The sequence below is a fragment of the Delphinapterus leucas genome, chromosome 6 (genome assembly GCF_059928025.1).
Source record: "Delphinapterus leucas isolate spDelLeu-1000000601 "Yukka" chromosome 6, BTC_Dleu_Yukka2, whole genome shotgun sequence".
Lineage (NCBI taxonomy): Eukaryota > Metazoa > Chordata > Mammalia > Artiodactyla > Monodontidae > Delphinapterus > Delphinapterus leucas.
The window spans coordinates 103,639,460-104,124,492 of NC_143134.1; the positions used below are offsets into that span (position 1 = coordinate 103,639,460).

A 485,033-nucleotide genomic window follows, 5' to 3' on the forward strand; every position below is an offset into this window, starting at 1 on the left:
GAGACCAGCTCTCCACCTCACCCAGAAGTAATGAGCCTGAAGGCATCTCAGGCTGGCTCCCAGGACCTGTTTAGAGTGGCCTAAAAGGGGAGGTTGCAGGCAAGGAGGCTCCATGTCTTCCTTAAACCACATACTACATTTGTAGCCTCCGCCAAGATGTAGAAAGGACTATGGCTTCTAGATCAACCTAGTTTCTAAGAAGCATTTGTCTGGCTTAAACAAAGGCCTATGAGACCTCAGATAAGGGGACTTCCAGCTGCCCAGATCAAGAAAGATATAATTAAGGAGGAAGCCTTCAAACTAGACCCTAAAAGATGGGTAGATTTTCAACAGATGAAAACAGGGACCCAAAGGAGAACACAAGACAGACAGAAGAGGGCTTTTCTCTGAAAAATACCCCCCCCAAAAAAAATAACGGCAAAGAAATTTCCTAAGGCTTGGAGATATCTGGTTTGCCACAGATACCCGGAGAAGAGAGTCAGAAATTGAAAGGAAAATCCTGCTAATGTCCAGCCCTAAGCCTCCAGTGCTCTCAAAGGCCTTCCCCAGGAAGTGTCTCCAAACGAGGATGCTCTTAAATTGTAACAAGAAGAACACCACCCTGAACCCCACTTTTCAGAGGGCCCTGCCAATTACAGGCGTATCCTTAAGAATTACATTTATTAATGTACAAATAGCGCTTTCTGGTTCGTCATCTGATTATGCAAATCATACGGGTGAATTACGGAACTTTTTCTTTTTTTTCCTTTGAGGAATAAACAGTCTTCATTAGGCTCAGACCAGGAATCTGAAAGTCTTGAGGACGTCTGCGTATTCACCAGTTTTCTTCTCCACGTTCTTTTCAGCCTATTTCCGTAGCCTCGTGAGCTGCCCTTCCTTCCTGTAACCGACCTCGGTCTTCTCCTTCCTCTTCTCCTCCAGAGGCTGCTGTCACTGCCAACGCCGCGAGCCAAGCACCCCAGGGAGGCACACTTTCACACAAGCTTCACAAGCATGGCCTTGAGGGCGGCAGGAACCACGCTTTGATTTTTCTGGCCATAGGGCGGTGGGGTCCCATCAAACACCTTGAGGGCTCAGGGCGGCTTGGCATCACTTGGTTTTGGGGAAAGCCGTCCATGCACCGTCCAAAAGATGCGGCAAGGGACTCGGGAGCTAAGGCAGCTGTACATTCGTTAGTTAGCGTTCATCCGCTTGCAGAGGAAGGTCAGGAATCTTACCTTGCTTCTGTAGAAATTGCCAGAAATGTCGGTGCCCTCACAGGGCATGTCCACCACCTCCCAGCCCCGCAGTACTTGCTTGACCAAGCTGCTCAGGGAGACGGCTGGGGCCATTAGCACCAGGACCTGACCCTCTGCCACCTTGGGCAGCCGCCTGGGAAAGTGAAACATCTTAATACAGAAAAATTAGAAAAAAGAAAAGAAAGACAGGAAAAACCTGAAAATTAATGTATTAAAAATCGTTCAGCCTTTTCCTCTTAGCATTGTCATAAGCAACCTGTAACCCTAAACATCCACCCCCATGGCCAACCCCACCCAGACTCAGGAAATGTTTCTCCACATCTCTTGCCCCACATTCTTTTTTTTTTTTTTGGCTGCGCTGGGTCTTCGTTGCTGCGCACGGGCTTTCTCTAGTTGCGGCGAGCGGGGGCTACTCTTCGTTGCGGTGCGCGGGCTTCTCATTGCGGTGGCTTCTCTTGTTGCAGAGCAGGGGCTCTAGGCACGTGGGCTTCAGTAGTTGTAGCTCACAGGCTCTAGAGCCAGGCTCAGTAGTTGTGGCGCATGGGCTTAGTTGCTCCGCGGCATGTGGGATCTTCCCCGACCAGGGATGGAACCCGTGTTCCCTGCATTGGCAGGCAGATTCTTAACCACTGCATCACTTGGGAAATCCCTGCCCCACATTCTTGAAACAAGAGGTGGCAGCTTCCAAATACCCAGAAATACCCAGAAAGTTTCTCGTTATATCACTCCTGACCTCAGAGGTAGATACTTCAAAGGGTAGGGAGGATTGAGAACTGAAAGTACATAAAGGAGAGAGAAGACAGATAATTAACTTATTAAATCCTTTCTCTGTGATAGTACGGATGTAACAGATTCTTTCATGATGAAATACCATTTTCCAGCAGTGCTGAGTGTCCGCTATCTGTTTTTCTTTCTTTCTTTTGTCAATCAACTCATTTATTTGACTTCGTCTGTTGGGGGATGGGGTGGGATGGGATCAAGGCTGTAGCTTCGGCCACACCCACTGGAGTGGGGAGGGGCCTGTCAGGCTGCTGTTGGAGCCTTGCCCTCAGGAAAGCCTCACAAGTGCACTGTCACGCTCATCTCCCCTGGCCTGGGAGCAAGACCCCAGGGAGAGATCTTTCCCCCTACTACCCACTTTAGAGGCCTGTGCCACACACTGGTGCTGCCCCTCACCCAGACGCGACACCAGCAGGCCTGAGCAGGGCAGAAGAATAAGGCCACGGTGGTGACAAGAATGGCCTGGCGGTGGTTGTGACCCTCCAACAGCCCTCTCTGCGCAGCCCCTGCCCAAGGCCAGACTTGGATCCAAGAAGTGACTGCTGCTTCCCCAGCTGTGCTGGCAGGTGTCTGGGGAGGGAGGCCAGCTCTGTGGTCCCAGCTCCCCCTCAACATGGGTGACAGTGGGCACAGCCTGTTTCAGCCACCAGGCCCCTTGGCCCTATTGAAAAATAAAGTGACTTGGACTTCCCTGGTGGTGCAGTGGTTAAGAATCCACCTGCCAATGCAGGGGACATGGGTTCGATCCCTGGTCCAGGAAGATCCCACACGCCATGGAGCAACTAAGCCCATGCACCACAACTACTGAGCCTATGCTCTAGAGCCCACGAGCCACAACTACTGAGCCCGCATGCTGCAACTACTGAAGCCGCACACCTGGAGCCCGTGCTCCACAACAAGAGGAGCCACCACAATGAGAAGCCCACGCACCCCAACGAAGAGTAGCCCCTGCTCGCTGCAACTAGAGAAAGCCCGCACACAGCAACGAAGACAAAAGCAGCCACAAATAAAAACAAATAAATAAATTTAAAAAAGAAAAAGAAAAAGAAAGTGACTTACAAAAATAGATACATTTTAATCCCACATAAATTACTGGCAATAGACACACAGCAGCAGCTGGAGGTGAGTGCACTCAGCAGGGGGACAGAGGAGATAATAATTTAGGGGGGAGGATATCTTCACGTTATACCTAATCCACGGCTCTAGAGGTACTCACAAATTTGCACAGTTTTTGCAACCATGACAGTTGAGTATTTTGCAAGCTTAACAATTCATATGGAGCTTCCCTGGTGGCACAGTGGTTAAGACTCGGCCTGCCAATGCAGGGAACACGGACTCGAGCCCTGGTCTGGGAAGATCCCACATGCCGCGGAGCAACTAAGCCCATGCACCACAACTACTGAGCCTGTGATCTAGAGCCCAAGAGCCATAACTACTGAGCCCATGTGCCACAACTACTGAAGCCTGCGCACCTAGAGCCCGTGCTCCGCAACAAGAGGAGCCACTGCAATGAGAAGCCTGCGCACCCTAACGAAGAATAGCCCCCGCTCGCCGCAACTAGAGAAAGCCTGTGCACAGCAACAAAGACCCAGCGCAGCCAAAAATACATAAAATAAAATAAAAAAACAATTCATATGACTTTTTTTTTTTTTTTTCCAGTACGCGGGCCTCTCACTGTTGTGGCCTCTCCCGTTGTAGAGCACAGGCTCCGGACGCGCAGGCTCAGCGGCCATGGCTCATGAGCCCAGCCGCTCTGCGGCATGTGGGATCTTCCCGGAGCGGGGCACGAACCCGTGTCCTCTGCTTTGGCAGGCGGACTCTCACCCACTGCACCACCAGGGAAGCCCCATATGACTTTTAGATTTGTAAATATATTGGTCTACATCTAATGCATATGATGCATGATCCCAGTTCTTTACTGTCGGCAGCTAAATGAGTATTAAAGCCTAGAACTGTGAATTGTTTTAAGTTTATAGATTTATTTTTTAGATTTTATAGACTTAATCAAATCTTTACAAAATTAAATTAAAAGTCAGCTTTTAAAAATGATTTTGACTTCAAATGTTGATATTAACCCATCATAATGTGTATTTTACTCTTCATTTTAACAGAGGATTTTGACTATTTTAGAAGACAACTTTTTTTCTTTTGGCTGTGCCTCGCAGCATGTGGGATCTTAGTTCCCTGACTAAGGATCCAAACCAAGCTGCCTGCAGTGGAAGTGCGGAGTCCTAACCACTGGACCCCCAGGGAAGTCCCTAGAAAACAACTTCTTAAATTGTAAAAATTAAAATAATTTGAATTTTTTTTTGATTTACTGTTTTTGATAAAATATATTCAAAATTTGTACCCTGTGAACACAATTACATTGTATTTTTAAAAAATAAATTTATTTGGCTGCATTGGGTCTTCATTGCTGTGCACGGGCTTTCTCTAGTTGTGGCGAGCAGGGGCTACTCTTTGTTGCGGTGCGCAGGCTTCTCATTGTGGTGGCTTCTCTTGTTGCGGAGCATGGGTTCTAGGCGCACGGGCTTCAGTAGTTGTGGCACGCGGGCTCATAGTTGTGGCTCATGGGCTCTAGAGCGTAGGCTCAGTAGTTGTGGCCCACAGGCCTAGTTCCTCTGTGACATGTGGCATCTTCCTGGACCAGGGTTCGAACCCATGTCCCCTGCATTGGCAGATGGATTCTTAACCACTGTGCCACCAGGGAACTCCTACATTGTATTTTGAATGCTGCAGAATTAAATAGGTCCCACTATCTGGTTTTGTTTTGTAAATAAAGTTTTATTGGAACACAGCTACACTCGTCATCTACAGGTTGTCTATGGCTGCTTTCATGATATAGTGGCAGAGCTGAGTAATTTTCACAGAAACTGTATGGCCCACAAAAACCTAAAATTTTTACTATCTGGTCCTCCATAGAAAAAGTTTGCCAACTTCTGCTTTGGATGTTTACTGTCTTAACAGTACAAATTATGTGAAAATCTTTAGTATGTCAACATAATTTTGCTGAAATGAATAGAAAAATATTTTTATGGGGTACATATACAAATCTTATAAATTGTGTATGTCTTTATTTGATTACTCATCCAAACATCACTCACTGGCTACTCAACAGAGCACCCAGACATGTACAGTAATAATTAAATTCCGTCACCTTAACCGTCTGCCAACTTTCAGCCATATAAAAGTCAGAGCGGTTCCCATATTTTTCAATTTTGTAGGAAGATGTATTATTCAATATGGGGTATGTTTCCTCTTGCCCCAGGTTCTGCAAATACAGCGTCGGGGCTGCCGGCGGCTGCTCTGAAACCTGCCCGTGTTCTGGGGCACTGGGGTCTGGGCCTGGATGCTGGAGCCTGGGAGATGGACCCTGTGCCTTTGATGGTAGTTCGTATGGAGGGTGCAGGGTTGGGTGGCTGCCAGGACATTTGGACAGACACAGCACCTTCTGTGTCTCCTCTCCCCTTCTGCAACAGACCAGGTGGGACCAGCTTTGACCCTAGAAGCCCATGTAAGCTTCTAGGCCAGGTGTGTGGGAGGCTTGGCCCTGGGAAGAACTCCTGAGGGACTGTCAGGGCAGAGACGGTTCTCCCGCCCACACCTGCAGCCCTGCGTTTCTTCCAACAGCTGTGGCCTTCTGGCCACTGTCCAGGCTCTGAACTTACGTGCCAGCAAGAGCCGTTGCGGCCTGTGGCGACTGTGCAAGCTAAAAATGTCAGGCTGGTGCTCAGGGCCCATACATCCTGGTGGTGGCAACCGTTTAGAGAATGTCAGCAAATCTTTCCTTCACTGATGCCCAGATTTAGCAAATAAAAATACAGGATACCCAGTTAAATTTGAATTTCAGATCAACAACAAATACTGTTTCAGTACAAGTATGACCCATGCAATAATAATGCATAAAATGATATAAATATCTCATGCAATAATATTGCATAATATGATATGAGTATGTCCCATGTGTCACTTCTCAGACAAGCAGTGGGGCATTTAAGAACCAGGGCCTTGGGACTTCCCTGGCAGTCCAGTGGTTAAGACTCTGTGCTTCCAATGCAGGGGGCGTGGATTCGATCCCTCATCGGGGAACTAAGATCCTACATGCTGTGCGTGCTGGCCAAAAAAAAGGAGAAGAACCAGGGCTTTTAAGGATCATTGCTTTTTCCCTGCTGAGGAGACTTTGGAGGCCATGTTTTAGATGGTAGAACTACAAGATGGAGGATGGTTGCCTGGTTCATAGAAATGAACTTTTATTTATTGTTGGAAGCTGTGAATTTTTAGGGTTTATCTGTTATCACAGCATCACCTACACTCTCTTGACTATTACATCATTCAAGACCCTGCCCAGACTTCACTCTGGCTCCTTTCCCTTCCATTGTGCTCCACTGGTGTTTTATAAATACTCTCTGACAGTGCTTGATAAATGCCTGCTTAGTTATTTCTCTCCCTCTAACCAGGGCAAGGAGCCTTGTCTTATTCGCCCTTGTGACCCCAGGACCTCACATAGTAAGTACTTTACCGTGTACTGAAAGAATGGCCAATAATTTCCCGAGTTTGGAGCCAGGAGGTATGTTCATATTCGCCTTGGAAAAATTTCACCAAGGACGATACCTCTCCAGGTTTTTTATCTCTGTTATTCCTTAAATAAAGGATCACCTCCCTTTAAAGGTCTGCAATCTTGGGAAATCAAATTACTTGTAGCTGCATTATTTACATAGTGGCTGGTAATCTCTTCTGAGCAAGAGATGGTGGGTGATGACATTCACTCTCAGTCACAAATTAAAAGAGAAACGTGACAATGACCTTTCCACCGTGAGAGTAAAGGTCACCTGGCATTCAGAAGCCCTAACTGCAAGGCTGTGTTTGCATTCTAATCGGCTATACTTCCTGGGGATGTCATTGCTACTGGTGCAGAAAGTCTGGGTCCATAGTCTACTTAGAAGAAAGAAGGAATTATTATTTCCCTAAATGTTTACTCTCTTTAGATCAGTGATTATCAACCAGGGGGTTGGAAGGGAGCATGTCAGACTCTCAGAATGGGGGGAAACATAGAAAATATTTTTATTTTTAAAAAACTCACTCCCTAATACAAAATACAGAGATTCAAGTGTGACACTTTAGGGTGACAGGCCCGTGGAGAATATGGAATGAGAAAGCATTCAGAACAAGCTGCGGGACCAAGATGGTGCTCAGCAAACATCTATACTGCATGTTTGGTACCATCTGTGCAAACACAAAGTCAGTATTCTCTGTTTGAAGGGGAGTATAGGTTTTTATTTTAAAGCAAGTTCTGATTTTGAGTCCTTCCCATGCACAAGAGAGGGGGCTTTGATGAGTATAGGAAGATGAAGAAGCAGAGACCATTCTGTTTGGAAGTCTGGCTGTGAAGGGGAAGATGAGATGTAGAATGGTAGGCAAAGGAGCATCGGGGTTTTTATTTCCTTGTTTTAAGATTGGAGAGAGTTGAGAATGTTTAAAAGGCTGACAGGAAAATCCAGTGAAGCTGATGGGATGGAAGCAGGAGAGACGAGCCAATGGATATAGATAATGGATGGTGGATAGAGTGAGATCTCTGGGGAGGTAGGAGGGGATGAGAACCTGGTCACAGGAGGGAAAGAGGAAAAAAGGGACAATGGGTGTGGCTGCAGTAAGTTTTAGAGTCGCTGGCAGGTCGCCATCGAGGCAATCAGGAGGTGGGTAGAAAACAACTGGCTTATTGGACTTTTTTTGTGACTATCTGAATGACGGTGCCAAATTTGTACAAATTTCTTCAGCTCCATACTGCAGTTTGTGGGTGGCCAAAGAAATATTCACTTGGCTAAATTTAGAAATTATTATCCTACTTTAGGGCGAGGCTAACTTTTGCAAAATTTTTGAAAAAGCCTAACTTTGCAGTTGAGCTTTGTTTTGCTTGGAATATAGAATTGAAGCCCTGAAGACATTGAATCTGAATTATAAAGGGTCAAACACAAAACTTGCTTGTTCCTGTAAGCATTTATAACAAAAATCCGTTTCTAGATTCAAGTTGATATTGAAATGCCTTTTCATTTTCTCATCTTGATGTTCTAAAGGACAAGGATTTTGAGATTGGCTTCCAAGAAAAACAAATTCCAACCCCTTCCAGTCCAGCTGCAGGATAAATTCAGGATAACTTTTCCTCGTGTCAGGGGTAGACCCAAATTTCCTTTGGGAAACTCCGGGGGAAAACTCTTCCTTCCTGATATTTAGTCTTTGCCAGGAAAAATCTCAAGAAGGGTTGAAATGAACACAAGTTTGAGTCAGTTACATAAGAGAACATTTAGAAAAGCATATTGGAGAATTTAGGGATAAAGTAGTTCCCAGTTTATCACAGAGAAGAGAAGTGATTTGTGTGCCGTTATATCATTTCCAACACTGTACACTTGCTAAGCTGATTTGTCTGTACCTCTGGCTATGCAAACCAAGCAGGCGCAGACTTGACTTAGAAAATGCTTTGTCTTCCACACTGCATAAGATGCAAAGCTTTTATGGTGAGCTGTACTATACACTCAGTACTCACATTGATAACCACCTTAATAAGGTTAAAAAACATGGATTTTTAAAAAAGACCAATATGCATTTGTTCTCAAAAATTGCTATTGCTTTATTTGTTTTTAGCTATGATGGTTACATTATTATAAACTTTCTAATAACCCTAAAGGGGAGCATGAGATTTGCATGTTTATCAAAGGAGAATAAAGAAGAGTTGAGAAAAACTGCTGTAAATGGAAAAAATAGTGCTGAAAAAAGACACTGGTAGAGGGATAAGGAATAGCTGTCTGCAGAGGCTCCACCTTGTTGACAGCACCCTGTTTAATTCAACTTTCTGGCTTAGCTGGAGGGTGTGGATCACTTCCTTACAGGAAGATGAACGTCAGTCATGTGATCAAGGACCTGGATGAACAAATGACTGTTCAATAATAGCTTTTGAAAAAAAAAAAAAAGATAGCTTTTGGATAACATTTAATATGTTCAGGCACTGTTCTAAGTACTTTATGTATAGTAACTCATTTATTCCTTGCAACAATTTTATAAGAAAGGTATTATTATCATCCCCATTTTATAGAGAGGCAACCAAAACGCCAAGTGTAATGGACTGAATTGTGTCCCCCCAAATTCATAGGTTGAAGCCCTAACTTCCAATGTGAGTATATCTGGAGATAAACCAAATATACCTTTAGGAGGTAATTAAGGTTAAATGAGGTCATAAGAATGGGGCCCTAATCCAATATGTCTGGTATCCTTAGAAGAGGAAGAGGCACCAGGGATGCATGAGCACGGAGGAAAGGCCATGTGAAGACACTGCAAGAAAATGGCCATCTGCAAGAAAGGGGAGAGGCCTCCGAAGAAACAAAATTTGCTGACAACTTGATATTGGACTTCCAGCCTCCAGAACTATAAGGAAATAAATTTCTGTCGTTTAAACCACCCAGTCTGTTATGGCAGCCTTAGCAAATTAATATACCAAGAAACTAAGAAATTTGCCCAGGATCTTTGCACAGCTCTTCTGAACCCAGACAGCCTGGATTCAGAAATCATGCTCTTGACCTTCTTCTGTCTTCATCCAGTGAGTTAAAGCAGCACTATCCAATAGAAATATAATTATAAGCTACAAATTTGAACCTCATATGTAATTTACAACATTCTAGCAGTCACATTTTAAAAGACAGATGAAATTAATTTCAATATATTTTATTTAACACAATATACCAAAGTATTATTTCAGCATGTAATAAATATGAAACATTATTAATAAAATATTTAACATTCTTTCTTTTGTACCAAGTCTTCAAATCCAGGGTCTATTTTGTACTTACAGCACTTCTCAGTTTGGACTAGCCATGTTTCAAGTGCTCAATAAGCCACATGTGACTAGTGGCTGCCATACTGACAACACAAGTTAAAGCACTTTCATGGTTCTCCACTGTGTGCAAGATAAAGTCAAGTCTCCTTAAATGGACATGTAAAGTCTGTCCTGATGTAGCCAGGGCAAAAGTGACAGGCCCCAGTATTCTCAACATGCCCCATCTGAGAACAAGCCTCCACTCCATGATTAGGGGCTGGGTGGAAGAACAAAGCCCCCACCTCTTGACCACACTCAGGACTTAGTCTCAGCAACAGATGGCTGCGGGTAAGATGAGAAAAGCTGTTGTTCTGCAGCTCCCAGGAAGAAAATCCTCTGAGTGCTGGGAGATGTTCTTGGCTGCAGCTGTCTGCCTGGGAGCTGGGACCAGGGAGAGAGGAAGCCATCTTGGTTCAAATACCATAGACTCTGACCTTTCTTACTAAGTTTTTGTAGATGTTCTTGAATACATGTTTCTTTGTGTGTTTATCTTTAGGACCATTTCCAGAGTCCTTAAACCTTTTTTTTTTTTTTTAAATTTTCACCAGTCTTACTGGGGAGCAGGTCAGCAGAGCCCCTCATGCTGTCGTGCTAGAAGCCAATCTTTAGAACTGCGTCTTTTAAGGTCCATGGCTGGCAAAGTTGTTCAAGGAGGCTCAGGATAAATGACAATATGTGTTAGATTCTGAGTGATGACTTTATTTGTGCAAGAAAAATAAAACTTTGAAATAATACCAAATGATGATTAGGTGACTAACAATCCTATAATGTTAGAGGTTAACCTGTAGAATACTGTTAAGGATGTTTTGTTTTGTTTTTTTTCAAGTATCTGGAAGAGAAGAGAACCTCAAATGTTATATGGTTTAATTGCCTGCAGAAGATTAACTGGTTTTATATTTAAATTAGAAATCTCATTTCAGAATTCCTTTCCCCACTAATTATATGAAACCTAGTTCTTCTTTTTTATTTATTTTATTTATTTATTTTTGGCTGCATTGGGTCTTTGTTGCTGTGTGCAGGCTTTCTCTAGTTGCTGAGATCGGGGGCTACTCTTCACTGTGGTGCTCTGGCTTCTCGTTGTTGTGGCTTCTCTTGTTGCGGAGCTCAGGCTCTAAGCACGCGGGCTTCAGTAGTTGTGGCTCGCGGGCTCTAGAGCGCAGGCTCGGTAGCTGTGGTGCACGGGCTTAGCTGCTCCGCAGCATGTGGGATCTTCCTGGACCAGGGCTTGAACCCGCGACTCCTGCATTGGCAGGCGGATTCTTAACCACTGTGCCACCAGGGAAGCCCAAAACCTAGTTCTTCTAATTCTTTTCTATCCAGCTCTGTCATTCTGCCATCTCCTTCATTAATGAGTTAAATAAAACTTAAACTCATGCTATCTTTGGTATAAGACTTATGTTTTTAACAATTTAAGAATTTTGCTTTTCAAACATCTGCAATCTCAATTCTCTTTTTCCTGCACAAAGAGCACAGGCCCCAGTCAATGAGATTAAAGAATAAACAGCATTTCTCAGTCTTGCTCCTAAGGTCCTGAAGATTCTTAGCAGGGTCATGAGCTCCTAAGGGAAAAATGTGTGCTATCGGCTGAACTGTGTCCCCTCAAAATTCTTCTGTTGAAGTCCTAGCACCCAGTTCCTCAGAATGTGACTGTATTTGGAGACAGAGCATTTAAAGAGGCAACCGAGGTAAAATGAGGTCACATGGGTGGGCCCTAATCCAGTATGACTGGTGTCCTTATATGAGATTAGGACACACACAGAGAAGAAAGCAAACCTGCTGACAACTTTGATCTCAGACATCTAACTTCCAGAACTTTGAGGAAATAAATTTCTGCTGTTTAAGCCACCCAGTTTGTGGTACTTTGTAATGGCAGCTCTAGCAAACTAATACATTATGCAAGGGAATATTTTGGCTTCCTTCGGATTGACAATATCTGGGAAATCTATGCTTTTAGGGGTCATGATGGAACAAGTTATGGCTACCCTGAAAATGGATAGTTCAGAGGCAATAGTTCCAGTTAAGGGTAGAAATCTGTGAATACATACACTTTGTTGGAGTTCGTCACCAAATTCCCAAAGCCCTAAAGTGGAGGTGGAGAGTAGGTGTTTTTGTAGGTTGAGGCAGGGCCCCCATCTCCTTCTGTGAGTATTCACTCAAGCTCCCCATGTATTTCAATGACCAGCCGGCAGCTTGGTTTAGACAAGTATTGGTCTGTGATAACCAGTTTTCTGTCTACAAAGTCACCAGAAGCACCAAGGTTCTATCTATAATGGTCTCAGTAGTTTTACTTCACGGGTGAAGGATGGGGACTGCCAAGGGAAAAAAATTGGGGGCTGCTTCCACCAGAAGCTCCTACCAGCTGTAAGGAAATGCAAACCTTTATTTATTCAACAGATAATCTACTGTATACTGGTCTCTGCAGGAGTGCTTTATTTAAGGAGACTATGCTTGCTTAGTGAATAGGGGTTATCATTAGAACCCTGTAATCTCTTTTATCTTTCTGCCTTTATTTGTGAGAATTTATAGATTAGTCTAGAAGTGAGCTGCCTTGTCACATGCCAAGCACGCTATTTAATAGTTGTTTCTGTAGCTCTAAGAACTATATTTTTGAAAAAAACCAAAAAACTGGAAGCATGATCTGAAAATACAGAGATTCTATGCCTGTTCTGGAAAATCTGGGACTGAGAGCCACCACACCATATTCAGAGATGTTTAGAAACACTAGTTGTCAATGAATCAGGTAAACTCTTTAGAATTAGCTCGTAAGCTAGTATCATGCTGCAGGAAATGACATACCAGTGCTTTACACACTTGATGGCATGGTTAGAATAACTTTAACTACTTTGGACCCTCCAGTGAACGTATTTGTCTATCAAATGAGCCTACACAAAGGCAGTACAGGAATAAAAGGTATGGGAGAGAGAGAATCATTGGGACAATCCTAAACTTTTTTTTTTCAAGTAAGTTTTTATTCCTACCTAGTTTTATTTCACTCTCAAGCCCATATTTACGGTTTTGTCATAAGGGATACATATGCAGTGGAAATCAGGATAAACAAGGCAATCGAAGCAGACAGCTATGATTAACACACCAAAAGTCTTTTGCAGAAGAACCACAACATATCAATAAATCCAAAGACAGCATTTAAAAAGAAATTAATGAACTAAAAAATAAACTTATTTGGGGGATCAAAACAAGTGAAAAGCAGGTTCTTAAAAATTCTTCTGGCAAGATGACTGAAGGAAAAAAAAAGGCACAGTAGAAACAACCAGCAATTAAAAAATGGCTATAATTACCAATTAAGCATAAATTTTTTTCTAAAGAAGGATATTTATTTATTTATGGCTGCGTTGGGTCTTCATTTCTGCAAGCAGGCTTTCTCTAGTTGCGTTGGTTGGGGCCACACTTCATTGCAGTACGTGGGCTTCTCACTGCAGTGGCTTCTCTTGTTTTGGAGCACGGGCTCTAGGCACGTGGGCTTCAGTAGTTGTGGCGCATGGGCTTAGTTGCTCTGCGGCATATGGGATCTTCCTGGACCAGTGCTCAAACCCGTGTCCCCTGCACTGGCAGGCGGATTGTTAACCACTGCGCCACCAGGCAAGTCCCAAGGCAGAAAACTTTAAATATTATATACAACTTTTTAACCAGTTTCAAAACTACTGTGTAAAATGAATTAAGTCAATAATTTTCCAAGTAGAAGGACAGAACGAGTATGGTTATAGAAGGTAAAACACTGAATATGAATACATTATTTAGGTGACAGGAACATGAGTTTCATTGTGCTAGTCTTTCTACTTTTAAAAATGTTTGAAATTTTTCATAAAAACACAAGTTTAAAAAAAACCAAGGTAAACAAATTTTTGAAGCATGATAGGAAGCAAAGTAATTATTTCAAAAACAGGCAAGTGGAAGAATCAAACATTTATCTTGTCTTTCCTATTGATATTGTACCTCAGAGTAACCAAATAGTTGATATTGGGAAGTTTCTCTTATTACATAGAAGTAATCCAAATATATCACACAAAAAGATAGAACTTTGCCATTCTGCAATCCCTAAATATTAATTGACCTATGCAATGATCAGCAATGGCTACTACCATCACAAGAAAAGACACATTATATAAGTGCCCAGTGCCATCTATGAAATATTCTTGCCAAAAAAAAAAGAGGGAGGCAGGCAGGAGGTAAGGAAAGAAGCAGCTCCCAATTTACAGAAAATTTGAGGTGGGGAGACCTATTAAAGAAATAATATCATGGGGACATTATCAGCGAAATCCAGATTGTTAGAATTTTCACAAAACAAATAGCTCAATTTCTTCAACAAATAAGTTGCAAGGGAAAAAAAAAGGATGAAAAGAAAAGCTATATATTAAAAGACTATCAACAATTGCAATGTATGGATTTATAAATACTGAAATATTTAGAGATGAAATTATATGAAGACTAGGATTCGTTTCAAAATAATCCAGGGAGTGGATGAAGAGCAGATGAAACAAGATTTGCCACTAGTTGTAGTTGTGTATTGGGAACACGGGGCTCCATCCTACTATACTAACTAGTATATATTTAAGATAAGATTCTTAATGCCAAGCAGTTCTGCTAAGCCTTTTGTATAAAGTCTCCTCGTAGGATGCCAGAGAGCTAGGTAGGTTTTTCTAGCTTTTCTTGATGGAAATGCATAAGGGGTTAGATATCAAACAACCTACCAGATCAGGCTTATATTTGCAAAAACAAAACTAAAATGTATTAATGAAATCTTTTATGAAGCTAGTGGAGTGTAAAACCACTCAAAATGATAAAATTTACTTGAAAACACGGTGTGTGATTTTTGTTTTGTCAGAGAAACATTTTTCCCATAGGTATGCCATGGTCAGAGAAATGCAATATACAGATATGCGGGAGAGTGCCATGATGAAACTCAGTGCATGGTATCTTGAGTACTTTATAACATGGCCTTATTTACTGTGTAGAATAAGCAGCTGATTTAAGAAGCTAGGAGAATGGTTTACAGTTCCTTGCTCAATTACAATCATTTTTCAAAATCCTTTTAATTGAAGTATAATACACAGATAAATGCACAAATCCTAAGTGTACAAGCTCAATGAATTTTCAGAAAGTAAACACTCCTGGGTAACTGGTACAAAGGTTAAGAAATAAAACATTAACCACAAACCAGAGACCTCTCCTCAAGCCCTCAATTACCTCCTTCCCAAAGGTAACCACTACCCTATTTCTGAACTTGATGTAAATAGAATTATACATTGCACTTTCTTCTGTGTATGGCTTCCTTTGTTCAACATCCCATCTGTGAGATTCTTCCCTGTAGGTTTTATGTAGCTTTATTGTGTTCACTTGTATAAAGTATTCCACTATAAAAATACATCGTTATGAAATTTCTTTCTCTCTCATAGTGCCTGTTGCCCTAACGTGTACTTTGTCTAACATATAATACTGGCTTTCATTTGGCTAAAGACAATCTCTTAACAGGTTAGAATTTGACATTTGTTTTCTGTAGGATCAAGGACTTAGATAATTCCATAATTTTAGGCACAGAACAAGGATATAGGTGCTTACTTAACTGAACTGTGGGCAATTTATTCCAACAAAATCAATGAGTTTTTCCTGTTACCCTATGTCCTTAGAACAAACATAGAAATGAAAGAAAATAGATAAAGGGATCTTCATGGAACATTACACTCATTAACTTTTCCTACTCAATTATACTTTTTTATAATAGCAGAGGTAGGAGTTCTACATCTGAACCCAATGATTACAAATGCACTAATTCTAAGAAAACTGCTATAGAATTTTATAAGTTCAACATAAATTGTTTTGATAGAAACATATAGTGAAGAATTTCCATTGGAAGTAGACAATAGAAAAAAAATCACTGATGTAGGATCACACAAACAGTAAACAAAGTGGGTTTAATACTTTTAACTAACTATTCCTAACATAGCATCCCAGTTTAATTACCTACAAATGTTGGGCATTAAAAATTGGGTACAGCTTGTTTGACAGTATCCTCTTGATTATTTCTGCAACTGTTCTTCAAGTAATGGCATATGTCTTAGAAATGATCATTGCTCTGAAATGACATTTCTTAGAGATAATTATTGCAGGGTATGTGTTCCTACATATTCATAATTAGCTGTAGGATAGCTTTAGCCATGTGTATTCTGATTAGAATGGCCTAGAGGGAGGCCTTATGATCCATTTGGGGGGCTTTCCATTGAAGGAAAGAGTTGAAGACTACTTGATTTATGGATTTAGGCTGACATTTCCACTAGATTACACAGTTCTGAAAGGTAAATCATCATATCCCTAACCTTTCATTATCTTTCCCAGCACAAAGCTCAGTTCTGGTACAATCAGTACTTGGTGAGCTGAAGGAGTAATTTTCACTAAACAGTGTTAAGTGCTGAATTACATCCCGTCAAAATTCTTCTGTTGAAGTCCTAAACCCCAGTATCTCAGAATGTAACTGTATTTGGAGATATAGCCTTTAAAGAGGTAATTGAGGTAAAATGAGATCAGATGGGTGGGCCCTAATCCAATATGAATGGTGTCCTTATAAAAAGAGATTAGGATACAGACACACACACAGGAAAGATCATGTGAAGGTACTGGGAGAAGATGGCCACCTACAAGTCAAGGAAAGAGGTCTCGGAAGAAATCAACCCTGGTGACACCTTGATCTTGGACTTCTAACCTCTAGAACTGTAAGAAAACACATTTCTGTTGTTGAAGCTGCCCAGTCTGTGGTACTTTATTATGTCAGCACTAGCAAACTAATACATACACTGTAGTAACTACTTTTTTAAGAGTTAGCTTTTTCAAATTTGCAACTTGAAATTACATTTTTAAAGTTTTCAGAAGTAGGTAGGCATTTTTACTCTTCAGCAGAAAAAATACCCCCAGCACTTATGCAATGCCTTTAAATTGGTTTTGGCAGTTCTCAGAAGAGTATATAAATGCTCCAACCCCATGTACAGACCTTCAAGAACACGACCCTCACAGCACTTGGCAGGGCAGAACTGCAACATCAGGGTGCAATGGAAAGTACTGGATAATGTTAAGGAGACCTGGGTTCTAGTCCAGACTATGCCATTAACTGGCATGTGGCCTTGGGCAAGTCACTTCCTTCTCTGAGCCGCTCATCTTTAAAAGGTGGAAATTGAACTAGGTAGCCTCTTAGATCCATTTATACTCAAGACTTTGTGACTGTTAATGATGGTTACAAGCCTCTGCTGTAAATAAGCATTTCATGGTCAAGCAAGTTTATAAAAACCTATTTGGCCATAGGGCTATTTTGTCTTTTCCTGATAAAAATGCCTCTAGATCTTAAAAAAAAATTGATCTAGTTACATTCACGGAGACAATAGATTTTAGATGAGCCAGCAAAGATCAGCAGTAGTTACCTAGTTTTCTATTCCATTAAAAATAAATCCCAACCCCCCCCCCCCAAGAAAAAATTCCCACTTGCAAAAATATCCTAGAATAGGGACTTCCCTGGTGGTCCAGTGGTTAAGAAACCGCCTTCCAATGCAGGGGACAAGGGTTCGATCCCTGGTCAGGGAACTAAGATCCCACATGCTGTGGGGCAACTAAGCCCACGTGCCACAACTACTGAGCCCGTGTGCTCTAGAGCCTGTGCACCACAACTAGAGAGAAGCCCATGTGCTGCAACTAGAGAAGACTGCACGCAGCAACAAAGAGCCCACGAACCACAAGGAAAGATCCCACATGCGGCAACTAAGACCCTACGCAGTCAAATAAATAAACATTAAAAAAAAAAAGATCCTAGAATAAAAGATTAAAATAAATGACTGCTTAGACTCCTACAATCCAATAATGCTTTAAAGAACCTAGAAAAAAAACATTTGCCTATGGAAAAGCAATATATAGGCAGCTGGTAACTGTGTTACCCTTCAATCAAAAAAAACACAAACTTGGTTTGAGATCACACCTCGAAATGTCTCAAAATTTATGTATGCTCATCCCCTAGGGAAGTCAAAAACTGAACTGGAAAAATGTTCCAACTCTTCTTTGGCATTGCACATATAGTGTGTGTGTGTGTGTGTGTGTGTGTGTGTGTGAGGGGGGGGAGAGATGCACAGAAAGAGAGCGAAAGACATCACTCATGCAAATGTGCCAACATGTACTTGTACAAAGGGGGCGTGCCACTGAAGCAGCTATTTGTAGGACGGTTAGAAAAGCATTCTGTTTCTCAAAATGAGAACTGTTCCTTAAGTAAAAGAGAGGTGATTAGTAGACTTAAGGTTTTTCAGTTTTTAAAGTGGTATGAATATGTGCTTGCTATGCTCTCACTATAACAAGTTTAGATGGATGGCTATGACAAAGAAAATATGACATCATTAGAATTACAGGTAAGACAAGGGGAAACCCAAAGTACAGACAAGAACACAGAAATATTTTTAAGAGAGTACAGATGTCATGACATTTATTAAAAGGCATGCTACAATGCTATACTTGTTAGGAAAGAGATTAGAGATATCAAGTAATAGTCAGCAAATATACAAACTGAACAAAAATGGAATATATTGTAGTGTACAGAAGCTTGAATTAACCATGCACTACGCACTTAGAAAATATGTTTTTTAATATTTTATCTTCTCTTCGCATTTATAACATAATTCACTTCAGTAATCACAGAATCCTTTTCTTCCAATGCCACAAACTGTGTTACAAATGAAAGCTGGTACTGCTGCTTATCAAAATATACAAGACAACTGATGTTTTATATAAAACCACTTTATATGTTAACTTGTTCCCAAAAACCGTTTTTTTTTCTTTTTCGGCCTGGTTTTAAAAAATGTTGTTACAAATATTTACAGCATTTTCTTCTGTTAGATGAACATTCTTATAAACTGAAAAAGGGAATTTTATGAACAGACCACATAAAACACGAGACAATGTCAGAGGCTCCTAGCTGTGCTATTTTTTTTTTTCTTAAATACAGTACTGAAAATGCCCATAAAACCCATGTTGTCCTAATCCATTCTGTTCACATTTAAACTCCCATTTTCTCTAAGTAGTCTATTCGCCGATAGGAAATAGAAAGTAAAGGCCGCTTTGCACTGGATCTTCTTTCAGAAAGGAGCTTGGGAAAAGAAATGCTTAACAGAAAGGAGTCAAAACCAGAACAGTCAGTCTTTGGTCAGAGCAATGAGGTGACATTTTGATGCAAAACTTTGCTTGGTCAGCAGTCTTTATAATTAGTACTTTTTGGATGTGGGATGAATTTTTTAAAGATCTGGGTAACAATGGTAAGGGGGAAAAAAGGCTAGAGTATGATTTTTTTTAATGACATCAAAAATAGCTATTTAAATATTTGTTATTACAACTACTACATAGATTCAAGAACTAAAAATAATGTAACAACAACAAAAATCTGTTTACAGTGCTGATTTAAGCTTGCCATGAGCAGCTTTCAATCATGACTATTATCACCAAGGTCACTGGACCAGAAAAATATCCCTGTTCTCTGGAACATATGCCTCAGGTTACAGAAACTAAGATGACTACCACAAAGATTACGAGCAGCTCTGTTCTTGGACCTGCACAATGCTATATAATGAATATTATGTGATGAAGGCAAAAAGTGTAACTGAGACTTCATTTTACAGTTACAACTGTTTGCTTGAACGGAGGGTGTGTGGGACAACATTCTTTTAAAACTATAGTATGTATTTCCTGAAAACCAGAATACTGATACTACCTTAGTCTCAAATAGGAAGAAAAGATCAATTAAGACTATTGAAGAAGGCACATAACCTTTGGTCCTGTTTTGTTTTTCTCCCTCTATAAAACCCCCAAAACTAATATTTTAGTAATTTTCTATTTTTTAAATCATTCACAACTAGCTGTTAAAATTTGCTCTGAAAAAAGACTGCAAATAGTCTTGTAGACAATAACACAGCTCTTAAAAGACAGCTGAGTTATATTTTCTTTAAAGAAAAAGTTCTGTGCAATCTAAATGGTATTTCTTTTAGCACAACAGTAGAATATTTTAAATCTGGCAGTTTTATTCTTGTTAACAACAGATCAAGACAAAGGAAAAGTTAAGAAAAATGCTTTTACGCATAGTCATGCTGTCTTTTTGGTTTTAAAAATAGCAGTACACACTAGGTTTTCTAAGAGATAGGCTGATAGTTTGGCAAACAGGGCTTTTAAGTGACTCACTGGGTGGCAGGGGGAACACATACTTTTGAGCTTGTCATCTTTTGTCCAAAAATACTTAGTGGAAACCGAAGAGGAATTACATGTTAATATAAATGTATAACCTTTGCTGCCTAATGACATGGAAGCTTTCAAAAGTTTATATAAAACTGATCAGAGACATTCATGAGAGTTACTTTTAATCAACTGAAGCAGAACCTATAATCACCATCCTAGGTGGAGCCAAAAAAAGGCATTGCTTCCATAAGGAATAGGCAGGCAAAAATTGTGTCTCTAAAAACTGTGAGATTTGCAACTTTCAACAAAATCAGAAACATTACTACAAATTAACATAACAATATTTAGCCTTAAATAATGAATTTATGGCATTCTGCAGGAGCTACTGGGTAATTCTGATACTCTCCTGTAAGTTATCAAATTATTAGGGTTATTTTTCTATTTGTATCTCACAGGAAAAACAATTTACTGCTATGCAAGTTATTTAAATCTCAAAGTAGAACTTTTTGGCATAAATTGCTACTGTTAAACGTGTACTGCTATTTTTTAATAAAGTCCTGAATATACATACTTTGTGTTAAAGTCAGACACCTCCAAAAATAAGACAATACTCCTTAAAATTAAGTAAATAAACTTAAAAATAGGATACTATAACAGCTCAACAGCAAAAATAAACATTGCTCAGAAGATATCAACTACATGCATGCCAAAGCAAAAAATACAAAGATCTAGTTTTTCCACTGCCCTGATATTTTAAAATCTTTTTACAGAAACTATACCAACACAAATACTGTAGACCTCTATAATTCAAAGAGCAAATAGCCCAATATGGACAACATCCATGTGCTACAGCTAATTTTAGACACAAATTGATGGTTGCAAACACACTATTTTAAACAAGAATATCTCACCTTTTCCAAATCTTAATTTGATTAATGTTCTTTGTCAATAAATTAAGATGTATGTAATGTGCATATGTATGTACAACACTAGAAAAGTGTATGTATGTATATACACTTATCTATACACACACACACACGCGTGCGCAAATCCCTGAAAAGGATTCAAATGTTCTCTCTCAAATATGAAGGCCATTCCCTACTTCAAAATTACATTCAATACCATTGTGATCTCCCTTCTGCTACACTTCTGCTACACTTACACTGACTGTTATAGGAATCATGAATTAAAACTACACAGTAATTCCTAACTAAAAAAAAACCAATTTAACATGCCACTGAAAATTATAATAGTGCCTGTATGGAAGGAAAAAAATGAAGCAATTTGGGGAGATTTCTTAAAGAAATCGTTTTTTCCCCTTCCCTCTTACTCAGTGTTTTGGTAAAAATATATTCCATAAGTGAAAAAAATAAAAATTAGATAAATGATTATACCTATCAGCCAATAGTAAAATTGATCCTTTTGAAAGATCTCAATATAGTGTCCTCCTTTGTATTCTAACAACTAATTGTTGCTCAGCGTTGAGTGAATTCTGCTTTTTAACAATTATCTTTTGTAGTCTCCAATTTTTTATAAAATTTCTTCCTGTGTTCAAATTAATGGCTGGAATATAGCAAAGAAATTGAGATATTCTTTTAAAAGGCGAGATGAACCACTCTGAGAATCTGAAAAGTGTAAAAGGGGTGGACAAAAATGACCCTTTTAACAAATTCTGCTTTAAAAAAATCCGATCAAGCACTGAAGGAATTAACAAAAGCAAAGTATCTAACTAAAAAGAAACAATTTTACATTATACAATCACTGAAGCAACATTAAAATGTACTCTCACATTCAACTAAAAAGAGGGACAAAGTATGAGAAAGAATCCACCTTCTCATACTCCATATATGTGGGCACTCAGTAATGAAGTTACATTAACAAAGAAAAGCAAGTTCTCACGAGTATATGACAAAAACCAAGTAATCCTGAGACAAATTCTAATGGGTGATAAAGATCAGACAAGATCCAGAACTGAGACTGCATGTTATAGCCCCAAATTGGTATGCTATAACTGGCAATGACCACTATTGGTCACAATATGAAGAGGCCTACAGGTGTGCACTGAGTTATTCCCCAAACCGTTTAACCCTTCCTCACCCCATCTCTACACCAAAGCACCAAAAAATTTGAATAGAAACTAGTAGTTATTGAAAATCACTTAAAATTGCAATGAAAAAAACTTTAAAATCCTTACCAAAACAGGGAAAGAAAAAACAAATGCTCACCAAGCCCACGATATAGCTTTCAAGATACTTAAAGTCTAACCTATTATATCATAAGCACATAATAAGGCACATAATAGGAAATTAAGTAAATACACAGTAATTCTGAATAAGTATTAGAGATTATAGTGGTACAAAAAACCCTTGAGATTGATTTTTTTCTAAAAGAAGACTTTACCAAAAATAACTTTTAAAAAATCTGTCAAACCATATGATAGACCTGAATATTTTCCTTAAGACTGTAAACTTTTTTCTGAAAACAACTATAAAAAAGTAGTTTATAAGTAGGATTATTTTTCTTTTTAAATTTTCCAAGATCATATTATATTATTCGGCAAGTGTCATTTTGAAATTTAAAACATGTTTTTTCCTAATAAAATTATTAATTATTCTGACATCTTAATAGATCCTGGTTGGATTCCACTTAATTTCCCTGGAGACAGTTGAGACACTTCATTCTCCAAATAGTCTTAAAAAGTTAAAGATATGCAAAGGAGTGTCTTACAGTGGAAAAAAAAAAGTGAAAGAAAACACGCAGATTTATAAATTTGCTTCCAATACAACCCAATTTGTTTATGTATAGTAAGTATCAGTATATGCCAAATAACTGATGTAACTTATAAGGGAACACAGTTTTCTAGAGGAGTCAAACTTCTGAATCATACAGTTAAAATCTTGGTTGTAGGTAATTTAAATTACTTATGTCAAGTAATTTTAAAAGTCTGTATGTTTAAATTTTTCAAAGTACAAAGGAGTTTAGAAATGTTGTATAAGGCTGATCTGGACCCAAACGAAAAGAAAGACCATCCTCTTGAAATCCAATTTAATATAGGGAATTAAATTATTGAAAAAAATTTTTTTCCTGATTCTTTTTTCCTGAAGATTATTTTCATTTTAGAAACTATGGGACAAAGGAAAAACACGCCTCTGGTGACGTATTGGCAGAGGGTTTAAGGGAAAAGAGAACATCCCATGATTTTTTGAATATACTTGAATATCAAACTCAGGAAGAGTTATTTTTGTGAAAGAGGCAGAATTGGTCTTGAGCTGCTTCAGTCTATGTCTGAAGGGTTTTACTAAAATTATGGTCCAGTCTTAGGAGAAAAATTCACAGAAAAGTTAGATTGTAGATTTTGAGAAGGAAACTCTGAGGTGGTGATTTTCTCCAAGGTCATGGTTATGAAGTTCAATGAGAGCCTGGATTGCTTCTTCCACAGATCCCAACTGAATGAGTGCCATTTTGCGATCTTTCCTGAAAATGGTAGGAGAAATAGAAAAAGCATATAGAATTAATTTTGCCTACAAACCTCTTCCCCAGACCTAGAAGACTTCATTAAACTACCTTAAACATTTGCAGATCATATTAAATAATGTTAATGTATTTCTTAAAAGCATGGACTTACTGAAAGAATTTAAAAGCCTTCACTGAACATCCGGCTTCTGTGAAAAGGTTCTTCAGATCGTCTACTGTAACAGACGGGCTGTGAAAACATTACAGAGAGAGTCAACTATCTTATCCCTAATTTTTAAATGATGCAAAGATTAACTCCTGAAATCGTCAAGTCTCCAGAATTTTCACATTTCAAAGAGCATAAAGCCACGCAATGAAGACATGATTTGCAAGTGCCCTGAAAGATGTTCAAGGTTGATGCAAACATGTTCTCAAACGATGGAATTTTGTCTCATATCTTTTGCACAGGACATGGGCAGTATATAAAGAACAAGAAAATCTTTCTATATTTATTCTTTCAATGGGATTATTACCCACAATTAACTCTAGTACTTCCAAAGATACTTCCCTAGCTCTGACTTGTCTTCTATGGTCCAGCGTTTTCCACTACTAGGCCAGTAGATTTTCAATTACTTTCAGGGTAATTATGAACATGTGTATGTGGTAACCAGGTTCTAAGATAGCCCCCAACTACTCTTGCCTCCTAGTATTCACACTTTTGGTACTCCCCTCCCATATCTAATAAGAATGTCCCCTGTAACCCTCAGGGTATCGTAGATATGACACACGTGACTTCTGAGGCTGAGAGGCACTGCAATTTCCACCTTGCCCTCTCTTGAATCACTAGCTTTGGAAGAAACCAGCTGCTATTTCACGTGGACGATCAGCAGCCCTATGGAGAGCTCCTTGTGGCAAGGAGCCACAAGTTGACAGCTCCTCCTGTCAACAACTAAGTATATGGTGAGCCACTTTGGAAGTGGATTTTCTATCCCCAGTTAAGCCTTCAGATGCAACCTTATGAGAGATTCAGCCAAAACCACCCAGCTAAGCCACTTCTGGATTCCTGACTTACAGTAACAGTTTGAGATAATGAACATCTACTATTGTGTTAAGCTGTTAAGTTTTGGGGTGATCTATTACGCAGCAGTAGATAACTAATACAGTGGTCTATCACATGAGAATCAACTGACTAAAAGCAGACTCTTCCTCATCTCACAACTCCCAGCAAGGAGGCTGTTATAGAACAATAATTGGCTCTGCAAGGAGACAGAGACAGATATAGGTTCACATTCTATTTTTCATTCACCTGGTATGTCACTCTTAAGTTACTTAATCTGAGCCTCTCACTTTCATTGTTAAAATGAAACTAATGACCTTTACTCCAAATGTTATTATGGATAAATTGCTAGAGACAGAATGTAGAATAGTGGTTACCAGGGACTGGGGGTAGAGAGAAACGAGGAGATACTGTTTAATGGGTCCAGAGCTTCAGTCTGAGATGATGACAAGGATCCGCAGATGGATATAAGTGATGGTTGCACACTATGAATGTACTTAATGTGAACGTACACTCAAAAACGGTTAAAATGGTAAAACTTAGGTTATGTATTTAACCACAATTTTAAAAGAAGGTTATTATGGAGATTAAATGAGGTAACACACGTAAAACACCAGCACAGTGCCCAGACTTGGCAGATGGTTAAAAAAAGTATTAACGTCTTTTCTCTCTTCTACCTACATGTCCAATGCAGGTTGCAACTTGAGACCAGCTCCTGGATAAATGTACTTAAGAGGGAGCCTGCTTTAGTATTTAAATATGTTGCCTCTCTCCCTGACTCTGTAGTGATGAGGTGCTAAATTTCTAGATTTTTTTCTCAAGTGACTCTTCCAGTTGCCTGGTTGGCATGAGGTTTGAGCCATTGCCCAATTCGGATTCAAGGTTTCTCCATATAGCCTAATTGGAGACTAGCTAGGAGCCTGGGTATTCAACAGCATTTTGAATAATTATTTTCTCTTCCTATTCAAATCCCATTCTCATTCTCAGAAATATTCCAGTAATGTACCCTTCTCCATTCCCTCAGTCTTTAACTTTTCACACAGGTGCTCGCACACAACTATACCCCACAGCTTTTACCCTTCCTTCCCAAAGCTTATCCCTCTTCATGTATTAGATTAAGTTATATAAAACTGCCAACTTGGGACTTCCCTGGTGGCGCAGTGGTTAAGAATCCGCCTGCCAATGCAGGGGACACAGGTTCAAGCCCTGGTCTGGGAAGACCCCACATGCCGCTGAGCAACTAAGCCCATGTACCACAACTACTGGGCCCACACTCTGCCACAAACAGAAGCCACTGCAATGAGAAGCCCGCACACTGCAACAAACAGCAGCCCCTGCTCGCCACAACTAGAGAAAGCTCGTGCACAGCAACGAAGACCCAACACAGCCCCCTTTGTACGTCAAGGATTTCAAGAATTAAAACTGGGGTTGCCAGGTGCTTTCTATAAAGGGCCCTACAGTAAATTTCTTAGGCTCTGATGGCCATACAGCCTCTGCTGTAACTATTCAGCTTTGTGGTTATAACTCAAAAGCAGCTATAGCTAATACATAAATGAATAAATGTGGTTGTGTTCCATGAAACTTCATTTATGGAAGGTGAAATTTTAATTTTATGTAATTTTCTCAAATCACAAAAAATTTTTCTTTTGTTTTTCCGTAACCACTTGAAAATGTAAAAACCAATCTTAGATCATGGGCCTTACAAAAACAGACGGATTTGGACCATAGGCTATAGTTTGTCTATCTCTAAGTTAGATGATGACTAAAGAACAAGTCTGCTACAACACTGGTTAAATACAGAGTGGTTACAAGAAAATTTTTAGCTTTTAGATATATATATGGCTTTGCAGCTTGTAGGTAAAAAATAGAGAATTCAGTTTTACCAAATTCTTAGATACATAAATTATTTGATTTTGCTATGCTGGTCACTAAAGGGTCTTTACTTATACAAAAGGATGAACAAGTATAACCAGTGGAATATTTCTGCACAGATTTTTGCCATTCTATAACTGAAAGTTAACAGGTGCTAATTCTCTGTTTGGAAAGAAAAATTTAAAACATTGCTATCTTTCACTTTCATAGTGTACGGTTAGAGATAAACTTCTTAAGGCATGATGGCAAATAAATCATCTTACGAGAAATTAGTGAATAGGACAACTGCTACGTTAGAATAATTTCAGTTTTTACCTCCCCAAACCATATACTGTAGATTATTAATCATCTAAATGAATAGTAACTAATTAGATACATACGGGATGTTGGAAAGATGCAGAGTAGCTGATGGTGGAAAAATATTCTGGAAGTTTTTAGAGCCAGGCTTTTTAAAGCGATGCAAAGGACTATTGCTAAAATCCTTAGTCAGACCTTGGTCTTCTTGTCCCTCTCGAGGAAGCTGAACTGCTTGATGTTTGGACAGTGTAGCACGAAGCACTTTCCCATAAAGTCTCTGACCACTCAGATGGTTCATTGCTGGTGCATAAGAAGAAAATAAGGAAAGTCTGGGTACTAAGATAGTCTCTGTAAAACTGTCTATCATAATTCTTTTTATTTAGTCATTTAAAAAATTATACTGTCAGTTTGAGGGCTTAAAAATGGTTTTAAATTTAAAAACTCTTATATACGAAAATGTATTAAATGACTCTGTTTTTCTGTAATGAAAGAAAAGCAATACAACAAAAAGTAACTATTTTCCTAGCAGAGTGCTAGGAAGTTCCAGAATGCCTGAAACATACCACATGTTCAGGAAATGATTATTGAATAAATTAGTTTAATCTCAAGTAAATTTTTTTTAAACATCTTTATTGGAGTATAACTGCTTTACAACGGTGTGTTAGTTTCTGCTGTATAACAAAAGTGAATCAGCTATACTATACATATATCGCCATGTCTCCTCCCTCTTGTGTCTCTTTCCCACCCTCCCTATCCCACCCCTCTAGGTGGTCACAAAACACCAAGCTGATCTCCCTGTGCTATGTGGCTGCTTCCCACTAGCTATCTATTTTTAATCCCAAGTAAAGCTTTTTTAATAAAAAATGTGAGTAATAATATTTCAACAGCCACTATAATAATAAACGGTGAGATTGTAGAATGACACTTTCTTGAACCATCATTATGAAGTATTCCCAAACTGTTATGCCATGCAACAGTTCTAGAAAACTTAATTTGAAAGGAAAATAAATAAGCAAACAAACAAATAAAATGAAAGAAAACAAGTCATGTTTATTAGTTTAAAGCTAATGGAAAAACCCTAGAGTCAAAGCTCTAAACATCAACAATATATTCAAATAGATAAATGAACTTCAAAGAATAATAAATATTTTAAAATCTTAAAATATAAGCAGATCCAAATAATAATGGAGATATTAACATAAGGAGGTACTCTTCCTACTAGCCATAAGTTTATTTTATAGGAAAATTCACATACAAAAGGGGCAGGTTATCATTATTATTATTAATCGTTAGTACCTAGCTGAGCTTGATTTGCATCTGCCATCTGAACCAATGCATTTTCTTTCTTATTAAACATTATCTTCACTCGATGTACATCACCATATACTCCTAATTAAAAAGACAAAACAAAACAATTTTTTAATGCTGACTGTGTAATGTTCAATTAACTTTACTAATATATTTAAAGAAAGCTTCTTTTCTCATACTATATGCTTTCCCTGGGCAATTTCATACAAATGCTCCCAAATTTGTAATCTCTTCTATGTTCCAGATTTATTAATCTAGTACCCCCGTTCACCTGGATGTCCCATAAACACTTCAACTGATTCACCTGCTCTTTCCTGCACCCTCCTGTGTTCACTAACTCTGTTGATAAACAGTACCATCATGCACATATTTGCTCCAGTCAGACATCTGGGAGTCATCTTTTGACTTACCCCTTTCCTTAGACACTTACACATCCAGTCAACTACCAGCACTCATTGATTCTATGGCCTAAATATCTCTCACATTTGTCCACTTCTTCCCATCCTCACTACCATCAAACCTATTATCACCAATTCACATCTGGACTATCATCATAGCCTCCTAACTGATCTCATTACATCCATTTTTTCTATGCTAGTGTTCCTCAAAGTGGGTCCCGCATCCCCAAAAGCAGGCAAAATGATTCACTGGGGTGTGGGAGGAAAATAAACTTTTACTTGTACTGATTTGTTTATATAAACCAGTATGAAAAACTACATTTTACTAATTTTCAACATATAGAAGAAATTATATACAGAAGTTTCTACAATATGAAGGGCATTCTCTCATTTTTAAAATTTAGTGTATTAAAATATATTGCAATTTATGTGGAACAGGGTATCACCAATATCATAAAAATAAGATCTTTAAACAGTAGCATCATTACCATACTTTGTAATAGGATGAGAGAATGACTATGACAATCTTCAAGGCACACAAAGGAGTATTGGTTATCTTGTGGGCAAGCCCCTAAGAGCAACTAAACTTAAGAGATGAATGGTAGTTTTAAAATTAAAAAAAAAAAAAAGACAAGTATTCCAAATTTGCTGCCCTTTTCAGAAATGACAAGTGGCTGAAATAGATACTCTGTAAAAAATAACACACAATTTGTTCTTTAAGCTGAGGGTGATATTTTTCTAAATGAGTGAGAAATTAACTACTTTTGGAAAGAAATGTGCTCTGGCTATTAAAGAGACATGAACATTTAGCATTAATAAATGATTTTGTTAATGAAAATTACATAAATGTGTCCTGAATAAAAACTTTTACAGCAACTGCAAATGAGTATAATGTTTCTCTGTGGGCTGATAGAGATATTCTAAAATTGGACTGTGGTAATGGCTGCACAACTCTATAAATTTACTAAAAATCACTGAGTTGTACATCTGAAGTCAGAGAATTGTAATGGCTGTAAATTATATCTCAAAAACGCTGTTAAAAAAACCTATTGCCGGGCTTCCCTGGTGGCACAGTGGTTGAGAGTCCGCCTGCCGATGCAGGCGACGCGGGTTCGTGCCCCGGTCCGGGAAGATCCCACATGCCGCGGAGCGGCTGGGCCTGTGAGCCATGGCTGCTGAGCCTGCGCGTCCGGAGCCTGTGCTCCACAACGGGAGAGGCCACAACACTGAGAGGCCTGCGTACCGCAAACAAAACAAAACAAAACAAAAAAACCTATTACCCACTCAAAAAATTTGAAACAATTTTCCATCCTCTTAAAAATTCTTCCACATGAAGAGTGAGTTTTAACCCCATTATGCTAATGTTAACAGTTTTCAAGATCAACTAATTTAACAAGAGGAAAAATGGAACTTTTCTAGGTAAAGTACAGCAAAATTTAGTGGATTAGACTGAAAAATTAGTATCATAATTATTTAGTACAGCAACAATGAAACACTTCCATTCAAATCACCTATTTTTTTTTTTTTTTTTTGGCCGTGCCCATGCAGCTTGCGGGATTCTCAGTTCCCAGACCAGGGACTGAACTTGGGACCTGGCAGTGAAAGCACTGAGTCCTAACCACTGGACCGCCAGAGGATTCCCTTGCATATCTTTATGAGGTATCTTTTTCATTTATGACAACCATTAAGATCAAGTACGAAAATAAAGTGAATTTAGAATCAGTTCGTGGGATACTGAACCAAAATGAAAAAGGTTTTTGAAAATAATGAAGCATATTAAATCATACTTCTCACTAAATGTTAATAGATTTTTATTTTTAAAAGTGTCATAAGAAAAATCTTTAAAATATTAAATATCACTTCATTGCTCTTATATTTGTTTGTACATATTATACTAAAGAGTATAGTAAAAGATGGATGAAATTTATGAATAATTAATCATATATAGATTAGGAGTACCTGGCTAAATATTTTTTTTAACTGAGAGGCACACTATTGGAAAGTTAGGGGATTATTTTTATAATCAACATCTCATTATGCCTCTCTCCTGTTTAAAACTAGTCAATGGATTCCCACTGTTCTTAAGTTAAAAACGAAGTTCTTTAATATAGCTTATAAGCTCTTAATGGCCTTGCCCCTATCCATCTGCCCAGCTTCAACATGTCTCTCCCTTACACTCTTCATTGAGCTTCCTTCATTTCTATGTTACACGAGTTCTGTCTCTCACTGCTACTATCTGTGAAAGGACATTTGCCCTCCCTTTCTGCCTGGCTAATGTGTCTTCATTTTTCACAAGTCAGCTTAACTATCATTTCTAATGGTACATCATCTTTGATTCCCTCAGCTAGGTTAGGTCTCCTAGCTGTATGTTCCTATTACAGTCTCTATTTCCCTTTTTATAAAATTTTGTTGTAACTGTAATCACTTACTGTCTTCCCTGCTATTCTATCCTCAGTGTCAAACACACTAGTAGGCACATAGCAGTAATAAGTATTACTGAATGATGCAATATGCTCAATTCACATCATAGATAATATAAAAAACAACAACAACAAAAATTACTTACCAAATAGGATAAAAAGTCCATGTGGTGTAATAAGCTGTTTGAAAAGGATAACACAAAATATCAGTGTCTAAGTAAAAGTTTTAAGTAAGTTTACTTGTTCAAAGCACTGACTTTTTTACATGCTGCTTCTGTATATACTAGTGATGAATTTTAATAAAAATTCTTAAAATAAACATTTTCATTGAATTTAACTCTAGGTCAGAAGCTACAATACCTCCTCCTGAAAGACTTTTTACATATAATACTTTTCAACTCACATCAGGATTAAGATTGGTGACAAGTAGAACAGAATTTCCCGGTATACCACCAGCCCCAGGAATGGCCATCCTTCCAGTGACGGCAGAGGAGGTGATTGCGAGAGGACCAAGAGCTCCGGGACCTAGTCCAGCTGGGACTGACAGACCTTTTGAAAACATCAAAAGCATTTCATATTCTAGTTATCTGGAGAATTACAACACTTAATACAACTTAAGTAAATAAATGAAGACAAAAGCAAAAGTAGAGAAGAAAATGTTTCAAAGCTACCGTAAGGATAACAAAGGTCAGTTTTCTGCCCTCCAGAGTCTGTCTGGAAGTAGAGCGCTTTATTCGTTGATGTTATCATACTTAGTACTTTATTATTTATACAGTGCTTTGCATAGCAACCAAATTCACTGGCCTTAAAGCCATTAGGTTTTTCAAAGGGTCTATAACTACAAGTACTCCTTCTATTTCTTAAAACAAATATATTCCAGCACATTTCTCTAAAGTAGATGTTATTTTCATATTGACTTCTACCATAAAACCAGATACATATTTTTGTAAAAAGTCCTTCAGCAGAAGTCACATATGTGCATGCTAGGTAGTAATGCATGTTCTAAAATTGGACTGTGGTAATGGCTGCACAACTCTGTAAATTTATTAAAAATCACTGAGTTGTATACCTAAAACAGGTAAATTGTATACATACATTCTGCATGGGGAAAAAACATTTTGTAACCTTGCAAAACATTATTACCATCAAGAACAAATTTATAGGATTCAATATTCTTTTGCAGCAAGAATTTTCAGAGCTCTCTACTCCCCCAGATATTTCAGAACTACTGAAAGTTCTACAATACTGGAATATTGACACTATATACTATACCTAAAACACTACACTTCCTCAGAATGTCCCACTATTTGTATTCTCAGCTTAAAAATTATCTAAGATAAAATCTCTAGTTGATATAAAATAAACCAGTTATTTAATTTATTGATCCTTTAAGCTCAAAATTCCTTATAATAGACAGAGCCTGGCCAGTTTATCACAAATCATGTAATTAAATTGCAATATAGTTTACAATCATACTATTCCGCTTGACAATCTAAGGAAAGTTATTATTACCATCATCTTGCTGAATTTTAAAACCGTGCACATCACCTTCTTAGGGTGGATGCTTTTCCATGAAATCTATACTCAATAGTCTTTTGCATGACCTCTTCCCATGCCCCTGCAACTTCTGAATAACTTCCTTAAGTCTATTATATACCGCCAACACTACACCTTAGCTACACTGTAGGGTACATACATGTGTGTATGTGTATATGTACATCCCCCTGCTACACCTTAAAAGTCTTATCAACTCAGGAGCCCTCTTTACACATTTTTTCTCTTTCTTAACATCTAATACAGTGTTTTATACATACAGTGTGTAGAAAGAAATAACTAAAATGAGGGAAACCATATATCACTACCTCCAAATGTATAAAAATTAAACTTTTGGGAGCTTCAAACACATAAAAACAATGTATAATGCCTTCATTTTAATGGGATAGGTAGAATTATTCACTTAATTAAACATACGTTAAGATGTCTTAAAACCACCAAAAACCTAAAACTTAAATGAACCTCAACCTTTTAAATCACTCTTTTCTTTTTAGTTAACTTCATCCTCTCCAGTGAAGAGAGCAGTTAAAATTCCCAGAATTAGAAAGGCAGGATACAAAGATTATTGCCAGAAAGCAACTATGTTGCAATTTAAAATAGTTATATTCATAAATCACCTGGAAGCTGTAAAAAGGTACTGTGTAGACTAGGCTTAACACTAAGCCACTCTTCTTTCTAATCACCAACCTCAAGTGTATTCTTTAAGCACCAGCAATAAAATCATAAAGTATTTTTTTCTCCTCCTTAAGTTATGATCAAATTCATTTTGTTTACTATTTGGAAAAGAGTCAGAGAGCCATTATCAAAGTATTAACCGATTGCTATCTCTTAATTATTTCTATTACTTAAAGAAAAAAATATATTTTTTTCCTGAAATAAAACAGCATGCATACCCTCTACGGTAATCTTCTAAACCCATTAATCAAAAAAACAAAAAAAGAGGATTTACAAATAAGTTTAACAGTAAATGTTTATTAATTCAAATGTTTGCTGACTGCATACTATGTATTAAATGCCATCAAAGGCATTTAAGGACACAAAGATAAATAACACACAAGTCTGTTTAACATGTAATTGATAAGCTTATAAGCAAGCAGTTCATATATTTTGTATAATAACCAAAAAGGCAAATCAGAGATTATTAATATAGTCAACCTATAGTTATCTGTGCCAATGGCAAGTATAAATGATGCAGAATATATAAGGGAATTTTGGAGTTGAGAATGGAACCAGAGAGAATTATTTATAAACGCAAGGAAGCTGTGCATCATATATTGTACATGAGCCACTTCTATGACTGAAACACCTAATGCTTTTATTATAAATCCTTCAAATATGGTAATACTTTTCATTTTGATAAGTTCCTGGAAAATATAGACCATCATTAAGAAATCATTTCAAATTCAACTTTAGAGTTAGTCACCTGTAGCTTGAGGAAATCCAATGGCTGGGGCAAATCCAGCAGCCCCTGCATATGGTGAGGAAATTATTCCTGGTGCACCTAACGGGGAAGAGAAGCTAAAATAAATATACTACCTTCTATAAATATGGTTATAGCAATATAAAATGGCTATATGAAGGTGTATTACTGATAAAGAGATTCTGTTACAGAGTAAAGATTTGTTCAACAGGTGATCCTTAATGGTAAGTAAAGAGCCTCTGCCACTTTCAGAGGCTAACCCCTTTCAACTGGGTTCAAGGTTCAAGAGTACAGCTAAAATATTATTTAATTTTGAGTTATTAGTTTGCTACTTAGTTTTAGTTTATTTAGTTTTGTTATTTAAGTTGATATTCTTGTCCTTATTTAGAGCATTGTTTCTATGCAAAAATCATCAAATACTTATTAAATTGTACTGTACCTGGGGGGTACTGTGCTGACAAAAAGAAGTATGAAATAAAAATCCTTGCCTTTGAGAGGCTTTACAAACTAAAAGTATGAATTACAGGAGATTCACAGGCTGAGGATATATGGGTTTAAATACAAATATACTGTAAGTGGTCTAAGAAGAAGGGATTGCAAAGGATTACTGTGACTGTTTGAAGGTCTCTCAGGAGGTAAAACTTGAGCTGGACATTCAGTAAGTGAAAAGCAGTGCTTAGTAGTGTGCACTGGATGCTAAACAAAAGCTGGTATTCCCTCTCCTTTTCGAAGCCTGGCGACTGTGAACCATCAATAAAAACAAGAGTTAGTTCCAATGGAGGAGTCAGTACTAGTAGGAAAACAATTTGGTTTGGGACAAGTTAAGGTTGAGGTGATAGTGAGAAACTCAAATGGGAATGCCACAAGTGGAAATGAGGGGGCAAACTCAGAATTTCTAACTATTACAAGACACAGATTTGTAAATCATCTATATAGAAATAAGTGTGAAAGCCATATGAATGAGAGCTCCGCTAAAAAGGGCACAAGGCAAGAAATGAAGAAAGCTAAAAATAGAACCTGGGAGTATTAGTACACTTAAGTGGTGGAGGAAGGAAGAGGAACATTCTAAGGAAAAGAGAAAAACCTTAGAAAGCAAAACAAAACAGTGAATTATAATGAATTATAGTCCCTCAGGATCTAGAGACATAGAGTTTTAGGGGAGGGGGCCTTCCATAAAAGTCAAAGAGAGTGAGAAATGTAAAAGGTAAACAATAGTCTTAGAGCAACAGTGAGAAGCTAGACTGTAAGAGTCAAAGGGAAGGTTTTGGGGTTTTTTACCCTAATGATAGGCTGATATGCATATTTATAGGAGGAAGTATGTAGGCTACATTTTCCAGAGGGGTTAAAAGATCATATAAGTTTATTCTCTTCATTTAAGATAATTATTTAACAGAATTTATTAAATATGTAGCTGTGATTAAAATAATTCAAGAAAATACAGTCATTGAGAGACTTCAGGGACAGAGCTAGCAGAGAGAACCAACAATAAATGAAGACACAGATAATGAGAATAACTGACAGTGATGAAATAAGAAGGGAAACATATATTTATTGAAAGCACATTAGGAGGCAAGCATTCTTCTAGTGCTGAGGAAGCAATGAATAAAGCAGACAAGAATCTCTGCCCTTGCTAAACTTACATTCAAGTAGGCTCAAGATCATAGGTAAAATGAAAACAGAAACAGACTCACAGACTTAGAGAATGAACTTACGGCTACCAGTGGGGAAGGGTGGGGGGGAGGGATAATTAGTGAATTTGGGATTGACATGTACACACTGCTATATTTAAAATGCATAACCAACATGGACCTATTGTATAGCACAGGGAACTCTGTTCAGTATTATGTAACAACCTAAATGGGAAAAGAATTTGAGAAGAATAGATACATGTACATGTATAACTGAATCACTTTGCTGTACACCGGAAACTAACAAAACACTGTTAATTAACTATACTCCAATATAAAGTAAAAAGTTAAAAAAAAAGATAGGTAAAATGATTCACTTTCATAACAGAAATAACTATATTTAAGGCATAAAGGAAGACTTATCAGAGAGGGTTCAGTACAGGTATAAGTTATCGCGAAAATTTACACTAGAAAATTAAACATAGGAAGAGATATGGTAGGGATTCCCTGGTGGTGCAGTAGTTAAGAATCTACCTGCCAATGCAGGGGACACGGGTTCGAGCCCTGGTCCAGGAAGATCTCACATGCCGCGGAGCAACTAAGCCCATGCGCCACAACTACCGAGCCTGCGCTCTAGAGCCTCCAAGCCACAACTACTGAAGCCCAAGCGCCTAGAGCTCGTGCTCCGCAAAAAGAGAAGGCACCGCAATGAGAAGCCCATGGACTGCAACGAAGAGTAGCCTCTGCTCACCGCAACTAGAGAAAGCCCGCGCGCAGCAACGAAGACCCAGCGCAGCCATAAATAAATAAATTTTAAGATATATTTTTTAAAAATAAGAAGAGATACTGTAGATTGTATTACTGTTGCCAAGTATTCACTTGACCCTTCCATGTAACTCTGGTCAGTCATGTGACTTGCAGTGTCTCCTGTGGGAGAAGCATACATTTCTATGCAACACCCACCGCACTCAGTCATGTGATAGGAACACACGGACAAACAGGACATAAACTGCCTCTATGCAGAAGCTTTAAGAGGCATTATGGGTTTACACCAGCTCTCTTATTTTTTTACTCTCTGCCACAAGAATGCCATGTCTCAAATGCAGTGACACCTTCAGCCTGGGCCCTCCATCAAAAAGACATGTGAAGGAAGTTTGCAAAAGCTGATTTGCAGCTGATTAAGTGTCAGTCATGTGAGAGGAATAAATGTTAATTGCTGTAAACCACTGAGATTTGTGGCAAGGGCAAGGGACCTACTTTTAAAACAAAACAAAGAGACTAATACAAATGGCTATGGGGTGGGGGGTATGAGGCAGAAGACTTGTAGTAGGTTTTAGAGAAATGAGGAAAATTCTTGAGATAACACTCACTGAACATTAAATAGCAATAAATGAAAGAATTGGCAAACAATTACCAGGGTCAAATATTAAATAATTGTTTCCAAGTAAAATATGATTAACAAGAACATTTGTTAATACTTGACAAAAGAATCATTTGCAAAGTTTCTGTAAATCTACATTCCTCAAATAAGCAGAAACAGAAACATTTTAGCAAAGTAACCAGTTAGGCAATGGTTTACACAAACTTTTAAGAAAAAGGTTTAAGATTCGCATAACTAAGAATACATATTTTACATTTGGAAAAGGTACTACCACAACAGCAATTAAGGTAATACAAATGAAGAGATAACATTTTTACCTATGAAATCAGTTTATCAGCCTTATTTATAATAGCAAAGCCCTAAAGAAACAAGCTTAATGTCTAAATTGAAGAATTATTATATAAATTATGAGTCACTAGACAAAATACAGAGCCATTTAAAATATTACAAAGAGTATGTACTATGTAAAAAAAGCACAACTATTTTGTTTTTCAAAAATGCTGGTACAGTAGCAGACTAAACTTTTTGAGTAACTCAAAAAGAAAAAAAGTAGAAAAAGAAATATCTAATTGCAAAAAAATAACTGCAAAGATTTCAGACATTGCAATTATCAGATTTGATTTGATTTGATTTTTAAATAGTATGTTTTAAGAAATAAAAGCCATACTGAAAAATATCTGTAGGGAAGATACTTAAAAAAAAAAAAAAGAACCAAGTATCAATAAAATTTCTAGAAATAAAAAGCACAACTATTGAAATCTAAAATTATCAGACAAATTTAACAACAGATTAGACAAAGGTGAAGAGACCATTAGTAAAATGGAAGTCCCTAAGGAATTACTTAGGATGCAGCTCAGAGAGATAAAGAAATAGAAAATGTGAAAGAAAGTTTGAGATACTCAGAGTAAGAGAGTATAACAGGTCTAATCAAAATTCCAGAAAGTAAGAAAAGAAACAGTGTGAAGGAGAAATATATGAGAAGATCATTTCTAGTACCAGTAAAAGACAACAATCCACCAAATCAAGAAGCTTTTTGAGCTCCAGGTAGAAAAAATAAATCCTTAAACAGACACATCATACTGAAACTGTAGACATCAAAGATGAAAAAAAAAATCTAAAGAATAGCCAGAGAGAAAACAGCAGTAATTAGGTTGACAGCTGACCTTCCAAGAGCAACAATGAAAACCAGACTATTGTGTACTGATTTCTCTAATACATTGGAAAAACAAAACAAAACAAAAAAAACCTGTCAACCTAGAACTCTATATATCTTTTAAAACTGACAACAAAATAAAGACATTTCTGGGGAAATGAACACTTCAAACATGTTAACATAGACCTTCCCCTTAAGAGAATAATAAAAGATATCCTTCCGGCAGAAGGTAAGCAATCCCAGATGGCATATCTGAGTTGCAAGAAGAAATGCAAGGCCTTAAGAGAGTTATATATGGCTTAATCTAAATGAATATTGATTGTATAAAATAATTAACAAATTGAAATGTTAAAATCTAAAAAGTTTTAAACATAATAATATCTTGAGTTAGGAGGAGGTAAGAGAGGGTAAAAGGAGTTAAAGTGTCCTAAAGTTCTTATATTATATAAGAAAAGATTACAGGTATCAATTAACTCTATATTTTGGTAAAATAAGTATGAAAGTTAAAAATCCTAGATGAAAATACAAAACAGTGTTAAACTTCGAAAACAGTAGTGGAAAAAACCAAATAATAAATAAACATTAATTCAACAAATATTTTTTGTGTCTATTTTGTGTCAGGCACAAACTAGAGAAGAAAAAAAACTACCTTGGTGAAGCTTATTTCGACTGATGAAAACAGAAATAAACAATAAACACAGTAAATAAGTTAACTGCATACATAAGAAGGTGATAAATACTACTAAAAACATAGAACAGAAAGAATCAGGAGTACTGAGAGAAGGTTGGTCAGGGTAGGTCAAAGAAGGCAGCAGGAGCAAAATCTGAGGATATCTGGGAGAAAAGCCCTCCAGGAAGAAGGAATAACTAGTGGGAACAATCTGGAGGTAGGAACATACCTAACATGCTTTAGAGGGATGTCAGTTTGGTGGGCAAAAGGAGCAAGGGAAGAACATCAAAGGAGATATATCAAAAGAGTAAAATTGAAGTGGATGGTATAGGGCTTGCAATCCAATGTAAGGATGTGGGCATTTAATACTCTGAAAAAAATGGGAGCCTTTGGAGGGTTGTCAGCATTAGACTGAAATGATATGACTTATTTCTCTTTTCTAATTTACATGCAATAAACTGTACAAGTACAAAAGGCAACTCATCTGCTTTCTGTCACTAAAGATTAGTTTGCATTTTATAGAATTATATATAAACAGAATCATATACCAGGTGTTCTTTTTTATATGGTTTCTTTCATTCATAATAATGTTTTGCCTGGCTTCTTTCATTCAACATAATCCTGTTGTCCTTAACGATTTATTCCTTTTTATTGCTGAATAGTACTTCATAACATCGATAAACTACATTTTGTTTATCCATTCACCTGTAATAGAATATTTCCAGATTTTGGCCATTACAAATAGAATTGCTATGAATGTTTGCATACAGGTATTTGTGTGGACACTAACTTTTTCACTTCTCTTGGGTAAATGACTAGGTTATATTGTAGGTGCACATTTAACTTAAGTAACTGGCAAACTCTTTACCAAAGAGTTTCCTAAATTTTACATTGCCATCAACACAGTATGCTAGTAAAAGATGCTCCACATCCTTGGTACAGGAAACTTTTTAAACTCTAGCTATTCTAGTGGGTATGTAATAATATCTTACAGTAATTTAATTTCCATTTCCCTGATGACTAGAGATGCTGAGCACCTTCTCATGTGTTTACTGCCATTCATATACCATCTTCTGTAAAATATCTTGTCAAATCTTTTGGCCATTTTTTAATAGTTTGTTTTCTTATTACTGAGCTATAAGAGTTCTTTATATAACTTGATATAACGAATTTGTCTTATATATATGTGTTGCAAATATTTTCTTCAATGTCTATAGCTTACCTTGTGGTTTTCTTGATGGTACCTTTCAATCAGTGAAACTTTTAAATGTTGATGTACATACAATATATAAATTATTTCCTTTCATGGTTTGTGCTTTTTGCGTTTTACCTAAGAAACTTTTGCATATCCCAAGGTTACAAAGATTTTCTAAGTTTTTTTTTTAAATATAAGATTTATTTATTTGTTTGTTTTGTTTTGGCCGTGCCACACAGCATGGCATATGGGATCTTAGTTCCCTGAACAGGAATCGAACCCACGCCCCCTGCAGTGGAAGCTCGGAGTCTTAACCAGTGGACCACCAGAGAAGTCCCCTCTCCTATGTTTTATTCCAGGAGTTTTATAGGTTTAAGTTTTACATAGAGGTCTAAGATCCATTTCAAGTCAATGTGTCAGTATGGTGTGAGATACGGATCAATGTTTATTTTCTTTCCAATATGGATAACCACCTGTCCAAAACTACTTGTTGAAAGATTTTCCTTTCCCTATTGAATTTTTACACTGGTAATTTTGCTCAAAATCAACTGAGTACATACATGTGGGTCGATTTCTAGACTCTATATGCTGCTCCATTAATTTATCTAACCTTTCAACACTATCAAACTGGTTTGACTACTGCAGGTTTATATTAAGCCTTGCATTTATTTCCTTTCACTATTTTAGATACTTTTCCATTTCTATGCAAATTTTAGAAGTTCAGTGCATCTTACTAAAGTAAGAGAAAAATTAATTAGAGTAGAGAAAGAAATAGAGTTTATCAAGGTAGCTGAATATGAAATCAAGAAACAACAACACTGCATTTGTGTATTAGTAACAATTTAAAAACCAAGTAACAGTGATGGCTAAAACTTACAGGGCACCATTCTAAACTCTTTACGTATATTAGCACATTTAATATTCCTCACAACTCTTACCTGTTAAATACTATTATTATGTTCATTTCACATATAAAGAGACAAAAGTACAGAGCAGTTAAGCAATTTGCCCAAAGTTACACGGATGATAAAGACTGGTCTAGAATTAGAATCTAAAAAGTATGGATCTTAGGAATAATTCTAACAAAACATATGCAAACCTTTATGGGGAAAAGTCACCAAACTTTACTCAAAGACGCTAAATAATATACAAATGAATGGAGATATATACAATATTCAAAGACTGGAAGACTCTATTGTAAAGGTGTCAATTATCTTCTAAGTGATTTATAAAGTCAATATAATCCAATCAAAACCCTAATAGTGCTTTTTTTCCCCTTTGAGGACTTGAAAAGCTGATCCTAAAATTCCTAAGTGTAAATGGTCAAGAATTGCCAAGATACTCTTGAAGAATAAGTAAAGAGACTTAACTCTATCAGATATTGAGACTTGTGGTAATGACAAAAAGAAAGACAAATAAATAGACCAATGGAACAATGCTCAGAAAACTACTCATGCATATATTAACCTCAAGTTAATGGTATGTGTTAATTCTGAAACTACTTTTTGTGTATTATAGGATTGAGCAAATAATATGTTGAGGCTAATGGAAACTAGATTTCTCATTCTTGAAGAAGGGAATCACCAATATGAAAAAAAGGGTGCTGAATTGGAATTGGAGTTATCAGTTAAAACTTGCGGTTTTTAAAACCGCAAACATGCACACACACGCACACACACAGAGAAATATATTTATGAAGTACACATACACATATATCCTAGTCATGCCCATTTAAAGTTCCTAGAAGCAGTGACACCCTATTAGCAATAAGCACATATAATGTCTTGATACTGATTTCCAAATACTATTTCCTACTAAAAGGAACCAGGGCTCATTGGAGTAACAGCTGACTGCAGTGTTAAGGCAGGGAAAGTAAAGAAGATCTGAAACATCTTCTGCCAGAAAGTAAGGAAGTGTTCAAACAATGATGAAGGTATGTCAAAAGGCCACAGAAGCTAGTGGCCACTGGCCAAATCTGGGAGAGTTTGAACATAAAATGAAAAATGATACTATGAAATTATTACCCATAGAATAAAATAAGAACCTACAAGTTCATATTAACACAAAAAAATAAATACAATGAATAGTAAATATGCCACAGAGAGCTAATGCACTGTATAATACAGACAATATTATACTAAAACTGTGTAATGTGATAAATATCACTACAACTGAATCATACTACAATATATAAATACATAAAAGTAGCACATTATAAACCTTAAATTCACACGAATTTATGTAATAAAAATGAATGAATGGAGTGTTGGTAAGAAAAAAGTTCTTTATAATAAAATCCCAGCTAATAAATGAGAAGGAATGACAGAATTAGCAAACCACCAATATAGCAACAACTACCACAGTAACAACTAATTTAAGCAATGGATGTTAAAACTAAAGGGTGAAAAGTCATAAGAAACAGGCTATTTTTATAGTCTCAATGTATCCTCCTTATAAGGATATGTTGTTAATTACAAAGAGAAAAACAGTAACTTTACAGGGAAGAAATTTGGCAGAAACCACCTTAAGTGATCAAGGTTAATATCACCAGGAATAGGATAAAGTGGCATTATGTGTCTCCTGATGTAATGAAATGAGAAAGACACAACATTATTTCAGCCAAAAAACCAGACATGTATGTTGGGAGAAATTCTATTATATACCCAACCCTGAACTCTTCTAAAATTTTAAAGGTCATAAAAGACAAAGAATGAGGAAATGTTCCAAATTAAAGGACTCTCAAGAAACATGACAAATAAATTAACCTGATACTGAGAAAAATTTTCATATGAAGAACATTATTTTCACAACTGGCAAAAATTTTAAAAGGTCTATGGATTAGATATAATAGTATTGTGTGAATGTTAATTTCCTGATTTTGATAACGGTATTTAGGTAAGAATGTCCTTGCTCCTAGAAAATATACAGTGAGTATTTAAAAGGGACACCATGCTTGCAACTTATTCTCCAATGACTCAGAGGAAAAAACAACAACAACACACACACACACTCACACTCACACACGCATATAAACAGAGAGATGATAAAGTAAATGTGGCATGATGTTAATAACTGGGGAATCTGAAGGATATAAGGGAATTCTTTGAACTATTCTTGCAACTTAAAGTATTTCAATAAAAAGTTACTAAAATACTATCAACTTTAAAATATAAGTATTTATCTTTATAATATCAAAGTAATACAGGATTTCTTAAACATGACACAAAAACACAAATATAAAGGAAATGGCAAATAAATTTGACTACATAAAAATACCATGGAGAGAATGAACCAATAAGCCAAAACGGAGAGAAATTATTTGCAACACATAATACCAACAAAGGACTAGTGTCTAGGATATATAAAGAATTCCCACAAATAAACAAGAAAAGACAAGAAACCAAACACAAAAACAGGCAAAAGAATTAACAGAAAATTCATAAAGGAGAATGGCCAATAAATAAATTAAAGTAAGTTCAACCTCATTGGTAATCAAGGAAATTTCACAGCAGCACTGTTCATAATAGCCTCAAACTAAAACAACCCAAATGTCTATCAACAGTAGAATAGATAAACGAACTGTGGTATATTCATACAATGGGAATCTATACACTTGACAGTATTGACAATGAATAAGTAATAGCCACATATATGAGCATGGATGAATCAAAAGAAAACAAACAGTATGATTCCATTTAGATAAAGTTCTAAATATAGGAGAAAAGAATTTTTTAAATTAGCACTTAGGGCTGCATAATGAGTAGTAAAAGAACCAAACCAAACCACAGGGGAAGAAAAGCAGAAAAGCAAAAGCATGACTATCATCAAAAATTTGAGACTACAGTTATCTTGGAGCAGGGAGAGTGGGAACACAATAAATGAGAGGGGTACAAATAGTGCTTCTTCAGTATGTGTAAACATTTTATTTCTTAATCTGGATAGTAATTACATGGGTATTTAAAACTGTATTCACAGGTTTTACAAGCTTTTCTATAGGTATAATATATTTCTCTAAAAAGAGGGACAGAATGCTCACAACTTAGCCCTAAGACCTTTAAACGGTAATCTTTAAAAGAAAGAAAAGAAAGAACAGCCAGTGAGGTAAGGAAAAAAGTCATGGAAGTGTGGTGTTTCTGAAGCCAAGAGAAAAAGAAGAGGGAATAGTGAACTGTTCAAATATTTGTGAGAGGCAGAGTAAACTTTCACACAACACATAAAAAAGTACTGTTCTCTGTTTGATGAATTATTTATCTTATAATGTAGACACTACTCTGCAACGACAAAGGATTTATTAATACAATAAAAAAAGGATGGTAACATTCTGGTTATTTTATATTCAGAAACCAAAATTTTAAATTGTGTTTTTAAAATGTCCTCCTCCCACAATGCAGAACATAATTATACCAACAGTATGTATTCAATTACTGAAATACGTGCAGTTCTGCATTTGATAGCCAAGTTTTGGCAAACTTGAGTGATAGCCCCAATTTCTATCATTTGTTATTAAAATGGTAATTACAAAGACCTTTGGCTCTCCCAAATTGTACATATGAGTAGGGGCTGATAACAAATACAGTCATCCCTCAGTATCCACAGGGGATTGGTTCCAGCACACTCCCCAACCCCCCACCCTATAGACACCAAAATCCAAGGATGCTCAAGTCCCTTATATAAAATTGTATGGTATTTGCATATAATCTCTGCACATACTCCTGAATACTGTGAATCATCTCTAGATTGCTTATAATACCTAGGATGTTGTAAATGCTATGTAAATAGGTATAAATACACTGTAATGCTATGTAAAATAGTTGCTGGTACAAGGTAAATTCAAGTTTTGCTTTTTGGAACATTATGGAATTTTTTCCCCTCAAATATTTTTGATCTGCAGTTGGTTGAATCCACAGATTCCAAACCTGTAGATATGGAAGCCCAACTGTATAAAACACAAAAATTTGGTCAGACTAAAACAGAAACTTTAACAATTTAGGAACATGAACTGAACAATGTACTTGACATTTTCAGTTATAAATAACAAAAAGCTTTAACACTAAATTTACCATCTGTTTTCTAGAAAATTTTGGACAACAATTTGGCTAAGGATTCTTTTTTCTCACCTATAAAATGAAGATAAACTAAATATCACTTGAAGTCTCAACTAATATTTTATGGTGTCATCTGGGAAAGAAAAATCAATCACAAAGGGTAATAAAATTAAAATACTTTAACTAAATAATAAACCACACTTCAAGAGTTGCAAAACCAAAACGTATATTAACCTAATGATATATCCAAGTAGGCTCTCCACTACTTTTCCCTTTACATAAAGGTTTATTTTAAAAGTTTAAATTATTGAGAACTAATTTTAAATAAAAGAAGGAAGCTCTCCAAAGCAACATTTGCATGAGTAATACAGAAGACTACTTTTATTAGTGCAAAAATGCAACTTCGCACAAACTTAGGGTTAAGATGAAAAGTTCTGATGTTTAAAAAACAAAAACAAAAAATTGTAAATCCTCTTCTTTGAATAAAGGAAAAACATACTACTAATTTAGGTCCTTGTTTTAAAGTATCACTACTTAAAAAAGGAAAAGTATTTCTCTCAAGAACACTTACACCAGTATTTTGCTGGTTATATTGGGCTGGCCAAAAGGTTCACTCGGTTTTTTCTGTAAGACGTCTTTAGTAGCACTTAGTTGTCTTTAACTTCATTTGAAACAGTTTTGTTAGATTGTATTGTGACAGCTATCAGATCAGTGTGCATTTAAAAAAAAACTTATCAAAATTGGTGAATTTCTGTGTAGCCATTTTAATATTGAAGATGGAAGAAAAAAAGCAACATTTTCAGCATATTATACTTTATTATTTCAAGAAAGGTAAAAACACAACTGAAACACACAAAAAGATTTGTGCAGTGTATGGAGAAGGTGTTGTGACTGATCAAACATGTCAAAAGTGGTTTGCAAAGTTTCGTGCTGGAGATTTCTTGCTAGACGATGCTCCACAGTTGGGCAGACCAGTTGAGTTGATAGCGATCCAATTGAGACATTAATTGAGAACAATCAACGTTATACCATGTTGGAGATAGCCGACATACTCAAAATATCTGAATCAAGCACCGAAAATCATTTGCACCAGCTTGGTTACGTTCATTGCTTTGATGTTAGGGTTCCACATAAGCGAAAAAAAAACCTTCTTGACTGTATTTCCGCATGTGATTCTCCACTTAAACGTAATGAAAACGTTTTGTTTTCAAAACAAATTAAGACAGACGATGAAAAGTGGATATTGTACGATAATGTGAAACGGAAGAGATTGTGGGGCAAGCAAAATGAACCACCACCAACCACACCAAAGGCTAGTCTTCATCCAAAAAAGGGATGTTGTGTATATGGTGGGATTGGGAGGGGGAGTCCTCTATTTTAATTAGCTCCTTCTGGAAAACCAAACGATTAATTCCAACAAGTACTGCTCCCAATGAGACCAACTGAAAGCAGCACTCGACAAAAAAGTGTCCAGAATTAGTCAACAAAAAATGCGTAATCTTCTATCAGGATAACATAAGATCACATGTTTCTTTGATGACCAGACAAAAACTGTTACAGCTTGGTTGGGAAGTTCTGATTCACCTGCTGTATTCACCAGACATTGCACCTTCGGATTTTCATTTATTTCAGTCTTTACAAAATTCTCTTAATGGAAAAAATTTCCATTTCCCGGAAGACTGTAAAAGGCACCTGGAACAGTTCTTTGCTCAAAAAGATAAAAAGTTTTGAGAAGATGGAATTATGAAGTTGCCTGAACAATGGCAGAAGGTAGTGGAACAAAAGGGTGAATATGTTGTTCAATAAAGTTCTTGGTGGGGCTTCCCTGGTGGCGCAGTGGTTGAGAGTCCACCTGCATCAGGGGACACGGGTTCGTGCCCTGGTCTGGGAAGATCCCACATGCCGCGGAGCGGCTGGGCCCGTGAGCCACAGCCGCTGAGCCTGCGCGTCTGGAACCTGTGCTCCGCAACAGGAGAGGACACAACAGTGAGAGGCCCGCGTACCGCAAAAAAAGTTCTTGGTGAAAATGAAAAATGTGTCTTTTATTTGTACTTAGAAACCAAAGGAACTTTTTGGCCAACCCTATAAATCAACTTATTTAAACCAGTGGTAATATATAAGACTATTAATTTCAAGCAAATGGTTGCATGGTTTATAAAGAACGAGTAATATTAATGTTAGAAAATAAATTCAATTTCAGGTACCCACTTGTTTTTGCCAACTAATAGAATCTACTAATATTAAGATTCAATTAATGAACACATTTTTGTTCCATGATTCTCACTTTTCTTTAGAAATCCTGAGAGAATCCAAGAAGAAACCACCTGACATATATGGATTAATAAATGAAACTTTTACCTTCAGAAAGCTTGTTCTGTGACCCAAAAGAGAACTACTCACCGAAAGCCATAGGGGGTTCAAGGGATGGCTGGCCATCACCAGTAGGAAGGTCTAAGCGAGTGAAGTCTCTGCTTTTGTCGTTATTATATTTCACATTAAGGCTGGTAAGCTTGGAGAAGTCAATACGCAGAGTGCAGCATGCATTATAGATATTCTGGCCATCCAGAGCCTAAATAAAGCATGTAAGAAAGCATGATGTTTTACAAGATAATAACAATAATAAATCAAGTAGCCTCTACTTTGACAGACTGGCAATCAGGCATAAAGCAAAGAGGACTAAACTAAAAGCCAAAGACCTGGGTTTACTTTTAACTCTGTCACTGTGTGAGCCTAAGAGAGAAAATGAATATCTCTATTTCTCAGTTTTTTCATCTGTAAAGTAAGGATAATAATCCCTATCCTGTCTATGATAAGAGCAAACGGAAGAGGAGATCTCCTATGTATAAGCTTAGAAAACTATTATACATTATTGTACATTGTACTAATTATTATGATGATTATTTTTTAAATGTTTAAAGATATTTAAATTTTACATTTCATCTTAATTCATTTTAGTGTACTTTATATAGGTTAAGATGAAATAAAGCCTTTGTAAATGGTACCTGTCAGAACCACAATATGTGAAATATTATCTACCACTTACTGTTTTTCTTGTTAAGTTTATTTTCTTTGAGTAATAAACTTGAGGGAAGTTTTGAGTCAGATCAGATACAAGACCAAAAATCAGCAATCCCTCCTTTGAAAATAATAAAGACTTACCAAAGGGATACTTATAGCTACTTATGACTTCCATAAACACTTCAATTTATAAAAATGGATACCAGAAACCAAAACATAAAAATATCAATTAAAAAAACCATACAAATATACAAAAACCCCTGACTTATCATGATAGTTATTGACCAGTATGCCATCATAAAGGTACAAAATAATATATGCGGGTAGAGGGTACAGCAAATATAAATGTTATTCCTAATCAAGAACTAGACACTTTGTGATACACAAAAGTACTATAAACCTTAGTCCCTATCTTTGGAAAAAAATTAGAAATAATTCAGATACCAATACAAGACAGAATTAGAGTTAGGGATAGATCTCAATAGGAGATGGGTCAAACGTAACCAAACTGAATGTGAAGTTTTACATCCTGTCAAAAGTCAAGCACTCATGTACTAACAAGAAGACAACATGAATTGAAGGCAGCATATTTCCTAAGATTTAATGTCTTTAGCAATTTAGAGCTCAATGAAATTCAACAGTGAATACGGTTGCAAAAATATTGAAATCAATCAATCTTTGGCTCACTTAATATAAGTAAATGAGGCACTAGGGTAAAGATAATCCTACTTTATTAGTCAGATTATATCAGAAGTACTGTGCTCAACTCTAGACTTTAAATAGGACAAACAGAAATGAGTCCCAGAAATCTGAGAAATGATAGGTGATTTGAAACCATTTCATATGAAGAAAGAAGTAATTTTTAGACTATAAGAAGAGCATATGGAACAGTACTTTTAAAAATGGTAAATTTCAGTATGTATATTTTATTACAATTTTCAAAAAAAAAACACATGGTAAACTACAGCAAAGGAGAAGACATGATGGCTTTCTCTGGTATCACTGAAGTGACTGATTAACAACTGAAAAATGAAAAAAAGATCATAATTACCATTTTGGCATAATGTGCATTCAGTGGGTCAGCATACTGAAGCAAGGCTTGAAACTGATTATTCTTTGTAAAGGTGATAATCTTTAAGACTGTGCCAAATTTAGAAAATATCTGGAAAAAAGTTCACATTAGGTTAAATTTAAGGAAAAAACTTGCTAACATATCTTTATAAATACAACTTGATTCATTAATCCCAGGTTTTTTGTTTTGTTTTGTTTTGTTTTCTTGCGGTACGTGGGCCTCTCACTGTTGTGGCCTCTCCCGTTGCGGAGCACAGGCTCTGGATGCGCAGGCTCAGCGGCCATGGCTCACGGGCCCAGCCGCTCTGCGGCATGTGGGATCTTCCTGAACCGGGGCACAAACCTGTGTTCCCTGCATCGGCGGGCGGACTCTCAACCACTGCACCACCAGGGAAGCCCCTGAATCCCAGTTTTAAATGAAAATAATTTCCTCTATTAAAACTATTGGTACCAAAATCACTTCAATCAAGCCTAAGATGTTCATGTTTCAACACTCGTGCATGGCTTAAAACGGTGCCTGACACATAACAGGCACTAAATATTTAACCTATTTTATAGCATGTCATAAATGGCACAATACTGAATCAGGAGGTTACAACAGGAATTAATTAATGCTATGAGATGTTGGTGTTACAAAGCATATACCTGGAAGTGGAAGAGTCATACAGATCAACTATTTCAGCCTGAGAATCAGCATCTACTTGAAATTTTTATAGACAGGAAAACTACAAAATATTCAACAAAATGAACAAGAGAATGTTCAATGCTCTATTAATTCATCAAATACTCATAGAGCACTGTTCTAAGCTCTAGAAAGTCAGCAGTGAACAAAACAGTAACAAGAGTCTCAATATGGGCTCATCAATTTTAAACAATAGTACCATACTAATGTTAATAATAGGGGAAACTGTGTATGTCTGTGGCGGTAAGGAGGTATATATATTCTGCTCAAGATTTTTGTGAACTAAAAATGCTCTAAAGAATTCTAGTAAAAAACAAAATGTGAAACAGGAAAAAAAAACCTGAAAAAGGCAGAAAGAGAAGGGGGAAGAAACAACAAACAAGTAGGAAACAGTTACCAACCTAGTAGATATAAGTCCAACTATATAAAAAATCACTTTAAATGTGAATGTTCTAAATATGCCAATTAAAATACATACTTGTCAGAGTGGGCTTTTTAAAAAGCACAAACAAAACCCATCTCCAGGTTATTCATCAGAAACCCACTTTAAATATAAAGACTCAAGCTAAAGGGAGAGAAAGATACACCATGCTAACACTAATTTTTAAGAAAAGCTGGTACAGCTATATTAATTTTAGACAAAGCTGACTTTTAAAGAAAAATTATCAGGGATAAAGAGGGAGGGTATATAATAATAATAGGGGTCATTTATCCAAGAAGACATAACAACCCTTAATATGTACATGCTTAATGAAAAAGAATCAAAATACTTGAGAAAAAAAGCTGCTGGACTATAAAAACACTATTGTAGCTGGAGACAAAACACTGCTCTGTCACTAATTGACAGATCCAGAAGTCAGAAAATCAGGAAGGATATAGCTGAACTGAATAGCATCATCAATCAACTGGATCTAATTGACATTTATAGAACAGTGCACCCAATAATAGAATACACATTCTGAATTTTGCATGAAACATTGACCAAGATAGACACATTCTGAGCCATAAAACACACTTTAACAAATTTAAAATAATAGAAATCATACAGTGTATATTCTCAAACAATTATAGATTTAAACTAAAAATCAATAACAGAAAAAAATAACCTGGAAAATCCTCAAAGAAAGAAAAGAAAGAAAGAAACAAGTCTCTGCTCTCATAAGAAAAGACAGACGATAAACAAATAAGCCAATAAATCACAATGTCTGGTCATAAAAAAGTGTTTTGTTTTAAAAATAAAAGGGAAAGGGATGAGAGTGAACTGGAATGCAAGTTGGGAAGGTGCAAGGGTGCTCAAGGAAGGCGTCTCTAAAGAGTCTTTAGAGAAGCGGAATAAACAGAGTTGGGGGAAAGTTCCCTGACAGACCCCTGGTTACCAATGCTCTTACAACACTTGTTATACTTCCCCACCACAAGTTCAGGGCCAGGGTTACTACAATGCATTTTGCTTTCCTCTGACATCCCATTTTAAATCTACAACACTTGTTATACTTCCCCACCACAAGTTCAGGGCCAGGGTTACTACAATGCATTTTGCTTTCCTCTGACATCCCATTTTAAATCTACAACACTTGTTATACTTCCCCACCACAAGTTCAGGGCCAGGGTTACTACAATGCATTTTGCTTTCCTCTGACATCCCATTTTAAATCTGGATTTTAATAAGCCAGAAACTTGCCCTTCTGCTTCTAAGGATAAAAACCTAAGTATTCCCTATGCTGCTAAGAATTTGCTGTTATCAAATACTATGTATGTGTCTCCTTAATAGGCAAATGGTCCTGCTTTTTAATTATCAGAAAGAATGATCAAGAATAACTATCCTAGGGATTTCCCTGGTGGTCCAGTGGTAAAGAATCCGCCTGCCAATGCAGGGGACATGGGTTCGAGCCCTGGTCTGGGAAGATCCCACATGCTGAGGAGCAACTAAGCCCGTGCGCCACAACTACTGAGCTTACACTCTAGAGCCCACGAGCCACAACTACTGAGCCCGTGAGCCACAACTACTGAAGCCTGTGCACCTAGAGCCCATGCTTTGCAACAAGAGAAGCCGGTGCACCGCAACAAAGAGTAGTCCCTGCTCGCCGCAAATAGAGAACGCCCATGCGCAGCAACAAAGACCCAACACAGCCAAAAAATAAATAAATGTATTAAAAAAAAAAGAATCTGCCTTCCAATGCAGGGGACGTGGGTTTGATCCCTGGTCGGGGAACTAAGATCCCACATGCTGTGGGGCAACTAAGCCTGTGCGCCACAACTACTGAGCTCACGTGCCGCAACTGCTGAGCTTGCGTGTCTCAACTAGAGAGCCCACATGCCACGAACTACAGAGCCCATGTGCTCTGGAACCCCTGCACCACAACCACAGAGCCCACACGCACTGGAGCCTGTGCACCACAACTAGAGAAGAGAAAACCCACATGCCACAACTAGAGAGAAGGCTTCATGCCGCAACGAAGATCCCACATGCCTCAATAAAGATCCCACACGCCACAACGAAATATCCCGCATGCCTCAATAAACATCCCACATGCCGCAGCTAAGACCCAATGCAGCCAAAAATAAATAATAAATAAATCTTAAAAAAAAGAATAACTATCCTAGAGCACAGGCAACAAAAGAAAAAATAGATAAATTCAACTACATCAAAATGGACACTTATGTTCATCAAAAGACTATCAACTGACTTGAAAAGACAACCCACAAAATGGGAGCCAATATTTGCAAATCATGTATCTGATAAGGGGTTAATATACAGAAATATAAAAAAAACTCCTACAACTCAACAACAAAAACCCAATTTTAAAAACAGGCAAAGGATTTGAATAGACCTTTCTCCAAAGAAGATAATCAATAGCAACAAGCACTTGAAAAGATGCTCAATGGGAACTCCCTGGTGGTCCAGTGGTTAGGACTGCCAAGGGCCCAGGTTCGACCTCTGGTCAGGTCAGGGAACTAAGATCCTGCAAGCCGCGTGGTGTGGCCAAAAAAAAAAAAAAGATGCTCAACATCACTAATCATCAAAATGCAAATAAAAACTAAAACAAAATACCACTTCACGCCCCCATTAGGACAGGTACTATTAAAAAATCCAAAACAAACAGAAAAGATTAAGTGTTGGGGAAGATGTAGAGGAAGTGGAACCCTTGTGCACTGTTGATGGAAATGTAAAATGGTGCAGTGGCTATGGAAAACTGTATGGGGATTCTTCAAAAAAAATTAAGAATAAAATTACCATATGATCCAACAACTCCATTTCTTGGCATATACCCAAAAGAATTGAAAGCAGAGACTCAAAGAGATAATCTGAACACCTATGTTCATAGCAGCATTATTTGCAATAGCCAAAAGATGGAAGCAACTCAAGTATCCATCCACAGATGAATGAATAAACAAAATGTGGTATATCCGTACAATGGAATATTATTCAGCTTTAAAAATGAAATTCTGACACATGCTACAACATGGATGAACCCTGAAGACAATGAGTTAAGGGAAATAGGCCAGTCTCAAAACAACAAATGATGCATGATTCCGCTTATATGAGGAACCTAGCGTAGGCAAATTCACAGACAGGAGGAAGAATGGTGGTTGCCACGGGCTGAGAGAAGGGAGGAATGGGGTGGGGAGTTACTGTTTAATAAGGTACAGGAGTTTCAACGGGAAGATGAAAACATTTCTAGAGATACATGCTATTTGGTGATGGTTGCAAAAAAATATAAATGTACCTAATGCCACCGAGCTGTACAATTTACAAAAGTTAAAATGATAAAATTTATGTGTATTTTACCACCCTCCAAGATAAAATAACTATCCTAAAGTCCAAATACTCATTTTTGGCAAGATATGCTTTAATATATTATTAGCTTAGAGTTAAACATTTCTTATAAGAGATAAGAAGATCAACAAGATTTGTGGAACCAATTTGTCTTGGAAGGGATCACCAGAAAATGCCATTCCTTAAAAGTTAGATAGTCTGAAGGCTCTTTATTGAAATTTAAAACTTTTAATAAAATGTAGTTAATTTCATTATGGTCATATTTCAGGGTTTAGAACTTTGAGACCTTAACCCCTCATTATAACTGTATTTTGAAAAACACTAGGAAATTTTTTGTTTTGTTCTTTTAATGAAAACTTTGGCCTTGTAACAGGTTATTTCCTCAGTACACCCTCACGTCCTAGATAATATTCTTAACGTTTACAGAAGAATACCAAATTTACTTTCTTCTCAGCTGTCAAAGATTTTATGTTGTATCTTTCTTTAAGATATAGGTATAAGCATTCTTGGGAAAAGGTATTATGTTTTCTTAATTTCCATCCTTGGTGATACTATGGTGTTACATGCATGCACACACATCAATCTATATATTGTAAGTGCATCAATTGAGGTTTGTTTGCTTTTTTTTTTCACCTGATAAAGTAGTAACAATGTTAAAAATGTGTATGTATATATATAAAATGAGATATAATAACTGCCTAACCTCCCTCCTTCATACTGCAGACACAGGTAGTGCTCTAAAGTACAAGTCAGATTATACTTTTCCCTGCTTAAAATTCCTCACTATCTCCCCATTATCTACATGGTAAAATCCAAGCTCTTTGGTATAACATACACAACTTCTCCCTGGTGTACCTCTCCAACCTCATTTCCTCACACTTTTTATACCACACTATTTACATCAACAGTAGGGAACTGTCTACAGTAGTTCTCCAGATACACTAAGTGGTTTCGGACTTCCATGCCTATACATGTGGCTTTTCCCTTTTCCTGTAACTCTTTACCTAATACCTAGTAAATTTTCATTTATCTTTTTCAAAACTCAGCTCAGGGAATAATGCCACCAGAAAATCCTTAGCCTCACCCAAATCTCAATAGAGTTCATTCTCTAGTACCAAATATTAATATCCCCTCTAGGCCTCATACAAATATTTATCTAGCTGTTTTATTTACATTGGTCTATACATTTGTTTATATATGTCTCCTTTAGACTGAAAGGTCCTTGAAGGTATATACCTTGCCTGAATCATTTCTCTATCATTGAGTACAATTCCTGGCATATAAGAGGCACAGCGTAAATGCTTATTATTAACTGATAACAAATTATACTCTGAGATCTGACTGAAGAATTATGGCAATATGCAATTTTTAAAATGATAAACATTTTTGATGTAAAATATCTTGTCAATGAAGTAACAAGAACATATAATTTGCTCTAAAATTTGGGATTTTATACTGTATTATGCTACAGAACCTAGTTAATTTCCATTTAACCTTCAGATTTTGTTAATGGTTCGATTCCTTTCCCTCATTTAACTTGAACAACCTGAAGCATATCCTCCCTGACAGATGTGTTTGGCTGTGTAATTTTCATCTGAATGTGCCAAGAGAATATGAATGAACTCAACTGGCTAACCATGGATAGCTCTCTAGAGTCCCCTGGATTGTATTTACTGAAAGAGTAGCTGCAAAGATCAATCTGATACTTTTTTTTAAAATTTATTTTTGGCTGCATTGGGTCTTCGCTGCTGTGCACGGGCTTTCTCTAGTTGCAGTGAGCCGGGGCCACTCTTTGTTGCAGTGCACAGGCTTTTCATTGTGGTGGCTTCTCTTGTTGCAGAGCATGGGCTCTAGGCACGTGGGCTTCAGTAGTTGTGGCACGCGGGCTCTAGAGCACAGGCTCAGTAGTTGTGGCGCACGGGCTTAGTTGCTCTGCAGCCTGTGGGATCTTCCTGGCCCAGGGCCCAAACCCACGTCCCTTGCACTGGCAGGCGGATTCTTAACGACTGCGCCATCAAGGAAGCCCCCAATCTGATACTTTTGAATAAAGTAAGTGAGCACCAACATTGGGGAATTCAGGAATGCCTGAAATGTAGTTTTTAACAACTTTTTATAATTAGCAAAATACTCAGTTTTAAATAGATTTGGTCTCAAAAGATCAATGTTTAGTAAAGTTTAATATATATTTTTATAGATTACAAGGTCTTTGACTATTTCCTAATATATTTACTTTGCTGTCATAAACATAAGAAACACATAGACTCAACTCTTGACATTTCTTGTGCATTTTAATGTTTTCAGACTTTAAAATGGGACTAATAAAATACTAAAGATCAAATTCTGATAAAATTAACCTTCAGGGTGATGTTTATAAAGAGGGCTTGCCAGAAACTGTTCACCAGCATTCACTTGTAAAAAGCATTATTTATACTAGAACTTTTTAAAATAGCAAGCACATTGGCCACAATTTGTTTATAATAGTTTTTGTAGCCAACAAAACAGCAAGATTTAAGAATTAGAATTTTGTATTACTAGTGTTGATTCTTTTATTTGATACCATAATAATTGGTTTTTGCAAGCTATTTATCTTTATTTTGCAATTCAAAAAGATAAGTCCTTCATCCTGAAGAGATTCACCTTTTGGACATTCATAAAGTAACCCCATATATAACAGTACTTGGAAGTAATGGATTCCACAAAAATACTGTTTTCACCTACTCCTTCAGTACACAAGGAAATTTTTTAGAATGCAGGGTTGAGTTTATGTAATGGAACAGTTGATGAATGCCTTCTTTATCTACAAATACTCTCTAAGTGATGCCATCCAATCCAATGGCCTTAATTATCACTCATATGCAAATGATTACCAATTCTCCAGCGTGAATTCTTATGCCCAATCCAGACTTATTTCCCAACTGTCTCTTCAACATCTCCCACTTGGCTGTCTAACAGGTATCTCAAATTTAACATGTCCAAAACACTCTCCTGATTCCTCCCCTTCCTCCCACCCCTGCCCTAAATCTTTTTTGCCCTCAGTCTTTACTATCTTAGTATAAGATAGCTCTATTTTACCAGAGGCTCACATCCACAATCTGGAAGGCATTCTTGATTACTCTCTCTCTCTCCATAACCCACATCTACTAAACCCATCAGCAAATCACTCCAAATATATACGTAATCACCATGTGCAGTGCTCACATCCCCACCTGGGTCACCACCATCTCTCAACTGGACTATGATAAGAGCCTCCACTTATGCCTACAGTTTATTCTTAACATAGCAACAAGAACATTAAACCTATCATCTCCCTCCTCTACTCAAAATCCTCCATGGCTTCCTATTTTACTCAGTGTAAAGATTATAAAGACTTTGCATCATCTAGTCTTAACACCTTCTCTGAGCCTATCATTTATGGCTTCCTTATTTTTTACACGCCAATGATATAGTCTTTTTTCCGATATTTGAACACATTAAGTACACTTCCATTTTAGGGACTTTGCACTTGCTGTTCTTTCTGACTGGATCATTGTTCTACCATATATACACATAACTTACACCCTCACATCCTTCAAGCTTCTGTTCAAATGTCATCATACTGTAAACACTTCCCCTAACCTACTTCATTTGAAATAGCACCACTCCCATCTCAGTCATTATTAATCCCCTCACCATGAGCTAAAGGAAAAACACTAGCTTCCACAGATGTTAGAGAGCAGTTTAGCTAATGTCAACTCTACTTACTAATTATAACATGTGCAACCAACTCCACACTTCCATGTATTTTCCAATCACAATATTTATCACATTTTATGCTATTACTTATGAAATTACATCTTACCCACAAGACCACAAGAGCAAGGATCAGTTTCTTACAATGCAATTTACTAGCATCTGATAAGTACAGCTAACATTTCTTGAGCACTTACTATGTAACAGGCACTGTTCTAAGTGCTTTAAATGCATTAACCCATGTGATCCACACAATGAAGGTATAAAATAGATACCATCTTCATCCCCATTATATAAACAAGAAAAAGACATAGAGGGAGTAAGTTACTTGTCCAAGGTTACAGAGGTAGTAAGTGGTAGAGCTAGGATTCAAACCAGCTCCAGATACTGTATCCTTAATCATTATGCTATACTACATTTTAGTTGGCTAATGGAATAGAGTGTCAGGGGGAGAGGGCTAAATTAACGTAATTAGAGAAAGACTCTCTGAGGAGGTGAATTTGAGCTGCAAATGGAATGATGTAGATTCAGCTAAGTGGCTATCTCCCTAAAGAGTGTTCCAGGCCTAAGAAATAGAAGACAGAAATGGACAAGGACAGAAATAAGAGGGGGGGAGGGGGAGAGGGTCAAAGGGCCAGAAAAGCTAGGGTGCTAAATAAGCAGAAGAGTTAGGAAGTGAGCTTAAAGAGATGGGGAGAAGTCTGCACATGGGGACTTAAGTGCCTTGCTAAGAAGTTTTGGTGTTTTCCAACAGCAATGTGAAGAAGGATTAAACAGGAGAGTGCCATAACTAAAGGGCTGAGAGTCCTATCCCAATGGTTACTATTGAAGACTCTCAATTACCTCTCTTCACCTGAAGGACCCATGATCTTTTGGGAAAGAAACAAGGTTTGTTACTGGTCTGAGGGAAATGACAAATGGAATGACAAGAAAGGACCACACAACCTTGACTAAATTCACTGCTGACTGATGGCAATGTTGAGCCACAGGTGCAATAACATCTTCTGTAAAGCAGTAGAAGTTAGCAGTAGCTACAGTGCCACAGTAGCAAAAGCAAACAAAAAATGCTGATGGTTCAAGAGGGTTCAATGCCACTTTGCGGGATAAACAGTAGAAAAGAAAATCCACCAGAACAAAGAAACCAATCACTTAAGTAACTGCTGAACACTTTTAGGAAACAACGGTGGCTACGGATACCACTGCTAAAACCCTCCATAGGACATGCTTCACAAATGCACATATTTAGAAAATGGTACTCAGGAAACTATTACAGGGAATAAAGTAGGCATAATAAATGGTATATTTTGATATTTACATGCATAGCACATGAACCATATTAGGAAATATATCTGAGTTCTATCACCAATTGGTACAATGACTGTGGGGAAAGTAACAACTTCTAAGGTCCCCAGTACCCTTATTTGTAAAATGTGAGAATAGGATAGGATACATTTCAATTCTTAAATACACATGCACACACACCCCCCATGACTCTTCATTCAGTAGTACAAATCCAAAAGTTTGGAAAACAGTTAAATGAGTCTAGACTGGCCTGAGATCATGCTGTTTAATATATGAGGGGGCTTCCCTGGTAGTGAAGTGGTTGAGAGTCCGCCTGCCGATGCAGGGGACACGGGTTCGTGCCCCAGTCTGGGAAGATCCCATATGCCACGAAGCGGCTGGGCCTGTAAGCCATGGCCGCTGAGCCTGCGCGTCCGGAGCCTGTGCTCTGCAACGGGAGAGGCCACAACAGTGAGAGGCCCACGTACCGCAAAAATAAATTAATAATAATAATAATAATGAGATATAAATATGAAAATAGGGACTTCCCTGCTGGCACCGTGGTTAAGAATCCCCCTGCCAATGCAGGGGACACAGGTTCGATCCCTGATCCAGGAATATCCCACAAGCCGCAACGAGCAACTAAGCCCGTGTGCCACAACTACTGAGCCTGCGCTCTAAAGCCCACAAGCCACAACTACTGAAGCCCGCGTGCCACAACTACTGAAGCCCGTGTGCCACAACTACTGAAGCCCGTGTGCCTAGAGCCCGTGCTCCGCAACAAGAGAAGCCACCACAATGAGAAGCCCACGCACCACAACGAAGAGTAGCCCCCCACTCGCCGCAACTAGAGAAAGCTCGCATGCAGCAACGAAGGCCCAACGCAGCCATAAATAAATAAATAAATATGAAAATAAGCATATAATATATTTTAGTGTTTTAAAATAATTTTTATGCTTAGGTTGTCAAGTATAATGAAATGGAATACTGGAGTTGACATTAGGGGACTTGAATTCTAACTGGTTCTTAAATTACTCTTTACAATATTCAACTCATCAAGTATCTGAGCCGCAGTTTTATTCAATACAAAATTATGTAACTAGGTAGGTGATCGATCTTCCAGTTCTTAAACTCTATATCTTCACAGTAGGCCATGATGTGGTACACTGCCTCTTATCAAGACAGTTTAGACATAGTAATGGGTAGTCTATGAAAGCTATGTTGAGAATGAGTCAGTATTTAACATGATACTTCCTTATTTAAGTTACTCATATTTTCCTTTCAGAGTTTTTAAAATAAAAATACTCAAGTGTAGGGAGGAGTCAGTAGAAATAGATTAGTTGTTTTCTATATTGATGTTACTTTCTGAGGAACAACTACTACTGGTGCTTTTTATAGGAGTCTGTGCTTTGTTCATTTTCATGCTTAGGTATAAAAAAATAGAATTCTTACATACCTTTTAAAATCAAGTATTTAAGTTAGAAAATGGAGGCTTTCAAAAACTATCTCTGGGCTTCCCTGGTGGCGCAGTGGTTGAGAGTTCACCTGCCGATGCAGGGGACACGGGTTCGTGCCCCGGTCCGGGAAGATCCCACGTGCCATGGATCAGCTGGGCCCGTGAGCCATGGCCGCTGGACCTGCGCGTCCAGAGCCTGTGCTCCGCAACGGGAGAGGCCACAACAGTGAGAGGCCCGCGTACCGCAAAACAAACAAACAAACAAACAAGAAAACCAAACTATCTCTAATTGATACTATTTCTTGCATGAAACAGGATGCTGAAGATTTTTTTTTACTATTATTTAAACAAATACGTTAACCAAAATCAACAACCTGAAAAACTAAAGACATAAAACATCCAAAGTTACAGAGGTCATATTTGACTCTGCTTTCATAAGAGTGTTCCTCCTTACCTGATGAAGAACTTCCAGGGTAACAGGATAAAAGAGGTTTTCAATAATTATTCGGAGCACAGGGCTCTGCCCAGGTAGGACTGTGCCTTCATTAGCAGGAGCTCCAGGAAGGGCCAGACTTCCTGACTGGACAGCACTGACAGCCTGCAGTGCAGCTTGGGCTCTCTATTTAACAACGCAAAATGAGAACTTGTGGTTACACAGAAGCATTATATAATCCTTAAAATTAGTTGATGTAAAGTAATATGAAGTAATATAGTTAAATAAAAATATACATATCTACTTTCTCTGGATGCATACATCCTAAAATTGTAATCAGTCAAGAATCAAAAGTCTTGCCTTCTTATCATAATGACACAATATTTAAGAAAGTTCTTAAATTTACTTGAAGAAATGAAAACAAAACCATGGCCAAAAAAGAAGAAAATTTGGATATAACTTTTATTTCCTAATTTTTAAATGACAATAGGAAAAAAGACAGCGTGAAGGGTAACATTAAAGGCCACTTTAAAAAAATCACTGAAGTCCCCCTCTTCTTTTTTCCTCCCTGAACAACTGAGTTCTAAAGCCTTTGGGTGGCATATGATAGGTGTAAATATGGAGGAAGAGAGGAGCTGTGGTGGTTCAGAGTGGGGCAGGACGGCATCCCTATACAAAGGCATCCTGGCATAGAGCATCAGAGCCTGAGCAACGCAAGGAGCGCATCCATGTGGTAGGTCTGCCTGGTAAGGGAAACCGGAGCCCAAACAAGGTAAGGAAGGTATCTGTGAGTGGGTGGCTCACTGTTGGCTGTCAGAACCTAGGGAGCACAAGATGGGTAAGAAAGGCATCCAGAGGAGAGTAGCCTAGCCAGGAGTGTCAGAACCCAGGGAGAGTTAAGAAGGGGTCCACATGTAGTAAAAATAATCTAAGCAGGGTGAAGAGGAGGTCAGTCCATGGGGACCTGAATGGACTAAGGAAGTAATTCAATGGAGGGGCAGCCTGGCATGAGATGTTAGAATCCAAGCAGGGGCAGGCAGAAAAGTTTCTTAATATCATGCTCCACTAAAAGGAAGCAGGTGCTCTAAAAAATGTCCAGCTCTAAAGCTGGAGCAAGGAAAGCACAAGATGAGTGTGTAACTTTTCTGGTTTTGTGGGGGTTTTGCTGTTGCTGTTTTGTATCAGAATGCGAAGAAGTTTTCAAAGAATGATGGGAACGAGCCAAAAGGACACAGAAGACAGCTGGAAGGGGCTCCCACTGGCCAAATATAGGACAATTTGAGAACCAAAATAATGACTGTAACAAATAAAAACCCATCAAATGAAATGGGAAACATTCAGTCCATAGGCTGATATAAATAGACAGTTGACAAGGAACAGTATATTTACACTGCCTTAAAGTACCTTCCCCCAAACACTCTTCTTTCCCCCTTTGTAAGTCACAACTTTACAGTGGAGAAGCCAGGCAAACACCAGCCAAATCAAGTGATTAAAGAGCACACTATCAATAATGCAACAAATTGAAGTTATGTGCTCCCTGATATGATGCAACGAGAAAAAAAGAGCATTACTTCTGTGACATTCCTGTCAAAGCTACATACACTGAATCTAATCACAAGGAAACATCAGACAAACTCAAATTGAGGGATGGTCTAAAAGATAAGTAGCCCATAATTTTCAAAAGCGTCAAGGTTACGAAGTCAAAAAAACCCTGTAACTGTTTCAGATAAAAGGATACTAGAAGATGTGATTTCTAAATGGAACACGTGGTTATGAATAATGCTTATTTTGCTGGAACAAACATTATTGGGACAACTGGAAAAACTTGAACGGGGACTGAGGATTGGAGGGAAGTAATGCATCAAATGTTAATTTCCTGATTTTGACCACTGTATTCTGGTTGTGTAGAAGAATATTCTTCTTTGAAGGAAATGCACACTAAAAGTTTGGCCAATGAACACAGACCAGATTAACAATTTATTCCCAAATGCCTCAAGGAATCAACAGTTCTTTGTATTATATCTGTAACTCTTTTTAAATTTTGTGACTGTCTCAAAATTTAAAACAATTATTTAAAAAATAAAGTAGGTGAAAGAGAAAATTGAAGAGAAAAAAAGCACGGTTAATGATTATTGAAATTAAATGCAAGTTTTCATCAGTCTTTTGTTCCGTACTTATAATTTCCTAAGAATGGTGATAATTAGTAAACTGTTTGTGTCACAAAATGAAAAAATCCTACCACTTTAATGCAGATTCTTTCATTTCTACATATTGTACTCACTTGCAATTTTAAAGAACATAGTACTTTGTCACAGTACTTTGTTTTCTATATGAACATTTGTTTTCATGACTTTAATTTTTAATTTACTATTTATTATACCACCTTTCTAATGTGAGATGAGTAGCTTTCCAACATTTTGCTATGAAAAATAACATTAAAATAAGTATCTTTCTGGAAAAGTGGCAGTCTTTTACTTTCTGCATGCTTAAGAGTTGAACAACTTCCACTTTTATATTCATTTTTTTTTACCTTTTAACAGCATTTTAATGTCATATACAGACTCTTATATATCAAGTAAAACACAAACTACCAAATGTTGTTTTCAAATCATCTTTGAGGACAATATATGAATTATCTGAATATTTTATATCATTAGCTTTCAAAACTATGTTCTCGTAAAGCCAAGTGTGTGGAATACTGAGCATCCTAATTCTGCTTCAAACATGGCAGTTTATCTATTTTATAGTGGGCTCCCCAGTAAGATTTTATTTGGAAAAAAGGGTTGTACTGCTTTCAAATTTGAAAAATAGCTCACATTTCCACTTTGAGCCTTTAAATAGGCAATGATGATGTTGGGAGGTCATTCAAAAAAGACTCAGAATTAACACAGGGATTAGAGTTAGCAGAAAAGAACATTAAAGTAGTTATTATAACTGTATTGCGTGCACACACACACAGAAAAAAGAAAGGTTAAGTAGAGACATGGAAGACCAACAGTGCTGTCCAACAGAATTTCCTGTGATAATGGAAATGTTCAACATCTACAGTATGCAATATGACAGTACTAACCACAAGTGGCCAGTGAGCACTCCAAATGTACCTAGTGCAACTGAGGAACTGAAATTTTTATTTTTGTATTTATTTAAATTTAGCCACATTTAGCTAGCAGCTACCACACTGGACATCACAACTTCATAATGTCTAGGAAAAATCATCATAGTGAGGCTCTCAGTGGAATAATGGTGCCTTTTCTTCTTCTATCAGGATGATTAAATCTTATCAAAACGAAGCCTGCATAACTGAAAGTAAACTTAACCTCACTAACTTTTTTTTGGCCGCGCTGCGCGGCTTGTGGGATCTTAGTTCGCCGACCAGGGATTAAACCTAGGCCCTCGGCAGTGAAAGTGCAGAGTCCTAACCACTGGACTGTCAGGGAATTCCCAATCTCACTGACTTTACTTCATTACCCATCAATCATTCTATCAATCCTTTTTATTAAACAATTCTATATACATGCTTACTGCTGCTATATTACTGTTATTGTTGCTACTGTTGTTGTTTCCCTTCCTTCACTCTTTCCTCTTTGGCATAGAAGATACCACAGTGGAGAAACATGAGAAGCCATGGTATGTATTGTCCATATCATTCTAGAGTTGTCAATATACTCTGCATTAGTACTTCATAGAGCATTGAGTACAAAAGTCTCTGCATAGCAGGCATGCAAACAAATTATTTTGACAATAAAAGTCTGAGAAAAAGATTTATTTAATAATTAACTCTACAGTTTCAATTTTTAATTAGGCAAAAATATTTAAGTAAAAAAAAATGAAAGTGGAGGCATACTTTCCACTGAGGACAACAGAAAAGTGAGGGGGGGAAAAAAAGAAATGTCTTCTTAACATGAAGAGACATTTCAGATACACAGAAGACATATTTTCTGTGTATCTGATACTAAACATTATGAGGCAGCAGAATTCTTATTATGGGATAGTTTTAAATGTTTCAGCAACAAACCCTCCGGAATGGTTACATTAACTAGTAGTAAAGGAAACAGCAGTAGTATGATGGAAAAATCAACAAATATTTTATTGAGGTAGGGGAGGTATATATACTTCATGTAAAATTTAAACATGCTTGGATAATGTGAAGAAGCCATTTTTAAAATTGAGATGGAAATGAATATACAACAAAATTCACAGATCTTAAGTGTTCCGTTGGATGATTTTTTGGGAAATTTTTTAAGGGAAAATCCTTCCATGGTCATCTCTTTGCAAATTTATAAACTTCCACCCACAAGGTCAAGAAAAACTGTCTATACAAAAATGAATCATATTAATACAACCACTCCTCAAATGCTGTACCTCAAAATAGGATCTAAATTTTTTAGCTATAATTTTAGCTTAAACCAAGGGACAAAGATACTTGATATTCACCTGACCCTCTGCCAAGTATGTCCATAAGCTGGAAAAGAAGTTATGTGCATGTTTTGGGATATCTTGCTATTCAAAGAGAAGAGAATGAAACAGTAATTTATCAGTTTCTGAGGGCTGCCTGAATAAAAAAACATCTGGTACATTTTATATATGCAAACAGGACCTTCAATTTTGACTTCAGCTTTGGTGTAGGACTCTGAATAAAAGAAAAATATTATTTTATCAAACACCAATGCAAAAAATGGACAAAAGTAACAAAATGGAAAGGGTACTGGGAAGAAATCAAGGCTATCTAAGAATAAACTAGGTCATTTGGGCTGGCTTTGGTTGCCAAGCAACTGGGATTTCTCACTGTTTCCCTTTGGAATAATCCAGTCTTTAAGAGTTTTATTGTTTATGTCATCTTTAAGAATTTAACATATTTAGGAATAACACTAATGTGAAAACTGCATGACTTACATGAAGGAGAATTAAAAATTCTTCTGAAAGATAGGAAATAAAATATAACTTCTTCCTCAAAAGGATCAGTTAGCAATATAGACATGTTAATTATCTACAAATAAATCTATAAAATCAACCCAATTCTGCGTTTTTTGGGGTTAGGAGTTATCAAAATAATTCTAATACATCCTGAGAAATAAACAAAACATATTATCCATTTAATTTCTAAAAAGAGAGGGTAAAGAATAGGGCCTTGCCCTACAACATATTAAGCCTTAGGGACCCTGAATTAGGAATGGAACAGAACAGAATCCAAAAGGTAGTCCATATTAGACATGGACTGCATACCATGTGAGCCACACACACATGAGGGTAGATGGGGGCCACGCAAGCAGAATGTGTAGTCCTGTCTAACAAGTGTATATATGCGGGTTGTAAATACGCATAGTCTGTGTATGGAAAACTAGACCATGACAAAAGACAAGTTTCACAAGAGTGGATATATATATATTTTTAAAGATTTTTTTTGATGTGAATCATTTTTTAAAAAGTCTTCATTGAATTTGTTACAATAGTGCTCCTGTTTTATGTTTTTTGGCACGAGGCATGTGGGATCTTACCTCCCCAACCAGGGATCGAACCCACACCCCTTGCATTAGAAAGCAAAGTCTTAACCACTGGCCTGCCAGGGAAGTCCCATGAATGGATAATATTGATAAATGGGTTATTCAACTACAACAAAAGAGAAACTGGTCACTGGGAGTAAGAGAAAGACCAAAGCCTCACTCTCCACCCACAAAATACTCTTAACAAAACAAAGATTTAAACACTACAAATAAAAACAACCAAAACATGAAAGTATAAGAAAACATAGGTAAAAAAGATGTTTTTAATCTTGCTATACTGGGTTTTTATGAGTATGGTACCCATGTCAGAGACCATAATACAACTTCAGAGATTTGACTATTATATAAAAATATTTTTAAAATTGCATTAGCAGACAAAATTCTAGACAGAAAGTATATAGAATGGTGGCTGCCAGGGTGGGGGTAGGGGAAATGAGGAATAAGTGTATAACAGGTATGGAGTTTCAGTTTGGGAAGATGAAAAAGTTCTGGGGATGGATGGTGGTGATGGGTTGCACAATGAAAATGTACTTAATGCCACTGAACCATACACCTAAAAATGGTTAAAGTGGTAAATTTTACGTTATATATATTTTACCACAATTGAAAAAATCGGGGAAAAACTGCATTAACAGAAATCACTATAAATACTTTACAAGTTATTAAATAAAAGAGAGTAAACAATAAGATACAATTTGTTAACTAGCATATTAACACAGATGGACAGGAAAACTGCTTGCTCATATATTATCAGTGGCACCCTAAATCAGCAAATAAGCTTTAGAGAAAGCAATCATGCAACATATACTGAAACATAAAACATGCATAGGCTTAGTCCCAGCAATTTTGTTGCCAGAAACATAAATAAGATAATGCTGCATGTGTGCCAAGATATGTAAGAATGCTGCTGTAGTACTATTTGTAAGAGCATAACATGGCAAACAATCTCAATCTAACAAGAAACTGGATAGCACAGGACAGGGAGATCAGCTCGGTGCTTTGTGACCACCTAGAGGGGTGGGATAGGGAGGGTGGGAGGGAGATGCAAGAGGGAGGGGATATGGGGATATGTGTACACATATATCTGATTCACTGTGTTATACAGCAGAAACTAACACAACATTGTAAAGCAATTATACTTCAATAAAGATGTTAAGTTAAAAAAAGAAAAGAAACGGGATAAATTATGGCTGCCCTTTTGAAGAGAGTATTATACAGTCATTTAAAAATTATGAAGTAAAAAAAATAAAATAAAAAGTATGAAGTAATTCTATATTTGTTGTCATGAAACAACATCCCTGACATATTGTAGAGAAAAAATAGTTTTCAGTAGTTTTCAAACTATTAGGATTCCATTGGTATAAAATTATATACATAGACAATAACCTGAATAGAGAAGGGGTACACAGTAAAATGTTAGCAAAATGTTAGTTAATTAGTTATATCTGGGTAACTGGATTGTTTCATTTTTTATTTTTCTGGATTGTTTGAATGTTTTACCATGAGCATGTATCCTATTTACAAGGCAATTTCTCATTAAAAAAAATTATACTATTTAAAAATATCTAACATTTCATTTACTCTTAAGTTTAGATAGTTTATTATAGGCCATTAATATCTCTTAGATAAGTTAAGGATTGTGTGCAGGAAATGTCACTGTTTCTAAAAATGTGGAAAACTATAAATTCAGCAGCTTGCATTATAATGACTTTCAACACAGAGTCAAAGAGCTGAAGGAGTTCTTTTGCCTAGAGCAAGAGTATCATGGCCAAATTGCTCTCAACATAATTAAAAAAACCTTTCTTAAAATGTACTTGCTTTGTGGATAAATTTTTCCTACCCTGAAGGTACTTCAAATTACTATTTTAGCTACTTAAAAATCAACCTGGAGAGACATAGAAGTTTGAACATGAATTATATCAAAATAAAAACTGGAAAATTAGGTAAGAAATGTTCATATTCTATATTCCACATTCACCTTGGAGAGTCAAAATTCATTTAATGAACATATCTATACAAATTCTTATTAACATCTTAAGTTCAGTTACTTAACATCACAATAAAAGCATCACTCAACTTCTCAATGCCTTTGTTACATATTCTGTTAAAAGAAGGGATTGACTTTTAAACACACAAATGTTACATGTTCTGTAAAAAGAAAAGGATTGACTTCTACAGTTCCTTTCAGATCTGAGATTTTTAAGAGAGACATAACGACGTATGTTTTTTTCCACTCATGAAAACAGTTTCAGGGGAAAACTAAATATCTGCCATTTCTAACACCATATCTTCAAACTTACTTCCAAATGGCAGTGCTTTCTTATTCTTAAGTCTTTGGGTAAGAATTTACATAAACAATCTTTACCAGTAGAGCATGCTAAGATGAAGAAAAACACATGATTTTTTTCCTCTGAAAAACAGAAAATTAAATTTAAGTTATTATATCATGTGTTCTTATAACTATTTTTAGAAATACCTTTAATACTTACAGCTTGATTAGGTAGATTATCAGTCTTAAGTTCTCTGTGATTGGAATACTGAATAAAAACAGGCTGGCTTCGAAGGTGAGGAGTAACAGGAGTGTAATAATTCACCATAGTAACAGCAGCTTCCTCAGAAGCCATTTCTAAGAAAGCCTGCAATAAACACAAGGAAGTAAAGTGAAAGCTCATGTTTTTGAAAGGCAGCTAAGAACTACTTTGTCATTCCAGCTTGCTCTAAACTCAGTATTCTCAAGAGAAATCACATTGTCCCCAAGGGGATGAAAAGACTTGTTTCAAAGTGTATCCTTGACAGTAACTGAAAACATAATTGAAAAAAGTTGGGTTCAATAAACGATTTGGGATTGGGAAATGGCCAGTTGATTAAATGATTTTATGTGGTTTTTGGTTTTCTTCTTATTTCTGTTTCTTCTAAAATCTAGAAATAATTAAAAAGGCAAAAATAAACGTGTGCATCACTACTATAAATAGTAGTAGCTTTCAGTTTCTTCCTAAAAAATTCTCAAACAGAGATGAGGCATAATGATTTGCTCTTCTCTACCTTTTTATAAAACAGCCATTTATGAATACAATTAGAGCATTCAGGTGCAAAGGCTCAATTGTACAAATTAGGGAAATGGGAGAACTTCTTACATTAAGTCAATATTGCTTTGGGTCATTCAAGTGACCTTTTTTGGATATTGGCAATCACTGTACTAATACAAGACTAACACAAGAAGAACTGAGATGGAAGAAGCTCCTTGGTATTTATGTCTTATTCTGTATAAAGCTTCTCCTAGCTGTCAGGACTCCCATTAACTTATGACAGGAATAGGATACTTACAGACCTTTAAGGCGGCAGGTTTTATCACCCTATCTTAATGGTTAAGAAGATAAAATATAGACATCTACTAAGCGTTCTGAGCCCTCAGAACTACCTATAAGAACATCTCAAATTTAAAATGCAGGAAGAACCCCTGATCCAAATCACTGTCTTTGAGGAATAAAACAGACTTCGAGTCATTTATACTATCTAAAAGGTATAGATGTCCACAACACACTTTAAAGTTGCTATCCAATTGTATCAATAATACACTTTTTCTAATATTTCTAAGAGGAGTGGATAAAAATGATCAAGGTAACAAAAATAGCTATGGCAATATTTCCTAACTATCTGGTTTTTAATCATCTTTTCAACAAAGAATTTGTAAACTGTATTCTAATAATATTCATTATATGGGGAGAGTCTCTTCCTGCAAACTCCTTTCTAAATGTTTCTAAACTCCTGCAATGTCTAACATCAGTCACACAAAGGAAAAGCTGAACAATGTCTTTGGAATATGATTCTTATCACAGGAATTTTTTCCTAAATGTATATACAACCTAAAAGTTCATATGTAAAAATAAATTTTTCTACATGGAGTCCAGTAAAAGAATTATTTATGTTTTCCTAAAGCATCCAAAGGGATCAATTTTCATAATGTAGGGTGGAGAGAAAACCGAAAGTCACTACCCACAGAAAGGCTGGTGAAAATAACACTTACTCTGTCCTCAACACTCCACCTACAAGAACCATAGGAAAGATTATGCTTACAAGTACTACTAGTGACTCACAACAGAATCTCCTGAATTAATTACGAACAAGATATTTTCTAAACAGGATTTATGATCAAAAGACAAGCAATTAACATAACAGTCAATTAGCACTACAGATAAATATAAACCTAGAACCAACTGCAGAAACAAAGGAAAGTGTGACATTGCCTGCTGCCTCTCAGAGCTATTTGACATAAAACATAGGATACACTATATGAAACACGATAATGTACATAACACATGGCAGTTAGACATTTCACAGCCATTAGACACGGTCATGTTGGCTCTTTCAAACCGTGCAAACCATACTATTCTCAATAGTGGCATCTGTGATAAAAAGATCCAAGTGCATGCACTATCTCCAAAAGATGCAAGAAAAATGTGTAAACACAACAAGGGCTGAATACTAAGACATTATTTAACTTCTCCAGTTCTTAATAACCTCATCTGCATTAAGCAGGGATGTTAAATAGTTTACTAAAGATAGAGGAGTCTGAATCAGACATCATTATCCAATCTCTGATGGTAATCAATCCAATCTCTTCTGATAATCACAGGATATTTTCATAAGCCATTTTGTAATTAAGAATATAAAATATGTTTGTTAACAAGTCAATGAATAAGAGATAATCCTGTTTCCTATATTAACATTTTTGTTTGCTGCTTCCTGTCATTAAAAAGTTCTATTTTAAAAACTATTTAAATAGAATGAAATTTAGGGGGAAAAAAAAAATTCAAGAAAATAAAATCTTTTTTTTTTTTTGGCCACACCTTGCAGCTTGTGGGATCTTAGTTCCCCCACCAGGGGTTGAACCTGCACCCCTGGCAGTGAAACTACGGAGTCCTAACCACTGGACTGCCAGGTAATTCCCCTAAAAATCATTTTATCACTAACACTCAGAGATAATAACTGTGGGTCAATCTTTAAAACTTACATACCTGGCTTTTTCCTTTCAACATCAAAAGATTAGTTACTTTGCCAAATGGTAGACCTAATGATATGACCTCTGCTTCGGTGACATCACTTGGAATTTTGCGAAGATGGAGAACACGGGAAGGCGAACAGGGAGGTCTATCTCCTTTAAATTTCTTGTTGTCATTCCCATTAGCTAAAAAATATAAGATTTTTTTAAAAATTACTGAAACTGATTTGGGCTGACATATTACATTAACCATATCATCACATTTGACATTTGATATTCCAAGAGTTTCAGGTTTTGAAATTCAGGAACTACGGGGCTGATGGGAGAAGAGTAGAAGACAGTGGAAAAACAAAACCATCCACCTTTCAATGAATGCATTGATTTTTCACTACAGGTATTATATTTTTTAAAAATTGAACTCTGATTTTTAACGTCAAGGAAAAGTGCTGGGTAAATGAATTACATATTTAGAGGTATCAAAACCTCTAAATAGTTAACTATTTGTTGTGAATAGAGAACAGTATTTATAATATCTTTAATGTATTTTTAAAGGTATTTTTCTAATTTGTCCTATTACTAATTAAACAAATAAGAATAAAAAATTTTAGGAAAGACAGTAATAAAAATTTTATACTTATCACACCCTACGAGGATTTGGATTTGAGATGCATGTTTATGAAAATAAGTTTATTTCTTGGGCATCATATAATTTTTACCAATCTATTTTTTAAAGTACTTTTAGAACATAAATTGTGGTTTCTTAGGATAATCTTATTCCTTATGATATAACAGGCAATTCTTAACATAAGCATCATCACCTTTCTGGAAATGCAAATTTTTAGCCCCACCTCAGACCTACTGAATCAGAAACATCCCAGTAACTGTGTTTTAACAAGCTCTCCAGATGATTCTGAAGCAACCTAAAGTTTGAGAACCACTGCTGTAAAATTAAGAAATCCATTATGCCAGTTTACAGCCAAATTTTATTTAAAGTCTATGTTTTAACAGTGACAATAACTAGAACTGACAAGCCTGTAACGAGTACTCAAATTTATGTACATAAGATTCAGAAATGTTTTTCTCCCAGAAATAGCACCAAGTAAGACTGAATGCAAATTATCTGAAAGCCAAAAGTTTCATTACAGTGTTTTTTTTTAATACTAAAATACTTAGCGGTATTAGGAGGAAAATATAATCTTTCCAAACACCTAAGATTATCATTTTTCTAAACACTAATGAAACTTCACAATCAGGTGTCTGTGATCCTAAATAAACAAATTTCATGAGGACCACGTAAAAATTATATGGCAGTATTTTGTACCCATAGCTGTGGCACAGAACTCAACTTGCTTACAGGTAAATAGGTTGACTTAATACCAAAACCAGCACTTGCTCCCAAATTCTCTATGTTCATGAATGCAGGCAACATCCTACCTGGACCCAAATACCATCAATTCCTAGAGGTCCTTACAGGTCTGTGCCTGTATATAACAAATGCCTAGGACAGAGTGTGGAAAATAATCGGCAAATATTTGTTGGAAATTAATCTGGGAGGCAAGAGGTTCCTTCTCCTTTCTCATCATGAAATATTTATTTTTTCCCTCCAAAATGACTGATTCCATTTTCATCTCCATGCTTAATGTCACCTCACCTATGATCTTGGCCCCTTCTACTCTCCCTTCCTCTAGTTTCACCCCTCCCCCACTTCCACTCAGATCCAACATCATATCAACCTAAACAGATGTATCATGTCATTATCCTGCTCTAAAAACCCTTACAGGATTCCAGCTACCTAAAATGTCCATTAGTTTCTAGTTTTCACGCTGTTTTCATTTACACTGTTTCACTGGAGTTGACAAAAATATACTAAGTTAAATATTATTAATTTTAACAGATGAAGAGACAGAGGTTCAGAGATTAAATAATTTTTGTACACAGCTAGCAAGTGATAAAAGCATTATTCAAACTTAAGTTTAAAGGTAATTTTCTTAACCACAAAAATCTCAAAGTGTCTTACCATTTGTAGAAAAAAGTAAGCAACTTGACAGTGACAAAAAATTTTCAGAGTATGTGCAGGTTTATGAGGATTATAATGATAATACTGTCACTAGATTAAATGCCAAATATCACCTCGTGGACAGGAGTGAAAGCCAAGCATGAAGTGCCTTTCTGCACCCTCCCTCCCTGTAAGCCTAGATGGCTAGACAACAATACCACCACCTTGTGCGTTCTAACCAGCACAAAGTGTTAAAGACTAGAAAAACACACTAAAGGCCAAAGGCTTTTGTAAGTTTACCCAGAATATTCCAAAATGAATGAATGAACATTAAGAAGGTTGTTTCTTTAACTGAGGTGTTCAGAATCTCCGTAAAACTATGTGTGAGAAAAGATGAATACCTACACAAGCTATTTGAGCTTGCACTGAACTATCAAATAAAGACCTATGGTGACAAATTTTTATCAAGAATTATGCAAATATATCACCATTTTAGGTTGTTAATTGTTCTGCATTATAAAAGTGCCTGCGCTATGTTCAGAGCATGGGCTATGAAATCACACATCTTGTTCTGACATAACTGAGCCTGAGATTCTTCTCTGATAAAATGAGTATAATAACAGTATTTGGAAAATGTAGTATGAGTATTTGGAAAATTAAATATGATAACATTTAAATGTTAGGTGTAATGCCTAGTACAAAGTGATCAATAATCTATGTCTTGATTTTCTTAGGAGGGCTTACTTTACCTGGAAAGTATGTTCTTTCTACTTTTTTGGTGCTAAAATAATGATTGTGGACAACAGTGGATTTTTTTCTCTTGATGTTCTTACTTTGCAAAATTGACATTGCTTAAAATTAATTGAAAATTTTATTATTCTGTGTAATCTAAAAGCCTAAGAACTACTCATCTAGATGACCCAAAAAGGTTATATCTAAAGACTTGATAAATATAACAATCTAAAAATGAAAACTGCATATAAGCAATTATATGGCATTATAATTTAATAAAAGAGGAAACAAGAAAATTGCAATGCACTGAATACATAACTTTGACAAATTATTCCCTGTACAAAAGGATACACCACAGACTTTTCCAAAATTGTATTATGAAAATAAGCATTCAAAATACTTAGCTTGCATAAATCTTGTATTTTTTGAATATAATGAAAAGTCCTGAATGCCTACTATATATTAATTATGTTCCAAAGAGATAAGTGGAAGAGACTTTTTAAAAATTCATATATTCCCATCTCAAAACTGAAGGGATCTACCAAGAAAACTATCCTAGAAATATGGATCTTTTTAAAAATTCAACTTTATTAGGGTATTCTTTAGGTATAGTAAAATCCACCTGCATTTTAAATGCAGAGTATGACAACCTTTGACAAATAACCTATATGGCCACAAGAAACCATTGAACCTGGACTTTTTTTCTTTTTTTTTGAAGGACTTTTAAATTATCAATTTGATTTTTAAAACAAGTACAGGGCTATTTAGGTTTTCTATTTCTTTTGCACCTGTGTTTTTCAAGGAATTGGTCCACTTCATCTAAACTGTCAAACTTATTGGCTTAAAATTGTTCACAATATTCACTTGATATCTATCTTAGCCTGCTCAGGACACCATAACAAAATACGACAGAGTGACTTAAACAATACAAATTTACTTTTTCACAGTTCTGGAGACTAGAAGTCCAAAACCAAGGGTCAGCATGGTCACTTTCTAGTGAGGATTCTTCCTGGCTTATAGACAGCCACCTTTTCACATGGTCCTCACATGGCAGGGGTGGAGGGAAAAAGCAAGCTCTTTGGCATCTCTTCTTCTAAAGACATTAATCCCAGTGAGGGCCCCACTCCAAAGACCCCATCTCCAAATAGCATCACATTGGGGGTTAGGGTTTAAACATATGAATTTTGGGGGTACACAAACATTCAGTCCATAACAATATCTTTTTAATGTCTACAGGATAGTTCTTGATATTGGTAATTTCTGTCTTTTTTTAATAAACCTACCTAGAGGTTTATTAATTTTATTGATCTATTAAAAAAACAGCTATTGGTTTCATTAATCCTCATTTTCTATGTCATTAACTTTTGTTTTTATATTTAATATTTTCTATTTACTTGGGGTTTAATTTGCTCTTCTTATGCTACACTTAGAAGCTTAGATCATTCATTTCAGACTTTTTTCTAATAAAATATTTAAAGCTGTAAATTTCCTTCTAAGAACAGCTCTAGCTGAACCCTACAAACTTTAGTAAGTTGTGTTTTCATATTAATTCACTTCAAAATATCTTCTAATTTCCCTTGTGACTTCTTATGTGATCCATGGATTAAGTGTTACTTTCTTTTTCCAAGCAACTGGAGATTTTTTCTCACATATTTGAGGATCATTTCTTAAAACTGCTAATACAATTCTAATGCATAATTTTAATGCATTCATATTTACTGAGACTTAAGGACCCAGCATATAGTTTACCTTGTTGACCATTTCATGTGAACTTGAAAAGAATATGTATGCTGATGGTGTGCGGGAGACTGTTCCATATGTCAATGAGGTCAAGCTGGTTGATAGTGTTGAAAACTTCTATATTAGGTGATCTACAAACTTCCTCTAAAGGGTCACATAAATATTTTAGACTTTTGTGGGCCATACAGGCTCTGAACCAACTATTCATCTCTGCAGTTGTAACATGAAAACAGCCATAGCTGACATCTTGCAGAAAAACCCAAACGAACTTTTCGGCCAAGCCAATAAATAAGTATGACTGTGTTCAAATAAAGTTTTATATATAGACAGCAAAATTTAATTTCATATAAGTTTCATGTATCAGAAATTTTTCATGTATCAGAAAATATTCTTTGTGTTTTTCACCATTTAAAATGTAAAAATCAGGAATTCCCTGGTGGTCCAGAGGCTAAGACTCCGCGCTCCCAATGTAAGGGGCCTGGGTTTGATCCCTGGTCAGGGAACTGGATCCCACATGCTGCAACTAAGAGTTCGCATACTGCAACTGAAGATCCCGCGTGCTGCAACGAAGATCCTGCATGCCGCGACAAAGACCAGGCAGAGCGAAATACATACATACATACATAAAATTTTTTTTAAATGTAAAAATCAATCTTAGCTCATGGGCAATACAAAAATGGGCAATGGAATGGATGTGGCCCACAGGGCAGAGTTTGCTAATGCCTGCTCTGGATCCTTATTGATTTTTATCTACTACACTATCAATTACTGAGAGAGGAGTGTTGAAATCTGCAGCTGTAATTGTGGATTTGTCTATTTCTCTGTTTAGTTCTATTAGTTTTACTTTATGTATTCTGAAGCTCTGTAATTAGGTGAATATATATATTTAGGATACATATATTTATCAAGAAATATAAATAAATGGAATACAAAGTAATAAATGACAAATAAAATGGAATATAAAAAATAATCTAAAGAAAGCCAGGAAACAAAGGAAAAACAGAACAAAATATATGGGACAAATAGGAAATAAATAGGAAGATGAAAGACTTAGGGGGGTGCAGATTCAATCCCTGGATGGGGAACTAAGACCCTGCATATCGCATGGCCAAAAAAAAAAAAAAAAAAAGACTTAAACCCAACTACATCAATAACTATATTAAGTGAAACTGGCATAAAGATTCCAATTGAGGGGCTTCCCTGTTGGCGCAGTGGTTGAGAGTCCGCCTGCCAATGCAGGGTACACGGGTTAATGCCCCGGTCCGGGAAGATCCCACATGCGGCGGAGCGGCTGGGCCCATGAGCCATGGCCGCTGAGCCTGTGCTCCGCAACGGGAGAGGCCACAACAGCGAGAGGCCCGTGTACCACAAAAAAAAAAAAAAAAAAAAAAGATTCTAATTGAAAGGCAGAGATTATGGTCTGGATAAAAGGAAAACAATTATAAGGTGTGAATAAGAAACCCATTTAAAATATAAAATCCAGGTTACAAGTAAAAGGATGAAAACATAAATATGTAAACACTAATCACAAGAAAGCTGGAGCGGCTGTACTAATACCAGACAAAGTAGACTTCAGGAAAAGGAGTATCACCAGAGATAAAGTGAGACATTTCATAATGATAAAGGGATCAATTTATCAAGGAAACATAATATGTCACACATAAAACATGCACATAAATGGCAGATAATCTCTGTTTTTTAATTATAATCTTTACTTTTTTGTTTACTTTAAGCGACTGCTCTGGGGTTAAATTGACAATTCATATCTTTAACTTACCCCAGTCTACCTTAAAATAATATTATAACACCTAGGTATTATGTAAGAACTTTTCAAAGTATATGTCTATTTCCCTTATCATATCCTTTGTGTTACTATCATATATTATACTTTTCACATATGCTATAACTCCCCAAATATATTAATATTATCTTGCTTTAAATAGTCAATTACCTATTTTTCTTTCTGCATCTTATTTTATTCACTTATTGTGTCTTATGGAGCTTTCCATAGAGAGCATTCTATACTTTTTTTCCAAATAATTTTTTACTGTGGTATAATACACATAACATAAAATTCGCTATCTTAACTATTTTTAAACGTAGAATTCAGTGGTGTTAAACATATTCATAATGTGTAACTATCACCACCATCTATCTCCACAGCACTTTTCACCTTGTAAAACAGAAACTCTATACCCATTAAAAAGTAGTTCCCTAGTCCTCCCTTCTTCCAGCCCCTAGCAACCACCATTCTATTCTCTAAGATTCTGACTACTCTAAGTATTCTTTCTTATTTCCTTTTGTGCATATCATATAGCTATTTTCTTTGTGGTTACCATGGGGATTACATTTAACATCCTAAAGTTATAACACTTTAATTTGAATTTAGACCAGCTTAACTTCAATAACATACAAAAACTCTGCTCCTTTACAGCTCTGTCCCCACCCCTTTCCATTATTATCACAAAATTACATCTTTATACAGTGTGTGCCCAGAAACACAAACTAACAATTCTTTTAATGCATTAGTCTCCTAAATTATTTAGAAAACAAACTGTGGAGTTACAAACCAAGTCACTTGGTAGCTTTTAGATTAATAATTTTTAAAAAACGTATTAGCCCCTTAAATCTACAGAAAACAAAAAGTAGATAACAAACCACTGTTAGAATAATATTGGCTTTTATAAGGGCCTTCACTGAGATCTTTATTTCTTCATATGGCTTTGAGCTACTGTCTGGTGTCCTTTCATTTCACCCTAAAGGACTCCTTTGAATATTTCTTGCAGGGCAGATCTAGTGGTAATAAAATCCTTCAGTTTTTGCTCATGTGGGAATTTCTCTTTCACTTTTGAAAGAAAAATTTACCAAACATACGATACTTGGTTGACAGTTTTATTCTTTTAGCACTTTGAATATATTGGCCCACTGACATCTGTCCAAAGTTCCTGAAGAGAAATCTGGTCATATTCTTATTGAGGATCCTTGTATGTGATAAGTTGATTCTCTCTTGATACTTTCAGGATTCTCTCTTTGTCTCTGACTTTTGAAAGTTTCATTAAAAAGGTGTCTCAGTGTGGGTCTCATTGAATTCATCTTACTTGGAGTTCATTAAGCTTCTTGGATGTTTATATTCATGTTTTTCATCAAATTTGGGAATATGGTAACTCTGGAAATCAGACTCTTCCCCTTTCTAGGGGTTTTCTCATTTGTGTTATTGTTTTTGATTGTTTTAGACTGTGTTTACGCCAAGGATCAGCTTGAGGTGTAAATTTAAGTTCTACTCAGGTGTCTTCTGAGTCTTTTCCTGGGCATGCACTATCACTTTCTACTTTTCCCTGTAGATGCAGCTGTTTTTTAATGTCCTAGTCTTCAATCTTTGGCTCCCAAAAGGGGAAAAAAAGAGAAAATGAAGGGGAGGAGGGTGTGGAAAGCACCAGCCTTTTATATGCTCTGGAAGTCACATATATTGGGAGTGGGGCGTGCTGGCTTGCAACAATAGCGGGAGATGCAAGAACAATGGCTGCCTACCTCTTTGTCTGTACCTGCATGATCAGAAGAAGCAACCAGCAATCAGAGTACAGAAACCTTGAAGTTGAAGGACAAGGTCTTTTTTGCCTACCCTGGCTCCTATTTGTAAGCTGCTCTGGAACCACACAGTTGCCTGCCATGTGACTGAGGGTGAGGGATGGGTAGCTGCTGCTGCACTAAGAGCTAAAATTGACCAAAATTAACCACAATTTACCTTCCAAGTCTTCCCCTGGAACTTGCAAGCCTTCAAGACTCCAGAGTTCCAAATTAGCTATAGACAGATTCTGCCAGTGCAATTGTTGTCTAGGTAGAAAGACAGACTCCTGGTGCTTCTTACTCTACCATCTTCCCAGAAACCCTCAATCATCTTTTAAATTATCCAAAAAAATGAGAAAGAAAAGTCACATATCCACATATTTACCACTTTGTGTAGATCCAAGTTTCCACCTGGTATCATTTTCAAGTCTGAGGAATTTCCTTTTCCATTTCATAAAATGTAAGTCTGTTACTAACAAATGCTCTCAGTCTGTGTGCCTCAAATAAGGCTTTACTGTAACTTTATTTTTGAAAAATATTTTAACTGGATATAGAATTTGTTTCATTGTATTTATCTACAGTACTTTAAAGATGTTGCTCAACTGTCTTCTGGTTTGCAGTTTCAGGCAAGCACTCTCATTACTCTTATCTTTGTTTCTCTGAATAAATGTGACTTTTTTCCTCTGGCTACTTTTAAGATTTGTTCTGCATTCCTGGTTTTCAGCAATTTGATTACGAGGAGATTTGGTGTGGTTTTCACTGTGTTTATCCTGCCTGTGGTTCACCGAACTTCTTGGATATGTGGCTTTACAATTTCCACCATATCTGGAGTATTTTCAGTCATTATTTCTTCAGATATATTTGTTTCCCCACCCCCAACTTTTTTTCTGGAACTTCAATTATACATATGTTTAGACCACTTAATTTTGTTCTACAGATTATTAAGGCTCTGTTCATTTCTTTTTCAGTCTTTTGGTCTGTGTGCTTTAGTTTCTATTGCTGTCTTTAAATTCACTGATCATTTCTTTTACAGAATATTAGTGCTGTTACAGCCATGCCATGTTTTTTTTTTAGATATTATAATTTTATCTCTAGAAGTTCTATTTGATTTTTAGCTTTCATTTTCTCCCTGTTATGTTGATATTTTCCTTTAAATCCTTTCACATACTTTAATAACTGTTCCAAAGTACAAATCTGCTAACTTCATCATCTGTTATTTTCTAGGTATGTTTCTATGGACTGATTTTTCTCCTAGCTATGGGTTGCAATTTTTGATTGAATGCTCAACATTGTGAGCACTGGAATTGTTTTATTCCTTTAAAGTGCCAGACTCCTTTCTGGAAAAAATGAAGTGCCAGACTCCTTTCTGGAAAAAAGTTAAGTTACTTTAAGATCAGGTAATTGTTTTGGAGCTTGTTTTTAAGTCTTGTTAGGGTGGGTTTAGAATAGCTTTTATGCTACAGCTGATATACCACCCCTACTGGTAAGGCACGTGTGGCTTAACATTCACCAACAGATTCAAGGGCAGGTTTCTGGAGCACTTTTCTCACAGATGGAAGCTAGAACTCCTACAGGCAGCAAGACGAAAGAGGAAAAAACCATGCAGAGATGCCCCAGAAGTAACACTTCCACTTATATCTCATTAGACAGCACTTAATCACATGACCTCACCTAGCTATAAGGAAGACTAGAAAAGCAGTCATTTAATCTGAGTGGCAATGTGCCCAGATAAAAATTAGAGCTCTGTTGCTAAAGAAAATAGAAAGTATTGGGGTACCCAACAAACAGTCTCTGCCATAATTCCTAAGATTAAATTTAGGAGGAAAAGCATATGATTTATGTAGAAAAGTATAAAACATTTTCATAATTACCAAAGGACTAAAATAAGACCTAAAACCATGGACTCACATGCCATATTCCCAGATGGAAAAATAATTACACAAAAAGATCAACATTTCAGAATCCCTAAGATTTTGTGGGGAAGGAATGGGGAATGAGGGGCTGTTCTAGAACTACACAAAATAATTTAAAGCTCATATGTCCATTATAGGCTAAGAGACATTCTTAAGGAATATTAATATCTAAGCAGAACGACCAGTTTGCCTGGGACAGTCACAATTTGGCATCATTGTTCTAGCAACCTGTACAGTTTAACATCTTCTCTTTTGAAAAACAATTAACAGTTGCATTGAAATAAGCTAGAATAGGCTTAGTAGATCCAATTGATTTTTTTAACTTCCAGTTTTTGCCATGGTCTCATCTAGGAGTTTATGAACCACATGTACAGTGATTAAATCTGAATGTTAACCAATGTTAACCAGTGAGACGGAATCTCTTCATGACTTTTTCACAGACAACACACAGAGTCTTTGATTTAAAGAGGAAAGAAGGGAGGGAGGGAGGAAAGGAGGAAGGGAGGAAGGGAGGAAAGGAGGAAGGGAGGAAGGGAGGAAGGAAGAAAAAAGAAAAGAAATGCAGTGGCAGTGGGGACTTCCCTGGTGGCGCAGTGGTTAAGAATCCAGCTGCCAATGCAGGGGACATGGGTTTGAGACCTGGTCTGGGAAGATCCCACATGCCGCAGAGCAGCTAAGCCCATGAGCCACAACTACTGAGCCTGCACTCTAGAGCCTGTGGGCCACAACTACTGAGACCACGTGCCACAACTACTGAAGCCCACATGCCCTAAACCCTGTGCACAGCAACTACTGAGCCCACATGCTGCAATTACTGAAGCCTGTGTGCCTAGAGCCCGTGCTCTGCAACAAGAGAAGCCACTGCAATGAGAAGCCCGCGCACCACAATGAAGAGTAGCCTCTGCTTGCCACAGCTAGAGAAAACCCGCATGCAGCAACGAAGACCCAACACAACCAAAGAAAAAAAAAAGAAAACAATTTGAAAAGAAAATTAAAAAAAATTTTTAAAATTAAAAAAAAATTTAAAGCAAAAGAGAAGAAATGCAGTGGGACACAAGTAGCTAAGGATAGCTCCTAACTCCTTCCATCAGTATTCAACCTTCTACCTATGCTATTCATTTGGCTGCCAGGCTGCCAGTCTGTGGAAAATGTGGGAATTACAGGCCAGTTACACATGAAATACAATTATGTTTATAATCATTCCATTTTATATCTTATAGTAAATCCATAAATCTGTAATTCTGAATTAATTTAACTTGCAAAGTTTCTTCTCCATGTGTAAACAATAAAGTGTCAGGTGTTAATATACTGACACCACTAACAGAACTTTGCAAACAGTTAAATTGTATTAGTTTTATCATCATCTGCAAACATTAGAAAATCAGTTATTACTCAATAATGGATAATATTAAATACTTTCAGTGGAATCAAAGGAAAGTTTCTGGGAAGTCATTGTATCAAAAGTGAAATGTGTGACACTAATGAAAATTCAGTTTAAAAAACTCAGCTAAAAATAAAAACTTCTTTGGGGTAATAATACAAATATAAATTTTGGTGCAGCAAGATGTCATGGCAAAAACAGTGTTCTGACAGTCCCATAAAGTAGACATGTATCTGCAATCTATTTGGTGCACACATAGCTTGTTACCAAACAAGCAATATTCTACAGATAGAAAGAAAAATTATAGTCGTCAAATTTTACAAATATTTTAAAATCCACATTTAGATTAACTGAACTACAAAAATTTTGTGATGAAGACTGTACTGAATACAAAAAAGATCTTTCAACACAATACATGGCTTTCTTTTAGCTATGCATTATCCATGTGATTTTTTAAATTATTTGTGTCTTTGAAGAACTACTTAAGTAACTTACAAAGGGATTTAACTTGTTTATAAATGAGCCCTAAAAACTTTTTGACACAATTTGTTCAAAATCAATTAGAAATATTTATTCAAAGAAGTCAAGGAATGGAGTACCAAAATCTTTAGTTTTGGAAGCTTTTAGAGAATTGCAAATACTGAATCAAATATTACAGAAGTATTTTTAATGTATAGGTGACCTAAAAAAAGAAGTTTTTACGTATCAACAGGCAAACCCTTCAGCAGGCCAACAACCCCTCATAAAAGGCAAACTAAAATTAGAAATTTACCATGTATCACAGATATTTAACAAGGAAGTCTGTCTCTGTTCATGGATTTGAATGTAAATGTCTGGATTTTTAATTTTCTCTTCCCTTCTGGTAGGAATCCCCAAAGCAATAAATTAACATATACATTAGGTCATGTTAGGGGCTGGTGATACCCTAGCAAGTCCAGCAGAGCAAACACAAAACTTCCCTGAAGATTCTCACAGAAGAAGAAAATAATTCAGCCAAAGATTACCTCACAACCAAAAATTATGAATCAAGGAAAAATACTATACCATAAGCAAATACTAGCAGATACAAAACCAAGTAATATCAGCACCCTAAAGAACTCCATAATTGTAAAATCTGCGACTATAAAAATTTTGTTTTAAATAATTAAAAAATTAGGGGGGAAAAGCAATGGAAACCATAAAAAAAGAACACGATACTGTTTTTCTAAATAACAACAAAACTAGATCATCTTTAAAAATGAATCAAATAAAACAGAGAAAAATGAAAAATATATGCCTTGAAATCAATTACTCAATAGAAGGATTAAACAGCATATTAGACAAAGCTGAACAAATAATGAATGAATCAGAAAACCATTTCAAGGAAATTATCCAAAATACAGGACCTTAATGAGAAAAAGGTGACAATAAATGTAAGAGGTTAAAACAACTGCAGGACTAAATGAGGTGGTCCTATACATGTCTAACTGGAGTTCCAAAAAGAAACAATTCTTTGGAAAGTAGGGCCACTCCTAGACAGAATAAATGAAAGTAAGTCTGCAGCAATGGTCTTCAACACTGGCTGCACCTTACATGTATCACCTAAGAAACTTTAGAAACAAATTAAAAACAGTGCCTAGGTCCCCCTTCCCCCTCCTGTAATTTTGGAATTGGTGTGGAGTAGGTCAAGGTATCTGTATTTTCTTCAAAGCTTCCCAAGCTATTTTAGTGAACATCCAGGGTTGAGAACTAGTGATCTACACCTAGACACAGCTAGAGAAACCACAGAACAAAATTAAAGAGAAAAATGTTAAAACAACTACAGAGAACTAATACTATCTACAAAATAATAATAGATTGACAAAAGACTTCTCAACAACAGATGCCAAAAGAATAATAAAACAATACCTTCAAAGTACTGAGAGAAAATAACTGTCAACCTGGAATTCTAAATAGCTAACTACCATTCAATAGTAATATCAAAATAGACATTTTTAGTCAGTCTAAGAGGTTACCATTTATAGAGTTTTGCTGAAATAGCTACTAAAGACGATGTGCTTTAAGAAGAAACACTGAACCTAGAATGGAATGGGATACAAGAAGAAATTGAAAACATAAAAGCAAAACACAGCAGACTACTGATGCCAGCTAAACTCACAGCTCATACTTCTTTTCCTAAGTAATCAATCAACCAGGATGTCAGTCCTTCTGGTCATCCATCCCAGTAGTTTGTAAACATGACCGAACAAACTGACCTCAGTTTTAAAAATAAGAACAAGGGCTTCCCAGGTGGCACAGTGGTTAAGAATCCTCCTGCCAATGCAGGGGACACGGGTTTGAGCCCTGATCTAGGAAGATCCCACACACTGCGGAGCAACTAAGCCCGTGCGCCACAACTACTGAGCCTGTGCTCTGGAGCCCGTGAACCACAACTACTGAGCCTGAGTGCCACAACTGCTGAAGCCCACGTGCCTAGAGCCCGTACTCTGCAGCAGGAGAGGCCACCGCAATGAGAAGCCCATGCACTGCAACTAAGAGCAGCCCCCGCTCGCTGCAACAAGAGAAACCCACGCGCAGCAATGAAGACCCAACGCGCCCAAAAATAAATAAAAAAATAAATAAATTTATAAAAAAAAGAATACATGGGTCCCACCCTAGATGTACTGTTAACTCTAGGAGTAAGGGCCGAAATTTTCTTAAAAGCCTACCAGATCAAGAGGATAATCAGGTTTAGGAACTTCAGATTTCTAGCATTTCCTTCATTCAGCAGTTCTCTTAAAGTGTGGTTCCCTGGCACTACCTCTTAAAGTGTGGTTCCTCATATGGCAGCATCATCATTACCTGTGAACTTGTGGAAATGCAAATTCTCAGGACCCACTCCAGATCTACTGACTTAGAAATTCTGAGGATGGACTCTGCAACTGTGCTTTAGCAAGCCCTCCAGGTGATTCTGATGCCAGGTCATTTTTGAGAAAGCTGCTTTAATCTCCTGCTCTAAGTACCCTGTTCACACTTCCACATGAACAAACCCCCTGCTGCTGTCCTGCCTACAAAATCCTTCCATTTAGTCTTCTAGAGCAATGTACCATGGCTGACCAATTCCCAAACATTCTTAATCTCTTCACTGGATTTTTACATCTTTTGTCTTAACTGAACCTGGTTCACTTCTCTTATAGGGTCTTCACATAAAGGCTGTTCACTCTCCCAAACATCATGTAACTCAGGGTCTGGAAAGTGAGGTCTACTCATTCCCTAACTCCCTATAACACCAAAACATCTGGATAAAGATCTCACCTTTTCTGAGACTCTCCACTCTCATGGCTTCAGTTGTTAAGTGTATTATGATATTGACTTCCAAATTTCTCTTATGATGTTGAGACCAGAACCCACTACCTATCTCACACTTCCATCTGGATGTCCCCAGAGGAACCTCAAATCAATATATAAAAATCTGGGGACTGGGCTTCCCTGGTGGCGCAGTGGTTGAGAGTCCGCCTGCTGATGCAGGGGACACGGGTTCGTGCCCCGGTCTGGGAGGATCCTGCGTGCCGCAGAGCAGCTGGGCCCGTGAGCCATGGCCGCTGAGCTCGCGCGTCCGGAGCCTGTGCTCCGCAATGGCCCGCGTACTGCAAAAAAAAAAAAAAATCTGGGGACTTCCCTGGCGGTCCAGTGGTTAAGACTCTGTGCTTCCAATGCAGGGGGTGGTGCGGGTTCGATCCCTGGTCGGGGAGCTAAGATCCCACATGCCATGCGGCCAAAAAAAAAACAAAAGACAAAAAAAAACGGAACCTGCCATATTGTCCAACCCTGCTCTTCCCGTACTTTCTAATATAAATGAAGGCACCACAATTCAGCTATCCAATTATCTAAGTCTAAACCTATAAATCATCAATGGAATTCCTTATTCAAACATTCAATTAATCACCAATTACCATCAATTATTTCACCTTCTGTTAAGTTCTCTAATTCTCACCATCACAACTACTACTGCTATAGCACAAATTCTCCACCCTTACTAGGATTTCTTGTACAGCAATAGCTTCCTAACTGCTCACTCTCTCTCAAGTATTGCACTCCTCCAATTCATTTTACAGTCCCTAAATTTCAAGAACATTTATTTTTAAAATCATGTGAACTTATAGTTTTAATACTTCTACTCTAAATCCATCATCATTCAACACAAGTTTTTAAATCTAGCTCTTTTACTCAATAGTTCTAGATCACCAACTTACTGATAATTTTATCACACTATGTGATAATTTTACTTACTGTGATAATTTTATCACAACTATGTTACAAAGAATGTCAGTCAAAAAAGTAATTATCTAATTAAATCCAAATTAATGCTTAAAATTTAAGTGCTGTAACTAATAATTTCATCTATATGAACTTCACTGCCACAAATTTTAGATTTTGTTGTAAATAACAGCACTGCATGTTTATAAGATGAGCAAAATAAGAACATTGTGAAAAGAAAATTTTTGAAACCCAGAGAAAGAAAACATCTCAGATTTTGAAAAAATGAAAACTCACCATACACACCTGCAGAACGAGTGGAACTGTTCATGGTAAAAGGTCCGTTAATGATGTCGGAAGAAAGAAGCTCATCAGATCCCCGCTGAAAAGTAAGAGCAATATTCTGTTAATAAAACAAGTCTTGGATAATGGTCCATATTTACTACTAAAAATATTAAAAGCTAATATTACTTAATCTGAATATCAAGGCACTTAAGGGGAAGTCTTCAAGAATCATAAAATCTAAAGGTTGGAAGTGAACTTAATAGTAAACAAAAATTATTGAACATCCACATGATTGTTAGTTATAAAAAAGAGAATTGCCATTACATAATTGGGGGCATAATCCCACAACCCTTTTGAATGAAACTCAATTCTCTGAAATACTACATCTGAAGTGTCAAAAACCATATTTAGGGGTTGAATCCTGACATTGTTTTTGTAGTATATTTTTAAGTATATTTAGTATATTTTAAATACATTTTGGTATATTAAGTATGTTAAGTTTTGTAGTATATATATATTTTTATAAAGGACTGATGACTTTTTTTTTTTGGCTGCGTTGGGCCTTCGCTGCTGCGCGTAGGCTTCCTCTAGTTGCGGTGTGGGGACTACTCTTCACTGCAGTGCGCAGGCTTCTCACTGTGGTGGCTTCTCTTGTTGCGGTGCACGGGCTCTAGGCATGGGCTTCAGTAGTTGTGGCTCATGGGCTCTAGAGCACAGGCTCAGTGGTTGTGATGCACAGGCTTAGCTGCTCCTCGGCATGTGGGATCTTCCGAGACTAGGGCTCGAACCCATGTCCCCTGCATTGGCAGGTGGATTCTTAACCACTGAATTACCAGGGAAGTCCTGTAGTACATTTTTAAGTATTTGCGTGCAAATAATTGTGTAGCACTTTGACTTTTTCATAGATGTGTATTTTTAAAAGTTGAACACAAAGATGCAATTTATTTCTATATTGGTCAAATCCTTTAAATAAGTGATTTTTTTCATTCATTAATCCTTAAAATGATCTTTAATGTGTACTATTTCTTTCTTTCTTTTTTTTTTTTGTGGTACGCGGGCCTCTCACTGCTGTGGCCTCTCCAGTTGTGGAGCACAGGCTCCGGACGCGCAGGCTCAGTGGCCATGGCTCACGGGCCCAGCCGCTCTGCGGCATGTGGGATCTTCCCGGACCAGGGCACGAACCCGTGTCCCCTGCATCGGCAGGCAGACTCTCAACCACTGCGCCACCAGGGAAGCCCTGTGTACTATTTCTTAAACAACTACTGTTTAAGTAATTTAGACTTTTTTTCAGGTAAGAGTTTTGACCAATTCCAGAGTTGAACTGTCAAAGCTGAAAGACAAGTCAGTCTAGCCTTTTCATTGTAAAACCATAAGGTCTTTTACCAAGATTAAAATGTTTATATCTAGGAAGTACAATAAACACCATGTATAAATTTAAAAACAACCTATTTCAACTGGTAGTTTGTTCAGCTCTCGGTCAATTTTTTTTTGGCGGTGCCACACGGCTTGTAACATCTTAGTTCCCCAAACAGGGATCAAACCCCGGGCCCCCGCAGTGGAAGCATGGAGTCCTAACCACTGGACCACCAGAGAATTCCCAAGCTCGGTCAACTTTTAAGAACAAAGATTTCAGTCTACTAGATGATAAAACCTAATCCCCAAACTATCCTACAAAAGTTATAACATCAACAGTGCTCCGACAGATATAATGTTTAGGGGTAAGGACCACTTCTGCAGGGAACAACCTCAGCCTTTGCTGAAGAAAAGCAAACCACCAATGCATTTGCATAATATAAATACAATTATTTAAACAATTCCTGTATTAAACATCTAGAAATTATTCCCTTTGGTCTTTCACACGTAAGTTTATAGAGACAGTTTGGAATAAGAGAAAGGAACTAAGTGAGCACGTGAGATGAAATAAAATTGAAAATCTGAAATTCCAGAAAGACTTGGATTATGACCTCACTAAAAGCAAAGGTCTTCCTGAGAATATGTGAAATACAGATATTGGCAGACAAAGACAGACTTCGTATAGCCAGTGGATACGGAAAGGTGAATTTTTGCAGTTTTAAATGTAGTAAAAAGTTAAACATGCCCAACATGTTTTTATATATGAGGAATTTGATAAACTATGTTACTAATAGATATATTTTCGACACATATGAGTGTAGTGTCAATATCAAATATCAATTTTCTACATGTAAATTGAATTAATTTGGTCTTAGAAACCACTTAGAGGGACTTCCCTGGTAGCACAGTGGTTAAGAATCCGCCTGCCAATGCAGGGGACATGCGTTCGATCCCTGGTCCGGGAAGATCCCACATGCCGCGGTGCAACTAAGCCTGTGCACCACAACTACTGAAGCCCGTGTGCCTAGAGCCCGTGCTCCGAAACAAGAAAAGCCACTGCACCACAACGAAGAGTAGCCCCCACCCACCACAACTAGAGAAAGCCTGCACGCAGCAACAAAGACCCAACGCGGCAAGGAAGGAAGGAAGGAAGGAAGGAAGGAAGGAAGGAAGGAAGGAAGGAAGGAAGGACGGACGAACTTAGAGATCACTTGAGCTCTTTTTTAGGCTTGCAGGAGTATGTTAAAATGTCAACTAAATATTAATTCTAGGTGGACTGCAGATTGAAACATAAAAGACAAAACAATAAAGACTCTAGGAGATAACAGAAAAAAGTATCTTCATAATCTTGTGGTAGGGAAAGATTTCTTAAACAAGAAACACAATTATTTAAAATAACTGATAAACTATACAAAAATGAAGTTATAATTTTTATTTACAATATATACAAATATTGAATCATTATGTTGATCTGAAACATAATGTTATTTATCAATTATATCTCAATTTTTTAAAAAAGAATTTTATTAACAGAAGACATCATTAGGAGATTAAAAAGGCAAGTCATAGAGTGGGAGAAAATACTGCAGTACATATAACCAACAAAGATTATATACCCAGAACTTACTAAGGAAAAGAAGAAAGTCTGGCGGGGGGGTACCCCACTAGGAATTGATATGAAAAAAATCAAGGTAACAGAAAATGACAAGAGTTGAACAGGTACCTCACAAGTAAAGTGGTATACTTTATTACTGTTCCAGAGTATTTGTGTCCTTCTTTTCCTGTGAAAGAATCATTCATCCCCACCTATGGCCATGTGACTTTCAATGCCTCTAAGTGGAGGATACCTCCCTGACCCATTGACCTTGAGCACAGTTTTGTGCTATGCTTTGGCCTATGGAGTATGTATGGACATGACCTACATGACCTAAATCCAAGCAGAACTTTTGAAAGAATTAGTTTCTGCCGTTTTTCTTCCTTTTCCCCCCTGAAACAAGAGGAACATATCCCAAATAGAAGCTGCTCTTTCAGCCTGATTCCCAGAATAAAAACATAACTGTATAGTTCCATAATAGCCACCAACTTTGTAAGTACACAAGAAATGTTTTTCTAAACCATATCTAAATGACTAATACCACACCCAATAAACGTATGAAAAGATGCTTAACCTCAATGGTCATCGGGGAATGCAAGTTAAAACCTCAATGAAATACAAACATATTAAAAGGGCTGACAATATCAAGTTTTGATAAGAATGTGAAGTGAGAGAACTGTTATATGTTGCTAGTGGGAGTGTAAATTGGTACAACTGATTCAATATACTAAAGTTGAATATATAAGTATCCTAGGATCTCTTTTATTCTATTCCTATGCATACACTCAAGAGATTGCCTGCTATGTGCACCTATACATATTAGAATGTTCTCAGCAGCATTATTTCTAGTAACCAAACTGGAAACAATTAAATGTCATCAACTACAGAATGAACAAATCCTTGTAAATTCATTCAATGATTTACAGTAAGGAGAATGAACTACTGCTCTACACAATAACATACAAAAATCTCATGTTAAGAAACCCATCACAAAATAATACATACTACATTGTTGCATTTACATAGAGTTCAAAAAGTAGTCACAACTAAATTATATATCTAAACTATGTATCTACTTGCAAAAGATGAAAATTGGACCCCTTTCTCACACCATATGCAAAAATTAACTCAAGAAGGGTGTATACGTAAATGTAAAACTATAACTATAAAACTCTTAAAAGGAAACATAAAAGTAAATCTTTGTGGCTTTGGGTTAGGAAATGGTTCCTTGGTAACAAAAGCACAAGTGACAAAAGAAAAAAAAATACATTCATAAAAATAAATTAGACTTCATAAAAAGTAAAAGCTTTTGTACTTCAAAGGACACCATCAAGAAAATGAAAAGACAAGCCAGAAAATGGGAGGAAATATTTGCAAATCTATTATCTGACGAGGGACTGGTACCCAGAACGTAATCTCTTATAACTCAATAATAAAAAGAGAAAATAATGCAATTTAAAAATAGGCAAAGGATCTGAACAGACATTTCTCCAAGAAAATATACAGACAATAAGCACATGAAAAGATGCACAACATCATGAGTCACTAAGGAAATGCAAATCAAAACCACAGAGATCACTTCAAATAAAAATTAAGACCATGACATCACTACATACTTATCAGAACAGTTAAAATAAAAAATAGTGACAATGCCAAATGCAGGTGAGGGATGTGGAAGAAACTGGATGTCTCATACACTGTTGAAAGGAATGTAAAATGGTACAGCCACTCTGAAAAGTTTGGTGGTTTCTTAAAAAACTAAACATAAAGAGCAATCTCAAAAGATCACATGCTCAACACAAAAACTCACATGTTCTATGATTTCATTTATATAACTCTCTCAAAATGACAAAATTATAAAGATGGAAAACTGACTAGTAGTTGCCAGGGGGCAGAGAAGCTTGGGAGAGATAGTCAGTATGATTATAAAAGGGTACCATGAGGGAGATCTTTGCGGTGATGGATTAGCTCTGTGGTGAGAATTACATGAACCTACACATGCAATAAAATGAAACAAAACTATACACAGGCATTGTATCAATGTCAATGCCCTTGTTTTTGTTGTTGTTTTCTTTAAATAATTTATTTTATTATTTTTTAACATCTTTATTGGAGTATAATTGCTTTACAATGGTGTGTTAGTTTCTGCTGTACAACAAAGTGAACCAGCTATACATATACATATATCCCCATATCTCTTCCCTCTTGTGTCTCCCTCCCACCCTCCCTATCCCACCCTATTGTTGTTGTTTTGGGTTTTTTTCCCCAGAAAGAGCATCTTCACTAAACAACAGGAAACAAAACGTGCCAGGAATCTGACCAAACACACAAAGCAGCGGGTGAGACTCCTCATAGGAAAGAATGACTCCCAATGGAACATAAATAGATCCCCTCGAAGTACATATATTTTGCATGAGTGTGTACATCCATATGTAATATATTGAAAGAAATTTGGTTTCTACCACGAGAAGTTACTCAGCAATAATCAATCAACATCTCACCTGAGGCCAGGAAGTGAGGGTGCTGCAGCCACGTTATAAACCGAGGCGCACCTCACGCCCGCACACGCCTCCCCTCTGTGCATAGGAAAGTGAGCCAGGGAAGGCAGGTGGCCGTGTGGCCGCGGAGCCCATCCTGCAGAACCCAGGAGCCGGCTGCAGCAGGGAGGCAAATGCCAGGCCGTGCCTGCCTGGAATCCAGGCTGCGTCGGCTCTGGGGTGAACGGCAGCGCTCAGGACCCCAGCAACAGCACGACAGCGCGCCTGGTTTCCAACTGCGAGCCTGCCTCTGGAGTCCACCCAAGGCCCTCCAGATCTGTGTAGTTTGGCCAGTGGGGGCTTCTCCTAGGATCGAATGGCTCTTGGGAGGCGAGTAGAGTTTCTAGACCCACCAGGGCTCAGCCCACATACACACGTGCACAGCTCTCCCCCCCCCCCACACACACGTGCTTCAACGGAAGTCAGCAAGTTGCAAACAAGTATTCTACAGGGGCGTGCTCAAATAGTGCCTGCTTCGGAGTCAGTTCTGTCAACTGCATTCTGAGTTGTCCCCATGCCAAAGTGGATTTGTTCAAAAGATACGAGTTGCTAGAGGCTACAGAGACACAAGATGTGCTACACACTGGGGGGTGCAACCCTCTAAGGGCTTGGCACAGTGTTTTAGTAACAAAACAAACAAGAACTGCACGGGAACCCAATGCCCTTATTTTGATAGTGTAAGTATGTAAGAGGTAACGATTGGGGGAAACTGAAAGGTACACAAGACCTCTATGTAGTACCTTTACAGCTTGCTGTGAATCTCTAATTTTTTCAAAATAAAAAGTTAAGAACAAAACAAAACACAACTATGGAGAGATAACATCATTCTGAGCCAGAGGCTTCCTACTGACTTAAAAGACTTGTTGCCAGCCTAGAATAGCCATCATCATCATCACTGTGTTCAACCCTCAAGAGTGGATAAGAAAAGACTGGTCAAGCTGTCAATTACCACAGCTCATTCTCAGAGCTCATCCCTCACACTCTCATTCTATACAATGGTGGTCCAGAAGGTGTCCCTTCAAAAACAAGCAACATTCAAAGAACAACCACAGGAGTCCCTTATGGGAATCTATACATAAGGAAAAGGAAGGAATCAAAAGATAACATACAACAGAAAAATGACACAACTTTATGTTATGAGCAAATGGTTCTTTGTAAAATGAAAAGTTTTTAGGAAAATATTATAGCCTCTCCTAAACAAAATACAAAGGGATACAACAGCTCAAGGGAGAGACAAATCAGAATTTTACCAAAGGAGTTAAAAGACAGATCTGTGAAAAACAAGAATAAAGCAGTGTCACAAAAGTCAGATGTTTCAAAGAGAGGATAAGAGAACCAAAAGTGCAAAACATCTTTCCACCCTCCAAAGAAGTTACCTGCTGAGAGGAACCAATTCTTACTCTGTAATTTCATTATCAAAAAGCTAGAAAGAACAAATTTTCAGGAAAGCACTTTCTTGGAGTTACACGAGATTGCTTAAAAGGCATCTAGAGGGGCTTCCCTGGTGGCGCAGTGGTTGAGAGTCTGCCTGCCGATGCAGGGGACACGGGTTCGTGCCCCGGTCCGGGAAGATCCCACATGCCGCGGAGCGGCTGCGCCCATGAGCCATGGCCGCTGAGCCTGCGCGTCTGGAGCCTGTGCTCCGCAACGGGAGAGGCCACAACAGTGAGAGGCCCGCTTACCGCAAAAAAAAAAAAGGCATCTAGAGAAGGTGTTAAACTGTTAACACAGGTCTGCCCCAGACAAGGCTTGCCAGCTAAGAATCCAAAAAAGTTGGGGTCTACTTAATGCACACATGCCATTTCAGTTTCAATATGAGGAGAGAAATGAGTTACTCATCGTTCTTTCTGTTTCTATCTCATTCAATAAACTCTGTTACCTAATTTCCTAACAAATCTCCAATCAACTATTAAAGTGAAATTATTCCTTGTTGCTTATTGAATCAAGTCTAAATGTATTGTGATGGTGATTAAAAGCTCCTTCTAAGCTGGACCTCCTACTCACAATAACACTCCTGTCTTGTAATTTTTCCCAAATACATCACCTTTATTTCTGCTACTTTTTATGCTATTCTCCTGCCTCAAACACTGTCTCTTCACAACATATACAGTCCTACCTACTGGTCAGAGATAATTAATACCACATCTGGAAAATTTTTCAACCCCAAAGTGAAGAGGTTGACCTGAATTTTGATTGTCTTTCAACATTAAAATGTGCAAGATTCTAGGTTTTAGTACACTTCACGTAATATATTCTTCCTATGTATATAACCATCAATACCACACACTTTGTCAAATATGTACACAGTTTTTTCCCAGCTACTTTGAGGTCTATTATTGTGCCTTATAACTTCATTATATTCCCCCATGCCCTATAACATAGTGTCAGGTACAATATAATGGCTCTCTGCCTTGGCTATAGACTAAAATCACATATCCAAGTTTAAAATAAATACTATATACCAGGTCCTACCCCAGAGATTCTTAATCAGTAGCTCTAGGCTGAGGTTTGAGCACCTGTATTTCCAAAGCTCTTAACGTGTAGCCAACTGAGAACTACTATAAACAGATGCTGTAATGAACACAGAAGCATAATAGTACAGCAGTTTAAGATGTAGTCTTCTGGAGCAGACCAGATCTAGGTTTGAAAATGCTACACAAACTTACCTTTATATGATACTACATATTATTTAACCTAAGGCTCAGTTTGTTCACCTGCAAAATGAGGGTCATAATGGTACCCATACTCATAGGTTGCTCCGAGGATTAATATTTCTAATATACACACCTCTCATTAAACAGTGGCAAATAAATACTAATGATTCATTACTCAATCCTCTTCAAAAGCTATATATGCCAATAGTTATATGTATGCAGTGTAATTAGTATTGAACAGCAATGTCCTAAATGTGAAAGATATTCTTTCAATAAAGGAAACTTTCTAAAGTTTTAGAAAGAAACAAACTTTTTGATACTAACAAAAAGGAAATTTCCTTCTGTCAGATGAATTGATAAAAGACTGGATTTTAATAAAATCAAAATGTACAGAATTGCAAAAGAGATTTAATAAAGTCCCATTTATGATTAACCTTTGAGAATGAGAAAGAATAAAACATGTGGGCATTAGAACTTTTCCTGCAGAACACTGATGATATTTGTTTATAGAGAAAAAGGAGGTCAAAATTTTCTCTATAACAATCCTCATTTAAGCATCTTTGCATACTTATCCAATTATCTCAGGAAAAGATCTGTAGATATTAATTAGCTAGATCATTTTTCATTTTGATAGTTCTATCTGTTTTTTTTGCAGTACGCGGGCCTCTCACTGTTGTGGCCTCTCCTGTTGCAGAGCACAGGCGCCAGATGCGCAGGCTCAGCGGCCATGGCTCACGGGCCTAGCCGCTCCGCAGCATGTGGGATCCTCCTGAACCAAGGCACGAACCCGTGTCCCCTGCATCGGCAGGCGGACTCTCAACCACTGCGCCACCAGGGAAGCCCCCTGTTTTATCGTAACATGCACTGTACAAAGTTATAATATGAATCTATGTTCCTCTCTGTAATCCTTTTAACTGATAAGCTTTTGTCACCTTGTTACAGTCTCCATAATTATTTTTAATGGATTCTTAAAATTCTATAATTGCATACTAACTATTCCCCTATTACTAAATATTAGCATCACTTGTAATTTATTGATACCATAAGTTATGCTGTATTTAGAATATAGCATTTTCCATATTTTATGTTCTATCCATAGAATAAATATTAAGAAGTAAAAGAAACAATTTTTTTCTTTTTGAGTGAAGGTAAAAGATGGTAAAACTGCAAGAAATCTCAAATTTCTGCTTAACAGTATATAGTAACTTCAAGTTCCTACTACACTACAAGTGACTACTAAGAAGCATTTTTACTTCTATAGAGGTCTTCCAAATATTGTTAGAGTTGGCACATGACTCTAATTCTGGACATTTTAATACTACTCAGAGTTTGGCTCACAGTCTGTAAAGAATTTAACCCTGTTCAAAGAGAGGTCAGGCTTTTGCCCCCTCCTTCTGGGAGGTAATCTCTAAACCCCCTGTAAGGTCATGCCTGAGAAAGTGTCTTTTTTTTTTTTTAACTCGAGGGGCTTTGGGTCACCAGACAGTCTTAGAGTCAGGACACGCCTGGAGGGGCTAGAGGAGACTTAACTAAGATCAGCCTCAAGAGCAATCAAGTATGCTTACATAAAGAAGCCCCTCAATAAAAATGTAATCACCAAAGCACGGTAAGCATCCCGGTTTGACTCCATGAGTACTGTCACACACTGATGCTGGGAAAGTAATGTGTCCTGACACCATAGGGAGAAGACAAAGGAAGCTCTGTGTTTGATACTTCCCCAGACTTCTGCCCTATGTGTTCCTTCCCTTGGTTGATTCAAATCTATATCCTTTCCCTGTAATAACCAGTAATGAAGAGTACAAAAGCTTTCAGTGAGTTCTGTAAGTTCTTCTAGCAAATCATGGGACCAGAGGGTAGTTTTGGAAACCCCCAGGACTTACAATTTCTGTCAGAAGTGAGGGGAGTCTTTTGTGGACTGTGTTCCCTAACTTCACAGTTGGCCTAATTCCTCTCATGGAAAAATGATGAATCAGTAGAGCACATATAATAAAACTATTCATTTAACAGATTTTTCTAAACCTTTATTCTTCACCTCTAAACCACCATTTGGATTTCTAACTGTAAAAGAAAAATTTAGTCTAAAAATGTGATCAAATAGTCAAACACAGAAAAACTGGAAAAACTAACTTAAATTTATATGGCATACTAAGTAAATTAATGCAACATCTTAACTGTCACATTCAATGTTTCTACACAAAATATAAACTATTATAATAAGAAAATGGTTAACATTACAGAGCCTTCAAAATAAAATCATTTAAGTTTGATAATTCTACTAGATCTTTCAATAGTAACAGGAAGAGCTTTCAAAAAGAATATGTGTAGAATAATGCATGAATAAAGCAAACCCTATAGTATCCAGGGAAGTGATGGAATGCCTATTTTTATTTTTATTGTCTTATTACACAATAAGAAAAATTAAAATATTTGATCCAAAAGTTTCATATCTGGAAATTGTTTCATATCAGAGATGGGGTTTACCATTTAACATACAGAATAAACAACACATATCTCAAATAATTATGATACTTTAAAAAAACTGATAATTTTTGGACCCTAATAATTTCAGGATATGATAAACAAAAGAAAGAAAAAAGAGCTTACATTTGAAAATGCAGTCATAAAAAAAATATCCTGATAATCAAAATTTACTGGCTAAGCTTTTTTCCCCCAAGGGTTCATTTTCAGATTACAGAAAACAAAGGTTTTTAAATATCATAAAGCTCAAATCCCAGGAGTCATATTACTTTGTAAGCTTTGTAAAAAGTGAGAAAAACACAATCAGTTCTGTTACTTTAAAGATTCCCTTCTTTAAAAAAAACAAAACAAAACTTTTCTTTCCTAGACGTAAATTCTTTCTCCTGAAAACACATCACTGCCTATAATTACAGACTACTTGCTTAATAGTTATATCCTAAGTGTCTGAAAAGTAATTTTCTATTATAGTCAAGGAAAAGCAATGCAGACCTAGGTAAAACTGAGTATCTGTCTAGTAGGGGAGGAAAACTTTTGCCTTCTTCCCTTTTAGGTTCTTTGGCTGGTCTAATAATTAAGCTGACATGAGACAGAATAACAGGAGAAAAACAAAATTTAATTTCATACATACAGGAGCCCATAAAGATATGAGACTCTAAGAAGTGACAAAAGCATGCAGTTTTTACACCTTTTAGACAAAGAAACAATTATTTGTGAAGATTTGACAAAACAAAGGGTCTGCGGGGCTTGGGGTAGCAAATTAATAAAGAAGTAACAAAGTTTGTTTAGTCACCCTTCTCTGCCTTGAATTTCCTATCTCTGGTGATAAGGATGCCTTCTACTCTCCTAGTATAAGGAGGATACTTTCACATGAGAGATTTATTTCCTGTTTTCAGGGGGACCAAGGAGGGTCAGTGTCCTTCTTGCACCAGCTGTTTCTTTCCTCTTTTTTTAAAAAAATATTTATTTATTTATATATTTATTTGGCTGCACCGGGTCTTAGTTGCGGCACGTTGGGATCTTTAGTTGCGGCATGCAGGATCTTTTACTTGCAGGCATGCAGGATCTTTTAGTTGCGGCATGGGGGATGTTTAGTTGCGGCATGTGGGATCTAGTTCCCTGACCAGGGATCGAAGTTGGGCCCCCTGCATTGGGAGCGCTGAGTCTTAGCCACTGGACCACCAAGGAAGTCCCTGGCTGTTTATTAAGTATCTTTAATTCAAAATAATCAACATGCCAAAGGGGCACATTTTATTCCACCTCACTCTCAAAAGGTCTGATGGCTATGATAAGAGATTATAGTTTAAGAGATAGATGGAAGATAAGCAGAATGAAGACTCTAAAAAAAAAAAATGATGGAAAGCTTATTTGGATGAGTGACTACAGATGATCAACATAAGGAAATTGTTAAAAAGTGAAAGAAAAGACTCTGTACCACAGGTAAACAAATTAACATTAAACAAAAAGGCTTTAACAAACCAAATCATGAAGACATCATGGGGTGGGGGTGGGGCATGAACAATACTGGATCAACAGTCTCCTTAGAAACACACAGTAAATTTACATAAGTGCAACAGTTGTTCTGTGGACTTGTTAGCTCTCTGGCTAAGTCAATACACCAGTCAGCTTCACTGCCTCAAGTATCAATTACTGAAGCTCTCTCCTGCTAAAGAATAATTAAATACACTGGGCCAACAAAGCAAAAGAATACTGTCATTAAGCAGCACAAATAAAGTGTTTTATTATCAAATTTGATGGGAAGTGGTTTTATTTAGCATTAAAGTGAGATTATTAATATAATAAAAGGCAATCCACACAACTGAGAAACAGCCAGTAAAATAACATGTAAGGAAGATTCTGAAAATAAACCATTAACTCATGGTTAAACTTCAGACCATACCTAAAATGCACATGAAATTCAAGAATAAGACATCATTTGTTTTAGTCTACCAAGATACTATGACCATAAAAAAGGAGCTATCAAAAAAAACTTCACAATTTTCCAGATCTTTTTTAAATAAAAGAATCTTAAATACTGAAATTAATATTCAAGTCCTACCTTAAAGCTAAGGTAGCCCTCTCTGTAAAATTTCTAGCAAAAGTCTACTGACCCTTTGTAAACACTTCACAGAGCAGAAAACTCATGTTGATCCTGCTCTGTTACTATGTTTTTCCATAAACAGAAAAACATATTATTATGTAGAGTCTCACCATACTATATACACTTGCTGATAACTCACCTTTATATCCCCCTCTACAGGACCTAATAATGAAATGGAATCTGTGTTCAAAATATTTTTGCTTAAAAAGGAATAATAATTATAAAGACAAGGGAATAAACTGAATATTCAGTAAAGGTTTCAGAGTAATTGTGAGGCAGTACGTGATAACTCCAAGTTTTTTTTTTTTAACATTTAGGTTTTTGTTAACATTCACCTATTCACAGCTCCTATTGCTCTAAACACACCCAAACCCCAAAGTCTCACATGTGACTTGGAGGTCATATCCCCACAAACTCTGTGGCCCCATCCACACTCTCATCTACTAAATAATGTGATTATCTCTAAACATATTTCTTAAAGAACAGTTACCCTAAAAAAAGAATAGTTACCAAATTGTTTGTTTGTGACATTTTCCTTTCCAAAGCTGCCACTGTTGATATTTTAAGACAATGAGAATAAACAAGGTGGTAAAGATGGGGTAAATTCTTCAAATATACAGCTGTGACAATGTTTACAATCCCATTTATGACAGTTTCAATAAAATGGTTTTTATTGTCTTCATTTTATATGGACATCTTAGCAATAAATAGTAACACTTTTTTTAATGACTAGCAAAATCATTCCTCCAAAAACCTTCTAATTCATGACGTCCAATCAAATGCCATTCATTTGAATATTTATTTAGTTCCTACTATATAGGCATAGATCATACATATTGACTTCAATATGTAAAAGTGTTTTAGCAATATATTCATTCACTCAACAGATCCAACAAATATTTGCTGAGCACCAAACTATATGCCAGGGTCTTTAAGCACTGGGGAAAATCCCAGCGAACAGACAAAAATTCCTGCCCTTATCATGTGGAGTTTACAATCTTGCAGAAGGAAACACGTAACAATCAAATTAAGAAAATTGTGTAGTATGTTTTAAAGTCATAATGCTTTTTAAAAAGCAGGATAAGGAGCAACGAGGGGTAAAGAGGAGAACTGTGATTTTTAAATAGAGTGGTCAAGGAAAGATTTAAGAGCAAGTAACATTTAAGTGTAGTCTTAAGAAGGTAAGGAGTAAGCTATATAGGCATCTGAGGGAAGAATGTTGTAGGTCGAGGAAACTGAGATAGAATGCCTTGCATGTTCTAGAAAACAGTGAGGAGGCCAACTGTGACTGAAAGAGTGTGAGCAAGGAGAGAAGAAAACTAAAGAGACAAGGAGGGTATGTCATAGCATGTGGTGCCTTGAAAGTCATTCTAAAATATGTTACTGAGTGAAACGAGGGACAAAGAGTTATGAACAGGGAAGTGACATGATCTGATTTACTTTTTTAAAATTTATTTTATTTATTTATTTTTGGCTGGGTTGGGTCTTCATTGCTGCGTTGTGGAGAGCAGGGGCTACTCTTCATTGCAGTGCGCAGGCTTCTCATTGCTGTGGCTTCTCTTGTTGCGGAGCACAGGCCTTAGGCGCGCAGGCTTCAGTAGTTGCAGCACACAGGCTCAGTAGTTGTGGCTCAAGGGCTCTACAGCACAGGCTCAGTAGTTGTGGCGCAGGGGCTTAGTTGCTCCGCGGCATATGGGATCTTCCCGGACCAGGGCTCGAACCCAGGCCCCCTGCATTGGCAGGCAGATTCTTAACCACTGCGCCACCAGGGAAGCCCTGATTTACTTTTTAAACAATCACTCTGGCTGCAGTGTTGAGAATAGTTTGTAATGAAGCAGAGGAAGATGCAGAGACTCCAGTAGGAAGCTATGGTGATAATCCAGATGAGGGGCAAAGGGAGTGTTACTGGGGAGAGTGGTTGAATTATGAATACACTTAGAAAGATTTGCTAATAATTAGACATGGAGTGAGAGAAAAAGAAGAAGTCAAAGATGTCCTGGATATCCCAAATAGGCCTAAATGTAAAATATTCTGTCCTATAGTCAGTGAACAGATATTTTAAAGATTTTACTATACGTATTCTCCAATTCTCACAACTCTGCAAAGTAGGTATCATTATCCCTCAAAGAATCAGAGGTTATATTATTCGACATAGGTCAGAGAGGGTAGGTGGTACAATTAAAATCTAGGCCTGGTTTATTTTTCACCTGACATACCTGTTGCTCTCCAGTCTAATAAACAAATTTCCTCTCAATATCTTAGGCCAATCCTTTGATTCATTTATTCCACATCTAGACATTATTTTATGTTAGAACTGTACGTGAAGATATGTACATGTAATCATCCTTTACAAGAACAAAATAAACAAATACAAAGATAGCTAATACTGACTGCTTAATATGTGCCAGTACTGTTCTATGTGCTTTATCAAACATATTTCATGTAATCTAAGAAGGCTTCAAGTGTAAGACCCCATAATTTTATCTAATATCCAGAAAGAAAAAGTGCTGTCAACCAAATTGTAGTACATTATCAACACTAAGATGCACCCTGGGGCTTCCCTGGTGGCGCAATGGTTGAGAGTCTGCCTGCCGATGCAGGGGACACGGGTTCGTGCCCCGGTCCGGGAGGATCCCACATGCCGCGGAGTGGCTGGGCCCGTGGGCCATGGCCGCTGGGCCTGCGCGTCCGGAGCCTGTGCTCCGCGGCGGGAGAGGCCGCGGCGGTGAGAGGCCCGCATACCACAAAAAAAAAAAAAAAAAAGATGCACCCTGATGTCAGAAATGTTAATATGGTAAAAAAGGGGGGGGCTTAGAATCAATGAACTATCAAATCGTCATAAAATGCTAAGCATTAAGCAATATTACGGTGATCAGTGTTGGTTCAAAATATTATATCTCATTGCTCATTCATTAAAAATACTAGTTCTATCCTTTTCCTTTCCACATTTTAAGTTCTAAACCTCTTTCAACTCTCTTTTTTCCCCTCAAGGTTGTAACTAATGGAATATTAGTGCTTAACTTGGAAACCACAGGCACTATTAAACTGCTTGTGAAAAAAATCTCTGTAAGGCAAGAATAAAACTTCCTCTTCCAATACAGCTGCAGAAAAAGACACAATTCTGGTCATAAAACTGCTTATAAATAAATGTTATTTCTAACAAAGGTGTCCTGTGATCACCTGAATTCTGGAAAGTATAGCTATGTCCCATAAAAATTACAAGGTCTGGGTTTTGGTTAGTTGTCATACTTAATAACTTACTGCCCTAGAGTAATATTATATTGACACCTATTTTCTGAAATACATATAAACTTACAAATTTTAAAATTAAGCCTATCATTGAAACTTCCCTCTTCTCACACATTCATAAACAAATCCTAACAATTTTTTAGATTCTCATAACAAAGAGTTGGAAAGCCTATTAACATTTTGTGAATGAGAAAAATAAGGCATAAATGAGTTAAGTAGCTTATATAAATTACACTACAAATAAAGAGTTGGGGTCAGGATTCAAACCCAGGCAGGCCAATTTCAGAGTCTATGCTTTTAACTGCTATACTAAACTACTAAAATATTAAACCACCACTATGTTCATAAATAAGAGATTAGTTACATGAGTTACAACAGATCCATGCAATGAAATACTAGATGGTTACTAAAATGATAAAGGACCAGACTTATCAACCTGATATAAACTCACAAGATATTGTTCATTTTTTAAACCATATAAATTAGTTATAACATGTATTATGTTTCCATTTTTGTAAAGCAAATTAATAATAAATATGCACATATACTGTGAACATATGAAAAGGTCTAAAAGAAAACTCACCTAAATTTTAGCAGTAATTATTATTTCTAGCTTTTACCTTCTCCTTTACACTTGTGTTTAAACATTACTTAATCAAAGGGAAATGGGCTATTTTCATTTTGAAAAAAAAAAGAACTTTAAAAATTTTGCCAACATTTGTTTTAAGCTCCATACCTGGGTCTTTCAATCAAATATATTTCATGGGAATTTTTGGTCAATTCTACGGAACATATTTATCATTGCAAAAATGTTTTAAAATTTTTTTAATTTAAAATTCCTTCTTGCATCATTTAATGATCTGAAGGCACCTCTGAATTTTATAATAGCCACACTGTATGAACATAGGCTAGTTTTCATGTTACTTTAGTTGAGAAAGAGCAGAGTGAATGGCTATGAGTCTCAACGGATGGAATTCCAACGCATCACAAAAACAGGGTTGTGGGGCTTCCCTGGTGGCGCAGTGGTTAAGAATCCACCTGCCAATACAGGGGACCCGGGTTCGAACCCTGGTCCGGGAAGATCCCACATGCCGCGGTGCAACTAAGCCTGTGTGCCACAACTACTGAGCCTGAGCTCTAGAGTCCACGAGCCACACCTACTGAGCCTGCGTGCCACAGCTACTGAAGCCCTCACGCCTAGAGCCCGTGCTCCACAATGAGAAGCCACTGCAATGAGAAGCCTGTGCACTGCAATGAAGAGCAGTCCCCGCTCACCGCAACTAGAGAAAGCCCGTGCGCAGCAACAAAGACCCAACCCAGCCTAAAATTAATTAATTAAAAAACAAAACAAAACAGGGTTGTACTCCAATCTTCCCTTCACCTTAGTGAAACTACAAGTATATTTCACTGCTTCAGCAGACTGTAAGCTATGCTTCCATCTCTAACACAATGGTATACTATTTTTATCCCAGAACAAACCAACGTGCAAAAATAATGGAGCTTATTAACCAAATACTATCTGGAATATTAGTTTTCCTAAAACCAACAGACACAAAGGGGTAAAAAACAGAGCATGGGTTTTGGAAACAAACCTTTGTTTGAATCCAGCCCCTGTCACTAGGGTATTAAGTTTGACCTAGGGTATCATGTTACAGTAACACCACAGGTTTTTTTCTTCTGTAAAATTAGTCTAATATTATAATAGATATGCAAAGTTTCCTTTTAAAATGACTTCTTATATACTGATACCCAGCAGGATAGGGATAAAATGCATTTTTTTAATCTGAGAGAGGGAGGCAAATGCAGTACTGGTGAACAGAATGTTGATGTTCTGCCTACTTATCCTATCAATAATTAAGAGAGATCTCGAAATCTATGACTAGTTATGGATGTGGCTATTTCTTCTTTCACCTAAAACTGCTATACAACTCCTCAGGACTCACAGGAGTCCTCTCTGGAATGAAGATTTCCTGTTTTGGAGAAAAAAAGTGCAGAACAGTGCACAGAAATATGCTGTCTTTTATATTACAAGAGGAAGAAAACATATGTACAGTTGCCTATATTTGCATTAAAAAGGTACTAGAAGGGTAAAGAAAAAACCAATAAAATTGTTATCTTTGGGGAAAAGACAAGAAGGGGGACAACAATGTGAATGAGAGATCTCCCTATACACACAGTTGAATTTATTTTTTGGTGAATTACTTCTGTCCTTGTGACTTTTATTCATGAATTTAATTTTTACTTTTATTAAATACGTGTACTATAACAAATTTTACAAAATAGTCTATATGATAAAAGCAAATCTCTCCACCCAAACAGAATCGTTAAACAGTTCTTATTCTAATGGTTGCCACCACAACATTAGATAATATGCTTATAGTTATCAACTTTAAAAATAAACTGGCTGACCTCTAATACGAAAACTTAGTTTATCTCTTATAATTCCTTTTTCTGTTCTCTCAATGTTTGAAATATATGCTCTTAATTTTAATTCTTGTGTAAGTATCTTTGAACTTTAAATACTACATTTGTATCTTTACTGCTTGTTTTGTCAATCTGACATTACCTCTTGATTCTCCATTTTGAAAGAAAGCTTTTGGGGCTAGCAATCTGTTCCCTCCCTCCCTCCCGCCCTCTGCCAACTTCATTTTTACTTTTATTGGTATGCTTGTTACATTCTGCCCTCCAACAATAGCATTCTGGGCTTTGTCCATTCCTGTCCTGTCCAAAGGTTGACTCAAAGTTGAAAATCAATAAACAGCATTTACACTTTTATTACTATATAAATATTGTTCAAGGAAACATAATCCTGGAACACTTCACTTTTTACTCTATGCGTCTAATGTCACAACCTTAGAACCACTTGAAATAGGCTATTCTTAGAATCAAGATCAAATGGATTCTTTATTATACTCTACCAATTTCTTAACATTATGCTACATTCTAATTTGGTTCACAATTAGACATTTTTATTTATTTATTCATTCATTAGTTTTTGCTTTCCGTGACATTTTAAAACTGTATTTTCCTCACACTATTATCATCATATTTTCCCCAAACTCTTCATGGCACCACTCATTCTATGCAGTCCTCATTTTTCTTCCTAAGATCTCCCTCCTAAAACCCCCTTTTCTCCTGCTTCAATCTAGAATGACTGCTTTCTAGGACTTCTGAACAGCTATTAACTAAGGTCTTCTTTTCACTTTTCATCTGGGTTGGCTCAACTTTCTCCTGAACTTCTGTCTTCCTTGTCCTTAGTTCACATTATTACTTTGCTGGAGTACAACCTTAACAACTACCTAAATGATGGTAAACACCAAGGTAAACTTTCTGGGTCCACGCATGTCTGAAAGTTCTATCCTCATAACTAATCATTTGACAGCCAAGAATTCTGGGTTAAAAATTATTTTTTCCTAAGAAAATTAGGAAAAGATTCACCATTTTCATCTAGCATATAGTAGGGTTGGTAAGATGCCAGTCTGACATTCATTTCTTTGAAGTTGACTTGTTTTCTGCCCCCACCTCCCCAGAAGCTTTCTGAATCATCTCTTCATCGGTGGAACTCTAAAATTTCACAATAACATATCTAGGTGATAGTCCTTTGTACTCACTGTACTAGGTAATAAATAGGTGGGTCTGAAGCCTGAAACTAGAATGAGTTGGTCTGAAGCCTGAAGCTACCACTGTCCTTTGTACTTCATACTAAGTAATAAATAGGTTGGTCTGAAGCCTGAAGCTAACATGAATTGTTAACTCCCATCTCCAAAATCAACCATGGAGAAGCTGTAGAAGCTGAAAGGATATGTGGATTTCAGGAACCAAAATAATGTGAGAAAAACCTTGATGAAATGTAAGGAAAAAAGATAGATCAACAGTTGAATTGAAATTTTAATACATTTCTCTTAGAAAGTAATAGACCAAACATAAAAAATATGACCAGAAAAAAAATACAATCAATAACTTGAACTAATAGATACACTGAATGCAGAACCAGACATCCAGTTAAGAATAAACATTTATAAAAACAGACATTGTATCAGGTTGGCAAACTTTATATGTAAAGGGCCAAATAGTAAGGGATTTTAAACTTTGTGGGCCATACAGTCTCTGTCATAACTCACAAAAGCAGTCACAGACAATATGAAAATGAATGAGCATGGCTGTGTTCCAATAAAACTTTAATTATAGACACTGAGATTTGAATCTCATCTATTTTTCACCTGTTACAAAGTATTAATCGTTGGATTTCTTTCAAGCATTTAGAAGTATAAAGACCATTTTAGATTGCAGGATGCATCATAAAAACAGATGGCAGTGAGCCCTATTTAGCCCTTGGGCCATAGTTTGCCAACTCCCATATTAGTTCATAAAAGAAGTCTCAATATGCTCCAAAGGAATATACTGAACATACTATGTTCTCTGCAATAAAATTAGAAACAAAATTAAAAAGAGTGGCTAATGTTTGGGAACTAAACTTTTAAAGCCACTAAATAATCCTGGAGTTAAAAAGGAAACTTTTTCAAAAGATACATGCACCCCAATGTTCCTAGCAGCACTATTTACAAGAGCCAAGACATGGAAGCAACCTAAATGTCCATCAACAGATGAATGGATAAAAAAGTTGTGATATATATACATAGGAATATTACTCAACCATAAAAAAGAATGAAATAATGCCATTTGCAGTAACATGGATGGACCTAGGGATTATCATACTAAAATGAAGTCAGAAAAAGACATATCATATGATATCACTTACATGTGGAATCTAAAAAATGATATAAATGAACTTATTTAAGAAACAGAAACAGACTCACAGACATAGAAAACAAACTTATGGTTACCAAAGGGGAAAGAGGAGGGAGGGATAAATTAGGAGTTTGGGATTGGCAGATACAAATTACTATATATAAAACAGATAAAAGGCCCTACTGTAGAGCACAGGGAGCTATATTCAGTATCTGTAATAAACTATAATGGAAAAGAATCTGAAAAAGAGAATATATATACATATATATAAATAAACATATATATGTAACTGAATCACTTTGCTGTATACCAGAAACTAACACAACATTGTAACTCAACGATACTTCAAAAATAAATAAATAAAGGAAATTTTTTAAGAATCATAAGTAAAATATAAAAATACTTAGATATAATAAAAATGAAAACACAAATCCAAAACTTGTGGGATCCAGCTTTAGTACTTTAAGATAAATTTATAGTTGTAAATACATTTATGAGAAAACAGAAGATTTTAAAATACGTGAGTTAATTATTAACTCAAAAAAAAATTAACTCAAAAAAGAAAAAATTGAGAGCAAAAGAGCAAATCCAAATCCTAAAATTACTGTGAGAGGAATAAAAAACCTGAATTCACCATAAGAATTAAAGATAGTGAAATAATAGACAAAGACATCCCTATCCCCCACTACCAATCCAGGTCCAGATGACTTTGCAGGTGAGAGCAACTAAACTTTGAAGAAAAAAGTTGTTCCACAAAACAGCAGAAGAATTAAAGTTAATCAGTTCATTTTAAGCAGCTAGTGAATGAAATCTTGATTCCAAAAATAAAATTAGAAAATCACCTCTTTGCAACTATCATTATAATAACGAATTAAGGCAAGAACCATCACATAGATGCTAAAACTAGTAGATTAAAATTTGAGAATTAAAATAATATTAGCATGGCCTTAAAGTACCACTCCACAAAATCCTTACTAGCTGCAAAGAGAAAAACAGTAAATTTACAGCAGAAAAACCTGGCAAATACAACTTTAACCAAGTGATCAAAGCTAACATTACAAGTTATAGGACAAATCAACATCCTCTGCTTTCTGATAAAATACACTGAGAATAGAACGTGACTTCTGTGGTATTCCTGCAAAAATACATAACCTAAATCTATTTATAAGAAACAGATAAACTCAAAGTAAGGGATATCCTACACAATAACATGCCTATATTCTTTTAAAATGTCAATATCATGAATCAAAAAGACTGAGGAAACATTTTAGATTAACTTCCAGATTTTGATAATTATGCTACAGTAATGTAAAATGTCTTTATTTTTAGGCAATTACACTCTAAAGTATTTAGGGGTGAAAGAATAAAGTAAAATAATATATCAATGAAGTTTCAAGGAATCTCCTTGACAAACTATTAATTACAAAGGGAAAATTAGTAACTTAATATAGTGGAGAAGCTGGGCTGACAATCATGCTAACCAAATAATGATTCAGAAAGTGAAAAAAAGAATATATAGAGATATATGTGTATCTACAGAAAGTAACATACACATCTGTATAAAGAAAAAGAGAGAAACACTATAAATGAATAATAAAACAAATGGGGCAAATGTGAATTACCTGGGTAATGGTTATATAAGTTTTTATACTATTCTACAACCTTTCTGTAAGTTTGTATTAAAGTTTCAAAAAACTAAGATATCAATGAAATTCACCACATTAGTATACTATGAAAAAAGAAAACCTTTAAAAGGGAAAAATCAAAGTATGTATAAATTATGGTAAGCTATTAGAGAGAGAGGGAATGTGGTAATATAAAAAAGTCATATGCACAGTGATTTACAACCAAAAAAGTATTTGTACTTACATGATCTTACTGGGGCATTAATAAGCTATTTTACTATTCATTTTTCAGTATTTATTCACTACTTTGAGTTAGGCAGTTGTATTAGTTATGAATGGATGCATAACAAATTACCCCTAAATCTAGCAACTTATAAAAACAAGAATTTTTAAACTCAATTTCTGAGAGTCAGGAACCTGGGCATGGCTTAGTTAGGTCCTCTGGCTCAGAGTCTCTCACAGGCTGCAATCATCTCAAGGCTCAATAGAGGAAATGGAGGTCCCACTTCCAAGCTCACTCAAGTGGTTGCTGGCAGGATTCATTCTGTAAATGGACCTCTCCATAACATAGCTCACTTTTATCAGAGTAAACAAAAAGAAAGCCAGTCCTTAGAAACCTAATCCTTCAAGTAGATTTAAGCCTACCATCTTGCTATTTGTTATCTCTTTGGCTCATCCATCCTTTAACCTATTTTAAACACAGACAGATTAAAAGAAAAGGAAAAGGAACAGGAAAATGATATACCCCACAAATACTAATCATAAGAAAATTGGAATGACTAGAATGACTACATTACTATCACACAAAGTAGATTTCTGGACAGGAACTACTACTAGATAAAGATATATATTACAAATGATTTTTTTAAAGGTTAATTCATCAAGAAAATATAACATTCCTAAATGTGAATGCATCTAATAACTGCGCTTTAAAATATATAAAGCAAAAACTGACAGAACTACAAAAAGAAATAAAAGAACCACAACTACAGATGGAAATTCCAATATTCTTCTCCCCTTTCAGTAATTAACAGAATAGAAAGAAAATCAGGAAAGTTAGAGAAGACTTGAAACTTCAACCAGTTTATTCTATTGACATTTATAAGGCACTACACCCAACAAAAGTAAACTATACATTTTTTTTAAGTGTACATAGAACATTCATAAAGACAGACTATAGCTTGACATTAAAACAAACCTCAGAAAATGTAAAGGTGTGAAATGGTATACAGCATGTTCTCTAATCAAAGTAGCATTTAAAAAAATAGAAAGGGACTTCCCTGGTGGCACAGTGGTTAAGAATCTGCCTGCCAATGCAGGGAACATGGGTTCAAGCCCCGATCCGGGAAGATCCCACATGCTGTGGAGCAACTAAGCCTGTGTGCCACAACTACTGAGCCCACGTGCCACAACTGAAGCCCGCACACCTACAGCCCGTGCTCCGCAATGAGAAGCCACTGCAATGAGAAGCCTGTGCACCAGGACGAAGAGTAGCCTCCACTAACCGCAACTAGCATGGCAATGAAGACCCAACGCAGCCATTAATTAATTAAATTTCAAAAAGATAAATAAAAATAATTAAAAATAGAAATCCCAAGATTTGGCTTTGAAAACCCCTAAATATTTAGAAATTAAATCACGCTTATAAATAATCATAGGTAGGGCTTCCCTGGTGGCGCAGCGGTTGAGAATCTGCCTGCCGATGGCGGGGACACGGGTTCGAGCCCTGGTCTGGGAAGATCCCACATGCCGTGGAGCAACCAGGCCCGTGAGCCACAACTACTGAGCCCGTACATCTGGGGCCTGTGCTCCGCAACAAGAGAGGCCACGACAGTGAGAGGCCCGTGCACTGCGATGAAGAGTGGCCCCCGCTTGCCACAACTGGAGAAAGCCCTCGCACAGAAACAAAGACCCAACACAGCCAAAAATAAATAAATAAACAAACCAATGAACCAACCAAAAAAAATAATAAAATAAAATAAAATCTTAAAAAAAAAATCATAGGTAAAAAAAGAAATCACACTAAGAGTAGAAAATACTTTGAACTGAGTGAAAATTAAAACCCAGCACACCAAATTTTGTGTGATGCAATGAAAGAAAAAAATCTGAACAGCACAATATCTATTTTTTAAAACTGAATTCATAATTAAAAACCTTCCTGCAAAGAAAATGCACCCACAAATGGCTACACTGATGAATTCTATCAAACATTTAAGGAAAAAATACTACCAATCTTATACAAACTCTCGTCAACAGACTGGACATGGCTGAAGAAAGAATTATGAGCTTGAAGACATTTCAACAGGAACTTCCCAAACAGAAAAGCAAAGAGAAAAAAGAACTGGAAAAAAAAAAAAAAAGAAAGAAAGAGAAAAAGAGAGAGTGAGGCAGAAAAAAACATTTCAAAGTAATGAATGACCAAGAGCTTTCCATAATCAATGATAGAGACCAAAACCACAAACCCAGGATCTCAGAGAACACCAAGTAGGATAATACCAAAAAATATGCACTTCAGCAGATCATTCAAACTGCAGAAAACCAAAAACAAAGAGAAAATCTTGAGGAAAAAAACCTCCTTACCTACAGAGGACTAAGGATAAGAATTACAGAGGTTTCTTTTTCATCAGAAACCATGGAAGCAGGAAAAAAAGTAGAGTGGAATATCTAAAGAGTTAATGGAGAAAAAAAAAAACCCACCAACCTAGAATTCTATATGAAAAGCATCCTTCAAAAGCAAAGGAGAGGGGCTTCCCTGGTGACGCAGTGGTTGAGAGTCCGCCTGCTGATGCAGGGGACACAGGTTCGTGCCCTGGTCCGGGAAGATCCCACATGCCGCGGAGCGGCTAGGCCCGTGAGCCATGGCCGCTGGGCCTGTGCGTCCGGAGCCTGTGCTCCGCAATGGGAGAGGCCACAGAAGTGAGAGGCCCGCGTACCGCCAAAAAAAAAAAAAAAAAAAAAAACACTAAGCCCCCCCCCAACAAAAAAGTAAAGGACAAATAAAGACTTCTTCAGACAAAAACCAAAAAAATGTATTATCAGTAGACCTGCCCTACGAAAAATGTTAAAGGAAGGTCTTTGGGGAGAAGAAAAATTATGTAGATCAGAACTCAAATCTACATACAGAAAGGAAGACTGTTGGAGAAGGAATAAATGAAGGTATTTTATACTTCTTATTCTTAATTGATCTAAAAAGCCTGTTTATTTAAAGTAATAATAGTAACAATGTATTGGGTGATTACTGCATATGGTTAAGTAAAATGAAGGATAACAGTGTCCTAAGGGACAGGAAGAAGAAATTGGAAATGCTCTGTTGAAGGTACCTGCAGTATACATGAAGCAGCGTAGCATTATTTGAAGGTGGACTTAAAATGAGCTGTAAATGTATACTGCAACCACTAAAAAATTTTTTTTAAAGAGGTATAAGATGCTAACAGAGGAAATAAATGGAATCATATAAAATGCTCAATTAAAACCAGAGAAGGCAAAAAAAGAAAAAAGAGGAGAAAATAAAAACAAAGAACAAGCTAATGAATACAAACAGTTATGAACAAGGTACTTATTAATTTAACTAAATTAATCATCCCTTGAAACGTGAATGGTAATGGCCTACATATACCAATTAAAAGACTGATTGCTCAGAGTGGATTTAAAAAAAAAAAAAAAAAAAAACCTAACGATATGTTGTGTACAAGAAACCCACTTTAAAAGAATAGGCAAAAAAGTTAACATTCATAAAAGAAGGTAAGTGAATGGCTAATAAGCACATGAAATGGTACACACCACCACCAGTCATCAGGTCAATGGAAATTAAAACTATAATAAGATGCTACTAGGCATTATAGTTATACTCACTAGAATTCCTAACAGTAAAGTGTTGGCAAGGATGTGGGGCAACCTGAACTGTAATACAAAGCGGCTCCAAGTGTAAAGTGGTACATTTAAAAAAATAACCAAGTTAAACATACACATATCCAATTTTACTACTAAGCATAGTGTACAACGAAACACACATTTACCCAGAGACATACACAAATGTTTACAGTCGCTTTATTCATAATAGCTCAAATCTGAAAAGAACCCAAATGCCCACCAACATGAGAATGGATTTTTAAATATTGTGATATATTCACACAATGGAATACTCTCGTTAATAAATAAGAAAGAACTACTGGTACATAGAACATAGATAAGTCTAAAAATCCATTTTGCTGAGTAAAAGCCAGGCATCAAAGAGCTTATGCTGTATATATGGAGTATTAATATTTATTTCATTTATATGAAAATCAAACACACACAAAATCTGTGGCGACAGAAATCAAGAGTTGCCTAGACTGGGTCTAGAAAAGGGCAACAGGAAACAAGGGGATACGTTTGTCAAAATTTATTGCACTGTACCCTTAAGACCTGTGCATTTCACTCTATGTAAGTTACTGCTCAGTTTAAAAAAAAAAAAAAGATTTCTGGCAAAGGCCTTTTCTGTAGTTCAAACACAGCAAGCAGTAGGTGCATTTTTTCTGCAAAGGGTCAGAAAGTAAATATTTTAGAATTTGCGGTCATATGGTCCCTGTTATAACCCTTCTGTCATTGTATCGTTAAAGTATCCAGACAATATGGAAACAAATGAGCATGGCTGTGTTTCACTAAAACTATTTACAAAAACAGGTGGCAAGCTGGATTTGGTCCACAGGCTGTAGTCTGCTAACTCCTGGTGGAGCAACAGAAAATCAATCTTCAAAATTAATTTAAATACAATGTAGTGTTTTTTCCTATATAGTGACAGGCATGATAATTATTAGAAGCCAATTATAGTCCTTCCTAAATTTTTAGGTTTTTCTATACTCATCTAATCATTTAAAATAGAAAGATAAACTAGAAAATCCCTAAAATATATTTAATATGGAAGATCATCATTTTAAAAAATCATTTAATGGCCACTATAGTATTCTGAAAAATTATCCAGGAATGTGAGAAATATTTGAGTTTAAGATACACTAGCTAGTAATAATTAAAGTATGAACTAGAAATTTAAAATACACTTAGTTACACACACAAAAAGCTATGTTACCCACAATGCTGATGCCTTGATTTATCTGGTATAATAAAGTTCTTGAAACATGCCCAGCATCAATCATCATCACCTGGTTTGTTCTTTATTTAAAAGAATTGAAAATTAAGAACAGCAATTACTTCTCGCTGTTTTTAAAAGCATTTCGGAATACAAAATAACATATGGAAATAAAAGAAATATTTTATGAGAAGTACCAAAAGCTAATTTTTTGCCTAATTTAGGCAAGGCTCAAAAACCCTGCAAAGAACCTGCAGGTTCAAACTCTGCAAAGAACACCCAGGGTATACAACTAGGTATAAATAAATCTCAAGTACAGCACAGCCCTAAGCTGCCTGAAAATGTTTATCCATCTTCAAGAAAATTCTAATCTAAAAAAAGAATTTAATTCTCTCTCACCATGGTATATACCTATTAGAAGAAACACTAGCAAAATCAGAAAGCTTGGGCTCCAGTATAAGTTTGCCACCTAATTGACTGTGTGAGAATTTGGCATCCATTAATTAATCAAGCATTTCTGAGAGCTTACTATGTGCCAGACACTGGAAACACAGTAGTGAAGGAAATATCAAAAATTCCTGCCCTCATGACACATTCTAGTGAGTCACTTAATCTCTAAAAACAATTCAGTTTTCTTTCACTAAGGTAATGGACTTCATATTTAAGGGTATTTTCAATTCTCTAAAATAAAATCCATATTACTTTCTGCATCCGGGAAAGCAACTGATGGAGCATAACCTGAAATCCACTCTTTCACTGGCTAAAACTATTTCTTGTGTCATTATATTCAGACAGCAAATAAAAGAAAATAAGTGACATTCTTGAAGAACTTACTTAAATTCGCTAATTTTGGTTTATACAATCTAGAGAAAATATGAGCCTTATTGGCCTATTAACTTGGTAACTAAACTTCCTTGGATGGGATCCAAGAAAGAAGCAGAACAATCTTATGAGAATTTTCTTCATATAATGAATAATTTTACAGACATTTCCAGTATTGCCAAGTGAATCAACTAATCAGCTTATCCTTTCTTCAGAGTAGGATCTGATCTCTGTTTCCAAACTGCTTGCTGGAACACAGGTAGTCAGAGATCCTAAATGCATATTCAAATCTAGCTCCTGAGCCTTACATTTAAATTTTTCTCTTATCTATCATCAAGATATATTTTTCCCCAAAATAAAACAGGCATGACAGTCCTTCAAGCATAACTCCTCAACTCCCAAGTGTAAGTTTTTTAAATGTTTCATGTATTCGTTTTTCCCAGCTAAACTCTAGAATCACAAATTATGTTTCTGGTAAGACCAAAACAACTCTCACTTTGAATATCCCTTCCCTCACAGGCCCCTACGGAGACACCAAAAGGGATCCAAGACATAAGCCTAAGCCTGCGGTTTCTATCTATGAGTATCATTCCCAAATGAGAAACTGACATAAGTATCTACCAAAAAAAAAAAAAAGTATATCCCACCAAGAGGTTTCTCCATTTATTTTCAACTCATAAAATATGTTCGAAGTTTGCCAAAGCAAGCTAACTCCATCCAACTTCAAAAGACAGTATAAGCAGTAGCCCCCAATTATGCTAATCTTGAACATCCTATTGTTAGTCTAAAACTCTGCTATCTTTACGCTTATATTTTAAGATGTTTTAGGAATATCAGTACCACCATCAGATCCAATAACACCAAATGCAGAAGTGTTGAAATTGTTAGCTAGAGATGATGGACAGAAAGCAGCAAAACAACTTTACATAAAATACATATAATATACACATGAATTATTTCCATTTTCTACAGTAATATGAACTGTAAGTGGTCTCTAGAACTAGATTCTCAACTCAGCTGCATCAAATACCAAATTGCTAAAAGAAATCTTAAAACTTCCATTTATATTTTAAAAGCCTCATATTGATGAACTCGATTTGTATTTTAGAATCCAATAAATGAGAAGATTTTGATAAAACTGAAATGACTTATAACTTAGAAGAATCATTACTGTAAAATATTAATTATCCAGCTCTCCCATTGTTCACCTTTTAGACAGTACCCTCATTGCTGGCAGCGAGGTACAATGAAAAAAAAGGTCAGGTTTGTAATCAGAAAGACATGGGTTTGAACTCTGGTGCACCACACCTTGAACACAAACTTTCTGAACCTATTTTTTCATCTCTAAAATGGGAATATTAACACCTACCTTGAAGAACTGTTTCAATTATTAGTGAAATATATGTAAAGCATCTTGTATATAACAGGAATTGAAGAAACTTTAGCTGCTATTATTATTTTATTACTCATAAATGCATCCAAGACAAGATAAAAGAAAGGACATGGCAGGAAAATAAACCAGAGCCTAGGTTACATGTAACTGCTAAAACAACAAAAGCAAATAAATACCCTGATAGTTCAAGCGAAATTTTGGGCTAAACTTTTTGTTCACATTTTATATAAACAAGATAATATTGTAACCACTCTTTATAAACACATAAAATCCAAAATTAGCTACAGGTCTACTTATGTTGGAGCTAAATAAAAATGAAAGATTATCATCATACAATAAAACAGATAATTTTATGAACAGGTGAGATGATTTCACCATTGGAAAAAAATGCCAAAACTAAGATTTAAAAATGCTTATGAAAGGATATTAAAAGATTCCTACCTTTAAACCGACTGCTATAAGATCTGTAACAACACTGTATGGAAAAAGTAAAAAGAGAAAATGGAAAACAAAGTTAGAGAACAAGTTTTAAAAAGACAGAGATAATAAGATAAAGAAAAAAAGAAAAAGCATTATAATAAATAATAAAAATAAGAATGTGATGAGTTGTGAAATGTTAATACAAAGAAAAGTGATGGGACAGTCTAGCAACAGCAGAGTGTAAAAGCAAAGCTTTAATAGCAATGTAAGAAACAAATAATAAATCAAATTCTCTTTTGGTACTTAGAAAAATGTAGTTGTGCTTCAATAAAATGAGTACGTGTTTATCCATTTACCTCTATTTAACAAACCCAAACCAAAACTTTAAATCACCAAAGTTCACTCTTTTAAATCACTGGTATGAATTATCGTATTTAAAGTTTTAAATGAAACAAAACCAGTGAGTGGATTTTACAGAAATAGACAGTAACTTGCAAATTTGCATCTACCACCCAAAGGGCTCACCAAAATATAGCTAAGACAGTCTCTCAGAATTAAAAACACAAACATCAGACTTCAGACATCAAAGTTTTCAAAGATTTGCTTTAAAAAAAATTCTACCACATCAAAACTGTGTTTAAGTATCAGTAGGAAATGAACACACACACACACACACACACACACACAAGACAGCTGGGATTTGAGGTGGTTCTAAGATATGTTGACTGGTGGTTTGTTTTTTTAACTATCTAAAATAATGAAAAAGGACCCTTTTCAGGCTATGGAAGAATGTAGAAATTTAAGTAGCCTCCTAAAAGCATAAACTGTGTTCAAAACCATATCCCGTAACACCAAGATGTAAAAAACCCACATACTTCTGCCAAGCAAAAATCCATCTCTTCCAACCCCCCAAAAAACTGTCTTCAATTAAGTTTGTCTCCATATCTCCTAAAAGAAAGCTATAATAAAATTCTATATATTGTTAATAACCTATGTCATCATTACTTAATAAAAGTAAACAAGTTTATGTTTGTTTAATGATGCAAACTTAATTGTTTTAAACAATAACCATGTAGAGTTAAAATTTTTTCTTTTGAAACTTAAATTTTGTTTGAAATCTAAATGTGATAATTGACATTTGTGCATAAAAAATTAGATTGTCTAATATGTACTAGGTATTGGTCCCGATGCAAAGAGTAAATCATGCTGCTACTTGAACTCCCAAATGAACTTACCTTCCAGTATGTCTTACTGCCCCACATATTTAAACCAATAAACTCATTCTTAGCTTTCAAACCACATTTAGGGTGAAGAGAAAGTTAACTTCTTAAACACTATCTGAAAGAGTAAGTCTGCACTTCACAGTTGCCCAAGAGTTTAACAGCCAAGATGCATAAACCAAGAGTCCTCTTTCTTATCACTATAAATTTTCCAATACAAAAAGCTAGTCTGCTTCCGTATCTCAAGTCAAACCACTAGTCAAGACAATTCACTACACATAGTGAAATACTACTTCCACAGCCTTTCTCAACTGAAATATTGGCATAATTATACAAACAATTAAGATAGTAAAATTCTGCGCACATATAAAGTGTAATTGAAAAAGGTGGTGTGAAATGAGTTTTCAACAATGCTCTCAGAGAAGCTTCAATTAAACAATAAAAATAGATTCAATTAAATTTTAAAAATGCTTTGGAGAACATCACCACCACAAATGAAATCTAAAATTGCACTTTGTCTAACGTCTGTAACAGTGTGCAATGTACATTCAAATGAGTTAATCCCATATATTATCATATAGACTTATTATAAAACTAGGATAAACGAAATCTAATGAAGGCAAAAACTGTTCGAAGATTCCATCGTCTTTACACGGTACAATTACAATCAACTATATGGCAACATGTACGCGGCTATACTGTTCAAGCAAGTTCTGTATACTCCACAACCAAGAGGTCTCCAGAAATCTTGTCATCAAAATGAAGTAAAAGGCCAAACAAAATCTCAAGTGCATAATGAAAATAAATAAGTGGATTTGCAGGCTCTAATCGAGGTTTTTTTTTTGGATCTTGATGCACATAGGCTACGACCTTCAACTAATTCACCAAGATCCTAATCTAGTTGTTTTCTTAATCATTTAAATATCTGTCTGGTCCCACCCCATAATCCTGGGTCCCCAGAGAAATATTTATATCGGTGATCCTAAATCTTTATTTTGGCCACAGACCTCATTCACTTTTAAAGCGTTTCAAAGCTCCCCGAAAATCGCACTTATGCAATATTTTGCATACATCGCAGGGAATTCACAAGTTTCTTGGGGGGCGGGGGGTTGGTAGGGGCACGCGTCCCTGGTCACCGAGTCCAGACGCCCGGTGTACGGTAATCGTTAACAGAGCTCCCAGCACAAGCCCTGAGGCCGCGTGGGACCCCTGCTCCGGGACCGGGTCGCAGTCCAGACGTGTACCTGCGCGTGCCCTAGCCGTCCGCCACTCCGCGGCCACTCGCCTCCCCGCCAGAGGAAGCTCCAGCGCCCGCCCCACCTCCCCGGTAAACAGCAACTCTCCGAGCGGGAGGACGCCCGCCCCGAGCGCCGCCTCCGCCTCCCCCAGCGCCGCGCACCATTTTCTGAGAGGAAGTGTCTGGAGGCCGGGCCGGGCTCAGCGGACCTCGGCACCCGCGGGCTGCACCGGGCTTTCCTCCGCTTCCTTGGGCGAGGATGTGAAAAGGCGGACATTACGGGGACGCCGCGAGGGGGAAGGAGAGGCTGCGGCGGACCGCCCCTCCGGGTCTCGGGACTCCCTGAGGAGGCGCCCGGAAGCCCCGCCGTCGGGCTCGGCCCGGGCCGCTCCTTGGGCCGCCGGCGCCGCACCCGGCTCCCCCGCTCCGGCGCGTCCGGCCGAGAACCGAGAAGAAGCGGGCAAGCGCAGCCTGGTGGCCGCCGAGCACTTACCCATCCATGGCCCACACGGAGGAGCGCACAGTGCGGAGACTGACGGGCCCACCGCGAACGGAGGGAGGAGGCAGCGGCAGCAGGGCGGCTCCGGGTACCGGCAAGCTGCGCTTCTCTCGAGCTCCGGCCGGTCGAAGGTGGAAAGAGAGTGGAAAGCAGGGGCGGAGACCAGGGACGCTCCCGCCACCGCCGTGCCCCCGCCTTCCCCACCCCCCCGAGCGCGTCCCCGCCTCGCCTCACCCCGCCCCTCAGCGTCGACGCCCTCCCTGGGCCCCGCCCACAGCCGCCCTCCGGCTCGGCTCCAGGGCGCCCTCTTCCTGCGGCTGCCCTGAGACTCCTCCTCCGGGTGCCCCGCCCCGGCGCGCGCGCCCCGCCCCCGCCTCCCTCCTGCGCTCACGGGAGCGCGCGCCTTGTGCTTCCCGCTTCGCCGCCCCACCCGCGCTCCCGCGGGCTCCGCCGGCCTTCCGGCTTCTGCGCCCGGGGCAGTCTAGCTTGGACACCTCCCTCTACCGGCGGGAAAAGCGTTGGGGACCCGACTCCGGAGAGTAGGTAGGAGTGTCCCGCGAGGGCCCCAGAACCGCGGCGGAATTGCCCCAGGTGGGCAAGGCTGTTGGTGGCTCGGCCCGGAGCAGGGAGGCCCGGCGCGGGCTGTGGTCTTCGGAGCCCCAGGCCTTGCAGACCCAGAAAGCGCCAGTCACCCGCCCGGTGACCCTCACCGGCTCGATAGGTGTGGTTGGGATGAAGATGAAAGAGGGGAAAGAGACTGCCCCGAACTTGAGAATATTTGCGTTTTTATACAGTTTTAGTCTCTGAGTGCTTTTCGACCTCGACTGTATGGGATCGAATTTATGGGAAACATTCATCGCACAATATGGAATGGCCACTGTATTGCTAGCATTTTATAAAAGTTTCCACATTCTCCCTGTAAAACAACAACAAAAACCTATGAGGGAGTGCTTATTCTCGTTTTTCAGATGAAAATTTAGACATGAATAGAATGATTTGCCTACAGTTTCACACCCGCTAAAGCCCTTTCCTCTTAGTCTGAGCAAAATTAGAAGCATATAACTAGCGGCAACTCGCTTTTTTTTCCTTTTATATTCTGTTTGGTTCCGAAATTGAATGATTTTTCAATTCGGAGATTGCCAAAACGTGAGCCACTAAACGCTGTCCTCCACCAAATTCTTAACCTCCTGAGTAGAAAGAGGGGGCCGCTGCCTCTCATCCTCATATGAAAAGCCAGTAACAAGAAGCTCAATCATCTGTCCTTGCTACTATCCCGCTTTTTAAAAGTGGGTGCTACCTAAAAGATTTAAACTGTCGATTCATCCATCATTCACTTAATATTTATTACTTACTCTGTGCCAAGCACTGCAGGGCTATCCAAGAAAATCAAGTCCCAGCCTTTGCGGTTGCATGGATTCCTCCCTTAGTTTATTTATTTATTGGCAAAACAGTTTTCAAACAGCTCAGGTATCTTATTCAGAGAGATCATTTTAAAAATACTGTATGTAACCTAAATCCCACTTTGCAAAAGGTCAAATATATTCTGTTTTGTATGTTAAATCTAATTGCAGTTGTAAACATTGCCAACTTACATTGCTAGATGGATATTAAAAATATCAGCAAGATAAATAGCTGATGTGGTCTTGCTATTGTTGTTTTGGGGATATATTCTGTTGATGAAATTTCCTTAATTTTTTTTTTTAGCTACACAAGTAATAATATGCATACATGCTCATTTGGAAAATTCAAACAATATTAAATATTAAAAAGTTATAATTATTTTTCTTCGCAAGCCACCCACTGCCCACGATAACCAGTGTAACAATTGTGTGTGCATCCTTCCAAGACCCTCACTGGTTTTTGCTTTTCTCACGTAAAAATCCTGGAGATTTTTTTTTCATGTCAGTACTTTTCATTTACTTAATTCTTTTTAATACTGCATAGTATTTCATAATTTCATGTGCCATAATTTTATTTAACCTTTTCCAAAATAGTGGAAATTTACAGTTTCTAATTAGTCAAAATAATTAACAGTATTGCAGAGAACATCATGTATGTTTGAACATCTTTGCACACATATAATTATATCTGAGGAATAGATTGCTAGAAGCAGAATTGCAGAACAAAGGGCATAAGCATTTTCAGATTTCATAAATATTGCCAAAATAATTCCCTAAAAGCTGAACCAATTTACTCTTTATTTTTTAAAAAAAGTTCTATTTCTCTTAGCCAATGCCTTAAGGTAACTAATAAATTTCAATATTAAAAAATAAACATGAAGTCTATCTCAAACTCACTGTCCATGTTACTAACAATAACTCTGAAAAGTCTCCAGTGTAAAGTATACCTGACTAAAATGAATAGAACTGTATGGCATTTCCTAAATACTTAACATCCAGCTTTACAACAGAAGCCTAGATAATCAAAAAACTACTCGGGACAGAACAAGGTGAAACCTTGTCCTTTCCCCTGCCTCTTGGTCATAAGTTTAAAAGACTTCTCATGGATTCAGCTCCACAGGTTTGTGAGTTTCTCTGATTCAAAAACAGTAGATAGTATGGAATTTAGTTATGCTACAACACTTTTAGAACCCTAGCTATCCCCATAATCCATATGGCATTGGAAAACCGTGGCCTTCTATAATGTCAGCAGAAGTTTCTGAGTTTCGGGAATGATCAGATATCACCCACATGACCTGGCTTTGCATGAGAGCTTTATGTTCTGTATACTGGCTTCTTGATGGCAAAGAGGATAACACATTCTTTATTTGCTAATTGCTCTATACTTTTGAAAAGTAAGACAGTCACAATAATTTAGTTTATAAATTTTCTAGCATTTAACCTTCCTGTGTTTTTATTCTAATATTTTTTCTTTTTTTTTTTTAAATTCTAAGAAATTCCCCTGAAACACCTTCATCTGATAAGAGACACCCCTGCCCCCTCCATTATTATGTTTGGACAAAATGTAACCTTTGAACATTTCCCTTAAGGCATTGCAATATGCAGTGGTAGTTAACATTTAACCAGCATTATTACCCTATTCATGTTTATAGGTAAGACTTCTTAAGACAGAAAAATAATACAGAGATGCCAATATAAGTCAGAAATAAGACCAGCCATTTGATGAATCTGGGAGGTGGACATTTTAATATCATTTTATCCCCTGATAAATATAAAATCATAATTGTTAACATATATATGCTAAGACACAAACATATGAAATTATACTGAGTGAAAAAAGCTAAATTCAAAAGGCTACAAACCATATGATTGCATTTATATGACAGTCTGAAAATGACAAAATGACAGAGATGGAAAATAGATTAGTGGTTGCCAGGTGTTAGGAAATGGGGGGCGGGGGGTTGGATATGGAGCGAGAAGGAGATGAGTGTGACTATAAGGGAGTAGCAAGGGGGATGTTTGTGGTGATGGAGCAGGTCTATAGCTTGATTGTGGGGTGGGTTATACAAATCTACACATGATAAAATTGCACAGACCTTTAGACACAAGTGCATATAAAACTAGCAAAATCTGAGTAAGATTTGTTGATTGTACCAGTGTCAACTTCCTGGTTTTGTTACAGTTATTAATACATTACCATTGGGGGAAACTGGGTGAAGAGTACATGGGACCTCTTTGTACTTCTTTTAAAACTTATTGTGAATCTATAATTATTTCAAAATAAAACAATAAAAAAAAGAAATATTGCAAAGTGTTCCCTTAATACATGTTATTTGTTCAGTAGTCAAGCAATAGCTTCAAAGGCTTAAGAAAAATGTGTAGGTGTATAATTCATATTTTTCAGGCTCTATCAACTTAGTAGGCAGACTAGGTTATAATAGCTGACACACACTGAGTCTTCCCAGTCTGTTGTATGATGAGCCTTCCTTCAGAGTCCTTCCCAACTGTTTGAGGAGTAGAGTTGAAAGTGTTTCCTGCATACTCACTGACCTCTCTGCCACCATGAGTTATGTCCGTTTTCCTCAGCCTGTTCCTGGCCCTGATGTAATCATTTCCATGTAAAGCTGCTAGCATGATCAGTGCTTGGTTCAGGGCACTCCAACGTTTGCACTGAAGATGCTGTCTCTCGTCACTGTCCTGTAGTAGCACTTGCCAGCCCAGTTGCTCAGCTGAGGCATGGACATTGAGCAGTGGATTTTCAAGAGTAATTTTTCTTTTTACCATACTGTATCACCGAGGTCCCAACGTCTCTCAAAGTTTTCCCATTGCGGAGCACAGGCTCCGGCCGCGCAGGCTCAGCGGCCATGGCTCACGGGCCCAGCCGCTCCGCGGCATGTGGGATCTTCCCGGACCGGGGCACGAACCCACATCCCCTGCATCAGCAGGCGGACTCTCAACCGCTGCGCCACCAGGGAAGCCCTCTCAAAGTTTTTAATAAAACAGCCCTTTCCATTTTCATTCTCAGAAAATCCTTTAAGATTTAGGCATGAGTCTGGGACAAGGCTGGAGAACAATCCGAGTGATAATCACTACCCTCTTTTAAGAATCATCATTCCCCTTAAGCACTGACCTTTTGTACTTAAGACTGGTACACTCTACTCTCTACCCTGAGGGTGTGTTCTCACTTAGGAGTTTCCTTGGCCCCGCTTGGAAGTAGATCTCTTAGAAATAGAGGACAACATATCTCTTCAGAGATGCTTAAGTATATTTGATCCTGCATGATTTCAAACTGAGGACCCTCCCGCCCATGCTCACAAAAAGAGAGGAAATTCTATTCACTACAACAAAGAACTAGAAAGGGGCACTGTTTGAGTTAGGTTAAGGAACACCTCTGAAATGAATAGTACTGTATGGTAAAGAGTGGTCTAGAGCCAGACTAGCTAGTTTAGAATCTTAAAACTTTGTGAAGTCTGTGCAGCATTGCATTGCCCTGGCCAAGCTCATAGTGGAGCAGAATGTCCCATCCCAGCCACTGCCACCCCTGGGAGGAGAGGCTTTCCCGGGATCAACAGTTTAAAGATTCTCAATGATGAATTCTTGTGGCTACCAACCTATTCGGCTGATGCATGGACACTGAGCAGGTGAACATTGCCTTTAGTGCCAACATTCTTGATTATTCTGATACCTACCTACATTATGTGGCCAGATCAGGCCATTTTGGCACCAAGGGCTTGGCATCACACTTGTGTCAGGTGAGAAGGATGCCAAGATCTTCAAAGATGGGCAGGATCACTTTGAGGTCAATATTAATGAACTCTGATGAGATAGACATCTCCTCCTACATTGGATAGACCCTTTAGAGGACACACAGGTTGGGGGTGAAGTAGACACTGCTGCCACCTACCCCTGAGAATCCCCTGTCCCCACCCCAAGGCTTCCCTCTTTTGCATCACCACCACTCCTAAACCCCCATTTCCTGATTTGTCAGAATTTTTTTAAACAAAACTTTAAAAACAAAAAAAGTTTATAAACCAGCACTTACTAAAAGTGTGAACTGGGACAAATTACCCAACTTCTCTGTGCTTCAGCTTCCTGAAGAGGGGATAATAATAGTACTTTTCTAATATCTTTTTTTTTTCTTTTTTTTTCTTTTCTAATATCTTTTAGGGAAGGTTTAAACAGATCAATTCATGAAAAACACTTAAAACAGTGTTTAGCACATGGTAAGTGCTCAGTAAGTTTATACTTATTAATAATTATTATTTCATATTACTATTATGAGCTTACAAAGCATCAGAATTCCTTGAGAACATAATTCAAGAATCATTTGTTTGGTGAGGACTGTGAAAAGGTGCTGGTTTATAAATTGTTAACTAGTCCCTAACAAGGTAGGAATGGAATATGAGAATAAGAGTCTAGAAACTTTCATAGCAATTTGACAGAGAAATATTTTTCTTGAATCTAATAATAAAAGTGGATTAATATTGTGTATTTGTTTTTTATTTCAATTTTTAGTTATTTTTATTGTATTTTTACAAAAGGATTAACCCACAGAGGATTGGAAAATTTTTTTCAATGGTTCTTTACCACAATTTTAGATTTTAAGTTCAATTTTTTTTTGGCCGTGCCACGTGGCTTGCGGGATCTTAGTTCCCCAACCAGGGATCAAACCCAGTGCCATGGCAGTGAAAACACTGAGTCCTAACCATTGGACCCCCAGGGAATTCCCTTATGTTCAATTTTTTTTTTTAGTCTAGTTTTTTGTTTGTTTAATTTTTATCTCTTGGCCATGTGGCATGTGGGACCTTAGTTCCCCGACCACCAATTGAGCCCGCATCCCCTGCATTGGAAGCACACAGTCTTAACCACTGGACCACCAGGGAAGTGGCTTTTATGTTCAATTTTTAACTTTTTTATTTTATAAGTAATACATGAATATATTCTCTTTTTGAATTTTTAATCTTTTATTGTGGAAAATTTTAAACATAAAAATAAATGGAATTGTTTAATGATCCCCAACTACCAATCACTGATAATTTTAAAATTATCAGTGTAGAGCAAGCAGTAGTTCTCAAACTTTAACATGCATCAGAATCTGCTGGAGGGCTTGTTAAACAAATTGATTGTTTCTGCTTCAGGAGTGGGGCCCAGTAATTTGCATTTCTAGCTGGTGCTGTTTCCACTGATAGTATGGGAACCAAACTTTAAGTGTCCTTGATGTAAAGGGCTAAGATTCTTCTGTAGCCACTACTTGACCAAAAGCTGTTTATTTTGCAACCCCCTAACCCTACTACCCCTCAGCTTCAAGCATGTGTTTCTTGCTAAACCCAAGGCAGACTATATTCCTAATAACTTTTTTTTTCTCCTAACCTGAACCCACAGAATGTACTTTTCCACAGTTACTCTCAGGCATCTACTTCTGAGAACTGATAACAGAATTTTTGCCTTGTCCCCTCTTCACTTTGTTGCTTCATCGACCATTTTTCTCATGAGCAAATTAAGTGTCTATGAAGTTTTCTTTCTTCTCACTTGTTTTCTAAGAGTCTTACTCTAGGACTTTCTACATCAATATTCTGACATTCTTTTCTCATCTACAACATCATCCACTCTTCACCATTCCACTCAATTATTTTCTTTTAGGTAAAATTTACATACATTGAAATCTACAGTTTTTTTTTAAAAAAAGGATGCATCCATGTAACCTTGTAATTTACACCTCTGGACTGCTTTTAAAGAAAAGATACTTAAGTAGTTGACCTAAAATAATTTTCTAACTATTGATTGAAATAGTTGCATTGACTAAAATAGCATTGACTTAGTTTCATTATAATGGCAGTTAAATATTTAGAAACATTAGACTAGATTCTTACCCAACAGTAAACAAAATAGATTTAAAAATTAAATGTAAAAATTCCAAAGGCTATAGAAATCCAAGTTAACAGTTATTAATTTCAGAAGACAAAATCGTTTGACTATTAAAAAAAAAATCCTTGTTCACAATGTGAATATAGTGCTGACTCCTGCAGCAAAGGTTCTTTGGCCAATGATATGGGAGATGCTCAAAATATTTAGTAACTGGCACTAATTGGGTATCAACCATTCGCAATTAATGTCCTTAAACTACTAGTAGGGCCAAACCTTTGTATATTAGCTGGATACCAGCATGGATATAACTTCACGACAGTGGGCAATGTGGCAAAGACTCAGTTGTATCAATAACTTTCTATGTACCTTCATTTCTTAGCATGCCATGGTATTTGCCCTCTATCTGAATCAAATGCATCATCTACATATCAAGCCTCTCTGCTCTTTTCTCATTAGCCCAAGACAATTAAAGTGGCACTAATGGGTAGGAAAGCAAATAGAAATACATTGTCTCTAAATTCACATGGTAGTACTTTGTTGTGAAAGTTATCCACCTGATCTGGAGTATCATTATAAGATATTTTAGATGTTATAAACACAAATGTGACAAATTGAAACATTGTTGCAGAAAACCCTCAGACCTCCATGAATGTAGTCACAGGCCTATTTAAGAAACATTTGCCTGAAACAGTTCTCAAACTTGAGTCATTCCAATACCAGTTCCATAATTCTTACTCTATCCATGTACCATCTTCACTTTTGTTTACTTAACATTTTTCTTTAAATCACCTCACTTTTTTACCTCAATATTTTTATTTTAAAATTATTTTCTTTTATATCACTATCATAAATGGAAAAACCACGATCACTTGCCATAAGAGCTGTCATAAATAAAAACAAATACAGTGAAAACAGAAAATGTTATTAAATTCTACCTAGATACTATTATCTACTGAAGGTTCTGGACCAGAGGCCTATCTCTCCTTTTAATAAAAAGGGAGAGGGACTTCCCTGGCACTCCAGTGGTTAAGACTGCACTTTCACTGCAGGGGGTGTGGATCCCTGGCTGGGGAACTAAGATCCTGCATGCAGCAAGGCATGGCCAAAAAAAGATTCAACATTAAAAAATAAAAAGGGAGATTACCAACAAAGTATTGATGTAAGAAGTATACTGGCACCAAAGCAACTATACTCTGATAAAAATTGATTAAAAAAAAAAAGTATACTAGCACCAAGAGGAAACTTTTCTTCTGTCTCTGTAACCGAGCAGGACACTATGGGGCCTTCCAGGACAGACCCCACCCGCATATCCTCTGCTTTAGCTCCTCTCTGAAGTACCCAGATAATAGTGTTTGGGGAGTTCCCTGGTGACCTAAGTGGTTAGGATTCGGGGCTTTCACTGCAGTGGCTGGGGTTCAATCCCTTGTTGGGGAACTGAGATCCCGCAAGCCGAGCGGCCAAAAAAAAAATAGTATCTGATGCACATTTCCTGAGTTGTTTTACAGATGCTAAAACCACCATCAAATGGAAGAAAACTACTTGATGATCATGAGCATAGCCCCCAGACCTGCTGGCACGTAAGGATTAATAATGTTGGCCCCTGTGACACTGCCCTGTTACCTCACCATCAACCATTCAGAGAATGTGCACGAGCTGATCAGAGACCCTGCGACCACCCCCAACCCTCACCTTGCCTTTAAAAATGCCTTGCTGAGGGCTTCCCTGGTGGCGCAGTGGTTGAGGGTCCGCCTGCCAGTGCAGCGGAGTCGGATTCGTGCCCCGGTCCGGGAGGATCCCGCATGCCGCGGAGCGCCTGGGCCGCTGGGCCTGCGCGTCCGGAGCCTGTGCTCCGCGGCGGGAGAGGCCACAACGGTGAGAGGCCCACGTACCATAAAAAAAAAAAGCCTTGCTGAAACCCATCGGGGAGCTCCGGTGTTTTGAGCACTAGCTGTCCTAAATTCCTTGCTGGGCGCCCTGCAATAAACGCTTCACTTTCCTTCACACAACCTAGTGTTGGTAGATTGGCTTTATTGCATGTGGGCCAGCAGACCCAAGTTTGGCTCAGTGACATTTCCAGCTTTCTAAGAATTTCATCAGGTAGATATTCAATTTAACAGATCAAGTAGATGTTGAATTTGGGCATCTGAAATTATCTTGGTAATGGGGTATATGATTGTGAGATAATGGTGTAGCTTTTCTCATTTCATTTAATGCAGCAAATTATTGTCATAAATTTCTTCATGTCAGGCCATTTTGCATTCACAGAATAAACCCTACTCTGTCAAGGTACATTTTAAAAAATACATTGGTACATTTGTTTTGCTAATATTTTTTGTTACGGTTTTAATATCTCTATTAATAAATGGGATCACTTTAGAGCTTTTTGTGGTCTCTCTGTACAGTTTTGGTATCAGAATTCTGAGAACTTCCTCAGGTAAATTAGAAGACCTAGTTTTCGTTCTAGTAATGATTATCATTAAATTTTAAATAATATACTTAAATCATCAACTTCAGAAGCAAAAATGTATTCAATTCAATGTACTCCACTCTGAGAAATGAAAGAAAATAGCCCTCCACTAACTCTCTCCCTTCTTTATAGTCAGTTTTGCCAGGGGATTATTATTTTCACATTATGTAAATTTTCTATGGAGTCATAATCATCACATTACATTTTATAAATAATCACACTTATTTAGACATAACTGACAGTGTTGTGCTTTTAAAATTCATCTTCCAGTTAGTAGAATAAATTTTCAAGATTATTTTTAGACGGGATCTTGGGTTATCTGTTTCCTGAGTCCTTACAAATTTTATTACTTATCTAAGGTAAAACTTAAGTGGATGAAGAACTATTGAGTCACTCCCCAGAAAACTCTCTAGCTATAGCCCTTCTCTCCTTCAGCATCATTAAACTATGGTGGAAAAGACTGAAGCCAGTCTTTTTCCTTCTGTATAAACTATTTCTTTGGGCAGATACTTGGAAAAGTTTTTCTTCATCTTTGAAATTTAGATAATTATTTAGGATATGTCTTATTTTGAATCATTATTAATTTTTCTAGAAACAATCTTATGGGCAATTCTCAGACCTCATCTAAATCAAACCATCTTCAGAAGTTGACAGTTCCCTACTCCTTGATACACTTTCTTCACTTGGTTCTCAGGACACTGCATTTTTGTTATGTTTTTGTACTTCTATGGCCACTCCCATCTTCCTTCCTGGTTCTGAACTCATGGCATTCAGATACTTTCAAGACTCAGTCTTTGACCTTCTCTTACTATACTTACTCTCTTGATACAGTTTCAAGGTTTTAAATATCATCTATAGCCTGATGATTACCAATTTTTTTTCTCTAGCCTCGAACCCTTCCTTGAACATCAGATTGGTGGTTCCTAGTTGGGACCAGTCAGGTTCCCATCTCAGAGCCCTTTGTACCTTATGTTCCCTCTTCCTGGAATGCTTTTCCCCACATGGTTTGCTCCTTCCTATCCTTCCTCACATGTCACTTTCCCGCTAAGACCTTTCCTGACCACTCTATTTGGAATGGGAAATCATGCATACTCACCCTACTATCTCTCCTCCTCCCTGCTTTATTTTTCTCCTTACTCTAACATATATAACTTACTCATTTTATTTATTGTTCATCTCCCTTTGCTAAAATGTAAAATCAGTTAAAGCAGTGATATTTGTTTGCAGATGTATTCTTAGCAACTAGAACAATGCCTAGCACATAGTAGCCAGTATCTTATTAAATGAATACATGATACAGGTTGTACCTGGCAGAGACAATCTTTCTTTTGATTTGGAAATTATTTACTGTATTCAATTTGTGTTAAACTTGTTCTATTTTCTTCCTTAGCATTACTAACTAGTTATTTATTGGTCTCTGATTGATCGTTTCCTTATTTTTATTTAATGTCATATGTTTTTATCCCTTAATATTTTGTATGATTTTCTCAAGCCTATTCTTTCCAACTATAACTCAGATTTCTATAGTATTAATTTGATTCCTTACTATTTTAATGTGTTTTAAAATTATATAATTTAATTTTTCCCTTTATTCTTTCACTAGCTCTGCCAGCTTTTTTCTTTTTTCATCTCATTATTGTCTTACATACATACATTTTTTTTTTTTGGTCATGCCATGTGGCATGTGGGGATCTTTAGTTCCTCGAACAGGATTGAACCACCCCCCTACAGTGGAAGCATGGAGTCTTAACCAATGGACTGCCAGGGAAGTCCCATATTTACATTTGTTTAATTGAAGTATAGTTGATTTACAATGTTGTGTTAGTTTCTAGTGTACAGCAAAGTGATTCATATATGCACACATATGTATTCTATACATATATATATAAAATATATATATATATATTCTTTTTCAGATTCTTTTCCATTATAGTTTATTACAAGGTAATGAATATAGTTCCCTGTGCTATACAGTAGGCCTTTGTGTTCATCTGTTTTATATATAGTAGTATGTATCTGTTAATCCCAAACTCCTAATTTATCCCTTCTCCTTTCCTCTTTGGTAACCATAGGTTTGTTTTCTATGTCTGTGAGTTTGTTTCTGATTCATAAAAAAGTTCATTTGTATCATTTTTTTTTAGATTCCACATATAAGGGTTATCATATGATATTTGTCTTTCTCTTTCTGATTTACTTCACTTAGTATGATAATCTCTAGGTCCATGCATGTTGCTGCAAATGGCATTATTTCATTTTTTTATGGCTGAGTAATATTCCATTGTGTATATATACTGCATCTTCTTTATCCATTTATCTGTTGATGGACATTTAGGTTGCTTCCATGTCTTGGCATTGGGGTGTGTATATCTTTTTGAATTAGAGTTTTCTCTGGATATATGCCCAGGAGTGGGATTGCTGGATCATATGGTAGTTCTATTCTTAATTTTTTGAGGAAACTCCATACTGTTTTCCATACTGACTGCACCAGTTTACATTCCCATCAACAGGGTAGGAGGGTTCGCTTTTCTCCACACCCTCTCCAGCATTTATTATTTGTAGACTTTTTAATGATGGCCATTCTGACCGGTGTGAGGTGATACCACACTGTAGTTTTGATTTGCATTTCTCTAGTAAATAGCGAAGTTGAGCATCTTTTCATGTGCCTGTTGACCATCTGTATGTCTTCTTTTTTTTTTTAAACAATTCACTTTTTAAAAAAAATTATTTATTTTATTTATTTATTTTAGGCTGCATTGGGTCTTGGTTGCTGCGCACAGGCTTTCTCTAATTGTGGTGAGCAGGGGCCGCTCCTTGCCGCGGTGAGCGGACCTCTCATTGCGGTGGCCTCCCCCGCTGTGGAGCACAGGCCCCAGGCGCGCAGGCCTCAGCAACTGTGGCTCACGGGCTCCAGAGCGCAGGCTCAGCAGTTGTGGCACACGGGCCCAGCTGCTCCGCGGCATCTGGGATCCTCCCAGACCAGGGCCCGAACCCGCGTCCCCTGCATTGGCAGGCGGATTCTTAACCACTGCGCCACCAGGGAAGCCCCATCTGTGTGTCTTCTTTAGAGAAATGTTACTTTAGGTCTTCTGGTCATTTTTTAATTGGGTTGTTGTTTTTTTGATATTGAGCTGTATGAGCTGTTTGTATATTTTGGAAATTAATCCCTTGCCAGTTGCATGGTTTTCAAATACTTTATTCCATTCTGGGTGTTGTCTTTTTGTTTTGTTTATGGTTTCCTTTGCTGTGCAAAAGCTTATAAGTTTGATTTGTTTATTTTTGCTTTTATTTCTTTTGTCTTGAGAGACAGCCCCCAAAAAACATTGCTACAATTTATGTCAGAGAATGTTTTGCCTACATCTTACCTATATTTTAAAATCTCATGTTTCATGGAGTCCTTGTTTAATTACCTAAATAGGGCAAAGAAGTATTTTGCCCAAAGGTTTCCTCTGTTCCATGTTTGTTCTTCTTTAAAAGTACAATTCATATGTTTTCACATATTATATTCTTCTACTTCATTTGTGATTGTTGTTTTTGGCATGGGTTTCTGCTAGAATTGTTTTTCCTTGTCTGTGTAGGGCAGGGAAGGGTGCCTTATTTTTGAGTGATGGTAGTTCTATTCTGATCTTAAATTTACTAAAGAATAGTGTGAGTCATTGAGAGATCATAAATCTCTCCACTTACCTGTGAATTATTGAATTTTTTTTTTTTTTTTGCTTTTGATTCAGAGGGCTAGATATCAGTGGTTTATATTCTCGTTTCACCTTTCAACTGCTTGGTGGGTATAGTGGAGGGGGAGTGACTATGTCAGGGTTCAGATCAGTAGACTACCGGCAAGTAAGGTATGCCTTCTCTCAACACATTTTCACAAAATACTTTGAATATTCTGCTAAGTACCCACATCTGGTTGGGCACCTTTCCCTCCACTCTTTTTTTTTTTTTCCTTCACTCTTATTAAGTTAAGAAGGTCCTCCTCACAGAGGACTGGTTCTATTCTATAACATACAATATAGCACAATTAAATATACATGTGTGTAGGCATGGGTAGGTATATATACTTATATTTCCAAGCTTTACCTGCTGAGAAGGCCGGACAATGACACGTCATTAACTTACGCCCACATTTTAGTTTCTAAATACTGTTCCCCAGTAAAAAGAACCAGGACTCCTCAGAGAAGTCATTGTTTCCAGGGCTGCAGAAGCAAAAATACTAAATGAGCCTAGAGTATCTTGAGGTGCTAAAAAGTAAAGAAGTACTTATAAAATGATAGGGACATGCCAAAAGGCCACAGGAGTCTACTGAAAGATCTCCTGGTGACCAAAAGGGAAATAGTTTGAGCAACAAAATAAGTAACAATAGTATTGTATAACCCATAAAGTAAAATAACATGAGCCAATACTGATACAAATAAATAGTTGAAGAAACAAATAAGTGAAGGAAAAGGGATAGCTCTTCCTTACAGATGAATTCTAATTAACACGCATAGACAGAATATGGGAAATAGAAAACCATTGTTAGAATAATTGCTGCAGACAAGATCCACCAATGGATGCTAAAATTAGCAAAATTTTAAGAATAGGATGGCATAGTCTCAAAGTATCTCCCCTGAGATATTTATTAATTATAAAGAGAAAAATAGTAATTTTGCAGTAAAGAAACTCAGCAGATACCATCTTAGCTAAGCAATCAAGGTTAAAATTAACAGTAATATGACATGTTGACATGAACTCCTGATAGACTGCACTGACAAGGTTACATTGCTCCTATGGTATTTTGGCCAAAAATACATAACTCAATCTAATCCCAAGAAAACACTAGACAAACTTGAAATCAAAATATTTTTTGTTTGTTGCACTCTTCAAGACTGTCAGTATCATGAAAGACAAAGACTGATGAAGTGTTACAGGTTGGAGGTTACTAATGAGACACAACTAAATGCAACTGCAACAGGAAAGGGACATTAGTGGATAAATGGATAAAATACAAATGATATTTGTTTTCTGTTGTTGTGTAACAAATTACCATGTGCAAATTTAGAAGCTTAAAGGAATACACATTTGTTATCTCAAAGTTCTGTAGATCAGAAGCCCACGTGGGCTTGACTGGGTCTCTCCTTAGTCTCACAATGCCCAAGTTAAGGAATTGGCCAGCTGAGGCTTTTATCTGGACTGTCTGGGAAGAGTCAGCTTCCAAGCTCTTTCATGTTGTTGTAAGAATCCAGTTCCTCATGAATGTAGACCCAAGATCCCTGTTTCCTTGCTGGCTGTCAGCCAGGGATTCTTGAGGCTACCTGTGTTCCTTCTTAGGTGGCCCCCTCCATTTTCAAAGCAGCACTGGTAAGGCTAGTCCTTCTCGTATTTTGAATTTCTCTGACTTCTTCTGCCTTCCTTTTCTGCCATCAGCCAGAGAAAGCTTCAGCTTTTAAGGGCTGTTATCTGAGTCAGGTAATCTCCATTTTCTAAAGTCAGCTAATGTGGAACTTTAATTACATCTGCAAAATCCCTTCCAAGCATACCCACAATTAGTGTTTACAAAACCAGGGAATGGGAATATTGTTGGAGGAAAAAACCTCTAGAATTCTGCCTACCACGCAAATAAAGTCTGTAGTTTATTTAATAGTATTGAGTGATTTAATTTCTTAGTTCTGATAATTGTATTCTGGTTATACAAGAGATTAACATTAGGGGAAGCTAGACAGAGGGTATTCAGGAATGCTCTGTAGAAATTTTACAATTTTTCTGAATGTCTAAATTTTTTTCAAAATAATTTAATACATAAATTATTAAGCATAATAATAAAATGACCACCAAGGAGAACTTGATTTCAAAGGCAAAACTGAAGGTCCTTTTATGTCCTTTTCTAATCCCATTTCTGATCTCTCCCGCCCCAGTGTAAAGAGTGGTAATCCTATACCCTTGCTTTCGTTATAGTTTTAAGATATTTGTGCAAATTCCTAAACCATAAGAACTTTATATAAATGGTTGAATATTTTAATATTCTTCTGCCATTTGTTTTTTCACTCAATATTATGATTCTGTGATCAATTCCATGTAGTTCATTAATTTTCAATGCTGTACAGTATTTCTCTATGAGAATATGCCACAATTTATGCATTCTCTTGATTGATATTTGAGTGGTTTCTAGTTTCTCCTTGTTGTTGTGTTATTATAAATATTTTTTTCTCTGAATATTCTTGTACCTATCTCCTGAGGCACTTACAGAGATTTCTCTAGGTCCTACAGGCTAGGTTATATGTTCAGGAGTGGAATTGCAGAGTCATGGAATTTGCTAATCTTCATCTTTACTTTGTTTCCAATGTGATTTTATTAATTTTCACTACCACTATTATCAAGTGTTTGAGAAATCCAATTGCTCATACTCTCAATTGGTATTGTACAATTTTAAAATTTTGCCAGTGAGTTTAAAAATGCCTTGTGTGCCCTAAATTTTCATTTTCTAATTATTAATACAATGGAATATCATGTCATATTTTACTGGCCAATCATGAATCTTCTTCAGTATAATATCTGTAATGTATTTTACCTATTTTTTTCTATTTGACTATTGTTGTTTACTTATTGGTTTTTAGGTGTCCCTGGCAATAACTATAGTAGATATCTTCTTCCAGAATGTGGCTTCTCTTTTCATTTTCTTTATAGTGTCTTCTGCTGAACAAAATCTCTTAATTTTAGCAAAATAAAATGTATCAATCTTTTTTTATTTATGTTTTGGGCCTTTGCTTAAGTTTCTATTTAGTATTATACCATAGTTCCTGTACAGTAAGACGAGAAACAGAAGTAAAAGATGTGAATATTGGAAAGGAGAAAGCAAATTCCCATTATTTGCAATTAATATAATTATATAGAAAAATCCAAAAGTATGTCAAAATTGTTAAAATTAATGAGTTTAGTAAGAAGTCTAGGTATGAGTATATGAAAATCAGTTGCATTTTACATACCAGCAACAACAATTAGAAAATATCACTTAGAGGGAATTCCCTGGAGATCCAGTGGTTAGGATTCCACGCTTCCACTGCAGGGGGCACGGGTTCTATCCCTGGTTGGGGAACTAAGATCCTGCAAGCCGAGTGGCATGGCAAAAAAAAAAGAAAAAAAGAAAATATCACTTAGAAATGGTAATCCCACTGCCACAGAACTATACACTTAAAAATAGTTAAAATGATAAAATTTGTGTTCTGTACATTTTATCATTCACACACACAAAGGATGCCATTAAATTTTGTATAAAAACAAAGATACTGAGGAATAGATCTAACCAATATCTGTAATACCTTATGGAAAGAAAAATGAAACTGTATTAGTAAAGTCCCAGCCTAAAGAAGTGACGTACCACGTATGGAGTAGAAGACACTAAATTGTAAAGACATAGTTTCCCAAAGTGATCTATGGATTCAAAGCAATCCCAAGCAATATTCCCAGGAATTTGATGAAATGATTTCTAGAATAAGACAATCTTGAAGAATAACAATGTGAGAGGATTTGCCTCACCAAATCTTAAAATTTATAAAGTCAAATAATCAAGAAAAATGTAGTATTGCCATAGGGATAGACTAATTATTTAATGGAACAGATATGGGTATATATGAAAACTTGATGTAGGACACAGAAGGCATTTAGATCAATGGGGAAAAGAGTGGAAGTTTATCTCTACCTCATTACAAATATATTAATAGATATCAACCTCATACCCACATACAATGAGCAGCTCCAGGTGACTCAAAAAGGAAAGGCAAAATTTTTAAGCTTTTAGAATAACATTTAGGAGACTATCTTTATGACTTCAGGATAGAAAATGAGTTCTTAAACATAATTTCAACTTAAAGACATCCACACTTTAGTAATTCCACTCTTATATGTACATAACCTAGAGAAACTTGAAATGTGCACTAGGAGACATATGAAAGCATATTCATAGCACCACTGTTCTATATAATAAACATGATATGCAAATAACCCAAATGTCCATCAACAAGAGAGATGGGCAAATAAATTGTGGCATAGTCACACAATGGAATAGTATACAGCAGTGAAAAATGAATAAACTACAATAGGCAATGCTATGGATAAATCAAAATACTGAATGAAAAAGCAAATCAGGGACTTCCCTGGCAGTCCAGTGATTAAGACTCTGCATTCTGGGGGCACAGGTTCAATACCTGGTTGGGGAACTAAGATCCCACATGTTGTGCAACGTGGCCAAAAAAACCCAAAAAACAACAAAAAAAGTAAATCTGAGAAAACTATACATACTAAGATACCATTTCTATAAAGTTAAAAAGGAAGCACAACCAAGCAAAGCTAACCAATATATTGTGTACACACACACACACACATACACACACACAATTTTATAAAGGATGACAAGGGAAAGATAAACACAAAACTCAATGGTTACTACTCGGGAGGAGGCAGGGAGATGGAATGCAGAGAAGCACATGACTCATCATTTTCAGTCCTTTAGCTGGGTGATGGTTTCACAGATGTTTATTGTTATCTCATAATTTACATATATATCATACATATTTTGAATGTATCTTATACACACACACACACACATACACACACACACACAATCTAGCCTGTTTCTGTCAGCATTGATATAGGTCCCCAAACCTCATCAATTAAGGCAGCAGTTTTCAACCTCAGCACATTTTGGATGGGATATTCTCGGGAGGATGGGATGTACTGTTCTGTGTATTATAGCATGTTTAGTGGCATCCCTGGACTCTATTCACTAGATGCCAATAACATCCCCCACACAAATGTGACAACTAAGAATGTTTCCAGATATTCACAAATATTCCCTGGGATGCAAGTTCCATTAAGAACCATTGCCTTAGGGATATCCGTATTTTCTTCCAATTAATCCAATCATTTAAAATGGTGGGTTTTTAAAAATTTATGTAGCATTATTATAAGGTTTAAAAATTTTTAAATAAGCTTTATTTTTTGAATTTTATTTTATTTATTTTTTTTACAGCAGGTTCTTATTTAAGCTTTATTGTTTAGAGCAGTTTTAGATTTACAGAAAAATTGTGAAGCTAGTACAGAGACTTCTTATATGCCCTACACCCAGTTTCTACGGTTAACATCTTACATTAGTAGGATACATTTGTTACAATTTATGAACCAATATTAATACATTGTTATTAACTATCATCCATACTTTATTAAGATATCATTATTTTTTACCTAATGTTGTTTTTCTGTTCCAGGATCCCATCCAAGATACCATATTACTTTTAGTCATCATATCCCCTTAGGATCCTCTTAGCTGTGACAGTTTCTCAGACTTTCCTTCTTTTTGATGACCTTGACAGTTTTGAGGAGTACTGGTTAGGTATTTTGTAGAATGTCCTTCAGTTGCAATTTATCTTATATTTTTCTCACAATTAGACTAGAGTTATAGGTTTTGGGGAGGTTTACAGAGAAAAAGTACCATTTCATCACATCATATCAAGGATACATATTATCAACATGGCTTATCACAGTTGATGTTGACTTTGATCACCTGACTGAGCTGGTGTTTATCAGCTTTCTTCACTGTAATTTTTTTCCCCTTTTCATACTGTACTCTTTGGAAAGAAGTCACTATGTACAGCCCACACTCAAGGAATGGAGAGTTATTCTGCACCTCCTTGAGGAGGCTGTATTTACAGAAATTATTTCGCATTCTTCTGTACAGGAATTCTGTCATTTCTCCTCATTTTTAATTCAATCATATGATTATATCACTATCAACTCATGGATATTTATTTTATACTTTGATTATAATCCAGTACCACTTTATTTTGTTGCTCAAAGTGTTTCAGTTTTAGCCATTGAGAGATCTTTCAGTTGACTTCTGTACTCCTTTGACATACCTCCATCAATGTGGGGTGTTTTGTTTTGGGTTTGTTTGTTGGTCTGTTTTGAGTACTTCCTTACTTTCTGGCACTACAAGATGCTCCAGGATCACCTTGTATATTTTCTGCCCCAGTCCTAAAATGAGTCATTACTCCAAGGAACCCTGGTTCCTTTTATTGGAGTATAGGGTTAGAAACCAAGATCTGAGTATGAGACGTGCTCATTTCTACTGGAAATAAGATTTAAAAGAAAAAAAATCTTTTTTTAGTTTGAGTGTTTTGGAGAGACCCATCCTGTTGTAGGATTTTTATCTTATAATCAGTGTTTATTTACTCTGCTCAGTTTACTTTGGTCAACAATTGCACACCTGTCTTGCAGGTCATTATTAACTCTTCAGCAGCCCCTAACTTCCAAGTTTCAGTTATGGGTCAGGAAACTGAGTCCTGGAAAACCAAAATGTGTATCATATTGTCTCTTCTTCAGTTCTACCTTTTTTTTTTTGCTGTACGCGGGCCTCTCACTGTTGTGGCCTCTCCCGTTGCAGAGCACAGGCTCCGGACGCGCAGGCTCAGCGGCCATGGCTCACGGGCACAGCCGCTCCGCGGCATGTGGGATCTTCCCGGACCGGGGCACGAACCCGTGTCCCCTGCATCAGCAGGCGGACTCTCAACCACTGCGCCACGAGGGAAGCCCCAGTTCTACCTTCTTTACCATCTTGGAATAGACCTCCCAAGGGTGGCGTTCTTAATTTTTCCCTGGTCCACCCAAGTCACTAGTCCTTATTTCTTCAAATTTCAGATTACTGCTGGACTTTTAGGACAATCTCATTTACTTTCTAAAAAATGGCACTGAGTTATTACTTAGAAGAAATGCTTGTCAAATCTCACTGCTTTCCTTAATTTGGATACAAATTGGAAGTATTCTTCATAGTTTTTGGTAGGGTTGTGTCAGTTTCCTAGTTTCATTATACTTGAAATTTCTTCTCTGATTTAGGTTCATTTTTGTTCACTTCCCTGGAAGTTTTGTAACAATTAATGACTTTGATTAAATATTTCCATTCTTCTCAAGCAGCCTTGAATACTGTCTTTCACCAGCCCTTATCATGATTCTCCCTTAACTTACCTATTCCTAACCAGTTAACTAATGTGTGATTCACCCCAATGTTTTCAAAGAAGCAGAGGTGGAGGAATAGCTGTGAGTAGGATAGCAGAAGAAAAAGGACAAGTCCTTTTTTTCTCCCTTTCCAAGAACCTGTTACCTATAACTCTTGTGCCCTGAAGTTAGCTTCCTATAATAAGAGTTGATGTGCCTTTCCTTGGTATTCCATTTGTCTACAGATATATGAAGTTGATACATATTATAGATGCCTATAATATTGTAAATGTTCTTCTATGGGACAAAATAGTCCCTTCTTAGGAATCTGAGACCATATCTTTAATAGGATATATAAATTTTATTTGCGACTAGAACAAGGCCTTTGCTTTGGCCATTAACTGAAACCTTCCCCTAAAATTTTTTTTTCTTTTTCCCCTAAAATTTTTGATATAACTATTTAACAAGGAGTCAGATGGATTGGTTAGAGTATATCTATTTTATTTTTACTTATTTGCCCTTTGTGGAAATAGTCTTGTGCAAAAATCTGATCATAGTTTACAAGGTCAGTGGAAAGGTTCCTGCGATGCCAGACGACTGGATAGAACTACTGCCCTCCCTCCCCATTATGGTTCTAAAAGATGTTTACTTCATATGATCCTGCAGGGCACCAGGCAAATATTCAACCTTGAACAGGCAAACAAGCAAAAGGTCAGTAGCAGAAAAGCAAAACAAAAGAACAATCTGGAGGACTTCTCTATGAGAATATGTTGCTCATGTAACTGGAAAAGCAAATCTCCTGAAAGCCATATACTCACATAATAGAACAAAAAGAAGACGGGATCTTTGATGAACATGGTGGAGGATTACTTGTATCAGAGGATAATGTCTTCATATAGCCTGTCTTCTACTGGAGCAGTAGGAGTATGAGACCTTAACCAAGAATTTAATTTAGTAGAGGGTAGTAGGAGGATGACACCTACAAGAATTTAATTTGGCATAGAGGAAAGATATGCGGTAATTCCAAAGTTTGGTATTTGTGTAGCAAAGTAGTGGCCATTAAGAGATAGATGGCTCAATTATGGGACTGATTCTTAAGCTAACTTCAAATGTCTTTTTTTTTTTAAATGCCTGGTAGGCACAGTTTGAAAGCTAGAAGATTAAAAAATAACTGGTATTGTTCTGCAATATAAAATCATCAAATGCTATCTTTATAGTGAGCAGGGTTGAAGCTATGTTGATAACAGAAGAATCAAATATTTCTCTTTCTCAGCTTGGAAAGAGTACATGTATTCACAGTAGAGTACTGTGTCTCCGAATTAATGCCTGAGTTTGGGAGGTGTGGGTGTGTTTGACATAATAGTCACTTACTGGACCCCAGGAAGAATTAGGGGGAAATATCTCCAAGGGAATTGGACTTGGAACACCTACACCCACCGTGGACTCTCTTGCTAAAGTCATATTCTAAATAGAATGGGTAATTTATGCTTGGGAAAATGTTTGGCTTAGGAAAAGAGGATGGATCTTAATATATGAGACCAACTCCTGTGAGCAGGGCATTTCCTGAAAGGGGGTAGAGATATTAAAGACAATTTTAAAGAAGGAAATTTGAACAAAACTGATACTCTCAGGGAGAAAAGCAGATATGAAGATGAGGAGCAACGCTAGCGATTTGGCTGTGTTCAAGAGGGAACCCCTTGCAGTGGTTTATAGTCTTTTGATACTTTTGCATTTAAGAGTTAGGTCCAGATGCATGTAACAGAAAACCAAAAATAACAGTGCCTTAAACTAGATAAAAATTTATTTATCACACAAAAGAAGCCTAGAAATAATGGTTTCAGGGCTGTTATGGCACTCCATGTTCATCAAAGATCCAGTCTCCTTTTTGTTCTATTATGTGAGTATATGGCTTTCAGTCTTAAGGTCACAAAATGTCTGGAAGCCCTTTAAAGAAGTTTTCCCAAAGTCCTCCCCAACATCTTCCGCTTACTTCATTAGCCATAATTTGGTCACATGGACACCCCTAGTTGCAGGGGAGGCTTGAGAGATTCACTGCTTTTGCTGGGCATACTGCCACCTCTAATAATAGAGATATACTGTTAATAAGAAGTGGAGAATGTGTAATGGGTAGGTAGTTGACATAGCAGTTGTTATATAAAGTTATTATTTATATATATATAGATATATATATAGATAGTAATTCCCTCATATAAACCTCAACTCTTTGACAAAGAGTTGTGTGGGGATGGTGTAGTAGACAAACCAGTGGGCTTCCCTGGTGGCACAGTGGTTAAGAATCCACCTGCCAATGCAGGGGACACGGGTTTGAGCCCTGGTCCGGGAAGATCCCACATGCTGCGGAGCAACTAAGCCCATGCGCCACAACTACTGAGCCTGCGCTCTAGAGCCCGCAAGCCACAACTACTGAGACCATGTGCCACAACTACAGAAGCCCATGCGCCTAGAGCCTGTGCTCCACAACAGAAGCCACCACAATGAGAAGCCCATGCACCACAACGAAGAGTAGCCCCTGCTCACCGCAACTAGAGAAAGCCCACACGCAGCAACAAAGACCCAACACAGCCAAAAATAAATAAATATTTTTAAAAAGGAAAAAAACCCAAAAAACAAGCCAACAGAGCAAAAAAGTGGAATATGGCGTGGTCCACACACCCACTCCACTACTTGCACTCATGAGAGGGAGCAGTTGTCTGCTGAGGGAACTGTTTCCTGGAATTCTACAAGATGGCCAAGCTGCAAAGTGAGGAAAACCCACAGTGTGCCTTTGAGCAGGGGGAGAATTAGAAAGCTAGGTGGGAGACTCAGGAGGGTTCTGAGACAACTGCTCCCCAACCCCAAACTTTCTTTCATATGTTATAGGAGAAAGTTCACCCTTGAAGGAGCTATGGAAAGGGGAAGGCTAGTTCCACTCGTGGTTGCAAGATAGATGCAGCTGTTCCAAGCATCACATCCAGAAATAACAATAGAAGAAAAGAGGCAATCTATTCTGTGGTCTCTTTAAGAAAGAAAAAACTTTAAGAAAACCTTTCCCAGCAGACCTCACATTTGCCAGAACTAGAAAACACCAGCTGCTAAACAAGGCATTGACTGGTGAACAATGATGTACACACAAAGGCTTTTATTGCAATATTGTTTATAATATAGACAATATTGAAACACCTTAAAATGTCCATCACAAATGGTAAAATTAATATGGAGTATATTCATGTAAAAGAAAACTATGCACCTAAGATAGGCTGGGAACTGGGATGTGGGACCCTTTACTGGACAAATGTCTCCTCCAGCAACAGAATACAGAGAAACTATAAGGGACTAAAAATAACTTCATGCATGGCAGTGGAGTGATTAAGAACAATGTTCCAAAAAGGCCACAAACCGACTGCCACTTGTGAAGTGCCTGGAGCAGAAGCAGGGTACTGCGCATGATCCCTGCACACAGCACCACCACGGGGGTGGGCAGACCATCTAAGCCGCCCCTCCTGCCCGATTCACCATCTGCCCCTACCCTCGCTCTATTTAAGGAACCAGCCCACCCTCCTTGGAGAGTGAGCAAGGGCACCTGTTTCTTATTTTCACTCCCAATAAAGCCTTGCCTGAATTTCTCCTCTGGCCTCTTATCAATTTCTATTGATTAAAGAGTCCAAGGACCCAGGTTGGTAACACACCTATTAAAAAAAAAAGTTAAGGTGAACTTTTGGGTATAGACTTGGAAAGATGTTTATGATACATTAAGTAAAACAAAAAAAGTTTCCAAAACAATAGAATATATATAATTTCCCCTATGCTTTTTTAAAATCAATCAAAATCTATATAAAAATTTCGAAGTCTTAAAGGATACATGCCGAACTGTTAACAATGATTATCCCCGAAGGGTGATATTAGAAACTTTCACTTTCTTTAGATGTTGGAATAATGTATTATCAGAAAAATATAGACATTAAAATACAGCAATGAAGTTAATATCCAACATTTACTAATTAAATGACTGGCAACAATTCACTGAGCAATAAAAGGTGCAGTTAGGGGTCCTATTGGGAAGATTTGGTACCTTGTCAGAAGCAACTGCTATACCCTCAAAACACCAAGGATTTCCCTTGGGGTGAAAGGAATGGAAAGTTTCAACAGATCTCTGACTCTTCCAATGTGCCTGAAAGCATCTGCTGTTAGTCACATTGGATTGCTGGCCTTTGACCAGCAGTTAGTAATTTTATATTTGACTGAAGAAGCCTAGAATATCTTAAAAAGCAAGTTGAAAAATCACAACGGCAAATTACAACACACTAAAGCAGTGTTTTCCAAATGGTAGGTTATGATCCAAGAATGAGGCATTGAAATAACTTTGTAGGTCATGATCAACTTAAAAAAAAAAACCAAAAAACGGGGTACTACATAATAGATTCAAATAAAATAGAAAACCGTGTACAGGGTCTGGATGAGAAATTTATGGATGTGGGTTGTGGTCAACAAATTTGAATTCTACACTGCATTCTACACTTTAAGAAAATATACCCTTATGCAAGGTCAGGGTTAGAAGAGTCCTAATTTGACAGTAAGATTAAACTTGTTTTCAGTGTCATATCCTTTGATATTTCAGTTCAAGTTGGCATTTTCAGCCTCCTATGTATTTGAAAAGCACTTTTTAAAATTGGAGAATTAAACTTGATAGGCTTTTTTTTTGGCTGTGCCACGCGGCTTTTGGGATCTTAGTTCCCCGATCAGGGATCAAATCCCCACCCTCAGCAGTGAGAGCACAGAGTCCTAACCACTGGACCGCCAGGGAAGTCCCAAACTTGATAGACTGTATTTATTTATTTATTATTTATTTATTTGGCTAAGCCAGGTCTTAGTTGTGGCACGCCGGATCTTTGTTGCGGCATGCGGGATCTTTTGTTGCGGTGCTTGGGCTCAGTAGTTGTGGCGCAAGGGCTTAGTTGCCCCACAGCATGTGGGATCTCAGTTCCCTGACCAGGGATCGAAACTGGAAGGCGGATTCTTAACCACTGGACCACCAGGGGAGTCCCTTGATAGACTTTAGAAGTCACAAAAAGTGAAGATAAGTTTGACTATTTTGACAATTTGTTCTAATGATAAAAAGTATTTCTTTAAGGAATTTAAAATTTATGCCTCCTCTTATTTCCCCTTTATGAGGGTCCTATAAGGAACCTCATACTATTTTTGGCTTAATCCAAGTCAGATTATAACGTCACAATATTGTTAATAAATTAACATTTTGCAGTATTGTATAACTGTGAATTTTAAAATACCAGTGCCATCTAGTGGTTACTCTCAAGAAGTTTCCTCTCTCTTGGTTATACACTCAAGAGTGGAATTGCTCTTTTGTAGGTAGATACCCAGTAGCTGGTAACCATACTTTAACCTTTGGGGGAACTGCAAAACAGTTTTCCAAAGTGACTGTGCCATTTTACATTCCCACCAGCAATGTATGAGGGTTCCAATTTCTCTACATCTTGGCCAACACTTAGTATTTTCCATCTTTTCTATTATAGCTATCCTAGTGGATGTAAAGTGGAATCTCACTGGTTTTGATTTGTATTTCCCTAATAACTATTGCTGTTGGGCATCTTTTCATGTGCTTGCTTGTTCGTTTATCTTCTTTGGAGAAATGTCTATTGAGGTCCTTTGCTCACGTTTAAATTGGAGGTTCATCTTTTTGTTGCTGAGTTGTAAAAGTTCTTTATAGATTCTGGATACTAGACATTGTCAGATATATGATTTGCAAATATTTTCTTTCATTCTGTAGGTTGCCTTCACTTTCTTGAATGAGTGGAGAGTAAGATTTTTCATCTAACAGTCCCTATCAACACACTCTCTAAAACACCTAACATTTACATAGTCTAAAGAACTCATTAGTGGGGACTTCCCTGGCGGTCCAGTGGTTAAGAATCTGGGCTTCCACTGAAGGGGGCACACGTCTGATCCCTGGTCGGGGAACTAAAAGCCCCTATGCCGGCCAGTGCGGCCAAATAATAAATAAATATGAAGATAACCTTTAAGGAAAAAAAAACACATTGGTTACTCCTTGTTCCTTCTACATAAGCAGAGAACGTGCCTTTTTTTGCCCCACTGTATCTCCAGTGACCAGCACCCACTCGGTGCTAATATTTCTTGAATAAGTAAATTCCTCCGGAGTCTCTAAGGACCGTATCACAGATCTCAAATTCAAATGCCTATGAGACTGGCAAGTGATATAAATGAATAAATAGAGACATTTAGGGCTTGTAATAAAAGAGAGAGTACATATCCTATTTCCAGGTTACTTTTTTTTTTTTTACAGGTTACTTTATCTACTCACATAACCTCATCATCCTGCTCTACCTCTTCAAAATAGAATTTCTTCACGTCTACCTAAAAATATTATGCCGGTCTCTAGTTCATTAGAGTAGCTGAGTTATGTCCAAGGTATAGTACCAAAAGCAATACCGGCTCCCAGAATTCACCTTATTCCACCACTGAGTCTGGGAATTTCCTCGCCGAGATATTGGCTAAGAGTCGAAAAATCAGAGTTAACTTAGTTCTTCGGTGCGACTATTGCAGATCTCTGATCCAGAAGCTGCCCCTCACCCCAGAGCTGTTTATCTATAGTCTGGCCGGCTTTGGTCCAGATTCCGCGGGAGAGTCGAAATGCGCCGCTGGCCGGAAGAGTGCTTATCTGCCCAGGAAAAGCGTTCCTAAGAGGGGCCTCCGAGGGCGCGCGTGCAGCTGGGCAGGCGTCCAGGTGCCGGCGTGGACGGCGAGGGAACCGAGAGCCAAAGTCCGCTGAGAAGCCGCACCTCAGCCCTCAAGGTCCCTGGTGCACGACTCAAACGCCCCCCACGCCCCCAACCCGGCAAAGGAACTCAGCGCTGCGGCGAGGAACCCTTCACAGGCCAGGGAAAGGTGTACTCAGCGGCTGACGCGTCCAGCATTCTAGCGACGGGCTGGAGACCAATTGTCACCGTAGAGCCCCCGCAAGAGGGGCGGGGCGGAGTTGTCTCTCACAGCGCTTGCGCTTAGGGTCGGTTTCCAGGGGCCAGGCAGGCGGGAGGCGGAAACCAGCGCCGAGCGCCACGGAGGCCCACTGCGTGCGCAGGCGCACTCAGCCACCTTCCGTTTCTTGGAGCGCCCAATTCCCCCGCAGACCTCGGGGCGGGGCCAAGTGCGGGGAGAAGTCACCCTCTCAGTATCCGCTCGTTGAGGCCGTTGTCGCCACCGCCTCCAATCTGCAACAGTCATGTTGCCCAACACGGGGTAAGGGGAATCGGGAGCCGCGGGGAAGAAACCCCGCCGGGCGAAGTGGATGGCATGGGTGGCCCGGCCCCCGCGGTGGGAGGGTTAATGAAGCTGCCCGGCGAGGTCTGGAACGCTGGTCCGCGCTGGACACAGTGTTCCTCGAATCTGCGGTAACTTGTGAAAAGTAACGCAGAGTTGTGTACTTCAGGGTGGCAGTCACGTTACAGCCTCTTCCACAGGTAAAGGATCCAGAGTGAGGTGTCCCGCCGACCCCAAGGCGGGTCCCACTTTGGGTTTAGCAGTAGCTGCGTGCCTTGCCGAAGGCCGCGAGTTCTAGGTGAAAGGTCACTGGAACACTGGTGCGCCTAATGAGTCTCCACTCACTCGGAACGCTCGATTCTGGAAGAAGAAAATAATGGGGTGTTTAAAAAGGGATTTCAAATTAGTAACAAACTAAACTAATCTTAAAATATGGTTATCTTTGGGGGGGACTTTTTTCCCTTTTAAAAGATATGAAGTTGTAAAATACACATAAGGAATAATTTGCCACCTTAACCATTTTTAAGTGTACGGTTGGTTAAGTAGTGTTAAGTATGTTTGCATTGTTGTGCAACTAATTTGCAGAACTTTTGCGACTTGAGAAACAAACTCTATACCAGTTAAACTACTCCTCCACCCCCGTCTCATTCTGTTTTGTTTCTATACTGTATGGGTGTTTTGAGCTGAGTGCCAAGTCCGTTCTGTAATTTGCTTGAAACATATAGGTACGTTGCCAAAACACTTAAACAGCTCAGAAGGTTGAGTTTCCTTATCCTTAACTCAGCCTCCTACTTACTCTCTGGTAGGTTTCCAAAAATATTCTGTGCATTTATAAATATATTTGGGTACAGAGTCCTAAACACACACACACACCCACCCCACTTTAAAAAATAGTAGCAAAGTCCCTTCTGGGCCTTGGTATTTTTAGCTAATATGTCTTGGAACGTATTTTCAGTACATGTTGATCTTCCTCCCTTTTAATAGTTACATGGTGTTCTGTTTGTTTAAGCAACCCCCTGTCATTGGATACCAGATCATTTCTAGTTTTTTGTTACTCCTTCTTTGCTGCAATGATTATCCTTGTATTCACCTGTTTGCACATATTTGAGTGTATCCATATGATAAATTCTTGGAAATGAAGCTGTTGGATCAAACAGTATAGGTAATTAAAATTTTGATAGCTAATACCAATAGCCTTCCAAAGAGATTGCACATCCAAAAGGATGAATGAGATTTCCTAGTCCAACACGTTGGCAAACAGCAAAATGTTTGATAATAAAAATATTTGTTTTGATAATAAAAATCTAACTAGAGAAAAAAATGGCACCTCATTATAGTTAAAATTTGTATCAAAGAGCGAGGATGAGGATCTTTTTATATGTTTAAAGCAGCAGTTCTCATCAAGGAGCAATTTTGACCCCCATAGGACATTTGGCAATATCTGGGAACATTTTTGATTGTCACAATTGAGGGGGGTTGCTACTGGTGTCTAATAGGTGGAGTCCAGAGATGCTGGTAAACATAATGGACAGGATAGCCCCCTTCAACAAAGAATTGTCCAAAATGTCTTTAGTAGTGTAGAGATTGAGAAATCCTGGTTTAAAGCCAGCTGTGTATCTTTTTCTTTGCCTGGCTTACACAATTAGGTTTTTGGTTGACCTCTAAGCTCTCTAGTGTAAAAATATTTGTTCTATATCATATGTGTTAGAAATGTTTTTCTCTGTTTTTTTCATTGCGTCGAGTTTGATTATCCAATTTGTTTACCATGCAGAAACATGTCCTTTTATCAAGTCAGAGTTATCAGTCTATTCTTTTTTTTTTTTTGGCTGCACCCTGTGGCATGCGGATCTTAGTTCCCCGACCAGAGATGAACCTGCGCCCTTGGCAGTGAAAGCACAGAGTCCTAACCACTGGACGGCCAGGGAATTCCCCTCAATCTATTCTTTTAAAGTTTTTGTGTTTTTGTGACAAAGCTATAATGCCATCTTAAACTAAGTTTTTTGTTTTATAATTTTTAAGTATTCTTTTAGTATTTCTGTGGGTTTTTTTCCCCACTCAGATTTTTATCTACCTAAAATGAAATACTGTTTTGCGTACTATTTTGGCATAGGAAGTGAGTTAGGAAACCCACTTATTTTGGTTCAGATGGCTGGCTGTGCAGTTGTTCCAGCACCATTGGCTGACTAGTTATTTTTTTCTTTCTATTAGAAATTCCACCTCTGAATTCTTGTATATCTAGGGGTCTTTTTAAAAATTCTGTTACGTTGGTCTGTCTATTCATGTACCGGTACTAAACTATTTTAATTGCTCTAGTTTTATAAAATGCTTTAGTATCTTGGAAAGCTAGTTCCTGCCTCATTTGGATTTCTTCTCAGAATTTTAAGTGATTGTTTTTCTTTCCTAAAGTTAAAAGTTTCATTAAACAAAGTTAACTTTGTTAACTTTGTTAACTAAACAAAGTTAAAAGTTTCATCACATTTACCATGATTTTGAGGTCCCAGAGAATTTTGGTAAATTGTAGTGTAGGTTAACTCTACTTCAGCAAGTTTTAGGCATCTACCAATAGTACTGAGGAATTTGGAACCTTTTTTCTTTCTTGCCTTCTATACTCTGGTTCTAATGCTTTACAGGTGGAGGAGTTCCTTAGTAGTACTAAGGCCCGGTCTTCAGGTTAAGAGGAAAGCTGCCTTTGCCCTTCTTTCTCCCAATTCCTGAGACCTTGAGCATGAAAATGTCCTTTATCCTACTGGGAATGAATCCAACTAAACCAAAGGCAAAGGGGTAGAGCTTTTTTTTTTTCTCTCTCTGCTTCCTCATTTTTTAAAAAAATTTATTTAAAAATTTGTTTTTATTTATGTATTTTATTGAAGTATAGCTTATTTATAATGTGTTAATTTCTGCTGTATAGCAAAGTAATTCAGTGATACATATATCACACACATGCATTCTTTTTCATATTCTTTTCCATTTTGGTTTATCACAGATATTGAATATAGTTCCCTGTGCTATATAGAACCTTGTTGTTTATCCATCCTGTATATAATAGTTTGCATCTGCTAGGGATAGGGCTTTTTAAAGCAACAATTGGGACATTTTCATCTAAATACTTACGTTTAAAAAAATCATTTTAACACTCTATGCATACTCCCTTTTGTATAAAAAGAAGGGAAAATTATACACACATACACACATGATGTGTCTTATGTATGTGTGTGTGTGTTTGCATATTTTTCAAAACAAAAATATGAGAAGGGTAAGCTAGAAATTAAGGAATCTAGTTACCTATAGGCAAGGGATTGAACTTCTTTGAATATACACATTTATAAGTTTTGACTTTTAAATCATGTACATGTTTTACAACATCCCTCATCAAAGATGAGGGGAAAGAGGTAAGCTAAAATGGAATGCTACCATAAACAGAGGAACTTAACTATATGTCAAGTTTTTCACATAAACATACATAGAAAAATAATTCAATTAATTCTTCTTTATACTTTTAGCTCTCCAGTTAAAGATTGTTTATTTGCTTATCTATTTATTTATTATTTATTTTGGCTGCGCCAGGTCTTAGTTGCAGCACACAGGATCTTTGTTACAGCATGCAGGCTTCTTAGTTGCGGCATGAATAATTTTAACATAGTAATTTGTACACTCTTAGAGGGATTTGCTCTAAAGACAAAAAGAGTGCAAAGAGGGACTGCCCTGGTGGTGCAGTGGATAAGACTCCACGCTCCCAATGCAGGGGACCCTGGTTTGATCCCTGGTCAGGGAACTAGATCCCACATGCATGCCGCAACTAAGGAGCCGGCCTGCTGCAACTAAGACCGAGCGCAACCAAATAAATGAAAAAATAAATAAATAATGAGAGGAGAATGGGGAGCATCTATGCAAAAAAAAGTATAACTTTAAAAGAAAAAAGAGTGCAAAGAAATCTTGAACTTTACTTGGTAGATTTATTATTGGTAGTGGTATTAGTGTAGTGATTTGAATACTATTGTGTTTTACAGTATACAGTGTACCTGCCTCTTGTTGGTCTGCTTCTTTAACAGAAGAACAGATGAGGATCCTTACTCCTCTCAGCCACGGGCGAGAGTGCTACTGGAGTCTTTTTCTATCCCCTAAACTGGCTCTGGGGGCTCTTGTCCTTTTTTCTTCCAGAAAGCCATGTCTCTGTCAGAATCCCATTCTTGTCAAAAAAACTGTTAAAGTCTTGGATTTCTGTTTATCGTATTTAACCTAGAAAGTTTAACATGTATATAACTTACCAATGTCTAAAGTAAAAAAGTTTTACCATTTTCCCAAACAATACAAGTACCTAGAAAAGTTGAACTCCAGTCACTCAGTTTTTAACTTGTGTTATTGTAACAATATATTTTAATTCTATCTTTTTAATCTCCAAAATACTATTATTTATTATATTATTTATATTATTATAATTATCATTATAAATACTTTTTTAGATTTCCATACTTAATTTACTAATATCTTTGGCTTTTATTCCTTCTAGCACCTCAGACCTTCAATCTGGGAACACTTTTCTTCTTTCTGTAGTAAATAAGGCATGAGAAAGAAAGAAAAAATATTTGGATTGGACTGAAAGAAACAATGCTGTCATTATTTGCAGATAATATGATTACATAGAAAACCAAAATAATGTATAACTAAATTATTAGATTTAATAAGAGTTTGACAAATTTTCAGGATACAAAAGTCAATGAGGAGAATTAGATTTCTGCACACAAGCAAAAATCAACAAGAAATACAGTACAATGGCAGTAAAAATGAGAAGTTCAAAATCCAGAATATGGGCTATACTACAGGACAAATGATCTATATTTTTCAGCCAATAAATGGCATAAAGAAAATGGAAAGGGGAGCTGTTGTAGATTAAAAGAGAATTATAAGATATACAGGCATACCTAGTTTTATTGTTTTTAACCTTTATTGTGCTTTGCAGATATTGTGTGTTTTACAAACTGAAAGTTTGTGGCAACCGTGCTTTGATGGTTAGCATTTTTTAGCAATGAAGTATTTTTTATTTAAGATATGTACATTTTTTTTAGACATAGTACTATTGCACACTTAACAGAGTACAGTGTAGACATAACATTTATATGCACTGGGAAACCAAAAAATTTGTGTGACTCGCTTTATTTCAATATTCACTTTATTGTAGTGGTTTGGAACTGAACTTAACAATATCTTGAGGTATGTCTGTAACAAATTAATGCAATGTGAAGTCCTGACAGGATCCTGATTTGATCAAACCAACTGTAAAAAGACATTTTTGAGATAGTTGTTAAACTTTGCATATGGATAGGTACTAGTTGATATTGAGGAATTATTGTCAATTTTTTTAGTTGTGATAATGATATTGTTATATAAAAGTTAGAAATGCATACTGAAGCATTTATAGGTGAGATTATATGACTTCTGAGATTGGCTTTCTGATTATCACTTTCAAATTTTGATAATTGTTGAATTGTTAAATAAAAATGGGAGCTTATTTTAGTATTTTCTCTATTTTTGAATATATTTGAAAACATCATAATAAAAATTTAAAAATGGTCTTTAAGCATCTTTGCGTTGTTAGTTGCAAGGGAAAGAATAGTAATTACACAGTGGAAAAATCTGATAACACCATGGTTGGATGGCCAAAATTAACATTACATTTGATTACAGAGAGACACTGTGTAGTTTCAGGTGTGAAATAGAGAGCAATACCATGTTAATGGATTGGAGCACTCAGTGTCATAAAGATGTCAGTTCTTCCCACATTGAATTCTAGATTCAGTACAGTTTCTATCAAAATCCCAACTGATTTTGTTTGTGCAATTAAATAAGCTGATTCTAAAATATATGTGGAAAGGCAAAGGTCCAAGTATATCCAAGAAAGCTGTTATATTTAAGACAGTGCAATCCATGTAGCCAAATGGAGCAGAATAGAGAGCCTAGAAACAGATATGTATATTTAGGGAGACTCAGTCTATGAGAAAGCTGACATTAAAGATCTGTGGGAATGATGGACTTTTCAGACTGGGACAGTTGGTTAGCCATATGGGGGAAAATGTAGTTGGATCCCTACCTCAATTCATATACAAAAATTCATTCCATGTAGATTAAAGACAAAAATTTAAAAGATAAACCATAAAACTTTTGGAAGAAAATTAATACAATTGTGGTTACAGATGGATTTCTTAAACCCCAAAAGCATTGGCTGTAAAAGAAAAGATTCATAAATTCTGCTATATGAAAATAATTTCTTCTCATCAAAATATACTATAATTGTGAAAAGGAAGCCACAAATGAAAAGATTTTAAATCTTTAAAAGCTTATAGACTTTTATGAGTCATTAGGAAAAAAGTCAACCATGTAGAAAGATGAGCAAAATAAATTAATAGGAATTACTTAGAAGAAGGAACATAGTGAGTATTAACATGAAAATATATTCACCCTTATTAGTAATAAGGGAAATGTAAATTAAAACCATACTGAGATACTATTTCATATGTACCAGATTGTCAAAAATTTTAAATGTCTGACATCAAGTGTTGGGGAGGTGTGGAGCTGCAGGAACTCGTACTCATATATTGCTGCTGGTAGGAATATTAACCACTTTGAAGGAGGTTTGGCATTATTTGGGAAAGTTGAACTTCAGCATGTGTTTCAGTTACCTATTGCTTTAACAAACCACCCTAAAACTTAATGGTTTGAAATGACAATGCTTTATTATTATTCACACTTCTCTGGGTTGACTGGGTTCTTCTGCTCTATATAGTATAAGTTGAAGTCATTCATATGGCTCCTTTTAGCCGGGTTCTTGACTGGGGCTGAAACATCCTAAATGACCTCTTACCCTCTCTCCCATTGCCTCTCATCAGTTGATAATCTGTCTCTCTTCTTTACAGCATAGCATTTGGCTTCCAGGAGAAAATGGAAACTACCAGCCATTTTATAGCATGGTCTTGGAAATTCCAGAATATCATTTCATCATATTCTATTGCTCAAAAAAGTCATAAGGTGAACCCAGACTCAAGGGGAAGGGGAAAATATACTCCTTCTCTTGATGGAAGGGATGCCAAAGGATTTGTGGTCATGTTTAATCTACAACTGTGTCCTGTAATCCGGCAGGTTCACCCGTAGGTGTATGCCCTAGAGAAACTCATGCACATGTGACTGGAAAAAGTGTACAAGATTATTTTTAGCACCATTGTTCATAATAGAAAAAAAAAAAACCTGGAAACGATCCCCAAAGTCCATAAGCAGTAGAATGAATAAGTACTTTATAGTATGTTCATATGTGAAATATTGTATATTAATTAAAATAAGTGTAACTATTTGCACCAAGATATGGGTAAGTCTCCAAACCATGTTTCGTGAAGGAAGCAAGTCATAGAGTAACATATACTGTATGAATCTATTATATAAAGTTCAACATTAGGCAAAAATTAAACAGTTTATTGTTCAGATCATAGTTAGGCAAACTTTATCTGTAAAGGTCCAGATAGTAAATATTTTAGATTTCCTGGGCAAGAGGCAAAATTGGAGATACTATGTAGGTGTAAGAGATGTATCTATAACATCACATATAAGAGATGTATGTATAATGAGAGGAAACCAATTTCCACGGTATTTTTTAATTGGTGAAATTCAAAATAAGTACTTTTTTTGTAATACATATCTACTAATGACAAGAATGAAATTCTTTTCTGGGGAGAAGGAAGAGTGTGTTGGTTTCCTAGGGCTGCCGTAACAAAGTACCACCAATTGAGTGGCTTTAAACAAATTTATTTTCTTAAAGTTCTGGAGGCTGGAAGTATGAAGTCCAGGTGTTAGCAGGGCCATGCTCTGAAATTCTGGGTAGAATTCTTCCTTACCTCTTCCTAGCTTCTGGTGATAGCTGGCAGTCCTTGTGTTCTTAGCTTGTAGCTGTTTTGTTCCTGTCTCTGCCTCTGTCATCATGTGGTATCCTCCTTGTGTGTCTGTCTTTACATAGTCTTTCCTCCTCTTAAAGAGACACCAGTCATATTGGATTAAGGATCCACCCTACTCCAGTATGACCTCATTATAACTAATCACATCTGCACCAACCCTGTTTCCAAATAAGGTCTCATTCGGAGGTACTGGAGGTTAGGACTTCAACATATCCTGACATTTTGGTAGATATAATTCAATCTGTGACAGGGAGGTACAATTGTATTTTGGTGAATACAGTTCAATCCATAACAGGGAGATAATGTTTTGCTTAATTGGGGTTCAAAATTGGTGTTCCCTATCATCAAATTGATCATACATGTTCATCTGTGAAAACGATTCTTCACTCTAGGGCTATGCACAAAGCAGATGGAGGGTTGGGTTTAGTCCTGGGCTTAGACATAGAGATGTAAGTGTTAGGAATAGTAAAAAAACAAGGGAATGAGTAATAATATTTAAAGTGCTGTGAGAGGAGATTGGTTCAAGATGGTGGAGTAGAAGGACATGTGCTCACTCCCTCTTGGGAGAGCACTGGAATCACAACTACCTGCTGAATAATCATCGACAAGAAGACACTGGAAATCAACAAAAAAGATACCCCACATCCAAAGACAAAGGAGGAACCGCAATGAGACGGTAGGAAGGGTGCAATCACAATAAAATCAAATCCCATAACTGCTGGGTGGGTGACTCACAAACTGGAGAATGATTATACCCCAGAAGTCCACCCACTGGAGTGAAGGTTCTGAGCCCCACGTCAGGCTTCCCAACCTGGGGGTCTGGCAACGAGAGGAGGAATTCCCAGAGCATCAGATTTTGAAGGCTAGTGGGATTTGATTGCAGGACTTCGACAGGACTGGGGGGAACAGAGACTCCACTCTTGGAGGGCACACACAAAGTAGTGTGCGCACCAGGACCCTGCAGTAGGAGCAATGACCCCATAGGAGACTGAACCAGACCTACCTGCTAGTGTTGGAGGGTCTCCTGCAGAGGCAGGGGGCAGCTGTGACTCACTGCAGGGACAAGGACACTAGCAGTAGAAGTTCTGGGAAGTACACCCTGGCGTGAGCCCTCCAGGAGTGCGCCATTAGCCCCACCAAGGAGCTTGTGGGCTCCAGTGCTAGGTCACCTCAGGCCAAACAACCAGTAGGGAGGGAACTCAACTGCACCCATCAGCAGACAAGTTTTACTGAGCTCTGCCTGCCAGGGCAATACCCAGCTCTACCCACCACCAGTTCCTCGCATCAGGAAGCTTGCACAACCCTCTTAGCCTCATCTGCCAGAGGGCAGACAGCATAAGCAAGAAGAACTACAATCCTGCAGCCTGTGGGAAAAAAACCACATTCACAGAAAGACAAGATGAAAAGGCAGAGGACTAGGTACCAGATGAAGGAACAAGATAACCCCACCCCCCCCACCAAAAAAACTAAATGAAGTGGAGATAGGCAGCCATTCAGAATAATGATACTGAAGATGATCCAGGACCTTGGAAAAAGAATGGAGGCAAAGATTGAGAAGATGCAAGAAATGTTTAACAAAGACCTAGAAGAGTTAAAGAACAAACACCTAGAAGAATTAAAGGACAAACAGATGAACAATACAATAACTGAAATTAAAAATACACTAGAAGGAATCAATCGCAGAGTAACTGAGGCAGAAGAACAGATAAGTGACCTGAAAGACAGAATGGTAGAATTCACTGCCACAGAACAGAATAAAGAAAAAAGAATGAAAATAAATGAAGACCGCCTAAGAGACCTCTAGGACAACATTAAATGCACCAACATTCGCATTATAGGGGTCCCAGAAGGAGAAGAGAGAGAGAAAGGACCTGAGAAAATATTTGAAGAGATTATAGTCAGAAACTTCCCTAACATGGGAAAGAAAATAGCCACCCAAGTCCAGGAAGCGTGGAGAGTCCCAGGCAGGATAAACCCAAGGAGAAACACACTGAGACACATAGTAATCAAATTGATAAAAAAGACAAACATTGTTAAAAGCAACAAGGGAAAAACGACAAATGACATACAAGGGAATTCCCATAAGGTTAACAGCTGATTTCTCAGCAGAAACTCTACAAGCCAGAAGGGAGTGGCACGATATTTAAAGTGATGAAAGGGAAGAACTGACAACCATGATTACTCTGTCTGGCAAGGATCTCATTCAGATTCGACGGAGAAATCAAAGCTTTGCAGACAAGCAAAAGCTAAGAGAATTCAGCACAGCACCACCAAACCAGCTCACAACAGATGCTAAAGGAACTTCTCTAAGTGGAAAAAACAGAAGAAAAGGACCTACAAAAACTAACCCCAAACAATTAAGAAAATGGTAATACAAGCATACATATTGATAGTTACCTTAAATGTGAATGGATTAAATGCTCCAACCAAAAGACACAGGCTTGCTGAATGGATACAAAAACAAGATCCATATATATGCTGTCTAAAAGAGACCCACTTCAGACATAGGGATACATACAGACTGAAAGTGAGGGGATGGAAAAAGATATTACATGCAAATGGAAATCAAAAGAAAGCCAGAGTAGCAATACTCATATCAGATCAAATAGACTTTAAAATAAAGAATGTTACAAGGGACAAGGAAGGACACTACATAATGATCAAGGTATCAATCCAAGAAGAAGATATAACAATTAGAAATATATATGCACCCAACATAGGAGCACCTCAATACATAAGGCAACTGCTAACAGCTATACAAGAGGAAATTGACAGTAACAATAATACTGGGGGACTTTAACACCTCACACCAATGGACAGATCATCCAAACAGAAAATTAATAAGGAAACACAAGCTTTAAATGACACAAGAGACCAGATAGATTTAATTGATATTTATAGGACATTCCATCTGAAAACAGCAAGTTACAGTTTCTTCTCAAGTGCTCATGGAACACTCTCCAGCATAGATCACATCTTGGGTCACAAATCAAGCCTTAGTAAATTTAATAAAATTGAAATCATAACCAGCATCTTTTCCGACCACAACGCTATGAGATTAGAAATCAATTGCAGGGAAAAAAACGTAAAAAACACACACATGGAGGCTAAACAATACCTTACTCAATAATCAAGAGATCACTGAAGAAATCAAAGAGGAAATCAAAATTACCTAGAGACAAATGACAATGAAAACACAACGATGGAAAACCTATGGAATGCAGCAAAAGCAGTTCTCAGAGGGAAGTTTATAGCAATACAAACCTACCTCAAGAAACAAGAAAAATCTCAAACAATCTAACCTTACACCTAAAGGAACTAGAGAAAGAAGAACAAACAAAACCCAAAGTTAGTAGAAGGAAAGAAATCATAAATATCAGAGCAGAAATAAGTGAAATAGAAAACAATAGCAAAGACCAATAAAAGTAAAAGATGGTTCTTTGAGAAGATAAACGAAATTGATAAACCTTTAGCCAGACTCTTCAAGAAAAAGAGGACTGAAATCAATAAAATTAGAATTGAAAAAGGAGAAGTTACAACAGACACCTCAGAAATACAAAGCATCCTAAGAGACTAGTACAAGCAACTCTATGTCAATAAAATGGATGACCTGGAAGAAATGGACAAATTCTTAGAAAGGTATAACCTTCCAAGACTGAACCAAGAAGAAATAGAAAATATGAACAGACCAATCACAAGTAATAAAATTGAAGCTGATTAAAAATCTTCCAACAAAAATCCAGGACCAGATGGATTCACAGGTGAATTATATCAAACATTTAGAGAAGAGCTAACACCCATCCTTCTCAAACTCTTCCAAAAAATTGTAGAACACTCCTAAACTCATTCTACGAGGCCACCATCACCCTGATACCAAAACCAGACAAAGATACTACAAAAAAAGAAACTTGCGAACCAATATCACTCATGAATATAGATGCAAAAATCCTCAACAAAATACTAGGAAACAGAATCCAACAGCACGTTAAACGGATCATATGCCATGATCAAGTGGATTTACCCCAGGGATGCAAGGATTCTTCAATATATGCAAATCAATCAATGTGATACACCATATTAACAAATTGAAGAATAAAAACCACATGATCATCTCAATAGATGCAGAAAAAGCTTTTGACAAAATTCAACACCCATTTATTATAAAAACTCTCCAGAAAGTGGGCATAGAGGGAACCTACTTCAACATAATAAAGGCCATATATGACAAACCCAGAGCAAACATCATTCTCAATGGTGAAAAACTGAAAGCATTTCCTCTATGATCAGGAACAAGACAAGGATGTCCACTCTCACCACTATTATTCAACATAGTTTTGGACGTCCTAGCCACAGCAATCAAAGACAAAAAAGAAAAGGAATCCAAGTTGGAAAAGAAGTAAAACTGTCACTGTTTGCAGATGACATGATCCTATACATAGAGAACCCTAAAGGTGCCACCAGAAAACTACTAGAGCTAATCAATGAATTTGGTAAGGTTGCAGGATACAAAATTAATGTACAGAAATCTCTGGCATTCCTATACACTAACAACTAAAGATCAGAAGAGAAATTAAGGAAACAATCCCATTCACCACTGCAACAAAAAGAATAAAATATCTAGGAATAAATCTACCTAAGGAGGCCAAAGACCTGTACTCAGAAAATTATAAGACACTGATGAAAGAAAGCAAAGATGACACAAACAGATGTAGAGATATGCCATGTTCTTGGATTGGAAGAATCAATATTGTGAAAATGACTATACTACCCAAAGCAATCTACAGATACAGTGTGACCCCTATCAAGCTACCAATGACATTTTTCACAGAACTAGAACAAAAAATTTTACAATTTGTATGGAAACACAAAAGACCCCGAATAGCCAAAGTAATCTTGAGAAAGAAAAACGGAGCTGGAGGCATCAGGCTCCCTGACTTCAGACTATACTACAAAGCTACAGTAATCAAGACAGTATGGTACTGGCTCAAAAACAAATATAGATCAATGGAACAGGATAGAAAGCCCAGAGATAAACCCACGCACATATAGTCACCTTACCTTTGGCAAATGAGGCAAGAATATACAATGGAGAGAAGACAGCCTCTTCAATAAGTGGTGCTGGGAAAACTGGACAGGTACATGTAAAAGAATGAAATTAGAACACTCCCTAACACCAGACACTTGTAGGACTTCCCTGGTGGCGCAGTGGTTAAGAATCTGCCTGCCAATGCAGGGGACATGGGTTCAATCCCTGGTCTGGGAAGATCCCACATGCCACGGAGCAACCAAGCCTGTGAGCGACAAGTACTGAGCCCGTGTGCCTAGAGCCCGTGCTCTGCAACAAGAGAAACCACCGCAGTGAGAAGCCCACGCACCACAGTGAAGATTGGCCCCACTCGCCGCAACTAGAGAAAGCCCATGCACAGCAACAAAGACCCAACACAGCCAGAAAGAAGTAGATAAGTAAATTTATTTTTAAAAGCTCATTAAAAAAAAAAAGACACATGTGCCCCAATGTTCTTTGCAGCGCTACAATTTGCCAGGTCATGGGGGCAACCTAAATGCCCATCAACAGATGAATGGATAAAGAAGATGTGGTACATATATACGATGGAATATTACTCAGCCATAAAAAGGAATAAAATTGGGTCATTTGTAGAGACGTGGCTGGACCTAGGGACTGTCATACAGAGTGAAGTAAGTCCGAAAGAGAAAAACAACTACCGTATATTAACGCGTATACGTGGAATCTAGAAAAATGTTACAGATGAACCGGTTTGCAAGGCATAAATAGAGACACAGATGTAGAGAACAAACATATAGACAAAGGGGGAAAGCGGAGTGGGGGTGATGGTGGTGGGATGAATTGGGAGATTGGGATTGACATAGATACACTAATATGTATAAAATAGATAACTAATATGAACCTGCTGTATAATAAATAAAAATAAAGTAGTTGTCACTTTGTGGGTCGGGAGGAAGAAGAAGGATAGTTAGAGAGGAATAGACAGCTGGCTTCTGGGGCGTTGGTAATATTGTATTTCTATTTCTTGGTATTTATCTTAATTTGTTCTTTAAACTATACACATTAGTTTATATGCTTTTTGTGTGTTTGCTATTTCACTAAAAATAGTTAACACCTCTGTCTCTTCCTCACTTCTCCACTCCCCTTCTTTCTTGCTAAACCATTTATTCCTTATTTTGAAATCCTCCCACTTTTACCTCTTAATTTGCTTCTAGAGTGTAATTCTCCAGATCTTGGCAAGAGCTTTATGTTCTTTTGTTAACAAGCCTACTTCTCTGTTACCCCTGTCTTTGGTTACTGTCCCTTTTTCTCTTTGTCATTGTCACTTTTGCTGTCCTCTCCATCCTTCTCCTTAAACGAGCTTTTTATTTGCCTTTAGAAAGTAAACAAGAAAGTAGGTTTCCCTCACTATTATCTGACTTTATACAGGTTTTCTTCTCATCTAACAACTGAATAATTAGAAGGTTAAAAGTTAAGGTGGGTAGATATAAAAAACTTAATGGACACAGAGAACTTTCCTCAGTACATTTGGATCACAGAATCTTTTGAACAATACCCTGAGTTCTTTGCCATCTTTCTACGTTTGTTTGTTTAACAGCATTACTGAGATGTAATTCACACACCACACAATTTACCCATTTAAAGTATACAATTAAGTGGTATATTATATATTTTTAGTATATTCACAGAGTTGTGCAACTATCACCACAATCAATTTTAGAATATTTTCATCATCCCCAAAAGAAACCCCATACCCCTCAGCTGTCAACCCCCAAATCCCCCACCCCCAGTCCTAGGCAAACATTAATCCTTGTGTCTCTGTAGGTTTGCCTGTTCTGGACATTTCATATAAATGGAATCATACAATATGAGGTCCTTTGTGACTCTTTCAACTAGCATAATGTTTTCAAGGTTCAACCATGTAGCATAGATCAGTACTTCATTCCTTTTTATTGCTGAATATATCCCATTGTATTATGTATATATCACATTTTATTTTTCCATTCATCAGTTTATGGACATTTATGTTGTTTCCACTCTGGCTATTATAAGCAATGATGAGCATCTGTTAAAAAATTATTAGCTCTTACATAATTCCTTTTAAGTGGTATGTATTCATTGAAGAAAATTTGAAAAATTCTGAACAATATAAAGAATATGATACAATTTATTCATAATCCCACCACTCAAAAATAAGCTCTTTTAAAAAATCTTTCAAGAATAAGCTTTGTTAACACTTTTTCTGTCAGAAAAATACGTTTATGTAGTTTATTATTTCCTCATTTCTCTTTAAGATTTACTTCTCATTTGAGCAGATTTTGTTTGCCAAGTCATGGCAAATCTGGCCGCTGCAGTTGTAATAATTTGTAAATCATTGTACAATGGGAGTAAAGTAGAGTTATTAGCTATCAGATGGGGAGGGAGGAGGGTTTATAGAAAGTTTGATAGAGGAGGAAACATGTTTTGTGACTATGTGCATGAATTCCTGAAACTGGTAAGTAAATAAAAACATTGAGCTTTTTAATAAGGTCACATTTGTTCTGTTGTAGGAAGCTAGCAGGATGTACTGTCTTCATCACAGGCGCGAGCCGTGGCATTGGCAAAGCTATTGCTTTGAAAGCAGCAAAGGATGGAGCAAATATAGTCATTGCTGCAAAGACTGCCCAGGCACACCCCAAACTTGCAGGCACAATCTATAGTGCTGCTGAAGAAAGTGAGTTTCAATACATAGAGAATTTGCTGGAAAGTTTAATTATATCTATCTGAAGTCTACCCTAAAAATAATTTTATCAGGTTAAAGAAATATTTTGTCACCTTACAGCAGTGTTTGGGAACCATTTTTCTCCCCAGCAGTTTTAAGTGATGGGAGAGACTCCCGTTAAATATCATGTCTCATGAGGGCAGTGGTTCTTGGATGGGAGCAGAGAGTAGAGGAGTGGAAGTAGAGGAAAGAATTTGAGAGGTGGATGGTGTGAACACTTTGAAAAAGTACTCCATATTACTTGTTCTCTGCATAATTCACAAGTCATTATTTCAATATTTGCAGTTCACAAATAGCTATTGAGTGCTTATATTCAAGGCACTGTGCCAGGAGTAATGACTTAAATTTCAGCTTCAGTTGATATTGCTAGTTTTGTTAGTTATGTTAATAGTATTGTGGTTATGCTAGGGGAATACATATGAAGAAATTATGAGTGAAATGATGCCTGAGGTTTGTTTTGAAATACACCAGCAAAAAACAAAATGGAATTGGGGGGTAGATAAACAAATAACTGGCAAAACATTATCAATCATTGAACATAGGAGATGGATTGATGATAGTTCATTATACTATTCTTTATATTTTTGTAGATTTTTTGAAATTTTCCATAATAAAGGTCTTTTAAATTACCTTCCCCATTTTAATAGCATTTTAAAAAATTACCTTCCTTTTTGGTTTTTTAATAGAGTTGGCCTAGCTAGTCTGCAGCTGGATTCATCTGTCCTACTATAGGGCAGAGTTGCTGGTAGTTATAAGACATAGTTATTTATATTGATTTTCTGAAAATGGGGTACTTTTTTCTTTTGACTCTTGTGTCAGAGGTTTGATATTGATGAAAGGTTTAATATTTGAATGCTTTAATGTTTCTTTGTTTATCCTTTGTAGTCAAAGCAGCTGGAGGAAAGGCCTTGCCATGTGTTGTTGATGTGAGAGATGAACAACAAATCAGCAGTGCAGTGGAGAAAGCAGTTGAGAAATTTGGAGGTAGAGCCTTCATTCTGAAATAATTATTGAATATTGGTAAAGTATAGGTGTAACTATAATTTTATATTTAATTTTCTTTTGATTATTTTTTCCTGAGTCTTTTTGAGTATAACCAGAAATGGGTATTTATTCATATAGAAGCACAGCTTAAAATCATCTGATGACTAATTGAATAATTATAAAAATCATTTTTTTCTCATTTTTTTTTAACATCTTTATTGGAGTATAATTGCTTTACAATGGTGTATTAGTTTCTGCTTTATAACAAAGTGAATCAGTTATACATATACATATGTTCCCATATCTCTTCCCTCTTGCGTCTCCCTCCCTCCCACCCTCCCTATCCCACCCCTCTAGGCGGTCATGAAGCATTGAGCTGATCTCCCTGTGCTATGCGGCTGCTTCCCACTAGCTATCTACCTTACGTTTGGTAGTGTATATATGTCCATGCCTCTCTCTCGCTTTGTCACAGCTTACCCTTCCCCCTCCCCATATCCGCAAGTCCGTTCTCTAGTAGGTCTGTGTCTTTATTCCTGTCTTACCCCTAGGTTCTTCATGACATTTTTTTTTCTTCAATTCCATATATATGTGTTAGCATACGGTATTTGTCTCTCTCTTTCTGACTTACTTCACTCTGTATGACAGACTCTAGGTCTATCCACCTCATTACAAATAGCTCAATTTTGTTTCTTTTTATGGCTGACTAATATTCCATTGTATATACGTGCCACATCTTCTTTTTCCATTCATCCGATGATGGACACTTAGGTTGTTTCCATCTCCAGGCTATTGTAAATACAGCTGCAATGAACATTGTGGTATATGACTCTTTTTTTTTTTGCGGTACACGGGCCTCTCACTGCCGTGGCCCCTCCTGTTGCGGAGCACAGGCTCTGCATGCACAGGCCCAGCGGCCATGGCTCACGGGCCCAGCTGATCCGCGGCATGTGGGACCCCCCCCCCCCGACTGTGGCATGAACCCATGTCCCCTGCATTGGCAGGTGGACTCTCAACCACTGCGCCACCAGGGAAGCCCCCTGACTCTTTTTTAATTATGGTTTTCTCAGGGTATATGCCCAGTAGTGGGATTGCTGGGTCATATGGTAGTTCTATTTGTAGTTTTTTAAGGAACCTCCATACTGTTCTCCATAGTGGCTGCACCAATGCACATTCCCACCAACAGTGCAAGAGTGTTCCCTTTTACCCACACCCTCTCTAGCATTTATTGTTTCTAGATTTTTTTTTTAACATCTTTTTTTGGGTATAATTGCTTTACAATGGTGTGTTAGTTTCTGCTTTATAGCAAAGTGAATCAGTTATACATATACATATGTTCCCATATCTCTTCCCTCTTGCGTCTCCCTCCCTCCCACCCTCCCTATCCCACCCCTCCAGGCGGTCACAGAGCACGGAGCTGATATCCCTGCGCTATGCGGCAGCTTCCCACTAGCTATCTACCTTACGTTTGTTAGTGTATATATGTCCATGCCTCTCTCTCGCTTTGTCACAGCTCACCCTTACCCCTCCCCATATCCTCAAGTCCATTCTGCAGTAGGTCTGTGTCTTTATTCCTGTCTTACCCCTTGGTTCTTCATGACATTTTTTTTTCTAAAATTACATATATATGTGTTAGCATACGGTATTTGTCTTTCTCTTTCTGACTTACTTCACTCTGTATGACAGACTCTAGGTCTATCCACCTCATTACAAACAGCTAAATTTCGTTTCTTTTTATGGCTGAGTAATATTCCATTGTATATATGTGCCACATCTTCTTTTTTTTTTTTTTTTTTTAACATCTTTATTGGGGTATAATTGCTTTACAATGGTGTGTTAGTTTCTGCTTTATAACAAAGTGAATCAGTTATACATATACATATGTTCCCATATGTCTTCCCTCTTGCGTCTCCCTCCCTCCCACTCTCCCTATCCCACCCCTCCAGGCTGTCACAAAGCACCGAGCTAATATCCCTGTGCCTTGCGGCTGCTTCCCCCTAGCTATCTACCTTACTACGTTTGTTAGTGTGTATATGTCCATGACTCTCCCTCGCCCTGTCAAAGCTCAACCTTCCCCCTCCCCATATCCTCAAGTCCGTTCTCCAGTAGGTCTGCGTCTTTATTCCTGTCTTACCCCTAGGTTCTTCATGACATTTTTCTTTCCCCTTAAATTCCATATATATGTGTTAGCATACGGTATTTGTCTTTTTCTTTCTGACTTACTTCACTCTGTATGACAGACTCTAGGTCTATCCATCTCATTACAAATAGCTCAATTTCATTTCTTTTTAAGGCTGAGTAATATTCCATTGTATATATGTGCCACATCTTCTTTATCCATTCATCCGATGATGGAAACCTAGGTTGTCTCCATCTCTGGGCTATTGTAAATAGTGCTGCAATGAACATTTTGGTACATGACTCTTTTTGAATTATGGTTTTCTCAGGGTATATGCCCAGTAGTGGGATTGCTGGGTCATATGGTAGTTCTATTTGTAGTTTTTTAAGGAACCTCCATACTGTTCTCCATAGTGGCTGTACCAATTCACATTCCCACCAGCAGTGCAAGAGTGTTCCATTTTCTCCAAACCCTGTCCAGCATTTATTGTTTCTAGATTTTTTGATGATGGCCATTCTGACTGGTGTGAGATGATATCTCATTGTAGTTTTGATTTGCATTTCTCTAATGATTAATGATGTTGAGCATTCTTTCATATGTTTGTTGGCAGTCTGTATATCTTCTTTGGAGAAATGTCTAGGTCTTCTGCCCATTTTTGGATTGGGTTGTTTGTTTTTTTGTTATTGAGCTGCATGAGCTGCTTGTAAATTTTGGAAATTAATCCTTTGTCAGTTGCTTCATTTGCAAATATTTTCTCCCATTCTGAGGGTTGTCTTTTGGTCTTCTTTATGGTGTCCGTTGCTGTGCAAAAGCTTTGAAGTTTCATTAGGTCCCATTTGTTTATTTTTGCTTTTATTTCCATTTCTCTAGGAGGTGGGTCAAAAAGGATCTTGCTGTGATTTATGTCATAGAGTGTTCTGCCTATGTTTTCCTCTAAGAGTTTGATAGTTTCTGGCCTTGCATTTAGGTCTTTAATCCATTTTGAGCTTATTTTTGTGTATGGTGTTAGGGAGTGGTCTGATCTCATACTTTTACATGTACTTGTCCAGTTTTCCCAGCACCACTTATTGAAGAGGCTGTCCTTTCTCCACTGTACATTCCTGCCTCCTTTATCAAACTTAAGGTGACCATAAGTGCGTGGGTTTATCTCTGGGCTTTCTATCCTGTTCCATTGATCTATCTTTCTGTTTTTTGTGCCAGTACCATACTGTTTTGATTACTGTAGCTTTGTAGTATAGTCTGAAGTCAGGGAGCCTGATTCCTCCAGCTCCATTTTTCGTTTCCAAGATTGCTTTGGCTATTCGGGGTCGTTTGTGTTTCCATACAAATTGTGAAATTTTTTGTTCTAGTTCTGTGAAAAATGCCAGTGGTAGTTTGATAGGGATTGCATTGAATCTGTACATTGCTTTGGGTAGTAGAGTCATTTTCACAATGTTGATTCTTCCAATCCAAGAACATGGCATATCTCTCCATCTATTTGTATCATCTTTAATTTCTTTCATCAGTGTCTTATAATTTTCTGCATACAGGTCTTTTGTCTCCTTAGGTAGGTTTATTCCTAGATATTTTATTCTTTTTGTTGCAGTGGTAAATGGGAGTGTTTTCTTGATTTCACTTTCAGATTTTTCATCATTAGTGTATAGGAATGCCAGAGATTTCTGTGCATTAATTTTGTACCCTGCTACTTTACCAAATTCATTGATTAGCTCTAGTAGTTTTCTGGTAGCATCTTTGGGATTTTCTATGTATAGGATCATGTCATCTGCAAACAGTGACAGCTTTACTTCTTCTTTTCTGATTTGGATTCCTTTTATTTCCTTTTCTTCTCTGATTGCTGTGGCTAAAACTTCCAAAACTATGTTGAATAAGAGTGGTGAGAGTGGGCAACCTTGTCTTGTTCCTGATCTTAGTGGAAATGCTTTCAGTTTTTCACCATTGAGGACAATGTTGGCTGTGGGTTTGTCATATATGGCCTTTATTCTGTTGAGAGAAGTTCCCTCTATGCCTACCTTCTGCAGGGTTTTTATAATAAAAGGGTGCTGAATTTTGTCGAAAGCTTTCTCTGCATCTGTTGAGATGATCATATGGTTTTTCTCCTTCAATTTGTTAATATGGTGTATCACGTTGATTGATTTGCGTATATTCAAGAATCCTTGCATTCCTGGAATAAACCCCACTTGATCATGGTGTATGATCCTTTTAATGTGCTGTTGGATTCTGCTTGCTAGTATTTTGTTGAGGAGTTTTGCATCTATGTTCATCAGTGATATTGTCTTGTAGTTTGCTTTCTTTGTGACATGCTTGTCTGGTTTTGGTATCACGGTGATGGTGGCCTCGTAGAATGAGTTTGGGAGTGTTCCTCCCTCTGCTATATTTTGGAAGAGTTTGAAGAGGATAGGTGTTAGCTCTTCTCTAAATGTTTGATAGAATTTGCCTGTGAAGCCATCTGGTCCTGGGCTTTTGTTTGTTGGAGAATTTTTAATCCCAGTCTCAATTTCAGTGCTTGTGATTGGTCTGTTCATATTTTCTATTTCTTCCTGATTCAGTCTTGGCGGGTTTTGCATTTCTAACAATTTGTCCATTTCTTCCAGGTTGTCCATTTTATTGGCATAGAGTTGCTTGTAGTAATCTCTCATGATCTTTTGTATTTCTGCAGTGTCAGTTCTTACTTCTCCTTTTTCATTTCTAATTCTATTGATTAGAGTCTTCTCCCTTTTTGTCTTGATGAGTGTGGCTAATGGTTTATCAATTTTGTTTATCCTCTCAAAGAACCAGCTTTTAGTTTTATTGATCTTTGCTATCGTTTCCTTCATTTCTTTTTCATTTATTTCTGATCTGATCTTTATGATTTCTTTCCTTCTGCTAACTTTGGGGTTTTTTTGTTCTTCTTTCTCTAATTGCTTTAGGTGCAAGGTTAGGTTGTTTATTCGAGATGTTTCCTGTTTCTTAAGGTAGGATTGTATTGCTATAAACTTCCCTCTTAGAACTGCTTTTGCTGCATCCCATAGGTTTTGGGTCGTTGTGTCTCCATTGTCATTTGTTTCTAGGTATTTTTTGATTTCCTCTTTGATTTCTTCTGTGATCACTTCGTTATTAAGTAGTGTATTGTTTAGCCTCCATGTGTTTGTATTTTTTACAGATCTTTTCCTGTAATTGATATCTTGTCTCATAGCGTTGTGATCGGAAAAGATATTGATACAGTTTCAATTTTCTTAAATTTACCAAGGCTTGACTTGTGACCCAAGATATGATCTTTCCTGGAGAATGTTCCATGAGCACTTGAGAAAAATGTGTATTCTGTTGTTTTTGAATGGAATGTCCTATAAATATCAATTAAGTCCATCTTGTTTTTGTATCATTTAAAGCTTGTGTTTCCTTATTTATTTTCATTTTGGATGATCTGTCCATTGGTGAAAGTGGGGTTTTAAAGTCCCCTACTATAAATACGTTACTGTCGATTTCCCCTTTTATGGCTGTTAGTATTTGCCTTATGTATTGAGGTGCTCCTATGTTGGGTGCATAAATATTTACAATTGTTATATCTTCTTCTTGGATCAATCCCTTGATCATTATGTAGTGTCCTTCTTTGTCTCTTCTAATAGTCTTTATTTTAAAGTCTATTTTGTCTGATACGAGATTTGCTACTCCAGCTTTCTTTTGGTTTCCATTTGCATGGAATATCTTTTCCCATCCCCTTACTTTCAGTCTGTATGTGTCTCTAGGTCTGAAGTGGGTCTCTTGTAGACAGCATATATATGGCTCTTGTTTTTGTATCCATTCAGCCAATCTGTGTCTTTTGATGGGAGCATTTAATCCATTAACATTTAAGGTAATTATCGATATGTCTGTTCCTATTCCCATTTTCTTAATTGTTTTGGATTTGTTATTGTAGGTCTTTGCCTTCTCTTGTGTTTCTTGCCTAGAGAAGTTCCTTTAGCATTTGTTGTAAAGCTGGTTTGGTGGTGCTGAACTCTCTCAGCTTTTGCTTGTCTGTAAAGGTTTTAATTTCTCCATCAAATCTGAAGGAGATCCTTGCTGGGTAGAGTAATCTTGGTTGCAGGTTTTTCTCCTTCATCACTTTAAATATGTCCTGCCAGTCCCTTCTGGCTTGCAGAGTTTCTGCTGAAAGATCAGCTGTTAACCTTATGGGGATTCCCTTGTGTGTTATTTGTCATTTTTCCCTTGCTGCTTTTAATATGTTTTCTTTGTATTTACTTTTTGACAGTTTGATTAATATGTGTCCTGGTGTATTTCTCCTTGGATTTAACCTGTATGGGACTCTCTGTGCTTCCAGGACTTGATTAACTATTTCCTTTCCCATATTAGGGAAGTTTTCAACTATAATCTCTTCAAATATTTTCTCAGTCCCTTTCTTTTTCTTTTCTTCTTCTGGAACCCCTATAATTCAAATGTTGGTGCATTTATTGTTGTTCCAGAGGTCTCTGAGACTGTCCTCAGTTCTTTTCATTCTTTTTCTTTATTCTGCTCTGCAGTAGTTATTTCCACTATTTTATCTTCCAGGTCACTTATCCGTTCTTCTGCCTCAGTTATTCTGCTATTGATCCCATCTAGAGTATTTTTAATTTCATTTATTGTGTTGTTCATTGTTGCTTGTTTCATCTTTAGTTCTTCTAGGTCCTTGTTAAATGTTTCTTGCATTTTGTCTATTCTATTTCCAAGATTTTGGATCATCTTTACTATCATTATTCTGAATTCTTTTTCAGGTAGACTGCGTATTTCCTCTTCATTTCTTAGGTCTGGTGGGTTTTTATCTTGCTCCTTCATCTGCTGTGTGTTTTTCTGTCTTCTCATTTTGCTTATCTTACTGTGTTTGGGGTCTCCTTTTTGCAGGCTGCAGGTTCGTAGTTCCCGTTGTTTTTGGTGTCTGTCCCCAGTGGCTATAGTTGGTTCAGTGGGTTGTGTAGGCTTCCTGTTGAAGGGGACTAGTGCCTGTGTTCTGGTGGATGAGGCTGGATCTTGTCTTTCTGGTGGGCAGGTCCACGTCTGGTGGTGTGTTTTGGGGTGTCTGTGGACTTACTATGATTTTAGGCAGCCTCTCTGCTAATGGGTGGGGTTTTGTTCCTCTCTTGCTAGTTGTTTGGCATAGGGTATCCAGCACTGTAGGCTGCTGTTTGTTGAGTGAAGCTGGGTGCTGGTGTTGAGATGGAGATCTCTGGGAGATTTTTGCCATTTGATATTATGTGGAGATGGGAGGTCTCTTGTGGACCAGTGTCCTGAAGTTGGCTCTCCCACCTCAGAGGCACAGCACTGACTCCTGGCTGCAGCACCAAGAGCCTTTGATCCACACGGCTCAGAATAAAAGGGAGAAAAAGAAGAAAGAAAGAAAGAGAGAGAGAGAAAGAGAGAGAGGGAGGGAGGGAGGAAGGAAGAAGAAAGAAAGAGAATGGGAACAAGGGAGGAAGGAAGAGAATAAAATAAAGTAAGATAAAATAAAGTTATTAAAATAAAAAATAATTATTAAGAAAAAAAAATTTTTTTTAAGAAAAAAGAAAAAAAACCAAAACGGATGGATAGAACCCTAGGACAAATGGTGAAAGCAAAGCTATACAGACAAAATCTCACACAGAAGCATACACACACACACTCACAAAGAGAGGAAAAGGGGAAAAATAAATCTTGCTCTCAACGTCCACCTCATCAATTTGGGATGATTCATTGTCTATTCATGTATTCCACAGATGTAGGGTACATCAAGTTGATTGTGGAGCTTTAATCCGCTGCTTCTGAGGCTCTGGGAGAGATTTCCCTCTTTCTTCTTTGTTTGCACAGCTCCCGGGGCTCAGCTTTGGATTTGGCCCCGCCTCTGCGTGTAGGTCGCCGGAGGGCATCTGTTCTTTGCTCAGACAGGACGGGGTTAAAGGAGCAGCTGCTTTGGGGGCTCTGGCTAACTCAGTTTGGGGGGGGAGGGGTGCGAATGCGGGGCGAGCCTGCGGCGGCAGAGGCCAACGCGATGTTGCACCAGCCTGAGGGGCACTGTGCATTCTCCCGGGGAAGTTGTCCCTGGATTCCGGGACCCTGGCAGTGGCGGGCTGCACAGGCTCCCCGGAAGGGAGGTGTGGATAGTGACCTGTGCTCGCACAGAGGCTTCTTGGTGGTGGCAGCAAAAGCCTTAGCGTCTTATGCGTGTCTCTGGGGTCTGTGCTGTTAGCCGCGGCTCGCCCCCGTCTCTAGAACTCCTTTAAGCAGCGCTCTTAATCTCCTCTCCTCGCGCACCAGGAAACAAAGAGGGAAGAAAAAGTCTCTTGCCTCTTCGGCAGGTCCACACTTTTCCCGGACTCCCTCCCGGCTAGCCATGGCAAACTAACCCCTTGCAGGCTGTGTTCACGCCGCCAACCCCAGTCCTCTCCTTGCGCTCCTACCGAAGCCCGAGCCTCAGCTCCCAGCCCCGCCCGCCCCGCCCGGAGAGCAGACAAGCCTCTCGGGCTGTTGAGTGCCGGTCGGCCCTGATCCTCTGTGCGGGAATCTCTCCACTTTGCCCTCCGCACCCCTGTTGCTGTGCTCTCGTCCGCGGCTCCGAAGCTTTCCCTCTCCGCCACCCGCAGTCTCCGCCCGCGAAGGGGCTTCCTAGTGTGTGGAAACCTTTCCTCCTTCACAGCTCCCTACCACTGGTGCGGGTCCCGTCCCTATTCTTTTGTCTCTGTTTATTCTTTTTCCTTTTGCCCTACCCAGGTACGTGGGGAGTTTCTTGCCTTTTGGGAGGTCTGAGGTCTTCTGCCAGCATTCAGTAGGTGTTCTGTAGGAGTTGTTCCACGTGTGGATGTATTTCTGGTGTATCTGTGGGGAGGAAGGTGATCTCCACGTCTTACTCTTCCACCATCTTCCCGATTCCCCTAAAAATCATTTTGGATAGTATAACAAATTTACCATCCAAAATAAAGTTAAGACCTTGACAATAACATACATCTAGCCAAGTGGTTCCCCAGATCCCATCCACTTGTCTCTCCCCAGTTCATGTAACCATCATTTGATGACTTTTTAATATTTATTGAATAAAGTGCAGATAACCTATTGGCATTCAAGATCTTTCACATTCTGGTGTTAACAGACTTGTTTTGGTTTCATCTTTCTTCTACACCCCTATGTAAACTCCATACTTCAGCCAAAATTGTTTACATCCATTTCCTTACCTTGAATTTTTTTTTGCCTCTCAGCTTTTGCTGTTCCTATTCCTGAGGCTCCTCCAGTGCCCACTCCTCCACCTCTGATCCTTCCTGAAATGTTCCCTTCTTTGTCTTTTGAAATCCTACCTTTTTGTGCTTTAATCTCATCTCCTTCACAAAGCCAGTTTCCTGACTATGCCAACTAATCAGAAGTGTACATTTTTCTTTCTCTGAATTCCAAAAACATTCCTTTGATCCTCATCTTGTACGACTTTAGATCTTAGTATTTCTTTTTTGTCCCCAATTGGTTCATAAGCTGCTAGAAGGCAAGTGTTGGGAGTTGAACTGAGACTTTGATGGCATTATAGCAAGGCACGTAGCCATGTCCTGATCCTGCCCTATTACCACTCTCTCCCTATAATATTCCAGAGACTGTATGTACCTACAAAGGATATTGCCCAATGGGAAACAAGGTTAATGCTTTATTGTTAGCAAGGCTCGTGCTTATAACTCCCAGTGTGGAGTGCTGTGTTATTCAGGACTGGAGCACAAAGCTTTGGCTCAAATGGGGCCTCTTCTTTTAAATCCAAAATCTTACTCCTGGTTGGCAGCCTTTCCCAAAGTAATGTGAATGCCCATGAGAGAAGAGGAGAGAGAAAGCAAAATTACTGGGGGTTTTTTTCTTACTGATCGGGCTGCAAATATGAAAGAGGAAGGAGAGGAAGCCACATTCATATGCAGAACCTTTTATCTAAAATGACTTCACCTACTAGTGAAAGTGAGCAATTAGTGCCAATTAGGACTTAACCTAATTAGTTTAGCCATTCATTTTTAGGGAGGAATTAAGGGATAAGGCGGGTGAAGGTGGAAGACTGGAGCTTTTCCTTTCTCTGTATTCATCCAGTTTTAGTTCTTTCTGTTGATCCATTGGGTTTATCAACTGAGGGCAAGTTTATCCTTCTTGGAGAATGGAATCATCAGAATATTGGGGAGAGCTGCTACCAGCTTTGTCTGAGCCCTTTCTCGATCTTTATTTCTGTCCTGTAGTTCAGTTAGAGAACATCAGCAGTTCAGCTGTTGTCTGGTATTGTCCCAAGAAACCTCTGAAATGAGTCAAGATGGACATTAGTTAAAGATACTCAAGACCATACTATATAGGCCCCAAATTCACCCCCCATTTATTGTTTTTTTTAATTTAATTATTTTAAACTTTTAAAAAAAATTTTATTTTTTGGCTGTGTTGGGTGTTCGTTGCTGCACGTGGGCTTTCTCTAGTAGGCGGTGAGCGGGGGGCCTACTCTTCGTTGTGGTGCGCGGGCTTCTCATTGCAGTGGCTTCTCTTGTTGCGGAGCACAGGCTCTAGGCACGCGGGCTTCAGTAGTTGCAGCACATGGACTCAGTAGTTGTGCCCTAGAGCATGTGGGATTCAGTAGTTATGGCTCACGGGCTCTAGAGCACAGGCTCGGTAGTTGTGGCGCACAAGCTTAGCTGCTTCACGGCACGTGGGGTCTTCCTGGACCAGGGTTCGAAGCCGTGTCCCCTGCATTGGCAGGCAGATTCTTAACCACTGTGCCACCAGGGAAGTCTCCCCTTTTATTTTCATTTTTATTTTTTTAATTTTATTTTTCTTAATTGAAGTACAGTTGATTTACAAAGTTGTGCCAATCTCTGCTGTCCAGCAGGGTGACTCAGTTATACACATGTATACATTCTTTTTTTAATATTCTTTTCCATTATGGTTTATCACAGGATATTAACTATAGTTCCCTGTGCTATACAGTAGGACCTTGTTGTTTATCCATCTTATATATAATAGTTTTCACCCGCCTTTTAACTTCCCGTCTTGAATTCTAGCTGCATTGTCTAATCTGGTTCACCAGAAAGAGTTACACATTACGTACTAATGACAGCATAGTCTAAAAATTTGTTCCTGAGTGTCAAAATGTGAAGCAGCTCCACTTTCCAGAGTTGGGATCCTCCAGAATAAACTGAAGTCTCACAAATTGATTTCTTCTCCTATTGTTGCCACAGAATTTAAAGAGCCACACTGAAATCTTTTTCTTGGAAGAATTAAGACCAAGAAATCTCTCCTCTCCAATTTTCTAACTCTATTTTGTCCCAGCCAAGGAGGGTCACTCAGGTGCATGGATGGTCTGCATTTTTTTAGCCACTGTAGCTTAGATTGTCTTCCATTGAACCTGGTATCATTCCTTCAGCATCTTCAGTGTTGGATTAATTCAACTTTGTCTATCATGTGGTCTACTTTTCCAGGAGTAGACAGAGAAAACGGTAAGGACAAAAGCAAATCTTGGTTTTTGTTTCTTTAGAAGCCAGTGGATCCATATTATTGATATGGGCTTCATGTCCTAGAACTTAGTTCAGTTGCTAGAAATCTTCAATTAAGAAGGTATGCTTTTCATATCTTTGGGGAAAAAAAATCTCCCAATGTATTTTGCTACCTGTTGTTGAGATGGGCATCTGAAACACTTCTTTTTTTTTAAATTAATTAATTAATTAATTTTATTTTTGGCTGCGTTGGGTCTTAGCTGTGTGTGGGCTTTCTTTATTGCAGCAAGCAGGGGCTACTCTTTGTTGTAGTGCCTGGGCTTCTCATTGCCGTGGTTTCTCTTGTTGTGGAGCACCGGCTCTAGGCACGCGGGCTTTAGTAGTTGTGGCATGCGGTCTCAGTAGCTGTGGCTCGCGGGCTCTAGAGTGCAGGCTCAGTAGTTGTGGCTCATGGGCTTAGTTGCTCCACGGCATGTGGGATCTTCCTGGACCAGGGCTCAAACCCGTGTCCCCTGCCTTGGCAGGCGGATTCTTAACCACTGCGCCACCAGGGAAGCCCTGAAACCTTTCTATCTTCTTGCTAAATTTACAAATTGGTGGTGGAGTTACCTTTATTTTGGAATCTCTCCTAACATTTCCTTCCCTCCTCCTTAGGATCCACTTTGATGTATTTAAAGTGTTTTGCTTTCCATTTGCCCATTAACTTCTGCTTTTCTGGCATAACAATGCAGAATCTTAATTCTTAATTCTTCAGTGAGCTCTGTTCAGCATCTCAGCTTCTGCTGTCTCCTAATCAGGATGGATGCCACATTTATGAGATGATTCATAGCCTGCTCTTTTTTTCCTCTGTGTTTTTTTCCCACAGATCTCCCAAGTCTTTATATTTTGCTCGTTTTATTTTAGTTCCACACTGTGGTTGCTACTGATATGCTCTGGCTTGGAGTTTTGTAGGCCTTTGAAGTCTGCCTTTTAGGGAGCACTCTACCTTTGTTTTGCCCTCATATTTCTCTCTGCTGGGGAATTATCCCTAACAAAGTCCTGCACAGTGGATGGTGCTTTCTGACCTGTGCCCTGGGGGGCCTCTGCCACATGGTACTCCCTATCACCTTGCCTTCCCTCATCTTCAGAGTGTTTCAGGCCTTGAGTAAATTATGCTATTTCATAAACCACAGATGTGATCTTTCCTGCCACCTTTTTCTTCTGCAGCAGGCATACATATATGCCTTTTCTTTATCATTTCCCACCATCGTTCCCTGATCCATTTTAATTTGGCCCATCTGAGTTCAGAAATTTTAAGATATCTCTTAATTGGACCCAGTTTTTTTTCTCTTTATCACTGGCAAGTCAAATACAGTTTTCCCAGTCAGTATATCTTCATTACTCATCTACTTTCTTTTGCTTTTGGGCCCAGATGTTTGCTCTGATAACATAGCTGTCACTTATTATCACATAGTGAGAGATGAAGTCAATAAAGGTTGGATTTGCCCAAGGAATCCATTGATTGGATCAACCCTCATTAGCTTCATCGCCTTAATTAGGGTAATTCTACACAGGTGGTTTGCACACCCATCAGTCCAGCATCTCACCCAGACCCACACTCAATTTGCTTTGCTCCCACCTGGCTTTTTCTTTAGTGAATATTATCTTCCTTGTCTCTTAGGCCCTAGCAGCATGGCTTATACAGAGTAGCCCCTCAGTGATTATCTCTTAGTGATGAGATTGAGCAATATCTAGTTTTGTGAATTGAGAAGCATGTCGTGGATTTAAAAATTCCTCTCACTGGTCTTTACCACTTGTGAAGGCAAACCATCATCATTTTGTTTATTCTGGAAAGCTGGTAGTCACAGGACATGAAACTTGTCCAATATATACAGGTGATTTACTTGAGTCTGAGTTTTGTTATAACGAAGATATAAAATGTAATATAGTTGAATCCAAAGTTATTCTAAGGACACGTTTTAAGAAAACATTAGTAGCGCAAACTCTGTGCTAAAGAATATGGAAATTGAGGAATGAGGACGTGATCAAAATTTTATAATGTTACTATAAATGAAGAAAGGGAGCTTATGACTAATATGTTGTAAGTATAATAACCTTATTTAAACCATTTTCCACATATTGTGAGAGAGGGACAAAGCGAAGTTAAGATAATAAAAGACGTTTAAGGCAACAGTCTAACCCCAGCAGTAGAAATTGTCATATATCTATTTGATAGAATATTAAATGCTCTTTAGAAAGAATGGATGCAGCTAGAGATAATCATACTAAGTGAAATAAATCAGAAAGAGACAAATACCATATGATATTACTTATATGTGGAGTCTAAAATATGACACAAATGAACTTATCTACGAAACAGAAACAGACTCACAGACATAGAGAACAGACCTGTGGTTGCCAAGGGGGAGGGGGATGGGGGAGGGATGGATGGGGAGTTTGGGGTTAGTAGATGCAAGCTATTACATATATTGAATAGAACGCATAAACAACAAGGTCCAACTGTATCGCACAGGGAACTATATTCAGTATCCTGAAATAAACTATAATGGAAAAGAATATAAAAAAGAATGTATATATATCTATAACTGAGTCACTTTGCTGTACAGCAGAAATTAACACAACATTGTAAATCTGCTGTACTTCAATTTAAAGGAAAAGAATTATGAAGGCCATGTAGAAATGCAGAAATGTGTTTGAGATGCTTTTGTATTTTACCATTTTCATTTAACATTATTTAAGCTTGTAACCATAAATGTTACATATGGATAAGGACTGGATAGAATATGCAGAAATAATCATTATTCTAAATTTATTTTGTGTATAAGTTACCAAAACAAACCTGATCTATTTTCATGATTTGCCTGGAATTTAAACTCTAGGTCATTTTTCTTTTCCCAGTTCCCAAGACCAGAAAGGAGCTCTTCCATTTAAGTAAGGGCCTTTGAGAGGAGGGAGACCGGTGTGCTTGGAAGGGAGACAGGCCTTGGAAAGATGATGGGGGGGGTGGGAAACTTTAAGGAAACTGACCTAAGGTTCTTGGAGACAAGGAGGGAAGACCAGGAAGTAAGAGAACAGATAAGGACGGGAGCTACAAACCACTAAGGACTAAGCTTCTTTGCAGTTTCCTGTGGAGCCCTGGTTATGGTCTCCATGTGCCAGTGAAAATCATTTGGGTGCTGTTTTGACGTACCTACTGAGTCTTGCATTGGTGTATTCGTCAGTCATATTATCTAAAGGAAGTATTTGTGAACCCGGGCTTCAACTATATAGAGTGAATGTTTTTTATTTCTTTTTGTTATAAAGTCTAAATTACATTACTAAGAAGTTGATTATTTGAATACAGGAATTGATATTCTGGTGAATAATGCCAGTGCTATTAGCTTGACCAACACATTGGAAACACCAACAAAGAAAGTGGATTTGATGATGAACATCAACACCAGAGGCACCTATCTTACGTAAGTTAAAGACATGTGGGAGAGAGTGTTGCAGTATTTTGTCAGAGAACTAGTTGTAAACAGATTTGAATAGGTTAGGAATACAGTTTAAAATCTAGTCAACCCTTATAAAGGCCTAAAAGTGCTCCAAGTCAGTAGGTAGCATTTTAAATAGTTTTATTCAGAGTGCCTTTTCTCTGTGATTCTAATAAAGACTAAAGTATAGCTCAAACATTTTCAAACATTTGCATGAGTAAATATATATATATGCATACCAAGTCTTCTGGCAAACCTGCAGTAGTCTCTTCCTCTGAAAAACACTGGAGTTTTAGTTATGTAAATAACAAGAAGCTCATTATGAATCCCATTTTAATGTAATTGAAAAAGGCTAATGCTATCTTAGGCAGTGTCAGGGAAAATATCAAATATAGAATGAGAGCAAATGTAGTCCTGTTGTGTTCTGGATTGGTCAGACCTAGTCCACTCTTGTTTGTTTGTCCATTTGTTTATCTGTTTATTTACCTTCGGGTTCTACCATTTTTCATGTGGATATAAGGGCAGATCAGCACAGCACTTTCTTATCTGCCTTATATGTACTTGTGTGTATCTGCCTTATACGTTTGCACAGAACAGGTGGTTAGGAACTTGGGCTTTGGAGGCAGACTCCTTTGAGGATTCAAATTTCACCCCCCACCCTTCATGACTCACTATCTTCATGAGCTTGTACAAGTAACTTAAGCTCTTGCAGAGTCTGTTTTCTCATTTGTAAAATGGGGATAATAGAGAAGTATGTCATAAGATTGGTAATAAGGGTTAAATGTAAAATTTGTCTTTAATTTTGAACTTTGCCCTTGGATGTGTGTTTTTGGATCTGCAAAACTTGGCTCTGACAGTGTTAAACATTTTGTTTTTATTAGTTACCTATATTCATAATTTCATTAGCTGCCTACATGAAAAAAATCAGGAGATTTACACAAAAATCCCGATTTCTGGCTTTCTTGAAACATTGGCCACATAGAGACAGCGTTCCCACATGGCAACAGTTAGCTACCATAGCCCAGTGGCAGAGTATCAACTGCGTTATCAGATGGGGACTGGGCACCATTGTCTCTGGATGCTGAGGGCAGGCTAAAAAGTTGCCACTTATCATTGTGCTTGCACTTTTCCTTCTTCTATTAAAGGAGAAAGTAAAATATTTCTCATACCCAGGTCTCTATCTGAAGTGGGAAAATGAGACATATGCCAAGAGGGCCATATGTGCAAGTAAAATGGTTGAGAGCTTGCTTCTTTGTAGATGTGGGGCATATTTCTATAAATTCAGTGTGTAACCTATATTCCTCCTGAATGGAAACCATAGAGAATCAAACCATAGTAAGATCTGTGGCAAGCATATTGAAAAGATTATGGTGAAAAACTTAATGAACTAGAAAGAGGACTAACATTTCAATAGGTTTGTGTTTACTTTCAAATAAAATAAGCAATGCTGCTGTGTGATGCAGTTATGTGTTACAAGAAGAAATTATCTGGGCATCAAAATATTTTACAGCTGGTAACTTTGTGAAAGAATTTTGATTGAATGTAAACACTCATTTAAATAAGTGTTTAAAAATATAAACCTAACCAGGAATACTATTCCTGCTGAATTAAGGGTTAGAAGGGCATGATGCATGAAAAACTTAAATCATTTATGGCAGTTTCTATTATAGATGACGAAGCCACAGGAATAAATATTCCACCCACCCAGTTATATTTATTTATGGTGTCAGGATAATTTTGATGTAATTAAAGTTTTTTAGACTGGATACTCATGACATGAACATCAGGAAATGACTTGAGGATTGAGAAATGTTTTAGAAAATGTAATGTGGGTTTATCAAAAGTGGTAATCAAGACTTCCCTGGGGGCGCAGTGGTTAAGAATCCGCCTGCCAATGCGGGGGACACAGGTTCGAGCCCTGGTCCAGGAAGATCCCACATGCCGTGGAGCAACTAAGCCTGTGTGCCACAACTACTGAGCCTGTGCTCTAGAGCCCGTGAGCCACAACTACTGAGACCGCGTGCCACAACTACTGCAGCCCGTGTGCCTAGAACCTGTACTCCACAACAAAAAGAAGCCACTGCAATGAGAAGCCCGCACACCGCAACAAAGAGTAGCCTGTGCTCGCCGCAACTAGAGAATGCCTGCGCACAGCAATGAAGGCCCAATGCAGCCAAAAAATTAATTAATTAATTAAAAAAAATCCACCTGCTAGTGCAGGGGACACAGGTTCGATCCCTGGTCCTGGAAGATCTCACGTGCTGTGGAGCAACTAAGCCTGTACACCACAACTACTGAGCCTGCGCTCTAGAGCCCGCGAGCCACAGCTTCTGAGCCCACGCACTACAACTCTGAAGCCTGTGTGCCTAGAGCCCATGCTCCGCAACAAGAGAAGCCACCGCAATGCAAAGCCTGCACACCTCAACGAAGAGTGGCCCCGCTGGCTGCAACTAGAGAAAGCCCGCACGTAGCAACAAAGACCCAATGCAGCCCAAAGTAAATAAAAAACAAAAAGTGGTATAGACAGTGTGGCTGTGATGGTCAGGGTTAACTTTAAACTTAAACAAGTCTAAACTAATGTAGAAGTGTTTCACAGAGGTGTAGAAATTAAGTTTGTTCATTGTATTGTTCACTAGGAATAGCTCTTGCTAAAAAGTTAAAAACAGGCCGTTATGAATTCTAAGAATTAAATAGACTTCTGTGGTTTGAAATACAGACTATTCAGTGCTTTACTCATGTTGAATACAAAGTGACTGTCAGTTCTGTGACAAGGTTGTGTGGTTGTGGTGTATTGTTGTAGAGATTTTGTTTTTGATTAGAAAGAAATCAATTCTTTTTTGCCACCCAAGAGAAAATTCCCAACTCAGTTCCCAAGCAAAGATTGGGTCAAAGACTTGGCTTTTTTAGCTGACATTATGACTTACGGAAACACAAGTATATGATTCTCATTGCTCATTCCTTATGAAATTATGTCTTTGGAAAACCCATTTGTCAAGAATAATTTGTCCCCTTTCCTATAACAAGGTTATTTTCCAAAAATGAAAGTGATGGCCTAAACTACACTCCTGTTTATAGATTTGTTCAGTTCAAAACAAAACCAAAAAATCCGATATAGGAAAATGAACTAACTTTAAAATTACCTTTATGAATGAAAACTATTTGGGCAGTTGAAGAACTACAAATGGAATACATAAGCTGTAGGGCACTAAGGTACTAAAAACTAAATATGAGTACGTTGGAGTAATAGATCTACAAATATCTCAGGAATAGATACCCTAAAATAAACCCCTTTTTTTTTTTTTAATTTTTATTTTTTCGGTACGCGGGCCTCCCACTGTTGTGGCTTCTCCCGTTGCAGAGCACAGGCTCCGGACGCGCAGGCTCAGTGGCCATGGCTCACGGGCCCAGCCGCTCCGCGGCATGTGGGATCCTCCTGGACCAGGGCACAAACCCGTGTCCCCTGCATCGGCAGGCGGACTGTCAACCACTGCACCACCATGGAAGCCCTAAAACCCTTTTTTAAAGCAAAGATTCTATTCACTGTTGAAAGTTCCTATATTTATTAACAGCTATTTTTTAAAATAAAATTTATTTATTTATTTATTTTGGCTGCATTGGGTCTTCGTTGCTACGCATGCGCTTACTCTAGTTGTGGTGGGCGGGGGCTACTCTTTGTTGCCGTGCACGGGCTTTTCATTGCAGTGGCTTCTCTTGTTGCGGAGCACGGGCTCTAGGTGCACGGGCTTCAGTAGTTGCGACATGTGGGCTCTGTAGTTCTGGCACAGGGGTTTAGTTGCTCTGTGGTGTGTGGGATCTTCCTGGACCAGGGCTTGAACCCGTGTCCCCTGCATTGGCAGGTGGATTCTTAACCACTGTGCCACCAGGGAAGTCCCTATTAACAGCTAGTTTTAAATAAAATTGTTCCCAGTTAAAAGCATTTTACAATGCCAGTTGAAAGACCTGACATTGACCTTTGAACCAAACAAAGGGTGTCAGGTTTTTGGTCCTCTATGAAAGGCATACATTATAAAAGAGAAATTCATAATGAGATATTTCCATTTAAATTTTTGTTTTGTTTTTTATTTAGTGACACTCATTTCATTCACAGAAGATAAGTACAGATTGTTTTCTCAGGGAAGCCTGAGAAGCATCCTCAGGGAGAGAGTAGGGGAAGGCCCAAAGAACTGACCTATTTGGAGATTTCAGCAAGGATCTGGAGCTGCTTCCTGATCCCTGGTGCCCAGGGCCCTGTGGCCTATGTCTTGTGTTCTAGTGGTTTAAAGAAACAGGGTTGGAAGACAGGAGGTAGAATGCAGATCCTTATTTGTATTTCTAAGTTTTAATTAAATATATAATCTCCAGTATTATATGTGTTTGTATCATGTTAAATGCTTATAGAAATTCAGTAATAAGGCTCAATTGTATTTCTGAACCGTTGCTCTTTCTTATACCCAGCTCACTTTATTCATTTACTCAAATGCCCTATAGGCCTTGGAGCTTACAACCCTGATTAAGTAAAATAATTCATGTGAAGGTAATAACTAATAAGTGCAGTGCCTAGCATACAGTAAGTTTCTAGTAAACTTAGCTATTTCATTAAGCTCAAGGTATTAGTATCTAAGCGTGGTGCTAAGAATTTTCAATATAATGTGTAAGATAGGGCATGTTGCCGTGGAAAACGTACCTGATTAGGGTTAGTAACGCTGAGGGTTAGGCAAGCAAAGTACAGGTGGAAAGGTTTTGTCTAATATATCAGAGAAGCTCATGTTTGTAATGTAAATGAAATGAACTCCTTCCCTTGAGTGTGAAATACGGTCTTATTGCTTGGAATAGGTTGTTTCCTGTTGATGCTTTGACATGCAGCTTCACTGTTCTAATGACAAACAGCTGTAATATTGTTTGCCCTTCTCTACCTCACCCCGATAAAAGTGAAGCACCTTTGTAATAGAAAAACAATATGTACAAAAACCCTTTAGTGATATTGATTGTATTTGGTTTATAAACTTAAAAAGACATTGCAAAAAAAAAACACATTGTAGATGGTAACAAGAATGTTGCAGATTGGTAATAAAGAAACAGACTTAAGAAGAATGGACTAGTTTCAAGTCCTAGAAGTTATTGAATGTGAAATAAAACTAAAAACTAAAATTATTAAGCTACAATATGTTATTAAGCTATATACTATAGCTTAATAATTAAACATTTCCAAATATTGGACCTGTGTCTTTTGTAAAATAAATTATCTACCTTTCTGAAAGGGTTTAAAAAACAAACAACTAAATATTGCCTGCAAAGGAACATTGCATTGCATATTGGTACAAATTAAATTTGGTTATGTATTGGGAGTTCATGTTATTAAATTACAGTTCCAGTGTGGTAGGAATACTATACCTACTAAGATGAAAAAAAATCAGAATCTGTAATACTAATAATAACAGTTGTTTATTTCATGTTTAATATGTGCACTGTTCTAAGTATCTCATATGTATCATTTCATTTTAATCCCTTGGTCAATCCTAGATAGTGGCAGGTATTACCAACATTTACAAGTGAGAAAACTAAGAATTAGAATACTATATATTTTGCCCCAGATTACACAATGAAGGGCAGAAGGAGGATTTGAACCTAGGTCTGTCCGACTTGGAAGGATGTAGTTGAAGATAATCTAAGTTGGATTTAAGGCTAGTGTGCCACGGAATTGATTATTTTCATCAAGCAGATCATATTGTCAGGCCATTATGCATAGCTTCAAAGGATGAATATTAGTTGCTTTTCCTATCTGCATTCCAGGTAAGTGGGGGAACAACAACAAAGAAAACCAACAGAAGTACCCTGCTGGTTATTGAACAAGTTCAGTTGCTCTGTAGAAGTAGTTTAAAATATAACTTAAGAAAGTAATGAAGCTGTTAGAAAGCTAGTAACTTGACTTGTGTTTTCTTTTGCTTTCAGATCTAAAGCATGCATTCCTTATTTGAAGAAGAGTAAAATTGCTCATATCCTCAATCTCAGCCCACCACTGAACCTAAATCCACTGTGGTTCAAACAGCACTGTGGTAGGTGGTAGGATGAGGGGATGGCTTGTTTAGTCAATTTGTTTTGTATTAAACCAGTATATCTATGATGTAATCACAATTTGTACATAGCGTTCAACATTAAATTTTCTATGCAGAAATTGATAGCATTTTGTAAGTAGATTCTTAATCTTTTATCTTTAATTTTAAAAATTGAGGTATAATTTACATTAAATAAAATGCACAGATGTTAATGGTTCAGTCTGATGAGGTTTGACAAACGTATACACCTGTATAACCAATAATCAAATGGAGATATGGATATCCCTGTCCTAGAAAGCTCTCTCAAGTCCCAGTGGGTGTGTTTTATTGTATGTAACTTATTCTTCAGTAAAGTTGGTGAAAACGATCCATGGAATACTTTACCTTTCACAGAAAACTAGTGATTTAAGGTGAGTATGCTAAATAACAAGATTTATGTATAGGTGCCTCCTTTGAAATAGTTGTGTCAGATACTTATCCTTATTTCAACATAATTCAGTAAAATTTGGAAAGGAAGGCAGTTGAAGTAGGAACCCATAGAACAAAACCAAAAGGAGTTCTGTTTTAATAGACTAGGTTAAATGAATTTGCAACCTTTTGTTTATGTTTTACTAGTAGTAGTTTTCCTTTAAATGGTCACTTTCATTTTTTTAAAAAAGAAAAGGAAAGAAACCAGATTAAGAAACAATAATGTAACTTACTCCCATAATATTAAGAGAAGTGAAAGTTTATTACCGTCTTTTTTCTTTGAATCTAATATTAGGATGGAAGTATGTAAAAGTGGTTCATCCCTGATATATATAAAAACCATTTCCATAAAACTACAGTTACTTCTATAAAAATTGTTCTTTTAAAAATAGTAAATTAAAATTATGTTTTGTATTATTATTAAATCTGAAAAAATATATCAAGGAAGGAATAGTAATAGAAAGAAATTGGTTATTTAAATTCACAGATTAATTTCTTTCTTAATTAAATTCTTGGTGGTTTCTTTCAGCTTACACCATTGCTAAGTATGGTATGTCTATGTGTGTGCTTGGAATGGCAGAAGAATTTAAAGGTGAAATTGCAGTCAATGCATTGTGGCCTAAAACAGGTATGTTCTTACAAAAAATCCATTTATTGGATTCTCATTTATTGTCTTTGACCCTCTTTGCTGGATGGGGTGGGGTGCGAGTGAGTAGACTGTCAAAGGTAACCTCAGTCTGTCTGTTGGGAAAAAAGTTCAACTTTTTATTGTGCATAAAGGCCCTTTTCAGTCACCTTCTAGTTTTGACTTGATCTGCATGACTACATGATTGCTGTACTAGAAACACTGAACCCAGGAACACTTGAAGAGTCTCATTAAAGCCAACAGGAAGCCATCTGCATTTCCTTAACCATTTTTCCATCACTATCTTTGGTACCTCAGAAAATTCTATAGATTCTCATACTTTTGTTTTCTCCTCACACATCCCAGCAAATGCTTCTTTACTTTCTGGTATTCTTACTACTTTGTCTTTTTCCTTTATGAAAAACCAACTTTTCTGTACTTTCACATGAGTTCTGAGTTCACAGAGTGCCTAGATCCCCTTTAGGTGACAGAATAACCTGCATATGGCTGGGTATGCAGCTTTAGAGTTAAATGTATGATGGAAGCTGATGGGTGCAGGCTAGGGAATATGTTGTATAAACATGAGGGAAAGTCAGTAAAAATGACAGAAAGGGAAAGCTTGTCCTTGTGGGTTCTTATTCTCCACTTATATATCAAAACAGCTTAAAGGAGGTAAAAGAAAAGACGAACTATATCTATTATATGTTTTTTCATATATTTAATAGATAATGCCTGTGAAAAACCTTAACTACTTTCCTCTTAAATCTAAATGACAATCCTACCCCACAAAAGTATGATAAAGGGAAAATGTAGTGGGAATCACGTTTTCATTTTATGTATTTAACAGAACCTTTGTTGCACTAACATCAGTACTCCAACATGTAAATTAGTGTGACCCCTTTCCAAGGAAACTCCTTAGGGGTCAAACTGGTGTGTCTCCTCCTAGGACAGTGCCCTCCATTCAGTGGTCACTTAGGTGTTTTTTGAATAAATGATAATTTTGGATTCCCTTTGAAAGTATCTTCATGTTCTTCATTATATTCCTTGAAACATACAGATTGCAGACTGGAATCTTTTCACTTATTTGAGGGTACAGGGGGTTTCTGAGAAGGTGACTGTTGAAACTTATGGCCTTGCTGTCCACCCTTTCCAATGACCAGGCAACTCCCCGGAGTGGAGCAGGTTGTTGGGGTGGCAGGCAGGCAGGACATGGAAGGAATGAGCAAGACATTGATTCTGTAAGAGGAGTAGCTGAGAAGCTTGAAGGAGGTTATTCCCCTCTGGGCCAGAGGACAGAATGGGGCCAGTAGAGAGCATTGGAGGGAGAATTAATACTCAGAAGTTCCTGGAGAGAGCTCAGCCCATGGAGGATCTGAGGCCCTCACCTGGGTGATTCAACAGGTGAGAGAAGTATTTCCTACCCTTAAGGCTGAACAGTGAGGAGACCAGGGAGAATTCTCCTTTAGGCCTCCAAATGGATTCAGTAACTGGTACATCTGCTGTATTACCCACCCGTGGGGCAGAGACCGCTCCACTTGCCCCTGCTGCCAAGGTTGCCGTTGTTTAAATTATCTAAGGGTGAATAGAGCAGTGAAGAGACAAAAAGTGCAGTGCAGCTAAGGCGATCCAATATCCAGACACAGGAAGAATCAACAAACACTGCTGTCTGTTAGAAGAACACTTAATTCAGTAATTTTGCAAATTATGATAGCTCTAGAGGTACTCTTGAACGGAACTGCCACATATAGCAGTGTGAACTGTACCCAGAGTTGTAGCTTAGATGTAGCTTCCCATCTGCTGTATACTAGGTGAGGAGATTTCCTCAGCTCCAGGCAGTAGTGAAAGACCTAATGGTCTATGGTATTGAAGCTGGGAGAACAAGGGGCTGTGGGTGAGAATTTATGGAGCCCTGGGATATGTTGCTAATGCAACTCTTAGGAAAATTTAGCCGTTGCAGCCAGCTCTCTAGCCACTATCTTTCTTTTCTCATAAGAACTCCAGGAATTAAAAAAAAATTTTAAATGAAATATAGTTGATGTACAATATTATGTTAGTTGCAGGTGTACTGCATAGTGATTTGACATTTGCATACATTGTGAAATGATCACCACGATAAGTCTAGTAACCATCTGTCTCCATACAAAGTTATTACAGTATTAGTGACCATATTCCTTATGCTGCATATTACATTCCTGTGGCTTATTTATTTTATAACTGGAGGTTGTACCTCTTAATCCCTTTCACGTATTTTTCCCCACCCTTCAACCCACTCTCCTCTGGCAACCACCTGTTTGTTCTCTGTATCTATCAGCCTGTTTTCATTTTGTTTTGTTTGTTTATTTTGTTTTTCAGATTCCACATATAAGTGAGATCATATGATATTTGTCTTTGTCTGACATTTCACTTAGCATAATACTCTCTAGATCCATCCATGTCACAAATGGCAAGATTTAATTTATTTAATGGCTGAGTAATGTTCCATTGTGTGTGTGTGTGTGTGTGTGTGTGTGTATATCACCACATCTTCTTTATCCATTTATCCATCAATGGACATTTAGGTTGCTTCCATATCTGGGTTATTGTCAATAATGCTGCAGTGAACATTGGTGTGCATATATATTTTTGAATTAGTGTTTTTGTTTTCTTTGGGTAAATACCCAGAAGTGAAATTGCTGGATCATATGGTAGTTCTATTTTTAATTTTTTAAGGAGGAATCAATTTTTAAAAATTCCATCTGAAGTTTGACTAAGATTCTTTATGCCCTGACCTACTGTGGGATCAGAACCATGATTTATTGCTTCTTCGTTTCCCTTATGTTACTGTAGCAGACACAATTCTTTTAAGATTTTCTGGAGAGTGATATTCATTGCAGTGAGGCAAAGATGAGAGTGAAAAAACTGCTTCTACAGTACTTTTCAAACTACATGTCAAGACTCATTGGTGAGTCATGAAATCAATTTAGTGAGGCATGAAATCAATTTAGTGGATTGTGAAATCTACTAGGTAGCAGCCAGAATTCTGTTGTTGTTTCATTTTATTTCTAATTGAATAAAATAGAAAATATTAGAGAGCATTGCATATAGTAAGAGTCAATGTTGTTTCATAAACTTTTTTCATATATAAATGTCATATATAAGTGAAATAGGTGTATGTTTGTGAGTATATGTGTAGGTATTATGTGTTTTTAGTCATACTGATAAAAAGTGTTACTTGTGAATCACAGTAAAAAAGTTTAAAAGCTCACACGTTATTGTGCCTCTTTTTTTTCAACTTCTTTTCCTTCTCTCATCCTTTCTCAACCTCCTCCCCCTGCCTTAATCATTGCTGTTACCAGAGTTGATAGATAGTGAGAGTCAGGCAGTTAGAAAGGGAGGTCTCTGAGATAAAGTCTGAGCATAGTGTTTCCCTCTTGGTACCTCTATTATGTTACTTGACGCTTTATATTCATTCATCTTCCAAACATTTTTATATGCCAGGCACAGTTCTCTGTGCTATTTATTCATTATGTACTCAACAGATAATTTATTAAGTATCTACTTAATAAGTATCTACTATGCACAAGGTACCTGGGGGTACGAAGGTGAATGTGATGCAGTCCTTGCCTTCAGAGAGTTTACCTCTCAATGCGAGAGATGAAAGAGTTTGTTGCCATCATTTACACTTTGTCCTTCTTTCCTTGCCTCCACTCCTCTAATCTTTAGGTCTTTGGGATTCTGGGGTAACAAAGTGAGAAGAAGCCTAGTCTAACGCTAAAAATTTGAGATTTTATTCATCGGCAAATATTTGCTGGACACCTATTATGTGCTAAGCTCTGTTCTAGTTGCTTAAGGTACATCAGAGAACAAAGTGGACAAGAATATGTGCCATTATGGAACTTATAGTATAATTGGGAAAGACACAATAGACATTTAACATAATGAATAACAAACTGTGTAATATGCTAGAAGGTGATAATGCTATGGAAAAAGTAGAAGAAGGTAAGGGAGATTAGAAGGCTCAGGTGTTAGGGAGGATAAGTTGCCATTTTAAATAGGGTAGAAAGGTTTAGCCTTTTTGAGGTGACATTTGAGTGTAGAAGTCTTCAAGTAAGGAGGTGATGGAGTTCACCTTGGGGGTGTGTTAGTCAATGGGGTATTTGAGGGAAAAGCATTGAAGACAGAAGACATAGGCCCTTGAAAGGTCCTCTGAGGTGAGCCTGCTTGGCAATGATGAAAGAGCAGGCAGAAGGCCAGTGTGGCTGGAGTGAGGAGAGAGTGGTAGGAAGTGAGGAGATGATGCTTATGAGGAAATGGTCAGATGTTGTACGGTTCTTGCCAAGACTTGGGTTTTTACTCTATGAGTGAAATGAGGAGCTTTTGCAAGGTTTTGAGCAGAGGAGGGGCCTGATTCTTTTAAATGTGTAAAAGAATCTCTCTGGCTGCTCTGCTGAGAATAGATTCTCATAGGGCAAAAGGAGAAATAGGGAGACCAGTTTGGAGGCTATTGGAGTAACCTAGGCACAGATATTAGTAGCTGTGACCAGGGTGATAGCAGAGGCAGAGAGGTCAGATTCTGATATTTTTTGCAGTTAGTACCAACAAGATGTGCTGATGGATTAGATATAGGATATAAGACAAAAAGAAGAGCCAAGGATGACTCCAAAATTACTTTGGCTTTAGTAACTGGAATAATGGAGTTGCCATCAACTGAGATGAGGGAATGCTACAGACAGGGGAGGTTGGGGAACAAATTCAGTTTGGGGCATTGTGATTGAGCATCCAAGTGGAGATGGTCAGTAAGCACTTGGGTTTGGAAGTCTGGGGGTCATGAAGGAGGTCCAGGCTGGAGATGGAATTTGTGGATTTTCAGCATATAGATAGCATATAGAGTCACAAGGCTAGATGATGTCAGCTAGAAAGTGAATAGAAGAAGAGAAAGTATCATTGGCAATTGCAATGTTAAGAGGTTGGGAAGAAGAGGAAAAAATCCACATAGGAGAGTAAGGTAGGAAGAAAATCAAAGAGTATGATGTCCTGAAAGCCAATTGGAGAAAGTGTTTCAAGGAAGAACAGGAGTGATCAGTTGTGTCAAATGCTGCTCATAGCTCTTACAAGATGGGGACTGACCACTAGATTTAGTAATCTGGACATCTCCTTCATATCACTTATAACATTTGAAATTAAATTGCTGATTTTATAACTATAATTGTTTAATGTCTTCTTTTGGGGGGCTGTGTCGGGTCTTCATTGTGGCATGCAGGATCTTCATTGCGGCATGCAGGATCTTCACTGCGGCATACTGGATCTTCGTTGAGGCATGCGGGATCTTCGTTGAGGCATGAGGGATCTTTCGTTGCGGTGCGTGGGCTTCTCTCTAGCTGCGGCGTGCGGGCTTCTCTCTAGCTGTGGCGTGTGGGTTTTCTCTCTCTGGTTGTGGTGCGGGCTTCGTAGCGTGTGGGCCCTGTAGTTTGTGGCACGCAGGCTCTTTTGTTGAGGTGCACGAGCTCAGTAGTTGTGGTGTGTGGGCCTAGTTGCCCCGCAGCATGTGGGATCTTATTTCCCTGACCAGGGATCGAACCCGCGTCCCCTGCATTGGAAGGCAGATTCTTCAGCACTGGACCACCAGGGAAGTCCCTGTTTAATGTCTTTCTTGCTAGAAAAGCTTCTTGAAGGTAGAGACAGTATCTGTTTTGTTCATTTTATTATAGTCATTGTAGACATTAAATAAGTATTTTATGAATGAATGAAAGTGCAGTATGATTTCCTTCTACCTAGGTCCAAGATAGGCATTCTGAACAAAGCTTATATAAGGAAGGGGGAGAACATTGTATGACAGGGAACGTGGAGGACAGTATCAGGATTGGAAGAAGAAATCAGCTCACTGCTGAGACTTTGCTTTAGCTTAGAGATGTTCATTTTAGATTGACTAGACATCTTGGAACCATTGGTATCATTTGGGTCCTAGATTTGTATAGCATAGTGAATTCAGTTGACGGTCATGTTCCATATGATACACGGCATAATGAATTATGTACGGGATACCTTTAAAACGTAACAAGAGGGCCATGTATTTCAGATTAAAGGTTAGGAAAGGTTGTTTTCTACTGGAACAATTGAAATGAGACCACAAGAGAATATTGGAGTTAGCAAGAAGGAGACTGGGCAAGGCATTCCTGGCAGAGCGAACAAAAAAGGCTGCAGTATGGGACAATACCATGTGTTTGGTGGAGCTACAAGGGGTTTAATATACTGTACCCATGATGGGGTGTGGGCTATTTATTTCCCTCTGAACTTGAGCATCTGCAAATGGGTTCATATTGGCCTGAATGTTGGGGGGGGGTATGAGGTTGTGGGGAAGATGGACAAACTAAGCCCAAGGGGCTTGATTGCCGAGTTTAGGAGCTTGAATTTATTCAGCAGAGAGCCACTTTAGAGTTTTAGAAGCAGGAGAAGAATAAGAAGAAGAAGGAAAAGAGGAGCGGTGGTTTGTTGATGAGGTTTAGGAAGTTTAATTTGGCATCTGAATATAGGATGACTTGTAAGTTTGTGGAAAGAGGAGGTAGGAAACCTAGCTAGAATATTGCATTATTCATGATGGAGGCAATGAGAATGGATTTGAGAGGGTGTTCATGCTCCTGGCTGTCTGGGAGGCCTCTATTTAAAAAACACATGTCTTCTTCCTGGACTGAGTAGAGTGGTTCTTTCTTTATGCTTGCTGGAACCAGAAGCAATCTCCCAACGTTACTGCCCTTCCAGGAAGAGGAGATTTATTGCACTTAATGAAATGAGTACAGTGTGACATATATTATCTACAATCAAAACAGTGTCCTGGTCCACACTTTTCGTCCTCCCTGGCTCGGTGTTCCTTCTCTACACTGGCTACGTTACCCCTTCTGGGTCTAGAACTTTCTAGCCAGTGAATTCAACACATCCAGAAAACGGACTAGAAAGCATGCCTTTAGTAGTTCCACAACATGAGTATCTCAGGCACCCGACCATGTCACCTTCAAAACTATAATTTTCTCATTTTACAAAACCCATTTCATAGTTTCTGCTGACGTGGAGGGTGGGGAGGGGAGGAGGGATGAGGGCTGCTATTGAAAATGCCTGCTGCGTCTTGCGTCTGGATTGGTCAGAACAAGTGTGGTAGAAGAGGAAATTCCACTTTTTAAAAAAATATTTATTTATTTGACTGTGTTGGGTCTTAGTAGCTGCACACGGGATCTTCATTACCACGTGCGGGATCCTCATTGCAACATGTGGGATCTTTTTTTAGTTGCGGCATGCGGGACCTTTAGTTGCAGCATGGGGGATCTAGTTCCCTGACCAGGGATTGAACCCAGGCCCCCTGCACTGGGGTTGTGGAGTCTTAGCCACTGGACCACCAGGGAAGTCCCAAAGGTCCACTTTTGGATAGGTTTCATGTGAGCTGGGGTGGGGAGTCTGGAACTGGTGGCTCCTGAACTTGGCAATGGCAGTGGAGAGGAAGATAACTAAAGCATCACAGAATAGCTGCAGTCCTCTGTCACCTGGACCACATTACATGTAGACGTGGGAACTCAGCTAACCAGGGAGGTCAAGGTGACAGGGTGGCAGCTGGCCTCTCTTGGTACTAGAAACCAAAACTGGTTTCCGTTTTTCAAGGGACCTACTTACCAAAAAGGTTAAGCAGTTTATACCGTATTTCACTGATTCTGAGATGCCCATGTTTTCACATCTTTACATCTTTGATATCAGGTTGCTCTTACGGTTGATGATATATTGTAGTTTAATTGGCAGGGTTTTTATCCTCATTGGTACACTGTTTTCTTTTTTAATTAATTAATTTATTTATTTAGGCTGCGTTGGATCTTTGTTGCTGCACACAGGCTTTCTCTAGTTGTGGCGAGCGGGGGCTCCTCTTCATTGCGGTGCACAGGCTTCTCATCGCAGTGGCTTCTCTCGTTGCGGAGCACGGGCTCTATGCGCATGGGTTTCAGTAGTTGCAGCACATGGCCTCAGTAGTTGTGGCTCATGGGCTCTAGAGCGCAGGCTCAGTAGTTATGGGTGCATGGGCTTAGTTGCTCTGCGGCATGTGGGATCTTCCCGGACCAGGGGTCGAAACCATGTCCCCTGCATTGGCAGGCGGATTCTTAACCAGTGTGCCACCAGGGAAGTCCCTGTCAGTGGTACACTTTATAATCAGTGGTATCTTCGGTTCAGTGTGTACATAAAAGAGTGTACGTGTGGGGGCTTCCCTGCTTGCGCAGTGGTTAGGAATCTGCCTGCCAATGCAGGGGACACGGGTTCGAGCCCTGGTCCAGGAAGATCTCATGTGCCACGGAGCAACTAAACCTGTGTGCCACAACTACTGAGCCTGCACTCTCTAGAGATTGTGAGCCACAACTACTGAGCCCGCGTGCTACAAGTACTGAAGCCTGCGCGCCTAGAGCCTGTGCTCCACAGCAAGAGAAGCCACCGCAATGAGAAGCCCGCACACCACAACGAAGAGTAGCCCCAGCTTGCCGCAACTAGAGAAAGCCCGCATGCAGCAACAAAGACCCAGCACAGACAAAAATAAATAAAATAAATTTATTTAAAAAAAAAAAGAGTGTACGTTTGTGTGTGGGTACAGAGAACAGAGTAGTGGGTACCGGAGGGGAAAGGGAGGAGGAGGGTGAAGTAAGTAAAGAGGATCAACTATATGGTGATGAATGGAAAGTAAACTTAATGGTGAGCATACTATAGTGTATACAGAGGTCCAAATAAAATGTTAAACACATGGAACGTCTATAATTTTTTAAAATTTATTTATTTTTTGGCTGCGTCTGGTCTTAGATGCAGCATGTGGGATCTTCGTTGAGGCATACGGGATCTTTTTCATTACAGTGGAACACCAGGAAGTCCCGAAACATCTATAATATAATAAACAAATTTATTTAAGATGTTATGGAAAAACCCGAACGAACCTTTTGCCCAACCCAGTAAATTTTTTACAAGATATTTTGAAAAGTCTGGGAATGAATGGCGGTAATAGTGGCACAACATTGTGAATGTACTTAATGCCAAAGAACTGTACACTTAAAAATCGTTAATCTGGGACTTCCCTGGTGGCCTAGTGGTAAAGAATCTGCCTTCCAGTGCAGGGGATGCGGGTTCGGTCCCTGCTCAGGAAACTAAGATCCCACATGCCACGGGGCAGCTAAGCCCGTGCGCCACAACTACTGAGCCTGCACGCCTCACCTACAGAGCCCATGCGCTCTGGAGCCTGCGTGCCACAATGAGAGAGAGAAAACCCGCATGCCACAACTAGACAGAAGCCTGCACACCACAAGTAGAGAGAACCCTGCACACAGTAAGTGGAGAGAAGCCCGCACACCGCAATGGAAGATCCCGCGTGCCACAACGGAGATCCAACACAAGCAAAAATTAAAAAAAAAAAAAAAATCAATTAAAAACAAAACGTTTGGCTAGTTAAGCCAAATGTTTTAACAAAAAGGTTAACCTGAAAGAAAACCAATAAAATGCACCCAAGTCATCAAAAAGAATGGTTAAAATGTGTATACATGTGGTAAAAAATGGTTAAAATATATATTTATCTCCACAATAAAATACTTAAAAAAAGAAAAGCGAAAATAATTTCTTGTGCTTAGAAAACATAAAGAAATTTATTTACATACTTTTCCAAATTTCCAATAAAACAAGCTGTAATCAGGGACTTCCGTGGTAGTCCAGTGGTTAAGACTTTGCCTTCCAATGCAGGGGGTGCAGGTTCAATCCCTGGTGGGGGAGCCAAGATCCCACATGCCTCATGGCCAAAAAAACAAAACATAAAACAGAAGCAATATTGTAACAAATTCAATAAAGACTTTAAAAAAATGGTCCTCATCAAAAACATCTTTAAAAAAAAAAAGCTGTAATCAGGAGAATCACTCAAAAGGTAACAGATACTTTTCCAATTATTCCTTAATAAGACTTAAGTTTTAGGGCTACTTTTAGGATTCTTGTGATCCGGGGTGTATTACAAATCTTGAATATATTTTTTTTTTGCCAGAAATCATCAGGGAATTTGACTTGATTGATCATGTTGTAAGTCTTATAACCTGTTGGGTTGTAAGTCTTATAAGTTATAACATTGTAAGTCTTATAACCTGTTGGGTTGGCCTGTTCACATCGTAGAAACTTTGTTGAGAATAACTGTTTGGCTCATTTCCTGATTTGGGGGGTTTATTTGTGCCTTCTTTGTATCTTCCGTAGAAAGGTCATTAAAGTAACAGTGGGTTGTCTGGGAATACCATTCCTTGTTCTTACATTGTGTGTGTATGGATGCACACACACATACATGACATGTATATACTTACATGGCATATTCTTAATTAATAATTTTTAAGAATTTGCATGCCATTCATGTAGTCTACAGTGAGACTGGAGTGTGTATGTATACATATAGTCTCATTGTAGACTATACTGAAATATTTACAGAAAAATTCTGCAGTTTATGCGAGTAAGATGATAACTGAACTCAAAACTGTTGGTTAACAAAGTATGCCCATTAGTCACACGGTGGCTAAGAGCCTGGCTCTGGAGTCAAGCAGCCATGTGTCCTGTAACCTTGGACAAGTTACTTAACCCCTCTGTGCCTGAGTACTGTCATCTGTAAAATGAGGATAACAGTACGTACCTCATGGAATTAATTCAGATAATGTACGTAAAGTATGTAGCAGCATGCCCAGCACAGGACACACATAATAAATGTTAGCTATGTTTTTTGTGTTTTTTTGGCTGGGTTGGGTCTTCATTGCTGCGTGCGGGCTTTCTCTAGTTGTGGCGAGCAGGGGCTACTCTTTGTCGCGGCGCGTGGGCTTCTCACTGTGGTGGCTTCTCTTGTTGCGGAGCACAAGCTCCAGGTGCACGGGCTTCAGTAGTTGTGGCGTGCAGGCTCAGTAGTTGTGGCTTGTGGGCTCTAGAGCGCAGGCTCAGTAGTTGTGGCTCACAGGTTTACTTGCTCAGCAACATGTGGGTTCTTCCCAGACCAGGTCTCAAACCCATGTCCCCTGCATTGGCAGGCGGATTCTTTTTTTTTTTTTAAACATCTTTATTGGAGTATAATTGCTTTAAAATGGTGTGTTAGTTTCTGCTTTATAACAAAGTGAATCAGTTATACATATGTTCCCATATCTCTTCCCTCTTGTGTCTCCCCCTCCCTCCCACCCTCCCTATCCCACCCCTCTAGGTGGTCACAAACCACCTAGCTGATCTCCCTGTGCTATGCGGCTGCTTCCCACTAGCTATCTATTTTACATTTGGTAGTGTATATATGTCCATGCCACTCTCTCACTTTGTTACAGCTTACCCTTGCCCCTCCCCATATCCTCAAGTCCATTCTCTAGTAGTTCTGCGTCTTTATTCCCGTCTTGCCCCTAGGTTCTTCATGACCATTTTTTTGTGTGTTTTTAGACTCTATATATATGTGTTAGCATATGTTATTTGTTTTTCTCTTTCTGACTTACTTCACTCTGTATGACAGACTCTAGGTCCATCCACCTCACTACAAATATCTCAATTTCGTTTCTTTTTATGGCTGAGTAATATTCCATTGTACATATGTGCCACATCTTCTTTATCCATTCATCTGATGATGGACACTTAGGTTGCTTCCATGTCCTGGCTATTGTAAATAGAGCTGCAGTGAACATTTTGGTACATGACTCTTTTTGAATTGTGGTTTTCTCGGTACATGTCCAGTAGTGGGATTGCTGGGTCATATGGTAGTTCTATTTTTAGTTTTTTAAGGAACCTCCATACTGTTCTTCATAGTGGCTTTGTCAATTAACATTCCCATCAACAGTGCAAGAGGGTTCCCTTTTCTCCACACCCTCTCCAGCATTTATTGTTTCTAGATATTTTGATGATGGCCATTCTGACCGGTGTGAGATGATATCTCATTGTAGTTTTGATTTGCATTTCTCTAATGATTAATGATGTTGAGCATTCTTTCATGTGTTTGTTGGCAATCTGTATATCTTCTTTGGAGAAATGTCTATTTAGGTCTTCTGCCCATTTTTGGATTGGGTTGTTTGTTTTTTTGTTATTGAGCTGCATGAGCTGCGTGTAAATCTTGGAGATTAATCCTTTTGTCAGTTGCTTCAGAAAGTAGGAATAGAGGGAACTTTCCTCAACATAATAAAGGCCATATATGACAAACCCACAGCCAATATTGTCCTCAATGGTGAGAAACTGAAACCATTTCCACTAAGATCAGGAACAAGACAAGGTTGCCCATTCTCACCACTATAATTCAACATAGTTTTGGAAGTTTTAGCCACAGCAATCAGAGAAGAAAAAGAAATAAAAGGAATCCAAATTGGAAAAGAAGAAGTGAAACTGTCACTGTTTGCAGATGACATGATACTCTACAAAGAGAATCCTAAAGATGCTACCAGAAAACTACTAGAACTAATCAATGAATTTGGTAAAGTAGCAGGATACAAAATTAATGCACAGAAATCTCTGGCATTCCTATACACTAATGATGAAAAATCTGAAAATGAAATTAAGAAAACACTCCCATTTACCATTGCAGCAAAAAGAATAAAATATCTAGGAATAAACCTACCTAAGGAGACAAAAGACCTGTATGCAGAAAATTATAAGACACTGATGAAAGAAATTAAAGATGACACAAATAGATGGAGAGATATACCATGTTCTTGGATTGGAAGAATCAACATTGTGAAAATGACTATACTACACAAAGCAATCTACAGATTCAGTGCAATTCCTATCAAACTACCAATGGCATTTTTCACAGAACTAGAACAAAAAATTTCACAATTTGTATGGAAACACAAAAGACCCCGAATAGCCAAAGCAATCTTGTGAACGAAAAATGGAGCTGGAAGAATCAGGCTTCCTGACTTCAGTCTATATGACAAAGCTACAGTAATCAAGACAGTATGGTACTGGCACAAAAACAGATATATAGATCAATGGAACAGGATAGAAAGTCCAGAGATAAACCCATGCACATATGGTCACCTTATCTTTGATAAAGGAGGCAAGAATATACAGTGGAGAAAAGACAGCCTCTTCAATAAGTGGTGCTGGGAAAACTGGACAGGTACATGTAAAAGTATGAAATTAGAACACTCCCTAACACCATACACAAAAATAAACTCAAAATGTATTAAAGATCTAAATGTAAAGCCAGACACTATCAAACTCTTAGAGGAAAACATAGGCAGAACACTCAATGACATAAATCACAGCAAGATCCTTTTTGACCCACCTCCTAGAGAAATGGAAATAAAAACAAAAATAAACAAATGGGACCTAATGAAACTGCAAAGCTTTTGCACAGCAAAGGAAACAATAAACAAGACCAAAAGACAGCCCTCAGAATGGCAGGTGGATTCTTAACCACTGTGCCACAAGGGAAGTCCCTGCTATTTTTTATTAATAAGCTACCACGTTAAGAGTGAGGCCAGAGCTCTTGCGCTATTGGTAAAGTAAAAAAAATTATTCCTAGTAAAGCAATTTTAGTTACAATATGGAGAAGTATCTTCTATTTCAATGCTATTAGGAAATTCCCCAAGTTAATGTGCACTCTTTGAAAGAGTGATGTGTGCTAGGATGTAATTGCCATGAATGTAGGGACTTTTTGTCTGTTTTGTCCACTCATCTGTCTCCAGTACCTCCAATAGTGCCTGCCTTTTTTTGTAAGGCTCAATAACTATTTGTTGAATGAGTGAAAAGGGTCAGTGGCTCTTAAAAGCTATATACTTTTCATCTTGTGGACTGAAATGTGTAAGTTATTCCAGTATGTAATGATTTCAGGATGGTTTAATAGTGGAATGGAGAGTTTATCTAAATTACTAGAAACTCTGACACCTAAAGTACATTTAAACAAATTGACTTTCATTGCTTTAAATGTAAGCTAAAATACATATGTAAATTGAGTTATTATTTACAACTTTGACAATGTGTAATTAATAATGTAGTATTAATGGTAGAGTTTCAAGTTACTTCATAAAAAACAAATAATTTAAAAATTAGGGGCTTCCCTGGTGGTGCAGTGGTTAAGAATCTGCCTGCCAGTGCAGGGGACACGGGTTCGATCCCAGGTCCAGGAAGATCCCACATGCCACAGAGCAACTAAGTCCGTGCACCACAACTACTGAGCCTGTGCTCTAGAGCCCGTGAGCCACAACTACTGAGCCTGTGTGCCACAACTACTGAAGCTGGCTCGCCTGGAGCCTGTGCTCCTCAACAAGAGAAGCCACCACAGTGAGAAGCCCACGCACCACAACGAAGAGTAGCCCCCGCTCGCTGCAACCAGAGAAAGCCCGTGTGCAGCAACAAAGACCCAATGCAGCCAAAAATAAATAAATAAATAAATAAATAAAATTAAAATTTATATGCACTGAAAACAGTGGGAATTATATGCAAATATTGATAGCAATTATCTGGGCTTCCCTGGTGGTGCAGTGGTTAAGAATTCATCTGCCAATGCAGGGGACATGGGTTCGGTCCCTGGCCCTGGAAGATCCCACATGCCACGGAGCAGCTAAGCCCGTGAGCCACAACTACTGAGCCTGTGCTCTAGAGCCCGCATGCCACAACTACTGAAGCCCGGCGCTTAGAGCCGGTGTTCTGCAACAAGAGAAGCCATGACAATGAGAAGCCCATGCACCGCAACGAAGAGTAGCCCCCGCTCACCGCAACTAGAGAAAGCTCACAGACAGCAACGAAGACCCAACACAGCCAAAACTAAAACCAAATAAATAAATTTATTTAAAAAATAGTAATTATCTCTGGGCAGGGGGATTATAGATAATTTAAAAATTCTTCCTTGGGACTTCCCTGGTGTTCCAGTGGTTAAGACTCCACGCTTCCACTGGAGGGGGTACAGGTTCGATCCCTGGTCGGGGAACTGAGATCTGGCATGCCATAGTGTGTGGCCAAAAAAAAAATTTCTTCCTTTTAATTCTCTTTATTTTCTAGTATTTCATAAATGAAAGTAGTATCTGAACTTAAAAGGGACCCCCAAGTCCAGCCAGTATCTATTGAATGTTTATGGTATATTTGTCATTGTTTTAGGAACTAGGGATACAGTGATGAACAAGAAAAGCAGAGTCTCTATATTCTAGTAGAGGAAAAAGAGAAAATAAGCTTAGGAAAGGAGCTCCATATTTTAGAAACAAGAAACTGAGGCCGAAAGATGTTAAAGTAGCTTGCCAAAAGTCACGGCATAGTTGGCTTAAAAATGTCAGTCACCTGGTTTACAGCTCAGTGCTCTTGCTTATTCCTCACTGGCTTTCTTGTCTCTCAAGAATGGTATGCAAATTCTTTGAGCATTCTTAGTCAGAAATCTAATTGGATTTTGCCATAGTCTCATGAAGGAGTACAGTATAAGGCAGTGTTGTGTAGAGCAAGGAATATGTGTTGTCTACCCAGTTATGTCAGTAAAACATTTGGCAAATCCTTTAAGCTCTCTGGACCTTTTTCTCATCACCTGAGTTATAAAGAGATTATTTGTCTTGCTTGTTACTCCCATAGTTACTGTTACTTGATTTAGAGTTACATATGTGTATGTTTGTTTTCTCTACAGCCATATACACTGCTGCTATGGATATGCTGGGAGGATCTGGTATTGAAAGCCAATGTAGAAAAGTTGATATCATTGCAGATGCTGCATATTGCATTTTCAAAAAGCCAAAAAGTTTTACTGGCAACTTTATTATTGATGAAAATATCTTAAAAGAAGAAGGAATAAAAAATTTTGATGTCTATGCCATTACACCAGGTAATGCATATAGTTTTCAAAAGTAGTGATGTGTTTTCCCACATTTTCTGCAGTGGACATACATCTGTTTTGTGTGCATGTTTATGTGATTATAAAATTAATATGCTCTTTTAAAAGCTGTCCTCCTAGTGAAAGGAAAAACCCAGACCAACACAACTGGAAAAACAGAGAAAGGGAAAATAGAAGTGAGTTGAAGGCTTTTTAAGTGATGCACAGATAGAGAAGGTCACATCAGCTTCTAACCATTTCCAAATCTTGAAACCAAAAATGAAAATTAGTTTTTAAAGTTGGCCTTAAAATCACACAGTAAAGATTTTCTTCAAGGATATGGTAACAGATGATACAGTGGTGAGTTTTTTACAAAAACTTTTTAAGATTATGGGCTTTCCAAATGTTGTCTCTTAAGTGCAGTCTGAGAGTAACTTCATGATGAATGTTGAAGGTGAATGAACAGGGTCTACCCCATGTACAAGGGGGTATTTGAGAAGATCTCAGAAGGCCCCTTGTTCAAAAATAATTCTTACCGTTGTAACTGTAGGTGAGGATGGTGATGATAATGCATTTTTAATTTATGTATAAAGTATACTATATAATAGACAATATAGCCCCAAATGGGAGTTGTATTTATTTGTGCAAAAGTGTATTTTAAATATTATTCATTAGGTTGAGGTTCTAGGTGACAGAAACCACGTTTCTATTTGTATCATCCCTGTCTCTTCAGTTTGAACTGAATTGAATTCAATAGCTCTTTGCAGTTTTAAAAAACACCTTTATATACAGTATCTGTTTAGCCTTCATAGCAATCCTGTGAGGGAAGCAATATTGTATAGTGATTAGGAACCAGTGGAGTTTGGGAGGAGATAACCCAGTTCCCATTTCTGCTCAGCTGCTCACTAGCTGGGCGGCCTTAGGCATGTCACCTGTTTTCTCTGAGCCTCACTTTCCTTTTTGGTTAAAATAAGGGAAAGATAATTTCTACACAGGATTTGTGTAAGAACTAAATGCAGTAAAGTATATAATGTGCTGGGCACGGTACCTGGCTTATGGTACAATCATAGTACTCAGTAATTATCACTTTAGGTTTTAAAGCACAATGGCACTATGCACAAAATTTTAAATTTGATTTAAATTAAAAATCCTATCGAGTGTTGAGAACTTAATATGATTATGGAATTATGATTAAGTGTTAGGATATAACAAAGACTGGTGCATTCCTGCCCTCCAGTTTTTTTAATCTTCTGAGAGGGAAAGACAGACACACATTGACAGAGATGGGAAACAAGTTCTTCTTACTGAGGAACCACCTTCTCTCTGGGGCGCCAGGTAGGAAATGAGTCCAGAGCATTTTGGAGGGATGTAGCACAGAAGGGTTGCATGGGTAGGTAAGAAGGGGCAAAAGCTCTTGGGAGAGCAGCTAAGGGCTTAACATAATAGGCAACTCTTTGGTTGGATCTTAAAGATGAAATTTGTTGAAGGAGAGGAGGATAACTGGATTACAGGAAAAGTGTTTTAGCTTAATGAAGGTCAGATAGTTTGACACTTCTCATGGGAGTCTTTTCCACAGCACCAGAATGATCAATAAAATAAAAACATGTAACGTTTATTAAACAGGTGTTAAAATCTTAATATACTGAAGTTGTTACATTAACCTAATTATTTTTGGGATCAATTTTTCAGGCCATCCTTTGTTACCAGATTTCTTCCTGGATGAACAGCCAGTTATAGTTACCAAGGAACCAGCAACACATGGTAAGACGTAGACCATATTTTCTGTAGGAAAATAAAGTTACTAACTTATGTATTTCTTCCAGATGTAGAATTGAACATTTCCGCCTTCTGCTTTTAAGCTTTTTCTTTTTTTCTTTTTTGGATGTGCCATGAGGCTTGTGGGATCTTAGTTCCCTGACCAGGGATAGAACCTGGGCCCCTGGCAGTGGAAGTGCTGAGTCCTAACCACTGGACCGCCAGGGAATTCCCTATTTTGTAATTTAAACTAGACAAGTAATGTCTTAGTTAATTCTAGCAAAGAAGGTTGTCTTTTCCTTCTACCAGTAAGAAGTTTTTGATATATTTTTTTCATTTGATTTAAAAAAAAAGTTGTCTTTAAAATACACCTTTTTAAAGGTTTTATTTCTTTTCCTTGGCATTGTTTTTAGGTGTTTTGTGTTGATACTTTATTTTGAGGAAAAATGTGTCACATCAAAATACATCTTACACCATTCTCAGAGTTTGTGCAGTGTGACTACTTTATGGGAGAAATTATCTGCAAAGGAGGTTTGGGTTTTGCTTTGTTTTGTTTTTGCGGTACGTGGGCCTCTCACCGCTGTGGCCTCTCCTGTTGCGGAGCACAGGCTTCGGACGCGCAGGCTCAGCGGCCATGGCTCACGGGCCCAGCCTCTCCGCGGCATGTGGGATCCTCCCGGACCGGGGCATGAACCCGTGTCCCCTGCATTGGCAGGCAGACTCCCCCAACCACTGCGCCACCAGGGAAGCCCTGTTTTGTTTTTGTAGTTTAGAAACAATAGCTTTCTTGAATTTGTCCAGAGTTTACATTTTAATCTTTGTGTTCTGGCATGATGCCACTAACTTACTGAAAGATGTCAGAAGAAACACTCTTCAGTGAAACCCCATGAGAAGAATTTCTCTCGTGGTTTTGGCTGCACTGATCCTAGTTCCCCTGCCAGGGATCGAACCCACGCCCCCCACAGTGAGAGTGCAGTGTCTTAACTGCTGGACCGCCAGGGAAGACCTCTCTCATGGTTTATTAACAAGAATAGCAGTGCTTCTTCTGGAACCTTATGTTATTTTTACATTATAGACTCTGTGAATCTCCTTAGTGACCATAGTTTCTTTAGGTGGAGGCTAGAAAGTTTAGGAAAACATTTCTTCTGTACCTTTAGGAAACCTATAGAACCTTACCATAATGCATTTTGGTGACAAACTTTACTTCTAGCTTAATTTCATCTTTTCTATCTTTATCTTTTCTTTGTCCGAATTTTTGGAGGCAATTTCAAAAAATTAAGTAATAAAAAAGGCAACTTTTCTTTTGTATTATAGATAATTTGAAAAATATAGAAGGGAAAACGGTCACTCATAATCCCATCACCTAGAGATAACTCCTTATAAAATTTAAATTTTTAAAAAATTTAAAAATTAGATCTTTGACTTGGTTGCCACATGGATAAATCAGAGTATTCAAACAAGGCTGTCAATCTTTTCCTCAAAAGGCCTCATACAGAATGGCAGAAGTTAGTTAGAGAGCTTATCAAAGTCTAGAAGAGTCTATCTTCAAGATAGGCAAGTCCGAAATCCAGATTTTTGCCCAGTACCCTAAGATTGGATCTGTGTTTTAGAGGAAGATGCATATAAACTAAGCTTATTTAAATACCAAGTTTAAATAATGAGAACCACTTATCAATCACATACATTCATGTTGTTTTTCAACAAATATTTATTGGGCACCTACCATATGGCAAACTCTGTGCTAAGTACTTTGGATGCATTGTCTCATTTAATACTTACAATCCTACAAGGCAGGTATCATTGTCCTCATTTTACATTGGAGATCACAGAGCTGGCAGGTGGCAGAGCCAGAATTTAAATTCGTATTTTTCTGATTCTAAAGTCCATATCCTTAACCAGTAAACTTAATTTCCTAACTCCTGAATACTTGAAGTATTAGCATATTTTCCCCCCAGTAATCGAATTTATTTTATAATGAGGAGTTGCCATCTCACGGACTAAACACGGAGTTGCTGTGAGCAGCTCGTTCTCTCCCTCTGGGCATAATGACATAGAGAACAGAATCATAGTCAGAAGATTGTTTCATGACCGTGGACTCAGAATAAGATGGGTTAGATAAGCAGAATGTAAGATAAATGTTTACTGACATTGGACTTTGATAGGAGTGATTTTTGTCTTTGGGATCAGAATATGTCAGGTGCATTGACTGCAATCCCTATATCCATCTCTGAAGGCGGGATGCCTTCATCTTTGAGGTCAGAATTCTCAGATTCCTTTGGCTAAAGCCTCTCTTCCCTGTACAAAAAATTAAGTGGAGAAGTGATGTTTCAGTCAACTGCAATTCTACTTGACATTTTCTGTAGATACATTAATATATTCATATACGTAGTAGCTCAGTATTTCTGGCCTGAGATCTAACTTAACTCTTTCAGGTGATTTTTTACATCCATATCCAGATCTATTGTATGTTGATTTCACAGTGTCTCTCCCAGAGGTCAATGTGTATCCCTCATTTCCAAAGGGGGAGGAAAATATTGACAACCTTGTACTTTTTCTGGTATTTGTGCTTTGTGTATTTGTTTTGTATAACATATATGTAATTAGTATTTTTTTCAATGAATTTATTTATTTATTTACTTATGGCTGTGTTGGGTCTTCATTGCTGTGCACTGGCTTTCTCTAGTTGCGGTGAGCGGGGGTTATTCTTCGTTGCAGTGTGCGGGCTTCTCATTGTGGTGGCTTCTCTTGTTGCAGAGTATGGACTTTAGGCCCGCGGGCTCAGTAGTTGTGGTTTGCAGGCTCTAGAGCTCAGGCTCAGAAGTTGTGGCACACGGGCTTAGTTGCTCTTTGGCATGTGGGATCTTCCCGGACCAGGGCTCAAACCCATGTCTCCTGCATTGGCAGGCAGATTCTTCACCGCTGGGCCACCAGGGAAGCCCTCTTCATTGATTTTTCCTGCCCATTGCAACACAGGGAGTTCACTCAGTCTTTTTTTCAACCTCCAGTTTATTTTTTCTTTTTTTCTTTAGTTATAGTTTTAATTGCTTCTATTCCAGTTTTTCTGGATTCCCCTCAGAAACACTTAGTCTGGCTACCCTGTCCCTTTCCCCTGTAGTTTTCACTATCTTTTGTTACTATTTCCATACTTTTGTTCTTTTCTTCTGCATTCTGAGAGACCTTTTCAAGTTTGTACTCTGTATTACTGATAAGATTTTAGACACATTCATCTCTCTTCCATATTGCTCCTAATGTTTATTTTAATTCTGCTATTATACTTTTTGTTTGTCATGTTTCCCATTTCCTTTTTCATTTTATTTTATTGTTTTTTCATCTCAGCCAGTTATATATGACTTTCTGCCCTTGTTTTATATTAGTTTTCATGTGAAGGAGTTCTTGTGACATTTCTTAATCATACTTTTGGGGGTCAGGATGTCTCTGGTTTATGATTCTCTGGCCAGGGTGTCCATGGCTCAGGGGCCTCTTAATTCATCTTGCTCTGAGTTTGTACAGTAATGATGCAATCTATAGCAGCAGTTTTAGTACATCAATGATGTTATCGACAGCAGTTTTAGTCATCTGACTCTGGTTGATTAGTGTTCAATTAGCATAGGATTGAGGTCAGACTGGACAACAAAGGCACTAAGGTCAGAGGAGACAAGCAAGGGAATAAAGTTTTGGGGCTTCCCTGGTGGCACACTGGTTAAGAATCTGCCTGCCACCTCAACACATAAGGCAAATACTAATAGCCATAAGGGGGAAATCGACAGTAACACATTCATAGGAGGGGACTTTAACACCCCACTTTGACCAATGGACAGATCATCCAAAATGAAAATAAATAAGGAAACACAAGCTTTAATGATACATTAAATAAGATGGACTTAATTGATATTTATAGGACATTCGATCCCAAAACAACAGAATACCCATTATTGTCAAGTGATCATGGAACATTCTCCAGGATAGATCATATCTTGGGTCACAAGTCAAGCCTTGGTAAATTTAAGAAAATTGAAATTGTATCAAGTATCTTTTGTAACCACAACGCTATGAGACTAGATATCAATTACAGGAAAAGATCTGTAAAAAATACAAATGGAGGCTAAACAATACACTACTTAATAATGAAGTGATCACTGAAGAAATCAAAGAGGAAATCAAAAAATACCTAGAAACAAATGACAATGGAGACACAACGACCCAAAACCTATGGGATGCAGCAAAAGCAGTTCTAAGAGGGAAGTTTATAGCAATACAACCCTACCTTAAGAAACAGGAAACATCTCAAATAAACAACCTAACCTTGCACCTAAAGCAATTAGAGAAAGAAGAACAAAAAAACCCCAAAGTTAGCAGAAGGAAAGAAATCATAAAGATCAGATCAGAAATAAATGAAAAAGAAATGAAGGAAACGATAGCAAAGATCAATAAAACTAAAAGCTGGTTCTTTGAGAGGATAAACAAAATTGATAAACCATTAGCCACACTCATCAAGACAAAAAGGGAGAAGACTCTAATCAATAGAATTAGAAATGAAAAAGGAGAAGTAAGAACTGACACTGCAGAAATACAAAAGATCATGAGAGATTACTACAAGCAACTCTATGCCAATAAAATGGACAACCTGGAAGAAATGGACAAATTGTTAGAAATGCACAACCTGCCAAGACTGAATCAGGAAGAAATAGAAAATATGAACAGACCAATCACAAGCACTGAAATTCAGACTGGGATTAAAAATCTTCCAACAAACAAAAGCCCAGGACCAGATGGCTTCACAGGCGAATTCTATCAAACATTTAGAGAAGAGCTAACACCTATCCTTCTCAAACTCTTCCAAAATATAGCAGAGGGAGGAACACTCCCAAACTCATTCTACGAGGCCACCATCACCCTGATACCAAAACCAGACAAAGATGTCACAAAGAAAAAAAACTACAGGCCAATATCACTGATGAACATAGATGCAAAAATCCTCAACAAAATACTAGCAAACAGAATCCAACAGCACATTAAAAGGATCATACACCATGATCAAGTGGGGTTTATTCCAGGAATGCAAGGATTCTTGAATATACGCAAATCAATCAACGTGATACACCATATTAACAAATTGAAGGAGAAAAACCATATGATCATCTCAATAGATGCAGAGAAAGCTTTTGACACAATTCAACACCCATTTATGATAAAAACCCTGCAGAAAGTAGGCATAGAGAGAACTTTTCTCAACATAATAAAGGCCATATATGACAAACCCACAGCCAACATCGTCCTCAATGGTGAAAAACTGAAACCATTTCCACTAAGATCAGGAACGAGACAAGGTTGCCCACTCTCACCCCTCTTATTCAACATAGTTTTGGAAGTTTTAGCCACAGCAGAGAAGAAAAAGTAATAAAAGGAATCCAAATCAGAAAAGAAGAAGTAAAGCTGTCACTGTTTGCAGATGACATGATCCTATACATAGAGAATCCCAAAGATGCTGCCAGAAAACTACTAGAGCTAATCAATGAATTTGGTAAAGTAGCAGAATACAAAATTAATGCACAGAAATCTCTGGCATTCCTATACACTAATGATGAAAAATCTGAAAGTGAAATTAAGAAAACACTCCCATTTACCATTGCAACAAAAAGAATAAAATATCTAGGAATAAACCTACCTAAGGAGACAAAAGACCTGTATGCAGAAAATTATAAGACACTGATGAAAGATATTAAAGATGACACAAATAGATGGAGAGATATGCCATGTTCTTGGATTGGAAGAATCAACATTGTGAAAATGACTCTACTACCCAAAGCAATGTACAGATTCAATGCAATCCCTATCAAACTACCACTGGCATTTTTCACAGAAGTAGAACAAAAAATTTCACAATTTGTATGGAAACACAAAAGACCCCGAATAGCCAAAGCAATCTTGGAAACGAAAAATGGAGCTGGAAGAATCAGGCTCCCTGACTTCAGACTATACTACAAAGCTACAGTAATCAAGACAGTATGGTACTGGCACAAAAACAGAAATATAGACCAATGGAACAGGATAGAAAGCCCAGAGATAAATCCACACACTTATGGTCACCTTATGTTTTATAAAGGAGGCAGGAATGTACAGGGGAGAAAGGACAGCCTCTTCAATACGTGGTGCTGGGAAAACTGGACAAGTACATGTAAAAGTATGAATTTAGAAAACTCCCTAACACCATACACAAAAATAAGCTCAATATGGTTTCAAGATCTAAATGTAAGGCCAGACACTATCAAACTCTTAGAGGAAAACATAGGCAGAACACTCTATGACATAAATCACAGCAAGATCCTTTTTGACCCACCTCCTAGAGAAATGGAAATAAAAACAAAAATAAACAAACGGGACCTAATGAAACTTAAAAGCTTCTGCACAGCAAAGGAAACCATAAACAAGACCAAAAGACAACCCTCAGAATGGGAGAAAATATTTGCAAATGAAGCAACTGACAAAGGATTAATCTCCAAAATTTACAAGCAGCTCATGCAGCTCAATAACAAAAAAACAAACAATGCAATCCAAAAATGGGCAGAAGACCTAAATAGACATTTCTCCAAAGAAGATATACAGATTGCCAACAAACACATGAAAGAATGCTCAACATCATTAATCATTAGAGAAATGCAAATCAAAATTGCAGTGACATATCATCTCACACCGGTCAGAATGGCCATCATCAAAAAATCTAGAAACAGTGAATGCTGGAGAGGGTGTGGAGAAAAGGGAACACTCTTGCACTGTTGGTGGGAATGTAAATTGATACAGCCACTATGGAGAACAGTATGGAGGTTCCTTAAAAAACTAAAAATGGAACTACCATACGACCCAGGAATCCCACTACTGGGCATATACCCTGAGAAAACCATAATTCAAAAAGAGTCATGTCCCAAAATGTTCATTGCAGCTCTATTTACAATAGCCAGGAGATGGAAGCAACCTAAGTGTCCATCATCGGATGAATGGATAACGAAGATGTGGCACATATATACAATGGAATATTACTCAGCCATAAAAAGAAACGAAATTGAGTTATTTGTAGTGAGGTGGATGGACCTAGAGTCTGTCATACAGAGTGAAGTAAGTCAGAAAGAGAAACAAATACTGTATGCTAACACATATATATGGAATCTAAGAAAGAAAAATAAAAAGGTCATGAAGAACCTAGAGGTAAGATGGGAATGGAGACACAGACCTACTAGAGAATGGACTTGAGGATGTGGGGAGGGGGAAGGGTAGGCTGTGACAAAGTGAGAGAGTGGCATGGACGTATATACACTACCAAACGTAGAATAGATAGCTAGTGGGAAGCAGCCACATAGCACAGGGAGGTAAGCTCGGTGCTTTGTGACCACCTAGAGGGGTTGGATAGAGAGGGTGGGAGGGAGGGAGATGCAAGAGGCAAGAGATATGGGAACATGTGTATATGTATAACTGATTCACTTTGTTATAAAGCAGAAACTAACACACCATTGTAAAGCAATTATACTCCAATAAAGATGTTAAAGAAAAAAAAATAGAATCCGCCTGCCAGTGCAGGGGACACAGGTTCGTGCCCTGGTGTCGGAAGATCCCACATGCCGAGGAGCAGCTAAGCCCATGGCCCACAAATACTGAGCAGCCTGCGCTCTAGAGTCCACGAGCCACAACTACTGAGGCTGTGTGCTGCAACTAATGAAGCCCGCGTGCCTAGAGCCCGTGCTCTGCAACAAGGGAAGCCAGTGCAATGAGCAGCCCCTGCACCACAACTAGAGAAAAGCCAGCGCACAGCAACAAAGACCCAACGATGCAGCCAAAAATAAAATAAATAAAATAAATAAATTTTTAAAAAAATTACTGCTTGACTGAGAAAGACAAATATTATTTTAAAAAAAGGGAATAAAGTTTTGGATAGAGAGACTAATCATAAACCTGGTAAACTTGTTTTAGGGGAACTTGGTTTCATTTGTTTCCCAAAAGTTTCCATATTTGTTGTGTACTGAATGTACCTTTCAAATATATTACTGGTTTGTTTTTTGTCTCCTAAAGTTTTATTGTCTTGTGCAGAGTCATCATGCTATGTCTAAATATTTCAGGTGATAAATGATGCAGTTTATCTCTTGGCAAGTGTCTTTCAAGGCTACACTGTAGTTTTTGCTGCCATCTCCTTGGCATCTCAGATGATAAAGATGATATATTGATTAATAGACAAATCACCTGAAGTAGGAGTTCCAGCAGTTATTATATGACAAACTTAGTTCTGTCTGGTATTATACCTACTAAAACCAAATACATTCCTATATATTTTCTGCCTCCAGAAACTTGAAGGAAGCCTGTGTCTTTGCTTTCCTCACTTTTAGCAGCCTCTGCTTGGTCCAGTTCTGCTGAGTTTAGGTCTTGGTTCTCTGCTTAGCCTTTATGTTGGCTATATAAAATTACGTAGTTAGACATAGAAGAAAATGAAGAGGAAGCATTACCCAGTCAGACTGCCTGGGTTGGAATTCCTGCTGTGCCACATACTGCCATGTAACCTTAGGTGTGTCACTGAGTATTCCAGTTGCCATTTTAAAACCTCACTCCTTTTTACTTTACTCTCGAATTGTGTTTATTTTATTAGACATATTGAAATGCTTTCTTAAACAAGACACGTTATAAATAAGAAGGGGGAAAATAACTTTTTATATTTATTTTATATCTGGTCACCTTCATGAGTTTTCATCTTGTTTTAGACTTCTAATAGTTTCTAATAGAGAGACAGTTACTGAACGCCTAGACTTTGGGATAAGACAGATCTGGGTACAAGTCCTGTCCCTGTCACTTATATCTGTGACCTTGGACAAGTCACTTCAGCTCTCTGAAACAGTTTTCTCAGCTCTCACTTTCCTTATGTGAGTATCATGAGGATTAAGTATAATAGATAGTGCATCATATTGTGAAATTTATATAGTAAGTCCCCTATAAATGTTAGTTGATGTAATTATCATTGAGTAATTATCTTGAATTTCCTAAATGCCCAAACTTACTGTCTACATATAATAATAGTATCTTACAGGATTATTTCTGGCATATTTCTTAATATACTGACTCGAACTTCCAGGAGAATTTGGAAATATTTATTGAAACTGTTTTAGGTATTCTTATTTTATTTTTAATTTTAATGGGAAAATCTTTAGATTTTACCCATAAGTAAGGTATTAGATGTTGGTTAAGATTTTTTATCAGTTATTTAGATTAATGTCTACATTTTTATTATATATTTTCTATATTTTATTTTTTGTTATATTTTGAGTATGGCAGTCAATTGGGTAACTTCTTTTTCTATGTTCTTTTCTTTGAAGGTTTGACATATCTCACCTACTAAGTTATTTGAGTCTTTTCTGAAGTTGTTTCTTTGAAAATGTTTTTATTTTGTCATTCAATTATTGGCTTTTTCTAAAATAAAAAAACCAGAACTGTCCATTTGAAGTTCTAAAATTTATTTAAGGGTTGACATGTAGTATTCATTTATAATTTAAAAATTTTCATATTTATTTTATCCCTTTTCTCTTTTTAAAGTTTTTTTTCTTTGATTAAATTTTCCAGAAAGTTGCCATATTTTACTGTATCTTATTGGTTTTTCTCAAAAGAACCAGATTTTAAATTTTATTTCATTTTTCATTCTACTGCTTTTCTCTTTACTGATTATTTCTTTTTATAACAGCTTTGAGGTATAATTTACATATACCAAAAATTCACCATTTTAAAGTATGTAGTTAAGTGATTTTTAGTATATTCACAAAATTCTGCCACCATTTGATTCATTACTTTAAACATTTTTGCTTTATTATTTTTTCTGCTTTCTTTGAGGTTGCACGTTTTTGTTCCTTTTCTTGCTTGTTAGGCTAATATTCATTTTTATTCCTTTAAAAATAATAAAATAATTTTGACTGTGCATTTACCCCCTTAATGTAACTTTGGCCACATCCAATAGATTTTGTAATGTAATTTAATCAATTTTGATAACATTTTAAATTAATTTGTATAGAAAAGCTTAGTACAGAAAAGCATAAAGAAAAATTTTTAAATCACATGTAACCCACCATCGAAGTATAAATACTGTCTGTATTTTGGCTTATTTGTTTCCAGTCTCTTTTATTTTTTGAAAATATAACTTAAAATTCATATCCACAAATATATACTTTACCTGATTGGATCATATTATATTTAATTGTATATTCTTTGTTTTAGTTAACATTATATTGTGAATATTATCCAGGTCTTCAAAAACAAAGTTTTGAAATTGGCAACTTAGTATTGTATCACATGAATGTAATATTTATTTTAGTGTCTTGTAATTGTTTCATTTTATAAATGTTACAGGATTTTCTTATAGTGGATCACTGAAAGTTGATAATCAGTGGGAGGGTTCCTGATACATACTATGAAACTTCCTTCCAGAATTATAAATATTGGCATTATATGAGTACCTCCCTCACTGCACTGTCAGCATTAAATATTGAAATACATATCTGAATTTTTAAACTGTCTTCAAAATACCATAATAATAATATTCTTTGCTCCATTGGATCTTAAGTATTTCATCTTTAATATCTGCTGAACTTTGTGAGAAGGATTTTACTGTTTATTTGTGTCTGGAAACATCATAATGGAAGGTAGTTTATATTCAATAAATTTAGGATACTTTTGAATTGGTTATGTTATACTCTGGAGTATCTTTATGCTGTCAGTTAGATTTTATTTAATAGCCTTTGGTGAGTTATATTGGACAAGATGGCTGGGTATAATTTGAGCTGGGAGATAGGTGGAGAGTTAATCTTCAGCCTAGAGTACAGATTGTCCTTTGAGTTAGTTTAAATAACAAATTATTCTCAACTGTTTCTGGGGGCAGCCAAACTGCCCACAAATAATTCCAGGAGGATAAATAAAGACACAGAGGTTGGTATTGGGGGACAGCTTCATGCTATGGGATTCGAACAGTCCTATGCACTGCAGATCTCCCCTGGCTCATCATATGCTGAATGGTTATGGCCAATGGTTTAAGCGAATACAAATTTTAAAATGTTGCAACCTCTATTCCCCTGACCTTGCGTTTCTAGGTAGTGGGGCCTTCATGAGACTAATACGTGGTTTGACCTACCTCTTCATCTAGTGGGAGGGACCAGTCTGATTGAGACTGGGAGAAGAAACGAGTTTGTGTGCTTTAGACCCTTTTGAGCCTTCTTTCTTTCAGAGTAGACTATCCTCAGTTTTCACATGATCTTTACTTACAAAGGCATTTCCATTCCTTAATGGGAGGAGGCAGGTTCAATCCAGGGATGAAAAGACTAGGTGAATATGTTTAATTTAGAGGTAAAGTTCTTGAGAAGTTCACTTGGCTGTTGATTTAAGCTACAGTCGCCAATTCATCTCCACTCATTTACACAGTTGATATTCTGATCTCCATCTTTCTGACTCCACAGTCGTCTTTTCTCATTTGGTTTTGGAACTCAGGGACAATGATAAAGGAGTGATTAATTGTGACCACTAAAACTCTGATATGTTGTTTAAATCTGTTTATTATAAACACTGTATAAATTAGTGGGTTTTTTTAAAAGCTAATCTGAGAGGTAGTCTTTTACTTGAAGAGTATAAACCATTTACATTTATAATCGTAACTGACATATTTGGCTGTTATTCCATCAGTTTGATTTATGCTTTTATGCTTCAGGATGCCACTGAATGTATTTAAGGTCATTTTGGTTAAATGGGTCTAATTGGTAGCAAGTCTGTTTGCTAATTAATTAATTTTATGTGTGACCTTACATTGCCTAGGCTTTAAAGGTACTTATATCAATAACATTTATATAGGTGCTCTTCCAGAATTGAAAGAAGAGCAGGCGCAGCCACCACCAAAACCACGTTCTGGAGCTGTGGAAGGGACATTTAGAATTGTTAAGGACTCTCTCAGTGATGATATTGTTAAAGCCACTCAAGCAATCTATCAGTTTGAACTCTCAGGTAAGGGTTACTTCTGGTAATCTGGAGCTTTTATGAAACAAAGTAGGATATTTCCCTTGGAAGTATATCAGCCTCCAGTAGTAATAATCTGGAATAGTTGGCTATATCCAGACCCTTACCCGAGAATGTAGACATTTAAGAATAGCAAATAACTACTGATTTGTATTTTTGTGTTCTTTTCTTTTTGGTTTTTGTCCATCTATTAAGTTTCTGATTTGTGGTTCATATATGTTGATCCATAATTATATCTATGTGTTTTAAACTGGTATTTCCACATATAGGTGATAGACCTGTTTTCTGCTTGGTTTTTTTTGTTTGTTTTTGTTTTTCTTTTTGTTTGCGGTACACGGGCCTCTCACCGCTGTGCCCCTCCCGCCGCGGAGCACAGGCTCCGGACGCGCAGGCCCAGCGGCCGCGGCCCACGGGCCCAGCCGCTCCGCGGCACGTGGGATCCTCCCGGACCGGGGCACGAACCAGTGTCCCCCGCATCGGCAGGCAGACTCAACCACTGCGCCACCGGGGAAGCCCTCTACTTGTTTTTGTAGTTCTTCTCTGTTCTACCAATTTGTATTTTTAAGTTAATATCAGTGCATATGGCCATATGTAAAATAAAATTCCCTTACAGATACTTCCAGTGGTAAATAACTCTTTAGTGTATGTAATTGAGAGAAAATCCTATTTAGAAGGATATATGGATCATGACAGATAGTATAATACAGTCATTTATCAACCATGCGCACCTTGCCTGTTTTTTTATTTTTTTTGGCTGCACCACGGGCTTATGGTATCTTACTTCCCTGACAAGGGATTGAACCGGGGCCCACAGCAGTGAAAGTGCCGAGTCCTAAGCACTGGACTGCCAGGGAACTCCCTTGCCATTTTTTACCTTTGAGATTATTCAGGTCAGTCTGAATGCAGTCAGCTTTTAAAATCTCTCAGTATTTTTCTTCTCAACATAGTATTAATGCATGTTGACAAGAGTTTTAAGAATTAGCTACCACAGTCCCATTGTATGCAAACTTTGACATTATCGGTTCTTTTATCCTTTGTCACCTCTATTTCATCTTAATCCATCTGTATCTTCCTGTTTACTTTTCTTAGAACCCATGGTCCATTGCTTCAATCACTCTTTTACCTGTATCCTAAACTTCCTGACCTTGTGCTTATGTCACCAACTGTCATAATCCTAGTCCTGGATAATCAAACTCTCTGGCTGCTCCACACTTGCATCCAGGCTGCTAAGTCTTGCTGGAGAAATGGCAGGGGGTGGGGGGTGGAATCACACCACCCAGTGAATCTGTACCAGTAAAAATTCATCACTGCCCCTCTCCAATGTCAGAATTCTGTGTTTCTGTGGTCAGCTTATTGCCTCATTTTCCACAGTGACTCTTTTAAACCTTTCAGTGTTCCTCAAGTCTCCCATCTCTCCCTTCACCACTTCCCTGCCAGTTTCAGCAGATAAGGTGACCTCCTCTTTCACAGAGATAAGAGAAGCCTACAGACAGGAATTGCTTCACCTTCCTGCCATCTGATAGCATACTGTTGTGGGCATTGACCTCTCTTCCTCCTCTCCCAACAGGCAGAGCTCAACTCCACATCCGTGCATCCTAAGCTTTAATGTCCATACTGATCACCGCTGGGCATGCTAAAAATGCAGAATCTGATTCAGTAGGTTTGAGGTAGGGTCTGAAGTTTGCTTTTCTGATGTGATGACGGTACTGCAGTTCATGGATCACACTTTGAGTAGCAAAGTTCTAGATCCCATTTCCTCTGGCCTCCTCAGGAAATGTGTGCTGTCTCTTCCACCTGTTCATCCTGAAACCTCCTTCCCAGTGGTTTTTTAACATTCCCAAAGTCTATTCTATCTTTAAAAAAAAACCAACAATAACAACCTTCCCAATCACACCCCCCACCCCCCATCTTTCTTCTCCCTTTCAGAGCCAAACTTATTTTCATCTACAATTCACTCTGTTCTGGTGTCATTTTTCTCCATTCCACTGAATTTGCTCTCACCAAGGTCCTTGGTGGCTTCTGTGTCGCCAGTGGGCATTTGTCATTCTTACCTTGTCGCCACTCTGCAACATTTGATGCTGTTGACCTCTCTTTCCTTCTGGAAACGCTCCATTGCTTTTTTCTGCGTCTGTAATCATGTCTTGTCAGTCTCCTGTGCTAGATGCTTCTCCATCCTTTCCTTAAATGTTGATATTCTTCAGGTCACTGTCTTAGCACTCTTTATACTCTACAGACTTTGTCTAGGAAAACCCCAAACCCTCACATAGCTTTAGTGACCATAGGGGCTGATTCCTTATGTATCTATCTTCCTAGCCCAGTCAGACTTCATTTGACATTTTCATTTGGCTGTCACAAAGGTACCTCAATCTGAAAATGTCCGTAACAACTCACCATTCCCAATACCTGCCTTTGGCACTACTTGTTAAATCTGCTCTTCTTCAGTAGTCCTCTCAATAAAAAACACAGCAATATTTACCCAGCTTCCCAAGCCAGAAACTAGCAAAGCAGATCATTCTGCACCCTCCCTACCTTTTCCTCTTCATTCAGTCAGTTACCTAGTTTTGTGATATTGCTTTGAAGTTCTCTCTCAAATATGCGGACTTTTTTCCACTTCCACTGCTGCGATCCTGACCCAGGCATACATCCTCAAGCTCCTGAACAACCCCAGTACCTTCCTAAATTGTCCTCTGTATCCTCTTTATCCCTCTGCAATATCTTCTCTACACTGCTGTTAGGGTGATCTATTTAAAATACAAACCTAATGTCATTCTCCTTCCATGGCATATGGATGAAATCAGCAAACCCTTTACATGGCTTACTGTGCTCTGCATCTGGACTGCCTAACAAGCTTATCTGAGGCCACCATCCACTCTCTTTGTACATTCCAGTCCTTCTGTTCCTTTTTTCAGTTCCTCATCGAGCAAATATTATTTATTTATTTATTTATTTGGCTGCACTGGGTCTTAGTTGAGGCATATGGTATCTTCGTTGCCGCGTGCAGAATCTTTAGTTGCAGCGTGTGGGATCCTTAGTTGTGAACTCTTAGTTGTGGCACGCGAACTCTTAGCTGTGGCACGTAAACTCTAGTTGCAGCATGTGGAATCTATTTCCCTGACCAGGGATCAAACCTGGGCCCCCTGCGTTGGGAGCACGGAGTCTTAGCCACTGGACCACCAGGCAAGTCCCCCATCTAGCAAATTCTTACTTAACTTTTAAATCTCAGCTGGGCTTTCCTGACTCCACATCACCCTCCACTTCCTGTTTTGTAAGAACCATGTTATTCAAGAGTCTTCAGAGCCTAGCCAAGTGCCTGGCCCATAATAAGTACTTAATAAATATTGGCTGAATTTCTTAGAGGCCTGGGGATTTCAACCTGGGTAACAGCATTATATATGATTATTCTAATTGTACAGTTATTAAGTTTAAGAAAAACAGGGCTTCTTTAACATTTATTTCTATATCTTTCTTTTCTGTGTAGGTGAAGATGGTGGAACATGGTTTCTTGATCTTAAAAGCAAGGGTGGCAATGTCGGATATGGAGAGCCCTCTGATCGGGCAGATGTGGTGATGAGTATGTCTACTGATGATTTTGTAAAAATGTTTTCAGGTGAGTTTTAACTTCACTTGTTTACTGATTGTTCAAGGAAAATTCTATTAGGTAGGCTTCATTTCTACTAGTTGGACTAAGATATCATTTCCAATAACACCTTGGTTACCAGAGGTGCTGAACTTAGCTGCAGCTTGTTTGTCAAGAGTAAGATCATGCTTCAATCTTGCCAACTATTGTAATAGGAAACTGCAGCCATCTCCCATGGCCCAGTGACCCTGCTTTCTGTGGAATCCATCACTAAGAAGAGGGTCTGCATAATTTTCTGCTCTGCCCATGTATCTCTAAATGTGCCAGAAAAATTTTAAGGGTAATTTTTTTCTACTTTCTACTCTTAAAACACTACTCCAGATAGTAAGTTAATTAACACATGTACTTATTAGAAGCAGCACTTTAAAATTTTTTTTTAATTAATTTATTTTTGGCTGCATTGGTTCTTCATTGCTGCGTGCAGGCTTTCTCTAGTTGCGGAGGGCAGGGGGCTACTCTTCGTTGCGGTGGGTGGGCTTCTTGTTGCAGTGGCTTCCCTTGTTGCAGAACTTGGGCTCTAGGTGCGTGGGCTTCAGTATTTGTGGCACGCGGGCTCAGTAGTTGTGGCTCGTGGGCTGTAGAGCACAGCCTCAGTAGTTGTGGCGCACAGGCTTAGTTGCTCCTCAGCATGTGGGATCTTCCCAGACCAGGGATCGAACCCATGTCCCCTGCATTGGCAAGCGGATTCTTAACCACTGCACCACCAGGGAAGTCCCAGAAGCAGCACTTTAAACAAAAGTATTGTAACATTTTAATCTGAAGATCCTAAAGATTTATTTAATGAGTTATAAATGTTATTTATTCTTTATTCTGTTTTAATCTTCATAAATTGAAGATCATAATGTATTCTGTGCCCTGTAAGTCTCGCTTTCCATTTCTAACCCAGGATGCTAATGGCCTACATACTATCTGAGCCAGTTTGTATGTGATGTTACTAATGATTGAGGTTTCTTCATCTTCCCCCCACCTTTTTTTAAACAGTAGTGCTAAATATTCATGGTACAAAAATTAGAAAATATGCCTAGGAACAAAGAAAATAAATAAAATTATTTTTTATTGTACTACTGAAAGATAACCATCAGTTGATTTTTGGTTTAAAGTCATATATATATATTTTTATGAATGTATATAAATATATAAGTGTACTTATAAAAACAAGATTATAGCATTACTGCTGTTTGGTAACTTTTTTCACTTTGTACTTAGTACATTATAAGTACTTGGTACTTAAAAGTACTAGTGTACTTAAAAGTACATTAAAAGTACTTAGTACGTTATAACGTCTTTTAATGATAATGAATAGTTATCGCTTTAATCATTTTTTTTAAATAAATATATTGATTGATAGACTTTTGGCTGACTTGGGTCTTTGTTGCTGGGTGCAGGCTTTCTCTAGTTGTGGCGAGCGGGGCCTACTCTTTGTGGCGGTGCACGGTCTTCTCATTGCAGTGGCTTCTCTTGTTGCGGAGCACGAGCTCTAGGCATGCGGGCTTCAGTAGTTGTGGCTCGTGGGCTCTACAGCACAGGCTCAGTAGTTGCAGCACATGGGCTGTAGTGCACAGGCTCAGCAGTTGGGGCACACGGGCTTATTTTCTCTGTGGCACATGGGATCTTCCTGGACTAGGGCACGAACCTGTGTCGCCTGCATTGGCAGGCGGATTCCTAACCACTGCGCCACCAGGGAAGTCCCTCTTTAATCATTCTAATAGTTTCTTTAGTGTTTGTTTAGTGTTTCAAAATCTCTTTCTCTGTAGGGCTTAAACATAGTGCTTTGGATGCTAAATAAACGTTTTGTAAATTTGAACCTTATAAATATGCAATATTTTGAACTTAAAGACCTTTAAAAATACAAAAAAATTATTGTCAATTTCCAAACAGAAATAACAGTAATTATAGCTAATACGTATATGATTACTGTTGAGTTAAGCAATATTCCCAATAATGGTTTGAGATAAAAGATTTTCTCTATTTTATAAAAAGGGAGACTGAAGTATTGCTTAATTAAATAATAAACCCAGAGTCACTTGGTGGGTGAGTCAACGTTGGAGTTAGAATTCGAATCCAAGCTAACTCGCCAGCTCATGCACTTCTAAATTATGCTATTTTGCCCTCCAAAGGTGAAAGAATCAAGTTACCTCCTTAATTTATGTTTTATTTGTGTAGCATAAACTTGTAATGGGCTTTCCATTTATATCTTTCTGTGAATGTGCTCCTGGATTGGCTAGGGGAGGTCAGTCACCTAATGAGTGATTTAAAAATATATATATATTCTTATAAGGTTTATTTTATTTTATTTATTTATTTTGGCAATGCCAAGTGGCACGTGGGATCTTAGTTCCTCAACCAGGGATCGAACCCACACTTCTTGCAGTGGAAGCGCAGAGCCTTAACCACTGGACTGCCAGGACAGTCCCTTATAAGGTTTATTTTATAGCAGCAGTTCAGATTGGGAGCAAATAACTTTGCTTCTTACGTCTTTTCATTCTTATTCTTTATCCCATCTACTGTCCTTTGAATGGGCGCAATTTAGACCTTATATCCTAAACATACTCTTTTAAGAAGCCATAGCCATTTCTGTGACCTAATCTATAGAGTGGATATGTTATAAATATAAAAAATTAAAGCAACTAGTGATCAACTAATCAAAATCTCTCTTTTTGGCCAGTAGAGGCCACTGTATAGTAAAGCATTATAATAGAAAGAAAATATATTGTACAAGATAACCTGATTAATATATTGGGAAGAGAAATATATACACACACACATACATATAAAATTGTTCTTACTAGTAGTTTGTTTTAAAGTTATTTTTTAGAACAGTTTTCTTAACGTATAATTTATATACCATAAAATCTACCCATTATTAAGTATATATGATTTTTAGTAAATGTATCAGGTTGTACAACCATCACTTATAATCCAGGTTGAACCAGACAAAGATGTCACAAAGAAAAAAAACTACAGGCCAATATCACTGATGAACATAGATGCAAAACTCCTCAACAAAATACTAGCAAACAAAATCCAACAGCACATTAAAAGGATCATACACCATGATCAAGTGGGGTTTATTCCAGGAATGCAAGGATTCTTCAATATACACAAATCAATCAGCGCGATACACCATATTAACAAATTTAAGGAGAAGAACCATATGATCATCTCAATAGATGCAGAGAAAGCTTTCGACAAAATTCAACACCCATTTATGATAAAAACCCTCCAGAAAGTAGGCATAGAGGGAACTTTCCTCAACATAATAAAGGCCATATACGACAAACCCACAGCCAACATCGTCCTCAATGGTGAAAAACTGAAACAATTTCCACTAAGATCAGGAACAAGACAAGGTTGCCCACTCTCACCACTCTTATTCAACATAGTTTTGGAAGTTTTAGCCACAGCAATCAGAGAAGAAAAAGAAATAAAAGGAATCCAAATCAGAAAAGAAGAAGTAAAGCTGTCACTGTTTGCAGATGACATGATACTCTATATAGAGAATCCTAAAGATGCTACCAGAAAACTACTAGAGCTAATCAATGAATTTGGTAAAGTAGCAGGATACAAAATTAATGCACAGAAATCTCTGGCATTCCTATACACTAATGATGAAAAATCTGAAAGTGAAATTAAGAAAACACTCCCATTTACCACTGCAACAAAAAGAATAAAATATCTAGGAATAAACCTACCTAAGGAGACAAAAGACCTGTATGCAGAAAATTATAAGACACTGATAAAAGAAATTAAAGATGATACAAATAGATGGAGAGATATGCCATGTTCTTGGATTGGAAGAATCAACATTGTGAAAATGACTCTACTACCCAAAGCAATGTACAGATTCAATGCAATCCCTATCAAACTACCACTGGCATTTTTCACAGAACTAGAACAAAAAATTTCACAATTTGTATGGAAACACAAAAGACCCCAAATAGCCAAAGCAATCTTGAGAACGAAAAATGGAGGAATCAGGCTCCCTGACTTCAGACTATACTACAAAGCTATAGTAATCAAGACAGTATGGCACTGGCACAGAAACAGAAATATAGATAAACGGAACAGGATAGAAAGCCTAGAGATACACCCACACACATATGGTCACCTTATCTTTGATAAAGGAGGCAAGAATATACAGTGGAAAAAAGACAGCCTCTTCAATAAGTGCTGGGAAAACTGGACAGGTACATGTAAAAGTATGAAATTAGAAAACTCCCTAACACCATACACAAAAATAAACTCAAAATGGATTAAAGACCTAAATGTAAGGCCAGACACTATCAAACTCTTAGAGGAAAACATAGGCAGAACACTCTATGACATAAATCACAGCAAGATCCTTTTTGACCCACCTCCTAGAGAAATGGAAATAAAAACAAAAATAAACAAATGGGACCTAATGAAACTTCAAAGCTTCTGCACAGCAAAGGAAACCATAAACAAGACCAAAAGACAACCCTCAGAATGGGAGAAAATATTTGCAAATGAAGCAACTGACAAAGGATTAATCTCCAAAATTTACAAGCAGCTCATACAACTCAATAACAAAAAAACAAACAACCCAATCCAAAAATGGGCAGAAGACCTAAATAGACATTTCTCCAAAGAAGATATACAGATTGCCAACAAACACATGAAAGAATGCTCAACATCCTTAATCATTAGAGAAATGCAAATCAAAACTACAATGAGATATCATCTCACACTGGTCAGAATGGCCATCATCAAAAAATCTAGAAACATTAAATGCTGGAGAGGGTATGGAGAAAAGGGAACACTCTTGCACTGTTGGTGGGAGTGTAAATTGATACAGCCACTATGGAAAACAGTATGGAGGTTCTTTAAAAAACTCCAAATAGAACTACCATACGACCCAGCAATCCCAGTACTGGGCATATACCCTGAGAAAACCATAATTCAAAAAGAGTCATGTACCAAAATATTCATTGCAGCTCTATTTACAATAGCCAGGACATGGAAGCAACCTAAGTGTCCATCAACAGATGAATGGATAACGAAGATGTGGCACATATATACAATGGAATATTACTCAGCCATAAAAAGAAACGAAATTGAGTTATTTATAGTGAGGCGGATGGACCTAGAGTCTGTCATACAGAGTGAAGTAAGTCAGAAAGAGAAAAACAAATACCGTATGCTAACACATTTATATGGAATCTAAGAAAAAAAAAAAAGGTCATGAAGAACCTAATGGTAAGATGGGAATAAAGACACAGACCTACTAGAGAATGGACTTGAGGATATGGGGAGGGGGAAGGGTAAGCTGTGACAAAGTGAGAGAGTTGCATGGACACATATACACTACCAAATGTAAAATAGATAGCTAGTGGGAAGCAGCCACATAGCACAGGGAGATCAGCTAGGTGGTTTGTGACCACCTAGAGGGGTGGGATAGGGAGGGTGGGAGGGAGGGAGATGCAAGAGGGAAGACATATGGGAACATGTGTATATGTATAACTGATTCACTTTGTTATAAAGCAGAAACTAACACACCATTGTAAAGCAATTATACTCCAATAAAGATTTTAAAATAAATAAATAAATATAATCCAGTTTGAGAACATTTCTATCACTCCCTCCAAAATTCTCTGTCCGTTTGCAGTCAATCCCCCTTTTTACTGCCCAGCCAGCCAGACACTCACTTGCCTTCTGTCTCTATAGATTTGCTGTTTCTGGACATTTCATATAAATGGGATTATAAAGTATATAGTCCTTCGTATTTGGCTTCTTTTACTTAGCATAAGGCTTTTGAGATTCATCCATCATGTTGTAGCATGTATCAGTAGTTCAGTTCCTTTTTATTGCTGAGTAGTATTCTGTTGTATTTATCCACTCACCAGCTGGTGGATATTTGGGTTGTTTCAAGTTTTGGGGTATTGTGAATAATGTTGCTGTGAATATTTTCATACACATATTTGTGTGGATATATATTTTCATTTCTGTTGGGTAGATTTCTAAGAGCGGAATTGCTGGGTTATGTGGTAAGTTGATATGTAACTTTTTAATAAACCACCAAGCTTTGCTAAAGTGGCTGCACTAATTTTATATTCTTGTCAGCATTGTATAAAGGTTCAGGTTTCTCCAAATCCTCACCAGCACTTACTAGTGCCTTTTATTTTTTTACAGTGTTATTGAGGTATAATTGATAAATAAAAACTGTATATATTTAAGGTATATAACATGATGACTTGGTATTTGTATACATTAGGAAATTACTATACTCGAGCTAACACATCCATCACCTTGCATGGTTACCTTTTTTTTGTTGTCATGAGAACACTTAAGATTTACTCTCAGCAAATTTCAAGTATACAGTACAGTATTATTAACTATAGTCACCGTGCTGAACATTAGATCCCTAGAACTTATTCACCTTATAACTGAAGGTTTGTACCCTGAGACCAACATCACACCATTCTACTCTCTGCCTCTGTGGGTTTGACTTCTTTAGGTTCCACATATAAGTGAGATCATACAGTTTTTGTCTTCTTGTGTCTTGCTTATTTCATGCAGCATAACGTCCTCGAGGTTTATGCATTATGTCACAAATGGCAGTGTCTTTGTTATCATAGCCATTCTAGCGGGTGTGTGGTGGTATCTCATGCTTTGAATTTTCATTTCTTAATGATTAATAATGTTGGGCATCTTTCCATGTGCTTAATAGCTGTTTATATTTGATGAACTGTCTATTCAAATGTTTTGCTCGTTTTTATTTATTTTATTTATTTTATCTTTTTGGCTGCGTTGGGTCTTTGTTGCTGTGTGCGGGCTTTCTCTAGTTGTGGTGAGCAGGGGCTACTCCTTGTTGTGGTGTGCGGGCTTCTCATTGCGGTGGCTTCTCTTGTTGCAGAGCACGCGCTCTTGGCACACGGGCTTCAGTAGTTGTGGCACGCATGCTCAGTAGTTGTGGCGCATGGGCTTAGTTGCTCCTCGGCCTGTGGGATCTTCCCAGACCAGGGCTCAAACCCATGTCCCCTGCATTGTCAGGTGGATTCTTAACCACTGCGCCACCAGGGAAGCCCTCTGCTTGTTTTTTGTTGTTGTTGTTTGTTTTTTTGCGGTACACGGGCCTCTCACCGCTGCGGCCTCTCCCGTCGCGGAGCACAGGCTCCGGACGCGCAGGCCCAGCGGCCATGGCTCACGGGCCCAGCTGCTCCGCAGCATGTGGGATCCTTCCAGACTGGGGCACGAACCCGCGTCCCCTGCATCGGCAGGGACTCTCAACCACTGTGCCACCAGGGAAGCCCGCTTTGCTCATTTTTGAATTGACTTGTCTCTTTATTATTAAGTTGTAGGAGTTCTTTATAAACTTCAGATGCATGTGACTTGAAAATATTTTCTCTCAATCTGTGACTTATCTTTTCATTTTCTTAGTGGTATCTTTTGAGTTACAAAAGTTTTGGTTTTGATAGTCTAATGTGTCATTTTTTTCTTTTATAGTTCATGCTTTTTTCCCCTAAGTATTTCATTCTTTTTTAATGCTACTCTAAATGAAATTATTGTGTTAATTTTTTTTTAATTAGTTGTTGCTAGTATACATAAATACATTTGACTTTTGTGTAAATTTTATAACCTATGAATTAACCAGTGAAGCTATTTGGGCCTGGGATTTTTTTGTGGGAAAATTTTTAATTACTAATTTGACTTATTGTTCTATGTCAATAGCTTTTTTTAAAATTTATTGATATATAATTCACATACCATATAATTCATCCATTTAAAGTAAACAATTGACTGTTTTTTTTAGCATATTCACAGATGTTCGCAACCATCACCACAGTTGATTTTAGAACATTTGCATCTCCTCAAAAAGAGAAACCCAGTACCCATTAACTGTTAATCCCATATCCCCCGTCTCCTGCCCCTAGCCCTAAGCAACCACTAATCTACTTCCTGTGTCTGTAGATTTCCCTATTCTGGACTTTCATATGAACAGAATCATATATACAGAATTTTTTTGTGTGACTGGCTTCTTTGCAGTGTGTTTCTTCTTTTAGCTTGTTTTCAGGTTTCATTCTGGATGTAGCGTGTATCAGTATTTAATTCTCTTCTTTAAAAATGGAGATGAAATTCACATAACATACAATTAACCATGTAAAGTGTACAGTTCAATGGTGTTTAACTTAGTGCATTTACAGTGCTATGCAACCACCACTTCTCTTTAGTTTCCAAACTTTTTCATCACCCCAGAAGAACACCTTATACTATTTAAGTAACATCCCATTCCAGCCTCCCCCCTCCCATGGGACCTGCTAATATGCTTTCTCTCTCTGGGGATTTGTCTATTCTGGATAGTTTATGTAAATGGAATCATTCAGTATGTGACCTTTTGTGTGTGGCTCTTGTCACTCAGCATAATGTTTTCAAGGTTCATCTAAGTTGTAGCATGTGTCAGTACTTCATTTCTTTCTATGACTATCTGTTGAAAGATATTTTGTTTGGCTGTTATAAACAATGCTGCTATAAACATTTGTGTCCAAGTTTCTGTGTAGATTTATGTTTTCATTTCTCTTTATTGCTGGGTCATATGGTAATTCTATGTTTAACTCTTTGAAGAACTGCGAAAATGTTTTCCATAGCACCTGAACATTTACATTCCTACCAGCAGCGTATGAGAGTTTCTATTTATCTGTATCCTTGCCCTCACCAACACTTGTTTTTCTTTTTTGTTTTTTAACAATAGCAATCCTAGTGAGTATGAAGTAATATCTCATTGTGGTTTTGATTTGCATTTCCCTAATGACAAATGCTGTTCAACATTTTTTTCATGTGCTTATTGGTCATACGTGTATATTCCTTGAAGAAATGTCTATTCAGGTCCTTTTCCCATTGTAACTGGATTTTTTTATCTGTTTAATTTAATTTTTTTTTTGAGTTTTAAGAATTCATTCTCCCTGTGTCAGATTACCTGTCAGTGTACTTTTTTTCTGGAGCTGTTTGTCTTCTTATTACAATCCAAACAGATAACTCATGGGGAATTCCCTGATGGTCCAGTGGTTAGGACTCCGCACTTCCAGTGCTGGGGCCCTGGGTTCAATCCCTGGTCAGGGATCCTGCAAGGTGTGTGGTATGGCCAAAAAAAAGAAAAGAAAAAGAAATGGGTTCTAAACAGATAGCTCATTAAGTCTGCTACACAGCTGTGATCCTAGAAATTTCTGTAACTCTCTCCTGCATTGAATCTCCTGTTTCCTGTATCCCTTTCTTTTTCTTGGTTTACATCCTCATTTTGGTGGCACCCATCCTCCAGTAGCTTCATTAGAAAGGATACATAAGAGGCAATTTTCGTGAGTATCTAAAACTACCTGTATTATCCCAACACATTGATTATTTGTCTGGGTAGAGATTTCTGTGTTGCAATTCATTTTCCCTCAGAAAATGAAGTCATTGCTCCATCTTCTAAGATTACCATGGAGGATTTGATACTATTCTTAATCTTTTGTATCCAGCACTCCCCTTTCTGAAAGTTTTGGAATCAAAGTGATCTCTTTCTCTGTAGTGTTCTGAAATTTCACAATGATACAAGGCTTTTTTTTCATTCATCTTCCTGGATACTTGATGGGCTCTTTGGGAATGTATCTTATATTATTTCTTTGATAGCTATCTCAGTTTTCTCAGTTCCCACTTTCTGAAGAAAACATTATATCTCTGATTTAATCACGTTATATTTAGGGCCTTATTCTTTCCTTTAAAAAAATATATATGTATATATAGTAAGGAAAACTTTATTTCAAAAGATTATTGTGGTGGGGGGGTGCTGGTTCATAGAGAGAGGCTTTTGTAATAGCGGGAGGGGGAATTTTGCAATAGAGAGACTGCTGTGACCAGAAGATTGCAAGTGTCTCCTTTCTATTACATTCTAATATTGTGGATATGTCAAAATCTTAATTTCCAAGAGTTCACTCGTGTTTTCTCAGCTTCTTTTTTCCTCTCCTACTGCCCCCTTCTTCCTCCTCACTCTACGCCATTCCATTCCCCTTCACCTGCTTCTCCCACTTCCTCTCTTCTGAATACCCATTTCCTGTGCTTCTCCTCCTCACCCCTTTTCTTCCAGCATCCTGTTGTTGACACATTGTCACAGCTTGTCTTATCAATGAGGACATGAATTACAGAATTTTTAATTTGTTCATTTATTTAGTTTCTGTTTCTTCTATGCCTGCAGTCTCTGTTTCCCCCAAATTGCTTTGATTTGTTTTTGGTTTTGGGGTGATTTTTTTTTTCCTGGTCTCCATTTGCTGCCCATTCATCTTTAACAAGCAAGGCTATGTAAAGCTGATTGGAAGCTGTGTATGCATGAGTGGGGCTGTGGACTGGTGGGTTTCACTGTAGAGAGAGCAAGGAGCCAGTGTTTTAGGTGAAGTCTAACAGTGAAAAGATTGGGAAATGAGAGTAACAAATAAAAACAAAGTTCCCTCCCTTCATGGAGCTCCTATTTATTATATGTTGTTATTAGCTACAATTCTGTTTTAATGCCCACCATTTTACATTCTGGCATTTCTGTGGTTAAAATACTGCTAAGATGTACTTCTGTGTCCATACACTATACTTTTAATGTCATTTCTTAAGAAAATTATATGCATTTATACCATTTGATTTTTTGACTCTAAACTTGAAATGTTAAGAGTTTAATGAACTATAATAGATTGGAAAATAACTAAAATAGGTAGTATTTGTTTACTACAATTCATTTGAGGGCCATCTGTTCTTTAGTGTACTGTACATGTTGCCTCTTCCGCTTTTTGGTATAATCTTTTGTTGATTGTTGCTTTTATATTATCTCTCATATTACAAGATATTGTTAAAATCTAAATCTAGGAATTGGGATTCCCAAGATACTGATAAAAAGATGCTATAAAAGAAATTTCTGTGTTTCAGAGGTTTATAGAACTCAGAGATTCTTTTTATAAGCATGTTCTTGAAGTGGTACATCCCTAAGGGCACTAATGGCTGATTTTTACTCTCTCATTTTCTCTTTTTAGGGAAACTAAAACCAACAATAGCATTCATGTCAGGAAGATTGAAGATTAAAGGAAACATGGCCCTAGCAATCAAATTGGAGAAGCTAATGAATCAGATGAATGCCAGGCTGTGAAGAGAAAAAAAATGTTGACCGCTAAGCTCAAAAAGTAAAAGGGTTTAATAGTTAAAATTGAATGTTTGTTTTCATCCCTATTATATTATAAGGATATACATGTTTGTTCTGGAAAAAATAGAATTTCTATATCTATAAGACTTGAAATTGTAATTAAAACAGCTAGCCAACCAAACATAAGCATCATTAAGTAGAATTCTAAGATATTCTGTTTTTCTTATTTTGTGAGTTTTGCCCTCTGAGTCCTGTATCTCATACACCATCATCTTCTGGGAAAAGTATTATTAGTAATCATTCGGGGTCAAGCAGCAACATTATTCTTTTCATATCTTTTTCCCACGTAAAATGAGACTAGTCTGTTTTAAACTTTTCAGTTTAGGATTGTATACTAATGATATTTTAGAGTTTTATAAATTTGTTTTAAAGAAAATCTTCTATATTACATTTTCACAGAAATCACATAATAAACTACTTAATAAATACTATTTGTGAAGACAAATTAAACAAAAAGTATATTTTGTTAACTACCTTTCTAAGTGTAAGGTATTTTACCTATAGGAAATTATTATGTAATTCAACTAACTGCAGTATATATATCCTATTTTAAAGTATGTAAAAATATCCTAAGATAATTCCTCCCCAGAAGTGTGCACTTGGTCACAGTGTTTTGAAATGAGAACATTAGAATAGATGGTTGTTACGGGCTGAATGGTATGCCCCCTTCATATGTTGAAGTCCTAACCCCAAGAATCTCAGAATTGATTGTATTTGGAGATAAGATCTTTAAAGAGGTGAGTAAGTTAAAACCCAGGCTTTTAGGGTAGGGTGGGCCATAATCCAGTCTGACTGGTGTCCTTTAAGAGGAAATTTGGACACAAAAGAGAGACCAAGGAGGCACACACAGAGGAATGACCATGTGAGGACCAGCAAGAAGGCAGTCATTTGCAAGCCAAGGAAAGAGGCCTCAGAAGAAACCAAACCTACTGACACCTTGATCTCAGACTAGTCTCCAGAATTGTAAGAAATTTCTGTTGCTTTAGCCACTCAGTCTGTGTTATTTTGTTATTGTAGTCCTAGTAAACTAATGCAATAGTTTGTTTGTATTTCTGTTACGAACACAAGTTCCTGTGCACTACACACAGTGAGGCCAAACAAACTGAAACATTGGAGTTTGTAGCAGAGAAAGGTTTATTACAGGGCCAATCAAGGAGAATGGGTGGATTGTGCTCAAAAAACCCAAACTCCCCAATAGTTTTCAGGGAGAAGTTTTTATAGGCAGAATTTGGGGTGAGCACTGTGTGACTCTCTCCTGATTGGTTGGTGGTGAGGTAACGGAGGTGTTTCAGAAATCTTGTGCTCAGCCTGAAGTTACCATCCTCCACCTGGGTGGGGGCCTTAGTTCTTACAGAAGAATGCAAAGATATTGTTATATATATTCCTTGAGGAGGAACCAGGACCCTGCCTCAAGGCTGCACTATTGTTTCTTGACTGCTCCTCCCGTTTCTGCATTCCCTCCCTTCCCTGATTAGCAACTGTTTGAATCTGCCCTTTGTAACTCAGTGAAGGTCGAGGAGGCTGAATGAAGCCTATTTCCTACAAACAAGAAATAGGGGACACAGAAAGGCTTTGTAGCTAGGATGGCCCCACAGGGTCCTTCTCTGTTTCATTTCTTTTTTTAAAAAAGTTAAACTTATTTTTTTTAAGCTCCTATCTTTCCTTTTAATCAGTTAAAAATACTTGTTCAGTGTAATTCTTTCACTTCTCACCTTCCACTCACTAATATTATTGTGCTGTTAAGCAACTTAGCTAATTCTGACATTTTGTAGAATCATAACATTAGGAGCACTTAATCTGTATTTTACAAATCAGGAAACAGAGGATCAGGGATAGGAAAGGACTAGCCCAAGGTCAAAATTAACAAGCCCTTTCCAACAACCTCCCAGTACATCGGCCTTGGATAGAACTTGAAGACCCCACTTCCCCCTCCTTGAAGCCCAGATAGATTGACTTTGATGTGGCAGGCTCACAACTCCCTTGGCATCTCCCGTTCATTTCCAGCCACATTAGGATCCCTGTCAGATGTTGCCAGCAGACTCCTTTGCTATTGAAATTTTCTAAAGACTTTTCTCGTTTCTCTGCATTTTCCACATGGCTTCAAAGCTTTGGGAAAATAAAAACTAGAAAATATTGTGAGCCAGGAATTCTGGAGTTTGGTTACTAAAACATGAACTTGCTAATTAAAAGGCCTTAGGATATCAGAAGAAAATCTTTCCACAGGGCCCTGGTTTTCATATCAGTAATTGAGGGAGTTGGATGAGGTCCTCTGCAGCCTGTTTTCGCTTATTATCACTAAGAAGTAGTGAGCAGTCTGTACTATTTTATCAGAAATAAAGGTACCACAGCTACATTGCTAAAGCTTTCTCTCTTGCCACATCCCCCAGCTGCCTTAATGAATTCATGTGTTCCCTTCTCTTGGATCTTGCCCATTAACTGCACTGAGGTTGTAGAGTCTCCCAGAAGTTTTGAATGGCCATTTTGTGTGTGGTTCAGTATCCATTTGACCCCTGTTTCTGAAATGGAATGGTATGGAGGGAAACCATGCCATTTGGCTTTTTAGTGTTTGATGAAGTTATTTAGACATTTTAAAGATGGTTCGTTGCTAGTAATCCTATATTTTAACAAATCCTCTTAAGTAGTGCCTTTTTTTTTCTTTTTTCTTTTTTTGGCTGTGCCACACGGCTTGTGGGATCTTAGTTCCCCGAGCAGGGATCGAACCTGGCCCCAACAGTGAATGTGCCAAGTCCTAACCACTGGACCACCAGGGAATTCCCTTAAATAGTGCCTCTTAAATAATCCTCTTAAGTAGAAGAAAAGAAGTCTTTTTCCTCTACCTATCTTAAGTTTTCAGTTGGGGTCCTGTAAATTAGACTAACAAAAGATAGATTAGCAAGAGAAAAACAAATAGAAGTATTAACATATGCATTGCACATAAACATGGAAGCATTCAGACATGAGTAACTCAAAGATGTCGTTAGAACTTGAGCTTATACAACAATGAACAATAAATTTTTTTGTGAAGGAACAAGACAAAGAGGACTTTCAGTTTCTAGGATAGGAAACTGTAGGAAGGAAAATATACGTACAGTAAGAGTGAGTTTTGTAAGAAACTGCCAAATAGAAAAAAAACTGTCAAAAAAAAAAAAAAAAAGAAACTGCCAAATAGTCTTCCAAAGTGGCTGTACCATTTTGCATTCCCACCAGCAGCGTGTTCCTGTTGCTCCACATCCTTGTCAGCACTTGGTATTGCCAGTTTTTTGGGTTTTAGTCATTCTAACAGGTGTGTGGTAGTATCTCATTGTTCCTTTAATTTGCCATTCCCTTGTGACATATGATGTTGAACATCTTTTCATATGCTTACTTTCCTCTATATCTTCTTTGGTGAGATGTTTGTTGAGGTCTTTGGCCCATTTTTAAATCAGGTTGTTTTCTTATTGTTGCATTTTAAGAGTTCTTTGTATATTTTGGATAACAATCCTTTATCAGATGTGTCTTTCGTAAATATTTTTTCCCAATCTGTGACTTGCTTTCTCATTCTCTTGACATTGTCTTTTGCGGAGCAGAAGTTTTTCATTTTAATGAAGCCCTGCTTATCAGTCATTTCTTTCATGGATCATGCCTTTGGAGTTGTATCTAAAAAGTCATTGCCATACCTAAGGTCATTTAGGTTTTCTCCTATGATATTTTCTATGGAGTTTTAGTTTTGCATTTGACATTTAGATCTGTAATCCATTTTGAGTAATTTTTGTGAAAGGTGTAAAGCATTTGTTTATTTTTATTTATTATTTTGCATGTGTATATCCAGTTGTTCCAGCACCATTTGTTGAAAAGACTATCTTTGCTCCTTTGTCAAAGGTCAGTTGACTATATTCATGTGGGTATATTTCTAGGCTCTCTATTCTCCTACATTGATCTATTTATCCTTTCACTAATAACCACGCTATGTGGTTACTTTAGCTTTATAGTAAGTCTTGAAGTCAGGTAATGTCAATCTTAACTTTGATCTTCAATATTGAGTTGGCTATTCTGGTTCTTTCGCCTCTCCATATAACTTTAGAATAAGTTTGTTCATATTCACAAAATAACTTGCTGGGATTTTGATTGGCTTTGAGTTGAATCTATATATCAACTTGGGATAAACTGATGTTTTGACAGTATTGAGTCTTCCTATCCATGAACATGAAATATCTCTTCATTTATTGTTATTCTTTGATATCTTTCATCACAGTTTGGTAGGTTTTCTTATATAGATCTTGCACATAGTTTGTTAGATTTGTATCTGAATATTTAAATTTTTTGAGTGCTAATATAAATGATAATGTGTTTTACATTTCAAATTTCACTTCATTACTGGTATATAGGAATGTGATTGACTTTTGTATATTAACCTTGTATTTTACAACCTTGCTATAATAATTTATTAGTTCCCAGAAGTTTCTTTGGTAATTTTTATAGCTTTTCTATATAGACAATTATGTCATCTGTGAACAGAGAGTTTTATTTCTTCCTTCCCAACTTGTATACCTTTTATTTCCTTTTAAGTTATTGCATTAGCTAGCACTTCCAGTATGATGTTGAAAAGCAGTAGTGAGAGGGGACATCCTTGCCTTATTCATGATCTTAATGGGAAAGCTTCTAGTTTCTCACCATTAAGTGTGATGTTAGTTGTAGGTTTTTTGTAGATATTCTTTATCAAATTGAGGAAGTTCCCCTCTATTCCTAGCTTACTATTTTATTATGAGTGGGTGTTGGACTTTGTCAAATGCTTTTTCTGCATCTATTTGTATAATCATGTGATTTTTCTCTTTCAGCCTGTTGATGTGGTAGATTACGTTAATGGATTTTTGAAAGTTGAACCATCCTTGCAAACCTAGGATAAATCCCACTTGGTTGTTTTTATGGCCTATATGTTCTTATGCCCACAAATTTCATATATTGAAATCCTAATCCCCCAAGGAGCCTTTGGGAGGTGATTAGATCATGAGGGTGGGGCCCTCATGACTGGGATTAATGCCCTTATAAAAGAGACCTCAGAGAGAGTTAGCTGGTCCCTTTCACCAAGTGAGGACATGGCAAAAAGGTGCCACCAGTGAATCAGAACTCAGGCCCTCACCATACACCAGATCTGCCTGTGCCTTGGTCTTGGACTTCCCAGCCTCCAGAACTGTGCAAAATAACTTTCTGTTGTTTTTAAACCACCTAGTCTCTGGTATTTTGTTATAGCAGGCTGAACAGGCTAAGACAACTGTGCTATGTAAGTCTTTTTATATGTTGTTGGATTCAATTTGCTAATATTGTGTTGAGGATTTTTGCATCTAAGTTCATGAGAGATGTTGGTCTGTAGTTCTCTTTTCTTAAAATGTCTTTGTCTGGTTTTAGTACTAGGGTAATGCTGGTTTCACAGGATGAATTAGGAATATTTTCTGTTTCTGTTTTCTGAAGGGGACTGTAGAGAACTGGTATAATTTTCTTCCTTAAATGTTTGTTAGAATTCATCAGTGAACCCATCTTGACCTGGTGCTTTCTGTTTTGGGAAGTTATTAATTACCATTTGCTTTATTCCATCTGTTCTGTATATCTTTGTTTTTCTTTTCTGGTCTTCTATTTCTTTCTGTCTTCCTTGAAAGAATCTCACAAAATATTTCCATTTCCCATTCCCATCCTTTGTACCACTTTGTCATACATTTTATTTCCACATATGTTTTTAACTCTACAGTATATTGTTTAATATTTTTGATAACAGTGAATTATCTTTTTAAAGATTAAAAAAATGAGAAAAAAAGTCTTTAAATTTACCTATATGTTTACTCTTTGCACTGTCAACCTATCCATCACCAACTATCCAAACACATGAACATATCCAAGTTTCCTTCTGCCCCTTTGTAGCCATTTATGCCCATCCTTGATCCCATTTCCAGCAAGTACTGATCTGCTTTCTATAACTATAGATTAGTTTACATTTTCCTGGAATTTACATTAATGGAGCCATACAGTATGTATTTTCTGTTTGGCTTCTTTCAATCTGCGTAATTACTTTGAAATTTGTTCTTGTCATTACATATATCAATAGTTCATTCCTTTTTATTACTGCTGAGCAGTTTGCCATTATATGAATACACCACAGTTTGTTTATCCATTCACCTGTTGATAGACATTGGGGTAGTTTCCAGCTTTTGGCTATTACAAATAAAGCTTCTGTGAACATTCATGTACCAAGTCCCTGTATTCTCTTGGGTATGAAATGACTGGATCATATGGTGTGCATATATTTAACTTTTTAAGAAATTGCCAAACTTTTTTCCAAAGTGGTTATACTATTTTACATTTCACTAACAATGTACAGGATTTCATTTCTTCACATTTTCATCAACACCTGATATGTACAGCCTTTTAAATTTTAGCCATTCTAATAAGTATGTAGTAGTATCTAATTGTATTTTAACTTCCATATCCCTGATGAGGATGAGCATCTTTACATGTGCTTATTTGACATGCGTATATCGCCTTGATGAAGTGTCTGCTCAAATCTTTGCCCACATTTATTCCATTGTTTGTTTTATTATTGAATTTTGGGAGCTCTTTATATATTCAGGATACAAGTAATTTTTCAGATATTTGCAAATATTTTCTCCCTTTCAATAGATTGTCTTTTTATTCTCTTACCAGTGATACAGGAATAACAAAATGTTTTTAAATAGATGAGGTTTGGGCTTCCCTGGTGGTACAGTGTCTAAGAATCTGCCTGCCATTGCAGGGGACACAGGTTCGAGCCCTGGTCTGAGAAAATCCCACATGCTGTGGAGCAACTAAGCCCATGCGCCACAACTACTGAGCCAGCGCTCTAGAGCCTGTGAGCCACAACTACTGAGCCCACATGCCACAGCTACTGAAGCCTGCACACTTAGAGCCCATGCTCTACAACAAGAGAAGCCACCACAGTGAGAAGCCTGCACACTGCAACGAAGAGTAGCCCCCACTCGCCGCAACTAGAGAAAGCCTGCGCACAGCAACAAAGATACAACACAGCCAAAACTAAAATAAATAAATAAAAATTTAAAAAAATAGATGAGGTTCAACTTATCAATCTTTTTCTTTCCTGGATCATGCTTTTGGTATAATTCAGAAATCTTTGCCTAACTGAAAACTTATGGAAGTTTTACAGTTTTAAGTTTTGCATTTAGGTATATTTAGCATTTCAAGTTAATTTTTGTACATGTGCAATGTGTGGATCAAATTTCATATTTCTGACTAGGGAAATCCAATTGTTCCAGCATCATTTGTTGAAAAACAGCAGAATAAAATAAAAATAGAACTTTAGAAATTAAAAAACATAATACATTAAAAAACTTTTCCATAATACAAGTTGAGGTTTCCATTACTGTAAAGGTTAATGAAAAATATTTAGTCACGAAAAGCACAAAAGCAATGTTAGTGCAACTTAAAAGTGTACACAATTGACCATATATTTATCTGAGAAAGTACCAAGTGATTATAAGGCAGTCACATCCTAGCCAGTCTCTACTACTATAAGTCTAAGAACTTTAATTCTATTTAATTCTTTCCAGCACAGTAAGACAGCCAAAAACTTCTGCTTAGATTTTTTTTTTTTTTTCTGTTAACAACTGCTTTCTGCTTGATTTCCTGGCTTCTTGCCCCTTGCATGAACAGGCTAGGAATCAGCAAATGCTTTGAGGGAAAATATGTAGAATGACTGACTCCTTTTACTGTGATTGCCTTTCTTCTGGGATCTTAGCATCTCAAGCCCTAGCTACGCTGATAGACTTGAGCTCCAAAATTTGTATCTCCAGCCCAATCAGACTATTGAAAGCTCTAGGATGGCTCTCTCAGATTTCTATACTCCTAGACACAAATCAACAATGCCATGAGGAGGAAACATGGCTTAGGATGGAGGATTCACTTCATCATGTTTCCCTTCTTGCTGGGCTCTTGGGAATCTCAAGCCTTGGCTACCTGGATTGCTGTATAACAGGTTTAAACAGGCTTTTATTTTTTTTTAATGCAGCTTTTTATAGCTTTTAGTGGGAGAGTTAGTTTGTTCAACAAGGTACCTCATCATAGCTGGAAGCCTGCATCATTTAAAAAACTCATCAAGGTGGAAATATCCTTTAAACAAATGGGACTGCATTTAAATAGTTAATTGTGGTAAAAAACAAATAATACAAAATTTATCCTTTTGACCATTTTCAAGTGTACAGGTCAGTGGTTTATCCTCACATTGTTGTGTATCAGATCTCTAGAACTTTTTCATCTTGCAAAACTAAAACTCTATACTCATGGAACAACAACTCTCCATAATCCCCTCATTCCCTGGCAACCACCATAATACCCTGTTTCCATGATTTTGGCAACTCTAGGTACCTTATATAAGTGATTTTGACAACTCTAGGTACCTTATATACAGTATTTGTTGTTTTGTGGCTGGTTTATTTCACTTAGTGTAATGTCCTCAAGGTTCATCTATGTTGTAGCATGTGACAGGGTTGCTTTTTTAAGGCTGAATAATACTCTACTGTATGTATATGCCACATTTTGTTTATCCATTCATCCATCCTTGGACATTTTGGTTGCTTCCATCTCTGGGCTATTGTGAATAATGGTGCAGTGAACATGGGTTGCAAATGCCTCTTTAAGTTCTTGCTTCAAATTCTTTTGGATATATATACCTAGAGGTGGGATTTCTGGATCACATAGTAATTCCATTTTTAGTTTTTTGAGGACCCTCCATAGTGTTTTCCATAGTGGCAGCACCATTTTATATTTCTCTCAGCAATGCACAGGATTTCAATTTTCCCACAGGATTATGTACTTGAAACATGTGGCGATTAACTGTTTTTTCTTTTTTCTAATAAATTTATTTTATTTATTTTTGGCTGCATTGTGTCTTTGTTGCTGCGCGTGGGCTTTCTCTAGTTGTGGCAAGCAGGGGCTACTCTTCATAGCGGTGTGCGGGCTTCTCATTGCAGTGGCTTCTCTTGTTGCGGAGCACAGGCTGTAGGCGTGCAGGCTTTAGTAGTTGTGGCATGTGGGCTCAGTAGTTGTGGCACATAGGCTCTAGAGCGCAGGCTCAGTAGTTGTGGCGGATGCGCTTAGTTGCTCTGTGGCATGTGGGATCTTCCCGGCCCAGGGATCGAACTGGTGTCCCCTGCATTGGCAGGCAGATTCTTAACCACTGCACCACCAGGAAAGTCCCTGTTTTTTTTTCTTTTTTTTGGACACATTATTTATCAAAAATGTTTACAGATTTTTAAATTCAGCCAGGAGGAGTGTTGATAGACAAAGGTGTTAGGAATCCTTTCTCCTTTGTTCAGAAGTTAGTGGGAATGAGGTTTCCCTGTCACAGCTGGGGTGAGGCCAAGATGTGAGCACTACATATGGCTAATCAGATATGCTTTAAATGATAGTTATTGCCATTATTATTATTTTGGAGATGCTTAGGGCTGTAAGTAGAAAGGAGCACAGAGACAGACTGCCTGGGACGAATCTGGGTTCCTCCTGCTACTATGTGATCTTGGGCAGCTTTCTTACTGTCTCTGTGCCTCAGTTTCCTCATGTGCAAAACAGCAATGCTAACAAGACCCATTTCATAGAGTTCTTAGGATTAAGCAAATTAATATTCGCTAAGCACTTAGTGTAAGTACTATGAAAGTGTTTGGTGGATAAGATAAAGGTGGAGGGCGCCTGGTCCAGCCTTACCTCCCTTGTGCCGAGCTGTGCAGGTGGTGTTATTATATGCTTCCCGGTCTTAGTGTGTTTTAGGTGTTATTCAGCAGACCGGCTCCCTCCACGGGATGGGTGCGTGTGGTTGTAGCTGTATTGGAAACTTCCACCGGGCAGCGGTGACTGTGGGTGGTACGTCTGTCGATCGGAGGTGTTCTTGCACATGCCTGGATGTAGAGGTGACTCCACTCAGCGCGTTAAAACAGGTATCACACGCCTGACAAACCCAGGGTCTTGCAAGGAGGTCTGATCCTGGCGTTTAGGTGGAGCTGTACGGAGCTGCGAAGGGCAGCGGGGGCCGCGGGCCTGGGGCGTGTGGCAGGAGAGGGGGTGCTGCCCACTTGAGAACGCTGAGGGGATCGTGGCTCCCACGCCTGTCGGGCTGCGGAGACCGAGCTCGTGGTCGCGTGTCTGTAGCAGGAGGGTCGGTCCACACCTCCTCCGGACAGCCTCCGCCGCTAGCTCGGTGCGCGTCGTGGGAGGGCCGTTACACACTTCCTGTGGGTCTCCCGGACCACAGCGCGTTTCCGGTGCCGGCTGGAGGCCGGGGTCCGAGCCCCCGCCCCGCTCGCCGGCCCCGCCCCCGCCCGCGCCCCGCGCCCCGCCCCCCGCCTGCCCGCCGCGTTCGGAGTCGGGCGCGCGGAGCCCGGGGCGCACGGAGTGGCGCGCGCCGGTCGGCGGAGCCAGGCTGGCGCCCCCGCCCCCAGCCCCTCGGTCCGTCGCCCGTCCGGCGCCTTCCCGTTCTACTTGTCTTCGCTCACCGGCCCTGTGGCCGCGCTCCCTCTCTTCCCTCCGTCCCGCCCCCTCCAGCCCCTGCTGCCCGGCTCCTACAGGCCCCCTCGCTGCCCGCGTTCCTATGGACAGACGCACAGACACCTGCAGGTGGGTGAGAGCCCGCGCGCGGGGCGGGGACGAGCGCGCCGACGCTGCGCCCGGGGCCGGGAGCCCCTTTGTGTGGGGGGCGGTCGCACTGGCGTCCGCGCCGCCTCCCCCCCCTCGGCGGCCTAGCAGTGACCCGGCTGAACCCTCCTTTTGTTCCTCTGGGCTTGGGGGGGGTGGCGCGAGAAGGCCGAGAGTCGGGGCTGAGAGCCGGGCGGCCGGACGTCGCCGGCGACGGCCTCGGGGGCGTGAGGGGGTAGAAACCCCCGGCGGCCGAGCGAGCGGCGGCCGCGGCTCTGGGTTGTCTCTCTGGGGCCGGCCCGCCGCCCAGCATCCCCTGTCGCCGCCGCGGCCGCGGGCGCGCTGCGTGGGTCTGGCTCGCCCGCTCCCTCTCTGGGGTTTGTTGGAGGTGGGAAGGAGGGCGGGAAAGGGGAAAGAAAAGATCTGCTCTCTTAGTTTTCAAGTCTTGAGGAGGTTATGGAGAGAGAGGGAGAGAGGTGTTTCGGGGCTTTGCCAGACTTGTTTCCCTCCCGCGAGGCACGCCAAGGTGCGTTTGGGGCGTGTGTGAAGGAACGTGCCTCGCTTGGGTCCCTTATTTATTGTTTCTGACGGAGAAGGGCTTTCTCCGAAGGGCTCTTCCGCCCCTCAGCCCGTCTGAGGCTGCGCACAGTGATTTGTGTTTGTTATCAAATACATCGAGAAATAGATTTCCCTCGGTAGGAGAAGGTTGGGCTGACCAAAATCAGTGTTTTTTAGTATTCTGATGGCTTTCTTTCTTGCTTTCTTGCTTTCTTTTTTCTTTCTTTCTTTCTGATAGGGACTTAAAGGCAAGAAATAAAAGATGAATATGGTTGTGATGGTTACATATATGTATAACTTTTGGAGGTAAAGTTTTGTTATTTCCCAGACTCCTTAGGTTTAACATGACAGAATCTTCTACCTATTAAATAAACAGTTAACAAGCAAGTCACTTCCACAGTGGAGGTTAGACTGGAGTGCGATGAACAATTATCTAACTTTCTGTCCAGGCTAAAACCTTTATTTTTGCTGGTTTAAGATATGAGATCTTTCACGACATATGGGGAGAACATGAACGTTAGAACTGATCATTTCTCCCTGTGATTGTGCTTTCCCTATTTTATTATATGTATTTATGTATTCTCTGTTTATAACCCAACGACTGTGTTGTATATGGTGGATATAACTTTTGAAAGGCACTGTAAGTGATATTTCTGATTTGTATTATTTATATGTTTTTTATGAACAGTTGCTATGTATTTGTAGATACTCAGATAATAAATGAAGTTGCATAAGCACCCAGAAAATTAATTTTCCAGATTCAGTTTTTTTTAATGAGTTTTTTTTTTTTTTTGGCTGCATTGGGTCTTCGTTGCACGGGCTTTCCCTACTTGCGGGGGGGGGCTACTGTTCGTTGTGGTGGGCGAGCTTCTCGTTGTGGAGCTTGGGCTCTAGGCGCGTGGGCTTCAGTAGTTGTGGCACGCGGGCTCTAGAGCACAGGCTCAGTAGTTGTGGGGCACGGGCTTAGTTGCTCTGTGGCATGTGGGATCTTCCCGGACCAGGGCTTGAACCCGTGTCCCCTGCATTGGCAGGCAGATTCTTAACCACTGCACCACCAGGGAAGCCCTTCCAGATTCAGAGTTTTAACGCAGGTGTGGATTTATATCTTTGCATTCACCTCTATCTACTGCTCATTTCTGGAGACTTTTTTTTTTTTTTGCTTATTGTTTGAGAATCCATGTTGACAAACTTAAATCTGATGGTTACCAAGGAGATCAAAAAAGAAAACACAGTTTTGGGGACACACAGTTATATGTACAGCTATATGTAGGAAATGTAGTCTTTCTTAAAAAATAAAAGTATTATCATCCAAACATGAAGGAAAATTATTATGGTGGAAAAAATATTTGCTATTTAAGTTTTTGTCAAGTAACATGTAGAAATTTGTCAGAAAACAATATACAATTTAATATAGTGTTAACTAGGCAAACTGATTTTTGTCATTATTAAGAGGAGGCAGTTTAGTATGCCTAAAATAGTGGTCTTTTTCTAGGAGAAAAATGTATCCTAGATTCTTGTCCTAGTTTTACATTAACAGATTAATATTATTTCATGCCTTATTTTGTAAATGCCTGGAGTGTACATTTTTGTACACTTTACTTAAAACTTAGAAGAGGGTACATCTAACAAAGGTCATGCCAGCCTCTTTGATTAGTTCCTGTTTTGACTTCTGTTCTAGATTAGATAAATGAATTTAAACTCTGCACAGAGCTCAGTGTCAGGCGCTGGTAGGCCCTTGAGCAAGATACCTCTTCCTTTTCTAATAAGGATGGCCCAAAGAGGCTAAGTGTTGAAATTTGTTCAGACTTTACCATGAATGGTGGAATAGAGTTCTAAAACACTTCCAGAGTTTCAGCTCTTTAGATACAGACTCTTCATCAGCTCTTCCCAGTATTAAAAAAGATAAGCTAACAAATTGCATGTTTATGTATTTGTTTACATGGCTGTCAGTTGTAGCATTAAGGTTTAATGGAGTCACTGTGTAAACTAAACATTAAGAGTGTGGCCTGCATTTGAGGATTGCTTGACAGAGTTGTAGCTGTGTCTAACAGTTTTCTGGGATTGGCATGGTGTGTTTACTTAGGCTGGCTAAAAGATAACACCTGTTTTTTTTGTTTTGTTTTTGTTTTTTGACTGATATGTAGATATTAATTTTTTTGTTTTGTGCTTTGTTTTTCTATAATTAACGGTACTATTTTAGTTAATCAGAAGCATTCCAGAGACTCTTTAATATTTTCATCTGATTTTTCGTCTGGTATGTTGGTGTTTAGGAAGGCATGTAAATTATTTTTCACATCTCATCGTTGAAATTTTTTTCTGCTGCTTTTGATACTATGACAAATGCTTCCAGAAATTTTGAATTTGCGTAAAGTTGGGTTTTAAATGTATCAGTAGCTGAGCAGTAGAATCTGATATTTACCAGTTTGTTTCTTTTTTTAACAACACTAAGCTCTCCACGGTTAAATTTGATAGGCTTTAAAATCCATAGACTTTTCTAGTCTTTTCCTGTTTGTTAGTTATTAGTGTGGTACCATTAAAAGACACTTAAAATGGGGCTTCCCTGGTGGCGCAGTGGTTGGGGGTCCGCCTGCCGATGCAGGGGACACGGGTTCGTGCCCCGGTCCGGGAAGATCCCACATGCCGCGTAGCGGCTGGGCCCGTGAGCCATGGCTGCTGAGCCTGCGCGTCCGGAGCCTGTGCTCCGCGGCGGGAGAGGCCACAGCAGTGAGAGGTCTGCGTACCGCAAAAAAAAAAAAAAAAAAAAGACACTTAAAATGTTCACTTTATGTTACCTGGAACCCTCAAACGACTAGTATTATCATTAGTAATAACCAGGGGGAAAGCTGAAAAGTTAACAATTTTATTCTTTATAAAAGATCTGGGACTTTCAAGTTCTTTTTCCTGAAGTTTTTTGTAGCTTGGGAAAGTAGGCCTGACTGTGAGAGGTGCAGACAGTGACCTCTCGTTCCAGCCTTTATCGTCCTGCGTTGTTTAAGAGCAGTACATACCCTTGCTGCTTGCCGAAAATGCAGAATTCATTCTTGGACTAATATTCTGCTACCAGATGTATGAGGCTGGCTCTAAAGAAGCTTTTTCTCTTAAATACTGTCAAAAATAGAGAAGCTGAAGATTGGAGAGAAGCCATTTATTTTGAACAGTTTATTTTTTGACAGTTTGTGTTTGTAAAGAAACCTGCTCATAATATTTAGTGAAGAGACCTACATAGTCGCCTGAAGAAACCCCACAGGTTTCTTTTTTGCCTTGAAGAAAGTTTCCATAGAGCTTAACTCTTCCATGGTACTTCTTGACTTTGCTTCTGATTAGTTGATTTATGGACTTTATTTACCAGCATGATTGGAGAATTCTTTTGCTATACTGAAATTGCACTCTGCCTGTGCTCTCCTCTGTTTCCTAGGTAACAAATGCACTGCACAGATTCCATAATGAGGACTGTGGTTGGCTAGTTACAGTGTAAATTCTGTTGTTTGGTAAAGCTTAGTCTCAAATTCAAATAAAGGTCAAGAAACCAAAAGTACTGAAAATGCAAATTTTTGCATTTTATTTTGTATGCAGGGTCAACAAAGTGTAATACCCTTTTCTGGAGAAAGGCAAATTATGCAGCAGTATTCATGTTTGTTTTGCAGAGTCTCACACTTAAACCATTGGAGAGCTTTTTGAGTATTGCATATTGGTAAAACCAGTGTCTCTAGTGACAAAGAAGATGTATTTCAGAAACACTTTATCAGGGCCCGTGAGCCATGGCTGCTGAGCCTGCGTGTCTGGAGCCTGTGCTCTGCAACGGGAGAGGCCACAGCAGTGAGAGGCCCGCGTACCGCAAAAAAAAAAAAAAAAAAAAAAAGAAACACTTTATCACACTTAAAGTAATATAGAAAGCAAAGGGATGTGGTCTATGACATCAGTAATTGGTCCTTTTGTACTGAAAGAAAAGTAGCATCAAAAGATAAATTGTGCAATTTTATGTTAAATATAGGTTTAAAAAACTTTAAGAAGACATTAAATCATTTAAGAAACTTTTTAAAACATTGAAAGTCTTACCACAAATGGTGCAGTTTTCTTCCAGCTTTTTTCCCCCTCTGATCTGCCTGAATGTTGACCAGCCTGGCACAAGGGAGCAGGGCTTCAAGTTGGAGAATTGCTTTCTCCTCCACCTTACTTCCTCTTGGGCCTCTGTAGCTCTGGATGCAGGGCAAGAAGTAGTGCAGCTGCTAGTAATGATTACCTGTTTGTTCAAAAACAAAAAACACAAAAATAACTTTCAAAGAATTCCATTAATACCCATTGCAAACATCTTTTCGTTTGATACCTGAAAACTTTTTTTTATTTGTTAATCATCAAGGATTCCATTAGCTGAAATTTTTTTTAAAAATTCTTTTGAGTTCTAGAGAATTATCCAGAGTTGCCTCCATTACTCTCCCTTCCTTGGCTGAATTGTTTTTGGGTTATTTTATTTACCTTTTTAGTTCATTAAAATGTCAGGAATAGGACATATCTCGGTTGGATTTCTCTCTTCTTGATTTTTCTCAAAACTGACACTACTTTAACCTCTTCCGTCCTTTTCTACTTGCCAATATTGTGTCCCTTCACTTTTCCCTTGTCAGTATCTTCCCTGTTTTCCCTTGTAAATACTTAACTGTTTAAAAACTTTTATTGTTGCATATAAGCCATAATCACCACATAGCAAAAGCTCTACTTTTTCTGTTACAAGGCTTCATACTTAGTGGAATATTATCAATATCTGAACTCTTACCCAACTAGGACTACTTTCTCTTTCTAGCCTGTATTTGTTTTTAAGGGCTGCTGAAACAAAGTACGACAGACTAGGTGGCTTCAACAACAAAAATTTATTTATTTTTTACAGTTCTGGAAGCTGTAAGATGTTGGCAGGGTTGGATTCTTCTAAGGCCTCTCTCCTTGGCTTGTAGATCGTTGTTTTCCTTAGGTATCTTCACATGGTCCTTCCTATGTGCCCCTCTGTGACCTAATCTCCTCTCTTCCTGTAAGGACATCAGTCCATATTCTTAGGATTCACCCAAATGACCTCATTTACCTTAATTACCTCTTTAAAGGCCCAATTTCCAAATACAGTCTCATTCTGAAGTACTGGGGGTTAGGACTTCAGTGTATGAATTTGGAGGGAACACAATTCAGCTGATAATACAGCCTCTTCCTCCACCATTGTCTTTCATACATACATACATACTTCATTCCATATGTGTAATTTTATAGTGGTTTTCATCTTTTATACCTTTTTTACTCTCTTGGCATTTTTTCACTTGAGTGCAAGGTCCAGTAGACAGCAATATGATCAACTTCGTATGCCATTAAAAATAATTAAAGTGGGGAGTTAAAGGCTTTATTTTGTTTTTATTCACTCTTCATATTCATTATTTTTAAATACTTTATTTTGGATAGTTTAAAGTAGAAAATTCTTAATCATTGGTTTCAAATGCAGGAGAATCTCAGTGTAGCCAAATTTAGTGAAACTGCTGATGCTGTTTTCTTGTGAATTCTAAGGACATGTTTCTTTTGGTGCTCTTTTTCAGATATTGGCCTTGCTACTTGCATGGTAAATTACATGCCATTCTGATCAGTTCACACCCTCCTTGGCTGATGACTCTTGAATCTGATATCCACTCAGGGCCTCTCTGCTGAAATCCAGATGTATACAACAACCAACTGGACACAGTCATTTGATCTGCCACAAACACTTCACATTCAGCATGCCCAAAACTTGATTTATCTTTCTCTTCATATCTGTCTTTTCTTGTGTCCCCTAGCTTAGTGAGTGGTACTATTTCTATACATTTTCCCAGTCCAGAAATTTAGGAGTTATCTGTGATGCCTCCGTTATTCTCAGTCCTGTCTTCCATACATAATCAAGTGCCTAGACCAGTCAATTCCTGCTCCCTAAGATTTCTTAGTTCTGTCTGTTCACCCCATACAAGTCACAAACTACTCTGTCACCTTTGCCCATCATTGGTTTTAGTTCTACAGTTGAATATATTCAGTGTACAACATAAGTCCTTGTGCTAAGGCTTCTATAATCATCATTTGATAGTCTGAAGCTCAATGAATCCACATAAATAGCTTGTGTGAGTAATATCTTCTGTCTTTCATATTTAAAACTGTTCATCTGTGGCTTTTAAACTTGAAGGGCATTTTGGCTGAATATAATTACTTAGCCTGCATTTTCTTCCCTCAAATAACTTTTTTTTCTTTTAATGTTTGCATCTCTCTTTTTTTAAACAGTAATTTTATTTATTTATTTATTTATTTATGTCTGCGCTGTATTCGGGATCTTAGTTCCCAGACCAGGGATCGAACCTGCACACCCTGCAGTGGAAGCGCAGAGTCTTAACCACTGGACCACTGGAGAATTCCCCTTTCCTCAAGTATCTTAAATATGTTATTCTGTTTTAAGATTTGACAAAACTTTTCTTTAAAAGGCCAAATAGTAATTATTTTAGGCTTTGTGGGCCATAGGTCACTGTCACAATTATTTAACTGTGCCATGTCAGTGCAAAAGCAGCCATAGAGAATATATAAATGAACAAGCATGACTGTGTTCCAGTAAAACTTTATTTACAGAACTGGACAGTGGGCTAGATTTGGTACATAAGCCATAGTTTGCTGAGTCCTACTGTATTGTATTCTATCTGATAAAAAGTGTTGTCAGAGTCTAATACCAATATGATTTTCTTTCTTCTTTAAGTGTCTTTATCTTTTTTCCTAGATGCCCAAAGGACATTCCCCCCCACACACACCTTTTTTTTTTAAATTTTTTTTTTAATTTTGGCTGTGCTGGGTCTTTGTTGTAGCACATGGGCTCTTTGTTGCGGCTTGCGGGGCTTCTCTAGTTGTGGTGCATGGGCTTACTTGCAGTATGTGGGATGTTATTTCCCTGATCAGGGATCGAACCCAGGCCCCCTGCATTGGGAGCACAGAGTCTTAACCACTGGACCACCCACCAGGGAAGTCTCCCTTCATCTTTAAAGGCAAATAATTTTACTAGAATACGTCTTAAGTGTTGGCTGTTCTCTGTTAATTTTTCCAGATACACAATGGATGTTTTATTATGTTGGCTCAAATTTTTTAAAAAAATATTTTCATCAGTTATATATTTGTTCTTTTCCATTATTTTTATCTTCTTCCTTGAGGTCTTCTGTTACATAATGTTGAATCTTCTTTGCTTATCATTTATGTCTATACTTTATTCAAATTCTTTTTATTTTATTTTTTATATTTGCTGTACTTTTTTCTTTTTCTCTTTTAGTCTCCTTAATGTACTTTCCATGGTGTCTATCTATTAAGCCTAGTGTTCCTTCTAGTTTTGTCTTCCTTTTGAATTTTTTTTTCCTTTTCTATTCCATACTGAACTCTGTCATTTCTCTTTTTAAATGCTCTTGTTATTTAGCCATTGTCATTTTTTTTACCTTTTCTATTTCTGATGTATGCTTTCTTTCATAGCATCCTATCATTTCCTTAATTTCTTTCAATTCTTATTGAAATATTATATTACAGTTTTCATCTGCTTTGTGGCCATATTTTTGTGATGTTCCTTCATTGACTACTGGTACTTAATTTGGTTCTTTTTAATCTTTTTTCTCACAGTACTTTTCATAGGGTTATGTTGTATTCTTTTCTCTTGTTCATGTATAAGTTAGAGGGATTTACCTGTACTTCAGGAGGTTTCTGTGATGGGGGTGGAAGTGGACCAAGGTAGTTTTCTTAGTTTTAAGGTTTGAAATTTTCTCCTTGGTTTCTTATGTGAAGTATTTAAAAATATGGCCACTCAAAATCAAAGTGAGATACCAATACATACCCATTAGAATGGCTAAATGAAGTAAATGAAAAATACCAAGTGTTGGTGAGAATGTAGAGTAATTGGAATTCTCATGCACTGCTATTGGAAGTGTAAATTGGTATAGAAATATAAATGGATACAAGCAATTTGGAAAGTTGTTTGGCAGTGTCTACTAAAGCTGCATATGCATATCCTATAACTCAGTAATTCCACTTGAAGATAAATGCTTACCAAATAAATGTACAAGAATGTTCATAGTACTGTTTGTAATAGCCCCAAACTGAAGTGTGCCCAAATGACCATCAGTATAATATGTGGTAGGGTGTTATATTGATGACCCCAAATAAATCACATCTCCTGGTGTCTATACCCTTGTGTTGTCTCTTTCTGCAGTGAGTCTAATTTTGGCTACATAACTTACTTTGGCCAGTGGACATTAGCAAGCATGATCTGTTGAGGGATTAGTGACTAGAAAGGAGAAAAGTGGAGGCTTCTGGAGTGCGGGTAATATTCTGTTTCTTGATCTGGTTGCTGGTTACATAAATGTCTTCTGTTTGTGAAATGGTGAAATATGAGCAGCTTGTTCACTTATTATTTCTGCCCTTTTCTAATTGTATATTATATTTCAACATACAGGAATAAATATGTCCTCTTTATCTAGTCTCTGCTGTGATATTCTCTGAGATTGGCCTCCTTTGGGAATCTTTATCCTTTATCCTTAGTGATGCCTCTTTGTTTGATTTAGATTTTAATCCCAACAGTTTTCTTTTTATAAATTTTTTTTGGCTGCGTTGGGTCTTCATTGCTACGCCAAGACTTTCTCTAGTTGTGGTGCTCAGGCTTCTCCTTGCGGTGGCTTCTCCTTGTGGAGCATGGGCTCTAGGTGCATGGGCTCAGTAGTTGTGGCACACGGGCTTAATTGCTCTGTGGCATGTGGGATCTTCCTGGACCAGGGATGGAACCCATGTCCCCTGCAGTGGCAGGCAGATTCTTAACCACTGCGCCACCAGGGAAGTCCCCTTTTTAAAAATTTTTGTTATTTTAATTTAAAAAATTTTTCTGGCCACGCTGCACAGCTTGTGGGATCTTAGTTCCCCGACCAGGGATCCAGCCCAGGCCCACGGCAGTGAAAGTGCCGAGTCTTAACCACTGGGCCACCAGGGAAGGCAGTTTTCTTTCTTTAGGCCTCTTAGTAGGTCCCCGTGGTCTTGTAGTCTTCTCTAGAAGCCTGAGAGACTTTACTCTTCTCTCATCCAGTTTCACTTAAATGGGATCCTTTCTTTTTGAGGGTAATTTTTGGTAATTTCTTGTTCCAGGTTATATAATTATCAGAACTCCTCTTTTTTTCTGTCCTCACCTGCCCAGTTTTTGATCCTGTGTGAGTCCTGTTTATGTGAGTGTTTTAGCTTCTGCCTACTCATCTCAGGTTCATGGGGCTACTTCATCACCTAATTCTGTTGATCTTACCTTTTGTTATCCTAGTTATTTTATCTGCCCCCACCCCTGCCACCCCATATACTTGTAGATTCACTTGCAATTGTAAGAAATAATAGATTCTTTGCATACTTTGCTGTTTCCCCTGATGGTTAACATTTTGTAAAATTATAATATCACAGCTAGGCTGTTGACTGTTATGGGCCGAATTGCATTCCCCCTGATTCATATGTTGAATCCTTGATCCCCCAATGCTTCAGAATGTGGCTGTATTTGGAGCTAGGGCCTTTAACAAGGTGCTTAAGTTAAAACGAGGCTGTTGGGGTGGCCATGATCCATTCTGACAGGTGTCCTTGTAAGAGGAAATTTGGACACAAAAAGAGACACCAGAGATGTGTGTACAGAGGAGAGACCATGTGAGGACACAGTGTGAAGGTGGCTATCTGGAAGCCAAGGAGAGAGGCATCAGAAGAAAGCGGATTTGTCAACACCTTCATCTTGGATTTCTAGCCTTCAGAACTGAGAAAATTAATTTCTGTTGTTTAAGTCACCCACTCTGTGGTATTTATTTTGTAATGGTAGCCCTAGCAAATGAATACATTGGCATCTGTACAATTGTCCACTTTTATTCAGATTTCCAATTTTACTTTTACTCGTGTGTGTATTAGGTTCAGTACAGTTTTATCACCTGTGTATGTACTTGTTTCTACCAGCCCCTCTATTCTCCCACCCTGCCACCCCTTCCCTAACCCCTGACAACCATTACGAGGTCTTCCATTTCTGGAACTTTGTCATTTAAAAATATAAATGGAATCATACAGTATGTAACCTTTTGGGATTGGCTTTTTTCACTAAGCATAATTCCCTGGAGATACATCCAGGTTGTTGCATGTATCAGTAGTTTGTTCCTTTTTATTCCTGTGTAGTAGTCCATGGATTTATCATAGTTTATTTAAGCATTCATCTGCTGAAGGACATCTAGGTTGATTCCATTTCTTGGCCTTTACAAATAAAGATGTTATGAACATAACTTTTAATTTTTTCTGGGAAACATACCCAGGAATGTAATTGCTATATCATATGGTAATTACACATTTAATTTTTTAAGTAACTGCCAAACTTTTCCAGAGTGACTGTGCCATTTTATATACCCACCAGCAACATATAAGTGATCTAGTTTCTCTACATCCTTGTTAGCATTTGATGTTGTCACTGTTTCTTATTTTAGCCATTCTGGTGTGTGTTTAGTAATATTGTGGTTTTGGCTAATGACTAGTGTTATACATCTTTTCATGTGTTTATTTGCCATCTGTATATCCTCTTCTATGAAATGTCTGTTTATGTCTTTTGTCCATTTTCTAATTGAATTTTTTTGTTGGCTTGTTTTACTGTTTTCACAGTTCTTTATATATTCTAGATGCTAGTCGTTTGTCAGATATTTGGTTTGCAGATGCTTTCTTCTAGTTTATAGATGTCTTTTAATCCTCTTCACATGCGCTTTCAAAGAGCAAAAATTTTTAATTTTACCAATTTTTCCTATTATGGATCTTGCTTTTGGTTTCAAATCTAGGAACTCTTTGCCTAGACCCAGATCCCAGAGATTTTCTTGTATGTTGTTTTATACCAGTTTTTGTTCTGTTTTGTTTAGTTTATTGTTTTACAATTAAGTCTCTGATCCAATTTGTGTTTTTATTTAAGGTGTGAGGTTTAGGTTGAGGTTCATTTTTGCCTGTGGATGTCCAGTTACTCCAGCGCCATTTGTTGAAAAGGCTATCCTTCCTCCATTGAATTTCTTTTGCACCTTTGTAAAAAGTTAGTTGAGCATATGTGTGAGTCTATTTCTTGGTCGGCTCCATCTGTTTTTATGAATAGATATGAGGAGAGTTCAGAACTAAGCTTCTGATTCTATCCTGCTTGCTTAGAAGTCCTTATTTATTCCTAGAATGATTTTTTGTTATTATGTTGGAAACTATTTTTTTCCTATTGATCAGGGGGGACAGATATCTGTGTAGGTTAAAAAAAAAATTAAGGTATGCAGTAATTTGATTAATAGCTTTTGTAGTTTATCTGCTTTATAATATAGTGATAAGCCCATATATGTTTGTTGCAGAGAGTTTAATTCTTTTCTGAATTACTCAGGTTGTTAACATTTATGACAATTATGATTCATTAATATTCTTCATTTATCTGGCATCTTGAGAAAACAAGAAACTCTACATTAATGAATTTCTCTATAACTAAAGTTTAACTCCTGGACGAAACTTAAGATTTTAATCATTTTTAGTGAAAATATATCCCAAATGTAGTTTAAGTAAAGGTAGCATTTCAGTTGCTTTTGGAAACTTGCCAAAGGAATCCTTTTCTGGCATCTGGGTGAATCCAAGCAGATATAGAAACATTTTCAAGATTTTTTTCACTCCCCCCAAAATTCTCTTAACTTTTCTTTAAAGAAGTTTAAAAAACTTTTTTTTAGTTTTGCAATTTTAGACTGGTTTTGTACAACTAATGCAAGGAAGGATTCATCTACCTGACTAACATATTCATCAAATTCACTGATTTACCCAAATCCTGTTTAAAACAGCCTTTGACCAAACCACTAGACTAACAGAGAACCTCAGACCCCAGGGAATATCAATTGGAGTGAGGCCTCCTGAAGGTCCTCATCTCAGCACCAAGACCCAGCTCTATCCAACTGCTTGCAAACTCCAGTGCTGGACGTCTCAGGCCAAACAAGCAGTAAGACAGGAATACAGCACCACCCATCAAAAAAAGAAACAACAAAAAAATATGTTACAGACGCAGGAGCAATGTAAAAACGCACCAGACCAAACAAAAGAAGAGGAAATTGGCAGTCTACCTGAAAAAGAATTCAGAATAATGGGAGTAAAGATGATCCCAAATCTTGGAAATACAATGGAGAAAATATAAGAAACATTTAACAAGGACCGAGAAGAACTAAAGAGCAAACAAACAATGAGGAACAACACAATAAATGAAGTTAAAAGTTCTCTAGAAGGAATCAATAGAATAACTGAGTCAGAACAACAGGTAAGTGAACTGGAAGATAAAATAGTGGAAATACTGCCTCAGAACAGAATAAAAAAGAATGAAAAGAATTGAGGATAGTCTCAGAGACCTCTGGGACAACATTAAATGCACCAACGTTCGAATTATAGGGATCCCAGAAGAAGAAGAGAAAAAGAAAGGGTATGGGAAAATATTTGAAGAGATTATAATTGAAAACTTCCCTAACACGGGAAAGGAAATAGTCAAGTCCAGGAAGCGCAGAGAGTCCCATACAGGATAAACCCAAGGATAAAAACGCCAAGACGCATATTAATCAAACTATCAAAAATTAAATACAAAGAAAAAATATTAAAAGCAGCAAAGTAAAAGCAACAAATAACATACAAAGGAATCCCCATAAGGTTAACAGCTGATCTTTCAGCAGAAACTCTGCAAGCCAGAAGGGAGTGGCAGGATATTTAAAGTGGTAAAGGGAAAATCACATTTAAAGTGATGAAGGGAAAATCCTACAACCAAGATTACTCTACCCAGCAAGGATCTCATTCAGATTCAATAGAGAAATTAAAACCTTTACAGACAAGCAAAAGTTAAGAGAATTCAGCACCACCAAACCATTTACAACAAATGCTAAAGGAACTTCTCTAGGCAGGAAACACAAGAGAAGGAAAAGACCTACAATAACAAACCCAAAACAATTAAGAAAATGTTGGTAGGAACATACATATCAATAATTACCTTAAATGTAAATGGATTAAATGCTGCAACCAAAAGACACAGACTGGGTAAATGGATACAAAACAAGGCCTGTATATATGCTGTCTACAAGAGACCCACTTCACACCTCAGGACACATAGAGACTGAAAGTGAGGGGATGGAAAAAGGTATTCCATGAAAATGGAAATCAAAAGAAAGCTGGAGTAGCAATTCTCATATGAGACAAAACAGACTTTAAAATAAAGACTATTACAAGAGACAGAGAAGGACACTACATAATGATCAAGGGATCAATCCAAGAAGAAGATATAACAATGGTAAATATTTATGCACCCAACATAGGAGCACCTCAGTACGTAAAGCAAATGCTAACAGCCATAAAGGGGGAAATCGACAGTAACACAATAATAGTCGGGGATTTTAACACCCCACTTTCACCAATGGACAGGTCAGCCAAAATGAAAGTAAATAAGGAAGCACAAGCTTTAAATAACACATTGAACAAGGTGGACTTAATATTTATAGGACATTCCATCCAAAAACAAGAGAATACACTTTCTTCTCAAGTGCTCATGGAACATTCTCCAGGATACATCATATCTTGGGTCACAAATCAAGCCTCAGTAAATTTAAGAAAATTGAAATCGTATCAGGTATCTTTTCCGACCACACCACTATGAGACTAGATAACAATTACAGGAAAAAGACTGTAAAAAATACAAACACATGGAGGCTAAACACTACATTACTCACTAACAAAGAGATCACTGAAGAAATCAAAGAGGAAATCAAACAATACCTAGAAACAAATGACAAACACGACGACCCAAAACCAATGGGAGGCAGCCAAAGCAGTTCTAAGAGAGAAGTTTACAGCAATACAATCCTGCCTCAGGAAACAAGAAACATCTCAAATAAACAACCTAACCTTATACCTAAAGCAATTAGAGAAAGAAGAACAAAAAACCCCCACAGTTAGCAGACGGAGGGAAATCATAAAGATCAGATCAGAAATAAATGAAAAAGGAATGAAGGAAACAATAGCAAAGATCAGTAAAACTAAAAGCTGGTTCTTTGAGAAGATAAACAAAATTGATAAACCATTAGCCAGACTCATCAAGAAAAAACGGGAGAAGACTCAAATCAACAGAATTAGAAATGAAAATAGAAGTAACAACAGACACTGCAAAAATGCAAAGGATCATGAGAGATTACTACAAGCAACTATATGCCAATTAAATGGACAACCTGGAAGAAATTTTAAAATTCTTAGAAAATATAGCACAACCTTCCGAGACTGAACCTGGAAGAAATAGAAAATATGGACAGACCAGTCACAAGCAGTGAAATTGAAACTGTGATTAAAAATTTTCCAGCAAACAAAAGCCCTGGACCAGATGGCTTCACAGGTGAATTCTATCAAACATTTAGAGAAGAGCTAACACCTATCCTTCTCAAACTCTTCCAAAATATAGCAGAGGGAGGAACACTCCCAAACTCATTCTATGAGGCCACCATCACCCTGATCCCAAAACCAGACAAAGATGTCACAAAAAAAGAAAACTACAGGCCAGCATCACTGATGAACATAGATGCAAAAATTCTCAGTAAAATACTAGCAAACAGAATCCAACAGCACATTAAAAGGACCATACAGCATGATCAAGTGGGGTTTATCCCAGGAATGCAAATATATGCAAATCAATCAATGTGATACATATTAACAAACTGTGATGTGACACATATTAACAAATACCATATTAACAAATTGAAGGGTAAAAACCATGTGATAATCTCAATAGATGCAGAAAAAGCTTTTGACAAAAAACACCTATTTATGATAAAAACTCTCCAGAAAGTAGGCATAGAGGGAACCTACCTCAACATAATAAAGGCCATATATGACAAACCCACAGTCAGCATTGTTCTCAGTGGTGAAAAACTGAAACCATTTCCTCTAAAATCAGGAACAAGACAAGGTTGCCCACTCGCACCACTGTAATTCAACATAGTTTTGGAAGGTTTAGCTATGGCAATCAGAGAAGAAAAAGAAATAAAAGGAATTCAAATTGGAAAAGAAGAAGTAAAGCTGTCACTCTTTGCAGATGACATGATACTATACACAGAGAATCCTAAAGATGCTACCAGAAAACTACTAGAGCTAATCAATGAATTTGGTAGAGTAGCAGGATACAAAATTAATGCATAGAAATCTCCTGCATTCCTATACACTAATGATGAAAAATCTGAAAAAGAAATTAAGGAAACACTCCCATTTACCGCTGCAGCAAAAAGAATAAAATACCTAGGGATTAAACCTACCTAAAGAGACAAAAGTCCTGTATGCAGGAAACTAAGACACTGATGAAAGAAATTAAAGATGATACAAACAGATGGAGAGATATACCATGTTCTCAGATTGGAAGAATCAACACTGTGAAAATGACTATACTACCCAAAGCAATCTACAGAGTCAGTGCAATCCCTATCAAACTACCAATGGCATTTTTCACAGAACTAGAACAAAAAAGTTTACAATTTGTATGGAAACAAAAAGGACCCTGAATAGCCAAAGCAATCTTGAGAAAGAAAAATGGAGCTGGAGGAATCAGGCTCCTGGACTTCAGACTATACTACAAAGCTACAGTAATCAAGACAGTATGGTACTGGCACAAAAACAGAAATATAGATCAATGGAACAGGATAGAAAGCCCAGAGATAAACCCACGCACATATGGTTACCTTATTTTTGATAAAGGAGGCAAGAATATACAATGGAGAAAAGACAGCCTCTTCAATAAGTGGTTATGGGAAAACTGTACAGCTACATGTGAAAGAATGAAATTAGAACACTTCCTAACACCATACACAAAAATAAACTCAAAATGGACTAAAGACCTAAATGTATGGCCAGACACTGTAAAACTCTTAGAGAAAAACATAGGCAGAACACTCTATGACATAAATCACAGCAAGATCCTTTTTGACCCACCTCCTAGAGAAATGGAGATAAAAATAAACAAATGGAACCTATTGAAACTTAAAAGCTTTTGCACAGCAAAGGAAACCATAAACAAGAGGAAAAGACAACCCTCAGAATGGGAGAAAATATTTGCAAACGAAGCAACTGACAAAGGATTAATCTCCAAAATAAGCAGCTCATGCAGCTCAATATCAAAAAAACTAACAACCCAATCCAAAAATGGGCAGAAGATCTAAGTAGACATTTCTCCAAAGAAGATATATAGATTGCAACAAACACATGAAAGGATGCTCAGCATCACTAATCATTAGAGATATGCAAATCAAAACTACAATGAGGTATCACCTCACAGCAGTCAGAATGCCATCATCAAAAAATCTACAAACAATAAATGCTGGAGAAGGTGTGGAGAAAAGGGAACCCTCTTGCACTGTTGGTGGGAATGTAAATTGATACAGCCACTATGGAGAGCAGTTTGGAGGTTCCTTAAAAAACTAAAAATAGAACTACCATATGACCCAGCAATCCTACTACTGGGCATATACCCTGAGAAAACCATAATTCAAAAAGAGTCATGTACCATCGTGTTCATTGCAGTACTCTTTACAATAGCCAGGACATGGAAGCAACCTGTGTCCATTGACAGGTGAATGGATAAAGAAGATGTGGCACATATATACAATGGAATATTACTCAGCCATAAAAAGAAACAAAATTGAGTTATTTTGTAGTGAGGTGAATGGACCTAGAATCTGTCATGCAGAGTGAAATCAAGAAGAGAAAAACAAATATAGTAACACAAATATATGGAATCTAAAAAAAAAAAAGGTTCTGATGAGCCTAGGGGCAGGACAGGAATAATGACACAGACATAGAGAATGGACTTGAGGACACAGGGAGGGGGGAGGGTAATTTAGACGAAATGAGTAGCATTGACATATATACACTACCAACTGTAAAATAGATAGCTAGTAGGAAGCAGCTGTAAAGCACAGGGAGGTCAGCTCGGTACTTTGTGACTGCCTAGAGGGGTCAGATAGGGAGAGTGGGAGGGAGACACATTTCCATCATCACAGAAAGTTCTGGACAACACCACATCTTTATGATGGAAAGCTTCTCACTTTTCCATAGCATCATAAAAGAGCTCTCTGTGGATGGATGGTAATGATGGTAGCACAATAGTGTGAATGTACTTAATGCCAGTGAACTGCACACTTAAAGAGAGTTAAGATGGTAAGTTTTATGTTATTTATTTTACCCCCTCTCCCCCACTGCAAAAGAGCAGTTCTCTCAGTTACACTCTCTCCTTATATTCCAAGGTGTGGCACAAATTGCAGCTGGTTACTAAATTGGACCTCCTTCAAGTGTGGGCTCACCAGAACTAAGAATTTATTTACTTATTTATTTTAATTAAATATTTATTTATTTAGTTTTGGCTGCATCAGGTCTTCGTTGTGGCACACAGGGTCTTTCGTTGTGGCACAAGTGCTCTTCGTTTCGGCATGCAGGTTTCTCTCTAGTTGTGGCGCACAGGCTTCAGAGCGCATGGGCTCAGTAGTTGCTGTGCATGGGCTCTCTAATTGTGGCGCGCAGGCTCCAGCGTGCATGGGCTCTGTAGTTGCAGCATGCAGGCTCTTTAGTTGTAGTGTGCAGGCTTAGTTGCCCCGTGGCATGTGGGATCTTAGTTCCCCAACCAGGGATCGAACCTGCGTCCCCTGAATTGCAAGGGAGATTCTCAACCACTGGACCACCAGTGAAGCCCCAAAGCCAAAAATTTATAAGTGGTTGTAAGCATATGAAAAAAACCCAATGCCTGCTGTCCGTTTCTACTGCCCATGCTTTGGCTTTGAGTTTTTACATATTCTTGGTTGGATCCATCCACCTTTTATTTCTACAGCATTGTTATTAGACCCTTCTCAAATCTCCCCACACCACACAGTCCTCTCCTTCAGAGATATGTTAATCCCTCAGCACTAATATCAGTGCCACCATTACATCTTGTTGACTCTGTATACATGGGAATAGGGATGGGCAACGATCGATCAATACTGAAAAAGCTGAAATCAACCGAGGAAATAAGATGGGGTAGAGGGACACACCAAAAAAAAATCCCATTCTTAGAAATTAAAATTAAAAGTGGTAAATCAGTTTGCTAGAAAGAACAAGAGCAGCAAAAACCTTGTGTGTGTCTGTGTGTTTGGGTGTGTGTGCATGTGTGTGTTGGCAGGGGATGAGGGGTCGACAAAGGCCCCAAAGTAACAATAACTCAAAATCTCTGTAATGCAGTCTGCAGTTGTGCTTAATCAATTACAAACCTCACTGCTCCCTCAGTTATGAAATCTTACTCCAAAGTCCTGCTTTAAACCTATCAGGGGGGTTGCATATAGTGTATAGTCCCCACTTGGGGCAATTTGATATATACAGTGACTTCTAGGAACACAACTCCCCACATAAACAATGCCTACCCACCCATAGGTCCAAGAATAAAACCAGAACCATCTGAATCAGAGCTAACTTTATCACTATAATTTCATCTTGGGTTTCAATTTAGAATTTTCTTTTATATACAGTGAAATGCTAACAACTTTGTCAACAATGTTTAGGTCATATACACTGAGTTTTCTGTGGTTCTGCTAAAATACCCACACTTTTTCCCAGTGCTGTGGGTCAGCAGTCTATAAACATGGAACAACCTGCCTTTGAAAGAAGCCACCTCTGCTGAAACGGCATCACGTGTGCGATGTGGACCTGAGTGTAACCATCTGGCAACCCACCCAGATTCACTGTTGGATGGATGCTGAACCTACCAGCTCTCATTCCGTCCTCAAATCTTAAACCTAAGAGCTACTTGCAGATTTCCAGTCAGGGCAAAGTTCCTGTTACATGTCTGTTAAGACAAAGTGGGATGAACTTAGAGGCTTTTTTTTTTTTTTTTCTAAAGGAGAATTCAAGAAAAGAATTCAAGATACACATCACCCTATAGGTCTTCTCTTACGTGCTGTACACAGTGAGTCAATACACCACACACAAGCTCTGGCATCAGACAGACAAATTTCATATCTTGGCTCCAGCAACTACTAGCTGCATAACTTTTAAGAATTCACTTAACCTCTGAGACTCAATTTTCACATTTTATAAGATGGAAATAACAGTAACAGTACCTTAGTTCTATGGTTGTAGTAAGATGACATATGTAAAAGACTGACAACATATCCAACTAAAAAGGCTTTTAGAAACTTCTCTGCACAACTGCCACTGTCCAGTCCAACCAACCGCCTCTCCAGTTTTGCTGTATATTCAGCACTCAACTCAGCTCACATAGTCTGTCCTCAGTTAATTGGTAGTTATTATTAACTACAGTCCTCATCCAAACCAGCTCTATCCCCTGACCTCACCTCTGCTAGTTTGCAGATTCACTGACCCCATCTACTCACTAATTATGGCATCTCAGAGGACACTCTACAGCCAGCCAATGCCCCTTTCTTCTCTCCAAGTGGCACCCTGACCCCTCCCTCACCCCACATAGCTGATTCATCAGTGCCTGCTAATACTGGGCCAGTTCTATGTAAGTCTAGACTAATGACCTGTGCTAAAATGACATTAGAGCATGTGTTCATACACATACGTTCCAGAAAGATTTGTTCAAGGGCTCACTTTTAATCATTTTTAGAAAAATATCTAAGAAATTCTAAACTACCTTCCTTAGGACTTTCAAAAGTATAAAACAAGGTGAGGAAATTCCAGGCCAGAGACCAGAACTGACATATGGCTTAAATTTCATATAATCCAGGCCACAGCTTCTAAAACCACATGGTTGGTGCTTTAAAATCAACATATCCAATTATGAATGTATCTGAAAGGTCTCTTGGCATCCTTCCAGAACCATCCTCCACCCTTAGCATCTGATTCTGACATCAATTCTCAAATTAGGTGTCATGAGTAATAAAAAGAAATCAGTTTCTTTTTTTTTTTAAATAGATCTTTATTCGAGTATAATTGCTTCACAATACTGTGTAGTTTCTGTTGCACAACAAAGTGAACCAGCCAAATGCATACACATGTACCCATATTTCCTCCCTCTTGAGCCTCCCTCCCACCCTCCCTATCCCACCTCTCTAGGTCATCACAAAGCACCGAGCTGATCTCCCTGTGCTATGCTGCTGCTTCCCACCAGCCAACTATTTTACATTCGGTAGTGTATACATGTCGATGCTACTCTCACTTCGCCTCAGCTTCGCCCTCCCACCCCATGTCCTCAAGTCCATTCTCTACATCTGCGTCTTTATTCCTGTCCTGCCCCTAGGTTCATCAGAACCATTTTTTTTTTTCAGATTCCATATATATGCGTTAGCATGCAGTATTTGTTTTTCTCTTTCTGACTTACTTCACTCTGTATGACAGACTCTAGGTCCATCCACCTCACTACAAATAACTCAGTTTTGAAGAAATCAGTTTCTAATTGGTGGTTTTGATGATGGTGGCTATGATGGTAGGTGGCTTTGCTGTAGGTAGGAAAGATATTGCCCAGTTGTCTTTACACAGCCCTGTATCTTGCTAATTCAGGCCACCCACACTTGTCAGCTTGAAGGCACTCCCACCATCCACTTGACTCTAAAAGAAGTCTGGGGCGTTTGCAATCCTGCTCCTGTGGCGTTTGCGATCCTGCTCCTGTGGCGATGCCGGTTCACCCAGAACATTGGCGCCGGGAGGCCAGTCCTGAGGTCAGGTGGTATTACCTCCATTTTACAGATGCAGAAACGTGGCCAGAGTTACACATGCCACCAGACTAGATCCGTCAATCAAAACAAAGACCTAGCTCAGTGAATCCTGCAAGAGAAAGTGGATGTTTTCTACAATGGTGAAAACAGTCCTGTTTACAAAGAAAAATGAGAGGCAGAGAAGAGAAAGCAAGCAAGGAAAAAAAGAGCAAAGGAAACCCTAGAGAAAAAGAAAGTCCTGAAAGAACAATGGGAATCAAGTAAAAATGTGCCCGGAGAAAGAACTGCAGATTCTGACCGAAAGAACCTGCTGGATGCCTCCAGGGATGGCAGCTGTGAGCTCCACCACCAGCGCAGCTGTGACGGGCTCCAAAGACAGCAAAGTTTCTAAACAGCAGACAAACTGTAGTGAATAGCGATGCACACTTTGAGAGTAAAACTATAAAGAAAAAAAAAGTCTAGGCCATGTTGATTCACATTTCCATCCTGCCCACTGTGACCAAGAGACAGATGCTGAATATTAGGTCCAAATAATGAGACGGAGTCCTTGCACCAGTGCCATGGGCAGCTGTACCAAAGACCCACTAGAGGCTGAGCCAAGTCCTTCTGAATTAGTATATTCATCTTGCCCAGCTGTAGACTCAGGGCTGGGTAAGGGGGGTAAGCTTTATGCCATACCCAAGGATCAAGCCACAGAAAAGCAGATATAGCAAGTGGAAATAAGGAAGCTGATCCCAGTGGGTTCAACAAGGGTCAGGGTCTATGTCAAAGCAAGCAATGAGAATGACTGCACATTTCAAATCAATCATATCTGTGGTATGGAACCAAGGAGGAGGTTGTTTCCAGAATAGAACTTGTTGGACCAAGAATCATTCGTGGTCCTTTCAAAGGCACCAGGAGCTGAGATAGGTGTATGAAGAACAGGGACTGGATAGATAATCAAATGTGATTCAGGTGAAAGGAAAGCAGGCTTTAAAAACTACTACTTTAAATAGTAATGTGTAAACTCTTTAGAAATACAAGACCCTAAGAGTACCACACATTAAAGCCCAAGAAGAACAGGCAAAGCAATGGACCCAGGAAGATGTTTGCCTTATATGCTTTTATTAGAAAAAATGTTTAAAGATTGAAGAATAAAGTAATTAAATATTCAACTAACAAGCTTAAATATGATTTAAAAAACAACAGCAACAGAAGAAAGGGACTGTAAGGTAAAGGAGAAATTAATACAATCAAAAACAAAACAAATGGACTTCCCTGGTGGTACAGTTGTTAAGAATCCGCCTGCCAATGCAGGGGACACGAGTTTGAGCCCTGGTCTGGGAAGATCCCACATGCCGAGGAGCACCTAAGCCCATGCACCACAGCTACTGAGCCTGCACCCTAGAGCCCGCGAGCCACAACTACTGAGCCCATGTGCCACAACTACTGAAGCCTGTGCGCCTGGAGCCCATGCTCTGCAACAAGAGAAGCCACCGCAATGAGAAGCCCGCGCACCGCAATGAACAGCCCCCGCTTACTGCAACTAGAGAAAGCCCATGCGCAGCAACAAAGACCCAATGCAGCCAAAAAATAAATAAATACATGTATAAAAACAAAAAAAACAAAGGAGGAGATGGCAATCTCATCACAAGCAAGTCACATCATAAGGGGCAAGAAAGATCAAATATAAACATCATTTATTAAGCACCTCCTAGCTCCAAGTACTGTATGCCGGGTGCTAGGGACAGTATTAAAAAGGACAGACATATGCTGGCTAGATCCAAACCACAGATGGTCTAGAAAGGTTTATTAGAAGGAAAACTCAGGATATTAGTATTTCTAGCTTCCATTTTTAATCTTTATAGTTTGACTTTGTTCTTACTGGAAAGTAAAAATTAACATTTATTTGTATCACTAATATAAATTTTGATGATCTGGATTTTTCCCTCTTTTAGAATACTTATAGTGAATAGTTACAGTGAAAAAAATCCATGTATTTCTCACAGTTTCAAACCTTGTTTATTTCTCTGTTCCTTTAGTTTTCTTTTTTATCAGTGCTTCTGCTTCCTCTGCCACTCTCTTATCTGTAGTTTAAGCTTATGGGTATTAATTTACAAGGGATGCCCACACCTCTTAACTGTAAAAAAGTTAACGTAGGACCAATATACCCACTTACTTGGAGTATAGAGTATCATGTAAAATGGTGGTGAAGGCATCAGGTATATGCTGTTGCTTTATCAGACATACTAAATAATGCACAACTACTGCAAAATATCAATTTCATTCTGTCTTTAGTTACTTGAGATTATGCCACATGCATCATCTTATCTACAACTGAAGGTAGTACTTATACTCAAAGCCATTGCTAAAGACTGAATTAAATTTCCTTGGAAGTAATATACATGTAGCTTATCTACCTCTGTCTTTTATATTTTCCATCTTAAGTGTCTTCAAAATGTAAAAGCAATTTAATTTGCTGCTTCCTTTCTATTAGCCAGTTTAATCGATCAAGCCAAGTGTAAAATGGCAAAAAACTGTTTTCACTTTGCCATTTTCCCAAACACATGAAACTTAAGAACTCCTTGATCTTAATTAAGATGACATATCACCAACGGGACTGAATCACCTCTCTTCTATTACACTGGTCCACTTCCCACAATATTGTGTAATTGGGAACAAGAGACAAGGTGATGCATTTATATCAGCACTTCCTGAAATACTAATTAAACGCTTTAATAATCCAACAATTACATGAACGTAGTCCAGTGCAACCAAATTATTCCCATGTGGTTACTGTTTTATCAGAAACAAGTTAGTATAAAAATGCTTTTGAACTCCAAAAGGTATACTCCATTTCTCATTACCATGACTTATAGCAGTAATATGTATCTGCTGGAAATGCCTGAAAGAACTGTAGGATTTGGAATTTATTTTCATGATCACCACACCTATTTTGCTTCTCTTACACAATATTTATTCTTTCAATAATAATCACTGAGCACCTATGTACCAGGCATGAAAGAAGGCAAAATAATGTATAGAAATGTTCAGAAGAGACACAAGGATAATTCAAAAACACAACAAATTCCTAAAGGCCGTCTATATTTGTCTTTGATTAGGCTTTTGTTATTGTCAAATTATATTTAAATACCAGAACATGTTATGTCTTGCTGTGTCCAACGCGTAAAAACTAGACCATTACTTGCCATTTGTGACAACAGGGATGGTTCTAGAGGGTATCATGCTTAGTGAAATAAGTCAGACAGAAAGACAAATACCATATAATCTTACTTATATGTGGAGTCTAAAAAACAACAGAAATAAACAAAACAAAGTGAAAACAGACTCACAGATACAGAGAACAAACTGGTGGTTGCCAGAGCGGAAGAGGCTAAAGGGTTGGGCAAAATAGGTGAATGAGGATTAAGAGGTACAAACTTCCAGTTATAAAATAAATAAGCCAAGGGGATGTAATATACACCGTAAGGAATATGGTCAGTAATAGTGTAATAACTTTGTATGGGAACAGATGATTACTAAACTTATTGTGGTGACCATTCATAATGTATGTAGATATCTAATCAGTATGTAGTACACCTGCAACTAACATAATATTATACATCAACTTACGTTTCAAAAAAAAAAAAAACTAGATCATGGTACTTTCAAATGGATCCTGAACAGTTTGCGATGCTATGAGCATAAGTTCAGACATCATAAACACCTAATTTGTGTTAAATCTTACGTTAGTATAATAGTATAGATTAGTAAAAACCACCTGACGTTTTATAGATCAATCAATAGAGAAATAATGAATTTAAAACAGCAAAGAATTATATTTCTTCTGCTTTCTTTGGCTGTCATTTATTCTAATTCTGTTTATTCTATTTGTATTTATTTTATAGTTTTAGCTCTTACATATTGTTGTTGATCCGTCTTGAGTTAATTTTCATATTTTTTGGCAGCTACTATGTAAAATAGTATGGAGGTTCCTCAAAAAACTGAAAATAAAGTTGCCATATGATCCAGCAGTCCCACTCCTGGGCATATATTCAGACCAAAAAAAATGTACATGCACCCCTATGTTCACAGCAGTACTATTTACAATAGCCAAGAAATGGAAACAACCTAAATGTCCATAGACAGATGAATGGATAAAGATGTGGTATATATATACAATAGAATATTAGCCATAAAAAAAAATAAAATAATGCCATTTGCAGCAAATGGATGGACCTAGAGATAATCATACTAAGTGACGTAAGCCAGACAGAGAAAGATAAATACCATATGATATCACTTATATGTGGAACCTAAAATATGACACAAATGAACATATCTACAAAACAGAAACAGACTCACAGACATAGAGAACAGACTTGTGATTGCCAGGGGGGGAGAGGGGGTGAGGAGGGAAGGATTGGGAATTTGGGATTATCAGACGAAAACTATTATATATAGGATGGATAAACAACAGGTCCTACTATATAGCACAGGAAACTATATTCAATATCCTGTGATAAACCGTAATGGAAAATAATGTGAAAAAGAATATATATATATATGTGTGTATAACTGAATCACTTTGCTGTACAGCAGAAATTAACACAACATTGTAAATCAACTATACTTCATTAAGATTAAAAACAATTTTTTTTAATTTCATATATATGGTATGAGTCCAATTTCATTCTTTTTATATAGAAATCCAGTTGTCCCCAGCACCATATGTTAAAGAGGTATATAGTAAGCTGAGGCAGTCATCGAGTTCCGTTTGTTTATTTCTCATCTCTCAGAAATCACTGTACTTCATTGCCTGATATCCAATGTCTTAAAAATCACTGTTTACTATATTTTGTCTGGTTTCTTAATTGTTTCAGTTGATATGATGGTTAATTTTAGTGTCAACTTGACTGGGCCACAGGGTGCCCAGACATTTGATCAAAATTTTTCTGGCTGTGTCTGTGAGGGTGTTTCTGAATGAGATTACATTTGAATCAGTAGACTTAGTAAAGCAGATTGCCCTCCCTAATGTGGGTGGGCCTTATCCAATTAAACTAAGACCTAAAAAAGCTGAGTAAGAAGGAAACCTCCTGCCAGACAGCTGAGCTGAGTCATCAGTCTTTTCCTGCCTTCCGACATTGGTTCTTCGTGGGTCCCAGGCCTTCAGATTCAAACTGGAACTACATCATAGGCTCTCCTTGGTCTCCAAATTGCTATTTGGAGAACTTGGGAGTACTCAGCCTCCATAACTATGTGACCCAATTCCTTATAATAAGTACACACATGTGCACACACACACCCCATTGGTTCTGTTTCTCTGGAGAACCTGTATAATACAAGGGAGTTGATAAATCTGCTCCTAGTTACTTCATCTTGGCCAGAAGCATAAGTCTAATGTATTTTTAAGACATACTTTATGGCAGGACAAGCAATTACAAGAATAGTCATGAATAATTTTTTCTTACTTTTCTGCAAGATTCATACTTTTGCCATAGCCATGAGTCATGGTTCTTTGTGAAACTGAGCAGGATCCTGAGGTGCCCTCTGGGATACAAAAGTCTTTCTGTGTTCCCAGTTTCTTATTTGCAGGATGAAGGCCTCATTCCCCTAGACCTTCCTGAATACCAAAGGGCAGATTCAAACAGTTGCTAATCAGGAAAGTAAGGGAATGTAGAAACAAAGGAGGAGCGATCAAAAAAAAGGTAATGCAGCTACTAAAGCAGGATGCTGGTTCCTCCTCAAGGGGAGTTCTTCCGCAGGAACTAAGGCCCCCATCCAGGTGGAGAATGGTAACTTCAGGCTGAGCACAAGATTCCTGGAACACTGCCCTGTTACCTCACCACTAACCAATCAGAAGAAAGTCACACACCCTGCAGCCCTCACCCCAAATCTTGCCTATAACAACTTTTCCCGAAAATCATCAGGGAGTTTGCGTTTTCTGAGCATGAGCCACCTGTTCTCCTTGCTTGGCCCTGCAATAAATGTTTCTGTGCTCCAAACTCCAATGGTTCCTTTTGTTTGGCCTCATTGTGCGTTGGGCACATGAACTCATGTTTGGTAACAAGATGATAGTTATGGAGACCCTTGACTGAAGGAAAAATACCCAGAATTTGGCATCAGTCAAATCTGTGTGAGAATTCCTTTCACTGACCTATTCTTTGATTCACTGGGACCTAAACTCAGTTGATCCTACCATGTTTTCACTGTCCCAGTACCCCATCCTCACTTCTTTCTTTATGCAGCTTAGATTTGATGGTACTGGGCTGGCCAAAAAGATCATTTGGGTTTTTTTAAGATGTTCTGGAAAAACCTGAACAAAACTTTTTGGCCAGCCCAGTATCATTGAAAACAATCCCTTGTACACTCTGAATTCCCTCATCCCTTTCTTTCTTCAACATAACCTAGTGACTGTTTTCACTTTAAACTTATGACCACTAAACTCAAGTAAGTCCTTAGGGCTACCTAGTGATTGTACTTATCTCCCTATTCCAGTGGTCTCAAATGTTTTTGTGCATTAGAATAACCAGAGGGCTTGATAAAACAGAGCATTTGTGCCAACTTTCAGAGTTTCTGATTCAGTGGGTCTGGGATTGATCTCAGGTGGCTGTGGGGTGGCTGCAGCCTGCAGTGGCTTGAAGCAGGATCTCGGTTCCCCAACCAGGGACTGAACCCAGGCCACAGTGGTGAAAGCACCAAATCCTAGCTGCTAGACCACCAGGGACTAGTAGCTGGGGCAGGGCCCTGGCTCTTTGTCTGCTTTGAAGAAGGAATTCAGCAAAGAGACAGAAAGTAGTGAAACAAGTAAAGTGTTTATTAGGAGAAAAAAATTATGTGCAGATAGACACACCGCAGGCTCAGAGAGAGAGTTACATGCTTTTGGGGTAGTTTAAATCGCTTATATGGGGGCAGTTCTTCCAAGTGTCCCCTGGCCAGTCATCTTGCTTTGTCTGGCTCTGGGTCCATATTTGGTCTGACTCAGGACCCTGCCCTGTGTGCGCGTGCATCTTTTAACTAAGCTGGATTCCAGCCCAAGGGTCTCTGGGAAGTTAACAGAACATATTATGGTCTGGCACCCCCTCCCTTCTCTGACCCCTGAGGAACTTTTCTGTGCATGTGTAGTTTGGGAGGTCTCCTTGACCTCAAGAATGAGAAATATGTGGTCTCTGTATCTTTTATCCAAGCAGGACTCAGCTCCTCCTTGCTCCTGCCATAATCTTTATCTTGGAGTATCTGTCCACAGGAAACAGATTCCAGCTGCTCAGCCTGGGGCCCATCTATCGCCTGCCTCAGGATGAGGCCCAAGAATTTGCATTTCTAACACATTCCCAGATGATATTGGTGCTGCTGGTCAAGGGGTCACACTTGGCTCGAATCCATTCACTCTCCCACTGTCCTAATTGAACATCTCTTCAAATCTCCAATTCCTTCTGCTCCATAGTCACTCTCACTGAGGAAACAGAAGCAATCAGAAGATAATTTCCACATGCTCCCAATGTCACATCTACCTCTCTGACATGGTTCCCTGCTTGGTCACTTTGTCCCATCTGCAAAATCCTCCTTGCTTTTCCTCAGATGCACCAACATTGCTCCCACTTCAGGGATTTTGCCATGGTTGCCTGGATCACTCTTTTCCCCAGAGAGTTGCATGATCTACTCCTTACCTTAGGTCTGCTTAAGTGTGTTCTTATTAGAGAGGCCTTCTCAGACCACCCTAAAAACCTCCCTGTGTGTGCCTGTCATTTCCTATCTCCCCTAACCTGGATTACTTTTCTCTAGGGCACTTATTGCCACCTGATAGTTTACTTATTTATTTCTCTATCATCTACATTTAGCTTCAAGGAGGCTTTGAAGAGGAGGGAGGTAGTGGCAGCTGAATTCTCTGGAATGACACTAAATTAGTGATAACAGAACAGATAGCACTGTAATCTGTTTATCTAAGAAATCTGACTGTGAAAGAAAGGAGAAACAGGAACATGAAGCAGCAGGCTCAAACAGAGGTTTCTTAGGATGCAGGTTGAAGGAGCAGGGGCCAGATCAGTGCAAAGAGAAAGTTTAATATTGAAGGTATGTATGGGAGACAGGCTTGCTTAAATATGTGGAAAGAATGGTCTCACAGAGCACAGATTTCTGCTTTTGTTTTTAAAGCAGCTATCTACTAAGAGCAGGGCACTGTGGGAAATAGTTCACACCCCTTGCCACATCTGATTAATCTCCATAACAAACCTGAGAAGGAGGAATTATCACCTAGGTCTTTTCTATATAATCAGACATTCTACTGAGAGATGTTAACACACAGGCTTCCCTGTCCAGTTTCATCCTTCCTTTCTCCCTTACCTTACTTATAATTGATCCTGTTGGATCTCCAACTTCAGGTATTCATACAGTCAAATATCAGATCTCAGGAGCAAACTTTTGTGGAAGGGGCTGAACCACTTCTTTACTACCTCAGGCGGTTATCAAGCTGCCCACAGGTAATCAATTATTTATGCGCAGAGAATCCGGAAGTCACCCTGACTCACAAGAACCAACCTCTGCTGACTGACTCCACAGTGTCTTCATACCAATTCACCTTCTGTTTAACTCTTAGAGCTATTCCAAATAGTTTTTCATCACAGCATCTACTCCAAATCCTTTCTTTCCAATTTCACCCTCAGCCCCTCCACTTTCAGCAGAAAGCCTTCACTCACCAAAAACATAGATGGCACCCAACAGAAAATGTTTCAAGCTCCCTTCCCTCTACTTCAAGCGTTCATCTTTCTCAGGAATGTCCTTTCCTCTGTCCCATCATTATTCCTGCAAACGGTGATAACTGTATGGCTTCCTTTCCAACATCTGTATCCCTGTTTCTTGCATTATCTTACTACCCTGACTGGGACCTCCAAAACAGTGGTGATAACAGACATTCTTATCTTGTTCCTGATTTAACCTGCAGACCTTCAGTGTTTTTCCTCATTTGGACAAAACTTCAGTGTTTCCCATAACTCTGGGCTTGGGTGTTGGCTTATCACAACAATGTTTATTTTAAATGCTTCAAGGGTGAAACATCCATACAGAGCTGGTTCCAGGGTCACCTAAAGCTTCTTCACTATGATGAAGCTTAACCATACACAATTCTGCTAACACAGAGAAGATATTAGACATATCTACGTTACCTTTTTTTTTTGCGGTACGCGGGCCTCTCACTGTTGTGGCCTCTCCCGTTGCGGAGCACAGGCTCCAGACGCGCAGGCTCAGCGGCCATGGCTCACGGGCCCAGCCGCTACGTGGCATGTGGGATCTTCCCAGACCGGGCACGAACCTGTGTCCCCTGCATTGGCAGGCGGACTCTCAGCCACTGCGCCACCAGGGAAGTCCCTCTACATTACCTTTTTTAAAAACCGTATATAATCTTTCCAGGCATTTTAATCGCAAGTCAGCTATTTGTTGAAATCTTTATTTTAGTGTCCTCTTTATCACCAAATAATTTTCTTTCTATAATGACTATAAATTTCTATAATTTTCTTTCTGTAATGACTATAAATGCAGTCTATGTTTGCTCATTTCACAAAAGTACAATATAGGTGAGTGGTCTATAAAAATGAAAAAAATTCAAATTGAACCATATAGTGGCCAGCAGGACCAAATAATCTTATAAAAACCTTATTAGAAAAAAAATTAGACAATCAGTTTTATAGTACAAACTAGCCAAGAGAAAACCAATTTCAAAAACAATTCTTGTGAAATAAGCCAGAGAAAGACAAATACCATATGACCTCACTTATATGTGAAATTTAAAAAACAAAACAAGACAAAACAAAATGAAAATAGACTCAGATATAGAGGACAAATGGGTGGATGCCAGGGGGGAGTGGGTTGGGGATGGGGGTGAAATGGGTGAAAGGATTGAGAGGCACAACCTCCAGTTATAAAATAAATAAGCCACAGGAATGTAATACGCAGCATAAGGACTGTTGTCACTGATATTGTCATAACTTGTATGAGAACAGATGGTCATTAGACTTACCATGATCATTTCATGGTATATGCAAATGTCAAATCACTATGTAGTACACCTGAAACTAAGATAATATTGTACATTAACTGTATAATTTTTAAAAGCAATAGCAAAAATAAGAATATATTAAAAAACAGAACGAAAATAAAACAATTCTCAAATGTTTAATAATATATATTTTTATGACATGACTTTCAGCTGTTGTTTTACCTTCCAGCTAGACTGCATCAGACTTTAACCACTCTTCCAGCATTGTACATATGCAGGGAGCAAACACAATCTATTGAAGCGAAGCAGTATGTCTAAAAGGGCTCAATTAAATAGTGGAATGTTTCTTGTAAATTAAAGCCCTACTGAATAATCATCTTCCACGCAAATTATCTTTCATGGGGTGTTCCAACAATGTGCCATCATCATATGTAGCCGCTTTAATACATGCTTATTTGTAATGCTTGACATAATGAATTCTCCCTCTTTATTCCTGTAGAAATGAGAATGAGAATTTAAGCTTTTTAATTTTTCCTTGCTAGACTGCCTTTGTGAGTGCACAAGTAGACACTATTTTTTCAAAACCTTCAGTGCAGAAGAATGATTTAACCAGATGCACACTACCAGTACATTTATCAGAAATAACATTTTAAATGGATTTCTGATGAAAAAAAATACCGTGTTATCCTCTCCTTCTCCAAAAAAGTAAAACTTCCCTGGATGCCCATAAGCTTACTCTGCTAATCCTTATCTCAAATGTTTAAAGTTTCTATCCTTAGACAAAAAGTCATATGCTAAAATGTAAATACACAAAATAGAGATTGTTAGCATAATGCATTGGGGGGCCACATATTTCCTAAAAGTTATACAAAATCATATGTTTGTGTACCAATGTGCATTTTCTGAGAAGAGAGTGCAAAGTTTTTTCTCTTTTTTCTTTTTTTAAAATTTTTATTTGAAGTATAGTTGATTTACAATGTTGTGTTAATTTCTGCTTTACAACAGAGATTCAGTTATACATATATATACATTCTTTTTTCATATTCTTTTCCATTATGGTTTATCACAGGATACTTAATAAAGTTCCCTGTGCTATACAGTAGGACCTTGCTGCTTGAGAGTGCAAAGTTTTTAATCTGACTAGCAAAGGGGTCAAAAAAAGGCAAAAAGATTAAGAATTACCAAGTAAAGCTAAAAGATACACTATCTCAGAGGCATACTTTGATCTTACAAGTACGGAAGGTTTGACTGATATCCCAGTGGATTCAAATTTAGTTCCCTTGGTGCTAATATGCTGCACATTTATCACACAGAACAAAAATTCCTACTCAAAAGAATCAAACTAAAATATTCAATCATAGTCATTTCTTAAAACCTAAAGAGAGATTCCACACATACTTCCTAAGCACTCCAGATTTATTATGTGCATTTGATGTATCAACCTAAACCCTGAAAAGAGTAACTGACAAGGGAGTTAAGGGGGAATCTGAGTCATATGCTACTCCTTGGACCAGAGCCTGGTGTACCAGCAGAGGGCTGGTAAAGAAAGGCTAATTCAGTAGCACAATTTCATGTTTCACAAACGTCTCTGTAAATGTATGGTTTCCTTCCCCCACCTCGCAGATGTTCCTAAAAGTCCTTAGCTTAACTATTAACTAAATCATAAATACTGAATTGCATTAAAAAATTTTTTTTGTCAGAAGTCTTTCCACTCACTTTAATATAATGGACTAGAAAGATTCCCAGGGACCTTCAGATTCAATTAAATACCACAACTGCTACAACAGCAATGTACTACTGAACATGTAAGTACCTGAGTCCTGTTAGGAACTCACTACCAAAACTGCTACACTTCTAATTGTTAATAAACACAATCCCCAGGTTCTATTAAAAATTATTGTGCCCACAGAAACCCTAAGTAACAACGCATGATTTTGCAAGGAAGGCAGAAACTTTCTTATAAAGCTAGTGTGGCAGAAACACTGCTGTCTATATCTGCATTGATCTAAATATGTTTAAACATATTAAAGCTTGAGCAAGGAACACTTCTGAAGACTTAGCACTGAAGAAAACAATATCAATATTGCAAAAAAATTTCAGATTTTTCCAAGTATAAAGCAATAGAATCTTATGCAATCCCCAAATGAGCAAAAGCACAAAATACATTAGGGACGCTCTATGTATATAAAATTATCCTTAAATAAATAACACAAAGAAAAATACATTTAACTTTTTTCACAAAAAAAATTGTTTTTACAAAATGTCACAGTACTCTATAAGTTAAATTTCATTTCCTTCATATTTCAAATTTTACCAAAAGCTTTACCATATGGTATTTCAGAAATCATCATTTTCTAGAAAAAAAATTTTAATTGTTAATTCTTAACTATATCCATTATGTGAGTTCAATGGTCTTCAGCCTCTTTGAGTTTAGGGGACACTCAAATACTAGAATTTTGTTTGTACCCCTCAAAGGACTGAGTCACATCCTCATATATCACTCTCTACTTGATCCCCTTTCTTTAAATAGGACTCTTTACTGTCCTGACCTATATACTCACAAAGCAAAGTTCTTGCATGCTCCTGTAAACAAGTAATCTTTCCTAGAGCTGGCTGGACACTCTCCTTTGCCTTTTACCACACATCCTGCCCCATGTTTCATCACATGACCCACTTAGACCTAACTCATGTTTCTCTTATTAAAATAAAAGTAAACATTGTTTTCTCCAAAATCTGATAACCATCTATAAGAGTTTATAGTATAAGTGCTACAACAGTACACTGTTTGAAGCCACTGGGCTAATTAGAATGATTAGCTTTAAAATGTTCTTAATAAACTGCTACGTGTTAGCTATGAAATCAAAATAGAGAGACATATATAGACTTTCAATAATATAAGTATTTGCTGAACTCAATTTTCTCTGGTGTCTAGTGTTTAAATACCTTCCCTTGTAGATATTTTAACCTCAATAATAATATGTCCTATGTGCCTCACACTATACTCACATGAATTCATTTAATGCTCACAACAACCCTGTGACATATATACTTAGTATTATATACTGTTTATAAATGTGAAACTAAAGCACAGAGAGGTTAAGCACTAATAAGGGCCAGAAACAAGATTTAAACCCAGGTAGTCTGAGTCTAAAGTCCATGTTCTTAACCAGGGTGCTAGCCAAAAGAATTCATTATTAGCACATATTTGCTACAGTAGTTTTGGCACTGGGAGAATTTGGACAAAACAGATTTTGGTATTATTATTTGCAAGGATTTCCTTTAAGTTAAAAATTAGGTAAATTATTAATCACAAAAATCACTAAAGTGCTGGAAAACCTCAGATCAAATGATGATGAAGCATACAAACACCTGCGAAAAAGAACTAGATCCTTCTTTCTCTAGATCATTCCTTCTTTCCTCTAGATCCTTCTTTCCTCTTTCCTCTAGATCATTTCCTTACGCATAAAATAAAGGGGCTAAACTATAAAATAGATCATTCCTACAATTCCTTCTGGTTCAAACACTGAAAAATTAATAATTAAAAAAAGCAGCTACTGGGAATTCCCTGCTGGTCCAGTGGTTAGGACTCCCCGCTTTCACTGGCAAGGGCCCAAGTTCAGTAGATCCCAGAAGCTGCACATGGCATGGCCAAAAAAAGGAAAACAGCTACTCCTCAGATGATTTAAGACACTGCTGCCTGCTAGCAGATTACAGTCAACCTGGGGAGGATCTAAAGTACTTGATTTCTAAAGTATTCAAAGACAAAGATATGTAAAATCCTTTAAGTTTTTAAATATGTTTTTTATTATAGAATATAACCAAATTATAGGTATTGGTAGTATAGTGGTGAGCATAGCTGCCTTCCAAATTATAGAAAGTTTAACAAAAAGAAAAATATAATTCATAACCCCAGCACATTAAAAATGTTAACATTTTAGGGTATTTTCTTCCAATCTTTTCCTTATGCATTGCTTTACATAACTGTCATTGAGCAGAGAAAGAGGGAGGGAAATGGAAGGGAGAAAGAGCTTTATTTTTGAACAATTTATAGTAGGGATTTTTCATGTTGCCACAAGGCTCTGCATGATCTATCATCACCCCTACCCTCCAGTTACCTGTCCAACCTCATCCCTTGCAACTCCTCCCTCCTTCTGTCAACAGCAGCCCTTCACCTTATTGCTGTTCCTAGAACACATCAGGCACATTTCCAAGTCTGGCCCTTTGTACTTTCTGTTCCCTCTGCCTCAGATGCTATTCCTCCAGCTACCTGAGTGTCAAGATCTTTCACTTATTTTAGGTCCTTACTAAAAGCCATTTTCTCAGTGGGGCCTTCTAAATCTACAATGTCAAGCCCTCACCCTGAAATATTTCATATCTCCCTTCCCTGCTTTGTTTTTTTCCATCTTAGCACTTATCCCTTATGTGTTATTTTCTGTATTTATCTTGTTTATTCTGTCTCCTCTACTAAAAGTTCTATAAGGGCAGGAATTTTTCTCTCTACTGATTTCTAGGCACCTAGAAAAGTACCTAAAGTAGCAACTGCCTAATAAATATTTGTTGGATGAATAATCTCTCTAATCGTCATTTTAAGTGGCTATGTCCTATTCCATTAAATGCTTACACCAAGGATTCATTTAATAATTCCCCATCTGATGGATATATTGGTTATTGCCAATCTTTCGCTATTCCATATAATGCTCTATTGCAAGGGTCATCAAGCTTTTTCTGGAGCGGGTCAGATAGTAGACATTTTCTGCTTTGCAAGGTCTCTAACAACTAAACTCTGGCACTGTAGCAAAAAAAGCAGCCACAGACAAGGAATGGTTGTGGCTGGATTAAGGCTGCATCAGGCCAGATTTAGCCTGTGGTCCCTGGTCTCTGCTTCCCTGCATGCTTTTGTGCATGTATCTTTTTATATCTTTGCAGTTATTAGAATCACTAGATAAACGGGTAGGAATATATTTATGGTCCTTGACACATTTTATCAAACTGCTTTTCAAAATGATAAACATGAGGAAGGGGGACAAAAAGAACAGGGACACACTGATGGTGGTGGTGTGAATGGATACAACTACTTTGGAAAACTAGCAATATCTACTAAAGCTGAACATATATACCCTATTACTCAGCAGTCAGTCAGGATATTTTTCTTCAGAAAGGCTATGTAGATACTAGAAGGAACACAAGAGGTTCCTCCGGGATGCTGATAATGTCCTGCTTATTGATTAGAATGCTGGTCACATGTGTTCAATTTGTAAAAATCTATCAACTGTACACACGATACATTCATTTTTGTATGTATATTATACTTCAAAGAGGTTCGGAACATGCCATCCCCCAAAATGTGCCACTTTGGCATACTGATTATTTTGAGCTATTAGCATTTGAGAATCACAAATGCAGAAAGGGCTCTCTGACCTCCCTCTTTCTACCTAAAAGCAGGTCATATAGTTTCCCATGAGAAAGATGCCCTCTTTATACAGGAAAGGAAGAACATTCTTATCACTGGTAACTGGAAGTCAACGCCAAAATGGATCTAAACAAACAAACCTATTAAAATAACCTTTTTGTCCATTAATTTCCTCCGTTTATTTCCTAGTCACTCTCTGACAATTTACAGCCCCAAGCTAAAACTCCTTTGTCTTGTGTCTTCTCTACAAATTTATCATTTCTTTGTTTAAAATATATATAAGCTCTCAATCCTGACTGCTTCTCTGAGTCTTCATTTTCCTTATGAAGACTCCTGTGTGCACATAAAAAATATTAACCAAATTTGTATGCTTTTCTCCTGTTAATCTGTCTTATGTCAGTTTAACTCTTAGACCCAGCCACAGAATCTAGGAGGGTAGAAGGAAGTTTTTCCTCTGCTACAACTTCTAAGTTTAAAACAAACAAACAAATAAAACCCCCCACTAGGTACCCATGAGCAATAAATATGAGAATAAGTTCTTCCCCTCCTTTCCTCTCATCAGCAATGGGGAATTATCTCATTTTATGTTTTTGCTAATTTGATAGACTTTTTTTTAAAGTATTGAGATTCACATATAACTTTATGTTTAATTATCACTGAGACTGAACATTTCTCTTGTTCTTCATTTTATCTATTGTTCACTGGAGTTTTATTATTTTTTTGTAAATCATGAAAGTGAAACAACAATATAATGCCATAAAGACCTCAGTTCTTTGTCTGTCATATTGCAAATATTTTCTCCAGACTGTTGCCTTCCTTCTTAATTTACTTTTTAAAAACAAAGTTTTCATATAGCCAAATTGCCTGACCTTTTCACCTATGTACCTCTTTCTCAAAAACATTATATTGAACTATATTCTTTCATTTTTAACAAAAATATTGTTTCTTATTACATAATGTTTAGGGATATCCTTATTTCTCAGGCCAGTATGCTCTTAAAAAGACAAATAAAATATTTATTTGGATGATGAATGGGAAGGCATCAACAAAAAAGGTATTAAGGCAAATCTATAGAATAAGTTTTGACTCCCAAAATAATCTTTAATAAGAAAAGCCCTAAACTTCTAAGGCAATTACTTTATTAACAGAAAGTTCAGATTTTATGCCTTATCAGTGTATAAACACATCATTAGACAAAAGCTAAGTATACAGGAAACATACTTTGTGTAAGATTTTAGTTTGTCAGAGAGAAGCCAGCCAGTTTGTCAAGAAACAATGTAACTATATTACTACATATCAAGAATATATTCATACACCAAATATATTCATAACAAACTACATTCATTGTCATACTGTTATTTATAAGAGTATACAGTTTTCATTGAATGCATTCATATATATTAAATATACTCAAAAAGAAAATATTTGTAAGATGACTAGACTATCATATGATCCTTACCTTTAAAAAAGAGAACATTCCCTAAAACACTTCAGCTGAAACTTCACAGAAATCTTCAAAGGCTGATCTTTTTTTCTTTTTTAATTATTAATTTTGAACTAATTTTCGACTCAGAAAATTTGCAAAAATAGGGCAGAGTTCCCACACCCCCCTCACCCAACTTCCTCTAATATTAACTTAATCATAATAAAATTATCAAAACTGGGAAATTAATATTGGGGCAATACTATTAACTAAACTATAGACCTTCTTAGAATTTCAGCAGTTTTCCACTCATGTCCCTTTTCTGATCCACCAGCTTACCTAGGATCCCACATTGCATTTAGTTGTTATTCCTCTTTCATTCCCTGTATAATCTGTAACAGTTTTTTAGTCTTTCCTTGTCTTTCACGATTTTGACACTTTTGAAGAGTGTTGATCAGTTGTTTTGAAAAATGAACCTCAGTTTGGACTTGTCTAATGATTTCTCATTATAGAAGTGAGGTTATGCCTTTTTGACAAAATTGCCACAGAAATGAGGTTCTGTCCTTAGTGCATCTTACTGGTGATAACCTCGATCACTTGGGTAGGTGGTGTCTGCCGAATTGCTCCATTGTAAAGTTACTATCCCTACCTTTATAAATAATTATAATATGTCTTGGAAGACATATTTTGAAACTATGTAAATCATTTTTCTCTTCTGAATTTTGACCACTAGTTCTAGCATCTACGGTGGATTCTGTTTGCAACAATTGTTTGTGGTGTTTGCCCGTTGATGTCTGTTTCTTCTGTGCCTTCTACATTTACTAATTGTAGAATATTATATTGTGTCTACTGTAAGGTAGAGCTAGAGACATAATCTTGATGAAATATATTATTCCTTAATCAAGTCTTTATTTGAGAGCAGTAGCTCGTTCCAAAATATGATATATTTATCTCCTTAGACCTCTGTTGGTTTTCTATTTGTGCTCACAGAAAACTTGCAAAAATAGTACAGGTTTCCATACACCCCCCCGCAGCCGACTTCCCCTAATATTAACATGTCACATGTTACATGTTATTAACATTAACGTGTTATCAAAAGTAGGAAATTACCTAGCTTATTTGAAGGCTATTAAAACAATTAGGCAAGAGATAATGGTGGCATGGGTCTCCTGGATAATTGGGGAGATGATGAGAAGTGGTTGGGTTCTGGATATATTTGAAGGTAGCATGAACAGGATTTGTGAAAGGATTGGATGTGGAGTGAGAGAGGAAAGGAGGAGTACAGGATGGCTCCAAGATTTTTATTTTTTAACATCTTTATTGGAGTATAATGCTTTACAGTGTTGTGTGTCTGCTGTATAACAAAGTCAATCAGCTATATGCATACGTATATCCCCATATTCCCTCCCTCTGTGTCTCCCTCCTACCTACTTATCCCACCCCTCTAGGTGGTCGCAGAGCACCAGGCCGATCTCCCTATGCTATGCAGCTGCTTCCCACTAGCTATCTATTTTACATTCAGTACTATATATATGTCAATGCTACTCTCTCACTTCATCCCACCTTACCCTTACCCTGCCCGGTGTCCGTAGGTCCATTCTATATGTCTGTCTCTTTATTCCTTTCCTGCCCCTAGGTTCATGAGAACTATTTTTTTTTTTTTTTTAGATTCAATATATGTGTGTTAGCCTACGGTATTTGTTTTTCTCTTTCTGACTTACTTCACTCTGTTCGACAGGTCCATCCACCTCACTACAAATAACTCAATTTCGTTTGTTTTTATGGATGAGTAATATTCCATTGTGTATATGTGTCACATCTTCTTTATCCATTCATCTGTCAGTGGACACTTAGGGTGCTTCCATATCCGGGCTATTGTAAAGAATACTGCAATGAACATTATGATACATGACTCTTTTTGAATTATGGTTTTCTCAGGGTGTATGCCCAGTAGTGGGATTGCTGGGTCATATGGTAGTTCTATTTTTAGTTTTTTAAGGAACCTCCATACTGTTCTCCATAGTGGCTGTATCAATTTACATTCCCATGAACAGTGAAAGAGGGTTCCCTTTTCTCCACACCCTCTCCAGCATTTATTGTTTGGAGATTTTTTGATGATGGCCATCTGACCCATGTGAGGTGATAACCTCATTGTAGTTTTGATTTGCATTTCTCTAATGATTACTGATGTTGAGCATCCTTTCATATGTTTGTTGGCATTCTGTATATCTTCTTTGGAGAAATGTCTACTTAGGTCTTCTGCCCATTTTTGGATTGGGTTGTTTGTTGGATTTTGGATATTGAGCTTTGTGAGCTGCTTGTTTATTTTGGAGATTAATCCTTTGTCAGTTGCTTCGTTTGCAAATATTTTCTCCCATTCTGAGGGTTGTCTTTTCGTCTTGTTTATGGTTTCCTTTGCTGTGCAAAAGCTTTGAAGTTTCATTAGGCCCCATTTGTTTATTTTTATCTCCATTTCTCTAGGAGGTGGGTCAAAAAGGATCTTGCTGTGATTTATGTCATAGAGTGTTCTGCTTATGTTTTTCTCTAAGAGTTTTACAGTGTCTGGCCTTACATTTAGGTCTTTAGTTAATTTTGAGTTTATTTTTCTGTATGGTGTTAGGAAGTGTACTAACTTCATTCTTTTACATGTAGCTGTCCAGTTTTCCCATAACCACTTATTGAAGAGGCTGTCTTTTCTCCATTGTATATTCTTGCCTCCTTTATCAAAAATAAGGTAACCATATGTGCGTGGGTTTATCTCTGGGCTTTCTATCCTGTTCCATTGATCTGTATTTCTGTTTTTGTGCCAGTACCATACTGTCTTGATTACTGTAGCTTTGTAGTATAGTCTGAAATCCAGGAGCCTGATTCCTCCAGCTCCGTTTTTCTTTCTCAAGATTGCTTTGGCTATTCAGGGTCCTTTTTGTTTCCATACAAATTGTAAAATTTTTTGTTCTAGTTCTGTGAAGAATGCCATTGGTAGTTTGATAGGGATTGCACTGACTCTGTAGATTGCTTTGGGTAGTATAGTAATTTTCACAGTGTTGATTCTTCCAATCTGAGAACATGGTATATCTCTCCATCTGTTTGTATCATCTTTAATTTCTTGCATCAATGTCTTAGTTTTCTGCATACAGGTCTTTTGTCTCCTTAGGTAGGTTTATTCCTAGATATTTTATTCTTTTTGCTGCAGTGATAAATGGGAGTGTTTCCTTAATTTCTCTTTCGGATTTTTCCTCATTAGTGTATAGGAATGCAAGAGATTTCTATGCATTAATTTTGTATCCTGCTACTCTACCAAATTCATTGATTAGTAGTTTTCTGGTAGCATCTTTAGGATTCTCTATGTCATCTGCAAAGAGTGACAGCTTTACTTCTTCTTTTCTGATTTGGAATCCTTTTATTTCTTTTTCTTCTCTGATTGCCATGGCTAAAACTTCCAAAGCTATGTTGAATTACAGTGGTGCGAGTGGGCAACCTTGTCTTGTTCCTGATTTTAGAGGAAATGGTTTCAGTTTTTCACCACTGAGAACAATGCTGACTGTGGGTTTGTCATATATGGCCTTTATTATGTTGAGGTAGGTTCCCTCTATGCCTACTTTCTGGAGAGTTTTTATCATAAATGGGTGTTGAATTTTGTCGAAAGCTTTTTCTGCATCTATTGAGATTATCATATGGTTTTTATCCTTCAATTTGTTAATATGGTATATGTTAATATGTATCACATATCACAGTTTGTTAATATGTATCACATTGATTGATTTGTGTATATTGAAGAATCCTTGCATTCCTGGGATAAACCCCACTTGATCATGCTGTATGATCCTTTTAATGTGCTGTTGGATTCTGTTTGCTAGTATTTTACTGAGGATTTTTACATCTATGTTCATCAGTGATATTTGCCTGTAGTTTTCTTTTTTTGTGACATCTTTGTCTGGTTTTGGTTTCAGGGTGATGGTGGTCTCATAGAATGAGTTTGGGAGTGTTCCTCCCTCTGCTATATTACGGAAGAGTTTGAGAAGGATAGGTGTTAGCTCTTCTCTAAATGTTTGGTAGAATTCACCTGTGAAGCCATCTGGTCCTGGGCTTTTGTTTGCTGGAAAATTTTTAATCACAGTTTCAATTTCAGTGCTTGTGATTGGTCTGTTCATATTTTCTACTCCTTCCAGGTTCAGTTTCGGAAGGTTGTGCTATATTTTCTAAGAATTTGTCCATTTCTTCCAGGTTGTCCATTTAATTGACATATAGCTGCTTGTAGTAATCTCTCATGATCCTTTGCATTTCTGCAGTGTCTGTTGTTACTTCTCCTTTTTCATTTCTAATTCTGTTTATTTGAGTCTTCTCCCGTTTTTTTCTTGATGAGTCTGGCTAATGGTTTATCAATTTTGTTTATCTTCTCAAAGAACCAGCTTTTAGTTTTATTGATCTTTGCTATTGTCTCCTTCATTTCTTTTTCATTTATTTCTGATCTGATGTTTACGATTTCTTTCTGTCTACTAACTTTGGGGTTTTTTTGTTCTTCTTTCTCTGTTTGGTTTAGGTGTAAGGTTAGGTTGTTTATTTGAGATGTTTCTTTTTTTTCTTTCTTTTTTTTTTTTTTTGCGGTATGCGGGCCTCTCACTGTTGTGGCCTCTCCCATTGCGGAGCACAGGCTCCAGACGCACAGGCTCAGCGGCCATGGCTCACTGGCCTAGCCACTCTGCGGCCTGTGGGATCCTCCCGGACTGGGGCATGAACCCGTGTCCCCTGCATCGGTAGGTGGACTCTCAACCACTGCACCACCAGGGAAGCCCTCCCTTGCTGCTTTTAATATTTTTTCTTTGTATTTAATTTTTAATAGTTTGATTAATATGTGTCTTGGCGTGTTTATCCTTGGATTTATCCTGTATGGGACTCTCTGCGCTTCCTAGACTTGACTACTTTCTTTCCCATGTTAGAGAAGTTTTCAACTATAATCTCTTCAAATATTTTCCCAGGCCGTTTCTTTTTCTCTTCTTCTGGGACCCCTATAATTCGAATATTGGTGCATTTAATGTGGTCCCAGACGTCTCCGAGACTGTCCTCATTTCTTCCATCTTTTTTCTTTATTCTGCTCTGAGGCAGTTATTTCCACGGTTTTATCTTCCAGGTCACTTATCCGTTCTTCTGCCTCAATTATTCTGCTATTGATTCCTTGTAGAGAATTTTTTTTTCTTTTTTTTTTGCGGGTACGTGGGCCTCTCACCACTGTGGCCTCTCCTGCTGCAGAGCACAGGCTCCGGACACGCAGGCTTAGCGGCCATGGCTCACGGGCCCAGCGGCTCCGCGGCATGCGGGATCTTCCCGGACCGGGGCACGAACCCGTGTCCCCTGCATCGGCAGGCGGACTCTCAACCACTGTGCCGCCAGGGAAGCCCGTTGTAGAGAATATTTTATTTATTGTGTTGTTCATCATCGTTTGTTTTCTCTTTAGTTCTTTTAGGTCCTTGTTAAACGTTTCTTGTATTTTCTCCATCGTATTTCCAAGATTTTTGGATCATCTTTACTATCATTTTTCTGAATTCGTTTTCAGGTAAATTTCCTATTTCCTCTTCATTTTTTTGGTCTGGTGGGTTTTTACCTTGCTCCTTCATCTGTTGCATATTTCTCTGTCTTCTCATTTTGTTTAACTTACTGTGTTTGGGGTCTCTCCTTTTCGCAGGCTATAGGTTCGTAGTTTCTGTTGTTTTTTGTGTCTGCCCTCAGTGGGTGAGTTTGTTTCAGTGGTTTGTGTAGGCTTCCTTGGTGGAGGAGACTGGTTCCTGTTTTCTGGTGGGTGGGGCTGGATCTTGTCTTTCTGGTGTGCAGGGCCACTTCCAGTGGTGTGTTTTGGGGTGTCTGTGAACTCAGTATCATTTTAGGTGGCCTCTGTGTTAATGGATGGGGTTGTGTTCCTGTCTTGCTAGTTGTTTGGCATGGGGCATCCAGCACTGGAGCTTGCTGGTCATTGGGTGGAGCTGGGTCTTAGTGTTGAGACCGAGATCTCTGGGAAACCTCTCGCCAATTGATATTATGTGGGGCCGGGAGGTCTCTGGTGGTCCAGTGACCAGGATTCGGCTCTCCCAACTCAGAGGCTCAGGCCTGACACCCGGCTGGCACACCAAGACCCTGTCAGTCCCACAGCTCAGAAGAAAAGGAAGAAAAAAAATTTTTTTTTAAATAAGAAAAAAGTAAATAAATTTACAAAAGAGAGCAACCAAACCAATAAATTCACCAATGATAACAAGCACCAAAAACTAAACTAAGGTAAACATAAAAATCAGAAACAAATCAGTCACAGATATCAAACCCCAAGTCTACAGTTGCTTCCAAAATCCACCACCTCAATTTTGGGAATATTCCTTGTCTGTTCACGTATTCCACAGATGCAGGGTGCATCAAGTTGATTGTGGGGATTTAATCCGCTCCTTCTGAGGCTGCTGGGAGAGATTTCCCTTCCTCTTCTTTGTTCTCACAGCTCCTGGTGTTCAGCTTTGGTTTTGATCCCGCCTCTGCATGTAGGTTGCCCTCAGGTGTCTGTTCCCAGCCCAGACAGGAGGGGGTTAAAGTAGTGGCTGATTAGGGCTTTCTTGCTCTCTTAGGCCCGGGAGAGGGAAGGGTATGGTAGTTGTAATTGGAATGCTGAGTGAGCCTGCAGTGGCAGAGACCAGCATGACATTGCAACAGCCTGAGGCACGCCGTGTGCTCTCCTGGGGAAGTTGTCCCTGGATCTCCAGACACTGGCAGTGGCGGGCTGCACAGGCTCCCAGGGGGGAGGGGGGCAGGTGGGTGGGTAGTGACCTGTGCTTGTACACAGGATTCTTGGGGGCAGCGGCAGCAGTGTCAGTGTTTCATGCCTGTCTCTGAAGTCCGAGCTGATAGCCGTGGCTTGCGCCCATCTCTGGAGCTCGCTTAGGCGGTGCTCTGCCTTCTGTGGGCACATGGGGAAGGAATTCCCTCTCCTCGTGCACCCCAAAACAATGGTCTCTTGCCTCTTAGGCAGGTGCATACTTTGTCCCGGACTGCCTCCCGGCTAGCCGTGGCGCACTAGTCCCCTTCAGGCTGTGTTCACACTGCCAACCTGTCCTCTCCCCGGGGTCTGAACTCCGAAGCCCGAGCCTCAGCTCCCAGCCCCGCCCGCCCTGGCGGGTGAGCAGACAGGCCTCTCAGGCTGGTGAGTGCTGGTTGGCACCGATCTTCTGTGCAGGAATCTCTCCACTTTGCTCTCTGCACCCCTGTTGCTGCGCTCTCCTCTGTGGCTCCGAAGCTTCCCCCACCCCCACCCCCACCCCCGTCTCCGCCAGTGAAGGGCCTTCCTAGTGTGTGGAAACCTTTCCTCCTTCACAGCTCCCTCCCACTGGTGCAGGTCTCTTCCCTATTCTTTTGTCTCTGTTGTTTCTTTTTTCTTTTGCCCAACCCAGGTATGTGGGGATTTTCCTGCCTTTTGGGAGGTCTGAGGTCTTCTGCCAGCATTCAGTAGGTGTTCTGTAGGAGTTGTTCCACATGCAGATGTATTTTTGATGTATTTGTGGGGAGGAAGGTGATCTTCACATCTTACTCCTCTGCCATCTTGAAGGTCCCCCCACTTAATTGTATTCTTTACCAATTGATTTACCATGTTTGGACCTCAGTCTTCTTGAAGAGACTTTCATGTGTTTTATTTCCCCAGATTCCCTCCACAAAGGGTTATAACACAAATAAGTATGTAAGACTTATTTAATACATGTTGACTCTTTAACTGGTGTGTCAGAGATGATTTCATCAATGAAGGTATTTGGTCAGGTGTTCTACATACTGAATAAACAGAGAACATTTTACTGTGCTGGCTCTGAATTGACATTTGACACATTTCCTTTTCTCCTTTACTCTGATTTCCCATCATTCACCCATTGCCCATTCTCTCAGGACCATAAACTCTAGAAGTACATTTTCTCCTGGAATTCACAGCAGTTGACCTCCCTGTAAGCAAAGAAATCTTGAGAAAATGAGCATTTCTTGTGGTTTTCATTTATTCATAGTGGTGTGTTCCCTGTAATGGTGAAGTAGACTGATTCTGGGGACCACTGGTGGTCTGTTCATGGCCTGAATTATTTGGCTGTTCCTAATGATGACATTACTCTTCCTTTATTGGTGTTTATTGGTATAGTTATTCATATATAAAAGTAATTTTGCCAAGTACCTATAATATGAAGGGGAATTGATTATGTACTTCTTTTTTATGTAGTTTTCTAGTCCTCATAGGTTTCCACAATTTTGCTTCCTCTGAGTGAGAGAAGCCACACTGTGTCCTTGATTACTGTTGCTGTTTTGCAGACTTATTTCATTGCATAGTCAAAATAGGAACAAACAGACCCTCAACTTACTCAACCTGGGTGACTACAGAAGAGAAGGAATTCAGGGGCTGTAATTAAGGGCCTTGGAAGTAGGAGAAGTTGGAAAGCTCCCTTTATGTTTTTTTGTTTGTTTTTTTGTTTTTAATAAATTTATTTTATTTATTTATCTATTTATTTTGGCTGTGTTGGGTCTTTGTTGCTGTGCACGGGCTTTCTCTAGTTGCGGCGAGTGGGGGCTACTCTTTGCTGCAGTGCGTGGGCTTCTCATTGCGGTGGCTTCTCTTGTTGCGGAGCACGGTCTGTAGGCACACGGGCTTCAGTAGCTGTGGCACGCGGGCTCAGTAGTTGTGGCACACGGGCCCTAGAGCACAGGCTCAGTAGTTGTGGCGCATGGGTTTAGTTACTCCACAGCATGTGGGATCTTCCCAGACCAGGGCTTGAACCCATGTCCCCTGCATTGGCAGGCAGATTCTTAACCACCTCACCACCAGGGAAGCCCTCCCTTTATGTTTTTTATTTGGCATATCCCCATGGATGAATTCTCCCAGTGCCATCCTAATCTTTGACTGTCAGGGGTCTTGGTGTCCATATTTATCTAAGTTTCTCTACAGAGTTTAACAAAAGGAATCCCCTTTGTACATCTTTGGGAGGTGCTAAACAGGTTGAAGTTACTGCTTCTAAAAGCTTGGGAAGTGTTTGTGATAAAGTCATTCAGGCACTAACACATTTACATACCCTACATTTTCATCTTAACTTTTAAAGAGACCGTATTTTCTAGGCATTAAGACACTCTCCTGCTTCAGTATCTTTACACTTAGTGTTCTCTTTGCCTGGAATTTTCCCCTCACTCAGCTTCACAACTTGCTCCTTCCTATTTCTCAATTCTCAGCTTAAGAGTCAGTTTTTCAGAAAGACCTTCCCGGACCGTCCTAATTTAGTCTCCCATATAATTCCCTATCATATAACACCTTGTTAAGTTCTTTTCCAGCATTTACCACATCTGTGATTATTTAGCATGCTGTTATTTTATCTTAAGCTTCTTCTCTGATTGACCTTCAGGTTTCTGTATCCACATACCTGTTGGACATTCATGCATTTATTTATTCCTGAATATTTATTGAATGTCTGCTGAGTGCCAGATGCTAAATGACAGACAGTCCTGGCCTCTGCCATATTTGTGAAGCCACCTACTTGCTAACATTAATTTGTAACTCTGAAATTAGTACTTGCAGCACTTTTGTAGTCATTCACAGACATGCACAGAGTAGTGAAAAATTAGAATTGATGCACACATTCCCAGCTGAGGTTGAACAAGGCAACGTTTGGCCTTCTTATTTCAGCTCTCATACTATAAACAAGTCTCCTTTTCATGGTCTATTTGGTGCCACGTTTTTTGCCTGTTTGTGCTTTTTTTGGTCCTTTCACTGTTTACGGCCCCAAAGCATAGTGCCAGAGTGCTCTCTAGTGTTCTTGAGCACAAGAGGCTGTGATGTGTCTTACAGAGAAAATACTTGTTAGATAAGCTTTGTTCAGGCATGAGTTATAGCACGGTTGGCCATGAGTTCAGTGTTCATGAATCAACACTATACAGTGTAGTGAATAGGTATCTTTAAACAGAAGCACAGATAAAACAAGATTATGTGTTGATTAGTTGGTGAAAATTTTTTGACCAGAGGCTCACAGGAACCTAACCCTATATTTCCTCTAGGAGTTCAGTATTCACTAATTCAGTGTTCAGAGTGACTTTACAGAACATAACTACTGCAGATAATAAGAATCAGCTGTACTTGCAAATTATCTTAAGTGCAAAGAAGGAAACAGGTCTCTGTGATGAAGAGTAATTGGTAGTGATAAGACAGAGACCTTCTTTTTAGTTTGGGCCTCTTCGGAGGTAACATTTAAGTGGAGATCCATGGAACACATAGGACAAAGAACATATCAGCCATAAATAATGGCTCTAAAATAGGAAGGAGCCTGATATATTTAAGGAATTAAAAGAAAAGCATTATAGCTGGAAGAGGATAGCACAAGATGAAGTTGGAGAAAAAAGCAGGGACTCGATTATATTGTCTTTTGGAGACCACACTAAGGAGTTTAGTTTTGGAATGTGTACTATGAAGGCATTGGAAGGTTTTAATTGGGGGAGCGAGATGATATGCTTTATGTTTTAAAAAGATAATTATGTCTGCTGTGGGGGGAATGGATTAAAGAGGGCAAGGGGTGAAATGGAGAAATGAGTTAAGAGGCATCACCATCCATATTCAGTAATTGCCAAATCTGCCTTTATTACCTCCTAAATAGTTCTCAGCTCTATCCCCTCCCCACTGTTGCACTTCACCGTCTTTGCCTGATCTGCTCCCACAGCTTTGTAACTGATCACACTCTGCCTAAACCCTGTCTACTGTGTATCCAGAGAGATGCCATGTATTGAAGCCACCCATCTTACCATGCCACTGCCCTCCTTAAAACCCTCCAGTGACTCCCTAGACCTCTTGACAGTCTGGTGCCTCTTTGCCTTTCAAGCACCATCCAACAGTATGCTTTGTACCTATAGACAGAATTTTTCTCTGTCTCCCCACACATCAGTTGTTTTGGGCCTGCTTGACTTCCTTTGCTTGTGAATCCTTCACCACCTACCATCTCATGCAGGGTTAGAAGCCCTTGGTATGCGCTCCTGTGGTACCCAAAGCAAGAACCTTATACTTAATCATTTTCTGTCATTATCATCTATGTATCATCCAGGTCCTTAACTTTCTTCCTCAGAGTTAGACTGTGAATTTCATATATTTTATTTATTTTTGAATCCCCAACATCCACCACAGTTCTTAGATTATAGTAAAGATATAATAAATGTTTGTTGAATGGACCCATTAATGTTAATGTTTTCTAATTTCTTGGCCAGTATTAGGTGATACTTTACCTTTATACCGTATTCTTTTTATAGAAATAAAACCAGTGTCACACAATATAAATGTTCATTTATTCATTCCAAAAATGTTTATCGAGTCCCTGGAGGTGTTCTAACAATGGAGTATAGAGTAGTGACCAAAACAAAGTCCCTGCTGTCTTGGAACTTAGATGTGTGTATGACCTATCTATACCTGTATGTCCATTTTGACACCTCTCTCTCTCTCTCTCTCTCCCTCTCTCCACACACACACACACCATTGACCCTTGAACAACACGTGTTTGAACTGCACGGGTCCACTTATACTCATATATTTTCCAATAGTAAACACTATAGTACTACATGGCCTTTTGGCCTACAGTTGGTTGGATCTGTGGACATGGAGGAAGCATGGATTTGGAGGGCTAACTATATATGTGGATTAGCTACCATATTGTTCAAGGGTCAGTGGTGTGTGTGTGTGTGTGTGTATATATGTATATATGCACGTGTATCTATATATGCACTTTTAATTCTGAATAGTTTTCAATTTACAGAAAAGCAGTGAAGATAGTACAAGGAGTTCTCATATGCCCCATATCCAGTTTCCCTTATTATTAACATCTTACATTAGTAGAGTACATTTGTTACAATTAATAAACCAATACTGATAGATTACTATTAACTAAAGTCCATTCTTTATTCAGAATACTTAGTTTTTTCCTAATGTCCTTTTTGTGTCCAGGATCGCATTCATGACCTCATTACATTTAGGAATCATGCCCTTCTAGGCTCCTCTGAGCTGTGGCCGTTTTTCAGACTCTTTGTTTTTGATGACCTTGACAGTTTTCAGGAGTAATGTAGAGTGGAGAATGCCCCTCAATTTGGGTTTGTCCAATATTTTTCTCATGATTCGATGGGGATTATGGGTTGTTGGGGAGAAGACTACAGTGGTAAAGTGCCATTTTTATCACTTCATATTAATGGTACATGCTATCAACATGCATTATCACTGTTGAGGCCTTGATCACTTGGCTGAGGTAATGTTTGTCAGGTTTTTACAGGCTAAAGTACTCCCCCCTACCCCTACCACCGTACTTTATTTTTTGGAAGGAAGTCTTTGTGTGGATCCCACATTTAAGGGGTGGGGAGTAATGCTCCACCTTCTTGAGGAGGCTGTATTTACATAAATCATTCTGAATTCTTCTATACAGTAGATGTGTCTCTACTCTCCCATTTATTTTTTTAGGCAATCATTTACTTATATCAATATGGACTCATGGATATTTATTTTATATTTTGGTTTATAATCCAATACTACTTTATTTATTTTGTTGCTCAAATTTTTCTACTTTTGGCCATTTGGAGCTCTTCTGTGTTCCTTTGGCATACTCCCATACGTTTGTTTTTTGAGCACTTATTTTCTGTACTATAAGGATACTCAAGTATCTTTTTTTTTGAAATTTTAAATAATTTCCCCTCAATGATTTCGTATAGAGTTTGAAAATAATTTGATGTGCTTATGAATTTGAGACTATTATTAAGTAGATAAAACATTTTTCAATATTGGTTTTATTTTTTGTGATGATTTATATAGCTACTTCTCAAAGATGAAAATATATATGAGTATGAGTTTTCTCAGAATATATTATGTTTATGATCAGTTTTATGCTTTCAGTTTGTTCAGATATAATTTTTTGCTTTGCACATCATATTAGAGAATTTTTACATTTCTCTGGGCTTCAGGGATATTTATGGTTGCCAGTAGCTAAGCAGATATCATTATGCTGGAAGTGTTTCAGTGATTATATATGCTGAGTGGTAAGCTTGCTTAGTCTAAAAAAAGGACTCCATAATATTTGGCTTTTGGTTATAATTACCAGTCATCGTTGCCAGAAATTAAGTTTAGCTTTTAGAAGCCTGGAATTCTTCATATGTTTATCTCTAACTAAATATTTCAGAGACTGTTATGAAACTGTCAGTAATTCCATTATGTATTATATGTTCAGCGTATTCTTGAGTTACAGCTGATGGAATAACGAATGACGTGATTGTACAACAACATGAGAAATGCTTAAGATAACAGGATGTAAATAGTAATATTTAGTTTCATTACAACTTTGTTTAAAAGGAATCTGACTGACCCCAAATACAAATGAAAGACTAGAAGGAAAATACCTAAATGTTAATATTAATGAATGCCTATTAGGTAGTGTGACACAGCTTTTCTGTTATTTTCCAATTTTAAAAAATTGGCATGTGTTACTTGTTTAATGAGGAAATGAAGGCACTTTTAAAATTTAGGAAAAAACACATTTTACAAGGATTTCTATTGGGTGATAATTTATTTGCTCCATTCTAGATATTGAAAGTTAAAAGGCCTTTAAAAAAAAATTCCATAACTCAGGTCGGTTTCCTCCACTGATGGTCTGGTGAACCAGTTCTTATTTTTATAATAATAATACTTTACAGTTTACAAATTTAGAATATATTCTATTTCATTTTTTAAAATCTTTGATGGATTTTTACTTCATTTATACACACAAATTGATCAGAGTATAAAAGTGAACAATCGGTGTTTATGTATTGAAACCATGACTTCAGTAATGTCTGCTCAGGTGGAGCAAAGCTGGTGACCCAAGGACCCAAAGGCTGCAGAGCCTGGGCTTTTTGCTGCTGCTGCTGCTGCTGCTGCCACCGCCACAGCTGCTAGCAGACAGACCACATTTTGAGGGACAGCCTCACATTCCTCTCATAGGAGACTGATAGCCTCAGTAGATACCTTGGGGAGCCTCTTTGGATTAAAAATACCTACGTTATCTATTTGCTTTTGATTTTTTTTAGCTTCTGGTGGTGAAGGGGAGGTGAACTGAGGCTTGGAAGTTGCAGAGTAGCTTTTGCAGGCTGGTGTCTCTGGGTGTCCTCAGGATGGGTCATAGATAGGAGATTGTGGTTTACAAATGATACATTCCAGTCTTCAAAAAATTTGCAAGAGTGCCACAATAAAAGGCAGATGCATTTAAAATCTTTTCTTTTTGTAAAGCCTTAAAAAAATACTTTTCTTTCTAACTTAATGTATAGAGATACATTCAAAGGAGCATTATTTTGGCCTTAAGTCAGAGGAAAATTTCTTTTTTTTCTAATGTGACCCTTGTCTGTCACTGGGAAATATCTTGACATGCAAGAGAATGGGGACTGGAGTGATCATTTCCATGGTTGCCTCCTGGGGGGTAGTCTGTTTCAGTAGAAGATTCTGATGTGTATATAAAATAGTAGTGGCATTCCCAATAGTATCTGGTAGCCTAGCTCTGGAGTTAGGATTGCAACGTCAAAAACAGGGTCTGCATTCTAGTAGTAGTCCCATTTCATGCTGTTAGTGGGATTAGTTCCTCCAGTTGGCTAGTGTACCACTGTGTGGTATCAGCTTGCCTTGTGTATTGATAGGAGAGTGTACAGTACACTAAAATGATACAATTAAGAACTGCAAAACCGTAATGCCTCTTTTCTTAATAATGACCCTCAAAGTAGCCCTTCAAAATCATTGCAACAAAACTTAGCTGTTCACAAAATTATTTCAAAATTAAGAAATAACTATATATCATATAATTTAAAAAACTATGGTTAATATTTGGTTATATTTGCTTTATCTGTCTTTATGTGTATATACATATATGTATGTGTGAAACTGTGTGTATGCATATACATTCTTACTGAACCATTTGAAAGTAAGTTGCAGACATGACACATGATGGGTTTCTTTTTTTTTAAAATACATTTATTTATTTATTTTTATTTGTTTATTTTTGGCTGCACTGGGTCTCCGTTGCCGTGCACGAGCTTTGTCTAGTTGCAGTGAGCAGGGGCTATTCTTCGTTGCGGTGCGCGGGCTTCTCATTGCGGTGTCTTCTCTTGTTGCGGAGCACGGGCTCTAGGCATGTGGGCTTCAGTAGTTGGGGCACTCAGGCTCAGTAGTTGTGGTTCATGGGCTCTAGAGTGCAGGCTCAGTAGTTGTAGCACACGGGCTTAGCTGCTCCGTGGCATGTGGGATTTTCCCAGACCAGGGATCGAACCCGTGTCCCCTGCATTGGCAGGCGGATTCTTAACCACTGTGCCACCAGGGAAGCCCTATGGGTTTCTTTTTAAGTGCAGCTTGTCTAAACAGTCCTTATATTGTATGGCTACTACTCCCTTCCGCTCTTGTCACCCTCTCCCTACATTGACACCCCCTATCTGGGTAACCCATATTGACACCCCAGTATATATCCTCCCATATTTATTCCATGCTTATGTAATTACATGTACACATATTCATATATGCAGTTTTGTCATTGTTTTACAGAAATGAAATCATACGCACATTTTTCTGCAGCTTGCTTTCCTTACTCAAGTGTACTTTGGGGAATGCCTTTAAAAAAAGTAGTCAACTGATATCACTGTAATTAATTTCTTGTTTTTAATAACTTTCAGATATATTTCACATACTATAAATATACCTATTTACACTGTATAATTCAGTGGTTTTTAATATATTTATAGAATTTTGCAACCTGATCACCCACAATCAATTTGAGAGAATTTTTGTCACCCTAAAAAGAAACATGGTATCCAGTAACATTTACTCCCACTTTCCCCCCAAACTCACTCCTGCTTGTAAGCAAACAGTAATCTACATTCTGTCTCTATAGATTTGCCTATTCTATCCGTTACATAAATGGGATATGTAGTCCTTTTTTTTTTTTTTTACATCTTTATTGGAGTATAATTGCTTTACAATGGTGTGTTAGTTTCTGCTTTATAACAAAGTGTATCAGTTACACATACACATATGTTCCCATCTCTCTTCCCTCTTGCGTCTCCCTCCCTCCCACCCTCCCTGCCCCACCCCTCCAGGCGGTCACAAAGCCCTGAGCTGTTCTCCCTGTGCTATGCGGCTGCTTCCCACTAGCTATCTACCTTACGTTTGGTAGTGTATATATGTCCATGCCTCTCTCTCGCTTTGTCACAGCTTACCCTTCCCCCTCCCCATATCCTCAAGTCCATTCTCTAGTAGGTCTGTGTCTTTATTCCTGTCTTACCCTTAGGTTCTTTTTTTTTATTTTTTATTTTTTTGCGGTACGTGGGCCTCTCACTGTTGTGGCCTCTCCCGTTACGGAGCACAGGCTCCGGACGCGCAGGCTCAGCGGCCATGGCTCACGGGCCCAGCCACTCCGCGGCATGTGGGACCTTCCCGAACCGGGGCACGAACCCACGTACCCTGCATCGGCAGGCGGACTCTCAACCACTGCGCCACCAGGGAAGCCCACCCCTAGGTTCTTCATGACATTTTCTTCTTCTTAAATTCCATATATATGTGTTAGCATGCGGTATTTGTCTTTCTCTTTCTGACTTACTCCACTCTGTATGACAGACTCTAGGTCCATCCATCTCATTACAAATAGCTCAATTTCATTTCTTTTTGTGGCTGCGTAATATTCCATTGTATATATATGCCACATCTTCTTTATCCATTCATCTGATGATGGGCACTTAGGTTGTTTCCACCTCCTGGCTATTGTAAATAGAGCTGCAATGAACATTTTGGAACATGACTCTTTTTTAATTATGGTTTTCTCAGGGTATATGCCCAGTAGTGGGATTGCTGGGTCATATGGTAGTTCTATTTTTAGTTTCTTAAGGAACCTCCGTACTGTTCTCCACAGAGGCTGTATCAATTTACATTCCCACCAACAGTGCAAGAGGGTTCCCCTTTCTCCACACCCTCTCCAGCATTTATTGTTTCTAAATTTTTTGATGATGGCCATTCTGACTGGTGTGAGATGATATCTCATTGTAGTTTTGATTAATGATTAATCTAATGATTAATGATGTTGATTAATCTAATGATTAATGATGTTGAGTATTCTTTCATGTGTTTGTTGGCAATCTGTATATCTTTGGAGAAATGTCTATTTAGGTCTTCTGCCCATTTTTGGATTGGGTTGTTTGTTTTTTGTTATTGAGCTGCATGAGCTGCTTATAAATTTTGGAGGTTAATCCTTTGGCAGTTGCTTCATTTGCAAATATTTTCTCCCATTCTGAGGGTTGTCTTTTGGTCTTGTTTATGGTTTCCTTTGCTATGCAAAAGCTTTGCAGTTTCATTAGGTCCCATTTGTTTATTTTTGTTTATATTTCCATTTCTCTAGGAGGTGGGTCAAAAAAGATCTTGCTGTGCTTTATGTCATAGAGTGTTCTGCCTATGTTTTCCTCTAAGAGTTTGATAGTTTCTGGCCTTACATTTAGGTCTTTAATCCATCTTGAGCTTATTTTTGTGTATGGTGTTAGGGAGTGATCTAATCTCATACTTTTACATGTACCTGTCCAGTTTTCCCAGCACCACTTATTGAAGAGGCTGTCCTTTCTCCACTGTATATTCCTACCTCCTTTATCAAAGATAAGGTGACCATATGTGCATGGGTTTATCTCTGGGCTTTCTATCCTGTTCCATTGATCTATCTGTTTTTGTGCCAGTACCATACTGTCTTGATTACTGTAGCTTTGTAGTATAGTCTGAAATCCAGGAGCCTGATTCCTCCAGCTCCGTTTTTCTTTCTCAAGACTGCTTTGGCTATTCGGGGTCTTTTGTGTTTCCATACAAATTGTGAAATCTTTTGTTCTAGTTCTGTGAAAAATGCCAGTGGTAGTTTGATAGGGATTGCATTGAATCTGTACATTGCTTTGGGTAGTAGAGTCATTTTCACAATGTTGATTCTTCCAATCCAAGAACATGGCATATCTCTCCATCTATTTTTGTCATCTTTAATTTCGTTCATCAGTGTCTTATAATTATCTGCATACAGGTCTTTTGTCTCCTTAGGTAGGTTTATTCCTAGATATTTTATTCTTTTTGTTGCAATGGTAAATGGGAGTGTTTTCTTAATTTCACTTTCAGATTTTTCATCATTAGTGTATAGGAATGCCAGAGATTTCTGTGCATTAATTTTGTATTCTGCTAGTTTACCAAATTCATTGATTAGCTCTAGTAGTTTTCTGGTAGCATCTTTGGGATTCTCTATGTATAGGATCATGTCATCTGCAAACAGTGACAGCTTTACTTCTTGTTTTCCGATTTGGATTCCTTTTGTTTCTTTTTCTTCTCTGCTGTGGCTAAAACTTCCAAAACTATGTTGAGTAAGAGTGGTGAGAGTGGGCAACCTTGTCTTTTTCCTGATCTTAGTGGAAATGCTTTCAGTTTTTCACCATTGAGGACGATGTTGGCTGTGGGTTTGTCATATATGACCTTTATTATGTTGAGGAAAGTTTTCTCTATGCCTACTTTCTGCAGGGTTTTTATCATAAATGGGTGTTGAATTGTGTCGAAAGCTTTCTCTGCGTCTATTGAGATGATCGTATGGTTTTTCTCCTTCAATTTGTTTATATGGTGTATCACGTTGATTGATTTGCATATATTCAAGAATCCTTGCATTCCTGGAATAAACCCCACTTGATCATGATGTATGATCCTTTTAACGTGCTGTTGGATTCTGTTTGCTAGTATTTTGTTGAGGATTTTTGCATCTATGTTCATCAGTGATATTGGCGTGTAGGTTTCTTTCTTTGTGACATCCTTGTCTGGTTTTGGTATCAGGGTGATGGTGGCCTCGTAGAATGAGTTTGGGAGTGTTCCTCCCTCTGCTATATTTTGGAAGAGTTTGAGAAGGATAGGTTAGCTCTTCTCTAAATGTTTATAGAATTCACCTGTGAAGCCATCTGGTCCTGGGTTTTTGTTTGTTGGAAGATTTTTAATCCCAGTCTCAATTGCAGTGCTTGTGATTGGTCTGTTCATATTTTCTGTTTCTTCCTGATTCAGTCTTGGCAGGTTGTGCATCTAAGAATTTGTCCATTTCTTCCAGGTTGTCCATTTTATTGGCATATAGTTGCTTGTAGTAATCTCTCATGATCTTTTGTATTTCTGCAGTGTCAGTTGTTACTTCTCCTTTTTCATTTCTAATTCTATTGATTTGAGTCTTCTCCCATTTTTTCTTGATGAGTGTGGCTAATGGTTTATCAATTTTGTTTATCATCTCAAAGAACCAGCTTTTAGTTTTATTGATCTTTGCTATCGTTTCTTTCATTTCTTTTTCATTTATTTCTGATCTGATCTTTATGATTTCTTTCCTTCTGCTAACTTTGGGGTTTTTTTGTTCTTCTTTCTCTAATTGCTTTAGGTGCAAGGTTAGGTTGTTTATTCAAGATGTTTCCTGTTTCTTGAGGTAGGATTGTATTGCTATAAACTTCCCTCTTAGAACTGCTTTTGCTGCATCCCATAGGTTTTGGGTTGTCGTGTCTCCATTGTCATTTGTTTCTAGGTATTTTTTGATTTCCTCTTTGATTTCTTCAGTGATCACTTCATTATTAAGTAGTGTATCGTTTAGCCTCCATGTGTTTGTATTTTTTACAGATCTTTTCCTGTAATTGATATCTAGTCTCATAGCGTTGTGGTAGGAAAAGATACTTGATACAATTTCAATTTTCTTAAATTTACCAAGGCTTGATTTGTGACCCAAGATATGATCTATCCTGGAGAATGTGCCATGAGCACTTGAGAAAGATGTGTATTCTGTTGTTTTTGGATGGAATGTCCTATAAGTATCAATTAAGTCCCTCTTGTTTAATGATTTAAAGCTTGTGTTTCCTTATTTATTTTCATTTTGGATGAACTGTCCATTGGTGAAAGTGGGGTGTTAAAGTCCCCTACTATGAATATATTACTGTCCATTTCCACTTTTATGGCTGTTAGTATTTGCCTTCTGCATTGAGGTGCTACTATGTTGGGTACGTAAATATTTACAGTTGTTATATCTTCTTCTTGGATCGATCCCTTTGATCATTATATAATGTCCTCCTTTGTCTCTTCTAATAGTCTTCATTTTAATGTCTATTTTGTCTGATATGAGAATTGCTACTCCAGCTTTCTTTACGTTTCCATTTGCATGAAATATCTTTTTCCATCTCCTCACTTTAGTCTGTATGTGTCTCTAGGTCTGAAGTGGGTCTCTTGTAGACAGCAAATATATGGGTCTTGTTTTTGAATCCATTCAGCCAATCTGTGTCTCTTGGTGGGAGTATTTAGTCCATTTACATTTAAGGTAATTATCGTTATGTATGTTCCTATTCCCATTTTCTTAATTGTTTTGGGTTCGTTATTGTAGGTCTTTACCTTCTCTTGTGTTTCTTGCCTAGAGAAGTTCCTTTAGCAGTTGTTGCAAAGCTGGTTTGGTGGTGCTGAACTCTCTCAGCTTTTGCTTGTCTGTAACGGTTTTAATTTCTCCATCAAATCTGAATGAGATCCTTGCTGGGTAGAGTAATCTTGGTTGCAGGTTTTTCTCCTTCATCACTTTAAATATGTCCTGCCAGTCCCTTCTGGCTTGCAGAGTTTCTGCTGGAAGATCAGCTGTTAACCTTATGGGGATTCCCTTGTGTGTTATTTGTCGTTTTTCCCTTGCTGCTTTTAATATGCTTTCTTTGTATTTACTTTTTGACAGTTTGATTAATATGTGTCTTGGCGTATTTCTCCTTGGATTTATCCTGTATGGGATTCTCTGTGCTTCCTGGACTTGATTAACTATTTCCTTTCCCATATTAGGGAAGTTTTCAACTATAATCTCTTCAAATATTTTCTCAGTCCCTTTCTTTTTCTCTTCTTCTTCTGGAACCCGTATAATTCGAATGTTGGTGCATTTAATGTTGTCCCAGAGGTCTCTGAGACTGTCCTCAGTTCCTTTCATTCTTTTTCTTTATTCTGCTCTGCAGTAGTTATTTCCACTATTTTATCTTCCAGGTCACTTATCTGTTCTTCTGCCTCAGTTATTCTGCTATTGATCCCATCTAGAGTATTTTTAATTTCATTTATTGTGTTGTTCGTTTGTTTCCTCTTTAGTTCTTCTAGATCCTTGTTAAATGTTTCTTGCATTTTGTCTATTCTATTTCCAAGATTTTGGATCATCTTTACTATCATTATTCTGAATTCCTTTTCAGGTAGACTGCCTATTTCCTCTTCATTTGTTAGGTCTGGTGGGTTTTTATCTTGCTCCTTCATCTGCTGTGTGTTTTTCTGTCTTCTCATTTTGCTTATCTTACTGTGTTTGGGGTCTCCTTTTTGCAGACTGCAGGTTCGTAGTTCCTGTTGTTTTAGGTGTCTGTCCCCAGTGGCTATGGTTGGTTCAGTGGGTTGTGTAGGCTTCCTGTTGGAGGGGACTAGTGCCTGTGTTCTGGTGGATGAGGCTGGGTCTTGTCTTTCTGGTGGGCAGGTCCACGTCTGGTGGTGTGTTTTGGGGTGTCTGTGGACTTACTATGATTTTAGGCAGCCTCTCTGCTAATGGGTGGGGTTGTGTTCCTGTCTTGCTAGTTGTTTGACATAGGGTATCCAGCACTGTAGCTTGCTGGTCGTTGAGTGAAGCTGGGTGCTGGTGTTGTGATGGAGATCTCTGGGAGATTTTCGCTGTTTGATATTATGTGGAGCTGGGAGGTGTCCTGTGGACCAGTGTCCTGAAGTTGGCTCTCCCACCTCAGAGGCACAGCACTGACTCCTGGCTGGAGCACCAAGAGCCTTTCATCTGCACGGCTCAGAATAAAAGGGAGAAAAAGTAGAAAGAAAGAATTAGAAGGAAGAAAGAAAGGAAGGAAGGGAGGAAGGAAGAAAGAGAAGGAAGGAAGGAAAGAAAGAAAAGCAAGAAAGAAAGGAAAGAAAGAAAAGAAAAGAAAGAAAGAAAGAAGGGAGGGAGGGGGAGGGAGGGAGGTAGGAAGGAAGGGAAGGAAGGAAAAAAGAAAGGAAGAAGATTAAAATAAAGTAAGATAAAATATAAAGTTATTAAAATAAAAAAATATTAAGAGGAAAAAAAGAAAAAAAATTAAAGAAAAACGGATGGATAGAACCCTAGGACAAATGGTGGAAGCAAAGCTATGCAGACAAAATCTCACACAGCAGCATACACATACACACTCACAAAAAGAGGAAAAGGGGGAAAAAATCATAAATCTTGCTCTCAAAGTCCACCTCCTTAATTTGGGATGATTCGTTGTCTATTCATGTAATCCACAGATGTAGGGTACATCAAGTTGATTGTGGAGCTTTAATCCGCTGCCTCTGAGGCTGCTGGGAGAGATTTCCCTTTCTCTTCTTTGTTCGCACAGCTCCTGGGGGCTCAGCTTTGGATTTGGCCTTGCCTCTGCGTGTAGGTCGCTGGAGGGCGTCTGTTCTTCGCTCAGACAGGACGGGGTTAAAGGAGCTGCTGATTCGGGGGCTCTGGCTCACTCAGGCCGGGGGGGAGGGAGGGGCACAGAGTGTGGGGTGAGCCTGCGGCGGCAGAGGCCAGCATGACGGTTGCACCAGCCTGAGGCGCACCGTGCGTTCTCCCGGGGGAGTTGTCCCTGGATCCCGGGACCCTGGCAGTGGCGGGCTTTACAGGCTCCCTGGAACGGGGTGTGGATAGTGACCTGTGCTCGCACACAGGCTTCTTGGTGGCAGCAGCAGCAGCCTTAGCGTCTCATGCCGGTTTCTGGGGTCCGCGCTTTTAGCCACGGCTCACGCCCGTCTCTGGAGCTCCTTTAAGCAGCGCTCTTAATCCCCTCTCCTTGCGCACCAGGAAACAAAGAGGGAAGAAAAAGTCTCTTGCCTCTTCAGCAGGTCCAGACTTTTCCCCGGACTCCCTCCCGGCTAGCCGTGGCACACTAACCCCCTGCAGGCTGTGTTTACGCCGCCATCCCCAGTCTTCTCCCGGTGCCCTGACCGAAGCCGGAGCCTCAACTCCCAGCCCCGTCTGCCCTGGCGAGTGAGCAGACAAGCCTCTCAGGCTGGTGAGTGCTGGTCGGCCCTGATCCTCTGTGCGGGAATCTTTCCGCTTTGCCTTCCGCAACCCTGTTGCTGCGCTCTCCTCCACGGCGCTGAAGCTTTCCCCCCCACCACCCGCAGTCTCTGCCCGTGAAGGGGCTTCCTAGTGTGTGGAAACCTTTCCTTCTTCACAGCTCCCTCCCACTGGTGCAGGTCCCGTCCCTATTCTTTTGTCTCTGTTTTTTCTTTTGCCCTACCCAGGTACTTGGGGGGTTTCTTGCTTTTTGGGAGGTCTGAGGCCTTCTGCCAGCGTTCAGTAGGTGTTCTGTAGTTGTTCCACGTGTGGATGTATTTCTGGTGTATCTGTGGTGAGGAAGGTGATCTCCACGTCTTACTCTTCCGCCATCTTCCCGGACTGTAGTCCTTTTTATATGACTTATTTCACTTAAGATACTGTTTTCAAGGTCTGTCCATGTTTTAGCTTTTGCTATATACTATCTGAATATTTTACTATGATCAGGTATTAGGAAAAAACCAAAATACTTAAAATTTACATTATAATGTTTTATTATATTAACAATAGTTGATTCTATGTGAGGGTTATATGAATGATCATTTTACTAGTCTACCAACTTTTATCTATTTTTTAAAAATTATTTTTGAGTGTCTAAATTTTTTTTTTTTTTTTTTTTTTTGCGATACGCGGGCATCTCACTGCTGTGGCCTCTCCCGTTGTGGAGCACAGGCTCCGGACGCGCAGGCTCAGCGGCCATGGCTCATGGGCCCAGCCGCTTCGCTGCATGTGGGATCTTCCCAGACCGGGGCACAAACCTGTGTCCCCTGCATCGGCAGGCGGACTCCCAACCACTGTGCCACCAGGGAAGCCCCTGAATTTTTTAATTAAGGTATAATTTACACAGAATGAAACACGGTTCTTAAGTGTTGGGGTTTTTTAGTTTTAGTTTTATTTGTTTTTGTTTTGCCATGCCACGCAGCATGTGGCATCCTAGTTCCCCAACCAGGGGTTGAACCTGCGTCCCCCCCACAGTGGAAGCACGGAGTCTTAACCAGTGGACCGCCAGGGGAAGTCCCAACTTTTATCTATATTTGATAATAATAAAAATTTAAGAAAAGTGCTATTAGAATGTTTTCTATGATAACATTATTGAAATATTTACATATTAAAATTTAAAACCACACTTAAATAAATTAAATTTAATTAAAGTGTAAATGCCTTAAGCATTCCAAAATTATAAAATTATTTTTTCTAGTCCTTTTGGTTTTGTTTAAATTAAAATTTTAAGCTATTTGGAATTTCAAATTCTCTGTTTACTAATCCATTAAAAAAATTCATTTTCTAGGTAGACAGACATTTTGTCTGGAAATAATGATGGTTTTTTTATTCTTCATATTTTTGTCTATTAGCTTGCCTCATTGCATAGGCTAGCACATTTTTTAGAAACTTCTAATTTCTTGCTCTGTGTATCCATTCTTCTCTTTTTAATATTTACTTATTTATTTGGCTGCACTGGGTCTTAGTTGCAGCATGTGGAACCTTCATTGCCACATGCGAGATCTTCCTTGCGGCATGTGGGATCTTTAGGGCATGTGGGATCTTTAGTTGCGGCATGAAGCATCTTTAGTTGAGGCATGCGAGCTCTTAGTTTTGGCATGTGGGATCTAGTTCCCTGACCAGGGAACGAATCCAGGTCCCCTGCATTGGGAGGGCAGAGTCTTAGCCACTGGACCACCAGGGAAGCCCCTCTTCTCCCAAGTTTTTTGATCATCTTTACGATCATTACTCTGAACTCTTTCTTGGGTAGATTGTCTATCTCCATGTCACTTAATTCTTCTTCTGGGGTTTTATCTTGTTCCTTTGTCTGAAACATACTCCTCTGTCACCTCATTTTGTCTGAATAGCTATTTATATTTTATGTATGTGGTAGGTTGGTTATGTTTCTCAAGCTTGGAGAAGTGGCCCTCTGTAGGAGACGTACTGTGCATCCCAGCAATGCACGCTCCCTTCTCGTCACCCGAGGACCAGGGGCCAGCTGGTCCTAGGGTAGTGTCTGGCCTGCATTTGCAGGCTTGGTCTGCATGCTGTGGGAATGTAGTTTTTGCTTCTGGTATCTGGCCCCTGGTGGGTGGAGCTGGGTCTTGGTCCTCTGGTGAGTAAGGCCATGTCTAGCGGCATGTCTAGAGGCAGCTGTGGGCTCAGGAAGTCTTTAGGCAGCCTGTCTACTGATGGATGGGGCTGTGTCCCCACCCAGTTTGTTGTTTGGCCTGAGGCGTTCCAACACTGGAGCCTACAGGCTGTTGGGTGGGGCCGGTCTTGGTGCCAAAATGTCAGCCTCCAAGGGAGCTCACACAGATGAATCTTCCCCAGTATATCTGCTGCCAGTGTCTAAGTCCCCAGGGTGGGCCACAGATGACCCCCTAGGAGACCCTCTAAGACCAGCAGGTAGGTCTGGCCTAGGCTCCTATCAGATTACTGCTTTTGCCCTTGGTCCCTGTGCATGTGAGATTTTGTGTGTGCCTCTAGTTCCCCCAATCCTGTGGAGCTCCTGCAGTCAAGCCCCACTGGCCTTCAGAGCCAAATGTTCTGAGGGCTCCTCTTCCTGGGTGCTGGACCCCCTGGGGTTGGGAGGCCTGACCGTGGGACTCAGAACTCTCACTCCTGCGGGAAAACCTCTGTAATATAAAGGTTATTCTCCAGTTTCTGGGTCGCCCACCAAGGGGGTATGAGATTTGATTTTATCATGAGTCCGCCCCTCCTACCAGTGGTTTCGTCTTTATGTCTTTAGTTGTAGAGGATCTTTTCTGGTAGGTTTCAGTCTTTTTTTTTTTTGGCTGTGCCACGCGACTTGTGGGATCTTAGTTCCCTGACCAGGGATTGAACCCGTGCCCCCTGCAGTGGGAGCCCAGAGTCTTAACCACTGGACCACCAGGGAAGTCCTGTTTTCAGTCTTTTTTAATGATGGTTCTACAGATTGTGCTCATGAGAGGAGGTGAGCTTAGGGTCCTTCAGCTCCGCCATCTTGGCTGCTCTCCAGAATATTTTTAATCATAAAAAAGCATTAACTTTTGGGCGCTAGTTCTGGAGGCTCGGAAGTCCATGGTCAAGGTACTGGCAGATTCGAAGTCTGATGAGATCGCTCTTCCTCATTCATAGGCATCTTCTCATTGTGTCCTTGTATGACAGAGCTAGGTAGCACATTTAGAACAGTTTGAATAATAATCATGAATAGACTGTTTATTTGTAATTTTTGATGGCAGTCTCATCTCTTGTTCCAGTTTTAAGGTTTTATGTTTTTTGATAAATACTATTTATTAGGTTAAGGAAGTTTTCTTCTAACATTAAAATAGGTAAAACAGAGCAATCAAATCAGAGAATTAAATGAAAAATAAATCTGATGAAAAACAATTCTAAAAAGTAGAACAGAAATGATTACTGAAGACAGAGAGTAATAATCAGCTGATGGGACTGCTAGAAGTTCTTATATTCAGGCAAAAAAACACCCTGTTAGTCCTGAATATGTTCCAAATCAATGTGTTAGAATAAAAGAAAAGCAGAGAGATCTGAGAAATACTGGGACAACACTGGTACATGACCAAATAGGTTTCACTGGGTAAATCCTAGGGCCAATGTATGCTTAGAGATAAAAGCCCTTCTAGAAGAAAGCATGCCAATTCACCAATAAAAAGAAATACATTCTTAGCACTGTTTTAAGGGATGTTCATTTTGTCAAAGGTTAAAATTATTGGATAGATTAGTTGCCTCTTGAATATATACTCTTGAATATATGCCTCTTGAATATACTCTTCTTGAATATATACAATGAATATAATTATATTCTTATGAATATATTCTTAACAAATCTATTGATATTCATTAAATTTTAAACTGAGCTCAAAATTTCACATTATGGTAAAGAGTACAGGCCATTAATATGAATATATACTGATGAAAATATGAATATAGTCTTGGGGCTTCCCTGGTGGCACAGTGGTTGAGAATCCACCTGCCAATGCAAGGGGCACGGGTTCGAGCCCTGGTCTGGGAAGATCGCACATGCTGCAGAGCAACTAAGCCCATGCACCACACTACTGAGCCTGCACTCTAGAGCCTGCAAGCCACAACTACTGAGCCCACATGCCCCAACTACTGAAGCCCGCACGCCTAGAGCCTGTGCTCTGCAACAAGAAAAGCCGCCGCAATGAGAAGCCTGAGCAGCACAGCAAAGAGCAGTCCCCGCTCGCCGCAGCTAGAGAAAGCCTGCATGCAACAACGAAGACCCAGCACAGCCAAAAAATAAATAAATAAAATAAATAAATTTATTTTTAAAAATATGAATATAGTCTTAATGAGCATATTGATATTCATTAAATTTTAAGCCAGGTTCAAAAATGCCCCAATATGGTCAAGAACATAGCTCATGAATATGAATATAAACTTATGAAAATGTTCATGAATATATTGGTATTCATTAATTTTAACCTGCTTTAAAACATTTTCCCAATAGGGCAAAGAAGAATATATTCATGAGGAGGATATATTCATGAATATAATCATTATAAAGAATATATTCACATTTACTGAATATATTTGTGAAGAATATATTTATAGGAAAATTAAACCACTCTATAGCTCTTTGCTTTTTACAAATTAAATAGTTCTTAAAATACTGCTATGAAGCAAATACTAAAATTTCACTGGAATCTTCAAAGAATGAAAGTACATTTAGTGAATTGGTCTGTTTATGAATAGGCTTCTATTGAATAGTTTTTGACAAATTAATTTAGAGCCCTCTCTCTCAACATGAGATGAATCATTATTTATTACAAAATGTACTCTGGGGAAACCAAGACAAGAAAGAGAGGATATTGAAAACAGCTTAGGCTATCTGAGTACTCAGAGTAGACTGATTAATGATACTAAAGAAATGATGGCACCTGTTAGAAGTAAATATGACTGCTATGCCAGGCAGTGGGTGTAGCCAGACACTGTTGTTTCAAGTTCTCTTCATTCTCCTTGGGCTCACATTCATGAGACTGTGTAGTTTAGTAATAAAGAGTGGTATAGGGTTAGACTTCCTACGTTTGAAACCAAACTCCGTTCACTGCCCCTGCACTTTGAGTCCTTTTTAAAAATTAAGGTAGGGCTTCCCTGGTGGCGCAGTGGTTGAGAGTCCACCTGCCGATGCAGGGGACACGGGTTTGCACCCCGGCCTGGGAAGATCCCACATGCCGCGGAGCGGCTAGGCCCATGAGCCATGGCCGCTGAGCCTGCGCGTCCGGAGCCTGTGCTCCGCAATGGAAGAGGCCACACCAGTGAGAGGCCCGCGTACCGCAAAAAAAAAAAAAAATTAAGGTATAATTTATATATAGTAAGATGCACAAATACTACTATTAATATTCTTGTGCTTTTTGTGGACACATAACTCATGCTCAAAGTCTTTTTGATGAAAGGAGTATTAGTTATTGTATATTACATACTAATAGATATCAAGCAACACATCTGTGTTTTGAGACAAATATACTGGTTAAAAGGAAGCTTTAGCAACAAAATACAAAATAATTAAATATGAATACAACTAAAAGGACTGTCACCTAATATTTATTACTGGATTTTAGTTTAGATATGGAATGGAAAAGTTGGAATGGGGTCAGTTTAGAATGGGCTTTCCAGACCCCTAAGGGATCTGGATCTTTTCTTCTTAGTCAAGTGCCAGATAACTAAATAATAGGTGCTTACCATACCTTCTCATTTGACATTCACAGCAACATCAACAAGTGGGTGCCACTTATATTAGATTGCAAATACATCTAGGGTGTATCTGGGAGACACATCTCTTTCTTTTGCTATAGGATAATTTAACATCTTTTCAAACTTGGAGCTGATGATGCTCTAAAGTTTACTATTTTCTTTTGATGATTTGGTCATATTTTGGGGCTGGGGAGTTTGATCCAGTTACCATCTGTAAAGCGATAGAGCTTAACTCAAATTGGAGGGAAACTGGGAAATTGCATGGCTTGCTTTGTGAGTTTCTTACTTCATCTTTGTAATTTGGTAGTTCAGAAAGGAATTCTGAGGCTTCACACAGTTTGCCTGAGATTTTATAAATCAAGCATTCTTCATGGCTTTTGTCGATTGAAGCTCTGGACAGCTTGAACATTGCTCATCCAGACGCGTCCTGTTAGTAACAACCCAAAATTTTCAACCCATTTATAAAAAATACACATTATAGGCACATCTTTTGGGGGAAAAAAGCCCAGATATTATTTAAATCCCTTTACATTCAATGGGTACTCAGAAATAACCATCTACTTCACGTACATATCTGAGCAAAAAATTAACCATTAAATGTAAATAGATGCTGAATGGGCCAGATCTTGTGATCACCTTGTTTATATTGATGTTCTGAATGTGATATTAAGTTTCAGAGGTTTGTGTAAAGAATTCTGTAAAATGCTTAACTCCTTCATTAACTTTACTGCTAAACAGCAAGCTTCTTAAGGGCCATATTCATGTCTGATTTATGCTTACTATGGTATAATAGCATCTAACACAATTTATTGTACATAGAAGATGCTTAATCTTTATATTTTTAAGGAATAAATATATGAAGTATCTGTCATGGAAATACTTATAATATTTATAAGAGATTTTAGCTGAACTATCAAGTCATTGGAACATAGATTTTCCTACAGTATTTACATTTCTCTGTGATGTTTGTTTTGCTGTCTTGCCATTAATTAGGTAAAGGAGGTAGATGTGCACCCTTGTCTCTGTCTCTGTTGTCTTAATGAAGATGTCCTCTTTTCTTCTGTGTACCCAATCTTTGTGCACTAAAATTCTGCTTCTCACAGTTTCACAGTATATTAGATTTGTTTCTTAGCCCTTTTCATGTCTGGGGTCTTCTTTACTATAAAATGGAGGAAAATGTCTAGCCACTTGAAAAGTTTTTAAATTTTTACATATTGTTAGGCTTGAAGTAAATGTCAGATCCGAGAGAGGATCCTGAGAGACCACTATTCAGCCCCCTTATTTTACTGATGTAGAACCCTAAGTTCTACTTCCTCACTATAATGGACATACTGTTCTGTAATTGCTTGTTTAATTGTAGGCATTTCTTGCTAGACTTTAAACTCAGTGGGAATAGGGATAACAGCTGTCTTATTTAATGCTGCATCTCTGGCACAGAGCACAGTGTTTGGAAGAGAATAGACATTGAGTTATTGGTGTTGAATAAATAAATAAATGAATCAAGATTGGTGAAGGGACATGCAGCCCCCAGGTGTTGAATCCCAGTTCAGCACACTAAAAGTTGGATGTTTGTAATCTATCACTCCAGGGAGTCGAGGTTTGTGGAAATGATAGATTTCCTTAAGTCTGTGCCAAAATCTACAACTTATACATTTCCGCACATTGGCTTTCAACATGCAGAGGACTGCTGTATGGAACAGTAGTTGATCAAAGAAACACTAGAGGATGTGCTGCCTCATTTTTGCTAGGGTGATATATAAACACATGCTTCATAATATATAAACTCATGAATGGTTTATGTGGAAGGAAGTGTAGTAAATATCATCTGTTTCAGTCCTCTGATTTCTCCTTCCCAGTAAGGTTCAGGCTCTTTTTTGGCCTTTGTAACTCGTCACGTCATTTCAATTTATTTTTCTTAACTTGTCCTGCTACTTTCCTTAATCTACTACATTCTCAAGCAAATGAAGATGTTTGCTGTTCTTTGTACACCCTGAACTTCCCACCTTCTTGCATTTACTCAACATTGTTTCCTCCCTGTAATTCCCACGTTCTGCATATCCTAATCCTATCCATTTAGTTAGTCCACAAGTATTTGTTGAGGCCTCATTATGTGCCTGGCATGGGGCTCAGAGCTGAGTGTAATGATTAATAAAACCATGCTCAAGGTGGATTAATGAAACCTCCTCTATTAACAGTCTAATAGAGGTGGACATTTAAGCATAGTAACATCAAGTCCCAGGGGGACAAATGAAGTGGCAACTACAGAGCCTTTGATGGGGAGGGGTTGAAGAAATGACTCTAAATCAGTGGTTCTCAAATGGAAGTGGTGTAGAAGAAAGCATTTGACAATATCTGGAGACATTTTTGGTTGTCACAACTTGAGTCGAGGGGGCAGTTACTGGCTTCTAGTGGGTAGAGGCCAAGGATGCTGTAAAATATCCTATGCACAAAACAGTCCCCACACAAAGAATTATCCTGCCCAAATGTCAGTATTGCTGAGGGGTGAAAAACCTTGTTCTAAATCAAGTTGCAGAGGTTGAGTAAGATGATGTTTAGCTACCACCCCCCCTCCAAAAAAAGACAGTATTTGTAAAGATCTGGAGTTAAGATACCATAGATTGGAGAACTAGAATGAATTAATATGGTTGGAGCTCAGGTTTTGAATGGGAAGGAATTAATCTTGAGCAGTCAGCCTCACTGGTAGAGTCCAGATCCAGAGGCCACAAAACGCCATGTTGAGAAAATTGCAGTGTCTTCTCTTTGGCTCTTTGGAGCCTCTAACAGAGAGTGATTTTACTGTAGGCAAACCCTAAATACACACTAATGTCAATCCACTAACAGGTAAACAGTTTATATACTCTGGTGTTTTATAACTAGTAACAAGTCTCAGTTTATCAGTCGATACCCATGGTAAAGCACTGTGGCTGAGAACATCCATTCTAGCAAGTCAGAACTCTTGGTTACCCATCTACTAAGGATCGTTGATGAAGCTATGTTATGGAGGTCCTTGTTAGCTGAGGATAACTGGCACTGAAAGGACATTTAAAGTGAACCCACTTAAAGTAGGGATGAAAATTTTATAGTAGCTAGTGAGGGGACTTGACTGGGGCTTTGTATTGGGGGTCCTCAATACCACTCCCAGGGTTGATGACTTCCTAGAAGGACTCACAGTACTTAGAAAGCTGTTATACTCACAGTTACAGTTTATTACAGTGGAAGAATATAGATTAAAACCAGCTAAGGGAAAAAGCAGATGAGTGAAGTCCAGGAGAAACCACGCATAAGATTCTAGGTGTGCCTTCCCAGTGGAGTCACATGAAGACACACTTAGTTCTCCCAGCAAAACATGGCACATATTTGTCAACCAGGGAAGCTCCCTGAACCTTGGTGTCCAGGGTTTTTGTTGAGAGTCAGTCACATAAGCATGCAATGCTCATGTGACTGACCTTAGCTACTTAGTTTCCAGCCCCCATAGATCAGGCTGGTACAGTGTGGCCCTAAGTCTCAGGCATACAAAACAGTCTCATCAGGCAAAATATTCCATGAATTTAGGGGTCATCTCCCAGGAGCTTGTCAAGGATTAATTCTCCTTTCATTGAATATTCAGAGTTTGAGCAACCCTAGCCTGCTGAATTAACCTTTTACTGCATCAGTTTGTTTTTTTTTTAAGGTTAGGGAAATTATATTTATTCCTGCTTTATTACAAGGTTTTTTTAATTGTGGTAAAATATATATAACATAAAATTTACCATTTTAACCATTTTTAAGTGTATGGTTCAGTGTTACTGAGTATATTCACATTGCACATTGTTGTGCAATGCATCTCTAGAACTTTCATCATCTGAAATTAAAAATTTAATGTACCTGTTAAACAGTTACTCTCCATTCCAGTCTCTCCCAGCCCCAGGTTATCACTATTCAACTTTCTGTCTCTTTGAATTTGACTCTTGCAGGTAACTCTTTTTTTAAAATATTTTATTTATTTATTTATTTTAGTTGTGCCAGGTGTTAGTTGCAGCACGTGGGATCTTTAGTTGCGGCGTGCAGGATCTTTAGTTACAGTGTGCGGACTTCTTAGTTGCGGCATGCATGTGGGATCTAGTTCACTGACCAGGATCAAACCTGGGCCCCTTGCATTGGGAGCACAGAGTCTTACCCACTGGACCACCAGGGAAGTCCCCGAGGTAACTCTTATAAGTGGAATTATACAGTATTTGTCCTTCTGTGGTTGGCTTATTTCACTTAGCATAAAATCTTCAAGGTTCATCCATGTTGTAGCATGTATTAGAATTTCATTCCTTTTTAAACACTGATACTGTATAGGCTTCAACTAAAAAAAAATTATTAATAGTTTTTTAAAAATCTTGTATTTAACAAGATCTATATAATCGAAGCTCTGTGCTAATCTTTAGAATGAACAAGAAGTGGCTTCAATGTTCATTTGGGGGGTATAGCTTTTCTGACAAAATTATATAGGCAGAATACAGTGTCCTTCACCAATTTCATCTCACTAAGCCAGGTCAGGAAAAGCAGTGCTGTTGTGGAAATATCCCTTGGTTTCTTCAGTTTTCCAAAGAGAAAATTTTAATTCATTCTTTTTTGAAATATCTGTTGTATCATCTTTGAGAATTCCCCACATTTGCTATTTGTAAAAGTGGCTTTGCATATGATTAAATCAGATCTCCAGCATTTTTTCAGCAACTTGTTCAAATCCTGCATTTTTGGAAAAGTTTGTAGTTTCAGTTTACATTCATCCTGCTTATATATGGTCAGGTATTTGCAGCATCCAAAAATGGGAGAGTGACATAAACAGGTTCCCAGAAGTAGACTCTAGTATTTAGAGGGGGAGTTTGAATGGGGACTGGGCAGCTCATTAGTGAATATTTTTGTGTATGACAGCTTTTGCTTCTCTTCACAGTCTCGTGAATAGGGTCATAGTTAATGTGTCTGGATAAAGAGGACTCCTGTACTTTGTGGGAGTAGTGACTGTTTGCTCAATAATTTGCTTGACAGTTTAGCTCACTAACCCATTCAGGGCCCAAAGTGAGTGAGTGCTCCTCACAGAAATCCCTGGAGTGTGTTTCTTTAAGTTGCCATACTTTGAACTTTCAGAAGTTTAACAGACTGACAGAGGCTTTTGGGTTTTGAGTTTTAAGCCTTTACAGTTCCCGTGTTTCTAATGCCTTGTCTGCTTACATTGTGTTCAAAGTAATCCATCCTTAGTGTTTACAGGCCCAACGTACATGAAAGTATAAAAATAGATTGCCAATAAAAAAAAAAAGAAAAAAAAGAATAAATTGCCAGCCTGTGGGCACCAGGTCTGTGTCAGGCCGGGTCATCTCAAGAAGCAATCATTCTTAGCTTGAGAAGCCTATACATCAGAAATCAATGGATCTTTTTCCCCCACGTCCTCATGAAACAGTGGTGCTTAATGTTCAAATATGTTATAATGTGGAGATGATTACCAGGAAAACATCAACATGGGTTAATTGGGGATTACTAATTTTAAAACAAGGAAAGTCCTCCCCCTTCCTTCTCCAGCACCTAGGGGTTATGGAGAAATGGATGCAGCTGTGAAGTGAAAGGGAGGCGCTATCATCCTTAATATTCCTAAATAACTCAGGAGCTCGAGTCAGCATAGAGCTTGAGTCCCATTCTTTTGGAGCACTGCAGCACATCATCCCTTTCTGACGGGGCAAGGGGCTGGGGAACACACTGAGTGTGGACACTGGGTTCAGGAACATCACCTGAGAGATAGTATAATGTAGTGGTTAGTAGCACTGACTTGGGCAGGCTACCTTGGTTTGAGTCCTGACTCCTTTATTTACTAGGTTTGAGACATTGGACAAGTTTCTTAAACTATCTGACTCAGTTTTCTCATTTGTACAATGGAGATAATATTAGTACCTCTTCATAAAGGTCAATGCATTAGTATATCTGATGTACTTAGAATGAAACCTGGCACATAATGAGTGCTATGTCAGTGTGTGTTGTTATCGTTATCTTTATTGTTAACTTCAATTCTCAGGGGAGCTTTCTCTGACATTTCTAAATAGGTTAAATTTCTGCTTTATAAGATTTAATGGCATCATTTATCACAGTGATAATAATAAGTACCATTTACTAGGTTTATTTGTTTGATTATTGTATTAATGATACTTTCTACATAAGCTAGAGTAAGAACCACGTTTGTTTTTGCTCACAAGGCCTGATAAATGTTCAAGAAATACTTACTGAATGAATAAGTATTTTTACAATTATAGAATAACTCAAAAAGATGTCATTACGTAAGATCAAAAAGATGTCATTGGGCTTCCCTGGTGGCACAGTGGTTAAGAATCCGCCTGCCAATGCAGGGGACACGGGTTCACTTCCTGGCCCGGGAAGATCCCACATGCCGTGGAGCAACTAAGCCTGTGAACCACAACTACTGAGTCTGTGCTCTAGAGCCAGAGAGCCACAGTACTGAGCCCGCATGCCCCAACTACTGAGGCCCGTGCATCTACAGCCTGTGCTCCGCAACAAGAGAAGCCACGACAAAGAGAAGCCCGCGCACCACAACGAGGAATAGCCCCCACTCGCCACAACTAGAGAAAGCCCACACGTGGCAACGAAGACCCAACACAGCCAAAAATAAAAACAAATAAATTTATTTTTTTTAAATATGTCATTTTACCTCTAAAGTTAGCAGTTATTTAAAAAAACAATACTATCATACATAGGCAGAGAGGTAAGGAAATAGATGCTATCATGTACTACAGTTGGGAGCCATCTGTGGTAGACCCTATCTTGAAGGCAATTTGACCAAAAGAATTAAGTCTCTGCTTTTGGCTCTATGTCTAGGCATTTATCAGAATGACATAGAGGCATAAAAAGGTTGATATAGAAAGATGTTTATTGTAGCACTTACATTGCATGGAATCAGAGTAAGCAAAATGTCTAAAAGTAAAGGCTTGGTTAATTATACTTTATCCATCATTAAAAAGTCATGTGTAGAACTGTGGTTCTCAAATGAAGATTCCTACATGATAGTCACTCAACACTGGATGCCTAAGCCCAAGCTCTTGGTCAGTGAATCAGAATCAGAATCTTTAGAGTTAAGCTAAGAAACAAGCCCTGTTTTTTCAAACAAGAACCTTAGGTGATTTCGGTGTACGGCTTGATTTGGGAATCACTGTTGCAGTGTTTCTCCAGTTGTGCATTGATTCGCAGTCAACTGAGCTAAAGGTTCTACTCATCTCTTAAAGCCAAGTGAAATGCCATGTATTAAAATCTGTGGGAACCCTGGAAAACAAGAAAAGAGGACTTTGGTAGAACAACCAAAAACACAAAAATCTGGAAGAAGGGAAGAAGATGGGATCAGACTGACTATTCAAAAAGCTAATTACTGCTGACCACCGTGCACAAGCCAAGGAAAAATCTTCTCCCTGCCCCTACCCCCTGCAAAAATTAGTAGATGAATTTCCCCCAAAAGAACAGAAGATTCTTCCAAATATTGGAGCAGCAAGGCCTGGTTTGGAGGTGGGAGTCGGGGTTGCTGGTACTGTCTCCTGGGCACAGAGCATCTACCTTAGAGCTTACCTCCAGGCAGCATTTTGAAGGGATATTGAGAGTGAGTGAGCTCATAGTTTTAGTCACCATAGATGTTCCTGAGATCCCAGGAGCAGAGGCCAGGCAAGTGAGAGAGTTAAGGAACAAACAGGCCTCAGGCATGGCAGCACACAGAATTGGTGGTCATGATGTTCACTCTCCAACTTCACTAGGTACCTCTTGGGAGCCTAGTGAAGTACAGAGTACGCCATGACCTCTCATATCTCCCTTGGTAAGCTAAACTGCCTGTCGGTTCCTGCCCCTATACTTCCAAGAGAGACCTAGCTGTTAGTTTTTCCCTACCATTTTTTTGTACCCAGAGCAACGTCTACTGCCTTCAAAGCCAGTAGCCCCCAGCTGAGTTTCTTGGAGTGGAGCAGGGCACGGTTTTACAAAGTTTACCACCTAATACTCACACTCACATATGCACATACTCTTAACTTCATTCACAGGCCTGTAGTTTTACTCTTTGATTTTATTGTAAATTGGATATTTTTCAGCCTTCTTCACTTAAGTCTTCTTTAGTGAGCTAGGCAAAAGATTGTAGCAGGCTTTCTGGGTCAGTTTTCAGTAGTGTATGATTACAATTAAAGATGATGCGTACTTGTTGAAGGAGGTGTAGCCAGTGAATATTCCACATGGGTTGTTGACAGCCCACCCTCCTTCTCTGAACTGCTTCTATGCTTCATGAAATCCTGTTCGCAAATGGGTAGGAGTAGCAACTGCTCTTGTCAGGTTGGGCAGGAGGTAGTGGGGCAGAGGAGATACAGTGCTAAAGTTTAGGTGACAGGTAGAACAGGTGAGTAGCATATTTCAAATTAAAGAATTCATGAGAACTCAGTTGAGTTTGTTCATTCAGTAGGTAATCATTCGTTATTTGTGCAATATTTATCAAATGCCTTCTGTGTGTCATGCTTGTTAAAGGTGTTGAAGACACAGTGCTGGTCAAGGTTTCTACTCTCCAATAGTCTGCATTCAGTGCTTAGGAAAGGATTACAGAGCAAGAAGATGCCTGGCTCACAGCTGTCGAGCCCCCGGGCAGTGTATTTGTGTAAAGATCCTCAAATCCTAAAAAATATTTAGAAATCTAAATCTGGAATTTGGGCTTCAGCAGCTGGGAAAATGGTGATGCCATTTATTGAGGTATTAATTAGGAAAATATTGGGGAATATATATCTGCTAACCAGATTGACAGAGGTAGACGAAAACATAATCTAGTAAAACAGCACCATGAGAAGAGTGCCAGAACCACTGATGAACTTAGTTTTAAAGGTGAAAGAGAAGGTGAGGGGCTAGTGACAGAAATTGAGAAGTAGCAGTAGAAATGTAAGGTGGGTCAACAGTGAGAAATCTGTAAATGTAACTTATGATGTAAAAAAGAAAAAAGAAGATCAAATGTATAGTTGAGTAAATACTTGATAAAATCCAACATTCTTTAATTAAGAAACATAGAAAACATTTTTTTAAAAATAAATTTATTTTTGGCTGCGTTGGGTCTTCGTTGCTGTGCACAGGCTTCTCATTGTGGTGGCTTCTCTTGTTGCGGAGCACAGGCTGTAGGCACGCGGGCTCAGTAGTTGTGGCTCGCGGGCTCTAGAGCACAGGCTCAGTCGTTGTGGCGCACGGGCTTAGTTGCTCCGCGGCATGTGGCATCCTCCTGGACTAGGGATCGAACCCATGTCCCCTGCACTGGCAGGCGGACTCCTAACCACTGCACCACCAGGGAAGCCCAGAAAACATTTTTAACATAGTTAAGAAAATTTATTAGGAACAAATAGCTAATATCATACTTAATTCGTTAAACATTGGAAGCTTTGCCATAAAAATTAGGAATCAGAAAACAGTTTTGAAAAATAAGGATAACGAGGAGGGATTTACCTTCCCAAATATAAAAACATATTCAGCTACTGGAATTTAAATGATGCAGTATTAATTGTAAAATAGATAAATATGCAGTGAATCAGAATATGAACTATACAAATATATGAAAAAGTAAGGAAATTTTTGTGCTTTTGCAAAGGGACCATAATACTCAACCAAAACCATATCAATTTTTAAATTCCTTTGCATTTCTCAGGGAAATTGTCTCTTTCCTTCTTTGAGTATTTTCTCAAATGAATGCTATGACCTCAAATTGAAGGGTTTAGTCCTATTACCAATGCCCTGAAATTCAAGCCATCTTGATATCTGTTAAGCCCTTTTCAGAGTTTCTAAAATATTTAGCTTTATGAACAAAAATAGATTACTCACATTCTCAATTCCTGTCACTGATTCACCATCTTATCTGGAACAATTATTACCACTTTCAGTACTCACCACCTTCATTCCTAAAAATGGAAGTCAGAATGGAGGGGCTATTAATATGATATATACAGTAGCTTCGAAATCTCATTCCCAGGAGCAAATATTTCACAATAATAAAAAAGACCTGTCCTCCCTTCCTGAGAACCAGCAAAGATATAAGAATTAATTTATGTATTATGTAGCTGTATCCATGTATATCATGTAATTATATCCACACTTATTAACTAACTTATTACTATATTAAAAATGTTTATTTAAAGCTTATCCACTATGTATAAAGAATATGCATCTTTGTCTGAATGTTTCATCTTTTATTACAAGCTTTAGAAGTGTAGCAGTAGTATAAACCAGAAGCTTTATAAAACCTAGTATTTGGGAAACCAGTGGCCAGAGGTGAGGTCTTAGAATTGAACTAGGCCTGCAGGTTCCTCTACATAGAGATGTGAAGAAAATACTGGAGTCAAAAGTGACTTGTAGGATATGGACTTCAGCAGGTGAGGAGATGGTAATGCCATTTGTTGAAATATTAATTTGGATATTAATTGTCAGGATAGGTACCTGATAACCAATCTGTAGGGGCGGATGAGAGCATCACCTGGTAAGACAGTAATATGAGAAGAATTCTAGGACCACTGATAAATTATAGTTTTAAAAGTCAAAAAAAAGATGATGAACCCCAGCAAAGTAAACTGAGAAAATATCAGGGCAGTGTCATGGAATCCAAGGAAGATATAGAGTTTCGAGTAAGGCAGAGAACAGCTCTGCCAAGCCACTGAGAAGCCAAAAGAAGAGAACCTAGGAGTGTCAGATGAGGTTGTTGACATGGAGGTTATTGGTGACCTTGGTCAGAGCAGTTCCAGTGGACAGTGGAGTAGCATGTGTTTTCGCATGGTTCTCTGAAATGTGGTATCAGCCTGCCTTTAGCTCACTTAGCAAGGTGGGGCTGTATTTTCAGCATCTGGGACAGATTCTTCATTATTAGGCCCTGCTACTCCTTAAGTCCTGGAAAATTCCATCAGGAGAATGAGGCTGTGGGAATTTAAAGACAGCTAAAAATGTTAACATCACTCACTTTGAGATAGAATTTCAGTTTTTCTATTTACTGTATACTTCTTCTCTGAATGGGCTGTAAAGCGTGAATCATCATGTCAAATCATGTTCATTGACAGGAAAACCACTTTTAAAATGTGATTGAATAATACTGCTAGTCAACACATAGGGAATATTTTGAATGAATGGAATGCCATTGTAATTAATTTTTTCCCCACGTTTATGCCTTTTTATTTTTATTTTTTGATGGAATAAAATATTCTCAGCTTATCCTTTTCTATCTAATGCGTTTTTTAAACATCTTTATTGGCGTATAATGCTTTACAATGGTGTGTTAGTTTCTGCTTTATAACAAAGTGAATCAGTTATACATATACATATGTTCCCATATCTCCTCCCTTTTGCGTCTCCCTCCCTCCCACCCTCCCTGTCCCACCCCTCTAGGTGGTCACAAAGCACGGAGCTGATCTCCCTGTGCTATGCGGCTGCTTACCACTAGCTGTCTATTTTATATTTGGTAGTGTATATATGTCCATGCCACTCTCTCACTTTGTCCCAGCTTACCCTTCCCACTCCCCGTGTCCTCAAGTCCATTCTCTATGTCTGCGTCTTTATTCCTGTCCTATTCCTAGGTTCTTCATAACAACTTTTCTTTTTTTTTTAGATCAGGCTATCATTAATGTCATTTTGTGTGTCCAGTTTTTATCCTATATATTATGATTGTGCAAAAATGTTCATAGATGTTTTGCATCATTCCTTTTATCAATCTTTTGATACTGATCTATGTGTCTATCCAACTGTTTATTTGATACCTCCTTTTGGATGTTTGTGGGTTTTTTAAAATAAATTTATTTATTTATTTATATTTGGCTGTATTGGGTGTTCGTTGCTGCGCGTGGGCTTTCTCTAGTTGTGGCGAGCGGGAGCTACCCTTCGTTGTGCACGGGCTTCTCATTGCGGCGGCTTCTCTTGTTGCAGAGCACAGGCTCTAGGCACGTGGGCTTCAGTAGTTGTGGCACGTGGGCTCAGTACTTGTGGCTCGTGGGCTCTAGAGCGCAGGCTCAGTAGTGTGGTGCACGGCCTTAGTTGCTTTGTGACATGTGGGATCTTCCCAGACCAGGGCTCGAACCCGTGTCCCCTGCATTGGCAGGCGGATTCTTAACCACTGTGCCACCAGGGAAGTCCTTCTGGATGTTTTAAAGGTACCTCAAAGTAACATGGCTTAAACCAAACCCTTTCTCAGTGGCCAAGTCAGAATCTCTAAACTATTCCTTCCTCCCACTTCCCATATCTAATCTTTCATCTTCTGCCTCTTAACTTGGTTTTCAAATCTATTGTCCTTTTAACATCCCTGCACTATCCAAGGCAGGTTACCAATAATATATCTTAGCTCAATTATTACATTCTGTCTCCTAACTGGATTCTTACTTCTGACTTAGATCTCTTCAAACTATTATCAGAATGATGTATTTTTACTTAAGTTACTTTATTTTTTACTTTTACTTTACTTTGCTTTCTTACTTATAACCATAGAATACTTTTTTATTATCTCTATAATAAAGCCCAAAGTTTTTTACACGATCTACAAGATCTTCATGATCTGGCCCTTGCCTGCCTTTTCCGACACATCTTGTGCATTCTTCACTCCTTATGGGCCCCTCCGTATGTTCTTCCATTCAGCCATACTGAACAACTTCCATTTTCTCAAACATAGCATGTTCTCTATTTTCTGGGCCTTCAAACGGGACACTTTTCCTGCCTCTCACTAACTTCTATGTGTCCCTTGGTTCTCAGCTTACATAGAAGCTAGTGGGGCGAGAGGCAGCCAACTTTCCCTGACTCATCTCAGTCTAGGTGAGATGCCCCTGCCTCGTGTTCCTGTAACACCATGTTCTTTCTCTGTGGTAGCACTTACTATGTTTGATTGAAATTATTTGTTTTATTGTTTCTCTGTCCTCCTAGACTGTAAGCTCTGTGATGACACAATCTGCCTTTGTCACCCTTCTCTTTCCAGGATTCAGCCAGCGCTTCACAATGTTTAATACATGTTGGTTGAAAGTATGGATGACAGGTGACACTTTACTTTTGACTCAGGGAACTAAGTTACATGAACCAGTGAATCTCTCTGAAGGCACATATTTTATACTCTCATCCAGGAAACCTGATTAAAATGACTTTGAAAGTCTACTGAAATGGTTTCCACTTTTCAAATTACCTTAAAGTTTTGCAAAGTCATATAAGGCTTTATAGAAAGGCATACTTGTCTATAGGTTGGGAGGTTTTTATGTGTAAGTTGCATAGGCTGTTCATGTTATGCCGTTAAAATCAGTGATTCCTGAGTCCATTGCTTTTTAAAGGAAATTGAACAAATCATCACTCCTAATCTATATGTTTGCTCTTTCTCTTATGATATTTATCTTGATTGAGAACAAATCTATCCTGGCTTTCAAGATAGAAAGCTGGGAATTATTCTAGCCTCTCTTTTCACCCTGCTTCTTCAAAAGCAATTCATCACCAGTTGCTGCCTGTTATCTTCTAACAGATCTGCCCTCTCTTCCTCTCTTTTTTAATTCCTTAGGCCTCTGGTCTAGACTCTGGTCTAGACTCCTTTGCCCCTTGCCACCTTTTAATCTATCTGAAAAATGATCTTTATAAAATACGCGTTTGGCCCATGTCTGTTTTCTGATTTAGGCCCTTCACAAAGTAAACTCCCAAGCTCTTTGTACGGTACACAAAGACCATCGTGCTTTTGCCCCTGCATTATTCTTCAGTTTAATCTTTCATCCATAGTTCCCATCTTAAAGGTCACAAGCCAGTAATAACTGAATCCTTATAGTTGGCTAAAATCACCATACTGTTTCAAGTCACTGTGGCTTTGTGCAGAATGCCTTCACCTCTTTCGGGAAGCAGATCCTACTTCCTTTGCATTCCTCACCCCAAAAGTAGAATTAATCATTATCCCCATATCTGGAACATTTACTTATATTGTATTATAGTTTATTAATTAATTGACTTACATAGTGTACTATTAAACTTTAAACTTCTTGAAGTCAAGAATGCCAGTTTTGGGGCTTCCCTGGTGGCGCAGTGGTTGAGAGTCCGCCTGCCGATGCAGGGGACGCGGGTTCGTGCCCTGGTCCGGGAGGACCCCACATGCCGCGGAGCGGCTGGGCCCGTGAGCCATGGCCGCTGAGCCTGCGCGTCCGGAGCCTGTGCTCCGCAACGGGAGAGACCACGGCAGTGAGAGGCCCGCGTACCGCAAAAAAATAAAAAATAAAAAAAATAAAAAGAATGCCAGTTTTATTTCTCTTTTTTTTCCAGAATGCTTCACACAGTGTGTATTAGTTTCCTAGGGCTGCCTAGCAAAGTACCACAAACTGGGTGGCTTAAAACAACAGAAATTTATTGTCCCACAATTCTGGAGGCTAGAAGTCCTAAATGAAGATGTTGGCAGGACTATGTTCCTTTTGAAACCTGCAGGGAATCCTTCCTTCCTCTTACTAGCTTCTTTCTGGTGGTTTGCTGGCAATCTTTGGTGTTCCTTGGCTTGCAGCTGCATAATTCCAGTCTCTGCCTTCATTGTCACATGGCTTTCTCCCTGTGTATCTGTCATCTTTTAAGGACACCAGTCGTGTTGGGTTAGGGGCCTACCCTACCTCTGTATGACCTCATCCAAACTTAACTGACTACATCTGCAATGACCCTATTTCTAAATAAGGTAATTCTGAGGTGGTGGGACTTAGGACTAAAATATATCTTTTTGGAGGGATACAGTTTACTCCATAACACAGTGTTTAGCATATAGCAGGTATTCAGTAGATTTTACTGAATTGAAATATAAATGAAATACATGTTATATATTCATGGTATGGAATTTAAATATTTTTTAGTGTGATTTTTAAAATTATCAATACTATGGACAAAGTATCTTTGGAATTTGTCTGTTTCCAAAAAAATTACATAATAGTTACGTGGTAGTTGTGACATTTGAAAATTAATAAATACACTATCTTAAAGTAAAAGCAAATATTCTCTGAATTCTTTATTTGTAAGCCCATTTTTAATGTCTACTAATTTATATAATTTACATATAAATTTTGTTTGAAACAATAGATGTATTTTAAATTTTAGAAAGCACATTCTAGGCCTCAATAGCAATAAATACCCTTTCCATATCCTTTACTGTGTTTTTTTTAAGTAGTATCTCCTTTCTACACATTAATGTTGGAACTTTTTTCTTCAGACTTTTTTGTTTTTGATAAAATCTCCGTTGTTTAAGTAGTTTTCCATATTTAACATACATAATAAATTGTATCCTTTAATGGGAATATGGAGAAATTAAGTTTATATGATATACTTCTTAGATTCTGAGAGTTCTAATTGGTGGGAAAATAAAATAGGAAGTTTACATCATTCTCAATAAGAAAAAACAGAGTAACCTTATTTCTGTTTTTTTAAAAGAACTGTTACTTCCCATGTTCTGTTTTATTTTTTTTGTTGTTTCTAGGTTTTTAAATCACTGGTCTGTTAGTTGAGACATCATCAGTGCTTTTTAGACCATACCCAAGTTTCCTTTACATTGAAAGTTACTCAGGGAACTCCTGAAAGAAGGTAGCAATGTTGAATCTGTTTAAGTTTAATGGATCCCTTCTCCATCCCTGCTAAAGCTAGTTATATTCCATTAGCAATTGATATGGTAAAATTTATCAGAATTTTTTATGGCTCATGCTTTTTGCATCCTAAGGAACATTTGCCTACCCCAGGGTTACAAAGATATTCTCCTATGATTTCTTCTCAGAGTTTTCTAGTTTCAGATTTAGGTCTGTGATCCATTTTGAGTTAATTTTTACGTGTAGTGTAACTAAAGGTTGATTTTTTTCTTTAATGGATATCCTATTGATCCAACACCGTTTGTCCGAAAGATTTTCCTTTCCTATTGAATTACCTTTACACTTTTGTCAAAAATCAATTGACCAAATATGTGTGGGTCTATTTTTGGCTACTTCCTCTGTTCCATTGATATACGTGTCTATTCTTTTGTCAGTACCCCACGATTACTGTAGCTGGAAATTATTGTAAGTCTTGAAATCAGGTAGAGTGAGTCCTCCTACTTTATTCTTACTTTAGAATTTTGCTTAGTTATTCTGTAAGTTCTTTATATTTCCATATAAACTTTAGAATTGACTTGTCAATTTCTACTAAAAGAGCCTGCTAGAATTTTGATTGGAATTGCATTGAATATGTAGATCAATTTGGGAATAATACCAACCTAACAATATTGAATCTTCCCAGTCTACAAATATGGTATATATCTCTATTTATTTAGGTCATGTTTAATTTCTCTCAGCAGTGTTTTATAGTTTTCAGTATAGAAGTCTTGGATTTGTTCCAAAGTATTTAATACATTTGGCACTACTATGAATATAATTTTTTAAACTTTAATTTTCTAATATTTTGAGGCTGGTATATGATTTTTAAAATATTAATCTTGTATCCTATTACTTTGCTAAATTTATTTATGAGTTCTAGCTGTTGTTTTGTGAATTCTCTGGAATTTTCTACATAAACAACCCTATCATCTACAAATAGACAAATTTTACTTCTTCTGTTCTAATTTTTCTTCCTTTTCATTTATTGTATTATTTCAGTAGCTGTGTCTAGTACAATGTTGAATAAAAATGATGCAAGTGAGCACGTTCTTGCCTTATTCCTGGTCTTGGGAGGAAACAATTCAGTCTTTTATATTAAGTATGATGTTGGCTGTAGACTTTTTGTAGATGTATTTTATCAGTTTGAGGAAGTTCCTACTATTATTAGTTTGCTAAGAGTTTTTATCATAAATAGATTTAAAATTTTGTCAGATACTTTGTCTACATCTATTGAAATTGATCATATGCCCCCCAGTGGATGGTTAGTATGTTGAATTATATTGATTAGTTTTTGGTTTTTGTTTTTATTAATTTTTATTGGAGTATGATTAGTTTTTGAATAAACAGCCAACCTTGCATTCCTGGGATAAGTCTGCATTCCTGGGATTGGTCATGATGTATTACCCATTTTATATATTGTTGGATTCAGCTTGCTAAAGTTTTTAAAGGATTTTGCATCAAATTAGGAATATTGATCTATAATATTCTTTATTGTAATATCTTTGTCTGGTTTTGGTATTAAGGGTTATGCTAGCCTCAGACAAGTTGGGTAGTTCTTCCTCCTAGTTTTTGAAAATATTTACATAATTTTGGTATTATTTCTTTCTTGATGAGTGATAGAATTCACCAGTGAAATTTTTTTTTGGAAAAGATTTTTATTATTATTATTATTTATTTATTTATTTTTGGCTGTGTTGGGTCTTCGTTTCTGTGCGAGGGCTTACTCTAGTTGTGGTGAGCAGGGGCCACTCTTCATTGCGGTGTGCGGGCCTCTCACTATCGCGGCCTCTCTTGTTGCGGAGCACAGGCTCCAGATGCACAAGCTCAGTAGTTGTGGCTCACGGGCCTAGTTGCTCCACGGCATGTGGGATCTTTCCGGACCAGGGCTCAAGCCCGTGTCTCCTGCATTGGCAGGCGGATTCTCAACCACTGCGCCACCAGGAAAGCCCGGAAAAGATTTTTTTTTTTTTTTTTTTTTGCGGTACACGGGCCTCTCACTGTTGTGGCCTCTCCCGTTGCGGAGCACAGGTTCCGGACGCGCAGGCTCAGCGGCCATGGCTCACGGGCCCAACCCCTCCACGGCATGTGGGATCTTCCCGGACCGGGGCACGAACCCGTGTCCCCTGCATCGGCAGGCGGACTCTCAACCACTGCGCCACCAGGGAAGCCCAAGATTTTTTTTAATTCAATTTATTTTATAGATAAATGGCTACTCAGATTTTCTGTTTCTTCTTGTGTCATTTTGTTATGCCTCAGTAATTGAGATTTAGTGGTATTAAAACAACAGCAACACCAAATCCTTTAAAAGTTTCAGAACCTCATAAAGAGAGAGACTATAAGAACTGTGGGGCAAATTGTTGTAACTGAAGTCAGGTGAAAGCCAACAAGATATTCATGGTGTTTGACTGGTGGCTCATTGTCAGGCTTTGGAAAAGCAATGTAATTTTTTTATACCTTTTTTTTTCCTAAAAAAAAAGGTTTTCTCAAACTTTTGAAAGAAAAATATTTTCATGAACCTTCTTTATACCTAGTGCTGGCTTAAGTCATTTTCATCATAATGTTATTTAAATATGTTTATATGTAAAATATATGCTTATAGTTCTAATAAACCTGTAAATCAAAACTGGGCTTCCCTGGTGGCACAGTGGTTGAGCGTCCGCCTGCCGATGCAGGGGACACGGGTTCGTGCCCCGGTCTGGGAAGATCCCACGTGCCGCGGAGCGGCTGGGCCCGTGAGCTATGGCTGCTGAGCCTGCGTGTCCGGAGCCTGTGCTCCGCAACGGGAGAGGCCACAACAGTGAGAGGCTCGCATACCGCAAAAAAAAAAAAAAAAAAAAAAACAGACATACAAATTCAACTAAAGTAAAACTACAAAACCATAAGTTCAAATTAACAACATTAATATGATAAGAGAACCAGACTTGAGACAATATCTTTCTACTCTTATAATGCTGGAGGCAGTATAGTATGTTAATTAACAGTGTGGGCTCTGGAGTTAAGACTGAAGTTCAAATTTTGGCTCTACCATTACTTTGTCCAAGTAAAATGAGGATAATAAGTTACCTAATTTATTAGGATTGTTGATATAATTAGGATTATTGATATGTCAAGTCCTAGAGTAGTACCTGGCAATCAGTAATTGTTCAGTGAATGTTAGATATAATAATAGTTTTATGTTGTTCTGAAACCTAATAATTAATGTTAGGTTTAATGGTAGAAAGTCTGATTCTATAACGTTTCTGATTTTGACTTTAACAATATAAATACTAATGATAGAATATCTGCTTGCCTAAGTTAACAGTGTGGTGATGATAACTTTATAGCTTTTTTTGCTGATTTAGGATAATCAAATCTCATACTTAACCTACACACTGCTAGGCAGGCCTCCTTGGGGTTCAATTTTTAATGACATATCCCATGATAATTCTGTAAAGCTTAGTGTCTAATCCAATCATTGCCCATATAAAATATGGGAAAATCCTATCTGAAGTTATTTTTCTATTCTTGAAAACGTAGAAGAAACATTGTTTTTCAGCATAGAGCTTATCATCAGACTGCTGAAGGAAATTAGTAGATCCTAGAAACTACAGTTGATCCTTGAACAACTCCAAGTTAATCTGTGTATAATTTATAGTAGGCCCTCTGTATCCAGGGTTCAACCAACCACTGACTGTGTAGTAGTGTACTATTTACTATTGAAAAATATCAGTGTTTAAGTACATCTGCGCAGTTCAAACCCATATTGTTCAAGGGTTAGCTGTACTTATTCTCAGCAGTTTGAAAGTACCTTGATTGTCCTATGGTTGATTCTGTTTTGTATTAAACTTTGAATATATTGCAGTATATTGATAGCTATTCCTTGTCAGCTTAGACTCAATCCATTTAAGTACCTTAAATATTAGCTAATTATGCTCTCAAAGCTACCAGTTAACATTGGTTGCCTGGTTGAATTATATTAATAGTAATACTGGAAAAATATTTTCATTTTATGGTACTCAAGAAAAGTTTAAGAGCCTCTTCATGAGATTGCTAGTAAGTTTCATAATGTAATAAAAGTGACTTATGATTACTACCTGTTTATTCTTAGAGGTTGGTGATTATTATAGAATTAAGTGGATAAGCTTTAACAAAATTTAAAGTTTTATCCACTTTGTCTTTTATTTTAATTATAATTTTTTCTGGCTGCGGATCTTCAGCAAAGTTACTATTTTACTACTGTATAGTAGCTTTTACCTGGACAGTAAGTACTTTTGACTTCCTCAGGCTTATACAATTTTGTGTTTTGATTCTGCCACATTTTTTACAGTTAGAACTGTTACAATGACTTCATTCAAATATTGTGCCATAATGTATATGATTTTTTCTGTGAGCATATATCATTTATTTCTTTTCTCGTTAGCCTACGACATTTAAAGAGGTATTTTGCTTCACATTACATATGCCATTTTCATGATGTCAAATCATAATACTTTTCATTTGAAAATTATTAATGCAGAAGAGTAGTTTTGTATTTATATCTGCTAGAAAGAGTACAGCATGAAAAAGTTTCCCAACAAATTGGAAGTTGAGTGATGTTACTTTAGTTGATTGTGGACACTAATATGAGTATAGATACAAAGGCAAAGGGGAACTAAAATTACAAGGTGATACTTAGATATAAGATTTAGATAATTCATAATATGCTTATATTAACTGTATTTTTATTATGATAAAAATGAAAACAATTATAAACATTATGCCATAAAATTATAGACCTCCCAAGATTTATTTGTAGAATCCAGTCTGAGAAACCTAGAGTATAGTGCAAAGAAAATGAAGGATTCTGCTCTAAGGTTTCAAAAACCAGAGGTGAATGTATTATTTTTTGTGTATCAGTTAGTAGTTGAGTTCAGCTGTGAGTAATCAAATACTTCAACAACAGTGGCTTAAGCAAGATCATGGGATTATCTTTCCCTTAAGTAACAAGGAATCTTAGGCAGTTCAGAGCTGATGCAGTGGCTCCATGATGTTACCAAGCTCCTCTGGCTATTCTCTCCCATCCTTAAGTCCTTATTTCATGCTCCTAAGATGGCCTCTGCAGGCCCAGCCATCATGTCCTTATTCCAGGCAGGAAGAAAGGGAAGGACAAAGGGAAAAAGGCGAAAACTGGGACAAGTCTGTGCTTCAAAGGGCTTTTGCAGAAGCCCCACCCAGTGACTTCTGTTTACATATTATTGGCCAGAATGGTGTCATGAGATTTCCCATTTCAAAGGAAGCTAGGAAATATGTTTTAGGTGAGCATATTGCTGCCCTAATAGATTGGGACTCTGTAATGAATAAGAGACAATGGATACTGGGTAGGCAAACAGCAGTCTCTGCCATACCAACTAAACAGATATGTTAAGAAAGCTCAAAGAACAAACATCAGGGAATTCCTTGGTGGACCAGTGGTAAGGACTCCGTGCTTTCACTGCCGAGGGCTCAGTTTCGGTCGCTGGTTGGGGAACTAAGATCCCACAAGCCGTGCGGCGCAGACAACACACGAACAAACAAACATCAACACCCCCCACCCAGTCTTTCTGTTTTTCTGCATTTCTACTTTAAAGTTATATGAAAGGAATATAAATGAAGTAAGTTCCTAAATTGCTAGAGTACGAAGGAAACATAAAGATTATAGTCCTGTCATTTTAAGCTTAGAGATAATTAGTGGCTTGTCTGAGGCCACAGACAGGAGCTCCAGGATGAAAATTTGAAGTTCTTGACTCCCACACTAGTCCCTGTCCTTCTGATTTGTTGTGCTGCTTCATAAAATCTGGTGGTTCATGTGTTACTCTGCTACATACACAAGACAGCCGTGCTTTGGTTACATCACTGGGGAGAAAAGCCTCTGATCCCTTGAATGATTAAAAGTCTTAGGAGGAAATTTCTTGTTTCTTATTCGAGGGTCTTATATGTTTACTTTGTGAGTGTTGATGGTGCTGCCAGCATTTATAAATTCATTTATTCACTCTTCATTCACTTATTCAGCACCAGCAATAGATTATAAGGTCTCAAGAGCAGGACCATATCTTATTAACTTCTGTATCCCTAAGTAGGTCCTCATTGATGAATGAAAAATTATATCATAGTCCCAGTCCTCAGGTAATCCTCAGTCAAGTCTGGGAAATGGATAAGAATGTCCATTGATAACAGTACAGCAAAGGCCAAGTTTCTTGAGATAATGGAAGTACAGGAAAAAAATCTAAAATCTCTGAGACTGAAAGAGTATCTAGAAAGACATCAACAGGAGGTGGTCAGTCTTGAAGGGGTTTTCCAGGTGAAGAAAGAGGAAGGCTACGTATCAAGCCAAAGAATGAGTTTTTAGAGGCCCAGTGGGGGTGAGAAACTGTTTAGAGAGGAGACAGGAAATATGGGAAAAGGCCATAGTAGTAGTAGAAAATGAGGGTCGGGATGTTGACTATAGCCGTGGCCGTATCACAGAGGCCATATCACACATGTTACAAAACATGTTAAAGGGTTTGAATTGACCAAACACTACTGTTGGTGTGCCATGGAGGCAGGGCAGAGAATGGAGGCTCTTATGCGCCCTTTTGCATGGGCACATGGCATTGCAGTTGGACCTTGGCACCTTAGTGCAGAGCCCACTTCCAGCGAGGTACCTTTTGTCACCCACAGCTGCAGATGACCAGGGAACACACATCAAGATCTTTGTTCCTCTACAAGAATGGTACAGATGAACTGGTTTGCAGGGCAGAAATAGAGATACAGATATAGAGAACAAATGTATGGACACCAAGGGGGGAAAGTGGCGGGGGGTGGTAGTGGTGGTGGTGTGATGAACTGGGAGATTGGGATTGACATGTATACACTAATATGTATAAAATGGATAACTAATAACGTGGTGTATAAAAAAATAATAAAATTCAAAAAAAAAAAGATCCTTGTTCCTACCTCCCTAGTTCTTCCCAGGATGTCCCTTTTGACAGAGCCTTATTAAACCTTTCTAATCACATGTGGACTCCACGTGCCTCTTTACTTCTTTTGCTCATCATGTTGTCCTCACTCTTACCCAGTCAAGGACCCATAACAAGTATTCTTTTTGACCTCTTCCCAATAAGGAATGATTCATTCCTCTGTGGTAGTTGATTATATACCAACTTGGGTGTATAGGAACCTCAGATGGTAAAATACACCAGACGCATGTTTTTACCTCTAAATTGTGAGATAAAGGCAATGTCTCAGAAATTTCAGACAGCAAGGAGGCGGGGAGCCTGCTCCTAAGATTTGGTTAGGGTGCTGGCACCCGGCCTACCCATCCTTGCTTCTGGTCTACAGCCTGCCTGTGCCCCTGACCCCAGCAGGGGCCTCTAGTGGCTCCCCTCCCAGACTGTTTCCCCATCTCTGTTAAAAACTTTTCTTCCCCACTTCCCAGATACAGCCCCTCATTCTCTTCTTGGACTCCCATTAGTGTCATTTGTTTTCTGGTGCCCAGCAGATTTCCCTTCTGTGACATCCATCCTAGAATGGATCTAAGCCTTTGGTGGCCCTGCCTCTAGTAATGAAGTTTATGGTAGCAGAAGGTGAAGTTAGAAGTTCATCCTCCTGGTTAATACAAATAATACACACATTTTATTATTACAGGGCTGACTGAACCTCTCTCTGTGTGACTTTGGAAGTAAAATGTACTATGAAAAAGCTCACCTCTTTTTTATTGCTTGTTTTTTTTTTTCTTTCACTTTTTTTTCTTATGTAGACATTATAACAATAAAGGAAATTAACAAAAAATTTCTCAAGTCCCATAGCCATAAACCATCAATTGTTTTTGCTTTTTTTCCTGTATTCTCTTCCAGTCTCTGCCCATATGCAGTGATATTAACTGGATACAGTTTTGAAGTACATTTTTTTAATGCCACATGATCATAGTTTAAGGAAATTGAAGTGATTGAGATATGGGAATATCTTGGGTAATAATAGTTTCTTATTCTGATTATTTTCCTTTAGGAAAGACACTGCTGATCCTGTAACATGGAGGATTGCCTTCATACCTCATCTGAGAATCTATCCAAATTGGTCAGCTGGGCCCACAGCCATGGGACCATTTGCAGCCTCATTCCAAACCTGAAACATTTGCTTTCGGAAGGTTCCCATGGGAACCTGACAGCAATGTGGGGCTGTAGTGCGGGCCATGCTTATCACTGGCCACTGACAGCTACTTGCAGAGCTGGCTCCCAAGAAAGGGTCTGTTTCCAGGATAACAGAAGTTTTAACTCTGATAGTCCCAGTATAATTGGAATGCCCTCTGAGACACAAACTAGCCCTGTTGAAAGGTACCCTGGGAGACCAGTGAAAGCAAAGCTAGACTGTAATCGGACCAGAGACTCTTGTGACTTCTCTTATTGCAGTGAGCCCTCTGAACTGGATGAAGCTGTTGAAGAGTATGAAGATGAAAACACTCTGTTTGACATGGTTTGTGAGTCTTCTGTTACAGATGAGGATAGTGACTTTGAGCCCCAAACCCAAAGGCCTCAAAGCATTGCTCGAAAAAGGCCTGGAATAGTCCCATCTTCTCTCCATTCAAGCTCCCAAGCTCAGATGATTGATGAATGCAGCAGTGATGTGATCATTAAGAAAATCAAACAGGAGATTCCTGAAGATTATTATATTGTGGCGAATGCAGAGCTGACCGGAGGGGTAGATGGACCAGCCCTCTCATTGACGCAGATGGCAAAACCTAAGCCTCAGACTCATGCTGGTCCCTCCTGTATAGGGTCTGCTAAGCTGATTCCCCATGTAACATCTGCCATCAGCACAGAGCTAGACCCACATGGTATGTCTGCATCCCCCTCTGTGATGTCTAGACCAATCGTCCAGAAGACTGGTAGGGTATCTTTGGCTTCACCAAACAGAGGACCCACTAGTGCCCATGGCACCAGCCAGCAGGTGGCCATACAGATGCCGGTGAGCACATCCCATCCTAACAAACAGATCAGCATCCCTTTGTCTGCCCTGCAGCTGCCTGGACAGGATGAGCAAGTTGCTTCTGAAGAGCTCCTGTCCCATCTGCCCAGCCAGGTCTCCTCCTGTGAGGTGGCCCTTTCTCCCTCAGTTAACACAGAGCCAGAAGTGAGCTCCAGTCAGCAGCAGCCCCCAGTTGCTCCGACCATAACCACTGAGGCCACGGCACAGTGCATACCAGGTATGGCACGTGAGGTGACAGAGTCCCTCATCCACGTACATCAGAGAATTCTGCGCCGTCAGCACTCCTAAAACCACTGGCTCAATTTGCTAGAATTTGGGCCTTTATTATTCTCAGAAAGATAGAAATAATGAAATACTATACATCCAGGTGATACAGTAAAGGAAATTCATCTGAAATAAGGCCATCTATCCAGTCGATGTACCTCAGGGCTGAGAGGACAGCTGTAGGATTGTGCTGTTGATATTGCATGGCTGTATTTAAGGTTTGTATCTGATCTTAAGCTGAATTTTTATAAGTACAGTTATTTTTGAAAGTTTTTTTTAATGCTCTTGGTTACTGTTTTGAAGCCAAAATGATGTTGGTTTAGGCATACGTTGAAAATAGACCTGATGTTTTTTTCAGTATTATTTATTTGAACCAATTTAGCACTTTATTCATTTTAGTTGGTGTGGCAGTTTAAAACAAGTTTTTTTAAAAAGCAACAAATATATTTCGAAGAAGTATTTTATTTTTTCTCTCAAAATTTATAATAATCAGATAACTTGCATTTCTGGAATACATGGACCTAACTGGAATGGATTGAGAGGAGAAAGAAATAATTATATGAGGCCCCTATCTGTGAGTCTAACATTCTAAATGTTCTGTAATTCTAACATTCAGTATTTATTTAATCTGGGCTATTATTAACCATCACTAGTATCTAATTTCAAAATATTTTCATCACCCCAGAAAGAAACCCCATACCCATTAGCAGTAATTCTTTCCCTCCTCCCAGCCCCAGTCAACCACTAATCTACTTTCTGTCTCTATGGATCTGCCTGTTGTGCACATTTCATATAAATAGACTCCTATTTTGTGGCCTTTTGTGATGGTCTTCTTGTACTTAGCATAATTTTTTTAAGGTTAATCTGTGTGGTAGCGTCTATCAGTGTTATTTTCCTTTCTATTTCATTGTATGAATAGACCACATTTTGTTTTTCCTTTATCAGCTGATGGATACTTAGGTTGTTTCCATTTTTTGGCTGTGGTAAATAATGCTGCTAATATCATTTATATACAAGTTTTTGTGTGGACATATATTTTCATTTCACTTGGGCAGCTACCTAGAGGTGGAATCACTGGGTCATATGGTAACTCTATGTTTGAGGAGCTGCCAAACGGTGTTCCAATGCAGCTTCACCATTTTACAATCTCACCAACAATTTTAAAAGATTCCTATTTCACCGTATGCTCACCAACACTTGTTATTTTCCATTGAAAAAATTATCCTGCTGGGTGTGTGAAGTAATAACTTGTTGTAGTTTTGATTTGTATTACCCTAATGACTATATTTTTTTAATGTGCTTATTGGCCATTTGTATATCTTTCTTTTGAGAAAAACCCATTCAGATCCTTTGCCCATTCTCTAGTTATGTTGTCGTTTTATTGGTGAGTTATAAGAGTTCTTTATAGATTCTGGTTGTAAGTCTTCTATTAAATACGATTTGTAAATATTCTGTCCCATCCCCTGGGCTGTCTCTCCTTCTTCCTTCCTTCCTTTCTAGTTTTAATTCAATCACTTAATCACAACATGGTCTTTGGCCAATATTCACATCATTAGACACAATATTATCTTTATTAGGCTTGTGAAAGTCTTTGTATTAAGACTCTAACTCTTGATACATATAGGATATAAGTAGTACCTTTTCACTTAAATAGTTGTAAATTTGGTTTATTTATTTGTCCCCCTCCCCCCCCTTTTTTTGTGAAATAGGAGACAGCCTGACAGAGTTCCTACATTCTCACTTAATTTATATTTGAGGGTAGAATTCAGAAATGTATTTTACAAAGTGGTCCAGTATAGCAAAACAGCTTAGTAAAACTATTGTTTGTATTGCATATCCTTCTAATACTTTACCCCTGCAAAAGCAAGTTGAAAGATTTCCTTGCATCTGCCTAGTGGATATTAGTCCGCTAGTATGTGTATAGTAAATGAGACATTGAGGTTCAAACTGACTGTAATAGGAATTTCCTAAAGAATGATCCTGATGTTTTGATCCATTGTTCTGTGGAAGGATATTATATTGCTAAGATATTATTAGCTTTAGCGAAACACTATTTGGACTGGAAACATCAATGGACAAATAAAAATCTGATTGATACTTTTCTTTTATGAGAGATATATAAAGTTAACTTATAATTTACCTTTGTTCTGTAGAGCCCGAACTAGGCTCTGTGCTCTAAAAGTTTTATTTATTTATTTGCATATTTATTTATATTAAAATAAATTTATTTTAAACATAGGTTTTTAAAAAAAATTTAGAACCCAGCACATCCAAATGTATGTGAATGAATATGTACAAATGGACCTTAAGTACTTAATATGTAAAGCATACTTAGGACTAAGCAAAGAAGAAAGGTTCTGAAAGAACTAGCTAAAAGCAACATCGGGTACTTTTAAAATGGATGTTGTGCAACCTTAAGTCTTCATCAAATCATTGTAGAAATACTGCATACCTTTGAATAATATTTTTAAAATAAATAATTTGACAAATGACTAGTCAGACAGAAACAAAGAGAAATTGTTCCATTTTGTTTAGTTTTACTGATGTCATTTAAATTCTATTTCCTGGCAGTTCCCTGGCGGTTGAGTGGTTAGGACTTGGTGCTTTCACTGCTGTGGCCCCGGGTTCAATCCCTGGTCAGGGACCTAAGATCCCACAAGATGCGCAGTGCGGCCAAAAAAAAATCTGTTTCCCTATTGGAAAACCGTTCTTATTTCTGTTTAGAACTAAACTCACAAAGTTAACAAATGTTAACAATGTGTGGATAAAATTATTAATTTTCATGTCAGCCCTATTAGAATGCTCAACTCAAATCTTAGCAAACAGTCATGAGTAAAGAGGACATACATTATTAAAAGAATTATTGACTATCTCGCAGTGGTTTCAATTCCATTAATTTTTGAGATTTTTATGTAAATTTGGAGCATTTGTCATAAATTTAAATTTTTATTGCATTATGAGTTGGGTTTCTGTGTGTATATTTCTTAAATATACATACATACACACAGCTTCTTTTATGATTTTGTGCAAGAACCCCCCATGTTTATTTGAAGTATAGTTGATTTACAATGTTGTGCTAATCTCTGCTGTACAGCAAAGTGACTCAGTTATACACATGTATACATTCTTTTTTTATATTGTTTTCCATCATGTTTTATCACAGGATATTGAATATAGATCCCTGTGCTATCCATTAGGACCTTGTTATTTATCCATTCTGAATGTAATAGTTTGCATCTACCAACCCCAAACTCCCAGTCCATCCCTTTTCCTCCCCCCTCCCCCTTAGTAACCACAAATCTGTTCTCTACGTCTGTGAGTCTGTTTCTGTTTTGTAGATAGGTTCATTTGTGCCATATTTTAGGTTCTACATGTAAGTGATATCGTATGGTATTTGTCTTTCTTACTTACTTCACTTAGTATGATAATCTCTAGTTGCTGTGAATGGCATTATTTCGTTCTTTTTTATGGCTGAGTAGTATTCCATTGTATTTATGTACCACATCTTCTTTATCCATTCATCTGTTGATGGACATTTAGGTTGTTTCCATGTTTTGGCTGTTGTGAATAGTGCTGCTATGCATGTAGGGGTGCATGTATCTTTTTGAATTATAGTCTTGTCTGGATATATTACCAGAAGTGGGATTGCTGGATCATATGGTCATTCTATTTTTAGTTTTCTGAGGAACCTCCATACTGTTTTCCATAGTGGCTGTACCAACTTACATTCCCACCAACAGTGTAGGAGAACCCCTTTTATTAGTCAGCTTTTTTCCCCAGAAGTCTTATTGTAGCAAGCAATCAACTTTTGCTTTTCACGTTTGTAATATATGTGTTTTCTTTTGAGAATCTACATCTTTATCTTTTTCTAATAGATTCATATGTGTTCTTTATATATTAGAAATATTAACTCATAGTCTATCATATACATTGGAAATACATACCCATGTATATTGGAAATACATTTTCCCACTTTACCATTAATTTTTTTATTAATTAATTTTTTTTTTTTTTTTGGCTGCATTGGATCTTTATTGCTGCGCACGGGCTTTTTCTCTAGTTGCAGTGAGCAGGGGCTACTGTTTGTTGCAGTGTGTGGGCTTCTCATTGTGGTGGCTTCTCTTGTTGCAGAGCACGGGCTCTAGAGCTCAGGCTCAGTAGTTGTGGTGCACAACCCTAGTTGCTCTGCAGCATATGGAATCTTCCCGGACCAGGGCTCGAACCTGTGTCCCCTGCATTGGCAGGTGGATTCTTAACCACAGTGCCACCAGGGGAGTCCACCATTAATTTCTATATAATTTTGTTGATGGGATTTTTTGAGGTATGGATTTTCTTAATTTTTATGAAGGCTGTTTTTTCAACCTCTACCTACCTATCTATCTATCTGTCTAGTTGGCTATCATCTTTTCTGCCTTTGGCATTTTGCTTATGAATTCCTGTCTTGAATCAAATATATATTTTCCTATATTGTCTTCTGTTTTGTTCTTTGTTTTTCTTTTCCTCTCCTCCCCTTCTGTCTCCTTTCTTTTTTTACCTTTAACTCTATCATCAGAATATATTTTAGGGTGGAACCTCACTTCATTATTTTTATAGGTAGTCAAATGTTCCAACATCACTTATTGAATAATTCCCATTGTACACTGAATTGATTTATGTATCTCAGTTTTGTTTATAACTGGGTCTATTTCTAGATTTTCAGTTTGGGGTTTTTTTTAATCTCTTTATCTTTTTTCTTCTAATTTTTACTAATTGATTATATTTTCTATAAAACAGTGCATTCAGAGAAAAATGGATGTAGTCTAAAGCATTTAATAGAATACTTTTTGAAATCTACTCATGTAAAATTGAGTTCAGTGAGGTTTTAAAAATTAAGTTGCATATTACTTCTAGTTATTTGGTCTGTGTTGACACAAATAAACAATGGTTTCTCTTGTCAGAAACAGAAGATCTGAGTTAAAATAAATGTATAAAGACAGTTAACTGCGTTATAGTCGAAGGACACATCTTCAAATGAGCTTTTATCCAGGGTTCAAACAATGTCTATAGTTTCTCTCTTACCATGTCTCATCTCAGCTTCCTCTGTATTAGCTTCACCTATAGATACTTGATCCCTCCTTGGTCCCCGAGGCAGTTGCCAAGTGTTGCTGCGATTCATGCCTAGCAGTGGACAGAGCCTGTGCCACCGCCTTCCCACTAACCCCCGAATTAGTCCTTGAAGCATCAAGCTCATACCCTGGGAACTGTATTGAGACCATTCCTAAGTAGACCCCACAGCTGAGTGTTGGGGTCAGGTGGGAGTGTTCTTCCAGGGACATTCTGGATTCTAATCTTGAAAGAGGTAGCACACCAGAGACACCTACTACTATTTGTGTGGGGTGGGTTTTTGTTGCTGTTGTTTGTTTTTTTGAGCATTTGGTTTTCTTTGTGTGGGCAGATAGAGGAGTTGTTTACATGTGTCATTCAAAGACTAGGTATACTAGAACAGTATTCTAATATAAGGGATAGAAATATGTATAAGTAAGCATATGCTTTTATGTCTGTATATATATGTATATGTATACATACATATACATGCATACATTATTTTATATATTTCCTTATCCTACAAGAAATATATGCCTCTTCTTACAAGGTGGAACAAGACTAAATTTGCTTTCTTAGCCACACCGTTTCCTGTACCTTCCTGCAGGAAGACCTGCAACATAAATTCTGAAAGGTAAGAGAGGCAAAATTAAAATTCAGGCTCAGTTAATACCATCATTTCCCTCGTTTTCATAAAGGGGTGCTCATCTGAGGATTGATATGGCAGGCAGTGCTGGGCACTGAGATGGTAGAGCTTGGCCACTCAGATTCTGGGATCAGACATGCCTAGGTTGATTCCCAGCCCTGCCTCCTACTGGCCTTGTGACCTTAGCTAAGTCAGTTTATTTCTCTGAGACTCAGTTTCCTCATTTGAAAAGTAATAACATGTCTGTCTCACAGACATGTGAGACCAAATGCAAAGTATAGGTGAAGCACTAAAGAGAGTACATGACATGTGATAAACATTCAATAAATAATAGTTTCCACCATTATTAATATTTTCATTGTTATCATCATTGCTGCCATTATTAGACTGTGCTCGATACTCTTGAATAGTCAAGTATAATAGATTCTGATTTTATGCAGTAACATCTATTCATCTACTAAAATGGTCTATGGACCAGTCTCACCTGGGAACTTATTAGGAATGCAGATTCTCAGGTCCCACCCCAGACCCACAGAATCAGAATTTGCATTTTAACAGGATCTCCAGGTGATCTGTTTGCACACTGAAGCTTGAGAAGCAGGGATTTAGGAAATGCAGTTTCCACATTAGAGGGCACATTGTTATTCCCTCTGGCCTCCCTGTGACTTTGAACACTCTTCCCCTTTGAGAGAATTCCCTTCTTTGTATATCTGCACTTCCCCATTGGAGAGGCCAGAAACTCACTTTTCCAAGTTTATATTTCAGTGAGGGCACAATCTAGTGACCTGAAACTTTGCCAGTCAAATGCACTCACTCTAGACTCTTAATCAGAAGTACCTAGGACTTCCCTGGAGATCCAGTGGTTGACTCCATGCTTCCAATGCAGGGGGCATGAGTTCGATCCCTGGTGGGGGAACTAAGATCCCACATGCTGGGAGCTTACCTGGTGACGCAGTGGTTAGGAATCTGCCTGCCAATGCAGGGGACACGGGTTCGAGCCCTGGTCCGGGAAGATCTCACATGCCGCAGAGCAACTAAGCCCGTGTGCCACAGCTACTGAGCCTGCGCTGTAGAGCCTGCGTGCCACAACTTCTGAAGCCTGTGCGCCTGGAGCCCGTGCTCCACAACAAGAGAAACCACTGCAATGAGAAGCCTGTGCACCACAACAAAGATTAGCCCCTGCTCAGCGCAACTAGAGAAAGCCCACGCATAGCCAAAAATAAATTTTAAAAAAAGGAAAAAAAAGATCTCACATGCTGTGCGGTGCAGCCAAAAAAAAAAAAGGAAGAAGTACCTAGAAGAATCTGTTTTTGGTAAATACAGTCCAGTTTCTAGAGGCAGCAGGACCAGTGTTCCACTGTTAGAAGCCCAAGCTGGAGTTTGGTGGCTGATTTGTCTCCAACAGCGCAAATCTGTGGCGTGGTCACCTCTAAACCTGGTTTCCTGGTGTTGTGGGAAATTGTGTGGCCTTTATTAAATTCTTTTCTTGCCTAAACTAGCTAGACTGGGCTTTCATTGTTTTAAACAAAGAAGCTGGAGGAATATAACCTCTGAACCCAGGAAAGGTGTTCACCTCTCCTAGATGTGGCATGAAAAATAAAATAATTTTCTTTTTATCACTAGGTTTATATTTTTAACTAAAATAAATATCCCCTTGGTAAGTAACCACTAATACAATATACCCTGTAGTGTGTGCTATCTTGCTATACAAACTGTAAGCAACTCATAAGATGTTGAGGGGTAGAGATAGCTTCTTCTCCTCGCCCTAAACCTTCTCTCCCTTCCCAGTGGGGGTTTTTGCTGAAATATGTCCATTGTGGGGAGTTCCACTGAACTGGGAATGAGAAGGAGGTACTTAGTACCTTTGTATTCAGCTATGGGCTTTAAGAGCAGTTTTGGAAAAATGAGAGAAAACACAGTTGGAGCTTCTTAACACAGTGTTGAGTATTTCTTAAAAGTTAATTTTGAATGATTAGTTTTCTCTTAGGTGTATTTTTTCTCATGTCATTTCACATGATGCTACTATTTCCTGAAATGATCTATTTTATTTCTTTACTATTTCTCAGTTTGATCCCCTGAGACAGAGAGATTGATTGACCTTCAAAATCACCAGGAGGTAGCCCAAATATGGAGGGTATTAGAATTGACATTTCATATTGTCTCATATATTTTATTTCTTTCCTTCCTTTTTACCCTCCATTTCTTTTTCTCTTTGCATAATTTCACCCTTGAGTTGACATCAGTAGTGGGTGGTAAAAATGTGGAAAGTTTGGTAAGATCTGGTAAAAGGGAGTGAGCTTCATTTCATTAGGCCTCTTAGAAGAAAGTAAATGGACTAGATGCTTACCTAATTTATTCTTGTACCCCTTTTCTTGTAATGCTGAGGGAGGATTTAATGGAGCTACCAAGCACCCTTCTCTTCAGTCCCAATGCCTTGAGCGTAGTATACATGCAGTCATCCTGTCGGTAAGTAGTCAGTGTTGAGAACGTGTCCAGGGGGAAAGTTAGGTACCTGCTCCCAGGAGTTTCCAGGACTCACTGCTTGATGTTAGCAACATCATCTAAAATCAATAACTTTGTTCCACTCAACACTCCACTCACCTAATTGCACAGGGAAGAAATCAGGTCCCTCTCTCCCATTGTGATATGGGACTGCATGTCCATAGGAAGAGAGAGCAGGTCAAAACCTTGATGAAGCTATAGATCCCTAAGCATGTTACTGAACACTGTGAACCCTTTCAGATATTACTATCAGCACCCCTTCTAATAGGCTTTTGGAGGCACCTTCCACCCCTCTGCTGAGTATCACACGTCTCAATTGTTTCTGTACTTGAAGATCACCAGCTGTTGACTGTCCTACTTGAGTGTCACAGGGTCTTCTCTCCCCAGCTGATCAAAGGACACTTCTCAGAGTGGTGGTGGGGGATTGTCTTAGGTTTTATCATGTATAGTAGAACTCCCGTGATCAAAATGATTTTAAGGAACTGGAGATGGTGGTCTCCAGCCTCTGGCTGAGGGGCACTTCCCTCCTTCCTTCCTTCCTGTTTTGCAATTCTTAGAAAAGACGAAGTTGTGGTTTTTAATTAGTTTTTAGACTTGTTTTCTATACTGGGGAAGGAGTATGGGAGGGAGACATGAGATTAAGTACAGTCACTCTGTTATGAGAAGAAAAATAATTGGCTATATCGTCATGTCTTTTCAAAGTATTTAGGTCTTCACCAACGTTTTACCAAGGCAGTAATGAAAACCCACTATACCTTATATAACATATAATTTATAACATTATTATATGTAACTTATTATAAAGCTGTAGTAATTAAAATGGAATAGTTTGGCAACAAAGATAGACACATAGAGCCATGGAACAGAATAGGGAGCCCAGAAACACTCCTGTACATATATGTGAACTGTATGTGAAATAGAGCCATCACAAATCAGTGGGAGAAGGATGGACCAGACAGTGAATGATATTGCACAGTTGGTCATCCGTGTAGAACAAAATAAAATTAGATCCTTACATCACATCAGACATGAAAATAAAACTCATTTAAAGATCTAAATATGGAAATATAAAACTTAAAACTGCTTGAAGGAAATCTTGCAAAACAGCCTTGGTGTTGAGAACAGTTATTTAAATGAGACACACAAAAAAGCACAGACCATAAAGGAAAAGATTGAAAATGCTGACAGCCTTTAAAATCTTAGCTGGGACAGGGATGTCATAAAGTTAAAAGACAAGCAATAATCTATGAGATGATTTTAATGTGCATAATGAAAAATATTCATATACAGAATATGTAAAGAACTGCCACAAGTCAGTAGGGAAAAGGTCAAATAATCCAGTAGAGAAATGAGCAAAGGAAATGAAGAGGTGCTTCTAATAAGAGGAAACCCATACAGTTAATAAACATATGAAAAATGTTCAACCTCACTGGTTATCAGGGGAATGTAAATTAAAACAACAATACGATACCATCAGAAAGGCAAAAATTATCAATTTTTACTCCAGACGTTGTTGAAAGTATGGGGAACATGCTGGTGGGAATATAAATTGGTACAGCCACTTTGGAGAGCAATTTATAGTATCTAATAAAGTTAAAGATGTGCATATCATATAACCTTGGCATTCAGTTTCTAGGATCTATCCTAGAGAAATTTCCTCATATTATAAAAGGAGAAATGTGGAGGGGTATACATTGCAACTTTCTTTGTGATAACAAGGAAAAAATCAGTTAACAACCTCAGTGTCTGTCAGTAGATAAATTGTGATGCATTTTTCAATGGAATATATGCATCAGGCAGATCTGCATTAATTAATGTAGATAAATCTTGAAAATGGAGTTGCTGAATAATATTTAGAGTACAATACCTAAAAAACAAACAGGCATTACTATGTACTGTATGTTACATTCTCACATACCACAGTAATCAATTATGAAACATGGGCTGGAAGGACCCATGATGCATCAGTACATGATAGTGGTTGCCTTTGGGAAAGAGTGGGGATGAGAATGGGTGCACAGGAAACTTGAATATCTGTGATATTTTATTTTTTTAATTTTTAAAAAATTTTTTATTGGAGTATCATTGCTTTACAATGTTGTATTGTTTCTGCTATACAGCAAAGTGAATCGGCTATATGTATACATATATCCCTTCTTTTTTTGGATTTCCTTCCCATTTAGGTCACCACAGAGCACTGAGTAGAGTTCCCCGTCTATACAGTAGGTTCTCATTAGTTATCTATTTTATACATAGTAGTATATATCTGTCAGTCCCAATCTCCCAGTTCATCCCAGTGACCCCTCCCCTCCTTGGTATCCATACGTTTGTTCTCTACATCTGTGTCTCTGATTCTACTTTGCAAATAAGTTCATCTGTACCATTTTTCTATATTACACATCTAAGCAATATTATACGGTATTTGTTTTTCTTTTTCTGACTTACTTCACTCTGTATGACAGTCTCTAGGTCCATCCATGTCTCTGTAAATGGCACAATTTAGTTCCTTTTTATGGCTGAGTAATATTCCATTGTATATATGTACCACATCTTTTTTATGTGATATTTTCTTTTAAAACCATGGAGCAAATATGACATTATTAACATTTATTAAATATGGCAGGAACATGAGTATGTGTTATACAAGAGGCAATATAAGCACAGTGCTTAATTGTGAAAATCTGGGCACGCAGCTGCCTGGATGCAAATCCCAGCCCTGCCACTCATTTTCTGGGTGACTTTGGCAAGTCACTTAAGCTCTCTGTTGGCTTAGCTTTATCATCTGTAAAATGAAGAAGATAATGTATCTATTCTCTAGGGTTGATATAAGGATTAAAGTAATCCATACAGAGCCCTCTGGTTCATGGTAAGCATAATTTAGTATTCTGCATACTTTTCTGTATGTTTCTAAATGTGATTACTTTTTAAACATAGATCATGAAGCATAAATAAAGTTGATTGTGGAATATTTATGAGATGAAGGCATATGACATTATTGTTTTTACTGAATATAGAGGGTTTTTTGGTAAGAGAGCAAACTTTACTACCATTATCTCCCAGTATACTTGTTTATGCACAAGGAATTTGAGAATTATTCTCACAGATTTCACTGTGGCTTTCCTCCTTATGATTATGATGTGATGTTGTCATGGGAGAATTTTTTTTTTAAGTTCTTCTGTTGGAATAAATAAAAACCACAGAAACAAAATGTCCTCTATTATCTGTGGATATATAGCACTTTCATTTCCAGGATCAGCACTACTTGAGTTGCATGAAGAAGAGGTTGTTTCCTTCATTTTACTGACAGGAAATGAGTTACAAAGAAACGAGATGATTTGCTTGGAGTTCCAGGGGAAGAAGTGTGGTCTCCTGCTTGTTAACTAAGAGAGGAGGGGTTGGTGCTTTGCATGCTGGTCCCTATCTCTGCTTGTCTTGGTGTAGGAAAAGACACCACCACTAATTGCTTCCCCTTCCCTTTCTTTTATTTTTAGGTCATGCCTATAACTTTTCCAAAGTTTAGGCTGCTAGAGTATATCCTAAAGTGATTATTTTTTTCTGAGAATCATTTTTAAAAAGACCTAGGGTTTAATAGAAGGATTCGCTTTATCAGAAACAGGAAGCATGTGTCTAAGTCTCTTTTTCTACTAAGCATCTGGACAAGTCACTTGCACTTCAGTTTATCAAACATTTATTTCAAGATCAACCATATGACAGGACTAGTGAAAATACAAAGATGAATGGCAAATTCCCTGACCCCAGTATATCATTGTGCAGAGAAGGCAGCAGACAAACCAACAACTCCAACTCCAAGTGTATAGAAAGAGGTATATAAAATGCTGTGGAACATAAGGAGCAGTTGACTCAGCCTTTTGGGACACAGGGAAGAGGATTTCAAGTAGATGGAACAACATGAGCAAAGACATTAAATTAGGGCAGGAACGTATGCAGGGAAGCAAAGACTTGAGTGTGGTGTGAGCGTAGATTTCAAAGCGGTTAGGAGAGTTGCTGCTGGAAAGATGGGCTGGAGTCACCTGTGAAAGGCTTTTCATGTGATGTCACAAACTTAACGTGGGGAGCCAAGGGACACAGTTCGTTATCTTAGAAGATCACAGTGATAGCAGTGGGGAAGTAGAGACTGGGACTGAGAACTGTTTTATAGGCCATTACTTGCAGTAATCCAGATGGGAGATGGCAATAAATGCTCGAATGAGGCAACAATAAAGGCATTAGAGTGGAGGAAACAGAGTTAGATGATTTGGAAATTCGACTTGATGACTTCTGAGTGTTTGGCCTCTTGGGATCTCTGTTGCCACCCTCGTATTCTCTGTCCAAAGGCACAGCACTGTTGTAGGTAATGCTGAAAGGTCTTCAGGACCCATATATCTACAATGTAGTCATAATTCTCTGCATATAGGATGAAACATCCGTTAGGAGTTCTGAAACATGCCGTGACCATTTATTCAACAAATATCCATTGGAAGCCTACCAAGTGCCAAGTTCAGGCTGAGTACTGCAGATACCCCAATGAACAAGGCAGAAAACATGGTTCTTGCTCACACACAGCCTGCACTCTGAATGGGAGAGACACCTTAACTCTAGCCCTCTCAAAACATTCCGAACTTTTTTAAAAAACTGTTTAAAATATTTCCTGAACAAAGATGCTGTTAAACTGTGAGTGGCTTTCTAATACTAAATTGGTTGCCTTTAGATAACATATTTATAAAGACTAGGATGATATATGGTTAAAAGTGGTTAAGTGAACAATTAAACCACTATGATAAATGAAAGGCAAGTCTTTCTTAGAGGGAAATTAAAAGTGCAGAGGCTACAGGCAACCCATTCCACAATATAATTTACTCAAGACACTTTCTACATATCTAAAAATAACATGAGCCTAGTTAAATTAAAATTGTAATATTGCTTATTTTTGCAGACAACTAGTGATCTATCTTTAAGAATTAAAAATATAATTGTTTACTAGTTTTCTGAAAGGCAAAAGTAGAAAATCAAGTTAATTGCTCTCTGTTGTACAAATGCATAATTTTCTGAGAAGTTAATTAGTTTTATCAGCATTTTTTCCAGTGCTTGCACTTCCTAAGTGTCATTTGTCTTAATATTTTACAAGAAAATCTTCCTAGTTGACTTTCTTTTTCTTTAAAATAGAAGCATTTTTTGTACTATACCATTGAAGTAAGGAACCATTTTTATATACTTAAAGTTCACATACATATAATTGAGACCTCCTGATATGCAGAATGCACCCAAATATAGCAGACGAGCAAATTGCTATGAACCTCAGAATATAATTCTCTTCAATGAATTTGGATTTGACTAAGACTGCTAGGAAGCTAGGCACCAGTTCAGAATTGAGGAGGCATTGACCTTGATTTTCTAGCCTTGGTATTCATTCCTTGTGGTCTGAAGAGATGAAATAATGTACAACCCCTGGACAGACAAGTCAGTGTCAGAGTACCGCAGTCTTAGCTTCAGACATCATCCCTGTATCTGTTTTCCTCTGAGAAGCAGCAGATTCCTCCTGCTCCTCTCAGATTGAGCTGCCTGACCATCTTGGGTCACAGCAGGGATGGGCAGTATGCAGGTGATCCACTGTAGTTGAGGCCCAGCAATACCTCTCTTTCAGTCTAGATCTCATTTATGTAACTAATGGCTTGTGTTCCCAAGGGTGTATTAGACCCAGAAGAAGTATTTATATAACATGGCAAAAATGATGAATTATGCTTCTGTGGCTACAAGGTGATTTAAGCTTTATTTTAGGTGAGAACACTGATCAGTACAGTGATCAGAGAACAGTAAATCTGAGTTGATTGATGCATCTTAGGTGGTTTATTTTTATTTATTTATATTTTTGCATGTTTTTTTTTAGGTGGTTTATTGACTTCAGTTATGATACACATACCAGGCTGATTCTTCAGTACTGCCTTAAAACTATAGGATTGCTTTCTTAGAAAAAAGCAATAATTTTATTGCCTTTTTCAGTGTTCTTCATTTTTTTCAAAGTTATTCATGTACACAGCAATCCATAAAATTTGCTGAACAATAGCAGTCTCGCCTCAGCTCTTATCACCTCATAATCCCACTCTTCAAAGGAAACTTCTTTTGAGTCTATTTTCAGTTCTTCCAAAATTTTAAACAAACTTTTTATACTTCTGTTTCTTGATTTTTTTTCTTGATTTATCAACTTCAGAAAATATCTACAGACTCCTTGTTATAAATGATGATTTAATTCAGTTTCATTACCCTCCCATTATTTGATTGTTATGCCATTAAAACACGTTACCAATAGAAAAACTAAAGATAATGAAAGATGAAATAAATATGCTTTCTCAACCTAAGGGTGAAGATATTAGTGTCCTTATCCTACCTTCTTCTATTCTTCCCTCCCTTCTTACCATTTTCTTAATTTCACAAGGTTGTCAATATTTTCATTCTCTTCTATGGCCACAACTAAGTCTTTTCTGCTTTATCCTTAGGTTGACTCTAAACGTTCAAAACCAGTTATATATTGGTTTATATTTTTTTGACAGTGTAAATATTGTTCATAGCTATTAGTGTTCTCAGATTGAATTTCTTTTCATCCTGATGAATTTCACAAACTCTGGGACACTGAAAGGAGAATGTTCCTGAGGGTTGTTATGTGGATAAATGACTTAATTCATGTAAAGGGTTTAGAACAATGCCTGGTACAGAGAGTAAGTTCTCAATAAGTATGTCCCAGCATTATTATTATTATTATTACTACTACTGTATTTCATTGCATCTGAAATATCATTGATTGTAAGATGTACCATTATTTTGTGTTCCACAAAGAAATAAAAAGCATGCTACTAATTAAACTATAATTCCCAGGAATTGTGAGACAAATTTCAGAGATGTTAATATGTGAAGAAGTGCATCTCACAATCAATGAAATATGGTATTATTCTAGTTTGGAGGTTGTGTGTGTGTGTGTGTGTGTGTGTGTTTTCCTAAAATTTTTGATAGCATTCTTTGACAAAAGAACAGTGTGCTCTTATCATATCTGGGTAGTCCCTCCAAGATTCCTATTTTGGGCCTTCAGTCTTCCTACTGCAGTTTGGACAAGTTGATTTAATGTAAGCCTAAGGTGACCGTCCCACCCACTCTGAGTTTTCCCCTGGGTTGCAACCACTGTTCCCTAGACTTCATGTTTCCCTTTACTTTCTCCTTTTCTTTGCTGGAGTTCATAAAATAATTTCCCAAGAAGGGATAGGTGGGAAGTAAACTTTGAGTCTTTTTTTTTAAAATATTTATTTATATATTTGGTTGCGCCGGGTCTTAGTTGTGGCTCACCAGCTCCTTAGTTGTGGCATGCGAACTCTTAGCTGCAGCACATGTGTGGGATCTAGTTCCCTGACCAGGGATTGAACCAGGGCCCCCTGCATTGGGAGCACAGAGTCTTACCCACTGCGCCACCAGGGAAGTCCCAAACTTTGAGTCTTTAAATTGCTGAAAATTCCTTTCCTCTAACATGATTTTTTAAAGTTTTCCTTGGGACTTCTCTCGTGGCGCAGTGGTTAAGAATCTGCCTGCCAGAACACTCTATGACATAAATCACAGCAAGATCCTTTCTGACCCACCTCCTAGAGAAATGGAAATAAAAACAAAAATTTAAAAATGGGACCTAATGAAACTTAAAAGCTTTTGCACAGCAATGGAAAACATGAACAAGACGAAAAGACAACCCCCAGAATGGAAGAAAATATTTGCAAATGAAGCAACTGACAAAGGGTTAATCTCCAAAGTTTACGAGCAGCTCATGCAGCTCAATATCAAAAAAACAAACAACCCCTGGGCTTCCCTGGTGGCGCAGTGGTTGAGAGTCTGCCTACCGATGCAGGGAACACAGGCTCGTGCCCCGGTTTCAGAGGATCCCACATGCTGCGGAGCGGCTGGGCCCGTGAGCCATGGCCGCTGAGCCTGCGCATCCGGAGCCTGTGCTCCGCAACAGGAGAGGCCACAACAGTGAGAGGCCCGCGTACCACAAAAAAAAAAAAAAAAACCCAATCCCAAAATGGGCAGAACACCTAAACACACATTTCTCCAAAGAAGATATACAGATTGCCAACAAACACGTGAAAGGATGCTCAACATCACTAATCATTAGAGAAATGCAAATCAAAACTACAATGAGGTATCACCTCACACCAGTCAGAATGGCCATCATCAAAAAATCTACAAACAGTGAATGCTGGAGAGGGTGTGGAGAAAAGGGAACCCTCTTGCACTGTTGGTGGGAATGTAAATTGATACAGCCACTATAGGAACTGTATGGAGGTTCCTTAAAAAACTACAAATAGAACTACCATACGACCCAGCAATCCCACTACTGGGCATATACCCTGAGAAAACCATAATTCAAAAAGTCATGTATCACAGTGTCCATTGCAGCTCTATTTACAATAGCCAGGACGTGGAAGCAACCTAGGTGTCCATCGACAGATGAATGGATAAAGAAGATGTGGCACATATATACAATGGAATATTAGTCATAAAAAGAAACAAAATTGAGTTATTTGTAGTGAGGTGGGTGGACCTAGAGTCTGTCGTACAGAGTGAAGTAAGTCAGAAAGAGAAAAATAACATATGCTAACACATATATATATGGAATCTTAAAAAAAAAAAGTTCTGAAGAACCTATTGGCAGGACAGGAATAAAGATGCAGACGTAGAGAATAGACTTGAGGACACAGGGAGGGGGAAGGGTAAGCTGGGACGAAGTGAGAGAGTGGCATGGACATATATACACTACCAAATGTAAAATAGATAGCTATTGGGAAGCAGCCACATAGCACAGGGAGATCAGCTTGGTGCTTTGTGACCACCTAGAGAGGTGGGATAGGGAGGGTGGGAGGGAGACGCAAGAGGGAGGAGATATGGGGATATATGTATATGTATAGCTGTTTCACTTTGTTATAAAGCAGAAAAACTAACACACCATTGTAAAGCAGTTATACTCCAATAAAGATGTTAAAAAAAAAAAAAAAAGAATCCACCTGCCAATGCAGGGGACACGGGTTCAAACCCTGGCCCAGGAAGATCCCACATGCCGCAGAGTAACTAAGCCCGTGTGCCACAACTACTGAAACCCGAGCACCTAGAGCCTGTGCTCCGCAACAAGAGAGGCCACCGCAATGAGAAGCCTGCGCACAGCAACAAAGAGTAGCCCCTGCTTGCTGCAACTGGAGACAGCCCGTGTGCAACAAGGAAGACCCAGTACAGCCAAAAGTAAATAAATTTTTTAAAAAAAGGTTTCCTTTAGTACTTGTTCCTTTTATGAGGATTATAATTATAATAATCTATCAAATCTCTTTGAGAATTTTAATTAGAGGGGTTTTAAAAACATATTTTGTCTTTGAATTAACTCTTCCTTCAGTTCTTATGTTTCTTTTTCTTCATCCTTCTCTTTAATGCTGCTACTTTTCTTCTGACACCTAGTGTAATTGTTCACATTTAAGAACACAGGACAGGAATCTGGTGTTGGTTTCTTCTGCAGTTGTGTAAATGAGTTTGCTTCCCCTAGGCCCTTTCCTGAGTGAAAAGTAGGTATTGCCAGGCAGGACCCTTTGTAGAGACGGGGGGTGGCGAATTGGTGGCTGGTCAGCAGGCCTCCAAAGACAAGTCTCAGATGTGAGCACCCACATTAGAGGCCTCAGCTCTCCCAACATGATGGGTTCAATTTCCTTAGCAAAGTTTTGTCTGAGTATAGGGCCCTTTTAGCATCTCCAGTTGTGTGAACAGCAGCATTTCCTGCTGTATCCTTGGACCTGCAGGCCTGTTCCTGTGATGGAACTTTGTACATGGATGGATGCCAAATTATTTTGGGGGGTTGGGGTGGGGTTGTCTTACTTGGCCACCTTGCTGATGTCACTCCCCTGAGAAATTTTTTTTTTTAATGATTTAAGTATTACTTAATTTTTCACCCCTAACTCCATTCAGCAGGAAAAATAATCTTTATAATCCTAGAATGTGCTATTTCTGTGAATTTGACTTCAGGGCTTGGTTCAATAAATATAAGTACGTATTCCTTAAAAATAATACCTGAAATTATATTTTATATAATATTTTTAGTCTCTAGAGTATATTAAGATTTATGTTACAGGTCACTAGCTTTTCAGTACCTTCATACTGTTATAATTACTGCTGCTAAATTATTATTTTATGTAATGGAAAACAGCTATCTCATTAAGAAAAAAGCTTTATTTTCCTGTTTTGTCTGTACTTATAATATGTAATAGAAAGCCAATCCATATAGAAAAATACTTTAGTTTTTATTTTATAATGAGCTTTTCAAAAATATGTTTTATTATTATCCACTGACACAATTAGAGAAGTTAGCATCCTCCTATCCATTAGGTTATTACTTCTTGGATGGAATTTAATGAATATTAATAGCCTAACTCAGAAAAGGAGGTAATTTATTAGAGTTTTGTGCATTTCTATTTTTTGTGTTATTTGTTTTCCTTTACTTATATGCTATACATCTTTTGTTTCAAGTTGATGAATAATTCCTTTGTAGTTTTTACTGTATTATGCATTTTCAGTAAAAGATGCCTTCACATTTTGATCCTTACTAATTAAGATATGCAGTCCTGTAGATTGAATGTAAATTCAAAGGAAGAAATGGTTTCTAATCAAAAGTTTGTTGTAACTATTTCTATTGTGGTATAGCATTTCATCTCTTAAATTCATCAAATGTTGCCTCACGTGTTGTGCTTAAGTTTGTTCTCACTCATCGAAGCCATAGAATTTTAGCAAACTCATGAAAAGTGCTTTTCAAATACTCAGTTCTGACATGCTGATGAACTATTAACAAATGGTGATGACTGTTTTACTTCCAAGATGCTTTTCAGTAGGCAGGGTCATATGCTGTTAGCTCTCTGGTTACTGTATACAGAATAGCAATTATAATAGCCAGTACTTACAGAATGCTTATTATCACACTAATTACTTATGGTAACTCAGTTCTTACAACTCTATGAAGTTAGGACTATAATGCACTCCATTTCTCAGACGAATAAACTAAGGCAAAGAAAGGTTGAACTTGCCGAAGGTGACACAATAAGAGGATGGGAGAGCTGGGATTCTCACCTAGGCAGTCTGGTTCCCAAGTTCATGCTCTTAACCACTAGGCTCACTGGCCATGGTGATGCTTCTCTTACACATTTCAGCATCTATCCTCTTAGCACTTAAATGTCCTCTTTTAGGACCTGGACCAACTTTCCCTTAGTTTTCTTCATTTCTCCAAAACTTTGCCAGGACTTCTACTTTTGTTCATCCTTTTCTAGTCCCAGTCTCCATCTGCTTTTATTGTCTAATTGTCTCCACAATGAAGGAATGAAAATTAAAGGGTTAAACACATCTGTACAGATGTGTTAGGCACATCTGTATATGCTTGAGGAAGCATATACAGATGCGCCTAAAACAGTGCCTGCCGTGTTGAGGTGCCAGATATATATTTTTTTTTTTTTTTTTTTTTTTGCCAGATATATTTTTGTTGAACGTTGAAGCAAATATGCAAATACTAAAATCTCCAGAAAGAATATAAGAGATAACTTTCATTTCCTCTGCTTTCTTTTATGAAAACTCACTTAGGCTTCTGTATGGAGAACAGTTTGAAAGGGGGCAAGAGTGGATATAGGGAATTCTCAGTAGCTAAGAAAGGAATTCCTGTGTCACCAGTGGATAATAAATCCAATGCCAAACTCTTATTCGAGTCTTAAAATATATCATTTTAGATGATCAAAAGGAATATGTCTAAAATAGTAACTTATCGAGGCATAACTGTGTTAACAGTTTTCCTCTTAAACATAAGACAAAGCAATATTTCCAGAAAAAAATAAAATAAATCACAAGTGTACAGTTAAGACAGAATGGATTAGTTCTTGGTTATTAAAGAGTAACATTTTTAATTAAAATTTTAAGTTGGAAAGATATATACCAAAATGTATCCAGTGGCTGTCTTTCAAGGATGAATTTATGGGCAGTTTTGCTCTCTTCTTTGTATTTTTATTTTCTGGGGAAAATTTTTATATTAAGTGTGTTACTTTTATGATAAAATTAATAAAATGATTTTTGTTATTAAATGTGTTACTTTTATGATAAAATGATTTTTATTTTATTAGGGGAAATATACTTAAAATAATATTTTTCTCATTTGAATAGTTACCCATGTGAATAAAGGGCCATTAAACCATATGTTTTTTAAAGTTCAGAGATTTCTAAATTAGAAGATGCTTATATATGCAAAGCATATTTAAGGGTATGTAAACTCACTGAGGTGAAATGCAGTCATGGCTGAATTCCTGAACTGTGCAAGGACTAATTTTTACTTTTGAGAATAAGTTAAATTCATTAAAATTTTACTTAAGAGTCAGATTTTGAAAGACAATGAAAGAACATGTAGAGGTTGATGAAATAATGCCTGTTTAACAGTATTCTGCGCTATATACTAATGGAGTCGTCATAGAGTGAACTGAATAGGAGAGCCATGTATGTAAAGCTGGGACTTTATGATTGAAACCGTGGAAAATGTAAATGTCACATCTATAATGAATCCATGTATTGTCTACGACTGCCCTAAGTCCAGAAAAGTAAGAATTCAAAAACAAGTCTTTTTGGAAATTGTGTATGATGTTTTGTATATCAAAGTCTGATAGCAGCTCACTGTATATTTTATGTATCACACCAGCAGCAGATATTTCAGACACATCAGAAGGTACTCTTGATTCAGTGTCTCTGGCAGTATAATAAAAAACTGCACGAGAAATCTCTAGTCTCTAATAAGCAATGTATCAGTGAGTGCTGTCAGATTCTGTAGAAAATTCCACAACATGATTTATTACATTAATTACAGTCATGTGGGTTTCGTGCTGCTAAGCTTGAAAATGCAGCCACATTCTAAAGTTGATTTAAGAATATATTTTGGCCAAGGCGAAAGTCTCCTTATTGTGATTAATCCAGTACAATATTTATTCTCTTGTTCTATTCTTTTCATCTTTGGATTGCTTAATTTCTTTCATGTGACTTGAAATTAAGTTTGAGATTTGAGAAGCTTCATCTGGTTTTTATTCACTCCTGTCATCTGGTCTCCCTTTTACCTTTTGTGTCTTAGTTGTCACTGAATGCCACATCTCCTCTATTTGTGAAGCCTGTTTGAATTTACTCCCTTCTAAGCAAATGTGGCTAGCCTCGAGCTGTCCCTAGCTAACAGGTCTGCCCTCAAGGCTTATTAGGTCACACCTGGGATGCTGTGCCTCTTTTTGAGTGGAAGGAGCAATTGAGGAGAAACCTTCATTTTCTTCATTTAGTCCAAAAGAGCAGCATTCTTAGAAGAGAGAATTCCATGATTATACCTTTGTTTATTACTGTACTGAATTCATACAGTCACATAATGTGTCTTCTTATAGTAACACACTAAGTGTGTCAAATCACAGTATTCTAGGTCATGGACTTCCCTGGTGGCGCAGTGGTTAAGAATCCGCCTGCCAATGCAGGGGACACAGGTTCGATCCCTGGTCTGGGAAGATCCCACATGCCACGGAGCAACTAAGCCCCTGCACCACAGTAGCTGAGTCTGCACTCTAGATCCCGTGAGCCACAAATACTGAGCCCGCGTGCCACAACTACTGAAGCCCACGCGCCTAGAGCCCGCGCTCCGCAACAAGAGAAGCCACCGCAGTGAGAAGCCCGCGCACCGCAACAAAGAGTAGCCCCCGCTCGCCGCAATTAGAGAAAGCCCATGTGCAGCAACAAAGACCCAACGCAGTCAAAAATAAATAAATTAAATAAATAAATTTATAAAAAATAAAAAAAGGATTCTAGGTCATGTGGAATGGAAGGTCTCCTGAGAGCTGTTTTAGTAAAAGGCGAAAGACTTATGCGTTCTGAAGAGAAACCAGAGTATCTGAGAGCTGTTTTAGATATAGATATTAACTCCAGTTGTTTCCATGTGCCCATGGCAGGATATGTTCAGTTATGCACAAATGCCCAACATGGGTGGCCTTTATAGATCTATCTTGGAAGAATTTGTAAATATTTGTTGCAAATTAAAGCATCAGTAGAGGAGGACTCGGGTGAAGTAGGAAGACTTTGATTTAGTGGGTTGGAACACATTTCTCAGCAGCAATATTTATAAAGAGTTGAACTAGATGATTTATGTGTCCAACACTGAGCTAAGTGGTTTGCTTTCCTACCTTAATTCTCATACAACTCTTAAGAAATGGGTACAATTATTATATTTATTTAACAATTGAAGAAACAGAGGCTTAAGTTTAAAAACTTATACAGATTCACATAGATGGTTAAACAGCAGAGCTGGGATTTTAATGTAGGCATTCTTGTTGGCAAAACTGGAGCCATTAACCATTAACTACACTACCTACGTCAACTGCCCTGAAAGGGACCAGGCAAGGTTAGATTTTAAAAATGATCTTTGGCAATTAGGGAAACAGTGTTGAACTTAATAAATTCAGAGACATTATGAAAGAAAAAATCTGAATCCAGTGGGTTTCAGAGGGAAGTAATTCTTTGACTCATTCATTATTTTGTTGACTAACAATATTAGTTAGTCCAGTATGATTTTTGATAGTATTTTTCACTGAAACAGAAGGCACTTTTAAACATTTATTATTTTTTCATGAAGCAACTGTTCTGCCTGGGACATAAAAACGTTCAGATCCGGAAATCTGCCATCCCAGCTCTGTGTCACCTGCTGTAGCTGAGGCTTGGGCTGAGACTTATTTGAAAGAAGAGTCATTTTTTTAGGCCTTCTAGGGGAAAGGAGAGATGAAGCTCTGCTTTTCAAAGCATGGCCTTAGACCGAAGCTATATTAGAACTACCCGAGAAATTGTTAAAAATGGAGACTCCTGCACCCTGTTGGCCATAAATTAATCCCTTGTGGCAAGGATCTGCAAAGATAGTGCCTAGTCTTTACACAAGTGATGTCTCACCTTACCTTCCAACAAACACAGCACCTTGGCCTGATTTAATTCATATATACAGGCAACAGTGAATATAGGTGAGGAAGAGGTTTTTGCCTGCACTTTGTTTATTTAATAAATACTGGTATTTTTTGTGCCCTATTTTATTTCTAGATTTTTATCAAGGAGAGAATTCTCCAGAGGTTCTAGAGTCACATGACGTACAACCAGGAGAAATGAGCAGGTGACTAATGTTTATTTAAGTGATTTCTACTTCAGTGAAAAATACTATCAAAAATCATACCGGACTAACTGGTACTATTGTGCTAAATTTTCATGCTCATGAATGTGTATGTAAGAAATGTGCTTTACTTCCATTATTGGAGAAGATTAACTGAGCATAAAAATAATTTGCTGGTCAGACAGCTATAATAGCATACAAGTCTGGCTTCAATTAGTGATGTTAACAATCCTAGAAAATAGTCTGTGTTTTAAAGTTTTAGGAAAAAGCATTGAAATGTGCAACGATTTGGGTATTTAAAGGAGAAAGAAGACACTGACTTCTTAATACTTTTTTTTTTTTTTTTGCGGTACGCGGGCCTCTCACTGTTGTGGCCTCTCCCATTGCGGAGCACAGGTTCCAGACGCGCAGGCTCAGCGGCCATGGCTTACGGGCCCAGCCGCTCTGCGGCATGTGGGATCTTCCCGGACCGGGGCACGAACCCGTGTCCCCTGCATCGGCAGGTGGACTCTCAACCACTGCGCCACCAGGGAAGCCCTTTAATACATTTTATGGTAGTTATAAGGTAATCTCAATTTTTTTTCCACCTTTAAAGTAAATATACCTCACTATTTTTTGAAATAAATTTGCAGAGGTTAGGAGCTATTGCTATTTTTAAAAATGAAACATGAATGTTGGCAAATATGAGTTTTGTAACCCCTGACAAATAAAATTGAAGTAGGCCTATTCGTAAGATTACCAACCAGGGCATATTTTTTTTAATACCAAGATCATTTCCCTTGAACATAGAGTCATAAGAAAATTTACATCAAATGAATATGTGTATAGAAGAAGTACCTAATAGATGACACCATAATGTCAGTATAATCTCTTTTTAAAGTGGAGGTCTGGGGACTTGCCTGGTGGTCCAGTGGTTAAGAATCCGCCTTCCAATGCAGGGGACGCGGGTTTGATCCCTGGTCAGGGAACTAAGATACCACATGCTGTGGGGCAACTATGGCCGCACACTGCAACTACTGAGCCCAAGTGCTCTGGAGCCCGTGCACCACAACTAGAGAAGCCCGCACGCCACAACAAAAGATCACACATACCACAGCGAAGATCCCACGTGCCACAACTAAGACCTGAGGCAGCCAAATAAATTAATTAATTTTTTAAAAAGAGAATCTGCCTTCCAACGCAGGGGATGTGGGTTTGATCCCTGGTTAGGGAACTAAGATCCCACATGCTGTGGGGCAACTAAGCCTGCGTGCTGCAACTAGAGAGCCCGTGTGCCACAACTACAGAGTCTGTGTGCTCTGAAGCCTTCACACCACAACTAGAGAGAAGCCCACACACCGCAATGAAAGATCCCACGTGCCACAACTAGGACCCAACGCAGTCAAAAATAATAAATATTTTTTAAAATAAAGTGGAGGTCAGCATTGGAGAGAGGGAGCTGTCCCTTGATTTTATGGATATATTAATTCTGGTATGGACTTTTGTTAAAGTATTACTTGTTTTTTCCTTATCCTGATAGTTAAGATAAAGATATTGTCTTACAGCAATTTGTGTGAGAGCTAATAGGTCCTTATTTCCTGAGAAATTAGCCCTGGGAAAAGCTTCCAGTGGCCTTATAAATCATTTCATTATTATAGACATCCAGATCACCTGCCCTGACCACAGCTAACTCTGAAGAACCTTAATAAAGGATAAGGTGACTTTGAGATTCTGATTGTGAGACCCAAAATTTAATTTTATGTCACCGATTTTTATTTTTAGTCCTTTCTCAATGCAGTCAGTATAGTTGGTCTAAAGTGGATTGTGTAATTACACACACAGAGTTATCTCAGTAACTTTCCTTTCAGCTTTGTTGTTAATTCAGTCAACAAATGTTTACTGAATGCTACTACTTCTCAAGTGCTTTTTCAGACCCTGGGAATAAAGCAGCAAAGTCCTATCTCTTAAAGAGCTCACAGCCCACTGGGTGGGCAGAGAGAGATGCTAAACAAGTTATCAAGTAAATATGTATTATGTCAGATGGTAATAGGAGTATGGAAGAAGATAACAGCGTAAGGGGAGTAAAGAATGTCAGAGGTGGAGAAATGGGCTGTTGATTTATTTTTTTTTAAAGTACCTTCTTCAGATGTTTGGCATGTAGAGGTCTTTTGCATTTAGCATATTCAGTCTCCTCTCCTTGGTGTATATCATTATAATTACTATATAAGACCCTCCATTTGTCCATCTCACTGGCCTGGCTTTATTCCCACTCTAACCCCCAAACCAGGATCGGTGTTTCACTGTCCTCATGAGCGCAAGCCTTCCCATACCTTTCCCTTTGCTCATGCAGTTGCTTCCTGGGATGCCCTACCCTCCTGTTCCACTTAACCAAATGGTACCCATCCTTTAATACCTAACCCAAGTCCCTGCTCCCCGAAACAGAGCTCTAACCCAGCTCAAACTCTTTTTTTGACTTCTCTCTCTCTCCTATTTCTTTCTGAATTCCTATAGAACCTGGAGCCTGTGCCGTAAATGTGGATTAAATATTAATTCCAACTGCAGCCTCATAAATACATCTACTCACCAGATTTCTTTTGCTTTTTTTACTTTTCAAATTTAAAATATATTCTTATTTAATAAGCTCATGGACTTATTATTCACTGATTTATAAAGAGAATTTAAACATCATTTCTCTATCAAGTAAAAAGACAAAATACTCTTCTTAAATGAGTTAAAAAGAAGTTAAACATCAGGAAATGTTTCTTATTGCTTCAGATGTATTGCTTTAATAAAATCAGAAAAGGGATGTGATAGCTAAGTTTATTTTTTGTTAAATTGGGTGCCACAGTAATAGAAGCAAATGGATCTAATTTAAATCTAACATAAATCTCCTCATATTTAATGAGAACACAAGATACGGCACTAATTATGTGTTTTTCCATGCCATCTCCTAACAAGGGAGGAAATAATTGGATTAATGGGGCATGGAGACTATGTAAATAAGTACAGAAATGCTGTCTGCATAAAAGCTTTACTCAGGCTCTCCAAAGATTCCCTGGGCTGGTGCTGAGGCTCTTCCTGGGGCCCTGCTCCAGGTCACGGATCTCTTGGAAGTCAGTAATCTAAAACTTTTCAGTCTGTTGGCTACGTTTATCAGAGACCCGTTTCACTACACTAGGTTTATGGGATGGCTTCCCCTTTTAAGAAACTTCAAGTAAGTTTTAGTAATAAATATTATGGCTCTCGAGGATGGTACAGGCAAGAAATGTGACCACTTTAAGAACCAAGGTCACTCACATCTTCTGCATACAGAGTTTATCCAACCTCCCTACTTAAAACCAAAACCATACTAGTGATACAGTGACAGCCAGCACCACTAAAATAGTAGCCCAGCAGACTGTGGTGTGGGGAGAGGGAAGGTAATACAAACTGAAGGTCTGGGGAAAGGCAGACCTTTTTAGAATACATTTTTGAAAGCCGTGCATGTCCAGAAGTTCTCCCTTTTTATATCAAACTCAGATCACAGCCCGAGATGTTCAGTCATTCAAAATATATGTGGAGGGGCTTCCCTGGTGGCGCAGTGGTTGAGAGTCCGCCTGCCAATGCAGGGGGCACGGGTTCGTGCCCCGGTCCGGGAAGATCCCACATGCTGCAGAGTGGCTAGGCCCGTGAGCCATGGCCGCTGAGCCTGCGCATCCGGAGCCTGTGCTCCACAACGGGAGAGGCCACAACAATGAGAGGGCCGCATACCGCAAAAAAAAAAAAAAAAAATATATATATATATATATATATATATATATAGGATCTATGGATTTAAAATTCTTTTAATAGTACATATTCAGACAGTCTTCATACCCAGTCTTCATTTGGTAGCTCTGCTGTGCGGGAACAAATGCTGGGTACTCAGGATTCCCAAATGATAAATACATGAAAAAATAATGTAATTAATGGGGCATAGAGACTAAATAAGTATAGAAAAGTTGTCTGCTTTAAAACTTCATACGTTTTCTAATACCTTTGTTGTTGTTGTTGTTGTTGTTGTTGGGGAGGAGAGGAGGGGAGGTGGTGGTTGACTTGGATATTCTCTTGCTCCCTCTGGCTCTGACCTTCTGCTTCCATCAAGAAGGTTCAGATTATGGATCATTTCATTGTCTGGGAGGGCTTTCCACCCGATCATCCAGATGTGAACTCAGCCCTACTTATATAAAGCAGAGTTTATTGAAGATTTTCTTAGCATGGTAGGAGGTAGGTTTATATCATAACAGAGCAATGCAAATCTGACCATGTAGTTTTCTGAACAACTAGTTTTCTTAGGATAAAATACAAAGTCATTAATAATGACTTACAGACAAGGCCCGGCAAGATCCGGCCTGTGGGTTTTCAGACCTCTCGTTGTACCACTCTCCTTTTGATCACTTCACTCTGGGCACACTGACATTCTTTCAGGTCCTCAAACTCAGTTTCCATTGTAGGAACTTCTCATGTGGTGTTCCCTCTACTCTTCCTCCTATACTTTGTATGACTGGCTTCTCATTTTCAGGTCTTTAAGTGGGTCACTTATTCTTTCTCACAGTACCCTGTTATTTTTCTTCATAGCATTTGTCATTTTGTCATGGTAAATTCCACAAAAGCACTCATCCTTTAAACCCAGTTTTTACTTAATTCCTAATATGTTTTAGTTACTCATTAAGTGCGTATGAAATGAGGTGGCCCAGCAGGACTTGATGGATTAGCTGTAGAAGCGGGTAGAGCAGATGTCAAGGATGGTGCTCAGGTTTCAGCTTGGGCACTTATGTAGGTGATGGAGGCACTGACTGGGTGAAAGAGCAAGTTTGTGGAGACAGAGCTAAGTTACGTTTTAGGTCTGGACACATATAGTGATTAGACTATTAGGTGTGTTAGGTTCACATGAGCCATAGGAAACATGATTCTAATGCCTACTCATTCACCATCTTTAAAACTTTGCTTCCAATTGTTAAATACCTGATCTGCTTAGGAAAAAAAAAATTGTACTTGCATATTTTGGGCTGCTACCTTGTCTTCTCCGTTCAGTTTTCTAGACCTTTGGGATTTTACCCACATTCAGCTTTTAAAATTTGTTATTAATCACAACTTCCTTGATATAATAAAACCATTTTGCTCATCTCAGTGCATTTTCTTTATTGATGACAGTGACTCATTCAGTTTGCTGAACCATATACATATTTCTCTTAAGAAAATTGAACTTTATCATTTTTGTTTGTGTTGAAAACAATTTTTGTTGCTATTTAGAATCCAAGTTCTATTTCTTACCACGTACATTCAAACAAAATTTAATGAAGTTTGACTGCTGAGTTTTTGATGAATGCCCAGATCTTCAGGAATGTAACCCTTCTTCACAGAGTAGATTTCATGGATCAAAAAGCATTCAGTGAACATTTATGGGATCTCTGTTAAGTGCATGGCACCAAGTTAGGGACTGGAAGTTGCAGCGATCTCATTCAAATACAAACAGCTGGATCATAATTCTGACTTCTCTTTGAAATCACTTCAAGACAAGAAAGAGAAACAGAAACAAACATTTTCTCAAATAAACTAAAAGTCTTCTGCTAGAACCACAGTACATAAAGAAAGGTTGCCGATCATAGCGATGAAACAGGGATTTGGATATGATACCAAGAGAACTGTGACTGTAGCTCTCAGATGAAGGTATGAGACCTCAGTTTTCTACTGCTGAGTGGCAAAATTAACAATCACTTTTGAAGAACTGGAATGGGGAGTTTGGGTTGGTGATCAGAGCTTCCCTGGACCCTATTTGACAGCAGAGAGTAGCAGACGAAGCAAGACTGAGTAGAGGACCACATACACATTTGCCATCTTTATGGGAAGTCATCTGCCACTGCAACAAGGCAGTGGAATTTATGACCTGAAAGGACACACTGTGTACCAGAAAAAAGATGGGTGCACAGTGATCAACACTGAAATATAGCCTAGTAAAGTTGTAGCCATTCACAGATAAAGAAATAATCATTTAGCTACCCAGCTCCCACCCCCAAAGTGCAATCAAGAGACCCCGAAGGGAGAAAGATTATGCTGACCATTGACTTCTCTACAACCACAATCACCACTGTTATTTATTGATAACAGCTAGGTGGCTACCTAGGAAAAAATATAAGTTGGTACCTACCTTAAACCAAACTTAATTCAGATGATCAAATATTTTAAATATTAAAGGGACTTCCCTGGTGGTCCAGTGGTTAAGACTCCAAGCTTCCACTACAGGGAGCACAGGTTCGATCCCTGGTGGGGGAACTAAGATCCCACATGCCGCGTGGCGTGGCCAAAATAAATGAATAAAATAAAAATGAAATTAAGAATGCTTTGAAGAAAACAAAAGAGAATTGTATTATGGTTTCACAGTGGGGAAAATATGTCTAACACAAAATGTAGGAAATATTTTTAAAAACAGATAAATTCAATCCCGTAAATGTAACAAAATACAAAAGGCAAGCTAAAAAAAAATACGCATATACACATCTTTATATACATTACACAGGGCTAAGTATAATAATAAGAAGAAGAAAAAGAAGGCTAAATATATCTAGAGCTCCTATAAATAAATATTTTTTTAAATGGACAAAGGACAGAAAGAATCCACAGATAGAAAATGAGAAAATATAGGGGGCTAATAAGTATTTGAAAAATGTTAAATGTCATTTATCATAAAAGAAATGAAAATTTAAAAACCACAATGTATATTTTACAAATTAAATAAGCAAAGATTAAGAAGTTTGATAATACCTTATATCTCGGAAGATATGATTAAACCAGCACTCTCATACCTTATCACAGAAGTTAAATTGGCGCAGCAGATGTACAGGGCAACAGCAATATAGTGGTTCTACTTTTGGAAATTCATTCTGTATATATACTTGCTCATGTGTAGGAAATGTCATGTATACAAGGATACCCAGTGCAGCATTGTTTGTAATAGGAACAGGATGGAAATAATGCAGATAATCCATCAGCAGGGAATCAGATAAATTTAGTGTATCCATATAAAATACTTTATTTACAGCTATTAGAAAGATTGAGGCAACTGTGTGTGTAATGATATAGAGCTATTGCTAATACATTGTTAATGGTAAAAAGCAAAATGCAGAATAGGATGCATAGTATATTCCTCCACCCTTTTTGAAAGGAGAAGAATAAGTGTGTGTGCATAGAAAATCCCAAAATTATACCCAATAAATTGGTAACATTGGTTCCCATGTAGAGGGAAATATGGTGACAAGGAGATGGGATGAGAGGGTGACTTACTTTTACTTTCTACCCACTTGTAGCTTTTAGATACTGTACCATATGCTGTATTGCTTATTCAAATTTTATTAAAATCAAAAGGATCAAGGTCCATATAAAAAATTACTCTTAATTTCTATCTTAGAACATATAGATGGATGTTCTAGTAGATGGCAGATCAAAATGTAAAGACTGAAACAGTAAAGCTTTTGGAAGAAATAGATTATCTCATGATCTTGGAATAAGCAGAATTTCTTAAACAGGATGCAAAAAAAGCATGAATCATAAAGGGAAAAAATTGATAATTGGACTATATTAGGATTAAGAACTCTTGTTCTTTAAAAGACACTATTAAGAAAGTGAAAGGGCAAGCCACAGACTCAGAAAAGATATTTGTAATACATTTATCTGACAAAGACTCATACTCAGGATATGTTAAAACCTCCTGCAAACAGTAAAGGCCAGGGACTTCCCTGGTGGCCCAGTGGGTAAGACTCTGTGCTCCCAGTGCAGGGGGCCTGGGTTCGATCTCTGTTCAGGGAACTAGATCCCACATGCCACAACTAAGAGCCCACATGCCACAACTAAGACCTGGCACAGCCAAAATAAATAATAAAATAAAATAAAAATTTTAAAAACCGTTAAAGGCAGACAGTCCAGTAGAAAATAACTTTAACAGGCACTTTACAAAAGCAAATATCTGAGTGTACAATAAACCTATGAAGAGCTGTTCAGCTTCATCAGTCATCAGAGAAATGAAAATTTAAAAGTTCAGTGCAGTTAGCATTACACATCCAACAGAATAGCTAGAATAAAAAAGACTAACATTACTTAGTGTTGCTGAAGATATGGAGCAATCTGAGCTCTCACACTCATGGAGAAAGCAAGTTGGTACAACCACTTTGGAAACTTGGTTATTAGTATTTATTAAAGCATAACATGTGATTTTCTATGACCTAGCAGTTCTCATTCTAAGTATACACCCAAAAAAATGCATCCATGTGACTCACCAAAAGACACCTACTAGAGTGTTCATAACAATTTTATTGGAAATAACCCTAAACTGAAAACTACCCAAATGTTCAATAGAGTGGAAGAATAAATTGTGATAAATTCACACAATGGAATGTTACACAGTAAAGAAGATAAATTATCTACAACTACATAACAATATGGATGAAACTTCCAAACATAATGTTGAGCAAAAGAAGCCAGACACAAAAGAGTTCATCCTCTAAGATTTCATTCATATAAGTTATAATAATAGGCCAGACAAACGTATGCTATTTCAAGTCAGGATAGCTGTTATTCTTGGTGGGAGCGAGCAACTGGAAGAAGGGGATGTGAGGAGGGTTTCGGAGGTGCTAGTGATACTCTTTTTCTTATGTTGTGTTGTGTTTTTAGCTAGCTGTGCCAGGTCTTAGTTGTGGCACGTGAGGCCTTCGTTGCGGCGTGCGGGATTGTTTAGTTGCGGCATGCAGGCTCTTAGTTGCGTCATGCGGGACCTAGTTCCCTGACCAGGGATCAAACCCGGGCTCCCTGCATTGGGAGTGCTGAGTCTTAACCACTGGACCACCAGGGAAGTCCCTGATACTCTTTTTCTTGATCTAGGCATGGGACTCAATTTGTGAAAAATAATTGCATGCACTTAATGACTGGTCTACTTTATTGTATGCATGTTATACCTAACAAAAAGTTTTTAAAAGGAAGTGGATCAGAAAAATTTCTAAAACTAGAGATAAATGCAAGATAATTATTAACAGTTCTATATTTTATTATCAGTCTTCCCCGGTTTTATTTGATTTTTGTCATTAGCCAAAAAGCGTAGTACTATTACTTGACTTTAAAGCCATTTACTTCCCCCTATTCATGCAAAATGAATGAGGGTTTCTCTACCCTTCCAACCTCCTCTTGTGGTGAATTCCAGGCTGTTAGGAAAGGATATAATAATGTGACACTCTACTTTTATTTTCCTACAGATGGAATGGCTCTACAGTTATATACCCAGTTCTGATGTTGGGCAGTAGAGGGGTTCCACACCACCAAGAAATTCTCCTATACCAGCTGGGTGTCCTGTAATCCAGTTCACTTCTGACACTATCTACCTAGAGGTAGCATCAGATTCCACAGGTTAAGGGCTCAGTCCTATAAGACTGACCCATCATAAATAGAAGATTACAAAGGCCCCCGTCCTTGGCAGGGATTAATTTGCTAGTGCAGCACACAGAACTCAGAGAAACATTTTACTTACTAGATTACCAATTTATTATAAAAGAACATAACTCAGGAATAGCCACATGGAAGATGCTCAGGGCAAGGTGTACCACTCTCCACATGTTCACCAGCCGGGAAGCTCTCTGAACCCTGTCCTTTTGGGGCTTCGTGGAGCCTTCATTACATAAACTCAGTTGATTAAATCATTGGTGTTTGAACCCAATCTCCAGCCTCTCTCCCCTCCCCAAAGGTGGAGAAGTGGGGTAGGACTGAAAGTTCCACCCCAGAAATCTGCTTGCCTCCACTGACAACCAGCCCTTACCTGTAGGTGCTTTCCAAAAGTTACCTCATGAACATTAACAAAAGACACATTGATCGCCCTCATCACAGAAAATTCTAAGGCTTTTGTGAGCTCTGTGCCAAGAACCTGGACGAAGACCAAATATATATATATATATATATATATATATATATATATTTTGTTATAAATCACCATATCACAGATTCTTAACTAAGATTGAGACCAAATAGAAAGTAGAAAAAGGCTTGGAAATGCTGGGCTGAGGATGTTGAAGTAGTGCTGTGGTGTTGGTCAACTGTGAGTGTGTTAGCAGGGTGCTAATAATGTGGATCTGTCTCAGTCAGTTTATTTTTGTAAAAAGGTAGAAAATATTGAATATTTTATGAAATGATGAGGATTGACTGTAACTAGAATCAGTATTTCATATGATTTGATAATAGTTGTTAGGCATCTTGTGAACAAAAGCATGCTAAATATGAAAAAATTAAATAAAATTTTAAGCTTCTACTTTATCTGGAACATTTTGGGAGTCCTGCAGAATATTCCAGTTCCAATTGAAAGAATCAACTTCACTAACCTAAAACCCTTTCAAAAATCCTGAATTCAGTACACCTTAATTCAGGCCAAATACCCTGTTTGCAGTGGCAAATTTCACCTATATCAGAATGTGTATAAGACAGAGAAGGACAAGAATGTGGACAATATTTGGATTTAATCATCGATTTATAACTTATAAATTTTGTTTGGCTCCTCAAAGTCTTTAATGCCCCAGAGTATGTAACACAGTAGGTTTGGGATGGAAAACTCGGTCTTCATCTCAGAAAACTAAATTTTAGAAAGGATTCCATGTGAAAGTTGAAGAACTGGAAATTTTTTTCCCTAAAGTTGTCTTTGAATGTTTATTTCTTAGAAAGTCTTTGTTTAAAGTTTGAAGACTGTTGTGATAGATATTTGAACAAGTAGCCACAATAAACAGATGTGCTGATCCCTTTGGCTTTGCATGTAAACAGTCACGGAAGCTGGCATAGTAAAAGGTTACATGTGGCTTCACCTTTCTAATGGAAAGATACGCATCTTTATTGTTCAACTGGAAGAAGATAGCATAGCCAAAAGTTAAGTCTAATGAAGGATAAAATATACTGTTGTGTATTTGAATTTTGGAAATATGATCTCAAAAAATATGCCTATAAAAATATCTAATTAGCTAGTTTAGTGATTTTTAATTCATTTCATTTTGTAAAGTTATGAGAACTTTGGCAATTATACCTTACAACTGTCATTTTAAAATAATATGGACATTCATAAATGTGTATAGTAATACAAAAAGTAGTGTTTGTGAATAAAGTTCAGTTTATTTGAAATTTTATTTTTCTTATTGTTTGTGGTTATTTCAAAGACTTCCCACTGAGCAGCCTTAAAAATTAATCTAAAATTTTCCTAAATAAGATAATTGTGATAAACAAAATAATTTTATATTATACTTTAGAATCAGAAATTACATTTTTATGTTGTTTTTAATTAACCTTAGTGTTGGCCTCTCAACATCAATAAGATAGCCTGTTTTTTCTATTGTGTAATTTCATATTTAGAATTTCTCTTTTGAGTTCCACCCAGACCATGTCTGACATAATTGTGGTCATTTTTGACAAAATGATTTTATTGTTAATGTTAACATCCCAAATTTAAATTACATGTTACTGAGAGAAAATCATTTAAATGATATCACTGAATTTAATCATTGTAAAGAAAAAAATCTAGTAAAACAGAGCAGGGCTTCCTTCATAAGCCATAAGCACTAGATCTTTTTTCTCCAAGTGTGTTCTCTTGAACCTCATCCTGAGCATAGAGGAATCTGATTTTGATTGAACATCCTGAGTGATTCTGAAGCTCACTAAAATGTGAGAACCACTACGCCAGAGCAACACTACTTAATCATGGGTGATTCATAATGGAAAGAGGCACCTCCGGTCTTTGGTGGCAAAATATAAATAATAAATTAATAAAGTAAAACTATCCAAGAGACATACCCCTTCCTTACATCTTGATTATAATAGCCTTACTCAAATCTCATTGTCCTGTCTTTATAGCTGTGAAGTTTTATCCTCATTACTTTCCCAAAACACCAAATTTTTTTGTGTTGAAATATAGTTGATGTACAATATTATATTAGTTTCAAGTGTATTACATAATTATTTGACATTTGCATACATTATGAAATGATCACCACAATAAATCTAGTAACCATCTGTCCCTGTACAAAGTTATTACAGTATTAATGACCATATTCCTTAAGCTGTGTATTACATCCCTGTGACTTATTTATATAATTGGAAGTTTGTACCTCTTAATCCCCTTCACCTATTTTGCCCCACCTTCCCACCTCTTTCCTGTCTGGCAGCCACCCATTTGTTCTCTGTATCTATGAGTCTGTTTTCATTTTGCAAAACACAAAATATTTTTATCACTTATTATAAACTGCCCTGCAATTACATATAGAATATTTATAAACCACGTTTACCTGAATTGCTGTAGAATGTGTCTCGTTAACTGCTGTAAATGATCTATTTAGTAATTTTTAAATATAGATCTCTAGAGATAATGCTAAATAACAGATTCGAATATTTTTGTTTAATTCAATAAAATGGAACCAGTACAACCTCTGGTTTCACAAATGAAGTGATTTAAAATACATGTGTTGCTCTGATGGGGCCCTCGCACACTGCATTAGGGTAAATAGCACACTTCTGTCTTTTTTCCTAAAACGAAGGCTGCCTCTAATCCCACTCTTTCCACAAATCTTCGTGCACTAAACTATGTGCCAATGACATGAGAAGTTCATTTTGATTGTAGTGGGCCGTCTCTTGTCTAGTACATCATTTGTGAAACTGAAGTTGGCTATTATAATGCAACAGGTATGTAAATAACATTTATTAGTGATCTCTGTAAAATTGATTCCTTCTTTCTCTTTTTCATTATAAAAGGAAACTTTATTTCAGAGTAGAAAGTGCATTGTCTGAACTCATCAACACCCTCTTTATCCCTCCCCTCCCCAATTTGTTGCAGACCAGGATGAAAGAGCAGCTGAGCTCAGCAGGGAGCAGAATGAGAAAACCATCCGGAGCACGCAGACCGCGCTCCGCAATTTCCGGGAGTTCCTCATCTCCAAGTATCCTTCTGAAACAAGAGAGATTTATGTCATCCCTTGCAAGGAGTTGGATGCCTACCTGGCCTCTTTCTTTGTGGATGCCAGGCAGAAGGATGGATCCGAGTATGAACCCAACAGCTTGGCCAATTACCAGTGTGGACTTGAACGGTACCTAAAAGAACACAGGTATGGCTACAGTATCACCAGGGATAAGGAATTCAAGCGCTCCCAAGAGGCCCTGAAACAGAAGCAAATTGAACTCCGCTGCAAAGGAAAAGGAAATAAGCCACACAAGTCCATGAAGCTCACCTTTGCTGATGAGCTCATTCTGCGGAAAAGGGGACTGCTAAGCCGCTATAACCCTGAGGGTCTGCTCAACCTCGTCTGGCTCAACAACACAAAAGCCTTTGGGCACTGTACGGGCTTCCACGGGTCTACCTTAAAGTGGGGTGATATTCGGCTCCGGGTAACAGAAACGGGGCTGGAGTACTTGGAGTGGATGGGTCAAGACACTGGTGACCTAAATGCCAAAACCAAGAGAGGGGGGACAGACTCCCGTGTGTATGCCACCCAGCATGCTCCACAGACCTGCCCTGTACAAGACTATAAGGAGTATGCCCAACGGCGTCCTCCTGCTATGCGCTATGAGGATGCCCCTTTCTACCTGTCCATTAAGCCGGTCGTGAACTTGGCGGCTCTGCATTGGTACAACTGCCAGGCCCTCGGCAAGAACAAGCTGGCCAAGATGGTGAAGACCATGTGCGAGAAGGGGAACATCCCTGGCAGGAAAACCAACTTCAGTGTGTATCAGAGCTGCAGCACCTTGTCCGAGGCCCAGAGCAACCAGCTGGTGCTTATCTGTAACAATCTGAGCCAGCAGGCCGCCCAGTCAGTGGCTGGGCACTCCAACAGCGGCAATTTCATCGTCTCTGCCTCCTATGACTCTTCCTCAGACACTGCTTGACCAGGTGGCTTGAGCAAGACCCCAGTCTGGTTATTGAGTCCAGAGAAACTGTGATTAAACACTGCTTCTCGTTCCCTTTCCTCGGCCCTCAGTGTTAACTTTATAAGAATATAAATATATAATATATTTTTCTTTTTATAAATAAGCCAATGGAGATAGTTTAGTATTACTAACGTAGTATTCATAGGCTTAAAACAAATGTACTCGTGGTGATTAAATATAATTACTGTTATAGACTTTACAAAACCATAGTGGTTCTCAGGCAACACAAAGTAGAGAAGGAATTCCGTTTTTTAAAAATATTATCAAAAAGGAAACTGAAAGTCAGCCTAGACACTTGTGTCCTCAACTCCTGCTTTTCCTTCCCACCCCACCTCTCATTTTTAGTCTACTTAATAAATGGCATTAGGTTTTTAATTTTTAAAATTCTACATTAATCAGGAGGAGACAACATTAACTTTACTGCTTACACAAAACTGTCAGATCCAGAATAAGAAAATGTTGGTATAAGCTAGAAAAATTATTTACATACTCTTTTTTTGTTAAGCATAATTAGATTTTAGTCTCTGTGCCTCATTTTTTGCAATTTATGAAAATCTAGATGTTTAGCTAACTTCTTTTGGGGGCAGAGGAGAGTAGAAGGAGGGAATAAAGGTGCCATTCTTTTTGGAAGCTATATAATTTTAAAATAATACACGAAGTCCAATATTATGGCAAAAAAGACTGTTACTAGCTCATTTTTACTGTTGTGCTTGAACCTGGAGAGAATTTTTTTTTGTTTTCTAAGAAATCAATGTAAATGAAGTTTGATTATCAGATTTACAAGAAATTTAAAACTACCAAAGCTTTGAAAATGTTCCCAAGCATTAGATTGTATATCAAACATAAAGAGAAAGTAGAGAATGGAAAAGTCTTACTAAAAATCTAGAAGCACTAGTCAAGACAACAAAAACCTCATACTCTTCAAAGCTCAAATCCCCTGAATTATTTATTTATAAGCATTGAACTTCAGTCTGTTTTCCCTAGGGGATTACTTGACTCTGTAGTTGAGATCAAAGGAATATTGACACTCATTTTAGGTAACAACATTTTGTTACCAAATTTAGCTGAATTCAAACAATTCTTGAAAATATGCAGTTTCTTCTACAGTAAATACAAATGCATTTATGTGTGATAATCCTGCAATTATAATAATTATAATTTTGGTTAAACAACTCTGTGTGGTGATTTTTCCAAGGTCTTTATTTTCAAGCCTATGGTGAATTATTAGTTGAGATACTTCAGTAATAAAATAATTTAGATGAGCTAGGTTCCTATCTTGTATAATCATTAACACATTAAAAAAAATCCAAATCTTAATCACTTTGTTGGATCTGGGCATTCTTTTGGGAAGTATTTGTTCTTCAGGGCATCCTCATAATTCACATTAGCTAGGAAGCTAGGTGGTATTTTATGTTTTAATTTATTGTATGACCAGGACAAATTTCATTTTGATTTGCTTTGCTAAATCATCATGTTAGCTGAGCTTTCCCATGGCTAGGCAGCTTTTCCCAACACTAAGTCATAAACACATAAAGACCCATTACTCTAATAAGCTGTGACCTTTCCTTGGGCTCAGGAGTGGGAAGTCTGCCGTGGCCTTTGTGTTATGCAATCTACTTCATTTCATGACTTTCCTTCCATAAAGAGGCATCCAGAAACAAGAAGAAAGAGCAGGATACTTTGCTTTTATCTTTTTGTATTAATAATGATGGTAGCCACCATTTTTGAGCCAGTCTGTGTACCAGCACCGTGTGTGCTAAGTGACTTACATGCACCACTTATATAAGTAATACTAATTTATGAAAATTAGAAAATCCAGATAAGCATAGAGAAAACAAAATATGTACTCATAAATCTGCCAGCCAAAAATAACCACTGTTAATATTTTAGTAAATATTTCTTCAGACATTTCAATAGATACATATTTATTTCTGTATACATGGTCTTTAATCCTTTCAACAACTTTGAAAAGAAGGTTAATTATCTCCATTTTATGTTGAGATCAAAATGTAGCAGGTTATAGCTAAGGAGATGGTACTGTCATCTGACTACAGAGTTTTTTCTATTTACCTTTCTGAGTTCCAACCCGTAATTAGTTTCCAGTGATTTGAGCTGGAGATGAGGACATGGTGTCTTCCCATCTCTCAAGTCTGTCTGATTAAAAGGAAGGCTGAGTGATCTTTCATGAAGGCACACAGTGTCCCCTCGTCCCCCCTCTTCTGGTCATTTTGAACCACAGAGCCTCATTCTTCCAATTATCTTAACAAAACCTTCCTCTTCTCCTTACCCTGTAATGGGCTCAGAAGTGCACATGACAGCCTACTGTGAAAGAACTCTGTTTTAAAAATAAGTTGTTTTTTTTTTTTAACATAGGTTACCTCTCATTTTAAAAAAAAGATTTCTGTAAAACATTTAAAATGTGATTGTGCATTTTGTTTCTGCATAAAAACTCTTGATTTGTTTTTGACAGCAAAGTAAGTTTGTCATGGGGAAGAAGGTTAGTCAGTATGCACTGAGAAAGCAGAACTAGGAAATTTTGAATTCCTGTTTGTGTATATTGAGGTACTAAACTGAAAATCTCTCTCTTATTTAATCCTATAGCAGTTTCATTTAGAAGAACACAGATTGAGAATGTGAATTATTTTTTATTTATTTATATTTTGCTTTGATAACTCAAACCAAATAGGAACGTTGTGACATTTAAATTTAGAAAACTGTTTTACGAAGAATGGCTTGGTAGAATTTTAGCTGAATTATTGTAACTCTTGGGGATAATTAAATTATGAAAAATTAGCGGCAACTACCTCTAAATTTTATGTTTTTGTACAAACGATACTGAGGATATACTACTGCCAGATACCATATTTATTATTTGCTATTTTAACTTTTTAAAAAATTACATCCATACTGCGGCAGTGGTTGATGCCAAAATCATGTATGTGCTTTAGCAAAAATTCAACAGTCCGGCAGGTGTTCACTATAACTGAACATGCTGCCTTTCCAGGCAATCCTGTGGTTCATACAAAAACAATAAAACTGTATTTGCAGTTTACGCTTTAAGGTCAGTGTAATGTCATGTAAGAAATTCCACAGTGCCCCTCACATGACTCTGGAAGTTTTGCACTGTCTACAACAAAAATGCCAAACCCATCTGTCAGCATTTGGATGACATAAGCTGCATAATTGTTTTTCTTCTATATTCATGGGAGTGCCTGGCTATTGAAAATCATAGATGGTAGCAGTTTAAAAAAAAAAAACATAATACTTGCAAAGGTTAGAGAGAGTCAGGATGTTTATCCAACAGAGCTTATTCTTAAGAGTCCATCTGTTATCATAGTTAGTAGGGGTGGTCTGAATATGATTTATAATACATCAGGTACTTAAAATATTTTTATTATAGTTAGTTTTCCCTGTGTTAAATTTTCCCCATGTTAAATCACTTCCTGATCTACAAAAGAATAGTCTGAAAGTTTTCTAGTATAGATCAGGTCTCTGGTTTTTCAACTAGGTCATGGTTAGCTGATACTTTCACCGAATTAATTTGTCTAAGTCATATGGCTTAGGTTCTAGATGCCATGAAATCAGATGACTTCACTGAGATGAAAATTTATAGTTCTATCAACAAACATTTGAACACCTAGTGTCTGGACACTAAGAGGGTTACAAAGATATATAAAATAGTTCCTGCTTTCAAAACATTTATAAAAGACACTGTAATAGAAGTTTGGTTTCATTTTTGAGAGCCCAGCAAAAAACTATCTGCCAATACTATTTTGCATAGTTTCTCAAATTTTTACTCACACAGTTTGTCCATTATTTCGCCATTGAATATGTTGGTTTGCTGTAGAATACGTAATACTGCTTTGAGTATTTTGTGGAGGATCTTTTAGAGCCTGTTTTAAAGTCAGTAATAAGGTAAAGCCATTTCTACACCATCCATTGTGTTCACATAGATGCACAATGCATAAGAATGTGCAGACTGTCATCAATGAGTGTCACTTATTAAGTACTTACAATGTACCATGGTACTGAGTGCTTTTGTAAGTTGTTTCACTTAATTCTTACAATAGTCCTGTGAGGGTAAGTATCATTATTTCTTTTATAAATGAGGAAATCCAGAGAAGTCAGATAGGTTGCCTACATTACTTAATACATAAGGGTATCAGGATCTGAAACTATATCCAGCTACCATTAAGCACTAACCTTTTCTGCTGTAGCTGCCTGTTCACAAAGTGATTTACTGTGCTTCTTTAGATTCTCTGAAGTGATAAATTATAAGTGGAATCCCTGGTATAATAAAATCATCAATATTCTTTCAACTCTGAATTGACTGAGAGCAGTGCCATCACCTGGCATGTTTGTCAGCATAAAATTATATAGGCCCCCTAACTGTGGTTATTTTGAGATGGAACATTCAGCAAAGTTTGTTTCCCCTTCGCCATGAGTAGAGAGCAAAAGTTTGTGTCATTCTTTAAAGAACTCTTAATTTTGTCATGGAGGTGAATGTGTATATGGACAAATATGTGTATATATATATATATATATATATATATATATATATATATATATATATATATATAGTGGGGTTTTTTTTGGCTGTGCTGCACGGCATGTGGGATCTTAGTTACCCAACCAGAGATCGAACCTGCACTCGCTGCATTGGAAGCATGAAATCTTAAGCACTGGACCAGCAGGGAAGTCCCTAATTATATTTTTTTAACAAATGATTGTCCTTTGTTTTTACCCCATATAAACCAAAAATCCTATTTCAAAAGAGTTCCTTATAATTCAGACAGAGAAGGGGGAGGTTCTAGGCAGAGGAAATACCTCTCTTAAGCCCAGAAGCTGATATAGTCATCCACCAGATATGAATATTGATTGCCAATCTGCCAGGGAGTTTGGTCTTCTCTACAAATTGGTGCCAGCAAATTATTTAATAGAGGATTTTGTTATTATTTTGTTTTTTAATCAGTCAAGATTGTTTTTAACAGAAAGCTTTTGGGGGAAAATACTATCTTTATGATTCTCAGTATTAGAGATCAACTAAAGCCATTCAGATTTTTTCTAGTTTGACTATCTCTACAGTTTTAGATATTAAAAGACAAACAGTTCTGATTTCAATCAGCCTTCTTCTGTTTGGTTTTCCTTATTTACAGGAAAAGAGCACTTTGATCTTTATTCCTCTAGCCAAAACAAAGCTGTAATACTTAACATCTATAAATAAATAGTCTCTACCATGTAATAAAGGAAATAAATTTCTAAGCCTAGGGGAAAAAATCAAGGGGAGTGTATGATAATTTATTACATTAAGGTATTTTTTAAAAGGTTCGTTCATGAAAAACTAGTTATAAATCTAAGGAATTAACAAGTTCTGTATCAATCAGTTTAAAAGATTTTTCTCAAACAGAACTCCTTTATACAAGATATATCTCCACAAATCTACCATATGATATGATGTAGATAGTTACTTATTAAGAAATACATCATTGGCAAGGGCATCCTCAATTGTTTTTTTGTTGTTTTTCCCTTAATGCATGGTATTCGAATAATTGCTTCTCCTCCCCATTGGATCCGGCCGAGAAGATATGAATACATAGTTTTTCATAAGGCAAAGTGATGAAGATAGGATGATTTTAAGAGATCCTTGCCATAGAACATAACTGGGGTAAAGAAATGTACTGCATATATCATCCTTTGGTGGTTGGTGTATTTCTACTGATATAAAAACAGAAAAGAGAGGATGATATTGATAAACTGCCAACAACTCTGATTTTACTTTTTTAAGCAGAGAAAAGAAAGATAAACAAAATTTCTCATACTCCATCCTGTTTATAAATTGACTAATTGGGCCTGCCAAAGCTGAAGAAAAGACCTAATTTGGTACTGAAGATTGCATTATTTTTTTAAAAGAAAGCATTTTAATACATTTAAATTGAGTTTTTATGTAAACCATGCCTTTGTTGAATTAGACTCAGTTTTAATTAGGTCAGAGTACTAATTTGATCAGAATATTAATTAGGGTTTTCCTGGTGGCGCAGTGGTTGAGAGTCTGCCTGCCAATTTAGGGGACACGGGTTCGTGCCCCGGTCCGGGAAGATCCCACATGCCACGGAGCGGCTAGACCTGTGAGCCATGGCCGCTGAGCCTGCGCGTCCGGAGCCTGTGCTCCGCAACGGGAGAGGCCACAACAGTGAGAGGCCAGCGTACCGCAAAAAAAAAAAAAAAAAAAAAAAATTAGGTCAGAGTATTAAAGTAACCATCATCTTTGTTGAGTGAATTATAATCATAGAGGCTGGACCTGGAAAAGACCTAAGAGATCATCTAGCCCAGTGATTTTTCAGTGCTGTGAAGAATAGGAGTCACCATGTCTTCTTGGGGGCAGGAGGCAAGGAGGGCAGAGATGGATGGAGATCGCAAAGGGAACACATCCTGAAACACAGATCCCCCGGGAATTTTCATGTTCCCTATGCCCCTACCTTCCTACTTTGAGACTCACTAGACTGAATGACCTACTACCTCTATTACACATCGTTCATGTGTGCCAGGCTGGAAAATAAGATTCAGAACATCTAATCCGTCCCTCTTCTTTTATAGAAGAGAGAATCAGTCCCAGAGAGATTAGATGAATGCCCAGGTGCACACACTTTGTTAGAATCAGAGCCAGAACTAGGCCAGGCACCTTGACTTCCAGTCCATAGGTAGGGTTTAGGGAGGAAAAACAACCCTACCTTCCCACTGAGTAAGAAGGGGTATCCTTGTTTTGAAATTTTTAATAGTGTTTTAAGCTCTCAAACAAGTTTATATTAAGGACTAGATTCAAGCTGCCAGTTTCCAAATAGGCTATTTTGCACGTGAACTTTTTTTCATTGTGTAATGTTACACCTTAATTTTTAGCAACTTCTTTTGAGATTTGATGGGATAATCTCTAACTGTAATCACCTTTTATTTTAAGGAACAGCTCTCAGCCTACTCCATTTATATTGTTTTCATTTATGGAGGGGAAACAAACTACAGTTTTCAAGTATATGAATTCCAGTTATAGATTATGAAGTGAAAAGTAACTTTTTATTTAAAGTGGTATTCTTTTGAATACCCAGCTACATAGCATCTATATTATTGGTTTTGAATACAGTCTACTATACCCTTTTTTAGTCTATGGAAAGTATAAAAAATCATCTTGAAGGTTTGGAACATTTTCAATCAAAAGGATTAAATTTCTGTCAATGTAATTAGGATGTTTCTGAAGTGAATTTACTTGGAGATAGGAAGGGGAAAGAAAATGAGAACTAATGAAAGAAACCTACAGCAGGAAGACATAGAAATACAAACTATTTGTAAATTCTTATATTACCCAGCTTACTCTTCTAAAAAGCAATTCAAACAAGTATTTTTTAAATCTCACAAATTTTTATTTTATAAATTATGTTTACCAGATCATAGTTGAAGAAAAAAGATGAAATTCTAGGATGTTAAAAAGGTACAGTGGAATTATTTGTCTTTTGAATTCAGTGTTGAATTTCACTAGACTTCTAATGTTCTTTGTATTACACTGGAATTAGAAATTTTTACCATCATACACTCATTTCAAAGAGCTTTGAAAATGCTTTGGCATAGTTTATTTATTTGTGGTAAGTAGAATTAGGAAGAATCAGCAATATAGAATCCTAACAGTAATTGTGCATACTGTATTTAAGTGATTTTTATGCCTGTTTACTTTCTGTGATTCTTAAATTTTATAAATCAAATACCTTAACATACTTCCACTAGAAATTAATTTATAATTGATTATTTATACTGGATAAAGTAGCAGGTTCATCTTAGTATTAATCCACTCAGATTAAGTGAACTTTTATATCTACAATTCATTATATTACAACTTTTTAAATAGCATTTATAACAAAAGAACTTTTGTTTTATAAAGTATTTGTTACAAAAAAAAACCACCATCTTGCCAAAAACCATTACAATTTCTATGCATTGTGTATATTCAGTGATGTCACTGTTGAGATTTTGCATGTTTTAGGTGCTCTTTCATATGTGTGTTTGTGGTATTTATGTGGAATTGTTAACCATTGCTGCTATCACTTATTGTAGTTAAACTGAAAAACTGTGCTAAGAGGCTGTGCTGGTCAACATTTGTGTGACTTGTGAAAGTACGTACTTAGCTGTTTAATATTTTGAACCAGAACTTAGTGGCCTCTACAGAAGGAAATGTTATAGTTGTCAAGTGATGCCAACTTCAAAATCTTGCTTCATATGTATGATTCCAGGTCAGCTTTCCTTCTGCACTTTCCCCAACTCTTTGAAAGGGAAACATTTGCAAAAAGAGAAAGCAAGAATTCTGAACTTTCCTAGTACTCCCCACCTTAAATCTTTTTTTTTCCCCTGATACTTGAGAAATTCAATAGAATGACAATGTAGCAGCATAATTTCCCTTGATCTAGATATTTTAGGTTGAACAATGTAATAACAGAAGACTATGAGGCGCATACATTATCTTTGTTGGTTATCATGGCGTATTGTTTAAATCGCATTTAATAAGAATATTTAGTATTTTCATTTTATTTATGAGACCAAGGAAACCTCAGAGTTCCCAAATATTAACTTTTATATTCAGCATTTGCGTAGACTTACTTAACATATTTGGTTGCCTTATGACCATCAGAATTTTTTCATGCCTACCTGTCTTTAGTTTGCTTCCTGGTATTTCCAGCTTGCCTCAGCAATTCCAAGCAAACTCTGACATTAGAGAGAACATTATTTCAATGGATTAATTCTACTATACTTTGTTAAATGGGGAAAATATCATTATACTTTATTTATACATGTATACTCAGAATGGAAGGGAAATATCATAAAATGTTAAGAAAAGCAGGCTCTTCCTTCCAACATTCCAAAACACCTCACTTAATGCAGGGTTTCATTCTGACTGTTCAGTGAGTTTATAATTATAAGATTCTTTTAATAAAGGGACAGTCTCCTTAGTTACATAGAGGCTTTCTGTGTGACTGTCAGATATATGGTGGCAGCCAATGCTGTATCTGGAAACATTGCTTCTGAAATTGCTGATTTAATTCTAAGAATATTAAAATGAATTCAAGGCCCCTGCCACATCTTTGCTTACAGGAAAAGAAAGGCATATTTTAACTATGAGCGTTTTCTCCAGAATATGCTTTAAACATTTGCCCCTCAATGGAGGTGACAGAGCAATAAAAGGAAATTCAATTATGTATGTTCTAAAGAAGTTCCGCCCTTGTCCAGTGGCTTCCAGAGTGACACTAAAATATTTCTTGGTTCCTGCATTGGAAGTTTTCAGGCAAGATCTTTGTACTTAAAATTCCTTTTATATTTTGAACACCAAAGATTATGGCGTGATATGTCCTGATATGATGATTAACAGTTTCTATTAGTAATGGACACATTTATTTGAATCCTGCTCTTGGGTTTATTTACCCCGTTTGGGTCTTTTGTACTTTTTGTATGTCCTGAGGCCTTTATGCCTAGGGCAATTTTTTAATCAAATAATACATATATATTTATTAGGTTTCTAATTTATAGAGTTTGTTTCCACCATGACTTTAACCTTTTTTTCACTGCTGTAATTAGACATAGATTTGCCAGATTAGCCTCATAGTTTGTACATTTTCGTTGTAATCCGAAAACATAACTTGTAACCCCATAGGCCTGAAAACTGGTAGATAATGACTAGAAGCATTTTGGATTCAACACAATCACATTTAGAGACTCATTTATCTGTTAAAGAACTTTGGTGATTTCATAGAATGAATGCTGTATACAACATAAATAAGTTCTTCCCTTCCATCTTTCTTATAAGAATGATTTTAAAATTCCTTTTATTCTACCACTTGGAAGTTAATTGGGAATAAAAAGGTAGATTTACCAATTTGGTCAGTATAATTTAACACTAGGCATCTGTTTAGAAATATAACCACCACAATTGATACTTAGAAAAATTTTATGAAAAAATATGATACTGTTCTTTGAAGATGGATTTACTTTCCCCCCTTTTGATAGTCAATTTGATATATTTTCTGGCCACGTAGCTTTTAACTGATTTACATGATAAAAGCATATGTGTGCTTGCTCACTTTCAAAATTCTCTTTGTAAGCTGCTACAATTATAATGTGTGAAAGAAGAGAAAGGTGTATTGAAATGGAGGGAAATTTTTGTTAATATTTAAAATGTGTGACTGTGATACTCTTGGTTAATTAATCTTCTGCCAGTTGGTATTTGTAATAATATGATAGAACTTTTTTGTTATTAAGAATATACTATAGGTTTCATTTTTATTTTGCTGCTCACTGATCTTTTACACCAAGATGTTTTCATCTTTATCAGCTCACTGTTTTTGCTTCATATTTGTCTGTGTACCTGTGCTCTAAATAAAATTCTAGTTTTATGTCCCAGTGGCTTATTCTGTTGTATGATAATGTTTGCCTCTAATGTAGTGTGATTTTTCTATTGCTTCCAGTATTTGTTGGTACAGCCTAAAACTTATAAGAAAAACAATCCAATAAAGTCAGCTAATGAGTATCAGTGATGTCTCTATAATGAGAGCATGCTTTAATCACAGTATTTTGTCTGTATTTGGGTATGACCAGTCTTCATTCATTTAATAAATGGTTCTGCAAAGCTGGCTGATTTTTGTAGCTACAACAAACAGTTTAAAAGACAAGTTAAACCATGTTTTAAAAAAAATTGTCCTGGTCACAGTGCATTAGCCTCAGGATATAGTCAGTGCATACTGAGTAAAGCATCCCATGTCAGGTGTTTTCTAACCACTGAGGAGGGGGAAATCATGGAATGAGAAGCATTTCTACACGTGAGTGCTCAGACACAGCATATAGGTAGGGAAGACACTTTCGGAAGGCATTTATAGCTAATTAATCATATGCTTCCTGGAGCCCCAGGCCTAAAAATCCTGTTAGTGGAGCAGAAGGCTCCACTGCAAACTCTGTCTTTCTGTCCATCTGTGGAGCTCTGTCAGCCATTTGTGTAAAGTCATACCAAGCTAAGTAGATGTCAGGTTCCAGACTTCCTCATTTTTAGGAAAATCTTTTCGGTCAGATAAATTCTCCATGTGATATTTGTTGCATTTAACACATTTGACAGTGTTCTTTGAGCAGAATAAGAATGGTGTTCAAAATGATTATAATTATTAACTTCAGACATCCTTGTTGTGTCATTAAAGTTATTTAATAAAGAAAAGTAAATTAAAACCCCAGAAAATATAACGTTCTCTCTCACAGTCAATTATTTTGCAGAAATGCAAATAAATTTCTTTCATGTTTGTGAATAGTCTCCCAAAGTATTTATCCATAGAAAGCTGAATATTCCAAATAGAAATAATTACTGTATTTTTGTATTATAATACTTTAAATTGTATTAAAACTACTTTATAAATGCTTATAGCTTAGTTTGTATTTTTAGTACTTTAGAAACAAGGACCTCATCTTCAAATGTGTTTACAAGTTATACATTTAAAATGTAACAAATTTTATTTTTCCAGTTGGGGAAAAATATTAGAATTCAAGTTGAGGAATATTCACCCTACAAGTCAGAAAATGTTTTCTTTTTTTTAAAGTTTTATTTATTTTTATTTATTAACGATAATCTTTTCTAAGAAAACTTTAAGTGACTAAAAATGACTAATATGTATTAAATACTTAACGTTGGCAATATATCATCGAAAAGATGTGTTAAAAAAAAAAACATTGAATTTGGTAGCAGACATTTTCAGACTGAGCTATTTTTCTTTTTTTTATAAATTTATTTATTTATTTATTTTTGGCTGTGTTGGGTCTTCATTGCTGTGCACGGGCTTTCTCTAGTTGCAGCCAGTGGGGGGCTACTCTTCCTTGTGGTGCGCGGGCTTGTCATTGCGGTGGCTTCTCTTGTGGAGCACGGGTTCTAGAAGCGCGGGATTCCTTTCCTCTTCTTTCTCTCTTTCTTTCTGTCATATTTGCTAGAAGTTTGTCAAATTTATAGGTCTTTTCAAAGATTACATATTTTCATTTTTTATCTATCCCAATTTATATCTTTTCCAGTTCATTAATTTGTTTTATTTTTATTGATTCACTCTACTATTTTTGAATTTGATTTACTTTCTCCAGTCTTTTGTGTTGAATAATGTTCCCTTTTTTTTTAATAAGGATTTTTAATTTATTTTATTTGTTTATTTTTGGCTGCATTGGGTCTTTGTTGCTGTGCGTGGGCTTTCTCAAGTTGTGGCGAGCGGGGGCTACTCTTCATTGAGGTGCACGGGCTTCTCATTGTGGTGGCTTCTCTTGTTGCAGAGCACAGGCTTTAGGCACGCGGGCTTCAGTTGTTGTGGCAGGCGGACTCAGTAGTTGTGGCACGTGGGCTCAGTAGTCGTGACACACAGGCTTAGTTGCTCCACAGCATGTGGGATCTTCCCAGACCAGAGATCAAACCCATGTCCCCTACATTGGCAGGTGGATTCTTAACCACAGCGCCACCAGGGAAGTCCCAGAACTATTGTTTTTTTAAAAAGCATTTTCTTTATTAAAATTTATAATGTTTTAAAAACGTTAAGGCAATAAATAAATATTCATTGTGAATAATTTGGCAAATACTAATAATAGGAAATAAAAATCACAGGAATCTTACTACACATAAATAACTTTTAATGTTTTTGTGTTTTATTTTGGAATTTTTTATGCATAAATGTACTTCAAAAATTGTAGTCAAACTGTTTTTTACATTTTAAAAGGTATTTAGCCTTTGAAAATGTGATAATTATATGGTTACATGGTTTTTCACTGCACAGTTGTACCAAAATCTATTTTACAATTCTTTTGTTGGTTTGGGTTTGTTTCAAGTTTTTCACTTTTATAAATTTGCCTTAAAGAACACCCTTGAGCATACATTTTTGTACATATCTCTGGTTAAATCCTTAGGATAAATTTCTAAAAGAGGAATTCCTGGGTCAAATAAAAAGAACATTTAATTTATTTTTCCTACATATACATTTCTAAAGTCCTAGTGATTTTTAAAATTTGCAAGAATAATACATTAATATTGTAAAACTTAAAAATCCCAGAGAAGTCATTATTAACCAGTGTGATGTGTATTTTTGCAAATTTTTTTCTATACTAGTGCAAGTTCCCCCATATCTCAGGGCAGTCTTTAGATATGGACCTTTTTGTATTTTTGCCAATCTAACAAATGAATTACATCCTATTTTGATTATAATGTCTGATTACTATTGCTTTTTGTTATTTGTATTTCTTTGAATAATTGCGTGTCATATTCTGGGCCTGTCTTTTCCAGTTGATTTGGAGAACCTTTTCATATGGACTTTGTCACTTTGTTATAGGTATTTTCTCCAGGACTGTTTATTGTCTTTTAAAATTTATTCAGTGCAGAACTTTTGAATGTTTATGTCTGATTTGTTAATCTATTTTTACACCTCTAGGTTGTGTCATACTGAGAAAGGCTTTCCTTATTCCCAAAATCATGAAAATTGTCTTCTTTATGGAAACAGCTTTTTGAAAATAGATCCATTTGGAAATGTGTTATTTGCTTGTCGTATGAAATAGGAATCTAAATTTGCTTTGTTTTTTGTTTTTTTTATTTTTTAACATCTTTATTGGAGTATAATTGCTTTACAATGATGTGTTAGTTTCTGCTTTATAACGAAGTGAATCAGCTATACGTATACATACATCCCCATATCTCCTCCTGCTTGTGTCTCCCTCCCACCCTCCCTCCCTACCCCACCCTTCTGGGTGGACACAAAGCACCGAGCTGATCTCCCTGTGCTATGCGGCTGCTTCCCACTAGCTATCTATTTTACATTATTTGCTTTGTTTTTGTTTTTCCAACTCAATAGCTTATTCTCTTAAAGCATTTACTGAAGAGTCCATGTTTTCCCCAGCAATTTTAATTGGAGCCTTTATTATACAGTTGGCCTTCTGTACCTGTGGGTTTCACATTTGCAGGTTCAGCCAACCTCGGATCAAAAAAAAAAAAATCCCAGAAAGTTCCAACTTGAATTTTCTGCCAGGCAACTACTTACATAGCACTTACATTGTATTGGATATTATAAGTAACCTAGAGATGATTTAAAGTATACAGGAGTGTATGCATAGGTTATATGCAAATACTAGGCCATTGTATATGGGGCTTGAGCATCCTTGGATTTTGGTATCTGTGGGGGTCAGGGTGGGGCAGGTCCTGGGTGACTGTATATTCAGTTTGCATATTTACACAGACCTTTTCTGGACTATTCAGTAGCATTAATCTACTTGTCTATTTCTTTACCAGAACTTAACACTTTAAATTATTGCAGTGTTATAGTACATGTTTTTATCTTTCAGGGCAGGGCCTGCCAGTTATTATTTTCAAAATTGCCTTCCTTTTTTTATGCATTTACTCTCTAGATAAATTTTAGAATCAACCTGACAAGTAACAACAAAGAGGGAGATTTTAATTAGAATTACATTGAATTAAAGATTACTTGAAGAAGTTAAAAATCTTTATATTATTGAGCCTTCCCATACAGGTACATGGTATAACTTTTCATTTATTAAGTTTGTATATACAGGTACACCTCATTTTATTGCAGTCCACTTTATTGAGCTTTGCAGATACTGCATTTTTTTACAAATTGAAAGTTTGTGACAACCCTATATCAAGCAAGTGTATCAGCACCATTTCTCCAAGAGCATTTGCTCACTTCATGTCTTTGTGTCATGTTTTTGGTAATTCTGGCAGTATTTCAAATATTTTCTTTATTATATTTGTTATGGTATCTGTGATCAGTGATCTTTGATGTCACTATTGCCAAAAGGTTACAGCTCGCTGAAGGCTCAGACTTTGGTTGACATTTTTTAGCAACAGAGTACATTTAAATTAAGGTTCGTACATTTGTTCTTTTAGACATAATGCTATTGCACACTTAATAGACTACAGTGTAGTGTAAACATAACTTTTATATTCACTTTGGGAAACCAAACAAATTGTGTACCTTTATTGCGATATTCGCTTTATTGTGTAAACAACCTGCAATATGTCTGAGATATGCCTGTACATTTTTAATTTTAAGGATTTGGTGTAAAGTTTTCTTATTGAATTTTAAAACAGAAAAGTGCACAGATCATTAGCGTACAACTTGATAAATTTTTATGAAGCAAACGTATTGCTGTAACCACCCAGAGGAAGACAGAACCCCAGAAGTTTCTCTCGTGTGGCCTCCTCCCTTTGTTATCTCCCTAAGGTATCCACTATATTACTTCACCATAGAGTCATTTTCATCTGTTCTTGAATTATATAAATGGACCATTTCAATGTACTCTATTGTGTCTGGATTCTTTTCCTTAACATTGTGTTTGTGGGATTCATCCATGTTTGTACATATGATTTGCTCCAGTAGTCCATTCCTCCTTTATTACGTAATAACTCATTGTATAAATATTTTACAGTTTCATATGCATTCTGCTATTTATGGACATAGGGTTATTTCCAGTTTGGGGCTATTTATTTATTTATTTAATATTTATTTATTTGGTTGCACCAGGTCTTAGTTGAGGCTTGACAGCTCCTTAGTTGTGGCTTTCCAGCTCCTTAGTTGTGGCACGTGGGTTCCTTAGTTATGACATGTGGGCTCCTTAGTTGCGGCAGGCAGGCTCCTTGGTTGCAGCTCACGGGCTCCTTAGTTGCAGCTCACCGGCTCCTTAGTTGTGGCATGCGAACTCTTGGTTGCGGCATGCCTGTGGGATCTAGTTCCCTGACCAGGGATCAAACCTGGGCCCCCTGCGTTGGGAGCATGGAGTCTTAACCACTGCACCACCAGGGAAGTCCCTATTTATTATTAATTATGCTTTTGTGAACACTCATATATACAGGCCATTTAGTACACACGTACACATTTCTGTGTGGTATATACTTAGGTGTAGGATTGCTGGATCATAGAATGTGTGTTTGTTCAACTTGAGTAGATGCTGCCAGTTGGTTTCCAAAGTGTCCAAATCGACAGTCCTACCAGCTGAGTAATAGTGTTCCTGTTGTTCCACACCCTCATCAACACTAGATATTTGCATATTTTGTTTTTTATTTTAGACATATTGATGAGTATATTTTAATTTATATTTCCTGAAATATAAATGATATTTCTTATTTTATGCCGTGCCCATTCAAGTTTGTCCATTTTTAATTGGACCATCTGCCTTCTATTTGATTTGTCAATTATATGCACTTCAAAAATTTTCTCCCACTATATATATGACTTGCCTTTTCACTCTCCTTATGGTACATTTTGATAAATGTCTTTTTAATCTTAATGAAATCCAATTTATCAAATTTTCACTTTTGAGGTAATAATATGGATGTTCTGTTTAAAAGTATATACCTACCCCAAGGTAATAAAAAAATGGCCTCCTGTGTTTCCTTCTAGAAGCTTTATTGTTTTACCATTCACATTTAGGTAATACGTTCAGAATTGCTTTTTTTGTTTAGGTGTGAGGTAGGCATTCAATTTGCTCATTTTGTGTTACAGATTTTGGGTCTGTGTTTATGAGCTGTGCTGGCTTGTAATTTTATTGTGTTACTCTTGTCATATGTTTATAGAAAAGTTATGCTGCCCTATAGAAGACATTGGATAGTGTTCCCTCTTTTTCTATTCTCTAGCAGAAGTTTTAGGTTTGGCATTATAGTTGATCCTTGAACAACACAGGTTTGAACTGCACAGACTCTTCTTTTTTTCTTAATAGTTTGTTAATTTTGTTAGTCTTTCAAATCCATCTCTTGGTGTTACTTTTTTTTTTAAATAAATTTATTTATTTACTTATTTTTGGCTGTGTTGGGTCTTCATTGCTGCACGCAGGCTCTCCCCAGCTGCGGCGAGCGGGGGCCACTCCCCGTTGCGGTGTGTGGGCCTCTCACTGCGGTGGCTTCTTCTGTTGTGGAGCACGGGCTCTAGGCGCGCGGGCTTCAGTAGTTGTGGCACGCGGGCTCAGTAGTTGTGGCTTGCGGGCTCTAGAGCACAGGCTCAGTAGTGTGGCGCACGGGCTTAGTTGCTTTGTGGCATGTGGGATCTTCCCGACCAGGGCATGAACCTGTGTCCCCTGCATTGGCAGGTGGACTCCTAACCACTGCGCCACCAGGGAAGCCAGTGTTACTTTTTTTATTGTAAGTTTATTTCCTATTTCATTGATTTCTGTTCTTATGTGTACTGCTTCCTTCTTTTTATTTTTGGGGTTGTATTTGTTTCTCTTTTTATAATTTCCTGGTATAGTTGATATTCAATCTTTCTTCTGAATTTAATGCTATCATTTTCTCTGTAGGTACTGTAATAACCACATCCCACAACTTTGACACATTATATTGTCATTATCACTCATTTTGAGGTATTTCCTAATTCCCTCTGATTTTTAAAAATTCTACTGATATTCTGAATGACTTAATCTTTTGAAATGTTGAGACTAGCTTTATGTCCTAGCATTTCTATTTTCGTAAAAGGGTTATGTGAAATCTTGATATTTGCTACAACATAGATGGATCTAGAGGGTATTATGCTAAGTGAAATAAGTCAGAAAAGGACAAATACCTTGTGATCTCACATGTGGAATCTAAAAAACAAAACAAACAAGCAAACAAAAAACAAAAACAGACTCATAGATACAGAAAGCAAATGGGTAGTTTCCAGAGAGGAGGAGAATAGAGGCTGCAGTGAAATAGGTGAAGGAGGTTAAGAGGTACAAACCCCAGTTATAAAACAAAGAAGCCACAGGGGTGTAATATACAGCATAAAGAATATAGTCAGTAATGTGGTAATAACTTTGTGATCATTTTATAATGTATGCAGTTGTCAAATCACTATGTAGTACACTTGAAGCTAACATAATATTATACATCAACTATATTTCAATTTTTAAAAAAAGTATCATGTACCTTTGAAAAGAATGTGTATTCTGCCATTGATATGTTGTTCTTTGTATATCAATTACATCCAGTTTGTTGCTTGCATCATTCATATCTTCTATATCTGTACAATTTTTTGTCTGCTTGTTCTGTCAGGTATGTAAAATGATGTATTAAAACCTTAGTTGTAGTTTTGCCTATTTCTTTTTTAAATTCTTTCAAGTTTTGCTTTTTATATTTTGAGGCTGTATTGTTAAGTCCATACAAATTTAGGATTGTTGTATCTCTCTGTTGAATTTTAAAACATCTCTTTTTATTTCTGGTAATGAATGCTTCTTGCCTTAAAGTCTGTTTTGTCTGATACTGTATAGCTATACCAGCGTTCCTTTCTTTATTGTTCACATGGTATACCCTTTTTTTTTTATCCTTTTGCTTTCAACTTTTATACCCTATTAATTCCTATGTGTAAAGAACATATATAGCTGAGTTTTGTTTCTTATGTAGACTGACAACATTTTTTAAATTGAAGTATAGTTGACATTCAATATTATATTAACTTGAGGTGTACAAGATAGTAATTCAACATTTGCATACATTGCAAAATGATCACCACAGTCATCTGTCATCATACAAAGTTAATACAATATTATTGACTATATTCCCCATGCTGTACTTTATTTTTTTATATAAATTTATTCATTTATTTATGTATTTTTGGCTGCGTTAGGTCTTCGTTGCTGCACATGGGCTTTCTCTAGTTGTGGCGAACGGGGGCTACTCTTCATTGCGGTGCACAGGCTTCTCAGTGCGGTGGCTTCTCTTGTTGCAGAGCCCAGGCTCTAGGCACACAGGCTTCAGTACTTGTGGCACGCGGGCTCCGTAGTTGTGGCTCACGGGCTCTAGAGCACAGGCTCAATAGTGGTAGTGCAAGGGCTTAGTTGCTCTGCAACATGTGGGATCTTCCCTGACCAGGGCTTGAACCTGTGTCCCCTGCATTGGCAGGTGGATTCTTAACCACTGTGCCACCAGGGAAGTCCCCCAGAAGTTTGTACTTCTTGATCCCCTTCACCCATTTCACAACCCCCCTACCTCCCTCCCCTCTGGCAACCACCAGTCTGTTCTGTGTATCTGTGAGTCTGGGTTTTGGTTTTTGTCTTGTTTGTTTGTTTTGCTTTTTAGGTCCCACATATAAGTGAGATCATACAGTATTTGTTTTTCACAGGCTTTTTTCACTTAGCATAATACGCTCAAGGTCCATCTATGTTGTCATAAATGGCAACATTACCTTTTTTTTATGGCTGAGTAGTATTACACACACACACACACAGAGAAACCTTCTTTATCCATTCATCCATCAATGGACACTTAGGTTATTTCCATATCTTGGTTATTGTAAATAGTGCTGCAATGAACATAGGGTTGTATATATTTTTTCAAATAAGTGTTTTTGTTTTCTTCGACTAGATTGAATTTCTACTAACAGTAGAATTGCTAGATCATACTGTAGATCTATTTTTAATTTTTTGAGGAAACTTCATATTCTTTTCCACAGTAGCTGCACCAATTTTCATTCCCACCAACAGTGCACAATGGTTCCCTTTTCTCCACATCCTCACCAACACTTGTTATTTCTTGTCTTTTTGATAAGAGCCATTCTGACAGGTGTGAGGTGATATCTCATTGTGGTTTTGATTTGCATTTCCCTGATGGTTAGTGTTACTGAGAGTCTTTTCATTTGCCTGTTGGCCATATGTATGTCTTCTTTACATCATGCTTTCTTTCTTGGTTCTTTATTTTGTTTGTTAACTTGTCCCAAGTTTTGCTTGATAGATTGCAGATGTTGGATTTTTGTTTTTAACTCTTTTTCTGCTGATACTCCTTTATTTACTCTTACTTGAAAATCCTATATCCATTCTAATAGTTGTTTCTTTCATGTTTTGTTTTTAACAGATTTAAACACATATTTTTAATATAAAAATTAATTAACATTGGTAACCTCTCCCTTCTTTTTTCCTCTTTGCTTTTTATCCTTTCCAAAGAGGATGAGATCTTAATCATATTTTTTCTATCTTTCCTCTCCCCTTTTCCCTTATTTTATTGAAATTATGGGGAGTTTTAGTTCAAGATTTTGTTCTATCACGCCCCATCTCTTTTCACAGTCTTTTCTTAACAATTGTGTCGTGCTCACTTGCTACATTACTCAGTGTTAGAAGTAATTTTTTGCTTCTTACTATACCTTGTACCCAGTATCTTTCCCTTTCTTTGATTCATTTTTCATTTTGTTTGCAAATATCCACGACTAACTTTTTTTTTTAAGAAAGGGTGCTTGGATGCTACTTCTTTCATGACTGAAAATATCTTTCTTTTGCCTTGAATGATACTTTAGCTAGGTATTAGAATTCTTCACTTATGGTCCTTTTCCCTCACAGCTCTGAGGAGACTGAGTCATTGTTTTTTAGTATCACAGATGAAAAATCTAATTCTTGTTATTCTGCTGATGGCTTTTTCCCCCCTACCACAAAGATTATAGAATTTTCTTTTCGTTCTTAGATTTTGGAAATTTCACCAAGATATGTTTATATATGTGTCTTTTCAGTGTGTCTGTTTGACAGTTCATGAACCTTAACACCCTAAAGATTAAAATCTTTCTTTGATTAACAGAACTTTTCATAGATTGTATCTTTGATTATTTTATCCTATCCTCTTATAACCTTTTCTCTTGAATTCTTATAAGATGGATTTTGTTTCTCCATAGTCTGTCTTCCATGCTTCTTAACTTCACTCTCATAATTATCAGTTTTTATTACTTTGCCTGCCCTTCAGGGAAAATTCCTTCCTAATCACTAATTTGTCCTTTAGCCATGTTCATTCTCATACTCAGCTCTTCTCAGAATTTTTAAAATATGTTTTTTCAATCATTTAAAGTTTCCAGGATCTTCCTTGTTCTACAATGAAAGCTGTTCTTGTTTTAAGGATGCATTATCCTCTCAAATCTATGTATCTATCTTTTAAATTTTTTCTTTGATTTTTCTGAATTAAGTCTGTTTTCAGGGGGAGGATAGGGGATGTGAAATTAGTTGCTCTGCTTGTGTAATGTGGTAACTTCCATGCTTTTAGTTTTCCCCGGTTGCCAAGTGATGCTTGTTTGTATGTTCACATTTTAAAATGAAAGTCTAGATTTATCATTATTGATAGCTTATAGGGATTTCCTTAGACATTATTCAAGGTTCCTGTTTGAACCTGGGCAGAGCTCACTTTTGCAGGTAATAGTTAAGCACAGGGTTCTGCAGGTGGACCTCACCTAGCTGTAATGAGTGGACAAAGAAGAGCCCATGAATAAGCTTCCCTGCAGGGTATATGAACGGAAAACAGGCTGGGAAGCCAGGAACTCTCTCAGATTAGACACAGGGAAGGTGCTACCTGAGAGATGGTGTACATTTGGGGATTTCTTGCTTTTTGTAGCTGCTTTCTTTTTTTCCCTCTCTGTCCAGTGGGGCTGCCCAGAGTTACCTGAGGCAATGCCCCTTTTCTCTCTGACCTTGAGGGTAGCCTTCCACAGCAGATTCCCTCACTTTACACACTGTTCTGTAAATGATGTAAGTGGCAGCTACGTATAGAAAGCAGGATAATCATTCAGATCTGGCTGTCCTTAGGTTACACTGACATGATCCCATAGTCCCCTCCCACTCCCACGGCCTCCTCTTCCTAACTTTCAGCTCAGAGTTTGCCTGTTTTCTAGTGAGGAAAAAAATTCAAATCCTTCTTTAGTAGTCCCTTCTTTTCCCTGTATTCAGTTATAAGTTCTTACTTTTGTTTGTTTCTCCATCAATATACTCTCCTAAAAATGTCCTCAGCACTGTAACACTAGAACTTCTACTCAAAATTTTTAAAAAGCAGTTAAATAAACATAATCCTTAAATACAATCATGAAGGAATCGTATATGTCATTTCATTTTCACAAATTTCTTTCCCATTATGTAACTGTACAAGCATTCTTTCCCTGTTTCTCTATATACTAGGACATTGGTTTCCATTTTCAGTGTACTGTCTCTGTCCTGTGATAAAAAAATATATTAGTTAAGGTCGTTTAATTATTTAATGTAATAATTAAACTTAGTCATCCTATCTTGCAGTGTGACTCTTTTCTACTCATCTGCATATTAAAGTAATGGGGGGAATTCCCTGGTGGTTCAGTGGTTAGGACTCCTGCTTTCCCTGCCGAGGGCCCAGGTTCCATCCCTGCTCAGGGAACTAAGATGCCACAAGCCCCACAGCAGCCAAAAAAATAAAATGATGGGGACTAGGCTGTGTTGCAAATAAATCATTTTGTTGTTGTTGTTTTTAAAAGCTATAGTAGTTGTTTAACTAAATCAGACTTATGAAGGTTAATCTGAGTAAATTTGGGAGGCAAGGATATTTTTCAGAAGCACAAGTGGCTAATATCTAAACTGTATTCCTTACTAAGCATTTTATCCCTATAGTACCTGATTCCTTTGCTGTAGTGACCAGGGCATAGAGTCAGCAGGACCCAGGTGCAAACTGTGGCTTTATTACTTGCCAACTCCATGACTTGGGACAGCACAGTGCCTGGTACAGAGAGCGTACCTCAGTAAATATTGGATGAGTGATGTATGAAGTTACTAAATGTGTGAGGTTCAGTTTCCTTACCTGTAAAATAGGTATAAAGTTGCTTAGAGACGACAGATAATTTACATAACTCTTGGCATATAGTAAGCATTCAGTTAGTGCTAGAGGCAATGATAGTAAATTTTATACTAGAATCCTTTCATTAATATCAAGCAAGTCCCAGCAATAATGTGAGTTATGTCAGCTTAGGAGGGTGGTAAGAGCAATATGCCTGCATGACTCAGTTGCTTTGGAAAGCATTTCTAGCACTGTTTACTGCTCTCTTGCTATAAGCATTTATTAAAGCAGATTGTGTGTTCAGCAGTTCAAAGCAGACTTAAAGGGTGAAGACGCAGTCTAAAGGAGCATATAAACCAGTTGAAGAGATCTTCTGGGCACAATTAGATTATTAGTTCCAAGGAATAATAAAGCAAATCTGGGGCTCATACTGAAGGAGAGAATAAGGGAGTTGGGTTTGTATGGGGAAAGATCACATAGATGTGAGTGTGCAATTGGAATTGGAATTGAAAAAAGATACTGTTTGATTGGTACAAAGACCATGGAGGGATTTCTCAGGCTAAGTGTAGGGACGGTGTGATGTGGGTGTCCTGGGCACAGGGAGAGGCTAGAGAACAACAAGAGGCTGGTGGTTTGGAGTTCCTGAGTGGGAGCAGAGAAAGATGAGGTGAGTTAGATGAAACCACTTTGTATATCACCTTGGTAATGCCTTAACTCATTTTGCTATTTCTCAGCCTTTCTGTGCCTGGTTTGAATACAGAAACATTCCAGAGAGGGTCAGAACCATTAGATAAAGTACAAGTTGGCATTGTTTTCACTGTGAGATGGTTTACCTTGATTTTTTTTTTCTATCCAAAGACAACAATTTCAAGTTTAAGCCCAGTGTTAGTGGATTACAGAGTATGAAGTGCGGCCAGCTAATGGTTGTGGATTTACTCTGACGACTAGTATTTAAAGTGGACACATTGAGGAACACCAGTCTTCATCTGAAGTAATTTGACAATTGCATTTTTTTTTCTTTTTGTAGCCCAGACCTCATCAATACCAAGGAGGTGGAGGGGGGAGGAGGGAGGGTTGCAAGGGAGCATGGCATGAACCCTACTCCTAGGAGGGAGAGACCCTTTTTTTTTCTTAATTTATTAATTTTATTTTATCTATTTTTTTATACAGCAGGTCCTTATTAGTCATCAATTTTATACACATCAGTGTATACATGTCAGTCCCAGTCTCCCAATTCATCACACACACCCCACACCCCGCACCGCTTTCCCCCTTTGGTGTCCATACGTTTGTTCTCTACATCTGTGTCTCAATTTCTGCCCTGCAAACCAGTTCATCTGTACCATTTTTCTAGGTTCCACTTATATGCGTTAACATACAATATTTGTTTTTCTCTTTCTGACATACTTCACTCTGTATGACAGTCTCTAGATCCATCCACATCTCTACAAATGACCCAATTTCGTTCCTTTTTATCGCTGAGTAATATTCCATTGTATATATGTACCACATCTTCTTTATCCATTCGTCTGTCGATGGGCATTTAGGTTGCTTCCATGACCTGGCTATTGTAAATAGTGCTGCAATGAACATTGGGGTGCATGTGTCTTTTTGAATTATGGTTTTCTCTGGGTATATGCCCAGTAATGGGATTGCTGGATCATATGGTAATTCAAGATTTAGTTTTTTAAGGAACCTCCATACTGTTCTCCATAGTGGCTGTATCAATTTACATTCCCACCAACAGTGCAAGAGGGTTCCCTTTTCTCCACACCCTCTCCAGCATTTGTTGTTTGTAGATTTTCTGGTGATGCCCATTCTGACCAGTGTGAGGTAATACCTCATTGTAGTTTTGATTTGCATTTCTCTAATAATTAGTGGTGTTGAGCAGCTTTTCACATGCCTCTTGGCCATCTGTATGTCTTCTTTGGAGAAATGTCTATTTAGGTCTTCCCTCCATTTTTGAATTGCATTTTTTTTTTGATACTGAGCAGCATGAGCTGTTTATATATTTTGGAGATAAATCCTTTGTCCATTGATTCATTTGCAAATATTTTCTCCCACTCTGAGGGTTGTCTTTTCATCTTGTTTATAGTTTCCTTTGCTGTGCAAAAGCTTTTAAGTTTCATTAGGCCCCACTTGTTTTTGTTTTTATTTCCATTACTCTAGGAGGTGGGTCAAAAAAGATCTTGCTGTGATTTATGTCAAAGGGTGTTCTTCCTATGTTTTCCTCTAAGAGTTTTATAGTATCCAGTCTTACATTTAGGTCTCTAATCCATTTTGAGTTTATTTTTGTGTATGGTGTTAGGGAGTGTTCTAATTTCATTCTTTTAAAATGAAAACTGGTAGCTGTCCAGTTTTCCCAGCACCACTTATTGAAGAGACCGTCTTTTCTCCGTTGCATATCCTTACCTCCTTTGTCATAGGTGAGTTGACCATAGGTGCGTGGGTTTATCTCTGGGCTTTCTATCGTGTTCCATTGATCTATGTTTCTGTTTTTGTGCCAGTACTATATTGTCTTGATTACTGTAGCTTTGTAGTATAGTCTGAAGTCCAGGAGTCTGATTCCTCCAGCTCCGTTTTTTTCCCTCAAGACCACTTTGTCTACTTGGGGTCTTTTGTGTCTCCAAACAAATTTTAAGATTTTTTGTTCTAGTTCTGTAAAAAATGCCATTGGTAATTTGATAGGGGTTGCATTGAATCTGTAGATTGCTTTTGATAGTATAGTCATTTTCACAATATTGATTCTTCCAGTCCAAGAACATGGTATATCTCTCCATCTGTTGGTATCATCTTTAATTTCTTTCATCAGTGTCTTATAGTTTTCTGCATACAGGCCTTTTGTCTCCCTAGGTAGGTTTATTCCTAGGTATTTTATTCTTTTTGTTGCAATGGTAAATGGGAGTGTTTGCTTAATTTCTCTTGCAGATTTCTCATCATTAGTGTATAGGAATGCAAGAGATTTCTATGCATTAATTTTGTATCCTGCTACTCTACCAAATTCATTGCTTAGCTCTAGTAGTTTTCTGGTGGCATCTTTAGGATTCTCTATGTATAGTATCATGTCATCTGCAAACAGTGACAGTTTTACTTCCTCTTTTCCAATTTGGATTCCTTTTATTTCTTTTTCTTCTCTGATTGCCGTGGCTAGGACTTCCAAAACTGTGTTGAATAATAGTGGTGAGAGTGGAAATCCCTGTCTTGTTCCTGATCTTAGAGAAAATGCTTTCAGTTTTTCACCATTGAGAATGATGTGTTTGCTGTAGGTTTGTCATATATGGCCTTTATTATGTTGAGGTAGGTTCCCTCTGTGCCCACTTTCTGGAGAGTTTTTATCATAAATTGGTGTTGAATTTTGTCAAAAGCTTTTTCTACATCTATTGAGATGATCATATGGTTTTTCTTCTTCAATTTGTTAATATGGTTTTTCACATTGATTGATTTATGTATATTGAAGAAGCCTTGCATCCCTGGGATAAATCCCACTTGATCATGGTGTATGATCCTTTTAATGTGTTGTTGGATTCTGTTTGCTAGTATTTTGTTGAGGATTTTTGCGTCTATATTCATCAGTGATATTGGTCTGTAATTTTCTTTTTTTGGAGTATCTTTGTCTGGTTTTGGTATCAGGGTGATGGTGGCCTCGTAGAATGAGTTTGGGAGTGTTCCTTCCTCCACAATTTTTTAAAGAGTTTGAGATGGATGGGTGTTAGCTCTTTTCTAAATGTTTGATAAAATTCACCTGTGAAGCCATCTGGTCCTGGACTTTTGTTTGTTGGAAGATTTTTAATCACAGTTTCAATTTCATTACTTGTGATTGGTCTGTTCATATTTTCTATTTCTTCCTGGTTCAGTCTTGGAAAGCTGTACCTTTCTAAGAATTTGTCCATTTCTTCCAGGTTGTCCATTTAATTGGCATACAGTTGCTTGTAGTAGTCGCTTAGGATGCTTTGTATTTCTGCGGTGTCTGTTGTAACTTCTCCTTTTTCATTTCTAATTTTATTGATTTGAGTCCTCTCCCTCTTTTTCTTGAAGAGTCTGGCTAAAAGGTTTATCAATTTTGTTTATCTTCTCAAAGAACCAGCTTTTAGTTTTATTGATCCTTGCTATTGTTTTCTTTGTTTCTATTTCATTTATTTCTGCTCTGACCTTTAGGATTTCTTTCCTCCTGCTAACTTTGGGTTTTGTTTGTTCTTCTTTCTCTATTTCCTTTAGGTGTAAGATTAGATTGTTTATTTGAGATTTTTCTTGTTTCTTGAGGTAGGCTTGTATAGCTATAAACTTCCCTCTCAGGACTGCTTTTGCTGCATCCCATAGGTTTTGGATCATCGCATTTTCATTGTCGTTTGTCTCTAGGTATTTTTTGATTTCCTCTTTGATTTCTTTAGTGATCTCTTGGCTATTTAGTAATGTATTGTTTAACCTCCATGTGTTTGTGGTTTTTACATTTTCTTCCCTGTAATTCATTTCTAATCTCATAGTGTTGTGGTCAGAATAGATGCTTGATATGATTTCAGTTTTCTTAAATTTATTGTGGCTTGATTTGTGACCCAAGATGTGATCTATCCTGGAGAATGTTCCATGCGCACTTGAGAATAAAGTGTGATCTGCTGTTTCTGGATGGAATGTCCTATAAATATCAATTAAATCTATCTGGTCTATTGTGTCATTTAAAGCTTCTGTTTCCTTATTTATTTTCATTTTGGATGATCTGTCCATTGGTGTAAGTGAGGTGTTAAAGTCCCCCACTATTATTGTGTTAATGTCAATTTCCTCTTTTATAGCTGTTAGCAGTTGCCTTATGTATTGAGGTGCTCCTATGTTGGGTGCATATATATTTCTAATTGTTATATCTTCTTCTTGGATTGATCCCTTGATCATTATGTAGTGTCCTTCCTTGTCTCTTGTAACGTTCTTTATTTTAAAGTCTATTTTATCTGATATGAGTATTGCTACTCTAGCTTTCTTTTGATTTCCATTGGCATGGAATATCTTTTTCCATCCCCTCACTTTCAGTCTGTATGTGTCCCTAGGTCTGAAATGGGTCTCTTTTAAACAGCATATATATGGGTCTTGTTTTTGTATCCATTCAGCAAGCCTGTGTCTTTTGTTTGGAGCATTTAATCCATTCACATTTAAGGTAACTATCGATATGTATGTTCCTGTGACCATTTTCTTAATTGTTTTGGGTTTGTTTTTGTAGGTCCTTTTCTTGTCTTGTGCTTCCCACTTAGAGAAGTTCCTTTAGCATTTGTTGTAGAACTGGTTTAGTGGTGCTGAATTCTCATAGCTTTTGCTTGTCTGTAAAGCTTTTGATTTCTCCATCGAATCTGAATGAGATCCTTGCCGGGTAGAGTATTCTTGGTTGTAGGTTCTTCCCTTTCATCACTTTAAGTATATCATGCCACTCCCTTCTGGCTTGTAGAGTTTCTGCTGAGAAATCAGCTGTTAACCTTATGGGAGTTCCCTTGTATGTTATTTGTCATTTTTCCCTTGCTGCTTTCAATAATTTTTCTTTGTCTTTATTTTTTGCCAGTTTGATTACTATGTGTCTTGGCGTGTTTCTCCTTGGGTTTATCCTGTATGGGACTCGCTGCGCTTCCTGGACTTGGGTGGCTATTTTCTTTCCCATGTTACGGAAGTTTTCGACTATAATCTCTTCAAGTATTTTCTCGGGTCCTTTCTCTCTTTCTTCTCCTTCTGGGACCCCTATAATGCGAATATTGTTGCATTTAATGTTGTCCCAGAGGTCTCTTAGGCTGTCTTCATTTCTTTTCATTCTTTTTTCTTTATTCTGTTACACAGCAGTGAATTCCACCATTCTGTTTTCCAGGTCACTTATCCTTTCTTCTGCCTCAGTTACTCTGCTATTGACTCCTTCTAGTGTAGTTTTCATTTCAGTTATTGTATTGTTCATCTCTGTTTGTTTGTTCTTTAATCCTTCTAGGTCTTTGTTAAACATTTCTTGCATCTTCTCCATCTTTGCCTCCATTCTTTTTCCGAGGTCCTGGATCATCTTCACTATCATTATTCTGAATTCTTTTTCTGGAAGGTTGCCTATCTCCACTTCATTTAGTTGTTTTTCTGGGGTTTTATCTTGTTCCTTCGTCTGGTACATAGCCCTCTGCCTTTTCATCTTGTCTGTCTTTCTGTGAATGTGGTTTTTGATCCACAGGCTGCAGCGACAATTGCAATTTAAAATCTGTTTGCTCTCCTCTGAGACAATGTGAGCCTCTCTGGAGCATCCCCCTCTTTCCCTAATATTCTACTTGACCTTCCATTCTGACTCTAAGCTAGCTGATGGGTTGTGGAGTCAGGGTTGAAATCTCTCTCTCTTTATCAATTTGTGAAAAGAAATAAAGAAATATGCTAATACCATTTAATTCAGCATTGTCCAGGATGACAAATAAGATACTTGAGACTATATGTTGCAGAGAAGTAACAGCTCTTCATGTGCTAAGGAAAAGAGAAAGGATGTATAACTTGTCTTCCTTTCTTTCTATCCTTTTGTCGTTGTTGTTAGCATAAATGCTATTTTTTTACAGTGAAAATTTTAGATAGAACATTCTTTGTTTTTTTGCATTCATTTTTTCCCTTCTATTATTGTAATGCCTGCATTAGTATATCAGTTAATACATGTGGCAAAATTGTTGGGATTAAATGCATGGTTACTACATCGATTTCATGCTATAAACATTGTTCCCTACTGTATTTATTCTAATTTATGTATACTTGATAGAAATTTCATTTTTTAACGTGTTATATCTCTTAGGAGTTTTCTCCTGTTTAACATGATCCAAAGATACAATTCTGTGAAGGAGGGAATGGGAAATTATTTTAATGCCTTTTATTGTTTTTGTTTCTAGCCTATTCTACTAAGCTCAACAAATTTCCTGTATTTAATATGAATGATGACTTGAATGATCTGTGTACCAGTGCAGTAAGCCCAAATACAACCAAAGCAACACGGTATGCCCTGAATGTGTGGCGATATTGGTGTATGACCAATGGGCTCAAAGATCACACAGACATCACCAAGGTAAGAAACCCTTAAGTTTACTTCTCCTTTTGGTCAACTTGACTGAGCTTCCATGTGCCAGGCACTGTGCTAAGTATTGTGGGGAACACGGAACAGGTACTTTCTGCCTGAGGAAACTTTGAAAGACCATAAAATAGAAAGAAAAATTTCCACAGTACAAAACAGAATTTAAGACGTGTTCTCGGAATTTATAGATCAGAAATGCCAAAACTATTCAGATGGAGAAATTAATTTCAGTTTGTTGAGACTAGCAAAGGAATTGATATTTAAACTGTATTTTGAGGGAGAGGTAGGGTTTCCACAGAATTGAAGACAACGGTCTTCTAGGCTGAGTCACATAAGGAAGAGTAAAAATTAGAGGAATAGACCCACTTGCCTGCAGCAGAGGTTTCATATATGGGAGTAGTGGGCTATAAAACTGGATTTTGACAACCCTTAAATGGCAAGCTGAAATCTTGTGAATGTTGGGAAACCATTGAAGTTTTGTTTTGTTTTTGTGTTTGTTTGTAAGGAGAGATTTTATTTGAAGGATTATTGGAGGGGGGCAGCAGAGAAGGGACGTTATAATAAAAACACTCTGACCATAAGATCTGCAAATGTCTTAAGGGTTAGGTGAAAGGGAAACACTGAATTTTTTTGAACAAGAAGGAACATAAGAAACATAATATTATAGAGCAACTAATTGGAGGTGATGAGCAAAAATGTATTTAGTATTCTTGGTCCTCAATTTCCCCAGTTGTAAAATGAACCCTTAGAATCTCTTCCAGCTTGAAATGTTTGAGGGTTGTGAATAGAAGGGAAAATTCTTGGACATGTAGAGTCAGAACAGAAAGATGTATTTTGATTTGGATATGTTGAGTTTAGATAATAGAGATGTCTACCAGATGGATATGTCGAATAAGCATTTGGGAAGGTGGGACTTAAAACATGGGGGAAATGTTAAAGCTGGTAGTATAGATTCAAAGATATTGCAAATAGAGGTCATAACTGAAGTGCAAGGGCAGGTGACATCTCCAGGTTTGGGTGATGTGTTTAGGGCACCAACAAGAGATGAAATAGGAAATCCAGGTTTCTACTTCTGGCAGCATGGTGCCCTAGATACTGTGAGGGGCCTTTCTGCTGTACTTGCAGAAAGAAAGGGGGCCATGCACAGGATCAGAACAGGAGCAGTGTGAGCAGTAAGCACGTATGAAAGGCAGGGCTCTTCCTAAGGGCTTATGTTGATAACATCATTAAGGAGGGAAGAGGCAGGGAGCTAAACTGAAGAATCCTTGATTGAGGAGCAGACCCTGAAGGTGTCTAAAGAAGTTCTTGGTCAGTACCCTGGCTCCTTGCAGAGTCATATGCTAATAATCTTTGAAGGGAAACATCCAAAATATAGGTGCTCAGATTTTTCACAGATTAAGACCAACTAAATGTGTGCTCATTTTAAAAAAAAAAATCACTATCCACTTAAGGAAATAAATCACCATGAATGAGAATGAATAGAAACAACAAAGAACAGATTTAGACACCAGGGACTTTAGATAGTAGATTATAGGTTAAGGATGTATGAAATGTTTGTTGAAAGAATGAAAAGAATTATAAAAATGAAAAAGCAACAACATACTAATCAAAATGATCCAGCAGATTAGAAAATAAATTGAAATTTCCACTTGTGGCCATAAGGGAATAGAAGGGTCCAGAATTGCTCTCCTGCTGTAACAACTAGAAAACTGGGCATAATATATAATGAAATAACTCTTCCTAAAGAACAGGCAGCACAGGACTTGATCCCTAAGATGGCTGCTCGACCACCTCTCAGGCTTTCTGCCTGGAGACAATTTTTAAACTGCATTAAAGGGAGGGGAACCCAAACTGAGCCTGGCAATCTTGCTGAGTTGAGGGGAGACAGAAATCAGAGGTCAGGGCGGCTGAGGACATGAGAACAACTAGAAAGAAGTTATAGCATTCATTGAAAAGATAAGACAAATCCAGAATTTAATAATGTAAAATTCACCATTTCTAGCATACAATCAACAGTTACTATACATAGGAAGAAGTGGGAACATATAACCCATGCCCAGGAGAAAAATCAGTTAAGTCTTTCACTTCCAGCCAATTTGGAGGAGATTTACTCTCCTGCCAGAAACAACCAAAAAACAGACAAATGATATAACTAATGTTTTGCAAGGTATTATATAATACACAAAGAAGGGCAGTGATCTCTGAGAGATGGGAAACAAGGTGAGCCTTACATGTGCCCCAGCTTGCTGCCTTGAAACAGTCTACAGGGCTGTGGTGCAGGGAGGGAGCATGCAGGAAGAGCCCAGCAGATTTGCTGAGTTGAGGAAATGGAACTGAGTCCAGAGAGACCCAGGTGGCTAGAATTGTCATAACAGAATATTCGAAAGTAGAGAGCTACACAGAAAGAGAACATGAGAGAACTGAAGCTATTCTGTCTCAAATATTCAGCTGAGTACTGATCAACATCTGCATGTGAGGAAACTACCCGAGGCTGGCCAAAAAAAAAAAAAAAAGACGCCTGAAAGAATCAGAGGTAATAGTACCTGGAGCTCACACAGAACTGGAAACAGTGCCTCTTCCCACCAGTCAGACTGGAAAAACCTCAGGATTCGTGGGGTAGAGACTTTAGAAAGGTCTTGCATCAAATGTGGAGAATAATTAGCCACAGACTGAGCTTTGCTCTAACCCTATCCAACAAATCTTAAAAGCAAGACCCAGCTACATGGAAAGGTGCTATATATCACTAATCATCAGGGAAATGCAAATCAAAACCGCAGGGAGCTATCACCTCACATCTCTTAGGATGACTGTTATCAAAAGACAAGAGTTAACTAGTGTTGGTAAGGATGTGGAGAAAAGGGGACTGTTGTGCACTACTGGTGCAAATGTAAAGTGGTGCAGCCACTATAGAAAAAGAGTATGGAGGTTCCTCAAAAAATTAAAAATAGAACTATCATGCGATCCTTTATCTAAAGGAAACGAAAACACTAATTCAAAAGGATATATACACCCCTGTGTTCATTGCAGCATTATTTACAATAGCCAAGACATAGAAGCAACCTAAGTATCCATAGATGGATGAATGGATAAAGAATATGTGGTGTATAGATACAATGGAATATTATTCAGCCATAAAAAGGAAGAAAATCTCGCTATTTGCAACAACATGGATGGACCTTGAGGGCATTATACTAAATGAAATAAGTCAGACAGAGAAAGACAATTACCATATGATCTCACTTATATGTGGAATCTAAAAACAAAGAACAAAAATCCTCCTAGCTACAAAGAACAGATTGGTGGTCACTAGAGGCTGGGAATGAGCAGTGTTGAAATGGGTGAAGGTGGTTAAAAGGCCTGGGGATGTAATGTGCAGCATGATGAGTATAGTTAATAACACGGTACTGTATATTTGAAGGTTGCTAAGAGAGTAGATCTTAAAAGCTCTCGTTACAAGAAAAAAAAATTTTAACTATGTGTGGTGATGGGTGTTGACTAGATTTATTGTGGTAATCATTTTGCAATGTATACAGATATCAAAATATTATGTTATACACCTGAAATTGATATAGTGTCATATGGTAATTATATCTCAATATTTTTTTAATTAAGAAAAAGCAAGACCCAAAAGGGTCAAACAGTTTTCAAGTAACTTAACTATGTCCCAGAACAAACCTTAAGAATATTTATAGGAATATAGGAATATCCAGAACCCAAGAAATAAAATTCACAATCTCTGGCAACTAAACAAAAATTTCCAGACATGCAAAGGAGCAAGAAAATATCAATATATCACTTAAAGAATGAATCAATCAACCAACCCAGAACTGACACAGATTTTAGAATTAGCAGACAAGGACATTAAACCATTATTATGACGAAAATAAACACGTGAAAAGATGCTCATTAGACCGCAGGGAAATGCAAGACAAAATCACATGAGATTCTACTTCACATTCAGTAGGAAGACTAGGATTAAAAAAAAGAAAAACAGATAATAACAAGCGTTGATGAGGATGTGGAGAAATTGGAACCCTCATACATTTCTGGTGGGAATGCAAAATGATGCAACTGCTTTGGAAAGTCTGGCAGTTCCCCAAAAGTTAAACATAGGGTTACTCTCACCCAGCAATTCCATTCATAGGCGTATACTCAAGAAAATTTAAGACATATATCTATACAAAAACCTGTACACAAATATTTGTTGTAGCATTATTCACCATAGCCAAAATGTACAAACAACCCAAATGTCCATCAGCAGATGAATGGATAAACAAAATGTGGTATATCCATACAATGGAATATTATTTGTCAATGGAAAGAAAAGAAGTACTGATACATGCTTACAGCATGGCTGAACCTTGAAAGTGTTATACTAAGTAAAATAAGTCAGACACAAAAGAGCAAATATGTATGATTCCATTTATGTAAGGTACCTAGAATAGGCAAGTTCGTAGAGACAGAAAGTATAATAGAGGTTACCAGGGGCTGGCAGGGGGAAGAAATGTAGTTATTGTATACTGAGTAGTTTCTGTTTGGAATGATGAAAAAGTTCTGGAAATGAGTAGTGATGATGGTTGCACGACATTGTGAATGTACTTAATGACACTGGATGGTACACTTATAAATGGTTAAGATAGTAAATTTTATATTATGTATATTTTACCACAATAAAAAAGCAAATAAATCTATTAAAATGTAACAATTTCACCTTTATTAATAATAATTTTAAAATTCATCTATTCTCATAGACCCTCATCACCATGTCTTCAGCCCCTAACCTTAACCTTTTCAAGGTCAGAGGATCTTGTCTTCCAGACTTTGTGAAGTCACTATGAAGACAGTTGTCCGTTACTGGGAAACTTTACATTTCCCTGCAGGAATCCATGAAAAGAGCCCCATTTCCCCATAACCTTCATGGCATAGGTAACATATACATCTCAGGTGGTGAAAATGTCTCCATTGTCCAGTTGGGTGTGCCTTATCATCACTTCTAGTTTCACCTGTGTTGTTTGGAGGAAAAATGGATGAGGAAGAAGATATATTTCAATCCTCTGACTCACATGGGCCACTTAAATATTTTTAATGATTAAATTCTTAAGAAAGAGGCCAGTCTCTTAGAGCATTAGCCAGTATTTTTGTTAAAAGAAGGAATTGTGGCATCAAGGACCATAGTCTTAATCTCATTTTTTGGTCTCAGTGCAAGGTATTTTTAGTCTAAGTGTGTCTTTAAAGGTAGATATAGCTAGCAGCAAACAAGCTAGGTTACAGCTGTTTATCATTATCTGGCAGCTGGTAAACCTCAAATTTAGTTATTTTTTCAAGGAGGAAAGCAAAGAGTCAAATCAGACTTCCAAATGTCATCTAAATTAGCAGAGTGTACCCGGCCAGTCTCACACTCTCATTACTCTGTGATCTGCTGTGTGTGTTCCACATGGTGTTTTTTTCTTCATAAGTGTGACCTAATCCTCACTGATACATCTCCCTCAAAGTTGCTGTCTCATTGATTTACGTATTCCTTAGCCTCACTCAGAAAATACAGCATCTTGAAGTTCAATACCTGTCTTTCTCAATAAAGTGAAATTTAGTAACTGCAAAAATGAAGTCATTTTTGTTGTCAGCAATGGTTACTTCAAGATTCATTTTTTTTTCCTATTAGAGTACTTGTAGTTCACAAGCATTTTCTCCACTTTCTTCATCCCCTAGTTAAGATTATCACAAAGGGGAGTTTGAGGCATTCCCCAAAGTAACTCTTGGTTTTACTTGTCTAATCCTTTCAATTTCCAAGGATTACTACATAGTTCCAGAACTTTGGGATTTGCCAAGCAAGTCAGTCTTCTTATACTGCTCTTTCCCACCTGGAGTCATCTGCCCCATGACAACCTCTTACTTCTCTTTGGTCATTTTCATATCAAGAAAGCCCAGTTTGGGGACTTCCCTGGTGGTCCAGTGGTTAAGACTCTGTGCTCCCAATGCAGGGGGCCCAGCTTCGATCCCTGGTCAGGGAACTAGATCCCACATGCATGCTGCAACTAAATATCCTGTGTGCTACAACTAAGACCCGGTGCAGCCAATTAAAAAAAAAAAAAAAAAAAAAAGCCCAAATTTTAATCCATGGTGAATTTGATGTTCAGAGTGGCTCATGAAGGAAAATACTTTCCTGCAATGTCTTCATAACAACTTAGGACCTCGAGGAATAATTATCAACCAAAACTCAGTCTGAGAAAACTAAGGAGGCAGGCAACATGGGCCAGAATGAACAGTTTCTTGTGTACAAAGAATATACATTTTGTGACTTGACGTTTCTTCAGGAATTGCTTTTGCTGTGATTTTTCTTTGAAACTTGTGGTATAATCAAGGGTTCTCCTTGATTCTTAGGGTTCTGCACCCTAAGTCAGCTTGGTTCTCCTGACTCCAGGGTTAATTCATTGCTTTAACCCATGTTTATCAGTTCATTGGGTATCTATGATACATTTCAGGCCTTCTGGTAGGGTCTTCAGCATGAAGAACCAGTCATGTATGAGATGTCATTCTTGCATTCAGGAAGCTTTCAGTCCACTTTGAGAGACAGACATATAAATAGATAAAAGGCTGTGCAATATGGAGAGGGTCATAATAAAATTTAAATTAAGTGCCTTGGGATCCCAGGTGAGAGAGTAACTTTGCTTAGGGAAGCTGGAGAAGCCTTTTATATAGACAGCAGAATTTGAGCTAGATCTGAAACAAGGAATAGAGAAGGTTAGAAGAAAAACGTTCTAGGCAGAGGAAATAGCATATGCAAAGACTTGGAAGCATGAAAGAGCCCTGTGGTTTCTACGAATGTCACAAAGTTCAGTGAAGCTGGAAAACAGAGTATAAAGAGAACAAAAGATTAAGCTAGAGAAATAGGGTGTGTATCAGTTATCTGTTGCTGCATAACAAACCACCCCAAAACTTAGTGGCTTAACAGGACATTCATTTTATTTGCTCATGATGATATGGGGTTTTCTCAGCTAGAAGTGGTTCTTCTACTGGTCTTACTTGGGATACTCATGTGGGTACAGTCATCTGTATATTAGATGGGAGGCAGCTTGTCTCTGAGTCACACGTTCCTGAGGTCTAACTGGGCTTCCTTACATGGCAACATCATGTACTACGACAATGGAGGCAAACCTGTAAGAACCTGTAAGATGAAAGCAGAACCCCTTGAAGCCTAGGTTTGGAATTCACACATTGTTATTTCTACCACATTCTATTGGCCAAATTAATTCATGGCCAGCCACGATTCCAAGGGTGGGAAAATAGATTCTACTTCCTGATGGGAGGAGCAGCAGAGTCACATTGCAAAGGGGTGTAAGAACAGGGAGGGGAGAGATGGTTGTGGCTGTCTTTGCAAACAATCTACCATAGGGTGGAGGCAGATTGTAAAGGCCTGCATACAAGGTAAACAGTTTGGAATTTATCTGAAGGGCAAAAGGAAGCTATCAGAGGTTAGTTGTTTTGTTTTGTTTTGTTTTGTTTTTAAACACTAAGGTAGTACGATTTTCTGCTCAGCATCCCTTATTTAAGGAACCATTCTTCTCCTACAATCCCCATGGTTATACTGCAGAAGCCATTATGTTAGTACAGTGGCCCACCTTTTGGTCGGTTGTTTGGATCAGGAGTGGGCCAATCAGAATCCTTCCTTCAGACTTTTTTTCTACTGAAAATGAGAGTTGGACTCTTGCCAGTACCTGAAGCTGTAAGATATAACCCTTGGGGAGTGCTAAGCGGCTACATAAAGAAAGCAGCTCTGTAGAGAGAAGCAGAGGTGAGAGGTGGAGCCCTGATGACCTTGAAATCCACTATTTCTGATATCCCTCTTTGCCAAGGCTTTTTCAAGTTTGGTCTCTCTCTTGCAACCACACAAGTCCCAGCTAATACAAAGAGAAGTTAACACCTGCAAGTAGGGAGTTGCAAGTGACAGCATAAAAATCTGAAACCAGATGAGTTTTGGGTGTCATGGTTATTGGGAAGTTATTTTAACTGGTTTTTACTGGTATGTAAGAAAACTATTGCTTTTTATATTTTGTATGCAGCTACCCTATTATTTCTGATGGCTTTTCGACTGAATCTCTTGGAGTTTCCTAGACCAACAATTAGATTATCAGAAAACAATTATGTTTCGTCTTTTTCCTTTCCTATATACATACATACGTGTGTGTGTGTGTGTGTGTGTGTAATTTCTTTTTCTTGTCTTACTTGGTTGGCCAGAATCTTCAGAGCATTGTTGTATAATAGCAATGATATTCATCATTCTCATCCTATTCCTGACTTCATAAAAAAGATTCTAATGTTTTCATCTTGGTGTAATTTTTTTAACATCTTTATTGGAGTATAATTGCTTTACAATGGTGTGTTAGTTTCTGCTTTATAACAAAGCGAATCAGCTATACATATACATATATCCCTATATCTCCTCCCTCTTGTGTTTCCCTCCCACCCTCCCTATCCCACCATTCTAGGTGGACACAAAGCACCGAGCTGATCTCCCTGTGCTATGCGGCTGCTTCCCACTAGCTATCTATTTTATATTTGGTAGTGTATATATGTCCATGCCACTCTCTCACTTTGTCCCAGCTTACCCTTCCCCTTCCCCATGTCCTCAAGTCCATTCTCTACATCTGCATCTTTATTCCCGTCCTGCCCCTAGGTTCTTCAGAACCTTTTTTTTTTTTTAGATTCCATATATATGTGTTAGCATATGGTATTTGTTTTTCTCTTTCTGACTTACTTTACTCTGTATGACAGACTCTAGGTCCATCCGCCTCACTATAAATAACTCAATTTCGTTTCTTTTTATGGCTGAGTAATATTCCATTGTATATATGTGCCACATCTTCTTTATCCATTCATCTGTTGATGGACACTTAGGTTGCTTCCATGTCCTGGCTATTGTAAATAGAGCTGCAATGAATATTTTGGTACATGACTCTTTTTGAATTATGGTTTTCTCAGGGTATATGCCCAGTAGTGGAATTGCTGGGTCATATGGTAGTTCTATTTTTAGTTTTTTAAGGAACCTCCATACTGTTCTCCATAGTGGCTGTATCAATTTACATTCCCACCAACAGTGCAAGAGGGTTCCCTTTTCTCCACACCCTCTCCAGCATTTATTGTTTGTAGATTTTTTGATGATGGTCATTCTGACTGGTGTGAGGTGATACCTCATTGTAGTTTTGATTCATCTTGAGTGTAAGTTTTATAGTTCATGTCTGTAAAATAATCTTCGTTATAGTAAGAGGATATTTTTTCTTCCAGTCTAAATTTAATTTGCCTTTTGAAAATTTGAAGTGGATAGCATATTCTTTCAAATAATTTTTCAGTAATTATCAACTTCATATTATTTCTCTTTAATATATAAATAAGTCAATTATATTGAAGTATTTATTACTATTGAATCATCCTTACACTCTGATAATCCCTACTGGTCTCAATGTAGATTGCTTTCCTGCAGTCCTGAATTTGATAATATAGGCAGCCCTCATTTTGCTGGTACCATGTTAACTGCTACTTGTGCATATCAGAGCCATGCCCTTGCTTGCATGGTTCTAACGTGTGTACATTTTGTTTTACATTGGTGCTGGGCAAAATGGAAATCACTAGTACTTTACTTAGGGGAGTTTACATTTATATTCATATACTTTTTTTTTAACATCTTTATTGGAGTATAATTGCTTTACGATGGTGTGTTAGTTTCTGCTTTATAACAAAGTGAATCAGTTATACATATACATATATCCCCATATCTCCTCCCTCTTGCGTCTTTGGTATAATATCTATCCTATTTGGATTAGAAAAAAAATGAAGAACGCTTATTTTTCCTGTGCTCCAAAACTGTTTACATACAAAAGAAAAGCTGAATCAACTCCATAACGCCATCTCTTTATGAGTGACATACATCTTTGACAGTCATTTCATTCTCTTCTCTTGTTTGGGGCTCTTGAGATCTCTTACCTCTTATTGAACCAACTTTAGTAATTTATATTTTGCTAGAAAATTGTTCAGGTTATTTATATTTTCAAATTAATATACATAAAGTTTATGATATTCTTTCATATTCTTTATTCATTTTCTGTAGTTATGGTCTTTCTCATTCCTAATATTGTTTATATGTATATTTCCTTTCCTCTTCTTTCTCTTTCTTTCTGCCATATTTGCTAGAAGTTTGTCAACTTTATAAGTCTTTTCAAAGATTACATACTTTCATTTTTTATCTATACCAATTTATATCTTTTCTAGTTCATTAATTTGTTTTATTTTTATTGATTCACTCTATTTTTGAATTTGATTTACTTTTTCTAGTCTTTTGTGTTGAATAGTGTTCGCTTATTTTTAATAAAGTTTCTAACAAAGGCATTTAAGACTGTGGTGTTATTGGAGTATATTTGGCAACACCTCATACATTTTGATATGTAATGTTTTCAGTTTGCCTCATTTTTAATCTATAATTCAGTTTTTATTTTCCTCTTTGACCCAAGGGCTATTAGAAGAATGAATGTTACCTGTACAGTTTCTACTTTTAAAACATCTCTTACTGAGACTATCTTTTGTCCTAGAATGTGTACTCAACCTAAACTGACTATGAGTAAGGTCTGGTTTTATCTTTATGGCTCCCTCTTGAAAGTAAAGCTTTCTTACCCACCAACCTTCCTCCTCCTGCCATGCCTAAGTAAGGAGTACTCTCTAATTGTCAGTATAATCATTAAGTCTTTCATATCTTTTGAACAAATATTAACATTGAAGCCCTATCGATGGTTAAGTCAGAAATATTTCCAGACTTATTCAGATAAATTCAAGTGAAGAATCAAGGGGCATTAACCTGCTGTGCAAAATGGACATGTGAGTCGTCTTTCCCTTCAGCACCAAGTACATGCAGAGATCAGGGAAATCAATGTCGGAATGATTCAGAGTTCGATAAGTTTAGTTCAGGAATTCTTCAGAGAGGATGGCTGAATTTTATTGAAAGGGAGGGAAGGAAATGATTTGCTAGAAAAGAGACGAAAGGGCTTTCCAGAGAGGAACAGCGAAAGTTACAAGGCCAATAATAAAAATAATTACATATATATATATATATATATATATACACACACATATATATATGTTGTGTGTATGTGTGTTACTATTTACAAACCCTTTCACATCCACTACTTTATTTAAGCATTACAATAATTCTTTGAGAAGGTACGATTATTATCTCCCGTCCTGTTTGCTTAGAACACTGAGGTTTAAAGGGACTAAGTGGAGCCCAGTGTGGAACCTTCCAGCGTGAAATTCACTGTTTTTTCCACTGTATCATGCTAAGAAGGCAGCCCTCTAGAGGGCTATCCAAAATACAGCCCCTAGTGAGGATCAGGAGAAGGAAGGAGGGGTCTGGCTACTTGGGTGTCCGCAAATGTGTAACCCCAGTGTTTGTCTCATTTGAGATCCCTGCAGTGAAGCTGAACGAGCTGCTCGAGAACTTTTATGTCACCGTTAAGAAGAGCGACGGCTCAGACTTCCTGGCCACGTCGCTGCACGCCATCCGCCGAGGCCTGGACCGCATCCTGAAGAATGCGGGCGTGGGCTTCTCCATCACCAGCAGCACCTTCAGCTCCTCCACCAAGAAGCTCAAGGAGAAGCTGTGGGTGTTGAGTAAGGCAGGGATGTCAGGTGCCCGTTCTCGCAACATCGTCTACTTCTCCCTCTCTGATGAGGAGGAGATGTGGCAGGCAGGGTGTCTGGGGGATGACAGCCCCATCACCCTTCTGTCCACCGTGGTCAAGTACAACAGCCAATACCTGAATATGCGGACGCTGCAGGAGCATGCTGATCTGATGTATGGTGACATCGAGCTGCTCAAAGACCCACAGAACCAGCCCTATTTTGCCCGGACAGACAGTGTCAAGCGGGAGAGTCGGAGTGGTTCCACTCGAGTGTGCCACGGGAAGATCTACCACGAGCATTCCAGGGGACACAAACAGTGCCCTTACTGCCTCCTCTACAAGTACATGTACATCCACCGACCACCCACCCAGATGGAGGCCAAGTCCCCTTTCTACCTTACCGCCAGGAAGGAGGCCACAGACATGGGCAGCGTGTGGTACGAGGAACAGAGGATGGGACTGAGGTCTCTTCGGGGAATTGTCCCGAACTTAGCCAAGAAGGTCAAGCTGGAAAACTGTGAGAACTTCACCTTCGTCTCATTTACTCAGGTCTCCAGGAGGCTTGGCTCCCACAGCTGCTGCCAGTGAGTCTCCCCTGGGTCCAGGCCACCACCCAACACACCCTGGCAGGCGGGCGCTCCACCCGCAGCCAAGGCCAGAGTTCTGAGGTGGCAGGGATGACCGTGATTTCATGGTCAGGCTGGTCCCTGTCAGTGGGACTTCCTATTTCTTTGACTGTGCGTTTGTTTTTTTAACTGAAAGTAGATGAATATTTAGGATGTTTTATCCAGATGTGTGTCACCTTTGTTAAATTATAGAGTCTAATGCACTGTATAAATTACTACGTACACAAGAGTGAGGAAGTTCATTTTATCTAGTGCCTTTTTAGCACAGATTTTCTCAAAAAAATAAAAGGGAGTGGGGAAGAAAACCGTTTAAGTAGTCATTAAAAAAAAATCCCAGTAGCCTAGTAGCTTTAGAATGTTATAAACACTTTGTGGAATTACACTCACAGTGAGGAACTAGGAAGGGAGAGGCAGACATGTTAACTATTTCCAGGAGAAAAATGGCACCTGGCACTCCTCCTTATGTTTTGTTGATGGATAACTTGGTCCTGCAGAGCAAGCAGCCTTGGTTGATGGAAGGTCGTGGAGCTACGCTCAGTCATGCTGGTAGGAAAGTGGGGACTGCTCTCAGCCCTGGGAGGACTTGACCTCTGCATCAGTGGAGACAGTTTTATGAGAAAAGATTAATGCACCAAACGGTGCTTGTGAGAACAAGGTTTCCAATGAACTAGATAGTTTGTACCATGAGGGAATTTCTAGTAGTAGAGAAAGTGTCTTGGAAAAGCGGTCTGCGATCAAAACGTGAAAAACCTCCTGAAGCAGAAGTGCCTACGTTTTCTTTCTCAGCGTCATGTGAAAGCTATTTTCGTTTGAACATTTTTTTCGAGGTTTTTTTTTTTTCTTCTGTTCCTTGTGTCATACAGTTGTTCCAGCATATAGCCCTGGACTGTAAAACAACTGAAAGTAATTTTCAGGCGTAACCAGGAAAATCCAACAGAGCAAGCTGCAAAGAAAACAAATTCCAAAACATGTTTATTAAAGAGTTTTGAAATATTTTTGTCAAAGTATGACTCTTTCAGCCACAAGAGATCTCATCATTTTAGGTTGGCACCAATGCTTGGGACACGAGGATGTAGGCAACCTACCAGGTAAGCAAACCCAGCAACAAGCACAGAGTTGAAAAATCAGACCATGATGATAGGTTATCAGTGCAGTTTGAAATCATTTCACTCAGGTGAGATTAAACCTGACCACTTGTCATTCAAACATTAACAGAATGTTATAATAACTGCTCTGAATAAGTGAAAAAGGAGCCCAAAGAGGACTAATTAATAATAATAATAATTTCTAGGGAATCTTTATTTTGTATTTGAGGAAAGACTGCTACAACTTCATACCATTTTGTTCCTGTGTATGTTTTCCAGTCCACAGTTGAAAGTCTAGTATACATTCATTTTGTAGGAGTCCTAAAATCAGCCCTATTTCTTTCTCAAAACATTATTTTAGTATTTATTTTAATTGTTTTAAAAAATCATTCACTGGTCATTGAAATATATAATACTTCCTTTACCAGAGAAGACTCAACCAATGCTGCCTTAAGGTTTAATGTTGTTCCCTTTTTAGTTCCTGCACATTTATTTCGTTTACTAGTTGATCTTTCCTGAACATAGATTAACTTTGGTATGTCTCCATCTGTATATAAATAACAGGTAATATTTAATAAGCAGCGTTATGACTGGATATTGCACAGTGTTCTGTTGTAGTTTCCTATAGGGATTTTAAGGTTTTGATTAAAAGAGACACAAAACACGAGGTACAGTTTCCTTTAGTGGGTGAACACCCAAAGGAAATCTTGTTTGAGGAAAGCACATGGTTGTTTTTCTTGTCAGTACTGCACTTAAACAGAAATATAACCTATGTGAACTACTGGGCAGGGCCTGCAGCTTAATTAATAAAACCTCCATTTTTATTTTAAATCGATTCAAGAAGAAATTGCCATTAGATATCACTGGGATCTTTTCAGATTTTAACATTTCCAAAAGTAGCAATAACTGATCCAGAGGCTGTAATCTTTCTGTTGATAGTGGCTTTTTATCAGCTGAATAACAATCTCTGCCTCAGGTTTGTCGCTTATCACCTATTTGATGGACTTTCAACCCTCAGAGTTCTGAAGTGAATGATTATAATCAAAGTCAGGAGGTAGAATCTCCAGTGATACCTGATGGAAGGAAATAATCGTATCTCAGCATCCTAAATGCCATTCATTGCATGCCTCCCGTGCCACCCACTGTATAGGTACTTTGTCTATTATATATTTGTGTGTAGATTTGTATGTGTGTATGTGCACACACACTTTAAGTTTATATGTGATAACACCTAGTAAACCTGCTAATATGGTGAAGCACCTATCCATCTATATGGCTGTGTCCATGCTCAGAGGATCTGAAGGGGGGCAGAGTAGCTAGTTCTTGTTGGGCTTCAGAGCTAAGGCAGTTGTTCTGTCTTTTCGGCCAGCCGTAAACCATACCCTCTGGGGACTGCAGGGTTTTCTACTCTTGGCCTAAGCCAGGAGAAAGGAGATTCCCAAGAGAAGAAAGAGGGAGGTTAAGAGTTTTTTCTCTACTTACCTTTAGTGTTTTTTGTATTCAAAAGCGGGAATGAATACCGGGAACTTGCACATTCACCGAGGCTCAAGTGGCCGTGGCTCTGCCTCAGGAATGGTGGTGCTGTAGGTGTTATGGGACGACCCAGGGAGTCCTTTGGGTGAGCTCTTGCCCCCAGCACCTTCTGTACCTGCTCTAAAGGAAGCCCCGCTCGCCTGGTACCTCCTCCCCAGAATTTAGCCAGTCTCCCCTTGGAAGTTTATTCCAGCAGAGATGATGGGGGCATCAGCTTGAAGGGTATGATTCAATGAAGTATAAAGGCTTTAGCACAGCACCAGGCACATAGTATTATTTATGCAATAAATCTTAGTTATTTTAGTTACAACCTTTGGTAAGAGTAATAATATTATTCACCTAATCTGCACTATACCACTTATTCCTTCCATTATGGAGGTTATCTCTCCTTTAAACTGTTAAACTTGAAGAGGAAAGCAAACCTGATAATGTGGTCACATTTATACCCATAAATTCTACCTCCAGCACCTCCAAGCCCTGATACCTCAGATATAAGCAAAAACAATTAAAGTATAGAGAAGCCCTGAGAGGCGTTAGGAGAAAGTTTTCCCATGGTTTAGTGTGTTTGCAAAGAGAAGTATTATGGGAAAACCTAACCAAAGCTGTGAAAGAGATGGTCTCCTCAGTCATGTGGCATTTCCCGGCTTTCCTTGGATTATACGCTGTATTAATCTGCCCTGACTGATAAATGTTTATAGACATGCGAAACTCTGTTACTTTGATTTTTATTTTAATTCAACCTCATTAAAAGCATCGCACTATACCCACCCTATCAGCATGTTCATAGACAGCTGTGGAGAAGATCTAGACAAAGTAATCCTCCTGTAGAAGCGGAAGCCTCTGGCTATAGAAGGAAGATTACCAGGCTGGCAGCGCCTTCTCTACTCACTTGGTAAATGCTGGTCTCACTTTCCTCAGCTGTGAAAGGAGATCATCGGAAAAGATCATCTCCAAAGTGAATAATGTTACATTTCGGCAGTTCCTCAAGGCCATGTAGTTAGGAAGTGGCAAAACTAGGAGGCAAAATTCCTAATTCCTCAAGATCATATACTGAATCTCCTAAGTGAGTGCTTCTCGCTATATTGGAACGCTTGCTTTAGGAATAACAATTTTCTTGAAATTTTAAGTTTGACAGCTCTTTAAATTACTTTGCTATCTCTATAGGCAGCAGAATGTTATTTTTCTCAGGTTAGGCTAACACTAACCACATTGTTACCATTTAAATAAACAAATATTTATGTTTAAATATTACTCTTATCAAACAAGCATCACTTTGTTGCTTTTGTTGAAATCTGGATTGCTAACAGTGGGTTCTTGAGCTAGTAACCAGTTAACTTTAGGCAGCAAGAAATGCAAACGATGAAGATCTCAAAGAAGAGTTACCTCATTTTCCCTCAGGCGCTCCAATTTAGTCTAAGTTAGGACCCATACATATTGAGAAACTGTTAACAAACAGCCCTGTACCGAAGAATGCATTAAAAGTTTCAAATTCACGTATATCTTTAAATGCTTTTACTTTTGGGGTGAATTTTTAATGCTCTGTTTTAGGAGAAAAACATTCAGTTGTTTAGGCAAAGTTCTTAGGTAAAAATCTTTGTTGTGTTTTTCCATATAAATTATCACCTAAGCAAAAACAGGAGTGAAGGGAGAGGTTGGTGATGACCTAAGGCTGAACTCCCTTTCTGAGAGAAGAGGAGGCTGTGGGGAATGAAAAACTAGCTTATCTCTGGAAGTTCCTATGTGTTCTGTATCCATGTATCCTGACATCATAGGATTTCCCAAAACTCCTTTGAGGGAGGCTGCCCATCCTTCTGGCAAAGTTTGCCTATTTTGATGATGATTTTGAGTACTTCTAGCTCTTTATAGCCCAAGAAATCCAGAGAGGTTCCCTGTGTTTTAATTGTTCATCAGAATCAGATTTTTATGCTCAATTAAAGTGCTTTATTGTTTATCTAATGCAGTTCATATGGAAATTAATAATTTCAGGAAATACTTATTAAGACCAAAAAGAAAAATCACTGGATTATATGTAGACGCATATTGCTTCCATTACTATTAAAAGCAATTAGATAGATCCCTCTCCCCCACTGAGAATGGGCTCCTAAATATTTTATGGTCAGAATAATTGATTTAATTAATTTACATTTAACTGTAGTTATTTTTACTGATTTGTTCAAATAAGTTTCTGGAAGATTCAGATTTGACTAACACTAACTGTGGTAAGTGCTTTCGCACAGCTTCCTCGTATTCTCATTTAATTCTCACAACAGCTCTGCAAGGTAGGTCTAATTATTCCCATTTTACTTACTGAGAAACCAAGGCTCAGAGAAGTTAAGTAAATTTCCCAAAGTCTCACAGAGCTAATAAGTTGGAGAACCTAAGTTTGAACCCAGGTCTTCTGACTCCAAATACAGTGCTCAATGCATTAAACTAAACTGCCTTCTTCAGGCCCAAAGAGGTCCATTTATCACAGAGCTTTTAAAAAATTAAACAGTTTCTATTTGTTTGGGAAATATTTCATTTCTCAAACCATACTGTGTCATACCTTATATGTACTCTCTTACTAATTCAATATATTGGTATAATTCAATAGTTCCTGGAAAGCCTGGTGGTTTTCTATGATAAGTATAACATTTTCTGCCTACTGAGAACCTTCTGTGTTTATCCAATAAATAACTCATATTATCTGTTGTCTACCTTAAAGGGCAGATGTTCATGCCAGTTTATTCTAATAAAAGTCAAGTCGTTTACAAACTGCACCTGTTTTGAATGGGTATCATTGCTTAAAATGTAAAGGACTTCCTAGCCTACATCACAATTACATGCTCAGGGTTTTTGCTTTCACTTTTTAATTTTGATGTCAGAGGATTTTTATAATCTTTAGGCTAAAGCAACCTCATAGCAAAATATACTTATTTAGTCATTTGTTTTCTATTCTTTCCTTTATCAGGGCATGGGGATTTTTTTGTTTTGAGGCTTAAAAAATAAAAGGTTATAGGTAACTCTGAGACAGCCTAATCAAAATCCCCCATTTTACCAATAAGAAAATCGAAGCCCAGAGATATTAAAGGGCCCATCCAAGGTCAGCAAGACAATAAGTAGTAGATTCAGGACTAGAAAATTAATCCAGAATCTGTCCTCCATACCATAGCTGGAAGATTTGGATTTAAAAAAATTAATTAATGGAGCTGTCTGGCAGAAGGCCCCATTGACTTCCTGCCTTCCAAGAAAAACACTCATATAGACCCAGAAGAAGGCCACCTCTCAATTCTAGAATCTAGAAGGAATCAATACAATTTACAAGGCATTTGGAAGTAAAGTGAGACAAAACCTTTCAGGCTGTAGCTCACTGTTTTCTTTCGCTTTGCTTCATGAAACAGGTTCTGTGAAATAGAAAATCTGAAAGATATTTAATACTTGTTCTCATTAACCATGTCAGTCTCCTTACTCAGAGCTCTGGTGCCAGAAAAATAACTGGCTTATCCTTTCTCTTAACCAGATGCCACACTATAAAGTGAAAAGCTTCTCTATCCCATCCTCTCTCCCATCTCCCCACCCACCTCCTCTTCATTCAGTCCAGCTCCAAGTTCTAGGGCTAAAATGTGAGCAGCAAGCAGAGAGGATCTGTTGGAGGCATAGTGCATTCTGAGAAAAACGCCCTTTAGGTGAGGACAAAAACAATAAATAAGCAAGTAGCAGAAAATGCAAATATTGTGATTTTTCATGTATGGTGTTGGATCAGAGATCCAGAAAACCAGACAATAGAAAGGAAAAGGATGCCACTTCAATAGAAAAGTGTTAAACTAGAAACTGGACATGGAAATATGTACACCTTCTTACCCTCAACCTGTGCATCCAAAAAAGGGATTTGACAAACACTCAAGTGGACAGATAGAAAAATGAAAGGCAAATACTGGGTTTGAGGAGAAAGGACCATTTAAGGATGAGTATAGAGAAAACAAATGAGGCATTAAAAAAAAAAAATGTGACTGAATGAAGGAAAATGAACAACTTCCAGAACAGTTGAAAGTAGTCTACTGCAAGAAACAAGAAAATTTTAGGATTCTCTTTGTCATAATTGAAGGAACAGAAGAATTGCTTCTATGCAGCAATAGTATGTTATCTTAAAATGGGAATGGATTAAGAGAAAAAGGCAACGGAATAAAATGAAAAAGAAGATAAACTAGAAAGAAGGATTTCAAGGAAGCTAAAAACACAATAGCAGATTAAAATCCACATTGGAAGTAGAAAAGAATAATACAGATGCTTATAAAAAACTCAGTGTGGGACTTCCCTGGCGGTCCAGTGGTTAAGACTCCGCGCTTCCACTTCAGGGGGCACCGGTTCGATCCCTGGTCAGGGAAGTAATCCCGCATGCTGCGGGATGTGGCCAAAAAAATATATATATATATATCAGTGTGAAGGACAAACGAGATTTTCTTCCTATCATTCTTTCAAAAGAAACACGAGATGAAAATAGGGGAAAGATAATGGATTTGGAAGACAGAACATTAGCTAACATTACTGACATTTGCTTTCCTGATGGAAGGAGTATATTAAGAAAAATATCATTAGACTATAAAAATGAAATCTTTCCTGAACAAAACGAAAATCTGTGTATTTAGATTGAAAGGTCTCACTGCATTCCAGGCCAAAAAAACAGGTGAAAGAGACTTGTACCTAATCACCTCCTGGCAAAATTTTAAACTACCAAGGATAAAGAATGAAAAATCCTGTAGGCATTCAGTCAGACAGTAATAAGTTGCCTATCAGAAAACAAAAGAACATTCTGGCTCCAGACTTCTACTCTATAGCACCAAGTGCCAGGAAACGATAGGGAATTCTGAGGGGAAAAGTTGTGACTTTGGTATTTGATACACATTTTATGTGTAAAGATATGGAAAATATTTTTAGTTATGACAAGCATTGAAATAAACCATCTATGTACTATTCTTAAAAAGATAAATTATACTGCAACCTACAAAGCTTGGTTAAATTTTGTTGTTGTTGAATATATCATAATTTCAAGGGACTGTGGGGTGTCAGATCATTACCCACTGGAAGAAAGATGTATGCTTTTAAATAGATAATATGGCGAGAAGACAAAAATCTCCCAAAATGCCCAAAGTCCTCACTTAAAATGGGCTGAACTAATACAAGAAAATGTACCTAAAAACAATTGCCACCTCACAGCATTGTGTTTCTTTATTTTTATTACTGAAGTGATGCATGATCATCATAGGAAAAATAGAAAATTCAGATACTTTTTTCTACAAATAAAATTTAAATTGCTGTTTTCCCCACTACCATTTAAAACACTATCCTGAAAGAGTCCCTTGCTTCCAAGTGAGAAAAGGCAAGGGGTCCCCACATTCGTCCTGGTGTCTGATAGCCTAGACCAGAGCTTGTGGAGGCCATCCTGTGTGCTTCTCCACTCTTCCCAAACTCGGAACTAACAACAGGTGCAAAATTAGAAAATTACAGAAGATAAAATCTGTGTTTTAACAAGAGATCAGGAGAAATGAAACTTGTTTTAGAATACAAATGCCAGAAAAGTTCAGTTTCAACAGCAGGCTGGGGGCAGTGAGGTGCTTTCCTTAGCTGTACTTGAAGTTTTATGGAACTGTGTTTAAATTCAGATAGTAAGGGAATAAAAGCAGTAAAAACAAACAAACAAAAACACAAAAAACCCACTAAATTACTTCCTTCCAGGGTCTACAGTTATCAGTGTTAGAACTAAAGCTGGGTTGCTTTCTTTTGGTTTTCATTTGCTTTCACTGAACAGACTTGAAAACACACAGGAACACTGAGTGTCATTGGCCTTGCTCAGTTCCTTCCTGGTCATATAAAGGTTTTGTCTGTGCCCCAAGTGGTCATGACAATTTAAACTGGAAATTAAAATTTCAGCAACACCAGCATGTTTACTTTAAATTTAGAAATGCAAAAGTGAATGGGTTGCTTTGCGTTTGCTTCGTTTTTTCCTTCTGAAGCATAGCAAACCTCTTGCAGATGGTAGGAGCCTCTTCTGGATAAGCTCCAATTATAACCTTTCCCAGGGTCTCCTCCTGCTTGGCTGTGACTAACAAAAGTCTGTTCACTTTAACTACTTAGACAAGAAACACGTTGCTTTTATTGAAATTTTTAATATTTTCTGTGTAGCCGTACGTTCCAAAAGATAGCAGTAAAACTGTGTTCTGGTGTTTTCAGTGTTCTGGATTTTTTTTTTAATGTAGAGGAGGCATCCATAATTTCTTAACACTGGAAACATCACTCTGAAGGACACAGGAAATGGTCAGTAACTTGAATTATTTTATTGTACCATTTTCAACTTTTTCTTTCTTCCTCCAGTGATGCCTGCACATGTACACACATGTATGTGCACGTGGGATCACCCGAGTGGGAAAGCACGTGTGGCATCAGTTTTCTGTCATAGAGCGTCAGGGTTTCTTGTTCATTTAGTCCAGCCCTCTAGTTGATAGTCCAGTAGTCTTAACAATTTGCAAGGTTCTGGGGTTTTTTTGTTTTGTTTTTTTTAAGTTGTTGGTGTGTTGTTTGGTTTGGTTTATGTACATGCAGCTTGCCTGTTTAACCCAGATTTTTGAAAATAAAGAAAATGTTAATGTATATTTTATGTCTGTTTTATTAAAATAACTGAGTAATTTTAACTTAATCAGCAGTATGTATGGTTTCTGAATTTTTTTATTTTAGCATCACATTCCTGGAAGTATGTTGTTGTCCTTTGTATTTTGCAAAACGTAGGGACATTTTGAGCAGTTCTGTGCCTGTATTCTCTGCCTCTGAGCTAATGCTTCTGGTGAAATCAGTTCTGACTGACTCTCCCTCTGGTTCTCTGATGTAGATTTCTTCACTTGGCAGGCTGAGGGCCCATTTGGAAAGCTCTCATGGTGACTGTATATTGACCATTGTATACATGCCTCTAATGTTTTTTTGCTCTTTAAATTAGTATTTATGGCTTTTGGAGAGTGCATTTAATCCTAAAGCCTTTTAAAGTTGAAATTTACTGTTCTATATATACAACAGCTAAAATCATTCCTAGGAAACAAGTTTCTGAAAAATACTTAAGAATGAGTGTAATGGTGGTAATGGTGAAAAGATGAGAGGTTTCATTCACAAATATTGACCCTAAGGCAAATTTAATCTCTTCTCATTGTTTTGCTTAGAGCAATGATTTTTAAAATCTTAGACTCCTGAACCAGTTAAAAAATGATGAGAGCTGTAGGTCATTTTCTCAAGAAGATGTGTATTTGCATGCAACATTACATACATAAACCCAAGTTTAAAAACTCCTGCACTAGATTTTTAAAGAATTAGTTGTCTTTTTGAGATCTATGCTAAAATATTTAAGAATCTTCTTCAAAATAATCCAGAGGGGTAGAGAAGATGGAGGTGTAGATGGTATATAAATTGTTAAAGCAGATCAGTGGGTACATGAGAATTCATTATACTCTTCTCTCTTTTTTTGTAGATGTTTGAAATTTTCTATAAGGCAGACTTTAAAATAAACACACAAAAAGCTCTTGTACTAGAGACTCCACAACCCTCCTTACCAATCTTTTAGAATCACAGAATCTTCAAGCTGAAAGGAAGGACCTGAGGAGAGGTGAGAGTAACGATGCTGACACATACAAGTAAGGCCCTCTAGATAATACCCAAGGAACATTTTCAGGCAAGAATGGTGAGTTGTAACAGTAATGGCAAGAACCAGTGAAATTTTAATTGTTAACATGGCCTGGTTTGCATCTACTAGATAGCAACACATTTTGTCTCTCCCTTTAATACAGAGAGTAGATCTGTGGAAATATGGTTGATCCCAGCAGCCTTAGTTGTAACATACAGATTGAGATGTGATCCATCATGCTGAAAGTACCCAAGATGGGCACACTGAGCCAGGGCCCCAAAAGGCCTGGGGTAGCACATGGCCTTCTAGGCCTGAGGACAAATACTCCTCATGGCATTGCTCTGGAAACTACGTGCTACTGAAACCTTGAAAGAATGAGAGAACCTGCAGGCAAGGACCAGCAAGGGTGTATTAGGTAGGGTAGACAGAGCTAGAGGCGTCAATGGCCTGGTGCCTGCCCACTCTCCCTTAGGTGTCAAGACATTCTTTCCCAGTGCCTGAGGGCATCTCTCAGGAATAATACCTTTTGGCTTGTTTCAGTCTGTTCCATCTCCTTTTTCTTGCCCTCTCCCAGATTAGGACTGGAGCCCCAGAAGGTGTGCAGCCCATCTTCCTTCCCCAGTACATTCCCTTTTCTGTTTCTTCTTTCGGTTTCCCTGTTTGATTTCTTCCTCTGCTTAGGATCATTTTCACTACCATTTTTGCTGGTAAGACACCAGGGACAGACATGAAAGACATTAAGCAAGATATATTTCAGCAATAAACAAGCTTCTTGTATTACTCATGGGATCCCAAAGAAATAAGGATGAGAAATCAAAATTCCTGCAGGAGTATTTACAATGTACTGAGCTGTTGAAATGTTCAAAATGCAGTCATGGAAGTAATTTAGCACATTTCTAATACACTTAAGTATGGTGATAATGTGTAAGAGTTTGGTCATTTAAAGAACCCAGTGAATCTTTCAAGACATTATTAAAGAATCTAACGCCTACCAATAACAAATAACATTTTTGACAGATAACAGTTAATACGATATTTGTGGTTTGTTGTTGTCTGTCCCTAGGATAATGGCCCAGAATTGAAAGGATGCAACTGGACCTCCCCATAGGCAGGGAACAGCATTATCTAGATGTTTCCTTTTGTCCTGCAGTCTCAGGACATGTGCAGACTATGTACAGCTCACTATCATGCATTTCTCCTCAATGTAACAATGCAGCCAGGGCACTGTTTCCCAAGTGTCAGTCATTCATGTCCCTCCTTAACAATTTTGTGATAGCTGAGTCCACTTGCTCTATTATTTATTTGCTATTTTCTTGAAATTGATCCTTCTCTTTTACTTGAGTAAGCCAGAAATAAATCCTTTTTTTTAAAGCAGGGTTCCTGGAGTCAAACCCCTCAGGTTCAAATTCCAGTTCCGCCTCTTACTAGTTCTGTGACCTTGGGCAAGTTATTTGACCTCTCTGTGCCTCAATTTCTTCATCTTTAAAAAGGGGATAACAATATCTAGCTTGTAGGATTGTGGTGAGGATTAAGTAAGAATATTAATACATATACAGCACTTAGAACAATGGCCAGTACCTAGTAACTGTCAAAAAATATTAACTGTTAGCTATGGTTATTTATATTACTACATAAATGCTGGATTACTTGCAGTACATAGAGATAACAATACATAACTACTAAAGTTAAAAGTGTTTGCCCACATGTACCCCAAGAATCCTCTCCAGCGTCACCAGTGGTGCAGCCACCCCCTGTGGGAAACAGCTTGGCCAGCCTCTTCTGTCTGAAGTTACCTTCTCCTTGGCTTCCATGAGGACTTAAGGTGTCACTGTCTCCTGATTTTTTCGATGCGTCTCTAGATTCTCAGGCGCCTCATCCCTTGACTCTGTCATTTATACTGATTCAATTTTATACACTTTGTCAGGGCGATTTCATCCCCTCCCATGGCCTGAGCATAAGCAGACCTACGTTATCGAAAACTTTTTCAACCGGGGCTCTTTGTCTGAACTGCAGAATGCAACCCGAGTGCCTGTTTTCTCAGTTCTCCTGAGAACTAGTGCCATTCTAGATCAGGGGAGAGACGCTCATTCCTTCCAGACGGTGGAGGCCTTAGGGCAGCAGTGCTCACTTCTCTAGTGGAGCCGCAGCTGAGAAGGGCTCCTCGACCCAGGTCCCACCCGTATTTCTTCCTAAGGTAATGGCGCTTGTATCCACCGTGTTGCCCAAGCCAGAAACCTGACATTTTCCATGACCTCCATCCTCCCTCTCCCCCCATTCCTCTCTCATCCTCCATTGTGTTTCCATCATTGGATAATTCTACCCGCCTTAATAACCCTTGAATCTCTCCCCTTCCCATTCTGCTCGCTGCCACCAGCTTGGTCAGCCCATACCACTTGCCCCAGGATCACGTAAAAGCAACCTGAGTGGTCTTCTTGCCTCTACTAGTCTATCCTCCACTGCTTCCTGGGAAAATCTCACTAAATGCACACCTTATTCTATCATTACCCCATCCATGGCTCTCCAAAGCCCTTCTGATAAAGCTCCATACCCTCCACGTGGAGGCTGGCTCGTGCTGTTACCCCACTCCCGCGTCTCTGCACTGGGCCTGCTCCTCCCCTCTGCCCAGGATGCCCTCTCCTTCCACCCGCTCCTCTGCCATCACCCCTTTCTTTTGTGAAAGTCTTACTCAACCTTCAGTTCTTGCCCGGCATGCTGGACATGTGAGCTCCTCCTCTAAGGAGCAGCCAGTCCTCTTGGATTCTGCAGCCTCGGTAGTTAGCAACGTTGAACAGGACCAGGATCCGGTCACTGTCACCCCTGCAGGGCAACTCCCATCCCCAGGGAGCCAGGTGTGTTCAAAGGGGGCAGCTCAGCATTTGCCCCAAGAAGTGGCTAACCCGGGACACCAGGACAGGGGGCTGGCTGTGCTTTAGCTTGCGGCTGCTCAGAGCCTGTCTTTTCACTGTTGGACGTTTTCCTAAGAGAACTTGAATTAATAGCTCGGTAATGAATAATGAGGGACTGGCACACACTCCTGTTTTCTTAACAGAATTATGGCTGCCAGCCTCACTGTATTGGCTACAATATTACAAGGCTCTGGAATCTCCTGGGAGACTCCCAACAGTCATAACATCTGTGGCATGGAGAAGATTTCCAAAAGACTGCACTGGAGAAGCACCCAAAGAGGTACAGCTAAATTCCTTCTGACCGAAGAGTTTTAACCTGGCACCCGTGGCTGGGTTTCAGGGAGTCTAGGAACCCCTAAGATTATAGGCGTAGGTTTTTTTGTGTGTATGTCTGTGTGTACATTCATTTGGGGAGAGGGTCCATGCTGAGGACCAAGATGCCAGGTTTCCCTTTAGATGGTCAGACTTATTTCATTTGTTCATTAAAATGTTTGGACACTTGTTATAATGTGCCAGGCACTGTCCTAAGTACTGGGGGTATATATCAGTGAAAACCACACACACACACACACACACACACAAAAGTATTTGCACTTACAGCCCTTATATTCTAGTGGGAGAAGGCAGACAATAAACAAAATAAGAAAGTCAGTTACATTCTATGTTAGAGGGTGCCAAGTGTCCAGAGAAAAATTAAGCAAGGTTGCTGATAAAGGGAGATGAAATTTTGAATACAGTGGTCCAAGAAGGCATCATTTAAAAGATGACATTTAAGTAAAGACTTGAGACTGTCGAGGGAGCAAAGCTACACGGGTAAAAGGGGGAAGACCGTGCCAGGCAGAGGGAAAAGCGGGCGGAGGTCCCTCGCTCTTCAAAGTTGCTTTCGCCTGACATTGAGGCAGACAGCAGGGGCTAAGAAAACATCATCACCTTCCGGTAGAGTGGAAGGGCTGGGCATCTCAGGTCAAACTGCTTTCTGTCTGATGGACCAGACTGGTTTGTCTGACCAAAGCTGCAAAGAATAAGAATATCTCTCGGGACCAGGGGCTGACGTTCATTATCATTCAGACCTGTTAGTTCTAGCACGAGGTGGAAGCATATATGCTTTGGCTCAAATTCCAATTGTCATTTTGGTCACTGGCAGTTTTCAGTAGATCAACAGCCTCTCAGTAGAAAAGCTTAATAACTCTAAGAGGGAAAGAGAAAAGAGTACATTAAGATTCAAGGGGGGAAAAACATTGCCTGTTTTCAGCTAAATTCTCTTTGTTCCAACAAAGACTCATTTGACAATATTTTGTATAGTTGTAATCTATTGTAAAGATTTTGGCTTTTATTCTTAGTGAGATGGAAACTCATTAGAGAAAAGACATGATCTTAACTTATATTAAAAAATTATTATGGTAAAATGTACATAAAATTTACCATTTTAACCATTTTTAAATGTTACAGTTCAGTGGCGTTAAGTACATTCACATTGTTGTGTAACCATCACGACTGTTCATTTCCAGAACTTTTTCATCATCCCATAGTGTAACTCAGTACCCATTAAATAATAACTCATTTCCCCCTTCTCCCGGCCCCTGAGTAAAACCACCATTCTACTTTCTGTTTCTATGAATTTGACTACTCTAGGCATCTCATATAAGTGGCATATTTGTCCTTCTGTGTCTGGCTTATTTCACTTAGCATAATGGCTTCAGGGTTCATCTGTGTTGTAGCATGTATCAGAGTTTCATTCCCTTTTAAAGCTGAATAATATTCTGTCGTATGTATATACCATAGTTTATGTATTCGCCCGATGATGGATATTTAAGTTGTTTCCACCTTTTGGCTTTTGTGAATGATTCTACTGTGAACATGGGTGCAGACATATCTGTTTGAGTCCCTGCTTTCACTTCTTCTGGGTTTATGCCCAGAAGCAGAATTACTGGATCAAAGGATAACTCTGTTTAATTTTTTGAGGAACCAACATACTGTTTTCCACAGCAGCTGCACCATTTTACATCCCTACCAACAGTGCACGAGGGTTCCAATTTCTCCACATTCTCACCAACATTTGTTTTTTGATTCGTTTGGTTTTTTTTTTGACAGCAGCCATCTTTGTGGTTTTTTATTTGCATTTCCCTAATGATTAGTGATGCTGAGCATCTTTTCAGATGCCTTACTTACATTTTTAAAATATCACTCTGGCTGTTGTGTTGAAATTCTCAACTGTGGGGTGAGATGAAGGACAGGGGACAAATGTGGAAGGAGGAAAGCCAGTTAGAAGTCTGTTGCAGAAGTCTAGGTACATGATGATGGTGGCTTGGAGCAAGATGTTAGAAGTGGAAGTAGTAAGAATTCATGGGATTCTGGATATACTTTGAGGCTAGAGCTGCTACGATTGAAAGAGGAGTGTGAGAAAGGAGTCCAGAATAACTCCTATAATTTATGGCTGTGCAAATAGCCATTTACTGAGTCGGGGAATGCCAGGGGAAGAGTATGCTGGGAAGGTGAGGCATTAAGAGTCCAAGTCTGGACATGTTAAGTTTGGTTGCCTATTAGACTTCCAAGTGGAGATGTCAGTTTGACGGTGGATATGGGAGTTTGGAGATCAAGGGTATTTCAGTTATCTTTTGCTGCATACTAAATAAACTACCCCAAAATTTAGGAGTTTAAAACAGCAACAATTTATTATTTATCATCCTGTGGGTTGACTGACTGGCTCAGCTGTGCAGTTCTGCTCTATGTGGCATCAGCTGGGATCACTCACTTGGCTGCATTCAGTAGTGGGCTACGTGGGAAGGTCCAGAGTATCTTCATTCACATATCTGGCACCTCAGGGAGTCAGACTTCTTAACGTGGCGACTGGTTTCTCCAGAAAGGACGAGATCAGAAGTTGTCAGGCTTCATAAAGGATAGGTCCAAAATGACATAACACCTCTTCTGCCATATCCTATTTGTCAAAACTTGTCACAGGGCCAGCACACGCGAGCGGAGGAAACACAGACTCCACCTTTTGATGAGAAGAGTGGCATGTGCCTAGAGGGATTGGGTGGCAGCCATCTCAGGAGACTGACCAACACAAAGAGAGCTCAGGGTTGGGGACTTAAGTTTGAAAGCAATCAGAAGATTGTACTTAAGCCATACTACTGGATGAAGATTACCCAGGGAATGACTGTAGATAGAAAGGAGATGGAAAGGCTGATCTCCAGGGTATTCCAACATTTTGCATTTGGAAGGAGGAGAAGCCAGTAAATGAGACTGAGAAGAAACAACCAATAAGGAAGGAGGAAAACCAGGAGAGTGCAGAGCTGCTGAAGACAGGTGCAGAGAGCGTTTCAAGAAAGAGGGAGTGAGGGGGGGACTTCCCTGGCAGTCCAGTGGTTAGGACTCTGCGCTTCCACGGCAGGGGTCACAGGTTAGATCCCACATGCTGTTCGGCGTGGCCAAAAAAAAAAAAAAAGAAAGAAAAGAAAGAGGGAGTGATTCGTTGTGGAAAATGCTGCTGAAAGTTCAAGCGAGACAAGGGATGAAGATTGACAACTGGATTTGGCCACGTGGAGACGACTGGTGGTTTTACAAGAATAATTTCAGTGAATTTGTGGAGACATAAGCTTGATTAGGGTGAGTTCCAGAGACAATATGCAGACAGAAATTAAAGGCAGTTGGCATAGACAACTCTTTTCAGGAGTTACACAGGGAAGCAGAGAAATGGGACACTAAATAATAGGATGTAGATCAATGGAAGACAAATGAAGAAACCAGCTTTCAAAAGAATGTGAACCATTCATCCATTACAGCAAGTAAGGCAGAGTATCATATGGTCACAAATGCAGGTAGGGTGATTAGATGTGCTAGTGGGAGGTGCTGTAGAAGCAAATGCTGTCTAGCGGTGAAGGGACGGTAACAGTCCAGCCTTGGACAAAATGTAAGATCATCGGACTATCTTTAAGTAGGTGCACATTTATAGGCAAAAAGCATGATTCTGTGGAGAAAGCTAGGAATGCAAAGAAATAACTGACAATGTGGAACCTGAGAGCATGTGGCTGCAGGAGGGGATGCAAAACTTGGGGCAGAAGAGGACTGTCTGACTCCAGCTTCAGAGAATGGCCTGAGTCTGGTGACTCAAGAACGGGGAAGGCAGTCTTTAGAGCCCAGGATGTCAAGGACCTGGGAGACTAGGGTATTAGGTCACACGACAGTGGCTGCCGATACCTCCAGGACAGCAGCAGGGGTAACGCAGGTGAGAGGACGACTGTGAAGTAGTAGTCGAGTCCTTAAAGAAGGGGAGGGAGCACCCAGGCAGAGTACTGGGCAACGGTGATGCTGGCGTTTTTAAGGGGGGAGGGGGCATGCATTTTTAAGAAGTGAATTTTGAAAGGAAATGAATATTCTGGAGGGGCAATGGTGAGTGAGCCAGACACTAAGCTGAACCTGCAGCCGGGATGTAACCCCTGATCTGCCTCCTCCTGAGAGGCACCGGAGACCTGTAGACCTCGAGAGGAAGCCAGGGACTAGAAAGAGTTCGAATGTATGTATAGATATATTTTGGTGATTGAACCAAAGGAATTCCAGACATCACAGCAGGGCATCATCAGGAAAGGACGTCATGGGAGGGTTGGGGGCCGCAGGTGCAGGGCAGGAGGCTGAACCGCAAGGGAGGGAAGAGCGGGCAGCTCACTCTGGTGGCAACCAAGAGCGAAAGGCAGGCGGTGGAGGCGGCACCCGAGGCGAGATGGGAGTTTTGAGTTCTGCTCTCCCACCTCCTAGCTGTGTGGCTAAGAGATCACTTAGCAAGTTGGTACATCTTGTGTTTAGATGGCAAGTTACAGAAAACCTACTTTAATCTGGCTTAAACAATAATGAGGGTTTACTACCCCCATACATACCCTTCCATAGAGGAAGGGCGGCACTGTAGGAATTGACTCAGCTGTGCAATGATGTCCTCAAGGACCCAGTTTCTTTATATTGCTCTGTTGCACCTTTTATCGTGGTGGCTTCATCCTAAGGCTGTTCCACCTCATGGTCACATGACGGCTGCCAACAACACTCAGGAAAAATATATATATAATTTCCTTTTACACATCTAGAAAGACTCCCTTTTGGTAGCAGTGTCAGAAAGGTGAAAAAATATCTTTTCCATACGTGCAGCAAACCTCTCCTGCAGTCTCATTTGGGCTGAACTTGGGTAACGTGTCCACTCTTGAACCAGTTCCCGTGGCCTGTGATATACCACGTGCTGACTGGCTGTGGCAAAAGGGAGTTATCCTGATCAGTTTGGAGCACGTAAGGCCCACCCCTGTTGCTGAGACAGTCGGCACACTGGCTGTATTGGGGAAGGGTCATGCTCAGTAAAAATCTGAGTATTGTTGGGAAGGGGAAAGGAAGAATTTGTGCTGAGTGTAGACTACCAAGAACGTCCACTCACTGAGCTGTCGTGAAGGTTCAATGAATATTTGCAAGGATGCCTTGCTTTTTCTTTCTTAAAAGCTTCTTGGAGGTAGAGCTCTAGAGGAAAGCTGTGAGAGCGAAAGGCAGATAAGGGGGGAGGTGAAGAAACAGAAATTTGGGTTAAGAATCCAAGAACTAAGCGGAAGAGACAGCAGAGGTAGATGGGGCTGGAGCTGAGGTGTGGATGTAAACAGAACACGCCTGTCTGAATTCTCAGTAGAAACTGAGAGTGAAAATTCTTCCGGTGCCTTGCAAGTCCCCCTTTCCCAAGAGCTCATGAGGGCCTAATTGGTTCATCTCTATACCTGCCTGTGCTCAAAAATGTTCAGTCACCCCCAGCTCTATCCTGGGCTACAGACATTTGCCTCACCCTGGAATTCCAGACTCTCTAGAATATGAGTCCAGCCTACATTTGGCCTCATTCTAATTATTGCCATATACAAATTTACCCACGAGGTCCATACAAGTCCAACCAAACTGGACTTTTGGTTGCTTCACAATGGCCCCTACACTGGCTCTCCTGCCTACCTTTGTGCAGGTTTTTCTTTTGCTCTGAATGTTGCTCTCCTATCTTTCCTGGCTGGAATCTCTCATCTTGAAAGCCAAGTTCAAATGATTGTTCTCCGATGGAGCCTTCACTGGTCCTTCCATGCTCATGTACTCATTCCTTCCTCACTACTGGTGTGCTATTAGCATTAGCTACTAGTGTCACCTACTCTAGACTGTCAGATTCTTGAGGACAGCGAAGTTCTCCTCCATACATGTTCATTCTTTATTTGCTCATTAAAAAAAGCTGTGGGTGTCTACTGTGTGCTAGTCACTGTGCAGACAGAGGTGAGGAAGTAGCACTCAGTAAATACTGGTTGAACTTAATGCTACTGAATTGGGCTAGTGCCAGCTGGTAGGATTCCAGTGGGGGGACCAATTGCACTAACGAACCGACGTCCTCTCTGTCGATCTTCTATTCTGAGTGTAACCATATTTGCCAAAACCCTTGCCTCAGTGGGCCTTAAGTGCATATAAGAGCTGAGTTTTTATTGCCAAAGTAAAGCAAAGAACTGAGACAAATAATGAGCTTATAGATTGTTCAGGAAAAAAAAAAAATCTGCCTTTGAAATTATTAAGTCATTTCAGTTTTTATTCCAGAGTCATACAAAGCACTACCATCTGTATTATTTAGCAGTGGCTTTCAAAACATTTTTGCCATTTCACAGTAAAAACAAAACAAACAAAAAAACCCTTTATATCATGATTCAGGTCATATTCATTCATTCATTCATTCCTTCAATTAAGTAAGTATTAACTACCTACAATATGCCAAATACTATTCTCAGCAGAATACAGGAGTAAACAAAAAGGAAGGAGGGAACAGAAGCCCTTGCCTTCAAAGACCTTACATGCTAGTGGAGCATACAACAAACAACATAAGTAAAACACACAGAAAAGGAAGACTCATGAACAAAACCTCCTATTACTACGTGCCATGTACTCTGATATTTTCTATTTTATACAAAAAAAAAAAGCGGGTCACACCCCATTCAGCTATTAAGTTGGCCTCTCAATTCGGTAACGTGTTGAGACCTACACTTTGAAAAATACTGATCTAGACACTTTATGGAGTAGGCAGAGTGTGTTCTGTGCCCGTTATACAGATGAGACAGAGTGACACGTAAAGCTCAAGGTTAAGTGGGTTAGCCGCACACACGCGCGCTCCGAGGGAAGCAACGCTGGCACGTGTCCTCAGGGCTTCTGACGGAGCCCACTGCTGCCCTCGCCATTATCTTCTGCGGTCCTCACAACTGTCGTAGTCCCTCCTTCTCTTTGACTATGAAATCCTGACCTCTACCTGGAGCAGCTCTTCCCTGCCCTGCCAGGTAAAATCCCATCGATACTCCTAGGCCTGTGTAGACTGCCCGTCTCCGGGATGCGGCTCCTGTGCCACTCACTGGACGCTGGCTTCCTCACTGCTGTACCACAGTAGGATCCTCTCCACCGTGACCTCTTTAAGAGCAAGTCTTACTCTCCTTTTCCCCCCAGGGCACAGCTTTACAGAGTAGGTATTAAAAAATACACATGGAACTGAACTGAATTTGTAAGTGACTCAAAGGACAGGGGTGAAGGAAATGCTTACTCTATTTGAAAGGCTGAGACCAGAAAAGATACCACTGGAAAAAAGATCTCTTTACCGAGGTTATAAAAGTCACACATTTGGCAGAGGCTTCAACAATAAAAAACTATACAATCCAAAAAATGTATCTCCTTAGCATCGGTAGATTTAGAACGATGCCAGTAGCTCCTGGATCGCACAGAACAGAAACTTAGTCAAATCAATTCAAGGAAATGAGGACCACGATAAGAAGGGCCAAGGCTAGCTGTGTGGACCTGAGGCAGGGCAGAGGCAAAGGCCCCAGGTGATCCTCAGCAGCAGAAGAAAGGGCACCTTTGCTGCAATGGTGACCATTACGATGGGGACAGCTGCCAACTCACCCAAATGAAGAAAAGCAGTCGCAGTTCTCAACAGAAAGAATCTAAATGGCACAGCCATATCTAGAATTGTCCACTCCTTTTCATATAGTTGGGGTAAGATGGGGCTGTGTGGTTGGTACAAATATCTAAGGGAAGGAGAGAGAAGAAACTCTTCAAAAAGGGAGACGGACTTATTCTAATTATTGACCCAAACTGGAATATAAAGTTTAAATTTCAGGCTACCACCAGAGAGGATGGGGACTCAAGGCCAAGATGAGGTCAGTTATAAAAAATACTGTATCTGTGATATAGTAGAAAACTTAATTTCAGTCCTATTAAAAGTAAAAAAATGTCGGTTAGCTAAACGACCTCTAAGTTTCAGGGACCTACAACTGAATTCTCTAACCCATGGTTTTCAGACTTTATTTTGAATTACAGACACTAATTCCGTGGGACTAGGGTCAGCTGTAGGGACTGCATATTTAAATAAGCACCCTGGATTCTGTTAAAGATGTATCACGTTGAGAAACTTGCTTAACCTAATTCTTTCCTTTTTACAATAACTAAAAAGGGGCTCAACTTTAGTTAATGTTTCTAATTAGAGCAAAAATGGGCAGTAAAACTGTACAGGCACACCATTCATGCAGTAACACTAAATAAGAGCATATACAAAACTTAAAACTACATTTCTTATTAATTGTTTTTAGTAGCATTTAGTCGCATAATTTGTAGTGGCATAGGTTTATAAAAGATGTTTAAGACTGGCTGGGAACTTAGTCTTATCTTGGGTTTTCCTTTAAAATTGAGAGTAGGGGAACGAGTCACAAGTTAAAGGATATTTCAGGATACGTTGATTATAAACTCAAAAGGTACACTGATATCAATTCTATAAACAGCAAATGTGAATGTAACTTATTTAAGCCGATTGGTTCACATTTTTAAAAAGCACCCTCACTTGTTTAAAGTTAAGTACTTTAAATGGTTCTTGAAAGTCTACTGTAGACCTAATATACTCAGTCCAACTAGCTGGTGGTGGGGTGGGTTTATATGACCACATCCAATTCAGAGTCTGACTCAGAATTAAAAATCAAACTGCATTACACAAAAGTTACCGTCATGGGTAGCATAATCGGTTCCTCAGATAATACAGCTTCCAGAGCTATCATCATCCTTGTCACCCTTCTTTTTTGCTTTCACTTACACATATCTTTCTTTTAAAGAAACAAAATATGTAAAAGTTCACCAAAATTCGGCAAGTCACAGTTCGTATAGCACTGACTGATAGTAGCTTTGGCATTTGATATTACAAAGTTACTTTTGTTACAAATATTTTCTTCATTCTGGGTCAAGGCGAGGTAAAACAGGAAGAATAAGATTCCCAAATGCAGAGTCTTGAGTTATGAAGTATCCAGATGAATGTGCGTGTGCATGCTGGGAAAGAGTGAGAAAGAAAGAAAAAAAAAGGCAATTCAGCTATTAAGAGTCACAATTCTTCAACCAAGGCAGTAAAATTACTTATCCTCTCTGAGTGCTTGAGACCAAATTTGTTTTAAAAATCAGTTCTTATGCTGTTAATTTTGTTTAAATACACAGGAGATGGATAATAATAAAGAATTCATATTAACAATTTGCACCAGGTACTAATTTATCATCCCCACTCTCTCCCCTGTGATTCTCTTCAGTCAGTAATTGAGTCGAAGACATGAATTACTTTGTTCCTTGGAGTGGGGAGGAAAACTAGCAACAAAGGTCCCAAAGTACTCTGCTCTTGGTCAGTAAAGCAGGAGAGTGAGAAAGAAGGGCAGTAGTTGGAAGGAGAAGGGGGAAAGACAGCTGATACTGGTGATTAAGATACCAACATTTTGTAGAGAATGTTGGCATATAAATAACAGAAAACCACCAGTGACGTCCCTTGTCACTAAACAAAGGACTGTTCATAGGTTGTCTAAAGTGAGATGATCTTTAATATCCCTTCCAATTCTGAGATTCTAAGGTTTAAAGGCATGCGTAACGATGTCTAGTGCAAGGTTTCTAGGAATCTTAGGTAAATTATCCAAGATCAATGAAATACTAAAATTGGTTATCATAATAAGAACAATCTTTTTAACTGATAGATTATCACATTCCTATAGTCTTTAAACATTTCCTGCACAACAGACATGCTGACCATTAAAAACAGAATCCAAACAACAATAATAAACCGGCCAGACTATCACAGGACATAACGGCACACGACAAATTTGAAAAACTAGATATGTGCTATTAAAGTAGCCAGTTCAGCTTTTCAGGATGATTCTGTCCATCCAAGTACCCTAAACTCTTCTGTGTGCAGCAGTCCCTTGCCAGGTGTGGCACAGAATCAATCATGACCATGTCAACACCATGAAAGATACTTTCATTACTGCCGTATCTGGTCCTTCAAATCCTCCGGGCATGCCTGAATGTCAGCAAACAACTGCAATTACGTGTGGAACGTTTTTATTGATATTGCTCCACTGAAATACAAAATAAGAATAGTGCTGGTTTTCAAGCCCCAGGAAATCTCCAATGAGACAAGAATGTCAGCCACACTCTCCTCACCTGCAAAGCCGCCTTCTGCTGGGCTGCAATATGCTGCTGCTCAGCGTGGTCCCGGAAGTCCTTGTTAAGAGCGGGTCTCGAGAGCGCAATGCTAAAACGGGAATCTTAGTTACTTGACTGTTTACAGACTCCCTTACTTCTGAATCACATTTTTCTTTAGCTATTCTAAATAGGGATTACAAAAAAGAACTTCCTGAATAAGTCTTTTTTCCTTCTCCCACTGTCTACATTAATTTATATGAAGAAAGCCTATATTATTTACTAGGGCTTCAGATTATCTCCTTTTAATTGATGATTTATGGTCCTCTGCTTTCAAACAGATTTGAGGTACTCTGGTCTATCATAAAGTTACATTTATGATGAAAACTAAAGAGTTGAATGTTTCAAGCAGAAGGTAGAACATGCAAAGGTAGGACTGAAGGTCAGGGCTCGGGAGGGGAGAAATGGGTTGGCAAAAAATGAGGCTAGGGAGGAAGGCAGGTGCCGGGATATGTAGAGCCTTGTGAAATAAATTAAGAAATGAAGACCTTCTCCTAACAGTGAAGGGAGACTCCCAAAGAGTGTTATAAGCAGAAGAGTGACTTGATCAGAATTACCACACTACAGTTCAGAAAGACCGCCACTGTGACAGACAGTGCTGGTCATCTCCCCAACAATTGTTGTTCTCCCTTCTTCCTCGCTGCTAATGGAACCCACACTTAGTTCAATTACCGTTGGTCCCATTCTTCATGGTGGGCCAGGTTATCCCCCAGAGGGTGAACTTTGATTGGTATAAGACAATACCATTTCCCTTGCTGGTTTCCTGTTTAGGCAAGAGAAAGGTCCACAATTCTGGGCAGCTAGACTTCACGGGTAGTCTGCTTGAAGGCTTTGAGAACGTTTTCCTCACTCTTACAAAATGGACACAGGAGAGGAACCTTTCTGGCTTTTGCCTCTATGGGGGCTCGGTGTACAGTGATGCCTAGGCTACTGCAGTCATATTTTGACCGGTAAGGAGGTGCTGACGCACGGAGAAGGGCAGAAAGGAGAGAAGAAAGGAAGCTCGATCAGTGCTGACACTGGTGTGCCGCTGCAGTGAGCCATTCTGCACTTGATCTTAGCCAAAAGGCCGAGAAGCGATAGTGAGCCATTCTGGAATCACCTTATCTTCACGCTTCTGGTTAACCTATATCCTAACGTTTAGGCCAACTTTTTGGTTTTCTGTTACTTCCAGATTAAAACATCCTAACTGACACAACTGATAAATGTATTCGAGAGAACTTAAGACTGTGGGAAATTCAGGAGGTAGTAACTGAGGCAAAAAGTGAGAGTGGCCAGGACCAGGGCAGCGTCAGTTGCAATAAAGAAAAATGGACACAAGTCTGAGACACATTTCAAAATATAAACATAAGAGAATGACAAACGTTTAGAGATGGAAGTAAAAGGGAATAATAAACAATTAAAGTTCACATTTCTGACTCCGATTACTAGTAGATCTGTACCACTCATGGAGACAAGCAAGCCAACAATGTTAAGTAGGTAAAGAGGGAGGGAAGATGAGTTCGGTGTGGGACATACTCAGTTTGAAATGCCTGGAAGACATCAAAGTGCAGATGTCCAGGAGGCAGTCTGGTGCTTCAGACAGAGGACGAGGCTGGAGATGCAAATGTATAAAAGTTATCAGCACATGAATTACAGGCTGTGAAAGTGAATGCAACTGTCTAGTGAAAAGACGTAGACTGGGAGACTGGATCTAGAACAGAACTCTGAGGAATATCAACATTCAAGAGACAGGAAGTGGGACTTCCTTGGTGGCGCAGTGGTTAAGAAGCTGCCTGCCAATGCAGAGGACACAGGTTCAAGCCCTGGTCCAGGAAGACCCCACATACTGCAGAGCAACTAAGCCTGTGTGCCACAACTACTGAGCCTGCACTCTAGAGCCCGCGAGCCACAACTCCTGAGCCTCTGTGCCACAACTACTGAAGCCCTGTGCACCTAGAGCCCGTGCTCTGCAACGAGAAGCTACCGCAATGAGAAGCCCACGCATCGCAACGAAGACCCAACACAGCCAAAAATTAATTAATTTTTAAAAAAAGAGAGGCAGTGGAGAAATGTCTGCAAAAGAAACCAAGATAGTATAACAGTGGATGAATGGAAGCCAAGGAAAGAGAGTATTTTAAGGAGGGCGCTGTAGACAACGGAATACCACTCAGCCATTAAAAAAAAGAAAGAAATCTTGCCATTGATGACAACAAATACCATATGATCTCACTTATATATGGAATCTAAAAAACAAAACACACAAAACAAAATGAAAACAGATTCATATACACCTGAAACTAACACAACATCGTAAATCAACTATACTCCAATAAAATATTTTTAAAAATATATTAACCAATAAAGAAAAGAAAACAGACTCATAGTCTCATAGATAGAACAAACAGGTGGTTACCAGAGGGGAGCAGGTTGGGGGTGGGCAAAATAGGTGAAGGGGATTAAGAGGCACAAACCTTCAGTGAGAAAATAAAGAAGTCACAGGAATGTAATATACAGCACAAGGAATATGATTCATGATACCGTATTAATTTTGTGTGGAGACAATAGTTCCTAGGCACTGTGGCGATCATTTCACAATGTACGCTCCTGTCAAATCACTGTGTAGTACACCTGAAGCTAACACAACTCCATTTCAATTAAAAAAAAAAAAAGGGCGCAATCAGTGGTGTCAAATAATGCTAGGAAGTCTAACAAGAAAAGGACTTTGGTCCACCAGATTTAGCCACAAGGAGGTTGCAAGCGACCTAGGCTCAAACCTGTTCTTTGGGTTGGAGGTGGGGAGGCGCGGAAGTCAGATTGTAGTGGGTTGGGGAGTAAATAAGTGAGAAAGCAGAGATGAGTATGTACAGACAACTCCTTTAAGAGGTCTGGCTGACTCTGCACACCTAAAAATATAAATTAGCTCTAGCTTTCACGAGAGTCCTTTCCTGTATACCTGAATTCACCAGGGACAGTCCCCTGAAGAAACAGAAGAATATTTTATACTATATTATATATTATACTTTTACTAGAAATCAATCTAACAAGCAAATAAAACAACAGAAACAGATAAAAAAAAAGAGAGGGGAAAGTTAGGGTGGTGGCTGAATGGGATAACGGATGTCAGGGAAGAGATTTAAGATGGCAGAAACGGAATACAATAAAGATCATTAAGCTACTGCAACTTTACCTATTTTGCATAATGCTTAAAAAGTGGGACATTAACAATAATTTCAGTAACAAAACAACTATACAAAACTCTTTTTTTGAAAGTAGGCTGTAGGGAAATTTTAAGTCTGATGAGAATTAAAATATTTAAAATCTAAGCAATTAAATAATCTAACTTTTCAAGTCTAACTAGGAAATAAAACATGTTAAATTCCAATGTTAAAGAAACAAACCATTGCCAACCAATTTCAGTTATATTGTCCAAGATATTTTTTATATCACTGAATATAAAAACCACATTATTCTTCAATACCTAGCTCCAGGATGATTTGTTGAAGATTGGTTCTGCATTAGTAATTTTCTTTTTTCTTTGTCCAGTTCTGCCAAGATTGCAACTCTATTTTTGTTTTGAAAACCTAAAAAAAGAGAGAGTGTTGGGGACGAGAAAGAGAAATAAAATGTTTTAGAGCTTTTTTATAAACCTAGGCTACCTAGAAACCCAGAAAGCAAAATTCTGTTCTCTAACATGATAACGAACCCACTAGTAGGCAGTTTCCCTAGACGGTTACTATCTCCCTACTGCCTGTTTTCCAGCAACTTTAATAGGATAATACGCAGATAAATGCAAAGGATAATACTGACTGAGGACTTTTTTTAAGGCTTAGTTCTAAAGAATTTTAATCATCAAAGTATGGGTAACCGCATTTGTTTTATAACAAAATCTCTGCAGCCCCAAATGCTACAGGGACCAATCTCTATCCTGCTGAATCTCTGGGAGTGAAGATTTTCTTAGTTCTCAGTTTTAGGCCTCTCTGTGAATGCCTCTTTCATGAGGGGAAAGCATTAGATACACTCAGGTCACAACAGTATTTTTCTCAACTGCTTTCATTCAGAGATGTAATGAAATGCTTTCATTCAGAGACACACAGTCTTTCAAGGAACAAGTCAGAGAATTGCAACTGACTAGAAAGCAATTCTGAGAGAGAAATGGAGCATAACTGACAGGGTACAAACAGATAGGTCCCTTATCAATTTTGAGCTTCAATTTTAACGTAAGATCTAGAGCAGAGGTTCTAAGTCCTGGCCCAGGAGCAGCATCCACCTATGTTTTTAAAATCTGAATTAAATGCCAACATGTAAACACTGTATACAAAATTCTCAGATTACTTGCTTCTCTTGAAACATCTCAAGGTCTGGCACAGGGGTCTGGATGCCTCCATGGCAACAACTATGTAGAACAAAGAAACAGTTGTCCCCTTTAGCTGGGCACTCTCCAGCTTGTTACAGTCCTTATCAGATTTGTTTATACCTGTAGGCATTTAAGTTTCTGATCCCTAATTTAGAAGAAAACAAATGGAAAGGTTAAAGGATTAGGGAAAAAACTACAGAGGCAAAAAAAGGCCAGGGGACTAGAATCACTGGGTTAGCATCACTGCGCTAGAAGAAAGAATGAAGAATGGGGAAGGAGGGAGCTTTCAAGCAGAGCAGAAGTAAGCACTCCTAAGGGTACTCACATGAGGGATTATAAGCACTTTATATTGATCATAAAGGGGAACTGGGTGGTAGGATGCATATTTCCTCCTCTCCTGGGGAGAGGAGTTAGGTCAGGGACAGCGCAGGACGTACAAGAACAGGAGCATTCACTGAGATTCACACTGAGATCGGGCTGAACCAGAAGCAGCTGAGGCTTGCGGCACTTTCCCCTAAACCTGCTCTTAAATCTAGCAACAGTAAACTGACTCAGGCCAGGCCAGAAATGGGCAAAACCTGTCTCTGCCACAGCCATTTTAGGAATTTATCATCTCCATTTTCCTTCTCTGCCCCTTCATGCTTATGCTATCAACCTGTCATCAAATTCTAGTAATAGCAGACTCCTTTCTGGAACAGATAATTCACACTAACACATTCTGGTACTTCTGAGGAGATGATTTTGCAAGGCTTCCAGGTGATTCTTCATCTATTCTAATCCTAATTCTAATCTTCCTTCCTGCCGACCTCTTAGTTAATCTTCCAGGGAAGAAACTCTATAAGGCCTTGACATGCCACATGTCATTACAGGCTCCACCCAACCTCATAGACAGGACTGCCTCAGGAGAAGTCTTCTACCTAAGGAAGGATTTAATACAGAACTCCCAAGAATGGATGATACTTATGCCTGTGAGCGCTAATGCTATGGTAAAGGGTGCCATGTGTAAAAATAATTGAAACTTTGTCGAAATACTGTTAAAGAAACACCATTACCAAAGTAATATAGAATGTCAAGTCCAAACAACCTAATAAGTATGATGTCCTAACATCTTGTAGTTTTTTAAAAAAATAATACCCATAAATTGAAAGAAAAATATTTATTTCATTTTAAAATAACCACTAATGCAGTGTGTGTACCTGGGCACTGTATAACTTTGCAAACCTGGGAATCAGTTCAGACACTACCATCCTCATTCCCTGTTCCACACAGTACTTGTTTTTTATCAAAGCAATTGCCAAAAACCCACTTCACAAAAATATGACATCGTCGAGAGTAATGTAGCACACTGGTAAGTTACACTTATTAAATTGCCTATATTTCACCATTTTCTACCTACAGAAACAATAATTTCATATGATTCACTAACTTTAAAAATAAATCACATGTCTTTCTTGGCTTGATCAGTAACAGCCTCCTTTAAAAAAATTTCATGCATGTTTGACAATTGGAGCACAGGTAGCTATAGTGAACTCCCTGTTACCATGGAAATTAAGTGTGAAAATTAGTAACTATAGGCTCTAAATTAATATTAATACACTAGTTTCTTTGTCCATGACCTTTGCCCACTAAGGAGAGCTATGTTATTCTCAATCTATTTTACTACTCATGGTGAGCCTGTTACCCAAATAAACAAATCAGTCAGTATTATATGGATCAGATGGGAAGTATAGAATATGGGTATTATTGATTTTATATAATAGAAACTTCCCTAAAAGTAATGTCATACAAATTAAGGTAAGATTATTATGGAAGGATAAGTATACTGTAATGTGTTATTTAGAGGAATGCAGAAGTGAGTTCTTTGTAAAGTGAAGAATGCTTTCCAGCTTGAGGTTGGCCAGGCAACAACTGGAACATTAAAAAGAGAATAATAATTATAACTAAATGGAACAAACTGAATCCATGATAAACCATGAATTCATAAAAAGATACAAAAAAGAAAGTTAGGGAATTCCCTGGGAGTCCAGTGGTTAGGACTCTGCGCTTTCACTGCCAAGGGGCCGGATTCAATCCCTGGTCGGGGAACTAAGATCTCACAACCCGTGTGGTGCGGCCAAAAAAAAAAAAGTTAAAGTATATAAAAAGATTGTAAAGAAAGGTAAAATAATAGTCATTATGGTGAGTGTTAACATTTAGATGTTTTGTTTCTCCTATTAAGTTTATGTCTGTTTATAAGGCATAGCTGTTTACTTTTTTGTTTAGTTACAGGAGGAAGGGGTAGATATAGGGAACTGTGGATAAGCCAAATAGTCCCAGAAAAAGCAAGTTATATACCAAGAACAGGAGGGTCAGATCAGAGCAGGTCCTCACACACACACACACCATTTGAAAGGAAACGCAGTGGCAGATGAGCACCCATGGTCACACACAGTGACCAAGGAGAAACCCTGAGCTCTAACTGGATGAATTAGCGGAATATCCTAAAGAGAGCTAATGGTACAGACCTGATCCCTGATTTCCTGGGAGATGAAACGTCCATATTCCTGGCAGGAATGCTACCAGAAAAGGGCAATTCATAATGACAACAGAACAATGGGTTATAAAATGCTAATCACATTTAAAAAAAAAAAAAGAAGAAGAATATTTCATTCAGGGAGTAACCCCAGGTTGCAAGAAACTAAAAATCTATGAGAAAAGGCATGAGTTAAAAAAAAAAAAAAATCTCATTAACTTGGCAAGTTTAGTTACAGAAGTGACCAAGTGCACACCAATGCAACTTTTAAATCATCTTTAAAGGCATAAGCAAATCTTATGATTTACCTAAGAATCAAATCCATCAACAAACCCTAAACCTTGACTAATCTGAAATTTTGTTTTGTTTTGGTAGTGGTAAGACAACCATAACCCTAGGAAGGTATAAAAAAATTACTAAAATCCTGGGAAAGTACAGAAATAAGAATCTGGGAAGATTATTATAATCCAAGGAAGATTAAAAAAACAAAGTACTGTAGAGAGAGTAAATGAATTAATTAAACCCATGGGTTAGTATTTTAAAATAGGTTTAATTTTAAGTATAGTAAGTTTGTTTGTGTTTTTCGGGGGGCTACGCGGGCCTCCCACTGTTGCGGCCTCTCCCGCTGCGGAGCACAGGCTCCGGACGCACAGGCTCAGCGGCCATGGCCCACGGGCACCAGCCACTCCGCGGCACGTGGGATCCTCCCGGACCAGGGCACGAACCCCCATCCCCTGCATTGGCAGGCGGACTCTCAACCACTGCGCCACCAGGGAAGCCCTAAGTATAGTAAGTTTTGCCATCACTATATAAAGTGAAGTATTATAGAAGTCAAATTAATTGTAATTAAAACTGTTATTAAAGAGAATTTAACTAAATAAGCTTGTAATCAATTCTAAATGCTTAAAACATTTTATTTTGGAACTTAGTTTATAAGTAGGTTTAAAAACTGAGCATGAATTATGAGCAGTGATGAGGATTTTTCTCCATGCACAAAATCCCCTTAGACATTAAAGAACTTGTTAAAATAGTTAAATAAGCTGTCATTAGACAGGGGTAGCTCATAGCCTTCCTTCCCTGGTAAAGGATAATGCCTCTCTCTGTATCTCACTTAATGCCCCACGCTCCCACCCAGAAGCCTGAGTTTTATCCTTATAATACCTCCTTCTTCCTACCCACATCCAACCAATCACCTAGTCCAATCAATTTTATATCCTTGATGTCTCTAAAATATCTTCCCCTTTCAACTCCTATTCCACAGTCTAACCAGGCAAGGTTATCTCCTGCATAACATTCAAGAACTTAATGTCTACATGTAGGCAGCTGAGAGCCACAAAAACTATTTTACAGGGAAAGGGTATGGTCAGGTCTATTAGACTTTTACTTTCTGAGCTTGTCTTATGCCCTGAAACCTATGCTTCCCCCTTGAGCGTTCAAAAATAATCTAGTACTAATTTACATGTCAGTTTTGTACAAAACATTTACTGTATTATAGAAATATATAAAAGTCAACAGATAGCAGTTAGGTAATAATAATAGCTTATTTCACATTTGAAACATAAGGCAAAAAACTAGGTAGTCAATTTGGTTATGTGAAGTAGTTAAGTGTAATTTTCTAGAGCAAGATTCTCCCACCTTCAGAGTTTGTAATACAAACTTACTCTAAGGCATCAATATATAAAATTTAACTTTTATTCTAATCACTACATGAATTGTTTTTTTAAACACAAACTGTCTCTCACCATAGTTCAACATTTTACTTTTACATTATTTTACATGTATCTTAAAGTTACATGTAACTTTTACATTCTTAAAAGCATGAGAGTGTTAAAATATTATCTCATGTACAGTAGGAATTACTTAATATTCCTTTATAACTAAACTTTTTCCTAATAAAATTATCTTAGAATAAAGCAGCACACTCCAAAAGTTCCACTTAGAACTATAACTCTATCTCCATTCACAATCATATATATTCTCATTTCCATATTCATTTATAGAAACATTTAACTCCCACACATTTCTGTGTCACTAAAAATATTCTGGAGTAACTAGCATTACAGCAAATTGCATTTAAAACCTAACAGCTGATATTCACTTTGCGTGAATAGCTCTATGACACTTAAACAAGGACTAACAGGAATTCCTTTTATTGAAAAAAATCTAAAACTAAAGAATGAAAATTATTGTTTGATTAGTGGATAATCTACTTTCCAATTACAGTTGTTATATTGCTTTCATAACAATTTTTTAAAAGATATTTTAAAATATTCAAATCCTTTCAAAAGATTATCTTACAAGCTATATACTCTTCACAACTATACAGTAAATGAACTAAGACAGCTGTTTAGGGGGAGTTCCCTGGTGGACTAGTGGTTAGGATTCCGGGCTTTCAACACCATGCCCAGGTTCAATCCTCGATTGGGTAACTGAGGTCCCACAAGCCGTGTGGCGCGGCCAAAAAAAAAAAAAAAAAAAAAAAGACAGCTGTTCAGTATTGGAGGAAAGTCACTGTGGCACTATTAGTTTAACACGTTTTAAGTTATTTATTGATTCAACATATATTTATTGTGTATCCATGACATACATACAGGCACTAAGGTAGAGTCTAAGGATGCAATGACGAGCCACAACTTGATTTGATGCTAGTTCTCATGGTTCTTAAACATTCCCGTGAAGATAGAGATTATCAAATAATTACACAAATGGATGTATAATTAGAGTCTAAGATGAGTAGTCTGAAATAAAGAAATAACATTCTATAAGTATTAAAAACAATCATTGTAGGAATCAAGGTTTTTGTTTTTTTTTTACATCTTTATTGGAATATAATTGCTTCATACTGTTGTGTTAGTTTCTGCTGTATAACAGAGTGAATCAGCTATACGTATACATATATCCCCATATCCCCTCCCTCCCACCCTCCCTATCCCACCCCGCTAGGTGGTCACAAAGCACCGAGCTGATCGCCCTGTGCTATGCGGCTGCTTCCCACTAGCCATCCATTTTACATTTGGAAGTGTATATACGTTAATGCTATTCTCTCTCTTCGTCCCAGCCTCCCCTTCCGCCCCCATCCTCAAGTCCAATCTCTACATCTGTGTCTTTATTCCTGCCCTGGAATTTGGAATTTTCTAGATTCCATATATATATATGTGTTAGCGTACGGTATTTGTTTTTCTCTTTCTGACTTACTTCACTATGTATGACAGACTCAAGCTCCATCCGCCTCACTATAAATAACTCAATTTTGTTCCTTTTTATGGCTGAATAATATTCCACTGTATATATGTGCCACATCTTCTTTACCCATTCATCTGTCAATGGACATTTAGGTTTCTTCCATCTCCCGGCTATTGTGAATAGTGCTGCAATGAACATTGTGGTACATGACTTATTTTGAATTATGGTTTTCTCAGGGTATATGCCCAGTAGTGGAATTGCTGGGTCATATGGTAGTTCTATTTTTAGTTTTTTAAGGAACCTCCACACTGTTCTCCACAGTGGCTGTATCAGTTTACATCCCCACCAACAGGAATCAATGTTGAATCAACTTGACCTAGACTGGGAGTAGGGGGAGCAGTGTCAGAGAAGTCTCCTACAGGAAGTAATGCTAGAGCTGAAATGTTAGATTAATTAGGTTAATTAGGGGTGGGGGACAAAATAACGCTTCCCCCTTTAGAAAGATCACTGTAGCTACAAGGTTGAGAATACACTAGACAAGAGAAAAAGAGACTATTACAGTAGAACAAGCTGGAGATGACAGAAGTTGTTAGTGGCCAAGGAAATGGAGAGAGATGAACAGACCCAAGAGCTTTTTAGGAAGTTAAATCAACAGGACAGTGACAGAATAAATAAGAAGTCAAGAATGAGGAAGAAGGTGTCATGGATGGTTCTGAGGTTTTTGGCTCATATAGTTAAATGGTATATTATTCGTACTGCTGCTGTAACAAATTACCACAAACTTAATGGATTAAAACAACACAAATCTATTATCTTACAGTTCTATAGGTCAGTAGTCTCACTGGGCTAAAATCAAGTGCTGCTTTCCTTTCTGGAGGCTCTAGGAGAGAATCTGTTTCCTTCCCTTTTCCATCTTATAGATATGCCTGAGTTCCCTGGCTTGTGGTCCCCTTTCTCCAACTTAAATGCCAACAACGTTGCATGTCTCTGACCCTTCTGTGGTCATTTCTCTCTGACCACAGCCAGGACAAAATTCTTTGCTTTTAAAGACCCATGTGGGAGGGGGACCTTCAAGATGGTGGAGGAGTAAGACGTGGAAATCACCTTCCTCCCCACAAGTACATCAAAAATACATCTACATGTGGAACAACTGCTACAGAACACCTACTGAACCCTCGCAGAAAAACTCAGACTTCCCAAAAGGCAAGAAACTCCCCATGTACTTGGGTAGGGCAAAAGTAAAAAGAAAAAACAGAGGCAAAATAATAGGGATGGGACCTGCACCTCTGGGAGGGAGCTGTGAAGGAGGAAAAGTTTTCAAACACTAGGAAGCCCCTTCACGGGCAGAAACGGGGGGTGGGCATGAGGGAAGCTTTGGAGCCACGGAGGAGAGCACAGCCACAGGGGTGCGGAGGGCAAAGTGGAGAGATTCCCACACAGAGGATCAGTGCTGACCAGCACTCACCAGCCCGAGAGGCTTGTCTGCTCACCCGCCAGGGCGGGTGGGGGCTGGGAGCTGAGGCTCCGGCTTCGGAGGTCACATCCCCAGGGAGAGGACAGGTTGGCTGCGTGAACACAGCCTGAAGGGGGCTACTGCGCCACAGCTAGCTGGGAGGGAGTCTGTGAAAACGTCTGGAACTGCCTAAGAGGCAAGAGACCATTGTTTCGGGGTACGCAAGGAGAGGGGGTTCAGAGTGCCACCTAAACGAGCTCCAGAGACGGGCGTGAGCTGCGGCTATCAGTGTGGACCCCAGAGCCGGGCATGAGACGCTAAGGTTGCTGCGGCAGCCACCAAGAAGCCTGTGTGCAAGCACAGATCCCTATCCACACCTCCCCTCCTGGGAGCCTGTGCAGCCCACCACTGCCAGTGTCCCGTGATCCAGGGACAACTTCCCCAGGAGAAAACACGGTGTGCCTCAGGCTGGTGCAACATCATGCCGGCCTCTGCCGCCGCAGGCTCACCCCGCATCCGCACCCCTCCCTCCCCCCAGCCTGAGTGAGCCAGAGCCCCCTAATCGGCTGCTCCTTTAACCCCCTCCTGTATGAGTGAAGAGCAGATGCCAGAGGGTAGCCTACACGCAGAGGCGGGTCCAAATCCAAAGCTGAACCCCAGGAGCTGTGCAAATAAAGAAGAGAAAGGGAAATCTCTCCCGGCAGCCTCAGGAGCAGTGGATTAAATCTCCACAATCAACTTGATGTACCTGCATCTGTGGAATGCCTAAATAGGCAAGGAATCATCCCAAAATTCATGCGGTGGACTTTGGGAGCAATTGTAGACTTGGGGTTTGCTTTCTGCATCTAATTTGTTTCTGGTTTTATGTTTATCTTAGTTTAGTATTTAGAGCTTATTATCATTGGTAGATTTGTTTATTGATTTGGTTGCTCTCTTTTTTTCTTTTAATATATATATTTTCCTTTTTTTCTTTTGTGAGTGTGTATGTGTATGCTTCTTTGTGTGATTATGTCTATATAGGTTTGCTTTTACCATTTGTCCTAGGGCTCTCTCTGTCCGTTTTGGGGTTTTTTTAGTATAGTTTTTAGTGCTTGTTATCACTGGTGGATTGGTTTGGTGCTCTCTTCTTTTTTTTTTTAATTACTTTTTTATATTTTAAGAATTTTTAAAATTTTTTATTTTAGTAACTTTATTTATTATCTTTTTTTCTTTCTTTCTTTCTTTTTTCCCTTTTCTTCTGAGCTGTGTGGCTGACAAAGTCTCGTTGCTCTGGCCGGGTGTCAGGCCTGAGCCTCTGAGGTGGGAGAGCCGAGTTCAGGACAGTGGTCCACCAGAGACCTCCTGGCCCCACATACTATCAGTTGGTGAGAGCTCTCCCAGAGATCTCCATCTCAATGCTAAGACCCAGATCCACTCAACAACCAGCAAGCTCTCATGCTGGACACCCCATGCCAAACAACTAGCAAGACAGGAACACAACCCCACCCATTAGCAGAGAGGCTGCCTAAAATCAGGATACGGTCATAGACACCCCAAAACACACAACCGGACGTGGTCCTGCCCAACAGAAAGACAAGATCCAGCCTCATCCACCAGAACACAGGCATCAGTCCCCTCCACCAGGAAGCCTACACAACCCACTGAAGCAACCTCACCCACTGGGGTCAGACACCAAAAACAATGGGAACTACGAACCTGCATCCTGAGAAAAGGAGACCCCAAACACAGTAAGTTAAGCAAAATGAGAAGACAGAGAAACAGCAGATGAAGGAGCAAGGTAAAAACCCACCAGACCAAACAAATGAAGAGGAAATAGGCAATCTACCTGAAAAAGAATTCAGAGTACTGATAGTAAAGATGATCCAAAATCTTGGAAATAGAATGGAGAAAATACAAGAAACGTTTAACAAGGACCTAGAAGAACTAAAGAGCAAACAATGATGAACAACAAAATAAGTGAAATTAAAAATTCTCTACAAAGAATCAACAGCAGAATAACTGAGACAGAAGAACGGATAAGTGACCTGGAAGATAAAGTAGTGGAAATAACTACCACAGAGCAGAATAAACGAAAAAGAATGAAAAGAACTGAGGACAGTCTCAGAGACCTCTGGGACAACATTAAACACACCAACATTCAAATTATAGGGGTCCCAGAAGAAGAAGAGAAAAAGAAAAGGACTGAGAAAATATTGGAAGAGATTATAGTTGAAAACTTCCCTAATATGGGAAAGGAAATAGTCAAGTCCAGGAAGCACAGAGAGTCCCATACAGAATAAATGGAGAAACACACCAAGACACATATTAATCAAACTGTCAAAAATTAAATACAAAGAAAAAATATTAAAAGCAGCAAGGGAAAAGCAACAAATAACATACAAGGGAATCCCCATAAAGTTAACAGCTGATCTTTCAGCAGAAACTCTGCAAGCCAGAAGCGTGTAGCAGGACATATTTAAAGTGATGAAAGGGAAAACCTACAACCAAGATTACTCTACCAAGCAAGGATCTCATTCAGATTAAACGGAGAAATTAAAACCTTCACAGACAAGCAAAAGCTAAGAGAATTCAACCCTACCAAACGAGCTTTACAACAAATGCTAAAGGAACTTCTCTAGGCAGGAAACACAAGAGAAGGAAAAAACCTACAATAATAAACCCAAAACAATTAAGGAAATGGTAATAGGAACATACATATCAATAACTACCTTAAATGTAAATGGATTAAATGCTCCAACCAAAAGACACAGACTGGCTGCATGGATACAAAAACAAGACCCGTATATATGCTGTCTACAAGAGACACACTTCAGACCTAGGGACACATACAGACTGAAAATGTGGGGATGGAAAAAGTTATTCCATGCAAATGGAAATCAAAAGAAAGCTGGAGTAGCAATTCTCATATCAGAGAAAATACACTTTAAAATAAAACTATTACAAGAGACACTGAAGGACACTACATAATGATCAAGGGATCAATCCAAGAAGAAGATATAACAATTGTAAATATTTATGCACCCAACATAGGAGCACCTCAATGCATAAGGCAAATGCTAACAGCCATAAAAGGGGAAATTGACAGTAACACAATCACAGTATGGGACTTTAACACCCCACTTTCACCAATGGACAGATCATCCAAAATGAAAATAAATAAGGAAACACAAGCTTCAAATGATACATTAAACAAGATTGACTTAATTGATATTTATAGGACATTCCATCCAAAAACAACAGAATACACATTCTTCTCAAGTGCTCATGGAACATTCTCCAGGATAGACCATATCTTGGGTCACAAATCAAGCCTTGGTAAATTTAAGAAAATTTAAATTGTATAAAGTATCTTTTCTGACCACAACACTATGGGACTAGATATCAATTACAGGAAAAAAGTTTGTAAAAAATACAAACACATGGAGGTTAAACAATAAACTGCTAAATAACCAAGAGATCACTGATGAAACCAAAGAGGAAATCAAAAAATACCTAGAAACAAATGACAGTGAATACACGACGACCCAAAACCTACTGGATGCAGCAAAAGCAGTTCTAAGAGGGAAGTTTATAGCAATACAATCCTACCTTAAGAAACAAGGAACATCTCAAATAAAAAACCTAACCTTACACCTAAAGCAATTAGAGAAAAAAGAACAAACAAAAAAAAAACCCCAAAGTTAGCAGAAGGAAAGAAATCATAAAGGTCAGATCAGAAATAAATGAAAAAGAAATGAAGGAAAAAATAGCAAAGATCAATAAAACTAAAAGCTGGTTCTTTGAGAAGAGAAACAAAATTAATAAACCATTAGCCAGACTCATCAAGAAGAAAAGGGAGAAGACTCAAATCAATAGGATTACAAATGAAGAAAAGAGAAGTAACAACTGACACTGCAGAAATACAAAGGATCATGAGAGATTACTACAAGCAACTATATGCCATTAAAATGGACAACCTGGAAGAAATGGACAAATTGTTAGAAACGCACAACCTGCCAAGACTGAATCAGGAAGAAATAGAAAATATAAACAGACCAGTTCCAAGCACTGAAATTGAAACTGTGATTAAAAATCTTCCAACAGGGACTTCCCTGGTGGCACAGTGACTGAGAATCCGCCTGGCAATGCAGGATACACGGGTTCGATCCCTGGTCCAGGAAGATCTCACATGCCATGGAACAACTAAGCCCATGCACCACAACTACTGAGCCTGTGCTCTAGAGCCTGTAAGCCACAACTACTGAGTCCACACACCTAAAGCCCTGCACTGCAATAAGAGGCCCACGCACCACAATGAACTGTAGCCCCCGCTTGCCGCAACTAGAGAAAGCCCACATGCAGCAATGAAGACCCAATGCAGCCAAAAATAATAAATTGAAAAAAAAATATCTTCCAACAAACAAAAGCCCAGGACCGGATGGCTTCAGAGGCGAAGTCTATCAAACATTTAGAGAAGAGCTAACACCTATCCTTCTCAAATTCTTCCAAAATATAGCAGAGGGAGGAACACTCCCAAACTCATTCTACGAGGCCACCATCACCCTGATACCAAAACCAGCAACGATGTCACAAGAAAAGACAACTACAGGCCAATATACTGATAAACACAGATGCAAAAATCCTCAACAAACTACTAGCAAACAGAATCCAACAGCACATTAAAAGGATCATACACCATGATCAAGTGGGATTTATCCCAGGAATGCAAGGATTCTTCAATATATACAAATCAATCATTGTGATAAACCATATTAACAAATTGAAGGATAAAAACCATATGATCATCTCAATACATGCAGAAAAAGCTTTCAACAAAATTCAAAACCCATTTACAATAAAAACCCTCCAAAACCTCAACATAATAAAGGCCATATATGACAAACCCACAGCCAACATCATTCTCAATGGTGAAAAACTGAAACCGTTTCTACTAAGATCAGGAACAAGACAAGGTTGCCCACTCTCACCACTATTATTCAACATAGTTTTGGAATTTCTAGCCACAGCAATCAGAGAAGAAAAAGAAATAAAAGGAATCCAAATTGGAAAAGAAGAAGTAAAGCTGTCGCTGTTTGCAGAATGACATGATACTATACATAGAGAATCCTAAAGATACTACCAGAAAACTACCAGCACTAATATATATGCTATATATGTATCTGTTTATATATATTTCATCATGAACAGAACGTTGACACAAATATGAATGTTAAAGGTGCTTCTGGGGAAGTCTCAGATGGATATGAGGAATATGTTATTGGAAACTGTAGGAAAAGCAGTCCTTGTTACAAAGTGGCAGGGAACTTGACCAAATTGTGTTCTAGTGTTTTGTGGAAAGTAAAAGCTGTCAGTAATGAACTTGGATATTTAACTGAGGATATTTCTAAGCAAAATGTTGAAGGTGTGACCTGGTTTCTCCTTGCTGCTTATAGTAAAGTGTGAGAGGGAGACAACTGAAAAAGGAACCAGAACTTGAAGACCGAAAATTCTCAGCTTATTCTTATTGCAAAAAATGAGAAAGTGCGTTCAGGAGAGAACACCAAAGACATGGCTGGACAGAGAATATGGGTGTGTGACATAGATCCAATCAACCATCTCAGCAGAAGCACTGCCAGCTTGGACTGAAGAGAACAGAGGTGGGATGAAATGAAGAAAGGCTGTCAGACTTCTGGGGTTCTACAAGCAGGAAGTTAGATGTTAGAGATGTCTGGATGCAAACAAGCGTCATCCTTTAAGTACAGGGAGGAATGACTCTGAAGGTGGGTCAGGGGTCAGCAGGGCTGCTACTGCCACCATGGGTCCAGAGAGCACAGGCCCAGGCAGCAGGACTGTTTCCTCATTGGTTCCCGAGGGGTTGGGGACAAAATTCAGGGAGGAGAAGGCAGAGCCACCACCCTTGTTAGAAAATTGAGCCAAATAGGATTTCACTCTCAAGCCTTAAAATCTAATGGAATTTTCCACAGAAGTTTCTTAAAATTAGCCACATATATTAATGTCATACAAATAATTTCAGCACACAGATGTGTACTGTAGAAATGTTGCAGGCTGGAGAGTAAAAGATGTGAGTTCTAGTACTGATGTTGATATAATAAACTAAATCTTTGAATAAATTAAAAATCTAATGGAATTTGCCCTGCTAGGTTTTGGACTTGCTTAGGACCTGTCAGCCTTCTTCTTTCCAATTTCTTCCTTTTGGAAGGGGAATGTCTATCCTATACCTGTCCCACTATTGTATTTTGGAAGCAGATAACTTGTTTGGTTTCATAGGTTCACTATTGGAGAGGAATTTTGCCTCAGGATGAATCATACCTCTAGTCTCACTCATATCTGATTTAGATGCTATTTAGATGAAATTTTAGACTTAGAGTTGATGCTGGAATGGGTTAAGACTTTTGTGGCTGTTGGAATGGGGCAAATATATTTCACATGTGAAGATTGAATTTTGGAGGCTGAGAGGGTGGAGTGTTATAGGTTAAATTGTATCCTTGCAAAACACATAGGTTGAAGTCCTAAGCCCTAGTACCTCAGAATGTGACTGTATTTGGATACAGAGTTTTTAAAGAGGCAGTTAAGGTTGAATAGGGTCATTGGGAGTGGGCCCTAAGCCAATATGACTTGTGTCCTTATAAGAAGAGGAGATCAGGACATGCACATACAGAGAAAAGAAAGACCATGTGAAGACACAGGAAGAAAAGACACAGGCCATCTACAAGCCAAGGAGAAATCAACTCTGCTGACTACTTGATCTCAGAATTGTGAGAAAATAAATTTCTGTTGTTTAACAACAACAAAAAAGAATTACTAATACATGCTACTACACGGATGAACCTCAAAAACATGCTAAGTGAAACCAGACACAAGAGACCATATACTGTAAGAGTCCATTTATATGAAAGGTGTCCAGAAGAGGCAAATTTATAGAGACAAAAAGTACATTAGTGGTTGCCCAGGCCTGTAAGAATGGGAAGTGACTGCAAACAGGCATGAGTTTTCTTTCTGGGTTAATGGAAATGTTATAAAATTAGATATTAGTGAAAGTTACACACTTTACAAAGTTACTAAAGATTCTTGAAGTGTAATCTTAATACAGGTGAATCTTATAGTATGTAAATTATATCCAAAGTTGTTTAAAAAAATTTTTTAAATAAAAAACAAAGACTCATGTGATTAAAATGGGCCCACCTGGATAATCCAGGATAATCTTCCCATCTCAAGGTCCTTAACCTTAATCACACGAGCAAAGTTCCTTTTGCTATGTAAGGTAACAAAGTCACAGATTCCGGGGATTATGACCTCGGCATTTTTTGGAGGGATGTGGGGAGAATACTATTCTGCCTACCATACTCCTTAATGATATATAAAATGTATTCAGTGGTTAAAACTCAAACTTATTCAGGGGAGACTGCCTGATGTCTAAGTCTTAGCAGAATAAAAAATACAACAACATTATTAACATCAAGTAATTAGTACCAGTAACTAGTCTTCTAGCTATCTAGTTAATGGCAAACACTTCCTGTAACTTGCAAGATTAAAAAATTATTCAACTCTTAGCCACCTTTGGAGTTTACTGAAAATACAGATCAAGGAAAGGAATAAGCCCTAATGTCTGCTCAGGTGATCTCCTTGTGTTCAAGTTCTCTCTCACTGAGACCCCAAGGACTTACCCCTTTTAAGCTACTGCCAATTTTTCTATCCTGCCACTTTTTCTATCCACTGAGGTTTCTTGTCTTCAGCACTAGCTAAATAAGATGATGAAATCTCTTCTGCTTGAATCACCCTTTCCTCCTCGCTCAGTTTTCTTTTCCTCTTACAGATAAACTCACAGGCCCATTTCCCTGTAAGGATTTTCTGCTCAATAACAGATGGAGAAGAGATACAAAAATTAAGATGAGGTCTTTTGCCCCTAGTCTAGAGCTCCCAATTTTCTTTTAGATACTATAATTAGAATGTTCTAACCCTCCAGCTAATGTGCAGTATGGGAAATCAATGAACAGGGGACTTGGACACAGATTCAATTTGGGTTCTCATCTCAGTATTACCAGTTACTATTTAATATTGGGAAAATTACCTCACTATGCAGGACTGATGGACATAACAGTGACAACTCTGAAGGGTGGTTATATGAAATATAGAAAATAAAAATAAAATACCTAGCACACTGCCTGCCACATGGTAGTTGCTTAATAAATACTAGCTATTACTGTTATTATTACCTAGTGTTCTCTATCATTTAGATTGTCAACCTCACTAGATTCTTGTCAGCCCCATTCTGACAATTCTCTGTCAGTAAACTGTTTTTCATCACACAGGGTACAATTGATTAGCACAACTTTCTAGATTACACTCACATGACAGGCCTCCCAGGCCAGTCTGAATCTGGGGATCACAAGCTCTCTTCTACTATACAAACAATCTCATGCTAGTTTACGTCATATTCTGCCTCAACTCAGTTTCATTCCTATTTGAACCTGGGCCTACAGATCAATCCTAGCATCAGAAAACTACTGTACACTCTTTGCCTTGGCAATGAAAAATGAGGCAAAAAGAAATCTAGTTTTGAAAAACGAACTCCAAATTGTGTCTTTGTGTCCACTCTCATCTTTAAAACTGTACAGATGCAAGAATTTTAAGATGATTTTTATGCATCACTAGGATAAATTCTTTTTTTGTTGTTTTTTTTGTATTTTTCTGCGGTATGTGGGCCTCTCACTGTTGTGGCCTCTCCCGTTGCGGAGCACAGGCTGTGGACGCGCAGGCTCAGCGGCCATGGCTCACGGGCCCAGCCGCTCCGCGGCATGTGGGATCTTCCCGGACCGGGGCACGAACCCGTGTCCCCTGCATCGGCAGGTGGACTCTCAACCACTGCGCCACCAGGGAAGCCCTAGGATAAATTCTTAATTGAGAGGTAGCATACCTTAGTACAAGCCTGAAGGGTAAATCTGCTTTCCTTCTGGACCATAGGTGGTTTAGATGAAACTTGTACTTGGGTCTGAGGTCAAGCAAGACACCTCCCAGGAGCTATGTTCCATTCCTACACAGAGCCCTAAAATCACAGCTAAGAGCATCCAAACTGGCCCCAAATCAATAGTTCCCACCACTTGATCTGCAGGGCTTATAGTTATTACTCTAAGCATTTTGAGATAACTATAAAAGAATCAAAAGAATTCACACTTTTTTTTTTAATTGAGAACAATAGCTATTTTTTAAATTATTTATTTATTTATGGCTGCATTTGGTCTTCGTTGCTGTGGGCAGGCTTTCTCTAGTTGCATCAAGCGGGGGGTTCTCTTGTCGCGAAGCACAGGCTCTAGGTGCGCGGGCTTCAGTAGTTGTGGCACACGGGCTCAGTAGTTGTGGCTCATGGGCTCTAGAGCTCAGGCTCAGTAGTTGTGGCACATGGGCTTAGTTGCTCTGCAGCATGTGGGATCTTCCCCGACCAGGGATTGAACCCATGTCCCCTACACTGGCGGGCGGATTCTTAACCACTGCGCCACCAGGGAAGTCCCAAGAACTCACATTCTTTACTCAGTTTTTCACCAGGTTTCTCTGTGTATCTGAAATCAGGTTAGACCAATCTCCCAACTGCCAGCACATAATCACAGGATCTTGATATTTACCAATAATGAGAGCCTCTTTACATAGGAATGGTACCTTGGCCAAATTCCAGTTTGACAATCTGCCTCTACATATTAAATTCTCAAAATGTTACTTCTTATCAATCAAATAATTATTATGAACCTATTGAATGTTCCACACTATGATGGATGCTAAGAATATGAGACTTCAGTAACTGTCTGCCAAGAGCTTGTGAAATTTAGCAGTTCATATTACTACTATAGTATGATAGACTGCTAGATCTGAAAGAGGGCCTGTCCCCTACACCAGAGACATTAATAAATTACAACACACAGATGAAGATTTCTTAAGTCATTGTTCTTTCAGTTACCATTATAAGATAATTATGGAACTTGGCATTCAATCTCCACAATAAGTAGTTCCAATACACATAAACAGTACAGAAATAATATAGAGAGTAAAATGCAATAGATCCAAATCAATAAGAATTTTAAATTTTCACTGAGAGTCTAGGAGTCTACAGAACATGATATGGACTCCCTCTGCTGGTGCCTAATAGCAGCAGCTCCATGACACCAATAATATCACGGACAAAAGAGCAACAAAAGCCAAAGGACTAATCTAAATTCGCTTCTATGTTTTTTTGTTTGTTTTATAAATTTATTTATTTATTTTTGGCCACGTTGGGTCTTCGTTGCTGTGTGTGGGCTTTCTTTTTAGTTGCAGCGAGTGGGGGCTACTCTTCATTGTGGTGCGCAGGCCTCTCATTAAGGTGGCTTCTCTTGTTACGGAGCACGGGCTCTAGGTGCGTGGGCTTCAGTAGTTGTGGCACATGGGCTCAGTAGTTGTGGCACATGGGCTTAGTTGCTCCACAGCATGTGGGATCTTCCCAGACCAGGGCTTGAACCCATGTCCTCTGCACTGGCAGGCAGATTCTTAACCACTGCGCCACCAGGAAAGTCCTCGCTTCTATTTAGATTAGGGGATGTTTCATAGTGGATTTGACTATGGATCAATCAAAGGTGACAGTAAAAATTATTGTGCTTTATTGCAACTGCTTAAAAAAAATAAAAAGTAACTAGCAAATTGCAAATCTTGCATATTTGTGCTATTAAAACAGAGGGATAAAAATATTTAATTTGTTTTCATTTGGACTGCATTGTGTGATATTTAGCAGCATATTTTCTCTCCAAAATAGATTTCTCTTAGTTTCATTTCGGTTCAAATTAAATTATTATTATTTTATTTATTTATTTATTTATTTTTTGCGGTACTTGGGCCTCCCACCGCTGCGGCCTCTCCCATTGCGGAGCACAGGCTCCGGACGCGCAGGCCCAGCGGCCACGGCTCACGGGCCCAGCCGCTCCGCGGCACGCGGGATCCTCCCGGACCCGGGCACGAACCCACGTCCCCTGCATTGTCAGGCGGACTCCCAACCACTGCACCACCAGGGAAGCCCCGAATTAAATTATTTTTAATCTGAATCTTTATAACTTGGTGAAAAGAGGAGGTCAAAGACCATAGGGGAATACTGACCTGTGATTAGTCCATAGAGCACACAAATCACACTTGGTTATTTGAGAGAACAGAATTGTATTAGCTGGTTATAGCCAGTAAAGCTATCACCAGAGCTAGCTTTTTACAATACCACACTTCTATAAAACTCATGTAATCTTTAGTCTGTCCTAAATGCAACTAATATACTAAAACAGATTCAGTGGGCTTCCAACTTCCAGTACTAGCAGAATAGTTTGGTTAGAGTAATCCTGCCACAAATATAATTATAAATTCTGGAAAAAATACTAAACATTCATTATTTGAAGGCACTAGAGACTGACCAAAATCAGGCAGAAACTGCAACTGGTGAAATTTGGGAATTGGTGGCCTTTTGCACTCCTCAATCCACGAACAGCTTGTATAGCCTCACCTTACTGGCTTGAGGTATCAGAGGACAGAGTTCAGGACTGGCAGAGTAACCAGAAAATTAGGGGAGAGACTTGAGAGGGAAAGGCAGAAGGAGTAAAGCCTAAAACATGCCTATAAAATCCACCCAAGGTTTTTGCTTTCTGCTAAACTACACATACATGGGGGAGACAAATAAAGCACTAAAGCAGCAACTGGAAGCTTTAAAGAATGAGCAGAGATTTCAGCTGCTGCCCAACATAAGGGAGACAAGAGTTTGGAGTATGAGTTGAGCCAAGCCATCTGCTAGAATGAAAATCACATTTCAGAGGAATATAACAGAATTCAGAGTCTCTACAATGTATTAGTCATAATATCCAGTATTCAATAACAAATCACTAAATATAGTAAGAAAAAGGAAAATGTGACTCATTCTCAAAAAAAAATGCAGTCAACAGAAACCAACTCAAAGATGATCTAGATGATGCAGTTAGCAGTGACACAGGACCGGTATCTAGACTCTTAAAAAAAAAATGATAATAAAAATAACCCAAATTTTTAAAAAAGGCTTGAACAAACACTTCACAAAGGAAGATCTGCAATGGCCAATAAGCGCATAAAAAAGTGTCCAACATTTGTCATCAGGGAAATCCAAGTTAATACTACAATGAGATGTCACTTTACACCCTCTAAAATGGCTAAAATTGAAAAGACCAACAATGCTATATATGGAGCAACCAGAATTCTCACACTTTACTAGAGGGAATATAAAGTACATTCACTTTAGGAAAAGGTTTGGCAGTTTTCCATAAAGTAAACTGTACACTCAGCTGCTCCATTCCTAGATATTCATCCAGATATCTGCACAAAGACTTACAAACGAATATTCAAAGCAGCTTTATTCACAATGGCCAAAACTGACACAACCCCAAAGTCTCCAAAAAGGAATGAATAAATAAATTGTGGTAAGTTCATACAATGGAATACTAGTCTGCAATAAAAAAGAATGAACTATTGGTACATGGCATAACATGGATGACTCTCACAAACAGTACAGTGCGTGTAAACAACTGGACACAAACACGTTTATATGACGTTTAAAATAAAACAAGACTAAGATTAATCAAAAAATATGATGCATCAAGTAAGGAGTTTAGACTTGATATGGAGAGGAAATAGAAGTTTGCTTCAAGTTCTTAAGCAGGAGACAACTTACAAAGTGGAATTTAATGCTTTCTAGAGATTAAATTTTACTTTTGAACTTATTTTTAAATAAAAACTCCTTATTTGGGATGTATCTAACTTGACTTGCTTTACAGAGCTCTTAACACAGGTGAAACATGTATGAAAAGTTTTTTGAGCAAACGAAAATAAAGGAGTGGATATTGCCTAGTGACAATATAACTTCTTTAAAAGTGGTTCTAATCTCAAGTAAAAGAGCATGAGAACACAAACGTCCGAGGAGGACTTAAGGTTTACAGTGTGCATAATATTAACAGATTAACACATAGGATTAATAGCTATTAAGGATGTTACATATCTGATGAAACACATCTGATGAAACGTTGGACTTGCTTCAAATATGGGGTTTTACTTGGCTATTCATTTTTAATTCTGGCTCTAGTAACAGCCCTATGCTAAATTTTCTGTCAAAATACTTTACTATATGAGGAAAAAGTTCCTAGCATTTACCTTGTCCTGAAGGGTTTGCTGCCATCTTCCTATTTTCTGTTTCAACTATGTTCCGTGGCAAGTGGTCTGCACTTTACAATCACCTGTAAAAAATAATGTGCAGACACATACCTTCATCTCTTAAGAAACATCTGTCTGAAGGGCACACAGACTTAAATCAAACGCCTCAAGTTATTTAATTAGAGCGTGAAGGTTAAATGTTTATTCTCGCCGATGTTGATACCAACATTCACCATTACTGTCTTTAATTACTTCATTAGGTTGTGTTTACCAAATACTACCAAATGTATCAACTAACTGATAGCATCAATACAATCACAGGGCTAGGAAGAAAAATCACTCATCTGTAGTGCCTCTCGATTCATTTTAAAAACGTACCCAGCAACTACTGTGTATACTGAAAGCTAGAAAGGAAAAAGAGCCGAATATTTATCGCGTACATACTCTGCACCATACAAGATCTGTAAGATGATTGAAATTAATTATTTTATTTATCACCACTTCATAGATAGGGAGATCGTGTCCAAGGTCACAAAGCTAGTGCGAAAACTTTGGACTGTTAGCTTCCAAACTTCGTGCTTTTGTACTAGGCCCTGGGGGGGATCCCAAATGAGCAAGACCTTACTCCCGCCCTCAAGAAACATATAATCCGGTGGAAAAAGAGAGTCTCATTCAAGCAACCGTACTAAAAAAGTTTAACAAACGCGCTCTTTACAAGGAGTAAACAGTGCTCCGGAAGCAGAGATGAACTGATTCTACCGGCGTGACGAGGGATGCCTTCTGGGGTAAGCGGGAAAGTACAAGAGCGAGCAAACAGATGTCGATTTGGAACGAAATAATATTCGGTGTCTCCTGCAGCAAAGCACAGAGCGAGCGAAGCCGGCTTAGGACGGGAGGGACATGAGGGCCATCTTGTGACGGGGAACGTCAATCAGGGATGTGACAGGGCTGGACCTGCGTCTCAGAAAGGTCCCGGGGCGGGGGGCGTGCGTGGAGGGCAGGCAGGGCGGGGGCTGCGGCTGATACCAAGGAGAGGAGGGAGAGTGAGAAATGCTGGGAGGCAAGGCTGGCGGGGAGGCCACTGCCCTGTAGCAAGGAACGGCGGCAGCGGGTCGGCGCCGGGGCCACACACCTACATCCCCGGCGCCGCCAGGCGGGCCTACTTACCGCGAGGCTAGGGAGCCCGGGACCGCCTCGCCTTCTGGTCGCGTTCTCCAAGGGGGCGCAACCACTTAAAGACCGGCAAACCAAGCTCAAGGCCGCGTTCTACCACCTTCCCGCCCCCGCTGCGCTTCCGCCTCCTGATGACTTACACCCGAGGGACCGGAATTCCCGCCTGCTAACGGCTGCTCTTCACGGCGATTCGTACTTTAACTGCTACCTAATGCATACGCCACTTCCCTTCCAAAGAGTGGCAGCCAGAGAGGCTCCTGGACCCTGCATGCCGCACCGTCGGGGGCGGAGCCCGAACGGTGCGGGGCAGAGACCGGCTGGGTCCCTAGCACCGCAATTGGCTCTTTCGTCCAGGCCGCTGCGCAGTGACGTATCCTGCCGGCTCGGCTAGGTAGGGGCGGGGCGGAGACCGGCTGCGTCCCTAGCTCTTCAAGTGGCGAAGTCACCGACTCAGCCGGTTCTGCGACGATGTGAATCCACTTCGGTTGGGAGTGAGGCAGAGCTGCGGTTGGGACCCGGAGAGTGAGCTTTATCAACCATCTCGGGTTGCGCGTCTTAACGTACACAAATCCCAGTGATACTTTTCTTTTATAGTTTAAATAATTATACACTAAACTTGTAGAAATTTTTACTACTGTGCAAGAATCTGTATTTAAGGAATGGATATGCCACATCTCAGAACACTGTCTCTCCTAGTGGGATCGCCTGAAGGCCTGATTCCAGCACAGTAGAGCTACGTATCTACGTTGAACAGTAACCTTGTATTGATGTGTGTCACGTGTCCTGTGGTCGTTAACCATCTTAACGTCCTTCTTAATAATCGATGTTTGCTCAGTAATAAACGTTTATGATGCACAATTTTGTTGAGCATGGATCCATGACAAATAATAGCACTACCGAGCATTTATTAAGTGCCTTGTACGTACGAGGTGCTTCCTGTGCATCAGCTCTGGTCCCGTCATTCCCTGAGTTATGTATGATTTGTATTTATTTATATACTTATATGTGATTTATTTATATATGTATTTATGATTTATATATCAGACTCAGAAATGTTCATTTACTTTATGTCTTTAGTTGAATTTCAGCGACTAAAGTCCTGTCAGATGCAAAGGTCCAGGTTCTTAAATCTCACACATTGTCTCTGCTCTGGAGGAAGGAATTCCTCTGAGACCAGCTCCGGGAGCTCAGTAGTCTGCTGACTACTTTAATCTAGATATAACGTGAGCATTTTGGTAGTTGGCCAGGACAACTTTTCAGTTAAGAGACCTTTCTGAGTTCCGGCCTGACGAAAATGATCACTTGGATATATATGGCTGACAGAACCTTAGGAGAATTTTTTGGCTTTAGGTTGCCTGACGAGACAATACAGAAACTAGGGCATAAGAAAACTCCAGTCTAAGTCCCAAATGGACATCCTGAGCAAGCTTATTTAAGCTGAAAAGAAGAGTTCTACCCCAGAACAACATTTTGTAATTTCCTGGTAAATTCAACCTCCCAGGATTCACAGAACATTATCAGGAGAAAGATAAATTTAACTTGCTGCTGATTGTTTTATTTGGTGAGTGTTAGCTCTTGGACCCCCGTCTCCTCCTTGAGAGATTTTGGGACTTCAGTGTCACAAGAATTTTAACCTATTAGTTAATAGTGGGTCAATTTATTTGGGTTCAAATCCCACCTCTGACACTTAATCGTTTGATGCTTCAGTTCTATCATCTGTAAAAAGAAAATAAAAATAAATGAGTGACTACTTCATATCCATTAGATGGCTACTATCGAAAAAAAAAAAACCCAGAAAATAAAATAATGAGTGTTGGCAGAGAAATTGGAACCTTCGTGCATGTAAAATGATACAGCCGCTAGTGGAAAACAGTATAATAGTTACTCAAAAAATTAAGGTTTTTTGGGGGTTTATACACAAAAGAACTGAAAGCAGGGCCTCCAAGAGGTACGTAAACATCCGTGTTCATAGCAGAACTATTCACAATAGCTAAGAGGTGGAAGCGACACAAATATCCTTGAACAGATGAATGAATAAGCAAAACGTAGCATATACATACAATGAAATATTATTCACCTTTTAAAAAGAAGGAAATTCTGATATATGCTACAGTATGCATGAACCTTGAGGATATTATGCTAAGTGAAATAAGCCAGTCACAAAAGGACAAATACTGTGTGATTTCACTTATATAAAGTACTTAGTCACAATCATAGAGACAGAAATAGAATGGTGGTTGCCAGGGGCTGGGGGGAAGGGGACAATGAAGAGTTGTTATTTAATGGGAATAGTGTTTCAGTTTTATAAAATGAAAAGCGTTCTGGAGATGAATGGTGATGATGGGGGTAACTATGAAAGATCTGTGTCTTACTGGATATCTTGTTACTTGATCAGTAAGTCAGCTGATAAGTAGACAGAGCCTACATATCTACTAGGGGAAAGTCCAAGACAAAAGGGATGCATGTGACCATCCTGTGGCGCTGTTAACTGATAAGGAAATGCCAGGTAGCAGTCTGTGAAGTGCTTCCTCCTGAAGCCATTATGATTATTACAGACCTTCAGTATCAAGGTAGAGAGCTGAGAATAGTCCTCAGGTTCCAGCTGGAGCCACCCTAACCCTCTTGTGCTATTTTATGATTAAATATTTATGGGAAATGCATTATGCCAGACAGCCTTTAAAATAAACTGGGTAGGAATTTGAGACAATTAGTGTATGACTTACCTATTGCTTGTAACAAATTATCCCCAAACTTGGCAGTTTAAAACAACAAATATTTATTCTCTTACAGTTTCTGAGGAGCTGGAATCAAGGCAGCATAGAGGGGTAGTTCTGGCCGAGGATCTTTTTTAAGGTTGCAGTCAAGATGCTAGCAGGGGATATAGTCATTCTGAAGGTCAACTACGTGGAAGGATTTACTTGCAAGCTTACTCATGTGGCTAAGGGTAGGAGGCTTCAATTCCTTACCATGCAGGCCTTCCCATAGGGTTGCTCATGACATGGCAACTCACAGCCAGAGCAAGTGATATGAGAGTGATCAAGTCAGAAGCAACAGTATCTTTTATAACCTGATCTTGGAAGTGACATACCACTGTTTCTGCCATATACTGGGTGTCACACAGACCAGCCTTGGTACAGTGTGGAAGGGAACTATTACAAGGCTGTGCCTACTAGGAGGTGGGATCATTGGGGCTGGCTTTATCCATTCAGGCTGCTACAGCAGAATACCATAGACTTGATGGCTTCTAAACAACAGCAATTGATTTCTCACAGTTCTGGAGGCTGGGAAGTCCAAGATCAAGGTGCCAGCTTGGTTGGGCTCTGGTGAAGGCCCACTTCCTCATTCATGGATGGCTGTCTTTTTGCAGCAACCTCACATGGCTGCAGGGGTGAGGGATCTCAGTCTCATTTACAAGGGCATTAATCCCATTTATGAGGACTCCCACCTACATGACCTAATCACCTCACAAATGCCCCACCTCCAAAGGCCATCATATTGGGGATTAGGATTGAGGTAGGTGTGGGAGGGATACAAACGTTCAATCCAAAGCAGGGACCATCCTAGAAGCTGGCTACTACAACTACATTGCTCAAACAAAATGTATTCTTACTTCAGATCCTATAATAGAAAATGAAGTGAACTTAGTCTAGGAGACTTTTACCTACAAAAAGGGGCAGAATTGCCCACTGGCTAAGAGAGCAGCCTCTAGAACCAGACTCTCTGGGTTCAGATTCTTGCTTTGCCACTTACTGGGTGAACACTTAGACAAATTATTTCTCTGTTCCTCAATTTCCTCATCTGTGGAAAAGGGTAATAAAAGCATCCTCTACCACATATGTCTGGTTGGACACAAGAGCATTTTCCACCTTATAGGAATACAAGGGAAGCTACCCTTGAAGGAGAAGTGGGTTTCAATTAAGTCAGGACATAGGTGATTCGATGGTTTGGTTAAGGAGAATTTGCTTACCATGGAATGAAACCTCTAGAAACCTTAGGGGAATCTTTTCATTGAATCTTTGCTGTATGCTAGGACTCTGCATGTATTATCTCAAGACCAACCTTTGAGAAGGATACAATGATCATCTATCAATTTTAAAGATGTGGATACATTGAAACTTGTCCAAGATGCTACCATTTTTTGATTACAATAGTGAACTAAACCACTAGGTGAAGTTGCCCATTGGCATTTATAACCATGGCCAAGGATAATAATGCGAGGGAGGGGTTCCCTGGTGCAGATTGAGACCCACTCCCCATGTGGAGTCAGGTCTAGACCATGGTTTGCAAGCCAAGTCTGTGTGTCACAGATACCAAGGCATTAGGCCACTCTGCTTCTTCATACATGGGGGAAGGAAAAGAGGTGTCTTCTCAGGTGGGGCAAGGAGAGGGGGTCCGCAAGAAGGGGTGAGGGTTAGATTAGAAGTGTTTCGTTTAACACATTGATGGACAACCTGGAAGCAATGGACAAATTCTGAGAAATGCACAACCTGCCAAGACTGAATCAGGAAGAAATAGAAAATATGAACGGACCAATCACAAGCACTGAAATTGAAACTGTGATTAAAAATCTTCCAACAAACAAAAGCCCAGGATCAGGTGGCTTCACAGGAGAATTCTATCAAACATTTAGAGAAGAGCTAACACCTATCCTTCTCAAACTCTTCCAAAATATAGCAGAGGGAGGAACACTCCCAAACTCATTCTATGAGGCCACCATCACCCTGATACCAAAACCAGACAAGGATGTCACAAAGAAAGAAAACTACAGGCCAATATCACTGATGAACATAGATGCAGAAATCCTCAACAAAATACTAGCAAACAGAATCCAACAGCACATTAAAAGGATCATACCATGATCAAGTGGGGTGTATTCCAGGAATGCAAGGATTCTTCAATATACATAAATCAATCAATGTGAAAAACCATATTAACAAATTGAAGGAGAAAAACCATATGATCATCTCAATAGATGCAGAGAAAGCTTTTGACAAAATTCAACACCTATTTATGATAAAAACCCTCCAGAAAGTAGGCATAGAGGGAACTTTCCTCAACATAATAAAGGCCATATATGACAAACCTACAGCCAACATCGTCCTCAATGGTGAAAAACTGAAAGCATTTCCACTAAGATCAGGAATAAGACAAGGTTGCCCACTCTCACCCCTCTTATTCAACATAGTTTTGGAAGTTTTAGCCACAGAAATCAGAGAAGAAAAGGAAATAAAAGGAATCCAAATTGGAAAAGAAGAAGTAAAGCTGTCACTGTTTGCAGATGACATGATACTATACAGAGAATCCTAAAGATGCTACCAGAAAACTGCTAGAGCTAATCAATGAATTTGGTAAAGTAGCAGGATACAAAATTAATGCACACAAATATCTGGCATTCCTATACACTAATGATAAAAAATCTGAAAGTGAAATCAAGAAAACACTCCCATTTACCATTGCAACAAAAAGAATAAAATATCTAGGAATAAACCTACCTAAGGAGACAAAAGACCTGTATGCAGAAAATTATAAGACACTGATGAAAGAAATTAAAGATGATACAAATAGATGGAGAGATATGCCATGTTCTTGGATTGGAAGAATCAACATTGTGAAAATGACTCTACTACCCAAAGCAATATACAAATTCAATGCAATCCCTATCAAACTACCACTGGCATTTTTCACAGAACCAGAACAAAAGATTCCACAATTTGTATGGAAACACAAAAGACCCTGAATAGCCAAAGCAATCTTGAGAACGAAAAACGGAGCTGGAGGAATCAGGCTCCCTGACTTCAGACTATACTACAAAGCTACAGTAATCAAGACACTATGGTACTGGCACAAACACAGAAATATAGATCAATGGAACAGGATAGAAAGCCTAGAGATAAACCCATGCACATATGGTCACCTTATCTTTGATAAAGGAGGCAGGAATGTACAGTGGAGAAAGGACAGCCTCTTCAATAAGTGGTGCTGGGAAAACTGGACAGGTACATGTAAAAGTATGAGATTAGATCACTCCCTAACACCATACACAAAAATAAGCTCAAAATGGATTAAAGACCTAAATGTAAGGCCAGACACTACCAAACTCTTAGAGGAAAACATAGGCAGAACACTCTATGACATAAATCACAGCAAGATCCTTTTTGACCCACCTCTTAGAGAAATGGAAATAAAAACAAAAACAAATGGGACCTAATGAAACTTAAAAGCTTTTGCACAGCAAAGGAGACCATAAACAAGATGAAAAGACAACCCTTGGAATGGGAGAAAATATTTGCAAATGAAGCAACTGACAAAGGATTAATCTCCAAAATTGATAAGCAGCTCATGCAGCTCAATAACAAAAAAGCAAACAACCCAATCCAAAAATGGGCAGAAGACCTAAATAGGCATTTCTCCAAAGAAGATATACAGACTGCCAACAAACACATGAAAGAATGCTCAACATCCTTAATCATTAGAGAAATGCAAATCAAAACTACAATGAGATATCATCTCACACCAGTCAGAATGACCATCATCAGAAAATCTAGAAACAATATATGCTGGAGAGGGTGTGGAGAAAAGGGAACACTCTTGCACTGCTGGTGGGAATGTGAATTGGTACAGCCACTATGGAGAACAGTATGGAGGTTCCTTAAAAAACTACAAATAGAACTACCATATGACCCAGCAATCCCACTACTGGGCATATACCCTGAGAAAACCATAATTCAAAAAGAGTCATGTACCAAAATGTTCATTTCAGCTCTATTTACAATAGCCAGGAGATGGAGACAACCTAGGTTTCCATCATCGGATGAATGGATAAAGAAGATGTGGCACATATATACAATGGAATATTACTCAGCCATAAAAAAGAAACGAAATTGAGCTATTTGTAATGAGGTGGGTGGACCTAGAGTCTGTCATACAGAGTGAAGTAAGTCAGAAAGAGAAAGGCAAATACCGTATGCTAACACATATATATGGAATTTAAGAAAAAAAATGTCATGAAGAACCCAGGGGTAAGACAGGATTAAAGACACAGATCTACTAGAGAATGGAGTTGATGATATGGGGAGGGGGAAGGGTAAGCTGTGACAAAGCAAGAGAGTGGCATGGACATATATACACTACCAAACGTAGAATAGATCGCTAGTGGGAAGCAGCCGCATAGCACAGGGAGATCAGCTCGGTGCTTTGTGACCACCTAGGGGGTGGGATAGGGAGGGTGGGAGGGAGGGAGACGCAAGAGGGAAGAGATATGGGAACATATGTGTACGTATAACTGATTCACTTTATTATAAAGCAGAAATTAACACACCATTGTAAAGCAATTATACTCCAATAAAGATGTAAAAAAAAAATTGAATCAACAGAGAAAAAAAAAAGTAACTTTTATTTTGCCACTCGTTTGTCCCTTTAATTAAATTGATTGAACCCTACTGTTTTTGGTGGGCTATGAAGAGGACTCACTGCACTGCATTAAACCCCTCAGGGGCCCTGGCTGCCTGAGTGCCATGTAATGCTTCATCTCAGCTCCTTCTCATTTGGTCACCTGTAAGGGGCCAACTTCCTACTACATGCCAGTATCCTCAAAGTACCAAGAAGAGTGCTAAGTAGGTACACCTGCTGATTGATTTTTAACCCTTATGAAAGCTGAAATGTGCCCTTTTATTCATTTATTCAATAGATATTTAATGGAAATACAAACTGAATGATTTGTCCTTGTCTATAGGATGCTTTTAAGTGTGCAGGCCAGAATCTCACTTTTGTTTTTTCACTGCTTTAAAAGCTGATCTAATCCTTTAGTCAAATAATGCTTTGTGGGCTCTCGCTGTGTGCCGCTAATACGCTCTTCAGCAGTACCGTTCCATTAAAGTTCAAGGTGTTTGTTCTTCTTAAACTACTGCGCTAACACTGTTACTACTCCCCAGGTTCAGTGCCATCTCTAAATTTAACATATTTGTTGAAAGACTCTTATTTGAGATTATTAATGATAAAATGCCAGCCCTATGCTTCTCCGAATCCCCTAGCATTCTTCCAGTTCCTGTAAAATTCATTAGTACCTTTAATTTACTACCCTTGGGCCAATTTTATTCAACTGTGACTTTAGGAAGGGATTGCATTCCTATTGTAACTGGAGACAAAGGCATTTGTGATCAAGACCTAATCCTGAACCCTGGAATCTGTAAATGTTACCTTATATGGGAAAAGGGTCTTTGCAGATGTGATTAAGGATCTTGAGGTAGGGAGATTATCCTGGATTATCCAGGGGAGCCCTGGATAATCACAAATGTTCTTAGAGAGGAAGAGGGAGGTTTGACATAGGCAGAAGAGAAGATGGTGTGATTAGAGTCAGAGACTGGAGTGATGCAGCCGCAAACCAAGGAATGCTGGCCGCTCCCAGGAGCTGGAAGAAGCAAGAACATTCTCCCCTCCTTAATTTCAGCACAAACTGATTTTGGACTTCTGGTCTCCAAAACTGTGAGAGGATAAATTTCTGTTGTTTAAAGGTACCAAGTCTGTGGTCATTTGTTACAGCTGCCACAGGAAACTAATATTGAATCCATTACATTTCACAGCTCACTCAGAGCATGTGTGAGAGTACTTGAGAAACAAATGCTGGAAAGACTTTTGTCTGGGTTGCATTTTAATGAAATAGTTCAGACTTACAAAAATCTATAACTAATAATATAATAGACACTGTGGAACTTACTACCTGGCCTAAAAAGCAAAACATTTCAAGTACATTTGACTTCTCCCAGGCACCCTTCCCCCACGGTGTTCCTCTCGCTCCACCTCAGAGGTAAGCCACTTTCCTGAATTTAGTTGTCATTGCTCCAGTACATATCTTTAAACTTTTGCTACATTGTATCCCTAAGATATATTAAATTGTTTTTAAATTTTATAAAAATGTTGATATTCTATCTATCTGGTATATATATTCTTTTGCAATTTGCTTTTTTGTTAACTATCTGAGCTATTTCCTTGAGTGCTTTCTACATGTAAAGTACCATATTGGGCAATGTGGATGATACAAGACAAATCAGACAGGAAGATTTTGCACCAACATTATCCTGTTAAAAGAGCTACAAATGTAATCTCTTATAGTATTTTCCCATTGTTTTAAAGGAAGGTTCCTACTCAGTAATGTCAACCCAAAAAGCGCAGAAGGCAGCAAATAAGAAAAGAGTGTATTTGGGGTCTTAAGAATTGCAATTCTGGAGACACAGATTTGGGTAAAACCAAATGAGTGTTCTGGGGAAGTGTTCAGGGCCATATAAAGGCAAAAGCCATGAGGCTCTACTCTGATAGAAGAAAGGAAATATTAGTCCTTAAGGGATGGCTGTCGCAAGTTGCTTTCGGGTAAGGGTGCAGTAAGTATCTTGAGTTTCTGAACATTGGGCGGATGTTCTGGATGTCTGTGTTAAGACAATAAGTGGTCAAAAGGCCAGATTCCTTCTGGGCTGAGATGTGCATAAGTCACATTTCCTCAGGGGCCTTCCAGCTGCATTTTATTTATTTATTTATTTGCCGAACCACGCGACCTGTGGGATTTTAGTTCCCCGACCAGGGATCAAATCTGGGCCCCTGGTAGTGGAAGTGTGGAGTCCTAACCACTGGACAGCCAAGGAATTCCCCTGGCAGCATTTTAGAGAAGTCTTTTAGCAATACTGACTCCATTTTGATTTTTCTTTCACAGTATCTACCATCTAATACCTAAATATGTGACTATAGCTTTGAATTAATAACATGCCTGTCTCTCTTGTTACACTGTGGTTTATTTTAAGCATATGATTCTCCCAGGGCATTTTAAAAACATTGTTTTATTATTTTGAGAAATCTTTTAATTGGCAACAATAGGAATGATCGTTTTCTATATTTTACTCCTAACACCTGTAAATCAACACAAGTCCTACTTACCTTTACAAGATTTTCAAGGTAAATATGATATTTCTCAAAATTAAGAATTGTTTACAACTTAATCACTCAAAAAAACACGAAACTAATACATTCAAATCAATGTTAAATTTTATGTGACACTGATGTTTTGGCAAACTTGGTCACTATTCACAGTGTGAAGAGGATGCCCTTAGCAACAGCATGCATTTCTTTGACTTTGCTTGCCTCTCCCACCAGTTTTCTCTACTCAAAATTGTAAACTTTCACCTGCATGGCGCTATGTGAAGTCATTTGGCTTTCATTCGGCCCAGTACTACCCTTAGGCTCAAGCAAAAGGGGCTGCTTCCCCCACATATTAGAGTGTCTTGCATAAAACACATGTACACACACACACGCACACACACACACACACACACACACACACTTGTTAAGGAACAGATGAGAACCTCTGTCACTTGGCACTGGCCCAGCATAACCTAGAACCTTGAATAACTGCTCCTAACACTACTCAGGCCCGATGGAAACACTTCATACCTCTTGCCCTCTGCTCTTAAAGCAAAAGGCAGCTGGGTTGGAATGCTGTAAAAGTTTTGGGGTTATGCACCCATTGAGGTCTGAGTTGGGTAGAAACCCAGTCTTCCTCCTGTGTGTCTCCTTTACACTACTATCACACAGCCCTCTGACACCAGAGGTGGGGGATGGTTCCACACAATTCTGAGGCACCAGCTGAGCGTCCTACAATCTAAATTCTGACACCATCCACCTGGAGATAGCGTTAAATCCTACAGGGTGAGGGCTAAGGCCCCTGAGACTGCCCACCCCCACTTCACATGTCAACCGCAGGCAGTAGATCCTCAGGTCACCCACAACTTCTATCTGACTTGGCGACAAATTGGAAGTTCCCATGACCTCCTTTCCACTTGGATTCGATTATATGCTAGAACGACTCACGGAACTCAGGGAAACACCTATGTTTAGCAGTTCATTAAAGGATATGATAAAGGATACAGATGAACAGCCAGATGAAGACACACATGAGGTGAGATCTAAGAGGCCCCAAGTGCAGGAGCTTCTGTCACTGTGGAGTTGGGGTGTGTCACTGTCCTGGTATGTGGAGGTTCACCAACCTGGAAGTTCTCCAAACCCCATACTTTGGGATTTTTGTGAGACTTCATCATGTAGACAGGATGGATCATGAACTCCATTTCCAGCCCCTTTCCCCTCTCTGGAGACTGGGGAATGGGGCTGAAAATTCCAAGCTTTTGATCATGACTTGGTCTTACTGGTGGTGATTAGCTGCCATCCAGGAGCCCACCCAGAATCGCCTCATTAGAACAAAAAGTACTCCTGCTACCCAGGAAGTTCCAGTGGATTTAGGAACCCTGTTTCAGAAGCCAGGGTCAAAGCCCAACTATTAGAACAGAAGAGGTTCCTAATGTTCTTTTTCTTTCTTTTAAATATTTATTTATTTGGTTGCACTGGGTCTTAGTTGCAGCAGGCGGGCTCCTTAGTTGTGGCATGTGAACTTAGTTGCGACATGCGTGTGGGATCTAGTTCCCTGACCAGAGATCGAAGCCGGGCCCCCTGCATTGGGAGCATGGAGTCTTAGCCACTGCGTCACCAGGGAAGTCCCCTAATGTTCTTAACACTTAGGAATTCACGACAGTTTCAGGGGCTCTGTGCCAGGAATGAGGTGGGGAGTGGAAGGCAGAAACCAACATATATTTTTCCTATTTTCTCACAAGGTCAAAAATGGACACTGCTTTTTAGTGCAAGGAAGAGTTGAGCAGCATAAGTACTTAGGTAAGAGAAAAAACTAATTATTCTAAATGCTTCCTCTCAGATCGGATGAATTCAATAAATTCTTGAACAACCAACAATTTTTCTCTTTAGTGCTGAAAGCCCATTTTCTTGCTTTTCTTCTTCTTATCATCTGTGATTCTGGAGTTGCTCATGAATTAGTACATTTGGACTGGTGACTGAGGAACATTTCTGCAATATTAAACAATTGATTTTCCTTTCATTTGTATATATGTCCGTTTATATGTACCATGAGTGAAGCATAATACTGATTCTTTACTGTATGACTCTAGATATTGCTTTAAGAGATGGTAAAAATTGCAATATAAGTGATAATTTATGATGAAATTAAAATATATTCTAACATTCTATGATAATTTATCATATGTATCCCTATTTCAGTGTTTTAATATGATATATAAAATTTGTGATTTATTTCTGAATCTAAATATTACTTTAAGAATTTAATTGGCAATTTCAGTTGTTGTTTACTTACCAAAGAATACATTTTCTCTAAATTAAAAGTAATAAAAAACTATCTAAGAAGTACAATCACTTAAGAACTTTGTCCAATCTGACATTACTGTTGTTTAATTAATCAAGGAAGCCATTAGACTGAGGTGGCTCTAATGCTGTGACAAACCCAAATCTAAGCCTGTAAATAACTCAAGGTTATTAAATTGAACAACCAGTCACTAACAGCCAAGTAGGCTTTATCCTATAGACAATCCATCATTTCTTTACTTTATTTCCACCCTTTCTCTACAAAGGTCTCTCCCCAGCTCCTGTCCGTGGAGCGCTCCTAACCACTTCTGGTTTGTCACTGCCTGCTTCAAATTGATTTTTCCTCAAATGAGCTCTTACAATTTTTAATATGCCTTAGTTTATCTTTGAACACACCATTTATGTGAAAAATCTTATAATCTTATAATGTAAATAATTATTTTGCTGCTATCAAGGCAAGAAAAATAAATTTCATGAACTGTTTATGTGTCAATATTTATTTTATCACTCATACCAAATATCAACAGACCACCCAGACATGAAAAATAAAGTTAGTTGTCTTTGATATTTAGCCAGCTTTCAGTCATTTCAAAGCCATAGCTTTACACATATTTGTTAGCTGGATGTATAACTTTTAAATATTTAGACATATGGAATGTAAGCCTGCATCTGTACTCTGGTTCAGGCCCCACAGATGCTCAGATGGGCCTGACTGGGCACAAGTTTCCATGTATTAAGACCGTTGCTATTCATTTGTCATTCACGTAAGGAAATTGATGTTGAAATATTTGGTAGTTTCTTGAGCTTAAACAAATGTAAATATAGGGAACTGATATCTATTTCATTAGTCAATTAAATGGTGGTCATCCAGACAACTCAGAATATGCTATGTTATGTTTTATATTCAGAATGTATTCAGAATATTCAAAAAACTTAAGATCATCATCAAAATGAAGATGCTGGGAACATATAAGTTCCAGTAAAAATACACATTATATATACAGTTATTAGCAAAGGGACACATAATTCTGAAGTGTAAAAAAAAAATTCTAATAAGAAGTAATATTGAAATTTTTTCTAAAATTATAAATGCTTCTGTAGTGTGCCTCAGAATATATGACATGAATTCAACTTTGCTTGTTAACACGTGTCTCAAGACACATCTGACAAAAGTGAAGCTAGGACAAAAAGGAGTGGGGGGAGCATAGCCGTAAGGTAGACGTCTAGGATTGTGCCTGAAAAATGTCTTTGTTGCTGTTGTGTAGCATATAAATATAATTTGAAATAGAAAGTGATACGTGATAAAGTCTTTTTTTTTTTTTAAGTGCTAAGGCCTGTTAATTGGGGTATAATGGAGGGTTTTTTTTTAATGTTTATTTATTTATTTGGTTGCACCAGGTCTTAGTTGCAGCACGTGGGCTCCTTAGTTTCGGCTCACAGGCTCTAGTTTCCTGACCAGATATTGAACCCGGGCCCCCTGCACTGGGAGTGCAGAGTTTTTAACCACTGAGCCACCAGGGAAGTCCCATAATGGAGATTTCTTAAAATTCTTCTTGTAATTGTATCACTTTAGGAGTGGAGAAAGGTAAGCAAAACATTGGCTTATAACAGAATGTTGCTTAGTCTTGGAAAAGAAGTAGGAAACATTGTAAATATATTTAACTCAGATATTTCATATGTTTTGATTTAAAATTTTTCCTTATTAGAATTTTTAAATTACAAAAGAAATAAATGCTCACTGTAATGCGTGAAAGGAAACAAACGAAGTTGTAGAAAGATAATGTTAATCTGGCCTGCCCTTGCCCTGCTGTCCCATCACCCGAAGATATAAACCTAAATAGTCCGGTTCATATTCTATCATGCATTTTCCTACTCTCATATAAACATATACACATATACATTTACACATATATATGTTCATATGTAGTGATCCCACTATACATACTACTTTACCACTTGCCTTTTTTATTTTTAAAATTTATTTTATTGAAGTATAGTTGATTTACAATGTTGTGTTAATTTCTGATGTATACAACTTGCCTTTTAAAATTTAATGTATCATAGACCTCCCAACATATAGAGCTCGAATTCATTTGTTATTGCTGCATAATATGGTGTGGATGTACTATAATTTGTTTTGGTTTTTTTTTTGCGGTATGTGGGCCTCTCACTGTTGTGGCCTCTCCCGTTGTGGAGCACAGGCTCCGGAAGCGCAGGCTCAGCGGCCATGGCTCACGGGCCTAGCCGCTCCGCAGCATGTGGGATCCTCCTGGACTGGGGCGCGAACCCGTGTCCCCTGCATCGGCAGGTGGACTCTCAACCACTGCGCCACCAGGGAAGCCTGACCCCCACTTCTTGACTAGATTTCAGGACAAAATTACTGTACCTAACGAGAGAGAAGTTTCTCTTTCAACAGACTTGGGGAGGTAAACCCTCGAGGGCCAGGCCCAAAGGGCAGGAGCAAGGAGGAGGAGCATCCGTACAAGGCAGGGTCCCAATCAGGCCAGGTGGTTGCTGCGGGGCACATCATGCCTGCTCACGGGGTGCTTTTGATACCTGCCTTGACCACAGGGCTTTCTCTTTCAAATTAATCGTTGAAAATGGGATCCTAAAAGCAATGGTCAAAAAGGAGCCAAACTGCCCTTAGCAACAGGCTTCCAAAGACTACAGTATGAGAGGAGGGGGTGCCAGGGGAGGAGTAACAACAGCGAAGAAACCTGGCAAAGAGCACCTGGACCAGGTGATCAAAGTTAACATCATCAGTGACAAGTCATGTTGATACTATGTAGCCTTGATACGATATGATGAGAAGGGCGCTTTACCTCTGTGATCTTCCTCCCTGCAACCCATAACCCCAGTGTGACCATGAGAAAAATACCAGACAAACCCAAATGAAGAGCATTCTATAAAATGCCCGATCAATACTTTTCAAACCTTTCAAGGTCATCATATATAAGGAAAGTCTGAGAAAGTGCCACAAAATAGTGGAGGCTGAGAGATATGACTATAAGATGTATTGTGGGTACTCTGGATGGGATTCTGTAACAGAAAAAGAACACCAGGAGAAAACTAGTGAAATACAATAAAGCGCACAGTTAATAGTAATGTACCAACGTTGGACTCCTTAGTTGTGACAAATGTACCATAATGATATAAGATGTTAACAAAAGGAGGCTTTGGGTAAGGGGTATGTGAGAATTCTCTGTACTATGTTTGCAACGTTTCCATAAATCTAAAAAGTATTCTAAAATAAAAAGTTTGAATTAAAGTGGAGGGGGAAATATTTTTGCTAGTCACATCCTTCCTGAGGGAGTATATCTAAGGCCAAGAAAGCATCCCGCCTTCAGCAGCAGGGTTGGTATCTCTAGTGCTTAATTTGAACAAATTATGTGCGTGGGTCAGAAAGGAATATTTCAGAAGTCATTTCCCTGTCCAAATTCCCACAGTCAGCTGAGAGAAGCCTTCTAGAACAGTCGATTCTGGATGTCCTGGCCACACTCCATGCATCCCATCCCAGAAAGCGCATGGTTTACAGTGACAACAGGCTCCCCGAACCCTAACCCCCAAGATGCTGTTCAGGATCATATTTAAGGGAGTAGTGACATGATTTAGTTTCTGGTGTCCCCTTAAGTTTCCTGATCCCTGGCCATGTACCCAGGTACCAACACTCCAGGGGGTTCTGGGCAGTAGTGTTGCTGAAGGATGGACTGAAGTCAGCAAAGCAGACCTTAATTCTGAGGCTGTACTGAAATCCAGTGGTCAAGGTGAGGCTAGAACTCTGCTCTCATTTGTGTTAAATTACTTTACTTGGGACTTCCCTGGTGGCGCAGTGATTGAGAATCTGCCTGCCAATGCAGGGGACACGGGCTCGAGCCCTGGTCTGGGAGGATCCCACATGCCGCGGAGCAACTAGGCCCATGAGCCACAACTACTGAGCCTGCGTGTCTGGAGCCTGTGCTCCACAACAAGAGAGGCTGGGACAGTGAGAGGCCCACGCACCGCGATGAAGAGTGGCCCCTGCTCGCCGCAACTAGAGAAAGCCCTCGCACAGAAACGAAGACCCAACACAGCCAAAAATAAATAAATAAATAAAATTAAAAAAAAAATTACTTGTGTCATCAATAACCTCCAAAGATCCTAACCTGAGTGACTAAATGTGTGGCTTTTCCTAGAGGGCACTTAGGTCTGCCTTGATAACAAGAAGCTGTTGAATGAGTTAATTTGGAAGACTTGACAAGGTTGTGAACGTGGAGGAGCCAAGATAGCCCATTTGCACTAGGAACTGGGAGCTGAACAAACCCCATTCTACTGTAGGACAGGGTGGTTTAAGAAGTCTCACAGAGGGCTTCCCTGGTGGCGCAGTGGTTGAGAGTCCACCTGCCGATGCAGGGGACACGGGTTTGTGCTCCGGTCTGGGAAGACCCCACATGCCGCGGAGTGGCTGGGCCCGTGAGTCATGGCCGCTGAGCCTGCGCGTCCGGAGCCTGTGCTCCACAACGGGAGAGGCCACAACAGTGAGAGGCCCGCGTACCGCAAAAAAAAAAAAAGTCTCACAGAGGACTGGGTTTGATTTTGGAGAAAATGAATATTCCTACAGATAAGACTTCTAGAAGCGTCCATGTATGGGCCCCAGCTCAAAGTCTGCTATTCCTGCAAGCCGAGAGAATCAGATTAATGGCTGTGTGGTGAGTGCCGCTTCAGGCATCTCCCGTTTTCTTCATGAGTGTGGGAATGGTGTTCTGCCAGCCACATCGCAGGAAGACCCGAGCTGCTGTGCCAATCACAGAATCCCAAAATGCCAGCACAATGAAGGGCCTTATCTAGCTGGGGTGGGCAGAAGCCCTGTCTTTAGCAAGTCACCTCACCTGCACCTATAATCTGGGTACTGAGTAGAACTTTCTTGCTGTGCCCCCAGCACCATCTTGCTACCCTGCCCACCAGTTATACAGAAAGACAAGGCCTTGTGCCCGTGTGGGTTCACTACCTCTGTATAGTGAGGATGAGTCTGTGGGCCTGCATGATCATGTATCACCCCATTTACAAAGCACAGGAGGGGCTGGGCAGAGCAGGGCTGCCCGGAGCTACCACAGTGGCAAGGATCTGGGAAGAGCTGGTGGAATTCAGAGGCCTTGGGAAGGCTCAGGAACTCTGCTCCTCTTTGGTTTTAGAGTTTTCCAGCATCTTTAGAGAGTAATGTTTCTCCACCCTTTTCTTCTTCTTTCCCAATATTACTGCTCCTACGTGGGAAAGGTTAATTAGGTTTAAATTTTCCCTAACAAGAAAAATTAAATACTAACGAATCAGATTTTGTTGGGTGGAGCTGAACTTTTCAGACAGCCACTGTAATATCTAAGACCTTTTTGCTCCCCTCATCTCCACCCCAAGTACCAGTTTTCACCTTGCCCCTTCTGAGAATGCCCATTGTTGAAGGATGCTGCCACTGCTGGGAACATTGCTTCCCACAAAGGGGCACTCTCTTCTTAGACTTTCTTTTGCCTGCTTGTATTCCTCATCTTCTGAATCCCTATGGATGAGTTCAGCTGCATGTTAACAGAGATCCCCATTAAAGTGCCTGAGACCATAGGGATGTGGTTTTTTTTTTTTTTTTTTTTTTTTGCGGTACGCGGGCCTCTCCCGTCGTGGAGCACAGGCTCCGGACGCGCAGGCTCAGCGGCCATGGCTCACGGGCCCAGCCGCTCCGCGGCATGTGGGATGTTCCCGGACCGGGGCACGAATCGGCAGGCGCACTCTCAACCACTGCACCACCAGGAAAGCCCGGGATGTGTATTTTTTATTTAAGAAGTCTGGAGTCAGGTGCAGTGGCTCAATGACGCCATCAGTGACATGGTCACGTTCCATTTATGCACTCAGCTATACTCAGGGAGTTGGGAATGTCTCGCTTGTGGCCACAAGATGGCTGTAGCAGCTCCAGGCATCAGGGCCTCGCAAGGCTGCATTTGAAGGGTGAGGAAGGAAGAGAGACTGGACGACTAGCAGTCATGAGGGGCAAAGGAGTGGTGGCAACTAACAGTTGCTCACACATCTTTCTCTCCCTCTTATTTCCTCACTTCTTTACCTTTTGGCTTCCCCCAAACCAGCGTTCCCCAAACCCACATTGCATCAGTACGCATCCGAGTGGGAGGGAGCACAAGCATTAGAACTAACTGGCCGACCTCGAGCAAGTTACTTAACACAGCTGGGCCTCAGCTTCCTCACTTATGAAGTGAGGGTCGCAGACTAGATGCCTTATGCACGTAAACTTCTTATTGAAGTATCACATAAAGGCTCACAGATCAGAAATGTACTGCTTGCTGAATTTTTACAAAGAACCAGCCCCACATTAAGAAACAGAATATTATTAGTACCCCAGAAACGCCCACAAAGGTAACATTAGTCGACTTTTAGCTCAATACATTAGTTTTGCCTGTTTTTGAATTTTATACAAATGGAATCAGCGGGAGACATTCTTTCGTCGTATCTAGCCTTTTTTCACTCAACACTGTATTTGTGTAATTCATTCACCACGTTTTGGTTTTGTTTGTTTGTTTTTATTTTGGCGGCAACACGCAGCTTGTGGGATCTCAGTTCCCCAACCAGGGAATGAACCTGGGCCACGGCCGTGAAAACCCGGAATCCTAACCACTGGACCACCAGGGAACTCCCCAGCACGTTGTTTCTTCATTCGTCTTGCAGTATAATGTTCTACTGTGTGACCACACCACTGTTGACAGTCATGTGAGTTTTTTCTAGTTTTGGTTACTATAAATCTCCGCTGCTGTGGAGATTTTTTTATTTTATTTTATTTCATTTACTTTTGGCTGTGTTGGGTCTTCATTGCTGCACGCAGGCTTTCTCTAGTCATGGCGAGCAGGGGCTACTCTTGTTGCGGTGCGTGGGCTTCTCATCATGGTGGCTTCTCTTGTTGCAGAACATGGGCTCTAGGCACACGGGCTTCAGTAGTTGTGGCACGTGGGCCCAGTAGTTGTGGCTCGTGGGCTCTAGAGCACAGGCTCAGTAGTTGTGGCTCCCGGGCTTAGTTGCTCTGTGGCATATGGGATCTTCCTGGACCAGGGCTCCAAGCCAGTGTCCCCTGCATGGGCAGGCAGATTCTTAACCACTGTGCCACCAGGGAAGCCCGCTGTGGAGACTCTTGAATCCACCTTTTGATGAATATACATATGCATTTCTGTTGTGTTCTGGGAGTGGGAACTGTTGGGTCATATGATGTCTGAATGTTCATCTTCTAGATGCCTTTAAAGATCATTCCTAAGTGATGGAACCAAACACGCTCATGGGGCACACAGCCAATAAACAGGCTTTCCATCCTATCCAAAGATTCACTAATTAGACTCAGTGCCAAGGCTTCCAGTACTTGTCAGCTCAGTATCTTCTCCAGCCCAACCTCTGTAATGGATAGTGACCACAAAGCAGTATACACACAGCCACACACTCCAGAGGCGGCTTGTGAAGAAAGCCAGGTTAACAGGTAGCCCTCGGTGCTGGCAGCAAATTATATTTCTGTGGCCAGGTGAGGCCCAGCTCCTAGGAGCCTGCAGGGCCAGCCAAAGAAGTCTGGGGGGCTTGGGAAAATATCTACTCCACTGTGAGGCCTTTACAGCCAGACCTATGATGTGAATCTGTCAAAAGATAGTTTAGTTCATCTGAGATCTTCTCCCAAACTGTAAGCACCTGGTAACTGCTCAATAAAAAGAGCACTAAAAGTTTAGGGCAAAAGGACCCAGTAATAGAATTTTGTAAGAGAAATCTGCCTATCTAAGCAACTTTTCAGCAAACAGGAAAATTTTCCAAAGTAAGAACTTAAAAGTGCTATTGACAATAAGGGGCATGTCAATTTATGATTTAGAGAAATGGGTGGAGCTATGAGTACAGTATTTTGTTTTTTAAGGTTTGTTTAGTCCTTTTTTAAAAACATTTTTATTGCAGTATAATTGCTTTACAATGGTGTGTTAGTTTCTGCTTTATAACAAAGTGCATCGGTTATACATATACATATATCCCCATATCTCCTCCCCCTTTCGTCTCCCTCCCACCCTCCCTATCCCACCCTTCTAGCTGGTCACAAAGCACCGAGCTGATCTCCCTGTGCTATACGACTGCTTCCCACTAGCTATCTATTTTACATTTGGTAGTGTATATATGTTCATATATACACTACCACTCTCTCACTTTGTCCCAGCTTACCCTTCCCCCTCCCCGTGTCCTCAAGTCCATTCTCTAGTAGGTCTGCATCTTTATTCCTGTCTTGCCCCTAGGTTCTTTTTTTTTTTTTAGATTCCATATATATGTGTTAGCATATGGTATTTGTTTTTCTCTTTCTGACTTACTTAATTTTGTATGACAGACTCTAGGTCCATCCACCTCACTACAAATAACTCAATTTCGTTTCTTTTTATGGCTGAGTAATATTCCATTGTATATATGTGCCACATTTTCTTTATCCATTCATCGGTCGATGGACACTTAGGTTGCTTCCATGTCCTGGCTATTGTAAATAGAGCTGCAATGAACATTTTGGTACATGACTCTTTTTGAATTATGGTTTTCTCAGGGTATATTCCCAGTAGTGGGATTGCTGGGTCATATGGTAGTTCTATTTTTAGTTTTTTAAGGAACCTCCATACTGTTCTCCATAGTGTCTGTATCAACTTACATTCCCACCAACAGTGCAAGAGGGTTCCCTCTTCTCCCCACCCTCTCCAGTATTTATTGTTTGTAGATTTTTTGATGATGGCCATTTTGACCGGTATGAGGTGATATCTCATTGTAGTTTTGATTTGCATTTCTCTAATGATTAGTGATGTTGAGCATTCTTTCATGTGTTTGTTGGCAATCTGTATATCTTCTTTGGAGAAATGTCTATTTAGGTCTTCTTCCCATTTTTGGATTGGGTTGTTTTTTTTGATATTGAGCTGCATGAGCTGCTTGTAAATTTTGGAGATTAATCCTTTGTCAGTTGCTTCATTGGCAAATATTTTCTCCCATGCTGAGGGTTGTCTTTTGGTCTTGTTTATGGTCTCCTTTGCTGTGCAGAAGCTTTGAACTTTCATTAGGTCCCATTTGTTTACTTTTGTTTTTATCTCCATTTCTCTAGGAGCTGGGTCAAAGAGGATCTTGCTGTGATTTGTGTCGTAGAGCACAGTATTTCTTATAGTCTGCAGACCAGAATCATCATGAGCATCAGCTAGGACGTTGTTTAAGAAAAGGCAGATTCCAGATTCCCATCCCTGAATCAGAATCTCTTAGGTGGGCCTAGAAATTTGCATTTTAACAAGCACACAGGTGGTTCTTCGGCACCAACTCCATGATCTGTATTGCATTCCCCACCTTAGAGGGTCTCTATGCTTTCAGGGGAGGAGCTTCTACATGGAAAGGTAAAACGATCCTATCACTTACCCACAAGCCTCTCTGCCGGTTCTGGGGCAAGTTCTAATTTCTTGTTTGCAAAACTCCTCAGATCCTGGCCTCAAGTGGAACTGCTGGCTTTTGCTTTTTCCCGGAACATCACTGGCTGAATTAAACTGCACACAATTTTGCCTCTGTTGGCGATAGTGCCGTCTCAGTTGCCCCTCTTGTTTGAGGCAGCCCTCTGTGGCCTTCTACATGTCACTCTGAATGCTCTTTGAAAACCTCCTTTGTCCTCATCTGCCGTCCACTTCAGAAGTGGTGGTGTTATTTTGAGGCAGGGTTTGGGATGCCACATAAAATAAAGCTATGATTGTATTAAAAACCAGAAGAGGATAAGCAGCTAACACAAACATGAATAAGGCCTAGACACATGCTGTACCAGGAGAGAGAAAGAAAGAATGCTTCGTTGTGACTCCGCTTTGTTTTTAAGGTCTGGGTCTCATGCAAAGCCCTGATAGACTCGCTATGAGGTTTTGGGATTCTGGCTTGGCATACTTACTGAATTCTGGGGCCCAAGGCCCTGTCTTCTGAAAGGTTCCAGCCTAAGTGCCTAAGGTTCCTTGTGGACAGGAATGGGGGGTTGGGAGGTGGGGGAAGGGCCCATGCTGTGTTCCTGGGTTCTGGTGGCATCTCCCCGTACCCCATACACACACATCCGGTGCATTTTCCTCAGAGATGAGCCCTAGAAACCCAAGCTTCCCTCCATACCTTCCAATAAACACTACAACATTTTGCTCTGATACAGAAACTTCATGTTTCCTCCTCACCACCGTGGTGCTTTGAAAACTTTTAGTAAAAGCACAGTCACATAGTCTGGGACACTTGCTCTGTTTCAGTGACAAGTTCCCACCACAAGGAACACTGAAATACAACAGGAAATAGTGAATATGAATAGGCAGTCCTGGGCTAAATTTGACTGGTGGAAACTTTATCCTAAAATGTTTTCCATAGAAATTCACTTTCTTTAGTTTTGATGACTACCCACTGGATCATTGTGGCCACATGCCATTGACCAACGAGGAAACTGGAAAATAAACTTTCATATGGCCTTTCAGGAACTCTGTTTTGTTTTTGTTTTTTAAACGGTGGGAGCATAGAAAAATGATACTCTGACCCAAAATGAGCAAATAGAGGAGTTTGGAGAGAGCATGTTTATTTATGAAAACTTTATGATTATCATTTCATAAGAATAGTAGAGAAAGCATGAGAGACAGGGAAAGGAAGGGAATTAACATTCAGGGAGCATCTATTCCATGGCAGCATTTGGCTGGGAATATTACATACCGAAGGCTGTTTCGTTCTCACAACCACCAAGTAAGGTAAATATTATTACCTGCTCTCTGTCCTTCTTTTTGGGTCAGGAAGCAGGTTCATTTAGGTAACTTGCTAATCACCCACTTATATTTAGCAATCAGGAATTCAGATGTGGCTCTCTTTTCACTCTTCCCTGGCATCTTGAGGAGAAAGCTGTGTGGAGTCTTAATAAAATGAGATCTCAGTTGTGGGA

The 485,033-nt window shown here is 38.3% G+C and overlaps 4 protein-coding genes across 20 annotated transcripts; 2 read left to right on the forward strand and 2 right to left on the reverse strand.

Moving 5' to 3' along the window:
• Positions 1-18,312: 18,312 nt before the first annotated feature.
• Positions 18,313-119,856, reverse strand: PTBP3 (polypyrimidine tract binding protein 3). 6 transcript variants are annotated; one of them, XM_022579031.3, is made up of 15 exons: positions 119,689-119,797; positions 116,760-116,793; positions 86,723-86,798; positions 70,892-71,061; positions 68,366-68,512; positions 60,397-60,561; positions 49,000-49,110; positions 47,331-47,499; positions 33,862-33,939; positions 31,288-31,433; positions 31,031-31,064; positions 28,055-28,147; positions 26,842-27,058; positions 23,705-23,782; positions 18,313-23,553 (listed from the first exon to the last, which is right to left on the reverse strand). In XM_022579031.3, the coding sequence occupies exons 1-15, from the start codon at positions 119,694-119,696 to the stop codon at positions 23,421-23,423; spliced, it is 1,659 nt and encodes a 552-aa protein (XP_022434739.1). In that variant the 5' UTR covers positions 119,697-119,797; the 3' UTR covers positions 18,313-23,420. The 6 variants fall into 6 exon arrangements, with proteins under 6 accessions (XP_022434739.1, XP_022434738.1, XP_089769720.1 ...); XM_022579030.3 differs by having other exon boundaries at positions 86,714-86,798; XM_089913594.1 differs by lacking the exon at positions 116,760-116,793 and having other exon boundaries at positions 86,714-86,798; positions 119,689-119,856.
• A 27,564-nt stretch (positions 119,857-147,420) lies between these two features.
• On the forward strand, positions 147,421-239,735 carry HSDL2 (hydroxysteroid dehydrogenase like 2). Of its 9 annotated transcripts, XR_016393612.1 has the most exons (13): positions 147,446-147,651; positions 163,182-163,345; positions 164,279-164,377; positions 179,244-179,358; positions 185,323-185,426; positions 186,424-186,522; positions 202,088-202,282; positions 203,960-204,031; positions 215,882-216,031; positions 219,522-219,650; positions 230,681-230,827; positions 234,656-234,705; positions 237,605-239,735. XR_016393612.1 is itself a non-coding variant. In XM_089913595.1 (12 exons), exons 1-11 carry the CDS (start codon positions 147,635-147,637, stop codon positions 230,791-230,793), a joined length of 1,257 nt encoding a protein of 418 aa, XP_089769721.1. In that variant the 5' UTR covers positions 147,446-147,634; the 3' UTR covers positions 230,794-230,827; positions 234,656-239,735. The 9 variants fall into 9 exon arrangements, 6 of the variants coding, with proteins under 6 accessions (XP_089769723.1, XP_089769722.1, XP_022434737.2 ...); XM_089913595.1 differs by having other exon boundaries at positions 234,656-239,735; XM_022579028.2 differs by lacking the exon at positions 234,656-234,705 and having other exon boundaries at positions 147,447-147,651.
• A 1,434-nt stretch (positions 239,736-241,169) lies between these two features.
• KIAA1958 (KIAA1958 ortholog) lies at positions 241,170-421,894 on the forward strand. Of its 2 annotated transcripts, XM_022579022.2 has the most exons (5): positions 241,170-241,470; positions 331,912-333,106; positions 369,418-369,501; positions 399,921-400,093; positions 411,544-421,894. In XM_022579022.2, exons 2-5 carry the CDS (start codon positions 331,936-331,938, stop codon positions 412,348-412,350), a joined length of 2,235 nt encoding a protein of 744 aa, XP_022434730.1. In that variant the 5' UTR covers positions 241,170-241,470; positions 331,912-331,935; the 3' UTR covers positions 412,351-421,894. The 2 variants fall into 2 exon arrangements, with proteins under 2 accessions (XP_022434730.1, XP_022434729.1); XM_022579021.2 differs by lacking the exon at positions 369,418-369,501 and having other exon boundaries at positions 241,172-241,470.
• Positions 421,895-432,101: 10,207 nt separating this feature from the next.
• INIP (INTS3 and NABP interacting protein) lies at positions 432,102-462,134 on the reverse strand. 3 transcript variants are annotated; one of them, XM_089913598.1, is made up of 6 exons: positions 462,037-462,134; positions 460,724-460,806; positions 445,509-445,655; positions 439,530-439,632; positions 436,031-436,121; positions 432,102-434,881 (listed from the first exon to the last, which is right to left on the reverse strand). In XM_089913598.1, exons 4-6 carry the CDS (start codon positions 439,565-439,567, stop codon positions 434,786-434,788), a joined length of 225 nt encoding a protein of 74 aa, XP_089769724.1. In that variant the 5' UTR covers positions 439,568-439,632; positions 445,509-445,655; positions 460,724-460,806; positions 462,037-462,134; the 3' UTR covers positions 432,102-434,785. The 3 variants fall into 3 exon arrangements, with proteins under 3 accessions (XP_089769724.1, XP_022434731.1, XP_022434734.1); XM_022579023.3 differs by lacking the exons at positions 445,509-445,655; positions 462,037-462,134 and adding an exon at positions 461,891-462,028; XM_022579026.3 differs by lacking the exons at positions 445,509-445,655; positions 460,724-460,806; positions 462,037-462,134 and adding an exon at positions 461,891-462,028.
• Positions 462,135-485,033: the final 22,899 nt, after the last annotated feature.

Excerpts from the sequence above, each read along its gene's own strand:
- HSDL2 (XM_089913595.1), top strand. Across the intron at positions 202,283-203,959 it reads TGTCTATGCCATTACACCAG|GCCATCCTTTGTTACCAGAT; the intron begins GTAATGCATATA and ends TCAATTTTTCAG. Across the intron at positions 204,032-215,881 it reads CAAGGAACCAGCAACACATG|GTGCTCTTCCAGAATTGAAA; the intron begins GTAAGACGTAGA and ends ACATTTATATAG.
- KIAA1958 (XM_022579022.2), top strand. The coding sequence starts at position 331,936 with ATGGAGGATTGCCTTCATACCTCATCTGAGAATCTATCCAAATTGGTC. Across the intron at positions 369,502-399,920 it reads GACCGCGCTCCGCAATTTCC|CCTATTCTACTAAGCTCAAC; the intron begins GGGAGTTCCTCA and ends TTTTGTTTCTAG. Across the intron at positions 400,094-411,543 it reads ATCACACAGACATCACCAAG|ATCCCTGCAGTGAAGCTGAA; the intron begins GTAAGAAACCCT and ends GTCTCATTTGAG.
- PTBP3 (XM_022579030.3), bottom strand. Across the intron at positions 60,562-68,365 it reads ATAATCTACCTAATCAAGCT|AGAGCCCAAGCTGCACTGCA; the intron begins GTAAGTATTAAA and ends GTTGTTAAATAG. Across the intron at positions 27,059-28,054 it reads TGCAAATCAAGCTCAGCTAG|CAATGAACCATCTGAGTGGT; the intron begins GTACTAACGATT and ends CTTATGCACCAG.
- INIP (XM_022579023.3), bottom strand. The coding sequence starts at position 460,748 with ATGGCAGCAAACCCTTCAGGACAAG. Across the intron at positions 439,633-460,723 it reads AGCAAACCCTTCAGGACAAG|GTTTTCAAAACAAAAATAGA; the intron begins GTAAATGCTAGG and ends CTCTTTTTTTAG. Across the intron at positions 436,122-439,529 it reads ACAAATCATCCTGGAGCTAG|CATTGCGCTCTCGAGACCCG; the intron begins GTATTGAAGAAT and ends TTCCCGTTTTAG.